Below are 512198 nucleotides of genomic sequence, written 5' to 3'. Positions count from 1 at the left end.
CATTTGGGTCGTTTAAATTTATCCCAATGACTGACAAAGTGCTGGGTTTCGGCAATTCGGTGGGGCCGCCTTCAAGGCCAAAACAATTGCCAACTAATTATGGTATGGGTTCCTCCTTATCCCACTAAGCTGCCCAAAGCGCAAGTGCCTGAAACTTTTGCTTTGTACTGGGCGAAAAATACGGCATCTGCTGCATGGCAGCCATAATAATCGTAGTTCGGGGCGAAGTGCAGAGAGAGAAAAGATGGCCTACTATCTAGATCAGCGGTCGGCGAATAATACAATGCCATTAAATTATACCCGTTACTCGTAGAGTAAAAGGGTCTACTAGACTCGTGGGAAAGTATGTAACAGGTAGAAGGAAGTTTTTCCTACTTCAAAAATTATACATATTCATGATTAGGATCACAAGCCGTATAAACACTGTGATCTTGAATACTATAAAATAATAAATTGGGCCCACTCCATATCCGTCTTCACCTCCATCTGCATCTGCATCTCAGCCCTTCCCCGACGGAAGCCTCTTTTAATGCATTCGATGGGGCACCAGCAACTCCCTTGCTTTAATTTTCGGCAGCCAATAAGCTGGTAATGGAAAGGCTCATATTTTAATAAGGATTATATTTTAAGCTGGATTTGCAGTTAGCTTTATTAACGGTAATTAGTAGCAACACTTTTAGTTTTTAGGCAAAGAATAATTCAAGCACTTATGCTTATACAGTCATTTAAAAAAATGCAGATTTCAAAGCGAAGGTTTAATGAAACAATCGATAGGACTATCAATACTAATGATGGCTTTAAAATAAATTATATTTGGCCAATTTCTTATAAATTGTAATCCTTAATGTTTTCTTTGATTTATTTTCAGTAAAAAACAACATTTTAACTGAAATGTATTGTTATCATCAATACCTATCGAATGACCCAAAAAAAGCTTGCCACGCCCACATTAACGCCCACACACTTTGAAAAATCGTAAGTATGAACGCGGATATCGCGGAAACTATCGAAATAGTGAATTGGGTTTTGATTTTATAGACTCCGTAGTTTGTACGCAGCGCAAAACTATGTGCTAACATAAAATAGCTGCTTTCATATATCTATCTCCCTTTGGTCCATTTGATTTGGATTTTAAATAAGATTGGATTATACTAGATGAGCCATTAGCTATAAACAATATTACGTTGAATGATCACGATTATATGATATGATCATATGATCATATTTTCAAGTCGATATGAAGTATTTTCACCAGCTAATCTAGTGAAGTTGATTTTCTTGGCCACCATGGCTTCTCCCCATTCCAATTATATCACTCATACGCCGTGGACGTCCTTGCTCTGCCAGTCAGTCAGTCACCCAGTTAGCCAGTTTATCCAGTTGGCTAGCAAAGTGGGTGGTGGGTGCTGCTGGTTATCGCTCCTCGTTGGACTCGCACTGGCCACTAATTGCTGGTTCGCTGGCTTTGACTGTTGTTCCCGCTGCTGCCGGGGCTTCGCGGCGATTACTCATTATTCAATCTGGCTGCTAAATGCTTTAATTACGTTTGTTTTGCCAATTAAAAACAACACGTAACACGTAACGCAACGTGGCGGAGGCCAATCGCTCGACCATTGACCCCGCTCGCATTGGTCACCCGCTGACCCAGGGACAAGATGAACGCTGGTCAGGCACGCAGGTGGAGTCCTGGTCCTTGGCTTGGCTTCTCGTTCCTCGTTACCCTGCCGCACTCGCGTCCCGTCCAAATCCGAGGCAAATCTTTTGGCAACTCGTCAACAATTGCGTGTTGACGCAAGTCGCCCTTTGAACTCGGCCCCTTGTGCCCTTTTTGGTCCTTTTGCTCTCCTTGGCATATTTCACGCGGCCCTTTGTTTGCCTCGGTGCCAAAACAAAAACAATAACAACAAAAGGAGGAAAATGGCGGGAAAGCCCAAAGCCCGAGCAGAGAGGACCGTGCAGAACCATGGAGAACCATGGGGGACGGGGTCCTGGCAGAGTCGAGTGCCTGGCCCTCTAATTCGGGAGCAGCTGACTGGGAACAGCGGGCACAACTTCATTACTGTTGAGCTGCCTTTGTGGGCGCGTGGGCGTGCTGAGATTTATTCAATTTAATTTGGCATCGGCGTCAAGTCGGGCGCTGGTGTCGAGGCATGTGATTAAAAATTGTTTACCAAGTTCATTGACATCCAGCGGAGGCGGAGGCGGCGGACGAGGACTGATGGAAGCCATTCAGCGGAACTCGGAACTGCAAACTGGGAACCGGAAGGGAAGGCCTGCCTAGCAATGGGCCGACAAAAGGGGTGGCGGCTTCGCAAAGAGCAACTTGGCTCAAAGGACCTTAATAAAAGATGTAATTAGACTAAATCATGTTTTTATAATGCTCTTTAATTATTTCACTTCCGGAAATCCACTCTCAAAAATGAACACCTTAATAAAAGCAGTAATTACACTAAGAACGGTTTCATGCTTACCATTTTAATACCGTTCGTTCTGGGAAAGGTCTTACATTAAGCACATTTTGGATTTAATAATTTGTCAACTCTAAAAATTCCCAAATGTTTGTTTTGAAAATGGTATATGAGGCGCATAAAACACAAGGTGTTAATGCCCGTGAGCGGAATGTCGTAAGTAAACCTATTATATTAATGCCATTTAGATATATCTCATTTATTTCACTTTATTTTTCCAATACTGATTTCTCTTACTAGCATATAATTAAAACACAATTTAAATTTACAATATATGTATATTGAGTTAAGTGTTATTCGTCCTGAAGTCATGATTGCAACTGTCTTACTTTATTAGAAAATCGAACTTGTTTTTAGTGCGAATATGAATCGATTTTTGAATTGTTCATATTTGATTGTGGACCTACAGATTCTAAAAACTTACTGAAATGGATTATTTTCTGTCTTAAAAATTCGTACTTGAAAGCTGTACTTTGCTTGCGAGACTAGAATTTCCCTGCTTGGCGAAGTTTTGACACTGAAAATACTTGATTCAAGAACGAAATACTTGATTTTTCCTCTGTGTGTACCTCTCCTGATTTTCCAATTGCATTTCAATGCTGGGCCGCACTGTTTTTTGACTTACAATAGAGTCTGCCTCAATATCTCATTAATCAGAGCTTCGAGTAGCTGTAAATTTGCCCCATGTCCAGTTCCATTTGCGTAATTCGCACCGCCTGTCACTCAAGCACCATCAATTATGCGATTTAACCAGTGCCTGGCATTAGCTAATGCACTGCTATGATAGAACCCATTAGCCGGGATTGGCCTAAGGTCCTGGGAAGATACACCAGAAGTGCATATGCTCGGCCTCAGAGCGGGACGGAGTTGAGCGGAGCACGCCGAACGGAGCACGGAGCACGGAGCACGGAGCGGTACAGCAGCCGCGGGTCATAATGGCGATGATTTATTCAGACGCCCGTCCTATCGCCTGCTCGCCTATCACTCATACGCCCCGGGTGCCGGGAACAGCTGTTGTCGAGCCCGTGACAGCCCCCAGCTGGAAATAAAGGGAAAGGGATGGGATGGGATCTGATAGGATGGGCTGGGATACGATGGGATGGTATAGGGTGGGACGGGATAGCGAGTCGAATGAAACCGATACCGATAGCGAAACCGAAACCAGAGCAGAAAGTGTAACCGGGTCCTGAGCAGAGCACTGCCAGCGCGCTTTCGCACAGAAGTCGAGCTGAACAATGGCTAATTATGACACCCCGAGTTCCGGGTGCCATGGGGACGGGACGAAACCGGAGATCGGAGTGGAGCCATCTAATAGCGGCACTTGAGGTTTTAATTCTGTTTGGGGGAGCCATCGATGAGCGGGGCCCGGGCTATTAATCAGACGATTTTTGGTGTATGCGATTTCTAAGAGCAGAGGCGGAATGTATTATTGTAGTTGAAGATTTTATGTCTCGACTTAAGGTATCTGAGTGTGAATTATAAAATTTAAGAACTGAAGCGTAGAGGTCTGTATGGTAGGAAACCTATTTCGAATGACTTCAAGTTGTCTGGTCTGCTAGAGTAAATGCTCATCCCAGGATTAAAGTGAGGAGAAATAGATCCAGAATATGAAATCTAATTTATATACATGGAACATTTATTTGTGCAAATAACTTATTCAAAAACTAACCTTTTTTGGGCTAGGGCTTTGCGGTCTGAAAGTTATCCAAAAATACTCATACGACATATGTGTCAGTTGGAATTTCTTAGGAAAGTATAGCTTTCCAAACGATTTTCCACTTTTTGATCCTGTTCAATGACAGTCAAAATATGAACGAAGGTAATGAAACTTTTTTGGTAGCAAAACCTACATTTCTTGCATTTGTTTTCAAATTATTTTTGTTATGCCTCATAAGCTTCACCACATACCTTAAAATAAAGTCAAAGTCGGGCTTAAAAAATGTCACTAAACTTCATGGCGTTTCTGGTCTTTCAATTTTAAATCCAATGATTAATAATTACAAAAACGGCACGGAATGTCCGTGGGGTTCTAAAAACACTTTTACATGCCATAAAATCACTGATGCATTGCTGCCTTGAGGCAGTCTAATGGATATGTATCTTATCTTGAGAGCCAAAGAGCCCCCTTGCCCTTCTGCTGTCACATTTTGTCCTGCCGGTTCATATTTTTATATCCGCCACAAATCTTTGACATTCCCGTCGGCCGCTGGCTGTTCTGCTTTATTTCGCTGGGCACCCGCCGCCGTAACTGCAGGGCGATAAATATCAAATACAATTGCCCGTCGGCAGGCCGCAGACCCATTCCCGTTCCCATTCCCGTTCCCCCAACTCCAGGGAGATTCCCGATTCCGAGGAACTGGGAACGGAGAACCCAGAACGGTGACCAAGGAGCAGTTGACCCAGTTTAGCAGCTTATGGAATAATTCATTATGTATTTGCTGGCCATTGTCACTTAATTTGAGTGGGGTTTCCCGCCCCACGAGGACCACATTGCGGCACTTTCGGCGTTGCGGGCAATTTGCTTGCGAGCTAATTGTCCACGTCTCGGCGTCGGCTTCCTAATATAAATAGCAATGGAAATACATGGTGGTTTCCGAATCCAAATCGATCAAGCGCCTAAGCGAACCGACAGTGAAATCGACTTCTGGCAGCCTCCGTTTTTCCTGTTTTCCCGGCGCCCCCTGTGGTTTCTTCCGTGTTTTATATTTAAGTGAAATTGTTTATTTGCGTTACTTTCATGGGCTTCTTTTGTCGTTGACAGCAATTTGTTTAGTCCGAAGGGGAAATTCGGTAATGGGGCACTACAGCTACGATACTGGAGGGGGTGTTACAGAGGGTTTAGGGGGTGGCTGGCTTAGTCCGGCCTTCAATCGAACTCCCACCGCACCCAATTAACCTTGCTGGCCTAATCAGAATGCAGCTGGCGCGTGGCTGAAACTCGTCCTGCCTGATAAATCAGATTCGCAGCAGGGAGACGGAAGGCGATATTGAGTCCTTGCCAGGTGGAGCCCGTCGGTTGGCGGTCAGCAGCCATGTCTGGTCCTCCCGCGTCCTCTTTCTTGGGTCTCCATGGGACTCCTTAGGTCTCCCTTGTCCCCTGCTCCCCATCATGGCTTTCAAGGCTCACGTGCGTGACAGGACTTCAGCCGAGTTGACTAACTTCCAGACTTCACTCTCTTTTTTTCCCCTTACTTTTGTGCCCCGACTTGGGGTATTCTTATTTTGCAGTGAGGTAAGAGCCAACTTAAATTGCCCAAATAATTGGCAAAATATTAATTTAATGGCGTGCACTCGTTGCCAAGGCAATTAGATTATTGCCTAATATATCAGGCACTGCACCGGCAGTTCTGTTAATAAACCGATTAGGTCCAATTTGCAGGCCAAAACAAAGCAATTGCAGTGGAACAATAAGCACAATAAAATTAGGGCAGAACAACAGAAATACCACCCGAAAATTAATCTCTACTTAGTAAGCTCCTTCAGTAATCTCTTCACGGGCGCAAATGCATCGTTAGCTTACATAATGTTTATACGCCACCTAATTGGAGTTCAGCAAGTTGGTTGTCTTCGAGTTGCCTTGCAGACGAAAGATACAAATTTTCAATTATAATGCCTATTGTAAGTAGCAGGAAGTGTTTGGCCATTTTAACCAACTAGTTTGTGGCACTTCTTGCCTTCCAAGGGTTGCGAATACAATTTAATTTGCAAAATGTATTGATATCGGAGAGATTGATAGGGTGCTTCGGGCTTCGTTCCGGTTTTCCCGCCGGCTATTGAGGCCACGCAATGGCGGCGGGGTCCGAAAATAGTAAAACTTCCTGTCGCCTCGGTCGACAGACAAGAAGAGCGGGCAACTCCCCGCCAACTTCCCCTTTCCTCGGCTTTTCCTTGGGTTTTCCTTGGGTTTTCCTTGGCTCTTCCTCGGCTCGTAACGTATTCATCAAACGCCAATCCAAGTTGACCCAATTTCGTTCTCTTTTTCGGCTTTATGTGCGTCGTAGTCGCAGAGTCGCAGTTTGCTCAAACGCATTCACGTGAACGATTGACCCCAGACCAACCCCAAACCGAACGCAAGCCCCCCTTATCCCGGCAGCAGCTGCCCTTGAGTCCTGTTTTTGCCCCCTTTTGAGCGGGCGGGGGCATAATGGCTTTGCCTTGTGCCTGCCACATCTTGAAGCCATTCCTGGCCGGGACTTGCAGAGTTGAATAATTTATTTATGTTCCTGGTTGCTGCCACTCTGACTTTTGCCCGCTTAGGGAAATGTTCGTCAGTTCCTAGCTGCGACTTTTCGCAATGTTGCTCTTCTTGAGTCCTGGCCCGAACAAGGCCCGCATAAACACACTCCGGCCGAGAGGCCTAAACTTGAATTCCCCGCTGGCCAAATCCCTGGCAGCAAATCAATGGCCCAACTTTAAACCCCCTGGCCATTGCTGGCCCCTGGCCAGGGGCTTAATACTCAATACTCAATACTGAATACTCAATCCGCAATGGTCAGTTATTATTGACTTCGGTGTGCACTCGTCTAATTGCCCAAAACACTGTGGCTCCAAAATGGCCATAACGGCAATGAAAACGTATGCCTAATTGCCCTAAGCCGCAGTGCGTTCGTAGACAAAGGGGTTGCTCTTCGATCCCCGTTAATAAACCGCTTAAGTCCCCTTTATATCCATCGAGCCATCAAATGTAGTCGGAAAATGGGGCCGCACAAAGGGCTTCTGCGAAAAATGGCCAGAAATTAATTCCTATTTCAAGGGGAAAAGGCTGGAGAAAGGGGAGGGGCTGGGGTTTTGGGCCAGGGAATATTAATTAATATTAAAACACACGATATCAATTATGAATATTTATGGCTAGCGCTGGACGGAAATCGGAGCTAAGAGCGGCACATCATTAGTGAGAGACGCGAAAAAATAAGTAAAAAACGCTGCAGGCTCCGATTATTCCATTCCATTTTAATAATTCACCAGGCTGCCAAGCCAGTGCGAATGAAATAAACAAAAAATGAAATAAAAAGCGAAAGTACGGCTGTCAGGGCATCGTAGTAGGGCATTAAAAGTGCAACAGAAGTGTGTCACGGTTCCATTAAGGTAAAGTAAAAATATCCGCCCCAGCAGCAGCAGCAGCCTTGCAGCTTAATTGCCCCATCTAATTTAAATGCCCCCTCCAGGGGATTTCGCCAGTCTTATGAGCTGGCTGATGGCACCTTCAAATGGAGTGGATGGGGATCTAATATTGGGCTGGCCATCCTGTCCATCCTGTCCATCCTGTCCATCCTGGCCATGCAAATGCGCAGGAAACCCTTTCACTCTGGCACTCTGCAAATATTTTAGCCATCGTCAGTTGGTCGCCCACGCTCAATTTGTCCAAAGCTCACACGTAGCGGGGTCAGGGGTGGGGATTCAGGGGGGGGATTCAGCGGGGATTCCGGGCTTTCAATGGATTCAGGGGACACACAGGCAACACGGGGGTCTCTGGGTGTCCAGGCGACGGCTTTGCCATTTCGACGACAAGAGCGGCTGCACATTTCTATTCATTTCAATTGCACTCATTCACGGAGTAAGCAAAATTAAAGTACGTGACCCTTTTGCTGTGCGCTGCAATTTTTATTGAGTGGGATAAAAGGGATGCCATGGTGACGGCGACAGCGGCAGCGGCGGGGCCACAAAGTAGAGCTCGCTAAAAAACAGAAAAGAGCCCTTTCGCTGCTCCGGATTGACCAGTCCAGAGTAACCAGGTACCCGAGTATCTGCGGCCTTGCGAGCATTGCACATTTTTCTATAAAATATTCATTAACCCGATATTCATTAAAATGACGCCGCCTCGTTAGGGTTAATGGCGCCAGTGGCCCCCAGTCGGTCGCCGAGCGCTCCGTAATTACATGGGCGGAGTTTGTGGGGGTGGGCTTGGGTTTAGTTCGGGTTGGGGTTCGGGGTTGGGCGTTGGGTGCCCCTTTTACCCCTCCTGCTATGTAGGTCAAGCATCCCGGAGTCCCATCTCCGTGGCAGAGGACTCGGGTTCGAAATGCATCTCCTCTAGACCCGCTAATCCGCTGGCAAGCATATTACCCCCCCACTCCCCGCGCAGGATGCGTCTCCTGGTCGCGACAATCATCGAATTGGGTGGCAGACAGGCCAAACATATCAAATAGACACAATTACGCACACATGGGAAAGTGGGGAAAGTCTGGGCTCAGCTCACGTACGTCTACGTAATACCCCATAGCCGTGTGACCTCTAACCTTAGCACCTGGCAGAGGGACTGGAATCACAAAACTGGCAAGTTGTCAAGGCGGGAATTGATCCATTACCTGGCTGCTTACCAGGCCCTGTGCAGTGAGCGAAAGTGTTCCCAAAGTTCCTTTGAAATGGGTTATTTTAGTGAATAAATAGCACTTACATATATGCATTACAAACAAAGTGTCTTTGAAAAATCATGATAACAATGTTATTGAATTCCGAGTGCTTTTTGCTCAACGTTGCTAAATAACACATATAGATAGAAGTTATTTCCTTTGTAAATACTTTTAATTTTTTTTATATACAAAATATCTTTGAAAAGTCGTGAATTGATCCATTACCTGACTGCTTACCAGGTCCTGTGCCCCAAAGTGCAGTGAAAAAATAACAATAGTTTCCTTAAAAAATATATTTCGGTTTTCGATAAGGCAAACAATCTTTGAAAAATCATAATACCAATGTTATTGCATTCCGAATGCTTTTACCAAACATTGGTTTTCCAATTATTTCAGCATTATTTCATATTTTAAACCATTTTTTCGCACATTTCCATTTGATTTTAAACAATTGTACACCGTTTTATTGTGGTCCCCCGTATCAATTATTTATGGGTACTTTTTGCTCTCATTAGACTGCCAAAACAGGCAATGTCGAAATCTCTGAGTTTATTTTTTGGGAAATGCACACTGCTCCTATTTCAATTATCTACGGCTGGCTGTTGTTTATTTGGAGCCCATGTTTTTCTGTTGTGTAGGCCGCCCACAGCCCCGCCCCTTTTGGCCGCTTTATCCATATGCAAACACCAGCGAAAGCAACAACAACGGCAACACAGCATGCAAAAGAATAAAGTGGCAACAACACAACGACAAGTTTCGAGTGTTGGCCTCGTGTTGACTTTTGTGAAAGGTGTGACAATATTTACAATGTCTTGTTAATTGAATTTAATGCGTCCTCCGTGAATGTGTGTGTGTGGGTCCGCGTATCCCACGGATCCAACGCATCCCAGTATGGGTGTGCTATCTCCGTCTCACTCGATCCGCCGTGTGTTTGGCCAGGCATAAAAGCTAATTCAAATTATTAATGGACGATTTGTGGACCCTGTGTGCCTAAATGCCAGCATTGAAATTTGGTTGTCATCGCATCACGCGGTTGATTTGGTACCACACCCCCTTCTCCCTACCCCTCTATACACCGCCCGCTTCAGGAGCGTTCTAAGCCTGTCTTACAGGCGGAACCGTAACTCCTGTGGCGCCAAAACATCACGCACCCCGCCCACAGGCACTCCCTTTCATGACGACCAAAAAGCAGAACTCCCCGAGAAGGCGTTAACAAAACCGTTCAACCAGTTCAAGCTGATTGAACGCTGGTTGAAAGGCCCCTGCTATAAAGAGCTTGTGCTCGCAGTAATAGAGGGAAATTAATCCAGGTGGCGCTATCAGTGAAAATGTAGAAATTACTAGTGAAATTGTCTACGTGCACGAAATATACATTTTACATATAGGGTTTTTGGAGAGCTTTTTTCTGCGTTATTTTCCTTTCCCTTGCAATGGGAAATTTTGTGTTTATTTGCGTATGTATGTCATGACCATTGGAACAGTTGGATAGCTAAAAAAGACACATACATTTTGGCTTCAAATTTTATAAAAATCATACAATTATGTTATACAATCGAAAATGCGCACAAAATCTTGTGAATATATCAAAAAGCTGGCATGGTATTAATTAAAAGACATTGATACATTTTTTGGGCGAAATAGGTTGAACCATGCGTGGATCCACTGGGGGATTCGAGGAAAAGTGTAATTTTAAAATTATTCAACAATAATTGTTGCCAAATTAATTGATACTTGTATTTAATGACGCACAATATTTTCAGCAAATACGACCAATATCAAATATTCTGTTGTCTAACTTGATTTATAATTAATTTGAAATGTTTGGGCTTGCATGAAATATTTGTACCCGTTAGTAGTACAGTAAAAGGGTATACTAGAATCGTCGGAAAGCATGTAACAGGTACAAGGAAGCGTTTCCGACCCTAGAAACTATATATATTTTTGATCAACATCAGTAGCCGAGTCGATCTAGCCATGTCCGTTCGTGTGAACGTTGAACTCTCGGAAACTATAAGGCCTAGCAAGTAGTTTTTTGAGCTTCTTGCGCAGCTCATGTTTGTTTCACCCACTCTAACGCTAAGACTAACACCCATGTCTTTTAATACTTTTGAAAAATTTAAATGAGATCTTGTTTTGAGTATATATAGTCCCACCTACATGCCAAAAAATTTTCAATTCGGACCATTTATTAAAAAGTTATAAGAAAATACTACTTGTAATAACTCTGTCTCCCTCGAACTGCGCTTAGCTGAGTAGCGGGTATCTGATAGTCGATGGCATCAACTATCAGAGTTTTCCCTTGTTTTATATTTAATTAAACATTTTACACAAAACTTTGAATTCAATGTACGTATTCACTTGTAACACAAAACTTTGAATTCAATGTATGTACGTATTTACTTTCAGTTTTCCATTATTTTCTGTTTTAATTAGAGTTAACTTATTGTAGCACACTTTTACTGGAGGCCAAAAGAATGTTGCCTACCTTTGGGCACCCAGTGTGGGCTGGCAGGAGCTCGCCGCTGACAACAGCCGACAAATTCTAAACGCTTGAAGGCAGCTTCTCCAAAGTGGCCGCCAGGGGGCGCGCCATCGTGCGAGGCAGCGGCCACGCGTCGTATGAGTAATGCGCCTATTTTGCGAGCGGGGGCGGAAAACCCACTGGCATGCACCTAAGGCAACGGCGGTTGGCCGCCTAGACAGTGTGACTATGACTATGACCACTGGCTGATTGGCCAAAACCAATATGTTCAATGAGTTAATTAAACGGCCGCGGACTGCATTCATCGAATGCCGCGGGCATGAATAACGCGATTAGATGACCGCCCTCGATAAGGAATGCGGGCAGCGGACGTGCTGATTCCTCCGTGGAGTGCAAACGGAAACCGAACGATCCTCTGTGCCTCTTGGCGGCTTGAGGGGCGCCACTCCAAAAGCATTTGTGGAGTATTTGGGTTAAGGGGGCTCTATCGGGCAAGCGGCCGACTGTCAAGTGCCCAACTTATTGGGCCATAAAGGAGATACAGTCAATAAGTGCCCGATAGTCAGCTTCCGATCGGAAGTGTCGAAAGCCCTCATAAAACGCAATGGGAACCGATCGATTGGCTATCAATTTGATATCGCTGATGACATAAAATATTCCTGGCTATAACAAAGAACACTAAGTATTAACGGATACTAATCGAAAAGTGACAAGAGTACGCCAATGGGCAGCAATAGATTTTCTCTCCCTTTTACATTACCTTTATTGTTGGTAATTTCACTCTTTGCATATCCTTGCGGAGGGTATTTGAATTTCAATCGCAAGTTAGTAACGCAAATCATTTTAAGAAATAAGGTAAGACGTATGTGCATCAAAACCATTTTATGTATTCGCTTACACGAGGAAGATTAATATTTTTTCAGATTTAGTGGGTGAAATAGTGATTCGCAATTTTGGCAACTCTGTGAGAGAACAATTAAGCAAGGGATATACAATTTGCGACAATAGAAGATATTTGTTTAATCGTTACTGAAATAGTAAAAGTAAAATAGTACGTTGTCCAACTCGTTTTCAACTTGTTGCCCAGCTCGTGTATAGTGAATGTATTTATTGTACATCTGAGTAAAAAGCATATTGTTGCATACTGTTAAACACCTAAAAATACATTTAAAAGTGAAACCCTATTAATTTGTGCAGCACCCCTTTAAAATTAAAAAAAAATTCAGTTGTTTTGAGACGAGTAGTAGTAATTGTGGAAATTTAGGAAATTGGAGCTATTCTTTCTGAATGTACGCGTCCTCAGATTGTCGGACTATTTTGGTGTAGCATATTACCATTTTTCGCGTTTGTTAGGACATTTCAGCTAGTTAGAAGGTGTTTTTCTTTGATCTCGGTTAAGAGAGAGAATTATTTAATAAATACATGACCTAGCCCCATAGGAATCGTAGGTAATGAAAACGCAGACGAGGTAGCCAAACTGGCCTCTAAATTTCCATTAACCCTTACTGCTAACAACAACTCCAACGACATTACCCACTTCTTAAAAAAAGAACCACAAGATAAGCAGACTAACATTCTTAGTTCACCATCTAACTGGTATCAACAAATTGCTAAATTATCCACGTCATACTCGCCCCATAAAAACTCTCCCTTGAGCAGGAGGCAACAAATAATAATAAACAGAATCAGACTAGGACACACAAACTTAACCAATGCCCACTACCTGGACACGGCTAAAAACAATTTGTGCCCATTGTGTAACAACGCACGCATAAATATCCAACATTTAATATGTTCTTGCCCCACCCTCTGCTCACAGCGTTCTCAATCCTTCCACAACCTGGATCCCATCCTATCTATAGCTAACCCACAATGGATAACTTCAACATCATCTCAAACTTCCTGATCAAATCAAAAATAATTAATAAAATATAATTTAAATAGAATAAAAATAAAATCAAAAATGTATTGCAAGAACAAAATAAAATAATAATAAATGTATATTAGAAATAAGCATAAAAATAAAACATTGTAAATATCTAACCATGTAGAAAATAAGCTAGATTCAAACAGACCAAAGAAAACAAAATGAAATGATACTAAACCAGAAGAGCTGAAGGCCTTTAGCTGCTATAGCTCATGCCCATTGTTAGCATTTAGTTTATAATTACTTGTTAGCATTATATAAATAAATAAATAAATAATAAATAAATGCATGGACTTGGCTAAGTTGCATTAACTGGGGGAATTTTAAATTAAGAGTCATCCAGAATTCGAAAAATCCATAGCATAAACACAGTAACAACATTTCCCCAAACTCAGCGATTTTTCAATAAACTCAAGTTTCTTTTAAATAATCTAAAATTGGTTCACATTAATTTCAACTCAATAAATTTTGTATATCCGCCTCACAACCAAATTCTTGATTCGCCAATGGTGTAACTAATTGTATTGTTTTAAATCGCGAGGGAGTATTTAATTTATTCATTTCGTGAACAACAAATATATTCTGTCAACATTACTTCTATGATATTGTTAATCATCTTTCCCCGTACGTAAGAAAACGTTTTAACCATGTGCTCCGACTCATTTCGGATGGGAGAGGCAAAGACTTACAAACGAGAAGATAAGAACATTAATCTATTAGATACATTTACTGACAAAGATGATCCATAAGATATCGCATGATAAGTATAGGTCATATAAATAATCGAAACTTTTTGAGTAGGTGTATGTCTAACACTTTTTTTATAATAACATCATAATCAATCATGCCGAAGCTTTTTTATTGGCATCCACATTTAGTGGTGGGCTTAGTTAGTCATACGTGAGTTGATATTGATAAAAATAGCTCGATAAGCTCTTGCTCGGAAGTAGCAGAAGACCTCAGTATATCGATAAAGCAGTCACCTGTTCCTTTTACTCAGCTTATATTAGAAACATCTATTTAGCTGAGGATATACATATGTGAAAGCAAGCCCTCTGAAACGGTGCAAATGAATTACAAGTCCTGTTTGTCTTTTCTAAGTTTATTTTGCACAAACTTAAAACTAAGCACAAGAATATCTGTACAATACTTTGCTTCGTTATCATTCACAATCGTTTTTCACATTCACTAAGAACTATTCAAAAAAAGTACTTAAAATAAATCACAGTAGATTTAAGCATTTTTTTGTTTGTGGCTGGTTTTTTGTTGGTTTTTCTTGGCAAGACAAGCTTGCCATTCACAAATAAATTGATATAAATACAATATTGATATACAAATAAATAAATAAATTACTACACATAAAGAAAAAAATAGCCATATTCTAAATGGGAAATAAATAGTCGAGGTGGCCACTGGGCCAGATGGAGGTGGAGTGGGATAATGGAGTGGATTGGAGTGGGTTGGTCCCCATCCGATCCGTTTGGCAACTGGAATGGAAGGCGCTCTAATACTCGATGCTCTCAATAAATAAATAAATAAATACTAAAGTACGTGTCTAAATGGCATTCGACAAAAATTCTTCGTTCTCTCCCGGTCAGGTGGTCGGGTGGTCCTCTATTTGGCTTGGAAGCTGGAAAGCTGCTGAGCGGAAAGGCTGCTAAGCTGGGAATGTTGCAACTATGCAGCAATCGCTGTAATACTGGAAGGGCGTGATGTTGACGCGGTTGACTGGCTCAGGCTCAGGCTCAGCCGCAGCTCAGGACTCGGACGAGGCGCCGTCCGAGCCGGAACTCCCTCCGGATCCGCTCGAGGAGCCCAGGTCGAGCAGTTCCGAGCTGCCCGCCCGCAGGCCGCTCGCTCCCGCTTCCGCTCCATGGCCGGCCGCCGCCGCTGCCAGGTGGCGCCGCTCGGCGCTGTTGCGTCTCGGGCGCCGCAGCACCCGGTGCAGCGTCTTCCACACGTTGTCCAGGTACTGGAAGTACAGCTCCTTGCTGACCTTAAGGTCCCGCTGGTCCGCCTCCGCGGACCCATTGGCGGGCGTATGGAAATTGAGGCGGTCCTCCATCGCCTGGCGACTCACCCGGCTCAGCTTGGCCCCATTGCTGTTTGGGTAGGAGGAGTTGATGGTCGACTCGATCTCGCAGAGCATGTAGCGGGCGCTGACCAGGAGGTCGTGCAGCTCCTTGGTGACCGCCTCGTTGATGCTCTTCTGCTGGTCCTTGCGGAACTTGTACTGCGCCCGTCCCAAATACGAGAAGCTGCCCACGAAGGTCTGCATGTGGCGGTACCAGGTCTTGAGCTTAACCTGCAAAGGAAATGGTTCTTTAGTTCTTTGGCTTTTTAGTTGGTTAGCCAAGAAGTTGGCAACTGGCAACTGGGAAGTGAGAACTGGGAAGTGGGAACTGGGAAGGGCATGCAAATGAGGCGGGCCGACAGGGGAAACTGGTCTGCGCCGCCCAGGGCGGAGCAGGTCCGCTTCGCTCTGTCTCAGCCTCCATCTCAGTGGCAGTCTCAGTTTTGGTCTTTCGGCCTCATCACTCAACTTACCGCGCTCGTGGGCTTCGTCATGTTCGGCAGGAACTTGTACTCGCGCTGCCAGTGCTGGTGGTTGCCGTACTCCAGCGTGGCGCGGTGGGTAATGTCTTGGTACTCGCTCATCGTGATGTTCCGCAGGTTTTCGAGGTGCTGCAAGGGGAAGGAAAGGGGGCAGCGATGAGTAATGCTTCTTTTCGGAGTGACAAAATACGCAGGCTGCTCTGGTTAAGTAGCTAAGCCCGCCCCTTAATGTCTGATTGCATCCCCCAAAAGAGGACAATCAATCTGAGGGTATCCCTCTAAGTGTAACCCCCCCCCTAAAGCCAGCTCCCCTGCTCACCTTGCGCTTGATCACCCGTCCTTGGCTGGCACTGCTGTCGCCCAGGCTCTCGTCCGGCGTGTAGGTGCCGCCGCAGGGATTCTCCCACTCCGGCACATCCGACTTGCTGGCGAAGAGCCGCAGGTTGTGGCTGCGGGCGTGCCGCGTCCTCTGGCGGCGCATCTCCCGCCTGGCGGCCCTGATCGCCGCCTGGGCGATCTCCTCGTAGCTGCTCTCGCTCATGCTGAGGTCGCTGTCGTAGCTGCCCTCGCCGAAGCTCTCGGCCAGGCCGCGGTACGGGTTCACGTCGAAGGCGGGCAGGATGTCGCCCGCCGACGAGGATGAGGAACGTCCGGAGTTGTCCTCCCCGTAGGCGTAGTCCAACGCCACCCTGTCCCGCAGATGGCGGGCCTGTGTGTTCGGCGCCATCACGGCGGCCAGGATTGTGATGACCAGCAGCGCCTGGCGGCTGTGCCAGCTCCACTGGCCGCTGCTGTGTGTGCTGCTCCTCCTGCTGCTGCTGCTGCTGCTGCTTTGGCTTGGCTGGCTGACTGTGGGGAAGAGAAGAAAGGGGAGAGGGGTGTGCGTTAGTGGGGGGGTTGGCCACGATGCAGCTGGGGGAAATCCCGGGCGTACCGTTTAAGGTAAAGGCTGGCATTGGTGGTCCGGTGGCACGCACTCTCGCGCCTATCACTATCACTAACACTGACTAACTTGGCTAACTGGCTAACTGGCTAGCTGGCTGGCTGACTGCGAGCTGCTCACTCCACGGTCTCTCCTGCTCGACGGCTGCTGGCTAAGTGACTGCCGCTGCAGCGGCGCTGGAAGATTTGTAAGCCGCCAGCCGCCGCCAGCTGCCAGCAGCCAGCCGCTCACGCACTCAATGCCACAGTATCTCAGTATCTCAGTATCTCAACCTCCCAGCCCAATCCCAGGCCCAATCGATCGGCGGCGAGAGAGCGAGTGAGTGCAATTACAGCAGCCTGCCTGCCGATCGGGCCTTGAGCAATTTTTTGAAATTGTTTTGAGCATTTGTCACGCTCCGTGGCTTCGTGGCTCTGTGGCTCTTTGGCTCTCGCTCTCGCCGGCCGCCTCTCCGCTTTTGGCTGAATTTCACCAGAAAGATTACTCATAGGTATTTGGGTTTTTCGCCACCAGACGCTTCCCAGACGTCGTCGGCGGAGTCCGCGGCCAACGGTGACGTAGCCATCGACGGCCGGCAGCAGGCCGCTAGCACCTGGCCGCCCACCATCCAGTCGGACCGCTCGACTTTTGAATAATTCAGATTCCGCTCGGGCCGCTCTCGACCAACAGTCGCCGGCCGCTCTGCCCAGCTCTGCTCCGCTCGAGTCGACGGCGATGTTGCCGTAGGTCAGCGACTTGATAACGCTGCCCAATCGACGTCGACTGCGCTGCCGAGTGGCGACTGCGACTGCGAGTGCGACTGCGACTGCAACGGCAACGGCAACGACGACTGCGATAAGGCACGTGCTGCACAGCAGTTGTTGTTGCTGCTGCTGCTGGCCCGGTCGATCAGCTGGCCAAGGCCATAATCGCTAATTGGCCGGTAATCGAGATATTGGAAAGTTCTGGTTGTTGGCCCGATTTCGATTCTGATTCCGATGATTAATGCCCCAAGACCGCTTTATGATCTCGGCCAGCGAAAGTGGATGGTGTCCTTATCTCATAGCTGCATATAGCTGGATTCGATCCCGCAGTCCAAGAGGAACTCATGTGAGCCGATCGACGATTAGATCGCAGCTGGAGGGGATTGCACGCGAGCGATTGGCGTGGTCATGTGAGGGATCTGGCGAGATAGCCGGACCGGAGTAAATCAAGAGCGGTCGGGAGCTATCAGGGTTGAGAAGGCGTGTTCTGGAGGAACAATCCGAACGGGTTGACTGATTAAACTAGTTCTATATATCTGAGGATTGTTAAGCACTACCTTGTAAAACTCTATGTTGACCAACTTTGATGGGATACCAATATTTGGTTTAGGGAAAATGTTAGATACTACCTTGTAAAACTCTATGTTAACTTATTTAAATGGGATACCATTGGAATATATTTGATTTGAGTAACATACGATGTACTGCCTTTTGAACTCTATGATGATACCAATGGTAAATATTAGGTACTGCCCTGTAAAACTCTATGTTAACAAAGTGTGATGGGATACCAATGGAACGTATTTGATTGCAAGACGTGGATACTAGTCAACTTGATAGATCCTCTTTGAATACAAAAGTTGGGTTGTAGTGTTTTCTATAAAGACTATGTGTGGCAAGATTTTAATGGAGCTTGGAGGTAAGTAGGTGGCCTCAACGCACCTTCCACCATCCTCATTCCACCTTGCCATTTACTAGCATTGGCATAAGCGTCGAAGCTGATTATTAACAGCTCGATCACTCGCCGTCCGGGAAGGGGATTCACCCTATAAGACAGAAGATACTAGCACACTAGCGTAGTGGCGCAAACACACAGCATTAATCATGGGAACCGATCGAGGGTATATCGTAATGGGGTAGCCGTAGCCGTGTCGTAGTCATAGCCAGCCTATCATCTTTTTATAAACAATTGCGAAAGACGGGGAAAGTTATCTTGTGGGAAAGCGGTGATCTAATTGCCGAACTAGAAAGCCCCGGACCTTGGACCCCCCTACTTACTGTGATGTCGCATTTTCGGGGCTGGATCACGTTCTATTTTGGCACCATCCATGGCAATGGAATGCTGTGTGTGTAAATAATACTGATGTGCGTGGTGATGGTTGGGGAGATCAGTGGTCAGGACTGTCTCGGATCCGCCGGGTTATGCTCGGAATGTTTGTAGTGATTGTCTAACGCGGATTGATGGGTGGTTCACAAACACAAACCGGGACAATTGGCATTGGCGTGTGTCTAAGCGAAACTGATTCATGGTCTCGGGTCGTCGCATAATTTTATATTTATACGAAAATCGCCGGCCGCCTGTGGGGCAGTCCCAGTCGCTGCCGCAGCCGCAGTCGACGCTACCGCTGGTGCTCCTGCTAGTGCTATCTCCACGGCAGAGCGGCGGCAGAGCAGTCGGCGCTAGCGCCAAAGTCGCGGTGCGCGGACGTCAATGGAGTCGACGAAGTGCCGTCGTGCGAAAGAATCGGAATCGGAATCGAAATCGGAGTCAGAAGTGCGCGCCACGCTTATAATTGTTATTGGATTTGATTCGATGATTGCCGAAGCAGCGACGGCGGCAGAGGCGGCGGCGGCGGCGGCGGCAGCGGCAGCGGCCGAGCTCCCCCATTCACACTTATATTTGTATTTATATTTACTTTTCATCAATTACGTATGTAGTTGGGCTCCGCTGGGCTCTGAGCCACCCCACCTGAACTGAACCCTCGCTGAGCCCTCCCCGAACCGCCACCACCCCCCGCCAGTGGCTCCCACTCAACTCTTTGCCAGGGGGATTTTTCTTTCGGCCCGGGCAGTGTGCGTACGTGTGCCGCGTCCATGTGTCTCATTATGTACACCTTCACTTTGTTTGTCTGCCATTGAGGTTTTTGTTTGCGTCACAAGCCCCCCGTCTCTGGCGGAGTGGGCGTGGCAGGGCTAGTTTTTTCGGGGGGCCCTCAATGCGAAATTAATTGCATTGATTGCGGATCGGGTTCAAAAATCATGTTTTTCAAATACGGGGGATTTTTTCGGCTGTGGCCAAGAGGTCATGGGAAATCTTGGGACTCGACAATGGAGAGATCTCTGGGTCGATCGTCCGTCCACGTGTGCCACATCTGGCCCCTCGTCGGGCCCCGTTTGAAGCCCCCTTTCACAGACTCTTGAGATGGAAACGATGACAACGGTCTATGTGGCCCAAACAGGTCGACTTACCCCCAATGGAGTATACAGGGGAGCATACAAGTTGGCAAATCCTAAGGAGTTGTACAAACAAAGCCAAGTAAAGTTTTTTTTTTACAGAAAGTACTTTATTATATTCCAGTTACCATATATTTTCTTACTCTTAACCATATTATAATGTGGGGTTCAGTGCAATTTCTTATATTAGTCTCAAGAGCTAAGAACTTTTTTCGACCACTTGCCCACCTGTAAAACTACAAAAGAACCAAACTTATTAGAAGAAAACTGTTGACATTAGAACTAGTGCCCGAACTTCTTAAGTTCAGACTTGGATTGCAACCCATTCGCACTCACAAGGCCATCATGTTCCCATTTTCTGGCACGTACTTCACTACGGAACTTTCCGCTGGCCGCGAAGAGTACGAGCAAATCTGATCGGTAATTAGATCATCTGCCCAAAGCAAAAGCAACTGACGCACATTGGCTGGCTGTTAGCTGGCCATCGAACTGGGAATGGACTCTCCCATGGCTCGGCAATAGCATTTGGTAGTCCAGTTTCTTGGCCCGCTCCAGTATCTTGACGAGATCGCCGCTATGATTTACGGTCTGCGAGCCTCCAACGGACGGTATCTCCCAACCTGGCCCACTGAACAACTGCCAGATTACTTGCAGTTATACGTGACATCGCGGTCCCCAAACGGGTGATCTTTGCCCCCAAACTCATCGGCGAGCCAATCGAAACATCATCCCTCGTGTCGAAATCGTTTGCACGCCTGGAAATCAGAGCATGACATGCTCACTTTCTCGAAATTGTGCCAAATTACTGGGGTCTTGAGTGCGTCAATGACGCGTTTTTGTAGGGCCCGATAGCGATATGGTCCCGTGAAAAGGTTTACAGCCACAGTGGGGTGGCATTGGACTATCGTCGGACCACTGGCTAAATCGATGGGCTGGGCCATTTCGAGCCGTTTTCGGCCCACTGTGGTCTAGTTTTAATGGACTGGGCCTAATTACTATACATTGGGCGGGAGGCAGCAAGGGTTTTGATTCAACGCCGGTTAACACTAATTGAGCCAACTTTTCCACTGAACTCTTATCACAACGCGTCGTCACAGGCTGAACTTTGAGGCGTCGTCTGCCAGGGAATTTACCTCGCAGCCAATTGTCTTCGGTGGGTGTTGACTAATGCCGTTCCATGAATGAATAATCAAGACTGTCGCGCGACGCCCCCGCCAACCCAGATACCCAGATATTGTGATACTGTGATACACATACCACCTCCCAAAAACCATATAGCAAATACCATATATCATATACCATACCACTCCATTCAGTGGGTCGTCGCTCACATACTTCATACTGGGGCACTTGGCATTCGCCGGACACATGAATGGGCTGACTCACTGGCAGTTCTTCAGCCGGAGGTCGCTGCACAGGGAACAATTGATGGATCTAGCCCCTCTCGGAAGTTGTATCTCGAACTTGTGTGAACATAGATAGTGATGGTGTGAGGCCAAGAATTTAATCAGTCAAGCGACATATATATCAGTTACTTGGATCCTTATTTGGTTTTCATATCGGTGATATAAAGAATGGCTAATAATAGCAATTAACACAACATTGAAAAATATAAAGCATACTTAATAATAATAATAATATCTAAGATATGACATCTATTGCATTTTCCTGATCCATTGGATAGTCTTAAGGCTACCCGTAATTACCATGGCTCATCCCAACTAATGCCCATATTATTTTCGCCATGTATCCCTATCCAATTAACCCAATCGGCTCAGTCCAGCTTAGCACCTGGCGCTAAATTTAGCCCTTGGCATTTGGCACCCCGCTGACGTAGGTGACATATTCTGTGACGTTGGCGAGCCCCCTACAAGACCCTCGGCCAATTGCGAAATTCGCTGTAATTGCCATTCGCTATCAGTTTCGGTACCATGGCAGACAATCGATAATTCACAAACGACTCTCTGATACCCTAATACCCTGATACCATGATACTCTGATACTCTGATACCTTGATGCCTACAAATCGCACGGCTAATGCTACGCCTTCGCCGGATTATTATCGACATTATTAATATTAATGCGTGGTGGCTATATAATTAAAATCCCCCCCGCTTATCGCTCGTCACCGGCCGATCTGTAATTAGCATTTAGCACCCCCTTCCGCCGCGAATCGCAGTCCCCATCCATGTGACCCATTCCCAGACCCGTAGACCCGTTCTATGACTAATTGATGGAGCGCGAGCCGCGAACTTTATCGCGTGCCAACGACGCCAACGCGGCAGCGGTCTCAATGTGTCAACAAGTGTCGCGTGCGGCGCTGGGAACGCTGCTTCCAGCGCTGCTCCGGTGGAGCGCTCCGTTCCGTTCGGATTCCAGTGCTGAGCGGGCTGTTGACACACGCTGCCCCCGCGCTTGGCAAATTGACAACGGCCCCATGGGCAGGGGGATGGGATTGGGATAGGGATTGGGATTGGGTGATTGAGCGTCCGATTGGGACGACTGGGGTGGGTGGCAGGGAGGCTATATGGTTAGTCACTGGTGCTTGGGGCAGCCAGCCATTAATCTCAGATCGAAGACACGATGATTCAACGGGGTTCCATAAACCGAACTAGAATTGGAATTACTAGCCCTAACCCATGATGGAGTTCGCCTGGTCAGATGGCAGGGCTTAATTTGATTTTTCCCTCTAATACGTTTACAAATAAATAATTTAAATAGTAAAAGTAAATATGTAATGTTACATTCCATATAAAATATTTAAATTAAATAAATAAACATAATATTTAATACTTTTGAAATTTTATTCGAAATTCTGAAATATTTTAAGTATGATATTCCTAAGATATGAAGTTTAGATGTCAAAAAACACCAAACACCGGCCCGTTCTTAATTATATATATTTTACCTGCTATAGAAATAGATATAGAATAAGTGTGTCTAGATCGACTCGTCTAGTGGTTCGGATCAGGAATATATATACTTTATGGGGTCGGAAACGTCTCCTTGACTGCGTGGCAAACTTCTTACTGAAATCATTTTACCCTCTGCAAGGGTATTATTCTTATACCATTGCAATGGACCAAACAAAATAGCACAAATCATTAAAATGGAATATAAGATCTTTGGACTTACCACTTTTTTTTATCAGTGTGTGCTTTCTATCGGATCTTTTTCTCAGGGAGCCTTACAATAAGTGTATAGCAACAATAGTCTGTCCACACATCATGTTGACTGGCTCAGAGTTAAATTATATCAACAACAACTATTGTTGAACTGTCTAATTATTTGGGTGGAGAGCTAGCTTGGTGTGATAGGATGCCTTTCGCTTAATTATTTTATGTTTCTTTTCTTTATATCCCAACGCTTCAAATCTGACAGAAGGCATTGTCATAATAATAAATATATATATTTCTCAACTATAACAGGCCCCCACCCCAGATGACAACTAGCAAGAAACCCAGCGGGGAGTACAAATTAGTTATCAGAAGTCAGCTTATAACAAATGGAGCGCTTATAGAGTTAAATGTCAAGTGTTAAATGCCGCAAGCTAACTATTTATTGCCATATTAAGATACCCAAAGGGTCATCCATCATTCCTAATACCTACATATTTTACTCAAGCCTGTGCAAAGCACTGAAGAACAATGAATTAATACAACGTTTAAGTAGGCTTCGTGTATGTTAGTAATTGTTGGTGTCATTTTCATTGCTAGATTTGACGGAGTGCAGATTAATTGTATCTTGATTAAGTGACGGATTTTGAGCTACGATTTTAGCTAAATGTTTAATTTATTTAAGTTTAATTTTTATTAAAAACGTCTTTGAATAGGTCTTTTATTGATTTTTTTAATAAACATTTTAGAGAAACTATGTGTAGCTGTCGATCCTCTTGGTAACCCAAGCTTTTCTCCCAGAGATTCAGATACCTTCCGTCCTCGACTGGGGCCAACTCATCGCGTGTGAATTCAACCACTCCACTCACTTTATGAGTGGCCTGGCAGCCGGCAAACTTCACTCGAGCCGCGATCTTCGATCTCCGAGCTCCGAGCTCCAAGTTTGGCGCTCTTACACATCGCGAAAACACTTCCGTTTCGGCTTTGGGTCGCCAAACAAAAAAACTGTCTGTGATGATGCGGCTGCCAAAAATAAATTCGCGATTTGCATAGGCGCAACGGCCTTGCCGCAGCCCCCTTTGCCCATGGAATCCCCTGCCAATTTCCACCGAAGTGCCAAAGATCCGAGAAACTGGGCATCAGAATAGCCGGGGAGCAGAGCAAACAACAAGTGTTTGTGTGGGTCAGTTTGGACTCGTTTGGATTGCCTTTCCCAGCAATTGATGAGCAATTAATGTTTTTGTTTTCGCCTGGTTTTTGGGCTCGCTTTTTTTGTGTTTTTTGGTCTTTTTGCTTTTCCTCGGATGGAGGGCCAACCGGAACGGCATTCCGATCGCCTGCGCTGTGCCCGAAGATCTGTCTCAGCTTCTGTCCCGGCCACCATATCCAGTGCGATTTCCTTTTTTGAATTCTTTAGCTCAGTTTCGATGGCTAATTTCGGGTGTACCAAGGTTGGACATTCTACTGCCACGACAGGGGATACCCTAAGATTGTCTAACACTGCCACAGCTACCCATTAGCCAAAATAGCAGTGATGGTGAGATACCTGAATCTTCTTGCATCGAAAATGAAAGGGTTTCCCCCCATCTGTATACCCTATTTTCCCCGATCGGGCTGCACTTTCGTTTGTTCCCACAAAGATAGCTGTATCCCACAGCTAGTGTATCTAGTCTTCGCCGCAGTCCCAAGTTCCACTGAGGTTTTCGGGTGTTGCCTCGACGGCTGCCTCGACTTGCGGCCTCTTCTTGAAAGTGTTCCGTGTCTCGTTATTGAAATTGCAATTCAAGATTCCACACGTACACGTAGCCGCTCCAAACGCATCCACTTGATTTACATACGAACGGCAACAGAAACAGCAACTTTGGCTCATAAAAAGCGCGGCGGAGTCGGGTCTTAAAACAACCTGACCATGTCGTGCCTTGCCTGCATTTCTTATTTATTTATTTTTGGTTGCTTTTTTGATTTTTTGCCTTTTGCCCGCTTTTGTTTGGCTGTTTTTTCTGTTTCTGTTGCTGTTTCTTATTCATTTGTTTTTATTATTATTTGTATTTTTTGCACGGCGTCGGCGGCAGCTTCAAATGTCACTGGAAGTTGGGCAAAATATGACCCAGAAATCGGAGCGGGACCACCGGGGGCAGGGTCGTCGTGCTGAGACAGCTGGGCGGCGCGGGAAGAGGCTTTTCCCCGGGGAAAACTCGCATTTTCCCCTTTCGCATCGCTGGCTTTCCAGGCTCCCACCGATGCTGTTGTTGTTCTCGACCGATTTCTTCGATCTACCCTGTATCGGCCTTGAATCAAGGGTATATGGCGGGGCCCATAAATACTATCGGGTCGCATAATTACCACCCATAAACACACAAATTATATCTTTGATTCAGGCCCATTAATCATTTGAGTCTTTGGACATGGTTTCCGTAAACAAAATTTGCAGATGAGTCAGGTTTTTCCACTTGCCGAAAATCTTTGCCTGGCAGTAAAAGCTTATCAAATGTAATAGTAAGCCAGATGATTAAAATGACATAAAATGACATGGCTAAATAAGTCTTATCAATGGCACAATTGCTGTAATATAGGCATAGAACACTAGCATTTTTAATCTTTATAATTTAATAATACCTGTTAACTAAATAGCTAGTGAATTAATATGATCTTACTACTAGTGATACCAATTATCAAAATGTAGATAAATATACCTATTTTGGGAATTGCTTATTTGACTTTAACCAAACCTTTGAGCCGAGTAACAAGTATCTGCAAGTCGGAAAGTATCTGAGCGTCTAGCACGTCGTATCTACTGGTTTTTCCTTTTTTCTCGGCCGCAACAACTGCAACTGCAATTGCAACCACAACATTGCCACTGGCACAGCAGCAACATCGCAGCAGATTCTTGTTGTTAATTTGATGTGGCACATGTAATAAGGCTAATGAGGTGGGGCACTGCAACTCGATCAGGGCTGCGAGTGCAGAGCTTCGTCTTCGACCCAGCCCTAGATGGAGGATGCCCCATCCTGCAGTCCCCAATCCGCAATCCCCATCCCCATCCCCATCCCCAGCCTCTCCACTGTGCCCCACTCCCGGGGCAGCCTGATCAACTTGTTGTGGCTTTGGTGGCATGCAATGACCACCATCAAAGCCGCACTGAGATCACGTCGTCGCTGTGTTTTGTTGTCCATGTTGCCCGTTGCCTGTTGCCTGTGTTGTTGTCCGCGGACAGGACGGACATTTGTAAGTAGCCAAGTGCAAATGTATCGATTTACAGCGCAAACAACTCGCCCAGCAAATGGAGCAGCGGCTGAAGAGTCAGAATCAGAATCAGAGTCAGAATCCGAATCGGAATCAGAGTGAGTATCAGAAACGGGAACGGGAACAGCCAGACATCCATCCCAGTGGATGGAATGGAGAGGCATCTGCCGCTGGCACAAAAGTATCTCGAGGACGGGGGCCAGGCGGTTGACAAGATGCCAATGCAGCAAAAGCGCTTACAATGTTGAAGAATCCATGTCTGGGAAGACGACTGCATACTGAGTACCGAACACCGAACACCGAACACTGAGCCCAGCCGACAATTAAACAAAATTTGATACAGCCAATGCGGGGAAGGCAGGAGGTCTCTTAGCGTTTCAGGGCTCCGGGGCTTCCAGAAGTTCGGTTCGGGGTATTAGTTGCGTTTTATTTCGAGGTTTTTGAACTGCTGCCGCCGATGTTGCAAAGCTGAAAACGAGTCGAGTGTCCGCGCATAATTGTCCAGGCGTTTCCACCTTTATTTTTGTTTGTTTGCTTGTGGGCCAAGAATGGGTTTGTGGGAGGCAGAAGGGGCTGGAGAAAAGGGTCACCTGCCCTAGACCTGGTCATTTAGCAATCAATCAATTAGTCAACCGGCTGCCCGGCCACCTTATCTCTGTGCGATGAGGATGATTCAGCCCCGGAGCAGACTCAGATTTTTCCATTGGCGTCAATCAATAAACGGCTAATTAAAACGAATCCGAGTCCGTCCGGCAAACTGCAGCCAGACGGAGATGGGGGAGCTGTATCTGGAGCTGCTTCCGGACCAAGCGGGACTGGGGTAGCAGACTATTGGCAATTATAACCATGGCAAAGCGGACGAGGTGCCAAAAATAAACTCGGCGCACTCATCGTTTCCTAATAACCCAATTAAAGACTGTGCGAACGACCTACGCAATGAACTTGGGCCCCACCAGGTGAGACATGCGTCATGTGTAGATGACGTAGATGACGACACAAACTCTTGGATACGCATACATAGGTGGAGAATTTGGCAGCCATGGCAAAGAGCTGGGCTTTCAAACACGCGCCGCTTCTTCCATGACGTCACAAGCGGACCGTCTTGACCCACAAAGTGCGAAAAGAGCGGCGAAGGTTTGCGTACTAAAAATACCAAACCTGTCTCTGCTGGAAAAGTAATCAGGTAATCAGGCGAGCGCTTAGGCTAACCTCTAATTGAAATGGAAAACCAAAGATCGCAAAAAGATCACCGGAACGTGCTGGTTAATCCCTTCCATTGAGCGACTATTTTTAGCGGGCAACCTCAACCGTCTGATCGATGGGGCCATTATTTCACAATCTCACCTGTCGGAGTTACTGGAAAATCCTAACCTAAGTCAAGTTAGAAAAAAGTACCAAGCCACTTGACAAAAACCGCCGGCAATTTAATTTAGCTCGTAACCAACCCACTTTTCCCACTTCCGATCGCTCCGCCGCAACTGAATTTCACAACATGCTATCATTATCTTTGAAAACCCCCAAGATCCCCCATACACATTTGTATGTTTCTTGAAATCGAGCTGCGCTGACGTAGCCGGCTGAAAATATGAGCTGTCCCAAGTGTCTCGCGGAATTGTGGGGTAAACATCGATCGGCGACCTTTGTATATCTATATCGCGGCCTTTGCGGTGGGAGGAGGGGGGGGGGGCGTCGCAGGGCGGGGCACCGGTGGGAGCCCCAATGACGTCAAGGCACGCGACTCGCATTTGTTGATTGGAAACCCGCCGCCAGGTGAGAAGCCAACACAGCTCGGAGCGAATCCAAGCCCCCGCAAAAGCCAAACGGAATCGGCCTGCAAATCAGAGTGTGTCGCTATGCGGGGCAACCACCCGATGAGTCAGCAACACCACCTCGGTGGTTACTCGGAATATTGCAGCCGGAGACATAGGGCTACACGGCGAGAAAAGGGGCCAGGCAAGTGCTATAATCGCAGACTAATCGCAAACACTTGAAATGTGAAAGCACGAATGATCATAAGTCAAAGGAAGGTAATCTGCAATGGTTTTTAGATGGCTCATTGGAACGCAACTCTATACAACTTATCTTGATGATATTGTTAACACTTTAAAATACAATTAAATTGCGATATCGTAAGGCTTAAAATATTTAATTCAATGATTTCAATAAACTCTTGTTGATTTTCGATTTTTTGCGTTAAAGACTTACATTACATTACATTAGAACTTATTTAGGTTTCTGTGGGTCTCAACGTTATAGCTTCAATGGATCAATTCACCATAACTCTACGAAACGTTACGCATCTTAAAGAAATTATTAAAATTAATATTAAAATACAATGTCGTACGGCATTAGTCACTTGATTGAATCTTTTTATTAGGTTCTTCTTTTTTTTTAATTTTTCTCCGTTTTAAAATGGTTTAGAATTATCACACATTAATATACTTTATTATAAGTATTTAAGATAAATTTATGTTACTCCTAAGTTTTTAAGGGCTTATCTGATCTATTATTTCATCCTCGTGAATCCAAAGCCCTGGCTACATTTCTTTGTTCAATTCCCAATAATAATTATTAAACCTTTGAATTAAAAAACAAATACCTTTTATGTTCTGACTTACAAAAAATGCAGCAAAAAGCACTGCAGTCTTATCATATAATTCCTTACATACCTGACAAGAAATAATCGTTTAACAGTCGGCGGAATTTTTATAAGGGGCAATTAAGGCTTAATTTATTAACCGTTTAGTTCCTACTTATTGTCATCACATCATATCATTGATAACTTAAAGTCACGTATGAGAAGTACCCAAAGGCTGATCAATGGAATTTGTATTCTTATCGTATGTAATATTCTGACCCTGAGGCTTGCACCTTTGGGGACTGCAGGCCCACGGCTGAGTATTATCTTATCAGGACTTTTCTCGCTGTGCAGCAAATGCGCCACCGGCAGAGATAGTTGCTGATGCAACAAGGTCGTCGGGTGCTATCATCGCCTTCCTTATCGGGGAAACACGCCCCCGTAACGGAGGCTCGTCCCAGTCCCGTTCCCATTCCCAATTTCCATTTCCATCCACTGACCGGCCGTGTTGCTTAATTAACTTATTTGACATTTCATTTACTCGCCCCGCAATAAGTTTAATTGGGCAACACGACAATCAATTGCAAATGCCAAGTGCCAAGTGCCAAGTGCCGCTGCCAGGTCATAAATCGTCGCAATCCGCATTCAATCTATTTAATGGTCGCCGCTGACGCACGATCGCAGGTTAGTTGATGATAAGTGGATGCGTCAAAGGAATCTGGAGCGGATGGGGGACAGCCATCCCGTCCAATCCAACCCAGCCCTTGGCAACGCGATCCTTAGGGTCTACAGCAAGTATTTGGGGATCTGATAGATTAGCCTGCTATCAATGCTTTGTACCTCTAAAAACTGGCCTTGCGCGCGGAACCTAACGGTAATTTCGAAATGGACAGCAATCGGCGTATCTGTATCTCGACTAGGGCATTAGTTCGCCCGCGGGCAACACATTCCAAACTCTTTGGCATTTCGGGGCCTGATGAAATAAGCGCGATGGAAGCAGAATAAAAAAAAGCCAAATCGGCCATAAATAAACGCTTTGATCGGATTTTGGCAATACTGCGCTCTGCTTTTAATTTGTATGCATAAATAATAATTATGAGAGTTTCTCGGAAACCTTTGGAAGGGTTGCAGTATTGGATCATCATCATGGATCGATCGATCGATCCATTGGCTTCTCTAGCGTTCTGGGAATGCATGTGGGCGTCATCGCGCTGACTCAGCTGGGTTCTTCTGCTCCTGGCCAGGAGTAAGCCCCGGAAAACGACTTCACAGATCCGAACGACCCCCCTTCGAAAAGATACAAATGTATCGCAAATGAAATCCAGCTGCCGAACTGGAAGCCGCCTTATTGAATCTAATCATCTAAAAATGATATGAAATTATGTTATAAATATTTTATGGCCCCCGCAGCAGCAACTGGCAACAACAACCACAATAACAACAACAGTGAAATGGATGGGGCCAATCAAGCGACAACAACAGCAGCAACCACATAAATATCACGTATTTTAACGCTGTTTTCGGATCGACACCGAATCGTCGTTTTCTCATTCTTTTGATTCTTTTTTATTATTTTGGTATTCCGTTTTTGGCGGCTTTTGCTGTTAATCATTTTGTGGTCTCCGTCGTTATTGTTGTTGTGTCCGTTGTTGCTGGCGGTATCGTCGAGTTAATCTTGTTAAAACAAACCGTTTCAATAAATACAGCGATAATGCAATTTTAATGCCATTAAGATGAGCACCAATTATGGCCAGCACCAGAGAATCAACTATGGCCAGCCCCCCGCACCTTCCTTACCACCCGCGATCCTGTGGGCTCGTTTCATTTCATCTTTGACCGCAGAATCATTTGCGAATCCTTTAAGCAGCGACGGCAAAAGTTTTACATCCCAACCCACATGATTATCGGGCGATACCCTCTCATCTGGATGGGTCAAGACCCTTGAGAGACCCATTTGGCAAACGAAAGTGTTGTACTTCGATTATGAACCTTAATGTGTGTGAACTTAGTGACAATCGTCTCACACTTCTGTGAGTCTTAAAAATGAATGTCGTATAGGGAGTCTAGTAGCTGCTCCAAATGTTTTTAATAGGTATAATATTTCAGTTAAATTTGTATGTTAGCTTAACTAACATTTTATATATCCTTGCAGAAGGTATAATGATTTCAGTCAGAAGTTGGCAACGCAGTGAAGGAGACGTTTCCGACCCCATAAGGCATATACATTCTTGATCAGCATCACTAGACGAGTCGATCTAGCCATGTCCGTCTGTCCGTTTATAAGCAAACAAGTACTCTCAGTTGTAAAGCTATCGGGATGAAACCTTACCAAAAGTCGTATTTCTATTGCAGGTAATATATAAGTTGGAACGAGCCGGATCGGACAACTATATCCTTTAGCTCCCATAGAAACAAACAAAAAAAAATTTTTTTAAATGTACAAAAATTATATTTTCTTCTTTTGGGATTATAATTCTTTGAATATATATTAAACTTTCGACTAAAATTTGAAAAATGAATTCTTAATTTAATATTTCTTTAATTTTTCCTAAAATTGGAAATAATCTTTGGTTTGCCGAAGTTAGCTTCCTTTCTCGTTCATTATAACTAGTACTTGGTAAATATATGTATACCCATATTCAACTTTATAATCACATTTACAAGATTTAAAAAATTAAAAAAAAAAGAATTAAGGAAACTTGATTAATATACTAACTAAATAATCTGATTTACATATTTTAAAAGGTTATGAAAGGTTTCTTAAAACTGTATTCAACTGAATGTGAAATACTTATAAAATTAGATCCCGTTGTGTCACAAAAATCCCTTCCAACCTGTCTTTTATTCTAGTGTTTAATTCCAACCGAATCGGGTTGGAAGAGATTACTGTTATAGATTTTGCAATATATTTATAAAATTATAAAATAATTTAATATTAGTATTTTTAGTGGTGATTATCTTATTGACAACCGAGTAGCCGAGCATTTAAGGTGCTCTTTCTGAAATAACTGCAAATTTCAATTGGATTTGAAAATATTAAGCGAACATTGTGATAATATTAAACTATTCGGTTGAATATAAAATGAGTCTATTGGTTTAAAGTGTTTTATTGATAATTAGTATCTTAAAAAAAACAGAGTTTTAAGATTTATTATAATATATTATATTTCTGAGTTTTATGGAGTTTCTAGTGCGAAACATATTGATAATTTGAGTACAATTTGGATACCTTGTGACAGGGCATTCACCAGTCGGCGCGTCAATTGCGCCGCACTTCCTCCTGACTTCTCCCCATCCCTCTGCGATTTCGGCATTGTTGTGGGTTGGAACGGGGATTCAGGGATCGGGGATCGGGGATTCGGGGATCGCCTGGGATCGCTGCCATATCCATCTCTGGTGCGTCTTGGCGCAGGCCGCGCTTAATCCGCTGGCCGAGTTTGACAGACTCCGCGACGGGGCAGAGTGGCTGCGGATTGTTTTTTATTGTTTATTTAACATTTCTGCGCTTTTATTTCGCGCTGTCCGCGCTACCACCCCCCCATAGCCCCTGTGTCCCCGCTCCATTTGTCCATCCAACGGATCGCCGGTCTCGCTTTGTTGTTGCTGTTCCTTGCATTTTCATTGTTCTTTATGATGCTCATTTAAAATTCAAGCTTTGTTTCATTAAGAAACACGTTCGTCCCCGTCCCAGTCGCAGTCGCAAACGCAGGCCCCAGTTCTCAGTTCCCAGTTCCCAGTTCGCAGTTGGCAGTTCGCAGTTCCCCCGATCTGCTGCCCCCCGCCCGCAATCACCGCATCCTTTGCCGATCTTGGCCATTCCTGGGCCAGCGCCAATTTCGACATTAACGCCGCCGACGGCGCTACGCAGCTTGTTAACGTTTTTTAATGCCTCGATTCAAAGGTTAACAATCAGACTGGGAATGGGAATGGGAATGGGTTCGGGATTGGGTACGGGAATGGGTATGGCTATGGGAAGGGGCTTGGGGTTGTGGAGCGGATGACGGCGGAGGCCATTGATAAGCCGGCGCTCATTAAAGATGCAAAGAATTTTCACAGCTCTGTGGCAGCAGCCAACACAACATCCTCCCCACCCCGAGGTAATCCTGCGAGCGTGTCAAGGAGCCCTCCTTACAGCTGTCCTTTTTACCTTTCCCTACCCATCACCAATGCCAACCCCATCCCCTGGCAGCTGAAACACTTCGGAGGTCGATCGAAAATGATTTGTACAATTTTGTAGTACATAATTGATGTCGGTGAGTGGACGAGATTGGAATGAACTTGGGACCGAGGGCGGTTACCAACTACCAACGCCGGTGGTCAAAGTTCGAGTGGATCTCTCGAACAGGTGCCGTGGCTAGGGCTGCGATCTGCGATCTGCGATCTCCCAATCGGCCCCGTCTAATAGCTCAATTCGCAGTGCCATAAAAGCCGGGGCAGCTTTGGATGTAGATCCCCAGGTCCATCCATCTTGGACACTTCTCTGCGCAGGGCGAGTCGTAAAAATAAAAGTCATTGACTCAATTTTGGAAATGCCTCACACACGACGCAAACGAAAACGAAGACCCCTTTAAAGCCAAAACACCAGAAAAGGGGCAGGAGGCCGGGGGGGGGCGTGCCAGCAGGCGCTTGTGATTATCCTTTCGCACGTTCGGCGTTGCTTAACAAATCATAAATATGGCCCGGGCCCGTCGCCGGGCTCTGTTATTGATGGTGGTCGCTGGTCGCTGGTCGCTGGACGCTGGCCGCAAAGGGAAAAAACCACAAAAGAGCAGGCAACAAAAACGAGAACCAGGTCTCCACCTTTTTTATGGGGGCCCCCAGCTTGAGTCCAGCATCTCCGAGTCGCAGGCCCCCGGGTACCACCACCTCGCCCCACCAAAGGCTTCAATCATTTAATAAGCGCTGCCTGCCAGGTTGTTGCTTGTTTGGGCCACGACAAAAGAAGCCTTCCGCCATGTTATTAACTTATTCATAACAATAACGAGAGCAGCACGGATACTGAACGCAGCTCCTCCTCCTCCTTGTGCTCCTCCTTGTGCTCCACATCCACCCCGTGTTCCTGCTCCTCCGCTGGCCTGATCCCACGATGTGTGGGATACGAATACAGTGGTTCCAGGGCGATCGCAGCTACCAGACTTCCACAGACATTCCACAAAGAACGCTCGCAAATCTGCCACAGATCTATCCAAATCATAGATCTCTGTCAGACTTGGGAGTGGGATTGGCCAATATCCTTTCTAGTTGCTTCGGCAGCTCTTGCAGGATGCCTTCCTCTCGGGACGAGAGAGACTGACACTGAACCTGAATCTGGGGCGTCTTTCCGGCGAGGGCAGTGGAGTGGGAGCGGGAAGAGGTCCTGAGTGGCTTCTGGGCTTCGGCGTCTCGGGCTGAAGCAATTGGCAAATGGCCTGGGTCACGTTGAGATTACTCTGCGAAAATGGAGATTGAGGATGGTATGAGGTATTAGGTCAGGGGTTAGAGGACAACGGAACTCACCTTTCCGGAGGACGGAGAAAGTGTTGTCCTTGACTGGCCCAGCAGACGACCCATCTCACTCCGCATCCTCCCCAAGGAGCCCCCCTTGGCCTCCTGCTGCTGCTGCGTCTCCTCCTCCTTCTGGCGCCTCTGGTGGAGCAGCCACTGGGTCCGCGGATCCTTGAGGAACTCGTCGTTGTAAATGAGGCGGTCCAGCTCGGCAATGCCGCGACACAGCCTCCGGTGGTGGCTCAAACAGCGACTCAGCCCCGCGTTCACCCTACCGATCACTGTCGAATTTTGCATCCTAATCCTGTCTCGTGTGTCCTTCGCAACGACCTGGGGAATATGTTGACTTGAAATTTCCAGTTGTATAGTTCTGGGGCTACTAAGATCATTCGGACTCGGATGTTCGCAGCACGGCCTCCCTGACGGGGGATCAATGGGGGATCGATGGGGAAGGAATGGGGATCCTGCATATTTGGGCTGTGAGTGTGCCGGGCACTCGGGCAGTTCATCAATCACTCGTCGCACAGGCAGCGACTGTCGATGATGAGTTATGGTGCTGGCAGAAAGAGCGCCCCAAGGATTGCTCTGTTGGAAAAGGGTTCAACGGGGGATTAGTAGGGAATCAGAGTGATTGGCAAGTATAATAAAATCGCATTGTCTTAATAATTGAAGTGCTTAAATCCCGAACAATACCGGTAAACGGATTCGAGACGCTCGGGAGAACAGGACTCTGGATGGCGTGGCCTAATTGCCGGCACTCCAGAGACCCCGTGTGTGTGCGTTAAAGTCACGACTTATCAGACAATAAAAGGGAAGCCAAGCGAGCGACACTTGATCTTTCCTCTATCCCTAGGCCCCTGCCCCTATACCTATACCTATTACTATTCGAATTTCCAGTTCCCTATCTAGGTACCTCGCAGTGCACAGATATATATCTGGGCTGGCCCATCTCTGCTTAGCTGCGTTTTGGCCGCAATTTATCACACGCCACTTGTAGCCGGTTTTTGATCTAATAAAAACTGTCAAAACGTTTGCAGGATGCTGGGAAAACATTTACACGGCACACAAAGAGCGGGCGAGAGAGAGGGAAGTGGAAAGGTTGAAGGTGAAAGGTGGAAGGTGGAAGGGACTGGCCCGAAACAGTTAGCAGGGAACAAAGGGCCCAAAGGGATCACAGATCGGAGATCGGTGTTCGGAGCTCAGAACTCAGGACGCAGGACGCAGGACTCGCAACTCAGCAGCAGGTCAAGTCTTGGGCGGTATGACACATCAGGAATCAGCCTCAGGAATTTAGACATTAAAGGACCCACACAGCTGATCGTCCTTGTTCCTCCGCCCGTTCGGCTGCCTATTGAAAAGATGAAAGTGAATTTCCCTCGGGCAGCAAAGAATGCCAGCAGTCGGTCAATTGAAATGCAGTGAAATGAAATGAAGTGAAATGAAATGAGCGGTGCCGAGTAGTATATAGAAGAGTAGGGGGGAGAAGAGTTCTGGGCGGCCCCTGCACGTTTAGCTATTTTTATGGAGTTCACTGGAATTGTCGCTGGCTCCGTCTCCGTCTCCGTCTTGGACTCCTCGTCGCTCCGTTCTGTCGAATCTCGAAACGTTTCTATTAACACGGCCCCGGGGCATTGTTGGTTTGTTGGACGGCTTTCGGGATCCGTTTCTACTTTGCCGCCGCTGGGAAAACTCGTCTCGCATCTCTCGGCCGAGGCTGGGACTGGGACTGAAATTGAAACTGAAACTGTCAACGCCGACGCCAAGTGAAAAAATGTCCACCGCTTCGGTGGGTGAAAGAGAGTGAGACGTCATATTGGCCAGCATTTCCTGTCCAGTCACCAGTCACCAGTCGACCTCCTCCTCCTCAGTCCCACGTTTCCCCCACATTGCTCAATGTCAGGGGTTGCACAAGCGCAGAGCTGAGCTGACCTTGCCGCCGGCTCAGCAGCCGCCAAAGGGGAGCTTAGCCAAAGAGCCAAAAGGTTTCGGGGCCTTGCGAAACACGGGGATCGTAAAAAACGGTTAAGCACTTGATTTATGGGGTGTTATAAGGTGTTAGACCTGCCCAGGTACGAAAGAGACGGCTGCTGCCCCATCAAATGCCAGGCACAGGGCGTTAAAAAGACCGCCGGAATGGCATGAATGTTAGCACAAGGCAGAGCATAAGGATAATACTAAAAATCTGAAAGATGTGCTATTCAAAGGGATATCATGTTTGGGTACTTTGGAGTATGTTCAGTATATTAGATATGGAAAATACGTTAAAATAAACCAAGTGATTCCTAAATTTGTGTTTAATGCCAACCACTAATTACAAAGTAGTTAACTGTGGGCATGAGCTATAGCAGCTGTAGACCTTCAGCTCATCGGGCTGCCTTACTAATGAGTAATATTAATCTGCTTTTCTTTTTTTCTAGATTCAGAAACTGTAGCAGAATCTGTACATAAACCAAAGCCAGATCGAGTGAGCAGCCAAAGTTCTCTGAACTCTCACATTTTGCTGACCACTGCTCTTGGCGGGGGTTTCGGTATGAAATGAGTGCCCCAGCGGATCCCCCGGCATTGCATAGTTCTAGGCTTGCCGGGGCTAATTTTCAAGGGGAGCGAATCCCAGCCACGGGCTTTCTTATCGCCGCCAAGTCACGTCGCCGTAATCGGATGATAAGCGCAATCAGCGCCTAAGAGGCGGCAAGGGTTCGGGTTTGGGTTCGGGTTCGGGTGCGGGTTTGGGCTTGGGTCCGCTCGAATTAGATATAATTAAGAGCGAGTGCAGGCAGTCGCGGCAATCGGAAATCAGCAGCCACGCTACAATAACCACAATGATGATGGCCAAAAGAGGAAGTTAATCCGTGGCCATAATCGCAGCATAGCGCCACAGCATGAGGCAACCTCCGAGTGCCCCTCGGCGGCCCCTCTGGCTGGCTGTGGCTCCAGCTCCAGCTCCAGGCCAGCTCCATTGAAGTGTCAGCAGTGCCACACATTGCTGGGTCCCCCTCTGTGCGTCGGCGAGGGTGTCTCCGATGCTAATCTCGGCCTGCTCTACTCCACGCTACTCTGCAGCTCGGCCGGGTCCACCAGACCACCTGGACACCTGGCCATCGGACAATCCGGCGATGTCGGGTAAGTATATAGTCAGGCATGATCACGCTTTTAGTTTGTTTTCCATTTTTTTGTCCATTTTAGTTTAGTAGACCCCCCCCAAACCAAATACTTCCAATTAAATTTGCATTAAAATCTAAAAATAGTTGGTCAACACATCAGCCGGTAAATGTCGCATCTTAGGTTGTCTTTTATTCGAAGCAGTTGGTCAATAGCTATAATAAAAAATGCTTGCAATATGGAATGCCCTTCAATTTTCGAAGGTTGCTCTTAAATTGGCTAAAATAGCCGGCTTGATAATGATATTTTAAACAAATTTCTGATTGAGTTAAAACATATGTATACTTATAACATATATAGGATAGCATTTCATGAGTTGACTATCTGAACTCAAGTTACGTTGAGCTAAAGATGGGGATTGATGGCCCAGATCTCTATCTTATCTTGATGCCAAGCCAGTACTTGGGTAAAAGTTTAAGACTCAGGGCATTCGCTGTTCGATCTTGGCTGTTCGATCGTTGCTGACCAGCTCTTGCAGACAATGCCAATATAAATATTGTGTAGCACTTTAACATTTAACAATACAACGGCAGCAGCAACAATAACATGCGATAACAACAACAACTGCTCAGAGCCATAATAAACAAACAATTACGGTTTCATTTTGTTGCAGTTGCAGCTTGGCCAGGGTGTTGCTGCTGTTGTTGCTGTTGGTGTTGCTGCAGTGGCACTTTTGTCGCTGGTTGCCGGTCGCAAGTCTCCATCTTGGCTGGCAGTGCCAGTTCCTTGCCCCAGCCCCCTGCCCCGCCCACCGGGGGGCACTGCTCCGCAGATTGTTGCAGCAGCAGCAATTCTTGTGGCATTTTGTGCGACTCACGCAGCGGGGAGTCAGGCATTTCGCACAAAGGCTCGAAAAAGCCACTGATAAGAGAGTTGCAACAATGGACGGCGACTGCAACTGCAACAGCAACAACAACTGCCACGGCAATAACTTTGCCCAATCATGGGAAGCAAATCGGTCTTGCCTTGGCCAGGATTCTGACTCCGACTCCAACTCACTCTCACTCATCGGGATCCGCAGCTCTGCAGCTCCGCAGAGCTCCTTGTCTAAGGCCAACTAATTGCGGGCGGCACTGATTACTCATACGCCCCCATGCCGCCATGCCGTGTGCCGCATACAACATGTACCGCAGCCACTTGGATGGAGCGCGACGGAACAATGACGGGCGGCAGCAACACGCGAGGAACATGGGACAAACAAGACAAGAGGCCGCAAATATTTGTTAAACTTGACACCAAACAAAAGAATTTTACCGAAAGGATTTGAATGAACCGAAAAAGCGAACAATGTAAGCGCTGCGGCACCGCTGGAATGCGACTGAGAGCGGTGCGGCGGTGGTTCGGCGGTGCTGGCTCAGTGGTGCGATGGCCCAGTGGTTCAGTGGTGCGAGGGTGGAGTGGCGGGACTAACCAGGATGGAGCAAGACGGCGAGGCAGCAAATCAAACACAACAAATCGCCAGGCAAACACCGAAATCAAATTGTACAGCCAGGCAGGCCAAGTTCCAAAGCACAGTGGTGCAAGGTACGGAAATAACCAGAGGGTAAATGTCCCATCTTTAGGTATTGACTTGTGTCATATATCCCAAGCACTTCTACGATTAACTTTCAATTTATAGAAATTAGTAGGGACCAGAAATTAAAGTGTGTAAGTATCATATAGCATTTGAATTTCATTTTTCTAATATATATATTTTAGGTGGTAACCATGTGAGGATCCACGGGGGGATATGGAGATAGATCCCTTCCACTCGCGTTAAAATGTATTCGTAATATGTATTTTATTGCAAATTTTTGATTTATACTCATTTTTTTTTTAACCAACCAAATACTGAATATAGCACTGGTGGTAACCCATTTAAGATATGATACTGATGCAAGCTATTTTGCTTTGGTAAGTATACAAAGCTATGGATTAATTATGTACTTATAAAACAGGTACATTTTAAGAAAGGGAAATATAAACAATACGGGCTTATATTAGTAGACAATGGATTATTTCAAGCGTAGATACATTACAATTTTTTTCGAATTATAAAATTTTTTAAACCTTATAGCCGATTCCATGCGTACTTTGGTCAGGTCGAAAAATGGTACCCCTTACAATCAGATACCAGGTACTCAGCCAAGGCAGAGATGGAGATATAAAAGCAGCAAATCGGCTGGTAAAGCCAACTTAATATTTGCATGCTAAAAATATAAGGTATAGTATTTCTTTCATTAGCCAGAGTGCGCCTAAAATTGTTCTGGGTAAGCAAAAAGCAAGATGGCGAACATGTGAAAGTGGTACACCCGTATATCGATAGAATTGATACTGAATTACATAAAAAAGATCATCATATCTTACCAATTCGCTTGTGTGTATATGCAAATACTAATTTTTGACAGCTATTAATCAGCAAAGGAACGACAAACGTTTCCTGTTGTTCTAGTAAAAGTCTAGCTATTTAGGCTGCATTTACTTAAATGAAGGTTCCGTACCAATGAGACCAAGGCAACTTCTTTCCAACCACTGTGCCGAGTCTTTGTCCCGGTCCCTGTTTTGGGTCTCAGGTCCCTCCAAGTGCCGACGCGCGCCGATCCTGGGCCGCTCCGGTCGAAAGGAGCTCGGCCAGCCGATGGGATGGTGCCTAAACCTAACGCAGTTATCAAAAGCGTTGAATTATGGCCGCGTTTGGGCTGCCAGCTAAATGAGCAACACGTTGCTGCCGTTGCTGCTGCCGCTGCTGCTGGTGGCTCGTTTTCGTGGCGCTATCGCATTTGATCTCTCGTTTGCCGGTCCCTGGGATCGACAGCGACCCGCAGGCTCTGGTTTTGGGTTAGGGACAAAGATAGGGATAGGGATAGGGATCGGGATTGGATGGGGGGTAGTGGCAGGGGCAAAGACAGCGACAGCGGCAGCGACTCAGCTAACAATGCGCATGATATCATTCATTTCTCATTTCGGTTTCATTCATTGAGCGCTGGCCAAGTGTCGCCGACGGTTCAGTCTAATTTCATAATAAGAAACATCTTCAGGCACACAATAAACGAGCGCGCACTTCGTGTGTATTTCTTTTTTATTTATTTTTATGGCCAACTGCGGCGGTGGAATGCCGCTGGAATGTCGGACGTTTCCGGTTGGCCCAGAACACAGAACGCACAGGGCTTGGGGTTAGAGTGTGGGTAAGGGTATGGGCTAGGGTTAGGGTTAGGGTTAGGCAGGAGGGTCAAAGTTCTATGGATGAGTCAGTGGTGTCTGGGGCTTCGCTTTTGCCGAAGCCGAAGCCCTTCCTAATTACTGTCTACCCCAGATTCATTTCATTCATCGCGGTCCCCATAGATCGAACTTGTCTAAATATTTCCCCCGAACCCGTGCAGATTTGAATGGGGGGGGGGGGCTATTGGGCAGCAGGGGTGCCTCGAGATGAGGCGGCGTCTGTTCACACGAGCTGGCTGACGACGGTTGATGGCCCTGGCAACGGAGCTCATCCCATTCCCATTCGCATTTCCATTCCCATTCCCATCCGAAGTCGGGCCGATCTGAGCTGGCAACCCAGACTCAGACCGAGAGACCCAGACTCCGTGTTGCTCAATGTGTTGAAACATGAATGAATCTTGTTCACAATTTGGCAACAACACGTTTAGCACGAAACGAAGGACGACAATGGCCCAAAAGCAATGCAGGGGAGCCGCAGCCCCCCGATCACGGCTTTGGTTTTGGTTTTGGTTGGGTTTTGGTTTTGGTTTTGGCTTCGGTTTCGGATCCATTGTGAGCGGTCCTCGAGAACGGGGACCCGGGGACCCGGCTTTCCTGTTCGCCGGCGTCGCGTACACAAATTATTAGCAGCCCGTCTTTTGCCAGTCGCCGGTCGCCAGTTGCCGGTTGCCGGTTGCCGTTCGCTGGTTAGTAAAACATCATGTCGCTGTTAAGGGTACCAGGCACTGGGTCAGAAAAGGAGGAGCGGGGTGGTGCGGCAGGGGAGGCAAGGACAAGGACAAGGAGTCGGGGGGCAGAGCCGCCTCTGTGGTCCAATTTGGAGTCGCCGCTGCCGCTCGTCTTCGCTCCCATTGTTGTTGGCTCTGCCGGCGGCCAAGAGTCGCAGTCCGTAGCTGGAGCTAGAAAATTATCTGCTTATCTTGTCTTGTGCTCGTTTCGATCGGCTGCTTATTCATGTTCTCGTGTCCGGACCTGGTGTCCGTACCCTTTCCCAACCGTGGGGCATATCTGGCGGGGCATGGGGCATGTCTTGGGTAGGCTTGGTGGGGCAGGATCAGGTTGTAGGTCGGGGAGAGGCAAAGGGATATGTCTGTCAAGTGCCGGTCTTCATATCTCAGCTGGAAAATAATTAAACAAAATGTTCTTTAATTTCGAAACTCTCTGTACTGAATACATCTTAAGTGTTTTGATAGAGGTGTGATTGCATTTTCGTTAATTTGTGATCTTCATGACACTCCGATCCGTTTCAGATACTTTTAGTTTTACTTCTAGATGAGAAAACGACCTTCGTTTTCTTTTATTTCGCATTAAAGTAGGTACCTTACCAATATATATCATTTTGCAGTATTTTTGAATTTAACATGCATGTGAGTAAACGATCCTTAGTTGTTTCTTCTTTGGTATTCATGTAGTTACCATACCAAAAAGTATAATTAAAATATATCATTTTTAATTTCTTCTTTATTGAATTTATGATATTACAAAATTCACTCACTTTAGACAGCAAGTCACTTGTTTCCAATAGATTCCTAAATCGAAATCTTAGAGAGTTTCCTTGTGGCATAGGCCCAGATATGCGAATCGCTAACCGTCAAATATCATTTGCCAACAGTTTAATAAAAGTTCTACCCGGCATCAAGGTATCTCCTAGTCGAAAAAGCGCTCCTACTTGCTGTGTGTTTAATTTATGTGCTTGACGTGACACTTGCCAGGGGCCTCTGGCATTGGCATTGGGACTGGAATAGGGATTGGTTGTGGTATTGGTAATGGTTAGTGGTGGTGGTACTGGCCAGTAAGTGGTCAGTGGGAAGAGCAAGATCGGGGGCCAGGCTGCCTAATATGCGACAGCCGCCGCCTGTTAACACATCGGTGAACCTCAAAATATGAAAACCGAAACCGACACCGCTGCCGAAACCGAAACCGCACTGAAGCGAGCCCCGTCTTGGGTTCTGGGCTCTGGGTTCAGGTTCAGGTTCTGGACTCTGGGCTATGGGCTATGGGCTCTGGAATCGTGGACCCCACGCCGCTGTGCGGACCTCTCCACCTCCGCCTGCTCCTCCACCCCTTGCTCCTTCTGCTGAGCCCCTAACGAGGTGTCCAGGCGATGACGACGACAATGACGATGACGATGGCGATATTCGAGCCACTGGCTCGGCCCTGCGCCTCCACTCCGCCACTCCTCCTCAGGGCTGCGGTGGTGGTGCGGTGGTTCGGTGGTGCCTTGGCTCGGTGGTTCAATGGCTCGGTGGTGGCGAGTGAGAGTGAGACAAGCTGATCCTGCCCGAGAGCTGGTGATTGAATTTCACACGTGGCTTAGTGTCCGCCCGCATTAAGCACGCTTCGACGAGCCGCAGACAGAGCGGGAAAGAGACGGCTGGAGCGAGGAGCGAGCGAGAGGGCTGGCCTGGGGGAGAGCGAGACGGGGATAGGCAGGGCCAAGTGCGGTGGGAAGGAGATGCAGATAGTGCGGCGGGCTGTTATGCAAATGTGCCCGCCGGCAGGAGATGGAGACGGAGACGGAGACATCGCCATCTTGGCAGGCCGATGGCTGATCTCTCGCCATCTTGGCTGCACCACTGCACCACCTCCAGCTCCCGATCCCGATCCTGATCCACTGAGCCATTGTTCTGTGGCTCCTGCGATGGCATTCCGCAGATTAGAGGGAGCGAGAGCGAAAAGAGAGAGACCAGCGACCGGAGACCGGAGACCAGAGCCACATGCCACATGCCACATCCTGGGCCCTAGTCCCCGTTTCTGTGTCTGTTTCTGTTTCTGTTTCTGTCGCTGCGTATGAATGAGTTATTTCGGACCTAATCGCTCCGTTTGCATCTCGACCAACGACAAAAATGCCTTCGCCTCGTCTGCGAATCTGAATCTGTCGCCGCCGACTGTGACTGTGACTCCCCAAGCAACCAGCCAACTTCCCAACCAACCTACGGCTCCAAGTCCAGCTACATCTTCGCCTTCCAAAATAAAAAATAAAAAAAAAATAAGACAAAAAGATACACTGCCAGTGTCCCCAACTCAGATACCCGGCCACGTTTTGTTTCAGGCTGTCCTCCATTTGATTGAACTGCTCAATGAAATATGCAAATTTGTTGCCGCCGCTTAATCAACTGCAAGGCCTCAGAAACTCAGAAACTCTGTTTCAGCTTCAGCTCCAGCGCTCAGATTCAGATTCCGCGTGGCCCAGAGGTTCGGTTTTTGTGCCTCATCATCATCGCTGCCCTCGTCTGCTGCTGGCCAACACATTTGTGGTCTTTTGTGGTCTTAAATATATCCTGCTGGTGGGTAAATTTTTCTCTTCTCCTTTTCCCAGCTGCGGTTATCGGATCGCGGCGAGGGTAAGTCACGACTTTGCCGCCAAGAAGTTGCACTCGCAGCATCGCAGCCTCGCAGTCCCAAGTTCGCAGTTCGCAATCGGCAGACCCACTGGCCATCGCCATCACCATCACCCACTCCCCATCCGCTCGACAGTTGCAGTTGCAATTTGGCATTTGTACCCACATACGCGAACCTCCTGCGAGCTCATCTCACCCCCGCCCCGCCTGCCGCAAGAGTTCGGGATCATCTACACCGAAAGAAGTGGTAGATTGGGTGTTGCCTGGTCTTATATGTCAACCGAATTATTATTTGCTGTTGCCACTTTCAACAGTTCCTGTCTCTGGCTCCTGCAAGTGGCTGTAATTTTATTATCATTAAGAGCCGTGGACAAAGTGGTTCCAACACCTAGTGGTCTTAACCTCTCGACATCCATTGGATTCGATGCCACTTAATACTCTTTATTACGGCTAGTAAGGAAAGTATATAAATCAACTTAACTAAATTCGTCTTTGAACTCTGCACCTACGGCCATTGACTTCAACAATTTTAAAATTAAATGTATACTTGGCCCTACGAATTTATAGTTTCTAAAAATATTATCAATATATATATAACTCATGCTTCAATTTGAAGAATGAATGTAGATCCCAAAATAGTACAGCTTTGGCATTCAAGTTCTTAACACATATTTTTACTTAAGTGTTAGTTTATTCTACGAACTGATTTAACCCCAAGTATCCCAAGCCGATGTAAAAGGTTTTTGATAATTTGAAATAACAATAAAGATAAAGTTTCAATTAAACCACTCAATCAAACTGAATTAAATGTACTTAAAGAAGAAATTTAATTAATATTAATATAGCTTCTAATAGAAAATTAAAAGATATTTGTAAGTTAAGTAATCTAGATGATCCACTTAGTTTTCCACCGTGTATTCCGGATTCCGTTGGTTAGTTTTCCCGGTGAGGGTATCAGGTGTTCGCTGTCCTGGTCTATGGCCGACTTTGGACTCTAATTGAACTGTTCTTGCGCCGGCTAATTACATTTAATTGGCTTGGCATTTAATTTGGCAACTCAATCAAGACATCAAAAAGCGGCTGAGATGCAGATGGCAGCTGAAAATGCAACTGGAACTAAGATTTGAAATGAAATTGAAATCGAAATTGAAATTGAGAGTGACATGGCACTGGCCGCCGGGGGCTAACCTTCAGATATGAAATTCAACGGATCCCGATGCCGAACCCGAACCCGAATCTGAATCCGAATCCGAATCTGTTCCCTGCCACGCCCCCTGCACTCCCCATTTCCCATGCGATGGCAATGCGTCTATTTATGCAATAAGATACAAATGCAGATGCAGATCACGATGCAAGGGGAGCAGATACAAATCTGAGTGACTGGCAGATTGCTGCTATCGATGTTGGCTTAATATTTGCGTTTGTGGCGTTAATTATAGCCCGGGCCGAACAGAGCCGAGTCGTTTCTCTGATTGTTTATTTGCTTGGCTCTTGGCTCGGACTTGGATCGAACTGGGAGTGGAGTGGAACGGAGAGGACCTGGCTCTGACAATTGCGCTGCCGGCCGTGTAATTCCGGTTCGTGCAACGATAATTATATTAATTTGCCATCGAATGAGCCGCCAGTGATACCCGATACGGCTGCACTTGCAGTGGCAGTTTCAGTTGCACTCCACCAGTACCAGTCTTGGTTATCAATTTCCCACTTTGTCCATCTAGCTGGCTATCCGACCATCTCACCATCTGACTATCTCACTATCTGGCCATCGACATGGCATGGCCATTACAAAACAATTGCGACTGAGGAAAATCAAATCGAGCCGATACTCTGTACATGTGGCCCAAACAGCTGACATGTGTGTAATTATGCGAAATCAGGCAGACCAAGGAAATGGGACAGCAGAGCATCAGCGAGATCTGTCATCCCACTAACGGAATCAAGTGCCAGGACATTCGATACACTGATGCAGGATTGCAGTTCGACCCTATACCAATCCCTATCCCTATCCCATTGCCATTCCCAATGCGGCGCTGTCATAAAGACTTCAATGTGGGCATTAAAACGCGTGCAGCAGCCGAGATACAGATAGGGAGCTTCAGATACAATACCCTAAGCCCTCTAAGCCCCCCGAAACCCCTGCTCGAGTTGTCTGTTGGCTGCGTGTAAGACAAATGAGCACTCAATTATCGTATTTCTGCTTTGGCCGCTGCTTCATTTGTCTTCGCATCGGAGTATCTGTGTGCGTGTGTGATTTCTTGTGGACGGGGTGTGTGTGTGTGTGTGTGGGAGTATCTGTGTGTTTGGCCAGGACTAGGAATGGTTACCCAAGTATCTAAAGTTAGAATATCCTTCAAGGTTGATTTCGCTTGAATTAGGGGTGAATCAGGCAGGGTTAGTCAGGCAAAAGGAAAGGACATCTGGAAGTTTTCCATTGAATGGCAGACAGGATCAGAGAAAACAAAAAACAGGGTCACCAGCCAGAAGCTTTCGGGTGGTCCCCGTTTATCGAGACTCGAGGCTCCCCACTCAGAGCAGAGCCGAGCACTTTTTGTCCCCGGACCGGGTCCTCCTGTCCCGCCGCCTCCGTGCGGCCTGTCAGTCAACGCTTGTGAGGCATCTCCCCATCTCCCCATCTCCCATCCCGAGTCCCGATTCCCGATCCCCTGCTCCTGGGCTGTCCACTCAGTTCGCTCCTCTTTTAAGCAGCAAAATGCGGAATTATGAATCGGCATGTTTTACATGTGCGGGAGGTCTTGTAAGACACACACGGACACAATGCCTCCGCGTTCGCCGGTGTGCGTACCTGTCGCTCAATCCCCGGAGCCTTGGAACCTGTTCGCTCGACCCGACACCGCCACTCCACTCCACTCCAATCCACTGCCCCTTGGCCACCCGTCAAATCCTGAATTAAATGTTGTGAAATTGTACACTTCAAAACGAAAACAAGGGGGCGGGCAGGGGCAGTGGATCGAAACGGATCGGATCGTTTCAGATCGGTAAAGAAAGGAACTATCATTCTACATAATTATCATCTGGTGTGCGGGGTTTTGTTTTTCGTGTGTTCCATCCCCGATCCTCAGATACTCAGATACTCAGATCGGATCTGCCGTGATCTGATTTGTGATCTGTTGCTGTTGTTGCTGCAATTACAGCCAGCTCTCACATTGTGTGGTCCACTCGCCGGCTGCAACTCCATTGCTGGCCGAGATTAATGGCTGCGCATTAATCAGCCGTCGGCGAGCGGGCGCCATCAACACTTGCAGTGCTTCCTCGGACTTGACTCGAACTCGGACCTCATCCTGTCCCAGTTGCACTGCTCCTCCGCTGTCATTTGACACTTTCTGCGGTCAAGCCCAATCAACGAGCAATCCCAAACGGAGGCGCCATCGAACAGATCCCTCTGCCCCTTGCCCTTTGCCTCTGCCTCTGCGAAACCGACTCCGACATCGCATTACTTCCACGCCAGCTAGCTGCCCCAGAGCCTATGAAAAGTAATAACTGTGGGAACTGATTTGCGGTGCCGGTGTCGCTGCCCCGCTATCCCTTAGCCCCGCATACCCCCATCCCCCTCGCTTCATTGCCGTTTTATTGGTTGAAAATAAGTTAATAACATGGATGCCGACGCCGCCGCCGCCGCCGCCGAAGAGGCTCCAATATCCTTTCAGCCCCTCTCTTCTGGCCAAGGAATAACAATAAGAATAACAATGCAACAATATTGCCAGTTTGCCAGCTTGCCAGTTTGCAGCGGAAGCTGCTGGAGGAGCAGCTCCTGCTCTGCTCTGCTATTCCTTTAGCCCCTTTTCAACAGCCAGGCCAAAGAGCCAAAGTATATCATCACAGCCACCTACGGATGGGATCTGGAGGGACTGGAACTGCGACTGCGACTGGGATCCTTCTGGCACAAAGGGGCTTTGAGAGCAACGCCGCCACCGCAGCAGCCACCGCCTTGGGCGATGGGCATGGGTTAAGCATGGGTTAAGCATGGGCATATGGGTTAGACGCCGACACCGCCGATAATGATGAAGGTGTTGGCGATGATGATGCTGATGACGCGAATGCGCCACAGCCAAAGTCAAAGTTAAGGCTCCACCCCGAGCCCCCGGGCCACCGAGCCCCCCTCGCTCACCACGCCCCTTGAACCGCTTTGTTCTCTACTTTTGGCCCGGCCAAAGCGTCCAGCGAATACACTACTTTCGGCACTTATTGGCATCAAGCATTCAAGGATTTATATTTGGGAAACATCAATATTTAATTTATTTACAATCTTTCTTTTGACATAAAGTACATTCTTGAATTAATTTTTAGATAACAGAAATATCAGTATCTATCTAATATCACTTCTTTTCGGCTTATTGCCTCAATCTGTGGGGGAGAATCAAACCATTGAGTGAATTTTATTTATTTTCTTTTCTATGAGTTTTATAGAGTTATGCTTTATTTAAAAATCTGGAATAAATATTACATGATACCATTTTGTTGTGGTAAAATATATAACTTAATTTAATATATTAAGTAGTTTTTAGGATGTTGTATGGTCCTACATTTTTTTAATCGCCCTTCTTAAACGTACTTTGGAATTTCTAAAACTAGAGCTGGCAACTCGAAGTGAACACCCATGTGGGTCATCCGCTTAGCCACCTAATCCCCGCTTAGGTGAGCTCCATTCGCCACAGATCCCGATTCCAATGCCCGTCGGTGTAGGGCATTCCGAGGGGCTGTGCGACTGGCGCCGGTTCGCGATGCGCCGCCGCTAAATGGGATCAGTTTTGGTAACGAGTTAACGAGTTGATTTCACTCCAGCGATTGCCGCCGCCGCAGTCGAACCGGATTAGCAGTTGCATCCCCTCTGACCACCGAGCGCCGATCATCGACCACCATCTACCATCCAGTATCCAGTATCCACCATCCACATCCCCCATGCCCCATCCCCCAACCGCCGACCGGCTCCATCTTTGTCTGCGTCTGTGCGGTGGCCATGGCCAATGTCTACACAACAAGGTGACGGCTCATAATGACGGGCCATGGCCAAGAACGTGAGCACGGATGGGCCGGGCTGCCATGGATCGGCTGGGATCAAATCGCGCTGCGTTGAGGCGTTTGCACCTCCCATGGATGAGTCGCCGGGTCCCGCTCCCTTGGCCGCAGCACGGCGAGAAAAGGTGGCTAAGATAATCAAATAGTCTTACAAACGCATCCGCAAGACAAGTAAATGAAAAATGTTATAAAATGTATGGGATTCCCTTACAGGAAATTGCAAATAAGACCACGGTTCCAAAAAACTACCATACCACCAATTCTATTCTTATAAGTATATGCAATCCCACAATATTAATTAAGGAAAAACTAAAATATGGTATGGTGTCTTCTTTATAAAAAATTGCAAATAAGGTCAAGGTTCCAAAAACTTAAATACCAGTTCAACTATACTTATAGAAACTTTTAAGCAATGTTAGTTTTACAGATCACATTAATTACATTTCCAAAATTAAATTGTTTTAGAGCTAAAAGTTAGCGAAATGGGTTAGTCATCATTACTTATCGTATTATTTTCTTTATAAGTTCACATTTTTGTAACTACCATGCCATCTACCCGATTTGTAATTAGTGTTCTAGCTATTTATACTCACTAGTTTATATTTTCTAGAAACTTAAAAGCCATGCTTGATCTTGTTAAATACATTTCTAAATCTAATTATATTAGCGATTCAGGTTAGCGGCATGACTCAATCAATACCTAACGTATTAGGTTCTTTATAAGGCTTATGCCAATTTTGGAAAATAATCAAAAAATTCTCAAAAATATAAGCATTTTGAAAGACGTTGTAAGATTTGGTCATAACTTCGGGGCCAATTCTCGCAGTGCGCTGTGCCTTTGATGGTCGCTCCATATGCATCCATCTTCCTACCCCCTCCGTCGCCGCTCCTGGATCTGCTGCTGTGGCTCCGTTTTCGGGGCTTTGTCGAGGGGCGTTACCCGGTGATCATCACGCATTTGCGCCAACCCCCCTGCCCCGCGGCACCCCTGCGCCCCCCTCGCAGCCGCTGCCCCCGCCGGGGCTGCCTTAATGGGTGTTATTTTGTTTTGCCGTAAATATTTCTGCAATGGGCGCTAATTAAGTTTGGCTCTTTTTGGGCTCTTTTGACTGCATCCTTCGCACTTTGTTATGTGTGAAACTTTTAAATTTCGTTCGGTCGGCAAAGATGAAAACCGCCGTGGCATCCCCCCAAATTGGCGGGCATTAAAGGCCCCGCGGCCCCCGGCTCTGCGACGATCTGCTCCGCAGGAAGTATCAACATGGCTAGCTATTAATCTGCAATTGCAAATTGCTCATACGCCACGTGGTGCGGGCGTCTATGAATGAACTAGTGAGTAAATGGGTGTAGAACGATGAGTAAAACGAAAAAAATAAAAACGCCACTGACACTGCACGGCCAATTTCATTAGCCGTAAAATATTTGGCATTGTTTTCTCGCCCCGCGATTTCGCTGCTTTTATGACTCACTTTCACCGCTGCTTCATTCTCCTGCTGGCTCTGCAGCTTTTAGTTGCTGTTTCAAATCGATTGGACAATAAATTAGCATTATGCGGTTACAGCCAGTCAAATTCCTCGCGATGAGCTGGCAGCATCTCGTCGACTGCGGCGGGTTCAAAGTTCTCTGCGGGGGCGACGCACGTCGCCTTATCAGCGCCTAGGCCAGTAATTTCCAAAGATTGCAATCGCAAGACATTATATCATTTTTTGGGAATTTCGGGGCTGACTGAAGTCTTTTTTATGCCCACTCATTTCACGTTCGATTTGATAAAATTGCGATCACTTGACGCGGGGCTTGTTTGAAAACCCAAATTCGGAACTCTCCGGAAGTGGTAGCGCTTTACTAATAAAATGTGAGCCGTTGGGGTGGGGATATATGCCCCAGATTATTAGCCAAGTTGTATTCCTACTGAAAATGACACCACATTAATCATCAAAATCTTTCAGCTTCCTGTTGAGGCTTATTGTATTACAATACGTTTTTGTCACATAAGTTGATATCAGAACTTGTGTATGTTGAAGGTGCGATCGTCACTAGCTTTTGACTGCTCTCTTATAGATCATTTGTTTGATTATAATTTAGATAACTTAGAGATAATTTAGGGGCATTTGCATTATCACTTTTAGAACCGTATACAAGTTCTGCCTCAGTGCAGTGTACTTATTGTTTTAAGATAATCTCCAAGCTAAATAATGTCTTAAGATGCATGCTCAACTAAAATGCAAGTTAACTGTAGGAATATTTACAAATGCAGTTTGCTCAGAACAGTAGCTTAAAATGTAGTATGTAATGGTAGTCTGTGGCCCCAGAAAGTACCTTATATCTTATAAAATTGACATTATTTGTCAGCCAATTTAAATCCTTCTCGAAGCATATAAGCATACATTGCAATCGATCTTGAAATGCCCCTAATAAGCCACTTAAAACGTTACATTTGTAATTAAGTAGTTAGCTACAGATGAGCCCCGAGAAAGTTCTTCCCCGTGCAACGTTTCCACTGGACCCTCGAAAGTAGTGGGTCCAATTACGTGTCATTTACTATGCCATTCAAGCTAAGGTTCATTCTAGTTTTCCACCCATGCCGAATCTCCACCACAACCGCAAATCGTTTCCCCCACAGCCACAAGGCATGCAATTCCATTTCCATATCCAATTCCATTCATTTAATCTCGCCGAGAGTTTTCCCATGTGCTGGACGCGTGTCCCGTGCCCCCACATGATCGCGGCGAAGACGTCAAAGATTACTCATACGCCACCGCCACCCCAGTCATCGGCTGTCATGCATTAGCCATTAGGGTTTTACACTAACGCCGCCGAACGGTTGCGATAGTACAGACAACGCAGACAGCCAATTTTGGTCAATTTTCGAACCGAAATCAAAATCAAATTCGGTATCCGCCAATTGGACAGATCAACACGATAAGCCAAAGTCACAGCCAAAACCAAAGATACCCGATTCGCACCAGTGTTCGACACAATAGTTTAAAAATAGCTCGGCCCAATCATGACAATGGCTACAATACGTCTGATTGACCGACCGCCGGCGGTGGGCGGCGGAGTGGGAGTGGCGTTGAGCGGCAAGCGGTAAGCGGTAAACGGCGACGTCGCCGCCACCGTCCATGAGTAACGATGAGTGCTCAATTACTTTGCGATTGATCATGTTTTTGGCGCGCGGTGAAATTTAGACCGCTTTTCAGCCTGCCACGCCCCCGTCCTCGTCCGCTGCGCCCCTCCTCCAGTCGGGCATCCGCATTCTGCGAGCAGAGAGGCAGAGAAGCGGACAAGCGGCGGCGGCAACCATGAATGAATCGCTGTGTTTGCCAGCGTGAGAGCTCGGCTCGCGGCTGAAAAACCGTGTCGTCATTGGCGGCCGTCGGTGGCAGACGGAGCGTATGAGTAATATTCTTGCGAAATTGAACGGAAATAACTGAAATTCATGCCCACCCCACAGTGCCGAGTATTTGCGGGGGTTACAACCGAAACGGAATCGGAATTGGCATCGGAATCGGAAGTGAGGAGAGTGAAAGTCAGTCGATAAGAGCCAAGTGGCCGCTCTCTCGGCCATCCAGAGACCGGCAAAAAACATGTGTTTTGTTTATCTGCGAGCGGGAGAGTCGGCCGCCTAGAAAGCCACTCGGCCATACAGTTCGTGTACTAGCACATATGGCGCTCAGCTGGCCCTATCTGGCCGAGATCGGCCCACCTAACGATCGATCAATCACTCCACTCGGCCCGATTATGTGTCATCCGAAGGGGAGCGCTGGAGAACGCTGGCAGCGCTAATTTGCCATGGGCTTTGAGTATTTTTCGGCGCGCTGAAATCTGGCTGGCCTAATCAATAACTAAACAGTTTTTTTCACGCCCATTACGACTGGGTAATACGGGCTATAAATCTATTATGTTCGCGCTGAGCAGCAACAATAAAAGTAAACTGGTCGGCTTGACGAATATAACTTATCATGCTTTTATCAAAAATACGCCATTCAAAAGAATTCCTGCTAAAATAAATGTCATAATACATTTATATAGAATATTTGTTTTAAGAATGCCACTTCATCACAAAACTATTTGTGTTGCGTCAAAGAAATATGTTATTTATATATTATATATATCATTTCCAACGTAATTTCATTTTTAATTATAAAAAAGCTAATTATCCATTCATCATTTCCAAAAAAAAAAAATATTTTTACTTACGAATGGGATTTTTAGATATTTGTTTTCCCAGAAATTTTTATGATTTATTTGTAATGAAATAAAATCAAAGATATTTGTTATGGTCTTTGTATATTGCAAGACTTCTTAAGCTCCATTTAAAATAAATATGCTCGTGGAAAAAGTTCTGTATTCTGTATTCTGTAATTTATAGATTAACTACCATTACTATTTAAAAACTCTCCAAACACGCCTGTAGTAACCTTGATAAAATCTATGGTATTTTTTCGGTATTTTAGCTACAGGGTGACCACTGACTACAGGGTACACTCTGGACAATACCCAAGCACTCTGATCTGAATTAAAATAAACATCCTGATTGACATCGTTGTTTATTAATATCTTGATTAGCTACCATTACTATTTTAAAACTTCCAAAAACTCGCCTGAGATAACCTTAGTAAAATATGTGGTATCCTTTTGGTATTTTGACCACAGGGTAGCCCCTGACTACAGGGTAACCTCCGACTACAGGGTAACCCCTGACTACAGGTTAACGCCTGACTACAGGTTAGCCCCTGACTACAGGGTAACCTCTGACTACAGGGTAACCCCTGACTACAGGGTATCCCCAAGTCCGTACCCCACCACTCAGAGCCGTTTTTCCCTTTTTCGCTCGCTCAGCTGGGTTCTTTTATGGCTTTCTCGCCTTGTTTTTGGCACTCGGCGAATGTTTTGAGCGCTTTTCTTGCGATTGCACACTCATGACAGCCCCAGCCGAAGCGACACACTCACTTCCGCCGAGAGCGGCTCTCCCTGTCTCCGTCCCGCCGCCGCTCCAGCCGTCTCTCTTCCGCTCGCACGGCTTCTGGAGCGAGTCGAGCGGACCGGCGGTTGGGCGTCCGCCTCCTCATTAGTATGCTCATAGTAACTGAGGAGTTCAGTCCGTCTCCGCCGAAACCCAACCACATAGCTGCATGCGAGCAGGCGAAAGGCGAAAAAGTTGCGAAAAAAGTTGAAAAAGGCTGGGGAAAAGGCGAAAAAAGCGAAGAAGGCGTCGAGAAAGCCACTCCAATCGACTCCAATCCACTCCACTCTCATCAGCCACGTCGCTCTCCGGCGGCGAGAAATCGACAGCGACTTCGACCGCGACTTCGACTTCGACGGCGGGCCGTTCGATCGGATCGGAATCAAATCATAGCAGTCAGTCGAAGGCAGCGCGTCGACACTTAGCGCGATAGTTCCTCCACCCGAGTTGCGAAGATACAACCGATTCGCCAAATTGCGAGTCCGCGTTCGCTTGAGTTATTATTTTTTATTTTTTTTTGCCCCTCCTGATTTTTTTTTTGGTTACATTCTGGAAGATTCCTTCCGCCAAGATCTACTGAAAACCCCAGGAAGATAAGACCAAAGTGCTTGTACGAAATTTGTGCGGAATTCCCAGCCAACTATTTTTATGTAAATGGTAAGTACAACTGACTACTAGCCACTATACGTTGCACGGGGATTTTTGTTTGTTTTTTTTTTCGCTTTGCTTTGTTTTGCCTTACCTTTTCATTTTGCTGGAGAGTGGGGGGGGGGAGCGGAACTCACCTGTGCGTGCTTGGTTTCCTGATAAGTACAGGTGTTTGAGTGATGGCGCTCGACACCTGTGGCCAAAAGTTCTCGCTCTCGAAACGCTGTAATGGCCAGGAGGTGACTGAGCTGGCCCCTATATGATGAAATTAGGTAGTTCGGGAGGAGACTGGACGGGATTAGTTATGCATGATCAAGAAGAGGCATCCTCAGCCTCCCATGAACAAACTCTCTCATGAATCATTGCTCATGGTAGTCACAAAAATAACTAGTAATTCATGTATAGCTTTCTGAAAATCCAGCTAACCGCATTTCCAGTAATTTTTTTTTTTCGTAAATGATTCACAAAATGTTGTAGCTATTACAAATGTGAAAATCCCTTAATCAGGATCTTTAGATTCCATTGGAGTAGGGAGGGTTGTTATGAGGCTTCGCGGCGTTTTAGCTTTTCTGGCCGGCCCAAGAGCACTTTTAATCGTCTGTCGTCGAAAATTAAAAAAAAGCCAAAGAGCGAAACATGTGAAATTAATTTACACGTTCCGTGCGGCGGGGGGTGGTGGGGGTTGGGGGTTGGCCGCGCACTGGATGCGTCAGCGGCGGAGATTCGCCATGGACAAGGTCCGGGCCAAGAGCGGACCGGGCGAACTGAAGGGGGACAGGGACAGAAAAGGGTCGGCGATAAAGCCGAACGTAAGAGAGAAGCGAACGGCAAGAGCGGGCGAATTTCACAAAAGTTTGCAAGACAAGAAGCCAGGTTCGTTGACCACGTTGGCCAGTGTAGACACGCGTGGAGCCAGCAGGGCCTACCCCACCACTAGCACCACCACCACCTGCCACTGGCAACCTCCACCGCCGGACGACCTCCACCCGACACACGATGATTCAGCCAGAAAATGCGGCCAAATAAAGAAATTTATTTTTAATTTTAAATAATTATGTCAGCCAGATAAAGACAGCAATAGCTAAAGCGCAGACGATAACAATAACAAATCACGCACGCTTCGGACCCCCAAACAATTGCGATTATACGGGAATCCCCGAGCAGCCAACAATCATCAGCCGCCCACTCACACACTCACGTGCCCGGGTCTCTGGGTCTGGGGTCTTTGCGTTTCGCATTTTGGGTGCTGGATGTTGGATGTTGGGCATTGGGCTTTGGTTTATATTCGGCCAAAGTTGGCCAAGCTCAGAAGGGGGAGATAATATATAACCAGTCAGCCAGGTTCAGTTGTCCGCGCGGCGTCCGTTAGTCTTGACTTATGGTAATTGCTCCCTCGGCGGGGAAGATATTTGGCCCTCATTTAGCTGTCGTTCGTGTGTATAAGCAGTTCAAAATCGGCCAGACGTATTTGATTTTGGCTAATATATAACCTGTTGGACTTTTCTCATGCTAAGTATGCCAAAGTTTGACGTCAAGGCCGTGGTAGATCGTAGCTGAAACCTATGACGGCTACTGTGGGAAAGGGTTGCCATCAATGGGTTTTTGGTGTATTTTCTAATTTCTTATTTTGTTTTACCCCGCAGACGGCAGCTGCCCGCCCGCTCGACGTCAGCAGGAGCAGGATCAGGAGCAGCGGAAGCGGTATTGGCAGCGGTAGCGGCAGCACAACGGCCAGCACCAGGAAGCCACCGCCGTCCGTGGATCGACGTCGTCTTCCGAACAGGATCTTGTCGCTGGTGACGCTCGCCTTGGTCATGTGCCAGCTCCAGCAGTTAGCCCACTGCGGCGGCGGTGGCGGCGGCGTCTCGGCCGCCCCAACTCCAGGATCCCTATCCACCAACACCACGCTGAAGCACCTGCAAAAGCGGTCGGGGGTCAACTTCCGGGCCACCTTCCAGCATTTGCTGAACGCCAGCAGCACGCATCTCGATTGGGAGAACACCTGCAACCACAGGCCCACGGGCTTGTCTGAGAAGCGGAACAAGACAAGACGTTGCCGGAAGCGACTGATGGTAAGTTCGAGGTCGCTGCCTGCTTCCAGGACTCGCCCAGCTAATCCATGCCAAATGTATCTTACAGATCCTTCAAAGGCTGCAGAAGCAAACCGCCCGCGAGTTGCGAGGCGTACAGGACGACGACAAGGAGAGGAACACTGTGGACAATATGAACGGACTGGCCAACAAGACCATCAAGGCCCTCGACATCAGGAAAATTCGGAAGTACAAGTTCCACAGAGTGCACTACGAGTTTCTGCCCCGTCTGAAAAACAGCAGTAATCAGGTGAGTCCCTTGAGATAGTAGATAGAGATCACCGTAGTCTAGAATCCGCGATCCATCAAACCAGACGGGGTGTGAAGCGCTCTAAGATGATGTTTTACAAACATTAAACACTCGCGGTGGGCTCTTCTGTTGCCAGGGAGCCGGAGGTGATAAAAAAGAGGATCACGTGAGGCGTTCGCTCCGTTCACCTGCGTAGGTGCAAACAGACCGTCACAAGTTAATGGCGAGTGGAGCGGTCATATGAGTCCGAATCCGAGTCCGGGTCCGAGGAATCGTGCCGGGGGTAGCGAGAGTGGTTACTATAGTTCGACAAACTGAGAGTTAAGGGCTGCTAGCCAGCAAGAGCTCTAGGCACATTTCCCGTTAGGCCGTTCCGGGCGTCAAATTCACGACCGCACCTCGTTCGATTCGTCAGCATTAGCCGGCATTTCGGGACGCCCCATTAACCGTCGATTTGCATTGGCAACAAACAACAATGGCACGAGGGAAAACATTAGCAATCGATGCCATAACCACATTAAGATTAAGAGCAAATTGACGGCGCGCGCGCTTTTTTCCGAGTATTGTTTATATAGATCCATCGCGATCCCCTCCAAACCGGCCTTGTTCAAAGATCACGTTTTATGACCGCCCCGTATATTGGATCGATCCGAATAGAAGCCGAATCAAAGCTGAAAACGAAGTTGAGTCTGAATCTGAATCTGAATCGGAGTCTGAGTCTGAGTCTGAATATGAAGCCCCTCATTTCGAAGTGGATAATTCGTTTCACAAACAAAATAAAATCAAGCGGCACATTTTATTTACACTATTGACAAGTAAACAACAACAAACAGAAGCTAATCAAAAATTGAATTGGATTCGGCATCAATATCTGAATTATGGCTTTGTAGATGGATAGAGGAAAATTATGAAGCTTTTCACTCCGAACTGTGGGCAATTTGATTTTACTGGCATGGAACCATTTGGGGATGGCAAATTGGCGACCCGGCAAATGACGCCTTTTCGGGGGCTGGGAACTCGGAAATAGTTTCGCCCTGGCATGGGCAATGAGCAAACCCAGCTGAGGAAAAACCCGAGGTGACCGATAAGCCAGCCTGTGAATAATGTGAATAATGTAGCTTAGGTGGGGCGTGGGGAGTGGGGAGTGTGTAGGGTAGATTGTACTACGGTGCAGAACGTGGAGTCAGGAATGTAGGAGCCGGTATTCGTGGAATTGACTAATTGGCTAATCGGGTAGCCGGCTTATCGGAGCCGCGGGTGCGAGTCAATACGTGACCACATGACAAGCCCATGCCCCAAAAGGGTCTAACCGAGATCTAGGCGAGGGTCGATCGAGGGGGTGGATTGATCGAGATCGGTTTGGTTGCTTCAACGTGCTAATTCGGATGTGCCCGGGAAAGTTTCGTGTAAGACAGAATTATCTGCAGATAACCAGATGAGGGTAGTTCACTTGGCATGGCCATAAAAGCTTTTTTATGGGCCCCTATACTAAAAACGAGAGCGTGGGCGGAGGGAAAAAGCCACCATCTTGACCACGGAATCTGCCGAGTCACCTCAAGTCAGCCAAAAGTCACGATCAGTGTACAGGTGTATCTCAAAGGTCCCTAGTCGTTTCATGTATTACTAGTTTTCCCAAGTTAGCCAACGCCATCATAGTCATCGCCATTGCTAAATTCATTCATTCATTTGCCAATTCATTCAACCACCTATTCAGGGCGATGAGCAAGGTTTGGCTTTCGCTGAAATTTCTCAATTGTCGTCATAGTTGGGGAAAAGTACCTGAGCCAGGGACCACACTGCGAGAAAACTATGGGTACTTAAATGAAGAAGATATATCTAAGCATAGATATTATATTCTGCCAATGTCAAGAATTTTTTCATTACAATCAGATCTTAAAGCTTTAAAATCAATTATTAGTCCCCAATGACGGATCTTTTCTCGCTCTGTACCAAGCTGGGAACTTGCCACTCGGGATGTGTGTCAATATTTGGCCAATATCGGCTACGTCAATGCCAATTGTGCCAACTAATTGTTGACATCCCCGAGCGGAACGGACCCCAGAACGGAACCCGATCCGATGACGAGGTGCCAAGACGGACTGATAGAAGGGGTCTATTTTTAGGTGGATCGTATCGATACCGAGAAGCGACGGCCTTTTGACGTCACGGCCACATACTCGCATAAATTTTCGCACATAATTGAGAAACCTCCGATAGCATAGGATCGGATCGGAAATATGAAGGAGTTTAACGATAATATGTTTGAGCAGTTTTCAACGCTCATTTATTGTTAATGACACACTCGCGTTTACTCTGCGATATGGGTATGGGGACCTGGAAATGTGGGGATTTGGGGACGCGAGACGTATACGTGATATGTGATTCATGCGAGCAGAACCGTGGATTCCCCCGAAACTGATGCGAGCGCGAGCGAGAGAGGGCGTACCGCGAGCGGCATGAATGAAACGAAGACCCGACGAATACGTCACGAGCGGGCAGCCGAAGCGCAGCCGAGAACTCAAAAAACAGTTACGAGAGAGCGCCGATCGTTCGGCTCGATTTTCACTTTCAGCCGCCGGGCAGATAAAGGTTTGCAGAGAGTGGTAGGGGGAGCGGGCGGAGCGAAGCGGGCAGAGGGCAGCGGGCAGCGGGCAGCGCAGCCAGCGCGGGTTCACTCAACCCAAAACAATCGAACTACAGGACGGTCTTTATAAGATATTCCCACTATATCTGCCATATAGATAGTGAACAGCACGTTCGCATATCCAGTGCTCAGTGCCCTCTAGTACTTTACTTTAAAAAATCCATAATGGGAATTTTATTGCAATGGCAGCGACCATTATATCATAAAAGGCTTTTCAGTAATATACCCATGGCCTTCGTTCAAATCAAGCAACAGATATAGGATTTTGAATATCAAATAGTTATATTTCACTTCGAAAAGTAGCTATAGTGTATAGTTGAAATTGTATGATACAAAAATAGACAAGACCATGGACAATTGGCTATAACATAACATGTTTATAATCATTTCCATTTAATGTGTCTTATCTTCGAGTTCTTGGGCTAATCAACACAGAAACCTTCGCCTAAGTCTAAGATTTTGAATAACAAATAGTTATATTTCACTTCGAAAAGTAGCTATCATTGACATAATACGTTTTACAATAGTGTATAGTTGAAATTTTATGATACAAGAATAGACAAGACCATGGACAGTTATAACATAACATGTTTATAATCATTTCTATTTAATGTGTCTTATCTTCGAGTTCTTGGGCTAACCAACATAGAAATCTTCGCTCAAGACCGAGGTCAATCACTCATGATCATTGTATTCCTAATAATGTAGAATTCATGTCCTGAAAAACCAACTAACAAAGTTCCGATCTTTTTTTTCATCCATTCCAGCTGAATCTACGCCATGTGCACCGCGACCTGCAGCATTTTGTGGGCGCCTTTACCTACCTGCGCAACGCCCAGATGCACTGGGACCTGGTCAATTTGCAGGCGAGGAGCGTGCTGTCCGACGATCTGTGGCGCATGCGCAAGTCCGCGAGGGACATGCTCTGCACCGTGGAGGACGTCATCAACCTGACCAACCTGCTGTACACCCCCACGCGCAAGAAGGTGCGTCCCCAGGGCAGCAGCCAAAAGAAGCGGCGGCAGGCCCAGCCGGCGGTGACCTTTAGGATCCAGACCCGCCCCGTGATGGAGAAGTGGCTGCAGCAGTTCAGGTCAAACCCGGTGGAGCTGCACCAGCAGGCGACCTTGGCCGCCCGCGGCGAAGACGTTCCGCCGCCCCCCGACTCACCGTATCTGAAGTTGGACGCGTTATTCACCAAATACGAGTTCGTGCAGTATCTGAAGAGCATCCGCGTGATCCTCAGCCACCAGCGGCGTGATCTGTGCAAGGTGCGGAGTACTACGACGACCACAAAGGCTCCGAGCCAGATCCAGAACCAGATCCAAAGCTAAAGGAGAGAGAGAGAGGGAGCTACGGCCACGGCTGGAAGCTCACAACCGGCGAAACCTCCATTCCGAAACACGAGGCTCATTCCATGAAGACATCCTTAATTTATTAAACATCCTATATTTATTACTCACGACACCACACCTGTCACGAATCACGAGGAATCCCAGAAAATCCCAAGGCTATGAACAACCGAATAAGTAATGAGAACAATCAACCACAAAACCGAATGAAGATACCCAGTTTTCTCGATATCTCATGACGAATGTAATTTTTTTTTCCGTAACTCTAAGTCCCATTATATTATTTATTATAACCACTCGCCAACAATCTGCCGCACATTCCGCTAGATACTAAGTATACTAATATATACTTCGCCTTGTATTACGATGCTGTGATAGTAGATGATTAAAGTAAACACAACGCTCCACGATGGCCACAAGCTATATATCTCCCCCGATTATATACACGGATATATGTACGATTATACACCTCTATGTAACTTAGCTTTGATTAGGTATTAACTTTTTAGAAATCAAATACAAACAATTGAAAGTACAAACGCATAGAGAGTTTACCTGCTTATTGGGTGGTCGATTCGGATGGGGGATGGGGGACTCCGATTCCTGCTGGCGCCATATCAATTACACCCAGAAAATATATTCCCACCGAAATTGCGCATACGCCCCGTTTTGGGTGAGAGACCGAAATGTAAGAGAGACATAAAAGTGTCCAAACAATTTCCTTTTACGATCGTCGCCGAGGCTTTAATTGCAGCAGAATTACGCGGCATTTATAGACTTGTTCAAATATTTTATGAGCCATATAATAATTCTCTCCTCTGGGTCTGGCTGTGGGTCACCTTTGTCCCTTTGTCAGCTGCACACAAACACCAGCGATTTAACGACAAGAAATGTTTGTCGCCGCTCTTGATTCTCCGTTCTCCCTTCTCCAGATCTCCAATTCTCCCGGCCTTATCGCAGGGCCGGAATCTACGCGCGCACCTTCACTGGGCCCTGTATTTTTGATGTTCTCCTCTGCGGTTTGCCGGAGTACCCGAATCGGGTTTATCGCACACAATCAGCAATTGTCATTAATTTCGGACTCGGTGTACGTGCTCCGATTTGTCTGCCCAGCAGTGCTCCTCCTCCTTGGACTCCTTCTCGGTGACTGATTCAACAATTTAATATGCCAAAGATAGAGCGACAGAGAGGGATGCATTCCCATTCCACCGCTCCCATTCTCCATCTCCATCTCCATCTCCATCCCCAGTGGAGATGGTTATCGGGCTGATTTTATTGTGTCCTCTCCCTGCGACAGCCTCTCCGTGCGATCTGGGATCTCCGGCCAGTGATCTTGGCCAGGTCCGAGATCCATCCGAATGAGGCGCACATGCAGCTATGCGATCCCATTCATGGCCTCTAGATTCTGGATCGCCATCGCTACCCCTCTCTCTTTCGCTGCTTTGCATGCAGCCTGCGTCAACCCTTTTGTCCCTTTCAGGTGCACGTAGCGCGCATCTATCTTGAGTTTTGATAGGTTTTTATTGACCTGACCTTTATTAAATTGAAAATTATGTCTTTCTATGAGAAATGTTGAAATTCCTTTAGCTCTCTCTCAGTCCGGAACCCCTTTGTTTGAGCGGGCATATGCATTATCGGTAGGATGGTAAGGGATCTGAGGGCTAAGTACTATTAGCCATTAGCGTTTGTCTTATAATTTTAATGCCTTTTCTGTTAGCCTCAAAAATGTCTCACGGCGTTACGAAATCACATTAAATAGCAAATAATTCCTAATAATTCTTTACAACAAATTAAGATAATCTGATATTATATTTTAAAATATTTGATATTATATTATATTTATTAAAAACTTAAATAGTACCCCAAAATCCCCTTGACAACCAATTTTTCAATGGGTACTCCTCGAGTCGAGACCCCTCGGACCCTCTTTTTGGGTACCTCTCCTCTCCTGGCTCCTGCTGAATGAACTTTTGCGCCTGCAACTGATCTAATCTAAATGTTCGTTTTGTTTTGTTTCTGTTTTCTGTTCAGTTTTGAATCTGGATATTTTGTGTCCGACTCTTCCCGTCACAAGTCACGTGCAGGGAACTGTTTTCTGTTTTGTTTTGTTTTTTTTTTCTGGTCTTGGGCATCAACGCGGCGGCAATTAATTTAAAATATCTTATTTCATTTGTGTTTTTCTTTTTTTCCCTCTTATTTTATATTTAACTTGTATTTGCCGTGTGTATTTTTGAGTTATGTTTTCCGCTGCAGATTTCCTCAGATAATGGCGTTACATTTATGTTCCCTAAGTGTTTCCAAGCCGCAAGAGGTTGGAGCGGGGCGGGCGGGGCAGACAGCCCGCCCACCAGGGCGTGTGTCCAGAGTCCAGTATCTCCAATAGTTCCGATTGTAAAACGATTCGCGTGGAGCTTTAGATTCGCGACTCTCCCACGAACCAAGATCGCTGGCTCAGCGAATCCGTCCGCCTGTGGGAATCTCCTCGCAGTACGGAAGATTCTCCGGAGAGGAGGGGGGGGAGTCTGGGGCTATTGGGCCCCTCACTGAGACTGAGGTGTTGAAATCCCCGGCCACATCTATTGCCCAAGTCGCGGCTCAGCAGTTTCTGCGTTCACGGAATCGAAAGCCCTTCTCTGTGCGCTGGCCAGCTGCTCTTGGGCAATCAGCAGCCGCTTCCCCGATCCCCGAAATTTCCTCGAGAAGAGATCTTATTGTAAACATAATTGTCGAGCTGCAAAATCGGAGGTTGAGCTCGACTTGCTGACGGCACTGAAAAACCCAAATTGACAGAGGAAGCCAACGCAAAACTGCTGGTGGAGGAAAAGTGTGATATTTCCAAGAAGTATAATAAGTCCAAGGAGGGTTTTCTCCAACACAAGGTGAGTTTAAGAACCATTTCACTTTTCAAAGTGTTTCATAAGATGTTTTATAAATCTGCAGGTATGAAACTATTTTTAGTTATCTACAAAATGTTAAAAAAATAAAGATGGTACCATTCAAATTTTTATTTCAACCAACTTACACCTATTAATCAATAATATATATTTGAACCTATTACAAATTAAAATCCATAGGGCACTGCAAATTATGCTTAAAAAAACTGCCTCAGAATGATGTATGAATTCCGATTTTGTATATTTTAAACCAATGGTTTCACAACTTAAAAATATATATTTTATATATCTTCTCCTCGGTGGTTCTTAAGAAATCGTTTTTGATGCCGAATATTTTTGAAATAACCAACAAGATTTTCAGCAAATCCTAGAATTTTAAACCTTCATTTAAAGTAAATACAATCGCAAATTAATTTTTTCAAAAAATCTTTTCTTTCTAGAACATTTGACTAAATTTTCCATAGGTGTCAAAAAAAAAATCCATTTATTTGAGTGGGCTCGGGGCCAGCTGTAGACCCTTTAACTTTCTCCATTTGTTGGGCCCAAAACAGGGCCATTCAAGAACAGAACCATCTGACCAGGACATGGACCAGTCTGAAGCCGTCTGGGCGGCGCCTTGGCCCAAATAAATTACGATCACTTAACAATGAGGCGGCCTTTTCATGACTTTTTTGGCGTTTTCATGCGACCTCCCCGTTTTCCGCTTAATAAGGTCGAAAGGTGTTTTCAATTGCGAAATGGGATTCAATTGTCTGGCGGAAAAACAGCACTCGAGAGGGCCGCAACACATAAAGTGACACAAATTATGAAAGAACCATCGAGGGATCGATCGAGGGAGATCAAAGGTGACGCGCCCACTCTGCAACGGCCAACAAATGACAATTGAATCGCCTGCCAGCGGGACAAAAGCGGTACGGCTGCGGCGGTGGTGGCGGCGGAGCGGGGGGAATGGGAATGGGAACGGGAACGGGAATGCCGAAGCGGTACAAGGACAACACAAAGGGTGAGGTGTCCAGGCAGCTGGACAGTCGCACAATGAAGTGATCAGTGCCGGACAATGGGCAACCGTTTTTAATTGTCAATGAATGCCACATCACCTCTTGACCTTTTGCGGCTATTTGGGAAACAGTTCGATCGAGATCGAACCCTCCCCGCTCCACGCCGTGCGAAAAAGGTGGCCACCACCACCCAGGTGAGAGGTCCCAAAGAATGCCATCGCAGCTCAGATGCCGATTTTGATGGCCATTGCGACAATGGAATTGATATAATTAATGGCCAGTTTGGCGCCAGACTTTCGGGACACCAGAAGGGCAGAGAGACTCGAAGACCGAGAGAAACAATGTACACTCAGGGAATATGTGTGTAGTATTTGTAAAATTTCAATGTGGTTTTCCAGTCCTGTTTATCACGTTTCTAAGGATTATCAAACAATTAAGCCAGAAAACTACTGTATGTCAAAAATAAAGAAAACCCATTTGGAGTGATACTAAAGTAACCACTTCAAGTCAAATAATATTTTCTCTACATATTTAATGTTTCAGTTCGGTAAGGATTGGATTTTTTCCGTGTGCACATACTTTGCATCTGAAGTTAACTCAGGGAAGGGGGAGAAATTGATGAGCGTGTGCCTGCGATGTCCTGGCAGAGGGGAGGGGTGGTGCCAGCTTATCGCTGGACAGGATCGGGGCGCAAACATAACTGATACGCCGATAGAGAGCGGGGGGGGAGGCCCAAGTCAATCAGTCAAACACGAAGGCAATCACTCAATGGGAACACACACACGCACTCGGGGAATCGAGGGAAAAAGGGCGAAGGGTGAGGTCACAATTCACAAGTGGCCCGTCAAATATTGACGGAACCCCTTCTTTCGGACAAAAGGGCCAGGACAAAACTTCACAGGCGAATGCGATGGTCAAATATTTGAATATGGAATCCCGGCATGTAGCTCCCTCCCCCGCCTCCCTTTAAGGGATGTGGACGTGGACGTGGATGTGGAATGCGGTGTCGATCTTGTTAACTGATATCGTCCGCTGCAGTTGCATTCGCAGTCCGTCCTCAGGTGCCCGAGTGCTCGACTGCTCATGTAATCCTGGACAGTTCATTAAACCGAACGCGACTGGACTGCAGTTAATTGGTTGCCCATTATGGAGCTAGTCTGGGCCCGATCCGATCCCAGCCGATTCGAGGCGAACGGCAGCTGTGTGCAGTCAGAAAAATGGGCTCTGAATCAAGACATGGAGGCCAAAAAATAAAGATGTGATGCAAATTACAATATCCTTATTATCCCTTTAATACGTATCTAAGTTTGTGCCGTTTGGTTCGTCATGGTTCAGCATAGCTTTTGAAATATGGCTTCAATTTATTAGCACTACAAAGTTATTAAGTCACATTGACCAATATGGTAGTAAAATGGACCCAACCCATCAAATTGTCAATTTTACCAACGATGTAGTTACTCTCCGAACAACAAAACACACATCACTTACCATTTTGTGGTAGTTTTACTATCCAAACCAACAATAAAATACAGTTTTACAGTTACGTACCTAGACGTATTGGTCAATTTCGCCCATAATATTTCTTGTGTGTTTATAATAAAGACCCAGGGCAAATTCTAGGTAAGCTTTATGGTATTAAGATCCTTGTCGTTAAACACCTAGCCTAAATGACTTAAAGTACGCAAATACGAAAGGATCGAAGCCTACAGCAATAGATAGTAAAAGGTCCTGAGCCTCCACAATCCCCATTCAGATTTAGTTATAAATATTTCCCACTGTGCATCGGATCGAGACAATATTTGATTAACAAATCCAGGGAGGAGACGTCGACAACGAACGGCTGCAGAAATGGCAAAGGATCGGGATCGGGACCGGGAACTGACCAAGTGTGGCCCGTCCGGCGATCGACAAATCGGACTAATTGCTGGCCACTAATATGACAGCGTTCTCATTCAATTAAAATATCCATATCTAGTGCAATTAGACGATGTCCATCGCATTGCGGCTCCGCTCATTAAACTTGCACGAATTATTGCACGCACTTTGTCATACATTTTAATTTCACTTTGCCGAGATCACGATCCTCGCAGCGGGTTTGGTTCGCTATGCTTCGGTTTGGCTTGCCCCGGAATGGGGCTGCCCCTGAGCTATAACTAAATCTGCAGAGAGATGGAGAAAGAGAGGGAGACAGAGATAGAGGTAGACAGAGAGAGAGAGATCTTCGGAGATCGAGATCCGTGCTACACATTAGCAATTACGCTCATTACACTTAATTACAGAAAACTAGGAGTGCATGAAGATTTCCACTTGCGGACGGACGACTCCGAATGCGAAATGCGAATGCGAATGCGATCGCCAACCTGATCGTGAACCTGCAGCTGAATCGGAAAGATAAACGGGGCTGGAGGGGGAGTGACCGAAGCACTGGGAGAAATACTAAAAATATTTAAGGATTGTTGTGACTTAAAGGTGACCACTGACCATACACAAACCATAAGTCTGTACTTTCAAATGTCTTAAAGTATTTTATGTTTATATAGATTGGTACTTAAGTATCCTACATGTCAAAATGTATGTACTTAAAGTTTGAATTTCAAACTCTAAGGATTTGTACTGAACTCCAAAAGTGACACATAAACAATGATTTAAGCACTTTATGTATGTATCTCAAAATTACACAATCATAATTTAGTATTGCACTTTTCCATAATATTTGGGAGCTCCTGAATAAAAGTTCCATACGATCTTCTTTCCAATAACAAGTGGCTCCGCCAGATAGCAAAGAATACGAAAATCCGATGTTATTGGCGTTACTTTAATTCTTGGACATAGAAAAAATACTTCCCGACTCAAACCATTCGAATATGACGTAAAAGCTGAAATCTCAGATTTTATGCTGATAAAGAGTGTATCTTAAGTGGACTTACTATTCTATAATGTATTGTTTATGCCATAATTTTGGTTTAAAGAAAATTCATCGATATATAGTTGGAAAACACAAATTAAATTGGAGCCGTCTACTAGAAATGAGCTAAGAGCTCTTTAAATGTGTGGAAAATATTTAAATCATTGAAAATAAACGACATTTTTCTCTGCGTGTGGACCGCCGTCTGGACCAAAGTCTGGACGCAGTATCTGCATCTTGGAGCCGGGGGGTATGGGGATCAGGTCAGGGTTAGAGAGAGAGAGAGGGAGAGAGACGGGGAGAAAGGCGGAGAAAGGGAGAGAGCATGCAGAGCAAGTGAATTATTGCAGTCTCATTATGTGCGATGAGTTATGTATGGCGTATTGCTTTCGTCGTCAGATCGTCAGTTTGAGACCCTGGCTGGAAAGTGCTCGTGTATCTGCATCGCGCGGCCGAAACCTCGGACGGACGACCAGCCATCTGTCAGCCAGGCTCGCAGCCTCGGTCTTAGTCCCAGGTTCAGTCTCAGCCTCAGTCTCAGTCTCAGGCCCACTCTTCCCCAGTCTTCGGGCCCCTCTTCGGCCCCTCCTCCGCCGGCTCTGTCCTCGTCGAAGAATGTAGTGCGATGGTCGCCTAAATCAAGCGTACTTAGCGAATGATTTACATTCCGAGAGACAGCAAACACACTGCTTTGCGGTATGTGATGTTATGCGAGCAGCAAGCAAAGCAACAGCAACATCAACATCAGCAACATGCACGGCAGCAACATCCAACTGAGAGTGTGTACATGTGCCCCACAACGCTGCAAGCGGCATCAGAAGTCAGCCCCAAAAAGAAGAACCAGCTCAACGAATCCCAAGATCTCCTACAGGAAGTAAATTGCATACAGAATAGTAACAGCACAAATTCAATAAAGGTTTAAATACTGCTTAGAACAGCCATTTAAACACTTTATTCATAAGTGAAGACTGACTTGTTATCTAAAGAATTTATAGCCAATGCACCTTTTCAATTGTTGTATTTAAATCAATTTAAAAGCTATGATTGATTCAATTAGCAATTGTGACTTAGTCATCGTACAGCAATATTTAAATTTCAATTAGAGCCCATTCTTGGAAAAACCGCTGTATTTTTTCACTCTCGCCCAAGGGGCATCAAAACCCATTGGGTACTTTGAGTTGATAAGCTTTTGTAAATACTACCCTTATATGGAAATAGCATCACACATTTCTTATGAATGAAAAATGAAATCAAAATGCAATTGCATCACTACTCATGCCTCGTGAATGAAATAAAAATAGGAACTCGTAATCAGTGCAGCTTATAAATAGGGACATTCGGCCCAGTGACGTCCTGCTTTTTATTGGGCTAAAGTTACTCACTCGCCGGCAGTCTACGCCATAATTCAGGGCGTGTGGACGCGTCTTATCGCCGGCTTTCCTGCTAATCAATATGCCGCAGCGAACGCGTTGTGGGGCAAGCGATAATAAGCGGCTAGGGAAGGGGGAGGGGGAAGACTGAGGGGGAAGACTGAGACGCACCGCAAAAGTCGGACGCTTCCTCGCATAAATATCACCAGCAATTACTCAGTCATAAGTCTGCCGCTCGCTCGTTTGCTGTCATGACATGAGTGACTCTGCCCAGGCGATGCTCGCTCTATAAGGTCCGCGCCACAGATCTCTCCTTTAATGCCCCTCCGCAACCCACGGAACCCCTGGAACACCCAATATCCCCTGGTATCCCCTGGAACCCCCCACTGCCACCAGATCCCCCGGTCCGTAGTGTGCGCCCAAGTTTGCCGCTGGCAAAGAACGGACATCGAGTTGCTGCTGAAGATGGAGATGGAGATGGAGATGGTGCTGAAGATGAAGATGAAGATGGAGCTGTGGATGGAGCTGAAGCTGGAGCTGAAGCTAAAGATGGTCAAGGGCCCGGGTTCGGGTTCTGGTGCTCTGGTGTTGGTTTGGCAAATTTTTACAGAGCGGCGGCCACTGGGCGGTAATTTGTTAAAGCTTCCTTACTTTTCAACACTCCCGGAGAAAGAGCGAGAGAGAGCGGCTTTAATTGTGCCCCTTGAGTGGCTGACTGTTTCAGATCCTTGCGACTACTTTGTCTTGATGATAAATCTCCGGGGCTATCCATCTAAGCGCGCCAGTTCCAGGCAGTTCGTCATGATCGTCCAGCTGCACGGCGAGAAATGCGGGGCGACTATGGGTCAAATATTCACGTTCTATATATTCTCAAGGGACTACAAATTATCGTTATTACTTTTATTTTTAAAGGCCTTCAACCTTAATTTGTTTAATTTTTAGACGAATTGCGGATACAAATTTTGTTTTCTTTTTAATTTGGCTACACACCTTGTGGTTAAGAGTAGACAGTGTTATTTTTTGGCATTTATAAGTAAAAAATTATAAAAAAACAAATAAGGACTATTTTTGGTTCCTGCAATTTTAACATAGAAAATTAATTACCTCCTGAAAGTTGATAATACTACATGGTCTTCGAGAATGGTCAAAATTAAAAACCATTATAGATATTACTTAACTATTTATTATAATTTCTTCCAATAGAGTTACGTCATTATTAATTTATTTTTATTTCTTTATTGTTTAAGTGTTTGAAATTGGAATCTTTACCTTTTAGTCAACTTTTTCACTAGTATTTTTCTTATCTATGTAAGTCTCATTTCAAAATGTTAGAACGATCGAACTTTTTCGACAGACAGCTTATAAGGATTTGGTGACCCCAATTCTCTTCAATCCCATGTCTTAGTCCCCCGATTTTCCCGCAGTGTGCTCCCCTCGGGATGAGCATGATCGTGAAGATCAGCTCCCAAGCAGCTCCCTCTTTGGGCCGGCGACTCGAGCACTTGCTTCCTCGACACAAATCAACGGGGATGACAGACTCTGACACCGGACTGGGGATGAGGATGAGTCCCGGGGCCTTCCATCATCCCAGCCCAGTCCCAGCCAGCCAGGGTCCGGGCCAAGAAAGAAGTCCCTGGGTCTTCAGTCAATGAAAATGTTAAGCATCTTACGCCAACATCAATTTCACGTTTATTTATAGCCCGTTTTCCGCTCGCCTTGTTTATGGACTCGCAGTGCCGATTTTTGCCAGCTCAGCGCCCTCTGACGTCACTGATAAGTCGGGCCATGTATATGTATGTAGAATGCCACTATTGCCAATAAACATTTGTGATATGCAGCGGGAGGAAACTGCGTCTGTCAAACCCCCTTTGGGGCCTGTGTCGTCACCGTTTCGTTGCTATTGTCGAAGTCGCAGTTTCGTTGCCATATCAGTGAGTCAACAACATCCACAGGTTGTTGTAGTTATTCAGCTCCACCGCCCCAAGCGGTCTTATTTGCGGCCCAATTTGGACACCCTGGTAAAGAAAAAGGGAATATCCACGATAAGCAAATTTTTAGCAGATCACAATTTGTATCAGTCATATGAAGAAAAGGTTTTTATATTCACAACTTTCTTTTCAGTCAACACATCAAAAGTATTCACAGCATCTAACAGTCAAAGCCAATATAATCCAGCAGGGTATTTTCCTTGTCGCTACCTGAGTTTCCTGGCCTTTAGTTGTTTCACTCTTTCGGCGCACGAAAAAAATTCAATGAATTTATCATAAAATTGCGAGAAACTCTGTCGTTTTTCTCCGAAAAATGAAATGTGCGACCTGAGCTTGCGACGTGGTCGATGGAACGCTTTGCTGGGGATGCGGCGGCGGTGTCTGGAGGTGAGATGAGGGCGCCTCATCGGAACTTGGGCAATGCTGGTCACGAAATGTTTGACGACCTTGGGCGCTAATGGGCGAGGGAATGCCCAGGCCCAGACCTGATAAGACCCGCTACCGGGCTATCGGAATTTCCGCAAAATTAAAAACAGAATAAACTCAGTTTATTGGTGGCGAGTTATACAATTGCAATTACCAGACACCCCGATAGGCGAAATAAGCAATTTATAGGCAAATTTATTGGGAAACGCTTGGGCTGTCCAAACTTCCCGGAATCACCGTAGCATTCCACCGAAACTTTAGCCTTAACTCTGACCCGCCGGGCCTGAGAAACTTTTGCCCCCCGTTATCTAAAATAAATAGAAAATTAAGCGGAAATCAGATAGCCCATGAAAGTAGTCTAGAAGCGCTAGAGAAATAGTGGCACAAGCGATATATTGTGCCGACAAGTCGGTAAATACAATATTACACTGGTCGGCATATGTATTTTGACAAAATAAAAGTTAAGTATACTCATAACTTGAATTTACTTCTTGTAAACTATAGGCATCAATGGAAAGGTAATTTCAATGCCGTTTGAATGATACAATACATTTCTTTACCCATTCAGTACTTATTGAAAAGGACAAATTTGTGTAAATCAACTTTTAAATTTTTTTTTCAAACTTTTTTCCTCGACTTGAAAACTTAAACTTTTTGATGCAAAAAGTTTCTTCAAACAAAAATAATAGTAACTGCAAAAAGAATTTTTCAAAAATAGTTTTTCTTATATTTTTTATGATTTTTTGAAGGTGACAATGTCGGAAAAAATTTGTATGAAAAAGAGAAAAATATGGCTCAAATGCCTGTTTTTAAGCATTTTCAAAAATTCATAAAAAATATAAGAAAAATGATTTTTGAAAAATTCTTTTTGCAGTTACTATTGTTTTTGTTTGAAGAAACTTTTTGCATCAAAAAATTTAAGTTTTCAAGACGAAGAAAAAAGTTTTTAAAAAAAATTTAAAAGTTGATTTACACAAATTTGTCCTTTTCAATAAGTACTGAATGGGTAAAGAAATGTATTGTATCATTCAAACGGCATTGAAATTACCTTTCCATTGATGCCTATAGTTTACAAGAAGTAAATTCAAGTTATGAGTATACTTAACTTTTATTTTGTCAAAATACATATGCCGACCACTGTATGTCAAATCGCAAAACATTTTATAAAATAAATACCATGATTCATTAGGCTCTTGTAGTTTATACCACCTGAACGTTTGATAAATATTATAACTAGGCCTAACTTGGGGTTCCCAAGGTACTTAAAAAAAATATTAAATTCTTGATTTTCATTACCTTGGCCTTGAAACAATACACATTATATATAATCTACAGATAAATGTAAAAACAAGTGCTAGTCCATCATCATACTAAAATATTAATTTGTTTTGGTTAATAGTTGACGTTTAGAAATAATTACTATTTGTTAACGTCATTACCACTGTTTTGGGGTGTTGTTGTAACAATTGCACAGCCGTAAATAACGATAAAATCATTTTGTTTTCAGGGCATTTCTAATGGCTTTGCGTGGGTTATTTGTGGGGTGCACCGCGACCCTCTAGAACCGAACTGCATGTACCGCTAATGGATAATTTTAGATGCATTCGCAATTGTTCGCCAAGTGTTTGGGCTTTGCCCCGCCTCAAAAAGCTGGGCGATTTCCCTCCGGTGATCGATTGGGGAAAGAAAAGTCCCCTCCCGCGCCGGGCATTTCCGATTGGACCGGTGGGCGGGGGGGGGCACAAGGGGCTCCATATGGTTGGAGGTCTAGTGAGTTGCTTGCTTAAGTCAAGCATTTGAACCGTTTATAATTTCGTTTGCTTTTGGCTCAAAGACTCTTTCAGGCTTTCAGTTTTTTTTTTTTTTTTGTCTTGAGGTCTTTTAGGTTTTTCTCGGCTCGCTTTTGGCTTTTCGACTGTTGGACTGTTGGATTGTTGGATTGTTGGACTTTCGGACTGGAACTGGGACTGGGGACCTCCAGAAGAAGTCCAAGCTGCGCGCAGCGGTCTTTTATGATGGGAAACATTTCGTGTTGGGCCCGGGCTTAAGTCATGTGAATGTGGCAACAACAAGTCTCGGCCGTTGTTGGTGGGCAAACATCATCATCGCGGCGGCGACGACGACGACGACGACGACGACGACGATCATAATCGCGCCACAACCCATTCATGTACTCAGGTGCCCCTGCCCCCCAGTTTCCTCTTGATTTTCCCCCCGCTCTCGCCCCTTTTCCTTTTCTTACTCTTTTTTCTTTTTTTTTTGTTTTGCCTAATGACAAAGACTAATATTTTCTTCCTGTGACATATCTCTTTCGTGCATTGAAATTTACCTTTGTGTGCCTTGCTTTGTCTCGGCCGAGAGTCTATTGCCGTGTCGTCGCTCCATTTAGGCCCGTAGTCCGGAGGAGCGACAGAGAGGTCCGTTCGGCGCAGCAGTTTATGGAAATTATTTGTTGCATTGCGCTGCTAATGTGTTAAAACAATATCTGGCCCAAACCCCCCGCCTCCGCCGGTCCGCGGCAGGGAGGCGGACCAGTGTCCGACCGTCCGAGTGTCCAGTTGTCCGGCTTTGTGTGCTGTGTGGCACAAATAAGTCGGGGAAATATTTACACAAGCACTGAGGCTGAGGCTGAGGCTGAGGCAGGGCGGCCAGCTGTGAGCCGGGCACGCCCCTGCTACCGCCCCTAAGTCTCGGCCTTTGGGACTCTGCAATTGGCAACCCAACGACAAAGTGTCTCCGCTCCCTGCGTCCTCATCCTCATCTCCGTCTTCTGGCGGTTGTAGGCGGACCACCCAGCCACCAGTTGCCGTCCGTCAGTTGTTCAATGCATCAATTAGCTCCCACTGAGCTACGGCCAGCTCCGCTCGCCTTGTCCACCTTGCCCACCTGCCCATTTGGCCATTTACCCATTGCCCATTTGCTCATTTGCCCTTGTTGGCCGTTTGGTCAACCGTCGGTGGTCAGTCCTGGCCAAGCGTTGCAAATTTCTGGGCCGCAAATTGAAACGTTCGTCCTTTGGCAACCAGCCCAGGCCCCACATGGCGTATACGCAACGGGGAGAGGACAGCATTTGTCAGGGAAATTATGCACATTGTGCCTGTATCTGTGTTGGGAACACACTGATTATGTTTACCCATCCCTCGGATTTTGCACGGCTATTGCAAATTTAGCTGTCATCCTTGAAGTTGTATAAAAATATATGTATACAAAGACTTCTTTAAATTACAACTTTCAACTAAGAATAAGAAATTATTTATTTTTAGGCAGTGCTATTGTTTACTAATATAAATTTCTGGCAATATTAATTTTATTTATCGTTTTTTTGAGTTTTTAAGAGTTATAGTAACACATAGATGTGTATGTTTATAGATACAAACAACTATTTATTTTTCGCCAATCTTTTTATGTACTAATATAACTTTTTTGCAATATTATTTCCATTTATAATTGTTGCTTAGTTTTTAAGGTCTTCAATAAAGCATAGATATAAATATATAAAAACAAAGATATACTTATAAACAAAATATTATTAATTTTTTCGCAATATTGTTATTGATTAATTACATTTATAAAAATTGTTTATTATCAAAGGTCTTCAATAACACATAGATATTTATCTATCTATATAAACAAAGAGATATGTATCTAAATTAATATTACTTTCTTGCATAATTAATTTCATTTATAAATATTGTTTAGATTTTAAGGTCCTTGGTAACACATAGATATTTATAGTCCTCATTTCTGTACGTACACATATCAAAGTAACCCCTCGATTTCCGCTTCAAAGTTATTATGCTTAGCCCTAGCGGGACATCCACAAATCCTGCACCGTTAACACTTCCGTTGTGGCAGCAACTCGGTGTTCGACTCCCATTGTCGATAAGGTGTTTGTTGTCCTTGCTCCTTTCGAGGACGTTCGATGTCCTTTGTTGGTGGAGGAGCGAAACAAATATCAGGAAATGTCATCATTTGTAAGGGCCGTGTAAATTGAAAGGACCACGGGAATTGAATTGAATTGAATCGAATCCAGGACATTGCCACACATGGCGTGAGCGAGATGGCAAGCCAGGGCTAGAGCGAGACAGGCATAGGGGTCGAGAGAGAGATGGAGAGTGAGAAATTGTCACTGCCAGCTGCATATTCCTGGCTTCTTTCTTTCTTCTCTTTCCCGAGTGTGTGTGTGTGTGTGTGTGTCGTTCTTTCTTTTCTCGCCTTCACTTCTGGCTTCTTTCCCAGCGTTTTGTACTCCTTTACACCCTCCCCCCCTGCTCCTGCCCTTGCCCTACCCCTGCTCCTCAACCCCCACCCCCTGCGGCCCTGTTGTATCAGCATTTCTCCGCCGCTCTTGTCTTGTTTGCATTGTTCTCGCCCAACAGATTTGATCAGTTTTTAATGAACTTCATTCATGTTTGAATGACTTTGATCAGTTCCGCTCGAGCCTCACCTCTGGCCGTCTCCCTCTAGCCCTCTCTGTCGCACCGTTTTAAAGGTTTTCGTCGTGTCTTCTTTATTTTTCGGGCCAACAATAGCAAATATACGCGTGCGGTACGATCTTGTTAGGAGAGTGTTGGAGTGCCAAAAGTGGAAAGCTACAGGATTTGGATGGTGGCGTATGCTCAATGTAACCATTAGAACTAACTAGTTCTGGGCTCTTGGATTGCTCTTTTAGTTAAATACCATACCAGTTCTTCTCCATGTCCATCGGCTAATCCCCCAAAGTCAAGTCCCTTCTAAGCTGCTTCATCCCCCACTCCACCAAAAAGTAATAATAAAAAAAAACGACCAAGTTCAACGAGGCGTACAACAAAAATATTTTCACCAAGTGCCGACAGTTACACCCCGCCCCGCTGCCCCCCCGATTTTATAGCCCCGCTCCCTGGTTAGCCGCAGATGGAGATTGGGTTGATTGAGGGTCCTTCAAAAAGGGTACAAAACAAAGACTGGAAATCAGAAAATTGTATTAAATGTGTCCCACATCGCGAGCAAATGAGCGAGAGGGAGACGGCAACGGCTCCCTGAGCGAGATGATATAGAAAAATTTATTATTTTACTTGTCAGAATTTGTGCAGCAGAAGATCTGTTAAGACGACAGTCGCTCATCATGATCGCGATGATTATCATTATTGAGGCACTCTTGCTTTGATCTGGCCTGGAGTTGCGCCCAGTTCCCGATCCGAATCCCAGTCCCAATCCCAATCCCAATCCCAATCCCAGTCCCAGTCCCAGCCCCCATTCCCATCCTAAGTCCCCGTCCATGGGCGCAGCAAGTGCAGCGGTGTTGTTGCCGCCAAAGTTGACGCTTTGTGTCATTGTCAAGTGTTGCGCCTTGTTTGTGCAGCACGGTGTTGCACGATGAGGGGCACAGGCACATCGACTGGACCGAGGCTGGGACTGGGACTTGGATTGGGTCGGGGGAAATCAGCATTCTGTACCCGAATCTCAATACCAATCTCTGACTCTGTGCTGCTCTATTTGTAGTCATTTGATGTGTGATTAATGCCTCCCTCTGTGGCTCTTTGTTCTGTGTGCCCGTTTCTGTGTTCAATCAGTCATGGGGAGAAGGTTCATAACCAAAATTCCTCACTTGAGGACAGGGCCAACCAATTGGTGGCAACAAATCGATCGAACAATGAGTGATGGCCATGATAGTGCCGCATTTCATTTGGTTCCCAGGTCCTTAACAGGCTGTTTTGAGTGCTTGTAGTTAGGAAAAGCAGCTAATGTATTGGCATATGTAGTAACCAGTCTATACTACCTAGACTAAATCATAACTCAAGTGGTTGATTCTTATACGTTGATACCAAAAGTCCTAATATTCTTTTAATATGAGTTCAGAGAACATAACAAGTAGCTAGCTTTTCAAAGGAAATACACCAACGTTTTTAAAATATGCTGCTGATGTTAAATGATATGGGCTTAAGACATCCTTGAATTTCTCAAGCCAGGGGTTATGGCAGCGTGCTCACCTGATCATTTTTCAAGGGCTATGAATAAGAACCCACCTCGTTGGGTTATTTGTCAACTGGCCCGGCAGTCGAAGCCAAATTAATGCGAAATAAAAAAGCTTATTGACTGCCCCGTTATGTCTAACAAAAACAAACGAGCCCGAGGATTTTTGGTAAGAAGGCAGAAGGCAGAAGGCAGCTCCTCCGGCGAGTCACGTTCGCCAGGTTGCATAAATCAAGTGACAGTCAGTCGCATTGCTTTTCGGGTCTGCAGGGTGACTGTGACTTCGACTGTGACTGCCTGAGTGAGTGTAAGTGTGAGTGTGTCACTGGCGCAGCAAAGGGCGTCGCTGGGAGGGGGCGGAGAAGGGACGCGGCACCGCGAGATGCTGTGCCGGTGATTATGACGACAAACCATAAAACGCATGGCGGGATGAGCGAGGTGCGCGTACGCGTCGCGAGTTATTCCGTGGCTTCCTGGAACCGCAGTCCCTCGACTGCACACTGCATCCTAGACTTAATCCACTCACGCACCGCCGAACCACCGAACCCACAGTGGCTGCCACCGCTGCGAGTCCTGTGTGTGCGAAATGCAAAACAATATCATCATAAAAGGCAGCAGCAAACAGCAGCGGCGCAAGTCGCCCATGACCACGACCATGTCCCAGGTCTATGGGCCAGGTCTAGAGAGGGCCAGGGCCAGTCCCAGCCAGTCCCAGCAAAACGCAATAACCAAAACCGAACCGAAAACCAAAAACCAAAAACCGAAAACCTAAAAACCAAAAACCAAAACCGAGAAGCCAGTCCGTACTCCAATACTCCGTAGTCCGTAGTCCGCACTCGTGACCGCTATAAATCGATGAAGTCATTGTGTGCGATCCTTTGCAGCGAGTGCGACCGGTACGGGGCGAACTCAGAGCCCTTGCCGTTGCCGTTGCCTTTTCATTTTCAGTTTTATTTTCATTTTCGTACTTGGTTCGATTTTATTGCCGCCTCATAAAAGTAGCATAAACATGTTAGTAGCCTTTTGCTACCGCTACTTAAGTTAGTTGCCAAACGTTGCTCCCTTTTCCCTCTGCCTGCCGGAGATTTACGAATTTGTTGCACATTTTATTATGTGATTTGTGTGCGATCCTGTGCCCTGTTGATTCGGCTTCGTCTATACGTTCTTTAGAAGCGTTATCTAATAGCCGCCGGGGTGATGATTGCCCCCCCTCGGCAATCCCAGGGAACTCAGCTCCCCGTAGCGCTAGGGATGTGAAAATCTCGGGGCCCGCCACTCTAGACCCCTCACTCGGAACCATATCAAAATCGATTTGTAGTTCGCCCCTTCGACGGGAGATCATTGCCTGACAGTAGGGTATTCCCCGTTCGACTTGATTACGATCCCTGCCGTTGGCCGTCTGCCGTTCTCTTACCTCTTCGGTGGACTCGTTCTTGTGAAGTTTTCTTTCAGTGTCAAAGTGTAATAAAATATTACTCATGGTAATTAAAATTTTGTGCTGCGCTGTTCGCTCTTGTGAGCTGCTTTTATTTCTTTGCCGTCGGCTCAAGTTCAATGTGCACAGGGGCAGCGGCAAGGGGGTTCGCGGTGTGGTGTTTCGGCGGGGTAAGCAGCAAAGTGAAAAAATTAAAACAATTAAAAAGCGTTTGTCGAGGTGCTCAACTTAACTCAACTCGACTCGGCTCAAAAATGAAATAAAATAAAAATCACAGCCTAGCAGCCCATAAACCGCAGGCAAAGAGCTGCGCTGCCGGCGACAGTTCAACGACATGTTTATTAAGTCATACGCAAAAAAGATTTTTTTATTTTAGGCCCGCCTGGGACCAGACTTCAGGCCGGGTCTTAACTGTCTGAGAACCCGACGGCGAGATTTATGCGGCCGCACTCTATGAGATTACATAAATGGCCATTAAAATGTATGCTAATAAAACAAGATATGTCCAACCAGACAAGCGCACAAATTATATAATTAAGACCCGCCAGAAAGGCAATAGGAGTGGGGCAAGCCGCGATACTTAGGAACCTCAATCGGAACTCACAGATAAAGTCTATGTACAAAGAATCATATTATAAAAACCAGAAACCTCGATCGGAACTCACAGATAAAACCTACGTAAAAAACATATAAAAACACCAACAGTATCAAAACTATTAAAGACTAAGGAACCTCAATCGGAACTCACAAATAAAACCTATGTAAAAGAAATCCTATATAAGAACCAGAATTGGATCTGAACTATTAGGGACTTGGAACCTCAATCGAAACTCACAAATAGAACCTACGTAAAAATACATATTATAATAACTCCAACAGTTTCAAAACTATTAAGGACTATTATATAACTAAGACCCCCCAGAGAGGCAATAGGAGGGGGGCAAGCCACGATACTTAGGAACCTCAATCGGAACTCACAGATAAGACCTACGCAAAAAACCATACTATAAAAACCACAATAGTATCTAAGCTATAAAGGACGCTTTTTTCGAATTACCCATAAATTAAGTATTCATTTTTTATAAACAAAGCATTATACTCTTTTCACACTTAAATCGTTTGGCTTCTGTTAAAAGCATCCATGTCCAGCTTTTCCCGGAAACCCTTTGCGATCCGCGCTTGTAAACAAAAAACAACAACGTCGATTGGGAGGCCTAAAGTGATTGTTCAAAATTCGCTGCCCGCTTGTCATCATCAGCGCCATCGAGCCGTCCAACAACAACCACCGGAACAACAAAAGCACGGGCTCAAGCCGGCCGGCTATGCAAACGTAAATAATAACAGCTGTAAAAAAGCATAATAATAATAATAACAATAACAACGCGCCGGCAGCGCCGATAAAAATAATAAACAAGAAAATATTGAAATGCGAACGCTTCGAAATGCAAATCACGCGGCCAATTTGACAAATTAATTGAATCGCTTTGTAAACAAATCGAATTTCAATTGCGAGCGGCTGACGGCTAATTTGCAGGGGGTCGTGGGGGATCACCCGAGCTGAAAGTTGGGAGGGGGGGGGGGGGAGCTAATGAAATGTCGGGGCGATGTTAAAATTTGATCTACAGTCGGCATACAAATCGCCTTGAAGTCGAGGCGCTAAGCAATCATTAATTAAGAGTTGTGTGGGAGATGACAAATGTCATCCGGCGGCGAATCGTAGAAACACATATCAGTTACTGGTGACGATCAAAAACAAGCTTAACTGGACTATTATAAATAGATTTATTTAGTATTTATTGTGGCTTCCATGGCTTTATACATTTGATTGGACCAATATCGTTAATTGTAGGGGCGATTTAAATATAATAAATAGGCTAACAGTATTTAAAATAATACTAAATTATATTTCGTTTGATGATCGGTATCTTTAGGCCATAAGTTCAACGTTTGATTAGCCCAATGACATTCATTTCAGGAGGTTTTTAAATGTAATATAAAAAAAAAACCAATAATATATAAATATATTGTGAATGATATTTCCTTTGATGTCCGTATTACATGCATCAGGATGAATGAATAGGAACATTGAATAGTAAATGTCATTTCCTTAGATCCGTATCATATCCTATCTTTAAGAACATAAATACTTTTAAAATGGTATATATGATATGATGATATGATGATATGATTATATTCCATTGATATCTAATCCAAAAGCTGATCAATCAACAATTTATATTCCCAACAATATTAAAATTAATACTAAATGATATTTCCTTTGATGATCGTTACCATATCCAACCTCAAGGAACATGAAATCTATTTATAGTAATACAGAGATTATATTGAATACTAAATGATATTTCCTTTGATCATCCGTATCCTATCCAATCCTTAAAAACATAAGTAACATTCAAAATAATACAGTGATTATGTTCCAGCGATACCTAATCTGAGGGCTGATCAATCATCAATTGATATTCCCATCCCGCTGGTGGGACTCATCACGGCACTCATGACCGTATAATTGAACCGATGCCCTAATTGAGTTGCCACTTGTCGAGCGTTCGATTGGGCAGAAAGGTGAGTTGAGTTGCGTTGCAAACGGGATGTGGCCAAATAGATACAGATATCCTGTCCGGGCAAGACAGGACGCAGTTTTGCGACCCGAAGGCCGCTGCTGGACGGGATTCCTGGAAGGTGCCGCAGGACAATAAAAAACACAAAAAGAGATTGGGAATTTGTGAGGCCGAAGAAAGAAAAAGAGGAGCGCAAAATGGCAGGACAATGGCAAAAAGTGGCCGGCACAAAGGACTGCACAAATGCAGTTATCTTGCAAAATTGTCGGCACAATGCGTGGGAGCGAGACGGCCCAATGATGGGTTATTAAATGTTGTTAATCTTTTCTGGCCAGGCACATATTCAAATTTCAAATTTCACCCGGGAGCAGGTAGCAGTTGGCCGTCCCCGTTATGACCAGGCCGAAAAACAAAGCCAGGGCCGAGTTCGAAATGTCGAAATGCCTGGATGCCCGGCTGCCTGGTTGCCTGGTTGCCGGAATGCCCTGCCCGACGACCCTCGAGCCTCTTGGCATTTGCCTTTATTGTGCACGCTGTTTAAATATTTACCGAGTTTTACAATATTTATGACAGCTAAAAACATAACAACACCTACTTACCCAAAAGGGCTCAGGCTCTCGGGCGAAAGAGAGAGACCAGGCCAAAAAGGGGACACTTGACACTGGAGACCCTAACCAAGCCGAACTGAACCCAAACCAAAGCAAACCGAACCCTGGAGCGGCTTAGAGTCTGGACTTCCTTCGATCGATTGCAATCAATAAACGGCTTAGACGGCATTATAATGCATGCAGAAATGTTTTCGCTCAGCGTCTCGTGCTAATCCATTTGCATGTCAATAGTTGTCCTCTGATCTCCCTCATCGAGGACACTCCAGACTGCTTCCGTTCCCCGAGTGCTAATAATCCGGCTGGACGTGGCCTTAAGTTGCCACTAAGCGCCCTAAACGGAGCTTGGCAATAAGCCAAGGCATTAAAAAGTAAATTTGCCTAAAGCCGCTTAAAACAAAGCGGGGATTTCTCGATTCCAGACGCAGACTCCGACTCGGACGGAAACGGCTACGGCGACGGAGACCAAGACAAGTGTAGCCGTGTTTTAGTTAACCCCGGGGATAAGCGGCAGCTCATCTGCTCCTTGATCCCAGCATCATTGGCATCCCGAACCCGCTAAGACCACTGATGATGGTGATCAGCTTTATAGTTATTCTGCCGCTCTTGGCTCGAACTTTCATTGAGTGGTTCATTGATCGCAGTCCATTCATTGGTTTCTGGGCCAGGTAGACACAGGTGGGGATCTGGATCGGGATCGGTGGAGATCCGAGATGGCAGCTGGGAGCTGGGCATGGAGTGCTAATAGTTTGACGCCGCTGGTGATCATAAAACCCACGACCCGCGGAGGAGCCATAAAGACAGGCCCACGAAGGGGAAGACGCCGAGTCCCCAGAAAGTGGGTCAAGGAAATCGGATTGGTGGGATCCCTCGAATGTACTACCCATTATAGAAATACTTACCGTTACACTCCACCAATATATAGAATAAATACATAATATAAAGCGAATTTAATACAATAGGTTAGAGAGAAAAATGGTGTTCATTTAATGACCTGAACAACTAATAAAGACATTCACTTTAAAAATAAAACACTTTCGGATAAGGTTTTTGAAACCCATTTTCCCGGCATTTTGTTACTTATCATTTGATTCGAAAGATTATAAAAACATCAGTCTGTTATAAGGAATCCGAAAAATACCATTTCAAATTACTCCGGTCGAATGATCTAATAAAATACACCCAAATGGTTTTAGTCCGCACTGACAAGGATTGTAAGTGGATATTTGCAACACCCGTAACATTTCCGGCACTTCCAAAAATTAAAAGACCATCGAAATTTATTTTCAGATTCAATTCAGTTTATTGTTCGTTTTATTTCGCTGCTGGCTTAGTCAAATATCGGTCGGTTCTATAAATACGAAAATCGAGCTTAGGCCTACGAAAGCATGGATGCACATACATGCCGCACATGCGATCAATATTTACAATTAGGTTAAATACGAACTAGTCAAGCACTATATCACAGATGTCAAACACAAGCTAACCTACGAAAAAAAAAGTCTCTTAAGATCGAAGCTTAGCCTAGAGGATATGGATATGGATATGGATATGGTATGGATATGATGGTGGGTTAGCTTAGCCTACTTAAAGGTCACATAAAATTCAATATGGGGCAGGGGGCAGGGGTGGAATAATACTTTCCAGTGGATCATATACTGCTAGGGTGGCTGGCGGTTGCTCTTATGTGACTAGAACGGCAACTGCGGATCGGGGCTTTAGGTTTTTATGCTATAGCTATGTATGTTCCTCTCGCCTGCTTCAATAAATACGGAATGCGGTAATACTTGCAATGAAATGGAGAAGAGAGTCGGTGCTGGCAATCAAATAATTTACTTAAGCTACGATCGATCGATAAACGGTTAAATTAAGGGGGGGGCGGGACGGTTATAAGGGGCGTGTCCTGAGGAAGAGGGGGGATGAGGGGGCTGTATTTGTGTGGCTTCACGTGCGCTGCACGCGTTTCGACTGGCGCTTTCCACGTCTGCCAGCTGGAAACTGGGGGCTTCCACCCACTGCAGCTGCAGCTGAGCCACCTGCCGCTGGCTTGGACACCTCGTTGAACTCCTTGCCGTTCGAGGCCGAGCTCCGCCAGCGCTGCTCCAGCTGCTCCGCCAGCTGCTGCTGCTGCTGCTGCTGCTGCTTCTTCTGGCTCCTCTGGTGGTTCCTGTGCTTCTTGTGGTGCTTCCGCGGCCGGCTCTTCACCCGCTTGCCGTCCCGCCGCAGCAGCTGGTACATGGTGCGCAGGAAGTCGTAGTAGTGGTGCTTCACGAACCGCATGTCGATGGAGTCCGCCTCGCCCGCCACCGCGGATGCACTGGAGCCACCCGTCTTGGAGCGCAGCTTCAGACGCTTGTTCATCTCGAGCCGCGAGATCTGCGGCAGCTGGGTGGATGTGGTCGTGGTGGTGGCACCACCGCCGCCTACGGCAACCACCGCCGCACCACTGCGCCGCTGCTTCTGGCGCGGACTCTGCGTCTGGTTGACGGCGGTCTCCAGCTCGCAGAGGATGCGCCGCGAGCTCAGGAGCAGCTCGCGCAGCTCGCGGGCGGTGCTCGACTCGCGGGTGATGGACCGCTGGTCCCAGCGGATCTGCTGGCGCCTCAAATACGCGAAGCTGGCCACGTACGTTTGCATGTTGCGGTACCAGCGCTTCAGGGCAATCTGGGGGTAGAAGGAGAAAAGAGGGGAACATTTTGGATTAGTAGGTTTCGAATTGGGGGAGATTCTTAAGTGCCTAGAAAGTCATGTTTTCAAGAAAGAGATCGATTCTTTAAAGGGGGTTGATATTACCTAAAAACTAGAAATAGATACCTGAATATTATAAAAAATATATCCCATTAAGGGGTTGATATTAAACAAAAACTAGGATGGGATAAATGACTTTTAAGAACTCGGTTCTACAAAGGGTTTATAAATAACTAAAAACTAAAAAGAGATAAACGAATTAAAAAAACGATCCTATAAAAGGTTCGATAAACAAGCTAACTGATAACTAGGAAAAAATAAAAATATCTTATACGCAAGTACCTTCTGTGCTAGAAAACCCCCTTTAAATCTGAAATAAAACCTCCTTTAAAACCAACCAAGTTTCACCTACCGTGGAATTGGGCTTGAGCTTGGGCAGGAACTTGTAGTTGTGCGTGTGGAGCGACCACATGGTCATGTTGCGGATGTCGATGGCCGAGTCCTGGCTGCTGTTCAGGCTGCGGTACTCCCTGAAGGCGTGGCGCTTCAGCTGATTGAAGCTCTGTGGATGAAAGAAATTAAAGATAGAAAGAAGGGAATGGGTTATACACGTGGTCAGGGGATAGAGAGTGCAGCGCTGAACTCACCTGCCTGGGCCGCTGGCGATTGAAGCGGTCTGCCGCCGCTGGATGGTAGTTGCCCCCGCAGGGATTGGCCCACTCCAGGGCCGTGGTGTTCTCGTCGAAGTTGCGGTAGTCGATCCAGTTGCTGTTCCGCTTCCGGTGGCGCTTGCGCGGACCGGAGCTGGCTGGCGGGATCGCTGGCTGGCCAAGATTCTGGCCCGAACTGGAGTTCGAGACGGTGCTCGAGGTGGTGCGGATGCGCAATCGATCGCTGTCGATCACCGTGAGGCCGCCGCTGCTGGTGGTGCTGCGCCCCTGGGCCGGGTGGGGCAGCTGGGCGGCGAGGAGGACGAGGAGGGTGGGCAGGAGCAGGAGCAGCGGACGAGCCATCGCCGCATGGTAGCCGCTTCCTCTTCCTCTGGCGTTTCCGTTTCCGTTGCCGGCTGCCGTGGTGCTGCCTTTAGCTGTGGTCGCAGCGCACTGCCAACCAACTGCTGTCCGTGGTCCGCAGTCCGAATCCAAGTCCGACACAAAAAACAGTGGTGGGTGGGTGGTGTGTGGGTGGTTTATGGTGGGGGGTGTACACAAACAGGGGGTGGCACAAAATGGGGACGGGCCAAAGAGAGGGGGGCGGGATAGGGAGAGATAGAGACACACAATGAGTATCGAGAATGCAAAAGTAAGTTCAACTAAGCAAATTTCAGCACCAACGCGAGACGATCAACGATCTGCGATTACAATTTCTCCCTGAACGATTCAATTCAATTCGATCCTATGCGATTCCATTCGATTCCGACAGTGGATTGGACTAGGTGGGTGCTTCCTGGTGGGTTCTTGGTGGGTCCTGGTGCTTGGGTAGTGGTGGGGTTTACGGGTCGGACGGTGGGATGCTTGAATGCTCGGCTGCCGATGCCGAACCTCCTTCAATGCGAGTACAACTGCAACCGGACAACAGTCTGAACAATTTGGCTCGCTTTTTTTAACATTTTCTCTGCGTTTGTTTTGCTGCTTTTTTTTCGCTTTTCGTTGTTTTTGTCTTTTCCAGGGCGAGATATGTGTATTGTGGGGGCGGGGCAAACTTGTTAATTTAGACAATTAACTCGAGAGTAGCCTGAGCGAATACTGAAGATCTGCTGATCGATCGGTTCGGGGACCGAAGCGGATGGGATGCTCTAATCTTGTCCAGGCGATAGACTCGATCGCGGGAACTACGTTTCTGGCTGGCTTCAAGTGTGAAAGTGTGGGAAATTTGATTTCGAATTTTGGATTTTGAGCTCTGGAACTTCAAATTTTCTATATATGCAAACTATTTTTGATTATGGAATCTAAGTAATGTTCTTACAATTCGGAAACAAAGTTTATCTGTCCTTGGTATTATACGCCATTATAGCTAAAGAAATTATCCATCTAAAATTCTATATCAATTCTAAGTGGCCTAAAAGACCTGTATCGTTGATCGTTCGCCGTTGATAAATCAGTTGAAGAGTGGAGAATTGATTTTACAAAAATATCCTTTTCGATTTTAATGTCTAGCCGCATATCCTTTCTCCACTCTCCAGTTGAGTCTGCTCTTGAGTAATGATCAAATCAAAAATAATACACACACCGCATTATAGATGAAAAGTAGAGTTGGCCAGGATCCTCGCGGGATCCTCGTTGCTAGTGGTGCGTCTGCGTTCCCAAAAATCCGTGCGTTAATCCAAATGGCCGATCGATAGATAGATCTTTTTCCGGCGGTTCGACGGCGGGGGGCACTTGCAACACAACACTCGCAAAAAAATGTATATGAATATGTATGTGGGGGAGACCAATTGACCAACTGATCTGTTTTCCTCTTGTGTTCTGAAGGCTTTGGTGTTTCTTTTTTGCTTTCTGAGACTGACTCGCGGACACTTCTGCTCGCGTTCGAGTGTGAAACCGAACTGAGACCACAGTCGCGCCGGATTTGACCAGCTTTCTTCGCTGAGAGGCTGCGGCGGCGGCGGCGGCTGCGGCTGCGGATACCAGATACCAGAGCGTTACCGACCCGATGAGCAGCGCCAAAAGGCCGAAACCGAAACTGAAATGGAAACTGAGGCGAGCTGAGCGGTCTTTGCGGCCTCTGCCGGCGTCGCTGCCCGCCGATTGCCGAGCGGTACGCCATGGTCCGACCCAGTCCGAGCCAGAAGAAGACCGCCGATTCGGCAGGCTCTTCCTGTCCCGCTCCCTCCGATCGGTATCCTCTTTCGCAGGTCACCTGTGGATCTCCATTCGTGTGTGTGCGCGTGTGTGTGTGTGGGCTCCTACCTGGCCCATAGCCGGGGTGTGCTTGTGTGCGTGAGCCTGCCAACCGGCTGTCCTCGCGCCATCCCTCTTGCTCCTGCGGGCCAGGTCGATCTTGGCCCGGTCGCCATTGCGACTCGAATTTCCCACTTGCCCAATCCGCGCCACTCACTCAAAGAAAAAGAGAGAGAGAGAGCGCAAAGAGAGCCTACCTGGTCCCCCAAAGGCGCAGCATACCTGCCACCATCTCGCTCTAACTAGGCTGGCCCAGTCTGCCCTCTCTGTCGCCCCTTCGGCCACCGGTGACCTTGAGCGGCCTGCTCACCCCTCCGCAAAAGTCCTGGCATTCAAATCGGCCCAGAAAGTGATCAACGGAAATGACCAACATCACATTCCACTAATCCAGGTAAAATAACTCCCTTCTTCGAGAACTCTCTGCGCAGAAAATAAGGCTGATCGTTTATTGGAAAATGTATACCAAAGCACCAATTGTGAATATCCGTTTGAGCTACTTGTATTACTAAGCAACATTTAAACAGATTTCTTAAAGTATCTACAAATATATATCATATGAAATAATAATAAAACGAACAAATATCACATTTTTAATAAATTCAAGTACTTACTTTCCATGCTATGCATTTCGATAATAAGAAAAATTCCTTACTTTTTAATAAGCAAATATAATAAGAAGAGTTCCTTAGTTCCTTTTTAGTAAACCAATGCATACCCTTACACATAACGCGAATTATTTTGGAATAGTTTAATACGAGTTCGGAAATATACTAAGAAAAGTTCCTTAGTTCCTTTTTAGTAAACCAAAGCATACCCTTACAAATAACTCGAATTATTTTGGAATAGCTTAATACGAGTTCGCAAATATAATAAGAAAAGTTCCTTAGTTCCTTTTTAGTAAACCAATGCATACCCTTACAAATAACGCGAATTATTTTGGAATAGTTTAATACGAGTTCGGAAATATACTAAGAAAAGTTCCTTAGTTCCTTTTTAGTAAACCAATGCATACCCTTATAAATAATGCGAATTATTTTGGAATAGCTTAATACGAGTTCGCAAATATTGCTATTTGCTAAAAGTTGTAATATAAGTTGATCAAGTTAGAATAATAATATTATATGATATACCACAGAAAATATGAAAATACCACAGAACCGTAATACATTAGAAATAATAACAGTACCATCTTAACACTAGCGAACTATTAACGTAAAATCAAATCGTAATTGTCAATGGAAACTGTTTCATTACTACCTTTTACATTATTTTTATTGTATTATATATTATATTATATTATATTATTTGCTTGTTATAAGATCGTTCATGAATATGTGCTATTCGTTCATACATCATACGATTAAACAAGTAAATGGGAATTTTGTGAAAACTCCTTCTCGCAGCTTCCAGTTTCTGTAAAAGTCAGCTTCGAAACCTTTATAGGAGCCCGCCCGGTGGGCCAGGTACTACCGATTTCAGCTCCAGCTCGATTTAGCGCTACCTGGACCTCCCCTTCGGCCTGGTCATCTCGGCTTCTCCCTGTTTTCGAGGGCTTGCACAATTGACGGCCTAATTAAATCGAGCGTTTGGCTGCAATTGTTGTTGTGGGCAGCGCACGGAATTATGGCCGCATTGTTTTGGGCGGCGCAAAAACAGCTGTATATGGCCAGATAGCGGGTCAAAGGGACCAAAGGACGCAGCGGAGAGCTCGTCCTTGCGTCTAACCGTAAGTGCAGCGTGCAGCAACTGCTGCAGGAAGCAGTTGTGTCGCGCAGCGGGGCCACTCGCCTTGATTTCGCCGCGAGGCAGGACTCAAAGGACTCGCAGGACCCACAACCCACAGAGAGGGACTCGCACACATATATCAAGGTGGCAGCGCACACCTTTTGTGCCGCTCCTTTGGGAAACGGGCGGCAGGGCAATTCGCACCCGAAGCAACAGCTTCATCTAGGACCCATAGGATCCAGGGGCTGTGGATGTACGCACATCTCTATATGCCTCAGATGGACACGATTATTGCATTGATGAGCTCCTGCTGCTGCTGTCGGTACACACACACACAGGACTCGCGGCGGGAGGCAACCCCTCCTCCTCCACCATCGCCTCCTTCCCCCCGCCCTGGCCCGACTTTCTGTTTTACTTGCGATTCGTTCTGGACAACAAAAATATTTTGCTACAAAATTGAGCTGTCCTGTGAGGTCCTCGGCTGGCTGAATGCATTGTGTCCTGTCATGGTGTAATTTTTTAGCGGCGTAGCGAATGCTAAGGATACGCTTTAATTGCCGCAGCGAACACCTCGACCTCGAGAAGGAAGGTTAACCGAGAGATACGGATACACGGATACATGTAGCAGATACAAGCCAAAGAGGCCATCCGTCATTACACGCTGCTTAGCTCCTGTCCCTTTCGCAGGACCTGATCCTCCGCTCTGCAGATATGTTGACCTGCCTACCTAGCCGGCCAAAAGGTGACCCTCCTGCTTCCCTGCTTTCGTGGGTGTGCATCGAACTGGACGGGGGCGGAGGTGTGAGTTTCCATTTCCCAGTTGTTTTGATGTTTTTTGATTATGCGTAAAATCGCTCGCTTTATCAAGATCCTCAGCTGCAATTCTCACATCCGAAACGGTAACTTAAACGGTTAGTTAGTCGATTTGCTTGTTTATTTGTTTGTTTGTTCACATCCGCCGCTCATCCGATCCTCGATTGCCGTTGCAATCGCCATTCGTTACGGACTTTATCTGGAATGGTAGGGATTGATTGAGGAAACCCTCGGCGTGACTTAACCCTTTGAAGTTCGTTCGCCGCATTTAAATCAAACAAGGATGAGTTAACCATTAAATTGTTATGTCAAAATTGTTAAGCCCTCAATCTATGTTTAATTATCACGGGCTTTTGCTGCAAACAATATTGTATAAATACTTAAAAATGCAATTATTCTAATGAAACATCTGCTTACAATACTGACACATTTTTAAATTAAACATAACAACTAACTACCATATAAGAAAAAATTAGGTAACCATTTTACTGCACTTTTTGGTTGATTTTTTATCACATTTGGTAATTTAATTTAGCCACCAACATTGCCATGAATGCTCGATAAAATTGCTTCACATATCAAAATAAAAAGTAGACCTAATTACTATTACTATACTAGTTTACATCATAAATAGCTACAATAGATATATAAAAGGACAATAACATTTCTTGGAAGTGGTATGGGCTGGTTAAGCCCAGTTATAAATTGTAATATTATGCAACAACAAGCTGCCCTTGTTTTTGTATCTGTTATTTAATCTTTCTAACTTCAAGCTTCCATTTATGTGCGGTAGTTACAATTAACTTGTTAACTAATACAATATTTCCGTATATTGTAGGTATTTTTAAGGTGTGATGCGGTGATTATTAACTTAAACTATGAGGCACAATCAAAAAAAGTCCACAAGAAACTGTCATTCTGATAGCACAGCCTTTATCTAAAATCTTATGCAAAGCTAGAAAAATCGTCTGGTCAGCGTGATTCAAATATAAAACGAGCAGTGTTATCAAAAACAACTTTAAATGTATTCTGACAGTCACGGTTTGTGGGGACTTATAATCCATAGAAAAACATTGCAACTATACAAGTTCAAAGCATTTAATGGTAATTGCTTTGTTCCTTTTTGATAATCAGTCTCAATTATTTCACGGAACTTACGGAATTTCGTTGGGATATACTCGAACAAAATCATGATATCTTAAACATTCTCCTAAAATCCTCCTCCTAAATCCCCCTGCTGCTATTTTGATCATGTGAATTCATATTGCTAAAATCTTTTACGTGCGTACTTGTTAAAATTTATTTTACTTAATTTATACTTCATGTATGAAGCACTCTGCATTTTTATTAAAAACTAACGACAGTAGGTGGGTTTTGCTTGAATTTTCCTATTTCTGAAATCCAGACTTATATACAACCTTATCCACGCAATCGTGAGGAAATAAATACTTACGTTATGAAACCAACTCCTAATAAAAACCCAACCAATCCTAATCAAAAATCCACTTTCTACAGTAATATCCCTACAAGGCTATGATAATACCTTCGTTACGTTTACCATACACATTTAAGTAAATAAAATAGTAACGTGTATTTGTGGTTGCTTTGGTTACGGTTTAATATTAACAATACCGTAGAACAAAAAGTTATGCATGTTTATTTCATTGGTCAAAGGGACAATGCAATGGGCTATTTCAATTTGACCAGCTCAATTTGGCCAAAAAATTTTTTGTGTACCTTTTGCGGAGTAAATTGAGTTATGGGTCTTCAACAAAGGGGCATTTAATGAAATTTTTCGTTTGCTTGTGGGTATTGTGGTTCCTTAATTAAATTTAGAGCCAACTGTGAACGACGGGGGTTCCGGGGGGCGTGGTGCAGAGCTGCCTGACCACGCACTTGTGTGGGTGGCGGCCGCACGTAGCCCCATCGGTGTGCGCGTCAGTGTGTGCCCGCCTCTGATTGGCCCGCCGCCCGCTGAGCATCAATCCGAAGACGAGTGGCCACGAAGCGGCCTGGCCAATGGCGTGGCATTAACGCGGTCCAAAAGAGAGCGAGAGAGCGGCAGAGAGAGCGACGGCGACTCGAGTGGAAGAGTGCAAGAAGAGCGGTGGCAACAGGTTGCCGCTTTCCAGAGAGATAGAGAGAGAGAGGAGAGAGAGTGAGAGAGAGAGTGGCGAGAAGATAACAGGTTGTCGAGCGGGACGTTGTGTGGACTTGAAGTTTCATTCATAAACCCAGCCCGCTGCAGCAGAGGAGCTGCTGCTGCCGCTGCGCCGCTGCTGCTGCGGCCTCTGCCGCTGACTCAATTCCCGCCGCTGGGAACTTACAGCAACAACTGCGGCGGTGGTTTCGTTGCGACTGACGCCATTGCCACGCGAACTGTACCATCCCCATCCCCAAACCCATATCCCAAATCGAAAGTCCAAAAACCAAGATCCCAATCCCGGCGCTCCACCATCTTTGATCGCTCCTAACCATCCGATCCGATCTGATTACCCCCAAAAAAAAATCGGGAAGCCTGCCAAGTGGCAACGGTAATCTCAGTCCCTTTGTGCCACAGCCCCTCCTCGAAGGCAACACAATACCCCTGCCGACTGGCAGACTATGCCTATATGTATTCAGATACTATGTAGATAGCAGTACCTTCGTCACACGCAGAGATCACGCGACGATTGCCCGACATTTTGCCTAATGGTCCATGAGTCACAGTCACTACTAGCTAGCGGTACTTGGGGTTTTCTCCAAGCCCACGGGTAGCGAGTGAAAAACCTCGGATACATATCTAGCGGAACGTGCCCCGGGCACGAGCTATAAACGATGATGGGGTGGGCCAGGGTGGTTGTGGGTGACGAGTCGGGCCGAAAATGGAATCTCGCACATTTCCCGAGTATTTCCGATATGTGGGAGTGGCATATGGGGCCCGGGGTTGTGGTCTAAGGTATCAGAGATCGTATACCCTCTTGCATCGTAGGACTCTAAGCACAAAAGCCATTTATAGGTCTAAGGAGAACCATCAGTGTTAAAAAAGTTGGCTTGCACTCTATGAGTATGTTGAAATAACTATAGTATTACTATTATAATGCATGATTTAGCCAAATTTACATCCATTTATTCAGATTTAACGACCTATAAGAGTCCTATTCTCGACGAAGTCAATTCAATGTATTTGTAAGACTGCCACTGCCTTTGATAAATTAGAAACAGAATAAGTAAATATTAAGAAAAACCCCATATGAATTACCAGCCAACTATCCTGATTCCATAAAAACGTTTCCGCTTATGCGCATAGTCAATATAATTTATTAATAGTCATAATATAATAATATAAAAAAAATACACTTAAGTAATAGATTTCATAAGTTATCGAGCCTGCGAGGCGGTGAATGTGTTGTGTGAGTATGGTGATATGTATATAAATAGGATGCGAAAGCGATATAAATACGAATGGATGTGCGGGGGAGGATGGCGATAATAAGTTATTATAAATAATTGGGACTAAGGCCGATGAGGGTTTTCCCGTAGACAACTACGGATAGTACTGGATATACGAATACGAGGGCGTAGCCTAGCAGCTTGAGATTGCAGTGGGTCATCGGAGGCGATTGTTTTTGGTATGGCTTGTTGCTTCTGGAACGTGAACTACGATGGCCAGCGGATAACGATGTTTCGGTGTTCATCTACTGATTGCTGATCAGCTGATCGTACTTGTGCACCATGACGGTCAGCACCTTGATGGTCTCCAAGGCGGCGGCGAAATTCAGAAAAATGTGGTTCTTATTATATTGGGAGTCCCCGGGGTTGCAAAGCTCCGACTGGTTAGCGATTCTCAGGGCCGAATGCATGTTGTGGTGGAAGAAATACACAAAGCTTTTGAAATAGCAATTCCAATCCTTGTGGCTGAACTTGATTTCTTCGAAAAGATGCTCCACGACAAGCAGGGTCTCGATGATCTTCGGCATCTCCTCTTCGACTGTGTTCACCGGCTCGGCATCGATGTACTCGAAAGCCTCCGTCTCGTAATTGAAGACAACCTTTTCGACCTCAGCCTCCAGAGGGTGCTTCAGGTACAGTTTGTGATATGAGTATTTCCTGATGGCCTCCTTCAGGACGTCGTTTTTCATGTGCTCCAGCTGTTAGTGCGGGAATCAAAAGACTTAGCATTTCGGTTGGCCCAAGGCATTCGAATGCTCCACTTACCCATTCCTGGGTCAGGCAGATGACGGCCTCCCGCGTTTTAATGGCTATATCCCGACCTTCGGTCAGTGCTGATGTGTTAGGAGTCATGCTCATGGCCGAGCAGTTTTGCCTGTCCTCGGTCTTATTTGTGTACAAGGGTACGATGCTGGGAACCGGATCCGTCGATCTGGCGTGCTGGTGATGGCGTTGTTGGCGGTGCCCCAAAATCAGGTGTAGTCCTCGTGCGCGGCGGGGGGCGGCGGAGGTCCCCGTTGGCCAGCTGGTGGCGACTGTCAGCAGCAGCAGGATGCCCAGGAGCCAGGACTTGGTGCGAGCTGCAAGGATAAGGGAAGAGGAGGGTCAGTAAGGGGTTGTCACTTCACCTGTGAAATTGGTTTGAAAATCGCAGCCCGCGAACTACGATAGATATGAATTTCTGTTTGGGGCTAGCAAACGTCGTCGCTGGACGTACTTCCCGGTGACACAGATACAGATATCCGGAGATATAGAGCGGCTTTGTCTTGGGTGTGGGTGCACTTACACATTCGGCCGAAACTGGAGAAGACGGCTATGAGGGGCTGTTGTTGTTTTTGGGAGCAGGTCCTTGTCGGAGGAGCAGGACTCTGCTGTTGCAATCGCTCCGAGGACAGCATCTCTGAGGTTTCACTTGTGCTGGTGGCCATGTTTTCTATGAGTTTGTTTCTCGTTTTTTTATTTCAGACTTATACGTTTGGCACTCGCGATGTTGAACTCCTTAGGTTCTTAGGGTTTTCAGAAGACTAAGTTGGGAGCACGCTTAAGAGCTGGCGTCTGGGCTCTGCGAGATCTTATGGATAATGAGGAGTTGGGGCACACGCTAGCCATTTAAATAGCGGCCAGACCGCAATTCGCGAGCTGCGCAGCGCGTGGCGAGCTTACTTTTTTACGCACACACACACGATTCCGACGTACTCAGCGCACTTGTACTGGTCGCAACAACAGCAACAAGTGCCGTTCGGGGACAACAACAACAAGCCCAGCGGCTGAGGCAGCGGCAGCTTGCCGCTCTTCATGACGACAACGCTTTTGCCTTGCGATGAAATCAAATCCAAGTAAGGGAGAACCCCAAAGACGAGTGCCTCGACTATCAGATACCCGTCACTCAGCTGATGGAGATGTGCAGGCGGATCGACTGGGCTAGTGATCCTGATAGGGACCACACACACTTTATGTGGTTGATAACGCTTCTTTCCGCCCGTTACATACTTTCCAACGAGCACAATATACCCCATTGACTCCACGAGTAATGGGTATCAGACTGGGAATACATGGCTATTAATTGGTCACTCAGTAGTGCACACTTTGCACCATTGCGTTTGTCGCTTTGTTTTCTTCCTGTCTGGCTGAAAGTGAGTTGCCTCTTCTTCCACCCACCTCTTGTAATTTATGCACACACGCTCGATGGCCCAAAACGGATGTCACATTGAATTCTTGTGCCCTACACCGGGTGATGGGGCCTTTTGGTTCTTAACCGGCCAAAGAGTTATCAATGTGGAGTGCGTACTAGTCCCGCACATCCTCAAGAATCTCGAAACCTTGCTATTACCGTTTGCTCTGTTTATAGATTACAATTGGAATACTGTTGGGGAAGGTACTATACCAAAGTGATTCTAGTAAATAGCCAAGAACTAAGAAAAGACCGAATCGAGTTTACTTTGGGGGATCGTCAAATATATTTCGTGGCGGCGGCACTTCGGTTACTTTGGTTGCTGTGGCGATTCCCGGTGCGAGCACTAATTGCCTTGGAAATGACGCGGAATTTCGAAGGCATTTCCGATCGTTCGCTTAGCACGTGGGCAGCTTGAACACTGAATGGAATTGACCAGGCCGAGTGGACTTCAGCCAACCGATGGTGCAGTCGGTATAAGAGTCGCCTGCAGTCAACTAGCAATTGTCTCTTCTATTACATCGCAAGTGATGGCCAGAAGCACTCATAGTGTGAAAACGTATCCAAAGGTCAGAGGAGTTACTCATGGACCCTGGGAATTAAAACGCTGACGGGGGACGCTGTAGCAGGCGAACGTCACCGAACGTCACCAGGGACCCGCTTCCGAGAATTCCCCCCCGAGTTCCCTGCGCCAATTATAGTTCAATTATTCAGTTATGCATTTCAACTTCCGTTTCATAAAAATTAATTGTTGGGAAATTTTCACATTGCGATGTTTTCCGGGAAAGCTGGAGAACATATTTTTTTTGGGTTTTCCACTGCCGCCAGCCCATTTATAGTGTTGCCCATGTCGGCCCCCTTGTTTCATTCCATTTCACTTCATTTTATTGCGTTTCGTTTCGTTTCGGCCAACCAGCTATTGTTGACTGCTAATTATCGCACTCGAGAAGGTGCTAACTTTGGCCACGCACAAATCTTGGCCTCAGCCGAATTCGCAACGTCAGCCTTTCGAGGGAGATCCGCTATCTGGCGTCCCTGTTTGCCATTCCCTTTTTAGAAATGACCATCCACTGATGAGTGCTTCCAGAGTGACGTACATCCAGCGTAATCAATAGTAAATAGCTATAAAAGGGCACTGGGCTCCAGTGACGGAAATATCGCTCAGAGTCATCTCGGCAAAGAAACCCCGGCTCCAAGGTCCATTAATATTGCCGGTTCCCCAATATTAAGTATAGCTAATATTTGTCTATATTTTCATCGGGGGAAACTGTTCCTCGATCCGAGGCACACGCGACGGATTTCCTGTTATCAGAAACTGCAACTCAGAGAAGCCCCATAAATAAATCAGATGCCAGGAGCTGTGAGAACTTAGGGGTATTAGCTTAAGCTCGAAGAATAAATGTCACTATTAGGCTGTAGACTTTGTACTCTAAACAACAGACGTAGTGCGTTCATGTACCCGCAGTTTTCGGGATTTTTGTTACATTACATCATGAAAACACGAACCATTCTTTCTATCCAAGCTTATATAAAGGAAAAATAACTCAAATTAGATGTGTAGATTGCAGTTAGATCGATGCAATCGAATTTCTAATTCTTCATGATTATAAACTGAAAAACTTTATCATGGAGGGAAACAGTATTTCTGAATTCCCTAGACATTTTTATATGTTTGCTTAGGCTGTGGACACCGAAATTCGCCATTCGGCTTGAGTTTTCTTAAAAGTGATTTTTGGGATTTTACCATCAGTCGAATCAGTTTTAATGTTCATTAAAGGCCAAAGTCTCCGAAACTGTACTTTAATGACGCATGTTGGTAACAGTCCCGAATTTTACGGCTCACACACTATATACTTTATTTTATGCAATTAAAATTTCATTATAGAGAAAGAATTCCCACAGCACCAATTTGCGCAAAAAATCATGTATGGTTGACATATATTTCTGGCGGAAATCGGTAAGTGATTCAGGGTGTTTAAGAGTACACATGTCCCTTAACAGCTCCCTATCGCGATGCAATACCCTTGACCAGCCGAAACGGGCGGTGACGTTAAGACAGAATATAGAATCCAGAATCGCTATGAGGAAATACCCCAATTGTCGTCACCTGTCATTTGGGAGTGGGCCGAACTGACCACAGACACTCTGACCGACTTGATTATAGACGGGTAAATCACCCAGCGCCGTTGCTCCGTATTTACCTTAGTGTTTAGAAGCCGCTCTGTGGCTCTCCGGCTCGCCGCGTCATCTCCCATTCAGGCCGGATCGAATCCGATAGCGAATCTCTAGTCTCGAACCTCGAATCTCGGATCTGGGGACCGGGGCACACTCACTTGTTTGCCCAGCGCATTATATTATGAATGGGGCGCTGTGGGAAGCACTTGGGCCGTGCGTCGTACCGCCTAGGCCAGCGATTAAACAAGGGGCTCGGACAGGTGAGAGAAGAGGCTATTTTTGGCACTGGCCCTCTTCCACAAGTCATCGAGGTGCGAGCCGTGACGCACTGGGGTTCCCTGAACCGGGTTCCTGTTACCGTGTTACCTCGCCACCATAGCCAGGTGTATTAAGTATACGCCATATCAAGTATACGTACAACTTCATTTAGAACTCACCTCAGTTTCCTCACGTGGCGTGGATCGATCGCAAGCGGGAGGGAGCTGCAATTAAGAAACAGAAAGGTTATCATTATTTTCAAGTTCAAAAACCAACTGGGAAATTATGCGAACTTTGATTTTCCCGCCACTTACAAGTTGCGCCGGAAAGTAGGAAAAGTTCGGAAGAACAGCATTTGCCAAAAAGCTCCCAAAAAGCTGGGAAAAACCTTGTGGCCTGCTTTCAGGCGCCTCTACTAACAGTCGCGTCCCACACAAATTCTTTGGAAAAGTATTTGAGAATTCACCCAGAGAGATGCCGCCATTTCACATATCTTTCTGCCACCTTTCCCTTTTCTCTCCGACATTTTTTTTGATTTCTTGATTTATTTGTGGGCATCTGCAAGAAATGGGCCGACAGCAAGCAACCGGACATGGAGTCATTCTCGAAAACGTTCATCGCGCTCTTGACTACCCCCGTTTCAAAAATCTACCATAGATATGAAAATTTTTCATGACTATATATTTTTTCATTCTTATATTCAAATGGTATAGCACATATGAAAAGAAATATTTTTTAAAAAACTCCGAAAAAAAGTAGGAGCAATACAAGCCGAGATATGTGCATTAACACTTTTCTTAAAATTTCAAAAATGTAGTTAGCAAGAACTAGCATAGAACTATACATACAAATCTTTTAAAATCGACAAAAAAATTTTTATAAACATATGCATTTAAATTGGCATATAGTCGGTTTATACGGTTTCAGTAATATGATATCAATTTCATCAAATACTAGCGACTTTATCATGACTTGGATTAGCTGCAAGGGTATATTGACTTCATTTTTAAGAATATAGCCGTTCCTCGCCTTGTTTTAAGTTTCAGGAATTCTGTTTTTTTACACGAATAAAATTTTGTTTTTCCATTCATTTATCAAACAAAAACGACTCTCAACGTGGTGACGCAAAATGATTGTACATCCGACTTAATACACTTTGTAAAATGTTTTCATTCTGCCCACTTCATCAAAATATTTAAGCTTCTTGTATAGAAAACTATATTCTATTGTAGAGTTCCGAATGGAAACATTTTAGAAAGTGTATTTTCTATTTCGAGCTTCTTAATACACATATATAGTCCCCAAGACCCTAAAACCAAAAAGGGACAAACATTTTCATTTTGGAAAGTCCCCCAAAATCTTGTATTTGAAATAACTTTTGAACATAGCATCGGATTTTACCATATGAGGTGCCAATCGACGTGTATTCTCAGTAAGAGTAGAACTACGTTAATAGCCGTTTTGCTGGCTAAATGAATCTGGAATGCCCCGCCATGAGTTTCTCTCTTTCTCTCTGGTGTTTGCTGCTTATACTAGCGCTCTGCCTCTCTACGTCTAACATCGATGTTTTATGACTGTTTGCGATCTCCGGATCAGAGCAGTTTCCCGTTCGGAATGTTTACTCACCTTTTTGATGGCGTACAGCTGGGGTGACGGGCGTCACGCTTTCAATGGTATTGCCGCGGGCGTTCAGGTAAACCCACGTTAATTACGGGCCCCAAGAAGTTCACGAAAAATCGGCAAGCTGACGGTGGATCTGAACACTTTTGACTTCACTACACAGGTAATTAGGCGGCTAAGAAAACACGGGCGCAACAGAACCGACGAGGTCGAATGATAAAACAAAACTGAGGCAAACCGAACAAAATCGACAGCTGGAGGAGCTGAAAAGGCAGCGGAGGTCGCAGCAGAGGAACAGCGGTTTGTTTGACTATTGTAATCAAAACTGCACCGCCCACCTACTCACGAACCCCTAAGTCCGCTCTACACTCCACTTTTATTGTCTTTGGCAGTTCCCACGGATCACGCGATTTTATTTGGTCAATAGCAATAGGTTATTTTGAAAAACGTAGAATATACAAAGTGCCAGTGATCTATGCAAATGATCTACTGAATTACAGAGTTGGCTGTCATCAAATTGGTATTCTATGTTTCAATTTGAAAAGCATGGTAGTGTATCCAATTGTGTGGGACATGACTGTGAATAGGTTTGTGTATGTACTACATCTAGGGTTTGAGAGCTGACTAAAAGCTTAGGGTTTGAGTCTTAGATAACCTTTTATGATATATGTACATTTTACCCTGCAGATTTAATCACTGAATCTCTACAAAAAGGTCATTAACAATTTGTATAAAAGTGGAACTGATTTTAGCATTGGCATGTCCTGGGCATGTTTTTTAGGCAGAGCAGTTGTGCGTTCGGCTCTGTGTGCGGGATAATTGTGGTGGAACTGCAGGGAATGCACAAACTCAAACCAGGAATTTAAAAAAAACCCTATTTTTCATAAACAAAAATGTATAAAAAATTGCTACAAGAAGAAAAACAAGCATTGCTGATAACCTATGAATAATAACCTATGACATACGTAGCACAGATGCTTCTAGATGACACCTAATGGGTAATTAGGGCAATATGGTTTGCCCTTTGTGCATTATTGCACTTTGCCGATGCCAACAATGCGAGGACAACGGAAACTGTTCAGCTGATTAGCCTGCAACAGTTGCGGTCCTGCCTTTGATGTCCACTCGCCGCCATTGGAACCGCGATGGTATGTATGAAGCTATCGAATTTCACGCTCGACATGCGGCCAGCCTGGGCTGGAAGGCTTCGTCCACTAACCACCCACTAACCTCCCACCAATACTCACCAAAACCCACCGAAGCCACGTCGTAGAAACACCCTGGCAGAAAGTGTGTTAAGTCGACTTGGAAACGAAACGCATTCAAAAAATTAATATATTTCAAAATTCTGTGGATTTTGCACTTACCATAAAACAAAGGTGTGAAACACATCTACAAATATCTATACTTTTTCAGGACAGATCTAGTATTTTTTGTAAGATATGGCCAGAAAAAATCTGTTAAAACCCACTTTTCTAAATACTTTTTTATGTGCTTTTTAAAAAATTTGTGTATCTTTGTTTTCATTTATTTCACATTCGTAATTTTTAAGTCTCTGCGGTGTGAAAAGCAAATATAACTTCCCTTTTTGCATAATGATTTCGGAGTTCCTTTTAAGTATTCAAATAAAAATAAATTTGATTCAACGTAAGTATTTCTAAGATCTTGTAATAGATATTTATACAAGCTTATTTAAAATATACCTACAGCCTGAATTACACAAGCATTAAATATTATTATTTGGAGCTATCTAAAAATAGGCAACAAATTCAAATGCTCACCACTCTAAAACTCAGGTTAATTTTTTAAAGTTCTGCAAAAATCTATATATTTTCGAAAATGGAAATTTTCTGTTATTTAGTGAAAAGTTTGCGCTAACTCGAAATAATATATTACGAAATCGTTGTATAACTAAACTATAACTATATTCCTAAAATTTATTGAAAATTCTGAAACAAGCACAACAATTCAAGTGCAGATTGAAATGAATTCATATTAAAGGCATGGCAAATGAAAGATACAAGGTATTTACCTGTTCGATGAACCATTGGCCCAGTCCCTTGGACCACTTGGCGAGGTGGGCGAATGTCGATGTGGACCCCGCTGGCCGTTTGGCCAGTCAAGCGTTCCATAAAGCGCATTAACATTTAATGCCTGCTGCCGGTCGCGCCACGCCCTTCTCCCACGCCCACCTGGACAGGTATACACACATTTATCCCTCCTGCCGAATTTCCATGGCATACTTCAAGGCGCCGGCTGAAGCAGAATGGAGCGATGAGATGAGAGGAGATGGATGTTTGATTTATGACTGCCCGCCGCTGGGCAGGACTCGCTGGATCAGTGGACTGGCGGACAGGTGGACAGGTGGACAGGTGGACTGGCGGTCTGGTGACTCGGTGCTTCCCCGGATGGGTGCACTTGGCAGATACGCGCGATGCCCGCAGGCCCCTCGCGCTGCCATCAATCATGGGCAGCGGAAACCCCAGCTTCCCTTACCCTTCCATCCCCAAAATTAAAGCGGCAGCAATCTGTACACATAAACTATTTATTTCCGTATATATATATTCCATATGTATATATAGATGTATAAGGGTGTATATTTAGCTGTATATTGGATATTGTATGTGTGGTAAAGTACACTCGCCTGGTGCACATCCAGCCCCTCCGACTTCTACTCGGATTCTCCTCGGATTCTTCAAGCCGTGGGTGGTGGGTGGTAGAGAGCAGACACATACAAATGTAGAATTTCATAGATGTATGTATGTGGACACTGCCCGTTCGCAAATTAGTTAGCTTTGTATTGTTTTTAACTTGGTTTCGTTTACATTATGTGTCATCAATTGATTGTTTTACATTCGGTAGCAATTGGATTTTGGCTTTAGAAAAAAAAAAAAACTCTACTTCCCTCGCTATCCCCTCGCTAGCATACGCATAATTATGTACAAACGTATTCCCAAGATTCCTTCCGATATTTACATAGATATATATCTTAGTTATATATGCATGTCAGCTATTACGTGCCATTCTCTACTGCTCCATCGCTCATTTGTCTCTTTACTCACTATATTATGCGTAGTTTTGCCCACTTTTCCCCCCGGGTGCTGTGGACCCAGAAAAGCCTTTAAATAAATAATAGATCGCTCGAATCGAAGTGCGCACACAGGATACACACAGAGATATCATAGATGTAATGATCCATGATCCCGAATACCACACACTAAGAGAGTTGCGGGTACAAATATATATATGTATATTACGTTGGGCGCCAGTTAACACTACTAAAGTACTGTAGTCGGTGGTAACCGCTTGCTCGTATGTAGTCTTAGGTCGTACGCACACAAAACATACATGTGGATAAACATTAACAACAATTGAACAACGGTAATTACAATTGCACGACATCAACAGCGTCAAGAACAATGACAACGACACGACTTGGAATCAATCAGCGGCAAGACATCTATGGGTTTACGTTCCATTTCGCTGCCAAATCGAATCCGTTCCACTCTGGGTGTTGCCGCTGATTATTCCTGGTGTGATTATTCCTCGGATGCATTATTATCTTTAGGGGTACACATATGTATATCCGAATATGTAAGTAGTCATAAATCTATGCACATTCAATGCTAAATCAATCGAAAAAAATTGCATCCATATAGTGTCTGTGTATATATGGAATGCACGTATTGTATATGCGGTATATATATGTAGTATATATATATACAACTATCAAAAATAGGACAAATAGAACTTGAGAGTTGCTTTGGCCTTCTACGCGTCATCCGTCCGAAGTTCGGGACGTTCCCAGACTCCTCAGATCCCCAACAGATTCCCCATCCCCCCGTTTTGTACACATTTATTGTTACATAGTATAGATCGATCGGTAATAGCAACGATATAGAACAACAGTTAGGATGATGAGCAAAACGTGGACAACTTTAGTTGGCTGCGACCAAGAAGGATCGCACTTGTAAATAGTTCTAATATATGTATGTATATATGTATATATCTTTTACGTGTAGATATTGTATATTCTTATTCTTGTATAGATATAGATCAGTATTATGGTAAATCTGCCGCTCTGTAGCATTATAACACACTGAAAGTGAAAGTTAACTTTGGGTTACCTCCTTGAGACACGCACATGGAAATCGAAGTCTAAAACACATTTTTCGGGCACATTGAGATACAATTATTGATAGAGTGATATTCGTTTAACATACGCGTATGGTTATTGTATGTATATAGTTTCGATACTACATTGCAGTCCATTCCCCCTGCCCCTCGCGCCTACATACTTGCCCATCATCAATTGACAAATTGACAAAGCCAAATGCCGCATATAGAAACACACTTGATTGATTGCAATATTGACTGATTGTTTGTTTGTTTGTTTGTTCTTACTATCTCTCTCTCTCTCTGTCTCTCCTTGGCTATCTCTCACTGTCTTTCTATAGCCCCTCTGTTTGCCAATTTCTGCAATTGCGAGTTTCCAATTTAAATTTCTTCGTTAATTGATTTTCAAACTTCTGCCTGGGAAAGTTCCCCAGACACCCCAGCCTTTCATCCTCCGCCTGCTACTTTGCAGCTTTTCTGCTTCTGCTTGCGTATTATTTTACGTTTAAACATTAAATATTCAACGCGAACATTAATTTATATTCGATTTTCTATTCAGCTCGACTCGATTTAGTTTGGCATTTGCTGTTTGTGTTGTGTGTTGTGTTTTGCGATTTGCGATTTGCGTTTTACGATTTGTGATTTTTGCCTCGAGTAAGCTCAGATTGTACATACAAATTACATTTATTGTGTGGTTTACATTGATTAAAACTCTTGAGTCTGTAGACATTTACTTCTTATTCTCCGTAGATAAATATTCGTATATTGTAACGTGTTTATATGCACGAAGTCGTGCTGATTTCATTGTGTGGATATTTATTGTGATATGGTTGCGGCAACCGTTGGAGCATCTTCTTTTGCTCGGATTCACCCGATTGCTGGTGACTCAATTCAAAATATGTATGTAAGCATGTATAAAGACCGATATTTGTGCATCTGCCATGGATGTCTTTTACACAGGTCTGTGTATTCGTATTCCATCGATGTGCCAACATGGATGGGCACCAAAAAAAAATTCCCAATATTTAGGTAGTTTCATCGCCGTAGCGGCAATGCGTCAAAAAGTCGCGGTTTTCTTCTTCATCCCGGGATTTACTCTTTCGCTGAGACCCGCCTAAATTGCTCTGCACGTAGAAAAATATTTGTATATTCTCTGCCCTCCTTTACTTCCCAGTTTTTGTGCATCTCGTGCATCTTCTCGACTTTCGGTTACAAATGGTATGCAAATGTAGGAGAATATATATTTATATGTATATAATTTATCTGTATTTTGCTTAAATAGCTTCTGGGGTCTGTCCCCTCGTCCTTTTGGTGGAGGTAAGATGGGATGAGGTGTCATGTTCCTTGTTCCACTTATCCCACCGATTCCTGATTTCTGATTCCATCTTCCTGACTCCCCTGCAGCGTTGCCTTAATCTCTATCGTTTATCGCTTAACTATCTGCCTATCGATCACTGTTTATCGCTTATCGTTTCTCATTCGCCTTCGCACTTACCAATACCGTTATGCGTTAAGTTACTTGTACCGTTAAAAGTTGCTCTCTTGTACTCTTGTTGTTCACCGTTAATCGGATCCTAGTGTTGTTCGGTGTTCTTCGGTTCTGTGTGTTTGTTTTTCGGTTTTTGTAGGTGTGTTCTGATTCCTGCCAATTTTTTTTTTATTTTCAGGTACAGAAGGTCAATGTGTTATTGCTGTTAAGTTCATATTTCTTAATTTCATCCAAAACTTGTTGCTCGCTTATTTTTAGCTTTTGTTAGTATCAAATGTATCAATCTGTTAAACTGTCAGGTATCGAAAGCTTCTGCCTTGTTATTGTTCCAATACTAGGTATACGGTTTACTTTGCAGTTCTAATTTCTCATTCAGTTACCGTCAGATCAAATCTCACTGTCGGCCCTTGCATGCATTTTTTTCAGTGTTTGATTTAATGGACGTGTTTTGTGAAGTCTGCCGTCAATTATTATGGTGTTTGTGAGTTATGAATGTGCTGAGATTATGTTATTGATTTTGATGTATTATTTGCATCTCCATTGTTCGAATGCAGACTATGCTGCGCTTTTAATCTGTCATTAAGCTTTTGGCTCTCTGTTATATGATGATTTCAATGGGGATTACTGCTGCCGTGCTTATTGTTCACTTGGTTGTGTAAGCGTCCAACTCTGTTTGTTTTGTTTTCTGATTTCGATAAGGATTTTTGGATCTCAGAGGTGCAAGTAGCTGGCTAAAGGTGCACAGAGAACATGATATAACAATGTTAGGATTACATTTATATTTAACCTAAAAAATGTGCAATATACCTTCAAATCATAGGTCAAACAAAACACATATAATAAATACAAGTACTGATTTATGATTACGTAATTATCCGTATTTGTCAATTTTACATAGAAAAAACTAGCAAAAGCTTTAGCGGTCCACATTTGTATTGAAATTTTTAAAGTCATATACGTTGAGCAAAAAACATTCAAGGAATACCACAATAATTTTTTCCTTATAATAAAACGTTTGAGGGTTACTCATACGCACTGTTGCCTTCAATGAAAAGTTTATTTATATTTAGGTAGCGTAGATTTCAACCAAATATTTGTTTATCGGTCTCCCCTATTTGGCAATTATTCCAACGAAATCAAACAGTCAGGTAAGAAATGCTAAAACGAGTGGAATTAATAATATTTAGGCAAATTTGAAGACCGTTGCGTAACGCCTACATCTAAAAACTTTTTTAAACAGGTGCACTACTTATAAAATTATGATTTTTTTCAATGATTTGAAGACACAGAAGCTGTAATAATTAGTAATATTAAAATATCTGGAAAGTGGTAAAATAATGTTTTGAACATTTTTTCCAATTATCTGCCATCGCTGATTCAAATTTTTAAAAAATCGCTCGTCGTAATTTTCCCAAGATAAGTCGTCTATGCCCTTTGAGTATGTAGACAAAATTCAGTTTTTTGAAAACTCTCGATTTAAATATAAAGTTTAACCTAGATTTTTCTCTGAGTAAACGTAACAAAAACAAAAAAATGTTGCTGAATAGAATTTCTTTTTTAAATATATGTGTATATGTATGTATATTGACCAGCTTATATAGAAAGGATGAAGTTCCTAACATTAATGGACTTAATTTACCAACCCGTACTAAAAATCATAAAAATTATAAAGCGGGTTAAAGCAAGTTGATACAGAGTACCTGAACAGAAAAAAAATATCTCGAATGTTTTGAGGGTATATTGCACATTTTTCAAAATGAAAGCGGGTCAGTACTTAATTCGCCTATGCTAATGGCTTGGATTATTATGATCCTCTACTCACCGATGTGCTGCTCTAGCCGGGACTCGACCCGTCTCTTTACTTGCCTCTGCGGCCCCCGACCTATTTGACGAATAGGTCCTTGAGCGTGGCGCATAGCGAGGCGTCGCACGTGTCCTTCGAGTCGTCCTCGTCGGCCTTGCCGAACCAGTTGAGGGTGGAGCGCACGGCCCGCCCGGCCTGCGATTGAGCGGAGCTGCCGGCGGTCGCGCGACTGCGACGGGCTCCATGGGCGGGACTGCCGCTGGCGCTGCCCGAATCCTTGGCCGCCTTGGGTGTGGCACCGCGGGCCGCTGCCGATGTGGATGCACCGCCCGACGAGCCCGATCCCCCCATGCTCGAACCGCCCATGCTCGCATTGGAGCTCTTGCGCAGAAATCCCTCGATGGCGGTGCCCAAAATGGTGGCATCCACCGTCGCCTTGGTGGACTCTGCCCAGGTCTTCTGCTTGCTCCGGGGCTTGAGTTTCGGTTTGCCGGAGTCCCCACCGAGCGGATCCTTCTTCTGCAGCCGCTCGAGCACATCCTTGGAGAGCGCCACCGCCGAGCTCTTGCTGCGCACACTCTTCTTGCGGGCCAGCGGCGTGTGCCGCTTGGCAAACCAACCGGACAACGTGGCCGAGCCATTGTCCTGCACATCGCTCACCAGCTGCTTGGCGTTGTTCAGCAGGGACACGTCGAAGCTGTTGGATCGCGTGGAACGCCCGGCATTGGGATCGAGCAGGCCGGCTGAGGTTCCAGCTCCCAATCCACCGCCGCCTCCGCCTCCGCCTCCTCCTCCTAATCCTCCGCCTCCTCCTCCGCCGCCGCCGCCGACGGTGAGGCCACCGGCCGTTGGTGTGGGCGTGGCACTGGTGGCCCGTCCGCGAGCTGCCGCCTGAAAGGTCTGGCTGAGAAAGGGACTGCTGGCCGTGGCCGTGGCCGAGGAGCTGGCACTGGAGCTGCCGTCGCGTCCCTCCGGCTCCGGCCGGTGCATGTCCATGGCCGAGCTGGTCAACGAACTGAATATCCCGGCGATGTCCGAGCGACTGCCCAGAAGGCCAGTGCCGCTGCCCGACTTCTTGCGACGCGTGGAGGCCCGAGTGGAGCTCTGCTGCTGCTGCTGCTGCTGCTGCTGCTGCTGCTGACCTTGCTGCTGCTGCTGCGGCAGCTCGGAGGCGCGGCGAAAGGAGCTGGCCAATCCCGGCTGGGGGCACTCCGAGTAGCGGCGGTTGGTGAAGCGCCTGCCCGGCTGGCCGGTGCCCGCCTCGTCGACGGTCTGCACCTCGCACACCTTCTCGTTGGAGGAGGTCCAGAGCTTCAAGCGTGCCTTCCGCGACTGCAAGTATATGTCGTCCATGATGTCCAGCTGCAGATTGTGGATGCTCCCGATGGGATCCGTAGACGGCGGTCCTGTGTTACTCTCGCGCCGTGAATTCAAAACACGACTGCTCCTGCAAAAGCCAATGGAGTGAAACCAAAGCGGAAATATTGTCCATTCTTGATTATGACTTTGAGGGGCGGGCCAAGCTCAAAGGTAAGTTCTTAAATAAATTCCTGGCAGCCGCTGCCAAGTGCATACCCTTCAATCAACTCCATTGCCTTCAACAACATAAAATTCATTTTTAACCAGCTTAGGTGTAATCAGAGACCTGGCTATCATCCTTCTGGATGCCAATGAAAATAAAAAGGAAAATATGAATGGACAAAAGAAAAATATGCCTTTGATATTTTCACATGTCGAGAATTTGAAAGGAAAAAGGTGCGCTTTATCTGTGGGAAATGTGAGCCGCATCTGTGGGAATTGTCGGACGCATTATTTTCTAGAGCCACTTAGCTTCTTAAATAATTTTCCGATTTCATTTTGATAGGTATAAAGTTCATACATAAACGAGCGCCGGGTAGGCATCACCAGAATCTGCGTTGTATAAATGCAACCAGCTTGAGCAAAACTTTTTGGAGGAACTCAAAAAATGCAAATTATGATTGTGCCTAAGCAACTACATTTTTTCATATTCAACATTAAAACAAGGTAAACCTTAAGGGACTGCAGTCAACGTAGTGACGAGGTGCACCAGTAAATTGTGCGAAGGCGACTAATATATATAGCCCAATATAATAAACATTTAATGTTTATTTGAATGCTTAAAAACTATGAAAATCCAATTGGCAAATCCAGTGTTGAAGAGTGCCATAACTTTCATAAATAATTACTTTTCGACGTTTTGCGTGTGACTTAAGAGAATGGGTGCATGCTTCTCCGTATTCCACGGCACATCTTTCGTGGTTTACCTATGTTTTTTTAGCCAAGTGCATAATAATGGGCAACCTGTTGAGGGTTGAGTGTGCGAAGGCGACTACTATATATAGCCGCATAACGAAAGATACACTACTCAAAAGGTATCACTAAAACTATATAAATATACTTTCAACATTTTTCTCATTCGGCGCTTTATAAAAAGCTCCCTCGCTACATAGGCATATAGCACAGCAGCGTGCCGAATGACAAAAATTTTGAAAGTGTGTTTAGTGGATCGTATAATACATTTTCGCCACAAAAGTTGATATCAGATCTTTTGAATGTCAAAGGTGAGATTTTTTAGCTCGTGTTTTTATTTGAAAATACTTAATGCAGCCAAAATGTAAAAAAAATTACTAATCTTCTGAACATTAAAATGACATAATTAGTCGTCCAATGTAATATATTAAACTAATAAAATATCAAAATAATGTGTTCAATACAGACTTGTTACGTTATTCATAAATCGAAATAAATGCAGAGAGTACTTTTAAAGGTCGTTACTTAACTTCATCCGATTTAAAAAGAAGGATCGAGTGATAAGAAGAGTTTAGAGCTCGTATCTTTTTGTTAATTCAGTCAAACCTTCACAGCTCGAACCAACAAAAAGGAGTTGCAAGGTTAGGAAAGTTCCAATAAATATAATCAGGGGTGAGATATGAAACTCAATGGTATCTATGTATTTAAACCGGCGGTCGGCAGCTTCCCATAAAGTGGGCATAGAGAATAGCTCTGCTCGGTCTTTGGCGCCACACGAACGGTGTGCGGACCGCTGATTTAAGCCATTTGTATATCCAACTTACCCATTGCTGTTTGGGTAAGCGGCCACGGACTCGCGGCGCGACCGCCCAAAGATGGTGGTGGGCACCTTGGAGATGGTCACCACCGAGTGGCGACGTCCGGTGGGAGCCGGGGCCTGCGAGAGGGTGGCCAGGAAGGCGGCCTCCTTGGGGGTGGGCCCAGATCCCTCGCCCCCGCGCTCCGAGAGGCGTCGCACCTGGCTGGCCGTGATGCCGTCGGTCACCTGCTGCGAGGGCAGCGAGTGCTTCCGTGCCTCGCGAGGATCGCGCCACGGCGAGAGCAGATACGGATTTACGGGCGAGTCGATGTCCAGGCTGCCGCGATTCGAAATCGTCGGCTCAGAGCTGTCCTCCTGCTCCTCGGGCAGATTGGACTCCTCCACCACGATGAGTGGTTCGGGAGCAATGATGCCGTGTGATCCCATCGGCTGGGGGCGTTGCGGGTGCTGGGGGAGCTGGGGGTGCTGGGGATGCTGGGGGTGCTGGGGGTGTTGGGGGTGCTGGAGGTGTGACGGGGGGCGGGGGTGGCCCGGTCCGGTCGACTGGCCCGTAAAGCGGGCGAATGGTGAACCACGGAAGCGCAGCGCATCTGTGGAGTATATATAATATGATAGCATAAGAAAACAAGGAAGAACGCTATAGTCGAGTACCTCGACTATCAGATACCCGTTACTCAGCTAAAGGGACCAAAGGAAAATGGAGATATGCAAGCAGCAGAGCGAGATTGAAATGCGCCACCTACCGGCGGTAGACAGATTTAAGCGTTGTGGGCGTTAGAGTGGGCGTGGCAAAGCTTTTCTTGGATCAATCGATAGGTACTGACAAGACCAATACATTTCAGTTAAAATTTTTTATCTAGCATGAAAATTGTGGGCGCCACAGGCCTGGGCGGTTTGTGGGCGTTAGAGTGGGCGTGGCATATTTGCGTGACAAACTTGCGCTGCGCTTAAGCCTACGGAATCTAAATCTGAAATCCCATTTCTCTATCTTTGATATTTTCCGAGATATCCGCGATCATATTTACGATTTTTTGAAGTTTGTGGGCGGTTTGTGGGCGTTCAAGTGGGCGTGGCAAACTTTTTTTTGGGTCAATCGATAGGTATTGATGAGAACAATACATTTCAGTTAAAATTTTTAATCTAGCATGAAAACTGTGGGAGCAACAGTTTTGGGCGGTTTGTGGGCGTTAGAGTGGGAGTGGCACTCTGCTGAAACAAACATGCGCTGCGTAAGAAGCTCAGGAATCTGCACGCCTAATCTCAATAGCCTAGCTCTTATAGTTTCCAAGATCTCAGCGTTCATCCGGACGGACAGACAGACGGACAGACGGACATGGCTAGATCGACTCGGCTAGTGATCCTGATCAAGAATATGTATACTTTATGGGGTCGGAAACGCTTCCTTCTGCCTGTTACATACTTTCCGACGAATCTAGTATACCCCTTTACTCTACGAGTAACGGGTATAACAACATCGCCGAAGCTTAACATTAGAAGTCATGTTCAGTAATATTATTGTATTAAAGCACCCAAAAAAAAATCGTCACCAATATGTCCCTGTTTTGGTGTCAATGTGACCCTATTAAATGTAAAAAAATCTGTGATACGAAAGTCATGAAATTGACCCTAATATAGGATCACTTTACCACTTGAAAACGAAATAGCTTTTTTGTCACAAAAAAAACATTCTGCCGCAGGATAAAAAAGTGTTGACTTGGCTCAGAGTGTTAGCTCATTGTTTTTGATGCACGGGCCTGAGGGTTAGTGGTTCGAGTTCCGCTCGTGACAAATTTGTTTTCTATTTATTTTATGTTTCCTATTTGAAGGCGTTATAAAACTTTCATAAGTGTAAAAGGGCCCACCATATATGTGTTATAACGCTCACGGACTTTATAACATGTACGCGTTACCAACTTTTTAACCAATTCATTAGGCTGGGAGTCTATCTTCTAGCCACAATAAAATGTTAACAATTGGGGCAACATGAGGTGCAAAATGCCTGTTTTGCAACACGCGTAATGGTGTCCGGTTTGCTCGAGTGGTTCATTAGTGGCTCGTCGGCCTGTCACTTACCCATTTTGCACAATTGCTCAATTGCTCGCCAGCGGGGAATTCGCTACCAACTGGCTTCGGGGTCTGGACAATCTGCACCCGACTCCTCTCCGGTGTTCAAGCCTCGGTTCGCTGTCCTTTGAAGTGTCCTTGCTGCAAGGAAAAGCAGGCGAGACGACCCATTAGCGATACAAAAACGAAAAATGCAAAGACTGTAGAACTAGATGTATTCTGTGTGCTCTGAATGGTACGGTTAGTAAAGCAATCGATAGCTCTATCGATAGGACTGATGCTTTTTTTGTGCCAATCATTGGCAACATAATTTTTTTTCATCCGATTTTGGGTACTTTGTAGTAATAAAAAAGTATTTTTGGATATATTTTGTACAAAAAGGCGGTACCCAACAATTTTCGATAGTATCGATAATATCGATGGAGGCCACTATCGGTAGCGAAAACTTCTGATCGGGCTTATAATTAATGTGTTCCCTTCCCTTAATTGCAACAAGAATAGAGGTTTCAAATTTTGTGATATATCTTAGCTGACTACTATGATATTTTTCATCCATTAAACATTATTGTTCATTCGCGTTTAGGTGGTTAAGCGTTATACTTAGAATCCTTTAAAGATTAGGTTCACCATTCCTGGCCCCATACAAATCGATTTTTCCTAATATGTATCCCTTAAAAACCCTATTCACTAAACAGCATTTCGAATAAGCTCCTATGCCAAGGTTACCCCTTTTAGAGTGATTACAAGGAATACGATATTACAAAATCCCAAGGATTCTGCACGCCGAATTAATTGCTTCATCTCTAATAGTCGGTGAATATTTTGAGCGCTTTTCCCGCTGCGCACTCCAATTTCCAGATACACCGCATGTGCCATGGTGCCCGAAGGGTATTACGTCCGGCCAGGTCATGTGTGAATCCTTCACGTGCACCGTGCCCCGTGCCCCGTGCCCCTCTGTGTGGCAGGTTAAATAAAGACGGGGCAAGTTTCACTCTTCCTGCTCATTATCCCCGGCTACAAATTGCAAATGGCAGCAAAATCATGCATCAAAGTAATTAAAGCCACTATCCAGGGACTTTTCGCTTCGCTGGAGATGAATGCCCAGCCCAGCTCAGCCCAGCCCGGTCGGTCCCCTTTTCCGGGCCCCCAGTTAGGGACGGCCCTGCCATAATAAGCATAAAATTATGCAAAAGTTGAAATGAAATTTTGCCATAACTCAGATGCCACAGGAGTTTGTATTTCGCAGGGCGGTTGCCGGATGGGGATGGGCTTGCATCCATCTAATGGCGATGGCGATGGCGATGGCGATGGTGTTTAAGCCGCAACCTCATCTGTCGCCAGAAGTAATAGGAACTTTTTCCTTTGAAGGGTATCCGGCGACTAATGATGACGTTGTGGCAGCCCGCCTTCAATATTGATGCGTTTCCTTAGCCCTTTCATTGAGTTCGCCAATCGGAAGCGATCTGTGAGAAGCTTTTATTGGATCATCTCAGTCATTTCACCTCAACCACTGGCCTGCGGTCTTTAGCAAACACAAATTTGATTAGATTAAGCGCACTTGCATAGCCATCCGCGACCGCATCCACATCCGTCATTCCTGCAACTTGGGCATCTGAGAGTCGCAAATCGCAAGTCGCAAGTGGCAAGCCGCAAGTCGCAAATCGCAAATCGCAGGTCCAAAGTCCCGAGTCGCAAGTCGCAAGTTCATTAAGCTTGTAAATTGGCAATCAACACCAAAGTTGCGGCTTTGTGTTGGAGCTAATTAGCCTGTCTATGCCACTGACAGGACCGCCGAGCCTGGACGCCCCCTCTCGAAGTCCTGCCCTCCCGAATTCCTTCTTTCCCCGCCAATTATCCTTCCGGGAAATGCTCCATTGTCTGACGCTGAGGTGACTGGAAAGCTCGAAAAAATATTGAGCTTATTGAACTACAAGCGAACAAACTAATGACTGGAATAAAAAATCATATTATTACCATGTTCCGAAAGACAAATAAACGCTGCACTGAATTTGAATTGTGCTTAGTTCCGAAAAGCCACCCGCTGTTTTCAGGCTTTCACCATAGGGCGCAATCCAACCCCATTTCGGGAAAGGCATTCCTAGCTGGGGTTAATTTCGTGTGCACTGCAGTCAGTTTGCAGATCCTTTATTGCATGCCCCTTTTGACATTTTTGGCCCTGCATTCCCCCCATTTTGCGGCTTTACCGGCCGTCTATACTAGGCATTGTGGCCCAGACCAAATGGGCACCTAATGCTGCCAGCAGTACCGAATGTCAAAGTAGAGCCTAATACAGCCTACAGCCTTTCGTTCACATTATGCTATTTTGAGGAATCAAGGAGGGTTCGGATATTATGAAATTTTCTAATGTGTTCCGTCTGTAACTGGCCATAACCAAATGTGCAAACCGAAAACTTCATCGAAATATTGTCTCTTTCACTTTTCGACTCTCTTTTTGATTGGGAAAATCAAGCTGGGTGATATGTATTTAAGGAAAATAAAATGGCATTTAAATTGGTTCTCGGCCACCATCTCCATCTCCATGCCCCAGAGCATGTGATGTGTGTATTTGGTTAGTTGATTTGAGTTGGCACACACATTTTCAACGCCACACTGCCAGTCCGCCCAATTTTGTGGGTGATTGATTGACTCGGCACCGGCCAGACGGACACATCGAGATGCCGAGTCGAGAGCAGGGACCGATTGACAGATAGACGCAGTGACTGTGTCCCACTGTCCTTCCACCTCTTCAGGGTCCCTGCTCGGTCGCCACGCTCAATTTCAGCTTAGCTTTGTTTAATGGACTTGCACAAAAAAGTTTACAAAGCACTTTACACTGGCAGGAGTGGGACTGGCTGTCTGGGTAAAAGGATATCCATCAGCATAGTCAGCAGTCGCAGTCGCAATCGCACTCGCACTCCCTTAATTCAACATTGCATATTAATGGGCATTAACATTTGGCATTGAAACGCGCACAACTCACTGGGGTCTTGTCCTGCCAATTGCTGTTAATTGTCATGGGACCTGTTTATCCTTGCCGCGGTCTAGGTAATTTCTCCTGTTATATCGCTTCCATTTTACCTGGCCCCAGTCACATACCACGTCCCTACTCGGACTGCCTCGTCCCACTTAAGTGGCGTTAAGTAGTTTGGGTCTAGGGGCTCTTATGACGATCTGCCTTTGCGACCCCCTGATTTTCCATTTTCTGAAGAGACATTTTTAGACTCACCCACAAGTGCCGGGTGCCCGAGTGAGGTGGACATTTGAAAAGCCAAAGGTTAGGGGTTAAACCGCATATGGCCACTGGCAGTTTCGCATTCACATTCGCATTCGCATTCGCAGCCGGCATCCAACATCTAGCGCTCATATCACCATAAGTTCCATATTCGCATTCGCATTGAGATTCAAATGCTCGAGGGGAATAATGCTTGTTCTCTGTGCGTGCAACTTTCGCCATTTTTTCCTGTGTGTTTTCATCAAGTATCTGGGTATATCAAATATGTCAACCGCTTTCCCGGGCCACAAGTGTATTGCGCCTGAGATGCCATATACTTGAAAAGGGTATTCAGAGGTCTGTCAGCACAGGCTGGGCCGCTGAAGTAGTCAAAGAACTCCTCGTGCAGGCTTATGTGCAGTGCGGAAGGGGACTCCGTAGAGGAACAGCATGATTGCGGCTTTCTTGGCTGACTTTGACATGCAGTCTTGCAGCTAGCAGCAGTTGCACCTGGCAACGGAAGTGCGCACCTGGTTACCCCTCGTCCTGCCCTCAGAGGCACGTTGTGGTAGCTTCGGTGCCACTTTAACATCGTAGGATATGGCAGCAGGGTCCTTTCTGGGAGTACTCTGCTAACCAGATTTTTTGGGACATCGGATGGGGCCATTAGGGGGTCAGGGTTTTAGGAATTGAACCTTTAAGCTCTATTAACTTGAATGTTCCTATGGTAATTTCTATTCCTATATGATAACGATTTTTGAGAAAGATGCATGCAGATAGCTTTAAAGCTGAAAGACTACTTTGCGTGAAAACATATAGAGGAAACAAATACTTTAATGCTAATATCAAACCAGGTTGGTCGTTATACTATTTGGCCGCACAGAAATTCAAGCGCATAAGGATCAATTTAATTCTCACATGGTAAATTGATTGTGTGTTTCTCTCTCTATACAATTTTCTCAAATCGAAAAAGAGAAAAAAGATCAAGATAGCGCCTAAAAGTACTTTGGGTAAGACCAATGCAGCAACATTCGAAACTCTCCAAAATAGAAATGAAGAGCAAAAAGCAAGATGGCGAACACATCAAAGAAATCTGGGAAGAATAAAATTGCACGAAAATGATCATTATATATTTCCCTTTAATTTTCTATTCGGGCACTTTACTTTAATCTATCAAACTGATTGTCACTAATAACGACACTCCCCTTTTTTTGCTGGTGGACCCGGAACCCACCAAGAATTAGAGGTATTTAGTGGAATCTAGAAAACAATGTGTCCATTTCCTATAAGCAATTCAATATTTTCTTGAAACTTCTAGATCTAGGAAGAACTGATAATGAATTTCATCCAATTGATCATTTTATCCTTTCTTTTTTTAATCTCATAAACTGATGCTTACTAATAGCAACACTGCCTTTTTTTGGCTGGTCGACCGAAAACCCATAAAATATTAGAGGAACCTAGAGAATAATGTGTCCATTTCCTATATGCAATCTAAAATTGTTCTCCAAAACTCCTGAATCAAGGAAGAATTAATACTAAATTGTATCCAAATGATTATCATATCATATCCATTATTTCCTCCGGTTATTTTGGTTTATCCTATAAAACTGATGGCTGGTAGACCCAGAACCCATAAAATATTAGAGGTATTGAGTGGAGAATAATGTGTCCATTTCCTATGTGCAATTTAAAATTGTTCTCCAAAACTCCAGTATCGAGGAAGAATTAATACTAAAATGTATCCAAATGATTATCATATCTTATCAATATTTTTCCACCGTTTATTTTTCTATAATCTCTAAAACCGATTAGCACATATAGCGTCAATGCTCTTTTTTAGCTGGTAGACACAGAACCCTCAAATATTAGAGGTATTAAGTGGAGAACAATGTGTTCATTTCCTATGTGCAATTTAAAATTGTTCTCCAAAACTCCTAGATCGATAAAGAATTAAACTAAATTGTATCCAAATGATTATCATATCATATCCATTATTTCCTCCGGTTATTTTTGTTTAATCTCTAAAACTGATGGCTGGTAGACCCAGAACCCATCAAATATTAGAGGTATTGAGTGGAGAATAATGTGTCCATTTCCTATGTGCAATTTAAAATTGTTCTCCAAAACTCCAATATCGAAGAAGAAATATTACTAAAATGTATCCAAATGATTATCATATCTTATCAATATTTTTCCACCGTTTATTTTTCTATAATCTCTAAAACCGATTAGGACATATAGCGACAATGCTCTTTTTTTAGCTGGTAGACACAAAGCCCTCAAATTGTTCTCCAAAACTCCTAGACCGAGAAAGAATTAATACTTAATTGTATCCAAATGATTATCATATCATATCCATTATTTCCTCCGGTTATTTTTGTTTAATCTCTAAAACTGATGGCTGGTACCATCAAATATTAGAGGTATTGAGTGGATAACAATGTGTCCATTTCCTATATGCAGTTTAAAATGTTCTCGAAAATCTTTAACTTCCGCTTCCTTCCTATATTTTCCTGTTCCTTTGCCTTTTGCCCGTGGAGACCCTTGACAAGCTTGTTTATGACATGCAAGGAAGATGTGGCCTTCGGCAAGGACTCGGACTCAGACTAGGACTCAGGCTCAGGCTCCTGAACGGAACCGGTCTAGGTCAGGGCTCTGCCTTTGATGGCCACTAGCCCCCTACCCCTTCACCCCTCCCCCCCCCTTCTCCACAAGGGGATGCGTTTTGCGCAACGATTCCCAGGAACTTCCGCTTTTGGTTCTGATTTAGCCCCCCCTTGGGGCTTTGATAACATTGTTATCGCCAGCCCTTGTACGTACATTTTTTACATATTTCTCTTTTTGTTATTCGGCAATTTACAACTAAAAAGTTGTCAAGGATGTATTTTTATGTCTGTGTGTGTGTGTGTGTGGGGTTTGTTGCATAATGTATTAACACGGCAGGCGGAAAAGGAAATGTCACACATTTGCTGCCGCTGGCAACAGTGTGGCAGCAGCCGAGCTGCCGGCCAGGAAGCGAAGCGAAAATAGCAATCAAAACTTAACTGAATTGCAGCACATGACGGCAGAAGGCCCCCCGTCCCCCCCCCCCACAACGCCACACGCCCACGCCCATGCCCATCACCTACAAAGTTGGATGAGCGAATTAAAACATAAATGCATTTGCAGCAGGCCAAGATGAACAGTGGGCGGGCGTTTACTCCTAATCGAATCGAACCCAAGTGGACCAAGTGGAAATGCTAGAAAATTTGCGTTGCCCCTGGAAAATGTGTAAAAACAGTGGGGCAAAAAGGAAAGCAAAAGGGGGGGGGGGGGTGGGGGGGCAAGAAAAAAGCGAGCTGTAAAACTGTAAACTGTTACGCCCACTGCCCATTACCGCCCACTTTTTCTGTGTGTGTATCTGTGTGAGTGTGTCGTCTTCCTCTTTTATGGAACCATACAAATTCGTTGGCCATTGAACAAGACCGAGTCCTGCCAGCTTTTGCCCCTCCTGCCCCTTTTCCCCCTCCTCCTCCTGCTGCCCCCCTCCCCCCCTTGGTTCAGCGAGCTCTGCTCTGTCTGCTCTTCCTTTGCTTCCAATTGAATCAAATTGAATTCAATTGAATTCGCATGTTGCTCATTGAATTGCACAGATTATGGCTAAAATACAATTTTAATTTCACAGAAAAAAGTATTTCGAAATGCTTCGTCGCTTTTTTCACCCCACTTTCTCATTTTTCCTCTCTCTCTCTCTTTGCCCGTCCTTGTCCCACTCGCTTTCAGTACCCTCTAGGGTGTAAAATGCCCATCAGCCGAAGGCATTCTTTAACAATGTTTAGAATTAAATATGGATTGTTCTTGGCAAAATTTAATAGATATTTCAGAACTTGAAAAACTGTGAGGAAAAACTTCTTGTATGGACAATGTTTAAAATAAAATGTAAATTGTTCTTGGGCAAATTTAATAGATATTTTAGAATTTCAAAAGATGTAAGAAAAACAATATAAGTCTACATATAGATGATAACACATTTATAACCATCGATTTAAATATTTTACTGCTTAAATGCAATTTCAAATATCACTATGTTTTTTTGACTTGGAAAAATACTACATATGAAATACCATCGATTTAAATAGCACTGATATAAATACAAATGCGATTGGGACTATTTTTCTGCATATATGTATTTATCCAGAGATTCAATACTAGTTATTCTAAATATTAATGGCCGTCGATAAGTATGTTATATAAAAACCAACTGCGACTGGGACTTTATTACTGCTTAGATGTCTTTATCCAATATCACTATGTTTCTTGAGTTAGAAAAATTCGTGTAATTCTACATATGAAATGCCATCGATATATGAATTTTATATAAATACCACAGCTATTGGGATTATTTTATTGCTTATTTGTATTTATCCAATATCACTATGTATCCTGGCTTACACAAGTTCTTGTAACTCTTTATATAAATAAGCATCGATTGAAATGTAGTAAATAAATACTACTGCGATTGGGACTATTTCTCTGCTTAGATGTATTTATCCTCAATTCATTGGCTTAGAAAAATGCTGGCAAACTGCATTGCCTCGAGTCCCAAGGGTACTGCCAGCTTCGAACCCCAAAGTCCCATCTTTCGGGATGTTAATTAAATGTTGTGAGGTAATTAAAATGCAGCTGGCAAAAATGGCTAGGCAGAGGGCACTGGGAGCCGTGTAAGCTGCTTACTGGCCCCTAACAAAGCCACAAACGATTCTGGAACTAAGCCGTATTCGGTAGTCCGGGAACGGTACTGGAACAGGAACCGAGTGGACCAGAACCAATGCCGCCAGCACAGTACCAGTGCAACCCAGGGATCCAGGTCCCCCACGTGCATTCACTCATTGTCCGAGCCAAAGAGAGCCCTCTGCTTGTGGAACAAAGGCTGTAGGTAATATTTTACCAGGCTTATCCCACAGAGCCCCAGCATTTTTTCATTGTTTTATGGCCAACAACAGAATGTCGAAGCGATGGGGGGGGGGGGGGGGGGGGGAATGGGGGGGGGGGGCTCAAAAAAGTCGGATTTGACATTAGGTTTTTGATTGAATGGAATTTCGCATTTAATTGAATTTGGTTTCGATGTGACTGCACGCATGTGGCAGCCAGTTTGGCCAAATGTGATATGAAAAAGCTGGAGAGGAATACTTAACCGCAACCACAAGATTATCCCCCGAACCAACAACTGATTTCTACCATCCATTCCCAGTTCCGGCCTTCCCCTCGTTGCGAAAAATCGTCGAAATGTGCAAAACTAATTAGCTTAGATAACACGGCGCAAAACAACACAGCCCGCGAGCGCCAGAAAAGAGCGAGCGAGACGGCCTGCGAGCGGGGGACAGAGAGGCAGGAGGTGGCGAAAATGTTGCACAAAATTGGGCGCCAGTCAGAGTGCAGCGAAAACTTCTGACAAGTAACAGAGTGCGCTGAAGTGGGCTAAAGTTATTAAGAACCCATCTGCGAACACACCATGTGCATATTCGTTTATGCGCAAGTCGCACTACCCAATTGATCTGCCAACACGAATTTTATAACTCAAGAACTTAAAGTATTTCAAAGGCAGCAGTTTGAATTGGTTTAACAGACTTTTATTGGCTTGAGCAACACAAGTTACTGATAAAAAACAAATATTTATTTGACAACTATGGATGGAAATCGATGATTTGCCTTTACCCATGGGAAAATTAGTTTATAGCACATATATTAACAAGGGCGGAGGGTGTGTAAAAGTTTTCTTTAATGCTAGCAGAGAGATATATGTGGGTGCCACACAAATCACTGGAGTTTTGAAATCACTTTTAACTGTCATTTTAGGGGTCCAGAAGTAGGCAACAATAAAAGTACAATGAATTTATTCATAAATGACTATCTTATGTTCACTGCATACTTTTCGACACATTTAATAGAGATAAATGTCATATTAGGTGCCTTAAAGTATGCAACAATATAATTTTAGCTCAGAAGTACAATAAATTCATTCAGAATGAGGACCATTTGTTATTTAAGGCTCCTAATATGACATTTAAAAGTGATTTCGAACCACTTGTGATCTACTTGACACCCCCTATACACATAGATAATAGATTCCGGAATCGCGTATCAAAGTGTCTAAAAGTATGCAGCAATAAAATTTGAATCCGGAAGTAAAACTTGTACTTTTCCTTATCATTGATTTTAATAACGCGTTTGATTTCGGTAATGTTTTGTGGGCGTGACATTGAGTTTAGCAAACAGCAGTCGCATAAACGCACTAATAGAGAATGCAAAACCCATTGAACGGAGCTCATGTTGCCGAAATGTAATACCCAATCGATTGCATTATTAAACGGCCACTTAGCCGGCCAACCGGCAGTTATGCAGTTATTAAATAGCGCCAATTATCAGACATTTGTTGCCCAGAGGGGCAGTTTACCGCATTGCCTTGAAAACAAGATTTTCGGCAATTCTCGTAATTAAGGCAGAACAATTAGAGTTCGAAATTTGTTAATTATTTTTTGCCCTGTTTTTTTTTGTATCTGGCCACTGGCGATTGCAACGAACAAATGAACCAGAAACTCAATTACCCAGGAGGCGAAACAAAAGGCTGGGCCATTCGCATTCGCAATGGCACACACGGGGGATTAAAAATTCATAGAATCATTGGGAAATAATCAGCAGAGAATCATGCATGATTTATCATTCATAATGCCCGCTCACTCCGCACTGCCATTAATTAATTGTTTATTTAACAGAGTTGTCCCGCAATTAATGCAGCAACGACGGCATCACCTGGTACGCACCAGGATCCGGATCCGGAAACGGATAGGGACCACACGGCTTCCGGCTTTCGGCTCGAAGGATGTGGGCGCTGCGCCTCAGATCTGATTTGTTTGTCTAATTAAACATTTACTGGGGAAATCCCCTTAATACCGGAGCGGATTATCCCCTCCGGTTCCTTTGATCAACGTTAAAAGTTGAAAGTTCGAGTGAAAACTTGAGACCCAAAAGGGGCGGGCAGTAAATACAATTGGTATTGCGCAAATACCCAAATATAGTCACATAATTGAGTCTCTGCTTGTCGTTTTGTGCCTTCGTTTTATTTATGGGTGGACCTTGCCATGATGAAATTTGATTTCGAAGCGTCCGGAGTGGCGAGTTCGTTGGCCAGGGTCCAGCATGGGAGGAATATCTGAACTTTGCCTTTATGGAACTCTACCAAATTAATACAATTAAATCTCTTCCGAATCTCTGGATATATGTTGTTCCGGATGTGGCTTAAAGCATGCACTCCATCAAATTGAAACATTTAATATGGCAAATATGTATGTATTTACCTTTGCATAATATTGGCCCCCGTGTCACATAAACTTTTGCCGTGTAAGCAAAGCAAATAAATAATAATAGAAAATGTCCTCTGTCTCGGAGCGAGGACATCCCTCTAAACCATTTCGCCCCTGACCAACTCAAACAGCCATTGAGAAAGGGGCGGCGAAAGCGGCGGTGGCGAGGAGAAAGCGTTTTCCAGCACACTCTCAATTGTTTGTGGTGCGTAAACATAAATAAATTGTTGAATATTGCTCGACTTGGTCCTTGGAGAGGCTCCCGCTCCCGCCCCGTCCCGCCCCGCACTTTCTCTCCCATTTCACCATGGCCATGGCCTTCACCGCTCGCCCAGCCTCCCCCGACTCCTTCTTGATGTGCTTTTAATGATTTATGGCAGAATGCAAACAACCAAACGGAGTGCGGCTGAAACGCAGAAAAATTCTAAAAAAGAAGAGAAAAAAGCGACTACAAAGTGAAAGCAAAGTCTATACATTCTGTGGTTTCCAGAAAACCCCATCCCCCGTCCATTCCATTCCATCCCCATAGCCATCCCCATTCCAACCCATCGGCCCCCCGAGACCGCAAGTTTACTCAATTTGATTTGCTGCCCTTGCCCGGCTCTCACGATTATTGTTATTAATTTTGTGAAAGAATTTCGGCTCTGTGGCATTAATAAGAAATGAGAGGAGCCCAATCGATAGTTGGGCCCGGGAAAAGCTCAAAGTTCACCCCGAGGGACGGCGAGGGAAGCCAGAAGATCGCTTTAATTTCCCCAAACTTGAGCACTTAATTTTATGACCAGAGTGATAAGTTCGAAACCATGGACAAAAAAAACCCGCCAAGCTGAAGTGTTCTCAGAAAAACCAATTAAGAGCCACAGCATGATTTAATTTCTAAAAGCCCCACAAATATTGGGTGTGGACTTAAGTTGCGTCGAAAAACATTTTGTATATGTAGGGGAGTGTAGGGTAAGGATACGAACTCAGCAAATCTCACATGTGAAGTACGTCAAAAATTCCAAATAATTGTTGACGATTTGACAATTATATTATTAAGAACTCGCGTAATTTGTTCGTGAGATAATTCGGACTAAAAAGGTGGATCAAAAATTAAACAACCTATTTAATTAATAAGGGTTTCAGCAGTACCAGATCAAAGCTTTGGGGAAAACCAAGTCAGACAAATATATTATAAACACGTTTTATTAAGATCTTAAGCAACAGTTCATGGAACTTTGCGTATTTCAAGCAGTATCTTGTAGGTTATCGTGACGAATGAAGGGTTGGATATGAAAATTTTATTTTTTTTGTTATTTGTTGACATTATTTCGTTATTTGTTTCATTTTTAAAGCCTAAGTAACTTACTAAAAAAACAATTATTTTTTGTTGAAGTTAGTGAACTAGAAATTGAACAACTTAATTTGTTGAATTTAAACCAAGTAATCATTTTTTAGGTGTACAGTTAAATTTGTATTCCATTATTGTACCTTTTCAACTTTTCTTGAAGAAAATATGAATAATATTTACATCGAACTTTTACAGGAATATGCTCAACAACAACAACAACAAAGTTGCTGAAACTTTTTGCTGAAAAATATCTATTTTTGGAAAAGTGACATTCAAAAAACGAATCGTTCGTCACTTTGCACTACACTCCCCTACGAAATGATAGATATTTCGCATGTAAGATTACGTGGCAATAAATTGTTCTCCTTTTTAATTGATTTAAAAAAAAATAGTAAACATGACAATAAAGATAATTAGTTTCTAGGGTGGTATCCTTTTAAAATCGTATGTGGCCACAAAAGCTGACTGAAATAATGTTTTTAATAAAATAGCAAGTAAGTAATTATTAGAAACCCAACAAAAATGGTTTGATAATTCCGTTTAAAATTAAACAACAATTATATCCATTGTCAATGTGTTTAGTTTTCTTTTTAAATTACCGGAAAGAAGTATTAAATATTCTTTATATTTTATTTATAGTCTTGGAAAAACACTTGATTTAACATTCATGTTTTTTGGTATGCCAGTGTTAATTTTAATAAAATGTACATTTTTTGAGAGCCGCACAAATGGTGTACTGCCTTTATATAAAATGTGTTCTATCTGTTTTGGTTTGTTTTTTGAAAACTCTTTTTGCTTGGGAAAGTCGAAATTGTTGCGACAAAAGTTATGCCAACGAATTACTGTGCGAATGTTGTTCGCCTGCATTTTGCAATTAAAACAAAAATGTGTTACGATTGTCGGACATTATAAAGGAGCCCCCCTACTTTTCAGTGCTTTCTGTGCACTACTGGCCCCAAGTGGACATAAATTCCACTTGAACTCGTTCCTCGTCTCGCTTGCTTTCATTAGCTTGGAGCCTTGGGGCTGCCCAGAGGAATTCCCCATCCCGCCAACCAGTCAACGCCCCTCGAACTTTCCTCGCCCAACGACCCAACCACCACCCACCACCCACCACCCTCCGCCGGAGGCCAAAACCCCCCCAGGATGGACGCCCCTTGTGGCGCCCACTTGAAAAAGGGGGTGAAAAAATGAAACATTATGATGACAGTCGAGTGTATGTGTGCAAAATTGAAATTGAGAATGGCAAAATAATGAATTGTAAATTGCTTCGACACACACGCACAGTCGCACACACACGTACATACATAAGTATATTAATTTATTTATTATGCTGCGCAATAAAATCAAATAAAAATGGCTCCCAAGCAGCTTTTGCCCCCCCACTCTTGGCCACCATTTTTCCCTTCCATTTCTGCACTCAGCAAAAATTGAAAAACTAAAATCGATTTCCGCTTGACAAATAACTTAAGTGGCAGTTTATACATGCACACACGAGTGGCGAGTGGGTAAAAATCGTGCACACAGAGAGTTAAAAAAAAATATTCCACACGATTAATTTTTGCGATCCATTAAAAAGATTTACTCAAATTGACAGAATCATCGTTTGGAGGCTGCCGAAAAGCCAGCAGCAGCAGGAGCAGGAGCAGCAGGAGCAGGAGCAAGTGAATGTCCTTGTGCGCACAGAGCAGCGCCCACGGCCTTCTGGCCAGAAGCCACCCCCAAAAAAAGCGGCGAGTGTCTCAATTTGCATGCCATAAGCTGGGCGGCCAAAATGGGTGGCCAAAGGGGGGGGTGCCGCGCCGGGGAATAGTAAGGGGCGTGGGGGGTGCTGTTGATAAAGGGGGCACATTAAATGCATGTAATCATAAATTCACACTCATTAAGAGATTTGGCGAGCAGTCAGCCAGCAATGAGCAGCTACAGGGTAATCGCAAATTGAATTTATCCGGAAGGGGATCACAGCGATTTGGATACCCTCATAAAAGTTTGGGTATATCGACAAGGAGGTCTTGCAGTAATGATCGAAAATTTAACAAGAATTCTACACTTACAATGTTGCAAAGTGTTCTGTAAAACACATAAGCCTTTTGCCTTTTGCCAGTGTTTTCAATGCCCATATACACAAAGATTTTCAAGGTAAGAACTAAAAATAGGGAAATATATAAGCCTTTATAAAAAATTTTAATTGAATTGAATATAAACCATTAAAATACCAAAAGTATACTCACTAGGAAATATATGATGCATTGTCTTTTATCAATTATAGTGCAGGTATTACAGTTCCCTTGAGTATACTATGATATGTATTCAAATTTCTATTCTCCAGCAAGTGAGTTTTTTTTAAATTTCAAAAGTTTGGTTAAACTTCTTTATATAGCCTACTGTTACTTTGAATATAAATGCATTCCACAGTAAGATAAAAATCTTAATAAATATGAGATATGAGAAAAATATATATTTATGACTTGCTTTTTTCTAGAATTAGGTGAACACATCCTAATAGAATGTTCCTATATCGATTCCATAAGATCGTCTCTCTTCACTTCCACAAACCCCTTACAATCCATATTTAACCCCAGCGCTCTAATAATATAATTAAAGAAATTTAATAAGCTTGTAAACTTATAGATAAATGATGTTTAGAAATGAATATTGAAATTTGTTATCTAGTTTTTAAGCTTAAGGCCACGTAGCTATAGCTTAATTTAAGTTCGCCTGTACATTTTACATTATGGTCGAACATTTAATAATAATAATAATAATAATAATAAATGAGTGATATTACAAATTTTACAAAAAGAGTTGAAACAAATATTTTATTTCCTATTTTAGTATTAGGAACTAACAGACCAATTTTACTTCTTTTGGTGTTATAAAAGGTTTCTTCTTATTCTTGACCTTATATTTTCGGGATAAATTATACAGGGTATAACTTACGGTCGACTAAACTTTCACCCGGCCTTTTGTCGTTTTTTTATCCCTCTCTTTTTGGGGGCTGTGTGTGTGTGCGTTTTGAGTTGGCATGTGTGTGTGTGTGGGCCAAAACAGACCCAAAATCGCACAACCACGCACAGTGGAAGGACCACAAAAGCTCTCACGCACACACACTAGTAAGCACACACGTATGCTTTACCCTTTCATCGCTATCAACCCCTCCCCCCTCGACCACCACACTCCACTCGCGCCGCATTTGTATAAAATGTAAATTAAGTTAATGGTAATAAAGTGTCTATTATGTAAGCAAAACTCACTCAGACACGCACACACATGTGTTTGGTTTCCCTGGCTCTGTCTCTTTCGCTCTCTCTATCTAACTGCCTCTATCTGTCTCTGTCTCTGTCTCCTCGCGCCCACTCTCGCTATCTCGCTCCAACTGCATTTGTATAAACGAAAATATTTTAAGTGATTTCGAATTAGGACCACTTAAACATGAAAGGGATAGAGAGATGTATACATAGAAAGAGAGAGTCGGACAAAGGAAATAGCTAACTAGTTATTGAAAGTTAATTATGCACTTATCGATAAATGACTACGATTAGGCCAGGCATCGAATGGAAAGGGTGGGTGGGTGAAATGGGAGATGTCGTTTAAACAGAGCGTGTGAAAATTGCTCAATTAACGTATGTATCATTAAACCAATTGAATAACTGAGCCCTTGATTGGCGTGGCAGCTTGAGCTTCTGTTCGACGACTTGTGGCGACTGGGAAAACTCTGGAAAAGGGTTGGAAAATGTAAAAAACGAGGGGGTTCCCAATAAGAAACAATAAAACGCCATAGCCGAGGGCCTCGACTACCAGATACCCGTTACTCAGCTAAGCGGAGTGCGAGGGAGATGGAGATATGCAAGCAGCAAAGCGACTGTTCCCAAAATTGCACACCACGCCACTGCGCCACCTAGCGTCCATTCCTTTATTTGCTTATAACATTTTAATTGATGGTCAGCTTTTAACAATTTTTGGCATGTATATGGATATACATAGATATTTCAAACAAGGTCAAAATCTTCAAATATGTGGGCGTGGATAAGATAGGTAGACAGGGCGTGCCACCTTGCTGAAATAATACTGCGCTGCGCAAGATCCTCAAGAATCTACATGCCAAATCTCTCTAGCCTTTATAGTTTCCGAGATCTCAGCGTTCATACAGACGGACAGACAGACGGACATGGCTAGTTAGACTCGGCTAGTCATTCTGATCAAGATATATACTTTATAGAGCGGGAAACGCTTTCATCTACCTGTTACATACTTTCCGATGAATCAGTTATACCATTATACTCCACGAGTATCGGGTACAAACAGCAGTTGGGCGCAATCTTTAATTAATCAGACACTAGAGACACCAGAAAGCCCAGTGTTTTAATGGCAGCTCAAAGATCAGCTGGCAATGATTTCAAGAAGCCCTGATTTTGGTTTTAACACGGAATTATGGCCACATTAAGCATGGAAAGCCGGGTAATCCCAAGAAATGAAAATAGGACAAATGAAATCCACAAGAGCGACAAATTAAATACCCTTTAAGACCATTAACTGCCAAGAGCTTACAAATTTGATTTAACCTTTAAGTTTGCTCTAGTGCCGCTTTCTTTTCCAACCAAATTAAGATACACACTCAAGAGAACCTCAGGGTTAGAACTTCAAGATTTATTCAAGGTGATTACAGTCTGAATAAAGTATACATATATAAATGCTGTGCCATTTCACTGACCAAGAAAATAGTTGCCATTGCCAAAGTTCTAATCGGCATTTGGCCCGACCGCCTGAAGAGCATGGCCAAAAACACCAGCAGCTTCTTGGCCCAACTGACAGCCTGACAAATTGACAAACTGACGGGGAGATAATGCGGGGCAGAGGGGTTAAGGGGTGGAGGCGGGACAGGACGCATAACTTTTAAGGGCCCCACAAAAACACGGCCATTACATGTGGCCACCATGGCTGGCAAGGCCCGAAGCCATCAATAAAAGCACAGCACAACTGGCAGATGCCCAACTCGGCCGCTTTAGGCCACATTAAAAAGCGTTGGTCGACATAAACTGGCCAAAAATCGCACAATTAACCGAGCCACGAGAGCCGCGCCTGGCCATTAAACGACCATTAAGAGAAGTTTCTGTGGGAGGCGGGTAGCAGGTGTGTGTTTTGACTTAGGGAAGGGGACCCTACCCCCTCCGGAGATAAGGATATATGTATGAGGGTGATGACTGGTTCCCGACAGATAAGCCGCCCCGGGTCTAAGCCCTCGAAATAAATTGGCAAATTGGTTGGGGGCAAGGGTACGAGGACGACGACGAGGTAGGGACTAAAGCGAAATGCTTATAATTCCGCTTGTTAAGCTTTCAACTCCCGCTCGGCTTTGCCCCAGCTGCCTCATCCTTGGGCAACGACCTTGATCTTGATGCCAATTTGATGTTTGGCATTGGCAAGCGGCAACGGAAAATGGCACAGAACGCAGCTGCAGCCGAGTCCTTGACCCAGATGCGTGACGGGGTGAGAGGTGAGGGTTGGGGGTGAGGGGTGAGGGGTGAGGCAAGGACATCGAGGACTGTTGCAATTTTGCGATTCGAGGAGAAGTCCGACGATTCGAGAGCGCTTTTTCAGCTTTCAGCTCGGCTTTACTCTGCCGTTTTCCCGTGTTTCACTGGGGATAATTACGTAAGTCCGCTTTAGCTTATCAACAGGAACACAGCACCCCCTGACCCCTGGACCACACCACCTTGCAAGGACTGCAGACAGGCAGAAAGTCAAGGGACGCAGACAACTAGGTGTAAAGGAATTTCCCTCAAACAGATTGCCACATTTTGCTGCCACTTGTTGGGCGCCAAGAGGCAAACAGAGAACTGACTACCCCTCCGCTCTCAAGTGACTTGCCGAGGGCCAGGAGCAAGGGCCACCAGGACATCGAGACACCAGGACACATAATTGGAAACCCCTCGCCCCGAACCTGTGCAAACATTGATGGATAGTTGCACACCGGCATCGCCGAAGGGGAAAACTCTCGTTCAAGCCATCAACTTTCAGCGCCGATAAGTAGGCAATGGATTGTGCCAAGGAGATGCACCAGCTTGTTTTGCCCACGCACTCACATATCACCCATACGCCCCGTACGCCTGGCTAACCGAAAATAGCGCAAGCAAATCGATACTTCTATCGGTGAAAAACAGAGCTCGGATGAAAGGCTCACCTGGAAGGCTTCCCCGTCAAGATTAACCGAACAATAAAAAAGAAGCACTAAAAAGCGTAGAGGTTTCTGAGTATCTCAGCGTAGCTTACCGAAAACTGAAGGAATAGCAACAGAATATTGAGGAGTTCCTGTCTTATTTAAGATCAAGATTAGAAAATCTATTGAAATGCTTAATTTGAGTTGAAAATGTAACTAATTGCAACTTATAATTAACTCTGACTTTCATTTCACGATGAAATCTAACGATCGGAGTATAATAATACATTTTGAAAAATGTAATCTTAAGACCTTTGTTGGATCGGATTATTAACAAAATACTGTATAACCCTAATGTTTACGTATGGCCCTCTAATAACTCTCCGCTCTGCTCGACTTAACGAGCGTTCGGAAATAAAGGCAGTAGCATATCATCTTTGAAAGAGAAAAGTAGTCTACTTAAAATTTCCTGCACCCCCATACTCTGATTTAAATGGGTTATAATTATGGAAAACGCTCTATAATTCACCGTTCAACCTTTTCAAAAGCAGCGTACGACATATTCAAAGAAAATCGTTTCTTTACCACAAAGTAAAAGTGTGGCCTTTTATAGTTTCCCAAACTGGGCTGGTCTCCCTGCTGCATTTTTATCACCAATCTATTCTAATTTATTGCCTTTCAATTTCTGTGGTCTAGCAGTTGCCATCGAGTTTCCAATAATGCCCACGTTATAAAGAAATTTATACACCCATTTTGGCCATGATTAGGTGCTTGATTCTTTAAGCGCAAGGAACTCCACCTCAGATCGGCAAACTTTCCATTTCGTTACCGTTCAACTTTCTCGCAATTTTCCATGCCGTTGCCCAGAGCTCTGGGCCGCGTCCTGCGTCCTGCGCCCTTTGCCCTTCGACCTCCTTCACTCCTCTCCGGCTTATTGATATTGCAATTTAGCCAACATAAATTTGACAGACCAAACAAGCGGTAAAAGGGGGCGGACCGAGCGGCCTGTTCAAGTGCCACTTGTGTGTGGAGCGTGGAGCGGCGGTTAACAAAGGCGGCCAACGGGTCGGCTGCGTAATGCGCTGCTGGCCACCGCAGAAGCCAAAAACTGGGCTCGTCTTTGTGCTCCTCCTGCGGCTGTTTATCTTGCGTGTGTTTTGTTGATTTTACCGATTTCTCTCGCCTTCCCACCACGCCCACTTAGCCCATGTCGCCCCCGGCCACGCCCGCCCCCCTCCTTTGTTAACTTTTTTGAGTTGACGGGCATGGAAAATTGTATTCCATTTTATTTCGTTTTTCGTTTTTCGTTTTTCGCTTTTCGGTGCTCGCTCTTTTGCGTCGAGCCTGAACTGGTGAAAAAAAAAACTGAAAATAAATAAAAATAAAAGTTAATTTTCGCTTGTCGCTCTAAGCCAATTAGTGCGGTTCTCTTCCCGCCCACCCCCTTTTGGCCCGCCGTACCAAAAATCTTCAACGAACCAGCAAATAAGGCCAAAAGCAGTCGAAAAAGGGAAAACAGCAACAACAAACTAATTGAGTAAACAAAGTTGAGCTAAAGTTGCCCGAATTTTTAACGTTACTTCTTTGCTGATTTTCGGAAATGGAGAGAGTCCCTCTTCCTCCATTCGTGGGGCTATTTTTAAACTTGTTTTATTGATCCCTTAAAAGAATTGCAGGGGCAGACAACAACAGCCCAAAGAAATCTGCTCAAAGAATTTCAGTTTAGTTCGGTGCCGGGGCTCATCATCATCTGAATCACCATCCCCATTTCAATCCCTCATCTAAAGCTTTCATCATGATCATCCTGGTTCTGGGCCATAATGAAGGAACCGCAGCATCGAAGGCTAACCCGAAAAACATTTCCAACCACCACCACCATCCTCATCACAATCCTCATCACCATCATCATCATCGGGAATCATAGAGTCGCGGGCGCCCCTTAAGTTGATTTAGTTTTCGGGCGGTTCCTTCGGGGGGCGGAAAACTTTTCAAAAATATTTGCCTTTACCATTTGCTTGGGTCCCTATCCCTCACCAACCCCTCCATCCGCCCACCACTGCCGAACTTTGCTTATAAATTTCGATGATTGCACGAGAGCGAGGCGAAATGGTGAGGAGCTGCCAAAGACATACTCCCGAAACCCGGTTCGGTGAAAAGGGGTTAGGGAATTTGAATTTGAAATGATGACTCGAACTTGAATGGAGGCCCGGGCCAGTGGGACTGACAGTCTGATTGAGTCTAGGTACTCGGTACTTTGTATAGGCCGAATTCCATTTATAAGGCCAATTCTCCAACAACGGCGAAGGAAGCGAGTTAAACAAAGTGTAATTGTTCGGGGAAATTCAAAGGGTAAATAGCTGCTTAGTGGGTTGCTTTAAAATTACCTTAAATGGTAAAACAAAGTCGGGAGATTTGAACGTTTTTTCATCATATCTTCACAGAAGGTGCCAAATGTCCATCTTAGGAGTTCATAAGGTATTATAATTAATTCTCATGGAACTTTAGTTATTAAATGTTTATTATATAATATTTAATTCTACCAAGGGGGATGTTCTCTTTAAGACCTTTCTTTTTATTTACAACAGTAATCATCTTTTTATTACAATAAAAAAATGCCCACTAATCGCACTAGTTTAGTTACGTTACTATTCGGTCTTTTAGTAGACTGAGAAAACAAAATGATTTAAACCCAATTTGGGGTTCCTTTAGCTTAGCTCGCGTTGGTATATTACAGCGAAGTTAGATTTCAAGTGCAAATTGGCTATATCTTAAGAGACGATTGAAATTGGTTGTGTGTTGTGTGTTCCCACACTTTTTTCCATTTTATTAGGTTATAATGGGTATGAAATAGGAACTTAAAATGAAAAAAAGTGTTAGATCGTAAAATAAGCGTTAGAATTCGGAAAAATACCATATTGTTTTTATAGTATGTTAATACCAAATGTTTTATTCCTTGTACATTTTAGAGTCTACATTTTCACAACCACCGCTAAGAAATAAGTTATTTATATTTTGTTTAAGACAAATATCTGAATATTTACTGAGCTTAAGAATTAATGTCCTTGGAAATCAAGTTTTAGACCATATCCTTATGCCGCTATAATATCTAAACCTTACCCCAAATGGGAGTTGACTTCTTCAGACGAAGACTTTCATATTTTGATATTCAAACTGCGTTTACATTTTTCGTATTGCACTGTGTATTAAAGTGTATCTTTGTATGTTTCGTTTCCCGATAAATAGTAAAGAAAAATTGTTATTTATCGTAAGCCAGCTTCAAGGTTTCTAGTCTATAACTCAATGAACCAAGCTCTCTATTTCGTTTCTGGGCAATCTCTCAAAGGCTTTGTTTTAAAACTCACTTGCCATAAAGCGAATCCTCGCTGATATCATCAAATTTAGGATGCCTTGCCGTGTCCTTGCTCGTCCTTTTCGTAATGCCATTGTGCCGCACTATACCTTGTATCTTGTATCTTTTCCTGCGCGTCGTATGCAAGCTTTGCAGATAACAGGAAAGGGTAAGGGGTATGGGGGAGAAAGGGGCTGAAATGGGGGTGAGTGTACCCCAGGAAACGTGGAATGTTACTTAAGTAGGAACGCCACTGAAGTCGCATCGTGATAATGGAGAAGGCTGCCTTACGCGCATCCTCCTCTTTCCCCTTCGATTCGATATGTCCACCCCCCATTTCTGTGGAAAGCCCCTCTGGAAAACCCCTCCTGAAAACTCACCCCGTGGGTCGCAATTTCCGTCTTCACTTGAGTTACACTTGCGTTCTTTTCTCTTACAAATCTTCTTTTTTTTTAACTCGCAGCTGACTACTCCTCCCCCCCCCGCCCCTTTCTCCTCTTCTTCTCCTCTTCCTCTTCCTCTTCCCCTTCTTCATCCTCTCCTCCTTTTATTGCTTACACACTCAGTTACAGTTAAGTTGAGTTTGGCTGAGTTTGTGTATCTGTTACGCGAGTTTCTATTTCTCATTGCCCGCTATCTGAGTATCTCTTTATGCGACTGTGTGAGTAGGTGAGTGTGTTTGTCTATGTGAGTGTGTGTGTGTGTGTGTGTTGAGGCAGCGGCATTGCCAAAGTTATTTCATAAATTGTTGCCACAGCAGCAAACACGAGCACACAGAGAGGCAGTGTTTTTTGCGAGGGTCTACTTATTTTCTTTTACTTTTTTCCTCTTTTTTTTGCATTTGATAAAATGTTGCTCAAGGGTAAAACACACAAAAAAGGTGTGCATGTGCGTGTGTTGGTGAGTGTGTTGGTGTGTGTGTGCGGAGCAAGCAAAGGAAAAAAGCGGCGTCAGTTGCCTTGTTAAAAAGGCAGAACGAGACATTTTGGCATGCCCATTGTTGATTGAGCGGGGCAGGGCGAAAGCCAAAGAGAAAGCGGAGAAAGGCGGGAGAAAGTATCAACTGTAAGCAACACGCAAAAGGCGCAACAGGCCGCTGTCGACCAAGGAAGCTGGCAAAAAAAAAGCGAAAAGAAATCTCCACACAAAAGAGACAGACCAGAAAAAAGCACCACAGGGCGGATGAGTGATGCGGATGGTATTTCGATGGGTACACAAAAAAAAAAGAAAATTTTAAAAGAAATCCTTACGTAACATTATAAGCCTCAGTTTCATTTCGATATCGAACGGCACAAAATATAAATTTGTAATATAATAATATAATATGCGATTAAAGTAACACAAAATACCAATTCGGTATTCAAAATTTCGGGTATTACATTGCGTTGCAAACGTTTGAAAGGTGTACAAGTTTACGCAGCATCGAAAATAATTAACAAATAAAATAGTTTGCAGGGCCTTTAACATTCTAATCTATGTACTCCAATCTGTTGTACTTGTTTAGAAGTAATGGTTTAAAATATTAGTTTTAAATACTACAAAAATACTAAACAGTCAGTGTCCCTGAAGAATTTGCGTGTAGGTTTCGTTGCTCTGCTTTACTTTGGCAACCCATTGTTGACCGACTATATTGTTCAACATTACATTACAGTTAGTTGCCAAAGAAATTGCGGTTATTTGGTTTTTGGATATTTCATTAATGAAAAACAAACATTGAAGACGTGAAATTCTTGACTAAGATGTTGCCCATTTGATTAGCTAAAGAATTCGCGTTTTAACCAATTTTTGGTGAAACCAAATAAGTGCCGAACCAAAACAAGTAATGAACTTGGATGGCCATCTTTATCCAATTAAGTTAAATTCCCAATTTAAGTAAAATGAGGCCTGTTTCCTTTTATCTCAAAAATACCAAGCAATATCAAAAATAAAAAGTTGGTATTTTTTAGTACAGCAATTTCATCCAATGATTTATTAAGAAAATACTTTCACAATTAACGTCTGGCCAACTTATAGAGATTACACTTTTGCAACGCAATTGAAAACCCTAATTAAAATATATTAACTATTTTCCCATGCATTTCCTTCCAATAAAGACTCAATTGATCATCGTTAAATATTTTTTCCGGTGTACCTGAGTGTGGCTGTGTCTGTGTGAGTGTCTCTCTCATCGTCGCCATCGCAGCTTGTTGCTTTGCCAACTTTTTTGCCCCTGATTCCTTCACTATTGCCTTATCCTCGCTTCGCATTTTCCATCTTTTTTGCGAAACTTTTTTTTCGACTTTGCTTCACTTTCATGTGACAGTCGGAGCGTAGCGTCAGTTGATACACTGCTCGCAAAAAAAGAATGCAAATAAAAAAGCATGCGACAAAAAAATTACCCGGAAAGACAAAGGAATTTTTGATGGATTGCCCAAATGGAGGACGACAGGGACTGGCACATGTGGAATGTAATTGCCAGAGTATCGGATTAACGTTGTGTGTGTGTGTGAGTGTGTGTCAAGGTCAATGCCAACTGCCAACGGCTGTGTCCTCGTCTAACCTCAAACGGCAACCATCAGAAAGCTGCAGTTTCGCATTTACCCACTCCCCCTTTGGGTCCTCGCTCAGCTGTCCAATAACTGTCAAATTCTGGCTCAAATTAAACGAAAGGGGGTCGAGCTACTGGCCATTGCGGTTGGGTAATTATCAACTTCGATTACTGAATAAACCAGAGAATTTCTAATTTAACATGCAGTTTGTGCAATCCATTTATGCAGAGGAAAATCTATTATTTAGGGATGACTTATAAACGTGTGTTAATTGGGAAGTACATTAAAATGTAACGCTGCTCTGACTTTATATGATTTAAGATCGAAATGGTATATTATTTTTTGACACATTTTTGTAAGCCGAAGAACCAAATAAAAACATTTTAACAGCATACTTTTAGGCAGTTTGTCGTGAACTTGTTGTACTTGATTGCAATTGTAAACGAGATGTTTTTTATTAGTAAATTTAATTGTATTACTAAAAGAAGAAGTCTAAATGTATCTAGTAGAGTTGTTAGAGTAATAAAATAAATAATTATAATATTACGGTATTTATCCCTAGAACTAGCTGATTTTAAGTACATCGTAGCCTACTTTTAGACACTTTTGAGGGTAATTTTCGAAACATAGGCCCATTGAAACGCTGAAGAATCCTATATGCCTTCAGGAAACTGATTGAAGAGGCATCAATTATTCTAGTAGGAGGTTTCTATGCTTTATTGTGGCTCTTTGCATTAAGGTAATGGCGCTACTCTGCCGTTTAATCGCATTAGGCAGCCTCAACTGGCCGTAAACTGTTTTTAAACATGTTCAGTGGACCATTAGCCTTGTGTGCTGGTAGGGCTGTGTGTGCAATTAGAACGCGACAGAAATCAGCGCAGCACTTTCCCCCCTTTTCCAAGCCGCAGTTTTCCACACCGCCCATTGTGCCTATGGCTTTTCTGCAAGTGCATGCCGACGGCGTCTCGATGTCTGCTGGGAAAAGGAAAAGGAAGGCGCAACAAGTAAGAGTGGAATGGAAATAAGTCGAGCGGAACCGAGATGGCGATATGGGGGTGGGGAAAATGGAGAGATGGGGAAATGGCTGGGAAAATGGGGGATGGGCCCCAACTGTGTGCTAATGTGCGTGTGTGTGTGGCCCTCGCTTAACGCGTTTCTTTAATGCGGCGGCACCTCGTCTACGAAAATCGTGGGTTGTCACAGAAAGCATTATAAGTGATTCACTGGATAAGTGCTCTTAAATGTTGTATGTTTGCCAATCTTTGTTTCATCAATTACTAATACTTAGCATTACCTACTAATGTGATATCTAGCATAACATACTCCTGTTGGCCTTGGCAATAAATTAATTAACCAAACACAATACAATGTTTAACACCACATTGCATATAAGAAATAAGCAAAAATGATATTAATAATTTTCTTATATATTTTCTATTCAGCCTTATATTGTCAAAAAGCCAAAATTGAAACGAATGTTGATGATGAACATTTACATTTAAAATTCCGACGTGTTTTAAAAAATATACCATAGAATTCTCTTATATTCCAAAAAAAGTACCAAAAATGTAAAACTAATTTTACGAATGAGCGATATAGATCTTTCCCAGATATTACAAACCATCGATATTATCGATAGTGCTATCGATCGTTTTACCAACACTACGCTAAAAGAGAAGGACCTTAAAAAATGTGCACACTTAGTTTTAAAAACGTTTCGAAAAAAACTCAGCGCATGTGAACTTGAAACCTTGAAAACGTGCAGCCACTTAAAAATATATTGTATTATGGATTCGTTGAACCAATAGCATATAAAAATTCGACCTTAAGTCAATGTTCGTTCCGTTTGATAGATACGGGAACCCATTTCGAATAATATTTGTAGTCTATTTGAGGCACTTTCCCGGCTCTCTCCCCCATTTCCCACCCCCTGTTTGCCATTTTATACGCATTTTCACATTTATGTGCAATTTTTATGCGCCACCTGCCAAGCGCTTTAAGCTCGCTACCTCCCATCGCCCATAATCCGACCCCGCACTCGCATGCACAAATAATTGCAACATATTAATAATGTCTGCCACCACGCCCCCTCGCCCGCCCCTCTTTTATGGCTTTCAACTTGATGCGAGCAGTTAATAGCCCAAACACAAAGCCAAAGGAAGTTGGAGTCGGAGTGGCAGCGAGGTTAGCGCAGGAAATGGCTTGAAATTTAGCAAATTTTTCTTGACTCCCCGGGAAGACAATGATATAGCTCCCATCCCCCCCACCCCCCGTCGTTGGCAACTTTAATGTGAGCTTATTGGCTTTTGGTAGCTGCCACCCAGCAGGAAAAAAAAGGAGAACAAAAAACAGGAGTCAACTCTTGGCTACAAATTTTGACGAGCTCAGCAATCTGAACACGCATGTGGGAGATGCTCCAGAGGCGTCGGGTCAGGGTGCTTCAAGGGGGGCCGGAACTGAAAACACGTAGCTGGTAGCCGGGCCATCGTCTCCCGTCACGTTATACGTAACGTAATGAGATTTTGCGGCAGCTTTGTGCATTGCGGCAAACGCACCATGTTCCACTTTTGGGCCGGTGTCCCTGTTCCTATCCCTGTCCATGTCCATGTCCTTGTCCGAGTCCTCCTACATCGCCGGACGTCAAAGGTGTTCAAAGGTCCTGTCAATATTCCCGATTAAAGTCCGACTTACGAGAGCTCGGCTATGCACTCCGTTAGCACGGCAATCGATCGGGAGAAAAGCAGTGCGAAATGGAACCTAACGTGCGTAAGAAGGTGCTAATGGGAACTACGATTATGAGAATAAAACTCAAAAAGAGTCCTTGAAATTCCTGGTATAAGGTAAATATAACCAATATCAAGGGTTTCATCAGAATCCATAAAGGTTTAAAGCAACTTTAACATATTCCTAATAATATACCTTTCTTCATTTTAGTTCTTTCTTCTTAAGGTTTAACATCTTTGAAGATCTTCTTTGCGAAGTGGAACGGAACCAGGCGAGATCCAGAGGAGGTGCTAATGGAAACTACGATTATGAGAATAAAACTCACAAAGAGTGAGTTCATAGTCAAACGATATCGATGGTTCCAGCAGAACCTATAGGGGTTTAAATATGTATTTTAATATAACTATCTTTATTTTTGTTTTCGGTTACTTATTACCCTTTCTTCTAGCTCTTTATTATTTTTAATGATCTTTATTGCGAAATGAAACTGAACGTGCCTAAGGAGGTGATAATGGGTACTACGATTATGAGAATAAAATGCATAATGAATTCTTAAAATTTATAGTTTAGTTATAGTACAGAAATCACTAGGGTCTTACATCAATACAGGTGTCTTATATAGTGAAGTGAAATGAAACCGTCGATCTTCCGGATTTCAAATAGGTGGATGCATTCCTTGAGATTTATTTATGGGCTTAGAAGCCTAATATTATGTGAGCAACTCGCGATTAAATGATTAGTAAATATCATTTAAGTCACAGAGCTCATGAAATAATTGCACATCTAAACGTTAAATCGAAAAATTCTTAAACACATAAACATAAATTACGAATTTGTTACGTTAAAAGCTATGCGAGGCCTCCTATTGTGATATAACACCATCATCCATTGGGTCAAATCGCTTTGCTGGATGTTTGCGTTGAAGCCACTCTTTAAGCAATGCCATGAGTGTTATTTTTCATCATCATGCGCATATCCGCATGACATGACAATTACCAAACCATATCCAGGCCACAATTAAGGTCGACAAAACGCCTCTTCAACAGCTACGCAATGCCTTACGCAATGGGAAACTTCCATTTCCATTTGGCCGCCATCATAAATGCCGGGAAATTTACTTAACGCTAATGCGCTCAGCCCCCGAAAGTTAAAGCCTAATTACGTTAAAGCCAAAAGACGTCAACTAAGAAGCTCAGTGGCAGACGGACACGAAAGGCGGCGACAGAATCTCCTGACCATCTTCATCCAGACACCTTGTCCAACTACGTAGACCACAGACAGACATTCGCACCAGGCCACTGAAAAGGACCGGGGACCGGGGCTGCCAAGCTCTGGCAGTCCATAAATATCTATCTGTCGGCAAATCTTGGCCCGACTTCAACTTGGCCAGCAGAACGCATCTGTTTATGCTTTGCCTTGGCTTGCTACCCTGGAGAAGGTATGACAGGTCTTGAGAAGCGCTTCGCAGCTAATTGGATTTGTTCATGGAAAATCCTTAGGGATTTCAATCCGATTAAAACGGTCCCCGAAAGTATGCTAAGAAAAGTGTCGTTCCATAGACTTTTTCGTTGCATACTTTTAGGTACTTTTTAGGTAACCTCTATTTCTTAAAGACTTCGTTGCCAAACTATACTTTTAGACTGTTGAGTAATGGGTTTCAAAGCTCAAAGGTTGTAAAACATATGTTTAACTTGGAAATAGCTAGTGGTTGAAATCACTTATAAAGGTGTCAAGTCTTTAATCTTTAGGGGGATTATCTTTAGAGAATTCAATCGGCTTCAAACGGTGCCTCAAAGTATGCTGAGAAAAGTTGTTTGGACTTATCGTAGTATACTTTCAGGCACCTTTCTAAGTAATCCCTATTTCTTGTGAGTTTCGTAGCCAAACTATAATTCTGTACTCCTATGTTATGGGTTTCGGATCTCAGAGGTTGTAGAACAAAAGAGAGGAACTTGAAATAGCTAGTGGTGTGAAGCCACGCATAGAGGTGTCCAAAAGTATGCTACCATTAATTAATTCTACTTAACCCAACATATTATTGGACACCTTTTGAAGTGGTTCCAATCCCCTAGAGATTATGGCACAACCCACCACTAATTCCACTAATTCCACTTACTTAATAGGATCTATTCAGTTAACCGAAATATATTTTATGGGAATATTACGTTCTCAAGGGTATTCGTGACATTGTTTCCTGGTGCTTCGATTAGCCTTCCCTTTCAGTTAGGTTGCTGTTTCGCCAGTTGTTGTTTGGCATTGTTTGCATTAGTTGCTGTGGCTGTTGGTGGTGTTGGTGGTGTTGCTGTTGTTGCTGTTGTTGCCGTCAGTGGTTCTGGCGGTGCGGTGGTGCTTTGCTTGCTGCCGTCGCCTTGGCATTGTTTTTGGATTGGCATTGTCATTGTCATCTGGGCAGCGTCCTTGTTGGTCCTGCACGTTAATTGTTTCACGTTCGGATTGGCCTCAACTCGGATTGGATTGGATTGTCGTGGCTGAGAACGGAGAACGGAGCTTGGAGCATGGAGCTCCGAGAATGGAGAGCGGAGACGACTACTAGGAACTCTATTAGTTTTAATTAAACAGCTGAGCGTCTTGGCCAACTAATTATAGTGAATGCCAGGGACGGCGAGCGAAAGGGATGCCCAGTCCAGCTTTAATCATTGTAATTAATGTGCGCTTGTTAATAACAATTAAATGCGTTTTTTCACGGCCCCCTCGTCTCCTTGAAGGCGGCTCATCTCCTTCCCCATACATATATATTTTTTTACTCTATCTTCTTGGGACTTGAGCCATGGCTTGGCTTTGGCTTTTGTCTCGAGCATTGCCTGGCAACACAATTAAGCATTTAATCAATACAATTAAAGCCTTGGGCTCAAGCGAGCATCATTAAAAGAAAGGAGCGAGGCAGAGCAGCAAAGGCAAACGGTCATATAAAAATAAACATAAAACAAAGCAACAATTCAGGGAACCTAAAAAAACAGAGAAAGCAACAGCCACAAAGAATGGCGGCAAGTAAGACTCGCCTAAATCCGCAGCAATGCGAAGACGATGGAGATACGACCGCAATACACGCTACTTATAATAGAAGGACCATTATGATTCAAATTATTTTATGGCATACTTTTAGACACCTTATGATTTAAATTATTTTATAGCATACTTTTAGGCACGTTGTTAAAAGTCAATTCAAAATGATATAGGAACCATTTTTCCACAGATTTTCTTTATATTATGTATTTTGATCACCAATAATAGATTTCTGTTATTTTACTACCTACACAGAGAAAATTCTGATGTTGTTATCTGAGTTGAAAATGCTCTTAAAAATAGAACGACATTTTTAAGTTGAAAATGTTTTTATTTTGCTCGAATGGTATGTACAAAAAAACTATTAGTTCAGTCCTTAGTGTATACTTATCAAAAATTTATTTAATAAACTCAATTTAACTTTTCTCTTCTCACCATTTTGTTCTTATATTGATACCAAAATGTACTTACACGGTTTTTAAGAACGAATGTCCTCAATTCAAGAACAATGTTCTCAATTCAAGAACAATGTTCTTAGATAGTTTTCTCTTTGTACGTTTTTGAAAGCAATCGATTTTTATTCAGTTTGTTCCCGAATTATATATATTTTAAGTTGAAGGTTTTTAATGTTATAAAAATGTCTGATATTGTTTTAGTTTGTACCTCCGGCATAAGCTTTGACCGGCCTTGGCATACTTTTGTTCACCCATTATGGAGATATTCGTAAGTCCATTGAGATTTTGTTGATTTTAAAAGAGATTTAAGATCCTTTTTCCATCTCAGATAGTTTTTTTGTGTGTTTCAAATACCCATAAGAGATTGCACTAGTTTTTCTACGTGCCTTAAAGCTAGTGTTTCTCTCCGTTTATTTTAAGCCCCTAGTGATTTGTGGGGTTCTCGAAAGGGAGTTTCTAATTATGGGGGAATTGACATTTTTGCGATCGATGCGTGGGGCAACGACTACATCGATGTTTCGGATTATAGTGCCGAGCGACCCCGAGAAGGCGACGCCGGAGAACGATGCGAAAGCTGGATTAAAACTTGTTCTAGGAACCGAATTTAAGCCGCACACAAGGATGCCCGGGCGATGGAAGGATGCGGAGTACGCTCTGCTTTCATCCTTTGGCAACTAAGTCCCCAGTGCGCGATGCCTTTTATGACTTGCTGTGGAAAAACGTCAAGGGGAAATGGGGAAAAAGGGAAAGGAAAAGCGGCAAAGCGGCAAAGAAGAAAAAACAGTGCAAGTTATTACGCAAATAAACGCACGTATTTCACAACTTTGCGCCACTTTCGTTTTCATTTCGGCCTTTTTTTTTTGTCTTTGTCGCCGCCGTCCGTCCTCTTTTTACCTTTTTTACGGTTTTGGGGGAAAATGCCGAAAATTCGCTGCTAATGGAAAATAGTAATTACAATAATTTGCCCGCTCGCTTGGCTTTCTTTGTCCCGACGTCGGTCGCTCGGTCGGCTTTCCTTCATTTTTCTTTTGCATTATTCATCGGATAGCTGCAGGTGGCAACGGCAAACGGTAAAAATAATAACCAGCATTAAGCCGTCAAGTGGGCGGGCAGCCCAGCCCCCCAGCATCCCATTATGGCAACCGCCCAACCACCCAACCACCCCATTATCCCGCTATCTGTTGCTCGTGTGGGCGTGTGAAAATTAATAATAAATCAAAATTAAATGCTTGCTTACTTGACACTTTGGCTTCCTCTCCGGGTTTTCGTGGAACGTGTCCGCTCCTATTTTATTACTTTCTGCTGCGTTTTACGATTTTATTTATTTATTTTTGCTCCGCTTTGCGTTGCTTTGCTTTGATGGCACCGGAAAAAAAAGGAAAAAAAATTGGTTTCAAAGGCAATTAATTCCGCCGAATCGAATAGGGCCAAAAGTCAGGGTGCGTTCTGTTTGTATCTTTCGAGTTTGTTCAAAATCCTAGTGGGTAGCCCTATTTTTTGCATTTTATTTCAAAACACGACAAGCTGCGGGAAAAACAGTATACACTTTTTCATTTTTTTAATTACGCCAGATTCATTAATTGACGGTTTTAATCTGCTCTATGCCATGGAAAGGGCTTTCATTTTTCCATGGCCTGCGGGCATGCAATGCAAATATGACCAGCTCTATAATTCAAGGCAAATCAAAGGGCTGACAAAGTCAATATGAAAATATCGTTTAATCTGGCAATTATCTGCATTGGCTGGCAAACACAATGCCCCCAGTTTCCAGTTTCAATTTGCCATTTCTAAGGGGCAAGGACTTTTGGGTGCCCCAACTCGATTATCACCCCGTTGCCACACAATGACATCAATCAGGCTCCCATCGCAGGCGGCCTATACATATATTCTTTTCAATTAACACCCCAGACTGCCAAATTGGCAAATTCCCCCACGTTCGCCGACCAATCGAATTTATGATTTTCAAGCACTTTGTTTTTCCTGCCACTTGTGAATTACGAACAATTTAAAAATAAATAAAAAAAAAACAAAGCCCGGGGTAAACATGCTACATGACTTTTACACGATTTTAATGCGCTCTCAGGCACCATCACAAAAAACAAATTCGGCAACAACGTTTTATCAGCTTTTTATGCTCACTTTTTATGGAGTTTTCAACAAACCGAAAAAAACAACAGAACAGAAGACAACAAACGAATTTCTGAAATTTCTAAAATGTCTGGGGTGTCTCTGTCTCAGATGGGATATACACTTTCAATTTACCATTAATATCGATGCTGGAAATTCACTGGATTCGTGAAGCGAATTAATCGGATTTGGATTCAGAACTGGTTATTATTTGAGCGTGGTGTTTATAGCGACGGATTAGCGCCAGGTGCCTTTGGCTAGATGATGGTCGATGGCCGATGGTCGATGGATGATGGCTCCGCTCGAGCCGAGTTCAACTTGTTGTCGCGTTGCTGCCCAAAGAGCAGTGAATCCTGGCTCGCAGAGGCTGAGCACTCGGAGGACTCTGAGAACTCTGAGGTCTCGGAGGACTCGACTCGATCCGAGGATGTGTGCGGCCAGCAGCGACGACGATGAGCACGAGAATGAACGCGAGTCTGCGGCCGAGCGGCGGCAGCAACAGCGCCAACGGCAGCCGACAGGACCCGAGTCCTTGCCCCAAACATCGTCGGCGCGCCGAATGGGGGGGGGCGGGCTGGTGGGGGAGGGGCGCTGCAGCCTCATCATCGCTCTGCTTGTGTGCGTGTTAAGCGTACGTGTGTATCTGCCAGCAGCAGCGGCAGACGCAGCAGCAGCAACAGCGTCCGACGGAGCACACTGCGACAAACAACCGAAGGGGTGTTTTCTAACATTACGAAAAGTGTCTGAAAACGAACTTAAAATATATTAACGATATTGTAAATTAATGAAATTTTGAAGTATGCTTACTTGGGCGCCGAAAAAATGTTAAGTTATAGAATTTGGTTTGAAAATTTAAAAAAGATCCCAACACACTTAAGAAAATTAGTTAGTTGTACCACCCATTAAAAATTCCTGGGCTGTATACTATTAAGTAGGGATGTCGAAAATATATCAAAATATCGATATATCTATGTTATTAAAAAAAAGTAATATCAGCGTTATATTTTTGGGCCGAAATATCGAATATCCATATTATTTGTAAATGATATTTTTGACCTTTTTAAGGCTTTTCGGGTTTTCTGGAACCCCTATAAATGCAAGAAAAACCCGAAAACACAATATTTTGATTCTCAAAAGAAAATTTTTTAAAATCCTTTTCTTGGAGACTGTTTTCCTGGCTTAATTCGTGATTATTGCATCAAAATTTATAAAGAACCTAAGCTTTCATTATAGCATTCTTGTATTTAATAAAAAATGTGAAATTGATTTGATTACATTTTTCGGTTTCTTGAATTTCTTCATATCTTGTTTGTGAAAGCAACATATTAAGGGTACTGTGCGCTGTGAATTTTCAATAAGCATCCTGTGATGTCCTCTCCCATTTAAATTGATATAATTTTGAAAAAATATAAAATAAAATCGATATATCGATATTTTAAATTGATATTTTCAAATATTATGATATTTTTTAAAAACCAAATATCATCGATACGATATTTTTAAAAAATTCGACAACCCTAATATATACTTAATGGGGTCGGAAACGCTTTCTTCTACCTGTTACATACTTTCCGACGAATCTTGTACACCCTTTTACTTAACGAGTAACAGGTATAATTAGGAAAATTTGTCAGCTTCCTAAAGCAATCTCAGCTGTGATACGAAACATAAGTTTGATTTAGAAGTAATATGCATCTAAAATGTTTCGATAAATTCTATATTCATGGGCAATAAATGAATTTTATTCAGTAACTTTTTCTAAATGTCTTAATATTTATGCATAGCAGAATACATTTTTATAGGGTGGGGCGAAAACCGTCAATGTATCTCACAGATGAGGCAAGTGGCAGAATTATTAGAAATATCACAAATATAAAAAGATCCCTCATACAAATCTATCTACCTATCTTAAATTAACTTTTATTCATTAGCTTTTGATTTATTGCGACCTAAAATATAACAAGAAAGAACACTATAGTCGAGTGCCTCGAATATCAAATACCCGTTACTTAGCTAAAGGAAGCAAAAGGGAGATGGAGATATATGTACAAGCAGCAAAGCGAGATTGTAAAGCGCCACCTGCCGGCGATTTCAATATATGTTAGTGTGGGCGGGAGACATATTTAAGCGTTTTGGGCGATTGTGGGCATTAGAGTGTGCGGGGCAAACTTTTTCTTAGGTCAATCGATAGGTATTGACGAGAACAATACATTTCAGTTAAAACTTTTTTTCCATCATGAAAACTGTTGGAGCCACAGTTTTGGGCGGTTTGTAGGCGTCAAAGGGGGCGTAGCATGTTCGCGTAACAAACTTGCGCTGCTTACGAAGATAAGGAATCTAAATCTGAAATATCAACCCTCTAGCTCTTATAGTTTTCGAGATCACGCGTTCTAACGGACAGACGGACATGCCTAGATCGACTCGACTAGTGATCCTGATCAAGAATATATATACATACGTTATGGGGTAGGAAACGGTGTGGCATCTTAAAAGAAATTTATTTAATTTTTCGCCCCTAACTGACATTTAGGCGAGTATCAAAATGGTATTCATTATGTTTCGTCTTTCGCACTCAACAGAAATAACTCAATAGCCCAATTTACCATGGCTTTTTTTATGTAAATAGTCTACTCAAAATATGGTTTAATAATTGGGATATTTTTAAAAATCGCACCCGAATTTCTCGCTGTGCAGCAGCAACAACAAGTGGAACGTTTCTTATTTCGGCACTCGGCTCGTCCGCTGCATTCGTCTTCCCGCTCACTCGCTCGTGCCCTCTCCCTCTTCCTCATCCTCCCACACACTGGCACACACACGCAGACGGAGGCAGTTTGGCGTGTATGTATGCGTATCGTTGCGCCTCGTTATTGGTTTCGGTTTCATTTTCGTCTGCTTTTCCGTTTTCGCTTTCGCCTGCGTGTTTTTGTCTTGCTTTTACTGTTGTTTTTACTGTTGCTTTTGCCGCATGCCGAACGCCTCTATTTTAGGTTTGCTAAGCTTCCACTGGGTGGCGCCACCAATTAAAATATTTTTCACAAATTAAACAAACACAAAATTAATTCGACGAGCACAAAAAAATCGTTCAAAAGTTGTACACGGCACTTTAATAAAGTTGAACACACACATAACACCCACCAAAACGGAAAGGCACTCACATGCACAAGTGTGTGTATGGGTTAGCTTTTCTATAAGCAGATTTTGGCCTTTTCCGCTGTGGGTCAACAAAATGGTTCGTTTTTGTTTTTCCTCTCTAGTTTTTAATAAGCCAAAAAGCGGGGAGTAAAGAGAAGGCGAGCTGCCAAAGTTCCATGGCGAATTCAATTACTCAACGGGAAAGGTCAGAATTTTTAGGCTCCAAGCCCTAGAACGATTTGGGATCATATCTGGGGAACATTAAGAAATAAACAAACAAAATTGTAATATATAGACCAAGATTGGGTTGGGTTAGTTTGGCTTACATTTTTTGTAGCATTCTTTTTAATAACACTTTTCTAATCAGCTTTCAATCCTAAATTACGCAGGTATTACAAACTTAAAAAATCTGTTTTCTATTAGTTAACATACAACTGTTTTTACTATAAGCTCCAGTCACAAAAAATATATAATGATGAATAGTTGGTAACCAATTTGTTTGTGCTTAAAATATAATAATTTTAGTATTATATTTATTTTTTGATTGTTTGGATTTATAGGATTTTTCGGTTTTAGCAATATATTGCCTTTTGTTTTTGAATAATATAGTAAATTGTTTCCCGGCCGAATAATATTAGTTAATATATTCTCGTCATCATATTAACTAAAAAGTTATAGCTTACTTACTTACTTACTAAATCTTATATGTACAATCTATTATATTGAAGAAATGGTATGGGAGAGATCATTTGCCATCTATGTTTTCCCTTTTTATCTTAAATGCAATTTTTCAGTGACCTCTCAATACCATTTCTTTAATATAATACATAGTACATATAAGATCTCTGCCTGATCTACCCAAGCGAACACACATCAGTCAGGGGTATTTGAATAAGAATCGCTCTCGCTCTCTTTACCAGAAAGCACTCTCCTGATCTCCGAAAATAGAATAATATGTAGACTAGAAAGCTAAAGAGGAAACTCGCTCAGTAGACAGGTGATTTTAGAATGGATCTGTTGTTCCTCAGCCGGCGAATTTTTCTGGGCGATGGCAGCCATAACTCCCTGATCCATGGCGGTATTATCGTCGATACGGAAGGCATTATCCGGAAGGGTAAGTGTTGCGACCCCATACACCATGTGATATAGATGATATTTCGAAATCCCCCTACTTAGTGCTATGTTCCCCGCAGGAGGTCAACACCTATCTGTACAACACAGAGTCGGAATCGGTTTATGATTTCGGGGACCTGGTTCTGATGCCGGGCCTAATTGATCCCAATGTGCATATCAACGAGCCGGGTCGGAAGGATTGGGAGGGATTTGTGACGGCCACAAAGGCGGCGGCGGCCGGCGGCTTCACCACCATCATCGACCGACCCACCAATGCCACACCGCCCACTGTAAGTGTGGCGGCCCTCAAGGCAAAGACGTCGACGGCACGGGGCAAGATCTACGTGGACGTGGGCTTCTGGGGCGGCCTCGTTCCCGGAAACGGAGATCAGCTGGCTCCCCTGTTGGCCGCCGGGGTCATGGGTCTGCAGTGCACACTGTGCGGCTCCGCGGCGCCCGTCTCCCAGGAATTTCCCGCCGTAAACGAAGCTCAATTGGAGGAGGCCCTTTGCCGGCTGGAAAAGGATCAGGAGGAAGGCGAAGCTGTCATAGCGGTGAGTAAAATACTTCAAGAGTAGGAGGTAGAGAATTTAAAATGGCAGCACAAAACTCGGAAAGACAAGCTGAAGAGTATATACTTACGCTGTGTAGTTAGAAAGATCCAGTTTTTCGTAATAATTAATTTTCGTAAATATTGTTTATTGAATTTTATATGATATACATAGGTAACCCAAGCCACAGTCGGAAAATCATATGTACTTTTCTGTTTCCCATTAAAAAAAAAAAGTACTATAGAACTCAATCCTTTTCAATACACCTTTAAGAATCACAGTGAAACAACCGAAGAAACTTAGAGCCGTTACGAAATATTAAGTCGATTAAGATCTGATACCAAAGATTTTGGAAAAATCGACTAAGCCAAACTTTATATTTTTGTGAGAAATCTTTATATATTTTGTTAATTTGATTTTCATTTATATTAACATTAAGCATTTTATGCCCCTTAAAGTTATGTTAAATAGTAAATAGTGTAGCATTCTTTTGTGTGTAGCCGTAGCACTCGGCTAAAATAAACAGGCACTGCGTAGGAACCCCAAGAATCTGCATGGTTAATTCACACATTCCAGCTGCTTAGCCAAAGTCGGTAAATTTTTCGTTTTTTTCTGTTTTACATTAAAAAAAAAGAATTATAGGGCACAATCCTTTTTATACACCATCAAGAATCAGAGTAAAACAACCAATCAAAGTTAGAGCCGCTAAGAAATATTAAGTAGTTTAAGATCTGTTTCCAAAGATTTTTGAAAAATCGTCTAGCAAAACTTTATATTTGTGGTATTGTGTGTCCTCTTTATTTATTTTGTTAATTGTATTTTCATTAATTTTAACATTAAGCAATTTATGCCCCTTAAAGTTATGTTAAATTGTAAATAGTGTAGCATACTTTTGTATGAAGTCGTAGCACTCGGCTAAAATAAACAAGCGCTGCGTAGGAACCCCAAGAATCTGCATGGTTAATTCACACATTTCAGCTGCGAAGCCAAAGTCGGGAAATTTTACATTTTTTTCTGTTTTTCATTTAAAAAAAAAGAATTATAGGCTCATCCTTTTCAATACACCATCAAGAATCAGATTGAAACAACCAAACAAAATTAGAGCCGCTAAGAAATATTAAGTCGTTAAAGTTCTGTTACCAAAGATTTTTGAAAAATCGACTGAGTAAAAATTTATTTTTTTTTGTTTTTTGTGAAATCTTTATTTATTTTGTTAATTTTATTTTCGTTTATTTTAACATTAAGCAATTTATGCCCCTTAAATTTATATTAAATAATAAGTAGTGTAGCATAGTTTAGTATGTTTCGTGTGGCATCTTTATTTATATTTTGTTAATTGTATTTTCATTAATTTTAACATTAAGCAATTTATGCCCCTTAAAGTTATGTTAAATTGTAAAAAGTCTAGCATACTTTAGTATGTAGTCGAAGCACTCGGCTAAATAAAACTCGCACTGCGTAGGAACCTCAAGAATCTGCATGGTTAGTCCAAACAATCCAGCTGTTGTCTGTGATTCGAAAGTAAATTCTGTATTAAATGCCTGCCACTTCACTTGCAACAGGTTCACGCCGAACTGCCTTTGTCCACCGAAATCGATGCCGACGAGGAGGCGCCGCGGGAGTACGGCACTTTCCTGGCCACCCGACCACCCGACATGGAGATTTCGGCGACGCAGCTGCTCTGCCGGCTGGCCCGGCGCCACCCGGGGCGCTGCATCCACATCCTGAATGCGAGCTGCGGCCAATGTCTGCCGCTGGTGGAGGAGTGCCGCCGGCAGGGCGGGCAGCTCTCGCTGGACACCTGTCCGCACTATCTGGCCCTGGCGGCCGAGGAGGTGCCCGAGTGCGGGACTGAGTTCAAGACATGGCCACCGATTCGGGAGCGCCGCAATCAGGAGCACCTGTGGCCGGCTCTCCGGCTGGGCGGAGCCATCCGGATGATTGGCAGCGATCACTCGCCGGCGACGCCAGGCGCACGCGCCCTAACCTGCGGCAGGGGGCGTGGCAACTTCCTGAAGGCCTGGCCGGGCATAAACTCAGTGCAGCTCAGCCTGCCCGTCGTCTGGACGGCAGCCAATCAGCGGGGTAAGCCATCGAGCACCCCCCTCATTAACACCAGTGGCCGGGCAGTGAATAGCAAATATGAAGTATACGCAGCGTGTGCAGCAGCTGTTCGGGGCTTATATTTGTACAAATTGAATAGCTGCTAGGGCCCACACACTTCTGAGAACCCACGCAGGCATCCACAATGCACATGACTGCTTGTCCAGAATTCCAGGAAGCTCGGTTCTATTTTAAATTTATTCATTTCCACGGAAGACGTGTTGTTTTTAAGCTCTAATTAAAAATGGGAAACAAACAAAATGCTGCCACGCCATTTGATATCCAATCTCGTTGAGTAAAAGGGTGCATTGTATAAGGGAAAATCGAGATACTCGACTATAGCGTTCTTCCTTGTTTTTGTTTGCTTATTTATAGAAGTTTTTCATCATTGCAATGAATCCCCTAAAGTCGCCATAGCTCTGAACTTATTATCACGAAAACAGAAATTCATTTTCTATAATTTAAATTCTGAGAATGCCAAATGCACTTATCTGCAGGGTTTTTACTTGGAGATTGAAATCTTATATTCCTTTGAAAGACAATTCGTGTAGCTTTGAGTAAAGACACATTTAAATGTATTATCTATATGGATAAAAGGGCAATAATCAAACTGGCGACGACTGTGAAAGATGTAGAGGTGAGGAGACCGCAAATCTGAGCTAGATTGCAGCCACAAAGAGACCGGAAATAAGTGCTTTCCCCAACCCATAGCCCCCATAGCCCCCATAGCCGCTATCCCACTGACTTATGCATATTTTCCAGGATCCACCTTGACTGTGGCCGACATTCACCGGCTGATGTGCCAGGAGCCGGCGAAGCTGTGCGGCCTGTCCTCCTCCAAGGGCCGCATTGCCGAGGGCTACGACGCCGACTTCTGTGTGTGGAGTCCCGAGGAGGAGTTCACCGTGGGGCCGGAGCAGCTCTACACGGCCACCAAGGCCACCCCGTACGCGGGTCGAAGGTTGAGGGGCGTGGTGCACGCGACGGTGGTGCGGGGCCTGCATGTCTATCAGCAGTTCGAGGGCTTCGGCCAGCCCTTGGGCAAGGTGCTACTCCGGCGGAGCGGCCGCAAGCTGGTCAAGTTCGTGAGCCTGTGACGGGGTAAACTTTGTTAATTAAAATCATTAAGAGATTGGGCTGTGTTCGTTGGTATTCCGTGGCCACTTTCCCTTTCTGGTGATACACTTTCCTGGTGGTGAGACGATTTCGATGAAAAATAAAGTAATCAAAAAGTACTAAGTAAAGCAATCGTATATCCTTCATATAAAGGGGTGCTCTCCCAGAGCCTGAGTTCTGTTTTGGGGGTAAGTCTATAAATGCCAATAATTGCCTACTTTTAGACATATTCACAAGTGGCTCGCAAATCCCTTAAGCCTTCAGCAGAAAAGGCTTTTCCCTAATACCGCCTAACAAGTCGCACAATAAATATCTTTCTAATAATAACCCACTTTTTTTGGTAATATCTCGCAAACAAGGGCTTATCAGAGTAAAGAGAAAGGTATCATCTTGTTGACAACCTGTTCGTATATATACTTCCCTCAAAAAGATAATTTTATGTGGCTCTTCGATAGTGTTTAGAGTAACGAGCGGAGCACCAGGCTCTTTGTGGATCCAGTTCTGGAAGTTGGCTTCCCATTTCTGTTTCCCCCCCCCCCCCACCCTTCCTTTGCGACTTCCTTAGAGCTTCCTTATGTCGCTCGAAGGATCGGGAGGGGGGGGGAGGAAGTGAATTGGGGCCAGGACGTGCAACAAGTTGTCGCGTGGCAACGGCGAGTAAACATGACACCAAGCGACCTCATGGAGCCCATCAGCCCACCCCTCAGTCGCATGTGTGCTTGCCCCGCGCTTTTTCACCGCTTCTGCACCGCTTTTCCTTTGCTTTTCCGTTGCTTTTCCGTCGCTTTTCCAGGCATGTGGATGACAGCTTAAGTTTGCTTGCCAGGCGTCAACTCAATTTTTGCACTACAGCCGTGTGAGTGTGTGTGCTTGGGTGAGTGGGCGTGTGGGTGGGCGTGTTTATCTAAGCGGTTGGGCGGAACAGGCAACAGGTTTATGCCGTGATTTAGTTGAACTAGAAGATTCTAACTTTATCTGCGCGGCAGTGAGCCATTATTGGAGATGCAAGCTGGAAAAAAAAACACTGGAGGTTTCAAATCACGTAAGATGCCGCCCAAAAGTATGCTGCAAATCTAAGACCCATCCACTTTCGGTAAGTATCTATAGGAATTCTAGATATCGGAGTACACTTTCAGACACTTTAAAACTCAAAAATTCCATATATTCGCGGTTAGAATTACTAGAGCTATAAATATAAATGCTGCCCAAAAGTATACTGCAAATATAAGACCCATCCACTTTCGGTAAGTATCTATAAGATTTCTAGATATCGGAGTATACTTTCAGGCACCTTTACAACACCAGAACTCCATCTATTTTCGGTTAGAATTACTAGAGCTATAAATATATTCAAAGGTGTCTATAGGAGGGATTTATTTCTCTCTTTCTGTATATAGGTATACATTTATTTTAGTGTCGACCGCCTATACTTTATATACTTAGAAATGTAATTGAGCATTTAAAAACGGTTATTTTCAATGAAAATGTTAAATATTAAGGACTAACTATCATTTTTGATTAAATTTTGTGGCAATAATTTCGAAAGCCTTTTCGAAAAATAGATCAACTTTATCCCCTTCTGGATCCATGACAATAGAACTCAATGAACTTGTTTTTTACCATCAAATTTTGTTGTACTGTCTTACATTTAGTTCCTTTCCTAGATTCATTTTCATTTGTGGTTACATTTTTTTGTAAGTCCTTTCAAAAACCTTTTCGAAAAATAGGTCAATAGCTCCTTTTCTCTGTTCGACAGTAGAATTCAACGACCCCAATGTAATTTTTTAATGGTTCGCATTTAATTTTTCAGAAATTCGTATAGTCGCTGGCCCTTGGGCGCTAAAATAGCTCTTTAAAAACCTTAAATGCCCGATAAAGATGATTTTCCTGGTATTTGTAAAGGACTATTATGCCGTGTGTTTTTTATCTGTGAAAAGCAAAACAATGGCGAAAGGGGCGAGAGAGAGACAGATTGAGGCAGAGCTGTCAATCAACGCGGGCATGGCGACCCACGCATAAACCGCTTTGTCTGCGTCCTTTTTCCGCTTTTCCCGGCAAATGGAAATGGACGAGGAAAAGGCGGCGGCGCAGGCTTGGCCCGCAAATACACCTTCAGCTTGTTGATGGGCTTGTGTCTGGTGACGTTTCGATTTTCCGCTTTTCTTTGTTTTCTCCCCTTGCCATTTATACTGGGACCTGCGGGCCGCACTCCCCGCCGCCCGGTTCTTTTGCTTCCTGCCTGTTGCCTGCGTCATTGATGCCCACGCTCGCCCAGCGCTCTTAACCCCACGGCGGTGCCGCTATATTTAGCCCCCGACATTGAAACTTTCGCCAAAACTAATTTGTGAATTATTCTCGGGGAAAAACATAATTACAAAAAAAACACGAAAGCAGAGAGCATTTGTGCACTTGCGTGGCTGCTAAAATAATTAAACCACATGTTCTGTGCATATTTAGTGTCTTACTTTTTTGTGCAAGCAGCCAAGGGAATTAAATCAATTAGTGGATGTAATGTGAGCCGTAAATGGCGAACCGAAAATATATAATTGAACTTTGGTAAGCAGATAAAAAAACTATTAAATCCACAATTATTTAGCATGTAATGCGAGTATCATATGTAAAAAGGGTAAACGAATTTAATTTGATTTTCAATTGAAATTGACGAATTTCCATTTTATCTAGAGCCCATCAAACATTTAATTTAATTTTGCCACATTTGATAAGTATTCTTGTACGCAATGAAAAACAATTTTAATTCACAATTATATAAAATTAAATGCGAGAATCAAATGTATAAAAGGTAAAGGTAAAATTTGATTTCCAAATTACATTTTCTTCTTTTTTTAATAAATTCGCATTTATTTGAGTAGCAAATGTGTAAAGGCAAAACAATTTTAATTGAATATCCAATTTAATATCTTTAGTTTGCAACTTATCTAAGCCCACCAAATATTAAATTTAATTTTGCAATATTCGGTAAATATTCTTGGTGGGTAAATATTTCTGGCTTATGAATTTTCCACAAAGGTTTTTTTTTTAAACGTAAACGTATTTAATTTGATTTCCAAATTACATTTTCTTCTTTTTTTAATAAATTCGCATTTATTTGAGTGGCAAATGTGTAAAGGCAAAACAATTTTAATTGAATATCCAATTTAATATCTTTAGTTTGCAACTTATCTAAGTTTTTTTTTAAACGTAAACGTATTTAATTTGATTTCCAAATTACATTTTCTTCTTTTTTTAATAAATTCGCATTTATTTGAGTAGAAAATGTGTAAAGGCTTAACAATTTTAATTGAATATTCAATTTAATATCTTTAGCTTCCAACTTATCTGAGCCCACCAAATATTAAATTTAATTTTGCAATATTCGGTAAATATTCTTGGTGGGTAAATATTTCTGGCTTATGAATTTTCCACAAAGGTTTTTTTTTTTAAACGTAAACGTATTTCATTTGATTTCCAAATTACATTTTCTTCTTTTTTTAATAAATTTGCATTTATTTGAGTAGCAAATGTGTAAAGGCTAAACAATTTTAATTGAATATTCAATTTAATATCTTTAGTTTTTAACTTATCTAAGCCAACCAAATGTTAAATTTAATTTTGAAATATTCGGTAAATATTCTTGAGGGGTTAATATTGCTGGCTTATGAATTTTCTACGAAGCGTTTTTTTTAACGTAAACGTAATAAATAAATTTAATAAATTCGCATTTATTTGAGAAGCAAATGTGTAAAACCAAAACAAATTTAATTGAATATTCAATTTAATATCTTTAGCTTCCAACTTATCTAATCCCACCAAATATGAAATTTAATTTTGCAATATTCGGTAAGTATTCTTGGTGGGTTAATATTGCTGGCTTATGAATTTTTCACAAAGGGTTTTTTTTTCTACGGTAGCAATTCGCTTAACGCGCCTCCGAGCAGTCTTCGTTCCCATTAAATAAATGCCACAAGCAGATCACAGTTTCAATTCATATTAAACGCTGCGCGGGCACAGGTGAGCGGCGCTTTTGAGTGGATTTCGCCTGTCACAGGCAGGCAACGCGGCGTATACTCAATGTGGTCTGCCCCACGTAACGCATACGCCATGTGAGCCACACGCGACAACGAAAACTTTCGCCCTTCAAGCCAGCGAAAGTGGGCGGGGCTGGATGGGTGGATACAAAGACACACAGATAACGGAAAAAAACAATTGTGCTAGGGGGTTAGCGAAAAGGTAAACATTACGCATTCCCGGCGTTAGCAAAGTGAAATCTTATCCCCGTTAGCCCGAAGCCATGACCCAGAAAGAGGAATAGGAAAATTGGGGGGGAAATACGGCCAAAGGAAAATCATTCGAGGGCGTGACTTGACCCTGACAACGAGGGATAAAATCTGGGATTCTGAATTAAGCCAAAGTTTGGCACGCGCCTATCTACAGAGGTGGCTGGAATAACAGAAGAGGTGGTCTCTCATTAACTACAATCAAAACTCTGCAAAAAATAATATAACCTAGTTTTCTATACTTTACTTAACCCTTATTTAAATACCACACTGCCATTTTCTTTCCTGCTCAAAGTTGTTACCGAATCACTTTTGAATAAATGTAAAAACCTACAAAAAACAAATAAAGCAAGGCTTCTTTGTATGTATATATGTACATATGTGCACTCAGAAAAAAAGTCATGTATTTCGTGCTTGAATCAAGCATTTTCGGTGTCAAATCTTCGCCAAGCATGGAAAATACAGAACCCGAGAACAAAAAGCACGAATTTTCAAGACCGAATATACTTGGTTTCAGAACCTTTCGGTCTAGGTTCAATTATGAAGAATTCTTAAATCAATCCATATTTGTACTAAAAACAAGAACGATTTAATAATAAAGTAAGACTACAAATAAGTAATAATAAAATAAGATTTGTACTAAAAACAAGACCGATTTAATAATAAAGTAAGAATGTGGCAGTCATGATTTAAGGACGAATAATTCTTAAATCAATATACATATGTACATTATATATATTATTATATATGTACATTAAGTGGGTTTTAATTATACGCTAGTAAGAGAAATAAGTATTGGAAACTGAAATAAACGAGATATGTTAATAATAATATTTTATTTTTTTTGATAATAATAATATTTTAAGATTACTTACGGCCTGCCGCTCACGGGCATTAACACTGTGTAATTTATGCGCCTTATATACCGAGCACTTTCAGAATAAACAGTTGGGAATTATTAGATATGTAAATCCAAAATGTGCTCAATGTGGGAACTTTTTAAGCACGAACGTTCTTAAATGGCAAGCATGAAATCGTTCTTAAATCAAGTCTTTTTTTACTTGATTTTAGCGCGGTGTTTTTCCCTGAGTGTACATATATAGCAATCGGATATGCCAATATGGAAAGTCGAACATTGCAACACCGAATTTGTAATAAACAAAATATCCCCCTGAGCGTAGAAGTAAGAGCAAACAAGTTGTGGAAGGTAAGCCAATTCCATCTGAAAAATAAATATGTATCTTCGGTTCCACTGATCCTTTTTATGCTTTCTTATTTGATTGAAGTACAGTGTTCTGCGCACAAAAAGGGTTGCTAATAAAAACATACGAAATGCAACTACAACACCGGTCGGCAACCAATACAACTACAATTTGTTTTTCCTTTTGTGTGTGTAAATTGCACTAAACAGTTCATGAATGAGCCACACTGTGCGTGTTGCGGCAGAGATCGAGCAGAGCTACTTCTTATTGGGAGGCTGCCGGCCGCTGATTCTCAATGGAAATATGTCAATTTCCAATAGAATCGGAAAAGGCCGAGCGATAGAGAAGGCAAGTGGCGACAACAGATGGCTGTGGAACTGAAGTAGCATTTGAAGCCGCATCTATTTCCATTTCTCCTTTCTCCCACTTCCCTCTCTTCCTGCCTTTCCTTCTCATTCTCTCTGAACGAATCGTCATGGAAATTGGCACCGAAAAGTATGCAGCACTGTGAACGATTACGCGACAGAGAGGGCGATAGCTGCCACTGCGTGTGCGCAAGCGAGTCGGCAAGCAAGCTCTGCTACGCCATAACTGTGCGCTTGGGCGATAACGTCAGCAGCTATCTCGCTCTCGCCTTTGCTATTTAAAAATATTTATGCATGCACGGCGTGTGTGTGTGGGTGAGTGTATGAGGTATAGGTGAGTAAGAACAACGACGTCGACTTTGACGTGGCGCGCTGCTCTCTTTGTTGTTGCTTTGTTGTTGCTGCCCAAGAAGTTATTCCAACGGAGTAACGGCCAATTACGAAACAATAGTATGGCAGAGGGTGAGCGTGGGGGGTGAGCGGGGGCGGGCGCGGGCGAGAGAGGAAGCTCCAAATCATATGCTTGCTCAGCTGTGGCAGCGCTGCCGGCGCCGCCGCTGGTTAGTCAGTCATCATCAGTGCTTTTTAGAGCTACGTAGAGAACAGACGGCCTTCCCAAAACACACACACACACGCACACTCGAGCATAGAGGCGGCATAGGGAGAAACAACGGAATAACAAAAACAAAGAGCAACAGAGGCGGCAACAACAACAGCGAAGGTGACGATTCAAAAGCAGCGAATTTTGAGCGCCAAAAACAAAAGATCGCAACATCACAAAGAGCATCGCCGCTTTTTTTTTCAGTGCAAGTGTGCTTATAATTATAGCTCTGCTGTATACATACGTACGTATGTGTGTATGTTTATGAGCGCGTAATCAAATACAAATCAGTAAAATAACAAAAGTCTTGACGTAATCGCTAAAATGCAAAGCAAACGACACGAAAACGAGCTACAATAACAAACGCGAATTGAATTCTTTTTGTGTCGGTTTTTCGGTTTTTAATTTGCAGCTTACGGGCGGACAAAAAGAGACGGAGCGCAAACAGACTCGCGTGTTGTGTTGTAGTTTTTGTAGTTATTCTTTTTTTCCGTGTAGTGCCCGTGTTTGCCGTTATGCAAAGATTTCATTGTTATTAGTCAGCAAACGTCAACAGGCAGCAACAACAAAGCAACAACCAAAACGGGTAAGCGATAAACACAGATATAGTCGAACCTGCCTAACGCGAATATTTAGAAAAACTGATTGGGTAAAACATGTTCATCACATTTCACTATGCATAAATAATGTTATAATAACACTATACATAAATAATGTTGAAAAAAGATTTTTAACCTTTTCATTGGGGTATCAAAAGATGATGATATATTCTGATGTATATACATATGTATATGGAGCAACTTTTAAGCGATAAAAAAAAGCGGCATGAACATATTAAAAATACATATTTACATACATATGTACATATTTTCTTGGAAAAAAGTCACTTTAATTAGAATTTTCTGTGGCCCGACTGTGGTTCGACTTATAAAGGTTCCACTGTATGCTGAGGGTATGCGAAAGAGCGTGAGAGAGAAAGGCCGAGAGAACGGGGGTGGAAGTGGGAGTGTGAGTATGCGTAACTGCAACAAAAACAAACATTTCTAGTGCTGATCCTCAAGGGGGAAAGAGAGGAAAACAATGGGGCAGGGGGACAGCATGTGTGAAGTGGATGCGAATAACAGCGAAAAGTGAAGCAAAAGGGCCAAGAAGATAAAGAAGGAAAGAGGGAGGCAAGGATTATGCTTATCAATGAATTATTGACGAAAAGTGGGGCGCAAAAGGGCTGATAAAGCAACGCCGTTGACATCCAAGAACCAAAAATCGCTAAACAAGTCGGTGATTAATCTGAATTTAAATAATTTCAAAGCAATATATTTAAATATTTTAACTACGATAATACAAATTTTTTGTAATGCAAAATATAAAAATATATTGTGGCTGCACTTGAACCTCGACCTTATATTAACAATTTAATCTTTGGTTCACGGCGAACTTTATTTTCTATGCAATCATATTGCCTTGACACTGCTATAAAAAATCGCTTAGATATCGACGCTATCGTTAATAACCGCTGACTAATATGGGGGAATCACTCAGAAAGTGCAGAGCGAAAAATTGGGATCGCAGAGTGAAACAGCCCTTTCCACGAATACCCGCTAATCTTGCACATTTAAAGAGCTCAACTGGTTGGGGCCGTCGTGCATAATTATCCGGCAACTACGCCGTCATGATAACACAAGCTTTCATTCCAACTGATAGCGAGCACTGTGAGAAAAATTAACCATTTCCTGTTTAAGAACAAATTTCGCTTTAATATTCATATTTTACTTTTAAATAACAATATTGATCTCTTTTCAAACAAAACTTGAAACCCCTAGAGATGTGAAAAATAAAATAGAATTAGTGCCGAAAAAGAGAGATCAAACATTATAACCTTAGAATATTATGTTAGTTAGGAGTGCCTATGGTAAGGGTAATATCTGAAACCCCTATAAGGACTCCAGTTGTTTACGGTGCAGGCTCTGAGGGGGGAGATGGGTGGGTGGGGCTTTATCAAAATTGTACGGTAATCCCGGCGTAAAGCCATGTGCAGTTGCTCCCCCCCTCTCTCTATCTTTCGCTCTTTGTCTGTCCCTGTCGCACGAGCGGGTAGCACCTGTCGCCAATGGCTCTGTCTCGCTTGCACTCCTGCTCTTTCGCTCGTTCTTCTTGTTCTAAGCTTGTCCATGACAAGTAATAACTGTTGTGGCTCTCTTTTTTGTTATTGCACATTCAGTTAGTTTTAATTAATTCAGCCAAGCAAACAGCGTTAGAAAGAAAGAGGTGCTTAGAGGGGGTTGGGGGTTGGGGGTGTGGGACTCAGGCGGCAGAGATTCACCAATACGCTCGCATAAGACAAACCAGCACAAACACAAACACAAACACGAACACCGACGCAGTGGAAACGAGTAAAAATAAATAATGCTGACGTCAATTTTGCGTATGCCAATACACAGTGCAAAAAATGGGTGGTGAAACGGGCGAAAGGGGGTGCGGCTAGTGCAAAGCGAAAGCCAAAAGCAAAATGCAAACTGATTGGAATTGATTGAAATGCAACAGCAACAACTTTGAGCTTACTGCTAATGTCTAAAAGCAACATCTGTTGGAAGGGAAAAAGTACCACAACCAAATCTCTTTAATCAAAAAAGAAGTACAGTTCCGATCAAAGCTACCATTATAAATTAATGAATTCTCAATGGTTTGGTTCGTTGCAAGGAGTGTAATAGTTCGGAAGTAAAGCTTGCGTTCCCTTTTGTGAACTCATTATTTGTTTAACACCCTTTGAATAACCCATATTTAAACTGCCTAGACGCAAGTTTATATCAAAGGTCAAAGCACGATTATTAATTTCCTTCAACCTTGGTTTTAATATTTTCTGCAAGGTAACTACATCTTTTTATTACAGATTATTATAATTAAGCTTTTTTAAACTACAAGCAAGTCGTATATGTAAAATTAACGTTTACTATGTGCACTATTTTTACTAGTGTACACATCAAATTAATCAAAGTAATTAAAATTATAGTACCTATGTATATCTCTTTAGGTTAGAATTCTCCTCAACTTAAAAATTGACAACTAGACTTTTATAAAAAAGCAGCTTCTTAATTAACAGAATCTAACTAACCAACAAACATAAAAATTTGTACAAGCATTCATCCATTTTCTAGAAATATTTATTTATTTACATATTTGTCCGAAAGTTTATTTTCAAGCTATCGAAAACTATTACCTTAGTTATTATTCAGAAAACACGAACGATGTAACTTAACTTTTTTCTGAGCAGAGATGATATGCTACCCCAGTGTGATTGAACTCCCAAATCGTACACCGCTTATTTGAGCGATGTTATGGACAGGGTTTCTACGGCTATGGTGGTGCCCGCAGGTGTTATATAGTACAAGCTATATATAGTATACTATGTAATATAGTATTTACATTGGTCAAACTTCATTAGGGAGTGATGTCAGCTGGTGCAAAAGTAATACGAAGTACGTACATACATCAGGGCCTCGCATTTAAGCAGTGAGTCAGTCAGTCCATGGGGTCGCGTAGACAGTCCGGCGTTTTGAGGACCTCTAGCGATAGGAAAGGCGGTACAGGGTTTGTGCGACGTTGTAATTAATGGCAATTATTATGTCACTCAAAAGGAAGTCGATTGAAAAAGCAGCCTAAATAATGCAAATGGAAATTATAGGGAATAGGGAACAGTTCCTACCCCTTTCCATTGCACTAATTAACTATTGATTTAAAGCTGTTGCAGGTCTGGTTTTTTAGGCCGTTTACGTTTTAAACTTTCCGCTTTTGTCGCGATGACGTCATGGCCAGCGCATATAGCCAATTGGGCTGTAAACTAATTAGCCGGGAATATCATTTGGGCTAATTGTTTTTTTGCCTTCTATGAATGGGCTGTTGTTAAAGTGTAGAAAAAATATAAAATAGCCAACAAAAAGCTACTGCTTGTGCAGAGGGCTTTTTAGTTTTTATTGAACTAAAATATTATTATAATTTCCCAATGTGGTTTGGGTTTTGTTGTGCTATTAGTTGATAATAAAAAGAAAAATTTGAGTTGTTATATGTAAATATAATATTTTGGTTTTAAATTATTTAAATTGGATTCTAACTAAAACCTTAGGCATTTGTTGTTATAAATTTTAAACAAAGTGAATCATTTAAGTCGAACGAAGCATTCTTCGTATAAATAAATGGGCTTTAGGCGAATCTTTTTAAAAACCAGTGTAAGACTGTTAAAAATGTAAAATAAAAGCTAAAATTTTGAATATTTTAAAATGTTCGCGCTAATTTTAGCCAAGCTCGGCACCGTTGTTGCCAGCCAAGTTCCCAACCTTTGCGGTATTTTTAAGACCATGAACGTCTGGTAATTTGTCACCCTGCCGGCACGGTCACACTTTCATCAGTGAACGATTTTTGCGCAAAAAAAAACGGAGTTTATCAATAAATCGCTGCCTGCGATTGCATTGACCGTTGAAACCGCGTTCGTCCCCGTGCAGAATCCGCAAATTCCGGGCTTTTTCGCCCCAAAATCGCGATTCAGTGCTGCGAAAAGAAAAAAGAACGCAAGCAACGATAACAACAGGCAGCGAGAGCGAGTGAGATAGAGCGAGAGAGGGAGCAGTGCGGAGTGTTGTGTGTGTGCGTGCTGCCAACTTGTCGCACCGATTCGCTGCTGGCCGCTGTGTGCGTGTGTGCTCTATGTGGTTCTCTCAAATAAAAAAAGGAAACCTTTTCGCGATGCTATACGAAATTCATCTGAGGTTTTAGGGCTATGTCTGGCTTCCACGGCGATTTGCTGGCTAGATAGATTTTCCCGACGAGAGCGACTTTTCAACAAGTTGCCAGCGCAGCGTGCAACGCGCGCACACACACACACACACTCACACACGGGCAAACACACGCGCAAGAGAGAGCGAGAGCGAGCAACAACAACAAAAGCTCTGAGCAGCAACGTTTTTAGTGATGTCATCAGAAAGTAAGTTGATTTTTCGCTGTTTTCCTTTTTTTTTTTTCATTCTTGTTGCCTCTTTGCACACTCGCACACACAACTTTGTCATGACGTCATTCCACCGAAATACTCACGACTCGGTGTTGTTATTGTTGTTGTCGCTGTTGTTGTTTTTGGGCAACTGAGTTCCATCAGTCAGCAATCGGCAGCACAATATAATCATCGTCATCACATCGCACACTCGTCATCGGCCCAAAACAAACGAGCCCAATCCAATCCAATCCCGCCCAGAAACAGAAGCAGAAACCGATAAACCGAACACTGAGAACTGAGAACTGAGAACTCAAACCTCCTTCACAATCCAATCCATCCCTTTGTAGAAACGTCTTCAAGCTGGCCAAATTGAAGCGGAAAAGGTAGCCAAACTGAAGCACTTGTCGGAGAGCGTCTCGGTGCTGCTGAAGATCGCCAGGATCGCCAACATGGACAACAGCATCGTCGAGGAGAACGGCAACTCGTCGGCGGCATCGGGCTCCAATGACGTGGTCGACGTGGTTGCCCAACAGGCGGCGGCAGCGGGGGGAGGCGGTGGCGGAGGAGGAGGAGGAGGAGGCGGTAACCCCCAGCAGCAACAAAACCCACAAAGTACAACGGTTGGCGGTCCAACGGGGGCGACGAACAACACCCAGGGAGGAGGCGGAGGAGGAGCCACCGTGCTGACCACCACCGCCAACTGCAATATACAATACCCCATCCAGGCGCTGGCGCAGCACGGACTGCAGGTGAGCTTGGACGACAGGCAACGTTTGATCCTTGGGATCCCCATCTCGAGGAATTCTAATGATATAGGTATCCTCCCAGGAACTGGTCACTCGGGATTAGGCAGACTGTAGAAAGCTTATACTTTAGCGATTCCAGATCTTTGGCATTACGAACACTCCATTTGAATAGAGATCTGAAGGTGTAGTTCATTTTGGCTTTAATTTGGGTTAGGCTGACCATGGAATTAAGCGCTTTTTGAACGACTTCAGTGGCATCACCCTAGGTTAAACAACCTCTATGGGGGTTAGGGATAGGTAACTTAGAACGCTTACTTTTTAGCTATTTTAGATCTTTGGCATTTGTCTACGAAAACTCCATTCGAATAGACCATGGTATTAAGCCCATTTCAAAGAATTTCAGTGGAATCAATTTACGTTAAAATTACTCTATGGATGATGGAGATAGAAAACCCGACCGCAGCACTCTTGACTCAATTGGAATTTTTTGCTTTCCCAGAATAAACTATATGTGTTTATTTTAACTCTGTTGGATCTCTTGTCAATTACGTTCTAAGCATTAAACTTCATATGAATTCTAGTAAACTACATAGTATATCTAAACTAGTTTTAATACGAAGAAATCCTTTAACCATCTATAAAATATATCATAGGCGAATTCTTAACAATTCAGAATAGTTCCGATTGGGTCTACCCCAGGATGGGCAAAACTCTTTACCAAAATTAGTTCTTCCTGGAATTCTTTATAAAGTCTATTACATTAGGATAGGAAAAGTCGCCTTCAAATACAGAATTTTTATAATTTTTTAATTGATTCCTTCTTAAACTCTTTAATTATTAGTAACTATAATTCCAATTGGGTCTACTCCAGGATGTGCAAAACTTTATGCCAAAATTAGTTCTTACTGGAAATCTTTATAAAATCTATTACATTATTATAGGAAAAGTAGTCTTGAATACAGAGATAATAATTTTTTAATTGGTTTCTTAAACTCTTTAATTATTAGTACTTTCAATAATTCTTCTTTATTAAAACGAAGTATAATAATATAAATACCTTAAACTTTAAATTTGAATAATAATAATAATGAATTAGGTAAATATTAGGAATTTAGTTTATTTAAATATATATGCTTTTTAGGGGAGTGCTGTAGCTAAGAATATGATTTATGCATATATATTTTATGTTATATTAGTTGTTATAGTACATGTGTACATGATTTCCAATTAAGTTTATATATGGTTAAATATTTAGAAACGCACTTATAAACATGAAACTCAAAGTCCCACTTGAAGAAATGCTTTTAAAATTTGTAATTTGAGTTGTTCAAATCGGCATCATTAAAGTGGAAGCCCACGTTTAATATTCCAATCTTATATTATACGATAGAGGGGATACGAGAAAGTCCTCTAATAGATTCTAGCCCAGGTGTTATTTACTGCGTTAGCCAGATTTTCGCCAAGAATGTATTTAGTTGGTCCACCTCTACGCCTCGCAACAATTCTAATGGCTTCGACTTTTGTTCCCACAGGTGCAATCCGTGATACAGGCCAATCCCTCGGGAGTCATACAGACAGCAGCTGGAACCCAGCAGCAACAGGCGCTGGCCGCCGCCACGATGCAGAAGGTGGTCTATGTGGCCAAGCCGCCCAACTCCACGGTTATCCACACGACCCCCGGCAATGCAGTGCAAGTGCGTAACAAAGTGCGTAGCTCAGGGAGCACCCACCGAGCAGAACTCTACTAATGCCCTCGCTTACCTCGCACACAGATCCCTCCAGCATTTCCGTGCAAGATCAAGCCCGAACCGAACACGCAGCATCCGGAGGACAGCGACGAGAGTCTGTCGGACGACGATTCCCAGCACCACCGCAGCGAGCTGACGCGACGGCCGTCGTACAATAAGATCTTCACCGAGATCAGCGGACCCGATATGAGCGGTAAATCCGGGGGACGACCTCTCCACCTGTCACCCCCATTCAGACATATATCTGTTGCTCTTTAAACCACTATCGCCTAACAATCCAACGCATCGCCGAGCTGATCGCCACTCATCGTTCATTCCAAGATGCACATGCGCCTGGCGATCGTTTGACCACTCCCAATGGCTGGGTGATCGGTCAGTTCATCCCAATTCATTCATTCCTCCAGTGTTTGTAACCCCATACTCATACTACCCTTTCATTTTGTACAATTGCGGTTGGCTAAATAACACAGTAAACACTCGTAGTGCGCTGTAGCAAAAGATCCATATCAAAATCACTAGTCGAAAAAAATAGATCATCGATTCACAACTATATACAAAAGCAGATCCATCGCTGTTTTATCATGGCAGTTTATAGTCGCTCATTATATCAGATCAAAGAAAGGGCTCATAGAGCATATATTAACATGAGAGAGTTTAAAGTTATCCCAATTCGTGGCAGTTTATAGTCTCTCATCATATCAGTTCACAGAAAGGGCTTAAAAAGCATATATTAACATGAGATAGTTTAAAGTTATCCCAATTCGTCAGCAATTCTTGGCAGTTTATTGTCTTTCATCATATCAGATCACAGAAAGGGCTTTTAAACCATATATTTACTGGAGAGAGCTTAAAGATATCGCCATTCGTTAACTGATATTTTCTGTTTCAAATTACGTTTAAAATGAATTGGGGAATCGAAAGGAGCTAAGCTATAAACGATTCGAACATGACTTACTATTCGAAATATACAAATTCATTAAGGAGTTAGGAGTGCTACCCGTCTTAACGATGAATCTAAAAAGAAAGCTAGCTTTGGCAAACCAGAGTTTGTATGCCCTTGCAGAAAAAGCCATATTTTAACGGACTTACTTATATTTTCTCTCTAATTTTTGGACCTTCCTACGGCAGATTCATGTTAATCGTAATTCTAAAATCTTAAAGATAACAATACTCCCAGAGTAACCTTAGTTTTCCGATCCTTTCTATTGGAGCTATATAAGAAAGCTGTCTGATCCGAAAGAACACTTTTAAGAAAGCTAGCTTAAAAACAAAGATACTTGTTTGCTAACAAGCGGACAGACGGATATGGCTAGATCCTTCGCTTTTAATGCTGATCGGAAATGATGAGAAATAATGAGATTAATAAGATTAATATTGTGCAAGGGTATAAAAACTAACGAATTTTTAATGACCACTTTATTGAGCACCTTTTGAATGTGCAAAAGATTTTGTGCTAGCCTTGAGGTTGCTAATTGTACGATTTCAAGATTTCCTTATAGACTTTTAATGCAAAATATTCAAAAACGTTGCCTTAGGCAATCAATAATGAATTGAAAAGATAGATTATTTTAAAGATAATGGACGACAGCTTGTAAATATGTCTGTAAGACAACTAGTGCTTATGTTTGGATCTCAATTGAATTGTACATACAACTCATACATACACAGATTGTAAAGGACTTCTCCATTGATATCCTTCATACGCCATTATACCATTAGAGGCAGCCGTACAAAAGTGAACCCCGCCCCTCTTTCACCGCCCTCATTATCATTTAGTTGATGTTGTTGTTGATGTTGCTTAATCGAAGTGAAAATAATGAAAAAACAAAACAAAAGGGCGGAAAACTGCAGCTGAAAATGGGCAAGGAAAGTGTCGCGTTGTAGAGATTCCCAGAATTTCCTATTCCTTGTAAATAAACCCTTCACCCACACCCGCACCCTTTCACCAACTCACACACACACACACACACACACACACAGGGAGAGAGCAGCAACAATAAACAATCGATTTACCGTTACTTAACCATTACAACTATTGCTGCTGCATTCTTTCCCTCCCTTTCTATCTTACTCGCCCCACTCTCTCTCTATCTCTCTCTCTCTCCTGCTATATTTCCCCTCTCTTTCGCTCTCTGTCGTTGTTGCTGTAATCGCTGTTGTTGTTGTTGCCGTTGTTGTTACACACACAACCCATCATGCAAAATATGTAATAATAAATCAGAAGTACAACCAACCTGTCTCACCTAACAGTATTTAAACCCGTAATCAAAAGCTTCTCTGCACTCTCTTTGACTAACCAAAATCTACCTATCTCGCTCGCTCTCTCGCCGTTCTCGCTCGCACTCACTCACTCAAGTTCATAAACAAAATCAGTTCGAAATTTCAAAACTTCCGATTGAAAAAATAACTGAAAAATGGAAAATATGTTTTCTTATAATTTTTATTGTTGTTTTTTCATTGTTTTCTTTTCGAACGCCTTCCTCCACCCAACCCAAAAACAAAAAACAACCAAAAAAAAATTCAATTATGTTCTGAACAACAACCGCAACAACAACAACAACAACAACAACATCAACAACAACATCAACAACAACTCAACAACAATCGACAACTAAATCCCCAATCCGAATTCGAATCGAAATCGATATCGAATTTGAAACGAACCCGATCCCAGGCGCATCGCTTCCCATGTCCGACGGCGTGCTCGGTTCCCAGCTGGTGGGGAGCGGAGCGGGGGGCAATCCGGCGAACAGCTCCCTGATGCAGTTGGACACCTCGTACTACCTGTCCAATCGGATGTCCTACAACACCAGTAATAGCCTCGGTCCAACAACATGTCGAATTCTATGGGATTTGGCGGAACACCTGTAATTCGAACTGTGATTAAAGAATGTTGAACTTTGTTTTTTAAATGCATCCTAAGATTATAGATTATTTATAGCGTTTTAAAAACGAAAAACATTTTTTTTAAAATTAATTTTAAAGCATAACTTCCTTAAATATTGTCTTAAAGGTGTGCCTACCAAAGGCAGATAATCGTTAATGTTGTTATGTTCCAGTGAAAATCCTATGATTTCCTTCATCTGACTAGAAGAGTTCCCAAAGAAAAAATCAAATTCAGTTCGAGTTGCAGACAGTTCCACTTTGGAAAGCATGCGCATGAATACCATCCCGTGCTAATCATCCACTTCTCTACCATATCTCTTGCAGACAACAGCGGGATAGCGGAGGATCAGACCCGGAAGCGCGAGATCCGGCTGCAGAAGAACAGGGAGGCGGCGCGGGAGTGTCGGCGCAAGAAGAAGGAGTACATCAAGTGCCTGGAGAATCGAGTGGCGGTGCTAGAGAACCAAAACAAAGCGCTCATCGAGGAGCTCAAGTCGCTCAAGGAGCTCTACTGTCAGACCAAGAACGATTGAATGTGGGCGGGGCTCTGGCGCCGCCTGCGCCCCCGCCTCCAGTTACGGTTACGTTTACGGCGACGGCTGCGCTGCGGTTCCGTTCTGGACAACGCCCGACAGCAGCGACGGATGACCGATCCTCCCCGTTGGCCGGCCGCATATCATGATTTATATACGTATAGGATGCTATATGTGGTAGCGTGTACATTTACTGTATGATGGACTGTAGGATGGGGGATCGTGTTGTTGTTAGGAGGACGCAGACGGACGGGCGGGCAGATGCACCTGCCGGACGGACGAGCAGAACACACAATGTAATTATGTTTATAATTTAATGATGTAATATTATGTTTATGATTTAGTTTATACCTTAGTTTATTTGCTAATTTAACGACACTGGAGTTTACCCACGAACATGTGTTTCTGTATCCTAAGACCCTATTACCAACATACCTACCCTACGGATTCTATCCGCATCCCTTTTGTAATTAAATTTTTTGTTTTACCTAATTCGTAATCGTTGCATGACGTGCGTAGCGAAAGTGTTTATTTCTTAGCGAATTGTTGTAAGCCAATATGTCAGGATATAGTCAACCAACCCCCCACGGATATGCAGATAGGGAAGATAGGTAGAAAAGAAGGCGGCGGGCCTGGGAGAGCCCCGCGAGCCTCCCAATTAAATATGTTCAAAAATCGCAAGTTTCAGTTGATTTGTGTGTATGTACGTGTGTGCCGGCCGATTGTAACTGTAAAATTAGGTTTTAATCGAAAAATCTATTTGGGATTTGAGCATGGAATTAAGTAATTGAAATACTTTGTTACATAATTTTAAACGAATCGAAAACTCCATTCTCTGTCCCCCCAGGAGAGAGGTTTATATGGAACTTTATGCGTAGTTAGCGAACACTTTTTGTATTTTGTGAATTTCTTTGGAACCGGAGGGAGATACTTTTAGTAGGCAAGTCCCGCCCTTGGCGAATCATCGAAAATAGAGGTATTTTGGCCGGAACACACGTATGCATATGTATATGCATTATTTATATAGTGCAACACTCTCGTTATCTCTTGTGATCAACTCAGTTGTTGTTATGAATGGTAGAAACGGACGAAGGGACGGACAAATACGATAAATTAATGATGAATTCGGGAGACAAAGATCGAACTTTTATATCTAGCGTAGCGCAACGGAAACAATGTCAAAATGAAAACCGGAAACGGAAATAAAACCATAAGAAAACATGTATGTATATCTCTCTATTTTTGATGTCCAAATCAAAACTTCTGCAAAGAGGAAAACATAAAAAACAAAACGGGAAATCTAGAAAAACGAAACGCGAATTCAAAGAGCAGCTTTTTTTGGCCGAGTCAGAGGAATGGGAACGCTAAAAGAAGCAAATAAAACAAACAAAAGTTGCATTCAACAAAGTAAATAAATATTTTTATTGTCATTGCATAATTCTTAAGCTAGTAATTTTAATATCTAAATCGTAAGCGCGTAAAAACAAACTAAATGAAAACAAATGGATGAAACACAGCCCGAAGAAGAGGATCAATAATCGAGGACAGAAACTGAAATAAAAGCTAACATAAACGGAAAGCGGAAGCAAAATGAACGCAAAACAAAAATCTGTAGGAATTACAATATTGTTATAAATATTTGTCTCAATGAGAAAACAAACAAAAACAACCAACAAACAAAAGCGAAACAAACCAACAACAAAGAAAATATACATTAAAAAATTAATAAAAAATATTTGAAAAAAGAAAGATGAGTTTTCTATGTTTCTATTTCAATAAAAGTAAGGATCACTTTAAGACCTGACTATAAAATGATTTTACAAAAAGACTAAAAAACCTAGAGAGCGGAAGAACCATAGAAGTCTAATCTAAATAAGCCGTCCAAGTGCGATCTCTTGTTTTCAGAAATATTTAAATATCTTCGATAGGAAATGCCTTATTTACACTAATATTACTTGGAAAAGGCAAATACGCGATTATCTTTTTAGAGGCGGCTTGAACCTGTTGGAAACCCAAAGGGAAACCAAAGAGTTAGCAGGGTCGAACTGAAATTTAGCACACCAATTGTCCCACCTATGTTTTGTATGATCTTCAATGGTACCCAAACTAAAGTTTTCTACAGTTTCCGTTTCACAGAATGATTTAATGTTAAGTACTCACACAGCACACACACAAACTACAATATACGAAAAGATACAAAAATTACAATTGGATGCGGTTAATAGTACAATTATAAATACGTGTAGATCAGTCATAGCGAGTATTGGGTATCTTCCTAGGGAGTCTACGAGATGAACAGGTAAAGGACAATGGTGGCCGCGCCGATGTAGTGGCTGAGATAGCCCTCCTGTTGCCAGTGCCAGAGGAAGGACTCGTGTTCGTCCCCAATTTCGAGGGCATCACCCAGCAGCACGACTCCCAGATAGGCCAGGTGGAAAATGGCCAGCCCCGTGAAGGCCAGGTTAGTGGCCCTCACCAGCCAAAAGGAAACGGAGCTCCATCTTCGCTTGCTGGGGCAGTTGCCATACCGACATCGCTCCTTGCCCGGACAGAGATTCGCGGAGATGCAGGCATCCAGTACGCCCGCAAGTTGCCGCCTCAGCAAAGATTCCCCCTCGGCAAAGACGGCCAGCGAGATTAGCACCACGTAGATGCGCAGATCCATGCCGTGCAGCAGGCTGGAGACCATGTAAGTGGACAACACGGCCAGCAGGGTGCGTCCCCTCGATCCGTCCACCTTGCAGGGCGCGTAGATGTACCGCTTAAGCCACTCGTGCATGGGAATGTTCCAGCTTCTGACCAACGAGCTGATCGAACGCGGCCACTCGATGAGCCAGGGCTTCGAGACCAGTGGACCCAACAGATCCGATTCCTTGCCAGCGCCGTCCAGTCGCTGATCGGATGCCACCAGCAGCGCCTGCGCCATAATGCCCACAAAGTAGTGGCTGGTGCGCACACTCAGCGCATCCCAGTACATGACCAGGAAGTGGGAGCTGTCGCCAAAGAAGTCGCTCAGAGCGGGCGCCACGCAGTTGGACACGGTGACCGCCAGCACGCAGAGCAGGGCGTTGGGCACCAGACGTCGCAGACTGACCAGCCAGCCGTTTCTGGGGACCAGGCAGTCGATGTAGCAGCCGAAGCTCACCCAGGGACCCAGGGCGCAGGTGGCCGGGCTGTAGATGTAGCCCAGATAGGCCAGCGGACCCGGAATCCGCGCCTGCAACTGGCCACTGGCGGTTAGGTCGAATCCCAGTGAGATAAGCTTCATGTTGACCACCATCTGGATGCCGCGCAGCTGGGGCCAGTCGCTGCGCCGCCGCCAAAAGAGTAACTCGTACAGAAACTGGCTGCCCACGGTCAGGACAGCCAGGATTTGAGCGCCTTTTCGACCCAGCCGCAGGAGTTGGAGCAGCAGGTAGCCCATGGCGGCCAGCAGGAGCAGGAGAAGCAGTCGGTGGCCCAGGGAGAACTGCAGCAGGACTAGGCCGCAGCCAAAGTGGATCAAGTGCAGCGGTGCCAGGCTGGTGAGACGTTTGCGCTGTGAGTACAGGAGGCACAAGAGACGACACAGCAGGCAGAGGAGCAGCATGGGTGCCACATATTGCAGGACCTGCACGAGTGAGGGCTCCAGGCAGCTCTGCAGACTCTCAAGAAGTTGCTCGGACAGGCCCAGGACTCCGTATCCATGCACCTCCTCCTCCTCCTCCTCGTCACCACCGAGATAGTAGTCCTCATCCTCGGTTTTCCCAAACCTGTAGTCCAAACCGCCGACCGTCTCCTCCTCCTCCTCCTCCTCGTCGAGATCGATGTAGTCCGATTCCTCCTCAAAGTACTGGTAATCCATCGCCGGCCGCCTAACGCCAATACAATCCGGGGATAAGGATAAGCCCGGAAATCGGAGGACTTGGTCCAGTCCACAAGAACTACACCATGAATATACCGCAAAGTATACTAAGTACCAAAGGAAAGGATTTAAGTTTTCAGCAGTTTTGGTATTTTTCGAACAGCACTGCCACTTTAGCTTGTTTCAAGCCAAACCACTCTCCAATTAGTTGAGAATAAATATGATTATTCTGAAAATAGCTGGCTTACAATGAATGTATTGACTATTAACAGAAATTCTGGAATTCAATTAAGAATATTTTTATTTGGGATAAGAAAGATCTATATTAAACCTAACAAACAAATACTTGAGTAGTTTTGATTTTTTATCGTAACAAAGTGATTTTTCTGTGAGTTTTTAACTCAGCTTTCTAGGCAAACTTAATTTTCCATTTAAAAAAAATACTACGACCCCATGTATATGAATGACCGTATGTAAATTACCGAAAACAAAAAATAAATACATACATATTTAATACCAATGCCAACAATTTTAATTTAGTTAATTTATTTTATTGTTCAAGTTCAATAAATATTATTTTTTGCTGCGCAAAACTTGCTTCTGTCAACAATTATTGACAGAACAGGCATTGTCACATCACCCGAGTTAGCTGCTTCAGGCTCGTTAGGGAAGGTAGCCCCTCCCAGGATTCCGGGCAGTGGTCACCTGGGATAGGGTTTTCTTATCCAGCCTGGTCTCCCACCAGGATGGGGTCCCAAGAAGACGATGTTGTACCCAGATGCGGCTCGGCTTCACTGACGAACGACAAGGGAGCCAAAAAGACAGTCTTCCCCAGCAGGACAGGCACAAGCCTGCAGTAAATGGCCGGGCAAGGCGGTCCCTGCCAGAGGAACTCAAGAAGGTAGCTCTATTAATGGGCACTCCAGCAAAGGCAGCTCCTGCCAGCAAAGCTAGCACCGAAAACTCCGAAGGTGAAAAACCAAGGAAGCCATGCGACTCCGTCTCCGGCCTCCAGTGGAAAACCCATTCTGGCGACTTCTTCGGCGGATCGTGACACCAGCTCTTTGGAGGACCTGCCTGCCACGACTGCTACTCCCAGGCCTGGAAAGTAGCAGCCTTGGCGGGTCCCAAGAGGGTCTTGTTGAAAGAAAGGTCCTAAAACAGGAAAAAAAATGTGTTCAGTCGATAAAAACATATTATTAGTAAGAATATTAATTATCTCATTTCACTTTAATTTATTTGAAGGAACACTACTCGCCTTTTCAATGATAAACCAGTCCGCTTCGCACCAAAAATGAAATGACCGCATGGCTTAAGGGTTGAAATAAAGGCGAGCAGGGTGAGTGCAAGTGCAAGAGGGATAGCATGTTCGTAATACCGAAGTTCGAAGTTCGAATATGTATGTTCATCTCGCTCTTAAACAGAGGCATCTGACTTCTGTCAAATTGTATTGACAGCGAGAGCTCGCACATCAGCCCAGTTTGCTTCTTCAAGCTCATTAGGGAAGATAGCACCTCTCCCAGGATTCCGGGCAGTGGTCTCCTGGGAAAGGGTTTTTTTTATCCAGCCCGGCCTTCCACACCACGCGGAAGGTGCAGTTCTCAGAAAAAGATGTTCTGCGCAGAAGCGGCTCGGCGTTACCGGCGAACGACAAGGCCGCCAAGAAGACAATCTTATCCAGCAACTTGGCCATAAGACCGTGGTAAATGGTCAGGTGAGGCGGTCCCTGCCAGAGGCATTCAAGGAGGCGGCAGATCTATGTTCAAGTGGCCGCTCCAGCTAAGGCGGCTCTTGCCAATAACGCTAGCTTCGAAAACACGAAGTCGAGGAACCGAGGAAGGCAAGCGATCAGGCCTCCAGGGGAAAACCCCGTTTAGGGGACTTTTTGGGCTGATAGGGACAACAGCTCCTTAGAGGAACAGCCTGGAAGCAGCAGCCTTGGAGGGCCATTCAATCAAAAATTCAAATAAATTTGAGTCAATAAAATGGATATTACAAGACAGTATTTATTAATGTTTTCTTTAACTTTTGGCTATTCATTTTAAAGCAGTGCGAGAGGGAAAGCATTTTCGTAATACGCCAGTTCGAACTTATAATATGACTATCTCGCTCTTAACCAGAGTTATGTAGTCGCCATATTGCTTTTCTCTCTCATTTTCGAACTGAAGGAATTTTCGAAGAGAGAAACAACATTTTTTTTCAATAGCTATTTTACATTATTTACTGGAAAAAATGCTACGTCATGTTTGTGTATATATATGTACATATAGTTTTATTTTCAATCAGCTTTCATTTAATTCGTTTAACTGCTACGGGAACATGTTATACCCTAATAAAAATAATAAGAAACAAATATTTTTACAAGTGTCCAAGTCTGTACACCTTTTTACAAACTCAATTTCAAGCTAAAAGGTAAGGCTTTCTAACAGCATACAGCAAATTTAGTTTTGTTGGTTACAACCAACTACAGGAAAAAACCAATCGTGTCCCAACCTAAGCATTTCGATGACATTATAATCAAGCATTTTTTAGTTTAGTTTTGTTTTTTAGTTTAACTTTCACCAAAACCAAAAAAGTCAAGGTTTTTGCATCGTCTAAATATTAAGGCCGGCATTTTTCACGAATATCGGCGTATCCCGGCGCGGGCACACTGTACAGGCAACGGTCACACTGCAGTTGGTAAATAAAGCATTTGGTGGAATTTATTGAGTTTAGTGACCAGCTAGGACCCGTGAAATGACGCGCCACGCCCGCAACTGCACGGCCGGAGCCGTGTACACCTACAACGAGAAGAAGCGGGACGCGGCGGAGTCCGGCTACGGGACGAATGCCCAGCGGCTGGGCAAGGACTCGGTCAAGTCCTTCGACTGCTGCTCGCTGACGCTGCAGCCTTGCCGCAGGCCCGTGATCACCAAGGACGGCTTCCTGTTCGACAAGGAGGCCATCCTGCAGTACATCGTGACCAAGAAGAACGAGTACAGCCGCCGGCTCAAGGAGTACGAGCGGCTGAGGCGCGCGGAGGAGGACCAGCTGAGCCAGGAGGCCAACAGCAAGCAGCAGGCGCGCATGGAGCGCTTCGTCAACGCCGAGAAGCCAGCGATGACGCCCGCCCACTCCTCCGCCGCCGCCGCCGCCGCTGCCGCCAAAGAGAAGCCATCCACTTCATCCGCCGCTGCCGCCGCTTCGTCCTCTGTCTCCTCGATTTCCAACATGACCAACGGGCACGAGAAGAAGCTGCCCAGCTTCTGGCTGCCCTCCGAGTGCCCCAATGCTGGGTTGGCCAAGGCCCAGAAGCCCGATGCCACCATCTACTGCCCGGTGTCGCAGCAACCGCTGAGGGTCAAGGATCTGATTGATGTCAAGTTCACGCTGCTCAAGGACGGTGACTCCAAGCGCTCGCTGATTGCCAAGGAGGCGCGCTACATGTGTCCCATTACCCACGACGTGCTCAGCAATGCGGTGCCCTGCGCCGTTCTGCGTCCCACGTGAGTTCTCGCTGGGATTTCGCTTTGACAGCTTTTGATAATTTCCTTTTCCCTGAAGTGGCGATGTGGTGACCATGGAGTGCGTGGAGCGCCTGATCAGGAAGGACATGATTCATCCTCTCACCGATCGCAAGCTGAAGGATAAGGACATCATACCGCTGCAGCGAGTAAGTGTGACATGCTTGGCATTTCCTTCCGGCGCTGAGAGATCTTCCTTTTATTTTTCAGGGCGGAACTGGCTATGCAACCACCAACGACAACCTGCAGGCCAAGGAGAAGCGACCCATGCTCCAGGTCTAAGACGAATTTCCCATTTCTGCAGTTATTTAAGCCCTCTCCAATAGAATTATACGCATTTTTAGCCTAAGCTGGTAGAGAAATCTAAAGGAGTAATAGATTGATCAAGGAATTTTAATCACAATAGATAGTCATGAGAAATTATGGTGTCCTTTGATCAAGTTTATGTTTTGGAAGCTTTGTAAACCCAATTACTCTGCAAATCACAACATGGTTATCTGTTTCCCTTGCGTAATGTGAAATAAAAATACCTCCTTATACTCGTACAACACAACTCACCAACAGTTTATACTTAATTCCACTTTCAAACAAGTTAGGCCTGCCAGGGATATATGTACATGATTGGATATCATAAACATTGTATTAAAACCTTGTCCAAATCTGAACAAATGGAAATCTACATCATTTCAGATTCCATATTTCAAACAAGTTTTCTTATCCTATTCGTTCCCAAGATATAGCTGAATTGGCCATATTGTTTAATATGTTAATAAAATGTGGTATTTATTTTCCGGCCTTAATACTTGTATTTCAGATATGGCAAGCTTTCCTAATAACCCTCAATGAAAATACTCCCATTCTGGGGTTAAGTATAATATATTCTTTATGCATAAGTGTAACGTGTAATGTAAATTGAAGAAGTTGCAGCTGGCGGAATGCGGGCGGGAGGCCGAATACGTCGTTCAGATACGTCGCTCTTGGTGGTGGCTGGTCGTCCACGTCCAGTTCCACGTCCACTAGGCCGCCTGCACCGACTGCTTCTGCGAGGAGCTGATCTTGTCGCCCAGACTCAAAGCCATGCCCTGTTCGGAAGAGAATTTCCGGATTAGAAAGATCGAAAGAGCGTGGAAGGATGGGGAATTTTCTCCGTTTCTTACCTGACTCTTGGCGCGAATGCGTATGTGCCCCGTCACCTTGGAATCGGGATCATCTACGGGCTTCTCGATGCTCAGATTGGCCAAAGCATTCTCTCCGAAAATGGACCTAGAAAATGGGATGACAGTGCATTTAGAACAGCTCCATTTTACTGGACAGCTGGATACTCACTTGGCGTACATGTTGGCGGCCATGAAGCCGCATTGGCCGGACAGCGCCTTCTCCGGCGTGAGGCACTTCATGTTGGTGCTCTTCAGCAGGTGCTTGAGATATTCGTGCAGGTCGGTGAAGCTGGTGTTGACGGTCACCTTGTTCTCCCACTCGAAGTCCTGCCACATTTGGCGGAACTCTGTGTCCGTGCAGCTGGCCGGAATGATGTAGTCCATGATGTCGATGTGGATGGTGTTGAGCACCACCACGTTCGTGTTCAGAGCGGTGTCGTAAACTATTGGGAGTGAGAATGGTTTAGGATGCGATTTCAACCACGGTTTTTTCGTTAGCCACTCACCAATATTGCCGAAGATAATGCCGTTCTCTGTGGAGGAGACCTTGACGTTAGCCTTGATGTTGCAGAAGTCGTGCGGGGCCAAGACCACCGGATGCGGGCGCTCCACCAGCTTAAGATCGCCCAACGTGGCCAATTCCAATGTGCAGTTTTGCAGCGTGTCGTCTGAAAAGGAGTTCATTGATTTAAATACTTCCTTTTGGGGCGAAAAGGACTACTCACTGGTCTGGTTGACGATCAGGACGTCTAGCACAATGTCGTACTGGTTGACATTGACGTAAGCCTCGGCGTAGACGGGATCCGAGAAGCCAGTCAGCTGGGTGACCTTGTTGAGCTTGCTGTTGGGTGAGGCCACGTCGCTCATCTGGGCGTTCTTGCTGCCCGCCAGCGCCTGGTTCAGGCTCGACTCGAATACGTTCTCGCCCAGCTGGTTGTCGCGTCCGTTGGAGAGCTGTGCGAAGAGCACGGGATCGTCTGGCTGCACCTTGGCGGTGGCTTTCTGCTTCTCCTTCAGCATGCGCTGGTCCTCGTCGTGCTGGGCATCCAGCATCTTGCCCAGAGCCTCGCGGCAGAACAGTGTGAAGACGGCCACAGCCTCCGGTGTGCGTTCGCTCAGCGTACGTAGGCAGACAAAGATGCGGTCGGTGTCGTCGTTGGTTATGGGCTTGGTGGGGAAACCGGATTTGCCCAGGTGCAGGATGGAGCTCATGATCAGCATCACCTGCGTGGTCAGCCGATTCTGGGCGCGTGCCTCCGGCTGCAGCTCCGCGTATCGAAGTGCCAGCTTGGTCAACGTGGCGGATAGGGCGGCGCCGATGAAGAAGTCGCCGTCCATCAAGTACTGGCGCAACGGCGGACGTTTCTCGGCCTTGGCCACCCTGTGGAAAGGATAAATCGGCATTAGAATGCTATTCAAAGTACATACTGTAGTGGCAAGACCCAAAGCTTCAAGTTACTATCTGTAAATTGCTGCCTATTGTGATGACTCATCGCCAAACAGTGGATAACGGTCATGTTTAAGCGACAAACAAATAGGCACGAAGAAACTAGAATGCTATGCTTGACATCTTCACACAGATGAGTTAGAAAAGTTCCACGTAGTCATTACTTACGGGGCCAGACTGTAGGCGCTCTGGGTGGCGTAGGTTCCATCGGAAGTGACCTTGTTGCTGGCGTTTCCGGATCCCGATCCGGATGCCTCTGTGCCAGATCCAGCGGCACTGCCGCCTGTGGATCCCTGCTGCTGCTTCTGCTCCTCCGTCTGATCTCCAGCCAACCGGCGCTGCTCCGCCTCCACCATGGGCACTTCGCCCAGCGTCTGCTGGATGACGGCAATCACTTCGAGGATTTGCGGTCCCTCAACGTACTCGCCCAGAATCCAGACGGCGGCGCGATGTATCTTGGAGGACTTGATCTGCGGGAAGGCCTCGATCAAATGCTCGATGATGAGGGCGCGCAGGGCGGGGAACTTTTGGATGGCCTCGCGGATGAAGACCAGCACGTCGGCAGCGGCCAGTTCGTTGGTATCCGAAAGGAATTCCACCAGTACGGGTATAACATTGGCGGCCACGTCGGGGAACTTAATCGAGCAGGTGTGCAAGGTGCGTACGAGCAGTTGCCTGTACTTTCCAGTGTCCTCGTGCTCCACGTTGTGCGTCTTGGCCACTTCCTTCTTTAGGACCAGCACCATTTCGCCAATATTACGCGAATAGACCAGGTCCAGGGCCAAGGCAAGTGTTTTCCGGCGCACCTCGATGTCTGGAGCGGCCAGAACGCGCAGGACGTCCATCACCAGATCCTGCATCACCTTCTCCATGCCCTCGTGCTCCTTCATGGCCACCAGGCGATCGAGGACGATGAGCTTGACATTGTTGTCGCTCTCCTTGACCACCAGTTCGATATAGCAGCTGGCTGCCGCCTTAATGGCCGTGGGAGCCAGCGAAAGGGTAATCAGAGTGCCGGCGGACTCGTACCTCACTGCATTCGAGCTGGAGTTCAGCAGGTTGTAGATGCAGCGTATGAATCGCGAGCGCTCGGCGGGATTGGCATGGCACACCTTGTAGATCAACTCCACGATGACCAGCTGCAGGATGTCGCCGAAGGTGTGCACCTGGTCGATGCAACTGGCCAGGTAGTTGAGGGCTCGCTCCTGGTCGGCATGGAGGAGCATCAGGAAGGCATTCCGCTTGCAGCTCATGTCCTGCTGGGTGTCCAGGAAGCTGGCAATCAGCTCGGGCCCGTCGGGCACCAGCCAATCGAAGTTCTTGTAGATGGTGAAGATGGCCAGGACGGCGTTGCGCCGCACATACGAGTGCCGGTGATCCAGGCAGGCGCGTATGGCCGGCATGAGGGGCTCGAGGAGCTCCGGCTCCTTCAGCTTGCAGAGGAAGCGCAGGGTGGAGCCGCGCAGGAACTCGTTGGGGTGCTGCAGGTCCTTCCTGTACGCATCGCACACCAGTATCATCTCCTGCAGCAGCTTCCCGTCCGCCGACGTCTTCGGCACAATCTCCCAGAAGATGAGCAGCAGCTTCTTGATGGTGTGGTTCTGCACCGGCAGCACGAACCGGATGATGGTCATGATCAGGCCCGGGTAGCGCTCCCCGTTCAGGAGCAGCTTGATCACCCGCTTCAGCGTCTCGATCTTCACGTTCGTGTCGCCCTTCTCGAGATCCTGCTTCAGCTGCATCTCGTTGGGCACCTCGAGGTCCGGCGAGTTGATTATCGTGTAGCACGGCACTTGCGACGTCATCGTGGCTGCCTTTTCTTCTAGCCTGAGTTGACCAAGTTTCCCAATTTCCTGGTTTCCCGATTAACAATTTTTTTCTCTTCCGACGTGTCACTTGTGTGGATTGATTTTGGGATGGAACAAACGAGCCGAGTCCAGGGATGGGCAGCCGCTTAGCCGGGACGCGCACCATTCGCCGGCACTCCCCGCCGCCGACAGAGGGCGCCTCTTGGGCGCGCCCCTTGAACGCTGCATTTTTGGGCAGCCAACATCTCTTTTAAGTCGTATACTCGTTTTTATCGAGCTCAATTAGAATAAAAGAACTGGGAGTACTGGAAGGAATAAAATGAACTGGTTTTCCTAAGCTTATATCGCCTCGATTCCCACGGGCTATCGATAAGTCGACAGTCCAGGGATGCAAAAGTGTCGTTGGAACTGGTTCCTTTGTAGAGCGGCGATCCAGTTCAATGTTCATGGCGCTTAAATTCAAATGTACATTTTATTTATATTTATGACTTGCATTTCTTACAATTTTAAAATAATATAGCATATTTGAAGCGAAGCTGTCGACATGTGCGTCCACATCAAGCAGCGCCATGCGGACAGTCCCCAGTTCAAGCTTGATCCTGATCCTGCTCAACATGTCCAACCATTATACATCTAGTTATCTATACTCTAGTTTCTTTCGTGGTTTTATTGATGGGGAGACCAAACTCGGATTCTGAATATGGTATAACAATGGTAAGGACACATCCTCGATTTTCTTTGCATTGACCAACCATCAGTTTCCGATAGCAATCGCACAGAAGGCCACATTCTCGATATCCTTCGCTTTGACCAACTTGTAATGAGTCCAAGCCAGATCGTTAGTAACGTATGCAAAATTGACGTGGTTTCAAGTACATAATCTTGATACTAATTATAATATCAAGATTATTTACTTGAAAAAAAAGTTAAAAGTTGACCAAGGCGAAGGAAAATAAGGATGTGTCCTTCTGTGGCGTTGCTTTTGGGAACAGGATGGAGAAGTCGAGGATGATGATGGGGCAATCCCTGGTCCGGGATAATCATCCCACGTCTGCACTTCCAGGCGGGCACCGCAAAGCGCCTCCTTCACCTCGTCGCCCTCCTTGGTGAAGCCCATCTTGGTGCCCCCCGCCCAGCCGAGCGGGCTGACCGGCCGCTGGACGAGATCCTCAGTTGCGAGACCTTGAAGCGCTTAATGCGCCCCTTGGCTATGTCCTCCAGTGTCACAAAAAGCACATGTTCCACAGGCGGATTCCTTGGGAGCGGGCCACTCCCTGCTCTTGATCCCACCGCAAAGTCGGAAACGGATCGCTGGATCCGAAGAACTCGTCGAGGGTGGCTTGCGGATCACCGTGGAACTGGTAACTGGAGACATCTCCGCCGGAGACCCTCCTCGTCCAGGGGGTCGAACAGGTCACGCTTCTTCTTGTCCAACAGCACCTCCCAGGCCTCGGCCGCCTGCTCGAAGATCTGCGCCCCATGGGGATAGGGGTTCTGGATGGAAGCGCAGCTGCAGCTTGCGGATCGCCCCAGGGATCTTATAGTCAGTGGCTCCGCGACGGATTCCCAGCCTTGTAGAAGGGTTTTAAAAAAGCTTGCGACTATTTTGTAATTTTCAAAAAACAAGTTAGAGAACCAGCAGTACCATTGCTATTGCTATTGCAGTGGTCCTGCTGGTTCTCGAATTTGTGGCTTAAAACTTACAGAAAAATAGCAAGCTTTTTAAAATTCCTTGAAAATATGTTGGACAAAAAGATCCAACGGCTCAGAATGATTGAACAGAAATGTCTGTGGTGCCTATGACGATGACTTGTCGAAAATACCCCTTTCGATTTATTTTCTACTTAACGCAAGTCAAGATAACAACGTTTTAAGGACTTTAGAGTGTTACCACAGTTTAGACCTCAATATCTGAATGTACTCATCAAAACGAGATAAACTGCATTTGGCGTTGAATGGGCTTAAGAGATATTGATATATTATGGTTTACACCATCTTTAACTCGCTATAATATCCGAACGCGGGCGAGCTAAAAGGGGGGGATCCTCAAATAGGGATTAACCGTTTCAATGAGTACTTTTAGATGTTGAAATTCAAATTTTGATAACAGCTATGAAAGGCTTCCACAACATATCAGTCAAACGTAACTGTTACTTCTGAGTTTTACAATAAAAATAAAAATAAATGACAGTTATTTGCGACTTTTAAAACCAAAGGCATTATTATTAATTTCTTTTATTTATTAATATTTTGTTTTATAAATAAATAAATTATTATTTAATTTTATTGTTAAGTTGTAGCTCACGATGTACTCAATCCCTGCAAACAAAAGGGAGATAATTCTATCGTCCACAAGTCACTTTTTCGTAACTTCTGGAAGATAAAAACACAATACATCAAATTTTCAAAAAAAAAGAAAGGAAGTTAACTTCAGCAAGCCGAAGTTTGTATACCCTTGCAGCTATAATTATTAAACTTAAAAATAAAAAAAACAAGAAAGGAAGTTTACTTCGGCAAGCCGAAGTTTGTATACCCTTGCAGCTATAATTATAAAATTTAATAATACAAAAAATGGTATTCCCAATAGTATCAGATAATATGTCAAGAAACACTGAAGCTATAATTTGATTCATATTATTTTCCCACCAATTTTCCGATCGTTCCCATGGCAGCTATATGATATAGTAGTCCGATTTTGATAAAATTCAATTCGAATTTCAAAACTAATTAAAAGATGTTATTTCCAAGCGAAGGAGGTTATATGTTCAAAAACACCGAAGCTATAATTTGTTCCATATTATTTTCCCACCTATTTTTTGATCGTTCCTATGGCAGCTATATGATATAGTCGTCCGATTTTGATAAAATTAAATCCGAAATTCAGAACTAATTAAAAATGTTATTTTCAAGCGTAGGAGTTTGTATGTTAAACATTTCGAAAGAAATAATTTTTAAAAATTGTTTTTCCTATGGGAGCTATAAGATATAGTTGTCCGATCCGGCTGGTTCCGTCTTATATACTACCTGCAAAAGAAAGAAGACTTTTGGGAAAGTTTCACCCCAATAGCTTTAAAACTGAGAGACTAGTTTGCGTAGAAACGGACGGACAGACGGACATGGCTAGATCGACTCGTCTGGTGATGCTGATCAAGAATATATATACTTTATGGGGTCGGAAACGTCTCCTTCACTGCGTAGCAAACTTCTGACTTAAATCATACCCTCTGCAAGGGTACAAAAATTGAAGAAAAACCCCAAAGACGCCTAAAGAAGGTCAGTGCAGATGAAAAAGGACGCCCAATCCAAGCTGTTGCCCTTTATTGTGGGACTTGACCGACAGGAAGCAATAGTTGAAGATCCACTAGAGAATCCCAGTGGGAGGAACATGGGACATCGCTCGATTTCCGACGAGCTCTCCATTGAGGACTCCACCTCCACCAGCTACTTGGCAGGTAAAGCAGAGATGGAGGACGCGCCGGCCTCTATGGGGAGGAGGAAATAAGGTCGCCCGCTAAGAACCATCACCAGCCATTACCAGGGTGCTGGGCGACTTTATGCAGCATCAGGCGGAACAACCCCGTTCCCAATTTGGCTCCCACTTCCTCAAGGTCTAATGTGCCTATTGGGATTCGGAGCTGGACTACAGATGACGCGGGGAAGATGGCGAAGCATCCGTAGGACGAGAAGGAAGCCTTAAACTTCTAATTTACATAAATAAAAACATTCGTTGAACATTTAATTTATTTTTGTGCACCAGCAGACTCTCCTTTTTTAAATTGCTCCAATTGATTTGTTTTCCGTTTGGGAACAAGCCCAGCTACTTGACAGTAAGACCATGCTACATGCATGGCGGGTGAACTTTAAAAACTTCAGTCACACTACAAAGAATAAGATTTTTCGACTTAGCCGATCTGAGTACTAGGCTTTCATTTTGCGGGATAAATGAATGGCTGCAATCATTTTCTATCGCTGAAGGCACTATTAAGTGACTTCTAGAAGATGAAAACGATCGCTTTCGGATCACGGAAGTGATTTCCTTCGGGAAAAAATGTGCCCCTGCGGCGACACTTCCAGAAGTAACGCAGAAGTAACTTTGAAAAGTGTCGCCGAAGTGGCACATTTTTTCCCATGGGGAGTCACTTCCGTGATCCGAATGCGATATCGCCAAAGTCACTTCTAAAAGTCACCCAGAAGTGACTCTACATATGCCTCTAGAAATTAGAAGAGTCTTTCCCAAAACCTATTTTTTACTTATTTTGCAATATTTTGCATTTATTTTTCATCACGGTCCCTGATGTAGGAAACGCTGCTGAACAATGTAATTTATGTCTAGCTCCGACGACGTAAGAAATTTACTAATAGCCATTTCTAAAAGAAACAGAAACAAAAATATTTTTTTGTTCAGTCAAAATAAATGAACTAAAAGGCATTACCTTTTACGAAAAAAAATATGTGAAGAATCGTTGGATGCTGGGTGTCTCCGCAGTTACACAGCTTGCTTGTCCGTAAATAATGCTTTAAATAATAGTACAGCTTCACGCTTGTTTTTTGTGTAAAATGTGATCTATCGTCTTTTTATCGTCCAAAAATGAATAAGAAGTGACTTTTACGCGATATATGTATGCATATTTATACCCTTGCAGAGGGTATAATGATTTCAGTCAGAAGTTTGCAACGCAGTGAAGGAGACGTTTCCGACCCCATAAAGTATATCTATTCTTGATCAGCATCACTAGACGAGTCGATCTAGCCATGTCCGTCTGTCCGTCCGTTTCTACGTAAACTAGTCTCTCAGTTTTAAAGCTATTGGGCTGAAACTTTCCCAAAAGTCTTCTTTTTTTTGCAGGTAGTATATAAGACGGAACCAGCCGGATCGGACAACTATATCTTATAGCTCCCATAGGAAAAACAATTTTTAAAAATTATTTCTTTCGAAATGTTTAACATACAAACTCCTACGCTTGGAAATAACATTTTTAATTAGTTCTGAATTTCGGATTTAATTTTATCAAAATCGGTCGACTATATCATATAGCTGCCATGGGATCGATAAAAAAATTGGTGGGAAAAAAATATGAATCAAATTATAGCTTCGGTGTTTTTGAACTTATAACCTCCTTCGCTTGGAAATAACATTTTTTAATTAGTTCTGAAATTCGAATTGAATTTGATCAAAATCGGACTACTATATCATATAGCTGCCATGGGAACGATCGGAAAATTGGTGGGAAAATAATATGAATCAAATTATAGCTTCAGTGTTCCTTGACATATTATCTGATACTATTGGGAATACAATTTTTTGTATTATTAAATTTTATAATTATAGCTGCAAGGGTATACAAACTTCGGCTTGCTGAAGTTAACTTCCTTTCTTTTTTTTTGAAAATTTGATGTATTGTGTTTTTATCTTCCAGAAGTTACGAAAAAGTGACTTGTGGACGATAGAATTATCTCCCTTTTGTTTGCAGGGATTGAGTACATCGTGAGCTACAACTTAACAATAAAATTAAATAATAATTTATTTATTTATAAAACAAAATATTAATAAATAAAAGAAATTAATAATAATGCCTTTGGTTTTAAAAGTCGCAAATAACTGTCATTTATTTTTATTTTTATTGTAAAACTCAGAAGTAACAGTTACGTTTGACTGATATGTTGTGGAAGCCTTTCATAGCTGTTATCAAAATTTGAATTTCAACATCTAAAAGTACTCATTGAAACGGTTAATCCCTATTTGAGGATCCCCCCCTTTTAGCTCGCCCGCGTTCGGATATTATAGCGAGTTAAAGATGGTGTAAACCATAATATATCAATATCTCTTAAGCCCATTCAACGCCAAATGCAGTTTATCTCGTTTTGATGAGTACATTCAGATATTGAGGTCTAAACTGTGGTAACACTCTAAAGTCCTTAAAACGTTGTTATCTTGACTTGCGTTAAGTAGAAAATAAATCGAAAGGGGTATTTTCGACAAGTCATCGTCATAGGCACCACAGACATTTCTGTTCAATCATTCTGAGCCGTTGGATCTTTTTGTCCAACATATTTTCAAGGAATTTTAAAAAGCTTGCTATTTTTCTGTAAGTTTTAAGCCACAAATTCGAGAACCAGCAGGACCACTGCAATAGCAATAGCAATGGTACTGCTGGTTCTCTAACTTGTTTTTTGAAAATTACAAAATAGTCGCAAGCTTTTTTAAAACCCTTCTACAAGGCTGGGAATCCGTCGCGGAGCCACTGACTATAAGATCCCTGGGGCGATCCGCAAGCTGCAGCTGCGCTTCCATCCAGAACCCCTATCCCCATGGGGCGCAGATCTTCGAGCAGGCGGCCGAGGCCTGGGAGGTGCTGTTGGACAAGAAGAAGCGTGACCTGTTCGACCCCCTGGACGAGGAGGGTCTCCGGCGGAGATGTCTCCAGTTACCAGTTCCACGGTGATCCGCAAGCCACCCTCGACGAGTTCTTCGGATCCAGCGATCCGTTTCCGACTTTGCGGTGGGATCAAGAGCAGGGAGTGGCCCGCTCCCAAGGAATCCGCCTGTGGAACATGTGCTTTTTGTGACACTGGAGGACATAGCCAAGGGGCGCATTAAGCGCTTCAAGGTCTCGCAACTGAGGATCTCGTCCAGCGGCCGGTCAGCCCGCTCGGCTGGGCGGGGGGCACCAAGATGGGCTTCACCAAGGAGGGCGACGAGGTGAAGGAGGCGCTTTGCGGTGCCCGCCTGGAAGTGCAGACGTGGGATGATTGGCCCGGACCAGGGATTGCCCCATCATCATCCTCGACTTCTCCATCCTGTTCCCGATAGCAACGCCACAGAAGGACACATCCTTATTTTCCTTCGCCTTGGTCAACTTTTAATGAGACCCAGCCACTTCGTTACTATCTTATGGGGAACTGACGTCGTTTTCAAGTAAATAATCTTGATATTATAATTAGTATCAAGATTATGTACTTGAAACCGCGTCGATTTTTCATACGTTACTAACGATCTGGCTTGGACTCATTACAAGTTGGTCAAAGCGAAGGATATCGAGAATGTGGCCTTCTGTGCGATTGCTATCGGAAACTGATGGTTGGTCAAGGCAAAGAAAATCGAGGATGTGTCCTTACCATTGTTATACCATATTCAGAATCCGAGTTTGGTCTCCCCATCAATAAAACCACGAAAGAAACAGTAGAGTGTAGTTAACTATATGTAAAATGGTTGAACATGTTGAGCAGGATCAGGATTAAACGTCGGTGAAGCCCGGCTTGAACTGGGGACTGTCCGCATGGCGCTGCTTGATGTGGACGCACATGTTGACAACTTCGCCTCAAACATGCTGTATTATTTTAAAATTGTATGAAATGGAAAAGTCATAAAAATAAATAAAATGTACATTTGAGTTTAAGCGCCATGAACATTGAACTGGATCGCCGCTGCACAAAGGAAAAATTTGTCCCGCCCACTCTAACGCCCCAAACAAATTTTTAGCTGAAATGTATAAGCTAGTCAATACCTATTGATTGACCCAAAAAAAAATTTGACACGCCCACTATAACGCCCATAACGCTTAAATCTGTCTACCGCCCACATAACCATATATTGAGATCGCGGGTAGGTGGCGCATTTCAAGCTCGCTTTGCTGCTTGCATATCTCCATTCCCCCTTTGTCCCTATAGCTGAGTAACGGGTATCTGATAGTCGAGGTACTCGACTTTAGCGTTCTTTCTTGTTCAATTATATCTTTGGTGTTTTTTTAACATATAACCTCCTACGCTTGGAAATAACATTTTTTAATTAGCTCTGAAATTCGAATTTAATTTCATCAAAATCGGACGACTTTATCATATAGATGCCATAGGAACGATCGGAAAATTGGTGGGAAAATAATATGAAACAAATTATAGCTTCTGAGTCTTTTGACATATTATCTTATACCATTGGGAATATCATTTATTGTATTTTTAAGAACTTCGAATTAAACTTAATAAAAATCGGACGAATCTAACATATAGCTGTCAAAGAATCGGTCATAGAAATAATGAAATATTTATTTTTAAGAAAATTTTGCTTTGTTGATTTTGATCGTATTTTCTTTTACTCTGGGATATAGAATATTTTAACTTTTCAGAATTACGAAATTAATTTTACACAAATATCACTGAAGCTAGCAACAATCCTTTAAAATTTAACATGGTGTTACTATCATTGATTATTTCTTATAGCTGCAAGAAGCTAGCATTCTTTCTTTTTTTATATCTTTTGTTTTCAACTGCGAAGTATACAGGGGGTACAAATCGGTTTTAATTGAAAGCTCTATTACCCTGTAATTTTTTCAGTACTATAATATATTGTAACGAGCTGCCCAAAAGAACCTATCGGAGTTTAGGAGTGTTTTGATTTTTTGCATATATATTTTTTGAGGTATTGTGGTATTACAACGTCGTCAATGGCGATGTGGCTGCGACTCCTGGGGAACAGGGCAGGGGGAATTACAGCGAGGATATCACCGTTTCCGAAATTGCTTCGGGGAACTCGATGCAGAAGTTGACGACGAGGTCGCCGCGGCACGAGCCGATTACTTGATGGGGCAGTCCTTGGCCTGGGAAGCGGCGCGTGGAGTCCTGCCTGATGACCTCTCCCATGGTGCTGAGGTGCAGCGGCTCGCCCTGGAGCGTCGGCACCTCTAGTTGGGCACCGCCCAGCGCCTGCTTCAGTGTGATCCGGGCCGTGAAGTGCAGATCGCACCCCTCCCTGCGAAAGATGGGGTGTGGCTTCTCCCGTAGGACGAAAATGACGTCGCCGGGCCGCCGGTTGGGCATCTCGTCGCCCTCGCCGGGGAAGGTGATCCTGGTGCCCGCCTTCCAGCCCGCACGAATCTCGACGACGAGCATTTTGCGATGTTGAGTCGCCCGGCCTCTGGACGAGATTCTCCGTTGCGAGATCGTAGGACGCTTAGTGCACCCCTTGGCTATGTCCTCCAGAGTGACAAGAAGCTCGTGTTCTATCGGCGGATTCTTTGGGAGCAGGCCACTCCATGATCCTGATGCACCCGGAAAGTCGTCGTCGTCGTCGGAGGTCTCTGACGACGCATATCTGTAGCCAAAGAACTGGGCGAAGGTGGCGTACGGATCACCATGGAACTGGTGGCCGGCCCGCCGGAGACCGTCCTCGCCCACAGCGTCGAACAGGTCGCGCTGTTTCCTATCCGACAGGACCTCGAAGGCCTCGGCCACCTGCTTGAAGCGCTCAGCTGCCTGGGAGTACTTGTTCTTGTCGCAGTGCCAGTGGTAGCGCAGTGCCAGCTTGCGGTACGTCATACGGATCTCAAAGTTAGTGACTCCGCGACGTAGGCCCAGCACCTTGTAGAAGTCCTTGGCCATGGTTCTGTTGATATTCCAATTCTTTGTCTGAAATTACACAAAAATTGCAAACTTTCTTAAAATTCCTTGAAAATATGTTGTGCAATCAGATCCAAAGGCTCAAATTGATTGAACAGAAATGTCTACGGTGCCTATGACGATGACTTGTCAAAAACTCATTTCGATTTATTTTAGACTTACGGCAAGTCAAGACTACAACATTTTTAGGATTACCACAGTTTAGATTTCAATATGTGAAAAAAAATCGTCGAAACATCAATGTAACGATTTAAATAGTATTTGTTTTCTTCAGTGTTATTATGGATATGGATTTAAAACAGGCGCCGAAAGTAACAGTTAACCAAAGGAAATGGAGACTCGCAAGCAGCAAAGCGAGATTGAAATGCGCCACCTACCCTTGATTTCAATGTATGGTTATGTAACCACGGTTTTGCGCGGCTTGTGGGCGTAAGAGTGGGCGTGGCACCCTGCTGAAACAAACTTGCGCTGCGCAAGAAGGTCAGAAATATGCAGGCCATATCCCAATAGCCTAGCTCGCATAGTTTTCGAGATCTCAGCGTTCATACGGACAGATGGACAGACGGACATGGCTAGATCGACTCGGCTGGTGATCCTGATCAAGAATATACTTGCTTTATGGGGTCGAAAACGCTTCCTTCTACCTGTTACATACTATCCGATGAATCTAGTATACCCTTTTACTCCACGAGTAACGGGTATAAAAAGTGTTGAATTCTTAGGCAGTGTTAGATGTTCTGAACTGGTTGATTGATAACTTTAGAACGTGACTTTTTATAACACTTCCTTGAGGGCTATACACTTTAGTGATTAACCCAAATTCGTTCGAGCCGTTTTTGAGATCTCAAAAATAAGATTAAAAAATCGTAATAAAAAAGAATTTCGAAATACCTTTCTAACGACATACAGCACAGGCCTGTAGCTTTAGTAGTTCACAAGTTACGGGTCTACGAAAATTAGCAATGTATAGCGGATTTTCGCCTAATTATCGAGTTTTTTCAAAAGTGGTAGAACTTATGTTTTTTATATTATATTATATTATTAATTATATTATATTATATTATTATTATATTATTAATTTAACATCGTCTAGAATTTTCAGGACCCTAAAATAACTTTTTGGGACATACTGACAAACTAAATACAATTTGTATTTTGTAAACTCCCCCAAAATCTTGTTTTTCTTATTACTTATGAACGGAGCAACGAATTTTAACAAATGAGGTTCAGTCGACGCGTATTTTAAGTGAATATACAACTAGCCTAATGATCTTGTCAAATTTTCTAAATTTTCACTTTTATACTTTTACCGCTTTCGATTGATGTATCACTCGTAACGATCGGACGATCACAATAGATTTTCGTCTTCGCACACTCTCCTGGTGAGCTTCGTCACTACGTGCACTGCCGTCCACAGTTATTCCTAGGTTTAGGAAAAATAGTATTTGTTTTGTGCTGTCTTTAAATACTGTCACATTTTCGGATAATTTGAGTTTTAAGAATGTTTTGTTCTTGATTCAAGAAGCAATACTATCCAAAGTCAAGTTGGTTGGTCTGAGTTGGTTATTTCACAGTTGGTTAGTTGAGTAACGGGTATATAGCATTCTCTCTTGTTAAAACTTCAAATTACACACGTTTTTTTTTACTTAAAAGCACATAAAAACACAATTTTTATAAAACTTTTTTTTCGTAAAATTTTTAAAAGGATTTCAGAATTTAAGGCTAGGAGGCCCCGCTACTAGTACACAGAGAGGAAAAACCAAGAACATTGTGATTGAATTGAGCACATTCGTTCTTAAAAACCGTGTAAGCACAAATGTTCTTATTTTGATCCGAATGTTCTTAATTCTAGAACGAAATGGTAGGAACTAAAAAAGTGAAATGAGTTGATTTCGTTCCATTTTCAAGTTGATTTTGGTTTTAATTTAAGAACATATTTGGATCAATATGATAACATTTTGATATTGATTTTATCTGAATTTGGGATCAAAAGAAGAACATTTTAGACTTGTAAAAGGAAAAATGAGCTCAAATCGTTCTTGAAAGCTAAATACTAGATTGAATACCCTTCCCAAAAAACCGCTAAAATAATAATATTAGGTTTGTAATAGTTTTTTACTTTTATTAAATTATAATATATATGTATTTAATATGTGATAATTTACAGGCTTAAGTCTCTTATAATATTAAGGTATATATACAATTAATGTAATGTATGGTTGTGCTGGAAATAACAGAAGAAAAGTGAGAGTAATTATAAGTTTTTTTTATGATTTTCTGACAATTATAAGTGTTTTTGCTTACATGTGCTTATGTAGAACACATAAACACACGTGGACACGAACGAATTTGTCCTTACCAAATTCTTGAGAAAACACACTCAATGCAGCCAATCTTTAAAAACAATTCAGCAAACACTTGCATTTGTATGTACATTCCATACATACATACATACATAGATTTTACTGCAAAGAAAAGAAAAAAAGAGCTGTAAAAGTGTATTTTATTTTAAAGCTCTACGTACTAAGGAATTTATACTAACCTTCATGGAATTTTCTTACGGACTCCATTTCAATATCCTTCAGGTACTTTAACAACTGCTCGTCACTTTCACTTTCCATCACTTTAACTTTCAACTTTTTGCAGTATATGCGGCACAAGCAAATCGAAACGCTGATGAAATGTGCCAGCCGAATGGTTCAGAAGAAGAAGAGCAAAGAAGAAGGGTCTAACGCGTGCTAACTGTTAACCGAAAGATACTAACGCGTTATAAAAAATCCGCAACACACCATTTCAAGTCGAAATGCAACTCACTTTTCGTTCTATTTTTAGTCCTTTCCGTTTTTACTTTAAGAACATTTTAAGATTATTGGGTTTCTGAGAACAAATTGAAATTGTTGTATTGTATAACATTTCGTTCTTGTTTTGAGAACAATTTTGGTTTTACCAAATTTTAAGTACAAACTCAACTTGATTCAATCACAAAGAGAACATTTTGAGCTCAAAAAATGGCGTTCTCATTTTAAGAACATTTTCAACTCAGATCAGAACGTGAGAATTCTCTCTGTGTAGGAGTTCGCGTCGTTTGTGAATTTTATTTGTCGCCATCTGGAGCTGATACTACTTTATTGGTTTTTATTTCTGAAAACAAAATTATTTATATAATATATAATAATTATTATTAATTTGGCATCTCCCTGCACCTAAAATGTGCTACATTTTGATGTTTTTCTATAATAAGTGTTAACTAGTAATGTTTAGTTTTTATTGAATAGGGTTCTTCGATAAATGAGTTGTTCGCGTGGAAAACTAATGAATTTCTTGGCTGCAGGCAAGGCAGTTCTCCAGCCGCTTATTTCTCTGACAACAGAAAGTGTAATTTTGCGTTGGGTGTGGCCCTGTTACCTGGCTGCAGATAGCCTCCGTGCTAGAGGACTGCTGATAAGGGTCCACCCCGGTCGAAATGGAAAAATCCCCAACCCATTTCGATCCGGGGAGATTCCCGTCCGTTGCGAGGCTTTTGACCTTGCCCAGTGCCAAGTGCGCGAACATACATATGGCATAACAAACAGTCTAATTCGGTCTGCGTTCGATTCTACTAGAAAGATCCCCGCCCACGCCAGTGGGCCTTTGTGATCTCGTTCAGCGCTTCTTCACTCAATTGCCGCCCCCACTCGTCACTCGTTACCCAACCACGCCCCCAAAAAGGCACGGCTTGCATTTTAAGCAGGTCGCCAATTGTCGCGATGGGATATTGTGGAACGTAGAATTGGCCTCCCCGTACTGCACTTGGTCGATGCGGGTGACTAGCTAGGTGATCCCATCGCATCCCGCCCGTGGAACAGGTTCTGTGCCCGTTCTGAATAAACAAATCCCCTGATAGCGAAGCGAAAATAAAATAAACAAAACTAGAGACGAGAGCCAATTCGTGGGCTGTTCGAATATGGGATACCCTCACTTCCATGCTTTTATAGAGAAAAGTTTGAAGTTTGTTGAAGTTTGTAAATATTTATTAAATATTACACAATATTAGGTATTTCAGCAAGTTTATAGAGAAACTTTCCTTGATGAGAGTGTAGATTTTGTCGTATCTTAGCTAGAACATTATCAAGATAAAAAAAATATAATAAAACAAATATGAGAATACTTTATTTCTATTATAAAAGTATGATGTATCATTCTTATTAATTATTATAATTACTTATTGATTAAATTAGTTTTCAAATTCCACAGCTTTAAAACTGAACTGATTTTGTTCAACTTTTAATTTTAGTCAGTCACCTTCAAGCCTTGGTCAACATAATAAGATCCCCTTGAAGAGTATAACTGAAAGGCAATTACTCTTAATTTGTTTACTTCCAAGAAAAGCGAATTTAAAGCAGCCAAATCATTAGATGAATGCAAATCAAAACCGCGCAAAAGCTGAGAAAGTGAAAAATAGAATTGCAAAGCTGGGCCCCAGCACAATGGGAACCAGACCGCTCGTCCAAAATAGATATACCTCTGGATAAGGGCTCAAATCGCATGATTATTCGCCAGTGGAATGGGGAGGGTGATGGGCAACCCCTGTGGGATCGACGAGGAGGTGACTTAACCGGTTACGGCAAAGATTGTAAGTATCGCCTGATTGGACTAGTTAATTTGGTAGGGGGAGCACAGCACTACTGTGTTCCTAGAAACCCAAAGGCCCAGTGCAGCAGAAAGCTTACTTATATAATTCAATGGGTACACACATTAAGTACCAGTCGTTGGCTTGGGATCGGTCTTCACGTACATATATAGATAGAGTGCTCATATATAGAGTGCATATATGTGCAACGATCGATTAGGGGATCAAGTGCCAAGACAATTAATTGAAGTGGGCGCTGTTCTCTAAACTGTCAAAAGGTGTTGCGGTTTTGCCGATCCCCGAGTATAAAACTATTTTATTGTTTTCGCTTAGGCGATCGTTAATGATTTATTTAAAAAATTAGTATGCATGCTCAAATAAATTCTGTCAAGAGAAAGCGGTGAAAGAACGGCATAGATACGATATGATCGATTGATCGTAACAAAGTAACCGACACACAATCGCCTCAGGCTGAATTCTAATTTAGATCGATCATACATTGTTCTATCCAAAGCACAGATGGGGAGGTACACCTTAAGGTAGATCATGGACCGAGAAATCTATTAGACGAGTGGCAAATCTCCTATAGTTTTACATGTCTAGTCATATATCAGTGTCGCAAAACTTGTTTGCCGGAGTATAGGCCTGGATGGCCGCCCACTCACGCCTTCCCCGCGAAAAAAAAACCGGTCCCCGGGACTGTCTTTCTTCATTATTATTATTATTATTCCTCCTTGTCGCCGGGCAAACAGAAGCAAAAGAGAACAAACAAATGCAAAAAAGAGCACGAAGCCGGGAGAAGAAGCAGCACATCTGGGTGGCTATAAAAGCCACCAGCCGGCTCCGGATTCTTCACAGTCGAGCTTCAACTGTTTTGAGATGATGTCGCCGAGAGAGACCCGCACCTGGCTGCCTATGGCGGTGGCCGCCCTCCTGCTGATCCTGGGCCCACCATCCTCCGGGGCCGAGGAGCCCATTTGTAGGTTACCCCCCGCGCACCCGGTTGAATCCATCTAACACCTCCCTCCTCGATCATCCCGCAGATCGCCTGTGTGTGCCGCAGATCTACTTGGCCGAGTGCAAGCAGCTGTTGGCCGATCCCTCGGAGGCGGGCATCCGCATGGAGTGCGTGGCTGGGCGGGATCGGGTGGACTGCCTGGAGCTGATCGAGCAGCGCAAGGCCGATGTGCTGGCCACGGAGCCGGAGGACATGTACATCGCCTACCACCGCAAGAACGAGGACTATCGCGTGGTCTCCGAGATCCGCACGCAGCAGGACAAAGATGGTGAGTGGTGATGGTGATAGGTACTCTAACCAATGGGCTCGAAGGACCATTGAAACGAATCCTCCATGGAAATGAGTGATAATCAGTGATAACATTAATAATAAAATGAGATCCCTTGGTGGATAGCAGGTACTAGAGCCATAAGGCTCGAAGGACCAAAACATAGAGTGACCAATACTCACTATACACTTAAAGTCCGGTACATACCAAAAGGCTCGAAGGACCAAAACCCTAGAAATATATTTAAGTTATTCAAGTACTCACTCTATTTCTCATCTCCCCTTCCCCACGCAGCCGCCTTCCGTTACGAGGGCATCATCCTGGTGAAGAAGGACTCCCCCATTCGCACTCTGCAGCAGCTGCGCGGCGCCAAGTCCTGCCACACTGGCTTCGGTCGCAACGTGGGCTACAAGATCCCCATCACCAAGCTGAAGAACACGCACGTCCTGAAGGTGTCCGCCGATCCACAGATCTCCGCCACGGAGCGCGAGCTCAAGTCCCTGTCCGAGTTCTTCACGCAGTCGTGCCTGGTGGGCACCTACTCCACGCATCCGGACACGGACCGCCTGCTGAAGAAGAAGTACTCGAATCTGTGTGCCCTGTGCGAGAAGCCGGAGCAGTGCAACTACCCGGACAAGTTTAGCGGCTACGACGGCGCCATCCGCTGCCTGGACAAGGGCCAGGGCGAGGTGGCCTTCTCCAAGGTGCAGTACATTAAGAAGTACTTCGGCCTGCCCGGTGCCGGACCAGATGCTCCGCCCGCGGAGGGCAATCCGGAGAACTTCGAGTACCTGTGCGAGGATGGCACCCGACGACCGATCACCGGACCCGCCTGCTCCTGGGCCCAGCGCCCCTGGAGCGGCTACATCTCCAACGAGAAGGCCGTCCATAGCGCCGACCAGCTGCACCAGCTGCAGTCGCGGCTGGAGCGATTCTTTGCCAACGGGCTGCAGGCCCAGAACAAGGACGCCGCCGCCCACCTGCTCATCCAGCCGAATGCCGTGTACCACAGCAAGGACGCGGCCATCGATCCAAAGGTCTATTTGGAGCGTGCTGGCTACAAGGATGTGATCGAGCGCGACGGCAGTGCCATCCGGAAGATCCGATTGTGCGCCCAGAACGACGACGAGCTCGCCAAGTGCCAGGCCCTCCACCAGGCGGCCTACGCCCGCGATGCTCGTCCGGAGCTCGAGTGCGTCCAGTCCACCGATTGCGTGGTGGCTCTGACCAAGAAGGAGGCCGATCTGGTCATTGTGCCGCCCTCGGGCTATGCGGATGCCCGTCGCAACGAGCTGCAACCTGTGGTCTACGAGCAGAGGGCCCAGGACGACGTCCTGGTGGCGGTGGCAGCACCGGGTGTTTCTCGGGAGGCCCTCCAAAAGGCCAGCCTGTAAGTAGATCTTCTCTTTTTCAAATTCAATCAGTAGATCCTGATGATCTACTACTACTACTGACTACATGAGATATCTTTATTGATCCATTAACGATCGTAAATCAGAAGTTCCTTCTTACATTAACCAAAGAGCATATTTATCTAGACTTGATTATTAAAAAGGTGTAGAGCTCTTTGAAGAAGTCACCTTTTGATGATCAATCAATGTATGGTTCTTTGTTGAATGGCTTTATTGTTTCCTTTCAAGGTTTAACTTAGAACTTTTTCTTACTTTAATGACAGTAAATCTTAAGATTCTTGGAACCAATCTATGTCACCTCCTGATGATCAATCAAACTATTGTTTTTGGTTAAAAATGTTTAATAGAACTCTATCGTACTTTAATGATCGTAGATCTCAAGATATTTCTTAAAGTGGTCGAACAATATGATTTTATAATCTTCAACCTTTATACAATCTACTCAGCAATATGATTCTCTAATGATTATCTTGATTGTCTAAACCTCACACTTCGAACCAATCTGTGTCTATCTATCTTACTTAATGATCGTTGATCTTAAGACTCTCTTATAATTGATCGAAGAATATGATCAATCAATATTTAGACTTCGAACAATCCCAATAACCCACTTGAAGTCAAGTCTTTATCCCTTAACTTTTAATAAACCACTTTATGTGGCCAATACTGTGTTGCTCGTTGGCCCATTTGGACCCCTATCTTCCATAATCGATCGAAATGTTGATCAATAAAGTATTAATCCCTAAAACCCTAGGACGTCAGCCCCCAACTGTTTAGCTACATTTCTAATGATCAATCATTGAGTGATTAATGCTTTAATATTTTAGAGCCGCCTTTGAAGCTACCTATCTTAATAAACACCTAATTTGTTATAGGAAATTCAATGAGAACTGTGGACGCTCCCGGACAGCCGCAGCTCTGCTGAACAAGCGACGTGGTCTGGACGCCTGCCGTGTGTTGTCCAGTGCCGATGGTGAGGTAGAGATCGTGCCCGCCTCGGAGCTGGAGAAGCACAAGGACTCGCAGCTGGTGTGCCCCAGCTTGGAGCGACGACCGGTCACCGACTTCCTTGCCTGCAACGTGGATGTACAGCTGCCCCGGGCCATCTTCATCAGAAAGGACACCACCAGCGTGGAGCAGGAGACGGTGAAGCACCTGTTCTCCTTGATCTCGGACAAGTTCGGCGCCCACGGCAAGTTGGTGGATGTATTTGCCCTGTTTGGAGAGTTCCAGGAGGGCAAGAAGAACGTCTACTTCAATGTGAGTGCTTGCCTTTCTATTCCCATGCTTCGCAATCTGAAAATGTATCTTATTCCGCAGGACAAAGCCGTTCAGCTCGCCACGGAGATCAAGAACGAAATCCAGGACGAGCAGATCTACGCAGATCTCCAGTGCGATGCCAACAAGATCGCCAAGCAGTGAGCAGGGAGCACGAATACCCTCTCCACCATCTCATTCTGCATCAATAAATTTTAACCTGAATATTACTAGAAAAAGGTCAATTTGTTTATGTATATTAGCATAGGGAAAAGGGGGGTTCAGTTGTTCGGAAAATGCAGTGACCGTATAAGACTAATGGATCGGGGTCACCAAGAAGTATCAGTAGCTTGGCTAAATAATAATTCGACAGATTATTTTCCCATAGCTAAAAAGTATCGGTGTCATCTATCTATTCTTTAGATATATATTCCGATTCATAACTCGATCGGACTATATAGTAACCATATTTAGCTAATGGATCGGGGTCACCATTTGAAAGTTTATTTTCCCATAGCTAAAAAAGTATCGGTTAAAAAATATACTCATATATACTTTTAGCACCCCTCATGAATTATTCACACCATTTGCTTTCTTTCAATTACAGCAAATTTATTGTTTTAATTAAAAAAAAAAGACACATTATATGTACGGAACCAGCTAATGTATAATGTATATATCATATTAGGTATATAGTTTCACTTATCTGTGATCGGGTAAAATCGCCAGGAAAAATCGTATGTTTCACAATTGCTTCGACCACGGTGTGGATTTAGGGATGGGTTTGGGTTGGGGCATGGGATGGGTTAAAAGGTTAAAGGGCCTCTTGGGACATTGGGGAAGTTTGAGAAGAAAATTCGTTGACCCAAACATTCCGGCTGGGGGGTTGCGGTTCCTAGTCTTCGGAGGCGTCGCGCAGCGGCTGCTCTGTAGATGACTCGGCGCCACTGGGTGTCTCCTCCTCCTCGGAGTAGTCCTCGTCATGGGTGTGGGTCACCACGGTGGGCGTCGAGGGACGAGTGTGCACAATGGAGCTCTGGAAGAAAGAAGGCCCGGTTCTAGCATGGGTGATGTGTAATGGATATTATGCTTACGGCGCGATGCAAGTCCTTGGTGTCCTTGGCCGGCTCGGTGCCCCCCACAATGCGAGCCGGCTCATCCGGCGATGCTGCCACCGAGGAGGAACCCGTGATCGGGACAGCTGGGGCCAGCGGCGGAGGCGGCTGGTGGGCCTGGTCGTGGGCCACCGTGGACTCGTGCGGCAGGAGCATGGCCGGAGCCCGGAACATGTACGAGAAGGGGTAGTAGATGAGGTTGAGCAGGGTGGCCGCGTAGACGTCGGCATATCGCACCACCTGGCTGGAGAAGAAGGTCTGCCGCGAGCCGGAGCGGAAGAGCGAGCCCATCATCCCGTAGGACATGTCCATCTTGTGGGTCACGTCCCGGATGCAGGTGCGCAGCTGCGAAATGTCCGGCTTGACCTTGGCACTCGAGTCGAGATCCCGATAAAGGTCGCCCAGCTTGATGTCCAGGTTCTGGAGCTCTGCAAACAGCTGGCACTCATCCGTCCACACATGCAGCTCCCTGACCAACTCGGGCACGATGAGGAAGGTGCGCCAACCGCGGATCTTCTTCGACTTCAGAATGTCGCCAAAGATGTGGTCGCCCACATACAGCACATCCTTGCCCTTAGCGTTGATAAACTTGGTGAATAGCTCGCAGGAGCCGCCCGAGTACACCTGGCCCGGCTGCAGGGGTCCAATGTGGGTGCCGATCTTCAGGCCACCGGTCTTCGTGTCCACCTGCCGCAGAACGGTGCCCTCGTCGAAGAAGAGCGGCTTGCGGGCATCCACCACGATCACATCGAAGTAGCTCTTCCAGTCGCGGTGCGGCTCCTCGGGAGTGGCTCCATGGGGGAAGTCGAACAGGTAGGTCATGATCTCGTTGGTGTACGTGTAGTCGCTGTTGGTCAGCATGAAGAGTTTGGCGCCCGATTCGCGGAGACGCGAAAGAACCGTGGGCAAACGCTCGTCCTTCTTCACATAGTGGGCCATGTTCTAGTGAATGGAATATGATAGGCTTAGGTTCATCTATGGAAGGAGGTTATCTTTGAGGAGTACTCACCTGCGTGGTGCGACGCTTGAGGTCGCCATCGGAATGCACCCAGTCGACGGCACGTCGCACGTCCTGGAAAATCGACTTGTAGGTGAAAAGGAAATCGCCAGCTTTGATGCCGCGCTCAACGCTGTCGGGGGAAAGAAAAAGAAAGTAGAGGAGATAGTAGAGAAGTGGAAACGCAGAGGCGGTGGTTGAAGAGCAGCAGACTCAGATAAAGGGGGTGCCAATCAGTCGAAAGCCTGTCTAGATGGGAATTACTACAGACATCGAGGGGTTACCAGCTTGTAAAACTAAAACAATTTTAGTGCGTTTTGAATGGCGATTAGTAACCAATTTTGGCGTAAGCCGTTTCAAATTAGGATATTTTAACCATATCATTGTGGACGGCAGTCCACGTAGTTACGATAGTCCAATCGAAACAAGTGATAAACCAATCAAAAGGTATTATTATTATTTTCAGATCAGATTTTCAGTTTTGATCAGACGATATAGAGGTGAAAGTTAATTTTGAAAACCAGTGCTGGTTTCTTTATAACAATACCCCTTGAACGGACCAAATTTATTCTAATTGGATAAATTCTTGAGAATGAGAATCAGTTTATCTATTTAGTCGATAGTATTATACATTTTTGTCTCAAAAGTAGATTTCATAGCTTATGTATATTGAAAATGCGAGTGTTATTAGTTTTGTACTTCGTCAAGAGATGTTTGAGTTAATAATGATTGATTATATAACTTGAGAGAAATATGAATTTATGGCAAAATGATGTTAAGTCCTAAAGCTAAGTCTTTTTGATCTTTAGCTTACACTTTAACACAGTATAACAAATGTAAAATAGTTTAGGTATAAGGTGGACCCCAAATAATTTCGAAAGTAGAGGTCCATAGAGTCAAAGAGACAGTCTAATATATGGGGCAAACTTACCGCACAAATTCGCTGCTGTTGGTGAAGAAGTCAACGAGACAGGCCAGAAGATAGGTCTCCGGGAGGTTGAAGAGTGTGTTGAGGACATAAACACGCGACTCGTCCAGTTTCAAGAACTTGTTGGGATACAGCTCGTACACCTGGTGACTGAAGGAAAAAGACATTAATGAGGTTTTCCCATTGTACGTTTAGGATATTTCCACTTACTGCTTGATGAACTCAAACCCGTGAACGCAGACCAGGATGTTGCCGTAGGCATCCACTTTCAGTAGATTTCCGTAGAGTGTGTCGAACCATAGGCCGCGAACGGGGAACGTGGGATCGTACTCGAACTGCAGGATCTCCTTGGGATAGCCCATGGAAACCAGCCGCTCCTTGACCAGGTTGAAGCCCAGTTGCTCGTACTGCGGCGACTTGTACTCTGTTTTGAAAAGATATTTATCAGTGGTAACTAGTTAGATGTCCGGAAAATAAAGAGCTACCAACCTGCCAAGGTGTAGTCCATATCGAAGCCATAGTACTTGATGTTCTCCAAATGCAACGATCTGTTCACAAACACTCTGCAAAGAAGGGAAAACGATTATTATGTTATATTGCATACGCTTGGGCTTAAAAAAAATTCTTTACTGCACTATATGTACATTCAAAGATTTCTTTCTACACTATTTAAATGTTTAAAAGTTAAACCGACATAACTCTAAAAGTAAAGCTTTTCCAAGCTGTCAGTTTAGTTCGACACATCTCTTTAAAGCATTATATTAATATTAAGGCTTTCATTAGTACAGTTTACTATGAAATTGTATTACACATTCTCCATCGATCCGATGTGCAATATTTAATGTATTACAAGATTCTAGAATGTTGATTTGACGTCGATCGATTTGGCTGATCGTTCGATCGTTAAGGGATGTCAATGGGTTATCAATTTGGCATGGAATCACGAATGAAATGGCATGAGAAACGAGCCCTGAGTGGGAAAATGTGGCATGGAAATGGCGTGAAAAGCGCCTGACATTCAATTTTCAACTTTGTCGTTGCTCTTTGATGGTGTCCCCCGGCCTTTTTCGTTTTCCGAGGGGCGGAGGCGGTACTTGGACTCAATTCGCCGCGGCTTCGAAGGCAACGGCGGCTGCGGTCAGCAATTAGTGTAGAAAAGTTGTTGTGGGCGGTCGGGACGGACACGCCCCTTTCGGCTTTCGACGGACTTTGTTTGGTATGTGTGGGCCACGCCTCTTTGTGGGAAAACTCATTAGCGGGATGAGCGTGGACAAAATGTTTTGAGATACCCTTGACTTTGGCGTTTCACTTTTTTTAAGGAAGGGTTAGTTGATGATTTCGTTTTATCATGGTTGGGAATTTATGCTCCTATGCTTTTGTGTGCTTAAAGACTTCGCCCCCCTCTTGTTTTCATATTTAGAATACTTTATAATGTCTGCCGAATCAATAATTCGATTAATCATGGCCAGGGGGATTATACCAACACCCCCAAAAAGAGCATTTCAGTTTCGGTTTTTTATTGCCTAACACCCAGACTCGTAGTTTTTGGTTTTCGGGGAGTTTTTTATGTACGCTGGGTGTCCATGCTGTGCGTTTATTTATTCTGCTGTCCCTTTTGGCAATTCTGGTCCACTTGAACATTTGCCAAATAAGCGAAAAAGTTGCATCCTCTTCGGGGCTCCTTGCCCTCCAGTCGCCTCATCCAGCCTCTCCCGACCAATCTTCCCTTTTGGCCAACTTTGTTGGCCGATCTTATTCGTGGTTGTTGCCACGACCCTTTTGTTGCTTTTGTCAACCCCAATTCGAACAGAATGCATAAATCTGAGACAAAACACACGCCACAAAAGGGCACAGAATCTTGCTGCAATAATTAATTTTTCCATTTTCCACTTGCCAGCTGAAGCAGCTTTGCCAATTTTCCAAACACAAGAATGTTGCTGACTTTTAATCGATTGGGGCTTAAAGATGGAAACCCATAACCGAAGTGTATACATACTTTTAATAGGTGTCTGATATGTCACGGCTTTAGTTTGACAGTTCAAAGGAAATAACATTGCTTCTTATCCACACACAAAAAATCTTTTAAGTAAAGTTGGCCAATATAATAGTAAAATGGTCGCAATCTATCGAATAGCCCTTTTGACCATAGAAATAGATACTCTACCAATAGTTTGTAGTTTTACTATTAAATGAAAACCAAAGCTACAATAAAATACACTTCACTTTTTTTTGATATTTGTTAGCCTTTCTTACAGTAACGAGATACTACCCAGAATATTTGTATGTGTGCAACATCTATTTTTCCCGGGTCGCACTAAAGTGATGTTATTGAAAAATTTAATTCGTTTTTACAATTTCAAGCATTTAATTCGAGGTCAAAAGGTACAGACTCGGCAAACGATGCACCACATCATTTCGCCAAAAATCAGAGATGTGACTAATCGGATTAATTAGAGATCGTCGGGTTTAAAAATAGCCTAATAAATGCATAAATGAAAATTCACTAATATGGGTTATAATCCGCTTGTATGAGTTAATTGTCACTGCCAGCGGATTGCGCGTCAATTAATGCGGCCGATTCCGCGGATCTAAAAATACGCTCCCAGTCCCTGGGAACTGAATAGTTTCATAGATTGGGTGCCCAGATTATTGATTGCGATGACAGAGATATGGCGCGGCTGCCATTAGCCCATGTTTGCCTTTGGTTATACGCTGCGTATGAGCAATGTTTGTGAGAAAACTCGCAAGTTCACCATGTTTTCTCAGGGAGGAGGGTGTTTGCCTTTCATTTGCATTGATAACAACCAGCGAAACTCTGCTTTTGGAAACTCAGAGCTTTCAATTCCATTGGATGAATGCTCAAGTGCGTCAACGAACCGATTGGCAGTGTTTTGTTTACAAGCGACGCGATCAACATTTTCCAACGACAAAAGGTCATCGGTACACATTAGCATCTTTTATGTACACACAATATACACACCGCATTGCACATTAAATACGTGTTATTCTGTTTTTAGCTGATTATATTTTTCATAATCGGTCCATTGACACTGAATCGGAGCACTTTGTTTGACCATATGTAAATAGACTTATGCTGACAATTTTTAAAAAATTGTTTGTACAAAAAGCATTTGTTGAAGCATTTGTTTATTTCCTTGAGATATATTCTATTTTATTATTTACTAAATGAAATAATAGGTATACGAGTATACGCTTTGATAATTAGAAAAGAATGAGTGAGATTAGTAAATATTGCAATGTGTGGGTTTCAAAAGACTAATATACCGTTTTTTTAATAAGATACTCGAATAAAAGTTATGTTCTTTTCCTTTAACAACTATATTTTTGTCATGCATCGAGGAAGGTTGGAAATACAAGGACCGTTGGGAGAATGGGTTAATTTGTGTCAACAATTTTTTCTGTTCAACTATTAAAACAATGCAAGAAAATAGTACCAATTTCTCGCAGTGTAAAACTTTGTTTTTATCAACTCTCGCTGTTTTTTTTGTTTTGACTTTCAAATGTTTAACTTTTAGAAGAAGACTTATCAAATTTTATCAAAAATATCCATAATTCAAAATTCTATTCGCTTATATATTACCCTTTTAAATAAATCTAGTTTGAAAAGCCCCACTTGACATTTGCTTGGTTTTGAACTAACTGACAGGACTTATTTTTAAAAGTCATGGCAACCTAAACATGATTTAATGTATACTGGGCTTTCCCTTAGCTGTTAAATTGATGAATTTTTTGAAAATTCAACAGAAAATATCAGCAACAGAGGGATCGAATTATGAAATATTTGTGGTTAGTTATGAACGCTTTAGGAAACAAAAACATGCACAGCTTAATATTTTATTGTTAGTTTTTGTCCTATAATATTAATAAGGCAAACAGAACTACAAATATATATTTACATACGATGATATTAAAATATCGCAATATTGGAAGCCGTCGTGATAGGCCGTACCAAGTATTAAAGGAAAAATCTGCATCTGATCGGACTCTCTTTCCGAATTCACTCGATAAAGAACATCGACAATTCCGCTTATTATCCTACGAAAATTCCTGGTATAAAAAAAACTGCTTACTCCAAAATTAAAATCATGTGGGTTCCGAGCTATGTTGGAACTAGCGGCAACGAATATGCTAATAAATCCGCAAAAAAACCCAAATATCGCACCTCTGATCACCTCGCATAATATTAACCGGTCCGATACAAACAGATCAAAAAAAATCATTTTTATAACATCTCTCTCAATATATTTAAATACTCCTCCAGTTGGTACCAATCCATAAGCAGTAGCCATCTGAATATAATCGACTACACAAAAGCAATAGAAATAACCAAACTATCAAGAAAAGATCAAGCTCGAAAAATAAGATTACGTCTGGGCCACACCAGATACAGCCATCAACATAGACTTCTTCAGGCCTTAAACAACCCCTGTAAGTTCTGTAACCACATTTTAATATCAATAAAGCATATTCTTAACGAATACACTGCATTTGACAACAACCGAATCCATATCCCAAATAAAAACCTTACCCCACTTCTTGCAAATTCTCGAATTCCTCAAGAATTCTAACACATCAGGTCTTCTATAATTAAGATAGTACTAAAAGACACCTGAAATGTACTTGAATTATACACCTAGTAAATTAGAATCGAATACCAAAATAAAATGAATTATACAATTAGTAATTAGGAACCGAATGGTAAACTGAAATTATTGACTGTAACGCAGCCTAAAGCCTAAGTAATTTAAGCCTCTGCTGTTATATATACATAGTGTTCGGCTTCCCACACTCTCCTGATGCGCTTCGTCACTAAGTGCACTGCCGCCCAAAGTGATATATGCTTTAAAATCTAGTTTTTAAGTAAGGTTTTTTTTAATGATAATGGATTTTTGTTGTTCCTCGTTTATTGTTGTTGGTGGCATAGTCTTTTGTGGGTTTGTTAGTAGACCTAGAGAGGTTCAATCAGTACGCTTAAAGACTACGCTCCACTTTGCAGGATTGGTGTTGCAGAATGTGGTGTTGCATGAATGTATCATCACCCGCTCACACGTGCGATCGTTGGTAAAGTGGGTGGGTGGATTGTACAGTGCGGTGCGTTTCGCTGTGTGTTGTGTGATTCGCGAGTGTTTGTTGATATTTAAGTAGATTACTGGGTGTGCTGCTCCGCAGGCGATTTTCTAGGCGCCGTTCTGCTCCTCGTCCTTTGTGCTGGCCTCATCCTTCTTTTTTTTCTCCGGAGTGGCACCGGCCTCATCGGCTTTGGCGGCGGCCTCGTCCACCTTCCGTTTCACGGCCCCGACGGCGGGAGCATCTGCTGAGGCCTCCTCGACGACGGGGATCTCGGTATTTTGTCCAGCATCAGCCATTTTTAAGTTATTATACTTATCTTTAGCGTTCAAAATAGGTATAAATTGCTGGTTTTTGATACGTGCGCCAAAAACAAGACACGAATTCTAACACGCAGGTATGGTTTTCCGAAAACTAGGAAACTGTAAAAATTCGTGCAAGCTGTCACTTTCTCTTTGAATAGCTTTGCTAGGAAGTAGAGCTGGACAACAAGCGATTATATCGATGGTTGCGCCCCGGTGACCCCCACCGATGTTTCTCAGACTATCCCGATAGTATTTCTAAAAACTCCCATCACTTGGATTTCGAAGGAGTACGATGGTCCGCACATTTTACATGTTGAAAAATTACATATTTATTAAAGTAGATGTCGATGTTGGCCTGTAGGGCGATCCTCTATAATAATTTAACTAATTTATCGTTGTAACTATTAAAAAATTGTAATTTTCATAGTTGCACTATCTTCATTGCCTGCGTTCAGCAGAACAAACTTGACAACTGATCAGTAATCAGTTATCATGTTGTTCTGCTGAACGCATCCAATAACTTCATAAGCAAATGATTTTTTATTAAACATATGTTTGTTAAAACATACCGCTACTGCAGCTTTGCGCATAGCAATCGTTGACATGTAAAAATCAAAAACGCCTGAACAATTGCAAAATGTTTAACTTACTTCATGGTTCATGGATATTTCACTTATCAGCAGCAATGTATTATGTATCACGAAAAGGTAGCGTACTATTTTAACGCTCAATTTTTACTGATCTGATAGAAATTTTTCATCATGATCAGTAATCGTGTGCGTTCAGCAGAACTATCGTAAGAATTTCATCAACCATCGATATTATCGATAGTACTATCGCTTTTTTCCCAGCTCTACTTCCTAGAAAAGCTATCCAAAGAGGAAGTGACAGCTTGCACAAATTTGTACAGTTTCCTAGTTTTCTGAAAACCATACCTGCGTGTTAGAATTCGTGTCTTGTTTTTGGCGCACGTACCAAAAAACTAGCAATTCAAACCTATTTTGCACGCTAACGACTTAAAAATGGCTGATGCTGGACAAAAGGACGAGACCTCCGTCGTCGAGGAAGCAGCAGCTGAGTGTCCAGCCGCCGCCAAGGAGTTAGGAGCACCGGCCGCCGACAGCGGGGCACTCTCCGGTGCCGGCGATGGCGCTGACCAGGAGAAGGAGTCCGCCGCCGATGAAGAGGAGGCCACCGAGGACAGCACCGAGGAGGCCTCAGCAGATGCTCCCGCCGTCGGGGCCGTGAAGCGGAAGGTGGACGAGGCCGCCGCCAAAGCCGATGAGGCCGGTGCCACTCCGGAGAAAAAAAAGAAGGATGAGGCCAGCACAAAGGACGAGGAGCAAAACGGCGCCTAGAAAATCGCCTGCGGAGCAGCACACCCAGTAATCTACTTAAATATCAACTAACACTCGCGAATCACACAACACACAGCGAAACGCACCGCACTGTACAATCCACCCACCCACTTTACCAACGATCGCACGTGTGAGCGGATGATGATTGGGTGGCTGCGTGGGTGGGCGAGCGACATTCTGCAACACCAATCCTGCGAAGGATTGTCTCTACTAACAAACAAACAACCAGCCTGGACACCAACAACAAACGACAAACAACAACAATCGATTATGAATAAAAAACTGTACTTAAAAACTAGGTTTTAAAGCGTATATCACTTTGGGCGGCAGTCCACTTAGTGACGAAGCGCATCAGGAGAGTGTGGGAAGGCGACAACTATCTATATATAGCCGCAGATATGAAAATCTGCTTTGATACCTAAGAAAACGGCAGTCTGGTTGTATTCTTACTGAAACAACGCGTCGAATGACTCCACATCCGATTTTCCTTTCAAAAGTTATATCCAAAAGAAGATTTTTGGGGGACTTTTCAAAATGAAATGTATTTATTAAAATACTGTTTGCTTAAAGATTAAACTTAAAGCAACAAGGATAGGCAGCCATAGCTACTTAGGCTTTGGGCTGCCTTTCAGTCAATAATTTCAGTTTACTATTCGGTTCCTAATTACTAATATTATAATTCATTTCATTTTGGTATTCGATTCTAAATTACAAAGTGTATAATTCAAGTACATTTCAGGTGTCTTATAGTACTATCTTAATTATAGAAGGCTTGATGTGTTAGATTTATTATGGAATTCGTGAACTTTAAGAAGGTTGGTATTCGTGGGATAGACAAAAAGTGGGTAAGGTTTTTATTTGGGTTATGGATTCGGTTGTTATCAAACTCAGTGCATTCGTTAAGAATATGCTATATTGACATTCAAATGTGGTTACAGAACTCACAGGGGTTGTTTGTAGTTATCAGTTATTATTTTGTTCTGCTGAACGCAGCAATAACTTTATAAACGTGACCTATAATGTGATACGTCACTGATGATATTAACATGTTATAGAGTTGACATGGTTTTTTTTTAAAGAAATGACAACTCCGCTGTTCAACGAGGTTGTTGAAGGGCTGATATTTCTGAAAATGGATCTTGTAGGAAACAGCTGTTAAACAGCTGACAAAACTAACAGCTTAGAAATAACCAAAAAATTCGTAACACTAGGAAAATTTTCTAGCTTGCCATGACTTAAATAGGAAGGATCCACTTATGTACATAGGTAGCTAATTATACCATTGGTTGATTCGATCTGCCACTGCCATGTAACTTCCGGTAAGACTTACGCTTGGTGCGGATGCTGCAGTGTCCACCACAAGGCCGCCTTCGATGTGGCTGCAGTTGCTCCGGCTCCTGGCGGGATCTCGGTGTCCGTGACAGCTGTCCGGGACATGCACATGCTACTGCCACTGCCACTAACAGGCGGGGAATCCCCCGTTCGGGAGCCGCAAGTGGCATTCAAAGTTCTTGAACAGTCGCCGTTGGGCTGGCAGTTGTTGTTGTGGCTCAAGTTGTTATTATTATGCATTGTTAACTTGTTTACGTTTGCGGACAGTGAAATGAAAATGGGTGAAGTGCTAAGAGCGCTTGTTGCTGTTCGATGGTCGGTGGAAATTGCTTTGCTCAAGTGCGAATTTCCTTTTTATTTTGCTCCCTTCTATGGCTGTCGGAAATGGGAATTTATGGCCGAATGCTTATCGCTGCCAGTAGTTCTCTCGCTTGTGTATTTTCCCCTCGAACGGATTGGCCCTGCCAGTTGGTCTGCAGCCCGTCAAGGATTGTCAAGTGGAGTTGTCCATGTCCTTGCGATACCAAGAAGGTTTATTGTGCTGCTGCCGCTACTAGTGTTGATTAGATTCAGCTGCTGCATCTTTGGGAGCACATAATGGCCATAACACAACGACCCTCTATTGCCCAGGGCCGAATTGCACTCGCTTGTAAAATCAAAATCAAAATTCATATCATGCCAATGCTAGTTTATCAATTTGGCTGTCTCCCCCGCATCGAATGACCACTCGGCAACAATCCCCTTACTTTTGGACACGTGCTGCCCGGTGGGTAACGTTTCGTATGCGTCATGCTACGTACATAATTCCCATGGCAAAGCTGCTGCAGTTCTATTTTAGAACATCATCAGCAAACACCCGCCCACCATCCTCATCCCCATCCCCATCATCATCGTCATCAACATTATAGTTCTCCTAACTTAAGCTTGCAACTGAGCCGTTTCAGCTCCAACTGCTGACGTACTGCAAATGCCACGTGCCACTGCCCTTTGGATCCACAAGAGCTGAGCCAAGGGGATAATAAGCAGGGGAGGGGGGGTTCAGGTGACAAACGACAACAATTGGCTGTCAATCAGCAGGTGGGTTGGGTTAACAATCGGGCAAGCAGGCCATCAGTAATGATAAACTTATCATTATAACTTTCGGAAAGGCTCTGATTAGACACTGAACGACTACTGACAACTAAAATTCAAGTAGTTTTTATCAAGCACACACTTTAGAAATGTACTAGTTAACTATTTGAAGTTAGGAAAAAAATTAAACAGTAGTTGTTGAATTAGAGGTTTCGATATCTAACTTAACATTCTGCTTATGGCAGAATATCTTTAATTGTCTGTTGCTTGCAGTGCTGCCATTTTGTCCTTTTTCAGGACAGATCTGTCCTATTTAAGCTGCCTCAGCAGGAAAAAATCCAAACATCCCCCTTTTTTTTAAATGAAACTATTTTACTCATTGCCACATTAAATAGACCTTTGGGTATCGTTCGTTGTACCCATCACTACTTCTTTACATTTTCAAGATGCGTTAGAAAAATTATTAAAAAAGAAGTTAGGGGTATTGTGCTTAAAACAATCAGAATTTCCAAACTGGATGTTTCGCGATACAAAAGATTTCAGTTAAGTTTACTGCAAGTATTTTAAATGCAGTTTAAATTTGAAAATTGATAAACTTCCTGCGCACATAATGACTAAAAACATGAGCAAAATAGCTTACCATTTGCACAAACAAACAAGCTTAATTTTTCACCTAAGCCGAAGGATAAAGTTTGTGTGCAGGAAGCGGCACGGTCCACATCTGCCTATATGGTACGCAATGAGTACTATAAAGAACACCAAGCGAAATTTTTTTAACAAAAAAGGAATTTATAACTCATACGCACTGTTGAGGTTGATCAAATACAATATTTTCATATAGGTGGCCCTGACTTTAATGGAAAGTCCGTTGTGTCTAATTCTGACTTTAGTTTTCCATCCTAAAACATATGACAAAGTTCGGGAGGGAAAATTGATCTTTTTAAAAAAAGTTATGGCTGGTATACATGTCGTATGAGTAATTTTTAAAGAAACTGAGGACGTTTCGCAATGTCTTTAACTCAACCAAAAAAATTTAAATTTGTGAATACATTTTTTTCACACTTTTATCAACCATGTGAAGAGGTGAAAACAAGATTTAATTTTTTGGACCGCCCTAATGTACATATAAACATAGCTCAACACACATCAATAGGACCAGTTGGACATTTGTCGGAAATATGTAAATGTCATTTTGGAGCAACCGAGGATGACGACATTATTGAATATTGTTTGTGCTTTAAATTAATAATTTAAAATGATTGCAATACTCTTACATAATGAAATATTACATTTTGTAGTGATTAACTTATGTCCGTTTTTTTGTCCTGTTTTTAAATTGTTGTCCTTCTATTCCGCTTTTTATTTGCTGACGTGTCCGGTTTATTTAACTGAGTGCTGGCAGCACTGCAGTGCACTGGTTGCCTGGAAACCCCAGGCTATTTATCAAAATCAAAAGCTATAATCAACAAGCCTTGATTGTTGTGGTTAAGCTCTTGTTATCCCCTGGCTCTCAATTGATGTGTGAGAGCTCTTTAAATTCAATTACAACCGTATCGACAAATCCTACACCGAAAAAAATAGTCATAGAAAAGCAACTATTGTTTGAATGTTTCTACACTATTGAGTATCGGTTAGGCGTCGATGAGAATAAGATTAGTACTTTCCAAAGTATACAATTGAAATTAATTTAAAATTAATAATTTAAATTAATTTAAAAATAATACCACAAATTTGAATTCTAGACTATATAATATAGAAAAGAAACTGTAAGGAATGTACTTATATTATTTAGTCCTCAAACTAAACCTTAGTCTAATACTGCCTCTGGTATACTTTTAACACATCCGATATCAATCTAAACGTTCTGTTTTTTTTTTTCGGTGTACCACAAGGCCAAAGGTGATACCCCTACTTCATTGCCTCCCTTGATATATACAAACTAAACTCGGCCACAAGGTCGTGACAGAATCTTATTAGAGTCCTTTGGTGTTTCGGCTCCAATTAAAATCAAAATGGCAAACAAAAGCAGCTGAGGTGTGGCCAAGACAGTACACCACTATCCAAGAATTCCAGTATTCCACCATCGAAGCTCCCGACCAACGAACAGCGGTCACCTATGCGGTCCAGGGCGGCGCAATTGGGCGATAATTGACTTAATAGGCATAACCACAAAACCAAATAGCACTGCCCAGCACCCAATAACACATTTGTGGACACAAGAGCTGCACATGTGTTGTTCTTACACTGGTCAGCCGGCAGTGGGAATCGAAAGATTTTGTGGCTGTAGAGGCCAGCAAAAACACCTCTTAAGCTGCACAGAGGAAATAATTGAAGGCATATGGATACGGGGTATAACTTTCATATTTTGTCCAGCTAGCTATTTGCTCTCTTTTTCTGTTTCGGAGTTTCGCAAATTGCTATCTCGCTCTAACCCAGAGTAATTTAAGGCGGTATCTCCCATTTTTCTGTCTCTTTTTCGAATTGAGATAATTTTCAATGATACTTCTTAAATTTACCATGCGTATAATGCTTGTTTTTCTTTCTGTTTAAGATGGATGTACTCTATAGAACTTATTATATCTAAAGCTAAAGTTCCCACCGATACGAAAATGTCTTGGTACTTAGAGAAGGATTACTTTTCTCATTCGCTGTAAAATGCTGGCCAATGTTGTATATCAAAATATTCTAAAGAACATTTCAATAAACGTCTTATAATTGCATTGATATGATACAATATAAGGGCACCTTCGCACCACAGTTTTGCCGACTAGTGTTGGCTTTAGGGAGCACTCTGACAAAGCAATTCGCGGTTCACTTCCGACACAAGTTTACGTCTAATTAAGACCTTAATTGCCAGCCACACACACTCGCAGTAAAACCCAAAAAAAAAACAAAATAGAAGACGTTTGGGAGATGGCAAGTGGTGTGGGAGGAGGGAGCTAGGAGTTAGGAACTGGGAGACACACGCACTCTAATCGAATCCTGGAAACTAAAAGCGGAGGAAATCGCCCGGACTGCGCTCGATGCGAACACGAACTGAGCCCCCGAAAAAAGCGTAATCCAAACAAGCCGCCGTACTCGAGTTCTACACCATCCATTTGGAACTGGGAACTGGGCTTCCGAACGTACCAGACCCATCATAGTCATGCGTGGCACACCATTTTTATGTGCTCTCCTGTCGGCGGCGGCGCTTCTCTTTCACCGTTCTCCACTTTATGTTCCCATTTCATTTTTTTTTTGCGATTGGGGCGGCTCTATGGTAAACACTTTCAATTTCATTGTCAGGGGGCTTTATCGCGTGCGACCTTGACAGACTGCTGAAGGGTTCCGAGGGGTGGTTGGATGGACGGATGGGTGGCTGCCCCCCCCCCCCCCCCCCCTAAAATGGTTGAGGGCGGCTTAGCATGTGAAAACTGGGGACTTAATTAGGCAGCAAGGGCTCCCAGCCCGAGATGCTGAGGCGTCCAATTTGATCTAAACGAACTTAATCAAAATGCATTGTGCCGAGGTTAATCCAATTTCAGAGACCCCATCCAACGACCGGTGAAATGAAAGAGGAGCCGACAGATTTGGATTCCCGGTATTTATTTGTTTTCAAGTATCTTCTCATCCAGCTGGCGAGTTCCGGTGGTCGCCGCCGCCGTCGTCGTCGTCGTCGTCGTCGTCCAGGTTCCCTACTACATTTTCAAGGCCCCATCTTCGGCATCGGCGTCCTCGTGGTCGGACCATCCCAGGATGCCCTGGAGCATGTGGTCCTCGATCTCCTCGTAGGCCGCATCCATCGCAAAGGCAGCCGCGGGCTGGAAGGGATTGGGTCGCCGGCGGGACTCCTCGACGATGGTGTCCACCTTCTCGCAGCGCTGCAGCAGACCGAGCAGCTTGTTGCGAGTGTCCTGGAACTTGGAGCTCACCGACGTGTCCGGCGAAGGAGTGGCCCCCGAAGCCCGGGGGCGGAAGGCGGGCTTGCGCTTGTAGTAGCGCAGAGTTAGGAAGGGTCCTTGGCGAGATCCTTGGCGAGGCAGCTCGCTCAGCCAGAGCTTCCATGCGGGGCGTTTCTTCCATTCGAGCAGAGACATCATTACCGGTCAGTTCAGATTTTCTTTGACAAGTGCCGAAAACGGAAGGGCAATGTGACCGAGTGTGATCCTAGCAGTTGGAACAACTTTTGGATTATGTAAGGGTTGCCACGGAAACCACGAAAAGTATGTGACCATGCTTACGAACACTTTTTTTTTGGCTAGACAAATAGCTAACTTTCGAAACCGTCTTAAAAGGATGCTTATAAGCATAAGTTAGGCAGATCCTGGAAACGAGATTTAGACTGTGCTCTAATAATAGAGAGATCCCTTAGGTCGAGGTTAAGCAAATCAATATATATGGAATATAAGTAATCTCATAGGGTACAGGTCAAGTCACAACTATCTATAGAGTATCAGGTAAAAGTACGGTTTAAAGGCTATGGTTTGAGGAATATTTGGACAAAAAATTGCTAAGTATGCTGCATTTCTACAAAATCAAAAACCTTTTTTTATTTTTCATAATTGAAATAATAGTTTGAAAGCAATTTAATAAAAATTCCAACAACAAGACATACAAAAATAAAATCACTACAAAGGAAGGAAATAAATCTGATAAGAATCGCCTTCGGAGATTTTCAGTGTTAATAGGCGATACTGTCCAGCGGTCAAAGTGCAACAAATGAGCACATCAATTTGATAGGTCACTTCTTTAATCTGTTATGTTTCATGTTATTTTTTCTCTGTTATTTCCATGCGTTTCATGGCCATTTAGATGGTTGATCAATGCTTAAAATAAATATTTGTACAACAAAAATCTTCTTTAATACTCTAGTATTAGAAAAATGTATGGTTTAGGGTTTATAGTTTGATTAGTCTTTTATGAAATATTTCAAAACTATAAGACCCAAGACTCGCACAATTTAAAAAATCCTTTGTTAAACCCGTTACTTGTAGATTAAAAGGGTATTCTAGATTCGTCGGAAAGTATGTAACAGGTAGAATGAAGCGTTACCGACCCCATAAAGTATATTTATTCTTGATCAGAATCACTAGCCAAGTCGATCTGGCCATTTCCGTCTGTCCGTATGAACGCTGAGATCTCGGAAACTATAAGAGCTAGAGTGTTTGGACTTGGCATGCGCAGCGCAAGTTTTTTTCAGCAAGGTGACACTAACACTATAACGCCCACAATCGGCCATAACACGAAAACACGACTAGCGGCCAAATTTATTAATGTTATGTAAGAATTTAATTGATTGTTTTTACTTAATTAAAAAATTTTCAAATCGGACCATAATAAAGTTAAAACCAAACAATAATAAATAATTAGCAAGCTCAGTAGAGTGCGAGAGGGATTGAGATATATTAGTACGGAAAATCGGCTGCTTACGAAACCTTACTCCTTACTCTCGTAAACATCCGATTTCTTCTATTTGATTATTAAAATTAAAAGTTGAAAACATTTTAATAAACAGAACCAGATAAATGTAAAAGAACTTACATTTATAGAACCCATTCGGAGGACTTTGGGTTGCAATAAGCGATACAGGAGTGACCAGCGTACAAAGTACAAGAAAGGAGCTCAACAATGTGACCGACGCTCAGAAACTGAAGCTGAAAGCTGACACTTGGAAGCCTTTCAGCCAGAATATAAAAGTTGAAAACATTTTAATAAGTAGAAGCAAATAAATGTAAAACCAATAATATTTAAAGATTCTCTTCGGAAAACTTTCTGTTGTAATGCGCGATACAGGAGTAACCAGCGTACAAAGTACAGCAAAGGAGCCCAACAATGTGACCGTCGCTCAGAAACTGAAGCTGAAAGCCGACAGTTTAAAGCATTTGAACCAGAGACCGCAATCCCCGTCCAGACACGCGTTTATAACATTGTTGAGTGCCAAGTTGCTGTCAACTGCTGGGAAACTATTTGCACCTCAAGATGAAGATGGAGCGCCAGCTCCTGTTCCTCCAGCGGATCCTTTAGCTGCACCTCCACGGCTCTGCCACACGTGCCGCACTCGTTGCCACCGCTTAGCCAAAGGAGCAAAATGTTATTTGCATTTTAATGATGCAATGCCAAGGCGAATCGCACCGCATCGACTCATCGACTCAAGGCCGCAGAGCAGAGGGCCACGCCCACTAATCATCTGATGTCAGCTTGCATGCAAGTCATAAACAAAAGTCGCGACATAATCGAAAACAAAATGCCAAATTAAATTCTACATTGACCACAAAATGCGTCCCCCTTCGCTGTTTATACATATATATTATACCAATGTATCTGCGATTCCCGACCCAACAAATACGTAGATATGTATATGTACTATATACATAAAACGCGCGAGTGCAAATATGGGGAGATTTTCCAATTTGTAAATGTGACATTCGCCGCAAATCTTGTTTATTTTCTGGCATTTCCCATTAATCAAATAATTTAGCCTGCGTCCAATCAAAACATAATCAGCCACGGTGGGCGAAAGGGGCGTGGCCCGACCCGACCTTGACTTTCGTTTTGATTTTGATTTTGGGTGGGCGAAGGCAAGTGGGAGGTCTGCTGGTGATATTTTTAACCAAGTATAAGAATAAATAAATAGAATTACTAGTATTTGAGTTTAAAAGCATTTATAATTTTTGACACATCTTTATTTGCCAATATGAACTGCGGAAATGTGCTATTAAATAGAGATTTTACGCTTTTCTAGTTCTTTGTACGCATAGATCGAATTTTCCTGTTTGTTTACCTCCACTTTGTTTCTACATTTCTTCAGTTTTCTTTATTCTTTCTGCTAAAAATGCTTTTTTGTGTTATTTATTTTTGATCTTTTTTTTTTAAATTTCCCAAAAAACAACATCATTGAAATGAGTATTGAAATATTTAAAATTTCTTGGCCTTGATTTTCTTTTTAAGTAACATACTTCCCATGCATTAATCAAAAATCAATTCAATCTATTTAAAATGTTGTTAGATCCTTGTATATCCCGGATAATATCCACAGCCTAGCGATGAGTATTAAAGCCCCAGCCATGACAGGCCATTTGTTTGTGGAATGTTGTAAATAAATACAAATATTTTCGCATATTACAAATATAATGTGAATAAATTGCATATTAGCGCACTCCTTTCCTGCAAATGCAGAGGCCTGGAAAATGCGCATAAATTAGCCGTTAAAAATGCCTAGTCACACAAAAAATAATAATAATGATAAGTTTGGCCAAAAAGTTGCAACAATTAAATTCAAAAAGCCAGTGGCATCTGTGTGCATGGAAAAAACCAGCTCGTTTTAAAATAAATTTAGCATGTGAATTGCAATGAAATGCAAATTGCATTAAAGTTTTTCCTGCTGTGGCTGCTGCAGTGGCTCCTGCCCCTCAATTCCACTTCCATTTCCATGGCCACCGCCCCCCCGAAAGCCCCGCCTCCTTTTCTCCTTTCTGTCTTTTCTCGCCCGCCTGTCGTGAATGTTCGCGGCGTTTCCGGTTCCGGCTACGCAATAAAAGTTGCCAGCTACGTGACCCCCGCCGAGTCAAAAGGAGCCAAGGGAGCAGGAGGAGGTCATGTCTGATTTAAGACAATCATGGGAGGATGGCAAAGGTGAAGTTGGTCGAGACAGGTACAAAGAACGGGTGCCGCGGGACAAAGGGAGGGCGGGCACATTGTTTGCATTCGAAAGCGCCAAAGGGACAAGGGGTTAAGGGCGTGGGGCATGGGGTCACGTAGCTGCATCTGAATTAAACCCCAGCCAGCAGCAGTCAGGGGTTAAGCTGGGGCTAAGCAGGGGCAGTGGTGCCTTGAGAAACATTTGCCAGCAGCCAACGTGAAACATAAATATGCCAATTTAAGGCCAACGATGATTGAGGAATCACCGGCTGGCCCATACATACATACATATATCCCCGGTAATCTGCTCTGATTGCAGGCGGAGATTAGCCCGGCGGCGACTCACTAATTCAACTGCCGCGTTGACAGCCAGAAATTTGCATTAATTGACACACAAGCGAGGAAATCAAATAAACCGAAATTAAATGATCGAACGATGGGTGGCAGCAAGGCGGGTTGGGGGCACTGGCAGCAATTAGGCAGCCTGCCAACTAAATGGGGGAAACGCAGAAGTGTGCTTATGTGGCATGGTCAAGGGCATGCTCATAACTGTAAACAGCAGTTGGGCTTGTCAAACAGCCCCTGCCCCCCGTTCTACAACCCTCTTGACCCCAAAAGGTAGACCCCTCGAAACTATAGAGATAAGAACCCATTGTATCTGATTTAAAAGCTCGGAAAACCAAACGAAATAATCAAAGGTTTGCCTCACATTTTGCACTCTATGGGCTAATAAGTTTGCCTAGCCATACATGTGCATACGTATTTATCACTACTAATCCCAAGTCCGTGTGAGTCAGAATGAAAGGAAGATAAGCGCGGATGATTAATTCGAGATCACATAGGGTGATATCGCAAACCATTGGCTTAGTAGCACAAATGGGACTACCAATATTTGGAATATGTAAAAATATATAAATACAACCGCAGTGATTAATCTGTAATTCACTGCCATTAGCAAAATAGTTAGTATCTTTCTAGAAAGTTCCTCAGCTCTTACACATCCAAAACCTTAAAAGAAGTGTTACGTAAGTCGTGACTTTATTGAAGCTGACTTAAATACATACATATATACAGATTAATAACGCCCAGTAGTGGCATTTTTGATAAAAACAATACAATTTGGGTTTGATTACGCGTTACAGAACCGAGAACAAATATACATACGATTGATCAAATAAATGGTTCACATTATCACATTTCAGTTGCTTTCTGTATGTAAAGCCATGGATTAATGAACAAAATAAGACGGCGAATTTTTTAGAACTCGACTCGACTTAAGCCCCAAACGGATTTTTCAATATTAGTGAATTCTTTAAAACAAGTGATCTGAACAAAACAGCATTAAAGCGTGTTGAGAATAAATTTAAAAGATCTCACAGAAATATATACAATATTACATATTTTACGCTTACTTGTGGCATAGGCTTCTTGGTCTGGTGAAAATTAAGAAAGCATAAAACTTTCTTAATGCTCGAAAAGTATTCCAGAGATGTATGCAGTATTTCTTAATGCTCATTCTGGAGACAATATCAAGGTATTTAATTATTGACTCAGTCATTCTGCATTAAGGAATCGTTAGATATTAAAAAACTAGATCAATCTTTGAACTGGTTATCATATGTGACGTTAAAATATCGCTGAAGAAAAAACGAGGAACATAATCAAGATCACTAGGTAGTTTCCTAACTAAAACATCTTATGACGAACAGTTCGATCGATACTAATAAAACTTTAAATGTAAAATAGATAATGTACGAACATTTTTTCGTAAAACCCATAGAGAAGATACATTTTTCAGCGTAGAGTACTGAAATTTATCGAACCATGGATCGTACGATCTTATATTTTCCGAAGTACTACCATAGGAAGTATCTATATAAGGCCATTTGATCTAGTAAGTGCGATCTTAACCTTTTTTGCTGAACCGCTCTAGGTACGTCCTCCATCTCTGTCTCGCACTAGGGCTTTTGTTTTTTTAAGTTTATCATGTTTCCCGTGGTAGTAGTACCGCTCACCTGTGACCCAGTTCGCGCTTGTGTCCGTGGTAGCCGACGGTTGGGTCCCCGCCCACCGGCAGTCCGTTGAGCACCGACTGATCCATGTCCGTTTCGCCGATCGTCTGTTTGCGCTCCCGCTCGCGTTCCCGCTTGGCGATGATCGCGGAAGCGTTGGTGCCGGGACTGGAACTGGAAGTCGGGCTTGTGGTGGAGCTGGAGCTGGAGCTGGAGCTGGAATGTTTCTGTTGTTGCTTTTGCTTTGGCTGTGGCATCTTGGCGCTGCCGCGGATTACAAGGCCACAAATGCTACGCCGCGTCGCTGCTGCTGCTGATAAAGCTCTTTCGCCCAGTGGGAGTGGAAAATGGCGGGGGAGAGCGATAAGTATCTTATCAGCTGTTTTTTGGCAGACGACGACGTCACCGAGATCTGGAGTTGGAATGGATCTGAGCGATCGTGGGTGGCGTGGCAGCGCGGCACACTCTTCTCGATCGTTTTGGGTAACTCGAAAAAAAAGAAAAACGTCTGCGACTCGGGATATAGATTCCCCGATTAGGATTTTCGATTTGCGATTTCGATATGGATTTGGATTTTCCTCGATTCAATTAGCTGGCGAAACGAATTTCGAACGATTTCGGTCAACGTTCGAATTTCAACTGAAAGTGCAATGTGGAAATGGAGGAAGGAAGCGGCGGCAGAGCAGTTGGCGAAAGAGAGCGACGGAGCGCCAAAGAGAGGGCCCCACTCTCTCCGATTTCAGTACTGGCGGCAGAGCGTCGGCGTCGAAAGCTCTGCTCTCTCCCGCTCTCTCTTTCTGTCTTTCTCTCTGCCCGCCTAGTCCCCCGCCACCACTGTTGTTGTTGCTGCTGTGGACGGTGTCAACGTAGACCATTCAGTTGTTGTTTTGATGCCTTTTATGCAATAAATACAAAATGTTTTCTACTTTGTTTTGCTACCCATCACTCGGTGGGGGGATGATCGGTCAGGCGATCACTTACACTGCAAAAAACGGCAGCGAGATTGGATATATGTAACTTATTTTCACATCATCTTAAAGGCTTAATGGTGTTGGATTACACATTTGATTACATCATTATTTTATATTTCATGCTTTTTGAAATGGTATTCAATGATCTGTAATGTTGGGGTGGGATTGAAAGTTGTAGGCAAGTGGATTGGATGAAATTTCGCGTCAATCTTGTATTGTTATGGGGCTTATCAGTTTTTTTCTCTTTGAAAATATTGATAACTGTATTCCAAGGGTATCATGATCCAAATACGGCAGCCTAACGATTTTTTTACTAATAGTAATTTTTATACTAATATTGGACCTCAAAGAATTTTTAAAGAGATAGAGATCGTAAAATACAATTTCAAAGATCTATTTTTCGATCGTTAAAGGCAAAAGTCAATATTATTTTGACCTGTGTATTCCCAGACACTTGAACTTTTATATTTGAAAGCTTTGATCATAAAGTTACTCAATTCACTGGGTGTCGACGGTTCGTCACTCCCACTCCCGTAGACCGCTCTCCGGTTTATCTTCACGCCCTGCTTGCTCACTCGAAAATAGCTTCAATGGCCAAACCAAACAACCACAAATACGCCAAACCACTACAATGACTACACCCACTTGTGCGCATGAAATTTTAGTGTGTCAGTCTTGAAAATGTTTGGAAAGCGGCGAAGAAATGAAATTATGCACTCAAAAGTGAACCAAACACGCATACAACGGAGGCGGAGAAAATAGCAGTGGATTAGGCGAAATATTTTCTTATCTTCTAGGTGGAAACAAGTGGCTTACACGGGCAAAAAAAAGTACCAAGTCTAAGGTTTTAATTATAGGCGAACTACTGAAATGTTACATCTATGTAAATTTTACAGCTGAACCACTGAGTACTAATGTACTATTAAAGCAGAATTTACATCTTAAAGTACAGATTGAGTACTAATATACATTTTAAATAGAATTTACATTTCTTATTCCCTTGATAAAATGTTTGTTCGAACTATTAATAGTTTTGACTTTGAAAATACTAAAATAAAAATGTAGATTAATAATGATGACGGCCAGTTACACTGTACCAAGAAGTGGGGTAAGAACCAGGATATCAGAGCGAACTATACTTGTGCTCTGTATTTGAACACATCGTCTTAAAAAGGGCTGTTTGTTACTTGAAAGTATAACTGCGCCCCCAACTGTACCCAAATATGTAGTACGTGCCACACGCTTACTATTTATGGGAATGCGCCCACGCCCCCAGCAGGCAACAAACACAGAAAGAAAAGCCTAGCACACTTGACTAAATTAGGAATTGAAAATATTATGGTCTTATTTGCATTGCAATAGAAATATATTGTGATCATGGCATCAATAATATTTTTGTTATAAGCTATTCAAAAATGTTTACTTCAGTGTACCTGCGAATGCGTGGGGGTTCGCGACTTGGCTAAGTGGAATATTTTGTGTGTCTATTTGACTTTTCAAAACGAATCCACTGGGTGATACAGATACAGATACAGATAGACGATCGAACGCTCTCGATTTGCCAGCGGCATTGACAGCCCATAAATCCATTCGATTTTTTATATGCAAATCCCTGTGACACCTCTGAATGGCAGCAGCATAAGCAGCCGGGCATCGAGACACATAGGCCCCTAGATATTTGTATACATATGGGCGCGCATTAATTATGGGGCCAATTATAATGTTGATGGGTGCGGCGTTCATGAATATTTCATCAGACATTTGCATATTCATTGCCAGGTACCATATTCCAAAGCACCATAACACCATATTTCATCTCCAATTTCGGGCGGCTTTGGCTGGGGATCGATGGCGATCAACCCAGCAGCTGGGCCCTATAAAGGCAGACCTTTCACCCACTGCCCACTCACTTAACACCTTTTCGAAGCGTCGTGGCCGAATACAGAGTTAAATATTCTTGAAAACTGTAGCTTGCACTTTGCGTCGTGTCAATGTCAATAAACACACACACATGCTGGCACACTCGAGGGGCTCCAAGTGCCCACTCACTTGCATCTACTTGCATCTACGCCTAACAAGCAATTCAGACAGCCCACCACCCCGAAACCCCACACCCCACACCCCTCACCCCTCACCCCTCACCACCTTCCCAACCCAATCCCCCACCTCTCGAGCCACTAAAACCGGGCGATAATGGGCAGCGTCACAAAATATTGTAATCAGCAAAAACAAAAATGGCAAAGGAAACGTCGGGCGAAGAAAAGTGTAAGCTAGAAACCCCGTATACCCTGGGGTTTTAGATTCCTACTGAATTTACAATAAACAATAAAGAAATGTGTTATGATATTTCATAAAATCTTTTAAAAATATTACCTATGAGTTAAGAATTCAATCTTATATACTTTAAGTGTGATTTTAACTCTATAAAACATCTTTCAAGAAACCCACTTTATGAGGCCAAGGGAATATCAATATTTATACCAGCTAGATGATTTTGATCTTAATCACTCATACGCAACGTTGCCTAGGCCTTATAAGTACAAAGCAAAATCATTTAAGTGAGTTGAACTATTTTGTAGGACCACATGATGCCGGGCCCTATACACCCCAAATTCCTATGTAGAGTATTGAGGCGGCTCTATCAACGTCAGGTTGTCAAGCGAACGTCCCCGCTTCGTGTGGATTAACTAGCTAGTCGTTGTTTTTACGCTTGTTGTTGTTTTGGCTGCGAGATAAGACGATAAGGTTGTAGAAAACCGCTCGCACTTGGCATTGACCGTGGTGTATGGACTCTCTTTGTGTGAAAATCTCTCTTTGTTCAAATAGCGCTTACACTGAACCAAAGTTGTAGAAGGTTGAAGATCCAAAATATCATAGTGCTATGATCGAACTACAAACTTGATCATCAGAAACACAAACGCATTGGCACTTAAGACAATATAGTTGAAAAAAATATTAAACAAGCCTAAAAAATTTTAGAAACATTGATATATGTACCTTAAAATTTCCTCATCCTTAAAACAATATGGTTCGGATCAACATTGAATTGTTTTCAAATTAATTTCCTTATGTATAGAGACAAAACTAAAGATTTTTGTTATACTGATGGTCTCCGTGTTGTAAAAGCAAAACTACTTTTAATTGCTTCTTTAACGGGCCAGATATATCATTATAATCCCTACAGCCCACGCCTTCTAGAAACTTCCCCATTCAAACTGACCTATGCGAGGGCTTTTGATAACTCTTCTCGGACTCACCTGTGGGCCGCATGGCGGTAATACTTTTTGGGCAGGGCCGAGGCCGAGGAGGGTCCTGGGGTATTCGGTGCCGAGTCACTCATGACGCACTGAAAAGAGTCGAAAATTGGAACATTAATGAGAGCAGCCTTATCAGTCTCCCGCACAAAAAAACACACACGCTGCGAATTTTAAAGTCGGAAAATTGAAAATGGGCATGGGCACCGGGACAAAGATAAAATTGAGAAGGCGGCGGTGCAGGCAAAGCAATCAAAGTGCTTGGGACAGAAACAATAATATATAGAAGTCAAGGAGGGGGAGTGGGCAGAGTGCAGAATGATGGCGTGGGGTGACAACCCTGGCCAACCTCCTTTGACTGACACAATTGGCACAAGTTTAATGAGTTTTGCTGCAACTGATTGATATGCTGCTGTCTCAGCTACCTCCCACCTTCTAGACATTTTCCACAGAGAACAAAATATTCGAAAATTCAAAATATTTAAGTACAAATATATATGAATATATTTAAATATATCTACTTTTATTTCTCTGGTTTATGGCATAACTGTCGTGTTAAGTTTTATATATGCTTAATGCAGAATCTTTTTGATACGAAGAATATCTGAACTTTAGATAGCATTAGATTCCTAAACAAAGCTTATTTAAGAAAGAAAGCTACAAGCAACGGCATTTTATAGAGGTACCTTGAAAAATCTTTTTTATCTCTCGAATAATTTCATTTTTATCATTCTTATCAATCCTATTTTAAACAAGCAAATTTATTTCAAACTATTTCTAAGATATGCTCGTTACATAGTCCAAAAATATATTATTTACCAGGCGAAGAAGGTATATTTTAGACATGCAAATTCATTTTTCACTCTGCCAAGATCCCTAAAACAACAATCCCTTAGCTTAATAGCTAGCTTTTCGGTGACTTTCTCTCAGTGTACTTACTTGGTAGGGCGGCAGGTCGCAATAGTCCCTCTCGAAGGACTTGAGCGGATCCTGCGGCTGAGCATCTTCGCTGGGCGTGGCCTGCATTTTGCCTAAACTGGCATAAGAGGAACTTAGCCTAAGGTCGTTGTGTCTCTTGCTGCTCCGCTGGCAATTTGGGACTCCAATGAGGATGGGGCGGATCCTTGGATGGAAGGTATTGCTGTTCCGCCCGATGACGACTTCGCCTGGGATCTGTGACAGTCGCCTCGGGTTAACAATTGCGACTTGGGCTAAGTGGGTTGGGTATCTTAAGGTGCCTGTTGTTTCGGATCTGCTTGTTAATTGGCGGTACTGCAAAGTGTTTGTTAAACGGCGTAAGTTTCTCATTGCCAACTTAACCAGCAAATGTGTGTGCGTGTGTGGGAAAAAACTAAAATTGCATGTGTGTTTTTGTGAGCGTGAGAAAGTAATCAAGCGATTTGCAACTTAAATATACAAATGTAGATACGTACCTGGAACTTAGCAAAGTACTCAGAATGGTGATAATATCTTTAACTAACTATGATCGTTAATAACAATCCGATAGATATGAAATTTGGTATCTAGATGATATGGACATGAGGACTGAGCTTTTAAAATAGGGATGGTTTTGCGAGGTTCATTAAACAGGAATTCAGTTGCTGCACTTATTTTTAATAATCACTTGAATAGGCTGTTTGGCTAAGCCCAATTTAAATGTAGGAGTTAAATATAAATAGTAACAAAAAAGAAAGCCAACTTCGGCACGCCAAAGGTTCTGTACACTTACAGGTCGTTCCCGTGGGAGGACAACTTAAAACTAATTGAAATATAACGGTCCTTGTATTATTTTGACAATAATTATCCGATCGTTCCTATGGCAGCTATATAATAAAATTAAATTAAAAGAATGATATTCCCAAGAGAGGAATTTAATTTGTCAAAAAACAGCGAAGTAGTATTTTATTACACAAAAAAATTTTTGTATTATTCTTATAGGAGCTATAGGATAATGTTATTCGATCAGGCTCGTTCCGACTTATATACCACCTGCAATAAAAATTGGATTTTTGGGAAGGTTTCGTCCCGAGAGCTTTAAAACTGAGAGACTAGTTTGCCTAGAAACGGACAGACGGACATGGCTTAATCGACTCGTCTAGTGATGCTGATCAAGAATATACATATATACTAAATGGGGTCGGAAACGTCTCCTTCAACGCGTTGCAAACTTCTGACGGAAATCATTATACCCTCTGCAAGGGTATATATATGCTGTATCTTAATTGTAAGGAAAACTTGGGCTTTAAATATTGAATACAATTAGGGTACATGTACTTTTATAAATTTGTTCTTTGGTGTTATTAGCCAAAGGTTATGAGTGTGTTTTTAGAATAAGAACGTTATAGCTAAACAAGAAAGGAAGTTAGCTTCGGCAAGCCGAAGCTTATATACCCTTGCAGCTATAATTATTAAACTTAAAAACACAAAAAATGATATTCCCAATAGTATAAGATAATATGTCAAAAAACACCGAAGCTATAATTTGTTTCATATTATTTTCCTACCAATTTTCCAATCGTTCCTATGGCAGCTATATGACATAGTCGTCCGATTTTGATAAAATTTAATTCAAAATTCAGAACAAAATAAAAAATGTTATTTCCAAGCGTTAGAGGTTATATGTTGAAAAACACCGAAGCTATAATTTTTTTCATATTATTTTTCCACAAATTTTCCGATCGTTCCTATGGCAGCTATATGATATAGTCGTCCGATTTCGATAAAATTTAATTCAAAATTCAAAATTATTTAAAAATTGTTATTTCCAAGCTTAGGAGGTTATATGCTAAAAAACACCAAAGATATAATTTTTTTTCATTTATTTGTCCGATTATTCCTATGGGAGCTATAAGTTATAGTTGTCCGATCCGGCTGGTTCCGACTTATATACTACCTGCAAAAGATATAAGACTTTTGGGAAAGTTTCAGCCCGATAGCTTTAAAACTGAGAGACTAGTTTGCGTAGAAACGGACGGACAGACGGACAGACGGACAGACGGACATGGCTAGATCGACTCGTCTAGTCATGCTGATCAAGAATATATATACTTTATGGGGTCGGAAACGTCTCCTTCACTGCGTTGCAAACTTCTGACTGAAATCAATATACCCTCTGCAAGGGTATAAAAATTGTAAGATATTTTTTGGTTTTATGAGCATATAAAGACGAACTTTGAGGTAAGATTTGTTAGCTAGGAATAAAAAGACTTTTCTCAATACTTGTGACATATGATTTCATGTATTTTCGATAACTTTAAATAGTGTTTTAGGTACGGTGAGTTTTTTACTGAGTACTTGGGAGTTTTTAAAGCTAGCAAGCATTTTCGTTGGGGCCCAAAAGTAGACATCGTTTTTTTTTTCGTGGGTGCGTGTATTTTCATCAACAACTGCTGATTAAGCTAATTTATCGTGATTTTGACGCCGTTGTTTTTGCTGCGTAATTGCAGAAAACAAGTTAGTTCGCCTTTGTTGTTGCTGCTGCAAGGTGCCGGCAAACAAACTCACATGACGCCCCACCGAGTGCCACATATCGATCTATCACAGCCCGGCAAAAGGGCAGAGGGCAAAGTAACGCCGGGGGCGGTGGCTCTAAAAATATATGCCCATATCCATGGGACAGCAGCAGCAACAACATGACTCATCTTTTAGGCCGCAAAAAGCAAGCAATGAAAGCAAAATTACCGGGTTTCTAGAGGGAATTACCTTTTGGCTGCCCGGATTCTACGATTACTAGAGATTAGAGGGCTTTGAGCTGCGAACTTCGACAGTTTTCGGTGTGATTTTTGGTTTTCTTTTTTCGAACTTCCAGCTATTTTCACACTCGCACTCACGCACGCGGCAACGATTTCATAACACACTGCGCGACGACTTTTCTTTGGCGTTTTCAAAAGTTTTCCAAAATTTCCATCAAACCGATGGTAAATGAGCGGCGCCGAAGAATGTGTGGCAAGCTTTTCTTTCCCTGCTTTCTTCGGTTTGGCTCGTTGTTTTTTTTCTATTTTTGTGGCGATGCGACCGCTTTTCCGCCTGCTTTTCCGCTTGTTTTTCTGCCAGATGATGCGATGTTTAGCATATCAACAATTTTGCTTTCCCTTCGATTTTCGTTTACATTTTGGTCTGCAATTCTGACATTTGAAGCGCAGGCGCTTTCTTTGGGCCTCTCTCGCCGATAAAATGCCGAAAAGGCGTGAAGAATGTGGGTTTTTGGAGAGCGAAAGATGTGCAGTTGCCGGCGAAAGCTCCACGTTGTTTGTAAACAATGGGAGCATTTCCTCACAGCTGGCAATGCTCAGCCGATGAGTTTGGCGCGCAACTCGTTAAATTCAAATTGGCAGAGCCATCCATCGTCATATTGAGGGGCTGCTCTTGCACAATACCATATTCCGGCAATATGCCCTTATTTATTTGTTTAATGGTAAGTTTTTGGATTTCTTTATTCGTTAATTATAAGCAAATAAAGATTGCAGTCAATAGGGGAACGGAATAATCCGATTGTTTTATAGCCAAGTGCATTGTAATGGGCAGCCTATTGAGGGACAGTGCCGCCAATTCTACGTGTCTCGGGATTCCTGTGCGTCGACCTCGAGCGCTTGAGTAGGAGGAGCAGTCTTCAAAGTAGCGATTAGAGAATTTTGACAATATATTTGCTGGTTACATTATACACTGCAGCTCACCGAGAACATATTTTATTAAAATTGCTTAATTGAAAGTATTAATATCAGCATAAATATTTTATTTTGGTATTTGGATTGTAATTGGGCATAGATCAAGTGCCATGTCCTTGGTCTCGACCCTTATCTAAGTCCTGGGCATTCCAGTTATTTAAGCTGGTCAGCCAAAGAGAAACTCAGTTTCTAAATGTAAATTGAAATCGCTTCGGAAACTTCTACCTGTTACACATCTATTACACCCTTTTATTCTACACCCAGAAAAAGAAATGACCCAAAATGCCCAAAAAAATTTAGAAGAATTTAGGTAAGATTGGCCCAATCCTGGAGCTAAGTCTCCACGTATGGCCTAAAATTTAGGACTTCATGACCCAACATTTTAGGTCACTAATGTCCTAAAATGTAAGCGAGGCCTAGATTTCGCATCGATTGAAAAAAAAATACATAGAGCGTTATATTTCGTTTTCGGTAAACATCCACGGTAGTAAATTGAAAGGGAATACTATCTTAAAAGTGTGTTATTAGTTTTTAGTTTTCTAAAAATCGGGAACGACCTGCAAGGGTACAGAAAATTTGGCGTGCCGAAGTAAGCTTCCTTTCTTGTTTTAAATTAGATTATTTTAAAGAAAAGTGTTTCAATCTTAATTTGATCTTTCCAATCTGATCTTTCGGTGACCCTTTGAATTTAAGGGTTTTTAAAAAAATTTTTAGAACAAACGTTTTTTTTTTTTTTTTTTTTTTTTTTCAATAAGTCAAAAAATTTCAGGCAAAAATTTGGCAGGCCGACAAACATATTCTTGGATCTTATTTTGAAAATGGCATAAAATTAATTTATGTTGCATAGAGAATCGTATTGCAATGGTTTTGATACCAATCGATACGTAAAGAATATGAAAAAAATAAAAGATCGGTACATTTTACTACTCCGGATTCCATAGCTTAAGTCTTCGAAATTTAACATGTTCTTCTTTCGCTGCACCAATCGACTTATTAAAGGTCTTGAACCGAAAATGAATCACAGCCAGTAGATAAAAGTAAAATGTGTAAAATGTAAGGTAGATACAATGTAAAAAGTATACTTATTAGGGTACTTATTAGTCGAGGCCATCGACTACATCGTTCTGTCTTGTTTCTCATTAAATTTACTGAACTGATGTGGTTGGGTGGAAATTGCAGGCTGATAAGATGGGCATTGCGGGTGACCTGGACTTTTACATAGCTATTTGAATTGGTCTCTTAGAACCTTATAGCAGGTTAGCTATTAGTAGGACCTATGATCAACCTTTTGCTTCTTCTGCTTTTGCTGATGGTGCTCCCGACTGTAGTGAACTACAATGCCGTAGGATAAAGCCGGAATCCCATAGAACTCGAAGAGCACGTCGCAGCAGGTTTTTCGATCCTCTCCTACCCCTCGAACCCATCTTGGTAAAACTAAAGGATCTGCAGCTGTTCATTCCAGGTGGATATCACGTTCCCCTCAAGGGGCTCTTCAGATGGGCACGCACTGCCTCGATGTTGGGGATGTTGTTGCCCACATGGACTTCGGACGCCGCCGTGCGATCCTTGCGTGGCTTGGTCAGCACATTGCGAAAACGCAGCTCCGGCTTCTTGAAGTCGCACCAGCCCACGCGGCACTCGCTGGCTGTAGGATTAATTGTAGATCACCAGAATGCAGCTTAATTCTGTATTTTTGATGCGAAAAACACTCAGTTTCGCTTCCCCTCGATTCGTAAACATAATGCTGCATATCCGGAGATGTAGAATGCCATGACTTCCCATTCGCTTAAACTTGGGTGTGCTCCTGTCTATAAGGTTCATTTCCGTACGGCTTTCTGAACAGTACACATAACATTTTTTCTGTGTTTGCTTTTTATAATATTACAAATTTATTAGTGCAAAACCCGAAAATTAACAACGGCTTATTTTTTAACAATCCATAATGTTGTTGGTCCAATTGCTGTCAAACTCTCAATATAGTCGAGACGTGGTGAGTCTGAGATATTTCGTTTTGTCGTTTGCTAGAACATTCAATGGAAGTTGCCAATATCGAAATTTAACGTAGTGGTAATTTATACACAAGCCAATATGCTTTTAGAGCGAGTTTTTTCAAATTCTGAATATAATCAAATTATGGTGAGTCTAGAATATTAAAATTCTGTATGACAGTTGCCACTTCGCATACTTCGCCTGAATTTTTTTCCAAATCGTTGGAAACAAATCTGACTCACGGTCCATTCGAACTTGGGGGTGCCTCTGCCTACGTTCATTATGGTACTAGTTTTGTAAAAGCCTAAAATTGTCTAGTTCTTTTACACCAACATAAAATAAAATTTACACAAGCCAAAATGCTTTTAGGTCCCAAGTTCCTCTAGTATCGCGGCAATGGTAAAAATAAACAAAGCCTACAAAATAGTCGGTATAATAATTTTTTTAGTGTGCTAATTTCGGATAGTTTTAAAAGTTTCTCTTTTCTATTTAAGCCTTTGCCGCAGCCGATTTTATTTGAAGTCCAGAATAACGCAACAATATTGGAGCTCCGGCAAAAGTTGGAGCCCATTATCGGTCTTCCGTTAAACCAGATCAAACTGCGAAAATCTGGCCAGACAATAAACAATAATAAACTGATTTCGGATGTCTTGGGTGCGAGGACTTCGGAAGATTTGGGATTTGACGCGGAACTATCTGTATTGAGCGGAAATTCATTCTTCGCCCCCCTAAAATTTTACGGGCAGGTATCTAAAAACGGACAACCGATTAACCACCAATTCTACATGCCTCAGCAATAGGTGAGCAAGGTAAATATATAGGGGATATCCTTAGCTATCCTTAGATTCGTCGGAAAGTATGTAACAGGCAGAAGGAAGCGTTTCCGACCCTATAAAGTATATATATTCTTGATCAGGATCACTAGCCGAGTCGATCTAGCCATGTCCGTCTGTCCGTCTGTCCGTATGAACGCTGAGATCTCGGAATCTGTAAGAGCTACAATACTGGGATTAGGCATGCAGATTCCTGAGATTCCTGCGCAGCGCAAGTTTGCTTCAGAAAAGTGCCACGCCCACTCTAACGCCCACAACGCTTAAATCTGTCTTCCGCCGGTAGGTGGCGCATTTGCTGCTTGCATATCTCCATTTTCCTTTGGTCCCTTTAGCTGAGTAACGGGTATCTAATAGTCGAGGTACTCGACTATAGCGTTCTTCCTTGTATTTAATTTGAATTTACAACCATTCATTCCCTAGCGCATTCCTAGCTATTCCAGAGCGAACATCAGCGGGACCTCGAGGTTGGGTCATCAGGACACTCTTGAAATAGCCCAGGGATCCTGTGTAATACCGATGATCGAAGGCCAATGACCCACGTCCTATCAATACCAGTATATTATTTGACAATATTATCCCGTCAAACAGGGCACCTGTGTCTTGGACTGCGCTGGGTGATTAAATCGTCCCGAATTCCTTTATTTACCGAAAGTTACGATCCCCAGATCGCTTATAGCTAGCCAATGCTTTGGAGTATTGATAACATGGCCCTTCGCAAATTGCCCAACTCGTTGTAGGTCATGTTGGCCGCCAGCAGTACATTAGTCCTAACCATATCCTCCTTATAGGACCTGTACGGCTTTGCAAAAGACTCCCCTTAAGAGCGCACCAGAAGTCTGAAGTACCCGGAAAGAATGATCGTTCATTCCCCTAAAATTTTACGGGCAAGTATTTAAAAACGGACAACCGATTAACCACCAATTCTACATGCCTCAGCAATAGGTGAGCAAGGTAAATATATAGGGAATATCCTTAGCGTAATTTTTAATTTGAACTTACAACCATTCATTCCCTAGCGCATTCTCACAGGACGATCCGCTCAAGTCGCGGATCCTGGCCGCTGGCAATGATTTCAAGGGTGAGCAGGCCTCGAGGAGGAGCCGCGCTACGGGCTAGAGATCAGCGAATTTGGCTCCAGAGCCATATTAAAGGAACGACGGCACTGTTTAGATCTCCCATCCCGAGAAAACAATTTGCTATTCTAGAGCGAACATCAGCGGGACCTCGAGGTTGGGTCATCAGGACACTCTTGAAATAGCTCGGGGATCCTGTGCAATCCCGATGATCGAAGGCCAATGACCCACGTCCTATCAATACCAGTATATTATTTGACAATATGTCTTGAGCTGTGCTGGGTGATAAAATCAGCCCGAATTCCTTTATTTACTGCCAATGCTTTGGAAGTATTGATATTCGCAAATTGTCCAATTCGTTGTAGGTCATGTTGGCCGCCAGCAGTACATTAGTCCTAGCCATATCCTCATTATAGGACCTGTACAGCTTTGCAAAAGACTCCCCTTAAAAGCGCACCAGAAAAACTATGACTGCCCCCTACAGTCTGAAGTACCCGAAAAGAATGATCGTTCGTTCAAAAAATCCAAGTCAAAAAAAAATGTGTAAATACATCACAGATCACAGTACATCGGAAGTAGGCGGAAAAACAAATACGATACGCGTCAGAAAATGGGACATAATCTTTTATTAGAATCGGAAAAGCTGTTTTTTCGATGAGGAAACCGAGGAATACAGGAAAGAATCCATCCACCACCACCAACAGAGATGGTCGACTTCATGTCCGAACAGAAAAATTATTATTTTAATTCAAGAGAAATCAAGTCGGTGGTCTGAAATGGTGAAGAAATGTCTTTGAATGAGCTGAACAAGAAAATGCACTCCAGTGACAAATAAATAATATAAAAATATTTTTAACAGAACAAAATGTTTTATATTTTTATACCCTTGCAGAGGGTATATTGATTTCAGTCAGAAGTTTGCAACGCAGTTAAGGAGACGTTTCCGAACCCATAAAGTATACATATTCTTGATCAGCATGAATAGACGAGTCGATCTAGCCATGTCCGTCTGTCCGTCCGTTTCTACGCAAACTAGTCTCTCAGTTTTAAAGCTATCGGGCTGAAACTTTCCCAAAGGTCTTATAACTTTTGCAGGTAGTATATAAGTCGGAACCAGCCCATGCGGCACTCGCATGGGCCAATCCGGTGATGTAGAATGCCATTCGTTCGAACTTGTGAACAGTTCACATCAAATTTTCTCTGAACTTGCTTTGTAAAATATTAAAAATTTAGTAGTGCTACCTCACACCAACACAACCCGAAATTTAACGAAGTTAATTCGGTAACCATTTTTATAGTAACTGTGAATCCATTATTTGAATTAGTAAATATTTTTATAAGATTTTGTCATTCGTTTTAAAAAGCTATTATGAGCAGGTATTGGGGTTTGCTTAGCGCAGCAAGTACCATACATGTGAAAAAATGAACTTGGCAACACGGCATTAATTCAATTCCTTTTTTAAAGTAAATTGTAGTATGCTAATCAACGAACGCGCAAAGCGTCTTTGTTATTTGAGACTTCTGGAGCCCTCTTCGTTCGCAATCTTAGCTGCAACAATCTTTTCTGTTTTCTCTAAAATAGCATGCGTTTTACTTTATTTTTTTCGTCTGACTCTCACCGTTTCGCTTAAGTTGCGCCAATAAATTTGTGCTCTTTCAATGCTTTTAGTGCTCTACGGATTACCACACCTGCAGCCACCACCCTCGCTCCATTTCCGCGTCTTTGAAGCCGTGCACTTCCTCTGCTCCGGTGTTGGTCAAATGGGAAGTGCTATTCCCCACTTGGCCAATGGCCATTGACCATCATCATCATTACCGTCATCAGCGACTTACGCAACGCTCTTTATCAGCGAGTGCACGGGGAGAAATACTACTATACTATTTATACACAATACTGCAGGTTGTTTATTTATTACTTTTCATTAGGCGTTTTATATTTACTTTTATTATTCTAGTGATGATGGTGTACAATCACCACAAGTAATTATTTTTGGAACGCATACTCAGCGAATTTTATATAATATTTCAATGGCTTCTTTAAGTTATCAAACAACTAACTAATCCCAGTTCTGCAACTTTTTAATTCACTAATATTTCTAGAGAGCTTTTACAAACGAAATATAATATCTTGGTAGAAGGCCATTGAGCAAAATGTTTTAATTAAGTACAACTAAAATCAACTAAAACTTAGGTCTTGAAACCCTAAATCCATAGGTACTATCAAATCAAAATAGTTATCAAACAACTAACTAATCCCAGTTCTGCAACTTTTTAATTCACTAATATTTCTAGAGAGCTTTTACAAACGAAATATAATATCTTGGTAGAAGGCCATTGAGCAAAATGTTTTAATTAAGTACAACTAAAATCAACTAAAACTTAGGTCTTGAAACCTTAAATCCATAGGTACTATCAAATCAAAATAGTTATCAAACAACTAACTAATCCCAGTTCTGCAACTTTTTAATTTACTAATATTTCTAGAGAGTTTTTACAAACAAAATATAATATCTGGGTAGAAGGCCATTGAGCAAAATGTTTTAATTAAGTACAACTAAAATCAACTAAAACTTAGGTCTTGAAACCTTAAATCCATAGGTACTATCAAATCAAAATAGTTATCAAACAACTAACTAATCCCAGTTCTGCAACTTTTTAATTTGCTAATATTTCTAGAGAGCTTTTACAAACGAAATATAATATCTTGGTAGAAGGCCAATGAGCAAAATGTTTTAATTAAGTACAACTAAAATCAACTAAAACTTAGCTCTTGAAACCTTAAATCCATGGGTACTAAAACCATTTTCTCGTTGTGTGGATTGCACATTGCTAGTTGCTGGTTGCTGGTTGCACATGGAACGTTGCACGTTGCACGTTGCCCGGCGGCCTGGCGGCCTTTCAATAAACCGGCCATAAAACTAAGGAGCTGCCGGGAGCGGTTCGATGCCTTTGGCTTTGTTTTCGCACTTAATGCCGCCGCCGCAGCGTGCTGAGCGTGACGGTAAATAAAGTGAAGTGGCCTGGAAGCGACGCACTGCAGCAGCACCAACAACAACAACGGCATCCACTTTATTGCTGAGCCAAACACTGGCCCTGTTGCCAAGTCCAAGTTGCCAAGTTTGCTGCCGCCCAGTTGGCTTTTCTTTTTTAGGCCTCTTGCAGCCGGTGGACGGTGGGTATAATAAGTGAATCGGAAATTCCTCTACAAATAAGAGGATTAAAGTATTATATGTTAAGTCTGGAAAACAACACTTTGCTTTTGAACTCGTTTAACTAACAATTAGTTTCAAGGCATTTGCAGCAAACGTCTATATGATTTTAACATGAAATGGGGTTTTAAGCACCTACCTATACACCTTAAGCTTGGAAGCTGATTTTAAAAAACCTTGAATTGTACAGTTTAACCTTATTGATTAACATTTTGTACAGATTTACCTAAAATAATTTTCTTTTAGTTTCCATGTGAGTAGTTAAAAGCTACTACCTCATTTATTAATGTATAAATAGACAGCATAACTATTGATTTAAATAGGTGACACGCAAGTTCTCATAAAAAACCATTAGAAATACAGACTGCGTAGAAGCATTAAACATTAAAATTTGCATTTAGGGCCTTTTAATTGAATATCCGCAAACAAATCGATGGTCCGCGCTTAATATGAACTTTTATTGACATTATTGTTGCTATTTAATTTCATAACATCATCAATTGCACTAAATTTCAAATTGCCCCTACCCCAAATATCCAGTTGTAGCCGTGTTGCCTCTGGGCGGGCCTTTGAAAAAGAAGGGGTCCGACTGGAGGTCAGGTCGCCTGCCAACGATTGTTTTCGGATTTGTGGGCCAGAAGTGCTTAATTGCCTGAAACAAGGCCCGAACCAGTTGACCATGCCCATGCCCATGTGCAATGTGCAGTGTGCAATGTGCAACGTGCAGCGACCCCCTCCCCCACAAATGTTACCAGTCGAATTTGGCCAAAATTGCCACCGGTCGTCGTTGTCGTCGTCGTCGCAGCTTAATTGCTTTTCGACCCGCCCTGCTGCACTGGAGTTTTGGCTTTAATGAGACGGCGGCAACGACTTTGGGTCTGTGGACCGCAGTGCGTATGCGTAATTAGCACAGAAATCAAACTCGGCTTTGACTCGACAGCGAGCTGTGCAGGTGGGAATTCGAAAAAAATATTCGGGAATAACAACTGGCGAACTGAGAGCAGGGGATGGTGGGCTCGGCCAGAAACGGCCCCGAGGGATATATCGGTGGATACACCACCCACACCATATATACCCCAGATGTGCCGGCAAAGCAACAAGCAGGCCAAGCCGCGCACTCCGAGTATGTGTACCAGTGAAATACCGCTCCTTAACCCCCTGGGTGGAGAGCGGTTTTCCGGGAATTTTTCTATTTAATTGATAAGTGAAAGACACTCATGGAACGGATGGTACACTTGTACAATTTTTCTCTACATACTAGAAAATGTAATATTCCTAAAATTAAGTTAAATATTCTTATTTTAAGAAAAACAAGAGAATACGCAATAGTCGATGTCCTCGACTATTAGATACCCGTTACTCAGCTTAAGCGTGAGCGAGAGGGATGGAGGTATGCTTAAAGCAACTCTGCCTTTTCCACTAACACACCTAGCCTATAGCGCCACCTATCTTCTTCTATAGCGCCCCTAGCGGCTTGGTGGCGTATTAGTGAAAACAGCATATTTGCTGCAAAATATTGATTTTTATTTGGTTATAACTTTTTAATGAGTGGCCTGATATCAATAATTTTTGGCATGTATATAGGTATTGATAATAAGAACAAACTCTAATTTAAGTTTTTACAAAATACTCTAGGAGTTTCCGGGATTTCAGCGTTCATACGGACAGACGGACATGGCTAGATCGACTCGGCTATTAATCCTGATCAAGAATATATATACTTTATGGGGTCGGAAACGCTTCCTTCTTCCTGTTACATACTTTCCGACGAATCTAGTATACCCTTTTACTCTACGATTAACTGGTATAATTAGCCATAAAAATAAAAAAATAATAAAATGTCACACTTTTCTTAAATAATCAAAATTTTTGAAGGATAGATGCCGATAATAAAAGCGGACCATTCACTAAAAAGAGACAAATAATAATCAATACTAATAATAAAAATTAGTTGAGGTCATCGACTATAGCGTTTTCTTTTGTTTTTTATTATGTTTACATTTATAAATTAAATTTAGAAAATATTACAATTAATTTATAACAACGCTTATACTTTAAGGGCAATTTACCTTTAAAATAAGTACTTATTTTTTCTTCAAATGAAAAATTTAAGAAAAATGGTTGTCATTAATAGCCTCATTATTGTTCTTGAATCTACTTGTTTTTTTTGCATCTTTGTGATCTTAAAGATTGCACTCTCGTTATTCAAAATTCCAAGAAAAACAAAACATACATTATTCTTATCAACTCATGTGATTCATATTTTAGGTTTATATCAATAAGAATCAATGACATGTTGATAAGGAATAGGCAGAATAGTGTGCGGATTGTCATTTTTCTTATATATTTTTTTTATATGTAAATTCCGTTCTGTTGTTATCATGCAAAGTATAATTTTGTTGAAAAGTTTTTAGTCTTACAAATTTCACACAAAGATAATAAATAAATATACATTCTACTCTACGACTAACGGGCATAACCAATTCGATATTTTGATAAATGATAATCCAAGATAAGGAGATAGTATGTCAAAAAAGAAAGGCAAGCCGATGTATACATACCCTTCTAGGTCATTCATATGGGACAAATGTATATAAAAAGCTACAGTTTTCTAAAAAAAATTAAAAAACAATCACGGAAAATTAAGATAATGTTGATCAAGAATTTATATACTTCAAGGGGTCGGAAAAGTCTTGGTCAGTGCGTTTCAAGCTTTTGATTGACATCATTATAGCCTTTGGTATAAACACCGAATCTTTATATAGAACTGAGTACGGGGTGCACTGCAGTATTAGCTTCCAATACCACCAACAATACGGCTTTCAAATGAAATTAAAATCAAGATGTGAGTGTCAAATATGTCATGTATCAAAGAGTTCTATGTCATTATAACGCCAATATTTTATGTTGTTCGAGATGAAACGATATCATATATAAAGGAAATACACATGTCAGAACTTCAGAATTGACTTTCCTCCCGAACACTTGTTCAGTATACCGCGATGGCTAGTCTAGTCAAATGGTGTCTATACATCTCATATTTTTTCGGGCGCACTACAGGCCTTTTAAACTTTGAGGTCGATTTTAAAACGGGTCGACCTAAAATAACTAATAGAGCTACAATGTGTGCAGTCTGCGTGCAAATACTTATCCTCATCTTACTTACTTACTTGCTGATTAGATCGAATTTTTTCATCATGACCTTAATAAATGCTAACGCTCTTCATGAATTCTTGTCCCTGGTTGTGGGATGCTCTCGACTGATTTGTGTCATCCTGGCTTTGGTCAGTCGTTGGACTCATCGTGGGAACTTCATTCGACTTTACAGCGCGTTCCGCCGGCTTTTTCAAAACCATCCTGAGGTAGTCCAGTATTGCCAAAGAAGCATCATTAGCAAGTGCTTCTGCCTTAAAATATCGGAGATATTTCAAGTTACGGTTATTTTTTATCTGATACGAACTCAGCTTAATATTCCCGTTTGTATACGCATTTGGAGCATAATGAGCATATCGCTTATAATAAATGGGATTGCTACCCAGTATTTTATGGCTATGGCGAGTCTTCGAGGACGCTATATCCTGCTTAATAAGGATTTGAAAGCGGTTCTATCCGAAACACAATCCCTTAATCCTTGCCAGAGTGAAGTATTTGTGAACACTTGCAGTAGCCTTGCCGATCGCCTTGAAATAATATCTCAGTCCCAATCTGAGTTACAGGCCCTAATCGAATGGCTTGTGAGAACCTACCAAGTTGAGGTCGTGATCATAACCATGATAAGTTATTTAAACTTGGTTGGGAGTTTTTACATAGTATTCAGCTTTAGAAAGAACTGGAATTCGGAAACAAATTGGCCCAAGGAAATGGGAACTTATTTTACTTTATTCACAGCTTATTACTTCATTGATTACTGGACTAACATGTACAATACATTAAACCTGCTTGAAGCTCACCAAGAGATGGTGCAACTGCTAAGTCAACGGACTCTCTTTAAACCAGGTTCGGATCAAAGATTGGAGGCAGTTGTGAGTCGAAAAGAGCAATAGTAATTTTAAAGTTAATATATTTTCTTTCAGATTGAAACCTTTATACTGAACTTGGCCCGAAACCCATTAGAGGTTAGCTTAGTTGGCCTATATAAATGTGATAAATTTGCATCATTTGCCTTACTGAACTCTTTTTTAACCCACACAATACTCCTAATCCAATATGAAGTTGAACACTTTTAAAACTTTTAAATATTAAAAATGCTGTTTTTAAATACAAGTAAAATAATGTGAATGTCGAGCCAATAGAAATGCTCTGGAATTTGTATCAATTGAAATTAAAAGAGTAATTGAGGCACTCGACGTTAGCGTTACTCCTTGTTATACCCTTGCAGAGGGTATTATGATTTCAGTCAGAAGTTTGCAACGCAGTGAAAGAGACGTTTCCTACCCAATAAAGTATATATATTCTTGATCAGCCGATTCGATCTAGCCATGTCCGTCTGTTCGTCTGTCTGTCCGTCCGGATGAACGCTAAGATCTCTGAAACTACAAAAGCTAGAGAGTTGGGATTTGGTATGTAGATTCCTGAGCTTCTTGCACAGAGCAAGTTAATTTTTAGCAGGGTGTCACGCCCATTGTAACCCCCACAAACCGCCCAAAACTTTGGCTCCTACAGTTTTGACGCTAGAATAAAAAACTTTAACTGAAATGTATTGTTTACATCAATACCTATCGATTGACCCAAAAAAAGTTTGCCACGCCCACTTTAACACCCACATACCGCCCACAAACTTCAAAAAATCGTAGATATGAACGCGGATATGTCGGAAACTATCAAAGATAGAGAATTGCGATTTTAGATCTAAATTCCGTAGCCTTGTACGCAGCACACAAGCGCACCCCACTCTTACGCCCAGAAGCCGCCCAAAACAGCGGCTCCTACAATTTTGATGCTAGAATAAAAATTTTAACTGAAATGTATTAGTCTCGTCAATACCTATCGACTGACCCAAAAAAGTTTACCACGCCCACTCTAACGCCCATAACGCTTAAGTCTGTCTACCGCCCACATAACCATATATTGAGATCGCGGGTAGGTGGCGCATTTCCGTCTCGCTTTGCTGCTTGCATATCTCCATACCCCTTTGGTCCCTTTAGCTGAGTAACGGGTATCTGATAATCGAGGTACTCGACTATAGCGTTCTTCCTTGTTTTATTATTTATTGGTTAAAAAACTTTTTTACATATATTGTTAAATTGCAATACAAACAAGTGGAACAAACTAAAAACCGAAGAACAGTATTTTAAATTAGGGCGGACAATGGGGGTAAATAATAATTTGGTAGTGTATGGATCATCAAATTCTTTAGACCAGGAGAACACACGTTATAGTTTTTAATCACTTAAAAGAGAACTTTCGGTTATTACAGGAGATAAAATACAATTTGCCCTATTTAAGTGATTAGGGTAGTTAGAATTAGACCAAGAAACAGATCTATAAGTAGATTGAAAGAATTCAGCAAATTAAACTGAAATTTCGGGATCCGTAGGTGCCTCAACAGAGTTTAATCGAACCGATAATGGCGATGCAGAAGATTTTCGCTTAGCATGAACAAAGTTATTAAACTGCCTCGGATGAAAATTCAAAATTACATCGGTTCATATACATGGAATAGCAATGACTGTTAAGTACATTAAATTTAGTACCAGCCACCACATATCGTGAAAAATCGGATGGCCTACCTAACTTTTTGTACTTTTTATAGAAATTTGTTTAAAGGTTTCTAAGTCTTTGCAGCTCATTGGTAAACCAAGGAGGCCTGTCTAACTTTGAGGAAGACTATCTGGAACGTATTCACTAAAAAAAGAGTTTAGGACACTATAAAATAGTTCCGTAGCTCTTTCAGTATTCAAGCAATTATATAAATTTGTCCAACTATATTGAGAAATCATGTTGTTGAGTTTATTGTAGTCAGGTTTACGAAAGCATCTACTTTTAGTTGGAGAAAGTAAGGAGAGGGTATCGACGTAGGGGAGACAAATTGTAAGTTCCAATGTGGAATGATATCGGTCTTCTGGCACAACAAGTGCGTCAATTTTAAACACCGCGACTTCAGACGGTAGATCCGTCCGAACAAATACAAGATCAAATTGTCTGTTTAGAGAATTACGTATAAAGCTTACTTGCTGTAATGATAATTATAACAGACCTTCAACGAAGTCATGGACAGATAAAGGTGTAGTGACAAGTGAGTCAGAGGAAGGGGACCAAGAAATGTCAGGCAGATTGAAATCGCTCAAAACAATCAAAAGATCCCTGTCGGAAAGATGAGATAGAATAGATTTTATTGCGGACAAATGGTGCCTATAAATTATTGAGTCGGATCCAGGTGAAATATAGGAACATGTTACAAAAATAGAAAAAGGTTGCAAAGAAACTATTTTTATTTTTATCTAAAAACCCAAGACTTCACAGTAATTTTTAAAAATTGGAATTTTTTGCCAATATGTACCTATTTCATGATAATCTTTCAAGAAAACTTAATATTCCCAAAAGTTAAAATTTTTTTGGGTTCTATAAAACACTGGTTTAAATGTACTAAGGTACTCATTTAATACACAAGCGGGCCATTATTGGGTTCTCCACGCCATCCGACGCCAAACTGTAAGCCGTTCGAGCGCAACTCTATAGCGAAATGGAAATGGATTCATAAATTATACAACACGGAGCTGTAGTACACATGAAATATGCGAATTAGGATGTAGGGGGCTCCCATCTGCCAGTCGAAAGCCATAACTCACCACAATTGGCCAGTCGAAGAAGGAGGCCTCTGCATGAGCCTTCCTCGGGTCTATCAATGTCCATCAACCGGGTGGAAGGCGCCATCCTCCAGCATCCTGCGTTGCCAGGGGCAACTGCATATAGAGGGCTTCCTGGTCCAGGCAAACTAATAAATAAACTCAATTAGGGGGCTGGCGAAACCAAAAAAAAAAAAAAAACTTCAGCCTATCGCGCAATTCAGGATAACACAAACAGAGAGCCTGCCGACTGGATAATGCTCTCTAGGATGTATATTAATTGAGCACCTGCCGAGAAAATGTACAAACCAATTGGAAGATTGGCAAATTATGCTCTCAATTTGCGCATTTTTTCCGCCTAACAATACGTTTCTCTCATTATGGGTGTTGAGACCAGTATGCCCTGAGACTACATATGTAGGTTCCAGCTTATAAATACCCCATCAAATTTTCCGACCGCGCATTTTTGCGGCTGCTTAGCGTCTGTTCCCGAAATATGTATGTCCATATGTGTATGTGCGAGTATCAATAAAGTAAACTAATTTAATTAAATGGCCGTGGGCGAAGGGCGTGGCGCGATTTTGACCTAGTTTGGCTCCACAAAATTGGGTCATAAAGCCACCCAGCGATGGTTGTCGGATATGTTTGGCTGGGAACCACCGCGCCTGTCGCCAAACCCAAGTGCAGGTGGCAATTATTTATGCACCGAGTGATTTGTCGCTTAATACCCGTCACGTTTCGCACAAGCTGACTGTCGAGATACACTGTCTCGTTGGCGTTTGTTTTTTACATGTTCATGTAGGACACCATTATTTCAAATAATAAATGTCTAACTCAATGAAGTTTTTTTATCCTTGCTGCTTAAATCGTGTTACAAAAACTGCATACGGCTTAATTGTGGAAGATTTGTATATACATTTACACTCATAGAAATTTTACTGTAAAATCGCCCTAAAAACAAGGAAAATCGCCCTAAAACGGGGGTCAATGGCGACTGGGTAACAAAATAAGGGCAACATTTTCTAAAAATAGGCATGTATTGGTCTTACATTTAGGGCGATTTTTCTTAGATCTAGGGTTAATTTTCTTAAATCTAGGGCAATTTTTCTGATTTCAAAGGTAAATACCCTTAATATATGAAAAAAATTTAAGCATCAACGGCGATATTTCTTGAAATTATGGTGAAGCGCCCTAAAAACAAGAGCAAGTGCCCTAAATATTAAAACTAATTCTTATAAAAAAATCGTGTTTGGACGTGTTTGCTTGGTTCTCGGCAAATTTTAATCTGCGGTACTTTTTCCAGGAATTTTTTTTAGGATTAGTGTCCTTTTTTCACTATAATTTGACCGCTATTATTTAGGCCGCTCCACGCAATTTGGCAAGCTGCTAATTAGAGTCATATGAACTGAAAAGTATTCATTAAACAGAATCAGGGAAATAACATTAATATAAAACAACTTACTTCTTGAGAAAAATCTTCGTGGTCGCAGCGAGAATCGAACTCACGACCGTTGGGTTCGCAGTCGAGAGCACTACCGCTGCACCAAAGACGCATCGCGCTAAGCGACGCGCAAAAAGGGTGCATATCTCAATTTGTTCTAAGAACCAATTCTCAATTTAATTCTAAGAAATATTCTCACTAACGACAACAAATTATGTTTTACTTTACCCAATTAGACTAAATACATTAAAAAATTATTATTTTAATGAAATATACATTTTTTTGTGTTCTAAAAATGTTTTTGCCTCTGCAAACAAAATTGTTTAAGAATTCAATTCTAAAAACTTGCACAAAAAAGAAAAATAAATGTTGACTCTTCGTGGGCTCGAACTCACGCCAATTAGATGCGTTTGAAAGTTCAACGCATTAGACCAATAGGCCACCGATTTTCAAATTTTAAGGGCGATTTTCCAGTTTCAAGGGCGATTTTGGATGATTTTTTGTTCTACGAAATAAGGCGATTTGCCCTAAATATGAGAAAATATTAAAAGTATATGCTCGGAAAAATTCGCCCTAAATAATAGAAATTTTAGAAAAATTAACCCTAAAACATATTTTCTAAGGCGATTTGTCCTATATTTAGGGCGATTTTTCTTAATGTTAGGGCGATTTCATGTTTAGGGCGATTTTTCTAGTATTTAGAAAAATAATTTTATGAGTGTACCGATAGTTCGTATGACAGCTATGTGATATAAAAACAAAAAATGTTACATTAAAAATCTGAAAAAAAATATACCCTAGAAAAAACCAGCATATGATCAAAAACAACTAGAGTTTTCTCATAAATGGCAGCTATATGATACTACAGTGGGCAAAAACTAAGGCAAATTTGTTTTTTTATTTTCGTGGTGCGTTTGAGCGTTATGGGTCCATTGCGTGATGCGATTCATATAAAAATACCAAAAATTCTTGGTTTTTCCAAGCATCGTTCTTCGTGACCATTTCGGTAAAAATTTGTTGTATCGTTTCGCAACCACCGTATCCGCCTGATTTGGCTCTTCTGGCCATTCCCAAAACTCAAGATCCAACTCCGGGGAACACGTTTCGAGTCGATTGAGGAGATTACAAGAAAGCGCTGATGGCTATACCGGAAAGGAACTCTTTGGCATGTTTCGAGGATTGAAAAAATCGTTGGCATAAGTGTATTAATAAATAAAGGTTTTTCATTTTACAAACAAATTCACCTTACGTTTTGCGATTGGAACTATTAAATTTAATTAGAAGTTCTTAAAAATACCAAAAATGATATTCCCAATAATATAAGATAATGTGTCAAAAAAAACTGAAGCTATAAATTGTTTAATATTATTTTCCCACCAATTTCCCGACCGTTTCTATGGCAGCTATGTGATATAGTCGTCCGATTTTAATCAAATTAAATTCGAAATTCAGAGCTAATTAAAAAATGTTATTTCCAAGCCTAGGAGGTTATATGTTAAAAACAAGAAAAGATGTTAACTTCGGCAAGCCGAAGTTTGTATACACTTGCAGCTATATTTATTAAATTTAAAAATACAAAAAATGATATTCCCAATAATATAAGATAATACAAGGGTGGTCAAAAGTATTTTCACAAAAAAAAAGTTAAATACATTCATAATTTGAACTTACATCTTGTTAACTTTGGCATCAATGGAAAGGTAATTTAAATGCCGTTTGAATGATACAATACATTTCTTAACACATTCAGTACTTATTGAAAAGGACGAATTTGTGTGAAAATGTCCTTTTTGAACTTTTTTCCTTGACTTGTAAACTTAAATTTTTTGATGCAAAAAGTTTCTTCAAACAAAAATAATAGTAACTGCAAAAAGAATTTTTCAAAAATCATTTTGCTTATATTTTTTATGATTTTTTGAAAATGCTTAGAAACATGCATTTTAGCCATATTTTTCTCTTTTTCATACAAATTTTTTCCGACAGTGTCACCTTTAAAAAATCATAAAAAATGTAAGCAAAATGATTTTTGAAAAATTCTTTTTGCAGTTACTATTATTTTTGTTTGAAGAAACTTTTTGCATCAAAAAATTTAAGTTTTCAAGTCGAGGAAAAAAGTTCAAAAAGGACATTTTCACACAAATTCGTCCTTTTCAATAAGTACTGAATGTGTTAAGAAATGTATTGTATCATTCAAACGGCATTTAAATTACCTTTCCATTGATGCCAAAGTTAACAAGATGTAAGTTCAAATTATGAATATATTTAACTTTTTTATTGTGAAAATACTTTTGACCACCCTTGTATGTTAAAAAACACCGATGCTATAATTTGTTTCATATTACTTTCCCACCAATTTTCCGATCGTTTCTATGGCAGCTATATGATATAGTCGTCCGTTTTGATAAAATTTAATTTGAAATTTAAAACCAATTAAAATACGTAATTTCCAAGCTTAGAAGGTTATATGTTAAACAAGAAAGGAAGTTAGCTTCGGCAAGCCGAAGCTTATATACCCTTGCAGCTATAATTATTAAATTTAAAAACACAAAAAATGATATTCCCAATAGTATAAGATAATATGTCAAAAAACACCGAAGCTATAGTTTGTTTCATATTATTTTCCTACTAATTTTCCGATCGTTCCTATGGCAGCTATATGATATAGTCGTCCGATTTTGATAAAATTAAATTCGAAATTCAGAACTAATTAAAAAATTTTATTTCCAAGCGTAGGAGGTTATATGTTAAAAAACACCGAAGCTATAATTTGTTTCATATTATTTTCCTACCAATTTTCCGATCGTTCCTATGGCAGCTATATGATATAGTCGTCCGATTTTGATAAAATTAAATTCGAAATTCAGACCTAATTAAAAAATGTTATTTCCAAGCTTAGGAGGTTATATGCTAAAAAACACCAAAGATATAATTTTTTTAAAATTTTTTTGTCCGATTATTCCTATGGGAGCTATAAGATACAGTTGTCCGATCCGGTTGGTTCCGACTTATATACTACCTGCGAAAGATATACGACTTTTGGGAAAGTTTCAGCCCGATAGCTTTAAAACTGAGAGACTAGTTTGCGTAGAAACGGACGGACTGACGGACAGACGGACATGGCTAGATCAACACGTCTAGTGATGCTGATCAAGAATATATATACTCGTACTTTACGGGGTCGGACACGTCGCTTTTAGAACTGAGAGACTCGTTTGTAGAATCCGACTAACGTGCGGATAGACTGATAGACGGATAGACAAAAGTATATACATTTATACTTTATGGAATAACTGCGAGGCAAACTTCATACTAAAATTATAGCACCCTCTGCAAGGGTATACAAATGCTGCAAGCATTAAACAATCCAACTGAGTATACTAGCGATAAGATAGCAAAGACTTTCATGCATCTAGCTCCAAATAAATTGCGTATACGCAGCGTTGCTTAAGTGCATAATTGCAGCACTTACGCGCAATTCGCGGTGAATTTTAATTGCTGGCGGCCTCTTAAATCGATGCCAGGAACAAGTAAAAACAAGAAAGAACGCTATAGTCGAGTGCCTCGACTATCAGATACCCGTTACTCAGCTTAAGGGACCAAAGGGAAATGGAAATAAGCAAGCAGCAAAGCAAGACTGAAATGCGCCACCTACCGGAGGTAGACAGATTTAAGCGTTATGGGCTTTAGGGTGGGCGTGGCAAATTTTTTTTTGGTCAATCGATAGGTATTGACGAGACCGATACAGTTCAGTTAAAATTTTGTATCTAGCATGAAAATTGTGGGCGCCACAGGCTTGGGCGGTTTGTGGGCGTTAGAGTGGGCGTGGCATATTCGCGTATCAAAATTGCGCTGCGTACAAAGCTACGGAATCTAAATCTGAAATCCTGATTCTATATCTTTGATAGTTTCCGAGATATCCACGTTCATATTTACGATTTTTTGAAGTTTGGGGGCGGTTTGTGGGCGATAAAGTGGGCGTGGCAAACTTTTTTTTACTCAATCGATAGGTATTGATGAGAACAATACATTTCAGTTAAAATTTTTATTCTAGCATCAAAACTGTAGGAGCCACAGTTTTGGGCGGTTTGTGGGCGTAAAAGTGGGCGTGGCACTCTACTGAAACAAACTTGCGCTGCGTAAGAAGCTCAGAAATCTGCACGCCAAATCTCAATAGCCTAGCTCTCATAGTTTCCAAGATCTCAGCGTTCATCCGGACAGACAGACGGACAGACGGACAGACGGACAGACGGACAGACGGACAGACGGACATGGCTAGATCGACTCGGCTAGTGATCCTGATCAAGAATATATATACTTTATGGGGTCGGAAACGCTTCCTTCTGCCTGTTACATACTTTCCGACGAATCTAGTATACCCTTTTACTCTACGAGTAACGGGTATAATTATTTGGACGAGTCTCCCGACCAGAAAATACCCTCCCTATGAAACTATTTACGTTGTATTTTGTGAAGATGATCGCTAAGAAATATAAATTAATATGAAGTCGCCGAAGTCAGAAAGATTTTAACGTACTTTGAAGATTAGAGAGAAGATTATATGCAAAAACAAGAGAGTGCGCTATAGTCGAGTGCCTTAACTGTCAGATACCCGTTACTCAACTTCGATTAGAGTCTAAGAAACATCGATGTCTATATTTTAACTCTTAACTTTTATTTTTGAATTATCAAAACTACAATTTTTTTTGCATTGGGCACATTGCAGTAATTGATGCGTCAAATGCTCTTTTGTCTTTTCTCTTGTCCCGGTGTTCTTTCTTTTAAGAATTATCCCTTCCACAATTAAGAATATTAGTGTTAAAGTTTTTTCACCTTCAAAAAGTGCTTACAAGTCTTCTCAGAAGTTAGAATATACTCTGTTCGGTTTTCGAATTATGGCAACAACATTTTTTACGAAAATCGTAGCTCAATGCCCACTTCTTATTGGCGACGCCCTGACATCCAGTGAGATAATCGTGCTCGAAGGCGATAATGTGCGCAAGTATATTACTTTTTTGTGTATTTTCTGCCTACCGGGCATTACAATCGAGAGGAACCCGACCTCACTAAGCTATTGAACTTGCGAATCAAATGATCACTGAGTCATCCGAGTACAAGTAGGTGCAGAGCAGACCTCAACGTCACGAGCTTATTATTTTCCAATTTTAATCGAGGATGTTTTGGGTTATCTCTTGAAAAAGCTATCAGCTATTCCTCTGTCAGAGTTATACTCACATGGCAGTCGGTACTTATAATCTGGGTTCTTGATTCAGTTTGCTCACCGCAATGATGTGGATCGCCTGCCTGTTGTTTGTTCCCATTTGTGCTGCTGCCACAACGCGAAAAGTCGGTCCCGAGGCCAATCCCAACACCCGGCTGATGGACAACATCCTCAGCTATATGCAAGAGGATGCCAGTGCATGCGACAATTATTTCGAGCACGCTTGCGGCAAGTATGCTGCGCGTCATATCAACGATCCCTTCACCGAGATCACACAGATGCTGGACCACAAGGTGAACCAGAAGCTGGTCCAACTAATGGCCGATCTCCACCAGGGCTCCCAGGCGCCAGGCTTCGACGCGTCGAGCGTGGAGGCCAAGGTCCTGCGCTTCTACCTCAACTGCCGCGATGCCCCACGAAGCACACGCGGGGCAGAAAAGTACCTGAGACGGGCACCTCCGGACGAGGGACTCACATGGCCGCAGTTCAGCCACCGTGGGACACCCTGGCCCGAGGATCAGTTCAAGTGGTTGAAGACCCTTGGTTATCTCCACCGCTACGGCCTCAGCAATGTTTTTGTGGACATGACGGTGGCCCCGAATTTCGAGAACAGCAGTGAGTTCGTATTGACCCTGGGTATGCCCAGTTTCAAGGGAGAAGCGCATCACTTGCCCAGTTTCGTTAACACACTTGCAACGCTTCGGGCCATGGGAGTGCCTTCGGATAGTGTAAAACCCCTCGCGCGGAAGATAAGAAGTTTGGAAAGAACTGTACTGGTCTTAACTGAGTCTCAGAACGACGATGATAGCGAATTCCTGAGTGTGGATCAGTTGCGACGCGTAACACGCCAGGATTGGCAGGGGTTCGTAGAGCTAGTAGTTGGTCACAGTATCACCCCTGACTTCCGCGTGCAAGTGGAGAACTTACCCTACTTGAACGCCCTGAGGCGCCTGATGAACTCCACAGACGCCCAGACGGTGGTTCACTATATCATGACCAGATTCGTGCTCTACCTCCTGGAGGACTCCATGAACAGCAGTGAGCCCATCGAGTGCATAAAGGATGTGCGCCGTAGCATGGGTCTGGCCTCAAACCTCATCTACAAGGAGCGTTTCTTGGACCCCCCCGGTACTCTGCCGCAGTACACCCAGCAAGTAATGGAGGTCTTCGAGCAATTGCGTCGCCAGTTCCTGCTACAGATCGATGAAAACCGCCTTGGGCTGACCGGCGAGCAGAACAGGGTGATAGCCATGAAGGCTCGGAATATCGTCGTAAACATTGGCAACATGCCCAGGGGCCTTGACCTTCGTAGCTTTGTTAGCAGGCACTATGCGGACCTGGTGTTTCCGTCGGCAGGCTTAGACTACAGTCGGGAGCATCTCAAACTACTGGAGTTTCGCACCAGAAAGAAAATGGAACAACTTAACCATCCATCGCCAAGTGCCGATGAATACTTCTATTTAGCGGATCCGGATACGGCCATGAGCTCTAGCCCATACTATTTAGTGAACCAAAATACCATTATCGTGCCACACGGATCTCTGCAGGAGCCGTTCTTTGTACCGGACAGCCATGGGGTGTTCAAGTACAGCCTGCTGGGGTTCGTTCTCGCTCATGAGCTGATCCATTCCGTGGACACCACCGGACTCCTATTCGACAGCCACGGAAACCTTCACGACGTTGGCCCAGACATATTGAACTCGCCGCGGTTCGAGGCAGGTCTGCAGTGCATGAAGCGTACCAAGACGCCGTACCTTGACGAGCGTATTGCGGATATTGCCGGGCTAGATCTCGCCTACTCCGCCTACTTCCAGAACACCAACCACAGAAACTATTCAGACTTTACCGACATTCCCCCGCAGCAGATCTTCTTTCTCAACCTGGCTCAGTTCTTCTGCGGAGACGGCGACCCAAGTAACTTCGTTGATCACGACAACGACCAGATGCGCTTGCAGCAAATGCTGAACGGGTTCGCCCCGTTCCATAGGGCTTTTGGATGTCAAGGCAGATTTCAGTCCGAAAAGTGTCAGCTGTGGTAAGCAGAACCCTATGTGTGACCAGCTTTGTAAATCAAACCCGGGTGCAACACCACTATATATGCTTTTAAATAAAACTTTTGTGACCCTAAAAAAAAATAAATTAATCAACATTCTTTGAAATTTGGTTATAATGTTATTGGGTCTTACATTAAACAGGAAAGATAGCTAATTTGGGGACACCAAAGTTTGTATACCATTGTAGATCGTTTCTATATACATACATAATATTCAACAAGAGATAGCGCTACAGTCGATGCCATCGACTATCAAATACCTGTTACTCAGCTAAGGGGAGTGTGAAGGAGATGGACACATGCAGCGAAGCGACTGTTCACAATTGCACACCCCGCAACGGCGCCACCTATCGTGGATTTCTTTATTTGCTTATAACTTTTTATTCCGGTGTCCGATCTGAACAATTTTTGGCATAAATAAATATATATTAATAATCACAAAAAAAATGCATTTACACTTTTACAAAAAAGAGTGGGCTTAGACAGGTTTTAGCGTGGGCGTATGTGCGTTTGTGGGCGTTAGAGTAGGCGTGGCACAATGCTGAAACAAATTTGCGCTGTCCCAGAACCTCAAGAATATGCATGCCAAATCCCAACTTTCCAACTTTTATAGTTATAGTTACTCGGCTAGTGATCACGATCAAGAATATATATTTTTTATCGGGTCGGAAACGCTTTCTTTTACCTGTTACATACTTTTCCCGATCTCAATATACATTCTACTCTACGAGTAACGGGCATAATAAATTCGATATTTTGTTAATGATAATCCAAGACAAGAAGATAGTATGTCAAACAAGAAAGGAAGTTAACTTCGGCAAGCCGAAGTTTGTATACCCTTGCAGTTATAATTATTAAATTTAAAAATACAAAAATGATATTCCCAATAGTCCCAATAGATAATATGTCAAAAAACATTGAAGCTATAATTTTTTTCATATTATTTTCCGATCGTTCCTATGGCAGCTATATGATATAGTCGTCCAATTTTGATCAAATTAAATTCGAAATTCAGAACTAATTTAAAAATGTTATTACCAAGCGTAGGAGGTTATTTGTTAAAAAACACCAAAGATATAATTTTTTTTCCGATTATTCCTATGGGAGCTATAAGATATGTTTGTCCGACCCGGCTTGTTCTGACATATATACTACCTGCAAAAGAAAAAAAAGCAGAGATTAGTTTGCGTAGAAACGGACAGACAGACGGACAGACGGAAATGGCTAGATCGACTAGTCTAGTGATGCTGATAAAGAATGTATATACTTTATGAGGTCGGAAACGTCTTCTTCACTGCGTTGCAAACTTCTAACTGAAATCATAATACTCTCTGCAAGGGTATATAAATATTGTTTAAAAAATGTAAAAAACTTATAACTCTGGTGTTTTTTAACATAATAACTTATACTCTTGGGAATATCATTCTTTTAATATTTCAGAATTTCGAATAAAATTTATACCAAATCGGACGACTTCATCATATAGCTGCCACAGGAACGATTAGATAATTAATGTCAAAATAATACATAGACCGTTATATTTCGTTGTCGGTAAAAATACACGAAAGTAAATTGAAATGGAATATTATCTTAAAAGTGTGTTATTAGTTTTTAGTTTTCAAAAAATCGGAAAGCTCTGTACATACAATACTCCCACGGGAACGACCTGCAAGGGTACAGAAAATTTGGCGTACCGAAGTAAGCTTCCTTTCTTGTTTTAAATTAGATTATTTTAAAGTAAAGTGTTTCAATCTTAATTTGATCTTTCCAATCTGATCTTTCGGTGACCCTTTGAATTTTGAGGTTTTTAAAAAAAGTTGTGTATTTTTTTTTTTTTTTTTTTTTTATTAAGTCAAACAAACATAGAGAATCGTATTGCAATGGTTTTGATACCAATCGACACGTAAAGAATATGAAAAAAATAAAAGATAAAATAATACTCCGGATTCCATAGCTTAAGTCTTCGAAATTTAACATGTTCTTTTTTCGCTGCCCAATCGACTTATTAAAGGTCTTGAACCGAAAATGAATCACAGCCAGTAGACACAAGTAAAATGTGTAAGATGTAAGGTAGATAAAATGTAAAAAGTATACTTATATTTAGGTTGGTTAGCTGAGTAAAGGGTACCTTCTAGTCGAGGCCATCGACTACAGCGCTCTGTCTTGTTTCTCATTAAATTCACTGAACTGATGTGGTTGGGTGGAAATTGCAGGCTGATAAGATGGGCATTTCGGGTGACCTGGATTTTTACATAGCTATTTGAATTGGTCTCTTAGAACCTTATAGCATGTTAGCTAACAGTAGGACCTATGATCAACCTTTTGCTTCTTCTGCTTTTGCTGATGGTGCTCCCGGCTGTAGTGAACTACAATGCCGTAGGATAAAGCCGGAATCCCATAGAACTCGAAGAGCACGTCACAGCAGGTTATCGATCCTCTCCAGCCCCTCGAAACCATCTTGGTAAAATTAAAAGATCTGCAGCTGTTGATTCCAGATGGATATCACGTTCCCCTCAAGGGGCTCTTTAGATGGGCACGCACTGCCTCGATGTTGGGGATGTTGTTGCCCACATGGAATTCGGACGCCGCCGTGCGATCCTTGCGGGGCTTGGTCAGCACATTGCGAAAACGCAGCTCCGGCTCCTTGAAGTCGCACCAGCCCACGCGGCACTCGCTGCCTGTAGGATTAATTGTAGATCACCAGAATGCAGCTTAATTCTGTATTTTTGATGCGAAAAACACTCAGTTTTGCTTCCCCTCGATTCGTAAACATAATGCTGCATATCCGGAGATGTAGAATGCCATGACTTCCCATTCGCTTAAACTTGGGTGTGCTCCTGTCTATAAGGTTCATTTCCGGACGGCTTTCTGAACAGTAAACATCACATTTTTTCTGTGTTTGCTTTTTATAAAATTAAAAATTTATTAGTGCAAAACCCGAAAATTAACAACGGCTTATTTTTTAACAATCCATAATGTTGTTGGTCCAAGTGCTGTCAAACTCTCAATATAGTCGAGATATGGTGAGTCTGAGATATTTCGTTTTGTCGTTTGCTAGAACATTCAATGGCAGTTGCGACTATCGAAATTTAACGTAGTGGTAATTTATACACAAGCCAATATGCTTTTAGAGCGAGTTTTTTCAAATTCTGAATATAATCAAAGTATGGTGAGTCTAGAATATTAAAATTCTGTATGACAGTTGCCACTTCGCATACTTCGCCTGAATTTTTTTCCAAATCGTTGGAAACAAATCAGACTCGCTGCCCATTCGAACTTGGGGGTGCCTCTGCCTACGTTCATTATGGTACTAGTTTTGTACAAGCCTAAAATTGTCTAGTTCTTTTAGACCAACATAAAATAAAACTTTTACACATGCCAAAATGATTTTAGGTCCCAAGTTCCTCTAGTATCGCGGCAATGGTAAAAATAACAAAGCCTACAAAATAGTCGGTATAATAATTATTTTAGTGTGCTAATTTCGGATAATTTTAAAAGTTTCTCTTTTCTATTTAAGCCTTTGCCGCAGCCGATTTTATTTGAAGTCAGGGATAACGCAACAATATTGGAGCTCCGGCAAAAGTTGGAGCCCATAATCGGTCTTCCGTTGAAGCAGATCAAACTGCGAAAATCTGGCAAGACAATAAACAATAATAAACTGATTTCGGATGTCTTGGGTGCGAGGACTTCGGAAGATTTGGGATTTGACGCGGAACTATCTGTATTGAGCGGAAATTCATTCTTCGCCCCCCTAAAATTTTACGGGTAGGTATATAAAAACGGACAACCGATTAACCACCAATTCTACATGCCTCAGCAATAGGTAAGCAAGGTAAATTTATTGGGGATATCCTTAGCGTAATTATACCCGTTACTCGTAGAGTAAAAGGGTATACTAGATTCGTCTGAAAGTATGTAACAGGCAGAAGGAAGCGTTTCCGACCCCATAAAGTATATATATTCTTGATCAGGATCACTAGCCGAGTCGATCTAGCCATGTCCGTCTGTCCGTCTGTCTGTCTGTCCGAATGAACGCTGAGATCTCGGAAACTATGAGAGCTAGGCTGTTGAGATTTGGCGTGCAGATTCCTGAGCTTCTTACGCAGCGCAAACCTGTGGCGCCCACAATTTTCATGCTAAATAAAAAATTTTAACTGAAATGTATTTGTCTCGTCAATACCTATCGATTGATAAAAAAAAATGTTGCCACGCCCACTCTAACGCCCATAACACTTTAATCTGTCTACCGCCGGTGGGTGGCGCATTTCAATCTCGCTTTGCTGCTTGCATATCTCCATTTCCCTTTGGTCCCTTAAGCTGAGTAACGGGTTTCTGATAGTCGAGGTACTCGACTATAGCGTTCTTCCTCAACGTATCTTAATACTTACATTTTTTTTTAGTCAACCTACCCCACTTAAATTAAATAAACTTACAAGCATTCTTCCCTTTTCTATCGTCCTTCAATATATAATCCTATAATTAACAAGAAAGGAAGTTAACTTCGGCAAGCCGAAGTTTGTACTACAAGAATGATGGAACGAATACTGAAATCAATGAGGTTTGCTCTTGATTTTTTGTTCTCTAGTTTTCTTAGTATATGAGTACTAAAATTGTATCCAGTAAAACAATTTTTATTTATTTTCTTTTTTTTTCTGTAGTGTGTACGTCGGCCATATCTTCCAGTTAACAATAAAAAGTCCTATATATCCTCGTCCTCGTCGGTCAGAGCGGTCGCCTGAGCCTCCTTCAATTCCCGCTCGATCTGCGCCTGCCAATCCTTGTCCATCTGGATCTCGGGCGGCAGCAGGGCCGGCATGGCGAGGAACTCCAGGTCGGGGTCACCAACCAGCTTGCGCGCCAGCCAAAGGAATGGTTTCTCGAAGTTGTAGTTCGATTTGGCAGAGATGTCGTAATACGGCAGGTTCTTCTTGCGGTGGAAGACGGGGTTTTTCGCCATCACCTTGCGATACTTGATGTCCACTTTGTTGCCGCAGAGGACTATCGGGATATTCTCGCAGACGCTAACCAGATCGAGATGCCAGGTGGGAACGTTCTTGTAGGCAATACGCGAGGTCACGTCGAACATAATGACAGCGCACTGGCCCTGGATGTAACAGTCGTGGCCCAGTAAGCAGTTCTCCTGGCCAGCGGTGTCCCACACGTTGAAGCGGATGGCGCCGCGACTTGTGTGGAAGATCAATGGATGCACCTCCACGCCTAATGTGGCCACGTACCTCATTTCAAACTCTCCGGTCATGTGGCGCTTTACAAAGGTCGTCTTCCCGCAGCCGCCATCGCCGACGAGAACGCACTTGAATGTGGGTAGATCTTGACCTTCCTGAGCCATACTGATACTTTGCTGAAGCGGTGTACAAGTGTCTTTTATATTAAAATGGAAATCTTTCCATGGAAATCTTTCCATTATAATATAAAAGACGCTTCAGCATAGTATCAGTATGGCTCAGGAGGATCAAGATCTACCCACATTCAAGTGCGTTCTCGTCGGCGATGGCGGCTGCGGAAAGACGACCGTTGTAAAGCGCCACATGACCGGAGAGTTTGAAAAGAAAAACAATGACAATTTTTGCACCGTAATCCTAGATTCAAAAAAACGTTTTAAGAACAAGATAAAATATTTATATTTTGTATATTCCTGTAATAATACAAGTCCTCGTCTTAGATTTTAATTATTTCAAAATTTGTTTATAAATAAATGTACAATTAGGGTTTAAAATTTAAAAACCTATATTTTTTTTTTGGTCTAATATTTATTTAAGCGTTGATCAGCCAACCTAATGGCTATAAAACGCATGGAAATAACAAAGGAAAAATAACATGAAACATAACAGAAATAAGGAAGTTAACAAATTTATAACAGTGTCAGCTCGACATTATTGTTTTAGGACACGGGTACGATGACGTCCTCGTGCCCAGAGATCTCTAGGGTGCTGACGCTTCAGTCTTCTTCTCGTTGTAGTTGGGTTTGCCAGGGATGCTGCTAGATGGTTGGTGTGGGCTAGTAGACGGTCGTTGTAATGGCTTGAGTGCATGTTAATCTGCTCTCGCACCGTGGGGATGTGAAGATCGCAGGCTAGGACATCGTTCCTTACGTACCAAGGCGCATCCGCAATCGTACGTAGCGCCCGGTTTTGCATTCTTTGGACCCTCATGACATTTGAGTCAGAAGCGGTACCCCATATTTGAATGCAATAGGTGAATGAAGGAACCACTATCGACCTGTACAGCAACATCTTGTTGCTAAGGCTGAGCTCACTTGTACCTTTAAGCATCCAATTTAGTTTCCGAAGTTTAGCGCGACATGTTGCTGTAATTTTCGTATGTGCTGCCTCCACGTAAGACATAGATCCAAGATCAAGCCCAAGTACTGAGCCTGGGCTCATTGCGGTACGACTGTGTCCTGGAATTTCACTCTGGGGAGAATTTTACTTCTAAGAGAGAAGTTGCAGTGCTGAGACTTATTTCCGTTTATCGAGATATTCCATCGATTCGTCCATTCGCCATTCAAATCCAGAAAGTTTTGTGTGATGTGAGTTGCTTCAATTCGACACGTGGAGTTGGCAATAAAGGCTGTGTCATCAGCATATGTAGCCAAGAGGGTACCCAGTTCTCTAGGGTATGGCAGGTTTTCTAGCATCAAAACTGTAGGAGCCACAGTTTTGGGCGGTTTGTGGGCGTAAAAGTGGGCGTGGCACTCTACTGAAACAAACTTGCGCTGCGTAAGAAGCTCAGAAATCTGCACGCCAAATCTCAATAGCCTAGCTCTCATAGTTTCCAAGATCTCAGCGTTCATCCGGACAGACGGACATGGCTAGATCGACTCGGCTAGTGATCCTGATCAAGAATATATATACTTTATGGGGTCGGAAACGCTTCCTTCTGCCTGTTACATACTTTCCGACGAATCTAGTATACCCTTTTACTCTACGAGTAACGGGTATAGAAATACAAAAAATGATATTCCCAATAGTATAAGATATTATGTCAAAAAACACAGAAGCTATAATTTGTTTCATATTATTTTCCCATCGTCTTCCGATTTTGAAAAAATTAAATTCGAAATTCAGAGCTAACTAAAAATTGTTATTTCCAAGCGTAGGAGGTTATGTGTTAAAAACAAGAAATTAAGTTAACTTCGGGAAGCCGAAGTTTGTATACCCTTGCAGCTATATTTATTAAATTTAAAAATACAAAAAATGATATTCCCAATAGTATAAGATAATATGTTAAAAAACACCGAAGCTATAATTTGTTTCATATTACTTTCCCACCAATTTTCCGATCGTTTCTATGGCAACTATATGATATAGTCGTCCGATTTTGATAAAATTTAATTCGAAACTTAAAACTAATTAAAATATGTAATTTCCAAGCTTAGAAGGTTATATGTTAAAAAACACCAAAGATATATTTTTTTAAATTTTTTTTTCCGAATGTTCCTATGGGAGCTTACGATATAGTTGTCCGATCCGGCTGGTTCTGACTTAAGATGTAAGACTTTTGAGAAAGTTTCAGCACGATAGCCTTAAAACTGAGAGACTAGTTTGCGTAGAAACGGACGGACAGACGGACTGACGGACATGGCTAGATCGACTCGTCTAGTCATGCTGATCAAGAATATGGGGTCGGAAACGTCTCCTTCACTGCGTTGCAAACTCTGACTGAAATCAATATACCCTCTGCAAGGGTATAAAAACACCAAAGATATAATTAAAAAAAAATTTGTTTTCCGATTATTCCTATGGGAGCTATAAGGTATAGTTGTCCAATCCGGCTGGTTCCGACTTATATACTACCTGCAAAAGATATACGACTTTTGGGAAAGTTTCAGCCCCATAGCTTTAAAACTGAGAGACTAGTTGCGTAGAAACGGACGGACTGACGGACAGACGGACATGGGTAGATCAACACGTCTAGTGATGCTGATCAAGAATATATATACTTTACGGGGTCGGAAACGTCGCTTTCACTGCGTTGCAAACTTCTGACTGAAATCATAATACTCTCTGCAAGGGTATAAAAAACTACGAAGCTGGAGTAGTTTTTCCATTATTATTTTGAACCTTGCCGTGGGAGCTATAGGATATAGCGGTTCGAACTAGCCGGTTCCCAAATAAACTCGTATTCTATCTGCCATTTGTATATCAATTGTTTTAGAACTGAGAGACTCGTTTGTAGAATCCGACTAACGTACGGATAGACTGATAGACGGATAGACAAGAGTATATACATTTATACTTTATGGATTAACTGCGATGCAAACTTCATACTAAAATTATAGCACTCTCTGCAAGGGTATACAAATGCTGCAAGCAGTAAACAATCCAACTGAGTATAATAGCGATAAGATAGCAAAGACTTTCATGCATCTAGCTCCAAATAAATTGCGTATACGCAGCGTTGCTTAAGTGCATAATTGCAGCACTTACGCGCAATTCGCGGTGAATTTTAATTGCTGGCGGCCTCTTAAATCGATGACAGCAACAAGTAAAAATTATTTGGACGAGTCCCCCGACCAGAAAATACCCTCCCTATGAAACTAATTACGTTGTATTTTGTGAAGATGATCGCTAAGAAATATAAGTTAATATGGAGTCGCCGAAATCAGAAAGATTTTAACGTACTTAACCCCAAAAACAAGAGAGTACGCTACATTCGAGTGCCTTAACTATCAGATACCTGTTACTCAGCTAACCAACTTCACAAAAAATACAACTTCGATTAGAGTCTAAGAAACATCGATGTCTATATATTTACTCTTAACTTTTATTTTTGAATTATCAAAACTACTATTTTTATACCCGTTACTCGTAGAGTAAAAGGGTATACTAGATTCGTCGGAAAGCCTGTTACAGGCAGAAGGAAGCGTTTCCGACCCCATAAAGTATATATATTCTTGATCAGGATCACTAGCCGAGTCGATCTAGCCATGTCCGTCTGTCCGTCCGTCCGTATGAACGCTGAGATCAGATTCCTGAGATTCCTGCGCAGCGCAAAATTGTTTCAGCAGAGTGCCACGCCCACTCTAACGCCCACAAACCGCCTAAAACTGTGGCTCCTACAGTTTTGATGCTAGAATAAAAATTTTAGCTGAAATTTATTGTTCTCATAAATACTCATCGATTGACCCGATTTGCCACGCCCACTTTAACGCCCACAAACCGCCCGCAAACTTCAAAAAATCGTAAGTATGAACGTGGATATCTCGGAAACTATCAAAGATAGAGAATCGGGATCTCAGATTTAGATTCCGTAGCTTTATACACAGCGCATTTTTGTTACGCGTTATGCCACGCTCACTATAACGCCCACAAACCGCCAAAACCTGTAACGCCCACAATTTTCATGCTAAATAAAAAATTTGAACTGAAATGTATTGGTCTCGTCAATACCTATCGATTGATCCAAAAATTTGCCATGCCTACCCTAACGCCCACAGCGATTAAAACTGTCTTCCGCCGGTAGGTGGCGCATTTAAATCTCGCTTTGCTGCTTGCATATCTCCATTTCCTTTTGGACCCTTAAGCTGAGTAACTGGTATCTGATAGTCGAGGTACTCGACTATAACGTTCTCTCTGTAATTGATGCGTCAAATGCTCTTTTTGGTTCTTATTACCAACTTGTCCCGGTGTTCTTTCTTTTAAGAATTATCCCTTCCACAATTAAGAATATTAGTGTTAAAGTTTTTTCACCTTCAAAAAGTGCTTACAAGTCTTCTCAGAAGTTAGAATATACTCTGTTCGGTTTTCGTATTTTGGCAACAACATTTTTCACGAAAATCGTAGCTCAATGCCCCCGTCTTATAGGCGACGCCCTGACATCCAGTGAGATAATCGTGCTCAAAGGTAGGTGCAGAGCAGACCTCAACGTCACGAGCTTATTATTTTTCCAATTTTAATCGAGGATGTTTTGGGTTATCTCTTGGAAAAGCTATCAGCTATTCCCCTGTCAGAGTTATACTCACATGGCAGTCGGTACTTATAATCTGGGTTCTTGATTCAGTTTGCTCACCGCAATGATGTGGATCGCCTGCCTGTTGTTTGTTCCCATTTGTGCTGCTGCCACAACGCGAAAAGTCGGTCCCGAGGCCAATCCCAACACCCGGCTGATGGACAACATCCTCAGCTATATGCAAGAGGATGCCAGTGCATGCGACAATTATTTCGAGCACGCTTGCGGCAAGTATGCTGCGCGTCATATCGACGATCCCTTCACCGAGATCACACAGATGCTGGACCACAAGGTCAACCAGAAGCTGGTCCAACTAATGGCCGATCTCCACCAGGGCTCCCAGGCGCCAGGCTTCGACGCGTCGAGCGTGGAGGCCAAGGTCCTGCGCTTCTACCTCAACTGCCGCGATGCCCCAATAAGCACACGCGGGGCAGAAAAGTACCTGAGACGGGCTCCTCCGGACGAGGGACTCACATGGCCGCAGTTCAGCCACCGTTGGACACCCTGGCCCGAGGATCAGTTCAAGTGGTTGAAGACCCTTGGTTATCTCCACCGCTACGGCCTCAGCAATGTTTTTGTGGACATGACGGTGGCCCCGAATTTCGAGAACAGCAGTGAGTTCGTATTGACCCTGGGTATGCCCAGTTTCAAGGGAGAAGCGCATCACTTGCCCAGTTTCGTTAACACACTTGCAACGCTTCGGGCCATGGGAGTGCCTTCGGATAGTGTAAAACCCCTCGCGCGGAAGATAAGAAGTTTGGAAAGAACTGTACTGGTCTTAACTGAGTCTCAGAACGACGATGATAGCGAATTCCTGAGTGTGGATCAGTTGCGACGCGTAACACGCCAGGATTGGCAGGGGTTCGTAGAGCTAGTAGTTGGTCACAGTATCACCCCTGACTTCCGCGTGCAAGTGGAGAACTTACCCTACTTAAACGCCCTGAGGCGCCTGATGAACTCCACAGACGCCCAGACGGTAGTTCACTATATCATGACCAGATTCGTGCTCTACCTCCTGGAGGACTCCATGAACAGCAGTGAGCCCATCGAGTGCATAAAGGATGTGCGCCGTAGCATGGGTCTGGCCTCAAACCTCATCTACAAGGAGCGTTTCTTGGACCCCCCGGTACTCTGCCGCAGTACACCCAGCAAGTAATGGAGGTCTTCGAGCAATTGCGTCGCCAGTTCCTGCTACAGATCGATGAAAACCGCCTTGGGCTGACCGGCGAGCAGAACAGGGTGATAGCCATGAAGGCTCGGAATATCGTCGTAAACATTGGCAACATGCCCAGGGGCCTTGACCTTCGTAGCTTTGTTAGCAGGCACTATGCGGACCTGGTGTTTCCGTCGGCAGGCTTAGACTACAGTCGGGAGCATCTCAAACTACTGGAGTTTCGCACCAGAAAGAAAATGGAACAACTTAACCATCCATCGCCAAGTGCCGATGAATACTTCTATTTAGCGGATCCGGATACGGCCATGAGCTCTAGCCCATACTATTTAGTGAACCAAAATACCATTATCGTGCCACACGGATCTCTGCAGGAGCCGTTCTTTGTACCGGACAGCCATGGGGTGTTCAAGTACAGCCTGCTGGGGTTCGTTCTCGCTCATGAGCTGATCCATTCCGTGGACACCACCGGACTCCTATTCGACAGCCACGGAAACCTTCACGACGTTGGCCCAGACATATTGAACTCGCCGCGGTTCGAGGCAGGTCTGCAGTGCATGAAGCGTACCAAGACGCCGTACCTTGACGAGCGTATTGCGGATATTGCCGGGCTAGATCTCGCCTACTCCGCCTACTTCCAGAACACCAACCACAGAAACTATTCAGACTTTACCGACATTCCCCCGCAGCAGATCTTCTTTCTCAACCTGGCTCAGTTCTTCTGCGGAGACGGCGACCCAAGTAACTTCGTTGATCACGACAACGACCAGATGCGCTTGCAGCAAATGCTGAACGGGTTCGCCCCGTTCCATAGGGCTTTTGGATGTCAAGGCAGATTTCAGTCCGAAAAGTGTCAGCTGTGGTAAGCAGAACCCTATGTGTGACCAGCTTTGTAAATCAAACCCGGGTGCAACACCACTATATATGCTTTTAAATAAAACTTTTGTGACCCTAAAAAAAAATAAATTAATCAACATTCTTTGAAATTTGGTTATAATGTTATTGGGTCTTACATTGAACAGGAAAGATAGCTAATTTGGGGACTCCAAAGTTTGTATACCATTTTAGATCGTTTCTATATACATACATAATATTCAACAAGAGATAGCGCTACAGTCGATGCCATCGACTATCAAATACCTGTTACTCAGCTAAGGGGAGTGTGAAGGAGATGGACACATGCAGCAAAGCGACTGTTCACAATTGCACACCCCGCAACGGCGCCACCTAGCGTGGATTTCTTTATTTGCTTATAACTTTTTATTCCGGTGTTCGATCTGAACAATTTTTGGCATAAAGATATATATTAATAATCAAAAAAAAAATGCATTTACACTTTTACAAAAAAGGGTGGGCTTAGACAGGTTTTAGCGTGGGCGTATGTGCGTTTGTGGGCGTTAGAGTAGGCGTGGCACAATGCTGAAGCAAATTTGCGCTGTCTTAGAACCTCAAGAATATGCATGCCAAATCCCAACTTTCCAACTTTTATAGTTATAGTTACTCGGCTAGTGATCACGATCAAGAATATATATTTTTTATCTGGTCGGAAACGCTTTTTTTTACCTGTTACATACTTTTCCCGAACTTAATATACATTCTACTCTACGAGTAACGGGCATAATAAATTCGATATTTTGTTAATGATAATCCAAGACAAGAAGATAGTATGTCAAACAAGAAAGGAAGTTAACTTCGGCAAGCCGAAGTTTGGATACCCTTGCAGTTATAATTATTAAATTTAAAAATACAAAAATGATATTCCCAATAGTCCCAATAGATAATATGTCAAAAAACATTGAAGCTATAATTTTTTTCATATTATTTTCCGATCGTTCCTATGGCAGCTTATGATATAGTCGTCCGATTTTGATAAAATTAAATTCGAAACTCAGAATGAATTAAAAAATGTTATTTCCAAGCGTAGGAGGTTATATGTTAAAAAACACCGAAGCTATAAATTGTTTAATAATATTTTCCCACCAATTTCCCGACCGTTTCTATGGCAGCTATATGATATAGTCGTCCGATGTTAATAAAATTAAATTCAAAATTCAGAACTAATTAAAAAATGTTATTTCCAAGCGTAGGAGGTTATATGTTAAAAAACACCGAAGCTATAATTTGTTTCATATTATTTTCCCACCAATTTTCCGATCGTTCCTATGGCAGCTATATGATATAGTCGTCCAATTTTGATCAAATTAAATTCGAAATTCAGAACTAATTTAAAAATGTTATTTCCAAGCGTAGGAGGTTATTTGTTAAAAAACACCAAAGATATAATTTTTTTTCCGATTATTCCTATGAGAGCTATAAGATATGTTTGTCCGACCCGGCTTGTTCTGACATATATACTACCTGCAAAAGAAAAAAAAGCAGAGATTAGTTTGCGTAGAAACGGACAGACAGACGGAAATGGCTAGATCGACTAGTCTAGTGATGCTGATAAAGAATGTATATACTTTATGAGGTCGGAAACGTCTTCTTCACTGCGTTGCAAACTTCTAACTGAAATCATAATACTCTCTGCTAGGGTATAAAAATATTGTTTAAAAAATGTAAAAAACTTATAACTTTGGTGTTTTTTAACATAATAACTTATACTTTTGGGAATATCATTCTTTTAATATTTCAGAATTTCGAATAAAATTTATACCAAATCGGACGACTTCATCATATGGCTGCCACAGGAACGATTAGATAATTAACGTCAAAATAATACATAGACCGTTATATTTCGTTGTCGGTAAACATACACGGAAGTAAATTGAAATGGAATATTTTCTTAAAAGTGTGTTATTAGTTTTTAGTTTTCAAAAAATCGGAACGCTCTGTACATACACTACTCCTACGGAAACGACCTGCAAGGGTACAGAAAATTTGGGGTACCGAAGTAAGCTTCCTTTCTTGTTTTAAATTAGATTATTTTAAAGTAAAGTGTTTCAATCTTAATTTGATCTTTCCAATCTGATCTTTCGGTGACCCTTTAAATTTTGAGGTTTTTAAAAAAAGTTGTAGATTTTTTTTTTTTTTCAATAAGTCAAACAAATTTCAGGACCGCAACACTAAAAATTTTGCAGGCCGACAAACATATTCTTGGATCTTATTTTGAAAATGGCATAAAATTAATTTATGTTTCATTGAGAATCGTATTGCAATGGTTTTGATACCAATCGACACGTAAAGAATATGAAAAAAATAAAAGATAAAATAATACTCCGGATTCCATAGCTTAAGTCTTCGAAATTTAACATGTTCTTTTTTCGCTGCCCAATCGACTTATTAAAGGTCTTGAACCGAAAATGAATCACAGCCAGTAGACACAAGTAAAATGTGTAAGATGTAAGGTAGATAAAATGTAAAAAGTATACTTATATTTAGGTTGGTTAGCTGAGTAAAGGGTACCTTCTAGTCGAGGCCATCGACTACAGCGCTCTGTCTTGTTTCTCATTAAATTCACTGAACTGATGTGGTTGGGTGGAAATTGCAGGCTGATAAGATGGGCATTTCGGGTGACCTGGATTTTTACATAGCTATTTGAATTGGTCTCTTAGAACCTTATAGCATGTTAGCTAACAGTAGGACCTATGATCAACCTTTTGCTTCTTCTGCTTTTGCTGATGGTGCTCCCGGCTGTAGTGAACTACAATGCCGTAGGATAAAGCCGGAATCCCATAGAACTCGAAGAGCACGTCACAGCAGGTTATCGATCCTCTCCAGCCCCTCGAAACCATCTTGGTAAAATTAAAAGATCTGCAGCTGTTGATTCCAGATGGATATCACGTTCCCCTCAAGGGGCTCTTTAGATGGGCACGCACTGCCTCGATGTTGGGGATGTTGTTGCCCACATGGAATTCGGACGCCGCCGTGCGATCCTTGCGGGGCTTGGTCAGCACATTGCGAAAACGCAGCTCCGGCTCCTTGAAGTCGCACCAGCCCACGCGGCACTCGCTGCCTGTAGGATTAATTGTAGATCACCAGAATGCAGCTTAATTCTGTATTTTTGATGCGAAAAACACTCAGTTTTGCTTCCCCTCGATTCGTAAACATAATGCTGCATATCCGGAGATGTAGAATGCCATGACTTCCCATTCGCTTAAACTTGGGTGTGCTCCTGTCTATAAGGTTCATTTCCGGACGGCTTTCTGAACAGTAAACATCACATTTTTTCTGTGTTTGCTTTTTATAAAATTAAAAATTTATTAGTGCAAAACCCGAAAATTAACAACGGCTTATTTTTTAACAATCCATAATGTTGTTGGTCCAAGTGCTGTCAAACTCTCAATATAGTCGAGATATGGTGAGTCTGAGATATTTCGTTTTGTCGTTTGCTAGAACATTCAATGGCAGTTGCGACTATCGAAATTTAACGTAGTGGTAATTTATACACAAGCCAATATGCTTTTAGAGCGAGTTTTTTCAAATTCTGAATATAATCAAAGTATGGTGAGTCTAGAATATTAAAATTCTGTATGACAGTTGCCACTTCGCATACTTCGCCTGAATTTTTTTCCAAATCGTTGGAAACAAATCAGACTCGCTGCCCATTCGAACTTGGGGGTGCCTCTGCCTACGTTCATTATGGTACTAGTTTTGTACAAGCCTAAAATTGTCTAGTTCTTTTAGACCAACATAAAATAAAACTTTTACACATGCCAAAATGATTTTAGGTCCCAAGTTCCTCTAGTATCGCGGCAATGGTAAAAATAACAAAGCCTACAAAATAGTCGGTATAATAATTATTTTAGTGTGCTAATTTCGGATAATTTTAAAAGTTTCTCTTTTCTATTTAAGCCTTTGCCGCAGCCGATTTTATTTGAAGTCAGGGATAACGCAACAATATTGGAGCTCCGGCAAAAGTTGGAGCCCATAATCGGTCTTCCGTTGAAGCAGATCAAACTGCGAAAATCTGGCAAGACAATAAACAATAATAAACTGATTTCGGATGTCTTGGGTGCGAGGACTTCGGAAGATTTGGGATTAGGAGCGGAACTATCTATATTGGGCGGAAATTCATTCTTCGCCCCCCTAAAATTGTACGGGCAGGTATATAAAAACGGACAACCGATTAACCACCAATTCTACATGCCTCAGCAATAGGCGAGCAAGGTAAATATGTAGGGGATGTCCTTAGCGTCATTTTTAATTTGAATTTACAACCATTCATTACCTAGCGCATTCCTAGCTATTCCAGAGCGAACATCAGCGGGACCTCGAGGTTGGGTCATCAGGACACTCTTGAAATAGCCCAGGGATCCTGTGTAATACCGATGTTCGAAGGCCAATGACCCACGTCCTATCAATACCAGTATATTATTTGACAATATTATCCCGTCAAACAGGGCATCTGTGTCTTGGGCTGTGCTGGGTGATAAAATCAGCCCGAATTCCTTTATTTACTGAAAGTTACGATCCCCAGATCGCTTATAGCTAGCCAATGCTTTGGAGTATTGATAACATGGCCCTTCGCAAATTGCCTAACTCGTTGTAGGTCATGTTGGCCGTCAGCAGTACATTAGTCCTAACAATATCCTCCTTATAGGACCTGTACGGCTTTGCAAAAGACTCCCCTTAAGAGCGCACCAGAAAAACTATGACTGCCCCCTTCAGTCTGAAGTACCCGAAAAGAATGATCGTTCGTTCAAAAAATCCAAGTCAAAAGAAAATGTGTAAGTACATCGCTGATCACAGTACATCGAAAATAGGCGGAAAAACAAATATGATACGCGTCAGAAAATGGGACATAATCTTTTATTAGAATCGGAAAAGCTGTTTTTTTCGATCAGGAAACCGAGGAATACAGGAAGAATCCATCGACCACCACCAACAGAGATGGTCGACTTCGTGTCCGAACAGAAAAATTATTATTTTAATTCAAGAGAAATCAAGTCAGTGGTCTGAAATGGTGAAGAAATGTCTTTGAATGAGCTGAACAAGAAAATGCACTCAAGTGACAAATAAATAATATAAAAATATTTTTAACAGAACAAAATGTTTTATATTTTTGTATATCATACTAGAACAATTTAAACAACTTTTTTAACATGGGTAGTAAAACTTCCACTGTACGTGCTTTGTTTTCATTTTTTAAGAGCACCCTTTCCAAATTCTTTTACTTTTATTTTTGAATTCGGTTCCATAGCTTGTTATGACTACACTGGCTTACAAAATAACAGCACCCCTAGATCACAAAAATGTAGTCAAACAAATTTTTAAGATAAGTGTTTTTATAAATTTGCTTAAAAAATGTATTTACTTAATCGCCAATGGATAAATTCTTTTCTGGCTACCATTATTTAACTTAAATATATTTCTAAAAATTATTTTCAAGAGATTCCCTAAGGGGTTGCCTGAGCATATCTTTTTTGGCCCCCAACTGAATCGAATGCTTGCAGGCAAGGAATTAAATCACTGTGGACGGCAGTACACGTAGTGACGAAGCGCACCTGTAGAATGTGCGAAGGCGACTACTTTATATAATAGTACTAATAATAATTTCAATTGGTTTGGAAGAAAAAGCGGTGAAAATGTAAAAGTAAACATTTAGAAAAAATTGAGCTGTTTGGGCTGGTAGGGATAAATGCCCAAGGTTGTTAGCCAAGTTTTATTCTTACTCAGAATACGCGTCGAATGACACCTTCTTTTCCAAAAAATAGGACACTTCCCAAAATGAAAATGTTTGTCCCTTTGTGAATTTGTATTGATCCCTTTTTGGTTTAGGGTCTTAAGGACTACATGGGTGTATTAAGGAGCACGAGATAGAAAACCTTTGCTTTACGACTTTTCGAAAAACCCGCTTACCTTGAGTGCCCAACACTGCATCATTTATTTGATGACTTAAAATTCTAGTAAGATAATTTTTATGTAAAAAGAAACTTATTGCCATAAACTAACAATTTAAAGCCCGACAAATTTTATTCAAATTCCTAGAAAAAATGTTTTTATAATTAAGTAAGGGATGCAGTAACCAAGGCAACGGAAATATATATATTGCTTTTAATGTATTACAATAGGTCATATATGAGTATGACAGCAAAAGTAAACCTATTATATAAAAAACTTATGATATTAAATGAAAACACCTCTTAACGAGGAATGGGGTCGTGGCGATCGCACCTTTACCATACAAAAGTTTTGACATAAGATTTTGTAGCGGATAAATTCTACTTAATAAATTCAAATTGCAACCTCAACTAGGCACGAAGACTTAAACCAAGTAGTTGTATTAAAATAAACAAAGCCTACAAAATAGTCGGTATTATAATTTTTATACCCGTTACTCGTAGAGTAAAAGGAAAGTAAGTAACATGCAGAAGGAAGCGTTACCGACCCCATAAAGTATATATATTCTTGATCAGGATCACTAGCCGAGTCGATCTAGCCATGTCCGTCTGTCCGTCTGTCCGTATGAACGCTGAGATCTCGGAAACTATAAGTGCTACAATTCTGGGATTAGGCATGCAGATTCCTGAGATTCCTGCGCAGCGCAAGTTTGTTTCAGCAGAGTGCCACGCCCACTCTAACGCCCACAAGCCGCCCAAAACTGTGGCTCCTACAGTTTTGTTGCTAGAATAAAAATGTTAACTGAAATGTATTTTTCTCATCAATACTTATCGATTGACCCAAAAAAAAGTATGCCATGCCCACTTTAACGCCCACAAACTTGAAAAAATCATAAATATGAACGTGGATATCTCGGAAACTATCAAGGATAGAGAATTGAATTCTCAGACTTAGATTCCGTAGCTTTGTACGCAGCGCAACTTTGTCACGCGAATATGCCACGCCCACTATAACGCCCACAAACCGCCCAAATCTGTGGCGCTCACAATTTTTATGCTACATAAAAAAATTTGCCAGGTCGTCTTCCCGCAGCCGCCATCGCCGACGAGAACGCACTTGAATGTGGGTAGATCTTGACCTTCCTGAGCCATACTGATACTTCGCTGATGCGGTGTACAAGTGTCTTTTATATTATAATGGAAATCTTTCCATGGAAATCATTCCATTATAATATAAAAGACACTTGTACACCGCTTCAGCATAGTATCAGTATGGCTCAGGAGGATCAAGATCTACCCACATTAAAGTGCGTTCTCGTCGGCGATGGCGGCTGCGGAAAGACGACCTTTGTAAAGCGCCACATGACCGGAGAGTTTGAAAAGAAAAACAATGACAATTTTTGCAACGTAATCCTAGATTCAAAAAAAGTTTTAAGAACAAGATAAAATATTTATATTTTGTATATTCCTGTAATAATACAAGTCCTCGTCTTAGATTTTAATTATTTCAAAATTTGTTTATAAATAAATGTACAATTAGGGTTTAAAACTTAAAAACCTATATTTTTTTTTTTGTGCTAATATTTATTTAAGCGTTGATCAGCCAACCTAATGGCTATAAAACGCATGGAAATAACAAAGGAAAAATAACATGAAACATAACAGAAATAAGGAAGTTAACAAATTTAAACAGTGTCAGTTCGACATTATTGTTTTAGGACACGGGTTCGATGACGTCCTCGTGCCCAGAGATCTCCAGGGTGCCGACGCTTCAGTCTTCTTCTCGTTGTAGTTGGGTTTGCCAGGGATGCTGCTAGATGGTTGGTGTGGGCTAGTAGACGGCCGTTGTAACGGCTTGAGTACATGTTAATCTGCTCTCGCACCGTGGGGATGTGAAGATCGCAGGCTAGGACATCGTTCCTTACGTACCAAGGCGCATCCGCAATCGTACGTAGCGCCCGGTTTTGCATTCTTTGGACCCTCATGACATTTGAGTCAGAAGCGGTACCCCATATTTGAATGCAATAAGTGAATGAAGGAACCACTATCGACCTGTACAGCAACATCTTGTTGCTAAGGCTGGGCTCACTTGTACCTTTAAGCATCCAATTTAGTTTCCGAAGTTTAGCGCGACATGTTGCTGTAATTTTCGTATGTGCTGCCTCCACGTAAGACGTTTGTCCAAGATCAAGCCCAAGTACTGAGCCTGGGCTGATTGCGGTACGACTGTGTCCTGGAATTTCACTCTGGGGAGGATTTTACTTCTAAGAGAGAAGTTGCAGTGCTGAGACTTATTTCCGTTTATCGAGATATTCCATCGATTCGTCCATTCGCCATACAAATCCAAAAAGTTTTGTGTGATGTGAGTTGCTTCAATTCGACACCTGGAGTTGGCAATAAAGGCTGTGTCATCAGCATATGTAGCCAAGAGGGTACCCAGTTCTCTAGGGTATGGCAGGTCAGCGGTAACCAGAGTGTATAAAAAAAAAAAAAAAAAAAAAACCTATATATCAGAAGTCTTTTTTTTTTTTTTTAATTTGCGAAGAAACGCCAATTTTAGAGATACACGTGTTAACCTATTTATCTAATATGTAAAAAAACAAGTCAACTTAAAAAAGGTGTGTGGTATATGAAAGAACGACCCTAGTCATGGTATTGGAGTACTTAAACTCTTGTGCAAAAAAAAAACTTCTACAAACCCATATATCAGAAGTTTTTTTTTTATTTTTTCTAGCATCAAAACTGTAGGAGCCACAGTTTTGGGCGGTTTTTGGGCGTAAAAGTGGGCGTGGCACTCTACTGAAACAAACTTGCGCTGCGTAAGAAGCTCAGAAATCTGCACGCCAAATCTCAATAGCCTAGCTCTCATAGTTTCCAAGATCTCAGCGTTCATCCGGACAGACGGACAGACGGACATGGCTAGATCGACTCGGCTAGTGATCCTGATCAAGAATATATATACTTTATGGGGTCGGAAACGCTTCCTTCTGCCTGTTACATACTTTCCGACGAATCTAGTATACCCTTTTACTCTACGAGTAACGGGTATAAAAATACAAAAAATGATATTCCCAATAGTATAAGATATTATGTCAAAAAACACAGAAGCTATAATTTGTTTCATATTATTTTCCCATCGTCTTCCGATTTTGATAAAATTAAATTCGAAATTCAGAGCTAACTAAAAATTGTTATTTCCAAGCGTAGGAGGTTATATGTTAAAAACAAGAAAATAAGTTAACTTCGGGAAGCCGAAGTTTGTATACCCTTGCAGCTATATTTATTAAATTTAAAAATACAAAAAATGATATTCCCAATAGTATAAGATAATATGTTAAAAAACACCGAAGCTATAATTTGTTTCATATTACTTTCCCACCAATTTTCCGATCGTTTCTATGGCAACTATATGATATAGTCGTCCGATTTTGATAAAATTTAATTCGAAATTTAAAACTAATTAAAATATGTAATTTCCAAGCTTAGAAGGTTTTATGTTAAAAAACACCAAAGATATATTTTTTTAAATTTTTTTTTCCGAATGTTCCTATGGGAGCTTACGATATAGTTGTCCGATCCGGCTGGTTCTGACTTAAGATGTAAGACTTTTGGGAAAGTTTCAGCACGATAGCTTTAAAACTGAGAGACTAGTTTGCGTAGAAACGGACGGACAGACGGACTGACGGACATGGCTAGATCGACTCGTCTAGTCATGCTGATCAAGAATATGGGGTCGGAAATGTCTCCTTCACTGCGTTGCAAAATTCTGACTGAAATCATAATACTCTCTGCAAGGGTATAAAAAACTACGAAGCTGGAGTAGTTTTTCCATTATTATTTTGAACCTTGCCGTGGGAGCTATAGGATATAGCGGTTCGAACTAGCCGGTTCCCAAATAAACTCGTATTCTATCTGCCATTTGTATATCAATTGTTTTAGAACTGAGAGACTCGTTTGTAGAATCCGACTAACGTACGGATAGACTGATAGACGGATAGACAAGAGTATATACATTTATACTTTATGGATTAACTGCGATGCAAACTGCATACTAAAATTATAGCACTCTCTGCAAGGGTATACAAATGCTGCAAGCAGTAAACAATCCAACTGAGTATAATAGCGATAAGATAGCAAAGACTTTCATGCATCTAGCTCCAAATAAATTGCGTATACGCAGCGTTGCTTAAGTGCATAATTGCAGCACTTACGCGCAATTCGCGGTGAATTTTAATTGCTGGCGGCCTCTTAAATCGATGACAGCAACAAGTAAAAATTATTTGGACGAGTCCCCCGACCAGAAAATACCCTCCCTATGAAACTAATTACGTTGTATTTTGTGAAGATGATCGCTAAGAAATATAAGTTAATATGGAGTCGCCGAAATCAGAAAGATTTTAACGTACTTAACCCCAAAAACAAGAGAGTACGCTACATTCGAGTGCCTTAACTATCAGATACCTGTTACTCAGCTAACCAACTTCACAAAAAATACAACTTCGATTAGAGTCTAAGAAACATCGATGTCTATATATTTACTCTTAACTTTTATTTTTGAATTATCAAAACTACTATTTTATACCCGTTACTCGTAGAGTAAAAGGGTATACTAGATTCGTCGGAAAGCCTGTTACAGGCAGAAGGAAGCGTTTCCGACCCCATAAAGTGTATATATTCTTGATCAGGATCACTAGCCGAGTCGATCTAGCCATGTCCGTCTGTCCGTCCGTCCGTATGAACGCTGAGATCAGATTCCTGAGATTCCTGCGCAGCGCAAAATTGTTTCAGCAGAGTGCCACGCCCACTCTAACGCCCACAAACCGCCTAAAACTGTGGCTCCTACAGTTTTGATGCTAGAATAAAAATTTTAGCTGAAATTTATTGTTCTCATAAATACTCATCGATTGACCCGATTTGCCACGCCCACTTTAACGCCCACTTTAACGCCCACAAACCGCCCGCAAACTTCAAAAAATCGTAAGTATGAACGTGGATATCTCGGAAACTATCAAAGATAGAGAATCGGGATCTCAGATTTAGATTCCGTAGCTTTATACACAGCGCATTTTTGTTACGCGTTATGCCACGCTCACTATAACGCCCACAAACCGCCAAAACCTGTAACGCCCACAATTTTCATGCTAAATAAAAAATTTGAACTGAAATGTATTGGTCTCGTCAATACCTATCGATTGATCCAAAAATTTGCCATGCCTACCCTAACGCCCACAGCGATTAAAACTGTCTTCCGCCGGTAGGTGGCGCATTTAAATCTCGCTTTGCTGCTTGCATATCTCCATTTCCTTTTGGACCCTTAAGCTGAGTAACTGGTATCTGATAGTCGAGGTACTCGACTATAACGTTCTCTCTGTAATTGATGCGTCAAATGCTCTTTTTGGTTCTTATTACCAACTTGTCCCGGTGTTCTTTCTTTTAAGAATTATCCCTTCCACAATTAAGAATATTAGTGTTAAAGTTTTTTCACCTTCAAAAAGTGCTTACAAGTCTTCTCAGAAGTTAGAATATACTCTGTTCGGTTTTCGTATTTTGGCAACAACATTTTTCACGAAAATCGTAGCTCAATGCTCCCGTCTTATAGGCGACGCCCTGACATCCAGTGAGATAATCGTGCTCAAAGGTAGGTGCAGAGCAGACCTCAACGTCACGAGCTTATTATTTTTCCAATTTTAATCGAGGATGTTTTGGGTTATCTCTTGAAAAAGCTATAAGCTATTCCCCTGTCAGAGTTATACTCACATGGCAGTCGGTACTTATAATCTGGGTTCTTGATTCAGTTTGCTCACCGCAATGATGTGGATCGCCTGCCTGTTGCTTGTTCCCATTTGTGCTGCTGCCACAACGCGAAAAGTCGGTCCCGAGGCCAATCCCAACACCCGGCTGATGGACAACATCCTCAGCTATATGCAAGAGGATGCCAGTGCATGCGACAATTATTTCGAGCACGCTTGCGGCAAGTACGCTGCGCGTCATATCGACGATCCCTTCACCGAGATCACACAGATGCTGGACCACAAGGTGAACCAGAAGCTGGTCCAACTAATGGCCGATCTCCACCAGGGTTCCCAGGCGCCAGGCTTCGACGCGTCGAGCGTGGAGGCCAAGGTCCTGCGCTTCTACCTCAACTGCCGCGATGCCCCAATAAGCACACGCGGGGCAGAAAAGTACCTGAGACGGGCTCCTCCGGACCAGGGACTCACATGGCCGCAGTTCAGCCACCGTGGGACACCCTGGCCCGAGGATCAGTTCAAGTGGTTGAAGACCCTTGGTTATCTCCACCGCTACGGCCTCAGCAATGTTTTTGTGGACGTGACGGTGGCCCCGAATTTCGAGAACAGCAGTGAGTTCGTATTGACCCTGGGTATGCCCAGTTTCAAGGGAGAAGCGCATCACTTGCCCAGTTTCGTTAACACACTTGCAACGCTTCGGGCCATGGGAGTGCCTTCGGATAGTGTAAAACCCCTCGCACGGAAGATAAGAAGTTTGGAAATAACTGTACTGGTCTTAACTGAGTCTCAGGACGACGATGATAGCGAATTCCTGAGTGTGGATCAGTTGCGGCGCGTAACAGGCCAGGATTGGCAGGGGTTCGTAGAGCTAGTAGTTGGTCACAGTATCACCCCTGACTTCCGCGTGCAAGTGGAGAACTTACCCTACTTGAACGCCCTGAGGCGCCTGATGAACTCCACAGACGCCCAGACGGTGGTTCACTATATCATGACCAGATTCGTGCTCTACCTCCTGAACGACTCCATGGACAGCAGAGAGCCCATCGAGTGCATAAAGGATGTGCGCCGTAGCATGGGTCTGGCCTCAAACCTCATCTACAAGGAGCGTTTCTTGGACCCCCCCGGTACTCTGCCGCAGTACACCCATCAAGTAATGGAGGTCTTCGAGCAATTGCGTCGCCAGTTCCTGCTACAGATCGATGAAAACCGCCTTGGGCTGACCGGCGAGCAGAACAGGGTGATAGCCATGAAGGCTCGGAATATCGTCGTAAACATTGGCAACATGCCCAGGGGCCTTGACCTTCGTAGCTTTGTTAGCCGGCACTATGCGGACCTGGTGTTTCCGTCGGCAGACTTAGACTACAGTCGGGAGCATCTCAAACTACTGGAGTTTCGCACCAGAAAGAAAATGGAACAACTTAACCATCCATCGCCAAGTGCCGATGAATACTTCTATTTAGCGGACCCGGATACGGCCATGAGCTCTAGCCCATACTATTTAGTGAGCCAAAATACCATTATCGTGCCACACGGATCTCTGCAGGAGCCGTTCTTTGTACCGGACAGCCATGGGGTGTTCAAGTACAGCCTGCTGGGGTTCGTTCTCGCTCATGAGCTGATCCATTCCGTGGACACCACCGGACTCCTATTCGACAGCCACGGAAACCTTCACGACGTTGGCCCAGACATATTGAACTCGCCGCGGTTCGAGGCAGGTCTGCAGTGCATGAAGCGTACCAAGACGCCGTACCTTGACGAGCGTATTGCGGATATTGCCGGGCTAGATCTCGCCTACTCCGCCTACTTCCAGAACACCAACCACGGAAACTATTCAGACTTTACCGACATTCCCCCGCAGCAGATCTTCTTTCTCAACCTGGCTCAGTTCTTCTGCGGAGACGGCGACCCAAGTAACTTCGTTGATCACGACAACGACCAGATGCGCTTGCAGCAAATGCTGAACGGGTTCGCCCCGTTCCATAGGGCTTTTGGATGTCAAAGCAGTTTTCAGTCCGAAAAGTGTCAGCTGTGGTAAGCAGAACCCTATGTGTGACCAGCTTTGTAAATCAAACCCGGGTGCAACACCACTATATATGCTTTTAAAATAACTTTTGTGACGCTAAAAAAAAAATAAATTAATCAACATGTTATTGAGTTTTACATTGAACAGGAAAGATAGCTAATTTGGGGACTCCAAAGTTTGTATACCATTTTAGATCGTTTCTATATACATACATAATATTCAACAAGAGATAGCGCTACAGTCGATGCCATCGACTATCAAATACCCGTTACTCAGCTAAGGGGAGTGTGAAGGAGATGGACACATGCAGCAAAGCGACTGTTCACAATTGCACACCCCGCAACGGCGCCACCTAGCGTGGATTTCTTTATTTGCTTATAACTTTTTATTCCGGTGTTCGATCTGAACAATTTTTGGCATAAAGATATATATTAATAATCAAAAAAAAAATGCATTTACACTTTTACAAAAAAGGGTGGGCTTAGACAGGTTTTAGCGTGGGCGTATGTGCGTTTGTGGGCGTTAGAGTAGGCGTGGCACAATGCTGAAGCAAATTTGCGCTGTCTTAGAACCTCAAGAATATGCATGCCAAATCCCAACTTTCCAACTTTTATAGTTATAGTTACTCGGCTAGTGATCACGATCAAGAATATATATTTTTTATCTGGTCGGAAACGCTTTTTTTTACCTGTTACATACTTTTCCCGAACTTAATATACATTCTACTCTACGAGTAACGGGCATAATAAATTCGATATTTTGTTAATGATAATCCAAGACAAGAAGATAGTATGTCAAACAAGAAAGGAAGTTAACTTCGGCAAGCCGAAGTTTGGATACCCTTGCAGTTATAATTATTAAATTTAAAAATACAAAAATGATATTCCCAATAGTCCCAATAGATAATATGTCAAAAAACATTGAAGCTATAATTTTTTTCATATTATTTTCCGATCGTTCCTATGGCAGCTTATGATATAGTCGTCCGATTTTGATAAAATTAAATTCGAAACTCAGAATGAATTAAAAAATGTTATTTCCAAGCGTAGGAGGTTATATGTTAAAAAACACCGAAGCTATAAATTGTTTAATAATATTTTCCCACCAATTTCCCGACCGTTTCTATGGCAGCTATATGATATAGTCGTCCGATGTTAATAAAATTAAATTCAAAATTCAGAACTAATTAAAAAATGTTATTTCCAAGCGTAGGAGGTTATATGTTAAAAAACACCGAAGCTATAATTTGTTTCATATTATTTTCCCACCAATTTTCCGATCGTTCCTATGGCAGCTATATGATATAGTCGTCCAATTTTGATCAAATTAAATTCGAAATTCAGAACTAATTTAAAAATGTTATTTCCAAGCGTAGGAGGTTATTTGTTAAAAAACACCAAAGATATAATTTTTTTTCCGATTATTCCTATGAGAGCTATAAGATATGTTTGTCCGACCCGGCTTGTTCTGACATATATACTACCTGCAAAAGAAAAAAAAGCAGAGATTAGTTTGCGTAGAAACGGACAGACAGACGGACAGACGGAAATGGCTAGATCGACTAGTCTAGTGATGCTGATCAAGAATGTATATACTTTATGAGGTCGGAAACGTCTTCTTCACTGCGTTGCAAACTTCTAACTGAAATCATAATACTCTCTGCTAGGGTATAAAAATATTGTTTAAAAAATGTAAAAAACTTATAACTTTGGTGTTTTTTAACATAATAACTTATACTCTTGGGAATATCATTCTTTTAATATTTCAGAATTTCGAATAAAATGTATACCAAATTGGACGACTTCATCATGTCAAAATAATACATAGACCGTTATATTTCGTTGTCGGTAAACATACACGAAAGTAAACTGAAATGGAATATTATCTTAAAAGTGTGTTATTAGTTTTTAGTTTTCAAAAAATTGGAAAGCTCTGTACATACAATACTCCCACGGGAACGACCTGCTTCCTTTCTTGTTTTAAATTAGATTATTTTAAAGTAAAGTGTTTCAATCTTAATTTGACCTTTCCAATCTGATCTTTCGGTGACCCTTTGAATTTTAAGGTTTTTAAAAAAAATTGTAGATTTTTTTTTTTTTTTTTTTCAATAAGTCAAACAAATTTCAGGACCGCAACACTAAAAATTTGGCAGGCCGACAAACATATTCTTGGATCTTATTTTGAAAATGGCATAAAATTAATTTATGTTGCATAGAGAATCGTATTGCAATGGTTTTGATACCAATCGACACGTAAAGAATATGAAAAAAATAAAAGATAAAATAATACTTCGGATTCCATAGCTTAAGTCTTCGAAATTTAACATGTTCTTTTTCGCTGCCCAATCGACTTATTAAAGGTCTTGAACCGAAAATGAATCACAGCCAGTAGACACAAGTAAAATGTGTAAGATGTAAGGTAGATAAAATGTAAAAAGTATACTTATATTTAGGTTGGTTAGCTGAGTAAAGGGTACCTTCTAGTCGAGGCCATCGACTACAGCGCTCTGTCTTGTTTCTCATTAAATTCACTGAACTGATGTGGTTGGGTGGAAATTGCAGGCTGATAAGATGGGCATTTCGGGTGACCTGGATTTTTACATAGCTATTTGAATTGGTCTCTTAGAACCTTATAGCATGTTAGCTAACAGTAGGACCTATGATCAACCTTTTGCTTCTTCTGCTTTTGCTGATGGTGCTCCCGGCTGTAGTGAACTACAATGCCGTAGGATAAAGCCGGAATCCCATAACACTCGAAGACCACGTCACAGCAGGTTATCGATCCTCTCCAGCCCCTCGAAACCATATTGGTAAAATTAAAAGATCTGCAGCTGTTGATTCCAGATGGATATCACGTTCCCCTCAAGGGGCTCTTTAGATGGGCACGCACTGCCTCGATGTTGGGGATGTTGTTGCCCACATGGAATTCGGACGCCGCCGTGCGATCCTTGCGGGGCTTGGTCAGCACATTGCGAAAACGCAGCTCCGGCTCCTTGAAGTCGCACCAGCCCACGCGGCACTCGCTGGCTGTAGGATTAATTGTAGATCACCAGAATGCAGCTTAATTCTGTATTTTTGATGCGAAAAACACTCAGTTTCGCTTCCCCTCGATTCGTAAACTAAATGCTGCATATACGGAGATGTAGAATGCCATGACTTTCCATTCGCTTAAACTTGGGTGTGCTCCTGTCTATAAGGTTCATTTCCGTACGGCTTTCTGAACAGTACACAACATATTTTTTCTGTGTTTGCTTTGAAAAATATTAAAAAGTGCTACCTCAAAAAAAAAAACATCCCGAAATTCAAAGAAGTATTTATTTTTTAACAATGCTGTTAGTACAAGTGTGCTCGCGCCTTCAATTTATTCGAGATGTGGTGAGTCGGAGATATTTCGTTTTGTCGTTTGCTAGAACATTCAATGGCAGTTGCCAATATCGAAATTTAACGTAGTGGTAATTTATACACAAGCCAATACGCTTTTAGAGCGAGTTTTTTCAAATTCTGAATATAATCAAAGTATGGCGAGTCTAGAATATTAAAATTCTGTATGACAGTTGCCACTTCGCATACTTCGCCTGAATTTTTTTCCAAATCGTTGGAAACAAATCTGACTCGCTGTCCATTCGAACTTGGGGGTGCCTCTGCCTACGTTCATTATGGTACTAGTTTTGTAAAAGCCTAAAATTGTCTAGTTCTTTTACACCAACATAAAATAAAATTTACACAAGCCAAAATGCTTTTAGGTCCCAAGTTCCTCTAGTATCGCGGCAATGGTAAAAATAAACAAAGCCTACAAAATAGTCGGTATAATAATTTTTTTAGTGTGCCAATTTCGGATAATTTTAAAAGTTTCTCTTTTCTATTTAAGCCTTTGCCTTTTATTTGAAGTCAAGGATAACGCAACAATATTGGAGCTCCGGCAAAAGTTGGAGCCCATAATCGGTCTTCCGTTGAACCAGATCAAACTGCGAAAATCTGGCAAGACAATAAACAATAATAAACTGATTTCGGATGTCTTGGGTGCGAGGACTTCGTAAGATTTGGGATTTGACGCGGAACTATCTATTTTTAGCGGAAATTCATTCTTCGCCCCCCTAAAATTTTACGGGTAGGTATATAAAAACGGACAACCGATTAACCACCAATATAACCACCACCAAATATAGGGAATATCCTTAGCGTAATTATACCCGTTACTCGTAGAGTAAAAGGGTATACTAGATTCGTCTGAAAGTATGTAACAGTCAGAAGGAAGCGTTTCCGACCCCATAAAGTATATATATTCTTGATCAGGATCACTAGCCGAGTCGATCTAGCCATGTCCGTCTGTCTGTCTGTCCGAATGAACGCTGAGATCTCGGAAACTATGAGAGCTAGGCTATTGAGATTTGGCGTGCAGATTCCTGAGCTTCTTACGCAGCGCAAACCTGTGGCGCCCACAATTTTCATGCTAAATAAAAAATTTTAACTGAAATGTATTTGTCTCGTCAATACCTATCGATTGATAAAAAAAAATGTTGCCACGCCCACTCTAACGCCCATAACACTTTAATCTGTCTACCGCCGGTGGGTGGCGCATTTCAACCTCGCTTTGCTGCTTGCATATCTCCATTTCCCTTTGGTCCCTTTAGCTGAGTAACGGGTTTCTGATAGTCGAGGTACTCGACTATAGCGTTCTTCCTCAACGTATCTTAATACTTACATTTTTTTTTAGTCAACCTACCCCACTTAAATTAAATAAACTTACAAGCATTCTTCCCTTTTCTATCATCCTTCAATATATAACCCTATAATTAACAAGAAAGGATGTTAACTTCGGCAAGCCGAAGTTTGTACTACAAAAATGATGGAACGAATACTGAAATCAATGAGGTTTGCTCTTGATTTTTTGTTCTCTAGTTTTCTTAGTATATGAGTACTAAAATTGTATCCATTAAAACAATTTTTATTTATTTTCTTTTTTTTTCTGTAGTGTGTAGGTCGGCCATATCTCATATATCTTTAACAATAAAAAGTCCTATATATCCTCGTCCTCGTCGGTCAGAGCGGTCGCCTGAGCCTCCTTCAATTCCCGCTCGATCTGCGCCTGCCAATCCTTGTCCATCTGGATCTCGGGCGGCAGCAGGGCCGGCATGGCGAGGAACTCCAGGTCGGGGTCACCAACCAGCTTGCGCGCCAGCCAAAGGAATGGTTTCTCGAAGTTGTAGTTCGATTTGGCAGAGATGTCGTAATACGGCAGGATCTTCTTGCGGTGGAAGGCGAGGTTTTTCGCCATCACCTTGCGATACTTGATGTCCACTTTGTTGCCGCAAAGGACTATCAGGATATTCTCGCAGACGCGAACCAGATTGAAATGCCAGGTGGAAACGTTCTTGTAGGCAATACGCGAGGTCACGTCGAACATAATGACAGCGCACTGGCCCTGGATGTAACAGTCGTGGCCCAGTAAGCAGTTCTCCTGGCCAGCGGTGTCCCACACGTTGAAGCGGATGGCGCCGCGACTTGTGTGGAAGATCAATGGATGCACCTCCACGCCCAATGTGGCCACGTACCTCATTTCAAACTCTCCGGTCATGTGGCGCTTTACAAAGGTCGTCTTCCCGCAGCCGCCATCGCCGACGAGAACGCACTTGAATGTGGGTAGATCTTGACCTTCCTGAGCCATACTGATACTTTGCTGAAGCGGTGTACAAGTGTCTTTTATATTATAATGGAAATCTTTCCATGGAAATCATTCCATTATAATATAAAAGACACTTGTACACCGCTTCAGCATAGTATCAGTATGGCTCAGGAGGATCAAGATCTACCCACATTCAAGTGCGTTCTCGTCGGCGATGGCGGCTGCGGAAAGACGACCGTTGTAAAGCGCCACATGACCGGAGAGTTTGAAAAGAAAAACAATGACAATTTTTGCAACGTAATCCTAGATTCAAAAAAACGTTTTAAGAACAAGATAAAATATTTATATTTTGTATATTCCTGTAATAATACAAGTCCTCGTCTTAGATTTTAATTATTTCAAAATTTGTTTATAAATAAATGTACAATTAGGGTTTAAAATTTAAAAACCTATATATCAGAAGTTTTTTTTTGCACAAGAGTTTAAGTACTCCAATACCATGACTAGGGTCGTTCTTTCATATACCACACACCTTTTTTAAGTAGACTTGTTTTTACATATTAGATAAATAGGTAAACACGTGTATCTCGAAAATTGGCGTTTCTTTGCAAATTTTAAAAAATTATAGCAAACAAAATAATTTTGTTTTCGGCCAAATCCTGATACATGTTTACTTACTTAACGAAAAGTATACGTAAAACAAGAAAGGAAGTTAGCTTCGGCAAGCCGAAGCTTATATACCCTTGCAGCTATAATTATTAAATTTAAAAACACAAAAAATGATATTCCCAATAGTATAAGATAATATGTCAAAAAACACCGAAGCTATAGTTTGTTTCATATTATTTTCCTACCAATTTTCCGATCGTTCCTATGGCAGCTATATGATATAGTCGTCCGATTTTGATAAAATTAAATTCGAAATTCAAAACTAATTAAAAAATGTTATTTGCAAGCGTAGAAGGTTATATGTTAAAAAACACCGAAGCTATAGTTTGTTTCATATTATTTTCCTACCAACTATATGATATGATCGAAATTCAGAACTAATTAAAAAATGTTATTTCCAAGCGTGGAGGTTATATGTTGAAAAACACTAAAGCTATAATTTGTTTCATATTATTTTTCCAAAAATTTTCCGATCGTTCCTATGGCAGCTATATGATATAGCCGTCCGATTTCGATAAAATTTATTTCAAAATTCAAAACTAATTTAAAAATGTTATGTCCAAGCTTAGGAGGTTATATGCTAAAAAACACCAAAGATATAATTTTTTTTAATTTTCTTGCCCGATTATTCCTATGGGAGCTATAAGATATAGTTGTCCGATCCGGCTGGTTCCGACTTATATACTACCTGCAAAAGAGATAAGACTTTTGGGAAAGTTTCAGCCCGATAGCTTTAAAACTGAGAGACTAGTTTGCGAAGAAACGGACGGACAGACGGACATGGCTAGATCGACTCGTCTAGTCATGCTGATCAAGAATATATATACTTTATGGGGTCGGAAACGTCTCCTTCACTGCGTTGCAAACTTCTGACTGAAATCAATATACCCTCTGCACGGGTATAAAAAGTTGTAGGCATATCATATACAAGGGTGGTCAAAAGTATTTTCACAAAAAAAAAGTTAAATATATTCATAATTTGAACTTACATCTTGTTAACTTTGGCATCAATGGAAAGGTAATTTAAATGCCGTTTGAATGATACAATACATTTCTTAACACATTCAGTACTTATTGAAAAGGACGAATTTGTGTGAATATGTCCTTTTTGAACTTTTTTCCTCGACTTGAAAACTTAAATTTTTTGATGCAAAAAGTTTCTTCAAACAAAAATAATAGTAACTGCAAAAAGAATTATTCAAAAATCATTTTGCTTATATTTTTTATGATTTTTTGAAAATGCTTAGAAACATGCATTTTAGCCATATTTTTCTCTTTTTCATACAAATTTTTTCCGACAGTGTCACCTTTAAAAAATCATAAAAAATATAAGCAAAATGATTTTTGAAAAATTCTTTTTGCAGCTACTATTGTTTTTGTTTGAAGAAACTTTTTGCATCAAAAAATTTAAGTTTTCAAGTCGAGGAAAAAAGTTCAAAAAGGACATTTTCACACAAATTCGTCCTTTTCAATAAGTACTGAATGTGTTAAGAAATGTATTGTATCATTCAAACGGCATTTAAATTACCTTTCCATTGATGCCAAATTTAACAAGATGTAAGTTCAAATTATGAATATATTTAACTTTTTTTTTGTGAAAATACTTTTGACCACCCTTGTATATAGCCGCAAAATGGAAAATCTGCCATTATGGTCCGATCGTAACGAGTGATACACCAATCGAAAGGTATCGCAAAAACTAAGAAGATTGCATACAAAGACTTTCGAAATATAGATTTGTTTGGGAGGAAAAGCGGTGAAAGTGTAAAAGTAAAAATTTAGAAAATTGGAGCTGCTGGATACGGTGGGGATAAAAGCCCCCGGCTGTTTAGCTAGTTTCATTCTTACTGAGAATACGCGTCGAATGACACCTCACTTGTTAAAATCCGATGTCCCGTTCAAAAAAAAATCAAAAAACAAGATTTTCTTCTTCCCAAAATGAAAATGTTTGTCCCTTTATTTTATCTAATGTAATATCATTTTTCGACACAATTGTTGATTTCAGAAATTTTTGTTAAAAGCGCGTTCGCCACTACTTTTTACCTCGTTTAGAGGTGTTTTTGCTTGATATGTAAAACAAGAAAGGAAGTTAACTTCGGCAAGCCGAAGTTTGTATACCCTTGCAGCTATATTTATTAAATTTAAAAATACAAAAAATGATATTCCCAATAGTATAAGATAATTCAGGGGTGGTCAAAAGTATTTTCACAAAACAAAAGTTAAATATACTCATAATTTGAAAGTTAACAAGAAGAACTTTGGCATCAATGGAAAGGTAATTTAAATGCCGCTTGAATGATATAATACATTTCTTAACCCATTCAGTACTTATTTAAAAGGACGAATTTGTGTGAAAATGTCCTTTTTGAACTTTTTTCCTCGACTTGAAAACTTAAATTTTTTGATGCAAAAAGTTTCGTCAAACAAAAATAATAGAAACTGAAAAAAGAATTTTTCAAAAGTCATTTTGCTTATATTTTCTATAATTTTTTGAAAATGCTTAAAAACATGCATTTGAGCCATATTTTTCTTTTTTTCATACAAATTTTTTCCGACATTGTCACCTTCAAAAAATGCAAAAGATAAGACTTTTGGGAAAGTTTCAGCCCGATAGCTTCAAAACTGAGAGACTAGTTTGCGAAGAAACGGACGGACAGACGGACATGGCTAGATCGACTCGTCTAGTCATGCTGATCAAGAATATATATACTTTATGGGGTCGGAAACGTCTCCTTCACTGCGTTGCAAGCTTCTGACTGAAATCAATATACCTTCTGCAAGGGTATAAAAAGAAAGGCAAGCCGATACATACCCTTCCAGGTCATTCATACGGGAGACATGTACATATATACAAAGCTACAGTTTTTTAAAAAAATTAAAAAATAATCACGGAAAATTAAGATAATGTTGATAAAGAATTTATATACTTCAAGGGGTCGGAAAAGTCTTGGTCAGTGCGTTTCAAGCTTTTGACTGACATCATTATAGCCTTTGGTATAAACACCGAATCTTTATATAGAACGGAGTACGGGGTACACTGCAGTATTAGCAGTATTACCACCAACAACACAACTTTCAATTGAAATTAAAATCAAGATGAGTGTGTCAAATATGTCATATTTCAAAGAGTTTTATGTCATTATAACGCCAATATTTTATGTTATTCGAGATGAAACGATATCATATATAAAGGAAATACACATGTCAGAACTTCAGAATTGACTTTCCACCCGAGCACTTGTTCATTATACTGCGATGGCTAGTCTAGTCAAATGGTGTCTATACATCTCATATTTTTTCGGGCGCACTACAGGCCTTATAAACTTTGTGGTTGATTTAAAATCGGGTCGGCCTAAAGTTACAAAAAGAGCAACAACATGTGCAGTCTGCTTGCAAATACTCATTCTCATCTCAGTTACTTACCTGCTGATAAAAACGGATTTTTTTACCATGGCCTTAAAGAATGCTAACGCTCTTCATGAATACGTGTCTCTGGTTGTAGAATGCTCTCGGTTGATTTGTGTTATGCTGGCTTTGGTCAGCCGTTGGACTCATCGTAGGAACTTCATTCGACTCTACAACTCGTTCCGCCGGCTTTTACAAAACCATCCTGAGATAGGCCAGTATTGCCAAAGAAGCATCATTAGCAAGTGCCTCTGTGTTAAAATATCGGAGACATTACAAGTTGTGGCTATTTTTTATCTAATGCGAACTAAGCTTACTATTGCCGCTTGTATACGCATTTGGAACATGATGAGCGTAACGCTTATTGTAAATGGAATTGATACCCAGTATTTTATGGCTATGGCGAGTCTTCGAGGGCGCTATATCCTTCTTAATAAGGATTTGAAAGCGCTTCTATCCGAAACACAATCCCTTAATCCTTTACAGAGTGGAGTATTTGTGACCACTTGCCGTAGCCTTGCCGATCGCTTTAAAAAAATTTCTCATTCCCAATCTGAGTTACAAGCCCTCATAAAATGGCTTTTAAGAACCTACCAAGTTGAGGTCATGATCATGACCATCATTAGTTATTTAAACTTGGTGGGGAATTTTTACATATTATTCAGCTTTAGAAAAAACGGGAATTGGGAAACAAATTGGCTCAAGGACGTCGGAGTTTATTTTACTTTATTCACAGCTTATTACTTCATCGATTTCTGCATTAACATGTACAATATATTTTACGTGCTAGACGCCCACGAAGAGATGGTGCACCTGCTAAGTCAACGGAGTCTCTTCAAACCAGGTTTGGATCAAAGACTGGAGGCAGTTGTGAGTCAAAATGAGCAATAATATCGTTTAAGTTAATACATTTTCTTTCAGATTGAAACCTACACACTAAACCTGGCCCGCAACCCATTAGAAGTTAGATTTCTTGGCTTATATAAAATTGATAGATTTGCATCATTTGCCTTACTTAACTCTTTTTTAACCCACATAATTCTGCTAATCCAATATGAAATTGAACACTTTTAAAACTTTTAAATATTAATAATCCTGTTTATATTACAATTTTTAATCCAAATAAAATAACGTACGTGCCACGCCATCAGAAATGCTCTTGAATTTGTATTAACTGAAATGAAAAGCATAGTAAAGCGTATCTGATAGTCGAGGCACTCGACTTCTGTGTTTACGTTAAGTTAGTTGGGTCCCCTTTTTGATTCAGGTATAAATTCATTCCATTCCGATGGATTATTCTAATCTCAGTGGTCTTAGTAAACAATGTTTAATAATTTAAGATATTTGGCACTTGAATATTAATTAAAAGAACGCTGGTAGTCCCGTACCCAAAACCATGTAGCAAACATATATATAATTAAAACACAAATTCCCTTGAGTCGCGCATAAACAAAGACAGCTTGAATATCCAGCGCATTTCTGCGAGATAAAATATTGCCTCTACCTCGAGGCCCGCGGCCACTTGGCCATTCCTCAAATAATCTCGTTACACAACAATAAATGAAATTAAATGAGAAACAAAGTGAAAATCAAGTCAAACGCAAGAATGTGCCATTATTGTTTTTTCTCGCTTGTTTTTTTATTTTGGCTGTTTTGAATATTCTCATTACTGCGATGGAATAATAACAGTGAAGAAAAGTCAGAAAATAATAAATACGCAGATTGCACAACAAATTAACGCAGGGGGCGTGGGCGTGGCATGTCGGGGCACTGCCCACTTGTCAAGCGTTTCTATATCGCAGCTGTGGCATCGACAAAAAAAGGCCGAAAAAGAATAAATAATTCTCAGAAAATATGAAAACGCAAGATGAAGACAGCTAGGCAACAAAGGCGCACGAACCAAGTGAACAAAGGCGGCTCGAATCTGGCCAAAAAGATCTGGCAACACGGAGGTGTGGCCGCCTTTTGCCTATTGATTTTGTAATTGAAGGTTAAATTTTAATGCTCTCGGCTAAGCAAAAGTGTGAGTGTGTGCTTGCAAGTGTTTGCAGTTAATAGCGCGTAATATCATAATATCAGGACATTGCTCCAGTTTCGGTTCGTCGGGGCCACGCCCTCGAACAAGTTTGCTGCCCCCTCGATGGGATGGCGATGAATGGCGCAATCTGTCGGGCCATTGGACACTCTAAGGTGGCGAACACTGCGAAGTGGTAAGATAGCCATTAAAATTCGCACACAAATAGCAGAGGGTGCTCTTAATAGCTGCAATGCGTTAAACGGCCGTTTAAACAGCTCAGTTCTAAGTTAAGCGACCGAAACACTTGGGGGGAACTATTTCGCATCTGATGATTTAAATGGGCTAAAGTACTTAAATAAAGACAATCATATATTACCAACTATAATTTTGAGGAATTTAAAGAGCGGTTAAAATGTAAGTTTATTAATATTAAACTTAGAAAATATTTTTATAGTAAATTTCAATAGTCTAAGGAATGACAATATAGTCTGACTATTTAGGTGTTTTTGGCCGAAAATCAATTAAAATCTACCGCTTGATATTATATTTCCAACTCCACAGTATCCCAGTTCAGCAGTAACTTCAGGTTAAGTTGTACACTATGTTCCAATCATCGGAAATGGGTCTTGTGGGTGGTCAGTGTCAGTCATCCCAGGCCATCCTGCTCATATATCGCTATTGATATCGATGCCACGCTGACGCGGCGCTGTCAGGGTATGTCGGTCATTAATCTTCAAAAAACAAAGGCAGGAATAGAAAACAGCATGTGTGATAATGGTCGAGTGTGCGTGGCCAAGTATTTAGGCAAATGTCGCCATTTCAAACCCCTGAAAACCAAGCTCCACAACGGACAATGGACGTGGAAACAATGACAGCAATGGGCGGCGGTTTCAAGAGCAACAGCAAAAACAGTAGTTAAGGAATGCCAACTGCAACGGCTGTCAGTCATTGTCCATCGCGGTGATACCCAGTAAATCCCACTCGGACATCTTGAGTCTGTTGCTTTTACATTGATGTAGCTAATGTTGATGTTAAAATTGAATTAAAGGGAACAAATTAAAAAAAAAACTAAAAAAGCTTAAGCTTGGTCTGACATACCTAAAATAAGAGACCCCTAAATATATATATTTATATTACAACAAGTATATAATGTATATAGTAACAGTAAAGCCTACCTTCAAAAATAATTAAAATATAGGTATAGTTGTATATATATATACTTAAAAGACTGGCATTCGATCCAAAATTACAAGTAAAATTATCAAGCTCATCATTATGCCTAATATGGACCATTTTCTCTGTGGTTACAGAGCTTCGATTTGACTAGTACTCATTTTTAAGGTGCGTTGCCCCTAAGATTTGCAAAAGGATATCACCATATCGTCAGGAATCAATCCTTGGTCTTTTTCAAAAATTTCCCTGCGGCTTTGTTTGGCTTTGTTTTGGCTCATTGTCTGCGCCTTTTTGACCCATATAGACGTGAAATGTTGCGCCCGACGGCACAATGTGATGGGTGGGTAAACTGGGTGGGTGGAAAAGTGGTGGCTCGCTGGCAAAAGGACATCGAGATGGCTATGCCTCGCTGCACTTGGCTGGGCCAGACTGCTTGTCCTGTATTGGCATTGCAATTAAACAAATTAATGTCGGGGACAAAAAGCTCGCAGATTGCGAGAGCTGGCACTGTGTATTTATCGCGGGCTCTATCGGAGGAATGGCAGTGATGGGCGGTAATTGAAACATCACGCCATTGCACAATGGAACAGCGGGCTGCAAGGGCGTCGTTTCAAAGGGGGTGGCTCATTACCAATGACAATCGATGATTGCCGCTGCGTCGGGAACTGACGTCGCCCCGCACTTTCACACTGAGCCAAACACAATATAAACGTAAGAATGCGGATGATTTATGGAGTGTGCCGAGAGTCTCTATTGCCACATTGATTGCAGGTGTAATTGCTGTGCTGTATCAAGCACAATTGCTCAGAGTTATGTTCGTTAAATGTATCTTATGTATACTGATCAGGGTCCTATCCCTGAAAGCCCCTCTCCCCATCCCCTTTTCAGGAGAAGTCCCAACAAAAAATTGAGTTTACAAGTGTGATACGAAACATTTGTTTAACCAAATCCTGGCTACGGTATTGATACTAATATCTCAATTAGAAACCAGAGTCACAACAACAATAAAAACTATGTTGGCCTCGGGCCCGCATTATCTACATACAGGTAGTGAAAAGCTACCACGAAGCCTAATCAATGCAATGCTTTATTTTCAAATTTTAGTAATGTCACCTTATAAAATCGGTTTCAGATAGAGTTAACACAGCAATATTACTGAAACGCTATTATATGGCTATAAACTTTACTTTAATGGTCAGAAGACGATTTTTTCCCGTGCACTACGCCACTCTGTCTTATTGTGTGCTCCCCAGAATTGGCAATGCCAAAACAAGTGGCGCCATCTCCTGCTTGATAATGTTTTTACTGACCGCCCCTTCCCGAAAAACCCCGCTGTGCGTTTGAGCATTTGCCCTGAAGGTTGGCTGCACTTTTACCCCCGATTCCGAATTCGGTTTCGGGAGACCCACTCGCTCTCCTTGGCTGAGGTTCCCCCGGTTGACAGTTGGAAAATGCTAGCAATTTCCCAGCGTCGCCTTGGTTGCGAAACCTCTGTGTGCCTGCTCCCAGGCGGACAGCCAGCTGTGGGCCATTACATAACGCTCCCTGGCCCAGTCTACATGTGTCCTACACGCAGAGAAATAAGCGACTAAGCTAGTTTAAATGCGTAACTATATTATTATTGGTATTATTGCCTCGTCAAAATAGTAGAAATAGAACATCATTTTAAAAGAATTTATTTAAATTTAAAATTCCATTTGTTACACCCAAAAATAGTAAAAAGGCTCCCCCACCAACGAATTGTCAGTTTTTCCCGTCAAATAGTTACTCTTGCGTAATACGTAAACGTCAGGATTACTATAAAAAATAGTTTTGTAACCATAAAAAGGGGTAGAATGGACCCAACCCATCGATTGTAGTTAAATAACTATTTTCATAGTTATCCATCTCATAAAATATGTTACTGAATTGTTATTATTGTTAATATATACCTTAAAACTAAAAAATTATTAACTAAATTCATAATTATAAGTAAAATAAAGAAAGGTAATTTTCAAATTGCCCTTTTGTAAAGTGACAACATTTGTACATTTCTTGTTGCATACTTTTGTGTTAGAGACTTTACGTTAGGAAAACTATTTTTGATAGTTAATAAACTATTTACTATTGCAATAACAAAATAAACACATCTCGTGAAAGTAACTGTGTTAATAGTGGCTTAACAACTAAATAGTAAACAAAGCAAAAACAAATACATATACAACCATTTTTAAAAGTAAAGTACAATTTTTTATAGTTACTAAGCCATCTGCATTGTTCAATTTTACCAAGAACAATTTTTGGGTGTAGTTGTATAAATAGTATATTCTCTGCAAAAATTAACATTATCTTACTTTAAAGAATTTTTAGTTCAATTTCACCGTCCTATATATTGCGCGTTAATGCATATATCGCATATCGCAAGTAAGCGCAAATCGCAAATAAGCGTTTTTTTCATCAAATAAATTTTTTTCAAGTTGGGATCATAAAGTTTACTATGTTGGGAAAGAGATTTTTTTAAATAAAATATCAAACTGGCGTGCATGCCGTATGCGTAATATTTAAGGGAGCTTTGAGACTAAACATATAGCTTATATATATAAATCAGTTTCTATTCTAAAAATAAACAAGTTAGGGATAACATTGAAATCATTGTGAAAAACGCTTGCTTAAACTTTTTTCTCTCAGTGATTATACTGTCCCTCGCCACGACAACGCACAAAGTGCGCATAAATTGCGAGCGACCCACAAAAAATTGTTAACCAGCAACAAAATGGCTTAGATCAGAAATCACAAATCAAAAACTAGCAAAAAGGCCTCCCTGTCCAAAAATCGTGCCCACTGCCGCTGCCTTTCGAAATGCGAAGCAATCAGAGCCAGGTCTGCCCAGTCCTCAGGCCCGAGTGTAAGCTCCATACAATACCCCCAGTTCCAATCTTCGACTCTGGGGCTCCCACTCTCGGTTAAAGCACCCCGATCCGATCCGATCCAATCCGATCGCCCAATTTCCGCGCCCATTTGTGCGGCGGCTGCGTGAGAACTAGCAAAAAATAACAAATGGAAACTGGGAGGTCGGGTATTCGGTTTGGGCTATACCCACTAGGTGGTATTAGCCACGTGCAACGGGTATTAACTATTATCGAAAAAGTTCTATCTTTATCTTTTAGATTTTTTCTAAAATAAAACATTTAAAATCGATAATTCGAAGCATACACATATATATGGCAACCATTATTTTATTTATTTTTTAAATGATACTCTCATGAATTAAGACATGCGACGAAACATAACTCCAAGTCAAAAATTATTTTAAGTATATAAAATTAATGAATTAAGTTTCAAATATAAGCTTTGAAATTTAAGAATGTTGTTATACTACATTTTCAGAAAATTAAAACTATTTCATTAGATTCTTAGTGATATTAGATACAAGAAAAATTCTTTAACGTGTTTTGTTCAAAACAAGAACAACTTCGCCACATGTTATTAACGATTGGCTTACAGACTTTTGGCCCCATTTGAGCTCGGTTTTTTATACTAATGGTAAACATCCATACATCTTGTAATAAAATATGGTATATATACTTAATATAAAATTTCCATACGTCTTGTAATAAAATATTGTAAAATAATCTTAGTACGTAGACCCTGAAATAACAGCATACTCTCTTTAATTTCGATGGTTGCAGCCTTTTAAGTTTGCCAACACACATTATGCATTCTCTGGACTCTCTGAACTTTTTGTCAACAAATTTAATATAATGTCAAGTTTCCCAAAATATATTTGCCCAATAAAAGAGCTCTAAAAAGTGCTGGCCACTATGCCCAACCAGAGCCCCGATTGCGGGGTATGAAAAGTCTAAAAAGTTGAACACAAAATGTCCGCAGGCTGGGCGAAAAAAAAGTGTGCTCGGGGTGTGGTGGTGGGAAATGGAAAATCTGGGAGTCCATCAATAAAGCACTTGACAGGAGCCACGTGAGTGATACGGGGGCCTGGAAATGAGAACGCGTCGAAGACTCCTCTGGTTCAGTGGCTGAAAATCAAAAGTCGAAAATCAACAATCAATTCGAGCGGGTTCAGTGGGTTCACCTTGTCCGCTGGCATTTCCTTTAGCCGCATTCGGACAAGTGCGGACAAATTTCCAATTAAACAATCGATGCTATTAACACGAAAGGCGATCTTTGCCATGGGCGGTACCGCAAAGGGGGCGGGCGGGGGTGGTCTGGTATTGCGTAGAGCGGCGCGCCTGCGCGTTTTTCTGCCTGCTTTGCCAACTAATGAAAACCCGTTCTCATCGCCGCTGCCACTTTTTTGTTTTTCCAGTGCTTTTCATTTTTTTATATTTATTTTGCACCATATTTTGAGAGCAGACCGGCGGTGGCGGCGGCTGCAGGCGTATAAATAGGCCCAAGGAACGGCAAACCGAGACAGTTACCAATCGCAATCCAATCGAGTTGAGTCGAATTTTTTTGAGTGAATCACTACATTACAATGGCATTCAAGGTGCGTGAAGCGTGGCGGCGAGATAGTACAGGTTACAAACGTTGTTGCCGCCCTGCACTGGCAGTCGGATTGACGTGGAAAAGGATTCAGATACCCAGAGATACAAGTTGCCTGCACTTGTTATCCTTTCACTCGTCACCCGCCAGTCAACAGGATGGGGGCACTCCTTTGCGGTTATTTTTTTGTATCTCTTTTGCTGGCAGGATAACTGGGTTGGCTTCTGCTTATGGCTCATGGCCGATGGCTCCTGACCTGACCAGTACTCGACCTCATCAGGCCAATTGAAAACGCATATCGAGCTCGGCTCGATTCGCAATTTAAATGAAATGTCCAAGGCAATTGAAACGAGGGCAAGACCAACACGCATGCTAATTGTGCGCTGTCAAGGAGCTACTCATTATGAGGTCCGAATCTGGGTCACTTTTGAGCCAAGAATAGGCATCTGGTAATGGGCCATGGAACATGATGGAAAGTCATGTGGTAAAAGGCCAAAAGGACCACCATTCGAATTGAAATTGGAGTTGTGAGACTATTTAAATTTGAATTACCTTTTGTAACTCAGTGATTGTTTTTAAAAGTACCAAAAGTACGAAGAATAAGAAATTTACAATTTTAAAGCAATTGTTGTTCTCACAATTTGGCTCCTCTGATATTTTTGTTTTTTGTACTACCATTTTCTGCGAGTCAGTGTGGCAAAGTTTAAGCCCTACCCATTTTCTAAGATGCTGATTGTTATTTCGTTTCTATCCAAAAATAGAGCCAACGATTTATTTATTTATAAACTGTTCTCGCGTTGGACAGCTTTGCATGTCTTTCGATTAGGCGATAGACATCTGTGCAGCTCCCTTTCAAGGTTATGTGCCAACTATTTGCCCGGGGACAACTTTACCAACTTAATTAAAAGTTTGTTCGCCTGCAATTTCCTGCAGAGCGTCGAACTGCACCAGAAGCAGACACTAATGTGTAATATTCCGCATAAACATTACCCATCCGCAGGTTGTCCTCTGTGTGGCTCTGCTGGCGATGATCGCCTGTGCCCAGGCGAAGCCCGGCGGACCGGCGGCCTACTCGATCAGCGCCCCCAGCGTGGACCACGCCTCCGTGGGCAGCACCCAGGAGCACACGGTGAAGGGTCACTACGGCCAGTCCTCCCAGTCGGACTACGCCAGCCAGGTGCAGACGGCCCACTCGCAGTCCCACGTCCAGCGCTCGAGCATCAGCAATGACGCCGGCCTGGCGCCCGTCGCCGCCCACGGCTACGCAGGTGAGTGCCGGATCCTGCAGGACCTGCATCGGTCACATCCCTCACAAGTCCACCCAATCCACACAAGAGAAACACCGCCGCACCACCCAGCACAAGCTCACACCACTCACATCCACCACGTTTCACCCCTCTGCACGTAGACGCAGTGATGGTTCAGGTTCAATTCTACCTCTAAAGAGGAAGAGATCCAGTGAAATTCGACAGATAGGGTTATTTCCTTGATAGTACTTCCATTATAAAATTATTAAAAAAATATAATAATACCGTATTATGCATACCACTTTATAAACCCCACCTATCATGAAACTTTTTACCATTTCAATTACATTTCAATTAGCCTATTTAGCTTATGTTTTTTCTTTATAATTTAATCTTTGCATAACTTGGTCACAAAATGTGTTGGAAATCAGCTAAAATTAAACCACCAAAAATTTTATAAATTTGAAAGACCAAAGAATTTGTTAAAATTGTCAGCCATACTTTAAAAAATTTAAAATAGTTAAGCAACGGACAGACGATCAAATTATTTGAGACATATAATGTAAATATAGCTTTTTATAGAAAGCGAAATGAATAATTTTCTATGTAGGTCCAGCTCAGATAATACTTGAACAAGAACTTAGGAAGATATACCTTCGATAGAATCATTTCAAATAGACAGAACACACTTAGCTGCCTGCCATCACTGCCTAGTTGATTGTTAACACTTTTAACCCAAAATTGGAAATGAAAAACCAAAGCTGCTCCGGCCCACGCCATTGCCGCGCCCGCCTACTCGCTGGGCTACGCCGGACACACGGCTCCCGCCCAAATCCAGGGCGTGGCCTACGGCGGACACTACGCGGCCACGGCTCCGGCCGTCCAGATCTCCGGACTGGGCCACCTGGGCCACTCCCTGGGACACCTGGGCCTGGGAGGCTACGGGGGCTACGGGGGCTACGGAGGCTACGGATACGGCGGCTATGGATCCTACAGCGCCGCTCCGGCCATCTCCCACGGATATCTGGCCCACGCCCCAGTCGCCGCCGCTCCGGTTGTGAAGTACGCCGCTGCTCCCTCGTACGGTAGGTGACCAGGATCTGGGATCCAGTATCCAGTATCCTGGAGTAACTAACGCCCATCCCCCCCCGCTCTAACTTCACTCTTCCGCACTTTTCGCACGCTTCTGTATTCCCCAGCTCTGTGTTCTCAGCGATTTTCAACTAATTTTGCCACGAGTTTTCCAGTCTGCTAGCAGCCAAAGAACTTTATTGTGTTTTCGCCGTGCTGGCCAAGTGCATTTGGCAAAAACAAACTTTGCCCCGGGCGAAGTACAAAGAGCAAGTTTCGCTCCATCAGGCAGAGGGATGTGATGTGGGGTAAACGTTTTCTGAGATATGGGATAGTGTTGGCTCCAAAGTTAATACCGTCAAATGGGAGAAGGGGGCCCACACTTCTTGGAGATCGTTTTGATATAGCAAGCTAAGAGGAAAACTTTCAGGGAAATTGTTTCTAGTTGGGCCTTGTAAAGTGCCAGGTGGGAGAAAGGCATCACAGAGATCACGGCGATAAGGCACAGATGATTCAGAATTAAAATGGGAGGCCTAGTCGAGGTTAAGGCCCTCAATGATCATTACATTTTGCTCGCTGATAGGGATAGGGGTTCCGGAAGCAGCCTTAGGCAATCGATTCATAGCCCAACATCCCAGGGAAACAGCCAACAAAATGGATAATCGGTTTTGGGTTCGTACGCAATCGATTTGTCTTGCTAGAAAACAGATACAATTGCCTAGTGGGTGTGGGAACTGGGCGGTGAGGTAACCATCAGTCCAGGCGAGTAATCAATCATTCATTGCCTATCCCGTGTGGAGGCTTTAAAGCAACGGTCAAGGCGTGTTCTGCACGCCAAGGTGGTCCCAAAACTGCATCCCAGAGCAGCACAGAAAAAAAGGTTTTATGATTATTTTGATGGAAATCAGTACTGATTCTATGTAGATACGAAACGAATCACCATCTAGTGTTCCCCTTTGAAGAGCATTCTCGCTCTTACCCTGAGTAGTCTTAGGTGTTTTCTGCCTATTTCGATTTGAGAGAATTTTCAAAGAAAGGACATCCAATAAATTGTATTGGGAAAAGATCCTTTCTTTTTTTTCTCCGTGTGCTTATTCACGTGCTGGCCACGTCCAAGTCAGCGAGTCACCCAATCACCGAATCGGCCAGTCACCGTTCCCGTTCACTTGGATGTCACTTGATTGATGTTAGCTGACGGTTCCACAGTTTGTGCATAGTGCACGAAGAGAAAAGTACCACTGAATTTTAATAGTCTTTATATGTATAATGAGCAGATTAAAATGTACGTCATATTTCCTTTATGTGGACAAGTTTAAAGCCATTGACGTTTTTTACAGCAGGGGGTCTTTTGACCAAAAGGACAGTGCACTGAAAGAAAATGTATGACCATATGAACGTAAAGCATATCATATTTTCATTATTCAAATTGATCCTAGCACAATTGTCATAACTATAATATTGTAATATTTACAATGTCATAATAATTTCTAATTTGTAAATGGAATATGAATCCTCGGAAATTTAAAAGGATTTCAGTTTAAGTTTTGCCAGTCCACCAATATTTTTTAAATTCCGAGACTCCGAGCAAAATGTTGTGTAAACAACCAAAGCAAACCACCCAAAGTCCCAAGGGATTTGAGTTTCCCAATTGTTAAAAGTGGAATACTTGGTATTTTGGCCCTGTGCAGAATGTTGTGCTACGAGCCTGGTGGGTGGTGCTCAGGGCATGTCAGGTGGTTGCCGTTGACAACCTTTAAGTGGCCCAGTGGGCTTGGGAGCCCAGGGGCCAGTGTATTGTCCAAACAATGGGCACGATGCTAATTTGGGAAAGCTCTATCTCGACCTCCTCGGCGACTATCTCTTTCAGCCCAGCCATCTGTCTCTGTCCATCTTTCTTCCGTGTCTTGGCTTGTTGTCTGTTTGCATTAAAACCTGCTAACGTTCTGTGTAATGTGTTGTGTGCCATCCAACAGCTCCTGGAATCATTGGACACGGCATCGGACTGGCCGCCCCCGCATACGCAGCCCCCGCCTACGCCGCCCCTGCCTACGCCACGCATCTGGCCGGGCCCGTGGTGAAGTGAGTATCCGGCTCGTAGGACCATATTAATAAGGTTGCCTTATAATCGGCACCCCCCTTTTTTCAGGGCTGCTGTCGCCGCACCCGCCCTCGTGCACACATCGGTCTCCGGCCACGGCATTCACTATGGCTATTAGGGGAGCCACCGCCCAACGCCGCCGCCCCCGTACCGCTACACACCCGCCCCCGCCCCCGCCACCGCCCCACTCGCCCATAGATCCGTCTGGCTAACAACACTAATAGGAACAATAATACCCAGAGCGTGTCGGTAGCTGGTCGCCTTAATTAAAACTCAATTTGTTAACTGCACCGAGAGCCTGTGACCTGTGCGCCGTTCTCTGGGTTCGGAGCCAACCCCACCTGACCTCAACTCACCTGGGCAACGGAGATGGGCACGGGGGATGCAGCGCACCCCGCACGCTCCGTTTTTATTATCGTGTTGTTGGCCCGGCCCCAGAGCTTAGACCATCCCCTCATCCCGCATTGCGAAAGCTGAATGTGTGTGTTTTTTTTTTTATCGCGGTTGAATTTACGTTGTATTTAAACTTATTTTGTAAACTGAAACGAAATGCATGTGGAAATGTTGGAAAAAATAAACTCATTGTTATAACTGACTGGCAAATGATGGCGGACGGGGATTCGGGACTAGGGAACGGGAACGGGAACGGGAGCGGGGCTTGGCCTGTCGCAATTTGATATATGATATGATACGATGCAAGCACTGCAGTGCTCTCCTTTTTTGGTCATGATGCGGAGCAGAAGCAGGCCGAGATTTATTTGCCACGCATCAGATGATCAGCATACTTTATGGCGCATAGCACGACGCCCGTTTCATAAGCGTAAGTCTTTCGGCTGAAAAGCGACAGTCGCAGTTCCCGCCAAGCGCGGTAAATTCTTGCCATGAAACGCACTGTGCCAGCGACCATAAATATGGCGAGTATAGTCCGCCAAATACCAAGTGAAAGCGCAAAGGTCCAGAAAACCAATTTACGTCACATCGGGCATCGCACATGGTCCGAAATAGATGATAACCCGTTTATTTCGGTCCTGGCCTAAAATACTGCCTAGAAAGAGATCCGCAGCAATTCGATGGCATTAAAAATGTCACTGCGTCCGCGGAGAGTGAAAGTCAGAGTTGGCCGGCTAAGTCGGACAAAGTTGAATGATGGGGCTGGCCCGCCAAGGACGACGGCTTCAAGAGCCATCAACAAGGATAACTCTGAGCCGGAATATATGCAAAAGCAGTTGGGGGCCGAGCCATTCCAGGGCCAATTCAAAATATAAATAAACCTCTTTTCTCGCTCATTGTGTGTTCATCAAAGAGCTTTACTGTCCATTAATGCAAATACTTCATACCGTAAATCAGCGTGAGAGCAGAAAACTGTGATGTCGGGGTAAATTTGCTGTGCCGATTTTTACGCAAATGTATTGAAATCTCAGATATTAGATATGAAAAACCTGGCTTCTTTATTTCGCTGTTGTAAGTAATTCAATCTTAATATCGGTTATTCGTAAAAAGAAATAAAAAAAACAAGGAAGAACGCTATAGTCGAGTACCTCGACTATCAGATACCCGTTACTCAGCTAAATGGACCAAAGGGAAATGGAGATATGCAAGCAGCAAATGCGCCACCTACCGGCGGTAGACAGATTTAAGCGTTATGGGCGTTAGTGTAGGCGAGGCAAATATTTTTTGGATCAATTTATAGGTATTGACGAGACCAATACATTTCAGTTAAAATCTTTATTCTAGCATCAAAGCTGTAGGAGCCGCAGCTTTGGGCGGTTTGTGGGCGTTAGAGTGGGCGTGGCACTCTACTGAAACAAACTTGCGCGTAAGAAGCTCAGGAATCTGCACGCCAAATCTCAATAGCCCAGCTCTTATAGTTTCCGAGATCTCAGCGTTCATCCGGACAGACAGACATGGCTAGATCGACTCGTCTATTCATGCTGATCAAGAATATATATACTTTATGGGTTCGGAAACGTCTCCTTAACTGCGTTGAAAACTTCTGACTGAAATCAATATACCCTCTGCAAGGGTATAAAAATATAAAACATTTTGTTGTGTTAAAAATATTTTTATATTTTTAGATATTTGTCATTGGAGTGCATTTCCTTGTTCAGCTCATTCAAAGACATTTCTTCACCATTTCAGACCACTGACTTGATTTCTCTTGAATTAAAATAATAATTTTTCTGTTCGGACATGAAGTCGACCATCTCTGTTGGTGGTGGTCGATGGATTCTTTCCCGTATTCCTCGGTTTCATCGAAAAAACAGCTTTTCCGATTCTAATAAAAGATTGTCCCATTTTTTGACGCGTATCATATTTGTTTTTTCGCCTACTTCCGATGTACTGTGATCAGTGATGTACTTACACATTTTTTTTGACTTTGACTTTTTGAACGAAAAATCATTCTTTCCGGGTACTTCAGACTTCTGGTGCGCTCTTAAGGGGAGTCTTTTGCAAAGCCGTACAGGTCCTATAAGGAGGATATGGTTAGGACTAATGTACTGCTGACGGCCAACATGACCTACAACGAATTGGGCAATTTGCTAAGGGCCATGTTATCAATACTCCAAAGCATTGGCTAGCTATAAGCGATCTGGGGATCGTAACTTTCAGTAAATAAAGGAATTCGGGCCGATTTTATCACCCAGCACAGCCCAAGACACAGATGCCCTGTTTGACGGGATATTGTCAAATAATATACTGGTATTGATAGGACGTGGGTCATTGGCCTTCGAACATCGGTATTACACAGGATCCCTGGGCTATTTCAAGAGTGTCCTGATGACCCAACCTCAAGGTCCCGCTGATGTTCGCTCTGGAATAGCTAGGAATGCGCTAGGAAATGAATGGTTGTAAATTCAAACTAAAAATTAAGCTAAGGATATCCCCTATATATTTACCTTGCTCACTTATTGCTGAGGCATGTAGAATTGGTGGTTAAGCGGTTGTCCGTTTTTATATGCCTGCCCGTAAAATTTTAAGGGGGCGAAGAATGAATTTCCGCTCAAAATAGATAGTTCCGCGTCAAATTCCAAATCTTCCGAAGTCCTTGCACCCAAGACATCCAAAATCCGTTTATTATTGTTTATTGTCTTGCCAGATTTTCGCAGATTGATCTGGCGCAATGGCACAGCGATTATGGGCTCCAACTTTTGCCGGAGCTCCAATATTGTTGCGTTATTCTTTACTTCAAATAAAATCGGCTGCGGCAAAGGCTTAAATAGAAAAGAGAAACTTTTAAAATTATCCGAAATTAGCACACTAAAAAAATTATTATACCGACTATTTTGTAGGCTTTGTTTATTTTTACCATTGTCGCGATACTAGAGGAACTTGGGACCTAAAAGCATTTTGGCTTGAGTAAGTTTTATTTTATGTTGGTGTAAAAGAATTAGACAATTTTAGGCTTGTACAAAACTAGTACCATAATGAACGTAGGCAGAGGCACCCCCAAGTTCGAATGGACCGTGAGTCAGATTTGTTTCCAACGATTTGGAAAATAATGCAGGCGAAGTGGCAACTGTCATACAGAATTTTAATATTCTAGACTCACTATACTTTGATTATATTCAGAATTTGAAAAAACTCGCACTAAAAGGATATTGGCTTGTGTATAAATTACCACTACGTTAAATTTCGATAGTCGCAACTGCCATTGAATGTTCTAGCAAACGACAAAACGAAATATCTCCGACTCACCACGTCTCGAATATATTGACAGTTTGACAGCACTTGGACCAACAACATTATGGATTGTTAAAAAATAAGAATTAACAAAAATTTCGGGTTTTGCACTAATAAATTTTTAATATTATAAAAAGCAAACACAGAAAAAATATGTTGTGTACTGTTCAGAAAGTCGTACGGAAATGAACCTTAAAGACAAGAGCACACCCAAGTTTAAGCGAATGGAAAGTCATGGCATTCTACATCTCCGGATATGCAGCATTTTGTTTACGAATCGAAGGGAAGCGAAACTGAGTGTTTTTCGCATCAAAAATACTGAATTAAGCTGCATTCTGGTGATCTATAATTAATCCTACAGCCAGCGAGTGCCGCGTGGGCTGGTGCGACTTCAAGCTGCGTTTTCGCAATGTGCTGACCAAGCCGCGCAAGGATCGCACGGCGGCAGTCGAAGTCCATGTGGGCAACAACATCCCCAACATCGAGGCAGTGCGTGCCCATCTGAAGAGCCCCTTGAGGGGAACGTGATATCCATCTGGAATCAACAGCTGCAGATCCTTTAGTTTTACCAAGATGGGTTCGAGGGGTAGGAGAGGATCGATAACCTGCTGCGACGTGCTCTTCGAGTGTTATGGGATTCCGGCTTTATCCTACGGCATTGTGGTATAAGAATATATTTTTAAAAATATTCGAAATCCCTAGAATATACATTGCATCCATAGGAACGACCTGCCAGGGTATATAAACTTGGGCTTGCTTCCTTTCTTGGCTTTTAAAACAGTTGTGTAACTGATTAGTCACATTTTAGATCGTAATACTTTTCTTTGCCGTAGTTGGCTTCCGACTTGTTCGCATTAGTTTTACAGACTTAGATCCGAAAATATAAGCTGCGTTTGAAATCGCGTAAAGTGTCTACCACAAATCTCTTTTTTGGCAACAATTAGTAGTAAATTTGGATCAGTCGACTGCCATCTGTTAGAACTTGGCCACTTGGGGTTAGGTCCTCATTAGGCAGCTAATTAGGAAACTAAACTCGAGTACCTTTCCTTTGGGTCCTGCTGCAGTTTTCGGGTTCTCCCAGGACAGGAGAGTTGGCCACAGGTGGGCGGAACACCACCCCGCCCGAGGGAAATTCTTTGTTTGTCTTTGTATCTGAATGCTGCGCTTTGTACTGCCAGCTCGTTTGGGGAAATGAACAGGATGCGGTCCTACGCACACACATGCCCCTCTCACAAAATACTCACAGGATACGCACGCACACGTGGGCTTATTTAGTAACTATATTTGCTTTGCGTCTCATTCGGCTTGTTTCCATTTCTTTTCCTTTCGCCTTTGCTGTTCTCTATTTGCTGTTACCTGGTGTTTGTGTATCTTCCCGGCCGACACTAAATTGGAATTTTCCATGCAAATATGCCTTGGGGTGAGGGTCGAAATTTATCCCCCATTTCAGTCGCTTTTGCGTCGTTTCCCAATTAATATTCGGCCAACAAATTGAATTAGTTTCAGTACGTGGCGGTAATCAGATGGCCATCTCGTCCACATTTATTATATTTGCAGCCTTTTCCTGCGGAGCCTTATGGTGCCTTCGTGTTTGTGGAAATGGCTTAGTCAGCGGGTCGTCCGTCTAATGCAATTGTCGTGTTTTGGCTCCGGATTCCGGATTCGCATTCCATATTCCGGTTCCGTTTTGTTCTTGGCTTGCGCTTCACTTACTGTTTACATTGGCCCGCTGCACAGGGTGGCCTTGCCAGCAGGTGTCCTGCCGAGAACCCCTCCAAGGACACGTTTTTGTCAGCCCCTTGGGGGCCAAAATAACCACTCGATTGTCACCTGTTGGCCAACAAGTGCGGCATTGACTGGGAGAGGCCGAAATTGCATAACACAGTGTCTTGATTGTTGAGAGCCGCCCAGAATTATGTCTATACTGCCTGCAGCAAGGCCACAGGTTTTGCAGATTAAAGCGGCGTAAGTCGACTTAAGAGCATCCATTTTAAGCCGATTTTAACGATTTTAAGAAATGATTGGCTTTTTGATACACCACATTACAATCTTGCTAGGATTATATATTGACGGAAGATAGAAAAGGGAAGAATGCTTGTAAGTTTTTTTAGATTAGGTGGGGTAGGTTGACTAAAAAGTATTAACGTTTTAAGATACACTGAGGCTTAGAGAAATTATTGATATTTAAAACAGTGACTGCAGCACAATCTACTATTTTCGAAATAATTCTGCACAGAGAAGCCGTGGTTTCAAAAGTGAGCGAAACATATTTTAGTTTTAGTTTTGTGTATTTTAGTAATTTTAAATAATAATATCATCATAATAACTACGGTCCCTGACTTAAAATATTTCACTTTTTGAGCATGGCTTTAAATTTTTTTTTCCAGAATTTTGCTAACTTCTTTTGCAAATTGTCAATATATGGAATCCAGCAGTGCAGTTTTGGAAATTTAAGTTGGGTAAGTACACATCCACATGAGCTAGGATCACCACTGATTTCTCGCAGTGCAGATATGGATGCACACGTGGCAAGTGGCCACTCAGAGGATTCGATGCTCGCCAATCGTGTTTGCATTGGATATCGCTGTGACCAGCCGACCCCCGACCTCCGGCCTCATGTTCATCTTCATCCCCATCCCCTTTAGCCGGCGGGTAGCCAAGGCAATTGGTTTCATTCATTGCTGCCCGAGGATGTTCCTGGAGTACGTATATCGAGGGGCAAGCGGAGTGCTTGAACCGGACCCCGAGCTGAGGACCCAATTTCCATGGTTATCTATTAATACACCACAATCGAAATTCGCTGCGGCTATGGCGGCCCGTTGGGATAAATGGATCTGCCGGGGGGGCGTGATTATAAACTCTGTAAACAGACTCGATAGCAGCACGCAATTACGGTTGCGAAGGCGGTCCGTTCCAAAGAACATTAAAACATTAATTGCACGTGAGCACGATGGCTTGTTAGAGATGAGCGATGATATATATGTACACTGGTCGGCATATGTATTTTGACAAAATAAAAGTTAAGTATACTCATAACTTGAATTTACTTCTTGTAAACTATAGGCATCAATGGAAAGGTAATTTCAATGCCGTTTGAATGATACAATACATTTCTTTACCCATTCAGTACTTATTGAAAAGGACGAATTTGTGTAAATCAACTTTGAAATTTAAAAAAAAAACTTTTTTCCTCGTCTTGAAAACTTAAATTTTTTGATGCAAAAAGTTTCTTCAAACAAAAATAATAGTAACTGCAAAAAGAATTTTTCAAATATCATTTTGCTTATATTTTTTATGATTTTTTGAAGGTGACAATGTCGGAAAAAATTTGTATGAAAAAGACAAAAATATGGCTCAAATGCCTGTTTTTAAGCATTTTCAAAAATTCATAAAAAATATAAGCATAATGATATTTGAAAAATTCTTTTTGCAGTTACTATTATTTTTGTTTGAAGAAACTTTTTGCATCAAAAAATTTAAGTTTTCAAGACGAGGAAAAAAGTTTTTTTTTTAAATTTCAAAGTTGATTTACACAAATTCGTCCTTTTCAATAAGTACTGAATGGGTAAAGAAATGTATTGTATCATTCAAACGGCATTGAAATTACCTTTCCATTGATGCCTATAGTTTACAAGAAGTAAATTCAAGTTATGAGTATACTTAACTTTTATTTTGTCAAAATACTTATGCCGACCACTGTATATATCGTTTATTTAAGTGCTATCATAAGCTATGATACATCAACAAAAGGGCCACTTATTGGTTAAATATCAGTCTATCTCTGTTCTGCGAACCTTACTAAACCTCTTGAACCGCTTGACTTTTATTTACCATGGCTGATATTTATTATGCATTTTAAGAACGCATTCTGATGAATACGCATCTCTTAAAGGACTAGAGCCAAATTAGCAATCCCTTATATCATAGTATGGTTCTCTGTAAGTTATACTCATCCTTTGAAGGCCCCTTAACGCCGCTCCCACCCCTTTAACAAATGCCAGTTCATCATCACTCACAAAATTTATTCTTGCTTGCCCTACACAATTCCTCTTATCAATTACCACGAAAATTTACGCAAAAAAAATATGAAAAAAAAAACTTAGATGCTCGAAAATATGAAAGTACTAGCTACGGAAGTCCGAATCCTCTTAGAAGCTGTAGTTGAGGTTGCCGCTCGAGAAGCTCACGTGGGAGACGTCCGGCGACTGCTGGTACGAGGGGGAGCCCAGCACGGAGGACATGGGAACGGCCATGCCGTAGCTCTGGCGGGTGGTGGGCGCCAGCTGGCTGGTGGCGAACTGCTGGGCCACCGACTGCTGCTGGTCGCGGAGCACGTCCTGCTGCTGCTGCTGCATGAAGCCCAGGTGCTGCTGCGTGGAGTAGAAGTCGCCGGCTCCACCGCCGCCGCCGCCGCCGCCGACCACGGTGCGCAGGGGTCCTGATCCTGCGGCACCCGAGACACCTGAACCGCCGGGCAGCACGGAGCCGGATCCCAGGCCTTGGGCCTGCAGCCCGTTGCTGCTGAACTGCGGCCGACGGTAGACGAAGCGGCCGCCTGCGGTTTGCGAGGCCACGCCCACTGCTCCTCCGTCGGCGGGCGGGAACTGGGAATGGGACAGCGGCTGGGGCTGCGACTGCGACTGCGCCTGCGGCTGAATCTGCGCTCCGGAAACATCGGGATAGTAGTGGTAGAGCTTCTGCAGCAGATGCTGCTGCTGCTGCTCGAACTCCGCCCGCTGGCGCTGGTAGTCCAGGAAGGCCGCGTGCATCTGGTCCGCATAGCTGGGCATGTTGACCACGCCCCCGGCAACGCCCGCCCCTAATCCCGACGATCCCAGTCCCGGTCCAGCTGCCTGCGGCGACGAGGCGGCCAGGAGTTGCTGCTGCTGCGCCAGGAGCTGCTGTTGCTGCTGCTGCAGCAGGGAGATGGGCGTGGCCTTGAGCTTGCCACCGCCCCGGAGTCCCGGCTGAGAATATACGGCCGGATACTGTTGTTCCGATGGCGAGAATCCACCGAATTGGGCGGGATTTTGCTGCAAATATGGAGGGTTTAACACATAAGTGAATGAGATTAGGAAGAAGGGCAAAAAGGTTTCAAAAATTAGATGTTTCGAGGTTTCGATGTGATGTTAATTTTACGATACAGTCTTTTGCCACCTAAAAATAAGTGTGGGCAAACTCTTTGTTAAATTCGTTTTCTCCAAACATGTATTAACTAGAACATTGCACCTAGTTAAGTGCTTTCGAATGAAAAAAACATGAATGAATTAACATGTTTCTGATAAAGCAATTTAACTGAACTACAAAAGTTACCATGATATTGAGAAATCGGGCCTTTATACACTTTAAAGAGGTTGGTACTCTGTTAGTATGTTGATATAGCATAATTAATTAAGTTAATCCTTAAAGTGTCATACGAGAGTAGGCTGTTTAATTGAAGTAAGACTTTAAACAAGTTATGACTAGCACTAATTTGCCTGCAAATCTGCGACGACCTTACCACCCCTGTGTCAAAAGTGTTCCCGTTTTAAAGACCAGACTTACAGATGAATGACCACGCCCGTGATCCTTCAGGAATGCACCATGGCGCTCCTTGCCCCATTGTCCTTCTGTACTAACCAGACGATTGCCATTGCCAACGCGTGCTTTCGTGGATCTCATGTTTCGCTGCCCTGATTGTCGTAGTATCGCACTGAAGGCTGTGCTAAGAGATCGAGAAACTCGAGGCCAAAAGAGGTAATTTCAATTTCTGATTTTGAATCAATTTTTGTACGAAGTCTAGAGCGAAAATGTAGTAAAACGAACCGAACTGAACCGACTAAGCGAGCAAGTGAGACTGAGCCCGATAACCCGACCGGTCCCCTGACACCTGTCACCCGTCAGCGGGCCAAACCGGAAGCCTGCTGCGATCTCAACTGGCCCATCGGCCTCGGAATGGAATCGGAATCGAAATTGTATTCGATTTGAATCGGAGGGGATCACGCGATTGGACGGTGGCTTAAAAGGGCCGACTGCACTGCGGCTGCAACACAGTGAGCACGATGAGCCGCCAACCGCTGGGAATTCTCCTGGTGGCGCTGAGTCTGGCCCAGATCGCGGCCAGGCCTGAGCCGCAGAATCCGTTCGAGAGCCTGAGCCTGGGCGCCATGAGTCTGGCCGGGAACATAGCGGAGGCCGTTCAGAGCGGGGCGGCCATGAACAAGGACCTCAACATCGACAATCCCCTAGTGTCCGTGCACTCGAAGACGGCCGTGGGCTACGGGGATGCCATCCGCCCGATGGCGCCCGACTCGTCCGAGGAGAACCGTCGAAGGAGGCGGAGGAGGAGGAGGAGCCTGCTCCGCCACAAGCGAGCGCCGTGCTTCTGGAAGATGGGCACCGCCGCCACCACAGCTGCGTCCGCCGACGATGATGTGGAGGCCAGGCGAAAACGGGCCAGGAAGCGGGCCGCCAACAACGCCTCGCGGTCCCGCGTGAGTCCCAAGACCACTGGCAAGAAGAAAATCCAGCGCCGGCGGCGCCAGGCGCCAACGGACCTGGAAATGGCACCCAACATGGGCGGAACGGATCCCTTGGCCCTGGGCGATAGGATCAAGACCATGTGGCTATCGTTCGTGGACAACGTCACGGATGTGGTGCAGCAGGTGCGCCAGAAAATCTCCGACACGGCCAGCTCTACGGGCTAAAGATTCCCCATCAAGTGTATTTTTTTTTTTTGTTTATTAATAAGTGCAATAAAAGCAAATGGAAACCAGAAACTGAATTGAATCGAATGTTTTCGGGGGAGACCACAGGCGCTCGGTCATTGTCGTTATCCAATTGTACCATAGGATATGAATAAAGTAATAGTGTCTTGTCCCTTTTTGTAAAATTTTAATTAATAATTGTGGTTTAATTGCCTTATGGTCTTTTTATACCCTTGTATATGGTATTATAATTTTGGGCTCGTATAGTTTGTAGTTAGATCGGACTAAGCTTTAAAACTTAAAATGTTATTGTCGATATTAAGAGTAGTGTAAAAACATAAACAAAACTTTGCAAATTGTATTTTTAGGGTAACCCTTGATCAGTGTAAACATTCTTGCGATCGGGTGTTTATATCACCATTGTTGCCATTGGAACAATCAAATTTCGTATGCTGAACTTCGCTGACTTTCAAGATATTTGCCTATATCTGGCTGTTTCGTATTTAATATGTCATATTTAAATTATTTTAACACACTCTTCTGTCTATAACAATAATGATTAAAACAGGATTTTAAGAGGTATACCTCTAAAAGTTTGTGATTTTAGCCGGCATAAAATGTTGTTCATGAACGCTGGTCAATCCTTTAAAATACGGGATCTATACATTAAAGATTTTCTACAAATTATTAGATTTAAAGATTTTTCCACCTATAAATCGTAATTGGTAACCCCGACGATTTATTAAACTCGTCGTAGAGACAACCCAATCCCTTTTACGTCAATTGAATGTAATTCCTCAGCCAAAGGCAATAAAATCAAAGGCCAACCGCCATATCTGAGCAATGCGATCGAATGTTGTCCGAAGCAAGGGCCCTCTGGGGTCACCACAGCACGGCAATTACAAGCTGTCCAGATGAGAGATTCGGAGACAAGCAGAGTCATGATGAGCCGGCGGCTAGTAAGCATTTCCGGCCGAGTTGAGATGCATCTCGACATGCACCGAACACTGCCGTGCCTGGCCGAAATCTGATTGGACTGAAAGGCTGAGTACAAAAGGCGCATTCAGGCGGCTGGCCACAACAGTTGGCCAAATGATTTCCGGATTCAGCTTCTCTGCCCCACTAATTGTGGCCCTGACCCTCACCCTGCTGACCCTCGCTTGGGCGGATGAGTTTGACGTTGACTATTCCAACGAGTACGACGATGTGCGACCCCATCTGGTTTATCCGGACGATCCGAGGCTGGACAAGCGGATCGGCGATGCGGCCCGAGAGTTTGGCCAGAACATAACACAGGCCTGGCAATCGATGGTGGACTCCTTCAAGAACTACTTCGAGGAGCTCAAGAACCTGTTTGCCGATACCACGGATCCCAATGCAGCCAACGAGGTCTTTTCTGATAACTAAAAGTTGTGGTAATCAAATTGCCAATAAATGCATTGCAACAAATGGACGCGATATAATTAAACTGAGATACTTAGATATTTTTCATACAAGCATATATAACTGGGGCTACTCAGAAATCGCAGATGGTTTTGGGTACGGTTGGCTTAAAATGCAACCAAAAAGGTCTTTGGCTAACTAGAACCTCACCCATTGGAACCATATTTTCAATAAGAAGAACTTTTTTTGTGAAAAAAGGTTGAAAATACGTAAATTACACAGACGGAGATCATTTTGGATTTGGATAGATAACGCTGGACAACAAAATGGGTCATCTAATGGGAATTATGTATTGTTTATATAAACGCATTAATGTACATATTATATATACATATAATGTATATGTACCATGTATATATATGTATATATATATCTGCATACTTAATTTTTGTTCCTAATTTCGATAAATTATATCCTTATAAAGCCAGTTTAGTGATAGAGGTAAACAGACTATAAGCAAAAATTTAAACGCGAATGTACAGTGGCCCAGTGGCGTAGTCTTTTAAATTGGTCTGTGTTTGTTTTAAAAAATTTTTGCTGTTTGCCGCTATCTAAATTGCCTGCAGTATAAACATATCGCATGACGACTATGCCCGATCTTTGATATCACACAACGAATGAGAATATCTTCCATCTGTAACAGGGAACATGATCCCATATTAATTTTTTGCGCAATAGACTGAAACTCACGGCTTAAATAGCTTGTGTACTGGTCGGTCAGTAGTTATTTGCAAGTGGAGCCACTACAAGATGACATCGAATATTTTGATCCTGAGTCTGAGTCTATTGGGCATTACCACCGCTTGGCCTCAGGTAAAACGGGATAACGATTGATGAACTTGGAAGATCAATGACCTCTGATTTCGTCTTTAGGATATTGCTTCCGGCGCGATGATGGCAGTGGGTCAAGCGCAGCAGATCTTCGAAATGGGCAGTGGATTGACAGAAGCGCAAACTGTGGAGCTTCCGGGCCAGGGTTATGAGAGCGATTCTAATATTGGCGAGGTCATACAAATGCCCATGGGACGCAGGCGTTGAGAGGATAATTCTTTGATTTTTGCAGGCTGTCTAGTTGACTGATATTAAATGTGAACGCAACTTGATTAAAAACCAAATTGGCAGTACAGTTCTGTGGTTGTCGCTGTTTTCGAATGTGCAAAACATTTCTCAGGTTATTTCTGTTGTACATAAAGGTTACTGCAACGAATACCTGCGTCGCTATATTACTGGTAAAGATGTCTAGTTTAGGGTGTCTAAAAGTTTGTTTTTTATACCCGGGCACAGGCTATTAAATTTTAGTAAGAAGCTTACAACGCATTTAAGTAAATATGTTCTTAATCATTATAAACAGCAGACTCGATTAAGCCAAATCCGTCTACCTACCCGCTTCTACGCTAAAATTTATCTTTCAACTCGAATTGCAGATAGTTATACCCGTTGCTCTTAGAGTAAAAGGGTATACTTGATTCGTCGGAAATTGGGTAAAAGGAATAAGGAAGCGTTCCGACCCTTAATACTTTGTAAAAGTGTAAATGGGATTTTGTTGCTATTATCAATACCCATCCACATGCCGAATATTCTCCTAATCGAACAATTCATTAAGAAGGAATAAGAAAATAAAGCGTGCAGCCTCGAAAACACCCGTCGCTCTCCCTATGGCTGAGTAACGAGTATGTAATATTCGAGGCCGTCGACTATAGCGATCCATCTTGCTTATATTCAGGATCGGACAAATATGTCCTTTGTTCTTATAGGAATTATCGGAAAACTATTAATTTGGAATATAAACTCTTCTACACTAGGGTGTATCATTGTTCTTAAACGACAATAAGTAGGTTTTGAGATAAAGTTTATCGTTATATGTTTATTTGCTCTTAATCTTACTTATTTAAATACGATTAATGAAATACTCAAAAACAAATGGTGACTAAAATTGTAAATATGTCTTAGATTTTCCAGTTTCATAGTATTAACTATCGGATACCCCTTACTCTGTTCCAATTTGTAATTAAAATAAAATTCTACGACATTTTTATTGACGCGGAACACACTACTGAAGCGAGCACTAAGCCCCCTGGCGTAAGGTACTATTTAAATACATTTAAAATATTAAAGCGATTGCTACGATTCTCAGCATTTAGATAGGTATTTCAAATCACGCTGAAAAAGACATCGGCACAATAAACTTGGGCTACGCAGGAACCCCTAGAATCGGTTTGCTAAATCCCTACTTTATAGCTTTTATAGTTAAAAATACTTATACTTATTTAGGGAAATTATCGATTGATGTCATCATTAATCAGTGGAGTGGTATTTACACAACTATTAAAAGCTAGCTGTTCTGTGTGGGAATAATCATCCTAGTATTCCGCAACACTGGACAAAACTTACCACCTGTTCCTGCTCCGGCTCCTGCTGCTGCGGCTGCTCCACCTGCTGCGGCGTCTTGGCAGCTCCTCCGTAGTACCGGGTGAAGGTCTGCTGTAGTCCGGGTGTCTTCAGGCTGTACGAATTCGTGTTGGCGTCCGTGTGGATGGACACCTGCGCCCGGCAGACCTCCTGCTGGCCGGCCAAAACCAAGGCCGTTATCGTCAAGGCCACTGCAAGCATGATTTACGTGGTGGAGCTAATGGATGTGAGGGATTAGAACTCCGTCTCCCGTTGAGTCCGTGGAACTGGGAACTGGGAACCGTGCAATGGATCGTTTTAGGCCAGGCGGACGCGACTCGCGAACGTCGATGGTTGACTGTGCAGCGCCCGCCGACTGTCCGCTGGTTTTATACCGCCTTGTGATGGGGACTGTCCAACGTTAGCGGCTCTCTCCACTGCCTGTTGCCGTCCCGCTTTTTTTGGCAGAAACGACGAATAAGTTGGCCAAAAAGTGTAGCAGAAAAGTCTGGAAAAGGTTTTAGGCCTGGAACACTGGCTATAGTTTTATCATGTTTGATAAACATTTTAAGGAACTCTTTATCACCTTTAAAACCTTTTACTTGTTAAAAATGTTAGAATTAGCGAAGATCTGAAATATCTAAGCCCTAATAAAATACTTTAGAACGAAGATAGTACACAAATAGAATTACAGCTAGTATACTAATACGTATTGACCTACACGAAATAGTTTTAAAGTGCAATTTAATACCAAATAGTATCGGCTTACTACCAAAGGCATAACATTTTTTCGTTGATGAATTTTTATTTTGAAACTATTTCAGTATTAACGGTTTCTTTTTTTCGGTGTAATCTGATTAAAACCAACCCCCAGCTTACCTTAAGTTTTTATTAAATACCTGCGGCACTCCCACAAAGCATTTGTCCATTATTATAATATGCCATAATTTCCATTTCAATTTTATTTTAATTTTCCCTCTTTGTTTTGTTTCACTTTTTGCGTGGATAACTTTCTTTAAACTTTTCTGTCCGCGCGCGGAATATAGAATAAGCAATAACAACAAGGGGGGACATGTAGATGGCGATTCCAATTCCAATTCAAACTGAATATGCTCTTTGGCACTTACATAACAATCCGCCCCCGCTGGGCGAACGGCAAACTAAACATAAACACCGGCATAAAACGTTGTTTATAGGAACGTGCCGGGAATGCCTGAAATAACCGAAAGCGAACCCTCAGACGGAAGATACACAGGGCGAAAATGGGTGTGAGGCCATCATCATCATTGCGAAGTTATCGAATCAAGTGGGTAGCGTCAAAAAGTTTAGTTTAACTAGGCCCCAAAGTTCTGAAGACCGAAGGGGTCAAAGTCTTGTGAAGTCTTTTATGCATACATTTCTCCCTGTGTAGGGATGGCGAAAACCACCGAGATACGGAAGTGGGGTTAAGGCCAGAAATCGGCTCAATTGGAATGCAGTTTTGATGGCCCAAAGAGATTTGGCCCGCTGGCGGGGCATCGGTTATGAAAGCGGCGAAGACCTGGTTAGTGTGTAATGGTCACTTAAGCGCGCTTACCTGCCACCGTTGCGTATGCGTGATACGTGATCGTCATAAATTTATTTGCGCATTTCATTACACGGCGCGTAATTGAAAGCGCATTTCACACGATTGAAAGTTTGCCGGTGGTATTAGCCCCATAAAGTGACCCAAAGCGAGCTGCGTACTTAATGCCCCCGGGGCAGGAGCCATAACTTCTCCTTTCGGCCTGGCTGCATTCCTTGGGGCTCGTCCTTAACCACCTCGGGGGATTGAAAGTGGGCCCTATCCATATCAATGTGTCCCACCATTCCGAGGCGGGCGTTTTGCCTCCATTAAAGTTGACTTTTCCGAATGAAATGCTTGTCGTTTTACGATTACCCACCATAGGACATCAAAATAAACAGCGCAAATTATGCAAAAAAACAGGGGACCCAAAAAGAGATGAACACAAATGGAGACAAACTGGTGGAAGTGGGGCTTGCCAGTCAAGTAAATCCAGCCGGCTGCTAAATAACGCCACTTAATCATTTTACTGGGTCAGGTCACGGGTGGACGACGACGCAGCCGAAAGGGCAACAGCAACAGAAACCGAATCCGAAACCGAATCCGAATCCGGAGTCTGGGGCTGAGTCAGTGGCCCCGCGTTGAACTTTTGAACTCGCGCACTGACCCTATTCCTAGTTCATTTCAATCCCCTTGGGCGACCTGCTCCCCGCAGGCGCGTATTATTTTCGGGGCCCAACTCTGCATTTGCTCGGATTTTATTGAGGTGCGCGCCACCCCAGGACCCAAAAACCAGGATACCAAAGGCCACACAGAGAGAAAGTCAGCTATGCAGGTCAAATATTAGTCTAACATTTTGGCAAGCACAATTTTAATAATATTAAAATTAATAAAATAATAGCAATTTAAGGTTGTGTTCTTAACACGTATAAATCATATATGTGTGGTCCGAAATGCTAAAGGATTAATATCAAGAGGTCATGACAACTTTTTTTTAACTTCTTAATATATATAAAAAGCATGTTGAGATTGCCTTGACTTTTTAAATAGATCCCAACCGTTAGTCATAAGGCCCTAATCCTTGAATTAATTATCCATTTCGTACCAAGTTTTTCTCTGTGCGGGCCTACCTTGGGGCCCCGGGGGCAGAGCTTAAAAGGGATTTAATGGTGTACACTGATGGACAACTCCCAAATAAAACGCTGTCAATGAGAGATTTGCTTTTGTGTGTTTAACTCACATAAAATTTGTTTTTATTAGTTTTGCTCGCAGCACGGCAGCACCACTGAACCATCCAACCACCGAGCCACCACAGAAAAAAACCCAGCGGAGCGGCACAGAAAAAATGAACTTATCGCTAGACACACGCACGGACACTTGCACAAATAGGGTTAAGTATATGGGTCTATATGTCTAGGCAGGATCAGGATCTGGCCCAACAAATTGTATCTGTATGTGTGTGTGGTTGTGTGAGTGTGGGCGCAATTCTTTGGGGCTCAGAAGAATTGCCCTGTCTTACAGCTATAACTTTAATGGTTTATTCCGATTTTGTATTTCGTATTTGACTTTGAGTTAACATTCAATAAACTTTGCATTTGATTTGGTAATATTCAATATGTCTTAGCATATGTCTAGTGTATATATCGTATTGTATATATCCATATATGTATGTATGTAGCTTGGGAAAGTTTAAAAACACTGGCACATCCTTGCCTCCGTTAAAGTTAGCAACATTTAAAAGACATATATATGTAGTTTGTGGGAGTGCTTTCCCTCCGTTCCTTGGCACAGTTTTCACTTCACTCTAAACTCTGATCTCTAAACTGCGATCTGTGATCCCTAAACACTGTCATCTGTGATCTGTGATCTCTGATCTCCACTCTCTGATCGCAATAATCAACAAACATAAGTCAACAACCAGTTGGGCGAAGTAATCCAATAACTCGGTCTATATATGTATTTGTAGTATATCTTATGCATTTAGGTGTAAATGTATATGTGTCTCCGTAAGTCTGGAGTTTCTTACAAGTATTTCGTAGTCCACTGACTTTTTTTCCTTCCACCCATTCCCTACAAAAAAAAAATACAGCTCCTGCAAATTGTCCTACTTAAACACGTAGCTCCTTGGCTGCACAACTCCTGGCAAATCCGTAACCGTAAAGCTTTTCGTTCCCTCTCGCCATCCTGCCATCTCTGCCATCCCTGACATTTCCTCATCCCACATCCGATTCACATTCAAAAGTATCCACATCTTACAGCTCCGCAAAGATGTTCTCCCTGAAATCCAGCTCCGGATGCGCCGAGTGCGAGGAGGAGCCGTGCCCATAGTCGTAGTCCCGCGACGAGGACTTCATCGAACTGCGCCCGGACACGCCGGATCCGGAGCTGAAGCTGGCAGTCCGCGGACTACTCCGCCGCATCCGGCCCTCGATCACGGCCATCTTGTTCAGCGGTTGCGTGGGATCCAGTTCGCAGAAGGCGCCGGCGATCAGATCCGTGCCGTTCAGCGAATTGAAGCTGTCCCGCTTGGAGCCGCGTCCACCGACCACGCCCCCAACGCCCCCGCCGCCATGCTGGCCATGATGATGGCCATGGTGATGATGGCTCGACCCGGAACCGGAACTCTTCCGGCTCAGCCGGTTGCGACTGTACTGGTACTGATAGGCGGGAACTGCGGCGGAGGCCACCGGCACGCCACCCGAATTGGGCGGCAGGTTCTGGGAGCCGCCGGGGGTGTAGCTGTCGTAAAAGTCCGGCGGCACCACCTCCTCCTCCACCTCCTCCAAATGATGCTGCAGCACCTCCTCGTGGCCAACGGACAATCTCCCTCCACCGCCAACGCCGCCGGCGGTGGTCTCTAAAGTGGAGCACAGGCTGTACTCCGTGGAGAGGGACTGTGACTGCGAGAGGCTGCTCAACGGATCACTGCCGGGCAGGACGAGCGCCAGTCCCGCTCCGGTTCCGGTCCCGGAACCCGCTCCAGCCGCCTCGCCTCGTTTTCCCTTTGGCGAACGCTGCGCGTACAGCTTCTCGATATCCGGCAGCTGGCGGCGCCCCTTTTCCCGCTCCCGCTCCCGCTGCAGCATATCCTGAATGTCCATGCTGCGCTCCCGCTCCAGCTGGTCCATGATCTCCAGGTCGCGCTCCAAGGTGCTCGACGAGAAGGTGCTGCTGCACTCGCTGAAGGACACGTCCTTGTGGCGCAACACACCGCCCCCCGATCCTGGCCAGCGTTGCGGCGGCACCATCATGCTGCTGACCACCGAGCTCTCCTCGCCGTCGCCGTAGTTGCTGGTGCCGCTGTCGTCGGGAATTAGAACGCTGCCCAGACCATTTCCGGTTCCGCTGGCGTTAACGCTGCCGCTGCCGTTGCAAAAGGTGGAGGCAGTCACGTTGGACAGGCAGTCGGCGGCCAGTTTGCCGCCATGCCGCTGGCTGGGATTGGGGCGACTCCGAGTGTTGTTATTGTTGTTGCTGCTGCTGTTGCTGCCCGACTGCTTGCGGTGGGCGGTATGGGCGTGGCTGGTACCGCCATGCCCAACGCCATCCGAGATTATGTTGATCTTGACGTCGTGCTTCTTGCCGCGCACATCCTTGCCCAGGTTGTTGACCACCCCGGCGTCGCCTGCTCCCCGACCGCCCGCCCTCTGACGCTCGCGCTCGCGCTCGCGCTCCCTGTCCCTGTCCCTGACCCTATCCCTGTCTCGTTCCCTCTCCCTATCCCTGTCCCTCTCCCTGTCTCTGTCCCTATCCCTGTCCTTGCCCTGACGGTAGGGTGCTCCAGTGTAGCGATCTCCGCCTCCCGACGATCCATGTCCAGGTAGACGCACCTCCCGCTCGTGGCGCAGCTTCGACGAATGCTTGTGGGGCTCAGAAGCATGTTGAGCACTGGTCGTGTCCAGGGTAGCGTCCTTCTCTATGGAATTCTCGCGGTAACTGTCCCCCACCCCGGGTCCTCCACCATCATCGCTGCGGCGCTGAGCTTTCTGCTTGCGCCTGGAGGAGAGCCGGAAGTAGCCCCTCAGACGCTCCTGTTCATCTCTGCGGGTTTGGAAAACCAAAACATAAAGGGAAATGTGCTCATGGGGTGTTTATGGGGATATTAAGGGGTCTTCTCGCTCACCTGGGCAATATCTGCGAGGCATAGATGCACGGAAAAATGACCGTGGGCAGAAAGGCCACCCACACGAACATCAGGTAGGTGAAGTCAAAGTGCTTAGCGTTCTCGTAGGTCTCCTCCAGCGAGAGCCTGGCGAAGCGCAGGATCATCAGCGGGCACAGGCAGACCACCTGGGTGGCGGCCATGCTGCCAAAGTTGCGCTGCTTCCGCTTCTCCCGGTGAACGTCCAGCTCGGCGCTGTACAAGTCGTAGGAGCGGGCGGAGCTGCCCCCTCCATTGCTCAGCCCAGCCACGCCCCCACCACTCAGTTGCCGAGGCTCCACCGATGATGTGGAGGAGTTCCTGCGGAGGAGTTCCCAATTATTTTAATAATATAAATATTCCCGTTTATGTGCTAAACATTCAGCCATTTCATTTGTTACTACTGTGAAACAGTATCCTACAAATTCCAGACCAATCTAATGTTGATTATGGTTCTAAAACTCCAGACAGAAGCTTGCAACGCACTGATGGAGCCATTTTCGACTGTATACAGTATGTGTACTCTTCATCAGCATCACTGTCTGTCTGTCTTTATCGCCTGATAAAGCCATGTCCGTCTGTCCGTTTCTACACTAACCAGTTTCTTAGCTCTAATGCTAGTTACATATAACTTTCCATAACATATTTGCTCAGCCTCCAAGATGGAAAAAATAAATAAAATTAAAAAACATTCTAGCTTCTGCCTGGGGTAAAGTTTTTTTTAAGATTTTATAATTACAAATTTAATTATATACGAATTGGACGAAAAAGTAATATACATATAGAGGGGTGGTAAAAAGTATCTACACAACCTTGAACTTACTTCATATACATTTTGGGTTTAATGGAAAGGTTATTTAAATTCCGTTTGAACGATACAAGTCAAACAAAACTAATAGTAACTGCAAAAATAATTTTTCAAAAATAGTTTTGCTTATATTTTTTATGATTTTTTGAAAATGCTTCGAAATTGCATTCGTGCCATATTTTGCTCTTTTTCATACAACTTTTTTCTGACATTGTCAAATTCAATGAATCATAAAAAATATAAGCAAAACGATTTAAAAAAAAAAATGTTGCAGTTACAATTAGTTTTGTTTGGAGAAACTTTAAGCATCAAACAATTTTAGGTGGTTGTTTAAGATGCTTGATTACATACACTTCGGCTTGCCGAAGCTAGCTTCCTTTACTGTTAATATAAAACCGAATTCGAAAGAAGATTTGTTCTGAGTCACAGTTCAATTAAAACCGTTCAGTGATTGCACGAAATGATCACCACATTTATCTATACTAATATCTATTTATAAAACCAACAAGAAAACTGGAAACCAGATGAGGGGAACCATTCCAATATTTTCATCTATTCTATTCATCTAGTGCTAACTTTTGTTGCTGCAATCAATCATTTTGGGAATAATTTCATTCGATGTCTTCGTTGTACATGCACTCCTAAAATCTCGATTGCTCTAAAAAGAGGAAATCCTTAAGTATGCTATTTTTTCTTACGAGTTATTAAAAGTCCTGTAGCCTCTCAATTAAAATAATTAAAGGGAGGAGCAAAGTTACACCTATAACTTCACCCTTTCAGTGCAAGAGGGAAGCCAGAAAGTCAGTCAAGAAACTTGAACTCGTTAAGAAACAGCCGCTAGAAGGACGATGGCTCATTACTGGTGGCCAAGGGGTTGGTCCACGGGGTGAGTGATTGCGTATCGCGTTACATAGACAGCCTCCTCTGATTGGTAAATCACCGAATTAATCAGCCCAATTACCAGGCAGATAGCTGGCCTAATATTTCAGCTTAATCACAGCGAATGCTCACCTCTGTCGGATCCGCACATCCGCGCGGTGCTCGTACATCATCACGGCGAAGGGTCCGTCGGGCGGGCGCAGCTCCTGCGAGGTGCGGATGTACAGGTAGGACAGCAGGATGGCCGGACCGCAGTACCTGTGAATCGAAACGGAGGTCAGATGGCCGCCAAAGGACTCCCGGCAGCGGCGAGGCACTCACATAAGCAGGAAGAGCCCGCGGGTGTACTCCTGCATGTCGTCCATCAGGTTGACAACACACAATCCGATCCCCGACAGCTGCGGCATATAGTCCTGCGAGAAAAAAATAAATGCATTTTAAGCACTATCGATTTAAGATCTGTTGAAAAAATCCGATATCTGATTTTAGACTCAGTTCTATAACACAACGAACATCCATTAGGTTAGAAAAATAGTTGTACAAAGCGTGGAAGGTCTAATAATACCCAAGTACCCTCGCAGAAGGTGTAATAATTTTGATCAGAAATTTGTAACGCAGTGAAGGAGACGTTTCTGAACCGATACAGAAACCCCATGATTAGCATCACGAGACGACTGGACAAATTGAACAACAAAGAAGCTTACTTCGTTCTATGGGAGCAATGTATATACAGAGCTTTTCGATTTTTAAAAACTAATTACAGAAATATAATGATAATATTCCATTTAAATTTATTGGCGAAAATAAAGCAAAAACGACATATATGTATAGATTTATTTTATGAATTTTCTGATCCTTCCTATGGCATCTATACGATATAGTTGTACAATTTTTATTCATTGTATAAACAATTCTTATTTATTAAAAAATTGTATATACCGGAGTAACAGAGAATATGACCAAAAATCACGAAACCATTAATAATATTATTTTTATTTCCCATTAATAAGTTGATTATTGCTATGGCAGCTACAGATATGATATATAGTCGTCCGATTTGTTTTAAATTTAATTCAAAATTCTGAAATATTAAAAGAATAATATTTCCAAGAGTTAAAGTTAATATGCCAAATAACACCGATGCTAATTTTTTGACATTTTTCCGTATGGAAGCTAAAGGAAATCTTGTGCGTTCCGGCTTGTTCCGACCTGCAATAGAAACAAGACTCTTGGGAAGGTCTCATCCCGAAAGCTTTAAAGCTGAGAGACTAGTTTGCGTAGAAACGGACAGAGGTACATGGCTAGATCGACTCGCCTAGTGATGCTGATCAAGAATATATATTCTTTATGGGGTCCGAAACGTCTCCTTCACTGCATTGCAAGCTTCTGACTGAAATCTGGCTTTATCCGATAGCTCCCATACGAACGATCGGATAAATCTAACAAAATTGAGCTGTCTTGAAGTTGTTTCGCGCAATGTAAGAGGTATTGACATGAATCTTTGCTAATAATTTTTTTTTTTAAATAAGTGGATTAGCATTTGCCGATCAGACGACTATACTCTATAGCTCCCATAAAACGATCAAATAAAACTGGCAACATTAAGGTGTTTGGAAGCTGTACCTCGGATTGTTAGAGCTATTGTCATGACACTTGGCAAATTGTAGTTCTCTATGCAAACCTTGATTATGGTAAAAGCGCTTGCTTGATCAGATGACTACGTCCTATAGCTCCTATTCGATTAACCGGTTAAAATAGGCCGATTTTCTAATTGCTACCATTGGAGCAATAGGGCCAAATAGGTACAAATGTGTTGTTTTTATACCCGTTACTCGTAGAGTAAAAGGGTATAATAGATTCGTCGGAAAGTATGTAACAGGCAGAAGGAAGCGTTTCCGACCCCATAAGGTATATATATTCTTGATCAGGATCACTAGCCGAGCCGATCTAGACATGTCCGTCTGTCCGTCTGTCTGTCTGTCCGGATGAACGCTGAGATCTCGGAAACTATAAGAGCTATGCTAGCGAGCCACGCCCATTCTAACGCCCACAAGCCGCCCAAAGCTGTGGCTCCTACAGTTTTGATGCTAAAATAAAATCAATACCTATCGATTGACTAAAAAAAAGTTTTCCACGCCCACTTTAACGCCCACAAACTTCAAAAAATCGTTAATATGAACGTGGATATCTCGGAAACTATCAAAGATAGAGAATTGGGATCTCAGATTTAGATTCCGTTGCCTTGTACGCAGCGCAAGTTTGTCTAACGCCCACAAACCGCCCAAGCCTGTGGCGCCCACAATTTTAACTGAAATGTATTGGTCTCGTCAAAACCTATCGATTGATAAAAAAAAACGCTTTAATCTGTCTACCGCCGGTAGGTGGCGTATTTCAATCTCGCTTTGCTGCTTGCATATCTTCCTTTCCCTTTGGTCCCTTTAGCTGAGTAACGGGTATCTGATAGTCGAGGTACTTGACTATAGCGTTCTTCCTTGTTATACCCGTTACTCGTAGAGTAAAAGGGTATACTAGATTCGTCGGAAAGTATGTAACAGGCAGAAGAAAGCGTTTCCGACCCCATAAAGTATACATATTCTTGATCAGGATCACTAGCCGAGTCGATCTAGCCATGTCCGTCTGTCCGTCTGTCTGTCTGTCCGAATGAACGCTGAGATCTCGGAAACTATGAGAGCTAGGTTATTGAGATTTGGCGTGCAGATTCCTGAGCTTCTTACGCAGCGCAAGTTTGTTTCAGTAGAGTGCCACGCCCACTCGAACGCCAACAAACCGCCCAAAACTGTGGCTCCTACAGTTATGATGCTAGAGTAAAAATTTAAACTGAAATGTATTGTTCTCATCAATACCTATCGATTGACATAAAAAAAGTTTGCCACGTCCACTTTAACGCCCACAAACCGCCCACAAACTTCAAAAAATCGTAAGTATGAACGCGGATATCTCGGAAACTTTCAAAGATAGAGAATTGGGATTTCAGATTTAGATTTCGAAGCCTTGTACGCAGCGCAAGTTTGTTATTCGAATATGCCACGCCCACTCTAACGCCCACAAACCGCCCAAGCCTGTGGCGCCCACAATTTTCATGCTAGATACAAAATTTTAACTGAATTGTATTGGTCTCGTCAATACCTATCGATTGATCCAAAAATGTTGCCACGCCCACTCTAACGCCCATAACGCTTAAGTATGTCTACCGCCGGTAGGTGGCGCATTTCAATCTCGCTTTGCTGCTTGCATATCTCCATTTCCCTTTGGTCTCTTTAGCTGAGTAACGGGTATCTGATAGTCGAGGTACTTGACTATAGCGTTCTTCCTTGTTTCTCATTAAATTCACTGAACTGAAGTAGTTGGGTGGAAATTGCAGGCTGATAAGATGGGGATTTTGGGTGTCCTGGATTTTTACATAGCTATTTGAATTGGTCTCTTAGAACCTTATAGCAGGTTAGCTATCAGTAGGACCTATGAACAACCTTTTGCTTCTTCTGCTTTTGCTGATGGTGCTCCCAGCTGTAGAGAACCACAATGCTGTAGGATAAAGCCGGAGTCCCATAACACTCGAAGAGCACGTCACAGCAGGTTATCGATCCTCTCTTGCCCCTCGAACCCATCTTGGTAAAATTAAAAGATCTGCAGCTGATGATTCCAGATGGATATCACGTTCCGCTCGAAGGGGCTCTTCAGATGGACACACATGGAGCCACTCGCTGGCTGTAGGATCAATGTTCGATCACCACAATGCAGCTTAAATCAGTAGTTTTGATCCAAAAAACACTCAGTTTCGCTTCCCCTCGATTCGTAAACAAAATGCTGCATATCCGGAGATGTAGAATGCCATGACTTTCCATTCGCTTAAACTTGGGTGTGCTCCTGTCTATAAGGTTCATTTCCGTACGACTTTCTGAACAGTACACAACATATTTTTTCTGTGTTTGCTTTGAAAAATATTAAAAATTTATAAGTGCTACCTCAAAAAAAAACATCCCGAAATTCAAAGAAGTATTTATTTTTTAACAATGCTGTTAGTGCAAGTTTGTTCAAGCTGTCAATATTTTCGAGATATGGTGAGTCTGAGATATATTGTTTTGTCGTTTGCTAGAACATTTAATGGCAGTTGCCAATATCGAAATTTAACGTAGTGGTAATTTATACACAAGCCAATATGCTTTTAGAGCGAGTTTTTTCAAATTCTGAATATAATCAAAGTATGGTGAGTCTAGAATATTAAAATTCTGTATGACAGTTGCCACTTCGCATACTTCGCCTGAATTTTTTTTCAAATCGTTGGAAACAAATCTGACTCACGGTCCATTCGAACTTGGGGGTGCCTCTGCCTACGTTCATTATGGTACTAGTTTTGTACAAGCCTAAAATTTTCTACTTCTTTTACACCAACATAAAATAAAACTTACACAAGCCAAAATGCTTTTAGGTCCCAAGTTCCTCTAGTATCGTGGCAATGGTAAAAATAAACAAAGCCTACAAAATAGTCGGTATAATAATTTTTTTAGTGTGCTAATTTCGGATAATTTTAAAAGTTTCTCTTTTCTATTTAAGCCTTTGCCGCAGCCGATTTTATTTGAAATCAAGAATAACGCAACAATATTGGAGCTCCGGCAAAAGTTGGAGCCCATAACCGCTCTTCCATTAAACAAGATCAAACTGCGAAAATCTGGCAAGACAATAAACAATAATAAACGGATTTTGGATGTCTTGGGTGCGAGGACTTCGGAAGATTTGGGATTTGACGCGGAACTATCTATTTTGAGCGGAAATTCATTCTTCGCCCCCCTAAAATTTTACGGGCAGGCATATAAAAACGGACAACCGCTTAACCACCAATTCTACATGCCTCAGCAATAGGTGAGCAAAGTAAATATATAGGGGATATCCCTAGCCTAATTTTTAGTTTGAATTTACAACCATTCATTCCCTAGCGCATTCCTAGCTATTCCAGAGCGAACATCAGCGGGACCTCGAGGTTGGGTCATCAGGACACTCTTGAAATAGCCCAAGGATCCTGTGTAAGACCGATGTTCGAAGGCCAATGACCCACGTCCTATCAATACCAGTATATTATTTGACAATATTATCCCGTCAAACAGGGCATCTTTGTCTGGGTGATAAAATCGGCCCGAATTCCTTTATTTACTGAAAGTTACGATCCCCACATCGCTTATAGCTAGCCAATGCTTTGAAAGTATTGATAACTTGACCCTTCGCAAGTTGCCCAATTCGTTGTAGGTCATGTTGGCCGCCAGCAGTACATTAGTCCTGGCCATATCCTCCTTATAGGATCTGTACGGCTTTGCAAAAGACTCCCCTTAAGAGTGCACCAGAAGTCTGAAGTACCCGGAAAGAATGATCTTTCGTTCAAAAAGTCCAAGTCAAAAAAAATGTGTAAGTACATCACTGATCACAGTACATCGGAAGTAGGCGGAAAAACAAATATGATACGCGTCAGAAAATGGGACATAATCTTTTATTAGAATCGGAAAAGCTGTTTTTTCGATGAGGAAACCGAGGAATACAGAAAAGAATCCATCGACCACCACCAACGGAGATGGTCGACTTCATGTCCGAACAGAAAAATTATTATTTTAATTCAAGAGAAATCAAGTCAGTGGTCTGAAATGGTGAAGAAATGTCTTTGAATGAGCTGAACAAGAAAATGCACTCCAGTAACAAATAATATAAAAATATTTTTAACAGAACGAAATGTTTTATATTTTTTATATCATACCAGAACAATTCAAACAACTTTTTTTTAACATGGGTAGTTAAACTTCCGCTGTACGTGCTTTGTTTTCATTTTTTAAGAGCACCCTTTCCAAATTCTTTTACTTTGTTTGAATTCGGTTCCATTGCTTGTTATGACTACACTGGCTTACAAAATAACAGGACCCCTAGATCACAAAAAGTAGTCAAACCAATTTTTAAGATAAGTGTTTTTATAAATTTGCTTAGAAAATGTATTTATTGAACCGCCAATGGATAAATTCTTTTCTAACTACCATTATTTAACTTAAAATATATTTCTAAAAATTATTTAAAATATGTTCCCTAAGGGTTTGCCCCCAACTGAATCGAATGCTTGCAGGTAAGGAATTAAATCACTGGAGAATGTGCGACGAATGGGCGACTACTGTCACTGTGGACGGCAGTACACGTAGGGGCGAAGCGCGCAAGAGAGCGTGCGAAGACAACTACTATATATAGCCGCAAAATTGAAAATCTGCCATTATGGTCCGATCGTAACGAGTGATACACCAATCGAAAGGTATTGCAAAAACTAAGAAGATTGCATATAATATAGTTTATTTATTTTATCGAATGTAATATAATTTTTCGTCACAATTGTTGATATCATCAATTTTTGTTAAAGGCGCGTTCGCCACTACTTTTTACCTCGTTAAGAGGTGTTTCTGTTTGATATATAAAAGTCGTAATTATAATTTCAATTGGTTTGGAAGAAAAATTTTGAGTAAGAATAAAACTTGGATAACAACCTTGGGCATTTATCCCTACCAGCCCAAACAGCTTAATTTTTTCTAAATGTTTACTCTTACATTTCCACCGCTTTTTCTTCCAAACCAATTGACATTATTATTACTACTATTATATATCAAACAAAAACACCTCTTAACGAGGTAAAACGTAGTGGCAAACGCGCCTTAAACAAAAATTTATGATATCAAAAATTGTGACGAAAAATTATATTACATTCGATAAAATAAATAAACTATAAAAGTTTTTCGTTCATTATTTTTAATTAAATAAATTTATAATTCTAAAAAATGTATAAAGACTATAATAAACTTTCACGTTCCATTTCGGCTTAACTTTATTCTAATAAGGTATGGGTTGTTTACATTCACATTCTAAAAATAATGAAACATCTAATATGAATATTAAACTTTTTAATAACAAGTTTTATCGCTTCAATTACCAATTTTGATAGCACAAATTTGGAATCTCAAGGGCTGTATAGTTTCAGATTCCAAGAGAAATCTGTCGATTCTTACATTTCCCGCCGAACTATCGGGTTTTTCCAAAGTGGTAGGACAAATAGATCAAGTTTCCTAATTCGATTGTTCTACGACTTTTGGAAAAACCCGCTAGTTTAGCGGAAAATGCAAAAAAAAAGCCAGATTTAAAATGCTTATAGTATCTAAAGAACTAATGCTACAGAAACGGGCTAGTTATCTCTGAAAAGATAATTTAATTTGCTAAATACTCTTTATATGGTAAAATTGAAAATATGAATATAATAGATTTACAGTTATGACAAAAAGTTCCTTTTTTAAAACCACTTTTTGACTATTTTCTGAAAATTGAGTCGAACAATTTCTTTTTAAATTTCAAATCATATAGCCCTTGAGATTCCTCAACTTTTTATGTATAACACTTTTTGCCCTAAAAATTACCGTTTGGAAGATATTAAGCGATAAAAAGTGCAACTCGTTTCAGCTCCGTATACGTAATATTTCATACTTATTCGAGTAAACAAGAAAAAAACCAATTTGATGAAAAAAGTTCTTATTAGATTTTTTCAAACGGAAAATCTGTTATGGTTTTAGGGTCCTTTACTTGCATGAAGCTAATCGAATTAGGAAACTTGATCTATTTGTCCTACCACTTTGGAAAAACCCTATAGTTCGGCGGGAAATGTAAGAATCGACAGATTTCTCTTGGAATCTGAAACTATACAGCCCTTGAGATTCCAAATTTGTGCTATCAAAATTGGTAATTGAAGCGATAAAACTTGTTATTAAAAAGTTTAATATTCATATTAGATGTTTCATTATTTTTAGAATGTGAATGTAAACAACCCATACCTTATTAGAATAAAGTTAAGCCGAAATGGAACGTGAAAGTTTATTATAGTCTTTATACATTTTTTAGAATTATAAATTTATTTAATTAAAAATAATGAACGAAAAACTTTTATAGTTTATTTATTTTATCGAATGTAATATAATTTTTCGTCACAATTTTTGATATCATAAATTTTTGTTTAAGGCGCGTTCGCCACTACGTTTTACCTCGTTAAGAGGTGTTTTTGTTTGATATATAATAGTAGTAATAATAATGTCAATTGGTTTGGAAGAAAAAGCGGTGAAAATGCAAAAGTAAACATTTAGAAAAAATTAAGCTGTTTGGGCTGGTAGGGATAAATGCCCAAGGTTGTTATCCAAGTTTTATTCTTACTCAAAATACGCGTCAAATGACACCTTCTTTTCCAAAAAAAATAAGGGCACTTTTCCCAAAATGAAAATGTTTGTCCCTTTGTGGATCTGTATTGATCCCTTTTTGGTTTAAGGGTCTTAAGGACTACATGGGTGTATTAAGAAGCACGAGATAGAAAACCTTTGCTTTACGACTTTTCGAAAAACCCGCTAGCTGTGCGGGAAATCCATAAAATAGCTATGTTTTAAAGGCTTACATTTTCTAGACAACTAATACCTCAACTAACAACTAATTTCCCAAAAATTGGTTCAAACGATTTCTTTTTAAATTTCAAACTGTATAGCCCTTGAGATTCTCCAACTTTGATTTACAACACTTGTTGCCAAAAAAAATTACCGTTTGGAAGATAAAATAATAAGTGCAATTCGTTTCAGTTTAGTATGACAAATATTTCAGGCTTACCTTGAGTGCATCATTAATTTGATGACATAAAATTCTTGTAAGATACTTTTTAAGTAAAAAAAAACTTTTTGTCATAAACTAATAATAAAAAGCCCGACTAATTTTATTTAAATTCCTAGAAAAAATGTTTTTATAATTAAGTACGTGATGCAGTAACCAAGGCAACGGAAATATATATATTGCTTTTAATGCTATTACAATAGCTCATATATGAGTATTACAGCAAAAGTAAACCTATTATATAAAAAACTTCTGATATCAAATGAAAACACCTCTTCACGAGGTATGGGGTCGTGACGATCGCACCTTTAACATACCAAAGCTTTGACATACAGTGGCGAAAAAAATAATAGCACCACTTCAATACATTTTCTTCTGGGTAACATAAAATTGTTTTCAGTGTTTGTTTTTTTCAACACAACATTTTTTTGTACTCTTTAGTATTCTTTCTAACCAAAAAGTATGTTACCCTGTTTTTAAATCCTTCCTATAAATTTATTTTTAAGTGTATTATTAAAAAGGCCCAAAAAATGGAGAAAAATAAAATAGCACCACTTCCACATTTATTGGAAAAAACCCCATATTTTGCAGAATAGCCTTAAAACAAAGCACGGGTCAATTGGATTTATATATAATTTCAATATTTTGAACATAAAAACTTTGATAATATCATTGAAATGGGGCGTGGAAGGCAATGCACTGAGAAAAAGCCTGATATCATCCAAAAGTCGATAAAGGATGGAAAATCTTACAGAGAAGTTGGTCGATTGGTCGGATATTAAAATAAAATGATTAAGAACGCTCTAAACTTTAAAGAAAAACCTGAAGCACGAGGACGAAAACAATCTATGACCCCCCTTCACGTCAATCGATTGATTCGTCAGAACAAGAAGGATCCTTTTAAACCTGCTACTGAGCTTAAAAATGAGCTTAAAATAAATGAGACGGTGAAAACTGTGCGTACATATCTCAGGGAATATAACCTAAAAGCCTACAGCCCGAGAAAGGTACCACTTTTAAATGCCAGACATATTTCTAGGCGAATGAAGTTTGCTAAGGATCATGCAAATTGGTCACCAAAACAGTGGAGGAATATTTTATGGTCAGGTTAGAGCAAGGTGATTATGTTTGGTGGAAAAGGATCCAGATCGTATGTCAGACGTCCAAAGAACTCGGAATTTAAGCCCCAGTAGACCACAAAGACCATAAAGCATATAGGGCGTAGTGTGATGGTACGGGCCTGCTTTTCCTATTACGGAGTAGGCCCGATACAGTGGATCAAGGCCATCATGGATCAGCACGTATACGTGGATATCATGGATACCATTATGCTACCTTTCGCAGAGTATGAAATGCCGCTCGTGTGGGTCTTCCAACAAGGTAATCACCAAAAACATAGCAGCAAGAAGGCAAAGAAATGGTTTGGGGACAACTCTGTAAACGCTATGGAGTGGCCTCCGCAGTCTCCAGACCTTAATCCAATAGAGAATCAGTGGTCGGACGTCAAGAAGGCAGTCGCTGCATCAAAACCAACATCCATGGGATCCCTTTGGGGAGTAATTAAGGAGTCCTGGACTCAAATTTCCATAAAGCGATGCCAGGACCTAGTTGACTCCATCCCAAAACGCTGCGCAGCTGTTATTTCCAATAAAGGATACACCACAAAGTATTAAATGAAGAATATAAACATCGATTTAATAGTTCCATATTGTTATCTCATGAATATTGGTAGTTCCTATAATTTAAAACCCATTTTTGAAAAGTGGTGCTATTATTTTTTTCGTTAAGTTTTCGAGTTTTTATAAAGTTTCTTAAATAATTTAAAAACTAAAAAAAAAATCTACATTATTTTTTCATTTTCTGATTCTATGTTGCAATTCGATTCCAAAAAGGTATTGCATGTTTTGACAGAGCTAAAAATATAGGTAGGGTGGCTATCCAAACATTGCTCGAGTAGGTGGTGCTATTTTTTTTTTCGCAGCTGTAAGATTTTTTGACGGATAAATTCAACTTAATAAATTCAAATTGTAACCTCAACTAGGCACGGAGACTTAAACCAAGTAGTTGTATAAAAATAAACAAAGCCTACAAAATAGTCGGTATTATAATTATACCCGTTACTCGTAGAGTAAAAGGGTATACTAGATTCGTCGGAAAGTATGTAACAGGCAGAAGGAAGCGTTTCCGACCCCATAAAGTACATATATTCTTGATCAGGAACACTAGCCGAGTCGATCTTGCCATGTCCGTCTGTCCGTCTGTCTGTATGAACGCTGAGATCTCGGAAACTATAAGTGCTACAATACTGGGATTAGGCATGCAGATTCCTGAGATTCCTGCGCAGCGCAAGTTTGATTCAGCAGAGTGCCACGCCCACTCTAAGGCCCACATACCGCCCAAAACTGTGGCTCATACAGTTTTGATGCTAGAATAAAAATTTTAACTGAAATGTATTGCTCTCATCAATACCTATCGATTGATAAAAAAAAAGTTTGCCACGCCCACTTTTACGCCCACAAAATTCAAAAAATCGTAAATATGAACGTGGATATCTCGAAAACTATCAAGGATAGAGAATTGGGATCTCAGATTTAGATTCCGTAGCCTTGTGCGCAGCGCAAGTTTGTTACGCAAATATGCCACGCCCACTCTAACGCCCACAAACCGCCCAAGCCTGTGGCGCCCACTCGACTATAGCGTTCTTTCTTGTTTTTTAAATATATACACATATATTTCTTTGTAAAATGTTTAATATCTTTTTTGTTTTAGTCGCATTTTAATTCATAAAATCTGCAAGGCTATAAAAACTTCGGCTTGTCGTAGCTAGCTTCCGTTCTGGTTCTACCTTAACAATATAATCATACTCGGTGCAAGCAACTTAGACGTGTTCCTGGCTTTGTTCTAGTTTGCTGTCCCAGTTTTTATCAAAGCACTGAAACCAGAATAATAATAATCCCACTCCAACTTAAGTAGCGCCTAAATAATTGATTTCATTATTCAGGCTTTGAAAGAGCAGTTTAGCCAACAATCGTTTTACATTTATAAAATCGGGGTTAGCTGAACACTCAATAGAGTTCATCGACTGACATTTCCAATTGGTAGGTAGTATTGGAAAACTATTTTCATTGATTTTAGAATTACAGCGCCGAGTTCGTGTGGGGAGCAACGAACAAGGGCTCAGATTGGGCCGGGTGGTGGGCTCGGGTAAATAGTGTTCTTTGATGTCTGGGCTATCGATTGCCTCGCGAACAGCTTTAATTGAGTCAACGTGTTCGCCAATTCACAACCCCAGTATCAGGTGTGCGTAACACCGTCAACTTTCGCGCCCCGAGCGACCTCGACCGTGACCCTGACTTGAGCAGGTGGGTCCACATCCACATCCACATGCCATTTCTCCACAGAACACCAGAGATTACAGCGTAATTGTAATTGCACATGAATTCGCGCGTGGCGAAAAGTTTTTCGGATAGCAAAGGAAATTAAACAAAGGGCGGAAATGAATTTATGGCCGCATCCAAAGTATTTTCTCATTAAACTGCTCCGCAGGACGGAAGGAGCGTATCCCAGGTGGGCGGTGGATGTATCTCAAGATATCCTTGGCTGAGTGGGCTTAAGTTCTGGTGGCTGCTGAATTGGCAGATTGGCGGAATGGAGGGCTTGACCTGCGGATTTGGATTCATCAATCATGCGAGTATCAGGTCAACTGGCCAGGTGCGACTCAAAGAGTGCGATGCAAGGTTGGGGCCACATTATGTGGTGCATAATTATTCCGCCAGAAGAGCTGGCGAACAAACTCCGGAACTCTGGCCAAAGTTTCCTTATTTTCTGCCGCTTTTCCCCGCTTTCATGTACATAAAACTACAAGTATATGTTCCACACATATGGAGGCAGTCGAGGAGCAGGGCACTCGTAACTGATTTTGTATGAATAACTATTAAAAAGTTTGCGATCCCCTCGACAGCAGGCGACGCCCCCCGACCACCCACAAGCCCCAGCCCCCTCCCCATCAAGGCGGTTGAAACTTGGCCCCAACTTTTAAATCAAATCTCAAACTACAGCACAAACGAGGGGAATCGAGATGGGCGGGGTCTGCGGAAGCAAAGTTTTCCATTCGGCGAGTGCCCGAAATTGTAATGAAACCTTTTCAACCAAATCGCATCGCGTCGCGCCCGCTCCTTTTGGCCCACAGTCATTTGGGTAATGAACTGTTAGCGATGTACAATCTGGCCAACAAATCTGTTTTGAATACTTTGCCCATTGCGCACAGTAAAATGCAAATAAACGACAACAGTCACCAAAGAGGCGGGGATTTGGGGCGAGGAGGTGGGTCCACTTGGAAAAAAAAGCGAGTACTTCTCCTACCTGAAAAAAACGAATGTTATTCCCAACATAGGTATCTGGAGGCACCCTCCAAACGAGAAACTTGTAAAGGAATATATTTTATGCGATCACTATCCTGGCTCCTATGATCTTTTTGTAACCGATTTCCAATTATATACCCATGTATGTATGTATGGCTGGTAGAAAGCTTCTGGTCAAGATACAACAGATATAACATATCATAATAACATAAGAGAATATGAAATAATACATTTTTTGTATTATTATTTTTGTGTTATATATAAATCGAACGACTTGGAGTCCATTAAAAATCATTCGACTTATAAAATATTTACTTAACAATCTCAAAGCTATCTTGTTTTAATGAAGATCCATTAATTTTAATGCGTGTATGGTCTGTATTGTTATAAGAACTATTTCAACTTAATTAAAGTTCGAGTTATACAAGCGTTTTTGTTTTTAAGACCTTAGCATACGAAACTCGATGTTATTCCTAACAGGAATCCCAAGATTACTGAGCCGAACATACATTTTCTTATACGAGTATATTATATAGTTTTGTTTTATGGTTCTCAAGAATAATAAAACATCGTAATTTTAATTATTGAATGCTAACGGCCAAAAATAAAAGATTTTTTGTCAACAAGTTTCAGTTGAGGTAATTGGAAAACTTTTTAATGAGCTCGCAGTTGGGTAGCAAGCGAACCAATGCTGTTTTTCTTCCTGTGCACTGCTGCGGCCAAACGCTGTGAGGAGAAAGAGGAGAGTCGGCGGATGCTGCACGCAATTTGACGAGTCCTGGGGGCGTCTTGCGAAGGATTCCCGGTACGGGCAAATGGGTAAATGGGTATATGGCCTTGGCGGTTCCTGCTGGATATGGAGTCGCAACCGAGGTCCTCCTGCCAACGGGCGGTGCCTGGTGGTTGGCCGTGTGTTCTTGCCTGCCGCTTTTTATGGACATCCTTCGCCAATGCTCATCATCTCCTGCCTCGCTGGCTGTAACGGTTTCCGCTTTATGGTCGGCAAAGGAAGCCAACGGATCCCGCCTCCATCCCCAGTTATGATTACTTCGGAGTCGCCTAATGCAATTGGTTTGATTCGTGCTGGGCACAAATCAATTTGAGCGCTGGCCGTAAACAGTTTATGGCTGGAAGATGCCGATGATAGAGTCGCTCAAGCATCCAACAAGTGGCCAGCCCATTAAATTGGCTGGCATTATTGGGGCTTTCGCCCCCGCACAAAGATATTTACAATTTGGCGCGCGTTGCCAAATAATTTATCGACTGTAGACAAGTCGCAGATGGGAATGGGGGCTGGGGACTCGGCTTCGGATTCGGATTCCCGGTATCCAACAGCAGAGCCACAGTCAAGCACATTAATAACAATTTATTTCCGTCCTGCCAGCAGGCAAGCCACATTCCGCAGACTCCTGGCCCCAAACAAATTGCAGCCGACAATGGCTGCAGAAGTATTATCATTTTCACTGTCGCAATTTTGACTTTGACGGATTGCCCCTCAAGTCTACACAAACACAGGGTTTTGAAATAGGTTTTGGTCCCGGTTCTGGTTCCGGTTATTGGATGATGGCGAGCTGAAAATGAAAAGCACTTTATAATAATTTACAAGAGGGAAAAGCGGGGGAGGGAAAATGCTGGCCCAAAATGGATATTGATCTGGTTATATCAGGAAGGTTCCATCTGCAGGTTCCATGTGGAACTATTCGCCACCAGACCTGCGAATCGGTACCATGGAGCTCGACTTGTTCCCCTCAATTCCACCTGTTGGGCAAGTTTGTATTTGCTCCTCGTGCAAATGGAACATTTTCTTTGAAATTTGATGTCCTTGGCTATCAGTTACCCACGCAGAACAAAGTAGAGAAAGAATAAGGCAGCAATGGAGCGCAGAGTGACGGAAAAGTCGAGAAAACTCTCGATTTGTCAGCCTCAGATGCTGGCAATATTTAAATATATTTATCAAAGCGATAATTGAATCGAAACGTGCTCCACACACGCACGCGTCTTAATTAAAAGAAAATAATTGGGGAGAGGAAATTGAGTTTAAAGCGGCGCCAAGCGAAGGTAACCAATATCAAAATTTTTAAATTTTCGGAAAATTGCTCCTAATGGATGCCGAAAAGCTGATGCAGAAGGAGCGGAAGAAACAATGCATAGTTAAAAGCAGATTTCGTAATTTAAATAACAAGCAAACAATGAACAAACAAAATGGTTTCGGGGTGGGCGAGGGAGATTATAATGTAAGCAGTGGGGCGCGGAGCCCAAAGGTTAGGAGGCCCTTTCGTGGAGGGGTAAGCTGGGTAAGCCTGGTAAGTTGGGTAAGCAGGGTACAAAAAAGATAAAGGGGCCGTGGGGCCCCGAAAAGACACTGCCGGACTTAATGGCCGTAAAATGCTGGCCAAGCGACCAGACGAGGTCACAGCAAAAACACACATTGAGTGGGCCACGCTGGCCACGAAGCCCGGACCGGGATCACGACCCGGAGACGGAGACGGAGAAGGACATGGACCTGGACCTGGACCCAGACCGAGACCCGGTCCCGGCATGTGTTGCGCTCTGCGAGCTTACGATAATAACACAATTATGTACTTACATAATTAAAGTCGTAAAGTGCACAAAAAACACACAGAAACAGGAGCTTACGCACACAACATACAAGACGGCGCTATGGGAACACTGGAATAAGAAAATCCCACTCAAATCCATGCAAATATATTCTTTGATTCTATCCCGAGCCTATAATATTACAGAGAGGCTATACCTTACCAAACTGTTTAAAAATTAAAATGTTAAAGTGAAAAATAAAATTGCAAATATATTCTTTGATTATATCCCAAGCCTATAATATTACACAGAGGCTAAACCTTACCGAACTGTTTAAAAATTAAAATGCTAAAGTGAAAAATAAAATTGCAAATATATTCTTTGATTCTATCCCAAGCCTATATTATTACAGAGAGGCTATACCTTACAAAACTGTTTAAAAATTAAAATATATTCTTTGCATGCGCGGATCCACGGAAAGATAGATCCCCCCATACCCGAATTCTAAGTCTCTCTATCCTAAGCGTATATTGTAAGAGAGATAATATAACATACTATTAAATATAAATACATACTACTGTTTAAAAATTAAAACTTTGAAGTGAAAAATAAAATTGCAATTCTAAATTGTTCAAAAATTATAGTCATCCCCGTTTTCGCCCAGTGCACAACCACAAGGCTGTAGGCAGAGGTCCAGACTTTGGTTTGATTTCGTCCCACCACCACAGGTCCCTCGATTGTATTTTTTCGTCTGTTTTAAGTGACAGAGGAAAATGCAAACGAAGTGGAAAGCGTGAAAAGGGGGAATGGTGGGGGTGGGGGAAAAACCGCTGTCCGATCGGAGGAATCCACTCGGATTGGCCAAAGATGCCCCTGGATGGCGTTCCTCCGCTGGGAAAAATCAGGAAATCAGTTGGAAGTGTAGGCAAGACTGGATCGCATGCTTGAGAGCTCATTCCACTTCATTTTTATGCGTGTTTATTCGCATTTGCCTCGTCATTTTCAAAGTTTTCCCCCTGTTTTCCCCCTCAACTTGCACTTGGTGTTATTAATATTTTATGCTTATGCGCATAACAACAATGGAAGACGCCGACGACTGGCAAACAGAAAGTATCCACATTGTGAAAGTGTATTCACATGTATATATGTACCTTGGATAAGAATACAATTGCCAAAAACAAATACTCTTAACCTTGTTACGAGTGCTTGGCACTTGAAATTTTTGTTGCCTTTGTTGAAGTCTAATTTCGATCCGGCGGAATCGATGACAGAACCGTGGTATGCGTCCAATAACCTCTATTATTGGACAGTGTTTCGACCGTTGGACCGTTGCCTTGCATGGGGCAAGTGATTTAGGGCCGTAAGCTGCTTACCGCACAATAACAGTGGCATCATCGACAGGGGAGCCGGGTCCATTGAGAGCGGGACGAAAAGCCTTTTGCAGGAGCGCGACTCTGGGAAAACACAATCCACGCCCGATTGATGCGACCGCACAGCAATTTGGAGTTCCAGAGGGGGCTCTAAAGTGCGCACTTGGCAACCAGGCTGGCTGAGCACCACCCCATCACCACCCCCACCCCTGCACCACCCAGGCACTCAAACACCCACCCACCCACACACACATGCACACTCGGGCAGGGAGCGCATAAATATTATAACGAAATTTGAGCTGCCATTTCACGGCCTCAGGCAGAAATTTGACATTCCCAGTGGCTGGGGTGTTTGGGTGGCCCAGTGGTGCTAGGGTGGCTCAATGAGTTTATAATTCCCTGAGTAAAATGTAAATACTCTGCATAGAAAAAAGTTTTTTCATAAATTAATAAAAATAAACATACTAACGGTGGTCTATAGTATCTGAAATTTTTTTTTTTAAATAGCCAACCGCGCATTTAGCATTCTAAATATTGAATTACATTTCTATGAACTACGGAACCGCCACAATATAATATTGAGTTTTATTTTTGATCGAAATAATAAAACTCAGAGAATAAGTTTTATTATTTGATTTTTATATAAAACTCAAAGAATAACTGTTATTTTTCAAGCGGAAAATAAAACTCGGAGAATAAGTTTTATTTGTCCAGTTTAATATAAAACTGAGAGAATAACAATTATTTCATGAGTTTTAAATAAAAATCATGACATAACTATTATAAAGTGATTTTAAAAATAAAACTTATAACAGTTACGAACCCTGGAAAAAACACATCACAATTTAATACGCCTTTCTAATTGAAATGTCTACCAAATCAAAAGAGGGAAAAGGAGGCAAATAAAAAGAGGGAAAAGGAGGCAAAACTACTCTGGGTAAGAGCGAGAAGGCAACTCTCCGAAATAGAAAGTGATGGCGAACATATCAAAGTATAAGCTGGATAGAATTGATAGAGAATTTAATCAAAAATATCATCATATCTGGTAAATATGTGTCTCTGTGTGCCTTTTTTAGATACCCAACTAGTTTCAGTATTTATTAATTAAATGTTATTGGGAACGGATGTAAACTATTTTGAATGCCTAATAACATTAGACTGGTTAAATGATTTTGATCAATAAATATTTATTGATGTTCTATTATTATTGTCCAAAAAAGTAAGTTAGCTACCCTCGGCTAACTCCACTTCTATATCTGCTGTTTGCCGCTGTCTTTGCTCTGAATTTGTTGATATTGTTATTTTACAATATGTAAAACGTTTACCAGGAATTCGCTGGAGCATCGACAAGGCCCACACCCGACCCACCTAAACTCTGGAGAGGATGCTAGGGAAGGCAAGGGTGAGGAAAGGCGAAAGGCTGTTTTCACCACCTTTCTGCATTGGGAATTTGTCAAAGTCGTTTGCCATTTGTTAACCCCTGACACCCCATTGCCGAAACCCCAGATCCCAATCCCCCTTCCACATCCCCCGCCTCCATTATCAATGTCATTAGTTGCCACGCCAGCTGTTGCTCCTTGGCGGGAACCAGGGGGGGGTGATAAAAATTGATTGCCTTACGGGCGATTGCAACACGCATAAAAGAGTCCTGCTCCGGCTCCTTCCCCACTGATCCCGCCTGGCCATTGCCACGCAGTTTGCAATAGCAACAGCTAAGCGGAGCGGGAGGACCACGACCAGGAGCAGGAGCAGGAGCAGGAGTCCCCGATGGGCAACATCATCGCTGGCCATTAAAATTCCGTTAAACGAAACGAATCTGAAAATAGGAATCAACATGGATCGGGCCACTTGCAGTGCAAGTCTCACGATTCACCAATAAGCATTTTATGCCCCAACATGTGAGGGATTGGTGGGTGGTGGTTGGTGGTTGGTGGTTGGTGGGCGGGTGGATGCTGTCCAAGGGCGGTGTCCTTGGGGGCGGTGGTGCAACACTGCCCCTGCTGTGCTTACTGTGTTTGGCTTCCCATTCAGTGTGAATTGCTGTGGAAATGAATTTACGTCTGCCTGCTTAATAATTGAAAATGCCAATCAACAGAGCAGAAGGGGGAGGGTCGTGGGAGCGGAGGGTGGCGGTCCTGAAGGTTCCTCAGGAACTCTTAGCCATCTCAAAGTAAGCTAATACAGTAAACAATAATTTCTGACTAAAAACTACCTGGAACTTCAAATACCTCTTACGTACATTTCGCGTTAAATTTGTAAACTAACATAATATTACCAGAATTTCAGAATTTCGGAATTCAGAACTAATAAATCTTTACTAAGAACTCCTTGCTTAGCTAAGCTTCTTTCAACCAAAATCCAAGAGCTTACCAGGAAGTTAAGCAATTTGTTTCAGAAGCCAATGCTGGATATCAACTGCAGTGGAAAGTTCTCGGAACACTTTACTTTCTCCACATTGCGGTCAGTGTTGAGTCCTTGATAACCGCCACAACATGTGTAAAATGATGGATTGATGGATGTAGAAGCTTCCATTTGCTGATAAAATTTGAAATTACCCAATGGCAGATGCAGCACGAGATGAAGTTGCCCCTGGGGAGCGTGACCTGCGATGTCAGCCATCCTTGTCCCCATTCGACCTCTGGACACATCAACTAATTTGCACTGACAATGGAGCCATTTGCATTGCTCGTTGTGACCTGGCGAATGGCAATTTAACAAGCCCCACACACGCATGGACCCGGGATACTGGATTCCTGGAAAAGGGATAATATGGGGGCGAGATGGAGATCCTGCCTGCTAACAAAGTTACGCTAATAATGTGCAATAATGCAGAAGATGAGAACGAAGCGGACTCAGGAGGAGGTTCGGACCCGGACCCGGACCCATGGTGGACCAGGCCAGGCCAGGCCAAAGAAACATTTGATTTCCGCTTTAAGCGGAAGTCTCATTTGAGCCTTTGGCCCCCCTTCTTTTCACCCAGTGTGGGCGAGTTTGCATGTGTAATTTTAACAAATTGTTACAACGAGCCCCAAGCCAAGGCAAATGGGGCCAGTTGATTGTATTTAAAGTTTCTTTTCTTTTTGCGCCAGATAAAATGGCAAATGAGAAAGCGGAGAGCAGAGGGCCGAGCCATGTTACCAACTCCTGAATGCCCTTGCATCCCAGTACGAATACTTTCAATACGACACATATCCAGACTTTTTAACTCGTAACTTAACGTTTTAAAGCAAGTTTAAAATATTACAAATTATTATTAAAACGTTCCTACATTTTCATAAAGTCTTGATAAATAGTTTCAGAGAATTGAGAGATGCGAAACCCATCTTCTTTGATCTCAACTACCCCAAAATCGTTTCATTTGGTTGAGGGAATCTATTGAGAGTGTCATCCCAACCGCCCCTAGCTGGTCCTAGCCCAATTCCGCCCAAATCCCGCCCGCTCGTCTGCCTTTGTAGACTTGATAATGTTTACTTTAGCCGTTTCTTTTGCGCAGTGACTTGAATTTTCTGCCCCTTAGCCCCTCGGCGTAATTTCGTTTTCGTTTTGCAGGCGCATATCCGGCCAAGTTCTGTTGGTAATACCAAAAGGGCGGTGGCGGTGGAGCTGGAGCTGATGGAGCTGGAGGGGATTAGAAGACGCCGCGTGCCAAAGTCAACGCCGGCAACCGGATATCCGCAGCGGGGCAGCGGCGGGATGGGGAGCAACAACTGAACAGCAAACATAAATAAACTGTAGCCGCAGAGCGGGCCAAATGAGGGGGCGGGACGAAACAAAGGCGTGTTCTTTGCATACACAACGATTTAAGCTAGTTCAAGGGGAACTTCGGGCACTCAAGCTTCTCCCACGCCAGTCACACTCCCTCGGTCTCTCAAAGGACTCGCAAAGCTGTTCGAAAATATAACGAACGCTGGCAAAACAAACTTAAAATGTACCAACTCTAAACTGCAGCAGAACCATGTCATTCATATCCCCAGAGATTCCCAAGTTGTAATCCAAGTGGCCACTTTAACTTTCCATAACATATATAGACTGAAGACTGTTTACAATATATTAAACTATGTCATGTACTTTTACAAGGTACAGCAAACCAAAGCGTCATTTTTATTACTGATACATTTTTGTTATAAACAAGGCTTCCTCTTTAAAACTCATGAACTGATTAAACTGAACTGAAATTATCAAGCTAAATTAAAACTGATTTCAACAAAGATTAAACGTTATCTTCTTGGGGCTGCCAAAGTCATCTAGCCGAATTTTTTTAATTTTTAAAAAGAAAGCATCTATAATGAAAATGTAAACACATTCAAGGAATGTCAATTAAAATTGAGAAAATATATTTCAGTAGATTGGGAAGGGGATTGGGCTACTAACTTTGCTTTATTGAAACATTTGAGTTATGAACTCAAAATTAAAAGTAAAACAAGATGGAATACTAAAGTCTTGTGTTTCTACTATCAGCTACCCGTTACTCTAAACCAGTTGTGCATAAATTACATCATGTGATTAATCCGAGTAACTTATATGTTCGACAAAAACTCCGTTTATAGAAGAATATAGCTTGTAGATGACTATAACACGGAACCGCAGTTTGGATTACAAAATCTGAAAGTACTATCGAAACTATTCAATTCGCGTTTGTATATTACAGATTGGGTGTAGAAGCCTATTTATTTATTAGGACCAATAAAATTTCAAATACAAGTCTCAATAATAGTTTACAAAAAATGTAGAGAAGTGAAATATAAATAACTTATATCAAAACTGTAAACAAAGTGCAGACTCAAAAACCTTGTATTGCAATTTTAATCTATTTATCTATAGGTACCTCAAATACCAAAAAATGTAATAGGCCTCAAAGACTTAATTTAAGCGGTGTAATATCCATAAGCGGACTAAGCTAGTGGAATGTCAAATGGGGTCTGACTCGTTGCGGCTTCATTTTAACCCCTAAAAATGTTGCACATTGTTATTAGATTAGTTCAATCGAAATAATAAGTACAGCATTTAGCTATTCGTCTATATATAAAATTGTATAAAGTACTAGTTCAGGTTTGGGGATGCAGTTTCATATAGAATTGTACATAGAACGGCTCATCCTCGAAGCATTTTTTTAAATTTCATCTCCAAAGAAAGAATCAGATTAAAATGGTCAACCAACTGGTAGAAAATAAAAATATGAATAAAGCCAAAAATATTAGATCAAGTTTTCTCAGCTCATTGAGTTCGAAAAATTCACGTCGTGAAGCATAAATCAACTAATAGTAAAACGACAAGGATTATCGGGATATGGGAGCGGAAATGGGATGTGACCCCCCTATGCATTATCATAAGGAGCGTGGTGGGCAGCAGGAGCAGGCGTCTGGACCTCCAACTTGATGGAGGTAAAGGGATTTCCGAATTTTTGTATTTTTCCATACCTATTTGTTTGGGGACAACTTAAAAAATCAATTTGCCGCCCCACAAAGGGAAGCCGCTGCCAGGTAGCCGTAGACACGAGGGGCATGCGTAGGAATATGGAAAATTTCAATTTGTTTTGTGTGTAAAAAGTTTCTGACACTTTTCCAGGCCAAACACAAAAACAAACGGAAAACTTTTCGCTGGCCAGTTATGAAATCGCTTATTACCCGCACCTGAAATCTGGATATCGGAGGCGACCCATCGGAAAGTAGGGACCACGAGAGCAGGGACCAACTGAGAAAACTGGGTCCGAACCGAACTGAACTCATCTGAACCTGGTCGGCGGAGCAATTCATTTTAGTGTTTGACTTTTGGCTGCTGCGTGGGGAAGGGTTCCGATTTTTTTTGGGCTGCAAACTATGGGAAACTTTTGCTTATTAAACGAAGGAATGATTTCCGAGGTGGAGGATTTGTGGAGCAGCTTGCCAAATTGTGAATTGGCAATCAGAGTCCACATGGAATTGTTTATACACCCGTATTCGGGCCAGACGAGGACCCACTCCACTAGTGTATGTGTGTCGCCGTAATAGAATGCTAAAATATTCATAAATTGCCTCAAACACAAAGGGTGGGACGAAGGGGGTGTGTCAGCGGAGACAGACAAACAGGCGGCCCCCTTTGATATAATAAGCCCCGCTTCACCGGGGAGTTTGCAGCGGAACAGCGGCAGGGAGTTGCCTTGGAGAGGAGCCATCAAATTATACGCAAATATTGAATTAATGAAATTATTGACAGGCGACCGGGCTCGTAGGAGCCCGATCGTATGTATGTGGGTATGTTTGGGAGCAGGCTAGAGAAACCAGGTCCCCTGGAGGACAGCCCAGTACAGTGCTCCACTTGTTGCCCCACTGGCAGTGACAGGTTTTGTGGTCAGTGAATTGCCAAATAAATTACACAAAATTGCCGGCAAAGGTTCAATCAACTCGGGAATGTGTGCCAGTTTCTGGGGGTTAAAGGTACAGGTAACCATTTGTAGAAACGATCGGCTTAATGGAACGAATTCACACCCATAAATAAGCACAATAATACTTAATAATTCATGGCATAAGGGAAATGAGTGCCGAGAGAAACTTTGCAAATTTAGGAACGTTAATAACATAACTTCTAAACTGCATAATGAAGGAGTCGGTATTTGCTCAGATACTTGTGTTTTGTACTATAATAATAATAAACTTTGAGACTAAACGGAAATTAATGATATAAAACATTTCGTTCCTTTTACATTTCATTCGAACTAAAAAGAGACCAGAAGTTTGATATTATCTGAATAACGTTTAGAAATGACGTTCTGATTCATGGCTTAAAAATTAAGTCGAAAAAATTGAAGTCTTTATTTATTATACAAAACCAGCTTCTGAATTTAAAACCTTAAAACCTTTAAAACCTCATTTATTCCTGATTCATGGTGTACATAAACTAGGTTCAATAATATGTAATTATTTATTCATTATTTAACAAATAAACTACTGAATTTATAATGCCTCATTAATTTATGCACACAATTCGTGCCCAAACATTTACAAAGTGAATGCAGCTATCTAAAAACAAGAATTTTTTGCATGACTTTAGATGGTGGCTTTTCTGGCATTCCCTCGCCCACTTTTGGTATATCCTGCTCACAATATATGCAGCCCGGGGGATGGGGAATGCCATACATATATGCAAGTGATGATTTGACACAATGCCAGCCCAGAGGGGCTGAGGGACCCATAACCATACCCATGGACAACACCCACGGCGAGGTGAGGGAGTGTATCAAAAAGTTGCAACACTTTATGGCCCATAAATATTTATGTCTCTTGTTGCTGTTGTGGTCGAACTTAAGGGGGCAGGAGCGGGGAGGGAAGTCAAGTCGATGTGGGCAAATGTTTTGGCAACGAAATGCAGGCGGAGAGCCCGTTGACAGGCGATGTTAACGGACTTGGACCTGTAACAGGGGCCCACTTTTCGACCGGCCGAAACCAGGCCATACCAGGCCATGGCTGTCAGCAGGCATCCCAGATTTCAGATACAGCCAGCCAGCCAGCCAGCCAGCCAGGTGAGTGGTCCCAGGCCTCGATTACCGGGAATCTGTCAACTGATGCTCGCCGTGCGGCTCATGTGTACGGAATGGCATATGGAAGATTCCGCGCCGCTTTTCCGGTCTAGTGCGCTTCGCTTTGATCAGCCGTGGCAACCAGGTTGTGCGCGCTGATTTTTAATAAAGTAACAAGTGCTCCTGTGAGTACTCACCCCCAGCTCCACGTAGATGGTGTATATGGGGTACGGCAGGGCAATCACCATTCCGGTCAGCCAGGTGGCGCAGCAGCAGACGAATCCCGGCAGGCGGCCCTTCAGCGGATCGTTCAGCCATCGCATCCGGTCCCAAGCGATTAGGATGTGCGAGATCATTGCCACGTGCAGCGGTATGTCCTGGGGAAATTGCAAGAAGGAGATATCAATATGGGGGTATCAGTAGGTAGCTGCCTCAATTCCTTTCTCTCCTAATATATTCAGCAAAAAATTCTAAGATCCTAAAACTCAGTACTATTTACATTTTTATAAACTTAAAAAAGACCAACATCCTATATGGTTTTAGGTTTTGCAGCTGTCAAATTTGCATTACTTATTTATTCTCAAAGTGTGTTTTGAATGGCAAAATAGCTTTATTCTTATTCACTTGGTGAAAAAAAATTACCTCAAATAGATATATATATAAAAAAAGAGCTCTTTTGTTTTCCAATAAGTGCCTTACTTATTTAAACAATTAATTACTTTTCAATGGTTTGTTGTAAATATCCCCCCAATTATGTTAAATTATTATTATCCAAATTTAAGTTTCTGTGGGCTCATAATTCAAATTTTATTAAGATATTTCAAGAGCAACTGAAGTCAAAATATACAGAAACGTCATCGGGTATTATTCGGTGTCCGACTCTTCCTCGTTCCCCATTGTCCAATCAGAATCATTGAAGGAATCCTCTTCCTCGTCGGTATTCTCTTTATCAGTCAAGCTCTCCTCTTCAGAGGACTCCGGGTCCACGTGCTCCACATCAATGTACTTCTCCTCTTCTCCTTGGGTCACCACCACCACAGTGTGAAAATGCTTCTCCTTTGACTGATCCGTCTCGTCTTCGGAATCGGTCGAATCAGTCCAATCGGTCATGGCATCCTCCTTTCCAGTAAGGACCACTGGTGGTGGGAGCACTGGATATAGGATCACTGGGAAAGGGACCACTGCAGATGGGTCCACTGGAGATGGGACCACTGGAGATGGGAACACTGGAAATGGGAACACTTCAGATGGGTCCACTGGAGATGGGACCACTGGAGATGAGACCACTGAAGATGGGTCCACTAGAGGTGGGACCACTGGAGACGGGAACACTGGAAGTGGGTCCACTAGAAGTGGGTCCACTGGAAGTGGGTCCACTGGAAGTAGGTCCACTAGAAGTGGGTCCACTGGAAGTAGGTCCACTGGAAGTAGGTCCACTAGAAGTGGGTACTCTGGAAGTCGGTCCACTAGAAGTGGGTCCACTGGAGGAGACTTCTCTAGTCCTAGATAATCGAAGATACTGTCAAAATCATCGGGTCCCAGATCCTCCTCTAGGGCCATATTATTATCGAACACGGCGACTTGCTGATCCTCTTTCCCTGGAATGGGCTCAGCAGGAGGATGAGCCACTTGCAGCTGCGGTTCCTGCTGCTCCTCCTTAATGCCCAGCACGTCAAAGACATCCTCGAAGGTGACGGGCCCCTTTACAATGCCCACATTGTTTGGCACTTCAATGTCCCTCAAGCGCATGCAAATCGTCTCAATTTCGCACAAACGCTCCATATCGTCCTTCTTTTCCTTTGCGCTCCGAAACTGTTTTGGATTTTTCACTTTGGCCAAAGAGTGATCGCAGAGATTGTTCTTATTCCAAATGGTTTTCCCAAGGGCTGCCTTCGGATTTTTCACCTTGACATATTGATGATCCAAGCTAACCAAGCGGCTGGCATCAGATTTTCGCACCGGTTTCTCAATCGAGCTATCCTTACCTGAGAGGTAAACTTCAAGCAAGGCAGCCTGACTCTTTTCGGGTTCCGTATTTGGGAAATCGAAGGTAGCCATTGGAGCTGCCTGATGAAACCCATTCTTATACGAAAGGTCGATCGGAGAGTCTTCTCCCTGAACTGCAGGATCTTTACTTGATGGTGATTGATACTTTGAAGAAATGGGCTCCAGTTTGGGCATCTTTTGGACTGCATGGGTTGGCAGGAGCGCTTCTGCATGTTCCTGCAGAACAATATTATTTGATTCCATCAAGGTGCGATTCCATTTCGAGCGCCATTGGTCCAGAAAAGCGATATGATCCTGCGCGAAAGACGGCTGTTGGGTATTGGTAACATTTTGTTGAACGTTCTCCTTGAATTCTTCGAGAATGCCATGCGGATTGCCCTCTGAGACATTTTTTAGCTGGTGCTGAGGGTTTTGTTGAGGGAAAATAGTCTTATTGGACAAATCAACGACGCCCTTTTCAGTTCTGGACAGTGGGGTATCGGATGCACCTATTTTGACACCCATCTGGATATGACTTTCTACAACCTCATTTCGGGGAACATGTTTCCCGTCGCGCTGACCATACTTTCTCTTCGAACGATTCTTTAATTCGTTATGCTTTGGCTGTAAAATATTTAAAAGAAATCAGCAAACACAATTTTATCAGCTTTTTTCGCCGCTGCTCACCATTTTGTGTCTGCCTTTTTATTTAACGAGAAATTCTTGGAAAAACTGTCCGCGAACTCTTCGCGCATGCGTGCACGTTGACGTCTACAAGGTCACGATTTGCTTTTTGCAGAAGCAAAATTTTCTAGGCTCCAAAAAGACTCCAACACATCTATATTAATTCTAGTATTAGCACCAATTAATGATGGGCAGTGATTATTACTGGTTTTCAGACGAATTATTAAGCAATTTTCACTTTTTATAATTTAAACTTTCGCTGATGAACTACCAGCATGTGTGAAAACGTGCAAAAAGAGGCTGAGTTGCCAGATCGATGCACTATTTAGCCATTCAGATTCGAAGTTCGCGTTTCGGCCTGCCAACTCGTTGTAAAAATGTTATGGGTTAATGTTGTAAAATGAGAGTTTGGTATACAAACTAGAAAGCGTTTATAAAGTTTAACCTTAATGTGGAATCTGAACCTTTTGTTTATGTACATAAGTGTATATATATGCACTTTGTTTTTTGTTTTAAAAACTGCTTCGAATTTGTAGAATGTGGTCACACCTCAGTCTGGCAACGCTGGCCGAACTACCATTTATATACCCTTGCAGAGAGTATTTTAATTATGATTAGAGCGCTGTCTTTTTTAAAACCGATTGCGAATTAGCTTGAGAGTTATTAAGATGCACCTTTGTATTTTATGTACACCCTGATCTTGCCGGTCGTTGGACTAAATCATATCCTATTTTCCGCTGCTAACATGTAAAATGTTTTTTATAATACTTTAGTGACATTTTAATTCGTAAAATCTTCAAGGGTTTAGGAAAGCTAAGGGTAATACAAATAAATTTAATTATATATTTATGTTATTTATTTAATCGCCCTCTGGAGCAAGCAGGAACTATATGTTTGAGGTCTTTAAGGAGCTGATTTAACGCTACTTGTCAGATTTATCCTCTTCCGCAGCCCAGCGCCTGCCAATCCTCATTCAAAGCCGCCCATCAATCATTCCATTAGGCGGGGATGGCGTTTGGCACAGGATCAGGAACGGGAAAAGGAACAGGAAGAGGAGTTCACCCACATGAGCACACGTGACTATGCAGTGATGAATGTGTGTTTGTGTGCGCCAGCTATTTGTCGCCCTTTGTGATAGCAATCAAATCGAATCATATCCCGTTCCTACTACCCACTCCCGTTTCTTCACCCATTCCCATACCGTTTTGCTCCGTAATAGAATCTCCTGCAGCTCCAAGGTTGTAAATGTAATCATTTGTCTGCTCTACGGACGTCGGGCCTAATCGAATTGCCAGGCGGTTTGTCCTCGCCCTCGCCCCTATCCCCCAAAGCCACGTCCTCATCCTCATCCCTGGCATCGACCAGGACGCGGGTCCTTTTCTTCAGGTCGCATTTGTTTTCGCCACACAAAAGCGGCACAAAGTGACAGACGGAGGCGCATCAAATCGAATGAAAGTATACGATTCTATTTGCTTGTGATTTCTGACTCCAAAGCCCCGTGCCCATCCTCCAGAATTTGTGTCAATCACACGGTGGCTTCCATAATGGGGTGGGGCAGCCGCCACGCGGGACAGGAGACCTGCAGGCGATGCTCAATCGAGCGGAACCGGATGCCAACTTCTCAGCACACTGCCAAATGGGATATATATAGCTCTGAGCTGTAGTTAACAGTGATTTCTATGGAATACGGTCTGTCAGGGTGGAATCCAATAGCTAAGTTGCGTGTGCGAAGAAACAAAAATAAAACAAGGAAGAACGCTACAGTCGAGTACCTCGACTATCAGATACCCGTTACTCAGCTAAAGGGACCAAAGGGAGATGGATATATGCAAGCAGCAAAGCGAGATGGTAATGCGCCACCTACTCGCGATCTCATTGTATGGTTATGTGGGCGGCAGACAGATTTAAGAGTTATGGGCGCTAGAGTGGGCGTGGCAAACTTTTTTCGGGTCGATTGATAGGTATTGACGAGATTAATACATTACAGATACAATTTTTTTTCTAGCATAAAAATTGTGGGCGCGACAGATTTGCGCGGTTTGTGGGCGTTAGAGAAGGCGTGGCAAACTTGTTTTGGGTCAATCGATATGTATTGACAAGACCAATTGGTTATCGTCCCTAATACCTATTCGTTTGTACCGGTGTGGTTTTGGTTCCAATTATAGGTAATTTAAGAATGGCAATTTAAAAATTTTGAAAGGATATTACACTTAACCAAGACCAACAAATATTTTATTGTACCTATCCATACCTTAAAAATTTGTTTAGTACTTTTGTTTTTTTTCTTTTCTTTTATAGGGGAGAGTGGGGTAAGGATAGTTAAATTGCAAGGGTAGTCTGTGGCCCTTGCAGCTAAACGGCTCGTTTAAAATGCTCTACGTTTTTAATGAAGATACCTTAGAGCACTAGCTGCCATGTCCAACCAAACTTTTCACTCTCCCTTTCTCCTAGAGATGGTATTATAATTGTGGTTTGAAACGCTCTGATGGACACGTTTCCGAACCATAAACCATAATTATTCGAAATTAGAATCTTTAGAAGAGTCGAAATACAATTTTTGTATTTCTTTTTTGCTGTACCAGTGCTCGTACGTAGTCGATTCGGTGCCGAGCTGGTACCAAAACCTTTTTAAATTAAAATTACGCTCACCTGCAGCATGGGTAGAAAGAAGCACAGAAACTGGCCAAAAATCCAGTTCTGGATGAGCATAACCATCAGGGAGACGGGCAGGACGAGGGCGCACTGGACGAAGTGGCACAGCGCCAGATTGATGATGAACGCGTGGGTCACGTCCTTGTAGAGCCGGTGGTACATGATGTACACCACGATGATCACGTTCAGGATCACGCCCAGCAGGGCGAGGGCTGCATACTGGATGAGGAACAGCCAGTAGACCGATTTGATGCTGGACTTCAGGATGGGACCGCTCAGCCGCTCCATGTCCACCGTCTCGTTGGAATGAAAGTCCAGGAAGTGGGACAATGCCATGGCATACTTGTCGTGTACGTCGCTCAGCTTCCCGTCACCACCGCCCGCGGCATCGCCTCCGGATCCACCGCCTCTGGAGGATCCTCCTCCGCCTCCAGTGCTCGCCGCCAACTGGTAGGCATCCGATCCTCCGACCAAGCGAAGCTGCTCAGCAGGCGACATCCTCACCACCTGCAAATGAACAACAAAATCATTATATAAGACATAATCAACGCTTTTAAGAATTTATTTTGGCCACAAAGTATGCTTTTACAGTATTTTGAATTTTTTATCGAGTTCCACAATACATAAAATACAGCATTAAAATCAATATCCAAATACAAGTGAAATGTTCACTATCAAATCTTGCAGTCAAGGACTAGAACGGTTCTTCCTTAGAGGATTTCAACAAAGTAGAATTGGTAATTTCGGTTGGTCGTTGGTGCATCTACAAGTGAGCACGCTTTAAGTTGGTATGGGCGTTCTATCACTTGATCATGCACCACCATGGACTCGAAAGGTTCTTTTATCGACAAATGCCTCCTGATCTTCGTCAACGTCCACTGGATCACACTCTCTTGATGGCATGGGCTTGTGAAACTGGTTCGGCCTACCTCGAAACTAGTGGGCGGTTAATATATCTCTTGTTTCAACTTCCATACACACCTCCTCCTTTCTTTTTCTGTTGGCTGCTACCCGCGGGCTATGCTTCAGTCTTGTACTTATCGATCCCTAGTTCTTGCAATAAGTTCTGCCTCGAAGGGTCGCAGCAATTTAGTCGTATGTCAACATGTTCGTACTTGTTGTTATTCTTGCACAAGAAGCCATATTTAACTGCATCTACCAGAATCGGAACGATATCGGCCTTTCCGAAGCGCAAGCCCAGCCTCATATTCATGACGCGGAGTATTTGCGTGGCGGTGACTGGAAAATCGACCACGCGGATGACCTGCATCACCAGGTTAGCCAAACGACAGTTGTACTCCATTATGTTGCGTCGCAGCTTACGATAAATTTGCACTCTAAAAATTATGTAACAATTAATCTGTTCGATGGAGTTGTGATGCCTGTGAAAGCCGAAACCGTTATGAACTACTGGAATCCAAAGGCAAGACTGCCTTACTGTTTTGACATGGGTAACTTCGATCTGTAATCTAAGCAGAACTTTTAAAGAATCTTAATTTATTTTGGCGGAATCAATACGCTGGAACTCGGAAAAAAATAAAAACTACATGTTTACTTCTTCACTTTACTACTTCAATTTTATTGAGGATTTTAAAACATTTTTAAATGGGCTGGTAATGGATTTATATATCTGAACTTTGTTGCACATTGAGAGTTTATATCTCGGTAAAGGAAGCCACGACTGCTTGCTGCCTTTGAAAACACAGACTGCTTGACCAACGTTGTGTGCCTCTGAAAAGTGTGTCCTCTATCCAAGATCAGCCCAAGATACTTATAGAGGGGCTCATGTCGATGTAAAGAGCCCGAACATAGAAGTGCGGCTTTGTGGCGAATGTTACACAAGCATATTTGCTTAAGTTTATGTCTTTATTTTAATCAAAAGTTCAATGTTGAGATATAGTTCTTAAAAGAATTGTTGTAAAGATTGAATTCTAAAACTTGCACTTTCGGAACGCTACAAAATAAAATGATGAACTATTTTGGTTAGGCGTGCCGAATAGACAAACATTAAAAAGTTTTTTTACTTGGCCGATTGTATAGTGTAGTTTGATATCAGTACTTTTGTGTGTTGAAGGTGCGATCGTCACTTGCTTTTCACGTCAAGAGGTGTTTTTGCCTAATAAAATAATGGAAGCTGAAGCTACAATTGCTTATCGATTGGTTTATCAGGCAAACTTGTGGTGACTATTGGAGATCCCATTGAAATCTCCGGTCTTTTTGTATTATTTCAATTGGTGAGTGACGCTCTTGCCGCCTGCTTCCCAGACATTCAATTCACACATTTATTCGTCCTTTCATTGTTCGCTCATTGTTTTGTTTCTTGTTGCAGCAGTTGTTGTAGTTACGTTTAGTCTTGTCGCTGCGTTGTTATGTTTGGTTTTCCTTTGTTTCACTTGCAGCGGAAATTGCCGAGAGGAAAAGCCAGGGGGAAGGCTATGGAAAAGCTGTGGAAAAGCAGCAGCAACAAAGTGCTGCAGGCTGCAGACAGGCAACACGATATGGAAATTAAAAATCTGTATGCAATGTCTGTCCCGATTTCGTCCTTCAGCCTGCGGTCGAAGCTAAACTGCTTCGCCGCCACATGTCCTTACAGGTAAGAAAATGAAATGGAGCGTATGGAGCTTCTTTCATTGCCAGATCATACATAAACTTTTAACAAACTCAAAAGTATATTTAGATAGACTTTTTACAATAAATGAAATTTACTTATGGGTTTTAAGTTTACATTATACATATCTTAACTTGATTTTAAAAAATGTATTTAATCTTTATTCTTTAGTAGATGTCTTCGAAATTATTGTTTTTTAGGCATTACTTGCCTTTGTTATCGATTTTTAATTGTTTTATAAATATTTATAATGAATATTTTAAGGCTATAGCTTTTAATGCAAAATCGTGAAACTCAGGTATAGCATTTCGTGGTCTAACTATCAAGTCAGGTTACCTAAAAATTCCAATTTAATGATATATTGAGTTCTTATTTTTAGTAATAAACTAGTTATTGTTAGAAAAGAAACTTGCTCCCCATGTAGGGGTACGATGTATTCCATTTTTTGAACTTACTTCATATTATTCCTGACTTCAGCGAGACTGTCAGGACTTTCCCCCTGTGCACAGTGGGCGTGGCACGCCCCTTCTTGGCCCTGGTCTGGAATTTCAATCTAGACAGAAGGCAGTCGTCAGGAACTAAGGAAAAGTAGGCTGCGGACTGGGACTCAAGCACAGCGAGTGGCACGTAGCCATACATACATTCCCATTCACATTCAGATTCGCAACGGCTTACGTGTATGTTGACCGTATGGCCGCCGTGGCAGCCACAGACAAACATGCCACGCCCACCGCCGACTGAGCCTCCCCCGGGCCTACTAGTACCCAGTTCCTGTTCCGGGGAATACCCTGGCCATCCCCGACTTCCCCGCTCGTGCTTTCAATTTGAGCAGCAACTTCCGTTCAATTTATTGTTGCTAATTTTTCTTCACTTGGCTGAAAAATATTTTCGTTTCTCCGATGGCCCGACCAAAAAAAAAACAGGGTGCCTGGGGCTTGGGGAACAATGAGCGGCCAAATTAAATTGCTTTAAGTGAAACGATGATTGAAAGGCCTATCACCAAACACTTTGTGGGACGTGAACGGGTAGCATCTGTTGGGGGCCCACTGTAAAGCCAGCCCTTGGCGTTCCACGTTTGCTTTTCCTCTGCAGCTAAAATGTAATTTCCTGATAAACACTTAAAAGCACCATTTAAATTGAAGTACTGAAATAGATCTAAGACCTTGTGTACTTGCTGTCTGATAATATGGATGATGATTTTTAAGGAAAACAATATTTCTAAGACTGTGATTTTTAGGGAATTGAGTTATTTAAAAATTAACATAAATAGTAACATATGTCTTAGATACATGTGTTGACTTTAAATTGTCACCCCATCTTAAGCGCTCTTAAAATAATAGGGACATTTTGTGGGCCTGGGTTACTGAGGTTCAAAAAACTTATAAGCCATATGGTCCCTGATAAAAATTATATGACTATAACTGTCGGTGCATTTAAATGGGATCGTACTGTTACATATATATTTACGAAGAGACTTTAACTAAAAAAAAAACGGAACAGGAATAAAATAAGTGGCTTAGTTTTTATTTTAGGCGCCGGAACACCCTGTACCCATTGCAGTTGCAATCCCGGCTTGGTTTGATGACCCGTGCCGAACAACAACAGGAACAACAGGACCTGGTTGGCACGCCTAATTTTGTTTGAACATGCCATTTGGCAGACATACCCCTGCCCAACACCAGTAGTTTCTTGCCCTCGTAGGGCTTTATCTATGTACACATATGCTACTCACATGTGCGGCCCAGTTCGGGGCCCACTCCTCAGCTTTCCCCCTCCGGCTGGGCACCACCAGTGTCTGGCCGTATCGAGGCTATTATATGGCCTTCTCCTCCGAGATTCATGGGTGATGGGGCAGCTCCTTTGCAGGGCTGCATAGCTGCATTGCTGCAGTGTGTTCCATTTCGCTGGCTTATTCCTCGGACAGGTCCCAGCACACTTGTTGCCCTCACTGTGGGATACCAGTTCTCTGAGTATCCATACTTTTTCTGCCAGTGTAGGCGCTCAGGGATTAGCGCTATCCATTTGTCAATTAGCCGCCCTGTGCCGCATGCCAAGTAATAATTTCATTTTCCTCGACTGCTTGCAAATCGCTTCGCACATTTGATGTGGCTGCCATTCCACCAAATCAACCGCCGCCCACAACCACGACCCCCCCCTCCCATGGCTGTATCCAGTGCGTTAATTAGCTTAAAATGTTGATAGACAGCGCGTTGCGGCTTGTGGCTGCGACTTTGGGCCTTCGGGACTCGGATTTGGATTCAGATTCGCGACAGGCTCCTCTGTCGACATTCTGGCTGTGGTTGCATTGTCGACAAGTCGGGGAACAAAAAGTTACTCTTGATTTCGTCCCAGATTCGTCAATGGTGGAAGGTCGTCGCCCACTTTTCGGCCCACTTTCCCAACGCATTAGAAGAGTCAATAGCTGGGGAGCAGGGAGCGTGGAGATGCACTGCATCAATCACATTTCAGCTGGGTTCAGCAGACTGATTTACTTGGTCATTAGGCGACAGAGTTGCCACCAACGCCCAAAAGTTCTGGAAGAAGGGGGATAACTTTGCCCAGGGCAACCGGGAAGTTGATTTGCTAATTCATTCTCAGCTGGATTTGGTCTCCGGCCATTCTCTTGGGTGATTTATAAACCCTATGTGCTGCAACTCACACATTAACTATAATAACTTTGGATTTTATGGTATGGTCTTGGCTTTGATTCTTAAAAATGGTGTTTGCTGGGTCCCTGAGAAGTCGAATGGGTAGAATGTGTCCATTTAACAGACACAGAAGTCAACAGATCGCTAAGTACCTTTGGTTTATAGCGCTAGTCAGCTAGTTCTGGGCTATTTACTGTTGCAAGTCTTTCCCTTGGATATATATAATGCGTATTACGTTTAGTTAGAGCAACTGGAGCCCGTTAATCTCATCAGCCATTTATGGTTCAGTGGCGGCCAACATGTGTCCGTCCGAGTAATTAATACTGATTTCCCCCACGCTCGTCTGGCGTTTAGCAAGTGACAGCCAGAAGCGACAGGCAACAACTCCACCCTGCTGCGTGTGTCTCAAGGTCTGCGCACTTGTCTTGAGTACACGCAAACAACCCGCAGCCACCCAGAACCACCCACACACACCAACCCCCACCGGGGACCCTATTTATCGCTTGTTCAACACCGATTCGGCGTCGTCTTTCGGAAACTTTGCTAATTAAGCAGCGCTAAATTAAATGCCTGACTCGAGTGCGACTTTTACATACACAGGAAATATGTGTGGCGCTCGGGGGAATGGATAAGGAATTCATCCCTTTTTGACCATACACCTTTGATGCCTAGCAAATAAATTCGACCCGGGATGCCAATATCTGCAATCGCAGTGCTAAAATATCTGCATTTTTCAATTCAAATTAATTAAAGTGCAGTCCATTCAAAGGCATCGCTCCCCTCTGCACCCCCTCTGCCTTTGTTGCTGATGCTATCTTTGTCTGCGTATTTGTCATGCTGTGTTTACATATGAAATATATGCTGATATATATTTCCCTGGCCCTGGCCCGTCCCTGGAACAACCCCGGACTGTCCTGCCATCCAATTAGTGAGCGCAGCCATTGCGAATCAAATGCTTGCGAGGGCAGATCAGAAGTACACAGATATGTCCTGCAGTATTCGCAGGATACAGTTAATTGGAGCAACATAACTAAAGCTAAGAATAATTTTTCAGGGGATGTTAAGGGTTTTTGGGCGAAAGCAAGCCTGTGATCCAGAATTTTAAATTTATTTAATTTCCTATACAAGAAATGTTAAACAAAATTTAAAAGAACGGAAATGGTTCGGGATACGTTCAATCTTCGGTTACTACCTGAAGAATCAAGCGAAGAAAGCTATTCGAAACTCCTAAACGATCGGTCCAGTAGATTTCCCTTCTGCATACGCAGCATAGAGTAGCGGAATATAGCTATTGTATTGTCAATTTTACTCTAATTGATGTGACATTTTCCTACCATCAATATCCACTTAAATTTGAATGCATATTCAATTCATAGGTCGAAACAGATTATCAAAGTGAAATACAAGTTTACAAAACGAAAATCATATTTTGTAATTTTTCCAGTAGCAATATAGATTTTAAGAAAACACATTTTATAGCTATATCGTTCCTAAAGGATCATTTAATGTAACTGCCGGAGAATAACATATTGTCTGAACTAACCTCGCGTTCTGCTTTGTTAATTTATTATCTCTGCCAAAGTTAAGCCGGGTCGAGCCCTTTGATGCCAAACTGAAATGCTCTGCATTCCACAGACCTATTTATTTGAGAGAGAAATCAACCTAATCTATTGAAAATATACCGAATGTGGGCTTAATTATGCCTTTTTATCCGTTTCCCCCCGCTGGTGATACACATTACCAGGATTAGGTAACAGCCAGTTTATTTCTGCCAGCCGCCTTATGCATTTTAAATTATGCTTCCGGCCGGGAAATGGAAATGGGAAATTGGCCATTGTCGCTCGTCCGTCATTTGAAACTCAATTAATTTGTACACCGAATGCTTTATTGTCGCCCCCCTCGCGGCCCCGAAAAGTATGCTACAATGCTACGGCAGCTGAGCGAGTTAATCGCTCATCAGCACGCAACGTGCAAGTGTATTTAATTAGCAAACAAATGATTTTGATAGCCGGCCACGCCCCGACGCCTCCCGCACGCCCACTGGGCCATAAAATCAACGAGAGAGAAAGCCAAATTATTTGGCCATAAAAATTTGTCATGTAGAACGAGTCGCGAGTGGCAGGGAATTGAATGGAGGATATATGCGGCATTAGCGTTACACACTGCGGGAAAAAAGAGTGATGGGCCTTCAATCAAAAACCATGTGGTTGAATTTTGTACTAAAAAAATATTTTGATTTTCAAATAATTAAGTAGATTCGGACATATCTGTCTGAAGTTGAACATTTACATTTAAAATACAGTCGAGTTGTAAAAAATATACATAAAACCACTTTTTTTCAACAAAAATACCAATAATCGCATGTAAAATTGAATACTATTGATCCAGGCCATCGATGTTTGCCAAATCTTAAAACCATCGATAGTATCGATAGTGCTATCGATCGTTTTGACCAACCCTACCAGGATTTTTATGTGCGATTAGTACTCAAAGTGGCTTATCATTCACATTTTGTGGTTAGTAAAAATTTTGACCTTTGAACGATTGGATTTTTCTTGATAATCGGTAATCTATTGAAATGCGGGATAGCATCCCAGTTTCTCACTGTGTTTCCACATTAATACCTACCCCCTCCCCAGCGAATCCCTTGTAATGCGTCTTAGGCTGGGTGCGTACATAAATTAGCAGTAAGACGACATCAGACTCCCCGCTCTTGAAAACTTTTATCCGGCCCTTTAACAAACCCAGGCCCGCAAAATCCCCGCATTGCAAGAAAGGGAAAGAAGTTTGAGGGCCTCTTTTGGCCAACTGGTGCGATGCGGCATTGACTGATTATGGCTGCCAGCAGGCAAATAAACACAAAAAGGTAAGGCAACAATGGAATGGGGGCTGGGTGGTTGGGTACATGGAAATTGATAAGCCAGTTGCTGCTACTTTGTAAACAGCCACACACACATATTTGTGCATTTTATGTTTATTGTTTTCGCTCACTTTAACCAACCCAAACACAGATACAGACACAGATACCTTCTACCACATGCACGCTTGAGTGCCGGTGAAAACCCTAGGATATCATCGCTTTATTTGTATATACCAGCGACAAAATGTGAGTGATCGCTCACACGAAAATATTGCATTTCTATGGAAACTGACGAAAAACGACAACTTTATTTCTACGAAACTCGTTATTATTTTAGTGACTGCATTTGAAATTCGACTTCAATTCTAACCGCCCTTCCCCCCCCACAAAATTCCAGCTGCTGCTATCTGCCCTTGGCTTTATTTGTCTCCGGCTTATGGCCATAAAAAAATACACATAGAGTACATATATTTTCTATGCATGACACAATGTAAGCCAGCTTGGGACCTAACTGGGCTCTCCAGGTCTGTCCTTTGGTATCCCTAACCGAATCGATTGTGGGGTCAATTGGTCGGCTGGGTCCCGAGTTTATCCACATTATGACAGCACTAGTGGTGGGCCTGCAGTTGCGATTCCGATCCTGGTTCTGATTCCATATTAATGGCATTTCTAATGGGCCAGCTCGGGAGCCCCAGATATATTTACCCGGTAATTGCGCAATTATTTAATTTGCGCAATGCGCTAACCAATTGGAAATCGAAGGAGCCCCCTAAGCTAATTACTTTAATAGCGTCAATCAAGCCAATTTTCACCGTAGAATGGAAACGGAAACGGAACAGAAACGACATGGAGGACTGTCATCATTGGCGCAACAGTTAGACCAGCGTGCGAATAATTGCACACTTCTTTGCATGACAGACAGGGGCGGGATGATTCAATGATTCGGTCATGGCGTATCGTCTAGTTATGGCACTCAAAGTAATTGCGCCCAGCCAGTGGGTCAATCTCCATCTCCATCGCCATTTCCGTTCCCAACTCCATCTCCAGCAGGAGGAGCACTCTCCGGGGGACAGACTCAAAGCGGAAATTGACTTCGCAAGCCTTTGGCTAATCAGGCTCGCCGGCAGAACTTGCAACTTCTCAAGAGGTTCGAGCATCGATTTTTACGCCTCCCACTGCGGCCACTAAGGATGCAGCCCAACAAGGATGCGCTGTTAATGAAATCCGTCGGTCGAGGAGTATAGTAGGTCGTGGATGAGGTAGTGGGAATACGGAACGTGAAGATCATTTGGAAGACTGTGAAGGGCTCTGCAGGAACACAGAGAAAGAAACTTCACAATACAACATCAATTTCAAGTAAAATATACTCTATATTATAAATATCTGGGACAGCGGTTGGTGGCATCCCATTAGGGAATAGCTCTACTCTGTCGCCACACGTACAATGTACAAAAGAGGTTGGCACACACACATCTATGGGAAGCTGAGTGTGCTCACACAATTCAAAAACAAAATACTGTATTGTGGGCCGACCGCTGATCTTGATTATTCCTTAATCTGTTGAATTGATATATTGTGGAATTTTAGTTGGCTATTTATCAGCTGTTCCATTCAAACTCCATTTTTAGTGACTATAGCAAAGCAACTACTTCTATAAAAAGCCATGGCAACACTGCAATATCTAAGGATCACCATTACGCAATGGTTTCTTTAAAATCCATGAGGGAGTATATTTACTTATACCTAATTAATAATGTAAGACCTTCAAACTTAGAAAAAATTGAAAACAGACATATGAAAATTCGACGGGAAATATTTTAAGTTCTTCCCCCCTCAATCCTTGAAAATTAATATAAATGTTGCGTAAATCTTTCCCACTGGGACTATTTCTTGCCAGTACAGGAACATTACTGCCTAACTTTCTTGATATATTAAAAATGTATAGTATACGATTTCTTTAAAATATCAAATTGATATGGATCCTTTTTGTGTGAAAAGGCATTTACTTACAGAAAATAGTGCAGTGAGGCTATAAATAAGTATGGAATAAAATAAATTTACCCGAATGCCGTGTCCAGATCCAATTAGGCTTCGCTTAGGCGCAATAAGGATATAATAATCCCGATGAGGCGGCTGACATGGGTGTAGGACCCACAAATTGAAACGTAAAATAGTTCTGCACTTCGGATCAGTCAAATTTAATGGCGACGGAATGGATGGGAGAGGGTATCTCCCAAGGAATTCACACTCCGTCCTTATCTATGCGATGTTTCCAGGCTTCGGCGTTTCTTTTATTTGATTTAGCTACTTGCTGGCAGCGCTTGAAGGAGACAAGACAACTATAAAAGCGCAAGTCGGGGAGGAGGATACGGATGAGGATGGGACGTGGCCTGTGGATGGATGGCCACATGGGCGGCCAGGGGAGGAGGGACGGTGGTTTTCCAGAGGGGGGCGCTGGCTTGGCGCTGCGGGTCGGAAGAAATTGACAAGTTTCTACTTGAGTGTGCAGTCAAAGAGCATTGGCTGAGCTCTGTGCCAGAGTTTCCATGGTGTGTGTGTGTGTGTTTGTGTTTAAGACTTGTGTGTCGACAGCAGGCCAACCCAGCCACCCACTGCCACGCCTCTCTGGGGGCCTGCATTCGCCCTCGGTCATTGACTTGCTGTTCGGTGCTGCAATTTGCTGCAAAACGCTCCCGTCCCTCGCCACCGGCAATTGTCAATAGCAACAAAATTTCAAAGCGACTTCAATGTTCTACAAGCATTTGCAGACCGGAATAGAAAAAAAGAGGGGGGGCTAGAACACCCCGGGGGAGCAGCGAGTAGGGCGCATTGATTTTGGTCAATGGCCTGTGGCGTCTCGGCCTAAACAATTATGTAGTGTATGTATAGGCACAGCTGCGGTCAAAATAATAGAGCTGGAAAAGCTCTGAAACTCAGTCCCAAGCTATGTATAATTATTGGTAGAGAGTGTTATTTCTCTGACCGCCACTTTATGACCAGATATATATATCTCACTCGAACCGTAATCAAATCGGGGCAACCCGCCCTTCGCAACTGGCGACTTTTGTTGTCTGTCAAAATGTTTAACGGTGCGTATGATTAATCTTGATGGGACTCGGGGCAGCATTTTTCCATCGACTTCGACTGCTTCGTCCATGGAATTCAATAAGCGAAGGAAGGGGAGGCACAAAGTGGGGCAGTGAAAAGTTTACTAATTGCAAATTAGTGCAAACATTTTAAATTGAAATTGCGGCAGTTCAGAGGCCGCTTGACCCACCCCTTTGGCGCCCTGCTGATTACTAATTGACCCCCGTAAGTATTGATTTTTTCGGTCTGTTTCGATGATGTTGCCATAATCGCTGCAGGGAAACGAGATCCCCACAGAGAGAGAGAGAGATGTGCCACATCAATGCGGCTTACACCGGATTGAGGATGAGGATGGGGATTTGGATGGGGCTGAGGGCCTTTTTTTGTGGTCATGCGGACTTTGGAGGCGCCACCAGGTTGGCACTTCGAAACTGGGACTGCCACTGCCACTGCCTCATGACCTCGCCTTGACTCGGTTTTTCCAGTTCTGTTCACCCAATCCTTGAACCTCTTCGCTGGGAAATGCAGAAATGGGAGCAGAGTCAGACATTGTTTACGCGTCGGGGCAAATACTTTTCACATGGGCGGCGGCGGCTCACACAGTGGCGCACAAAAGATTTCGCTGAGAGCATTTCGCATTTGCATTTCGGGCCCCCTGCCAAGGGATAAAAGGTGCGGCATTGTGGCTGCTGCAATTTCATTCCAACGCTTTCCACCATTTCAACCTTTGTGCGGACAATTTTCAAGATTAAAAAGTCGCGAATCTGTATTAAATTCTAACCGAAAATTAATTGCTTTGCGCAGCCTGGCAAGCGTTTTCCTCACTATGCCGTTCCCTGGGTTTTGGCCGTTAGCCAGTGGCGCGCGAAAAGGGGGTCGGAGGTGTCAGTCGACGTGGCACAACACTTGGAAAATAGCTGACGGCAACTCTGCATAATTGAACAACCCTTTCGGGCCTTGCCCTTAACCTCCGACATGCGTGCCCCGACTATTGATGAAGTTCAGGCCGCGCAATTGAAGGCAGACGGCGCGTGCGGTGAACTTTTCTGGCTTCCTTGGCCTCCAGCTGTACCTCCCGATCCCCCAAGTTGTGGTCCAATCTAACACCTGCTCAACCCTTTAGGGTTGGGACCCCGACGGTCACGGAGGGAGCTCTAAACGGTTGACAAAAGGCTTCGCTCGTGTTCCGCGAAGGCAACAGTAACAGATGGTGGGTACACAGAAAGGAAATTTAAATATCCCGGCTACCCAAACGAAAAAGATTCCATTTGGCCATGTTACCATTCATTTTAATTTATAAGTCACAAGCAATGTCGATCCCAAAAACATCCTCTGAAGTCAAGAAAATGCTTGTAGGGAAAACTAAGTGGCATATCAAGTATACGCCATGGTACCCATCCATATGACGAAGAGACATTTAAAATTAATTTTCAAGCTGCAAGTTTCAAATTTTAAGACAGATTTTCTTGTCTTTTGTGTTTTTGATTGAAAAAAATAGGTACAACAAGGAAATAATAAGTCATATATCAAGTATACGCCATGCAAGCCATAAGAATATGTAAAATAGCTAGATAAAAATATTTTTTTTTTAATTTAAGGATTTACATATTTACAAACTACATAATTAAATTTTTTCATTTTCTTGTGGTATATAGCTCTAAGAATACTGCATTTTATAGTCAATTCCCTCTGGCTACCCAAGCAGCAAACTTAAAACTGTAATAGTGATTATCTCGGAATAGTGTTTTCCTGAAAACGGTTTTGCGGTGCACACGGTTCCGGGAAAACTATGAGTCCTATTTACTTCGTCCTATTTACACAAAAATCCCAGAAATCTAGCTACAAGTGTATATAAGCCCTTAGATTCTTAAATAGCTGGCTAATTTAAATCAAAGTATTTTACTAAATTTGAAACTCTTGGCAGTCAATTAATCATGGTTTCACTTTTGGCGAAAAGCACTTGTTTCAATTATAATTTAATAAGATTAATCCACATTAACCAACCGTATTCTCCCGGTGGAGTGGTGGGGTGAAGCGCGGCTTGATTAGATTTCAGCCTGGACAAGCCAAGCCACGTCGCTTTTAAGCCCCATCAAATACCGCCGGCCTGGCTGGTTTTTATATTCTATGTTTCTTACGTTATGCCGACACCGCCCCGTCCTCGTTATTCATTAACTTTAATGAGTTCATTTGACTTGCGCCTGGGTGGCACACTGTCGATTTGCGGGCGGGCAATTTTAAAAGGCTTGAAACTGAGGCAAGGTTGCCAGCCTAATTGACAGCCAGTCGTGGCAGTTTTGGGACCCAGATGAAAGGCATCTGTGTCACTCCCTAAGGGGGTGGATTGGGTCTGGGGGTGGGGAGGTTGCGAGTTGGGGAGACAGCTTTTAAAGCCCTGGGGGACACACTTCGCCGGCAGCTAATTGAATTGCATCGCTAATTTCGGGCCTATTAGCTGACGTTTTAACTTGAAGATGGCCAGCACTCAACACGTTGGAAAGCAAGTCGGTGCAAAATGCGGGCATTTTAAAGGAATTTCAGCTGGAATCCCTAAACAACAAGCACATCTTTAAGGGAACAGAAGCCCTAAATGGTTAATTAATATAGAATCCCCAAAAAATGTGCACATCTTTAAAGGAAAAGCAACCTAACTGGTTTAGTAGGTTTAGGAATAACAAATTGACTGAATGACAATGCAAAACCCCCAGAAGAAGAAGAAGATAAACCTCTCTGCTCTAATAAAGCCCGACAAATTCTTTTAAATTTCCATGCAAATGCCGTCATTTTTAGGATGTTTTAGGATGGCGAAAAATTAACAAAGTCAGCGTCCTAATAAGGGGATTATGGTCCGTGTTATGGCCATTAGCTGCAATTCCACGCTTCTTTTTTTATGGGGAATTTTATAATTCGCTGACGGAATGCGGAGCGTAAAGTAAAACATTGAAAGTCTCCCACGTAATTGACAAGGGTGCAAGAATTTATAGCATATATATAGTACTGGAGGCTTATTACAAAAAATCACAGAAATCATTTCGAACTGAAGTTAAAAAACATTTTTTAAAGTAAGCACGGACTCAATAAATTAAGTTAACAAAAAGTTCATCAACAGGATAAGATGAAATAAGTCTACATTTTTAGATGATCCTAAATCGTCGAAATACGCCATATCCATTCGCCTTTTCATAATCACCTCTTCACCCACGAACCCAATGGCAGAATCTTCCATCTTATTTATGACAGCTCTGGTTTCGAAATCGGATATTTCCAAAACAGTTAAGGGAATGGTGAAACTGAAACATGCCATTATCTTGCCACATACTTTCTGGCGAATCACTCGAGCGGATTCCGTCGTTGAACTTTGCAATGTGCCGTCGCTGCCAGAGTTGCCACAGTTGCCAAACAGAACCCCCTCCCCCAGGGTTCCCATTCAGTTGTTAAAAGCAGAGCGTGACAACATTTTTAATTACATGCCACACAGGCAGCAGAAAACAGCAACAGGCATAGACATTCAAATATCAAGTACGACAACAAGGCTGGAAAATAATCTACGCATTTTACACGCACCCCCGAGTAAAACTTTTGGCTGTGTGTTCCAGTGTTTTTCTTTGGCGCTTTCATTAAGGAAATCCATACGGCATTTCGGGGCCGGAAAAGGGGCAGGCGCGTCGAGTTTTTACGATTCCTGGCGGGGAAGGGGGCGTGGATGTCTTACCGAATGCAGCCCAGAGCACGCGCGGCTGTTTGCCCAAAACCAAAAGGGAATGGTAGCACAGGAGCAAAGTGCACAAAGAAAATATTGTATTTTAATAATCTCCGATTTTTGTCATGTTTATTCGTTGGGGTACGAAGTTGATGTACCGAAATATCCGCATAAGTCAGGCATTTCATCAAATCATCACTACCGTATTGTCTAATTTCTGGGACAAACTTATACCAATACTAAAAGCCCCTTAAACCGTTCAATAAAAGCATTCTATATATTTAAAATCTGTACTTCAAAATCAACTTAGTTCATAAAGTATACAAAATAGATAATCATCCGGTTATATTCGCGGTTATATGGCCTCATGACAAAGTAAGTGAAAGGAGCACGATTATACTGTCATAAATACAACTGATTCTTGGACTACTCCACTGATTCGCAGATTTATAACTTAAGAATTGCCACAAAAAAACACAAAAATTAACCGTGCTTATGCAATTATTTTAAAATTTTTTTTTTCATTTTCACGTAGTATATACATAGCTTTATTTACAATTACTTGTAAGCATTATATAAGTAAATAAATAAATACATAGCTCTAAGAATACTGCATTTTATTGCTAACTGCCTTTGGCTACCTAAGCAGTAAACTTAAAACGCTATTATCTCGGAATGGTGTTTTCACGAAAACGGTTTTGCGGAGCACACGATTCAGGAAAAATTATAAGTCCCATTCCATTCTTTTTTTACTACTTATCAAAGAAGGAATTATCCTGTCGCTGGACGAAGAGTTTTTATATTTAATGACATTGTTTTGGATAGGATTTGGTTTCTTTAAAGCCAAAAAACTTTTTTTATATTACATCGAAAAATCACTTTTTTAACAAACTTTCTTTATGAATATAAGATATAGACTATATTATCTCTGGGGAAACAGGCATCTCGTTCTTCAGTTCTTCTGCAGTTTGAAAAACCTTTTCAAGGTGCAAAAACCAAAATGTGTGTAGTTTTCATTATCTCTTGAGCTATGTTCCCCGAATTTTTAACCGTGCTCCTGCAGAGACAGCAGGCATATGGAAATTGGGTGAGCGGGAAATGGGGCAGCACACACGTGCTAAGCCCGAGTCAAGGGGAATCGATTAAATTTCTTTTAATGCCCAACCATAAATTTCCCTTTCGAGCTGCCTTTTGCATTGTCAACGACCTTTCAGCGAACGCACAAAACGCAAGGGAAGAGCAAGGGAACAGAAAGAGCAACAGAAACTGGAACACAAACAGAAACAGAACCAGGACCTCGTCCCCACCCAAAAGTAAAAGATAAAATAAAACAAAAATAAAGCAAAAATTATGTCTAACGTCACATTGCCGAGTTCAGCCGATTCTTTATCAGCGTTAAGTGCCCGGGATCCATCTTCCCCCACCGCCACTGATTATGTATGCCATTTGTTGTGTGCTAGTGTGGGCAAACAGCGGGCCCAAAAGTAACTCCATGGCCAAGGGACTCCTTTCTGGGATGCAACCCTTGTCAATCCGAGGAAACGGAACCATATGCGACTCTATGGCCGATCGAGAGATAAGACTGTTCGGTTTTAATCGCAAGTTAATTAAACTTTTCAGGGCTTACAGGTGATTGATGGAGAAGCATATTGATTTTAGCTCCACCAAAAATATACGTACTGCCTTTGATTCCTTTCTAAATCCAAGCGGTAGATTAATTGAGTAGTTGCATGGCCAGCGGGGACTCAAGTGATCCCTTAAACCCGGCTTATATGGGATTGCAGGGAAATAATAAGCCGATTAGTCTCAGAAAAACCACCCACCTTAGTCAATAAACTTTAGTTTATTTCAAGGGGAGCTTATAGTGACACCTCGAACTAGGTTCAGTTTATAATCTCCTTTATGTAGTGTAATCTCTAAGCTGAAAGACGTGCGGCGTTGCAGGGTATTGGCACTTCGACTCATTCTACCAACCATATCGCTTCGCTGGCGAAATGAGAGATTTGCGAAGAGATTTACGCGAAACACCACAATGAACTTTTGTTTGTACATTTATGTGCACTTGCCGTTCTCGGGCTTACGAGATGGGGGACAACAGGGAGCCCAGGACCAAGAAGCTAAGTAACTAACGCCATTAGCCGCTTAGTTTTTGGCCCTACAAAGGACGCGTCCGCCCCGAGCACTTGGAGCTATGTATCTAGGCATTTTTATTGCTGCATTCCGTAAAACAACATCAAAACATCGCAGAAATCATCGCTTAAGTCAGCTATTCTGTTGACTGGAGTGGGATGTGCCCGGGTCCCAGGCAACATCCAGCATTGATTTTTGCACCGAAAATAAGTCCGCAGGTAGGAAACAGGGACAAAGACTGAGATTGAGATTGAGTTTGAGATTGAGGGAGGGATAAAGTGCGGAATGTGGCTGTAAATAGAAATAAAACGCTGCACTTTAATCTGCGCGGGAATGCGGAGTAGCCGAAAAAGGTGGCACAAAAGGGGGAAACTTTCTCCGAAGAAAGTGTGATTACATTTCGGCACATGAATATTCAATGAACTCGGGTTCAGAAAATGCCGAAAGTCAATGGGCCTTAAAATGGCATTTACGGCTGCCGATCATAAAGTTAATGCAGCACCTGATGAGCAAGGAATTAGATGGATACATTAGATCTGGATCTATCTAGGTTGCCACCGCCCCTGGCCCCGTGTATTTACTAATTAAAGCCAGCCTAAACACCATTTTGCAGGCGGGGATGCGATGGTCGGTCAGTGTATAAATAAGCCTTGGTCAGGTCAAATTGCGAATGTGTATTTGGCCACAACGCCCACACATGTAGTCGGAAAGGCAAATAAGCGGCCAATAAAAATATTATTAATACGCCAACGACAACACATGGCTTTGCACGGAGAAAAACGTCATTGGGGCCGGCTCACCAGTTTATTATTATTATTTGTTTCCGATGCCACTTATCAAAATTAAACGTTGTAACGCACTAATGATGCTCCCCATGTTGGCCCCTCCAGCACTGTACCAAAGAGGTATCATTTATTTCTCTCTGTGTGTCCTTATCGCCGTTGTTGTGGCACCATCATTCAGGCTGATGGAAATGGGAATGGAAATGGCCTGGGAAATGGGGCGAAGGCAAAGGGAAATTAGCAGCAGCTCGCACATCAGCCATCAAGAGCAGTTGGGTGTGTTTTAGCCATAAATTTATTAACTTAGTGTCACTTTTATAGCCACTCTGCTAACCGCCAACACCACAAAGAGCCGCGGGCAACAAGAACAACGCCGGAAAGGACTGGACAGGATAGTTAAGGACGGTAGGATGGCGAGGATGCATTGACAACGGAGGAGGACTCCTTTAAAATCAACTTGAAAATTCGCAGTCCGATTATTAATTGATGAGCCATCCAGTAATAGAGCATTTATCTAGGATTGGTTATCAAGTGGGGAGTTCCCACGGCAAGACAGCTGCGGAAAGTTCTTAGGTCGGTGACGACAAAGAATCGTTTAATATAGTGGATAATTGTTATTATCTGCCCCCTCTGTGCTACATTTTATATGCACAATTGGTAATTATGCGCGGCAGCATTTGTTACTCGGAAGTTAAATTAGGGCCTATAAATCATTCTTGGTTTTTAGGGTAATGTTAGTACTTGATTATCAATAATATTGGTTGTGAAAAAATAAATATTTGTTTTATTTATTGTGTTATTTGGCCGTAAGACTGCTATAAAACATCAAAACTGATTTACCTTTTGGTACTCGATTGTTATCTTTAGTACGTTATTAAAAATAAGGATCAATAAATGTAGTACTTGGTAATTTAGTTGAGCTTTTCTAATACATGGCGTCTAGGACCTTGTATAAAATAATCATAAGATTATTATTTTTACGAGTATACAAGTGGTAAATAATGGGGCAGTTCCCCCCTAGCCATGTCTGGCTACGCCCTTGTTTTATGTGTGTTGGTTCCTAAAATAAATGTACAAGCTATAAAATTTATTTTTTATTTAAATTATCTGGCACTTTAAATCCAAAGAGCACCAAAACTTTAAATCAAATGTGTCAATTGGAATTAGAATCTAAGCCTTTTTAGATTTCAAAAAACCAAATATAATATATGTGTGCGCATTTCATGGAGTTCACCCTCTTTTGTAATCGATTTAGAGAACTATTGAATTTAAGTATACAGTATATATTTGTATTTAGGAATTTTTTATCATATTTCACTTAGGGATCCTTTACGAACTTTATGATTTTTCACCCTCTTTTGAAATCGATTTAGAGAACTATTGAATTTTAGTTTACACAGAGAAAATATGTAAGGTTTTGTGTGCAAGAATAAAATTAAAAAAATGGAAAACCAAAACGGAACTTTAAAATAAAAACGTAGAACACAATACATGTATAAAGCTTTTCGTACTTGCTTAAAATTAAATAGTAGAAGTATGTCAAGGAAAATTAAATATTTTAGGTTAGGAATTTTATTTCATATTTCACATAAAAACGCCTTATGGACTGTAAGATTTTTCGGTTTTGAATCGTTTTAAGTAAAGTTTCTTCTTGGGTCTTTAAAAGTTCTTGCATCCCGAGGAGCACTTCCTTCCGGCATTACCCCCCCGACTAACTCATCCATTTGTGCTAGAGTCCGAGCGTACTTAAAGTGGTTCCGAAATCCAGGGGCGAATGTGCCGGGTCTCGGCTCATTAGTCAAGTTGGCTTAGCCCGACTTAGCCGGACCGGAGGGTGGGTACACCCACTGTAGTGCCCCATTGAGAAGTCGAATTCATTAGTCCCGGGGCCGTGCACCTGTTGTGTGGTCCGTGGGCGCTTAAGTTGGCTCCGTTCGATCGGATCAGGACCCTTTATCGTGGCCCAAAAACAGATGTCCCGCCGGAATCAATTTCCCACCATGAATGTATGTACCGCCGATAAGTGTATGTGCGGTGTGTGCGATAAACACAGTCACTGGCCAACAGATAAGCACACAGAGATCGACTTACATTTATGGTTGCAACTGTCGGTGAAATTGGTGCCTTTTGGGTCAGGCCTCCAAAAACATGGGCGGTGATGGTCACTCAAAAAAAAAAACAAAAAATAAAAGTAAAAGTAAATAAATAAGCACGACGCGAACTCGGAATTTGGGTGTTCGGAAATTCGGAAATCGTTCAAAACCCAACGGAATTTAGACTGAATCGAGACTATGTAGATGCACCTCCACCTCTGAGAAGGCAAACCGACAGCTTCGCAGTCTCGCGACCAACTGAAGCCCGAGGAGTCCTGGCAGCGGCATTTAAGCAGGTCCCACTTTGCTGCCCCCAGGAGTGCGGCCTTGGGGGAGGGTGGTGGCAGTGGGTGGCGGGTTGTGGGTGGTGGGCGGTCGTGGATGGCGCAGTAAGCCGGCAGCACCTTGTAACGGTATCGCACAGCTGGCTGGAAAGCTCAGTGAGCAGCTTTCTCGCAGCTTTCGCATGTGACAGCTGGCAATGCCACTCGCAGCGAGCTTTCTGGCTCTCTCACCTGTTTACGTACGAGCATGTGAGGGGCAGACAGCGATACTTTGACAGCTGCCCCAAAACCAGGGATGCAGAAAAACGTCAATTGGATAACTGTTGGAACTGAAAATACCCCGTACTTCTTAGTACACAGAAAACCTCTGCAATTAAAATATTTAAAATCCATTTTTGTGTTCGATAATGACTCTTTCTTTTCGCAGGGTGTTTTGCGAAATCTTTTTTAAATCGAAAAAACGAAAACTCTTTGGTAGAAATTGCCCAATACAATAGTAAAATCGGACCAACCCATCGAGGTGGCGATTAAATAGTTTTTCTTAATATTATTTAATGTGTTAACGTAAAGTTCTCTTACCATTTTTATAGTAATCAATTTATGTAAATTTGATAAAATTAATTAAATTCATAGATACATATGTACATTAATGTAAAATGGTAGTTTATAAGAAAAATTTAAAAAATTGGATTTCACAAACTACTCTTTCCAAAATTGGAATATACCTTTTAGAGGTGTGGCTTGTGCTTGACTTCCAGGACGCTACACCCAGTTGGTGAAAATTCAAAATGTTGTTCCATACTTTTTTGTGGTAGATTTTACGTTAGGGTAATTATTTTTGATAGTCTAATAACTATTTACTATTGCAATAACAAAATACACACAATACGTGAACATAAATATGTTACTACTCGTATATAACTATAACTATAAAAAAGTAAGCAAAAGAAAAACAAACTATATTCAATACTAAGATCCCTTATTTTTATAGCTACATAACTATCTGCATTGGTAAATTCGACAAAAGAAATGTTGTTTGTGTGTACAGATATTTCTGAGGCAACCCACATGTGCATAGTTATATATCCTATACAAAAAAATTACTAATATAACGCATCGAAATAAGGTTATAAGAGTTAATGGTTAGGGAGTACATATCTGGCAACCATTCTGGTTAGCTTATCATCACCTCATATTTGTACCTATAATGGGAACTCCCGACCAACCCCTGAGGAAGCAACACCAAGAACCACCATCCGTTCAAACTAAATTTATTGCAGATCATAAGACTCCTCACACCCGGTTTGCCGGCCACACAATACCCTCGATAAAGTCCAGGAAGGAGCTCACTCGTGTGTAGAGGCCCGGGGTCTTGGTGCCGCAGCCGAGGCCCGCGACGATTACGCCCAGGATCGAGTACAAGCCGTCCACCGCGTCCGTCTCCAGTATGAGCGGACCCCCGGAATCGCCCTGGCAGGCGTCCTTCACCTGCTTCTTGTCCACGGCACACAGCAGCGAATCGATCACACCCTCCTTCAAGGCCCGGATGGCGCTCGGCTGCTCGGCGAAGGATGCATTGCACTTGTCCGCAGCCACCAGATCCAGACCAGCCCGCAGCAGGATCTTCGACGTGGCGCGTGCTGTGAATGGGAGCAAAAAGACGAGAACGCATTTGTATATTTAAGAAATATTATCCATTGAAGTTGTTACTATTACCGTTCCATGGACTTGATCTGAATAATCAGCATCCCATACTTACTAGTCACATTCATAACGCCCCAACCGGCTACAAAGATTTTTGAGTCATTGGATGGGCCGTTGCGATCTATGTAGAGGCAGGCAGGACGAATGGTGTCGGACTCTTTCGCATCCTCAGCCAGTTCCAGGATGGCAATATCATTGTATTTACTACTTTCCGAGTAGTTCGGGTGAATATGGATGACAGCCTGTGGACGGAATCGGCTTAAGCATTGCAGAGCTCGGGTATTCGAACCTTTCGGCACTTACCACATTGATGTCCTGGAAGCCCGCCGGGGGATTCTCGATGGCCACGGCACCCAAACGGACGAAGGCTGGTCTATTGCTGTCCCTATTGACGCAATGGGCGGCAGTGAGGACGAAGCGACTGGCGATGAGCGATCCGCCGCAGCGGAAATCCACGTTTCCGAAGGTGTTGTATGCAATGGCCGCCATGTGAGGATAGACCCCCAGGGCCACGGTAGTGCCGCCCAGGATGTGAACCGTTATGGGCCTGTTGCCGGACCGGATCCTCGCACAGGCTGCCAGCGGGAAAACAGAATTATGTAGAGACTTTTGCATTACCTGATGTCAGGTTATTTACAAATCTTTTGAATTTAAGGTAACTGGTATAGTTTGTCTTTTAAACATAATTTTTAAAAAAATACTGTTAAAAATGTTATATGAAATATAGTCTATTAAAATTTCAATGTATAATTTGTGTCTAGAATGTTATAATCATTCCTATGGTCTGAAGCTGATCAAGAATATATATCGCTGTGAATGGAATAGTAACAAGAGAGAGCGCTATCATACTAACATACTAACTAGAAGATTGCTGCTATGAAACAAATACATTTTATGTTTGAAAATCTCATTAATTGTGGAGGGGTTCAAAGATGTCGAAAAATTATACAACCTCTTACATAATCATAATTCATTTCGATACAAATTTTGATATCATAAATGTAGGATGTTGAGGTTCAATTGACACGACTTTGTAACTCTTTAAAAGGTGTTTTTCCCTTTTCACTGTACGAGAAATGTGTATTAAACATTAGTTATTTAGTTATTTTACATCTCAATATTGATTTAATTTTATATCTTATATATTCACAGCTATGTTGGCAACATGCTCAAATACGCTTCTGTCATTTATATGTCAAATTTTCTAAAGAATTCGCGCTTTGGTTGAATGGGTTTTATGATGCCTTGATTTTTCAACAGTTCAACTCTTAAAAGGAGGACTTAAATAAGTCCTAAAGATCTGCTTGACCATCTTAACTTAGAAAGACTCTCACCTAATGCCGCTGGTCTCTCATTATCCGGGACATTAACGCGCGAAGGATGGGTGCTGGGCGTCGTCATACTGCGAGAGATAAAAATATAATTGATTATTGGAACTACGAAGGACTCCGCCCGAGACAGAGACTGCATGCGGCTCCCTGGCTGAGGCCAACTGATGTCCATGCCAAAACTAAGCTCAGACAAACCGCATCTCGGCTGGGGTAAAGGTGCTGGGACTGGGTGTCGCGTCCAGATCGTTGCTGGGCTCCTTCCAAGGTTCTGGTTGGGGTTCCGCGTCCCTGTCCTGGCCCCGAAATTGGTAGGGCGCGAAAGGGTCCATCACATTTATGGGCATGGGCATGGGCTTGGACGCGGGCGGGGCTTGGGGTTCCATGGGCACTTCCCGGGCTGGCTCGATCTCCATTCCCTGTAGCCGCAATCGGTCATTGACCAAGTGAATGAGATTATTGTTATTAAAGCCGGGATCAGGATTCTGCGGCCTTTGCGGTCTCCAACGGGGCGTGGTCAATGGGCGGTTTACAATCCGGGGCTCACGGTTTTCCCAGCCCCACTGCGGGTGTGTGGGTGTAGGAGGAGATATTCCCCAAGCACCCACGTTCTGCATGTGGTTGGGCATATTCATGAACCCGTGGTTGGGCATATTCATGGATTGGTGAGTTGGCATATTCATGGAATCGTGGACGGGCATATTCATGGAATCGTGGACGGGCATATTCATGGACTGGTGGGTGGGCATCTTCAAGGACTCGTGGGTCTTCTGTGGCTTGACCGTGGTGCTAAGTAACTTGTTGAAGTCAAAGAAGTTCTGGTTATCGTCCAATCGAGATTCCTTTATCCGTTCGGTGGTCGTGGGAGGCAGTGTCTCCGGCTCTGGATCTGGATCGGGTAGCCTGCTGCGTTCAGAGCTCGTGGCAGGGACTTGGACCTCGGGAGCTCGGCTGTGAGAGTGAGAAGGGTTAGTCTGGCGGGGAACGCCAAGAAGCGGGGCATGCAACATCGGTGGGCACAAAGCTCAGGCGGGACACACACACACACACAGAGGGCAAACAGGCCGATAGACACACATGCGTTGACAAGGACAAGCTTACTCAGTGGAACAACAGGCGACGGTGGGGCAGCAGATGATCTCTTCGCGCGCTCCAAAACCACAGCTCGGCACCTGGCTGGTGGTCAGTGCCCCCGACCTGAGGTATCCGTCGATATTGTCACAGGCCGAGGAGGCGCGGCAAATTCCGGGAATGTTCGACTTCAACGTGCACTCATCACCCTCTGCAACGAGAAATGGCCCAAGCTGGGGAGGATCTGGTGTACAATCCTAGGAACTTCCTACATACCATCCCCAACTGTTAGCTGGCCGGATGTTGCCAGTATCAGGAGGCCCAGAAGGAAGTTCCCTCTCGCCGAGATCATCTTCAGTCAGCTGAAATTCCCGAAAACATTAGTGAATCCCATAATTGGGTAACCTTATCTACGCAAATCAAACTTGGGAAACTTGAAACTATTGTGGCAGGGGAAGCCCTCGTAAAATTGTTGTGGAAAAACAAGGGAGATCTGTTTCTTTCATCAGCTCGCCTTTCAGCTGATTAAACTGAACCTGCCATTGACCCACTTAAGATTTTTTATAATGTGAAAACAAAAATATTCTCTACGATTTCGTAGACCTCAACCCAGACTCCGATCATTTTTACTGTCTATCTATTGATGGTAAGGCAGCGGAAAGTTATTGTCTGCGTTTACAAGAATTTCACCAGCAACAGCAGGTGAGATCAGATGACTCACCAGGGGGCCTGCCGTTTATCTTTACCCCGGGAATTTACCACCGGCTAAAGACGTTACCCGCTACCTCTTTCGGTAATTGCTGATAAGAAAGGAACACCAGACAATTATACTTTTTAATTGACAAGCCGTCAATCTGTCTGGATCTCTTCTTGCGCGTTAAGTATCCACTGTAAAACAAGGAAGAACGCTATAGTCGAGTACCTCGACTATCAGATACCCGTTACTCAGCTAACGGGACCAAAGGGAAATGGAGATATGCAAGCAGCAAGACGAGATTGAAATGCGCCACCTACCCGTGATCTCAATATATGGTTATGTGGGCGGTAGACAGATTTAAGCGTTATGGGCGTTAAAGTGGGCGTGGCAAACTTTTTTTTGGGTCAATCGATAGGTATTGACGAGACTAACACATTTCAGTTCAAATTTTTTTCTAGCATGAAAATTGTGGGCGCCACAGATTTATGCGGTTTGTGGGCGTTAGAGTGGGCGTGGCAATTTTTTTTTTGGGCCAGTCGATAGGTATTGATGAGAACAATACATTTCACTTAAAAATGTTATTCTAGCATCAAAACTGTAGGAGCCACAGTTTTTGGGCGGCTTGTGGGCGTTAGAGTGGGCGTGGCACCCTGCTGAAACAAACTTGCGCAAATAGCCAATAGCCAAGCTCCTATAGTTTCCGAGATCTCAGCGTTCATTCTGACGGACGGACATGGCTAGATCGACTTGGCTAGTTATCACGATCAAGAATATATATACTTTATAGGGTCGGAAACGCTTACATCTGCCTGTTACATACTTTCCGACGAATCTAGTATACCCTTTTACTCTACGAGTAACGGGTATAATTATTGAGATTCTTTAATAATTACGGCCTACAAATATACCTTCGATGCTAAAACTAGGTACATCAATCATTGATAATCAGCTTCCGGCCTTTCGGAGTAATTTTCCCTTTGTAAACACACGACAATAGCTAAAGTGGAGCATGCAATATATAGTCCACCTACTTACCACTGACCACTTTCCGCTCTCCGCCTTATCGAACGCACCTTTGACACGACCTTTTTTCGGTCTCTGATAAGGGAATACGTATACGTTTCGATGATGTTTATTGAGTGCGTCGAGCGCTGTAAATACGGCAATCGGGCTCGGCGCGGCACAATACAACACAAAACAGCACCACAAAAAAAAAAACAACACAAAAATAAAAAAGTAAATAAAAACCAAGCGGATCACAAAAAAAAACACAGCAAAAAAGCACACCAGCAGAGCCAACAAAGCTGAAAACCGGTGGCTATCGCTGGGCAAAACCGAACGAATCGCGGGATGTGCGGTATGGGCTGGCTATTTCGTGGCTGTGACCGCTCAGCAACGCATCGCCCAAGCAACTGAAGCCCAGCTTGGGCAGCGGCTGGAGCTGGAACTCGCGGGGACCGCTGAACTGCGGCCAAGAAGCGCCGGACCCGGCAGCTGATAGCACCCAGGCCACTCCACTCCTCTCCCGCTGAGCGGCGAACCGGTTTTCCCTTCCAGCACCTCGCAGAACGCAGAACGATCCGAAGCGATCGGAAGGCAGCACTCAAAAAGCACAAAGGCAGCCTGTAATTAGCAAGGGGTACCCATGGGACGGAGGCTGTAGACCTCAGGATACCGTGTTAAATCTTATATTGGTGAGCAAGATATCCCATTCAGCTAACTCCTCGACTTATAAACCTTTTTAGATCTAAGTAACCAATTATCAAAATATAACTTTTTCCTTGGGTTATCTACAATCTCTATCAATTAAATTAAAACCTCCTTAATTTATAATCCTATTTTATAAGTAATATTTGTGTAATTATTCACAAAAATCACATACAATTAAATTAAAACCTACATGAATTATAAACCTCTTTTATAACAAATATTTATGTAATAATTCACCAAAATATACCGTTTTTCTTGGGTAACCTACTATCACTTTCAATTAAAATTAAAATTTCAGTATCAGTCCAAGCCTCAGTAAAGACGTGCTATCAGCAGAACTCCGCGAGTACCAGCAGTTACAAATACAAAATTCTAACAATTTATGAAAAATTTCAAAAAATCCCAAAAACAAAAATCACATCGCAACCGTTACAAACGTGCAGCGGGCGGCAGCCCAGGCACAACAACAATGCATCGACCACTGGACTTAGACCTTCCCCCTCTGTCTACAAAGACAACATTATTCGAACCGAAATTTCTCACGATCACCAGAACGGACAACGAGACATTCGAAAAGGTTTCACCATTCGTGATTAAAAAGGTCATTGACTTCACCTGCGGTGGCGAAGTGGAGTCTTGTAACATAATAGAAACGGAACCTTATTAGTTAAAACCAAAGGCGCAACCCAGGCATTTAGATTACTAAAGCTAACGCAATTCCACAACTTTACTGTTTCCGTAACTGGGCATGAAACTTTAAATTTCTCAAAAGGAGTCATCTACTCTAATGAACTTCGCTACATAGATGAATTGGATATATTAAACGAGCTTAAGTCGCAAAGGGTAACCAACATTGAAAAAATACGCATCATGAAGAACAATATTCTACAAGAATCAGGACTCATAACCGTCACTTTTGGATCAACAACTCTACCCGAAACCTTGATGATAGAATAGGAGATAGTTAAAGTTCGACCACATATTCCACGCCCACTGAAATGCCGTAATTGCCTGAAGTTTGGACACCCGACCAAATTCTGCAGAAGCCCCAAAACCAACTGCACCTACTGTTCCGCAGAAGCACACACCACAGAGAACACCGAATGCGACACACCAAAGTTTTGCATAAACTGCAAATATGACATAAACAACCAGTTCAATCACAGCCCACTAGGTAAAACATGCCCCGCCTTCATCAAACAAAAAGAAATAAGAACAATAAAAACCACACAAAAAGTTGACAAAACCTCTACAAGAATATATAATATGCGACACATCCATCAATCTACTCCGTACTCCAAGATAACGTCCACCAATCAACCTACGACCACTGAAAATGAAGCCCAAAAGACTGCCAGCACCCAAGGACCTACCAGCACAAGCACCAACTGTCAGTTAAGGACATACAACGACATCATGGATCACCAACCCACCACTTCGTCCAAACGCACCGTCATTGAAGAAATGGAGACTGAGATTTCATCAGATTCCACTACGACCCTCCCAAAGAAGAAGATGACTGAATCCGACCGTAAGCTTAGAAGCCAAAATAATAGTAAGACAAACCTAACATCAAAACCCCCTCTCAAAGACAAAAATAATTCAGACAAAACAAAGCCTATAAATACTACAAAATTAGCCAATGAATTAAGCAGACTAGCCAATCACAACAGCTCTGAGGAAGAACTTTAAGTAGATATATAGAAAATAACTATTTAAATTAACACAATGGTATTAATCCTGCAATGGAACTGTAACGGGTACATAATAAATTACGACCAACTACAATAACCCAAAAGCCATCTGCCTGCAAGAAACCCATTTACATTCCCTTAATAACATTCCCATCCCTATCAACTTCACATCCATACATAAAAACACATCAAACAACTCCCACGGTGGAGTAGGAATTCTAATCCACAACTCAATACAGAACGAACAAGTTAATCTTAACAACGATTTTGAATCTGTCGGAGTTATTATTCACTCCAAACAAAATCTTCGTCTCATATCCACATACATTGCCCCAAACAAGAATTTTAAACTACGAAATTTGGAAAATATGTATGGTAACCCCAATGAAAATACCATCATAGCAGGTGACTTCAACAGCTGGCACCAAAGCTGGGGACCGCCTAACAATAATAGAAAGGAATGTACGATTTTTAAATACATTTCACAATCTAACCTAATTACCCTAAACGATGGCTCCCCAACCCATTTCTCAACTCACCATACAATGACACATGTGGACCTAACAATAATTACCCCGAACCTCGCCACTCAGACCAAATGGAAAACCGATCATGAACTCTTCGGTAGTGATCATTTTCCCATCCATATTAATCTTTTTGATAATGAAAATTCCAGTAAAAGCTACAAGATCCCCAGATACAAACTTGAATCCGCAAACTGGCCCCTCTTCACATCACTCACAGATATTTTCCACAACAAAAGGCCACCAAGCAGCCAAATAAATCAAGAAGCCGCCAACATTATAAAAATAACCCATCAAAGCGCAAGTACAGCAATCCCGCAATCAAACCCAGCATTTAATAAAAAGAAAACCGTCCCTTGGTGGAACACATCCCTCGAACAACTTAGAACCAATAAAAACCAATCGTGGTACTTGCTAAGAAGAAATATATCTCTCGAGAACATCATACAGTTCAAGAAAAACAAGGCTTTGTTTAGAAGAAAACTGAAACATGCAAAACGCAGCTCACTGCAAAAGTTTACTGCAGAAATCAACCCCAATTCAAGTCCCTCAAAAATCTGGGCAAATATCAATACATTCTGCGGAAGAAAAACCAGAAATGATATACACTGCTTAACTTCAGAATCCATAGCCCAAGTCCTCGTCACTCACTGGTCAGAATCGTCTTCGGACTCTAAATTTACCGAATCATTCCAAACTAATAAGAACAGAGTCTACTCAATGAATTTAACCCACAACCCATCACCGGAAGCATTGTTTATAGAATCTAAAATGGAATCCTCAATGGAAAGACACCCGGTCTTGATCGCATATCATACCCAATGATTAAAAACTTCAGTCAGCCATTAACAAGCCGGTTAATACATTTATACAACAACATCCTAGACAGCCACGTCCCCCAGCAATTTAAAAACAGTATTATAATACCGATCCATAAACCCAATACTCCCAAAACATCTGTAACCTCGTATCGTCCCATATCGCTCAACCCTTGTCTTTCGAAGGTGCTAGACAAAATCATAGCAAACCGACTCTGGTGGCTTGCAATAAACTGCAAGCTCCTCGATAGCCGACAGCTCGGTTTTCGAAAGGGCATGTCCGTATCTGAATGCCTAACTATGTTAGACTACCAGACTACCGCAGCCCTATCAACCAGAAGCCACCTCTCAATTATTAGTCTCGACTTCGAAAAAGCTTACGATAAAATAGGCATCCACGCAAATTGTTGAATTTCGTAAAGAACTTCCTAACCAATCGCAAGATCAAAGTCAAAGTGAGCAACACTTTTTCTGAAGACAGACCACTGTACAATGGGATCCCACAAGGTTCACCACTGTCCGTAATTCTCTTCTTAATATCATACATCAAACTATGCCTCACCATTGAAGTCCATAGGGGATTCAGATTCTTTTCCTATGCAGACGACTTCACTATACTGAAGAAAATTCATAAAAATGTAAACAATGTTTATAAACAGTCTATTCACAGACATATTATTGCAAAATGCAAGCATCTGCATATCTGCCGGAAACATAGGTGCAATTTTACAATCACATCACAAGCATACTCTCTTAAACAAGCTAATTCCCTTAAAATCCTTGGCCTTACCATATCAAGTAGGTACAGGTGGAAAGATCACATAGACACTCTGGCAGTAGAATTATCAAAAAGACTCAACATAATTAAATGGTTAGGCAATCGTAGGTACAACTGCGATAGCAGATCTTTAATTAATACTATAAATGCTCTTGTAATGTCCAAGATTGACTACTGTCTCCCATTTTATGGGAATTGCCCTCTCTCTTGTCTAAGAAAACTCAAAACTATCTACCATGCAGCTTTAAGACTTGCTTTTGGAGCACCACGTACAACTCCAATCAATAACCTTCTAAGTGAATCCGAAATTACGCCTATCGAGATTAGACTTGAGCTGACCACTGCGCGGATTTGTAAGGTTTTCTCATTCGCCAAAAATACGCCACTTCAAACCGTCCTTCAAAAGATAAAGAACGCTAAAAGAAAACCCAGAATCCTTTCAATCCTACATGAAGCGTCAGAATTCGTTCTCGAAAATGGAATAAACAGCACTTCAGTTAAATTAAGGAAACACAGACACCCACCATGGTCCTTCTCAAAAGATAAAATAGACTTAACACTACATTACACAACTAAATCTAACACTCCTGCAACTGTATTCCAAACAAAATTCCTCTCCCTTAAAGAACACTACAATAACTACGCATTCATATACACAGATGGATCCAAGTCCGGGCACGGAGTATCTTATAGTATCACTACGGACACACGCATCATTAAAACAGCACTCCTACCAGCACATAGCTCTATCTTCACGGCAGAAGTGGCAGCTATTTATGCAGCGTGCGAATACGCTGTATCACAAAAGAAGAGATTCGTCATTTGCTCGGACTCACTATCGTCACTGCAATCAATAGCCAACATAAGCAACCAATCCTTCTACACCGCTCGAATCAGAGATATCCCCAACAGCCATCAGTCGTACATAAAATTATTGTGGATCCCAGGACACACAAACATAACACTTCTATGAAAACAATTACAACTACAAGGACACACAACTATTTATCAAACAGGAATTCAAAAAACAATTCGCATCTCTATGGGAAAATACTTCAGACCACTATAAACTTTTTAACCCCAACAAACTATCTCTAAAAAATTACAACATTAAAGCAAACAACATTAACCGCCAAGACTTGGTTAAGTTTTCAAGACTAAGGCTGGGTCACTCCAAGCTTACGCACGAACACGTAATAAACAAACAAGCAGCACCGCAATGTGGGCGCTGCAACACATCGATCACCATCAAACACATTCTGCTAGAATGTCCTCTCTTTCTATCGGAAAGAAACAAGTTCCTCCCCTTAAACCCGTCTGAACTCCTTACCCCCAACACCCTAAATATCATAGCTTCCATGAATTTCTTAAAGGCAATAATATTATACCATGTAATTTAAAACCTAGACATAGTCTAAATGTAAAAATGTAAATTATTGTATATTAAACGTAGCTTAAGGCCACAGTAGCTATAGCTGCAATAAAAAGCATAGGTTATAGGTAATTTCTCAATTGCCTTTTAACCTGAGAATAAAAAAATAAATAAATAAAATTAAAATTTCCTTGAACTATACACCTCTTTTAGAACTAATATTTATGTAACAGTTCAATAAAATATCCTTTTTTCTTGTGTGACACACATTCCTACTTAGTGGTGGTGACCCAGACATGTCTTGCAACTTGATAGCAATCGAATGCAATAACTATGTATCCTAAAAAAATTCTGAGAGCCCCGTAAGAGTTGTTACATTTTAGAACAGCAAAGTACCAAAGAAACATTCCATACATTTTGTAAAGGCTTTCGTTATCTTAACTTAATGTATTTTATTGGTATTGGATTAATTTGATCGCGGTGCTCTTAGAGATCACAGACGTGTGTTCGCCAATTTTGGTGGATCTAGCTCTTAGGGTACTGATTTAAATCCATGTTAGGGTCTAAATTGCCCAAGCCATCCTGATGTTAAATCATGTCACACCCGACCGTCCGGCCAAACAATGCTCTCGATAAAGTCCAGATAGTAGGACACCCGCGTGTAGAGAGCCGGTGTTACGGTGGCGCATCCAAAGCCCGACGAGATGACGCCCACGATCGTGTACATGCCATCCTCGACGTTGAGTTCGTGGATGAGCGGACCCCCGGAGTCGCCGTTGCAGGCGTCGGCTATCAGCTTTTGGTCTATGGCGCATATCAGAGAGTCGATCACGCCCTGCTTCAGGACCCGAATGGCGCCGGGCAGCTCCGCATAGGATGAGTTGCACTGGTCCAGGGCCACCAGTTCCAGACCCGCACGCAGCAGGATCTTGGAACGCGTCCGAGCTGGGGATGGTTAATGATATGAAACAACGAGGAATCAAGGTATATCCCACTACCCACTGGTCACGTTAAGGACACCCCAGCCGGCGACGAACAACTTAGCATCCAACGGCGGATCGGCGGGTTCTGTGTGAAGACAAGCGGGCCGGATGTTGTCCGTCTCGACCGCGTCCCGTTCTAGCTCCAAAACGGCGATGTCATTGTACTTGTTGCCCACATATTGCGGATGGATCTTCACGCTCCGCTGAAAGATTGTATTGAAAATGCGGAAAATGCGGGACTTCACCGACGTCGCGGACCTTACCACAACGATATCCTGGTAGTTTTTGTCGGGATTCTCAATATTCACCGCTCCCAAACGGACGAAGGCCGGCGTTTTTTCCTCGGTGTTGACACAATGGGCGGCGGTCAGGACAAAACGACTGGCGATCAGCGAACCGCCGCACCGGAAATCGGTGCCGAAGGTGATGTAACCGATGGCCGCCATGTGAGGATAGACACCGGGGTCAACGGGATAGCCTCCCACAATATGGATAACCAGTTGGTTGCCGCTCTTCTGTGCCCTCTGTTCCCGAATCCTCTTGCAGGCTGTGCAGAAAACTAAGGGTTAAGCAAAGGATCTGTAGGGTGACCTTATTATCTGGATCCCACCTGCCACTGCTGGGCGATCACTGCCTCCCGTGGGCACGTCCACACGTCCTATGGTTTGGACCGTCCTGACCTTCGGAGTGCTTGTGGTTGTTCTGGTTGGCACACTCGTTATAGTACTGTAAGGAATAATCGTAGGTATTTTGATTTCTATGTGAACTCAGAGGGACCCATTCGGGGATTACCTATTTCCACAACACGGCGTGGTGGGACAACAGAAGATCTCTCCCCAAGCACCGAGGCCACAGCTGGGCACATCGTTAAGCGTTAGGACCCCCGACTTGATATAGCCATCGACCAGGGGCTCACAGTCGGAGGCGCTGCGGCAGATTCCTGGCATAGTGTTCGTCACCTTACACGCATCACCCACTGCAACAAACGGAGGTCTGGAAAGGCCATTCGATTTGGTCGGGGGAGTACTGAAACTTACCTTTTCCGTCTGCATCAACGGGTGAGCAGCTGATAAGCAGGAAGGTCCCGATTAGCAGAGAAAAAATTAATGGCATCTTAATTGACTGTAACGGAAAAGTAGTTAAACTATTGCTTAAATACATAGAAAATATAATCTAACGGACTTGCTTTTTAGCTGATTAAAGTAAGCCTAGCATTGACCGATTTATGATTATATTGATGCTAAATACGCAATACAGTCAGTCCTGGTACTAGAAAGCCATAGAGGCAGAGAAATTTGAGCTTATCTTCTTTAAGATAGTATTTCACCATTTAATGGAAAACAGAACATGGGCAGGTTGGATCGGTTGATTCACCTTTTCGGGGGTCTGTAATCTCTGTTCTGTCACTCACAGCTGGAGTATTTATAGCTGATATCGAAAACCTACCAAACTATTAAAGGCGGGGATTTGGTTCAGATAAGGGTAAAACTTCTTTTTTGGGATAGACTTGTGCCCAAATTAACAGTAAGTGGTACAATTTTTAGGGACCTTAAATAACTGGTACTTATTGTGAGGATGTCAGCGGTGATTAAAATAGTTTTTCTATGGTAGTGGATTGATCTTCCCTTCGAACCCACCTGGGACACGACCTTTTTCCAGCCTTTGATAAGGGAATACGTATATGCTTCGATGTTATTAGAGTGCATCGAACACTCCGCGTATGGCAATCAAAAACAAGAAAAAAAACAAAGCAATAAATCAAGCAAAACACGAGAAGCACAGCAAAACAAAAATGCACACCAGCAAAGCCAATAAAGCTGAAAACCGGTGGCTATGGCGGAGAGAATCTGAACGATATGGCACTGAACGCGGCGGAATGGAACGGCCAGGCTGAGGCGTAGGTTCTGACCGCTTAGTAAAGCATCTCCCAAGCAACTGAATCCGAATCGGGGACCAATTCGATGGAGCTTAGTCTACGAGCTAGGCAGCTGATAGCTCATGATCGCTCCTCTCTGCAACCGGTTTTTGCCTACAGTTTTTAGAACCAGAGCCAGAACCGATCCAAAATAATCGGAAAACCCGAGCAAGGCTTTAGTGAACAGATAAACATAAATATATGACGAGAGGAGTGCCAAGCGGAGTCTATTATGATTTTAGTTATTATGATTTAGTTGATCAGTTTATTCCAAGAACACAATCCATGACTCAGTTCCTTTGGGTTTCTTGGACCAGGAAATACTGAAGAGCACACGCGCACACAAGTCTTAAAGGGAATCGAACCGATGCTAACTAAGGCTTACTGGAATAACAAGTGTTTAATATATGCGTAAATATCGTGAATAAACTCATCGTATGTGCATATATGTACTTGCAAATTTATGCATATAGTACCTCATGAATCAAGTTGTATTTAGAATGCCCCAATGCGCTGTTTCCTTTTTTATCTTCTGAAGGGCATAATAAATAATCATTTCCCTCATTCATAATACCGAGAAGTGTAATAAATATATCTTTTATTTATATAAGTTCCTATTTTAGTTTAAAGGCTACATTGAGGTTTTAAAAATGATCCTGATATCATCTTAGGTATATGAAGTACAGTCAGATTTTTTCCAGTGTGACCATGCTGATGAGACTTTCCTGTGTGACATAAACATGCTTGTAAAATCACTTCCAAAAACTAAAGTTATACCTTATATTTCCTATCTACGACTATAGTATGAGTACAGATTGTTCTAACTTAAGCTAGATGACTACTAGGGATTGGCGAGGCAGCTACTCATTTTGCTCCTGCTCGACGAATCGCCTAAAGTGCGGACTTAGTAGGCCTGTAAAGTACATGGGTCGCGCCTCGCACTCGGCTCCAGTGGGCGTGGCAATCCCAAGGGCGCAGCGACCGCCACCCGGTCGCACCAGGTGGAGGATGCTGCCCACCGACGCTGGGCAGGCGGCGCAGGTGCTGCTGTTGGAGAACCGCTGCAGCTCCCTTTCCCCGCCCATCGGTTCCACGCAGAGATGTGATCTGCCCAGGCCCTGGACCCTGCCATAGTTGGCCAGATCCCCGCAGGCCCAAGTGGGACGCAGGCGCATGGGCATCTCGTACAGCGGGCAGTCGGTCTCTGAAAAGGGGATTTACTTGTTGGTAAGACTCCAAGGACGAGATGTGGCATGACTTACCCTCACCCTTGCCCCAGGCCACGGCCACTAGGATGCCGCTCACCTGCAGCCTGGTCAGCTCAAACTGGCTGCAAATGGGCGCCACGCTCACATTGGCGGATGTCTGACTGCCCAGACGCAGTGGTTCCTGCAGTCTTATGAGTGACAGGTCCCTTTGGAAGTGAACCAGTCGCTGAAAGTATAAATTCAAAAAACGTAAGGGAATGTCCAAATATTCGTAATAAGAGGTCGAAATAAAGCGATTATTAAATCTGTACTTGCGAGCTATTGACCTAAAACTTTTCAATTTTTACGAAGACCAAGTTTAAATATAGCCCTGATCCTATATCTAATATTCTATTTCCAATAGCTGCCATAGGAACGATTGGGTCAAATTTGAAAAATACTGTTTTGTAGGTGTTGTGTTAAATCAATATTGCCTAATTCTCATAATCTAGAGTCCAGTCCGTTAATATTAACTATGTCCTTTTAGTGCTGGAATAAAATATTAAGTAAAATAAAAAAAATTTTTTATGTATACCGCAATCAAGATAAATATTCTTGCAGACGGGGCAACTATATCCTCTGTATTAACGTTTTGCGTTTATGCTATTTTAATAATATTTTAATTGCCAAAATGTTCAAGGCTTTTAAGAGTTTTCGATCTACAAAAGTAAGTATCGTGTTCGTTTCTCGATACAAGTCGTAGTCCCTAGATGACTCACCACAATGTCCGCCAAATAGTCATCGTCGGCGTCCACGTCCCGCATATCAGGCACTCCAAAGACGGCATGACTGGGTCGTTCGCAGCCGGCGGCGCTGACCAGGAGCTGTGGGGTCAGCACGAGGGCGGCACAGTGGTGCAGGTGGCCATCGAAGGCCGCATTCGGGTGGGCCAGCGCGGCCAGGTGGCGGTAGTGGGGCAGCAGGTCCTCCGCTCGTGCGATGGCGGCCACCTCCAAGGGATCCTCCGACGGCTCCGCTGGCGACGAGTCGCCCTCCAGACCCAGGCGCAGACCACTGTGGACGCGCGGCTGCAGGGGCAGGTTGAGCGGACAGCAGATGATCTCCTCGTGCGTTCCCTCGCGGCACGTCGTGAAGTCCTCATCCCTGAGACGACCCTGGGACAGGAGTGGCTCCACACTGGGGCAGGCCGATACCGCCCGGCATTGGCCCTCGTACAACGGAGCCTTGCACTTCGCTCCATCGGAGGTGTCCCGGAATGAGATGCTATCCTCCGTTGGCCGTTGAGTGGGCCCAACGGATCGCAGAACGAACTCATGGTCCGTCTGGAATATGTCCAACCAGGGTTCTGGAGGAGGAGGAGGAGGAGGAGGAGTAGTAGTAGTAGTAGTAGTTGTTGTTGTTGTTGTGCTGGTGGTGGTGGAAGTGCTGGTTGGGGTTCTCCAGGTGGTCTGATCCGTGGGCTCTTTTTGGGCATCCTCGACGGGGCAACAGATCTTCTCGCTGCGACTCGTAAACCCGCAGTTCATCACGGTCCTCAACGTGAGTCGTCCTGTTTGGAGATGGGATGCCAAAGTCTCACAATCCTCCAGCACTTGGCAGCGACTGCGGTAGTTCTCCGTGGGACAGGGATCACCGACTGCAACCAATATGATGCAAATTATTAGTATAAAGGGGTTTGAAAGTAATAAATGATGAAACATCAACAGCTAGGATATTTTTAGTATTCGGGTAGATATTACGTATAACTGACTTCAGACAATGGAAGTTTCATCAATGCAAGTCCAACAATATCTTTCATTTCAGGAAAGGAAGTGTAATATTTGGAGTGATTCTGATTAATAGATCAGGCGATAGCTTACGCACCCTCCAGACTGAAGTAACCCCGACACAAGCCCAGACAGAGGCTGGTAAAGATCAGGGCTGATATGAAGCCCGTTTCCCCGCGACGTAACATTGCTCGTGCCGACCGCTTTTAATGCTAATACTGGTGTTATTATTATTTAACTCTCGTTGATTTTCCCCTTGACTTCGGTTGCTCAAAGCTGGCCGGAGAAACTGACTGACCGATCGACGGCGCTGCTGGCGATCAACTGGCAGCTGGAACAGCGCCACTCTCGGAGCAAGTGAGCTGGACCGCCGGTGGCTCTCCCTCCAACTGGTTCGCCGATCGGCGGGAATCTCACCAAGAGTTGGAGATGGAGAGAGTGAGCGAGCTTTGAGCGGAGCGAGGTTAACCCAACATGATTGATTCGACAACTGATTCACTGATCGGGTGGATGGGACAAACCCCGAGAAGAGTAGTGCATCCTCCGGGAAAGAGCAACCAGAGGAAAAGGGGGTGCACCACAGAGTAGTATCATCCATCGATCAAGCATGAATTACCTAAGGTCCAATGACTAAACTAATTACTAGTAATACTAGCTTTAAGAACTACGTAACCCCCAGAGAAGCACACAGTCAACAATCTTGCCCATTTACTTAATGGTTCCCATTGATGAAGTCCGGCACGTGGGGTATAGGTCCGCCCATCCGGGTTTATGGCACTTTTTGCCACAAAACCCCATCGTTGTGTCCGCATTAATGATGGGGTAAGTGGGTCTGGTTACCAACACCCCTATCCGTGGACCTAGTTGTCACAATACATGTGGTGAGTGACCTCGAAGACATCTCTTGCATCTGAAGAAGATATACTAGGAGACTTTGGATATCATTTTTTAAAGCTAATTCACCATCTAACGGGGGCAATCGACATTCCACCGCTTACTGATTTTGGCCATGGCATCACTGTCGAAATTCCTGTAATTGCTGGTTACTCCAAACAGGACGATATCACTATTGTTGTTCTGAATACCCTGAATATGGGGTCATCCAGATTACCCTCTTATGGAAGTTATGGATCTCCCTCTGGGATCAATTTGAAATCAAGTTTAATGACTCTAAAAGAACCCACCATTCTCTTATAAGGAATGTTCACATCATGTAGAACTCCTCCAAAAGTTCGCATAATTCTGATCGTTTAATCGAAAAGTATATGGTTTTATATATAGTTCCCGTCTTGCGCATTGTCTTGCGCTTCCTAAAACTGCCTTTGCTCTGTTGATCCTGCCTTATCGGTATCCCATAATCTTTGCTTCCCTTGTAATATGAAATGTATGAGCCTTTTATAAACCTTAAGAAAACAACCGAGGTTAATGCTTGTTTTATCTGTAAATTTAAATTAAATTTTATTTTCTTCTTTCGGTTGCCTCCATTTCAGCACGCGTAAAACTTATTACATATATATTTGCAATCACAAGATTTCCGAATTATTCTGCGTGGGCTGGTCGAGGATCCAGTCTGAAAAGAATTGGTTTCGATAGGGCACCAACCAACAAGGAACACTTTATTTTTCAATTTGGATAAGAAAAGACAATTTGTGTGGATTTGCACAGGAGTCTGTTTGGATTTCCTTCTTTATTGTAGGTCTAAGACTAATAATACTCTGGGCAGAAAGGCAGGGGTAGGGTCTCGAGTTCACGATCACAGTTGGGTTCCAAGCGAAACATTTATTGTAGCTGAAAGTTCTGGGAGAGGAGCTGGTGGGGCTGGCTGCCCTAGTAGCCGTAGATGAACGTCTCGTAGACGAAGCTACGGGTCAGGTTGGAGGTGAGCAGGATCTCTACGTTGGTCTGGCCGATGCCACCTTTGCTCAAATAGCCGCCGGCATCGTCCGCCGACTGGTCCACGTAGACCTCGATGCAGGTGAGCGTGACTCCGGTGCTGGCTCCGGCCGGATAGCTCATCAGCACCTCGATGTCCTTGGGGTTGGGGAAGCTCTCGTCATCGTAGTGGTTCACAATGAGCCGGTCGCCGGAAGTCCGCTCTCCCGAGGTAAATACAATGTTGCCCTTGGTGTGCTTCACCTTGTTCATCTCGGTGAGCGTTACGTCCGGATTGAGGGTGGTGTATCGCGTTTCATCGGTTACGGCGGTGATGTCCGTGTAGTAAAGATCGCTGGCACGGGCGTGGGGCTGTCCGGATCCCGATACAGTGATACACAGCACCAGGCAGATCACAAAAAACATTTTCGGAACACCAAAAAAAATAACGGAGGATTCGGGGGTTGGCTCTATCTAATGCTCTATTCGACCGCCTTTTGTATTTTGGCTGGTACTGGCGACTGTCTCCGGCTTTTATACGTACTCCCTTATCGGCGGTCACTACCTCGATAAGGCGGCTCGACAACTGAACGATAAGCCCGGGAATTGGCTATGGCAATTTCGGCAGGCATTCCTAAAGCCGCACCGATTAAGTGGCCATAATGCTGTGATCAGTTCCTATAAATAGGCCTGTCCACGTTACACTAATCGTATCGCTGGGAAACGGTTCGGATGGAATATGATGGGAACACATCGTTGAAAGAGCGGATAAATCAGTGAAGGCTTTCCAGAGTGCAGCTACCATATCTGAATTCATTGATAAATATATAGGTTGTATGGCAATTATCCCCTTACCCAATGTAAAACCCCCTATTAAATAGTGAAGTTGGATGCCTCAAGTGATCACTGATGACAGACTCATATAGGAAGAGCTTCTCGCGATGATGACTGGGCATCTCTTGGGGGCCGAGTCTCCGCCGGCGCGTGTTTGTTTGTTTATTCGCCCCACGACAGTCTTAGCCTTGGTATGCATATTGGCGCACAATGGCAAACAATCTAATAAACAAATAACCCTATCTACAAAGTCAATTGCCCGTATACGCAGCATGGCCAGGGGTATCATATCGATTCTTTACTGACGTAGCTGATTCTCCAGTTATATCGGTAGTTGCTCGGAGAGAAACTGCCCGAAGAAGTCAAAGAGCAAGTATGCTTAGATGGTTATTCCCAATTCCATGAACTCGTGCGACCTAAGCAATTGTTAGATTTCAGAAAGTGAATCATGCAGAACGGGAATTCCTTTTAAGATCCCACCAGATAGGTGGAAAGCACAACGACGTCAGAGGAATCATATTTTTAGAAACAAGCTAAGTGCGTCGGACTCTTTCACAATCAAATTCCTGTATAATTTACAATTTCGGTTTCACTTTCTATGACGGAGTCTCAATCGGAACCCAAATCAGATTCAGGTGAGTGGCTGCCCCAGATTTATGGCACTGGCTATTATCGGTTTTAAGTGGAAGGCGCGTGAGCGGCGAAAACCATTTGAAACAATTTGCGATTAGCGAATAGCTTCAGGCGATGATGATATATGATCCCCACCAGCAACCAATTTTTCGCTATACAGTTGGGGTATCAAATTTCACACAGAGGAATGAATAGTATAGAAAGGTGGACCAGAAAATGGGATGAAAAATGTTAGGACCCATTTCTGATTGTGAGCTAAGTTCAAGGTCTCACATTGTAAGAAAGCTACCGAAAAAGGTGTTCAAAACATATTTGTTGAGTCCACAAATTGACTAATTCCACGTATACTCGGGATTCGTTTCATAATTCTTTATTACCCTGCATTCGCATGTAAATTTTCTTTAGTTTTTATTCGTACTGGAAGTTATAACATTCTACGGTATTTTTAAAGTTCTAATATTTTAAAAATATGACTTCTCGACCGGAATCCATTAATATTAAGTTTTTGTAATTTAATTTCTAGCCTCATTCTGTATACATACCTTTTTAGTTTTACTTTTATAATAATGCATTGATTTAATTCTATATTTTCTAGTCCTAGCCCGGAACTAAAACAATATTTATTACTTATATCGAGGTAATCTCAGGTTGGGGTTGCCTGTTACATATATTTTAAATTGGAGTCAATTGACACGCATTTTAAGTAAAACATAAGCCAATAGAACGATACTGTTAATGCCTAGATCCACTGTCCGTAGTACAGAGCCTGGTAGGAGAAGTTTTTGGTGTTCTTGGCTTCCAGAACAATGGAGATGAAGCGCTGGCCGATGCCACCGGCCACCACGTAGGCGGTGCCGTCGTAGGCGTCCTGGGTGCAGACCAGCTCCACGTAGGACAAGGCGGCACCGGAGTCCCCGTCCTTCTCCGGATACCTGAGCTGCACGCTCACATCCTGGGCCCGTGGGAACTCGAAGGTGTCGGCTGTCTGGAAGACTAGGGTATCGCCTGAAAGTATGCCAGATATGAAAGTTAGTACTCGGTGGCTGGACGAAGTGTATGCTTTAAGGGACTTACTGGAAATACGGGCTCCCATGTTGTAGCGCACGCTTAGAGATCCGCCACGGGCCTTTCCCGGTACGATCTGCTTTTCCAATGCCTGGATCTTCAGACCCGGATGCTGGGCGGCAAAGATATGAATATCCTTCACCACTCGGATTTCGTTTCTATCCACACCTATAGACCCAGCCGATCCGCCGGAAACAAGGCAGCCGAGCAGGGCGGACAATAGGATCAGGCTATACTTGGACATCTTTATTATAGGTTTCGATTGAGGAGGAAGAGTAAACTACTTGTCACCGTCACGGCGCGTCGAATGAATGATGGCCAAGGTCTAAAAACCACCTATTTATACCAGTCGGGGAAGTCTCCGGTTTGTTTTGAATCACATTCGATTCTCTTATCAGGCCTATTGCCAATTTCAAGTGCCAGGTGACAATGTCTAATCCCGAACCGGAAAAGGCAACACCGATAGGGAAACTACTCTGCCCGACCTCAAATGCAACTAGTTCTTTAAAATAAAACCAATAAACAACTGTGTAGCAGTTAAAGATGGTATATAAAATTATGGAATCAAATCTGAGTTTAATCAAGTGAAATCTTAGTCGTATTGCGAGTTTTTTCTATGTTGTCCCTCACAGTGTAACTACGCCACGAAAGAGTAACAATAATAAGACCGATAAGAAGCGTTCCCACTTCACTCAATTAAATTGAACAATTTGGGTGTTATTGCGCTCGGATCTAATCATCCCCTTTCCGCCTCCCGGCAGCTGTAACGATGTGCCAATAGGCGGAAGATAACACTACGGCTCCTATTTTGGGAATACGGCCTATTCAGCAGTAAACAAACATTTTTTTTCTGGTTCTTGATTAACATTACTAACTAACGCAGGATTGACACCTGCCGGCGTCCCCCTATTGGACAAACCTGCTTCCCCTTGGGGACTGAACTTCCAGGAATCTTATCGCCAGCGGACTTCCCTGGAACTGGGGCGTCGAGTACCTTCGAGACGAATCGTCGCTGCAATCTATATTGTTGATTTGATTTAACAATCTCATGAATCATTTGCTTAAATTAAGATCCACTTGTCGTTCGATATTTCTGCCATTAAAATATAAGAAGTATTCACTTCTTAGAAAATAAAAGAAGATTAACATAAACTGGGGTGCCACAACAAGAGAACCATAAGAACCCTTCATGGGATATATTTAATAGTCCCACTATATTCTTACACAGTGCAACAAGGAAAACGTAACCGACGCTTGGATTTTAAAATCAAAAGGTACTTATTGAAACGAGTCATTTCCGATTGGGGATCTTCTGTCCTAGCTCGCTTTTTTTTATTATAGCGCCTTAAAGAGTTGTTTTTAAAGTTGTTTTTTATGGGCAATACATCGTGAGCCCACTAAAATTTTAGGTACATGTCCAAGACGTTATTGTAGGTGAGAACATAGAGAAATACAAAATATCTAAAACTTCTTTCAAAACAGTAAATATCAAAAAGTAAAGTCAAACATGTAAGAAAACATACAAGAGCGAACACTTTAGTCGAGTGCCTCGTTTACATTATACTTTTTTGATCAAGATTATACATATAAGTAACTGTTATTATCCTTGTCTTAAATACGTATGACCATACCTATAATAACACTGAAGACATACAAATAAAATTTCAATCGTCCGTTAAAATCTTTACATCGGTAGTCTAGACTTGCCTTGAGTCTAAAATAAATCGAAATGGTTGTTTTTGACAAGTCATAGTCATAGACACCGTTGGCATTTCTGTTCAATCAATTTGAGCCTTTGGATCTTATTGACCAACATATTTTCAAGGAATTACAACATTTTTTTTTTCATTTATAAACCAGAAATATTAGAACCAGCAGGAACATGGGCAAAGACTTCTACAAGACGCTGGGCATCCATCGCGGAGGCACTGATTATGAGATCCGTAGGGCGTACCGCAAGCTGGCGGTGTGCTACCATCCGGACCAGAACCCTTACCCCTATGGCGCGGAGCTCTGCGTGCAGGTGGCCGAGGCCTATGAGGTCCGATAGAGCACTAACTTCTTGTGACACGGAAGGACATAGCCAACGGGTGCATTAAGAGCCTTAAGATCTCACAAGTGAGGATCTCGTCCAGCGGGATGGCGACTCGACATGGCAAAATGTTCAACGTCTTGGTCCGTTCGGGCATAAAGGCGGGCGATAGGATCACCTTCCCCAACGAGGGCGACGAGGGCCGCAACCGTGCGCCCGGCGACGAGGTGTTCGTACTTCGGGTCAAGCCACACCCGATCTTCCGATGGGAAGGATGCGATCTGCGCTACATGGCCCGCATCACTCTGAAGGAGGCGCTGTGCGGAGCCCGCCTGGTTGTGCCGACGCTCCAGAACAAACCGTTGTATCGCTGCACCCGGGCTGAGTTGATCGACCCGGACTCCACGCGCCGCTTTCGGGGAGAGGGACTGCCCTATCACAGGAACAGGTCGCGCCGCGGCGACATAATCGTCGATTTCTCCATCAAGTTTCCGGAAACCATTTCAAAGGAGGACACATCATCGACTTGCTCCCTCTTGACCAACTTCAAATAAGTCCCAGTCACATCGCAATACGCACTCACAACGATGACAATCTTATGGGGAATTTGCGGCGTTTTCAAATATGTACATAATATTGAGGTTGTAATAACATTGTATTTCCCACAATATCATATCCGGAATACAAGTTTCGCCATCACAAAATTCACAAAAGAAACAGTAGATCACAGTCAATTAGTAGAATGGTTGGACATATTTGTGCAGGATCAGGATTAAACGTCGGTGGAGCCCAGCTTGAACTTTTTAAACTTTCCATAACTTTAAATATTGATAAGCTCAAATTACAAGGTAAAGTGTTTAGAAAACGTGTTTATTTCTATTATTCAGACTTATCGATAACTCTAAAGTTACACATGAATGTAAAATATTGTTTTCAAAAATCGAACTCCCGAAGCACTTGCAACGATCAATTACGATTACGACTATCCGGTACAGAGAGCTTTACGGAAATCGAAAAAAAAATGTTACGTACAAAATTAAAGAGCCGAGCTTCGCTGCAGACTCGATCGGTTCGGATTCGATTGGATTATATTAGATTAGATTGGAATGTGGCAGCATCAAAACTAAGTTAAGGTTAGTTGGAGTTACAGGAGTAGAGACTAAGGTTAGTACATTAATTTGTGTTGGCAATCATAAAGCAAAACAATCTGCGGCCGTATCGTCCCGTTCCATAAATCCTCTATTGCACTCTATTCGCCAACGACTTGTCGCCTTCCCGTTCTCGAGCTATCTCCCTCTATTTCGCTTCCGTTCTATCTCTATCTCGCACTCTCTCACTCATTCGCAAAGACACACAAGGCCGGCATGGAAATCCCCAAAGTTTAGATCCTTATAAATTATTGAATTACTATTGTATGAGATTCGTCAATAAAAATGTGATGATATCCAGCTAGTTGTGATGATTTTTGTTCTACACTAAGTGCCATTTTGTAAATTTAAAATATGCTTATTGTATCCTTTTAATTATATCTCTCTAAATGAAAATACAAAACGTTTTTGGAGCACAAAGAACAAACATTTAGATTAAAAAATTGCACATTAATACAACTTGCCATATTTGTCTCCAGTTTTCGAGTGACTTACAAATATAGTCTAAAAGCAATTTTCCTAACATAAGAATAATTAAAGTTTTGAGATTTACAATCTAAAAAAGGTCTTTGCGAAATTGTTGCACAAAATCGAAACTCCTAAGCTTTAATAATATCGTCGCAGATTTATCCACCTAGCATTCTATGCCCTGGCTTGGACCCTAATTACCTAGGGGACTTCCATGTGCCGACAGTGCATATGTACAGTGCGTTACATAAATGCTTGTGTATGTATACATCTGAATGATTTCTTATGTTTTTTCGTGTGTATATACTTGTTTGCGTTACAAAACCAACAACAATTCCATTTCTCATTTTCACTAAATTTGCTTTTGTCTAAAATATCGCCCCCGTTGCCCCGGCTGAAACCCTTGTGATCCATCCCTCGATCCTCCTGCTGCTTCTTCCACTCATCCTGATCGTCCACACTGGACTTACCAGCGCGGGCGTATCTCCTTGAACCACCACTGCTGGTAGCTATCGTTGACATCGCAGTGACCCAATGACAATTGCTGGGTGGCTGGGTGTAGGGCCATGCACTTCTTGTGGACGCGGTGCATGAGGTGCTTCGTGTGCTCGTTGTACTGCCAAGGACCATCGACTGTCCCCAGGCGACACACAGCCAGCTTGATACCCTGCCGATCGGCCTCCACGCAACGTTCGCCCACGCCCAGTTGTCCGGCAGCATTTAACCTGACCAGTTGGTTGTTTCCTCCCCCGTGGCAATATGTGAGGCCCATGATGGCGGGCGGCTGGTGACCCATGGAGTCCAGGCATCCGTCAGAGGCCACCGAGCGTAGCTCGCCCCAGTGCAGGTTGGCTGGTAGTCCCGGGAACTTGTCGTACACGTCGTAGGCGATGTGGTCCATGAACCACTGGAAGCTCTTGCAGTTCAGTCGCTTTTTCAGAGCCAGCTGCTCGCTTATGTCGCCCATGTCCAGATAGCGGGCGAGTGGCTCGCGGGTGTAGAAGTACTCCTTATGCGTGTCATCAAACCACGTCTCGATGACGCGCTTGTAGTTGATCGTGATCAGTGGCCCCTTCTTCTTGCTCGCTAGCTTTCCGAAATTGTAGGGCATAAAGCCGCGATAGACGTGGCCCACTCGGGAGCAGGGCACCCACTCGATGCTGCCGCCGCACTGCCAGATCTTGAAGCTCAGCTCGAAGTTCTCGCCGCCCCAGACCAGCAGACCTGGATCGTAGGCGCCCAGCTCCAGGAAGTACTCCCTATTGATGGCGAACAGTCCGCCGGCGTGTGTGGGACTGCGGTAGGGCTCCGAGTTGTGCGGGCGGCGGCGCTGTTCGCGGCGCGGTACCTCGTTCTCCTTGTACAGCATGCCCCACTCGAAGATGCCGCGGAAGTGGTTGTCCGTCCCATAAACCGGACGATACTCAAAGTTCTTGTGGTCGATGCCATCGATGATGGGCACTGTCATCACAGTGCGATCCCGGTAGATGGGGGCCAGCAACGGCGGGAGCCAGTTGGTGTTCACTTCGCAGTGGGCGTCCAGGAAGACGATCACCTCACCTGCGGAAGATAAAGGATTTTAGAGATTGTTTCGATACTAATTAATGGACTTCTGATTATGTGTGAAATTTATTTTTAGCATCCCATTTCCTCTGATATCCAATTATGTTTTTATACAAAAGATGTGTAACCAGGTCAGGATCGCGGCGAAGGTAAGGTTCGCGGGGGATTTAAAAGTGATTTCTCTTATAATGCGACGTCTACTTAAGATAGTTTTGAATATGATTATGTTTTATGACTTTAAATGTTATCACTTCTTAAAAGCGGAAACGTGAATTTAATAGAAAGCTTAAATTACGTTAAGTATTTCCAAAGCATTATCCTTTCACCAGGACTCATTTACCAACATATAATGTATATACGGGGGTGCAACAGAAATATTTAAGCGCCCAATTCGAGTAAAATTTATATTACATTCGTATAAATTTCGCCAGATCTCAGCGCTGAACGATTTTTGTAGCATTCCCAATAACCAGTTTTTTCTAATCTGATAAAATAATTATAATTTTTATCTAACAAAATGTGGTGATTCATTAATTGAAATTCCAAGTAACTGACGTACAGATATCTTGATATCTTTTTTAAGGTACAATTTTTCGTCTCTATGCTAATATGATTATCGTTTCGATCTAGCAAAACGTGGAGTTTCATCAATGGAAATTCCAAATACCTAGAGTTCAACATTTGATAAAAATATCTTAACATGCCAAGCTCATTTTTTCATTACGACACGTTCTATGTCGCTGTGACTAATTTGCGATATGCATTATAAAGTAGGAAACAAATTCCTACTTGTATCGACCTAAACCCATAAGTACGAACCTGTTGCCTCCATGGCTCCCCTGGATCGCGTCCGGATGAGGCCCTCGCGCTCCTTGTTCCTGATGACCTTTACCAGTCCCTTGAACTGCAGCACATACTCGTCCAGCTGGGTGCGCAGGTTCTCCTTGTCGGAGAAGTCGTCCACGAGTATGATCTCATGCAGCATGTGGGTGGGCGAGCGGTCGATGACCGAGTGCACGGTTCGCATCAGCACCGAGAAGCCCTCGTTGTGGAAGACAATGATAACGCTGGTGCTTGGCAGGTCGAAGGGGTAGTCCCAGTGGCGGCACTCTTCCAGCCGCGTGTCCCGCACCGATCGGTGCATCGATATCTCATCGGAGCAGGCGATGTTCATGCCGTACTCCATTTCGGAGGCGTCTGACATGTGCTTCTTGTCGGGCGACAGGCTGTGGGCCTCTCCATTCTCGCCGGGTCCGCTACGTGGCTTCACATCTTTCGGCTCAAAGTTTCCCAGGCCTGAAATTTGCGAAAATGGAACGTACATAAGTGAAGTGGCAAATGCAAATGTGCGCACAGGTCTACAGCAATTGTATAAATATTGGTCTAGCCATTGTAGGTTCTTGATGAAGGTGTGTCCAATTTTAGACTTATTAATTTGAAGAGATGTGTGTTTCTTGATCTGTACTTTTCTGGGTAATTTAAAGTCAGTTTAGTGAAGGTTTTCTAAACTACCCAGGTTTTACTAAATTAGATAATATACAACATAAAAAGTATCAAAAGACATAAAGCAGATTTTTATCCTGCATTAGTATACAAAACGTTTTTCTTGATGGTTGGGTAGCAAGTAAGCAATTTAGTCTGGGGACGACTGTTTTGTGAGGTTTTCTTCTCGCTCTTTCTGGAATAAATAGGGCTATTACAAAGCCGGTTTTAAAGAATGTATAGTAGAATTTGGTAAATATTTTCTATTGGTTTTTTGTTGTTAGTGAGCTCTGGAATTGACTGTACTATGGGGTATAAAGATATAGTTGTCCTTTGCCATCTTTTATGCCGGCTTATATCTAATAGAGACACCTTTAAAGAATATATTAAATATTTTATGAGTTCTAATTGTTCAAGATAGAATATGGCTGAATGTTATATGTGAACGATTCACGAATACGATTTGAAATGACTGTTTTACGATATTCAGTTCCCTGGCCCTGTCAAATTTGCGCTCTACCATCTACTATCATAGATCATAGGACAGCTTATCCTGCACCATCTTGGTATTAAAATTAGGCTCTTGTCTAATTAACTTATAGAGCTACAGATATGTGAGTATTATTGTCTAATACCTCGTTGTGGAAATCAAGTTACAAAAGCCAAGTACCAAGTAACCCATCCTGCTCCAGCATCTGAAGTATCAATGATTAATTGTATGATATACCAGACTATATAGTACATATTTGGATTATATCCCTATCCTGCTCCAGCCTCTCAAGTATTAACGATTAACTTTATGGTATACCAGACCATATCAGTGAGCGCTTTATCCTCAATCCTGATCCAACTTACCCTCGATCAGCTTGGGCACCTCCCTGGGGCGACCCTCCAGTCGTTGGTGGGCGAACTTTGGGCCGCCGAAGCGCGTGTGGTACGCCTCCTGGACGCGCTTGTGGTGGTCGCTCCAGTTGGCCAAAAGATAGAGCAGTGGCAGCAGCACCAAGAGGCACAGTGCCATCCGGCACATCCGACCGCTGCGGATGGTGCTTACGCGCATCTCGAAAGTGCCAGCTCCAGTTAACCGATTCCCAATTCCAAATCTGTTGACGTGTCTAGGTGGCCAGAAGAAGAAGAAGACGAAGCCGCAGTGGGAGCTGGAAGCGGGGAGCGGGGAAAGGTGGCCAGCAAGCAGAACAAAAGAACCACTTTCGGCTCGGAGATGCCGATGCCGATGATCAAAGGCGCCCGCCGATGATAATGACAAGTGCTGGGTGAAATGCCTGCCGAAAGCAAACTGGAGTCCACCTCCTCGTCCGGTTGCGCGGCCTCTTGGTCGTGGAGTGGAGCAACTTGCCGGCGAAAGAGCGCCGCTGGCACAGAACAAATTGCGAGTGCAAGTGCACGAATATTCGCGGTGCAAACGTAAACAAAAAATGGTAGAAACGATGTTCAACTGGTAAAAACGCGTTTGGAGGTTTTTCGCGCAGGCGTTAGGCCAGAAATAGGCACAAAAAGCGATAGGCAGTTTGTCGTTAGCCGGGGGTGGTTATCGTGAAAAATAACATAAGTATGTACATATGTATGTAAGTTTAGTATTGATAAAGATTACTGCCAAGTTAATCCAATAGCTTGCTGTTTTCAGTTAACTATTTCTTTATTTTACTGAGATTTGAAATGCGTTGTTATTTCGTTTTATTTCGCTGCGCAACTGCACATTACATTGGTGTTATCGATAACTGTAACAATCGATACATCTATTGTTTATTCTGGGCGCAATTCAAGTTCAATTTTTGTATGTACATTTAATCATGGAGTCGCGCCAATTGCACTCCGCCGTGTTTGGCGTATGCGGCTTCGAGGATGAGACCCTGGTGGAGATCTCCGGGCCGGGAAACAGCGGCAAGAGTCTGCTGCTCCAGCAACTGATGGCCCACTGTTTGGCGCCCTACGAATTCGGTGGCCGCCAGTGGAGCGTCCTTTTGATCAACCTGAGCCACAAAATTAACCGGGAATCCCTCACAAAGTGCATAAAAACGGAGCTGCTGGCGTTTTCCGCGGGAGCGGAAGCAGGGGAATCTCCGCCGGAGGAAGAGCTGGCCAAGATTGCCGGAGAATGCGTAGGTCGCGTGCGATTCCTCAACTGTTTCTCCACCGAGGACGTTTCCACTGCCCTAATCGACGCCCGCTATGCGATCGTCCATGATCCCGGCGTGCAACTGGTTGCCCTCGACACACTCGGTGAATTCTACTGGCTGGACTTCCCCAAGAGAACCGAGAAGTTGTCCATGTTCCGGCACTACCGCCAGTGGCAGGCGCGTCTCGAGAGGCTCTGCAAGGAGGCCATCGTCTGCGGCATGTACACGGTGGACTCTGCTCACCTGGAGAACCGGTATGCTCATGGTGAACAACTGCCGGGGGTCAAAATAAGCTACCCAGTCAGGATGGAAAAGGTTCAAGGGTGTCTCACTCTGAATGGATTGCCCCTCGCCTTTAGCAATGGTGGGCTTAAATTAGCTAGCCAACAAGTAAGAGGATAAAATTGATCACTATTTCTATTTACTAACGATACCCACAAATGTTAGTACCAATCAGAAGATACATAGCTAGCCATTACAACGATTTACTTGAATAATTTCCCTATATCATACTTTTAAAGATATCACTCTGTTAGGACAACTAAAATTCAGATGAATCCGAAATCTAGAAGATTGTCAAGGGAGAGATTTTACGTTGGATGTACAAGGTATTCAGAGACTTAAAATTATTTGTATCTATGTATATCCCAATATCATTTTGTAAATTAGTTCCTCAGTTATCTAGTTAAAATAGCTGCCATATGAACTAATGTGACGGCCTGGAAAAATAATCTGTAACTAGCTTAGTTAGAGAAATGAGACAAATGTATTATAATGTTGTAATACCTAAAAGTTATTTAATATATAAATTATTTGGATAATTTTTAAGTCAGATAACTGTTGAAGCTAAAAGATCTCGACAACCACAAAACCCCACTACAGGTTTTAAGAAAAGCTCGCATTTATGACTTATTCCATTCAGTAATATATTTAATATTATATATCAGTAATATTATCTTAATTAAAAAAAATACAACAGTTCTTTAAAATTGTGTTGAAACCTTCACTATTTTCTTTTTTGTTTTTAAGAAGGCCAACCCTACCAGAATTATACTTAAAACTAATGATTTCTAAAAGCTATACATAAGTAAGGTGGTTTTGTTTAGCAGTTTTCTGTTCTTAGCTATTTAAGAAGCAATATGTTTTGCAATTTAAAAGGGCTTTTAAAGTTATTCATCAATTTAGTTTGGTAGTGCTTAAAAGCCGGTAAAATAGTAAAAATTATTAAATAGAATCATTAATTTAAATGTAATTTCAATAAATAATTATTTGTTTAAATACGATTATTTCTTCATGGCTTAGTCACAAACATTAAGACATTTGAATTTCAACGCGTCTAGAGCGCCTGAACTCTAGATCTATTTACATGTGTGTTCCTCGAGTACCTTTGTACAAACCTCACATTTAACCTGGCAACACCAGTGAAATTTGCAATTGCAGCGTTCGTTAACTATAATATTTTTCGTATTATAGCCCCGCCCGCAGCACAGTATGGCACAGCTTTCCAATCCCGAGGAGTTTTTGTGACACACACGTCCGTGTGTACCTGGCCAGTGCAGCATGTGGCTGTTGCGACACCAGTCGGGGCTCTCGTCTAGGTAAATCAGATCGTGAGCGGTCGGTACCTTGAATTGCAAATCTTTTATCTGGAGTCGTCCGCGCTTGTTGATCTTCACTTTCGTGGCTCCCTCGTACTTCTCGCGCAGATAGTCGCCGATCTCCCGGATCGAGGACAGTTGCTGCCAGCAGGTGATTAGGCTGCAGGATCCCGAGACGCCGTGGCACTTGCAGGTGATGCGGGCCTTCTTGATGACCGCCCGACGTCCGGCCTCGTTGTTGTGCAAGTTCATCAGACTCCTTGCCTTGGCGGTTGCCGAGCTGCGGGGCAGGATGCCGTCCTTGTAGTTGTCCCTGATGCCATTCCGCGGGAAGGCAGGCGCATCCGCCGCAGCCCGTTGATTTTTTCGCTTCTTTTTGCGAGGCTGCTCCGCCTTGAACTTGGTATTCACTATTTCCTGCTTGATCTTCTCCTGCAACTTGATCATTTCCTCCTCGTCTATCTTGGAAGTTAGTATCTCCTTTGTAATGCGCTGCTCCAGTTCCGACAAGTGCTGGTCGAAATTCTCATTGAGTAGGTGACTGCTTTCAGCCTCAGTGCTTTTCCTAACGTTTCTTACCACTAATGTTGTATCATTCTTGGCGTCGTCATTCCTATTTCTCTTGATACCTATATTAAAAGCATTTGTGTCATCAGAATGCATTCGATTCTTGCCAATCTCGTCGCGTTTTCTCTTGACCCCGCGGGTCTCTCGGTTGGTTTCCTTCTCCCGCGAGTCAATGAAGTCTGTGGCGAATTTGTAGGCGAACTCTAGGTTGTCGCCACATCCGCCCCACTTCCAGTCGTCGTGGAGCTGCTTAGGCCGAGTGCCTCGGGAGCAGCTGCAGGAAGCCAGCTGCCCATCTCGACAGGCTCGAGCTATAAAGCTGGTCACCGTTGCCGCCGCCAGGGCGTGGATAAAGGCCATTTCGGGAGCGGCCAGGCTGGTCATTGGACCAAATACGGTCTCATCGTTCGTTGTACTGCAGTTCCAGCGGCGATTCTTGAACTGAAATTGACATTCTTGAATGGCTGCTCGGGCACCGCGACTGATGGCCGGCATAACACTGGTGTGCTTCACACACTGCTTCTTTTGGCTGTTGCTCAGGCCTATAGCGCTGTAGCAGTTATTGGGATTAAGATCGATTGTCTCCGAGTATGCGTCGGCGGCTGGAGCCGTGTCATTGTGATCATTCGTGGAGGCAGCTCCGTGCTCCTCCATGTTCTTGATAAGGAAATCCCTTTCGCTGGCGACATCCGCCGATGCCATCACCACGTCGTGCTTAAAGTAATCCGTAACGGATGTGTTTTCCATAGATACCTTAATATAGTCTGGCATCATTTTCCTACTGCTGGGCTGTGAGCGGGCGACGCGCGAGAGCAACTCGCCGCCGTCCAATCCCTCAGAAGATACCTTAAAAGAGTCTGGAATCTCGATGGATACGGCAAATCTCTTGGTATTATTAATTGTCTGTATGATGGGCTCGAACCGGGGCTGCATATACTGCGACTGACCCCGGAACCACTCGTCCCGTTCCCGCTGCCGCTGCTGCTCCTCTCGCCGCCGTTGACGTATGCACTTCGGGGACTCGGGATTCCGCAGGCATGGTGGACGCTTTGTTGTGCGTAGAGGTGGTCCCCCTTTCGGGACGTTTATCGCCGGGTTGATGGGCTCCAGAGAGGCCTCCGGCATCGTCGTGGCCAGCGATTCGTTGAGCAGAATCACCTGCGGCTCGCTGGGAGTCTTCTGGCCTCGATTGCTAACGGGAACGCCATTGGAGGCAGTATCTGATGGCTTGAGAAAGGATTGATTAGTCGCCAACTCCTCGTTCTGATAGTAGCCACCAATCGGCTGCTCTCCGGGGCTGTATGCTCCATCCGGAACCTTGGGTGTTGGCGGGGCTATGGGCGCGGAGTACTGATGGATCGGCCTCTGCGGGCGCTTCACGCTCGTGGGCACAGCTCCGGCCGACGACTTGGCCTTGTCCTTCTGCAGACTGGGAAATTTGACAAACTTCGACTCGAAGTTTGAGTTGGTCTTGGTCATGTTATGTAGAAACAGAATGTGCTTCTTCAGGTCGTCAATGTTGGAGGTAGGGTCCCCCTCTATCTGGGCCATTGGCGATGGCACAGCGGTCGTTGTGGCTTTGCCGCTCGTTTGGAGCGACGAGGAGGGCACTGGTGTCGTGACCACCCAGCGGGGATCGGGCGATATATTCTTCAGGGCCATGGGCACTATAAACTTTCGGTCCTCGTCGGTCAGGCTGGCGGGCAGGCCGTTCTCATCGGTGTCCTCGTCGAGCAGGATGATCTGCTTCTGGTCCATTTCCTCCTGAATGGGATGGATGGGGCGCGAGGTGATGTTGTTTGGCGAGTCGAATACCAGTCTCTTGGTGAGATCGGCCTTCACGAAGCCAGTCTCCGAGTCCCGCAGGTCCACGGGCTTGATGAACGTGCCCAGCTTGCGGAGGCCCTCCTGGTGCATGTTGGCCTGCTCGTCCTTGGTCATATTCAGGGGTATGCTCGAGTTGGCCAGCTGCTCCTCCTGGCTGCCGAACTCGATGAAGGGGGACTTCAGGCCGAGGTATATCCAGGTGGGCACTCCTTGCAGTCCAACTGTGGCATATGCCCCTCGCGGGGCTGTGTGCAACACACACAGGGCACGCAGGAGCCACAAAAGAAAGTGCCTCTTCCTGAAGCAAGCCATCTTATTATCTGCTATTATTGATGTTGGTATCCCTTCCCTTCAGCTGATGGGACGTGGGATTCGGGATGTTGGATGTGGTATGTGGGATGCGAGGAATGAAAAATGTTTTTCGATAACACTAAAAAATCGATTGGTTGGCTCAATTTCCTTTCAAGTCCACGAATCTGGCGTAAATATTGTGATTAGCTGCTCGCTATAGGCTGCCAGTTCATGCGCTCGCTGAGAATTTGTAAAATAACAAAATGAGAACTGGATTTGTGCATAGTATGTATGTATACAATCAACCACATCCACAACCGCATCATGCACGAACGAAACTCGCGACGAAGTAATCCACCCTCAACGACAAATTGTAAACAACTGACTGAACTGAACCAACTGAAACTGAATCTGAAGAACTCGTTCGGCATTTAAGTCTTTCGTGGTAACAAACGCAACGCAGTCGAAAATGTTGCGCTCACCATCGGCAGCAACCACCGGACCCACCACCACTCGTGCACCACTCGTACGCCACCTTGTCCACCACATTTTCACTCCGTTCCCGTGCCGCACGAATCGAGGATGTTGTGCAACATGTTGCAGACGACCCGTGACTTTGGTCATTACTGGAGTCGCGACCTCCGCTTGATACACTTTTCCGTACATCCCATTAAATGCAAGTCCGCGATTTTACCATCTAAAATATATAGTAATTTGTTCAAGGAAACGTACCGAGGAATCACTATGTGTTCCTTTTTACCTTAGATGGGCTACACGGTATGTGATTACCTTTCACCTTGACTAAGTACCCAAATTGGTACACCCAAAGTAAAGTAAAGTATAAATTCAAGACAGAAAAATATTAAGGGTATATTTTACAGTTTCATTTCCATACTAAAGAGTTTAGAATTTGTATTATCTTGTAACCCAATAATTTTAATTTAAGTATTTATATGTGGAAATCATTGATATAATACTCATCTTATCGACGCCTATCTTGTAACCCAATAATTTGAATTTAAGTATTGATATTTGGAAAGTATTGATATAATACTCATCTTATCGACGCCTATTGAATTAATGTAACAATAGTTGCTTGTCTATGACTATTTTTATCGGTGTTATAGAACTTTCGCTACTTTCCTTGCTAAACGCTCTAGCCCTGTATATAACTTGAAGAAACCCCCGTTTTCATAGGTGTCACGGAAATCTTTTCCAACCTTTGACAGTCACTTTTGTTACATCATGTTACACCATTTGTTTACCTATACACATATTTAAGTATGCAAATGGCACATGGTAAATGGTAGCTACGTACCACCCTAATTAAAGTGGGCCAACCAAGTACAGTATCAAAAACGCAAATTTATATATTTGGCTATTTGGGCACTCACAGCCTGTTACGTACATAAAAAGAATTTTCGAAGACACTCTATTCGAAATACTGTTAACAATTATTTACAGGGCTCCCACTTGCGACTTACGGACTAGGTTAAATAAATAAAATGTAAATCACGGGCAAGGGCAACCTAATGCTGCATCTTGTTGGTTCTGGCCAGGGTGAGAGAACTGCCGATGCGACGGCGATCGTAGAAGGGCTCCGGCTGCTCCAGGGCTCCAATGGCGGTGACCGCAGCGAAGCTGGAGCCGGCGGGCTCCTCGTACAGGACGTGGCCCACCTCCTGCAGATAGGAGGTGACGCTGCTGTCCACCTCGTGCTCATAGCTCACGCGCATGGGGGCCAACTGGTGGTGCAGGCGGCCATTGTTCACCGCCGCGGTGAGGGTTTCTCCACGCAGCAAGTACTTCATAATCACCTGGAAGGTTGGAACTTGCGTTACGAAACTATGCATCTTTAACAGGGGCCGAGGCCAAGTACTCACGGCTGCCACACTGGTGGTGATGCGAGTGCCACCTGCTGCTCCGACCAGCAATCGCACATTGCCGTCCTTGTCCACAATGATGCACGGACTCATCGAGGACATGGGTCGTTTGCCGGGATAAATGTAGTTGGCCGGCGAGGCGGGCACGCCGAAGCCGTTGATCACGCCCGGGGTGGAGAAGTCGTCCATCTCGTCGTTCAGGATGATGCCCGTCTGGGTGGAGGCCACTTTGGCGCCAAAACTGCGAAAATTGACAAGGTCAATACCATATTCCATACACATAGCCAGTTTTTAAGCAAATAACAAAAAAAACTAATTGTACACCGCGAATTCTTGGGATTCTCCTATCGTGACTCACCACCAGCATAAATAGTGGTCTAGAACCACTATTTGAAACCACTTTTTATGCTTAAATACAAAAGATGGGTCAAGACCACACAGCCTTCTAACATATCTAATACAAATTGTTGGAATTGCTTTACCTCTTACCCAACTGAAACGATTTCAGTGCAATTGAGTACCCTGGGTAAAGGCAAATACTTGCTACTTCGTTAAAAATCAACAACTTCGTTGTAAGAAACAAAGAGACAACACTTGATTTCTCCAGCAAGGTGAAAATCAAGAATTTCCCCTGTTTTTCAAATGTTCAATCGAACCTTAAATTCAAAAGCATGGTGAAAAATGGAGAATGTTAATATATGTATGTGCGCCGCTCACTTGCACTGTTTTGTTTTTGTGAGAGCACTCTCACCACTGTTGCCGTTGCCTCGCACATGTTGGGTATGGTGAAAACTGTCACTTAGCTTCCAACATGGCTCTCAGCAGAGGTTGCGCACAGGTTCGGGCAGACCAAATTATGTCTCTACACCGGGAAAAACTGTTACGAAGTTATGATCTCTTTGATTTTACGGTAGCTATTTTATGACCAACCCACCAAACCTAATGATTTCTTGAAGAATTTCTTATTGATTTCTTATAAAAAAACCTTTTCCTATATTTATGTCCTTGCAAAAGGTATCATGATTTCAGTCAGAAGTTTGCAACGCAGTGAAGGAGACGTTTCCGACCCCATAAAGTATATATGTATATTCTTGATCAGCATCCATAGACGAGTCGATCTAGCCAAAGACCATAGAATATGGTCTATGGTCTTTGATCTAGCCATGTCCGTCTGTCCGTTCTTACGCAAACTTGTCTCTTAGTTTTAAAGCTGTCGGGATAAAACCTTCCCAAAAGTCTTATTTCTATTGCAGGTAGTATATATATAAGTCGGATCGAGCCGGATCGAACAGCTTTATCCTATAGCTCCCATAGGAACGATCAAAAAAAAATTTTTTTTTAAATATAAAAAGATTATATCTTTTATGTTTTCTAGCATATTACCGTTTACTCTTGGCAATATCATTCTATTAATATTTCAGAATTTCGAATAGAATTTATATCAAATCGGACAACTTTATCTGTTAATGTTAAAATAATACATAGACCGTTATACATGTTTCGTTTTCGGTTAAAATGGAACATTATCTTATAATTGTTGTAATTAGTTTATAGTTTTCTATAAATCGGAAAGCTCTGTACATACAATGCACCCACGGGAACAAACTGCAAGGGTATAGAAACTTCAGTGTGCCAAATTTATCTTCCTTTCTTGTTTCTTTTTATACCCGTTACTCGTAGAGTAAAAGGGTATACTAGATTCGTGGGAAAGTATGTAACAGGCAAAAGTATATACATTCTTGATCAGGATCACAAGCCGAGTCGATCTAGCCATGTCCGTCTGTCCGTCTGTCCGTCTGTCTGTCCGTCCGGATGAACGATGAGATCTCGGAAACTATAGAAGCTAGGATATTGAGATTTGGCGTGCAGATTCCTGAGCTTCTTACGCAGCGCAAGTTTGTTTCAGCAGAGTGCCACGCCCACTCTAACGCCCACAAACCGCCCAAAACTGAGGCTCCTACAGTTTTCATGCTAGAATAAAAATTTTAACTGAAATGTATTGGTCTTGTCAATACCTATCGATTGCCACTTTGCCACGCACACTCTAACGCCCACAACGCTTAAATCTGTCTACCGCCGGTAGGTGGCGCATTTCAACCTCGCATTGCTGCATATCTCCATTTTCCCTTGGTCCCTTTAGCTGAGTAACGGGTATCTGATAGTCGAGGTACTCGACTATAGCGTTCTTCCTTGTTTTTTCTTCAACTGTATAATTATTTGTAAGTGTTTGGTGTACTTGGTTTCGTTAAGAAATTATTTATTAACTTAATGAAGTTCAAAATGTAAAGGTATTCCGTTTAAAAATTCAAGATATAAGTCTGATTTTGGTCAGTTTTTAATAAATGTTAGCAAAGTTGACAAAAGAAAAAGTTGAGGAACCTTCCCGCACAGAAAATAAGATACGACCTGCTATAAATTTAAAAATGGCTATGATTCGTATCTTCTATTAATTAAATATGAGCCTATAAACATTATTTCTACCTGCCAATATATGTCTACTAACACCGAGATAAAGCGAAAAAATTAAATTAAAAATATTCAAATTCCTCTACTTACTAGTTATTGATGGTGCTGGTGATGGACACGGCATCTCCATTGGTGGCCAGGACATTCATGTGGGCAGTGCCGTGGTCCTCCTCCACGGTGAAGTTGGCGCCATAGTACAGATAGTCCTGAGACGTGCTGTTGTCGTGGATCAGCTTCCTAATGCTCTCCAGGAACTCCGGCTGGAGCATCTGCTCCAAGGTGGCATTTATGGAGACATTGTTATCGGGATCGCCATACAGATCGCCCAGATTGGTTCGCTGGCCGTAGGCGTGCTTGAAGGCCTCCACGGCCCTCTGCCAGTAGATCTGCTCGTTGTCACTGTTCATTTCGGCCATCAGGTTCAGGATGAAGGCCAGGACCGGTCCGCTGCTGGGCATGGGCGTGGAGTACATCGTGTAGCTGCCACTCACATTGGCCGCCACGTGGCCGTCGCTGTCCCAGCGGACCTTGAAGTCACGCAGGTCCTGCTCCGTGATGATCCCGCCCAACTTGCTGATGTCCTCGACGAACTTGCGACCGGTCTCGCCGCCATCGTAGATCTCCTTGGCTCCGTTCTCGGCGATCCTCTCCAGCGTGTCCGCCAGGGCGGGACGCTTCATAAAGTCGCCCTCCACGTACGGTTCTTGTTTCTCGTTCAGGAACACGGCGGACAGCCCGGGGTCCGCCTGGATGTTCTCCAGCTTTTGCTCGATGGCAGAGGCCAGATAGCGGGAAACAACGTGACCCTCGCGGGCCAGCTTGATGGCCGGCTCGAAGAGACGTTTCCAGGAGAGGATGCCATAGCGTCGATGCATCTCCCAGTAGCCCAGGATCTCGCCGGGCACCGCTCCCGCCCTGGCGCCCGTAATCTCTGACTGGTTCACGAACATGTCCTTGTGGGCAGCCGCCGGAGCCGATTCCCTGGCAATCAGGGTCTCCACCTTGCGGGTGCTCCTCGTGTATATGGTGGCCACAAAGCCACCGCCAATGCCCATGGAGTGGGGCAGCAGAAGACCCTCGCAAAGGAGCGTGGCAATGGCGGCGTCCACGGCGGAACCGCCGTCGGTCAGCACGTCTCCTCCGACCGCCGCACATCCGATGCCATTGGAGACGACGGCGCCGCTTATGTACCGCGAATCCCGGTTTTTCAGACCGAAGACCAGGCCAAGGGTCAAAGCCGTCACCAGTAAAGCCGCCAGCAGCAGCCACAGCAAGAGTTTCTTACTCAGCGCAAACCTAAAAAAAAGGAATATCATCAGCCATCGATTTGCGATCGCCATCAGACCCTCGAGACTGAAGAGCTCGAGGACCTGGTCGAGTGGAGCGGTGGCGGCGCTGCCGATTAGCTTTGATTTAAACGCCGCTATCGGAACCGCCGAGTCATTCAATTGCCATCCGCTCCGAAATAGGTAATACTCTGCTATATTTGTTTACCTTATCGAATGAAATATCTTTTTTTAATTATCTATGAATTATACCATCCGGAGTAATAAAATAAGCTTACAAATTGAGGTATCATATGAAAGTAGTTAATATATATAAGATGTCAATGCAAGCTTCATACAAATAAGTCTCCATATTTCATATCTCGCAAGTCACATGTTTAACACTTTAGAACACATTATATTTGTCCAAGAAACCTACTAAAAAAAATTAAGTTTTCAAAGCTTACTACAGAATTAAGCAAGAGCGACACGGGGATTCGCATAAATTCCCTGAATCAGTTCTATAAGATCATGCAATATATAGGAAATATATTTATTTATTTACATACTGCTTGCTTAAAGTTAAAAACTAAAGCAACAGGGGTAGGGAATATATATAGTTATAACCATTCTTGTAAGATTGTTATACACAAAAACTTTAAACAACGATTACTTAAAGGTTATTTTCGTAACGATCCCTAAAGTAAACAAAAAAGTGTATAGCTTTGATTAGATTAAAACTAAGAGGTCTCTACACCTTTTATTTCCCAACTTGATAGCAAGCACTGTAATCTATGGCCATTAAGGCCCAGTTTAATTAAATTAGCCGAATCATTGCCTTCGATCTATCAGTAACAAGGTGAATGAAAACAACTATCTCAAGATTCAACCAGTAGCTCCCTATTACAAAGCCCTATCTGTGGCGAATGAGTGATTGCCCTGCTCTCTGGAGTGTCCCATGACAAAGGGATTTTGTGAAGTCCGCAGCTGGTCATGTCCGCATACTGGATGAGTCCGGACATACCTTCTGTCCGAAGAGAGGGTGTCCACGGGCTTATCTATATTGGAGTGCTCTCCGATAACACCGCCCCTGCTCGCAGAGATCGTAAAGCTCAAGCGCTATTAACAGGCAATTTTCTATAATTAACGTAGATTTCTCAGGGGGAAAGTCGCAAACACTTCGATTTAGTGCCTGTCACGCGCAGAAAACGCGTCCTCGCCATACGTGATCCCAAATATTTAGGTCTGATACGGCCCGATACGATCGATTATCGCCTTCCGTCTGCAGATTAAGATCCTCGAGGGGCACTTCCAAACTATTTTTGCTGAATCATTCTAGTAACAAGCCTACGCGGCTCGATCTACATATTATATGGTGGCCGACGATAAGGTTCGGTTCATTCAGGTTTTCCTGACTGCCCTTACGATATGCTATGTAGTATAACCTATATATATAGTTTATGGGTTTCGGTAGCATTCTAATGTGTCCAATCGGCCGGGTGCCGCCAACAGGTGCTATATTTGCTGATTGGTCCTGCGATAAGCCGGGCGGTTGGGATTTAAGCCCCTATATCCGCCTTTATCAAGGCGGGCTTTTTGGATTGCCAAAGTCGAGAAACTGTATAATTTTATGAGGATGGTCTTTGAACCAAAAAGTTCGCGAATATTATCAAAGAGTTGGGTGCACAGAGTAATAACGAGCGCGGGGCACTTGATTATGAAGCGATCTTTAAACAACTGATAAAAAGTGATCAAACTGTTTACGGACCTGGAGTAGGTGCTGTTATATGGCAGAGTACTTGAATGGGATCAGTACTGCAAGCTATAGAAAATGATATATATTTAAGACTCTAGGATAAATAAGGTGATCACTTTTCGGTTCCGCCAGTGAGGTATTTCAAAAGTGATCAAACTGTTTACGGAGCTGATGTGGGGGCTATTATGTGGCAGAGTACTTGAATGGGATCAGTTCTGCAAGCTATTGAAAATTATATATATTTAAGAAAATGGAATAAATAAAGTGATTACTTTTGGGTTCCATAGACTCCTTCTGGTTGCCTTGCGATAAGAAACAATGTGATTTCCGCTGGTACGCGGAACATAAACATCTTTTAATTACAGAATCTATCGGTGGTACAACAGGTAAACAGTTCCAATCAGAAAACTAAAAACACATTTCTATTTATCAGTCTCTGCGGTATATATGCCCCGTCATCGAAACCAAATCGTGTCTGCCGCGGAGCGTGAAGATAAGTTGGTGACGTTACCGGGAGGAACGAAAGTCATCCTTGGCCGATTGGCAGGTGTAGGTAAGCGGCAACTGCGATAGGGTTTTGAAAAACGGAACGGTACGGAGTATAAGGCCCGTGAAGTACACGGTCATTCCCACCGATAATTGCGATGTGGTTTCCATGAATTATGCAAATAGAATTTGCTTGGGTCGAGGGGGGATTCTCGAACTGAAACCAGTTTTCGCGCCTTAGCCATTAGCGTTCAACGAAATTAGCTGGCAAATTAATCCCCTAATTGTCGCATTTCAATGGCAATATTCCTCTATGGGGGTCGGAGGCCCCTAAATTCTTTGGCAAGTGTTATCCCAATCTTATCGCGTCGTATCCATAAAAACAGAACCTGTCAATGATCCGAGCTGAATGAACACTTAAAGAATTCCCGTGTTTTTTCTTGAACCGCCATAAACATCATTTCTGTTATACCCGCCATATCTCAGTTATGTACTATATCTTATAGGGCGTCGTAAAGCGGGGCAATCAAGCTCTAAACTCGCTAATTACCGACTTTCGACAAGTTTGATAAACTGCGAGCCCAGCTAAAGAATGGACTTGTTCATAGCTCTATAAAAGAAATACTATGGAAATGACGCAGTTCGGGTCCTGAGATTAGTGGTACAGTGGCAGTCACATAACTAGCAATCTGCCCATAAATAGCAAACCATCCACACGCCAAATATGATATCTTACTGACCAATTAAGACCTCGCACACATGATTGATCGCAAAAGAACCTCCACAAATTAGTTGATGATATCGTGCGGAAGAGCTATCAATTACACTTTTAATAGTCATATATTGTTTTATATTTATCTTATCTGTCACGATCTGGGGGTTTCGTCCAACCGTTTCCTACCCAATGTTAGAAATCTAATGACTTGCGAAAATTTAATGGGGCACCTAAACTGCAGGGACCCCAGATAAAAACGTAACATTTCAGTTCGCTTTTCTCCAAGTGCTGTACGTCAAAAGGTTAAGGTGACAACCTAATGCGTTTGCTAGCTGGATATTTACACAAGTGGAATAATAATAATTTATCGCTTCTGTGACGGCAGACTGTGGGCAAAAACGTGTAAACTGTTTGAAATTGACTTACTGGCGGAACTAAAAACGACTAAATCAACTCGCAAGGGATATAATTTCTATATTTATCTAAGAATTTTTGTATAGTTCAACAGCCACGAGTTTTTGGGCCGCTTTTGTACATCGATGGCTTGTGACTAAACGCAAAGTAATGTTTTGATATTTGCACAAGTGAAACGGAACTTGTCACAGTTGCTGATTTGATGACGGACTTTAATTGCAATTTCATGGTTCAGGTAGCATTTGACACAGATATTGGTTTGGTATTTAATGAATAATTTTCAGTGAACCTTTATAACTCGAACTTCAAGGCAGAGTTCAAATTAGAAACATACATACATACATATATAGTTTTTTTTTTGTGACTTCAACTTGGAAAGGAATACGTAGTACTCGTATATTTGACTTCAAATATTTAATCAATACTTTAAGATAAATATTTTTTTATGGTGTTTGTACCGTCAATATTTTTTCTGCTTGTGATCACTGATCAGGTCATATTGCTTTAAGTAAATATTTGGCTTTGGATCTTTTACTTTTTTATGTTTGTGAATAGGTAGTAGTGGTTCGAGTTACAGAGGTCCGACTGTATACATACATATGTAAGCATTATATCTCCCGTTGTTTTTAACCATTCTTACCTCATTTTACGTGGTTTGGTGGCTCCAATTTTATATGTTTACAGTGATTTAATATTTAGGAGCGAAACCGTCAAAAGAGTTAGGCCTTGGCCACAAAACACAGAAACACAGAGAAACAAAGTCTCAAAAGCACGGAAAAAAATACGAACAACAGGGGAAAGAAGTGCTCTGCGCTTTGGGTCTACGCCTATGGAAAATCCAAAATTCCTCCGCTCGGTTCCAGCAGCTCCCGCCTGCGAGCACCTGTTGCGATCGACTGATGGCTCTAATCCGCCCGAGGCGCCGCACATCGCCTCTCTTTCGATGCTAACTGTATTCCCTGCACACGTTCCCATCGAAAGAGCGAGCGAGATAGCGGCCGAGCGGGAGAGCACGAGCGAGATCGAGCGATCGGCGATCGGCGATCGGCTTGAGCTTGACCGCCAAAGCTCGGGCGGCAGTCGAAGGCGTCGCTCACAACGGTCGTGCGTGCACTGCCATTGAGAAGCGCTCCAATCACGCCTGGTATATCGGGGAACAGATATCGTTTCGGTTTCAAAAGCTCAATACCGAGACTGCTAAAATGATTTATAAGTAGGCCTTGGATTTTGAATAACTTATTCTGATAAATTCTTAGTTAGATTCAGGCTTAATCTAATTAAAGTTTTATGAAGAGAAGCCCCGTAAACAATCTAAGCAAGAGGGAACCATATAATCGAGTGGTTCGACTATCATATACCCGTTACTTAGCTAACCAATAGAACGTATTAACTAATGGTCCGATTTAATAAACTATGAGCATAACTCATTACCTTTAAATTGTGTGCACCAGAGCGAAAAAATCTTTAATTGCTCTTAACTTTTCAATGACAGGTCCTATTATATTAAATTTTTGGCAAAACTCATTTACACTTTTACAAAATCTTTAAACTTTAAGTTATTGTGGGCGTTAAAGTGGGCGTGGCTCATTTGGATAACAACATTGCGTTGAATGCGAAGCTTACGAATCTAAACACGAAATCTCAACAATCTAGCTTCTATAGTATCCGAAATCTCATACGTTGCCCGTATAGGGCAGACAGGCGGAAATGACTATTCGACCCTATTTAAAATTATGCCTTAAACAAATGGTTGAACGATGTTACTTAACTAATGTTACTTAACATGACCAGCAGCCAACAAATCAAGTAGTAGCCAAGTTGAAAACCAGTTCCAAGCGTCCAGTTGCACCCACTGCAGATGATAAGTGCTGATCAGCATATTAAAAAAAGGAAAAATATTTATTTTTCCAAATCAATTTCATCCCTTTTAAAGTAATCTTCTCCCGATAAAATACACTTTTGTCAACTTTTTTTTCCATTCCTTGAAACATGCCAGGTAGTCCTTTTCCGGTAGAGCCATCAGCGCTTTCTTTGATTTTTATCTCCTCAATCGACTCGAAACGCGATATCCGGAGTGGTCTCTTAAGTTTTGGGAATACGCAAAAGTCACACGGAGCCAAGTGCGGGAATTCGGTGGTTGCGGAACGATATGCGTCGAATTTTTGGCGAAATGGTCACGAAGAACGGGTGAAATGTGAGCCGGTGTATCATCGTGATGCAAAAACCAAGAATTGTTGTTGCCCATAATTCTGGTCTTTTTTGACGAATTGCTTCTCGCAAAAGACGCATAACGCTCAAAAATATTCCTTATTAACAGTTTGGCCGGGTGGAAGGAATTCATAGTACACAGTAGTTTATGCGTGATAATGCCCTAAGAAAGTAATATATGGTTGTGAAGCCTATGGCTGAAAGGACAGCATCAGACTCTGACATCTCTTCTTGGGTACAGTGAAAGGGGCCCGCCCAGAGGTCCTTATTATTTTTTGATTTTGATTTAGAAACATATCTTTTAATGTCACTCCAAAGACTCCAATCGGGTTTAAGTCAGGCGACTGTGCGGGCCACTCCAAGACGTTTACATTGTTGGTCTTAAACCAGGATCTTCCTGTTCGTATGCTTTGGGTCATTACCCTGCTGGAAAACCTTAAACGAAGACATTTCGAACTCCGCATATGGTAGCATAACTGTTTCTAACATATAGTCGTCCACATTCTGATCCTTGATGGGTCTAATCCAGTGTATTGGGCGGACTCTGTAAAAATATAAGCATCTCTACTCCATGATGCTGCACTCTGTGTTTAATCGTTTAGCAAGTGAAGCGGGGGTTGTATTCTGTATTGAGAGGTCGCCTTTTCTTGTGGCCTACTTAGGTACTGATTTGCAATCCTTTTCATGTTCCTGTATAGTCTACTAGTACAAAGGTACTTTTCTTGGACTGCGACCGTATAATTTATTGTCACATAAACGAGATCTAACAGTTGTGATGGCTGGTTGTGTTTAGCTCGCTAACCGGCTTTTGGTGACATTGCGGCTTTTCTCCAGCGTGTTTAAAATCATATTTTAGGGCATTACGAATCAATTTTTTAGAGCCACCGTCGCTTCGGCCCACCTGGACATAGGTATTGCCTTCGGAATTTAGCTTTTTGATTTTTTTTTCCATTTTTCCTTACTGCAATGCTTTGCACGACCCAAAACTTGCGAAGTTTTCAACTTTCCTTAGCGAATCAATTAAAGGCCTTGATCTTCAATGCAAAGTTTCAAACAAGTAAAGCTTTCATATACTATGTTTATGCTATGGGAATCACGATTTCTTGAAAGCGCGATATTGAAATAAACCCGGTTTATGCGACACATATCATTTCGTGATTTTACTTCAGTGATTTTGATTTCCAGACTTGAAAAATTAGATATTTTAGTCTGGTCACACTTTCACAAAAAGGAAACAAACCAAACAACGCGATGGATAAACTTAAATTCTTAATTTACAATCGGCAAATAAGAACCGGAAAATTAATTTCCAAAGTCGCTGAGTGGAGGCACAGAAGATCGATGGCTTTATTAAAAGCGAGACGGTTTTTGGTGGCCAGGAGTCACAGGATGCTGATGCAGGTTTACCCGGCTGCAATCGCGACTCTCAGCCTGAGGACACCTAGAGTGCGAAGATTCAGGAGCAGGCCAAGAAGCAATGCATTTTGGTCACTTATGCAAGAGCCAAAAAATGAAAATTTGTTTTTTGAGAACTTAAGGATGTCAAAGAGCACATTTTTCGAACTGTGCGAGTCGCTACGTCCCCACTAACCGGTACAGAGCATGTTTCTAACCTTTCCAGTTCCCTTGAAGAAATAAGTTGCGATCTGCGTATACAATATGGCCACCTGTGCCGACTATCGAGTGATTGGGGATGTATTTGGAGTATATAAAAGTCCAGTGCACAAGTACTTTCATATTGTTGTTAAGGCAATATCGAAACTTACGAATGTATTAATTTCAATCCCAAAACTCGATGAATGCATTCGAAATGCAGGTGCATTTCAAAAAATGTGTCACATTCCCAACGAGATTGGAGCTATTGACGGTAAAATGCATTTTAGAATATTAATTACAAATTATAAACGCTATGTATCAATTATTTAGGAACACACATTCCTGTTAAAGCCCCAAAGATTGGCTACATGGATTTCGTTAATCGAAAGGGATGGACATCGATGGTCATGCAAGCTGTAGTTGACAACATTTACTTGTAAGTAAAAACATATTTAGATATGGTTGTTTTTCCAAATATTATTTATTTTTAGGTTTAGAGACGTCTGAACGCATGAAATTTCCAGGAAGTGTCCACGACGCGACGGTCTTTAAAGAATCTGGAATTTTAAAAAACCATAGCCAAATTATTCCAGAATTCCCTTCATTATCCTGGGAGATCCTGCACACCCATTTCTACCCTGGCTTCTAAAACCATATGCTGGACACATTACGAATCAATTTGTTAGAGCAACCGTCGTTTCGCCCCACATAGGAACTTAGCTTTTTTTCCCGTTTTTCCTCAATGCAATGCTGTGCACGACCCATAACTAGCGAAATTTTCAACATTCTTTAGCGAATCAAGTAAAGGCACTGATCATCAATGTAACTAAGAAGAAAAACACAACAAAGTTTCGAACAAGTAAAGCTTTCATAGAAGAACCGTTAATAGTGATAGTTTTATTACCGGAAGATCTAAAAACCGTCTGCATTCTAACAGTAATCACTTTTATTTTAGTAAGTATATACATATGTATGTACCATTTATTATCACTGAATTAAAATAATGCAGAATTTTGACATTTTATAACACAAACAAGGACAAGGACCTCGACTATAAGATACCCGTTATGCAGCTAAAGGGACCAAAGGGAGATGGAGATATACAAGCAGCAAAGCGATCTACCACCAGCCACGATCTCAATATATGGTTATGTGGGCGGCAAACAAACCCAAAAAAATCATTAAAAATATAAGAAAAATTCTTTTTGAAAAATTCTTTTTGCAGTTACTATTATTTTTGTTTGAAGAAGCTTTTTGCATCAAAAAATTTAAGTTTTCAAGTCGAGAAAAAAAGTTTTAAAAAAAAATTTAAAAGTTGATTTACACAAATTCGTCCTTTTCAATAAATACTGAATGGGTTAAGAAATGTATTGTATTATTCAAACGGCATTTAAATTACCTTTCCATTGATGCCTATAGTTTACTAGAAGTAAATTCAAGTTATGAGTATACTTAACTTTTGTTTTGTCAAAATACATATGCCGACCTGTGTATGCGTCCACCAGTCTTATATATCACATTATGATCTGGTTTCGGCAACCTTTCTGCGTATCCCTGTAATAATGCATCGGGGTCATCAAAGACACTATAACTGGCTAGGTTATGCTAAGTACAGTTTCCAATTTATGTTTGACTAAATTGAATCATATTTATTACAAGCTTGCACCTATACCACTTCTTTAAACAATACAGACGGACGTCCATGTGTTTGGTACTTTCAATTTAGCTACATACACAGAATGGGTCGCCTTAAATTGAGTGTGACTATTCAACGCCAGAGTTGTTGGGTCTTCAGCTGAGGTAAGTCCTTCTGATCCTCGTCAAATACCCAACTAGTTATAATTTTCTGTGTATTTTCCTGGTCCCTGAAGCAAGCGTTGGTTCTGTTCGCAGAGTCATCTGGTCAGTTCTGGTGGGGATTAGCGCCATCGCTCGTGCACCGCCGACGACTGCATGATGGTCTTGTGGAGCTGCTGCTGCTGCGTCAGCGGGGGCTTGGTCGAGGGGGCGATGTTACCTTGGAGGCGATGGGAGTTCTGGGCGCGCTGGAAGCTGGGCAGCGGAGCCTTCTTCTCGTGGGCCAGCTCCGTGAAGGCCAGCTTGCGGCGCTGCTGCGGCGATATCTTCTTGCAGTGGCACAGCTGGTGGATGTGAAGGGTGCGCTCCAGGTCGAACCGGCGGTCGCAGAACTTGCAAAGGTTGGCAGCGGTCAGAGTGGTGCTGCTGTCCGGCGGTCTGCGACCCCGGAAGCGCACCTTGAAGTCGTCGTCGTGGGTGCGCCGGTGGGCGCCCAGCAGCGATCGGATGTGGAACTTGGCCCCACACACGCTGCACGAGTAGCTGGGCAGGTGGTGGTGGTTCGGGGCGTAGCTGCTCAGCGGCTTCAGCTGCAGCCGTCCGAACTCCCCGTCCAGATTCTCCCTCCCCTCCCCCGCAATCTGGCCAGGCTTTGTGGTGCCGCTGGACGTTCGCTGGGCGGCCAGGAGAGCCGCCATTTCCGCCGCCTCGGCCTCGTAATCCCGCGGCGTGAGGCCATTGCGACGAGGAGATTCAAGGAGTACTGTCGATAAATAGTGCAGTTTAATTAAGAATGTAATTTAATGCTTTATCTTAATAGGAAAAGGAAACAACGCAGAGAAAATTCTGACGTTCTCATCTGAGTTGAAAATGTTCTTAAAGGTAGAACGACATTTTTGAGGTTGAGAATGTTTTCATTTTGCTCGAATAAAGTTAAATTGTCGGTATTTACATTGTATATCTCAACAAATAAACTATTAGTCCAGTCAGTAGGGTGTTCTTATCAAAAAGCTGTTAAATAAACTCAATCTAACTTTTCTCTTCTTACCATTTTGAGAACGTTAGTACCAAAATGTACTTACACGGTTTTTAAGAACGAATGTTATCAATTCAAGAACAATGTACTTGAATATTTCTCTCTGTGAAGGTTTTCAAATTTATTCCTTCAAATACATATAACCCTCACAATTCAGGTCTTTAAGGTGTACTATCAAAAGTCTTCCGGAATATTATAAAATATTAAGTTTTATTTTCTGATCCTAAACGTTTACTTTCTAAAAGCTTTCATACCAAATTGCAGGGTTTTGGCTTAATTGATTTTTAAGATAGTTCATAAAACTATCGCCTTAAATCAACTGACGCGCACTTCTGTATTATGGTCCTAATAAATAGGAAATACCTCAACGCCGTACGAGTCTGTATACCAAATTTGATGGCTCTAGCTTTAATAACGCCCAAGATCATATAGAAAACTATTTTCCAAAACCCTTATATAGGCATGTCACTCACCGTTGTATCCCCCGCGTCGTCTATTTTCGTACTTATATGCTTTTTCCTGAAGCGTTTCCTCCTCGTCGTCAGTAATTTCTTTGGGTGGCGCCTGTGCCAGATGCTTCTTGCCGTGCTTGCGTCTACGTCCTCCGTGGGTATTAGTGCCGCCGCCTCCTGATCCCGCTCCGCCCGTGCTCCGCTTTTCCGGACGGGGGGGTGGGTTAGCCCCGTTCGACTCGGACAAGTAGATCAACTTGCGCTCCACCGCCTTGCGGGCGTTCTCCACCTCCGACTCGACGAGGTCCTGCGGCTGGGTCTTGGGGCGGGCTACCCGCTTGCCGCGCTTCCCCTTTGTGGGCTTTTGAGACTTGTTCATCTCGAGTGTGTGTGTCGTTTTTCGTTGCTTCAGCCTGATGTCAGTCAGTGTATAACTAATTCTGAGACGTCAAGGTAGAGTCTCTCCTGAAACTAGACCCATGGTGTGCTGGAAAAGTGTGATTTCAAAGAAACGAGACAGAGTACAGCTTTTAAAGCACTAAAGTGCATGATTTAACAACTATTGATGCAAATATTATAATTTAATATTAATAATGCCAAATTTAACTTCTGATTTCCTTTTTAATTTGTAATTCCACAAAATTTTGACTTCATTTTTAACATAAGTACATCATACAATTTCTCATAAATGTTCTTAAGATACCTCCGATGCCGTATCAGTTCTAAGTTATGTAGGGCACTCCTTGTGCAATCAAATATTAAGATTTCTTTAAGTGCTATTTTATAATTTACAATGTTGAGGAAAATTTGTCTAAGCCGCGAGTTCTTCCTAAATCGAGTTCTTCCTATAAAAATGTAAAAAACAAAGTCTAAATGATTTTTATACGAACTCATTAAAAAAATCTAATGAAGTTACATTTTTGAACTAACAAAAATGTAATTACTTTAATTAAAATTACTTTTAAAGTATAGTTGATTTTTAAAATAAAATACGCATCTCATAAATTCAATTACAGATCAATTACCTTCATGTAAATTATTAAAAATTCTTCTCCAGTAATACCGCTATTGCAGGTGGAATGTGTCTTTTCCAAGACAATACAAGTCCACTGTTTACTATCAATTCCGACAGAGGGCGCCACATCGGTGACTAAAACTCGATAGGCTTTTCAGAGCTAAAGTTATACTAATACTACCAAACTAGATGATTGAATTTAAAAAATAACACATTTTAGGCGAATTTAAAAATAAATTTGTGCTTGTGCTACGTATTTTTAGTGAATTTGAAAATGAGTTCCATAAATCAACATTTTAAGTAAATTACCCAAGTTTCTAACCGTGGTGCGAGTCCGCGATTAGGGGCATTTTGCACTTCGACGGTCACACTAACCACCGCGTGCAGTGAATTTTGTTGGCCAGCAGCGCAGAAAAAGCAGCTGAAAGCTGGAAAAGACAGCACAAATCGCCGAGTCGAGAAGATTAAAACGCGCGCCCGCCTTTCAGAGGATTGCCAACCAACCGTTTGCCCCGAATCCGGAATATGAGTGATACGCGTGAGCAGATTCTGGAGCAAATCAAAGTGCAAGGCGATCTCGTGCGACAGTTGAAAGCAGCGAAGGAGTCGAAGGAGAAGGTCAGTTTTCAGTTCCAGTCCCAGCTGCCCACCGCTCCCCCCCCCGCCCCTTCCAGTGCATTGCCCTCCCCGCCCCCTTTGTGTGTGTACAATGGAATAAGTGCAATTGTTGCCGTAATTCTCGGGCCTGCTTTCGTCATCAAATCAAAAGGCCCATTACTCACATATGTACACACATATTTCATCAGATTCAAAAAACACGCATGCTGCTGCGCTGGCAATGGGATTTGTGCGAGTGTTTCGTTTGGCTTTGCAGTCTAATTAGATTGAATGCAACCAAAAAAAAAGAGGAATTAAAAGAGCGCGCAGACTTTCACATTTACCTTCGCACAATCGTGCCACTCTGTTGTTATTGTTGTCTCGCTCTGGCCAACGGCAAGTGCACAGCTTCTGTTTGCGGAGTATTGTGTTCTACGCAGTGATGCCAACTATCGCTTCCAAAAACTAGCTACATTTAGCTATTAGCTGAACAAAAATCAGCTTTTTAATAAAGATTTCAAACCTACCGACGAGCCTTTTTAAAATTACCCCAGAAAACATATAATCCTACAAATTCTGGATACCTTTAAAATTTTTCGGCTAGCTTTTAATCAAATTGTTGTTTGGGGTGACACTGAACGTTTTTTAACCTATTGGTGTATTAGTACTAGAAGCGTCATTGTCGAATATTTAAAAATCATGCAAGACGTTTATACTAAAGATGGGGATTTTTCCTTAAAGTCGAATCCCTTATTTCATAGAAAACTGACATTAAAATACAACTACATTTTCAAACGTTCGTGGAACTTTAAAAAAACTTGGACTTGGGATTCTTCTATCCACGTGGTTTTTATGTAAAAAAAAAATTAACATTTTTCGCTTAATGCTGATTTTAAACCGTACTTCCTTCTAAATCTACTTCATTCCAGTTGTTATTTGTTGGATTAGATTTATAGGACTTATTAGTTTCCAATAAGAACCTATCAATGAAAAAATTAAAATGATATTGGAATTTGTACATTTAGTCCAAACTTTATGTATTTTGCTGGGCATTTTTGCTACTCCTGAATATTGCCTAGTATAGATCATACTAATTGACAGTCTAATCAGACATAGCTGAATGGGCATCCCTGTGTGTGCTCTATGACCGACTGACTGACTGAAAAGAGAGCAAAAGAGAGCGACTGGTCAAGCAGGAGGCATGTACATTGTACAAAAGGCACATGGTGGTTATAGCGATTATATCAAAAACCTGCTAGACCACAACCGATCCGAGAAATAACGACTGCAACATGTGATCGGGGCTATAAGGAATTCGCAGTTTTAGGGGTTACCACTATTTGCATTTTATTATTTAAAAAATATAGATTTCCGTATACAACTGGACTTCAAGTGCAGTTTTCACGGAAGTCATTTTTCAATATCGATTTTTACTATTGCTAATACTTATGCTCGCCACAATATTAAAAAAAATACATTATTGCTTATTTCGAAAAAAAAAGTATGAAATATTTAAAATTAAATGAAAAACTAGTTCGAATTGCAAGCGGTGGTATCCTTTTTACGATTGTGTGCGTGTGCTATAATGGCCGCCAAGATCAGCTGTCTAACGGGAATCTAGCTGTGTCTGTGTGTGAGTGTCCTTGAATTCTTGAGCTTCCAGCTTCCATTTAATCGCGTCACTTTCCTGTTTTGCGTTTCAAGTGCCCAAAAAAGTGTTATTCAAATCGCAAAAACTTGTTTTCAAAGCAAGAGAAACAACAAAAATTCATCGCTGACGGTCAATGGAACGCAATATTGTATTATTATTTTGTATAGCTTGAGCTGCACACACACACACACACACACACTGACACACTTCATTTCTCCTCACCAAACACAAACTAGTTGTAAAATAAGCAAATTTTATTGTTGTTGTTGTTTAATTAGGTTTGAAAAGTTGCAAAAGAAAGTTGTTGCAAGAAAAGAAAAAGAAAATTAAGAAACAAAAAACACATGTTGCGTTCAATTGGCCGCCAGTGGCGCTGTAGTGCTGCGTTTCAGTGTGCAACGTTCCAGACGGCGCCCTCTGGCGGCGGGCGCGCCAACTCGTCCGGCGTTCCAGCCCAACAACGGCAACAACAACAACAACAAGCACAAGAACAACAACAACAACATGAGCAACTGCTGCAGGTTAGCATCTAAGCATTACCATCATCGTAGCCCTCTTGTAAAGAGTGTCCCCCATTTTCCATTGCAGATCGATGAGGAGGTCGCCCGCCTGCTGGCCCTCAAGGCCAAGTTGGGCGGAGATGCCGCCCCCGCCAACCAGAAGTTCACGCTGAAGACGCCCAAGGGCACCAGGGACTATGCCCCCCAGCAGATGACCCTGCGCCAGGGTGTCCTGGACAAGATAGTCCAGGTGTTCAAGCGCCACGGCGGCGAGGCCATCGACACGCCCGTCTTCGAGCTGAAGGTGAGATATGACGGGTTATACTGTGGGGGATAGCTTAGAGTCCAAGTTGTCGACACTTAGAAGTTGTACTATGACTCATTTCGAGCTTGTGAGTAAGTTGTACAATATATATGTAGCTAAACACTATTGAAAGTGTCTGTTAAAGTGGGTTGCATTTGAAGTTCCTAATTAAACAGAGATATTACAGGTTTGAGAGGTTTATATTCTTAGAAGTCTATGTTATCCAAGTCTAGTTCCGTTTTAATCATAAAAAGTAATTAGAAAGGCCATATATTAACGAATCATATAAATTAGATAGACTTAAATCAATAATCCCACAATCATTACGAATAATAGTATTATTAGTATACATTATTAGTATACAATGCAGATTTGTAGACCCCGTGTATGTGCTTAACTCATTTGAAGTATGGTACATATGTAAATAAATTTATAAGCTATTTCAAAATGTATTTTTAAAAAGTCTGATAGCACCGAGCTGAGCTCAACATAAATGACTTTAATTTGCAACGTATACGTACTTAGCTGTTTCTAATACTGAAATACTCTATAATCAAAGATTAACAATATTATTTACATTTCTGACTATCATTTTTAAATTTTTTATAAATACATACCTAATAGTATAGTAAAGCAGTAACAAAGAGGTTTTTAGATAAGATTGGACTGGGGGAACAGATTGGGCTTAAAGCGACCTATATCCTTTGTCCTCATCTTTGGTTCTCTAACTCATTTTCCCATTAACCCATCCCAACAGGAAGTTCTAACGGGCAAGTACGGCGAGGACTCAAAGCTGATCTACGACTTGAAGGACCAAGGCGGTGAGATTCTATCGATGCGGTATGATCTGACCGTACCGCTGGCGCGTTACCTGGCCATGAACAAGATCTCGAGCATCAAGCGCTACCACATCGCCAAGGTTTACCGCCGCGACAATCCGGCAATGACCAAGGGTCGCTATAGGGAGTTCTACCAGTGCGACTTCGACATCGCCGGCACCTACGATCCCATGCTGGCGGATGCCGAGTGTGTGAAGATTGTCTCTGAGATCTTGGACACCCTGGACATCGGGGAATATGTGATAAAGCTGAATCACCGCCAGCTGTTGGACGGCATGTTCCAGGCGTGTGGAGTGCCGGCAGACAGCTTCCGCACCATCTGTTCGGCGGTGGATAAGTTGGACAAGGTGGGCCCAACCGCTAGGGAATCTGCTTCGTAGCATGTAAATCTAATCTATCTGCTGTTTTAGTCTCCCTGGGCGGATGTGCGCAAGGAAATGGTGGAGGAAAAGGGCCTGGACGAGGCGGCGGCGGATCGAATTGGCGAGTACGTGCGGCTGAGTGGCGGAGCCGAGCTGGTGGAACAGCTGCTGGTCGACGAAAAGCTGAAAGCTGTGCCCAATGCCGTAAAGGGACTGGAGGGCATGCAGTTGCTCCTCAAGTACTGCTCCATCTTTGGCCTGGAGAAGCGTGTTAGCTTCGACTTGAGTCTGGCCCGGGGCCTTGACTACTACACTGGAGTGATCTACGAAGGCGTGCTCAAGGGAGAGTCCGCTGCCGTGGCATCTCCGGCAAAGTCATCACAGCAAAACGGAGAGCAGACAAACGAGCCGGCTACCGTGGGATCCGTGGCTGGAGGTGGTCGCTACGACAACCTGGTGGGCATGTTCGATCCGCGAGGCAAGGCTGTGCCCTGCGTGGGCGTCTCCATTGGCGTTGAGCGCATCTTCTCGGTTCTGGAGGCGCGGGCCGCTGCAAGCGGTCTAAAGTTGCGTACCAGCGACGTGGAGGTGTACGTAGCCTCTGCCCACAAGGGACTACACGAGCAGCGACTGAAGGTGCTGAACCAGCTATGGGACGCAGGCGTGAAGGTAGGTTCCACCTCGATGTTTGCTAATTCTCACTAATGCAACCCCCTGGCTTCCCTCAGGCGGAGCACTCTTACAAGCTGAACCCTAAGCTTCTGGTGCAGCTGCAGCACTGCGAGGAGCACCAGATACCCCTGGTGGTGGTCCTCGGCGACGCGGAGTTGGCGCAGGGCGTGGTGAAGCTGCGTGAGGTGACCACGCGCCAGGAGACCAACGTTAAGCTGGAGGATCTGGCCGCCGAGATCCGGCGACGGCAGCAGGCCGCCTAGGCTGTTTTTTTTTTTAAACACTGATATTAGAAACACTACCGCTCCCGCTCCTAATTTATGAACCATCCAGCATCGAAGTATATTTTTTTTTCCTATTTGTACGTTTTGTATTCTGGTGTCCTGGCCGGAGGCGCCGCGTGCTACTATGCTTAGGTCTACAGTGTAACCATAGGAATAAGTGCGGACAACTTATACCAAAATGAACGCTAAAAAGAAACAAATAAACGCTTAAGCGACTCGCATTTAAGCCGGAAACCGTTGTTTTTCTAGGGCCCATCCTCTCGAGGATCTGATATTGATTTTAAATATTTCGAGGAATAAAGTGTTGTTCACCAAGAAATCAATAATTCGGTTGCCTGAAAGTATGCCGTAAAATGGAATAGCAAATTCAAAAAAACATTCACCATGTGCCTTTTTTATACTTTTAGGCACTTGCACCATAATTTTGTATTCAACTAGTACATAAATATGTACCTATTCCAAATAAATACCTTATACTTTTAGGCATGTGCTTCATTTAGCTCTCTAATATTAAAATGATTATTTGAATTTTGAAAACTAACGGCTTTCTAATCTCTTGCAGGACTTTGACGAAGAGTACCAGTTCAGTCAAGATCGGAGTCAGCATAGGAATCAGCAGGCGGAGCAGCGCCGGGGAGCAGCGGGCGGTGCCGTCTGAAGCGGTGGCCAGCATGCCGGAGACGCTGCCCGCCACTGCGACGGTGACGGCGTCGAGCATCGACTGCACCGTGGCGGTGCTCAAGGTGCCCACGCCCACCCTCCAGCTGCCGGAGGTGTGCAATCTGCAGAGCCTGGGCCTCATCATGGAGCCCAACAACATTAACATCGAGCTAAATCCCGCCGCCGTCGTCACGCCCGCCCTGGAGCCAGCGGGACTCAAGGTTAGTCAGTCGATGGTTAAGAAAGCCGGTCATCCGATGTGTTTACTTATGATTTTGGCCACAAGGAATTGAATATACAACGGAGATGTGGATCAGCACTGGCGGCCCTTCCTCTGGGTTACCAAGTACAGGGGCTGTGCGTTGTGCGCATCCACCGAATTGAGCAAGGTCATCAAACGGGTCAAAGACCGGCTGGAGATCCTGCGATAATTGGGTTCGTTTCTCAGCTGCTGGTCCCTTTCGGTCTCCAGCGCGAAGGCAGCTGGCTCCAGCCCCATTTGCCCTGGCTGCCCCCGAGTTGCGGCTTGTAACTCCTCCATTTTTATAGCCCACTTGACTGCGAGCATGAGGCGGTCAACCAGTAATAGGAAGGAGTGATCGCTGCTGTGCCCTAAAAGCAGAGGATCCTCACGATTCAACCAGGACCGAAAGGTTTCCTGGTCCCAGGTGGAGAAGAACTCGCCAATGGAGTTTAGACACGAACGCAGGATGGCTCGGAATCGCTTCAGGCGGCTGGGGGAATCCTCTGGACTGTCCTCTGGCTGATCGGCCACCCGAAACCTGTGGGCACTGGTGAAAGGATTCTGGTTAAGCCAGTCCACCCCCTCGTCGTCGGAGTCGAGATTCAATCCGTCCTCATTTTCCAACCGCTGGGGCAGGCCCAAAAACTCCCTGGTGAAGTGCGACAGATTGTCCATGTGGGGCTGATCCATGAACTCCTTGAGGAACTCCGTCAGGTTGTTCATGTGTATGGAGCACAGCTGGAACGTTTGCCTCAGCAGCGACTGCAGAGTTACTTCCGTCGCCTGCTGGCGGACCTCTTGGGGATCCTTTTCGCTCTTCATTCTATCATCCATCTGGATTTTCTCATGGCTCTTTAGCAAAGTCCGATTTTTATCCTTCATCTTTATGTATTCGTCCAACGAAACATACACTGATCCCCCACTGTCCTCGCTAGTCTGGGAGCTGTAAATGGGCTTGAGGTTGCGGTGTAGTATCTTTAATTTACCATGGCCCTGGTCCGGACATCTGGTCCATGAGTCATTCGAGAACAGCATCTTGGGATCAAAGGTGATGTTAAGGCCGCCCCTGGCGCGTTCTAGTCGTTTGCTGTTTTTCATAGCCGAATCCTCATCGTACTCCTCGTCTCTGGGGAACTTCTGATGCTTATTCACCTGCCCCTGATCCTTTTGCGCCATCTCTTCACGGATCTTTACGATGCAACCGTGCTCCTTGGCCTCCTTTTGAAACAATTGCCGCAGGGTAACCTTCACAATCCGTGGATGTAGTTCCTTCTTGGGATCAGAGGAGACGAACATCAGGCACTGACCCGCTGTTTCCATGGCTGCGAAGCGATCATTGGAGATGTCGTGTTCATCGGCCGGCGCCTGGGCCACCAGCATCTTGAGGATCTCGGTATTGAAGTATTTGCTCATCTTGTGATGTAGGTTATCAAATGTTACCTTTTTTTTTGGATTTATTTGATTTTTTTTTTTAAGTAACGTGATCTTGTAATATCTGTCTACGAACAATTTTGAAATGCTACTGAAAATGAGTCCTACATTTTCTAACACGACTACATGACTGGTGTGCTCAGTTTTTTTACGCTGAGAGCAAATGTATTAAAGTAACCTTTAACCCTAAGTAAAATCTTCTTAAAATCTGCAAAAAATAATTATAGGTGATCTGAGTCACCCAATTAAATATGGTAAATATATAATAGCTTGGTTACAAATTTAAATAATATGAATACCTCGTTAAGTGCCATCAACTAGCTTCAATAACTAGAATTAATATGTATTACCAAATACTTTTGATAATCTTTTTGACCGTGAATCTCAAATCCAAATACTAGATAGTATTTTAAATTTCCATTTTATTTTCCAACGCGATGCTAATGGATGGGGATCATCTAGATCAATACTTAGCGCATTTTGGCTATTATAAGTGGCTGACTTGGTTATATAATTACCCTAAAAGTATTTTAAACCCTAAATTTTTTCCCACTGTGTACCGCTTTTGGCATCTCTTAATTTAATTATGCACAACAGAGAAATGTCAAGCGGTTCGCGGCTGCTCATCGCCTCGTTTTTACACTCGAACTGAGTCCTGATTGAGGCTGTCCCCGCATTTCTCATGCTTCAGTGCGTGCAATTTGGTGGCAAGGTGCCAGGGGTGGCTGCGGGGTCTTCGGGCGGTGGGTGGTGCAGGGGAATGGCGGCCGCTCCTCATTCAAATGACCCAACGCAACGGCGGACTGATTCTGACAGGCGCCGCCACAGAGATCTCTGCCGGCTAATACAGTTTTAATATGAAATTTCATTTCGTTTCAACGACTGTCCAACAATTTGTTTTTGTTGCTGTGCCTCTGCTGCTGCCGCTGACATGTCACTGCGATGAAGTTGAAGGTTGCCAGGGGTCGCACAGTGGGCTGGCATGGCTCAAAAACCGGGCGAACTCGCTGGTTGACCTTGGTTTTATTGTACGTTGCTATATTTATTTTTTAACGGTATCCAAATTGTCATCGCTAATCAGGAAATGATTTTGATTTATTTATCCTGTGGTTAAAAGTTGAAATAAACATTTGCATATAAAATTCAAAATTTGTATTAAATATTAAAACTAAATACAAATACCTAATGTTCAATACAAAACATAATAAAATGATTCATTTAATTTGAAAATATATAAAGCAAGGTAGAAAATATTATTTTTGATATTAGTCATATTCACTTCAAATATTTTACATCATTAGGAACAAAAATTTCACATTTATTCCAATTTAAAAATCTTTAAATAAAATATTTTCATATTTAAAACAAATAAAAAAATACCATAAAATATTTAAATCGTATATGAAATCCCTAAATTTAATACTTTCTTATTAGTGTAGCTATTTCTATTTTAATATTTATTTTTTAACATTAATAATTTTATAAGAATCCTTAGGAAAAGTATTATATGTCCAAACTAAATTATTGAAAATGTATTGTTTTAGAGACTAGATATCATACTTAATACACTCGTATTTTTAACCATGACAAGGTAATCTCTTGATATAGATATTAGGTAACCAACATATTGAACTAAAAGATCAATGGGAGTGGGGCCTAGAAACTTAAAATATTTTGAGCAAGCCAATTCCCCAATTTAACCCACTGGTTCCACTGTTCAGAGTGGTGGTGGGATTGCAGCGGATTGTGTTGGGCTAGGATTTCGAGGTGTGCCCTTGGTGGCTCGGCCTGAACCCCGTGTGCATGTTTTCGTGTGTGCAGTGATTTGTTTCAGGGGACCGGGACTGGGACCAGAACCGGGAAGAGGGTGCACTCCAGAGGGCGACTGATATCGTTCAATGCTTCTAATTTACGGATTAATGAAGGCGCAACTTTACATATGGAAATGCTAGCTGCGCCGCGGCGATCGTGGGAAGCGATTAGAGTGGTGCGGTGCGGTGCGGTACGGTGGTTTGGTTTGGTTTAATTTGGTTCGGTGGTGCGAAGAGAGGTCCCTTTTAAAATCGCCCGTCGCATTGGCATTGATGGATTGCCCCATAAATATCTGATTTGCTAAGCTCGACTGCCATTTTCCAGTCCAGCCGATCACAAAGTTAATTTGTATGAATATTTATGGAAGGTGGGTGACTCCCAATGTGTGCGGGAGTGTGAAAAAGGATAAATACATTCCCATTTCCATCGGTCAAATATTGAATTATTTTAGTAACGCCAAACGAGAAAAATGTCTATAATTACAACTGATATAGATACTATCCATCTTTTTTATATTCCTGCCGAACCAAGCTTCAATTTTCCAATTCACAATTCAGCGCCTTCGCTGAGGTCTACTTTAAAGGGTGTCATCCAAGGTATAAGTGATAACCTCTGTAAAGGATTTTTTCTCACACCTAACTACTATACCATAAGTAATCCATTTCATAAGAATTATCAAGCGAACTTAAAAGACTTTGAGGTACCCAATTAAAAATCGACAAATAATATGTGTGGCAAGTTATGGGTTTTGCTAAGGCCAATCTCCAAAAGAGTCACTCTGCAGGTTGCCTCGGTCATATATCCCCTTCGAAAACCAAAGTATCCTGTGAGCAAACACTAATAATATTAATAACGATTATCGCCCAATGGAAATGAATCTGGCTCGAAATCGGATTCAGAGTCATAAATACACGACGCTCACTCACTCACCTCATTCATCCGTCCATTCATCGATAGTATCTGTGCTCTGGAGAGATCCGGGGGGCATGGCCACGCGACGGCAGTTTCTTATCGCGGGTGAGCAGAGAATCGCCACGTGCGATTTCATTGCCAATTCCATTCATAGTTCGACCAGCGCATGTGTGCTAGTGAATGGGTGACGGGTACCCTGGAGGGCACATAGATAGGACTAAAAGTATTGCATACTCTAAGTACTTTTATTTATTCATTTGGATGTATCTAAGGGTTACAAGTTGCAAAAACGTATGAATTATTACGCTAGTCACTACGTGTTTATTATTAAAGATAATACAGTTTAGTTTACATTTACTTATAATAATTTATCTTAATTTTAACTTTATACTAAACATATATTTTCGTTGTTAGAGTTGTTTATTCTTTGAAATTGTTTTAATTTAATTTTAAAAATGATTATCAGATCATGAGGCAGGTTGTTGGAAAATATTTATTCCCATTTGTTAATATATGAACTATTATTTTTACTAATATCTTATACAATATGTATATATAATATCTTGAACCATAAACTAAATTCTTTTGTATTCTCTAAAACCCTGTATTGTTTGTACGAAAAAATTATGATTTTAAGTGAATCCTTATAACCCAATCAATAAATGCGTAGGGTTAAAAAATGAAATCGTTGTTCTAGTTAGTACTCTACTAACATATAAACTACCATGTATCAAAACCTGTATGTGAGACAAGGCTTATTAAATTTGTTTTGTATCTGCGTTGCAGGAAACCTGTCTTGGAACTATTGGCCTACAAATGTTTAAAAGGAAGTGTACCTTAAATTCGGAATTCCGGGTGCTACTTTCGTGCCCTCCGCTGTGCGCAACCGGTAGCTACTTCTGGTTAAACGAGGGGGGATTGGAATTAGGAACAAAGACAGCGAGCGGGACCAGCAAATTTGCGTGCAATCGTTTGGCCTGCGTTTTTAATGACTTTTTCGACTCAGCTCGGGTTATCCCAACCCCTCACCCCCCTCACCATCCGGGCAATGCATTTAATTCGATTATGAGCCGCGGAGTTCCTTGGCATATAATATTTTTGGTGGTGGCTTCGGGAAAGTAATTGAAACTCTGGCTGTAAGTGGAACGCAGTCAGCCGCCCTGCCCATCTCCACGTGCGACGGAGTACAACTAATGTGGGTGTTAACGGTGTGTTAAGTGATTTCGCCATTTGTTGTAGGATCGAACCGAACAATTCCAATTCCTCAACTTCGACGGCGACGACGACACCCGATAAGTATCGGGGTCTTTGGGCACTGAACTGAGTACTTGGCACACACGTTTCGCACATATTTCAAGCGCTTTTCACTGCGGATAGAACTTTTCATTTCCGGTTTAAAATGGAGGAAGGCAATTGCACAAATGTATCGGCTTACAATGAATGCATTGTAAGAGCTAAGCGGACTTTAAAATATGATTCCCTTTCTAACCCCGGAAATTCGCAAAGTTCCTCTGGCATTCAGAGTTATTTAAAACAACAAAGACATTTAGTATGGCAAACTGGAGAAAAGGATTAAGGATTTAGTCAAAGCTCAAACCGTAAGAGTTGCAGGCAAATTAGTACAACACATTAGACACATAAAATCGGATAGCCCCATAGTGACCCCAAAATGTTTTAAGAGAAAGAGTAAATTCAAAAATACGGGGGTGCCACAGAAATAGCAGAGCACCTGTTTAGAGAAAGTTTCTTATGTAAATTTTACTCGATTATTTTTGAGACCACTCCTCTCTCCTCACTCCACTCTCTATTTTATTATGCGATCTAATTTTAAAATTATTAAATTCCTTTTTATATTTTAAAGTTTTAGTTATATGTTATACACAAATGTGATATCAAAATAAATATTTTCCTAAAAAAACAATAATAATTTCAATTACTTATTTATATATTTGAAATTTAAAATTTTATGGTTTATGTGTTAGTAGAAATGGAAAATTGTAGGTATGTAGGTGTAGTACGATTCATAGCATTTCCTCAGGTCATTCTTCGATAACATAAAATTATTAATTTTTCTAGCGACGATAAAGTAATGTTAGGACCTTGCTGACAAATACATTTATGTATATATACTATTATTATATCAAATAAAAACAATTTTTAACAAGAAAGTCATTACGATCGCGCCTTCACCATATACAGTTTTGTGACGAAGAATAAACAAATACAACATTTTCTCATTTCTTGATATAAACATTAAAGGGGAATAAGCCTACCATTTGACTTCTTAGTTCTGTGGCTCTTTTTTTAGTAATCGCCTTTCGCATTAAAAATCTAAAAATTGCTCACAACATCCAGAAATCCACTTAAACGTGGTTATTAATATGCATTTTTTTCAATGTCAAAAATACCCAGCTCGAGGAGCCCGGCACTCGTTAATGGGTTAATTTAAAGGTGCTATTTATCTTTGCTTGCCAAGTGTCGTCCCTTGTCGCCACTACCCCTGCTTTGTCCGACAGCCGGCTAATGAAAACTAAAAACTTCAATTACCAAAAGAGCCAAATAATGCGTTTTTAAACCCAAAAATGTACGAGTTAAGAGCGGCCAAGAAATTGTGATAGATGAGGGTTTGGCAATGTTTTTTACGGGCCACTTGTTCGTGACCCTGCTTTCTGCTCTCTAAACAAAGAGTGACCAAAAAGGCGCAACAGCAACCAAAAGAAAATGGCAATAAATCAGGGTAAATAACACACAAGTACCCAGAGTTCCAAGGGGGCGGTATGAAAGGGTTTTCGCTCGAAATTTCCCAATGGGGTGATTATTTAAAATTGTGCAACGCATAAATAGAAGTCAAAGTTGGCGAAGAGGCAGCAGATGTGGGACCCGGCCCCATATCTTCTGTTTGTGCCCTTGTAATTGTGTTTTTAGCTTATTGCCTTTGCCCAGAATTTGTACCATAGGGATACCACAGCAAAGTCCAATCGATATGTCCAAAATCAGCTAAAGATCCTTGAACTCATGCGCCAACAAAACTAATAAATATTAATTCAATAAATAGATTGGATGCAGGCTGTTTTATTTATTTTCATCACAAAAATTGGTGTGTTTGGTTAGTTTGACAAAAATGATTGGTAACGTAGTTGACTTAGCTATGAACACAATCAAAAATTATTATTTTATTTAAAGAAAGTCTTGATACCATTAAGTACCAAAAACTAGTATGAAGGTGAATATCATTTGAAAAAATAAAAAAATGGTTCATATACATATCATTCTGGAAATGCATATCCTTTCTCCAATAGCTGTTGCTGCACATCGGCTAGTCCTCCCTGAATGCGTATCAAAAATCTATCGGGGTGCTGATAGTTTGTAAGAGTAACCGCTATCTCCTGGCCGAGTAGTTTTTCCCTACAAAAATCCACACCATCAGCATCTTTCAATCTTGGAAATTCTGCGATGCGTAGTCCCTCTATTTTGAATTTCACGGCTAAGTTACGAATTACTTTCTGCTCTGCAAAGCACGGGGCCAAGGAGTTGAGGACTGCGTACTGGGTGCAGCCAAAATCCACGAAGAATAGGTAGCACGCGCCATGACTCATGAGGGTGATCATGGCACGATAGTATAGTCCGTCTTGATACTTAGCCAAAACCATATCCATAGGGTGAAATTCAAAATTGCCCTTAGGGACATCCTCCTCTTGCCACACTGGCGGCACTGGTCCATCCAAAAATAGGCCATAAAATTCGACGGTGGACCAAATAGAGGTGACTTTGATGCGAGCAGTGATGCCCAGCTCGCGGCTCCCTGGTACAGTTTGCTCAAAAGCTGCGTCCACTTTCACATTCTCAGCCTTTTGACTTTCCGAGTTGCCTTCTTTGATGCGATCCACCATCAGCTCGACGCCATTATTGTCAAGCACTCGCAGCCTTACACCATCACTGCCTTTGAACAAGCTCAAATGGGCTGCGTGAATGACATTGGGCACAGAGCATCTAATCGCTTGCGCAGGCAATTTTTGCAGGTCATCCGGTAGTGCGAATATACGCTCCATGCCCGATAGATGAATGTAGTCTCCGTAGTCGATCCGATATGCAACATATCTATTATTCGCACCGGCGTATAGGGCGACACGCGAAAAAGTTTTATCTTCGGCGCTATAGAAAACAAAGACTTCGCCAAAGTTGGGCAGCTGCCCCAGCTCCCGTAGCGGGGTCTGTCCCACGAACAGGAAGTCGATCAGGAATGAATCCCATTCTCGTACGAAGACGGTTTTGTCGGGTATGTTCACGTGCAACACGGCGGCGGTAAATTCCCGTCCTGCGGCAAATTGACCAATTTTGTTATGAACCTTCTTGCATATTTCAAGGGAGCTCATTTGTTGGCCACCCCTAGGTGGCAGCACGCACCGTTGCCGCGGCGCTAAAGTCATTTTGGGAAATATGAAGTTACTTGCTTGGGGCCTTGCCAAGAGGGGCAGCAACACCCGCCCAGGGGATCTGGGGAGGTATGGACGTTCGAGCAGCGTCCGGTTCTGTAAGATTGATTCAATCATCTGAGCTATGGACACATCCATTTCAACGGGGCCGTTCTCCTCATCTCTCCCAGATTGAACGGACTCCTCCTCATTTGAAGATTTTATTAGCTTGGTTTCTTCCATTTTCACCAAAGTTTTGCCAATATTAAAAGATGGAATCCTTCCGGCTAGTTGCTTTGAAGAAACGGAAAAGAACAAATTAGAGTTGTATTCAATGTCTTACGCGTGCTTTCGTTATCGATACCACAAATTGGCCAATGACAATGCTGAAATTACCTTGCGCTGCTTTGAGAATGCAAAAGAAAGAAAGTACACAGAAATACTTTCATTTTATAGCAATTTCATCAACTAGTTTGATCAAAGACTCAAATGCTACCGAAGTGTCAAAGTGAAAGAAATCGCAACGCGTGGAATAAAAAAAAATATTTTTAAAACATTGACAATGTATCGATAAGCTGCTTAGTTGGGGTATTCCCTAATCTGTTGATCTGCTGAATTGTTACATTTTGGTGAGCTGTTCCTCCATACAAACTCAACTTTCAGAAATTTCAGCAATTCAACAACCTCGAGGCTGTTCAATTGCTGAAAACCAGAGTTTACAACTTCTTTTATATGTATAAAAACTATGGCAGTTTTAAGATTTTAGTTCCACCAGTTCAAAATAGAAACTTTATGTTCGCATTAGGAAGCTTATTTGTAAGTATTTTCACTTTATTAATACTTTTAGGAAGTAATAACTTATGTAATTATAACTTTTTTAAATCTCAATAAGAACCATTCAGGGACGATCCCATTATTGATTATCGGTTTGCTTTATTGGGGTAAACTGTTGGATTCCTGTCGTCGGGCAAGATCCGGTTTTATGATTTTTTAAGTTAATCCTCTGAAAAAAACTGAAAATCCCGGTAGAAACTGAATAAAAAAATTATATAATTTTGAACAAGCAAGGAAAATTTAAAAAAAATTTATTTTTAACCCTCCGCAAAACATTTTGAAAAAATATTTGTTTCGCCGTGTGTTAGGCTTACCATTTTAGTCTCTTTTGATACTGGCAATTGCTTGCCAATTAAAAAAAAATAAAACTAGGGAATATCGGACTTAAAGTTTTTGATGTGCTCGACGCTCGCTCCGTGCATATTCAGTTTATGCTTTATATCAAAATTTAATTCGAATTGACGACATAACCTCAGAAAGGATGTTCTTAACCACACTTGAAATCAATTTGTTCCCCAAAATTCACTTTCCCCTTCACCCCATATGCGACTATAGTGTAAACGGGGCTTGATGATGCCGGGATAATAGCATGTTCCCATAACTTTTTGGTGTAATAAGGTTTTTTGCAGAAGTAGGACCCGTAAATTAGGATTTATCTCAAATTCGGTCACACCAAAACGAATAAGAACGCAGCTTTCGCGATTTGAAACCAAATGAGAGGGGTGTGAGAAGGATCAGCTGATTGATATCGAAAGTGAAGCTAGCAAAATGCCGCGAATTGAGAAAAATCACCTGAAATCCACGCCAGAGGCCGGAGCTGGATCTCCCGGAGAAGCCTCGTCAGTGGCCGTGGCGGCGGATGCCACCGAAACGGAGGAACTGGTGAAGCAGCTCCTGGGAATGGGCTTTCCGGAGGGCCCTGCCCGCATTGCGCTGGCCGGATGCAACAACAACGTGGAGCTGGCGGTACAGCTTTTGGTCGCGGGCGAGGACTCCAGAAAGCAGCGTCGCGGTCACCAAGGGATGCGACAGCTGCGCAGATCCCTTTTGGGGACCCCCTTCTCCACGAACAAAGCCATCGAGGAGATGATGCGGAACAGCTACACCGTACAGGGACTTACTGATTCTGTGGCCAAGAGCGGCGTGGAGGCCATGCAGCTGCTGCTCGCCGACGAGGACCTTGGCTCGGAGTCCCCTTCATCTGCTGAAAGCTCGTCGGCCAGCGACTCAGCTGAGAACTGATCTTCGTACCGCTCAGCTCTATCTCTCTTTTGATAAATGTTAAATTTGTAAAGAATATCCTTTGCCACGTACCACTCTTAATTTAATATATCTTAAAGTGTACCAGTTTGTAACAAAAGGGCGCTTTTTTCTTTGATCTTTTCCTATGTTCTAGACTCAGATTTTAAAGCTCCTATTTTTGAAAATATTACTTTTAAAGTTTCAAAAGATAAGAGTTCAGTTTCATAAAGTGTTCAACATTCAAATACCCAATGGAATCTTGTAAAATAAATTTTTAAAGATAAAGCTAATAGAAGCTAATAGAAGAAGAATTGAACATTATAAACTATAAACTTTTTTTTTTCACTTTCAACATAAATAATGAGAAAGAATTTAAACCATAAGAAATGTGAAATGAGAAAGGAATATTGTTTTTATCATTGTAATAAAGAACCATAAGGTTGAAATACATACATAGCTGCACTTTTAAGCCTAGTACATAATATATTCAAAAGGCCTGGGAAATGAAAATGAAAACTTTCCTCTTGTCATTTATAAATAGGCATTTCCGTTTTGTAGACTAGTGATAAAGGTGGGTGCCTAGGCATATAAACATATTCGTATCGTATGGGGCTCTTTAATTGAGATGATACTAACTAAACTTATTTCTATTATAATAATGTTGTTATTATTGTCAACTATGAAAAGTAAAGTATATAAAAGCTGAGCTCCTGGAAAGTGATATTACCTGATGTGCTAGTCTCGAAAATGTATTTATTTACCCCGTAGACATCAGGAACCATTAATTGCATTAGGGTTACGCAACCCCCAACCCCTTTGTTGTTGTTTTGGCGGATGTGACTCCGGTCAAGGAGCGGAAGAAGCCGGAACTGAAAGCAACAGCAACCCTGTGGCAATAGCAATGCGCAGCTTGTCAACCCTTTTCGGCCCGATGATTAATGATCGCTCTTTTTTTGTATTCCAGTGTTTTGTACTGATTTCAATTTACCGCTTTCGCTCAAAGTTTCTTGGAGTACAGTGGGCCATAGTGCATCCCCTAGATTTTTGGGCAGGGGTACGGGTATTTCGCAGTTGAAAAATTCTAATTAATTTTGACTTGCAACCGTTGACACTGTCAACCGCAGCCACGTAACCCACCCAGCGTTTATCGCGTTTGATCGGCGTTGCGGCGCACCGCAAACTACAGAAGGCGACAACCCCTGGACGTCCGACGTCCGATTCTCGAATACTCGGTACTCGGAACTCGAGGCGTAGGCGGCGCCGTCTCATTTATCAAGGGCAGGCAACTGTCGCCGCTTTTGGGTCTGCTTGGGTTAAGATTGCGCGGGTTAAGTCAGATTGCACAGCGAAAAAAGTACAGAGACGGAGTATATTGCGTATTCTGCGGGTGTTCACTATTTAACTTTACTGGGATAGCTTTGAATATTCAATTATGATTTACTGCTTACCAAAATTACTTGTTCGTCTCAATGGAAAATGATATGCACAATGCCGAATAGTTGTTTTGATTTTACTTTAATATAATAGCCAACTTTGATTGTTTAGATTTTGCTTGTATCCTTTGGCATTTTACAGTGAGGATAACTACAAATGTGGCGAAATGTACAAATGATCCTATGATATAGTGAGATTTTATAAATGTTTCCCTACTAAATATTCCATAAAGAAATATTCAAACGCATGGGAATTCTAATTTTACATAAAACTAATGTTCGTAGCTTAAACATTTCTCTATCTTTTTAATATAATTAATTGACTGAGTTACAAATATATTATTGGTATACCCTTGCAGAAAATATTATGTTTTTAGACATTATCCGATCTTATAATGATATACATACATATGTATATACCTTATTCGGGCCATGTCCGCCCTCCCATTCTTTTCTACGCAAACTTGTCTCTCAGTTATAATGTTATCTATAAGAAACTTTTCCAAAAGTCCTCTTTATATAGCAGGAAGTATTTTAGACCCCTGGAATGATCGGTAAATTAATAGAACCAAATCATATATTAAATATGAAAAACAATCAAAATATTGACATAATTTGTTTTTACTTGACATAAATGCGTGTAAATTATATGGTTTTTCGATGTTTCAGAACCACGACCTTAACACCTAACTTGCTCCTTGAAAAATCGGACAGTTATGCAAAAAATTATATATACTCATACTCATATATTTCTGTCTTCCTTAAAATGAGCCTATGGATTTCGATATACTCGTAGTTCAGATTCTAGTAATATACATTCTTGACTTTGACCTTTTAAAGTGAAAACCCGATAAGGTTTCGAAAACCCTATTTCATCACGTTCGAAAACTGCCGATTCGATCGGGGTTTTTTTCCGGTGCGGCTTAAGTTTTGTTCGGGTTCGCTGGACTTTAAAATGCAATTGTCACGGGCCGTAAATTAGACGTGGAAAAATCCGTAATTCGATACTGCGATGACGTCGCTGACAATGCCATGCAATCAGCCCTGGTCGTCCGCCCATTACCTTTACCGTTATCCCCGTACCGCTCGTTAGCTTCGTTTGCATATTTGTGGGAGGGCGGGGTGGCGGGGCGGGGTTTTATCAATATGTTGACAACAAGCCGGCAATAATAATTGCAATAACAATTTGCTGCGAACCAAAGAAGCGTGCGAAATGTGTCAAAAGGCCGAGGGAAGGGTTTCGATCCAGTAATTGCCCTCATGAAAGAGGCAAAACTGGTAACAGCAACTCAAGACCTCGTTATATGTCGATGTAGCGGCGATCATTGAAATGGATTGTTAAGGTAATTTCCAATGCAAATGAGGGCGAAGATGACAGCCAGACTGCTTCGATGACAAACGAAGACAGCCTGGGAAGTCCAGTCCGTGTCCGGCAATCGATAACCGCATCCGACAGTCCAAGAGTCCGAGAGTCCTGCCACAGGACATATGGGTGTACGAGTATGTATGCAAATCGAACCGCAGCTCAGATTCAAGTGGCACCACCGAACCGAACTGAACCGAAACCGAGAGGGAGAAACATTGTGAGCTGTGCTCACTTTTTATTTGCTCAAGCGCTTAATTGTGTAAAAAAGGAGCGATGCCGATGATGATAGTCCTGCGGCAGGAGCGGTATTCACTGCCAGAAGGAGCAGCTGCCGAGGGCTGCCAATTAATAGATGGAAATGGATTTGCGTAAGAAATATGCGTTGCCATTTCCATTGCCATAGCCCAACAATGGAGAGCGAGCGAACCAGAGACAATTAGGCAATTATTTGCGCAAAGGATCAAAACCAAAACAAAAAGCCTTGCCACCCATCACCATCCATTCACCACCCATCCACCCTCTGGTCCTCGACCTCCCCTCCTGCCACTCCTGCTTGTGGGAAAGCGCTCAATGGGTCCATGGGTTCGGGTATGCCTGTGCCCCTGTGTTCCGAATTCCGAATTCCGAAGCCAAGGAAGATGAGCTGTTCCAGCTGAGGTGGCCAGCCGGTTGGTGCCAATTTGGCCTTTTTCCAGGTGAGATCTGGCTTTTTTCCAGAGTTTCATGGAACCGCATTTCGATTAAGTAATTTTCTAATGTTTTAATTTTATTGTACTGGTAGTATATAGTATTTTGGGCCAGTTATCATAGGCTAAAGGTTGATTTTGTTGGCCCTGAACACTATCAAAAAACCTCTGTTCATAACGATGATCAGTTTTGATAATCTGAATAGTTTGGAACCTTTTTTTAGAAAATGTTATTACTTTTTTTCCTCTTGAAATTTTACAAAAACTGCATGAAATAAATTGAATCCAGTTTGTGATGGGCTCCGTTTTTAGGCACACTTAAAATAAACCTCTATGCATATAGTATTGGTTATCAATTTTGATTACCTGGATAGTTTAGTACATTTTTTCGAAAATGTTAGAACTTATATTCCTCTTGGAATTTTTACAAAAACTGAATGAAATATATTGTTGCCAGCTTGTGATGGGTTCCGTTTCGTAATAGCATATTTATGTAGCTAAGTTACTATGTTTGGTGACCCCAACTTATTATTTATAATGAATTCCAAATATTCTTTAGATGTCATTGTTTTGAAATTGTATGAGTAGTCTTTTCTCTTTTTGCTTGTTATACTTATTAGCCCCTTAGATCTGGTTTTGGCCACACCTGGCTTTTGGCCATCACCAGTAAGCATCACTGACGGGACAGAGCTTAGGTGAAATTCTGGGGTGGGGCTGGTTTTCGTTTGCAGTTCGCCTGGGCCGTTGCTTTTAATTGAACATGAGCAATTAGCGTGCAATTTGTTTCGCTCGCGAATGTGAACCAACGGTAAATGCTCCCTGCTCCCTGGTCCCTGCTCCCTGACCCTCCCAGCCACTCCCCCCCGCCCCCCTCCCGTGGGCCACGTGCTTTTTTGTGTGTCTCTTGCCAAGAAACGCACTTGAGCAGAATTAATTTTAAATGCGGCTCTGCACGCGGCTAAGTGATTATGTCCTGAGCAGAAAGAGAGAAGCCATTCGAGTTAGAAGCTGGCCATTCAACCACCACCCACTCGCCACCCAACACCCACCACCCACCACCCACTGCCCCGCGCCCGCTGCCCTTTCTCCAATCGGCTGCTCGCATGTTTAATTATAATTAAAAAGCACAGCGCAGCATCTCCAGCAGCCCACACCAACGGCACATCCTTCAGGCTAACCTGAACCATAAACATTAAAATGGTTAATTGAGTGCTTAGTGTGTCCTTCCCACACCCCGCCCACTGTGAGTGCAGCACAATATTAATTATTTTAATTGAAATGTTCATTATTTTACATCTAATTTAGCGCTAGGTGCGTGTGCCACTCCCCCTTTCAATTCATCAACGCCCCCGCCCCATCCCCAGCTGGTCAATCCCACATGCTGGAACCCAGGTACAGTGGGGCTGCACAATGGGGCTGCACAGTGGGCATTCAATTTGTCGCTTCTTCTTCTATGCTCTCTAACTAAAAATTTTATTTTATGGCTTGTTTTGTGAGGGTCTTTAAAGAATCTTACATACAAAATTCCTTAAGCACTACTACTTGAAAAGTCAGTACAGGACCGCTTTCTTGTTCGCGGGTTAAACTTCATATATGAAGGTTTTAAACTCTACATTTTTATTTGTCCTCAAGATATAAAAACCTTTAAAACTTATTAAGGTTTTGAACTTCGTTTAAGTTTGCGAGTTCTTACCTTCCACGTGAAGACTCTATACATTCCTGATACGTTTCATATACTTTTTGTTGTTTAGAAAAGCAAATATTAAAGATTCAGTTTTCCAGCTTACGATCCTAAATATCTCTGTTTCAATATTATTTTGGTAAAACAAAACTAAACCTAAAATATCAGAAAAATTATAAACGCATACATTTTTTTCTGTATAGGTCAACTTCTTTTTATTTTTCCCGATTCGACCCACTGTGCGATATATAATTCTTTTTATTTTCGGCCTGTTTTTTTGGGGTTGTTGCAGGCAGTTTGGCGCGGGGTTTATTATAAATTTTTAATTGGCTTTTTATGTATGAATAATGCCTGCACCCCGGCACCCCTGCCCCCTCCCCCGGCCGCCCGTGGAGTTGAGAGTGGTGCCACCAGTAGAGACGCTCCTGTCTCTCCCAGAGAGATGGGGTAGTTTGGCGAATCATTTATGCAGTTAATTCATTGTGCGGTTATTATTCCATCTGCACGGAAAAAAAGAACAGGATATCAAGATGTGCAATTGAGCTGACTCAAACCATTAATCAGTTAAGATGAGCTGGTTGGCTTAAGCGTAGCTCAATAAATATTATATATTAAATGGTCCGAAAATATCAATTTAAAGTGCTATCTGTTATCCGTATGACATGGCAAACTTATCAAATTGATGAGAAATAGTTTTTCTTATGTTATTGAATTGAATTGTTTATATACATTTTTAATGTAATCTTAAAGCTTGCACATATAATTAAAGATTCAAATATTAGTGAAAATACAGTTTTATAACGCAAAGAGTTATGGATTCGCGCCACTGTATATACCCCACTGCATATACCCCTATTGGGAGGGCTAAGCATTTTTTTCCGTGTGGGCATTAGTAACGTTGAGAAAGGGTTGCATCGCGGCGGGGTGGGGGTTAAATCGGAATCGCCGGGCAGAAGTGTCACAAAGGAAACTATCCGGACTGCGGAAGCTCCACCTACGCGCACAGGTGCGCCTACGCAGGTGGGCCAAATGCTAATAACAGCGCCTTAACAGAGCAACCCCCGGCCGCACCTGTGTGATAGGCGGTCGGCGTCCAGGAGCGGCGTCCAATGGCAGCGAAGGGCCCCAAAAAGCAGCCCCAACGCAGCGGAGAGCGGAAGCAACCCTCGCGGCGCGAGAGAGAGAGAGAAAACAGAGGAAAAGCCGGTCTCATTTGATATCAAACCGCGAGAGCGAGAGCGGGAGAGAGCGCAAGCGAGAGAGACAGAGAGAGAGGGCTCGTGCAGTCGACGTCGACGGTCGACAGTCGACTTCATTCATGGGGCATTCGAAAATTAGCGGCATTCGAAAACTGAACTTCGGCGCTGGCGGTTGTGTGTGCGCGCGTGCGAAAAAAATAAAATAAATCAGCAGCAGCAGCAAGTAGCGAAATCAAAACAAAGTCACGGAACACTGTTTATTTTTTTTCCTGTGTACATGCCACAAAGAAACAACAACAACAACGAGAAAGCAAGTGCGAAATATGCAAATTTATGAGCTAACTAATTGAGTCAAGTGTGCGTGTGTGTGCGTGCGTGTGTGTGGCAGGTGTTTATCTCTCTCTCTCTCGCTGGCTCCCCCTCTCTCGCAGTGATCTTGCACCCACACAAAAACGAATAACTAACGAATAACGGTAAATGCCAGTGGCCTGATCTCACTCTCTCCTCCTCGCCCACTCCCACTCTCTCTCTCTCCCGCTCTCACACGCGTGTGGCGAGAATTCGCATTCAATTAGCGCAGAAATTGAATAACATAAACAATAAGCAAAAACGCATTCCTCTGTGCAGCAACAACAATTGAATAATAACGACCGGACCGCAAGCTAAATAAATAAATAAATTTTGAAAAAAGGCCTTGTGCTTCCTGCGAAACAGCAATAACAACATTAAAAACCCAACCGGCAGGAACAACAACTCAATTTCTGCATATGTAAGTCGAAACTTTTTCGCCCAGCGATCCTTTTAATTAGCTTACGTTAGTTTTCCGCCCCACGGCCGCTGTTTGTTTTCGCCATTTGTTCTAATTAAGAGCCAAAACGAACCGAACCGAACCGAAGAATCTCTCCGTTTTCCGTTCTGTTCGCCTTGCTAATTGCCTCCGTCTCGGATTACCAGCAGAAACAACAACTAACTGCAGCGATCGGCAAAAAACAAATATCTACATACATGCATATGGATGTATCTGGGAGGGAGGCTGGACAAGATGGAAAAACAATCAGAAAAACCAACAAACATGCAGGGAATTATGCTAAAGCAAGCTTTTTTTGAAAGATTTGTACAGTGTTGACTTAACAGGAAGTAGAAGTATAGAAGTATCTCAAAGATACACTCATTTCTAACCAGAACTTGATATTTTATCTACCAGAAGTCTCTAAAACACAACAACTAGTAATAAGCAGTTGCACTTTCATAACTAGACATTTTCCCAACTCAAAGTCTCTGTAAATCAAATTTATTGGCTATAAAAATTAGCAATAGTTCTATAACTCGGAGTTCTGAAAGCCTATAACTTTTTTGTGAAAACTACCAGAGGTATTTAAAAACCTGAGAATTAGTTTTAGTTTTGGTAAATAAAGCTGTAAAGGAGTGTTGTAGTAGTTTCTCCCCACCTGATCTCTTTAAGAAGACTATCCTAGAACATTTTTAAACAGTTTAGTAACTGATTTTTTATCTAAAACACTGCTTTAAGCCTTCAGACGACTTATTGCTTGGGTTATTTGTTCTCCTGCCATCAAAACTACAACTATAATGTCTAATTTGAAAGGTCTGAATGGGTTCCATTAGGACCTATCACTTTCTGCCTTTGATCCGATTGACTTTCCTATTGGTGGCCTCTTATAACTGGGCACTCCTTAACCCTCTTTTGCTCAAGGGCCTCTTAGCTTCATAACCTTCCCACCTTCAGACCCAAGTTGTACCATCTAATTGCGAATTTCACACATTTGCATGCCTCCACCGCCCACTGGCACTGGATTTTCCCTCCGAGTTTTCCCCGGCCCTGCATTATTTACTTTCCTGCCCGCGCGATGTTGTTGTCAGTCAGGCAGCCCATTAATGCCAAATGCGTGTCTGTCAAGTCAAGTCGAGTCGAGTCGAGTCGAGTCTTCCTTTCTCCTCCACAGCATCCCCCTTTCGGTGGAGGTGCAAAAAAGGCGGCGGAGGGGGGACAGGAGGAGTGCAGTGCAGTTGCCGCTCACGTTGCATTAATTAACATTTAAACAATAATTAAATTATTCATACAAATGTGGCAAATGCAAGCGGCTGGAGAGGCGGACACGCGGAGGAGTTCCCTTCATCTTCATCTCCATCGCCATCGTCGTTGCCCCATCTTTAATCTTTGGGTAGCTGGAGTGGCTGGGGTAGCTGGAGCAGCGGCAGCAACAACAACAGCCTATTAGTAAGGCTTATTGCCTGTCTGGCCACCACTGCCTCTTCTACTACTACCTCTCTTCAGCGATCTTATCTGCGGCAGGGCGCGCACGCGCACCTCCAGGCTCCTCCAAGATCCCAGGAGGCGAGGGGCAGGGGGCAGAGCGGGAGGAGCAGCACGGTAGCCGACCATGTTGATGATGATGACGGAGACGCACCTACATGCAACGCCCTCTCACGCTCTTTTCAGCTCTTTCTATAGCCCCTAAGAACACTGATCAGCAGGGCAAGGAATGATCCAGGCCCGGAGATCGGGATGTAGCATACTTTCTGGGGCATGGACCAAAGGTTTTACGTATCTTGAAATTCATCTAGCAAAACTAGTATCCCAAATGTGACTGACTAATGCTATTTTAGAGATATTTTATTTTGGGAGAGATAGTAAGATGATCAAAAAAAGTCCAAAGTAGAGTTGCGAAAACAGACTGGTGGAACTCGGATTTTTTAATTAAAAAAAAAGATTGGAAAAAAAAAACTAAGTTCCGAGACAGGATAAGCAACAAAGTTCTTGTTACTTTTTTAATTCCATATATGTGACATTTTCGTTCACTTTTAACCCGAGTATAGGGCACTTATCTCCCGAATCCCGCTCGATTATTTTAAAATTTAAATTAGTTAATTTCTTAAAACAAGCCTATACCAAGACTGGGGTTTTAGGTGTTATTTTAAGATAATGGTTTAGCTTTTTTCCTAATTCATTCCAATTACTCAGTGATGAAACAAGGGTTTCTTGTGTCATTTTGAAATTAATGATGCTGTTACCTAGCTGCACATTCCTTTTTAGTTTTTCCAGCTGGTTTTCCCACTTATATGTAGATGGCAACCCTTGAAGACCTTGTTCCGAGAACCTTGTGGGCGAGTGTAATTGCCACACATTGTGATGGTGCCGCTTTAATGCTAACAACTTGCTTAGGCCGCGGATCTCCCGGTCCCATCCCCTCTCGCATTTCCCCCGCCTGCTGCTCTGCATCTTGCCGTGTTCCTTGACCATTCCGTAGAGCAGCCCCGGTGTCCCGTCACCCCCGTCCGCTGGTAATCCTTTAATTTATGACACCCTGGCACTCAACTAGAACGGACAGGGAGCGGTGGGAGGCGAGGGGCGGGGCAACATGACAACAATTTGCAAATATTTTATTAATAAATGGCATTGCATTCATTCGACCGCGGACCACATGCCGAACTCCAAGTCCAAGTGCCGCGTTCGATCCGAAGTCCAACTTTAGGCTTAAGTCTCCGGAGTGGCCCAAACTTGTTGTAAAAACCAGGTAAAATAGGGGGAGATGCGGAACAGGGGCTGAGGCGGAGGCCAGTCTGCAATTGGTAGCATGCGACTCCCGACTGTTGCGGCTAAATTAAATTAAAATAAAAGTGCGCTAAGGTTGCGCCCAATGCAGCCACCAAGAGGTCTACAGTCCAACTCTTTTATCTCGAACTTTTGCGTGCTCTCTGTAGGTCCAATAAAGTAGTCTTCAATTCAGACTTCTCAACTCCTAACAGTTTCGGTGCTTGGTTCTTCATAAGTTTGTTACTATTTATTGTAACTTTTTTAGAAGATAGTTATAGATATATCTTTAAAAAACTGATACTGCTTTCTAAAGCAGTCTGTTGATCGCTGTACGTGTGTCGGCAGAGGCTGAGCAGAGCTATTCCCTATGCCCGCTTAATAGGGCGCTGCCGACCGCTGTGCTAAAGGTACATGGGACATAGACCGTCGCTGGACGGGTTAACCTTAGGCAGGTTCGACTGTAATCAGAGACAGAGGGAGACAGAACGCTCTGGGCCAGTTTTGTGGGCAGTTTGCGGCCAGGCAAGCGAAGCCTGGCAAATTGAAATCGAAAAAGAAAACTCGTTAATTAAAAAGTTAACATGTGGGGACCGGGTCCGAGAATTAGAGATGGGAGCGTGAGCGTATGGTTTGTTGGGGATCGTGAGCATGCAATTGCTCTTATTAATAATGGAGCGGCTGAAATGGAAATGGGGCTGGCAAAAAAGAAGCGAAGCGAAACGAAGGGACTGGAAACCAGTTTACGTTGTTGTTTTTCAGAAGGAAGTGCGTCGCGCCAAAATGAAAAATGAAGTGCACGCACTCTTTGCTCCTTGTTCCAGCAAAGTGTTTGCATTATAATTGCCATCAAAAAAAAACGGGGGGAAGGCAAAAAAAATCAGGTGGAAAGGGCCGAGAATGCCAGCCCCGGTGACATAACAACCGATCTTCTCTGCTCACTCCCACTCCTTGGAGCTCCCTATGGTCCCTCTGAAGCCGTCTCTTTCTCGTGGTCCTACAGCCGTCTCTTTCACTCCCTCTCTTCCTCTCCTTGTCTCACATTGTGCGTTTCGTATTCCGCATTTCGTATTTTGTGGTCGTTTTCATTATAATTGGTTTGAAATTAATTTGCCAATTACACGATCTCACATTTAATTGGCTTTTAAGGGAAGCGAAAGAGGCGAAGGAGCTGAAAGGCACCAGAAGAAGCCCAGTGCGTACTGCTCTACCTGTTCGTGCCTCTCTTTCTGGCTAGGTCGCTGCTTTTGATTCTTTTCTGGCTTTGCCCTTTTTTGTCCTCCGGGGGCGACAGAGGCGCAGGAACCCCATGATCATGATGATGAGGATGGGGATGGGGATGGGGATGGGGATGGGGGGATCTTGGGGATCCGATCTTGCCCCTGCCCCACGAACGATGTCGCTTTCGATTTGGGTAAATGAGGCAAGCAGTGCGTGCGACATTCGCTTTATGTGCCGACAGCCGACAAAGAACGATTCCCAATCTCTCCCCCTGTTGCACGCCCCCCTCCCCCCGTTCTTATCAATTTGCAATATTCATTTTTGCATAATACGCAAGCGGGGCATGCCATTATCCCCCTAATCCCCAACCCCCCCCCCCCCTGTCTGCGCCCCTGGCTTGTGTGTGTCACTGGGGGCCAGGGGACGGGGCACCGGGGGAGTCGCGTTAATTGGGTTGAACGTGCCGAAGTGGGAAAACCAGTTCCACGCTCTCTCAGTTGTGGCCAACAATTTTAACTAAAGCCTAAACACTTTTAGTTAAAATGCCAATTAAAATATTCTTTTTTCCCATTCTCTTGCCGCTCCCGGGGACCCGTACCCGTACCCGTGATCGATGGTTGCCCGACTCGGGCGAAATAAATGCAGATGTCAATTAGAGGCTCATTAAAAAAAACGTCCACACAAAAGCGCAAACATCCAATCCGACCAAACTCGAGCCCTTCTTTCGCCTCCTCGGGGGAACTTGATTTCCTACATGAGCATCACTTGCACTTTTCTGGGGCTCGGGCTCACCTTTGTTGGCCATCCCCCGCCCATAGGATTCCTGCCACTTCGAGGCAGCAGACGAATGCATCACCAAGGCACAGATCCGAGATCCCAGAGACCCAGCACAGCCCATCCCATCCCATCCCATCCCAGTTCAGTTCAGTCCAGCCCAGCCCGAGGAGCAGTCGGAATCGGAGTCTGTCGCATTCCAGGCATAGTGGTTCGCAGGCACCCAGAAAGTCCCTTAACTGGGCCACACAGTCTATGCCTACCCATTGGTACTTCTTTTAATTTAAGGTTCCTGATAGGCATTTTAGTAACGCCGAACTTTAGCATTTGTTCTATACCTAACTAGAAAACGCAATCCAATGTTGGTTATAGTCAAATTGTATATTTTTTGTTTGTGTATCGTTAAAACATGATATTGGGAATGCTGTATATAGATTGTCTCTTTATTTCAGAGTCAAAAATGTTTATTATTTCAGACTTTGTAATAGAACTTGATCTTGTGTATAATTTAATACGACTTTCTCTTTAGAGAACAGTGTATTTTTAGACTTAGTTAAATACTTGATTAACGGTCCTTAGTGAAAATTCCGTGTTAGATAGGAAACGATGATTTTCCAAAGGTAGCTACAAGAACCCATTGATAGAGTCACCAAGCTGTCATTAGTTGGAATTCACTTTGACTACAATTCCCGTGGCTTTGTTTATATCAAACACAGGCTAAATTACGCTATATTTCTCGTAATACCCTATAACATACTTGTTTAGAAGTATTCTCCTTGTACATAGGGGAAATTAACCCAGCACTCGGCACTACTTTTGCCCCACTGTGCCCGGTCCGTCTCCGTTTCTGGCCGCGCTGAGTGAAGGTGATTTAAAAATTTTGTCACATTTTCAGTACAAAGATTTTGGTATTTTTTAATGAGCTCTCGGGGATTCTCGGCTGGGATGTGATTGCCAGGGTATGGAGCTTGGACCTGGACCTGGACCTGGCCGTGGGCATTTGTGACTTTTTTCGGTTTTTCAGCTCCGGCTTTTGTTCTTCTGCGTGCTCCTTGGAATAAAACGCAGCGAATCGAAGCGAGTCGAGTAGAGTCGAGTCGATTCGGTCCAAAAGTGCAAATTTCGCCCCACGATCTCCTCATGCTTTTTTATTTTTGTTCTTAGCCAACGACGCCGCCTCCTGCTCATTTATATATTTTGTTTTATTTCCATTTGGTTTTGTTGTATTTAAATTGTTAATGTGCTCCGGCCTGTCTTTGGGGAATTAGCACGGCTTTTGTTCTTGTTATTGCGACTTGTTAAAATTCCGATCGAGGGCCTGGGATGGCTGGCGGAGGGGAGGGGGGGGGGGGGGGGGGGGGCAGAGCGGAAAGCGAAGGCCAGGATATGATATGTTCCATGTTCATAAATTCAACACGTCGCCAGTGGAGTGGCCTGTGGGGGATATTCTCTGCCCAACTTTGGGATTCCTGTAAAATGGCAGAGAGTTAATTAGGTATTATTTTAATGATGTGGCACGCAGAGAAATTTATGGCGTCAAGTTCAAGCCAAAAGGCGGTTGTTGGGGTAATGTGAGAAAAGCATAGACATTTCTCACAGTGCACGCGGCTAACAGCTTTTCCTTGCTAATCGCCACGCAGGCGCAGAAAATGCAACCGGCAAACGAATAAAAAGAGCGGCCGACGTAATTAATTAGCAAATGAAAAGCGTATGCAACAATAATTATAAGAGTGGAAAGGCAATTATGCAAAAAATAACAACAAAGCAAGAAAGAGGCGAAAAGCGGGGGGAAATGGGGGAAAATGGGGGAAAACGAGCAGGCAGCCACGCAATGCGGATGCAATTGGCTGTTGTTTCTGCTGCTTGTGCCGTTTGTGCCGCTCGTTTGCGGTTGCTGCTGCTGCCGCTGCTGCTGCTGCTGCAAGTTGCAACGCATTAAATTAAGTTGCCAAAGCGCAAGAAAAAATGGAAATTACATGCAACGCAGACACACACACGCTCATTAGAATTAATTGACTTTCCATAATTGAGAAAACAATGCGGTGGCGTTGACGACGACGTCGCCAGTCCACAGTCGACTCTTGACTCTCGACAGTCGCTGCCCACCTGCCGCTGCACTGGAAAAAAAGAAGCCCTCCCACAATTACGCTAATAAAGTGGCCATTCAATTATGGCAATAAACGTGAAACTAGCAAGCTAATTATGACAAATGCACTGGCTGAAAACGGACTCTTCCTTGAATCCCTTTTCCTAATTCGTTTTGTACTTCTATCTTAGTATCTTTAAAAACAGGATAGACAGGATACCGATATTAATTACAATTTGAATTAATTGAAAATATTACATTTTTCACCACTTTTAATCCGATACATATGACAAATATTATTTTCCTTCTCTTATAAAACATTCCATGATTAAACTTATATTCCACTTAAAATATTACATTTATATTACATTTTTCACCACTTTTAATCCTATACATATGAGAAATATTATTTTCCTTCTCTTATAAAACATTCCATGGTTAAAATTATATTCCACTTAAATTATTTAGACCCCTTCCTTAAGTCCCTTTTCCTTACTCGTTTTAGACTTTTTTATTGTACACTTGTATCGTAGAATACCAGGTTAAACAGGAAATTACATTTTTGGATGAGAAAATATATTTATAGCGATATCTATTAAAATTATCAATTATTTGAAAATAATTAAATATTTTGAAGTCCGTAAAATACAAACATCATTAAAAAAATCTGTTAATATATTATGTGAAACATTTATTTATTTTCTATTTCTTAAAAGACATCTGCCTTCCCATTTTCACTGTAGGGTATTTGGCTATTCGGTCTGTCGCCTTGTTGGCTCTTCCTGTCGTATTTTCCCTGATTATTATTAGGCGCATTAAGTGCGCTTAAAATGAAACGAAAATGCAAATAAATTGCATTTAATTTGCCACTCCAAACGGAGCAGAGGCGGGTAAAAGGGGGTGGATGGCTGGGGAACGGGCCAACGAGGCGGGGAGCTGTGCTGCCATTTTAATTGGTTTTTTACACGCATTAGCATAACAGCAAAAGCAAAAGCAAAAGCCACATCCACTGGGGGCAGGGAGGCGAAGCCAACATCATCAAAAGATTCTCCCCCCGTGTGGGTGGGCGGTCCATCTGTGTGTTTGTTTGTTACTTGTTGTTTAATCGAGGTGTCTTGGCTGGGGACTTTTTTATTTCGATTTTGATTTAGATTTAGTGAGAATGCTCTTAGCCAAGCGCATAATTCAATTGAAATTTCGCTTTACGCAACAGTTGCAAGCGGCAAAAGCAGCAGCAACTAATGCGACTAAGGCAGCAACAACAATTGGCACAAATCGTAGGATTTGATTGCGTTAATTAAGCAAAAACTACATTGTGATTAGTGGGCCAGGGGGGCGTGGCAGGGCAGGGGTGGCGCAACACGTCAGCGACTGTTTTAATTAGACCATTTCTAGCCGCTGCAGAAACATGCCACACATATAAGTGAGTATACAGAAAATCGTAGAGCCAAGAACTAGAAAAAATGAGATTGTTTTAAGCAAGCCGAGCCATTTGTTAACTTCTGTTTGGTTAACTTCATCGTGGGTAAATGGCCAAGGCTTCGAGACATTTATATTTGTTAGTGTTATTAGAGTATTTAATTTGTGACCAATGATTGCCACAAAAAAGATCTCATAGTAGTGATCCCCTAACAGAGATACGAACATACCCTTGATTGCTTTAACACCCTCTGTGAAATGAAATTTACGGTTCGCTAAAAGATCTGACATTGCAGTTGCTACACCTTTGACCATAATTAGCTACATTTTAAGTCACCGCTCTGATTACAGGCGTCTCCCCAGTCCCACCCTCTTTCCGGGCACCCCCTCGCCACCCCTGCCCTTGCACGAGCCAGCGAGTTGTTGTCTCAGGTCAATTGGCGATTGACGCCTCCCATTCACACTGGAGTATCGCTGATTTGCGATTATGCCAGAGCCGTCGCTTAATCCCACCCCAGCCCCCTTTGCACCTCCAATATGCCTTTTGCCTTTTGTTGCTGCTGTCGCTTTTTAATTGGCAAGAAATCGAAAATAAATGTAAATGTGCAGGCAGCACATGCAAATTGACATGATTTATATGGAATAAACAAACTATTAAATTGTGTGCACAACTAGCTAAATTTAAATACTAAATTGCCAGCCATCGGAGGGGGACGATCGAATCTCTGTTTGAATTTGATTGCAGCAGTGTCATGTTCTTGTCTCCGCGTTGTAGTTGTGGCTGTAGTTGCGTTCGTACCGGCTGATTCGCTTACATAGATTTACACTTAAGTTTGCGAGCGACCGAAACCGCATTTGCCGTTTGTAGAACCGAAAACTAGCAGGAGTGGGGACTTTCTGAGCAAAAAGTGTTGGAAAATGTCATCTATTTCTTTTCAAATATAAATGTATAGAAAGGGACAATAAATAAATTTAGTTTAGTCTCTAAAATCGCAGAAAGGAATATGGATATCGTACTGATTTTGACCCAAAATTAAGAGGAAAGCGATTTTCTAAAAAAAAGTGTTGGAAAATGTCATCTATTTCTTTTAAATATAAATGTATAGAAATGGACAATAAATAAATGTAATTTAGTCTCTAAAATCGCAGAAAAGAATATGGATATCATACTGATTTTGAGCCAAAACTAAGAGGAAAGGGATTTTCTGAGAAAAAGTGTTGGAAAATGTCATCTATTTCTTTTAAATATAAATGTATAGAAAGGGACGATAAATAAATTTAGTTTAGTCTCTAAAATCGCAGAAAGGAATATGGATATCGTACTGATTTTGACCCAAAACAAAGAGGAAAGGGATTTTCTGAGCAAAAAGTGTTGGAAAATGTCATCTATTTCTTTTAAATATAAATGTATAGAAAGGGACAATAAATAATTTTAATTTAGTCTCTAAAACCGCAGAAAGGAATATGGATATCGTACTGATTTTGAGCCAAAACAAAGAGGAAAGGGATTTTCTGAGCAAAAAGTGTTGGAAAATGTCATGTCAACATTCTAAATAAGTAGCACAAAAAATACAAATCTTTAAAATTTGGGGGACACTTCCCTAATTGTTAAAGGATTGGAAGATAAAAAAATTAAACTTAATTTTATTTCTAAAACACAGATCTCAAAAAACCGAAAACCGCATTAAATGTGAAAGGCAACAGGATTGCAACGGGAGAAAGTGGATATTCTAAGCAAAAAGTGTTGCAAAATGTCAAGCTTTTTCAAACAGTTAAATACAATGTCATCGCCGAAATCAAAAGCAGTATTGGAAGATCAAGAAAACCAATCTCAGAAATAAATATGTTTATAACTAAAGGACGATTGGGTATTATTGTCTCGCAAGGAACTTGATCTTAAGAAAAACAAAACCGCATACATTTTGAGAGGCAAAGGGATCGTAGTGATAAAAATAAATTCTTTAGTTTATGTAAATCGTTGTAAAACAATCCGCCTAGAGTGTATTCCATTGTGGTCCATTGATTTGTTGGTCCACATTTGTACATTCAGCCCACTGTGCCTAGTAAACGCCTCGAAATATGAAAACAAGACTTTCATTAACACCGATCAAACAATGTTCAGCACTGCCCGATCCCCCCTCCCTGGCCCCCCGCCCGTGCCCCTGCCCCTTTGGTTAACACGATACTGATAATGACGATGATGGTGGGTCAGGCTGCCAATTATCGGTGGGGCTGCGGCAGCATCCAGAGACGGAGAGATACATAGGTAGACCAGCTGCCAATTAGCTGTGCTGTGTGCCTTTTGTTTGTTTCTCCTCTTTAATTACAACTGCACTAGAAGCTCGACTTGGCTTAAAGCCGATAATTGCTGAATGAGCGAGTGAATGAATGCCGAGAAGAGCGAACAATGCAGTGGAGCGTTTAGTGGCGTCATTAGCATTTATTGTGGCCAATATTTGTGCGTAGGGGAAGTCGTTATCCAGCTCCCTTCCCCTAACAAGCCCCATCTCCATAACTTGAGCTATTAACACTTACTTTCCCGGGGCCCAACAGAGCCATATATCTTTGCCTCAGACCGAGTGCAACCTTGCTCGGCACTGGAGATCTTATTTCTTTTTGGTATCGCCTAGAAGGAAACCCACACTGGGAAGCGCATTAAAAAAGAAAAAAAATACGGGAAGGGGGCACTCAATGGAGAGGCGTGTATGTCTAAAAGTAGTCATCATTAAAATTCCTACAGTGACACAGCAGCGGCAGAAAGAGACGGGGCATGGCGGAGCGAAAGAGACGGGGAGCAATCCCCAACTGGGCGGGCAAAAAAGAAGAAGAGGCAGAACACAATGGAGAACACAGGGGAGAAGAGGAGCAGATATCGCCATCTGAGCTTGTTTCAATTTTCGTTAATTATGTTATGAAAAAGCCAAACAAAAGAGCGGGACAGGTAGAGGGATGCGGCGGGAAAGAGAGGGGGCTAGTAGGGGGGGGGGGTTTCGGATAGAAGTGCAACTTGCAACTTGCCAGGCAGGCCGAACGCTTAATGAGCAAAGCAACACTGCTTTAGATTTATGGCCAGGCCATGAGCGCCCCCCTTTCGGTGAAGTGGGGCAAAAAGGGGGGCTGCCTGTGTAAGAGAGATGGCTAGAAGTGGTGCGAAAGAGAGGGGGATATGGGGAAAGAAAGAGAGCTGGCACCGCGTGGGCGTCTTTCAGTTGCCAGCGGGCTTTGTCTTGGGCCTCTAATTAGCATTGCAAGTGAAATAAATGTGAATGTTCCACCGCAGCACACACCCACTTATCTGCAATTTATGTATGTGGGTAACGATACTCCACCGATCACACAGGCCCATATAAAAGAAAGATATTTGGCCCGGCAGGCAATTCAAATGCCCCTTCTTTCTCCTTTTCTGATTTTATTGGTGCGCTTTCCTATTTAAATTTATATTATTGTTATTACTTCCGTTTGTTAAGCGGCGAATATGGCAAATGTCGTCAGAATTGAGGAAAGTTGTACCCACATTCGTTTCGTTTTTATCAAGAAACCTGAGATCCTTGGATATATCAAAGAGAATATACTTTATAAATATCTATTTAAATCTATATGTATGCTATTTGTTAAAGTTGTACCCACTTTGGCTTCGTTTTTACCAAGAAACCAGAGATCCTTGGTTCTATAAAAGAGTATGTACCTTATAACTATGACTATTTATCTTTGTTAAAGTTGTACCCACTTTCGTTTAGTTTTTACGAAGAAACCAGAGATCCTTGGTTATATCAACGAGTATAAGGTATATCCATACATATCTATACTCTGGTTATACATATATATAAGAGATCCTCAGATGGACTGTTGACCATATTACATTTTTGAAAATAATACATACGCAAACCCAAAACTCTAGCTCATTTATAAGTACCGAAAGATCGGTGATAAGAGACCACCCAGCTCAAAGATCTCAGATCAGGTGTTGTTTTTTCTGCTTCTTTTTCGCACATTGCGCATACGCCTCGTTGTACCAGCGAATCGCGATCATTTGTTGTTATTGCCTGGCACTCTTAATTAGCGGTGTTTGTGTGTGCTGTTTTTGTTTTATGAGCATCGTTTTTAAAATATATTTTAATTAAATTTGATGCAGTCCCTGGCGCTGCTGCTCTTGCTGCTGCTTCTGCTGGGCATCGTCGACTTTAATATATTTTTTAATTAATGCCTTTTTCTTGGCTGCTTTCTTTAGCGTTGCTTGTTTTCATTTGGCTCTCGCTCTTCCTCTTCCTCGACGACCTGCCCCCCCCCCTTCCCGTGCCCCCCTTCCCCTCCCTTGGAATTCTGTTCACGCGACTGCAACTGCAGCAGCAACAACAACTGCATCAACGGAATCGAGTGCATTAATTGTTAATTAATATTATTTGCTGTGTGCTGCTAGTGCCAATGCAATTAAAGCGCAAAGCGGCGCACAATTAAATAAATGATTGAATTGCCTTCGTTATTGTTTACTCAACTGGCATGCAATATTTATTTTGTATTTTTTATTGACGCGCTTTCATTTGCATTTCCAGAGGCTTTGATTCCGATTTGCTGCTTTCTTCCCATCTGTTTAACCTCCGATGTGGCCCCTTTCCACTTACCCCGCATGGCGCTCGATTTAAATAGAATAACAAACTAATTAGTTGAGATTTCAATTTTCTTGACAATCACGATTCGCTGTTGTTGTTGCTGTGATTTATTCGTCGTTTTGTATTTGCTTTGCATTGGTTTTATAATTAAAATTCCGCTGCCTGGTACGCTGCTTCTTCTGCCTCGCAATTGATTTATTAATAAACATTAAAAATTAAAAAGGCACATAGAAGCATAAAAAAGGCACAGTAAAATGTAAATGTGGCCACTAGACTTGCACAACAACAGCGAGCAACAACAATACGTTTGATTATTAATTAAAAACAATTTTTCAAATCGTTAAACCCCAAATCAACAGGAGTAAAAAGGGGAAGTTCTCGGAGGGCGACGTTTGTACACCCTTTTGGGAAAGCTAAAAGGTCACAAAAATATGTCTTGATATTTTATTTTAATATTCTATCTCTTATTACACACATATAACAAAACGAGTGTTTATTAGCTTTCTCATAAGCTACAAAATACGTCTTGATATTTTATTTTCATATAACTTAAGTATTATTAATAGACGAAATATAAACATATCATTTTGAGTAAGATCATACATTCACCTGATTTATTTCTGTTAAATTTAGTAGTTCCGTAGGAGGTTGCTTTATAGATAGACTCCCTCGAAAGTGAGGGTATTCGCCGCCTACCCCGCTCCCCTCGCGGCGGCGCAAATAATTGAGAAACCAATTAAAATGGCAATGCGAGCGATTTGAGGCAATGAACACGATTACGACGATGATGACGACGACGGCGCGCAAACGCAAAACGCCAAGCAATTAGGCTAGGAAGTTGGCCAACACACATACATATGCCAGCAGCATGCCAATTAGCCGGCAGCGAGGCAACTTTGTTTCATTTTTAGAATTTATTTCGGTCAACCGAACTTATTTTTAATTACACTCAAAGCACGCCTGATCTGCGATGCTTGCTTTAAAATTAATAAACCTGGCTATTTTTAGGCCGTTGTGCGAGCGAGTCCTCGCTGACTTTGAGATAATTGCCAAGAAGATTTTTGTTTTTCTAACCCTGATTGATCGATTGTGGTCCGAATGGCTGACTGACTGAATGAATGAATGAGCAAGCGAGTGCTCGAGTGAGTGGTGGCAGGGTGCCAAGGGTGATGATGAATGTGTCAAAGATGTGTTGGACAAGAGTTAACATTGCGCTAAACATTGCCCCTTCATTATGAACAGACTATATTTGCATAGAAGTCAAGATAAGATAGTAATCATTAGTAATGCGTTTACCATTCTCGTTTTCTTTTTAGGTAAGTGTCAACACCCACTCTTCCCCTAAGGTTCGTGCGTGAGTAAACATGTTGAGAGGCGCGTGGAAGGACCCAAGTCAACGCAGTGAGAAGCGCGTAGAAGGGCGCTGAGTTCTTGTGACATTACATACTGCCGCCGTCTGCGCCCCGTTTATGGCACTCACAAAGCTTCGCTATAAAAGACAAAACAAGCAAAGCGGCGGAACAATTAGAGGAACAACAAGAGCACATAAAATGTCAGCGGGAATAGTGGCGAGCTCTTAATCAGACCCAAAGCAAATGAAGCAGCTGAAGGTTTGCGCATATTTTAAGGCCAATTAAGCCGCAAATTATGAACGTTTTGTCGCCGGTGCTGCTGCTGGCTTAATGGAGTCTTAACAGTTCTACCAGTTCGGTTCGTGGCCGCATTGTTGTTAATGCCACCTGTTCTGGCCAGTCATTACAGTGGGACAAATCGGCGGGCCTAATGGGCTGCTTTTTATGACCACCACCAGATGGATACAGATACATTACATCAATCCCATTGGCAAGGAAGTGCTTAATTAGGGGCCACTTCATAAACAAGAGTTTACTATCGTTTTTCCGGGGCGTTGGCTATTTGCTTGGGCTACCCGATATATACAGGCATATATATATATATAGAAGTTGGTCAATAATCTGGCATTCCAGCCGTTTTTCCCCCGGGATCCAGCTCTATCCCGCTCTGGTTTCGTGATTTTTTATGACTTTATTAGATTTCCAGCATGAATAGCAAGTGCGAGTGAGTTTTTGTTATGCCCATGATAAGCGGAGTGGCTCGTTGCTTTTGTGTAGATTTCACACTGCCTTTGTTTTGTTTTGTGTTGTTTTCTGGGCCGCGCTCGGCCTGCTGATAATTTCAATTAAAATTAATTAAATGTATTGACCGAGCCGGCTCCCCCCTCTCTGCTCCCCTTGGGAAGAGGCAGGCCCATTAAATGCAACACTGACAAAATTAATTGCCACTTTTTCGTATTTGGCAGTGCAACAAACGAAAATGTCAAGCAGACGACGAAGGAAAATGGGAAAGTCTAAACAAACGAAAAGAAAAATAGTGGGATCGACCCAGGGGAAAAGGGGAGGGGGCGGGGGGGAGGGGGGGAGGGGTAGAGGAAGGCGTGGCAGCGGCTGCATTGCAAATTAGCAATTGCCGCTGCTGTTTGTTGTTGTTGCAACGCCACTGTCGTCAGCGGAAGTCGCTGCAAATTTGTGGAGGAAATGACTTTGGGAGGGAAACAGCACAGAGAATTGGATTACCCGAAAGAAATAAATAAGAGAGATCGAGCAAGAAAACCCCCTCGCAGTCTGTCATCTATGGACTGACCCACAATCAAGTGGCCATGCAAATTGGGCTGTAAATCTTTTGGGTCTCCGAACCAGAAGAGTAGCCGGTGCAGTAATGGAATAACTGGCCGGAAGAGAATCCGCTATAATGACGACCTCTCTAGCCAAAATAACATTTCACTTGCGAACATTACACGGACACGAGTTCAAATCCCCAGCTAATCTGAACTTAAATATTTAATTTAATGTGAAATTCGGAGGGTATTATAATTAGGTGGGGATCTAAAAAATATTTAAATAGCTTTTTATTTAGATATCATCAATTTTGAGTGTAAATATCCAATTAAACTGGAGGGGTTTAATTAGAAAAAAATAATCAAAATGAATTTATCCAGTTTAATATGAAGTTCGAAAATTATTATAGCAGGGTGAGATCGAGAAAAGTATTTCAGGCAAATGGTTTAAAAAATAAATATATTGATGGACGTTGATGCACTACGAGCAGTACAAACAAGTGGCCCAACGACACCAAGCACGTGCTTGTTACGCGCGGGGCCCTTTTATCAATTTGGGCAAATATACGAGTTCGCGAGGAAGATACAATAAACAAATAGAGACGGAACACAAATGAAAATAAAAGAAGCATCTAAGAAAGAAGCAAATGAGTTAAAATATTAGTTTTTAATACCGGGATAGAAGTTGAAGTGCAAAGTAAATGATAAAGGTTATTATAATTATTACATAGAACGCGAAAGGGCTCGTGCAGACAAAAATTAGATGTACATCGTGGCAAATTTAGAGGATAATAATTTCGTGTAAGTCTAACAGGAACATTGAAAGTTAGGCGGTTTACAAGTTCTACAGAATCAATATCACCTCTTATAAGATTTTGCATAAAAATAGTACCAAGCATTGTTCTACGATTTGCAAGGGTAGGTAAATTAAGCAATAGTAATCTACTCTGATAGGAAGGTAGCCTTACGTTTTGATCCCAGTTCAAACTACGAAGGGCAAAAAGAAGAAATTTTTTTTGTACCGACTCAATACGGTCAATGTGCACTTGATATTGTGGACTCCAAACTGAAGAACAGTATTCCAAAATAGGACGGACAAGGGAGGTAAATAATAATTTGGTTGTATAAGGGTCATCAAATTCTTTTGACCAACGCTTTATAAACCCAAGAACACTCATGGCCTTGCTGACAGTGGACATTATGTGGCAGTCAAATTTAAGTTTTGGGTCCAGAAGAACGCCTAAGTCATTAACTGAATATATGCGGTCGAGTGGCGTATTTTTAAGAGAGTAACTAACAAAAGTAGGAGTACCCCTATGAAAAGTCATAACGTTGCATTTAAGGCAGTTCAAATTTAAAAGGTTATACTCACACCATCCCTGAAAACAATCAATATCTGACTGTAAGTTGAAACTCGACGCTATATCATTATGTGATAAACAAAGCTTAACATCATCAGCATACATTAGTACACGAGAGTGTGTTATGATAGAGGGAAGATCGTTAATAAACAAAGTAAACAGCAAAGGGCCCAAATGACTACCCTGAGGCACTCCAGATGTCACATAGATCAGTTTTGAGGCAAAGTTCTTGAATATAACTCTCTGAGTCCTACCATTCAAATAACTTGAAATCCAAGTTAATAGATTACATGGAAACCCAAGCTGATTTAATTTAAATAAGAGAAGAGAGTGGTTGACAGAGTCAAAGGCCTTACTAAAATCTGTGTATATAACGTCAGTCTGCATTTTATTCTTAAATCCATTAATTACAATAGATGACAATTCCAGAAGATTGGTGGTGGTCGATCTTCGCTTAACAAAACCATGCTGACACGGTGATATTAGCGAGGAACATAAATGTTGCAAATGAGAAGTAATAATACGTTCAAATGCTTTAGGAATTGCCGACAATTTAGAAATACCTCTGTAATTCTGGGCATCCGCCTTCGCACCCTTTTTGTGAAGTGGAATGATAAAAGAGTCCTTCCAGATAGTAGGAAAAACTGACGATGAAATAGACAAATTAAAAAGTTTAAGAATCGGTTTACATATGGTTGACGCACAAAACTTAAGCACACACCCGGGGAGTCCATCAGGACCGGGAGAATAAGTTGGCGTTGTTTTTTCTAAGTCTCTTACGAGAGAAATTTCCGTAATTTCAGGGGTAAAGATACAATTTGCCTTATTTAAGGGATTAGGGTAGTTAGAATTTGACCAAGCAGCCGAACTATAAGTAGTTTGGAAAAACTCGGCAAATAAATCAGCAATTTCAGAATCCGTCGATGCCTCCATTGAGTTAAAACGTACCGATGAAGGCAATGCTGACGACTTACGCTTGGCATTGACAAAGTTATAAAACTGCTTCGGATCATTTGAAAATTCAAATTTACATCGACTTAAATACATAGAATAGCAATGACTATTGAGAACATTAAAATCCGATCGAGCCACCACATATTTCGAAAAATCAGATGGCTTACCCGATTTCTTATACTTTTTATAAGTGTTTGTCTTAAGGTTTTTAAGTCTTTGAAGCGCATTGGTAAACCAAGGTGGCCTGTTTGTCTTTGAAGGAAACCTATCAGGAACGCATTCATTAAAAAAGGTATTTAACACTATATAGAAGTGTTCAGTGGCACTTTCAATATCCATACAATTGTACAATTCTGTCCAATTATATTGAGAAATCATGTCGTTAAGTTTTTTATAGTTACATTTTCGGAAACATCTCACTTTAGTTTGAGGAACTAAAGGAGAGAGGGTATCAACGCATGGGAGGCAGATTGTCAATTCCATTGTTGGATGGTATCGGTCTTCAGGTACAACAAGAGCGTCAATTCTAGATACCGTGACTTCAGACGGGTCTGAAACAAACACGAGATCTAGTTGTCTATTTAATGAATTCCGTATAAAGCTTACTTGCTGTAACGATAATTCTAGAAGACCATAGTTTGTTATTTAGATATCATTAATATATAACGTAAGTATCCAACTAAACAAGAGGGGTCCTAAAAAAATATTTCAGACAAAAAGTTCTTAAAGAAATTCGAAGGAAAAACAGTTTATTTAGTTTATCAGCCAGTGAGTTCTATTACATTCCAGTTAAGTAAGCCATAGCAAACTCATACCTGGCCTCAACTTTCAGTTGGCAAACTGTAAACAACGAATTAAAAGTGACAGTGTGTCAGAACGAGTGAAAGTATTAAATTAGATGGCACTCCGGTGGAGTAATAGAACCTCTAGCCATGTGATCTATGTAAATCCCAGCAACAAATGACTTTTACATTTCACTCACAAATGTTTCAACATGTGGCGGCGTTGCATGTTGAATGGGAAATGAGGACCGAGGGGGAAGTGGGGGCAGCCAAACAGGATGAGGACGAGCCAGAAGCACACACATAATATGTCTAAATCATGTTACAAAACAATTTAGCAAACAAACTGTCCAAAACATGACAACTTAAAGCGTCGCTTCAGACAGGAAGGGGCAAGGAGTTTGGGTTTCAGCTTGAGTTCGAGTTTGAGTTTGGGTTTAAGGAGGCGGTGGGGCAACATTATGTTGTTGCCGCTGTTTGTGCCTGACGTTGATGAGTCGGAACGTATTGTGAATGACATTCGAGAGGGAAATGGGGGGTTATTTTGGGTGGCTAAAGAGATTTCAGTGCTGACAAATTATGTTTGTTAATTTCTAGCCATGTGTGTGACGCTTTAAAAATCGGAGGACTTTGTAATTAAATCAGCTCTCAACCCTTGGAGGGTACTAAAAACTGCAGGGCAGGGGTGGCTCGGCATTTTCACACACCCCTTTCGCTGTCATAAATTCTAGCTGAACTGAGTTTAGCTCCCGAGTCACCGATCCCCGAGGGTTGCAAGTTGCAAGTTGCAAGTCGCAAGTGTTGCAAGTAGAAACCTGCCCCGCCATGATGCGATGCCAACTGCAATTACAGAAGGCACAACCCTTTCCCCATAAAACCCATAAACAGAAGCGGCGAACAACACGCAACGCGATTATATATTACATATATACACGATTCTGGCGTACATAACTGCACATGATAATGTCATAAAATTAAATGGCCACACTTGTTGTGGTCGCCGCTTTAATTAGAGTTTTTCCAGGCCCGCTGCGGAATGGCCAAGGAACTTTCCTCGGCTCGCAAGGAGTTGTTTGCTCCGCCGCAGCGGCTGCTATAAATATTATAATTATCAAAAAGTGCAGCCAGCTCCCCCCAACTCTAGTACTCCAGTACTTCGCCTTCCTGCGAACGAACGTCGACGAGCAATCGTAATTGAGTTAATTAACACGCCACAAAACGCGGCAGGCGATGCGAGCGGGGGGTTGGGGGAGGGGGAGGGTGGTGCAAGCAGCAGGCACTTAATTGCTTGTACAAAATAATAACAGCAACGGCAACATGAGGAGCAGCAGCAACATGTTGCCAGCGGCGGTTGTCGGTAGCAAAAAGCAGCAACAGCAGAGGAGCGTTCGAAAACCACCAAAAAAGAAGGCAATTAAAGATTTCAAGCCCCCTTAAAATTAGATATTGATGGGTTCTTAAACCATTCCAAAAAAAATTGGAATTAAACAAGTCTTGTGCCATAAAAAGGTTGGGTAATTAAGGATTATGTAACCCACCTGGTAGAAAAGAATGTTTGTAGATCATTAAACACCGAAACGATCTGAAAACTTAACGAAATAAAAGGAATTATAAGAAATTCATATAAGTACAAGAGTTCAAAACCCACGAAAATCGAATTCGAATAGGGGATCTCAAGCCACCGCACACACCATTCGGAAGGGTTAAGAAAAGTTCCCAGCTCAGAACCATTAAACTGATACTCAATCTAACCTCTGACCTAACTGCTTCCATATTATCCATAGAGTATAGATCATATGGCCATTAAAGAGCTCAGAACCATTAAACTGATATTCAATCTGACCTCTAACCTGACCGATTCCACACTATCCATAGAGCCCAGATCATGTTGGCCCTTCAACTTCTCATTAGCAACCATTAGGCTGAAGATCTGCGCAAGATACCCACGTTGCCTTGTGGACAATGACGGGGCTGCAAGAATGATGATGACTACCCAGCGTCGGAAGGAGAAACAGGCCCAGCACAACGAGCATCGATGGAACTGGAGATGGAGATGGAGTTGGCGACGGAGATGGAGTTGGAGCTGGAGCTGGAGATGGAGACGAAGACGACGACATCATTAAAAGTCCAAAAGCAAAACAATTATGGAACTCATTGAAGCCAATTATTAGTAAAAACAGCAGCAACAAGTGGCCGAGCAGCAGGAGGAAAAAAATTGAAAGTCCCCTTTAGTCTCGAGGCTCCAGTGGTTGGTGGTTGCTATTGGTTGATGCCTGGTGGTGCAGTGCAGCAGAGGCTACGGCTACTGTGTGGTACAGTAGCAAAAACACAACAAAAGACATGTGGCAAAAAGGGCAAACAGTAGCCGGCAACAACAACAAACATTGTTAATGAAGCTGCCAAGGAATGCAGACTGCGGATGATGGGCGGCCGAGGGGCCGGAGACGCCTCGGATCGCGGATGAAGAGGATGGAGTTGGAGATGGAAATGGAAGCCAAGACGAGGATGGGAACGAGAAGGAGTTCGGGAAGGAGTACGGGAAGGGGTGGCCACTTCACACATAAATGGGAGCAACATGTTGCCGGTTGTCAGTTGCTCAACCGGCGGGCCAGGCCTTGAACTTCTGTGGCGGCCCTCGCCTAGCAACACGCTGAGTTGCCGAGTGCCGTTGCACGCGGCCGCTTGCAACAATTAAGTTCCATAAACTGCACATAAAAGGCAACGAAGATGTCGCAGTTGGAGTCGCAGTCGCAGTCGGACATATCATGGCCACTCTGCGCGATGCCAGGCGATGCGATGCGATGCCTCCTTAATAATGTCATAAAAATTAGAACGGCGTATTAATTGGCAGCGCAGCGGCAGAGCAGTCACCGGGTGCACTGGGGAAAATCTAGACAAAGCTGACCATAGTGGTGACCCAGAGCCGCACTTATGCGATCATAACCTAAGGTTTTGAGAGGGAAATCCACGTATCGCTTATGCTTAAACTCTCTGTAAATCTGCATTTAAGTTAATGTACCTGAAATATTGGAAAAATGCTACAAAAATGTTTTTGGTGACCCCAATCTTTGCATAAATATAACTTAAACCGTAGCCTTGGCCATCAAATACTTGGGTCCTTTCTTATTATAAACCTAGGTACTAGTATATTATGGATTTTAAGGCTTATGCTGTAATTTTGCATTCAAATTAAAATGTTTGGTGACCCCAATCTCTGCAGAAATTTGAATCACGCCATCACCTTGGTCATTAAACACTTGGGACCTTTTTATTAGGAATCTTTGTGCAGGTCCAAATCATTAAATATAAATTTACTCACATTTCGATACCATTTTCTCGCTGTGCAGCTACATTTGCCGCTGACTGCGTGTGGGAGCGCAACATGTTGCTGCTGGCTTTTGGCATTTTTTGTGTTTTTTGTGCGCCTCTCGCGCGGTTCGACTGCAATTTTGCGCAAATAAAATAAATTGGCAGCCAATTAAGCGAACGCTGCTCGCACAGATCAGAACAAAAGCATAAAGGCAGCAAATTAAGCGCGAAGATGGATGCCATGCCGCAGAAAGAGAGGCAAGTCAATAGACAGGGGAGCGAGGGAGAAGGGGAGAGGCACTAGCGGAAGCTGGCAGCGGCGAAAATCCAATTTAATTAACGGAAAGAAACGGGAATAGCAGCAGCAGCAACTAATTAAAATCATAGGCAACATGTTGCAGCATCTTTTAGGGGCTATATGTATCTTAAAGGCTTAAAAACGAAAATATATTGAAAGTTCGAAACTTTTAAATGCGTTTTTTTCGTACCTATAGTGCATCAAGAGATCTTGTTTTTGGAAATTTTCAAAATATGTAAAAATACATTGATTGGGATTTTCTTTGAATCTAAATGTATTATATCATTTTCCCTATATTGTGATTAGAATTATGAGATCGGATCAGTCTCTGGAAGAGTGTTTCCATCGTCGGCTTTGCCTAGTTCTCCGTCACTCCGCCAGTCGAACCGTTTGGCATTCATTCATTCATTCGCTCGGTTAGTTAGTTATCCAATTACATGACAAAATCTTATATGATCGTGCAAATTGTATTTTTATTGCCAATTATTTATTTACTTCGTTTGGCTTTTGTGGCTGGCTATTGAAACGCCAAGTGAATGCCGACAGTCGGCTAAATGTTATGAGAGCCGCTTTTGTGATAACCGGCGATGCTGCTGCAGATTATAATGATGCCGATGAAGATGATGATGATGGGGGCAGACTATAGAATACTTATATATAGAATTTTTGATGGCAAGTCGCCTGTGTGAACTCCGGACAACGAAAATCGTTTAATATCACAGCCATGATTGCTGTCCCAGTTTTTATTTATTATTTTGTATCCCCTACCGCAGCGCCTTCGATGAGTCGGCTATGGCCAATCGCTTCCCATAACATGTCGTGATATTTGAATGTTAATTTCAAAAATCATATTCAATTAATTGTCATTTTGTTGTCGGACCAGCCGTTTGGTTGTCTAACGATCTGCGGCGCTGCTTGGCCGGAAAATCGCATTTGTTCATTCATTAATTATCGGCAATCTATACACTTAATTTGTAGTCGATGCAATTAAAGACGAAATCGGCCGACAGTTTTGTTTAGATTTTTATTGCCGCCGTCACTGGGACGGTTTGTTTTGACGGATCGTCGGATGCATGGGGTTAAGGGTCAAAGTAAACGGAGCGGAGCTCTGCTGCTGCGCAGCTGCTGGTGGCATATTTTTCATGCTCAAATAAATAATATTCAAATTTCGATTAAACGTCATTGCAAATAATTGCGAAATTAAATTAACAACAACGACGATGGTGGCACATAAAACACACACACAGCCCCAATTCGCGGGCATATGATAATTAAAAACAACAATAAAGCACGAGCAGAAAAAGCGCGCTCAAAAAATGCGGAAAAACACACACACGAAATTTGAATAAAATCCGAAAAAAAGGAGTAAAATTAAAGGAGAAGGAGCAGAAAAAAACACAGTCGGTTGCACTTGAGTAATTTCATATAAAACATAACCAAGCAGAAAGGATATTAATAAACCGACATAAACCCGCTCTCGCACACAATCAAGCGAGTGCAAGTCAGGGGCGCCACAAGGACATTTGAAGGGGGGTTAAGGGAAAATTAAAAAAAGAGTAACAGTTCTATAACATAGATCAGATATTATATTGATGTTTTGGAATTGTACGAGTTAAAAGATATACAACTTTTTCAATCAATGTTCTTTGTCAAGATCAAGTTATAAGGACAAGGGGGATAATGGAACACCTAAACCTAAATTCCTATAATGACATTACGATATACGCAAATCACACAAAAATAAATCTAGTAGCTTGTGAGCGATATAATTTTAAATGTGAAAAAACTTTTTTGATATATCCATTCTATAGTTGCTTACAAGTAAAAAGATATGCATTTTTTTCCAATCTATGTTCTTTTCCAAGATCAAGTTATAAGGACATTTAAGGGGTATTATGGGTAACCTAACCTGAAATCTTATAATTAAATTCCGGTATATGTTAATCAAAAATAAATAAATTTAGAAGCTTTGTCAGCTATATAATTTATCAATGATAAAACACAATATGTAATGTATCAATGTTAAGGATCTTTAAGAGTTGAAGGCTATAAGACCTTTCCAATCGATCTTATGTGTTAGGATCATTAATGCAATATCCGACTTTTGTATAAACTGATGGGACTCCCACTCCCCTTTCAAGGACGCCCATGATCGGTCCCGCACACACACACACTCCACACTCCACACACATTCAGACCCAGACCGAAGTGGCTGACATTGGCGTTGTTGTTTCTGCATTGCCATCAAGTAAATCAGTGTCCAATGTGTAAATAATTTCCATTCGAATGAGCAATTGTGCATTTTTAACCCACACACTCACACTCGATGCACACGCACGTGGAATTCTGGATGCTGGATGCTGCGCTTTTCATTCGCAGACATCGACAGACATCGTCAACGTTTAAAATCACATGAAATTTTATTAAAATGAAGTAAATACGGTGTAAACGTGCTGATAAAACGGTTCGTGCTCAGCTGTGTGGAAGGAGGCGGCCTGGGGGAGGGAACGGCGATGGCCAAGGCGAAGCTGCTGCACTGCGCGAAACTGGGAGAGCTAAAGGTTTCCAGAAGGTATTCGACTTGAGCTCCAAAAAGTATTATAGATTAGCCCAGTACCTAACGTTAGGATCTGGTTATCAATGAATATAATGGATATAATGGTATATTAACTTCAATTGTCCAAGGACCGGTACAAGTAGGTTTTAAGGCTTGATGACGAATAGAAATGTTGAGTTTAACATGCGGATGAGAAACCGAAAATAAGTCTTGGTTAAATTATTATTTGGTTATTATTTGCGATTGATGTCTTTACGGAGTTTGTTTTTATATCCAACTTCTTGATTTCTTTTTTATATTTAAAAAAAAGTTTTTTTTGTGCATCTGTTCATATTGGGCATGGCCTTAGGCTATTACCAACTCAATAACTGTTATGTTCTGGTCATGATTCATATATGTAGATATACATATGTTTTTTTTTTGGGTTCCCTATCACAGTTTCCGAACCAACTAGGTAGCTTTCCCCTGATAAATACGATTCAGAGTGCGTAAACTGAGACCTTATGCGGGTAGCGCATACAAAAGTCGACCTGCGTTGGGCGGTGGGTGGTTGGTTGATGGTGGGCGGCGTTTGTGAGATGGTGCGGCACTTCGGAAAATCGCTTATGTAAATATGTCTTCTGCTGGCCATCTCTTTCTGACCTGCTGGTTGCATTGTTGTGGTCAGTGGACGCTGCTCTGTTATTAATGACATTGCAGAATGCTGGGAGATGTTTGCCATCGCCACATGGAGATGATGATCATGATGATGGCGATTCCGATGCTCCTGGGCCAGTTAACCGTTATTTAATGTGTCTGTAATTTTCGATTCGATTCGATTCGCAAATGTAATTAACTGTAATGCTGTAATGCCGGCATTTGTGCGGCCCTCTCCTTATCATTGTCTCCCAGCCTTTTTCCGTATATGGTCAAGTGGGGTTCCGTGGGTGGGGATGGGGGCGGGGGCGGGGGCGGTGGCGGAGAGTCTTTATCTCCGTCTTCAAACAAGCAAATTAAATCATCAATTATTATCATCGCACCGGCGTTCACTTGTCCAAGTGTTGATCAAACAACAATTGACACAGTTAACCAACAACAAAAGCGGCGAGCTTAATAAATATCCATTGCTCTTACGGTCCGATTGATTGGCTCCGTTTTCCTTTGCTTAATTAATGAGCATCGTGGAAGAGCAGTGCGAAAAGTTAATCAAGAGTCGTTTGCTATCGAGCACTTGTTATAGGAAAGAGAGAGAGGAATGTTGATCGGATATGGTATAGGTACTCTTAACACAAATCATAGAAGAAGCGAGATCAGAACATGAAATAAATGCTGATGTCAGCAGGGGAATTATATTTATCTAAAGATCATACATTACCAAATAATAACATACTATCTTATTACAGTTATTATGTCATCAGATAAAAAAGTAATCCATTTTAAACACATCGGTATTATCGTACTCTTAACAGAAACCATGGAAGAAGTAGGATCAGAAACATAAAATAAATAATGATTTCAGAAAGGGAATTATATTTATCTCAAGAGCACATATTACCAAATAATAACATACTATCTTATTATTATTATTATGTCTTCAGATAGAAAAGTAAGCTATTTTAAACACATCGGTATTATCCAATAGGTACTCTTAACAGAAATTATCGAAGTAGGATCAGAACATGAAATAAATGCTGATACTAGAAAGGGAATTATATTTATCTAAAGCGCATTACAAAATAATAACATACTATAATATTACTGTTATTATGTGATCAGATAAAGAAGTAATCTATTTTAAACACATCGGTATTATCGAACTCTTAACAGAAATCAAAGAACAAGTAGGATCAGAAACATGAAACAAATGCTGATATCAAATATATTTAACTAAGGAACACCAATTAACCAGATAATTACATACGTCCTTATCATTTGTATTATGTTATCGTATAGAAATATAACCTTTTTCATACTCATCGGATCTGTTGGTGCATAGAATATTTAATACATCATTAGTCGTGTGGGCTACTCTCTACATCTTCATTGACGCAGCTGCAGCAATCGAGACTTGAATTCTTAAGACTGCGTCCACAGTCGAGAGCAAACTGCAAATAAAACAAATAACTCCAACTGAACTTGGCTCGCTGATTTTGCGCTAATTAATGTGTTTTCCACAAAATTAGCAATTTGCGCGCAAATAGAAATTGCAGTGATCGGAATCGGAATCAGACTCGGAGTCTCGGATCGGATTGGAGCTGGCTTGGATGGCGCGGAGAAACGAGTTGTGTTGGTCACCAACTTTGAATGGCAAGCAGCTGCCAAAGGGGCAAACAGGGGCGTAGAGATGGAGGGGGCGAGGGGGAGACGGGGGACGGGAGTGCGGCCGGACGCACAATTAATTAAGTTGACGTTGACGTTGGTCGAGCTCTGCAGCTCTGAATGCAACTGAGGCATGTGAATAGTCACGGACACAGATGCAGATATGCACAGCGAAAAAAAGTGGAAAACAATCCGTGACACAATACTACAAATGATCTGTAAGCCACAGAGTTACCCTTTCTTACCCCCATCTTTGTATAGTTGATCTCATAGTTTATACTTTTGCATAGATCTGATATGATAGTTGATAGTCTTATACATATATGGTATGGATTTTTTTTTGTCTTTGCCATAAGAGTAATACTCTTGGTATTCTTGATAGAATATCGGAAACATCATACAAATATCATGAAAAACCCAGAGCAACCCACATTTATCCCCAGCTATAGTTGATCTTCTAGTTTATAATTTTGCACAAATCTTACTAACTAATGATAGCGTTATAGATAATATAGATTTTGTTTGTTAATATTTAACTTCTCCTTTCACCACCTAAGGGTAAATTCGCAGAAATATAATATCATACAAGTTAGTATGAAAAGCGTAGAGGTACTGATATTTATCCCCAGAAATCATTAATCTTTTAGTTTTTAATTTTGCACAGGTCTGACAATAGTATATTGATTAATGTTGACATTGTACTTCTCCGTTTACCAAGAACTTTAGCTTTAGAGCTAAAATTATACTTAGTATTACCTTGGAAGAGTTCTTCGTAAGTAGTACGAGTAGTAGCTCCAAGGCTTAAGTTCTTGGTAGAGGCAAACAATTAAGTCCCAGCCCATTTTCGCCCAGTGCCCAGCCACATTCACAGCCCCATTGCAATCGTCTAAGAATCAATGTAATTAGTGGCTGGACTCTGCGGACGGAGGAGCAGCAGGTGCAGATCGTGAGGAGCTGCCTTGAGGAGCATTTCCTTTTGGTATCATTTATGATTAGGTGGCATGCCGGCAGTTAACTCAGTCGAACGCAGTCGCAGCCGTCTGCTGAAAGAGCCAGCGCAGCAGCCATCGTTTAATTACAACCGCCACGCATTTGGCCAACTGCAACTGCAACTGCATCCGTTACCAACATGGCCAAGTTAATTGAACGTAATTGCCAGCCACTTGAGAGACGGGCAGCGAGAGAGCCATCGCGCCGCATCTCGGTCTGGGACAGCTCCCCGGGCTCGGAGCGGAGTGTTAAAGTCTAATTGAAACTGTCAGATGGGGATGCTGGGGCTGGGGTTACGGTTCCAGATGGGCGCTGTCAAAAGGCTGCAGGTGTGGACCGGATGGCGTTCCTAGTAAAGCCTTGGTAGAATGATTGAATTCCCATACAAAATATCTCATTTCTTATAGCCGAACAACTGATCCAGAATTCTTACTAAAATTTGTTAGTAGTATCTTGTCAGCTTTCAGTATTTCTTACGCTTAGATCGTCAGATCTAATTCTACCAGATGGTATGCAAAGCTAATAGGTTTCTTTCCTATGTTCTAGTCCTAACAGAGACTAGCAGAGCATTATATGTTAGGATCAATTTTGTATAGACTCTTTTTGTGGCCGATCCTGATCTTAAAGCCGCACTACTGATCCAGCATTTTTAGTAATATCTAATACTATTCCTAATGTTTGAATTGTTAAAAGCCCTTTTCATTGTCAGATCTAATTCTGTCAGATGGTATGAAGGGTAATGGGTCTCTTGCCAATGTTCTAGTCTTAATATTACAGAAATTTGAACGAATCATATATGCAGGCCTTACAGATGCATTTGTTCTCTAGATATTCTACGTTTCCTGTTTCGATAAGGCTTTGCCGAGGATTATATTTGAGGATCGGTTTTATATAGGCTCTTTTTGTGACCGATCCTGATTGCGGTGAACCACTTCTGGCATTCCCACCCGATCGGAAACCCGATCCGCTTCACTTGCCGCTTTTATACACACATATATCTCAGCGATTTCCTCCTAGCGGATAATCCGATGGCTCTGGCATCTTTTCCCAGCTTGTCTTCGTTCTCCCCTCTGTTTTTGGACCGCTGTGACCCGATCTGCTTGGCGGATGCTTTCACCTAATTAACGCCGCTTCATGGCAGCAGTTGCAACTGCAAACTGCAAACTGCATTTGGCATTGTGAGGCAATTAAGCTCTATTTGAAGTGGACTTTAACGACTGCACCCAGAGTTAAGTTTAGTTTACTTGAGTGGAATGGAATGGAGTGGAGTGCCGTAGAGCGCCGTAGAGTGGAGTTCACTTTGGAGAGCCTCCAGATCGGATCGGATCGGATATTAGCGCTGTGGGCTTTGCACATGACGTGTGCGTGTCGCCATCCTCCTCGTGGATGCTCCTCAGTCCATAAAAGCGCAATTTGTCGTAATTGTTTAAGCAGAAAGAAATAACAGCGAACGACAACAAAACGACACAAGGCATAAAACAACTTAATAAAAATTCCGCTGCTGTGTCGTACATCGTTGGCATTATATCGTCGAAGGAGGGTCGAGGGATTCGGAGGCAGTTGGTGTAGTCGGGTTTTTGGCTTAGTTTCGCCACGGAACACTCGAACCCCCCACCGAAATCGAAAAAACACCAACAAATCAAAATAAAACGCACAGTGTGTCGCTGACGGGTCGAAGGGTGTGATTCTCGGGATTCCTTGGAATAAATCTCACTTAGCACTTGTGCCTGGGGATACCGAAGGAAGAAACGCTGCCATCAAATGCTTACAAATAGATTAACAAATAACGGCAACAATAACTACATGTAGTACATCTGCTGGCTACCGCCTCCATATGTTGCCACACCACGATAAACAACGTGGCAGCAACAACAAATAACTGTAGCAAGAACAATAATATAACAACAATTGGCGGAGGCACAACAGCAAGTCGCATAAATCAAACAAGCAATGCGGGTCGATGATAGCAGGGGGCGGCATCGAAATGGGGGTAAAAATCAAAAAGGGGAGGAGGAACTGGAGGTGGAGCTGGAGCTCATGCTGCATGTGGCAGCATTGGCTTTCGGATCGAAGAAACAACAATATGATGGGTCAATCGATGACACTTCTAAGCGGATTCGTAAGTGGTTCGAAATCCGAATGGGCATCAAAAGCTATGGTGTCCCTGGAACAGGCGACAAAAATATTGCAGGTGAAATGGAGATTGTTATGAAAATCTTGTTTAAACACAACACAATAGTATACAAGCACAGGCGACAAAGTTATGTAACACAGAAAAAATAAACACATGAGGATCCATATGATATTCGCATGGTAAATGTATAAGGTATCATATTACTCCACAGAGAAAATTCTGACGTTCTCATCTGAGTTGAAAATGTTCTTAAAAATAGAACGACATTTTTAAGTTGAAAATGTTTTTATTTAAGTACATTGTATGTACAAAATAACTATTAGTTCAGTCCTTAGTGTATACTTATCAAAAAGTTGTTAAATAAACTCAATTTGACTTTTCCTTCTAAATTGATACCAAAATGTACTTACACGGTTTTTATTAACGAATGTTATCAATTCATGAAAAATGTTCTCAATTCAAGAACAATGTTCTCGATTCAAGAACAATGTTCTTGGATAGTTTTCTCTGTGTCTCTATAATAATTTTACCAAATCGAAAAAAGAGGGAAAAGAGCGATAAGCGCCTAAAAATATTCTGGGTGAGAGCGATACAGCAATATTGGTAACTCTCGGAAATAGAAAAAGATAGCAAAAAAGATATCTGTGTCTAGACAAATTGATATTGAACGTCTTTGAAATGTGTAGATAAGATGGATATCTGTTACCTATTATATGTCTGATCTAAATATTGCTTACCTATTACTTATTTCGGTCTTCAAAAATTCTCTTAAATTAAAAGAGACTAAAAAGAGCGAGAGGCGTCTTAAAACACACTGTGTTAGACCGAGACAGCAACATTGGAATCTCTCAGAAGCAGAAGAAGAGTATCTAGATAGCATTGAATCAAATATAATAGAATTAAAATGTATAGATGTTCTGAATACCAGATACCTATTCAATGTACATATATCGGATACAGAGATTGCTTACCTCAATCTTCTATTAAAATAAGTTTATTAAGATTGGTCAAAAACATCCTATTTGATTCCTGTACAAACTACCTGTTTGTCGCCTGTCCAACCCAATTTTTGGAGTGGGCAGGACTCTGGATTCGATTGCTGTCAATGACAGGACCAAGTGTCGCCCTGGATGCCTCTTCAATGTCCTTTTCCCACACCCCCCCTTCATCGCAATCAGTGTGTGCATTTGATTTTGATTAGTATTTATGGCTGTTTAAGTACGTTCGAGAGGGAGCCCGCAATTACTGGCAATGGGAATTTAATTGTTGGCTGGCCACTTGAAGGCTCCTTTCATATTTCACCGGGACTTCTCCCCCGAAAGTTTTTACCCAAAAAAAATAACGAGAACAAAAAGAAAGCGGGGGAAACAATATAAACGGCATAAAACATGTCCCAACCGTTGCAGGACTTTTTGCCTTGTTGCGCAACATGTTTCCATGCTTCCCATCCACCTGGAACTCGGTTTCGTGCCTGGCTTTTGGTGACCATTTCAGCATTTCACCATTTTAACATTTCGCCGCCCCCTCCACCTTCGGACCTCGTCTTCGTTTGCATTTTTATGGCATAAAAATTAAAAATGAATTTTGATTGTTTTCTTGTTTTTCTTTATATTTTATTTTAATTTTCTCTCTCGTTATTTATACCTGCTTCTGTTTTTTTTTGTTTGTGCCGTGGTTCTGGGCTTTGTTTTAGTTTTCATGTCGCGTACTTGACGTTTTTCATTTCTTTTTCTTTGGCTTTTTTGTTTCTACCTCCGCCTTTGTTGCTGGTAATTTGTTCTTGTTCTGCATAAGTTTGCCTTCAAGGGGGGTGGAGAGTGGGTGGTGGGTGGTGGGTGTTTGGAAGCCTTGCATGGCCAAAGGACATTCCAAATGGAATTGGATGCCAGCGAGCGTGTATGTGGGGTCTTTCATAATTATTTCATTAAGGATATTATCCTGTTTAGGGAAAAACTAAAATTCGTATATCTTAATACCATGTCAAACTGTTTGATATAGTTCTCATGTCTCAAAGTGCGTCTGTTATTATAAAAGGGTCGAAAGATCCCACATTTCTCGGCCCATTCCCATTTTTATTCGCATAATTTCATTATAAATATTTCCTCTTCCCGAGCTTCGATTTTCCAACGCTGCGTACGCAAATTAAATTTACATTTATTTTTCGTGACTCGATGCAAATTTGCGCAATGCGAGACAGGTGGTGTGGGTGGTGGGCGGTGGGCGGTGGGTGGTGTTGGGCTGGCCAAAGGGGGCGTGGTCCTGGCTGTCTCTACCGCTGCACGCTCAGCACGTTTATTCGCACTTAATTCGCACTTTTTGACACCTTTGTGACCGAACGAGGCCCCCTTTACCCCCGAAATATGCAAAGTCCGTAAAGTAAATATACAAACTCTGCCGCTGCGCCCCGCTTCACATGTCAGCGGCATAATGTGCATTGCCGCTGCGGCCCGAGAGCGAAAAATTATGCAAAATAAATTAATTACCAATTTGGGGTGGGGATGATGCAGCACAGCTGTTGTCCGTGGACTCCAGCCATCCAGCCATCCGACCCTCTGACCCCCGTCATTTCCCCCCATTTTGGGGGTTGCAATCCCGATTCCCGTGGCCGCTGCTGCGTTTGTCACATGAGCCCCGCCACTAATTAGTGTCATTAAAAGCGCTCCACACGAGAGAAGAACCCTTGAGCGAAGGGCCAACCCCCTTTCGGCCAAGTGAACACAAAACGTGACACAAAATTGCAGCGGCCAAATAAATAAACCATAAACATAACTGACCGCAGAAAGAAATCAGCTTAATTCCAAGAGGATCGTTCTCCTAGGCGGGCCAAATGGAAGGGAAAAGGGCTAAAAGGGGTGGTGGCCTGGTGGCCAGTAAGCAAGTAACTTCCGTTAACTTGCGTGCAAACCCGTAATTTCCAGGGGCGGGCGACCCCTTTGCCTTGTCCCTCGAATCGGGGTTAAAAAGGGTTTAAGTTGCCACTAACTTGGGTCACATGCATATGCATAATTATAGAGCACCTCGTCCGGAACGGAACGAACCCCTCCCCCCTGCTCCGCACTGCTCCGCTTAGCAAACTAAACTGTGAAAACGCCAGAGGGGCTTTTATAAGGAGGCCCGGGTATTATGGCACTGACCGGAATACGATGGTACGCCCTGCCCCTCCCCTTTCCTCTTCCCCGAACCACCCACCTGGCGGTGAAATTTGAATATTGATTGGCTTTAATGAGTGTCGTTGGTCGCGCAATTAGTTCGGCAAAGGGTTTTGTGGGGCCCAGAGAAGCGGAAATGTGGGGTGCTCAGGGTGGTTCCGCAGGCGGAGGTATTCCTAACTCTATATCTCATCTGGGCTTGTCTTTAATAATAGGTTAGCCCTTTCTTTCATTCAAATACACTTTTAAATTGTGTTCTTTATTAAATATTTCACATGATTTTCTTTCATATGATGGATACAAGAACTATTATATTTCTTTGGAGCTGTTGTGATCACTTGAGGCAAAAATCCTTTAATAGAACGAATCAACACCACAGAAAGAATATTTGACAAAACTTTTAAAGATGTAGTTTTACTACCTTGAATTTCGTAATGATTCCTTAAAAAACTTACAGAGGTCTTATATGCTTAGATTTCTTGGAGGTGGGGGGTACAGAATTTGAATGTGGTATAAAAAAATTGTTGGGTAGAATTTAAACATTTGGAATAAAATACATACTAAATAAACTTTTTAACATGAATGGGGGACTTATTAGATCCTATCTATCCCCTATATGCCCCCGTGGATGCGCTCATGTGTTTTGGTGTTGTCTTAGCTCAGCTGGCTTCTCTGGGTGTCTGGGGGTTCAGGACCGCTCTCTGGCACAAAAACCCCGACTTCGTGCGCTTAAGGACTTTGGCTAAGCACTGGCCGGCGCTAGATTTAAAGTCCTTGATCGCCGGCCCCGCTCTAACTAAACTAATTACATATCAGTCAGTCAGTCAGTGGGTGAGTCAATCAATCAATCAAGCTGCCAGCGGCAGAGAGATCATTTGAAGGGGCCTATCGCCGCATCGGGCCAAAATTGGATGCAAATTGAAAAGCATTTTGTGGGAATGTAATGCATAAATTAATTGAGCGGGCTCACACAGAGAGAAAAAACGGGTACCGGGGCCGGCAAAACTATGAATCTGCAATGAGTGAATGTGGCGGGAAGAGGCGGCTGCCTGATAAAGCATTCATGCAGCCACGCCCACCACTAGTGGCAATGCAATTGAAAATGAAAATCTAATATGGACGCGAGTTTCCGCGCGGCGTTTAGCATTCGATTGCATTTGTCTAAACTAAATAACAATGCAGTCTGTGCAGGCGGAGGGGGCGTGGTGGCACTGCATGTTGCAGCTGCCAAAATTGAGTTTTGATGTGCTGCATCCTCCATCTCCAGGCCAACAGTCCTCCAGTCCTCCAGTCCTCCAGTCCAACAGTGCTCCAGTCCAGCAGTCCTGTTATTGTTTGAAACGTCGCGTTAAATTTACATAAATTGATTTGATTGAATTTTTATGAGTCGGCGGTGCAGTCCAGGCCCAGTTGTCCAGCCCAGCCACCCACTCTGGTATTCTGGAGCTCTTCGATGGCCGGCGGGCATCAACTGCTGATGACTTTTCGACCCCTTCGATGGGCCGGGGGGGATCGGAGGCAGCCGTCTAATTAAAGTCATTTCCAGCAGCTGCATAACCCCTCTACTCGCTCTTTAGGCCGTGGTCAAGTCGAGGTCACAGTTGGCGCTACATGGCGCAGGGCTTAATGCGAGCCATTTGGCCCGGACCCGGTCGTGGGCAACGGACAACGGACAGCGGACAACGGACAACGGACAGCGGACACGGACGAGGGCAATCAGCGAAAAGAGGGGCGGCCAAAAGCAGAACCAGACACAGCCCACATTGTGCCCACCATCTGCAAGGGGCAGTGAACAGTGCACAGCGAGAAAAACATTGTCTGCGGTTCAACCAAAATCGCTTCCCTCCGAGGAATACATACAAAATCGATTAGAGACAATTTCGGTAGCATGCAAAATATCATGAAGATTAAAGGAATTTTTTCGGGGCTTTAAATGAAAATACGATAATATTTGTCTCTTTTTCTGTTACACAATTTATTATCTGAAATTATATGATCTTAATTTGCGCTTAGGTTATCATTAGAAGGAGAAAACGCCGCAAAGAATATACATTATTAAGATTAATGGTATTTTTTCGGGTTTTGAAATGAAAATACGATAATATTTGTCTCTTTTTCTGTTATACAATTTATTATGTGAAATTATATGATCTTAATTTGCGCTAAGGTTATCATTAGAAGGAGAAAACGCCGCAAAGATTATACAAAATCAGTTTAAAGATGTACTATAGTACTATAGGGTATACCCTTAACCATACCAATATTCATAGAATTATCCCGTAGAACTTTGTTAGCAAAGGTTATTGAACAATGTGTTCAAGTGTGTGGTTTTTTTCCAGTGTATCGAGTGCAACATGGCCGAGGCATTGCATATTTTTAGGGTTTCCCCGGTGCTTGCTGAAATTTGCACATTGCAACAAACTATTTAGCAATGGCAGAGGTTTGGGGGGCGCCAATTTGTCATAAATCTCGTTATTTTAAATCGTCGCTTGGCATTCCGCGAAATTGTGTGTGGGTAAATGGGCCCTTTGTTTGTATTGATTTGTTGTTGGCCGTTTGCTTTGCTGGTTTCTCTTAACGGTAACTTTATCGTTGAAAAACAGTCAGAGTTATTATTTTGGGGTCTATAGAGAACCCTCTAGAAATAAAGGGGATAAATAAATGTAAAACATATGCTTTATCTCAAAATCTTCATAACCTTATACATGTATATCTTGGCAGAGTTTTAGAAAGGTAGCTTAAAAGTATTATATTTGCTGAAAATGCCAAGTAACGATAGGGAGAGGAGGTGTATGAAGGGCAGACGATCGGTACCCTTGTGGTGGGTAGTTGGCAGCCACCACTTCAATCCGGCTCGTTGGTCTAGAGGTATGATTCTCGCTTCGGGTGCGAGAGGTCCCGGGTTCAATTCCCGGACGAGCCCAAGTGGATATTAAGTTTTTTTTTTGCAAAAAAGAATATATGTTTTGTGTAGAGAAATCGGCATATGGCTGAATGAAATTGGCTGATGAATGTTTAATGTTTTGCAAAGTTTTCCAAACTTTCAAAGTCAACTTTACTTGCAAGCCCAAAAGTATGCCTCACAATGCTGTTTTTTGCCACTACTGCAGTGGCGCATTTCCCAACACTTTGCCACAGCTGCTAAACGCCGTTAGTTTGCGCTTAACGATGACACTTCAGCAATCAGACGAATAAAAGAAGTACCAAAATAAGTGGGTTTATGCAAAAATAATGACATACGATGTTTTCGTTGGCTTTTCGTCGCATAAATATGTACTCTTATTTTTCGGTCTATATTACTTGCTTGTCAATATTATTTGGCTGTATAAACAAAAAATGTTTGTATTTATTGTTACAATTTATGTAAATTGCCAGTTTATTTTAAATTGATTGCTTAATTTTATTCAATTAGGCGGAAATTTATACAATTTGTAACTAAGCGCTGTTGGCCTTTTGAAATAAAAAATGTCAAATAACACTTATTTAGGGAGCCGGGACTTTTAAGTCAATTTTTCATATATAAGTTTGAAAATACATTTTATTTCAATTCCTAGGGTAAAGAGCAGACTGGTTTTTTTTTTTTAAATTTAAATCTTCCAAAGATATTACAAAGTGTACCGTTTTGGGGAAAAGCTGTTCAGATCCGATTGAAAGTGTGCCAGATATTATCGACTTTCGCTGCTTGTTCAGCATTTCTCAACACTGGTCGTGAAGACGCGATCGCTTCGGTCACTTTTTGCGGGATAAGTTCTTGGAAAATTAGGAAAACCACGAAATGGAGTCCCTTTACAACGCCAGTGTTCATTGCGAAGATGAAGAGCGCATCAATTTCTACAACACGGACAAGTTCTTTGTGCCCCATGTGCAGGCAGAGGAGCTGGAGAAGCAGGCCATCCTACGGCAGCCCGCCTGGCAGGAGCGCTATCATTGGGTCCTATCCCCAATCTCCGACCATTCGGAGGATCTCAGTAGCATTAATGTACACAATAATACCATTAAACTTAGATCACCCCACTGCAGAAAACCCCCCAATAATGCGTCAATCCCATCCCGTTTTTGCAGATGATGACTATGGACATTACCAAAACCGAACCCGGACTCGTCGGGCTTTCCTCCAACCAGCAGCAGCAGTCCCAGCAATCCAACACCGGCATGAACAGCGGTGGCCAGAACAACGGGCCCAATCCCAATGGCAACGGGAATGTGGTCAATGTGGTCAACGCCGGCGGAGCCGGTGGCGGCAACAATGGCAACGGGAATGTCCAGAGCATCGCCGCTGCGGCCAACAACAATAACAACAACAACAACAACGGTAGCCAATTGTGCGCAGGATGCGGCAAGCACATCCAGGATCGCTACCTTCTGCGCGCCCTGGACATGCTGTGGCACGAGGACTGCCTCAAGTGCGGCTGCTGCGACTGCCGCCTGGGCGAGGTGGGCTCCACGCTGTACACCAAGGGCAACCTGATGCTCTGCAAGCGGGACTACTTGAGGTTGGTACAGTTACCTTAGCAGTACATATAGTCATATATGTTATCTATGCATAAAATAGGATAGTGTGGAAGCAATAGTTAGAATGTTACTTGAAGGTTTCACAGCATAGTTAATTTAAATGAGATCAGAGTACTGCCAAAAGGGGGAAATAACTTAAAGAAACTTAGAAGACAGAGATTATGCATAAGATGATCTAATTAATTACAATTCATAAAAGCTATCGCTTATATTATTACCATAACATACCGTATATCACCCTGCACCAACTCTATAGAATTCTTTGTTCCTTTCGGTGTAACTTTTTAAGCTCAATGTAAGGTAAAGGACATCCATATTACAGAAATTTGAATGCTTCTCTAAATACTTATTGTTGAACTAACGTTCCTATTCTTCTTCCGCAGATTGTTTGGCAACACGGGCTACTGCGCCGCCTGCAGCAAGGTGATCCCGGCCTTCGAGATGGTGATGCGGGCCCGCACCAATGTCTATCACCTGGAGTGCTTCGCCTGTCAGCAATGCAACCACAGGTGAGCATCGAACCGACCTCATTCACTGCTCCCATTGCCCCATGCCCCATTGCCGTCATCCGATCGTCCATCATGTGGAAGCAACTAATACCCGGGCAGCAAACGTTTTCGCATGCATTTTTATGGGCAATTTGCACACAGATTCGCATTGGAGGTGGCTGCATAAATCCTTTTTTAATCTTTGGCCCATCGTGGCGGGCCCAAAGTGGCACTTGAAGTTTTATTAACGTGCTGGCAGGCAGCAAATTGCCGTCGTTTACAAGCTAACAGCAAAACAAATGGGGTGGGAAACCCCTTTAGTGTCATACGTTTTCTATGAAAACCGCATAAATTTCGCATTGAACCGAACCCTTTTGGGTGCCATCAAGTCATCGCCCCGTCGCCCCATCGGCCAGCACAGTTTTCCACGGCCTAAAATACTTTATTGGACTTGGCCAATCCCTGAATGTCACTCTGGAGAGCTTTAAACTGCAGCCAGGCTGGTGGATGGGGTTGCGTCTCATTCTTCCCTTTGGTCAGCAATTCCGCCTCGTTTCGTTTGGTTTGGTTTGGTTTCGTTTTCGTTTCGGGTTTCTGCATTATTAATGAGGGCGCACATATGCCTCCTTGGCTCCCAGTCCCCGCAAACCTCCGGCATAGTCGATTGTGCAACAAGGGAGCCAACATTAAATATTAAAAATGCCGCCACACGGTGCTGACTGGTAAAAAATATTGAAATAAATGTTAAAACATATTGGCATATTGTGAGAATCGTCTCCACCCGTTGGGCCCCCGCTCCTTATCCGGATCTCCCTGCCTTTGCTGGGCCTTTGTTTTCGCATTGCCTTTAAAAATGTAACAGGAGCGTCGAACTCAGAGGCCTCCTAGGTTGCCCCACCTGGCGAAGGCACCATTATGGTTCATTTTCCTCAACCCATTTGACTTTATGATTGCGCAGTTCAAAGTTCCACGATCAATTATATAAGATTGCCGGCTATTAAGGGGCAGTTATATGGTTGTTAGGTGGGTTACAGGACTGTTTTGTAAACTATTGTATCGAAAGTGGAATACAAGTTTAAGATTGTAGTTGAAGATTGGTATAGTGACAGGAACCCTTGAAATACAACAGTTAATGTATTCTTTACCGCAGTTATTTATAGAAAAAATAGGACTGTTTTGTAAACTATTGTATCGAAAGTGGAATAAAAGCTTAAGATTGTAGTTGAAGATTGGTATAATGACAGGAACCCTTGAAATACAACGGTTGATGTACTCTTCCCCGCAGTTATTGATAGAAAAACAGGACAGATTCCCCTTCTGCTGCTAATGAATTTTTCACGTAAATGAATTCAATTGCCGAAAAAATCCATTGAGGCGTGGCCGCATGGCCAGCGGCTGCTCCCCTCCTGCCTCCTCATTGTTGGTCGGATGGCCATGGCCACATTTAAAATGCGGGCTTTCATTTGGCCAACAAAAAGAGTTTTCCCGTTGAGTCCTGTTCCTGTTGCTGCTGTTTGGGAAATGTTGCAAAATGCATTGCAGTCGCCGTTTGCCGTTTGCCGACTGTGAGGTTTGCATAATTTCCTGTCGTCAGCATGGAACGACGACATCCTTGCTCTCCGATTGGAGTCCAATCCAAGTCAAATCTTTCGTCCAGGCCATTTTTGTTTTATATCTTTTTTGCATTTTCCCCCACTTTTTTTGTGTTTTCCCTTTTTGGTACTTCCTGTTGACAATTTGCTGTTGGTTTCTTCTGCTGCGATGGGGGACGAGCAGACGAAATGCCCGGATGTGCGAATCCCGCACAGAGGCACTCACTTATCAACATGTCCGTGTCCATTTCCATTGCCATCGCCATGTCACAGGTGCGCTCAATGCCAGGCCAGCGGCAAAAGAAGCAAAAGTTTTTTTTTTGTTGACTCTTTTCAACCGATTTTTGTTGCCTTGTTTTGGTAGATAAACAAAGCGATTTTTTCCCGCTTCGCCCACGCCTACCGTGCCACCTGCCACGCCCACCCGTCCGTCAATCGATTTGGCCACGCAACCGAAACCAGCGGGCCAACAAAATGTTGACGTAAATCAAAAGCCAAATTTCATATCCGCTGTAAGTCTGCTGTAAGCTGATTTACCCAGACTCCTCCGGAGTGGATGCAGTGTTCCCGCCCCCTGGGAATCAAACTTTAAACGTTTCTTTTTTGCCCTCATTGGAGGGGGGGCAGCAGCCAAGTAGAGAGTATTGCTGCAGGATGTGCATATTCGAGAAGAGATAGATGAAGTTCTGGAAACTTAGCAGGATATGTTGAGGGAACTAGTGTGCTTCCATCCCGCGAAGGTGACTACATTTACAAGTTCCATCGGATAAGTTATGTGGAGCTCGTCAGTTTTTCTTCCTTTAAAGGGTTCCTACATTTTCCAGTAGAATTCCATAAGAATATTGTACGAGTATACACAAGTTATACTGACACCTTTGCTAGCTCATTTCAGTTCCAGATCCCCCTTTTCAAAGGACATCCACTCGTCTGCTTGACGAGGCTCTATTTCGCCCCCAGAGCTTCCTATGCTTTTTCAGATTTTTTGTGGTTTGTAATACGAGCTCCCTTTCGGTTCGGTTCGAGTGTGTCTGTTTGCTGTTTGCCGGAGTGGGCGTGGCGGCGCCTCTGCCGTCCGTACAGGTGCTAACATAAATATTTTGACAAAGGGCTCCATGCCCGGAGTGCTGAAGAGCTGGGAGCCAACCTTATTTGCAGTTGCCTGAATGCACTCCGACTCCTCCCCTTCCTCCTGTCCGGGCGAAACGAAGCCACCTTGTGGCTCCTGCCACACCAACTGTTGCTGACAGCGGAGCGACATTGCCAAGCGCTTATCTGACTTCCTTGTCCTGGCTTTGCTCTCGTCCTGTCTGCCACTCTGAGTAGCTGTCCTTCGTCTTGGGGTCGTTTTGCTTTTGTTTTTAGACGTTCCCGGGTACCTGGGTTCCTGGGCTGGCAGTTACAGTCGCTATAACCGCTGTCAATTGTCATCGTTCATCGTCCTTGTCTTTGTGCATTTCCCCCGACTGCTTGGGCTGCCTAAGCGTGTGGAAAAATCGTTTCCACTTCCTCTCCGACTTGCCATTCCGTACTAACCACTGCCGTTTTCCGGTCTCTTCTTTTTCTGCCAGATTCTGCGTGGGCGACCGCTTTTACCTGTGCGAGAACAAGATACTCTGCGAGTACGATTACGAGGAGCGCCTGGTCTTCGCATCGATGGCCAATCACCCGATGCTGAAGCGCCATGTGTCCTCCTTGGGTCAAGGATCTCCGACCGGAGCGGCCGGGGCGCAGAACACCGCCGGCGGACTGCTGGGCGGCGGTCCAGGGGGCGGCAATGTGAACGGCGTCGGCGTGGGCATGGTCAACGGACCGCGCACTCCCGGCGATCACAACAACAACAACAATGGGCCCCAAACGCCAACCGGCGGTGGCTCACCGTTTGCCGCAGCCGCTGCCGCCGCCGCCGCCGCTGCCCATATGAAGAATCAACTGGGAGCGTCCAGCTAAAATAAAGCCCTAGGCATGGGCGCCACTGGAGCTGTTCTTGCGGGATCTGGAGTCGGCGCTGGAGCAGGAGTTGGAGCGACGAGTCAGCAATTCTACTCGGGCTTTGGACTGCAGCACCAGCACCAGCAACAGCAACACCAACAACAGCAGCAGCAGCAGCAGCAGCTCATGGGACTGGGCCTGGGAATGGGCGGCGGTGGAGGAGCTGGTTCCGCCGGTGGAGCAGGAGGCGGAGGCGTTGGCAGCATCGGAAGCGGGTGCAAGCGCTACCAAAGAAAGTTCTACAACCGCAACTGAGGGGAGTCGACGGGGGAGAAAACGCTATGGGAAAGGATACAGAAATACAGAATCGATATTCAAATCTTCGTTTGCTTTGACTGAGTTCAAGTTTTATAGTTTTAAAGGCTTATAGTTTAGTTAGCCTACACAAAAGTACTTGCTGAATTTGCAGACATTTTTGGATCCTATCATTTAAGAGACAATATGTTTACTTAGTTCTACTCGAGAATAACCCCTTTGTTCATAAACAAGGTTTTTTTTTGTTTCCACTGAAACCTGTACATATTTTCCTTGTAAACTGTTGACTTTTTAGCGCGATCCTTTTTTTTTATATACACAACCTTATAGATATATTCGTATTTATCTATGTATATGCATAAATAATTTTATTTTCACGCTCGAAGCGTGCGGTGCCAAAACAAATTCAAAGCAGTGCCAAAAAGTTTTAAAATAAACGAAGGATAAAAATGAAGAAAGTGAGGAGAAATGCAGGCGGCTGGAGGAAAATGGGATTTGTGGACCTATAAAATCGAGAGAGTTAAATATCCCCACCGATCAAAATTCGATTTTCCATATGTCCCTTTAGTCCGAAGGAGTCGCGAAGAGTGGTGGATGATTGGACGGTGTTGGAGGGCAATTGGCAAAGTGAACTTTGATGTGTAAATATTGAAACATTCTGCACACGACTTAAGCACACATGATTTTTGTTCTGATTCCATTTTAAGTCTGTTGGAGCAACGTTGTTGATTATTATTTAAGTTTAGTTTAGTGCGAGGCTAAAGAATGTTCTTTCCACGGCGAACGTTGTATAGAAGTAGCTGGGTGGATGCCGATCCACGATGGTCCAGCGTTAGATGTAAAGAGCCTAAGCTAGGTCGATGTAAAGTTAAGAATTTGTGTGTGTATCTATAACCAATCGAACTAGTTACAATATGGGTGTATTTATTAATCCTTTTTTTTGCAATCTAATGTAACACTAATCAATATGCGTAATTAGCGTTCGATCGGAGCTAGCAAATATACTAAGTACGGGAGAAACCAAAGTGTGTGTATAAGCATCAGTCTATCTACGAGCGATAAACAATTCTACCTATCTATCGAATTACCGAAACTATGTTAAATATCGTAATAATCTAATAATCAGACCTAAGTAAGAGCGATTACCCAATATTTTTTTTTGTATCGTATTGTTAGAGAGCAGGCATAAAGTTAAATCAAAAATATCTAAAGTGTAAGATAAACCCGCTTAGACTTATATATACGTGCATATACATAAATACACACCCCATACTCCATGTGTTTTGGACAGCAACCAATAATAACAGCCAGAACAAATGCAAATGCAAATAAAAGAAATCAAAACTAAAGAGAAAAGAGAGTAAAAGGCGTAAAAAATAAAACAAAGCAAGAGCAAAAACAAAAGGAAACAATAAATGTAATTAACAAACATTTGAAAAAATTAACCCGCAGTTGTTGGCATTTATTTCATCGACGGGTCAGGGGAATATACGTGCTATATGGGGTTTTGGTATAGGGGTACGGGCTTTTGGTTTGGGCCCCCCGTCTGCCGATTGCAGTTTGTCGCTTGACATTTGTTGACTCTTTCGCTTTGACGGCCATTAATCACGGCATTGTTGTTGCCAATTTCAAATCCACAGCCCAGACAGCCAATCCGCACCAGAACGGAATGGAAGGCTGATAAATGATGCCTCATATTTTCGAGCCCCGGGCACCGCACCGCTCCGCTCCGCAATTGAAATAATAAAACCGAAACCAAACCAGCCATCCAACCATCCAGCCACCCCCTGAGCCATTGATTAATGAAACTTTAAAAGGGAACACGCGTCTTTTGTCTGCGACGACCGCAAAACTTTGCCATGGAGATAGCGCATCTTTTCAATATACGATGCAAAAGTTTGTCGTCTTATTGGATGCGGATTGGGATCCAAGATCCAAGGAGCCAGGACGACCACGACGCCGCCGCCGCAGGCCATAACAATAAAAGTCATTTAGAGATTTCGATTTCGGGCACATGTGAGAGCCTGGGGGGATTGGATTCGGATGCCCCGACTCCCCCTGGGGGCTCCACTATTCTATATATAAGTATAGCCTGGGCATTGCATAGTTTCAGGCTGCTTATCAGCACTTTTGTTCGCAGGACCAGGACTCGAGGGTGGGCCCAGGGTGGGTTTTCTTTTGTCTTTGGCCTGGGTCCTCGGCTGGTGTCATAATCACTATCAGTGCTTATGAAAATGTCTTTTGTCCCAAAATGCTTATCAGCACGGCCTGCCCATTTCCTTGTCGTCGCCATAAGAATCTATAAAAATAATGTTTCAATTCGGTATGGTCTTCTTTTGGTTCCTCAAAAGGGGGTTAGGGCAAAGTGCCCCTGTCAATCATTTGGGGTGAGAGGAATGTGTCCAAAAATTATGATAAGCCAAGAGAAATCGCTGGCATTGCGGAATGACGGCAGGCATTTAAATTCGCCTGACAAAGCCACCACCGCTCCTCGGATGATTAATTAAACGAGTTTGCGCCAAACTCTTTTCATGTTTTAATTACGCAAATACTCGGCATAATTTACCGGATAGATGCTATGGCGACAAGTGAAGAGCGAAAAATATGCATAAGAAACAATTTGTCTAAGCTGCGGTGCCCTTGTGCCCTGCCCCTCGGATCTGCATCCAATCCCAGAATCCCCGAATCCCAGAATCCCCCATTGTAATGCGACAACTCTCGACGCCAACCTTGTGTCAACTTCAAAGTGGAAATTCCGGAATTCACCTTGTTTGCATATTCCTCTCCTGATCCAGTTTCCGATTATGTTTCTGTTTCCAACTCCTTCTCATCGCATATCTTCCAGGGCTCGGATTGCTTTGTGCAAATTAGTTCGGCGGCATGACCGATTTACCAAGGATTAACTCAAAAGGGGGTGGGGGCATCTTGGTGAGTCCAAATAGTTTAATGCACTGTCCATGAATTTTGTGTGGGATATATTAAAATTTATGAAAGAATATTAACTGTCAACTTGTGCTATTTACCAAAATCCATTATTTATTAACATCAACAGTAAGATAGTGATAACTTATGGAGTATTTCAAATTAAGGAATTTAATCGGAAACTTTTTATGGAATGCAAATCAGATCAATAAAATTCTTTTAAAGCCCAATTAAATATTTAAATAATTGCTACGTCGATTTTGATCGAATACTCTTCTTATTTAGGTTATTATAAATAGGAACATAATGATTGCTGTATGGTTTTTGGACATAATCTCTTATACTCTTTGGTACATTTTTAAAATATATATGAGGACAGCTCCAAACATGGACTTCTTAGCCATAAGTAGAATCTACATGTCTAGTTTTAACTTTGTAGGTTTTAAATAGTGTACTATATAGGTTCCGAAATGTTTCTTTTTACCTGTTAAAAACTTTCCAAAGAATACTTTACTTTTACTCCACGGGCAACGGGTATAAGAACCTAATTTGTACGGTTTTGAACAATTTTGAGTTTTACTGGAATAATATGATATTTCTAATAGTTTATTGAAAAAGAGACACTTATTCATGATTTTCTTCTGATTGCTAGGAGATATCTTTAAAATTATTGTACTAATAGATCAACCATTATACTTATAATTAAAATTATTTAATTTTTTTTAGTGTCTTAGGCACATATTGTAACAAAACCACTGCCGAATTCAAGCTAATTGAATTTCCTTACTAAAATCAATTTTAATTTGCCTAATAACACCAGTTTACAAAAAAAAATTGATGAAATACGCACTTCAGGAAACCTTTGTTTTCCGGTAAGATACATCTCCCTGATTAAGAAAAGGGCATTTAAAATTTTTTCTATGGTACCAATTTTTTTTAAAGTGTAAAAAACGTTTTTCGCACTTTTTTATTTTTTAACTCGAGTTGTGATAAACCGAATTCGGTCATTAAAGACTCATTTTACAGGTAATGGAATGCCCTTTAACTTTCTTGTACACATCGTTGAGTTCCATTCATTAGTTTAGAAGCTACACTTCGTCAAAGTTGAAAAAGTTGGAAAAAATGCAAAAACGCTGGCATAAATTGCTTCTTTAAAAATACACGCCTAAAAACCGAAATTAGTTTTATGTTGTTTTCTTAAAGGCTGAACTTTAACGGAGAATATAAGCCATTGATCACGACAATCCGTTGGTAAATCGATTTTTTACAGATTTTTAAACGTATATACCCAAGTTCAGTGTTCGGGAGCAGCGGCCGTTAAACATTATTTTAAATTTTCAGTGTTGGGGAACGTAAGATTTTGGTGCAAGTAGTTATGCATAACGTCAGTTTCTTTGCTATTAGTGCTGGGCAAGCTAAAAAGGATGCGATTGCAGTTACAAGGAAATCATTTTCATATATTTTTAGCAAGAAATTAGCAAGGAAACTGACGTTATGCACTACAACTTGCACCAAAATCTTACGTTCCCCAACACTGAAAATTTAAAATAATGTTTAACGGCCGCTGCTCCCGAACACTGAACTTGGGTATATACGTTTAAAAATCTGTAAAAAATCGATTTACCAACGGATTGTCGTGATCAATGGCTTATATTCTCCGTTAAAGTTCAGCCTTTAAGAAAACAACATAAAACTAATTTCGGTTTTTAGGCGTGTATTTTTAAAGAAGCAATTTATGCCAGCGTTTTTGCATTTTTTCCAACTTTTTCAACTTTGACGAAGTGTAGCTTCTAAACTAATGAATGGAACTCAACGATGTGTACAAGAAAGTTAAAGGGCATTCCATTACCTGTAAAATGAGTCTTTAATGACCGAATTCGGTTTATCACAACTCGAGTTAAAAAACAAGGAAGAACGCTATAGTCGAGTACCTCGACTATCAGATACCCGTTACTCAGCTAAAGGGACCAAAGGGAAATGGAGATATGCAAGCAGCAAAGCGAGATTTAAATGCGCCACCTACCGGCGGAAGACAGATTTAAGCATTGTGGGCGTTAGGGTAGGCGTGGCAAATTTTTTTTTGGATCAATCGATAGGTATTGACGAGACCAATACATTTCAGTTAAAATTTTTTATCTAGCATAAAAATTTTGAGCGCCACAGGCTTGGGCGGTTTGTGGGCGGTAGAGTGGGCGTGGCATATTCGCATAACAAACCTGCGCTGCGTACAAAGCTACGGAATCTAAATCTGAAATCCCAATACTCTATCTTTGATAGTTTCCGAGATATCCGCGTTCATATTTACGATTTTTTGAAGTTTGTGGGCGGTTTGTGGGCGTCCAAGTGGGCGTGGCAAACTTTTTTTTGGATCAATCGATAGGTATTGCTAAGAACAATTCATTTCAGTTTAAATTTTTACTCTAGCATCAAAACTGTAGAAGCCACAGTTTTGGGCGGTTTGTGGGCGTTAGAGTGGGCGTGGCACTCTACTGAAACAAACTTGCGCTGCGTAAGAAGCTCAGGAATCTGCTCGCCAAATCTCAATAGCCTAGCTCTCATAGTTTCCAAGATCTCAGCGTTCATCCGGACAGACAGACGGACAGACGGACAGACGGACAGACGGACAGACGGACAGACGGACAGACGGACAGACGGACATGGCTAGATCGACTCGGCTAGTGATCCTGATCAAGAATATATATACTTTATGGGGTCGGAAACGCTTCCTTCTGCCTGTTACATACTTTCCGACGAATCTAGTATACCCTTTTACTCTACGAGTAACGGGTATAATAAAAAAGTGCGAAAAACGTTTTTTACACTTTAAAAAAAATTGGTACCATAGAAAAAATTTTAAATGCCCTTTTCTTAATCAGGGAGATGTATCTTACCGGAAAACAAAGGTTTCCTGAAGTGCGTATTTCATCAATTTTTATACCCGTTACTCGTAGAGTAAAAGGGTATACTAGATTCGTCGGAAAGTATGTAACAGGCAGAAGGAAGCGTTTCCGACCCCATAAAGTATATATATTCTTGATCAGGATCACTAGCCGAGTCGATCTAGCCATGTCCGTCTGTCCGTCTGTCCGTCTGTCCGTCTGTCCGTCTGTCCGTCTGTCCGTCTGTCCGTCTGTCTGTCCGGATGAACGCTGAGATCTTGGAAACTATGAGAGCTAGGCTATTGAGATTTGGCGAGCAGATTCCTGAGCTTCTTACGCAGCGCAAGTTTGTTTCAGTAGAGTGCCACGCCCACTCTAACGCCCACAAACCGCCCAAAACTGTGGCTTCTACAGTTTTGATGCTAGAGTAAAAATTTAAACTGAAATGAATTGTTCTTAGCAATACCTATCGATTGATCCAAAAAAAAGTTTGCCACGCCCACTTGGACGCCCACAAACCGCCCACAAACTTCAAAAAATCGTAAATATGAACGCGGATATCTCGGAAACTATCAAAGATAGAGTATTGGGATTTCAGATTTAGATTCCGTAGCTTTGTACGCAGCGCAGGTTTGTTATGCGAATATGCCACGCCCACTCTACCGCCCACAAACCGCCCAAGCCTGTGGCGCTCAAAATTTTTATGCTAGATAAAAAATTTTAACTGAAATGTATTGGTCTCGTCAATACCTATCGATTGATCCAAAAAAAAATTTGCCACGCCTACCCTAACGCCCACAATGCTTAAATCTGTCTTCCGCCGGTAGGTGGCGCATTTAAATCTCGCTTTGCTGCTTGCATATCTCCATTTCCCTTTGGTCCCTTTAGCTGAGTAACGGGTATCTGATAGTCGAGGTACTCGACTATAGCGTTCTTCCTTGTTTTTTGTAAACTGGTGTAATTAGAGTGCTTGACTTCGATGCTTGCGAGTCCGGTTAAATTCGTAGTTCAGACAGAAAAGCAGGATAGTATGTTTAACTAATGCGAACTGTAAGTGTCCATAAATAATTTGCACAGAAATTAATAAAATGTTTTAAATTAAAATATAGAAAATACAAATGGATGAAGTTAAAACAACTCGGACAATCAAGCAATATATGGGAAAAATACTACATTCTTGGGAGTTATCTATATTTGGTTGGGCCAGTCTTGTTTCTTTTGTAGAACAACTTATATTTACTGACTGGATTTATTTAAAAAAGTCGTGGAAACCTATAGAATGCCTGTTAATAAATTCATGAATTGTTGTTTTGTTTTTTCAAGAAGAAATATAACTTAATCTCTTTTACTTCGTCAGCTAATAACACAGTATCTTTGCAATACGATTTATAAACTATGCCTTATAAGCTACATTACACTGGTCGTCCCCCTAGGCATTTTTTAGATGCAGCTAATGGATGTGCAGGTCCCACAAGTGCACTTGAGGAATGACACAAACTGAGATTGGAATGGTGATGGGATAGTTGACGCATTCCTCATTACAGTTGACAATGCACTCGGGGCATGCCATAAATATGCTTTGTACCCCTTCCCAAGTGCTTGCCTGGGGCCAATCAAGAGAGGGCAGGACCCCCAGTCCAGTGACCACCACCCTGAGCACCCGCCACAAAGATGTCCTGACCCACATGTCAAGTGGATGTTGGCCCCGTGGCAGGGGGAGTGGGTGGAGTGGGCGTGGGAGTGGCCAAATGCCAAGTCAGCGCCGTCGTCGTGTCCTTCGTCTTGAGGAGAGCGAAGGAGCAAAGGAGCGAAGAGAGCCGAGGTGTGGGGCGGCGGCCGAGGGAGACAGTGCGGAGCGAGCGAGAGAGATGCGTGTGAAATGGCAACGCCCACTTTCTGAGGCCCCACCACCCCACTGGCCCACAGCCACCCAAGCCACCCAAGCCACCCAAGCCGCCCAAACCACCACCAGGAGCGAGGGCGCCAAGAAAAAAGCACTGTTAGTCGCTTACAGAGCTCTGTTAAGCGACAGGAGGCGTCGCCTGCTAAACAGGACTCCAAACGTATCCTTTCTGGTTGCGCTTTTCCTTTTCTCCTTGTTTTTTTTTTGTGGCACAATCGAGCTTGCTATCTGATGCAGACAAACTACTGCTGCACTTGCCAGAAGGCGGGGTGGATTGGTGTTCCTCACAGCTACCCCCGGTGCAGCTATTCGTCTTGCTCACTGTCACCCCCGAACTCCATATCCATATGGTGCCCGGGTCTACGTCTACCCCTCGAAATATTTATAACGTGTGGCTGTGTTCATGATTTAATTAAAAACTTTTGCTTGCATGCAGCAAAATGCACATTCGTCGAGAAAAGGGCAACTCCACGAGGCCGGCAAAGGGTCGAACTCGGATTGTTTAATAGTGAGTTGCAGAACTGAAATTAGCCAGCTCCAGAGGAATTATAATTATTTACCACACGGCCTAAAATTATGCAGTAAATACCGAACAACTTTCAACAAATGCATAATGGTTTAATCGTTTCGTTAGCAATGTTCTCTTTATTTATTTGACTCACGGCCGGTTTTCAGGGTCACTGATAGCTATCTGTCCGAAAAAGTTAAAGACCAGGTAAGCTTGTCGTAAAGTGATATCGGCTTACTCGACTCCTTAAATTTATCTCAAAGAGAAACTGGTAGTCTGAGTTCCTGTCAGACCTAGCTTTCACCTTGGACGCTCGAGAAACCCGAAGTTTCTAAGCAGGGATTTCATCTATCTGAGAAATATTAGCCGGCACTCTAGAAATTGGCCCTTAAAAAATAATATTTTATCGCCAATCGGCTGGTATGTTTCTAAAGAGTCCATCAAGGTATTGAACTATATATTTTGGCCATTTCTTTACTTCTTGTGGTTGCAAAGTCTAAAATCATGAATATGATTTTATTCAAAACATCGAATTTGTCTTTCCGTTACATCTTTGAGAAAACGGACCAAAAAATTCAAGTTTTGACAGTCGGATATCAATTTGTAATAGTATTAGTACATGACTTAAATTGTCGTTGGACCTATAACGAGAAAAAGGATATATCATAGATTGGCAATAGACAAACCTGCATAATCAGGAATATAAATAGGAATAAATAGGAACAGTACTTAACCTAACAAAAAGTCGTCCAAAACCAAAAACTTTATATCAAAAAAACGGCCCAAAATTTTTGTTAGGTTAAATACTAGGACTTACTAAGGTGTTCTTTTTATTACAGGTAGTATATAAATATGTCAGTACAGTTCCGAATCGGAGAACCATATCGAATAGCTCCCAAAGGAATGACAGACGGACATGGCTAGATCGAATCGTCTAGTGATGCTGATCAAGAATATGTGCATATACAGGGGTGGTCAAAAGTATTAACACAAAACAAAAGTTAAATATACTCATAATTTAAACTTACCTTATGTACATTTTGGCATCAATGGAAAGGTAATTTAAATTCCGTTTGAATGATACAAGACTTTTCCTAACACATTCAGTACTTATTGAATATGCCGAATTTTGTGATGCTTAAAATTTCTCTAAACATAAATTATAGTAATTGCAAAGAGATTTTTTCAAATCGTTTTCCCTCTGTTTTTTATGATTTTTTGAATGTGACGATGTCAGAAAAGAGTAGTAAGACAAAAAGAGAAAAATATGGCTAAAATGTAAATTTATAAACATTTTCAAAAATTCATAAAAAATATAAGCTAAACGGTAAAAAAAATTTTTGTTTGACTTTTCTCTTCTACTACGGGATACATAATCTTAATTATTTAACATCAACTTAACGATCGGAAATTATATGGGAAACTAATAATAAATTTGACATAATATTTTTTTACACATACACATGTAAAGCGAAATACAAATTTTTCATGAGATTTCAGAATTGGATCTTTAATTTTATAATAAACGTCGGCTTGCCGATGCCAACTTACTTATTTGTTAATTTTATTAATATTGGTCGGGACTGGGATACTCCTTAAGTATTTTAGGTCTGTTCAACGTAGAATAGATAACATTAATTCAAGTTCAGTATTACATGTAGAGATTTTTTTGTATATGAGGAGAGGGACTTAAAAGTTAATTTTTTGTTGATTAATAAGGTTAAAATACGTCCTTTTCTTCTAAAGCTCTAGATTGCAACCATGGAAAAGTTCTTACATAGATTCCCCACTAGACCAATACCTCACGCGGCCCACATAACTGCCTAGTTAATGATCTCAAAATGATGAATATGTGCAATCCCGAATCCAGGGATTATCCGGCAGTGTGTTTGGGATCTTAATTGCCAGCTGGCTGCTCACTCAATTCTCGATTCCCGGCTGTCGGTGGTTGGGGATAGTTGTAGTTGTTGGCTAAGACTAAGTCCTGCCGTGACTTTGCCTCTGGATTCCATTGCTATGGAGAGAAATGGGACTGGGTGGATGGGGTGGTTGGCAAGCCAGGCAATTTGTATGCAGGCGCCATAAATTAGTAAGGCCCAGGGATATACAGACAAGGCCAGACGCTTCACGTGCGCCACTCATTTGTCTCGCGTCAGAGCAGGTCCACTCCTCCAGCTCCAGCTCCTGCTCCAGCTTTAGCTGGAACTCCAAATCCTCCTCCGCCGGCTCGTCCTGCCCCCTTTCGCTTTGTGCGGGCGCAGGAAACTTTTTAATCTCCTACGATTATTCTCGCATTTGCCATTTGTTTACACAAACACATGGAGGGGGAGGAGAAGGGTGGCGGAAGCGGAAGCGGAGGCGGAGGCCGGGGTCCCTGTGTCTATGTTTGAGCTTATCAAATAATGGCAACATTTGCTGCGATTCCCCAAGCAACTCCCACTCCCACTCCGACCCCACTCCCGCCCGGTCCACGTTCTAATCGCGGTTAATCTCAAAACAAACGTTTGCCAATTTATTTTCCACTTTGGCCGGGAACTTTCTTCTGGGGCCCATCAGCCCATCAGTCCACCACCAACTTCCAGCTCGAACTAATGACTTAATTTATCTGCCACAGGGCTTTCAGCGGGCGCCAAATTAAGTTGATTGTTTCTGTTTGCCCGAAAAGCGTTCAGCGAACACCAAATGAACTCGGACTCAGCCCGCATTTGTTTCCTGGGGTCGAGCATTGGCCAGCTCCTTGCTCGATTGGATTTCCCTTTCTTGGGATGGCAGGGGAATGACAGCTTCGTCAGGGAACTGCGAGTGTATGGTACACCATGCCATGGGAATCGCCTTTCTCCGAGCCAACTTTCTCCGGGGGTTGGCTTAATCGTTTTGCAATCTGTCGATGATTGCGTATAAATGTTATATCCAATTATGCTCCGTTGTTCTAGCTTTCACCCCGCCCGTCTTCTGGCCTCTCATTTCTTTTGTTTTCGCCCATAAACATGACAGATATTGGGAAATCTATCATTGTCATTATGCTTCGATTGTTGGTTAGCACGAGCATGGGCATGGGCATGAGCATGAACAGGGACGTGTCATTAGCATGGGGCAATTTGTTAAGCTCCTGCGCCTCCTGCCACGCCCCCGAGCAGCGAACTGTCGCTGCCACATGAAACATGCCGCTGATTGTTGTAATTAATCGAATTAACAGCAGGCCAGTGCCCCAGCCTCCACTCCACTGCCCCTGCCCCTGCCCCTGCCCCTGCCCCTGCCCCTGCCCCTGCCTCCTGCTCCTGGGATGCATTGTCCAGCGGTGCAGACCCTTCCCCGCCAGCTTCTGGCCTTTGTCTCGGCTCGCTTTGAATGCGTAAGCGACGCCTGCATGTGACAGTGATTAGACGGAGTCCTTGCCACCCCCGCCCCTCTCTTTTCGTCCTGGCAGGCAATGAACCGTTATGTATAATCAGGCGTACACACACCCCGCCCCCTTAAAAGCAACTCAACCCTAACCGCAACAATACGCAAGACTCATATCCTTTGATTCGCTTTTCGTGCGGGGGATTTCACATCGGGCGCCATGTATATACATAGATACGTGTGGCTCGTAGTCCTGTAGCCGCTTATCTTATCTTTGGTCTTGTTTGCTGGCCATTGGCTACTTTGGTGGGCATGAGGAGGACGAGGAGAGCCCTTTGAACTAGCTCCTGCAACTGATGTGGGTAGTCCTTGTGGAAAGGTTAACCGTATCCCCCGCCTGCTAATTAGTGGCCTCCAACTATTTACGCGCCTGCCACTTAAAACCGCCTTCAAAAGGACTACATAATACTATACGACAATTTCTTACGGTGTATCTCAGCTAGCCAAAGGTAATGGTTGGTGACCCTACACCATGAGTAATCCCTAACTAAGACACATTTATATTTATAAAGCACAGTATAACTAAATCTAAAAGTACGTTACACTGATAAGAACAACGAAGTAAATCTTCTTTGTAAATAAATATTATAAACAAATATTTGTATACCCTTGCAGAGGGAATAATGATTTCAGTCAGAAGTTTGCAAAGCAGTTAAAGAGACGTTTCTGACCCTATAAAGTATATATATATATATGTATACCTAGATCAGTATCAATAGACGAGTCGATCTAGCCATGTCCGTCTGTTCGTCTGTCCGTTTCTACGCAAACTAGTCTCTCAGTTTTAAAACTATCGGAATGAAAAATTTCCATAAGTCTTATTTTTATTGTAGGTGTAGCTCTCATGGGAATAATCAAATAAATAACTAAGAAAATTATATAAAGAAAAACATTTTAAACATGAAAGGAAGCTAGCTCTGGCAAGTCGAAGTTTCTATACCCTTGCGGGTCGTTACCGCAGGAGCATTGTATGTACAGAGTTTCCGATTTTTCGAAAAGTAAAAACTAGTTTCAGAAATATAAAGATAATGTTACAAATATAATGGTTTTGTATTATTTTGACATTAATATCTTATATCGTTCCTATGACAGCTATATGATAAACTCGTCCGATTTTTCTGAAATATTAAAAGATGATAATCCCAAGAGTAGAAGTTAATATGTAAAAAAACACCAAAGTTAGAGTTTTTTGTACTTTAAACATTTTTATACCCGTTACTCGTAGAGTAAAAGGGTATACGAGATTCGTCGGAAAGTATGTAACAGGCAGAAGGAAACGTTTCCGACCCCATAAAGTATATTTATCCTTGATCAGGATCATTAGCCGAGTCGATCTAGCCATGTCCGTCTGTCCGTCTGTCTGCCTGTCCGGATGAACGCTGAGATCTCGGAAACTATAAGAGCTACAATACTGGAATTAGGCATGCAGATTTCTGAGATTCCTGCGCAGCGCAAGTTTGATTCAGCAGAGTGCCACGCCTACTCTAACGCCCACAAACCGCCCAAAACTGTGGCTCCTACAGTTTTGATGCTAGAATAAAGATTTTAACTGAAATGTATTGTTCTCATCAATACCTATCGATTGACCCAAAAACTTTATCGCCCACAAACCGCGAACAAACTTTAAAAAATCGTAAGTATGAACGTAGATATCTCAGGAACTATTAAAGATAGAGAATTGGGATCTCAGATTTAGATTCCGGTTAGTGCCTTAGAAATTCGGGAAAAGACGCCTTTAAATGCATGTAAAATATTAATTTAATTATTATCAATACCCATCTACATGCCAACAATTTTTTACTTCGGACCATTCAATAAATTTAGTAATAAGTTGAGTATTTGTAATCAACAACTCTACAAACTTTGAAAAAATCATAAACCAATTTTTGTGATATGGGGTTCCAACTCTACCAGAGACTACCATTATCCTTCTTGGAGCATTTTTGCTGTATAAAGCATCGATGGCTTTACCTTTTACTTCGAAATTGTATACTCCTTTTCACCTAGGTAAGGTGTCTAAAAATAATTACGTAGGCAAGATAAATATACTTTATTTTCTCAGAACCTAAGTAAAGCCTGATGCTCACCTCAATCAAAAAGGCAAAACCAAGAGAGAACGCTGTAGTCGATGGTCTCTACTATCAGATACTAGTTACTTAGCTAAAGGGGTTGCGCGGAAGATGGGCGTGGCACGTTCGGACAACAAACTTGCGCTTAATGAGAAGCTAAGGAATCTTAATTTGAAATCCAAACTCTCTAGCTCATAGTTCTTCGATCTGATAAGATGTTCCTTGGAATTGCATTTAAAATAAAATTAAACTAAATTAAATTCGAGTCACTACACTATCTAAAATTTATTCATTCGTCCCAATACAATTGAAATTGACAAAACCCGCTAGTCTAGCGGGTTTCGCCATTCTGTTGTTCTGTTCTTCTATCTTCTTCGATGTTTGGACAGAAATACGTTGGGATCCTCACAGGGATCCACAGGCCGATTAACGACACTCCACCTGTCTGTTACAAGATCCGGGTTCTGCAGAACCCTGTCTGGTAACAGACAGGTGGAGCGTCATAAATCGAACTGTGGATCGCTGTGAGGATCCCAACGGACTTCTGTCCAAACGAGATTGTTGAGTTGTACATCGACGAGGAAAGCAAGGATCCAATATCCCAACAGTGCTCCAAGATAGTATACTTCTGCTGGCATCTGAAGGTCGGATACATCAGAGAATCTCGTAAGCAATCAGATTTCGGGCACAGGTATGCAAAACATAGTGACCGTAAACGCGTGCCCTTGGAGGTCTCAACGCAAGTCAATTTGTAACGGCGCGAATGGTCACTCGCCGAACGCACCACTCGAGAATCAGCAACGGACAGGAGCCCCTCGGCAGCAACGGGAACAGCCACAGTCCATGGAACCCATCGACAGATCCAACTCGCAGATCCAGGCGATCACCCACGATGGGCTCACGGATGCGAAGGATAGTCCGCAGTCTTGCTAGTTTTCCTGGTAGGAGCTGCGCATCAATGCATCGATATCCCCGCAAAGCCAGGAGGATCCTGTGGGATACGAACGTTTTTTAATTTATTTTGGTGTAAAAGAACTGGAACATTTTTTGTTTTTACAAAACTAGTATATGAAAATGATATTAACTATTCGGAATATATTTCTGAAATCCCAATTCTCTCTTTGAGAGTTTCCGAGATATCCGCAAAGTTTGTGGCCAAGTTAAGTGATAGGTTTTGACGGGAGCAATGTATTTCTGTTAAAAGTTTTAGTCTAGCGGAAAATAAGCCTGTTTTTGGCGGCTTGTGGGCGTTAGAGTGGGCGTGACACATTTCTAAAATAAACTTGCGCCGCGTAATGATCTCAAAAATCTGCACGCCCAATTCCAACTTTCTAGCTTTTGTAGTTTCCGAGATCACAGCGGTCTTACGGACGGACAGACATACGTTCCGACGAATCTACTATACCTCGGGTATAAAAATCTTAGACTTACCATGGTATGATTATTTTCAAAGCTTGGAAAATATTTCACAAAATAATATCGGTTTTTGTAAAAATTATCACAGCGTAAAATTTTGGTTTTTATGTTGGAGTAAAACGAGTTGAGAAAAATTGATATGAACTGTGGCTAAGCCAGTACAAAAATGAAACTTTCTGGATATGGTACCCCCAAATTCACAAATTAGAATGAGTACAAAGTCATGGCAATCTACATTGAATTTGTCAACTTTTACCATAACCAAACTTAAAAAAATGTTCACTTAAATCATTTTGGCTTATGTTTAAACTACCACAGCTTTAAATTTCGGTTTTTATGATGGTGTGAAGTAGCATTAAAAAAAGTTAATATTTTACAAAACAAGTATAAGATTTGGCAACTATCAATTAATTACACAGTGCTCGATTTAAAATTAGTACACCTCAATACCATTACCAGAAGACGTCCCCATATAATTTCGTTTATATGTATGTATACAATCATTCAAAACATCTAGCCCCACGGAATTAAAAATCATTTTTCGTCACATAAGTTGATATCAGAACTATTGTCACTTGTTGAACCCCGTTATGGGGTGATTTTGAATGATATATCAAAAGCTAAGGAATCTCAATGAGTATATGGTTCCAAATTCCTAAATTCCGTTACTCGTAGAGTAAAAGGGTATACTATATTCGTCGGAAAGTATGATAGAAAGAAGCCTTTCCGACCTTTTCAAGTATATATATTCTTGATCAGGATCACTAGCTGAGTCGATCTAGCCATGTCCGTCTGTCCGTCTTTCTGTCTGTCCGGATGAACGCTGAGATCTCGGAAACTATGAGCTAGGCTATTGGGATTTGGCATGCAGATTCCTGAGCTTCTTACGCAGCGCAAGTTTGTTTCAGCAGCGTGCCACGCCCACTTTAAAGTCCACAAACTGTGGCTCCTACATTTTTGACGCTAGAGTAAAAAGTGTTCTCATCAATACCTATCGATTGACCCCACGCCCACTTTAACGCCCACAAACTTCAAAAATTCGTAAGTATGAACGCGGATATCTCGGAAAATATCAAAGATAGAGAATTGAGATTTCAGATTTAGATTCTGTAGCCTTGAGCGCAGCGCAAGTTTGTTACCACTCTAACGCCCACAAACCGTCCGAGCCTGTGGCGCCCACATTTTTATACCCTTGCAGAGGGTATATTGATTTCAGTCAGAAGTTTGCAACGCAGTGAAGGAGACGTTTCCGACCCCATAAAGTAGCCATGAGTCGATCTAGCCATGTCCGTCTGTCCGTCTGTCCGTCTGTCCGTCCGTTTCTACGCAAACTAGTCTCTCAGTTTTAAAGCTATCGGGCTGAAACTTTCCAAAAAGTCTTATATCTTTTGCAGGTAGTATATAAGTCGGAACCAGCCGGATCGGACAACTATATCTTATAGCTCCCATAGGAATAATCGGACAAAAAAATGAAAAAAAATTATATCTTTGGTGTTTTTTAGCATATAAACTCCTAAGCTTGGAAATAACAATTTTTAAATAATTTTGAATTTTAAATAAAATTTTATCGAAGTCGGACGACTATATCATATAGCTGCCATAGGAACGATCGGAAAATTTGTGGAAAAATAATATGAAAAAAATTATAGCTTCGGTGTTTTTCAACATATAACCTCCAACGCTTGGAAATAACATTTTTTAATTAGTTCTGAATTTCAAATTAAATTTTATCAAAATCGGACGACTATGTCATATAGCTGCCATAGGAACGATCGCAAAATTGGTAGGAAAATAATATGAAACAAATTATAGCTTCGGTGTTTTTATACCCGTTACTCGTAGAGTAAAAGGGTATACTAGATTCGTCGGAAAGTATGTAACAGGCAGAAGGAAGCGTTTCCGACCCCATAAAGTATATATATTCTTGATCAGGATCACTAGCCGAGTCGATCTAGCCATGTCCGTCTGTCCGTCTGTCCGTCTGTCCGTCTGTCTGTCTGTCCGGATGAACGCTGAGATCTTGGAAACTATGAGAGCTAGGCTATTGAGATTTGGCGAAAAGATTCCTGAGCTTCTTACGCAGCGCAAGTTTGTTTCAGTAGAGTGCCACGCCCACTCTAACGCCCACAAACCGCCCAAAACTGTGTCTTCTACAGTTTTAATGCTAGAGTAAAAATTTAAACTGAAATGTATTGTTCTCATCAATACCTATCGATTGACCCAAAAAAAAGTTTGCCACGCCCACTTTAACGCCCACAAACCGCCCACAAACTTCAAAAAATCGTAAATATGAACGCGGATATCTCGGAAACTATCAAAGATAGAGTATTGGGATTTCATATTTAGATTCCGTAGCCTTGTACGCAGCGCAAGTTTGTTATGCGAATATGCCACGCCCACTCTAACGCCCACAAACCGCCTAAGCCTGTGGCGCCCACAATTTTTATGCTAGATACAAAATTTTAACTGAAATGTATTAGTCTCGTCAATACCTATCGATTGATCTAAAAAAAAGTTTGCCACGCCCACTCTAACGCCCATAACGCTTAAATCTGTCTACCGCCCACATAACCATATATTGAGATCGCGGGTAGGTGACGCATTACAATCTCGCTTTGCTGCTTGCATATCTCCATTTCCCGTTGGCCCCTTTAGCTGAGTAACGGGTATCTGATAGTCGATGGCATCGACTAAAGCGTTCTCTTTTGTTTCAGATCATATGTCCTTCTATTCCGCTACATATTTATTTATTGATTTATATAATGTTAACAAGTAATTATAAACTAATTGCTAACAATGTACATGAGCTATAGCAGCTATAGGCCTTCAGCTCTTCTGGTTTATTATCATTTCATTTTGTTTTCTTTGGCCTATTTGAATCTAGCTTATTTACTACATGGTTAGATATTTACAGTGTTTTTTTGTATGCTTATTTCTAATATACATTTATAATTATTTTTTTTTGTGCTTTCAATAAATTGTTGATTTTATTTTTATTTAATTTATATTATATTTTATTAATAATTTTTAATTTGATCAGGAAGCTTGAGACGATGTTGAAGTTGTCGATTGTGGGGTTAGCTAAAGATAGGATGGGATCAAGGTTGTGGAAGGATTGAGAGCGTTGTGAGGAGAGGGTGGGGCGCTATATTCATTTTTTTTTTAATATTACGGAAGTACAAATTCATTTTGATAAAAATCAGACTAATTACGAAATTTTAATTCAATTTGTTGTTTTATGCATGGCCATATTAAAAGCTTAACCAATATTAAATTCTTGGTAATACTTTTTTATTTTTTTCATGTATTTTGGTACTTAAAAAGTACAATTCCAAATTGTAGATAGACAGGCCTCTGGACTTAAATGTGTTTAAGAATTATATTTATCGATAGAACTGAACAGTGCTTCGTAACGCAGCACTAAATGTCAATGTGCTTTAGTGTCATTTTAATATCACTTGGTTTCCAGAAGTCAACCGAATCAGTTCGTTTATCGGGAAGATATTTTCTCAGAATACTTTTCAAGTAAGAAGAAGGTAATGCCCTTGCTTAACTCTTTTTCTTTAGCTCAAGGTGTTTTTTCACATCTGTTTAACCATGCCGCCCAGGAACGTCAACGAACCGACTGTCTTTCGTTTTATATGGACAAATAAACGCCATATTTTCGTCTGTTTAATGATGTTCCCAGTTTTTATAGCGATGTCGTTATGGGACTAAGATAGTGTGGTCGCGGAGGAGATAGTAGACATGCTACCGCTTCATTGGGCGGAAAACTACTTGTGGAATCACGCTACTGCTATTCGGATTCTTACTGGCTTGTATGATCTTAACCGTGCCAGTTGTGTTTTTAAGTATGGTAATAAAGGGGAAACCTAGCGAAAGAGGCTTTTCTGCAAATGCACAAAAACCAGACTCCGTGAAAGAATGCCCTATGAAATCCAGGATTAGAGACCTCAGGGAAATATAATCGTATTCTCTTCTACACTTGTTTATGGCAGTTTCTTAAAATATTTTTAGAACAACGAATTCAGCTTTACAAAAAATCGGACTACTACAGACTGCCATAGGCATGATCGAAAAAAAAATGTTAAAATAATACAAAAATCGTTTTATTTTGTTTTCGGTAAAACATATACGTTATTAAATTGTAATGTAATACTCCCTTAACTTTTCTTTGATTATTGTTTAATTTTCTAAAAATCGCAAGGCTCTGTGTATACTTTGCTCATAAGTATAGGAACGACCAGTCAGAGTATATAACCTTCGGATTGCCGAAGTTAGCTTTTTTCTGGTTTCTAATGTCGTAAATTGTTTATGACTAACATCAGAAGTAATATCTTCTACCTTGATTTAAATATTTTAAATTAAATCAAGCACTTTATTTTGTTTTCTATTGCATTAAATACAACATTCGGAATTCAATAAGCACGTATTTATTTTTGTTCTTATCCGTACTTCAAAAATCTTTTTCAGAGAGCCACTCTTCCCCATCAGTTGATTGTGCTGGAAAACTGATTAACTTTTACGGAATATGAAATAACAAACTCCATGTTCTGACATTAAGTTATGGCACTTACGGCACAGTGAAGGAAATATCTTTGTATCTGATAGCACCCTTCCCAATTTCCCCAACTCTAAGCCAGAAACAGCTGCCCGGAGTCGCGTTCGCGAAGTAATCCATTAAAAATTGCTCCGGCCATTATCTGCAACTCGTATCTGGCAAATGTCCTGGCATCTATCGAAATGGCAGGACTACGTGAGGAGTCGCGAGGATCCGAGGCCTGGCGAATGTTGCGCCTTTATTGCCTGTGAAATTAGTATTTATGGGTGGAGCGGAAGTCGAGTCACTGAATAGGCGTCCTGGGAGGCAGGGCAAAAGAGCTGGGCAGGATATTAGAAATGATTAAGGCACCTGAAACATTCGCAATAAAATTGAATTATGACTTTTAATATTGGCAAAAAATGAAGAAGGTAAAGGCCAGAGCCACCCCAGTGGAAATGTGAAAATTCGCAGAGCCCTCGCCATTCGATCTGTTTCATCTCAAAGCCGGGGGAATTACCAATTACAATTTACTTTAATGGCTACTGCTAATGCCGCAACACTTCTGCACCAGGACGTTCCCAGCCGGGCCATGTGGCAATTAATTTGCATTTCCAAATTGCAAAATGGTCGCGTTCGCGGCCAGAGTGTGTCCCAAAATCGAACAGATTGCAATAATTACAAGGACTTTCGAGGAGAGTTAGGAACGGGAAAGGGAAAGGGAAAGAAAGGGTTGGGCTGCCTTAACGGCAATCAACTCGGGCGGCCATGCAGCCTGCATTCCTAATGAACCCGCGGCGGCGTCAAGGGGTTAAGGCACAAATTAATGAAAATAAATTGTTATTTGTGCCGGGCAACAAGAGGCTAAGTATCCCGGCCGTCCTGGGCGTAAAAAATATAAAAATTCTATACCCGAAATTTAAATAAATCAAACCGCAAGCCGATTAACCGGGGGTGATGTGTTGGGTGGGCAGACGACCGAGTAATTTCCATAATTAATTTCTTTGCGCTTTTTTTCTCCGGGCGTCGCACTCGTTTTTTCCCCCATTTACCTAGAGGGGTCCATCATTAATAATCAATTTTTTGTATGTGAAAAAACGAAGAAGTTGAAAGACCCCGAAGTCACCACCAAAGAACCAACAACCAAAACACCAAAAGTGGCAGGTAAAGAGCCACACAGGATGCACGGTAAGAATCAGAGCACGGAAGAATAAAAATAAATCCTCGCTGGCTGTACTAGATCATTCCTTATCGAAGGACATCAGAGGGGCGCCCGTCGAAGAGGGTCAGAGTGGGCCATTTGTTTTAACGCCCACTTGACGCGGCCGCAAAGAAATCATGCTTTAATTAACCGCAATTATATGCGGAGTCGTGGGTCCTTCGACCCCGTCCTCGTCCTCGTTTTCGTCCTATTTATCCCAGTTTCCCAGTTGGGGGGCGGCAGTCAATAAAGCAAATGGCCGGCGGCGGCTAAAAAATCAAGTCAAATTACGTGCTTATGAACGGGAAAATGTCGAAATGATTTACCGTGCATAATCGCCACGGATCCCGCCCAAGGACCCCATCTTGAAGGAGGAATTAAAGGAACGCAGAAAAGGAAAAACTGAAAAAAATTAAAATTTCATTTGGCCATTCGGTCCAAGGGGTGGTGGTCTTGGTGGTCTCGGTGGTGGGGGTGGTGCAACCCCCTTCTGACGTCCTTTCCGCTTTTCCTGCTTTCCCGCCGTTTGTTTGCCTGTTTGGCTGTCTATTTGTTTGCTTGGTTTCATTGTTGTTTGTTTGTTTGTTTACCCAATAGCCCTCCACCCACGAGCCCAATGAAAACAACTTCTTGTCCTTTTTCTGCTTTCTTGTCGCTGGTTTATTTCATTGATGTACATTTAATTTATTGCTATTTACTTTCGCTGACCCCGTAATTTATTTGGCGCTGAGCTAGAGGATCCAAGCAACCGGATTCATGTTCAGATCCAGTCGAAGCCCCTCGGCAAACAAATCTATACCGCGGCCAGGGCTTAAGGCCTCCCACTCCGCTCCTTAATGGCGCCGTGATTAATGTGTCTATGCAGCTGTATCTTACTCCTGCCGCTGTCATCAGGTGCATTTAATTGCGCGAATTGCGCGCCCACTACAAAACGCGAACGCGACTCCACTAATTGGCCCTAACACATGGCCATAAATTC

At 42.7% G+C, this 512198-nt stretch overlaps 44 protein-coding genes, 4 long non-coding RNA genes and 1 other non-coding gene across 82 annotated transcripts; 22 read left to right on the top strand and 27 right to left on the bottom strand.

Moving 5' to 3' along the window:
- Positions 1 to 14659: 14659 nt before the first annotated feature.
- On the bottom strand, positions 14660 to 16858 carry LOC119557440. Its single transcript, XM_037870202.1, has 4 exons — positions 16718 to 16858; positions 16103 to 16632; positions 15775 to 15912; positions 14660 to 15532 (listed from the first exon to the last, which is right to left on the bottom strand). The coding sequence occupies exons 1-4, from the start codon at positions 16737 to 16739 to the stop codon at positions 14984 to 14986; spliced, it is 1239 nt and encodes a 412-aa protein (XP_037726130.1). The 5' UTR covers positions 16740 to 16858; the 3' UTR covers positions 14660 to 14983.
- A 16630-nt stretch (positions 16859 to 33488) lies between these two features.
- On the bottom strand, positions 33489 to 34711 carry LOC119557128. The gene is made up of 2 exons (XM_037869711.1): positions 34357 to 34711; positions 33489 to 34289 (listed from the first exon to the last, which is right to left on the bottom strand). Exons 1-2 carry the CDS (start codon positions 34639 to 34641, stop codon positions 34098 to 34100), a joined length of 477 nt encoding a protein of 158 aa, XP_037725639.1. The 5' UTR covers positions 34642 to 34711; the 3' UTR covers positions 33489 to 34097.
- A 19831-nt stretch (positions 34712 to 54542) lies between these two features.
- Positions 54543 to 61454, top strand: LOC119557135. The gene is made up of 4 exons (XM_037869718.1): positions 54543 to 54696; positions 56331 to 56759; positions 56827 to 57027; positions 60439 to 61454. Exons 1-4 carry the CDS (start codon positions 54694 to 54696, stop codon positions 61003 to 61005), a joined length of 1200 nt encoding a protein of 399 aa, XP_037725646.1. The 5' UTR covers positions 54543 to 54693; the 3' UTR covers positions 61006 to 61454.
- Positions 61455 to 84004: 22550 nt separating this feature from the next.
- On the bottom strand, positions 84005 to 87208 carry LOC119556796. 2 transcript variants are annotated; one of them, XM_037869233.1, is made up of 4 exons: positions 87093 to 87208; positions 85511 to 85977; positions 85276 to 85425; positions 84005 to 84839 (listed from the first exon to the last, which is right to left on the bottom strand). In XM_037869233.1, exons 2-4 carry the CDS (start codon positions 85874 to 85876, stop codon positions 84120 to 84122), a joined length of 1236 nt encoding a protein of 411 aa, XP_037725161.1. In that variant the 5' UTR covers positions 85877 to 85977; positions 87093 to 87208; the 3' UTR covers positions 84005 to 84119. The 2 variants fall into 2 exon arrangements, with proteins under 2 accessions (XP_037725161.1, XP_037725160.1); XM_037869232.1 differs by lacking the exon at positions 87093 to 87208 and having other exon boundaries at positions 85511 to 86774.
- A 6363-nt stretch (positions 87209 to 93571) lies between these two features.
- On the bottom strand, positions 93572 to 100428 carry LOC119556512. Of its 3 annotated transcripts, XM_037868779.1 has the most exons (4): positions 99963 to 100428; positions 98516 to 98560; positions 94499 to 94812; positions 93572 to 94431 (listed from the first exon to the last, which is right to left on the bottom strand). In XM_037868779.1, the coding sequence occupies exons 3-4, from the start codon at positions 94589 to 94591 to the stop codon at positions 93979 to 93981; spliced, it is 546 nt and encodes a 181-aa protein (XP_037724707.1). In that variant the 5' UTR covers positions 94592 to 94812; positions 98516 to 98560; positions 99963 to 100428; the 3' UTR covers positions 93572 to 93978. The 3 variants fall into 3 exon arrangements, with proteins under 3 accessions (XP_037724707.1, XP_037724708.1, XP_037724706.1); XM_037868780.1 differs by lacking the exons at positions 98516 to 98560; positions 99963 to 100428 and adding an exon at positions 98105 to 98447; XM_037868778.1 differs by lacking the exons at positions 98516 to 98560; positions 99963 to 100428 and adding an exon at positions 95019 to 95479.
- Positions 100429 to 102499: 2071 nt separating this feature from the next.
- On the bottom strand, positions 102500 to 145042 carry LOC119557108 (mucin-19). The gene is made up of 6 exons (XM_037869687.1): positions 144904 to 145042; positions 143879 to 143995; positions 112530 to 112661; positions 110461 to 111046; positions 107384 to 108812; positions 102500 to 106292 (listed from the first exon to the last, which is right to left on the bottom strand). The coding sequence occupies exons 3-5, from the start codon at positions 112531 to 112533 to the stop codon at positions 107444 to 107446; spliced, it is 1959 nt and encodes a 652-aa protein (XP_037725615.1). The 5' UTR covers positions 112534 to 112661; positions 143879 to 143995; positions 144904 to 145042; the 3' UTR covers positions 102500 to 106292; positions 107384 to 107443.
- A 3854-nt stretch (positions 145043 to 148896) lies between these two features.
- On the top strand, positions 148897 to 152911 carry LOC119558369 (allantoinase). Of its 2 annotated transcripts, none has more exons than XM_037871882.1 (4): positions 148897 to 149014; positions 149094 to 149567; positions 151127 to 151649; positions 152430 to 152911. In XM_037871882.1, exons 1-4 carry the CDS (start codon positions 148973 to 148975, stop codon positions 152762 to 152764), a joined length of 1374 nt encoding a protein of 457 aa, XP_037727810.1. In that variant the 5' UTR covers positions 148897 to 148972; the 3' UTR covers positions 152765 to 152911. The 2 variants fall into 2 exon arrangements, with proteins under 2 accessions (XP_037727810.1, XP_037727809.1); XM_037871881.1 differs by having other exon boundaries at positions 148905 to 149014; positions 149077 to 149567.
- Positions 152912 to 159564: 6653 nt separating this feature from the next.
- LOC119558370 (cyclic AMP response element-binding protein B) lies at positions 159565 to 170608 on the top strand. 5 transcript variants are annotated; one of them, XM_037871887.1, is made up of 6 exons: positions 159565 to 159811; positions 164551 to 164952; positions 166482 to 166655; positions 166722 to 166890; positions 169372 to 169509; positions 169908 to 170608. In XM_037871887.1, the coding sequence occupies exons 2-6, from the start codon at positions 164653 to 164655 to the stop codon at positions 170114 to 170116; spliced, it is 990 nt and encodes a 329-aa protein (XP_037727815.1). In that variant the 5' UTR covers positions 159565 to 159811; positions 164551 to 164652; the 3' UTR covers positions 170117 to 170608. The 5 variants fall into 5 exon arrangements, with proteins under 5 accessions (XP_037727815.1, XP_037727812.1, XP_037727811.1 ...); XM_037871884.1 differs by lacking the exon at positions 159565 to 159811 and adding an exon at positions 163596 to 164197 and having other exon boundaries at positions 166482 to 166643; XM_037871883.1 differs by lacking the exon at positions 159565 to 159811 and adding an exon at positions 163597 to 164197.
- An 868-nt stretch (positions 170609 to 171476) lies between these two features.
- On the bottom strand, positions 171477 to 174072 carry LOC119558368 (protein-serine O-palmitoleoyltransferase porcupine). The gene has a single exon (XM_037871880.1). It carries the CDS (start codon positions 173958 to 173960, stop codon positions 172401 to 172403), a length of 1560 nt encoding a protein of 519 aa, XP_037727808.1. The 5' UTR covers positions 173961 to 174072; the 3' UTR covers positions 171477 to 172400.
- A 2456-nt stretch (positions 174073 to 176528) lies between these two features.
- Positions 176529 to 178016, top strand: LOC119556601 (nitric oxide synthase-interacting protein homolog). The gene is made up of 3 exons (XM_037868913.1): positions 176529 to 177445; positions 177504 to 177612; positions 177674 to 178016. The coding sequence occupies exons 1-3, from the start codon at positions 176697 to 176699 to the stop codon at positions 177743 to 177745; spliced, it is 930 nt and encodes a 309-aa protein (XP_037724841.1). The 5' UTR covers positions 176529 to 176696; the 3' UTR covers positions 177746 to 178016.
- A 312-nt stretch (positions 178017 to 178328) lies between these two features.
- Positions 178329 to 181984, bottom strand: LOC119556600 (coatomer subunit beta). The gene is made up of 6 exons (XM_037868912.1): positions 180236 to 181984; positions 179346 to 180001; positions 179127 to 179288; positions 178790 to 179063; positions 178621 to 178726; positions 178329 to 178545 (listed from the first exon to the last, which is right to left on the bottom strand). The coding sequence occupies exons 1-6, from the start codon at positions 181870 to 181872 to the stop codon at positions 178480 to 178482; spliced, it is 2901 nt and encodes a 966-aa protein (XP_037724840.1). The 5' UTR covers positions 181873 to 181984; the 3' UTR covers positions 178329 to 178479.
- An 8291-nt stretch (positions 181985 to 190275) lies between these two features.
- On the bottom strand, positions 190276 to 194983 carry LOC119556195 (dnaJ protein homolog 1-like). Its single transcript, XM_037868143.1, has 2 exons — positions 194671 to 194983; positions 190276 to 191274 (listed from the first exon to the last, which is right to left on the bottom strand). Exons 1-2 carry the CDS (start codon positions 194815 to 194817, stop codon positions 190357 to 190359), a joined length of 1065 nt encoding a protein of 354 aa, XP_037724071.1. The 5' UTR covers positions 194818 to 194983; the 3' UTR covers positions 190276 to 190356.
- Positions 194984 to 196694: 1711 nt separating this feature from the next.
- LOC119556194 (transferrin) lies at positions 196695 to 200068 on the top strand. Its single transcript, XM_037868141.1, has 5 exons — positions 196695 to 196853; positions 196918 to 197160; positions 197455 to 198550; positions 199448 to 199832; positions 199893 to 200068. The coding sequence occupies exons 1-5, from the start codon at positions 196754 to 196756 to the stop codon at positions 199992 to 199994; spliced, it is 1926 nt and encodes a 641-aa protein (XP_037724069.1). The 5' UTR covers positions 196695 to 196753; the 3' UTR covers positions 199995 to 200068.
- A 352-nt stretch (positions 200069 to 200420) lies between these two features.
- On the bottom strand, positions 200421 to 229944 carry LOC119556300 (cytosolic purine 5'-nucleotidase). Of its 6 annotated transcripts, XM_037868378.1 has the most exons (9): positions 229580 to 229944; positions 226817 to 227149; positions 225881 to 225969; positions 203359 to 203432; positions 203080 to 203293; positions 202873 to 203019; positions 201954 to 202074; positions 200924 to 201886; positions 200421 to 200865 (listed from the first exon to the last, which is right to left on the bottom strand). In XM_037868378.1, exons 2-9 carry the CDS (start codon positions 226901 to 226903, stop codon positions 200725 to 200727), a joined length of 1836 nt encoding a protein of 611 aa, XP_037724306.1. In that variant the 5' UTR covers positions 226904 to 227149; positions 229580 to 229944; the 3' UTR covers positions 200421 to 200724. The 6 variants fall into 6 exon arrangements, with proteins under 6 accessions (XP_037724306.1, XP_037724307.1, XP_037724303.1 ...); XM_037868379.1 differs by lacking the exon at positions 226817 to 227149 and having other exon boundaries at positions 229580 to 229943; XM_037868375.1 differs by lacking the exon at positions 229580 to 229944 and having other exon boundaries at positions 226817 to 227200.
- Positions 209138 to 209908, top strand: LOC119556303 (cytochrome c1-like). The gene has a single exon (XM_037868383.1). The coding sequence runs from the start codon at positions 209285 to 209287 to the stop codon at positions 209618 to 209620; it is 336 nt and encodes a 111-aa protein (XP_037724311.1). The 5' UTR covers positions 209138 to 209284; the 3' UTR covers positions 209621 to 209908.
- On the bottom strand, positions 215445 to 216257 carry LOC119556302. The gene has a single exon (XM_037868382.1). The coding sequence runs from the start codon at positions 216100 to 216102 to the stop codon at positions 215701 to 215703; it is 402 nt and encodes a 133-aa protein (XP_037724310.1). The 5' UTR covers positions 216103 to 216257; the 3' UTR covers positions 215445 to 215700.
- Positions 229945 to 232376: 2432 nt separating the features above from the next.
- LOC119556641 lies at positions 232377 to 270228 on the top strand. 10 transcript variants are annotated; one of them, XR_005219986.1, is made up of 6 exons: positions 232377 to 232531; positions 233025 to 233339; positions 233784 to 234096; positions 234152 to 234314; positions 269457 to 269766; positions 269825 to 270228. It is a non-coding gene; the product is annotated as an uncharacterized LOC119556641 (long non-coding RNA). The 10 variants fall into 10 exon arrangements; XR_005219984.1 differs by having other exon boundaries at positions 269457 to 269769; positions 269825 to 270227; XR_005219982.1 differs by having other exon boundaries at positions 269457 to 270228.
- LOC119556638 (membrane metallo-endopeptidase-like 1) lies at positions 251156 to 253248 on the top strand. The gene has a single exon (XM_037868967.1). The coding sequence runs from the start codon at positions 251158 to 251160 to the stop codon at positions 253126 to 253128; it is 1971 nt and encodes a 656-aa protein (XP_037724895.1). The 5' UTR covers positions 251156 to 251157; the 3' UTR covers positions 253129 to 253248.
- LOC119556640 (GTP-binding nuclear protein Ran-like) lies at positions 257842 to 258489 on the bottom strand. Its single transcript, XM_037868969.1, has one exon. The coding sequence runs from the start codon at positions 258487 to 258489 to the stop codon at positions 257842 to 257844; it is 648 nt and encodes a 215-aa protein (XP_037724897.1).
- Positions 263177 to 265268, top strand: LOC119556639 (membrane metallo-endopeptidase-like 1). Its single transcript, XM_037868968.1, is given in 2 exon segments — positions 263177 to 264231; positions 264234 to 265268. Coding segments are annotated over 2 exon segments (1968 nt in total). The 5' UTR covers positions 263177 to 263178; the 3' UTR covers positions 265149 to 265268.
- A 6647-nt stretch (positions 270229 to 276875) lies between the features above and the next one.
- LOC119556569 (membrane metallo-endopeptidase-like 1) lies at positions 276876 to 278961 on the top strand. Its single transcript, XM_037868867.1, has one exon. It carries the CDS (start codon positions 276876 to 276878, stop codon positions 278844 to 278846), a length of 1971 nt encoding a protein of 656 aa, XP_037724795.1. The 3' UTR covers positions 278847 to 278961.
- A 4889-nt stretch (positions 278962 to 283850) lies between these two features.
- LOC119556772 (GTP-binding nuclear protein Ran-like) lies at positions 283851 to 284498 on the bottom strand. Its single transcript, XM_037869197.1, has one exon. It carries the CDS (start codon positions 284496 to 284498, stop codon positions 283851 to 283853), a length of 648 nt encoding a protein of 215 aa, XP_037725125.1.
- An 11640-nt stretch (positions 284499 to 296138) lies between these two features.
- Positions 296139 to 300733, top strand: LOC119557263 (cuticle protein 21.3). Of its 2 annotated transcripts, XM_037869948.1 has the most exons (5): positions 296139 to 296203; positions 297200 to 297467; positions 298208 to 298531; positions 300491 to 300596; positions 300664 to 300733. In XM_037869948.1, exons 1-5 carry the CDS (start codon positions 296192 to 296194, stop codon positions 300731 to 300733), a joined length of 780 nt encoding a protein of 259 aa, XP_037725876.1. In that variant the 5' UTR covers positions 296139 to 296191. The 2 variants fall into 2 exon arrangements, with proteins under 2 accessions (XP_037725876.1, XP_037725877.1); XM_037869949.1 differs by lacking the exon at positions 298208 to 298531.
- A 1952-nt stretch (positions 300734 to 302685) lies between these two features.
- On the bottom strand, positions 302686 to 304490 carry LOC119557030. 4 transcript variants are annotated; one of them, XR_005220024.1, is made up of 5 exons: positions 304312 to 304489; positions 303513 to 303827; positions 303138 to 303447; positions 302978 to 303082; positions 302687 to 302890 (listed from the first exon to the last, which is right to left on the bottom strand). It is a non-coding gene; the product is annotated as an uncharacterized LOC119557030 (long non-coding RNA). The 4 variants fall into 4 exon arrangements; XR_005220025.1 differs by having other exon boundaries at positions 302686 to 303082; positions 303138 to 303436; positions 304312 to 304490; XR_005220023.1 differs by having other exon boundaries at positions 302687 to 303082; positions 303141 to 303447; positions 304312 to 304488.
- Positions 304491 to 308297: 3807 nt separating this feature from the next.
- Positions 308298 to 315148, bottom strand: LOC119557846 (RNA-binding protein FUS). 3 transcript variants are annotated; one of them, XM_037870829.1, is made up of 2 exons: positions 314817 to 315148; positions 308298 to 309329 (listed from the first exon to the last, which is right to left on the bottom strand). In XM_037870829.1, the coding sequence occupies exons 1-2, from the start codon at positions 315033 to 315035 to the stop codon at positions 308445 to 308447; spliced, it is 1104 nt and encodes a 367-aa protein (XP_037726757.1). In that variant the 5' UTR covers positions 315036 to 315148; the 3' UTR covers positions 308298 to 308444. The 3 variants fall into 3 exon arrangements, with proteins under 3 accessions (XP_037726757.1, XP_037726756.1, XP_037726755.1); XM_037870828.1 differs by lacking the exon at positions 314817 to 315148 and adding an exon at positions 309916 to 310140; XM_037870827.1 differs by lacking the exon at positions 314817 to 315148 and adding an exon at positions 309841 to 310139.
- LOC119557847 lies at positions 310273 to 311048 on the top strand. The gene has a single exon (XM_037870830.1). The coding sequence runs from the start codon at positions 310338 to 310340 to the stop codon at positions 310980 to 310982; it is 645 nt and encodes a 214-aa protein (XP_037726758.1). The 5' UTR covers positions 310273 to 310337; the 3' UTR covers positions 310983 to 311048.
- LOC119557848 lies at positions 312075 to 312454 on the top strand. Its single transcript, XM_037870831.1, has one exon. It carries the CDS (start codon positions 312075 to 312077, stop codon positions 312387 to 312389), a length of 315 nt encoding a protein of 104 aa, XP_037726759.1. The 3' UTR covers positions 312390 to 312454.
- Positions 315149 to 317551: 2403 nt separating the features above from the next.
- LOC119556395 lies at positions 317552 to 372091 on the bottom strand. Of its 2 annotated transcripts, none has more exons than XM_037868571.1 (7): positions 352524 to 352663; positions 351932 to 352441; positions 346810 to 346989; positions 322506 to 322597; positions 322317 to 322442; positions 320480 to 320818; positions 317552 to 320397 (listed from the first exon to the last, which is right to left on the bottom strand). In XM_037868571.1, exons 2-7 carry the CDS (start codon positions 352430 to 352432, stop codon positions 318609 to 318611), a joined length of 3027 nt encoding a protein of 1008 aa, XP_037724499.1. In that variant the 5' UTR covers positions 352433 to 352441; positions 352524 to 352663; the 3' UTR covers positions 317552 to 318608. The 2 variants fall into 2 exon arrangements, with proteins under 2 accessions (XP_037724499.1, XP_037724501.1); XM_037868573.1 differs by lacking the exon at positions 352524 to 352663 and adding an exon at positions 371841 to 372091 and having other exon boundaries at positions 317553 to 320397.
- On the top strand, positions 326103 to 327875 carry LOC119556398. 3 transcript variants are annotated; one of them, XR_005219972.1, is made up of 4 exons: positions 326103 to 326263; positions 326757 to 327062; positions 327137 to 327223; positions 327305 to 327875. It is a non-coding gene; the product is annotated as an uncharacterized LOC119556398 (long non-coding RNA). The 3 variants fall into 3 exon arrangements; XR_005219971.1 differs by having other exon boundaries at positions 327148 to 327875; XR_005219970.1 differs by having other exon boundaries at positions 327137 to 327875.
- On the bottom strand, positions 347449 to 349519 carry LOC119556397. Its single transcript, XM_037868576.1, has 2 exons — positions 349286 to 349519; positions 347449 to 349222 (listed from the first exon to the last, which is right to left on the bottom strand). Exons 1-2 carry the CDS (start codon positions 349286 to 349288, stop codon positions 347477 to 347479), a joined length of 1749 nt encoding a protein of 582 aa, XP_037724504.1. The 5' UTR covers positions 349289 to 349519; the 3' UTR covers positions 347449 to 347476.
- LOC119556399 lies at positions 359475 to 373536 on the top strand. Its single transcript, XR_005219973.1, has 3 exons — positions 359475 to 359755; positions 359830 to 360056; positions 373407 to 373536. It is a non-coding gene; the product is annotated as an uncharacterized LOC119556399 (long non-coding RNA).
- Positions 373382 to 378344, bottom strand: LOC119556396 (serine protease Hayan). Of its 2 annotated transcripts, XM_037868574.1 has the most exons (8): positions 377962 to 378344; positions 376506 to 376591; positions 376260 to 376440; positions 375357 to 376109; positions 375165 to 375232; positions 374134 to 374405; positions 373886 to 374072; positions 373382 to 373766 (listed from the first exon to the last, which is right to left on the bottom strand). In XM_037868574.1, the coding sequence occupies exons 2-8, from the start codon at positions 376579 to 376581 to the stop codon at positions 373420 to 373422; spliced, it is 1884 nt and encodes a 627-aa protein (XP_037724502.1). In that variant the 5' UTR covers positions 376582 to 376591; positions 377962 to 378344; the 3' UTR covers positions 373382 to 373419. The 2 variants fall into 2 exon arrangements, with proteins under 2 accessions (XP_037724502.1, XP_037724503.1); XM_037868575.1 differs by lacking the exon at positions 375357 to 376109 and having other exon boundaries at positions 377962 to 378343.
- Positions 378345 to 384242: 5898 nt separating this feature from the next.
- LOC119557817 (serine protease persephone) lies at positions 384243 to 386751 on the bottom strand. The gene is made up of 7 exons (XM_037870756.1): positions 386443 to 386751; positions 385843 to 385927; positions 385598 to 385781; positions 385416 to 385531; positions 385069 to 385352; positions 384825 to 385008; positions 384243 to 384767 (listed from the first exon to the last, which is right to left on the bottom strand). Exons 1-7 carry the CDS (start codon positions 386509 to 386511, stop codon positions 384421 to 384423), a joined length of 1269 nt encoding a protein of 422 aa, XP_037726684.1. The 5' UTR covers positions 386512 to 386751; the 3' UTR covers positions 384243 to 384420.
- A 550-nt stretch (positions 386752 to 387301) lies between these two features.
- LOC119557900 lies at positions 387302 to 390003 on the bottom strand. The gene is made up of 4 exons (XM_037870906.1): positions 389792 to 390003; positions 388687 to 389564; positions 387983 to 388154; positions 387302 to 387924 (listed from the first exon to the last, which is right to left on the bottom strand). The coding sequence occupies exons 1-4, from the start codon at positions 389880 to 389882 to the stop codon at positions 387581 to 387583; spliced, it is 1485 nt and encodes a 494-aa protein (XP_037726834.1). The 5' UTR covers positions 389883 to 390003; the 3' UTR covers positions 387302 to 387580.
- A 1394-nt stretch (positions 390004 to 391397) lies between these two features.
- LOC119557269 lies at positions 391398 to 392044 on the bottom strand. Its single transcript, XM_037869956.1, has one exon. It carries the CDS (start codon positions 391990 to 391992, stop codon positions 391522 to 391524), a length of 471 nt encoding a protein of 156 aa, XP_037725884.1. The 5' UTR covers positions 391993 to 392044; the 3' UTR covers positions 391398 to 391521.
- Positions 392045 to 393487: 1443 nt separating this feature from the next.
- On the bottom strand, positions 393488 to 394375 carry LOC119556831. The gene is made up of 2 exons (XM_037869289.1): positions 394108 to 394375; positions 393488 to 394038 (listed from the first exon to the last, which is right to left on the bottom strand). Exons 1-2 carry the CDS (start codon positions 394340 to 394342, stop codon positions 393773 to 393775), a joined length of 501 nt encoding a protein of 166 aa, XP_037725217.1. The 5' UTR covers positions 394343 to 394375; the 3' UTR covers positions 393488 to 393772.
- A 1605-nt stretch (positions 394376 to 395980) lies between these two features.
- LOC119558364 (dnaJ protein homolog 1-like) lies at positions 395981 to 396684 on the top strand. The gene is made up of 2 exons (XM_037871870.1): positions 395981 to 396121; positions 396175 to 396684. Exons 1-2 carry the CDS (start codon positions 395981 to 395983, stop codon positions 396682 to 396684), a joined length of 651 nt encoding a protein of 216 aa, XP_037727798.1.
- Positions 396685 to 396971: 287 nt separating this feature from the next.
- Positions 396972 to 402330, bottom strand: LOC119556086 (N-acetylgalactosaminyltransferase 7). Its single transcript, XM_037867937.1, has 3 exons — positions 401647 to 402330; positions 400129 to 400605; positions 396972 to 399306 (listed from the first exon to the last, which is right to left on the bottom strand). Exons 1-3 carry the CDS (start codon positions 401849 to 401851, stop codon positions 398213 to 398215), a joined length of 1776 nt encoding a protein of 591 aa, XP_037723865.1. The 5' UTR covers positions 401852 to 402330; the 3' UTR covers positions 396972 to 398212.
- Positions 402331 to 402492: 162 nt separating this feature from the next.
- Positions 402493 to 404207, top strand: LOC119556087. Its single transcript, XM_037867940.1, has one exon. It carries the CDS (start codon positions 402603 to 402605, stop codon positions 403329 to 403331), a length of 729 nt encoding a protein of 242 aa, XP_037723868.1. The 5' UTR covers positions 402493 to 402602; the 3' UTR covers positions 403332 to 404207.
- On the bottom strand, positions 404148 to 407605 carry LOC119556085 (protein Wnt-5). The gene has a single exon (XM_037867936.1). The coding sequence runs from the start codon at positions 407231 to 407233 to the stop codon at positions 404288 to 404290; it is 2946 nt and encodes a 981-aa protein (XP_037723864.1). The 5' UTR covers positions 407234 to 407605; the 3' UTR covers positions 404148 to 404287.
- Positions 407606 to 408557: 952 nt separating this feature from the next.
- On the bottom strand, positions 408558 to 417109 carry LOC119557471 (glutathione hydrolase 1 proenzyme). Its single transcript, XM_037870239.1, has 4 exons — positions 416838 to 417109; positions 411652 to 412857; positions 409096 to 409336; positions 408558 to 409029 (listed from the first exon to the last, which is right to left on the bottom strand). Exons 1-4 carry the CDS (start codon positions 416840 to 416842, stop codon positions 408742 to 408744), a joined length of 1740 nt encoding a protein of 579 aa, XP_037726167.1. The 5' UTR covers positions 416843 to 417109; the 3' UTR covers positions 408558 to 408741.
- Positions 417110 to 419829: 2720 nt separating this feature from the next.
- LOC119557472 (putative nuclease HARBI1) lies at positions 419830 to 420625 on the top strand. Its single transcript, XM_037870240.1, has 3 exons — positions 419830 to 420272; positions 420332 to 420437; positions 420493 to 420625. Exons 1-3 carry the CDS (start codon positions 420065 to 420067, stop codon positions 420506 to 420508), a joined length of 330 nt encoding a protein of 109 aa, XP_037726168.1. The 5' UTR covers positions 419830 to 420064; the 3' UTR covers positions 420509 to 420625.
- Positions 420626 to 421647: 1022 nt separating this feature from the next.
- On the bottom strand, positions 421648 to 423747 carry LOC119557045. Its single transcript, XM_037869590.1, has 2 exons — positions 423308 to 423747; positions 421648 to 422561 (listed from the first exon to the last, which is right to left on the bottom strand). Exons 1-2 carry the CDS (start codon positions 423663 to 423665, stop codon positions 421921 to 421923), a joined length of 999 nt encoding a protein of 332 aa, XP_037725518.1. The 5' UTR covers positions 423666 to 423747; the 3' UTR covers positions 421648 to 421920.
- A 1035-nt stretch (positions 423748 to 424782) lies between these two features.
- On the top strand, positions 424783 to 429744 carry LOC119557010 (histidine--tRNA ligase, cytoplasmic). Of its 2 annotated transcripts, XM_037869542.1 has the most exons (6): positions 424783 to 424919; positions 426828 to 427070; positions 427138 to 427353; positions 428111 to 428539; positions 428603 to 429223; positions 429283 to 429744. In XM_037869542.1, the coding sequence occupies exons 2-6, from the start codon at positions 426894 to 426896 to the stop codon at positions 429487 to 429489; spliced, it is 1650 nt and encodes a 549-aa protein (XP_037725470.1). In that variant the 5' UTR covers positions 424783 to 424919; positions 426828 to 426893; the 3' UTR covers positions 429490 to 429744. The 2 variants fall into 2 exon arrangements, with proteins under 2 accessions (XP_037725470.1, XP_037725471.1); XM_037869543.1 differs by lacking the exon at positions 426828 to 427070 and having other exon boundaries at positions 424786 to 424919.
- On the top strand, positions 424783 to 491543 carry LOC119557011. The gene is given in 5 exon segments (XM_037869545.1): positions 424783 to 424919; positions 430073 to 430391; positions 485606 to 486036; positions 486439 to 486564; positions 489704 to 491543. Coding segments are annotated over 4 exon segments (1443 nt in total). The 5' UTR covers positions 424783 to 424919; positions 430073 to 430181; the 3' UTR covers positions 490380 to 491543.
- LOC119557013 lies at positions 429909 to 431944 on the bottom strand. The gene has a single exon (XM_037869547.1). The coding sequence runs from the start codon at positions 431825 to 431827 to the stop codon at positions 430484 to 430486; it is 1344 nt and encodes a 447-aa protein (XP_037725475.1). The 5' UTR covers positions 431828 to 431944; the 3' UTR covers positions 429909 to 430483.
- On the bottom strand, positions 437622 to 439671 carry LOC119557012. The gene is made up of 2 exons (XM_037869546.1): positions 439378 to 439671; positions 437622 to 439275 (listed from the first exon to the last, which is right to left on the bottom strand). The coding sequence occupies exon 2, from the start codon at positions 439222 to 439224 to the stop codon at positions 437836 to 437838; it is 1389 nt and encodes a 462-aa protein (XP_037725474.1). The 5' UTR covers positions 439225 to 439275; positions 439378 to 439671; the 3' UTR covers positions 437622 to 437835.
- Positions 439913 to 441513, top strand: LOC119557014. The gene has a single exon (XM_037869548.1). It carries the CDS (start codon positions 440584 to 440586, stop codon positions 441055 to 441057), a length of 474 nt encoding a protein of 157 aa, XP_037725476.1. The 5' UTR covers positions 439913 to 440583; the 3' UTR covers positions 441058 to 441513.
- Trnap-cgg lies at positions 484395 to 484466 on the top strand. The gene has a single exon. It is a non-coding gene; the product is annotated as a tRNA-Pro (tRNA).
- Positions 491544 to 512198: the final 20655 nt, after the last annotated feature.

The sequence above is a fragment of the Drosophila subpulchrella genome, chromosome X (genome assembly GCF_014743375.2).
Source record: "Drosophila subpulchrella strain 33 F10 #4 breed RU33 chromosome X, RU_Dsub_v1.1 Primary Assembly, whole genome shotgun sequence".
Lineage (NCBI taxonomy): Eukaryota > Metazoa > Arthropoda > Insecta > Diptera > Drosophilidae > Drosophila > Drosophila subpulchrella.
This window is presented reverse-complemented; position numbering and strand designations above follow the sequence as displayed.

Coding starts and splice junctions, on each gene's coding strand:
- LOC119557440 (XM_037870202.1), bottom strand. CDS start 16,739: ATGCCAGCCTTTACCTTAAACG. Junction 15,913..16,102: donor GACGGGTGATCAAGCGCAAG/GTGAGCAGGGGA, acceptor TTCCCCTTGCAG/CACCTCGAAAACCTGCGGAA. Junction 15,533..15,774: donor TGACGAAGCCCACGAGCGCG/GTAAGTTGAGTG, acceptor TTTCCTTTGCAG/GTTAAGCTCAAGACCTGGTA.
- LOC119556086 (XM_037867937.1), bottom strand. CDS start 401,851: ATGCGCGTAAGCACCATCCGCAGCGGTCGGATGTGCCGGATGGCACTG. Junction 400,606..401,646: donor GGTGCCCAAGCTGATCGAGG/GTAAGTTGGATC, acceptor CGCAAATTTCAG/GCCTGGGAAACTTTGAGCCG. Junction 399,307..400,128: donor GGGAGCCATGGAGGCAACAG/GTTCGTACTTAT, acceptor TATCTTCCGCAG/GTGAGGTGATCGTCTTCCTG.
- LOC119557045 (XM_037869590.1), bottom strand. CDS start 423,665: ATGAACAAGTCTCAAAAGCCCACAAAGGGGAAGCGCGGCAAGCGGGTA. Junction 422,562..423,307: donor ACGACGCGGGGGATACAACG/GTGAGTGACATG, acceptor ATTTATCGACAG/TACTCCTTGAATCTCCTCGT.
- LOC119557128 (XM_037869711.1), bottom strand. CDS start 34,641: ATGCAAAATTCGACAGTGATCGGTAGGGTGAACGCGGGGCTGAGTCGC. Junction 34,290..34,356: donor TTTCTCCGTCCTCCGGAAAG/GTGAGTTCCGTT, acceptor CCATTTTCGCAG/AGTAATCTCAACGTGACCCA.
- LOC119556302 (XM_037868382.1), bottom strand. CDS start 216,102: ATGATGTCTCTGCTCGAATGGAAGAAACGCCCCGCATGGAAGCTCTGG.
- LOC119556796 (XM_037869233.1), bottom strand. CDS start 85,876: ATGGCTCGTCCGCTGCTCCTGCTCCTGCCCACCCTCCTCGTCCTCCTC. Junction 85,426..85,510: donor ATCGCCAGCGGCCCAGGCAG/GTGAGTTCAGCG, acceptor TTTCATCCACAG/AGCTTCAATCAGCTGAAGCG. Junction 84,840..85,275: donor AGCTCAAGCCCAATTCCACG/GTAGGTGAAACT, acceptor TTCTACCCCCAG/ATTGCCCTGAAGCGCTGGTA.
- LOC119557846 (XM_037870829.1), bottom strand. CDS start 315,035: ATGCTTGCAGTGGCCTTGACGATAACGGCCTTGGTTTTGGCCGGCCAG. Junction 309,330..314,816: donor AGCCGGAGCAGGAACAGGTG/GTAAGTTTTGTC, acceptor CCATATTTGCAG/CAAAATCCCGCCCAATTCGG.
- LOC119556396 (XM_037868574.1), bottom strand. CDS start 376,581: ATGATCTCGGCGAGAGGGAACTTCCTTCTGGGCCTCCTGATACTGGCA. Junction 375,233..375,356: donor TTTACCCCAGCCGAGATGCG/GTTTGTCTGAGC, acceptor TATCTCTCGCAG/TATGACGACGCCCAGCACCC. Junction 373,767..373,885: donor GGGCGTTATGAATGTGACTA/GTAAGTATGGGA, acceptor TCCCATTCACAG/CACGCGCCACGTCGAAGATC.
- LOC119556600 (XM_037868912.1), bottom strand. CDS start 181,872: ATGACGTCGCAAGTGCCGTGCTACACGATAATCAACTCGCCGGACCTC. Junction 179,064..179,126: donor CATTATCTTCGGCAATATTG/GTGAGTGGCTAA, acceptor CACTCCCAATAG/TTTACGACACCGCTCTGAAC. Junction 178,727..178,789: donor GCCGCCAACATGTACGCCAA/GTGAGTATCCAG, acceptor CCCATTTTCTAG/GTCCATTTTCGGAGAGAATG.
- LOC119556195 (XM_037868143.1), bottom strand. CDS start 194,817: ATGTTCGCGCACTTGGCACTGGGCAAGGTCAAAAGCCTCGCAACGGAC. Junction 191,275..194,670: donor CGGAGGCTATCTGCAGCCAG/GTAACAGGGCCA, acceptor GTGTAATTTCAG/ACAAAGAATTGGAATATCAA.
- LOC119557013 (XM_037869547.1), bottom strand. CDS start 431,827: ATGAGCAAATACTTCAATACCGAGATCCTCAAGATGCTGGTGGCCCAG.
- LOC119556087 (XM_037867940.1), top strand. CDS start 402,603: ATGGAGTCGCGCCAATTGCACTCCGCCGTGTTTGGCGTATGCGGCTTC.
- LOC119557817 (XM_037870756.1), bottom strand. CDS start 386,511: ATGCACTCTAATAACATCGAAGCATATACGTATTCCCTTATCAAAGGC. Junction 385,532..385,597: donor ACGCCGTGTTGTGGAAATAG/GTAATCCCCGAA, acceptor TATTCCTTACAG/TACTATAACGAGTGTGCCAA. Junction 385,009..385,068: donor ACTACCAGGATATCGTTGTG/GTAAGGTCCGCG, acceptor ACAATCTTTCAG/CGGAGCGTGAAGATCCATCC.
- LOC119556772 (XM_037869197.1), bottom strand. CDS start 284,498: ATGGCTCAGGAAGGTCAAGATCTACCCACATTCAAGTGCGTTCTCGTC.
- LOC119557135 (XM_037869718.1), top strand. Junction 56,760..56,826: donor GTTGCCGGAAGCGACTGATG/GTAAGTTCGAGG, acceptor TGTATCTTACAG/ATCCTTCAAAGGCTGCAGAA. Junction 57,028..60,438: donor TGAAAAACAGCAGTAATCAG/GTGAGTCCCTTG, acceptor CATCCATTCCAG/CTGAATCTACGCCATGTGCA.
- LOC119557472 (XM_037870240.1), top strand. CDS start 420,065: ATGGCCACCTGTGCCGACTATCGAGTGATTGGGGATGTATTTGGAGTA. Junction 420,273..420,331: donor CGAGATTGGAGCTATTGACG/GTAAAATGCATT, acceptor TCAATTATTTAG/GAACACACATTCCTGTTAAA.
- LOC119556512 (XM_037868778.1), bottom strand. CDS start 95,160: ATGGCCACCAGCACAAGTGAAACCTCAGAGATGCTGTCCTCGGAGCGA. Junction 94,813..95,018: donor CTCCAGTTTCGGCCGAATGT/GTAAGTGCACCC, acceptor TTATCCTTGCAG/CTCGCACCAAGTCCTGGCTC. Junction 94,432..94,498: donor TCTGCCTGACCCAGGAATGG/GTAAGTGGAGCA, acceptor CCGCACTAACAG/CTGGAGCACATGAAAAACGA.
- LOC119557900 (XM_037870906.1), bottom strand. CDS start 389,882: ATGTTACGTCGCGGGGAAACGGGCTTCATATCAGCCCTGATCTTTACC. Junction 389,565..389,791: donor GGGTTACTTCAGTCTGGAGG/GTGCGTAAGCTA, acceptor TATTGGTTGCAG/TCGGTGATCCCTGTCCCACG. Junction 387,925..387,982: donor GGCCTGGGGCAAGGGTGAGG/GTAAGTCATGCC, acceptor TCCCCTTTTCAG/AGACCGACTGCCCGCTGTAC.
- LOC119556831 (XM_037869289.1), bottom strand. CDS start 394,342: ATGTCCAAGTATAGCCTGATCCTATTGTCCGCCCTGCTCGGCTGCCTT. Junction 394,039..394,107: donor CATGGGAGCCCGTATTTCCA/GTAAGTCCCTTA, acceptor GCATACTTTCAG/GCGATACCCTAGTCTTCCAG.
- LOC119556638 (XM_037868967.1), top strand. CDS start 251,158: ATGTGGATCGCCTGCCTGTTGTTTGTTCCCATTTGTGCTGCTGCCACA.
- LOC119557010 (XM_037869542.1), top strand. CDS start 426,894: ATGTTGCGTTCAATTGGCCGCCAGTGGCGCTGTAGTGCTGCGTTTCAG. Junction 427,071..427,137: donor AACATGAGCAACTGCTGCAG/GTTAGCATCTAA, acceptor TTTCCATTGCAG/ATCGATGAGGAGGTCGCCCG. Junction 429,224..429,282: donor TATGGGACGCAGGCGTGAAG/GTAGGTTCCACC, acceptor GGCTTCCCTCAG/GCGGAGCACTCTTACAAGCT.
- LOC119558369 (XM_037871881.1), top strand. CDS start 148,909: ATGGATCTGTTGTTCCTCAGCCGGCGAATTTTTCTGGGCGATGGCAGC. Junction 149,015..149,076: donor GGAAGGCATTATCCGGAAGG/GTAAGTGTTGCG, acceptor CCCCCTACTTAG/TGCTATGTTCCCCGCAGGAG. Junction 151,650..152,429: donor GACGGCAGCCAATCAGCGGG/GTAAGCCATCGA, acceptor CATATTTTCCAG/GATCCACCTTGACTGTGGCC.
- LOC119558370 (XM_037871887.1), top strand. CDS start 164,653: ATGGACAACAGCATCGTCGAGGAGAACGGCAACTCGTCGGCGGCATCG. Junction 166,891..169,371: donor CAGCGGACCCGATATGAGCG/GTAAATCCGGGG, acceptor ACCCGATCCCAG/GCGCATCGCTTCCCATGTCC. Junction 169,510..169,907: donor TCGGATGTCCTACAACACCA/GTAATAGCCTCG, acceptor TATCTCTTGCAG/ACAACAGCGGGATAGCGGAG.
- LOC119557847 (XM_037870830.1), top strand. CDS start 310,338: ATGAGCCGCCAACCGCTGGGAATTCTCCTGGTGGCGCTGAGTCTGGCC.
- LOC119557108 (XM_037869687.1), bottom strand. Junction 108,813..110,460: donor GCTTACCCAAACAGCAATGG/GTAAGTTGGATA, acceptor TGGCTTTTGCAG/GAGCAGTCGTGTTTTGAATT.
- LOC119557263 (XM_037869948.1), top strand. Junction 297,468..298,207: donor CGCCGCCCACGGCTACGCAG/GTGAGTGCCGGA, acceptor GAAAAACCAAAG/CTGCTCCGGCCCACGCCATT. Junction 300,597..300,663: donor CTGGCCGGGCCCGTGGTGAA/GTGAGTATCCGG, acceptor CCCTTTTTTCAG/GGCTGCTGTCGCCGCACCCG.
- LOC119556601 (XM_037868913.1), top strand. CDS start 176,697: ATGACGCGCCACGCCCGCAACTGCACGGCCGGAGCCGTGTACACCTAC. Junction 177,446..177,503: donor TGCGCCGTTCTGCGTCCCAC/GTGAGTTCTCGC, acceptor TTTTCCCTGAAG/TGGCGATGTGGTGACCATGG. Junction 177,613..177,673: donor ACATCATACCGCTGCAGCGA/GTAAGTGTGACA, acceptor TTTATTTTTCAG/GGCGGAACTGGCTATGCAAC.
- LOC119556569 (XM_037868867.1), top strand. CDS start 276,876: ATGTGGATCGCCTGCCTGTTGCTTGTTCCCATTTGTGCTGCTGCCACA.
- LOC119557471 (XM_037870239.1), bottom strand. Junction 409,337..411,651: donor ACCAGCACCATCAATAACTA/GTAAGTAGAGGA, acceptor CAATTTTCGCAG/TTTTGGCGCCAAAGTGGCCT. Junction 409,030..409,095: donor TCACCACCAGTGTGGCAGCC/GTGAGTACTTGG, acceptor CCAACCTTCCAG/GTGATTATGAAGTACTTGCT.
- LOC119556303 (XM_037868383.1), top strand. CDS start 209,285: ATGGCTGATGCTGGACAAAAGGACGAGACCTCCGTCGTCGAGGAAGCA.
- LOC119557269 (XM_037869956.1), bottom strand. CDS start 391,992: ATGTTTTTTGTGATCTGCCTGGTGCTGTGTATCACTGTATCGGGATCC.
- LOC119556085 (XM_037867936.1), bottom strand. CDS start 407,233: ATGGCTTGCTTCAGGAAGAGGCACTTTCTTTTGTGGCTCCTGCGTGCC.
- LOC119557014 (XM_037869548.1), top strand. CDS start 440,584: ATGCCGCGAATTGAGAAAAATCACCTGAAATCCACGCCAGAGGCCGGA.
- LOC119557848 (XM_037870831.1), top strand. CDS start 312,075: ATGATTTCCGGATTCAGCTTCTCTGCCCCACTAATTGTGGCCCTGACC.
- LOC119556395 (XM_037868573.1), bottom strand. CDS start 352,432: ATGTCGCCTGCTGAGCAGCTTCGCTTGGTCGGAGGATCGGATGCCTAC. Junction 320,819..322,316: donor GATGTGCGGATCCGACAGAG/GTGAGCATTCGC, acceptor ACTCCTCCGCAG/GAACTCCTCCACATCATCGG. Junction 320,398..320,479: donor GCCTCGCAGATATTGCCCAG/GTGAGCGAGAAG, acceptor CCAAACCCGCAG/AGATGAACAGGAGCGTCTGA.
- LOC119556640 (XM_037868969.1), bottom strand. CDS start 258,489: ATGGCTCAGGAAGGTCAAGATCTACCCACATTCAAGTGCGTTCTCGTC.
- LOC119556194 (XM_037868141.1), top strand. CDS start 196,754: ATGATGTCGCCGAGAGAGACCCGCACCTGGCTGCCTATGGCGGTGGCC. Junction 197,161..197,454: donor CACGCAGCAGGACAAAGATG/GTGAGTGGTGAT, acceptor TTCCCCACGCAG/CCGCCTTCCGTTACGAGGGC. Junction 199,833..199,892: donor AGAAGAACGTCTACTTCAAT/GTGAGTGCTTGC, acceptor CTTATTCCGCAG/GACAAAGCCGTTCAGCTCGC.
- LOC119558368 (XM_037871880.1), bottom strand. CDS start 173,960: ATGGATTACCAGTACTTTGAGGAGGAATCGGACTACATCGATCTCGAC.
- LOC119558364 (XM_037871870.1), top strand. CDS start 395,981: ATGGGCAAAGACTTCTACAAGACGCTGGGCATCCATCGCGGAGGCACT. Junction 396,122..396,174: donor GCGCGGAGCTCTGCGTGCAG/GTGGCCGAGGCC, acceptor GTGACACGGAAG/GACATAGCCAACGGGTGCAT.
- LOC119556300 (XM_037868375.1), bottom strand. CDS start 227,185: ATGAGAAACTTACGCCGTTTAACAAACACTTTGCAGTACCGCCAATTA. Junction 202,075..202,872: donor AACAGCAGCGAATTTGTGCG/GTAAGTTTGCCC, acceptor TTCCCCCGACAG/CGTTGAGCGCGGCATCAAAG. Junction 201,887..201,953: donor TCAAGCGTCGCACCACGCAG/GTGAGTACTCCT, acceptor TCCATTCACTAG/AACATGGCCCACTATGTGAA.
- LOC119557012 (XM_037869546.1), bottom strand. CDS start 439,224: ATGGAAGAAACCAAGCTAATAAAATCTTCAAATGAGGAGGAGTCCGTT.